The following is a 576,716-nucleotide window of genomic DNA, read 5'->3' as shown; positions in this document are numbered from 1 at the left end:
TTCAAAGTGTCAGAGATTGCTTAAAACATGATTTTAAAGTAAAGTCAAATACCTTGCTCATATTTTGTAAACTATGCAATACAATCTTTACTTGTGCAGAACCAGATAAGTGTTTTTGTAATCAAAATTGTACTGTGCTAAACACATCTTAAATCAAGTACTAAGTTACCCATTAGATAAATTACAAATAAAATTATGTGCTGTGATTTCTCAGGATGCAATTAAATGGTCAGTCTGCACGCATATCTTTGAAGATCACAAAGTGGCCATGTTCCTATTAATTTTCATTTAATGCTGCATTTATCACGTATTATTTGGACATTGGAATTCATACTCATTCTTTCTTTTGGTTAAAAAAAAAAACCCAAAAGCATCACAATGGTCATGTTTAAATTGCCTATATGACATATGTTTCACAAGAAAAGTCAGCCAAAAATGACTACATACAGTAATAAATAAATTGCAGGCCACTTAGCCCTTCATTATTGACTTAGGTGTTTCTGTCATTTAAGGTCCAAGAGCAAAACACTGGCTAACATGTAACAGAATTGGTGTCTGGTGGTCATCTATCCAAAGAGTTCAAAAGTGTCAATTGATTTCTGTAGATGAAGAAAGAAGTAGGAGAAAGTGTTTTTTTTTTTAAATAATGCTTGTTGCAAAGGCATGCAGTATATATTTAGCAACAGGGACAGATCTAACCAAATATGGACGGTATTGAGGATGATTTAGAGGAAGTGATACAGGTACAGAACTATTGGGAGTTTATCTAGTGAACCCTGTTCCCTAGGTTTAAGGAGTCAGCAGTGAATATTAAACTACTGAGACTCAGTAATTCATCTAATGATTAATGTGCCTAAAAGCAGTACTGTTCATTTAAAATGAGAATTGCAAACTATCTAAATAAATACAGTATTTATATGAAGTTTTCAATATATATTGATCCATATATTTATTAATATTCCTGACACTGGATTTCCTTTAGAAAATGTTTGCAGTAAATATTTGGATTCATTATAGTTCACTGTGGTCAATGGTGAATTCAGTAAGAGAAAAAAAGCTATGCATATTTTCATTGATGATTCTTCTGAAATTTGTAGGAGATGCAGCTTTTTATTTATTTATTTTTTTGCCAATACAAATATTATCTGATTTTTTTTTTAATTATTATTATTTATTTTAACATAGTATTTACTTTTATCTACTTGTTAATAATTTCAGCATGAAAAACTACTGGCTGACTAGTTTGTATTAACTGAAAATTGAACAAAAAAAAAGGTTCAAACTGAATCTCTGAATTTATGAATCATTAAACTCCTAATATCAATATATACCGGTATTTCTTTCCTAATAGCATTATGGTTACCTTTTTTTTCTGTCATTGATCAGTGTTTGTTTTCCTTCAGTGTGCCTTGCTCTACTTAGAGGCTGTATGTTATTATTTTTTTTTAAGCTCTTCGCCCAATCCATATCACCCTTCCATTCCAATTCTCCTGATGCCAGATAACTCTGTCGAGGGGAGGCAAACAGATATACCTTTCATGACTCAACCTCAAGGGTAAAAATGTGTTTGTTTAAAATTGTGGTTTATTTTTCTTTACTGTGTGGAAGCATCATGCTTTGTAATGTTTTTCCTTAATAGAGCACAATTCAGCCTGTATTTACTGAGAATTTTTTCTGTTTAGCAGGTGTACACAGTTTGGCCATTTTGAAGATTTTACTACTGTCATTGATAAAGAATTATTCCAGTACTTATTTCCTGTTAGTGAAATTGTATGCATTATCTTAAAATTAGCCAGGAAGTTAAATATTCTTAAATTTAAATATTACTTAACACTTCAAAGGTCTTTATTGTGACAAAAACAAGACAAGTGGATAATTCTACAAAGAGTATGTTAAACTCTTTGCTAAGCCAATGAAAATTGTTGTAAATGTCCTTATTTGGGGTTATTGGAAATATGTAATGCCTTCTGCAAACCTGGTGGGCTTAAGAATGTTATGATATATTGAAAGATGTAGAAGGAAATACAAGTTTGGATATCCTGGTAACAAAACCTGGGTTCAGCAAGTGTACATAATCTAATTCAATCTGAGGTTTTAATTCAAACAAATAATCATTATTTATATAGTATTTTGAAAACATTGTGTAGAGAAAGAATGCCTTGCATCTGATCCAGTAATTAATGAGAATTTTTTTGAAAGGTTCCCGATTTTCCTCACCTTTCTTTGTAGACTTAATGCTCCTGGATGAAAGAAGGTGAATTTTTTTATTTTTAATTTTTGATGTTTAGTTTTTCTATTTAGTCTTTTCCTTTTTTGTAACTTTTGTTGCAAGAGTTCATCTCTGTAATTTGTTTCAGTCAGTGTCACAGAGCTAGAGATGAGAAAAGCCAATATTGCACGTAGTAAAGGTGTTCATAAGGATTCCAGAGAGTGGCCAGCCTATGTCTACCCTAACTAGCTCAAAAAATTATAAAAACGTAAAGAGAGCAAACAATGTTCATTAAGTCTTAAGGAAAAGGTGTATCCTCTACTGATTGGACTGCATATTACTTCCACATTTAGGACAAAGCCTGCTGACAGGTGTCTTGAGTGTGCCTATCAAAGTAGGCAAGAGATCAGCTTGTGGTTCCAGGCCTAATAATGAATGTCCTCCGAGTAACCCTTGCTCTTGAAATGTACAGTAATATCACATTATCTTGGATTACCAGTGCTGTTAATCAAGTGAAACTATGACAGCTAGCTGGATAAATGTTGGCTAATGAATCCAGCAGGGGGCTCTCTTTCTCACCTGGGATGTGTTTCTTGATGCAGATTTGACTAGAACCAATACCATCTCTTTTGTGCTCATGGCGGAAAATATTTACAACAGAGAAATATGGTACAAAAAGAGATATATGTATTTAACTTGTTTTAAAATGTAACATTAATTCCCGGAATATAGTACATAGTCCTGTATACATACATATTCAGGCTGGAGAGAAGCAAAGGGCATCACAGCCAAGTGGGAGAGTGTTGACTCACAGATGTCCCATCCAGCAGCGAGGAATGTCAGTGGCATAGCGAGACGCTACTGATGTCGTGCTGAATCCTCGTCATTATAAACACTCCCATAATTCCATATTCATAGACTTCTTGTCAGATATGGGTGACTACCAGAAGAACTGTCTGGTTATTAATACCTTCAGACTTTGGGTTTTTTAACCATATTGGTCAAGCAGACATCGGCACCTTTTAAAATAATCAGCTTGTGTCCTTCACATTTTCTGCCTCCCTAACCTCACTTACAACTGTCATTTGTCAATCTCCCTGGCTCTCTCTCTCTCTCTCGAATTGCATGACTTTGTGAAATAAATCAAACAAATTACATTTGGCACAAATAACCTTCTTGCTGCAGCTAATGGTAGAGCCGCAGAAGAACTTAATTTTAATCGCATTTTGGAAGGCTGTGTACAGTGCCTAAAACATGCGTATTTCTACATTTAGAACACATCATCAGATTGCTAGAATCTGCTTTTGTTCAATAAAAAACACTTTGTAGAGAATGTTTAAGAAAATTATGACATGTGTAGCTGCTGAAATATATAAGGTGTCATCCGGCACGGGTAAGACGCGTGTCAAAAGAATTCTCAGAGTCCAAGTGTTCGTTTTAAAGGTATTTAGTGAAAGGTAAAAGCAAATAGTCCACACAAGAATAAAAGAAAAAATAGTTACACACGTAGAATAAAAGGAAAAAAAAAAGAAAAAATGTATCTTATTTAAACTTAGCTTTTCTTGAAAGACTATAGTTATTTTTATACTTAAAGGTTCTTAATTTCTTCTTCTGTACGCCTTGGCGTACGGTGCAGTACTTAAGTAAACAAGTTTTCTTTACTTGTTATTTCTCACATTCAAAGAGCCCGTAGGCCATCGAGCACTGTTACATGCGATCACGTTTCTTCTTCTCTACTTAAAAGTTAATTTCTTTCTCTCTACTTAAAGGTTCTTAGCTTCTTCTTCTGTACGCTTTACATACGGCACAACACATGAATTAAGTGCTGTTAAGTGCATATTTGCTTCACACACTCAAAAGGCTCGCAAGCCGGTTGGCACATAGGCAAGTGCCCAGGCATGGTGACGTTAAAAACCGTATGCCTCTACACCTTATACAAGGCAAGGCTATCACTAGCTAACTGAAGAATAATGTTTACTCCAAGTTGTTAGAAATGGTAAGAATATACCACTACGATTCTATTTACGGGGGTTATAGGAACCTCCCATTATTTATGCATTGTCATCTAAGAAATATTCATGAATCTTATAGAACAAGGAAAATGGCTCTTACACATCCGGCCCCTAATTGTTTATGCTAGGGCAGAAATCAATTACTTTAACATTACTTACTAAGAGCCTTCACTACTTTACTAAACTTAATCCTTACTTAAAACTTAAGAAACTTAGATTCTACTATAAAAACACAAAGGTTAAGAAATTTATAATTAAACATGCAAAAAGAAAAATTAATCATTTCAAACATTTGCTGTTTCCTGGAGCAGGCGCAGTTTGTTCACAGGTATGTCCAATGTGCTGGTCTAGGTCTGCACACAAATTCTTCTGACTGCCCCCTTTGCATCTGGTATTGTCTTTACCCAGGAGTTGCGAGGCATAGCTTTATTTACAATTAAGACAATGTCCCCTGGTCAAAATTTCTTCTTGGTGCAGGCCATTTTTGACGTTGCTGGAGTATTGGCAAATACTCATTAGTCCATCTTTTCCAAAATAAATCAGCCATGTATTGCATTTGTTTCCAGCGTCTTTTTGGATATGGTTCCTTTTCTGAAACGAGTTCAGGTGGTATTTCAGGTTGAGTGTCCATCAACAATATATGATTGGGTGTGAGTGGTTCTGGATTATTAGGGTCGTTTGACGTCTCTGTGAGGGGTCTGTTGTTAAGTACTGATTCCACTTCGCACATCAACGTTGGAAGATTTTGATCATCGAGGGTTTGTTGGTTTAATGTCGAGTTTAAAATATTCCTTATACTTCTGATTTGTCTCTCCCAAACTCCTCCTTGATGAGAGGCTGATGGTGGGTTAAAAATCCATTTGATTTCTCTTTGCATCATTTCGTTGCAGATTTTTTCGTGTTCAAAATTTTTTATAGCCTCCCTTAGCTCTCTTTCTTCTCCAGTAAAATTTGTTCCATTGTCTGAGCGTATGATTTTAACTCGGCCTCTTCTACTCTTGAACCCGAGTATGGCGTGTATGAGGAATCTATGTCCAAATTATGCGCGATCTCTATGTGCACGGCTCTAGTTGTTAAACAGGTGAAGATTACTCCATACCTTTTAACTTCCGGATCTTCGGTAGTAGACAGGTCCACTTCTTGATCCCAAGCATATTTCTCTTTACACAGTTCTCTTAGAATGAGCTTAGCAGGGAGTACGACTGGTGCTAAAAATCCAAGTGGGTTATATATTGAGCTGACCGCAGACAGAATACCACGTCTTGTAGCAGGCTTATTTTGCAGCTAAACTTGAAACTGTCAGCTTGTGTGCACCATTGAACACCCAAGGCTCTTTCAACTGGTAACAAGTCATGACTTAAATCCAGGTCTTTTTGATCTATTGCTCTGTCTTCTTCAGTGATTGACAGCAAGACTGCTCTGCTGTTACCTGTCCATTTTGTAAGATAAAGTCCTCCCTTTGAGCACAGGGTTTGGAGATCTTTGGCCAATTTTATGGTTTGTTCTTCTGTATCAACTGACTTTAAACAGTCATCGACACAGAAATTATTTAACACAGTGTTAACTGCTTCCTCTGGTGTTGTGCCTCTTAAGGCATTCTCTTTTTCAAGGGTTAACTGCTCAGTGGGTACCTTGATGGCATATCCTTTGTCTAAGATGTCTTTCATGAAAATTTTGTAATCCTCATGGAATGTTGGATACTTTGTAAGTTTCCTTTTAAGTCCAAAAGCACATTGTTTGGTAACACATCGATTGTTTGGCACTTTAAGAGTTTCATCTTTAAAAGGCAGATTAGTGCAATAATGTCCGTTCACTAGACTTGCAGTATCTTAAGCTATGCGCATGAATTTAATGTCCCCCTGTGACATTTCCTCCTTTTCCTCCCAGTCGCGTTCTGGAAAGTCTGTATTGTATTACTGGAGTAGCATTTGTTCTATCTCCATTACTGTCACATGATTGACTGAATAACTTTGCAGTCTTTCTTTGTCTGAGTCCTTCATCGATCCATTAACAATCCACTCCTGGAATGTTTTCACAGCATAAAGTCCTTCATTTTCGCTATTTATGATTTGCCATGGCTCTATGACTTTGCGGGCATTTGTACGGGGTAGATGCACATCTTTTAAATAAGACAATTTCTTGACATCTTTTTCTGTAGGGATGTTTTCCCTTTTCACTGGTACAGAGTTCAGTGTGAACACTTCTGGTGTATCACAAAATGTATTTTTTTCTACTGCACAGACTTGTAACTCCGTTGAGACTGTAAACTTTACTAATTCCTGTCTATTTACTTTGTCTCTTTCTACAGTGCTGATGTAGATGTGAGACTTTCTTCCAGAAAGATTTAACTGCTCTTGCACACTTACTGTGCAAAATGTAGCTGAGCTGCTAGAGTCTTTTGGAGCAGATGTTTCTACACATTTTTCACTCGTTTCAGACTTAACTTCAACTGGAGTCACGGTTAAAACACACTCCATACCGGCCCCGGTATCAGTACAAATCTCTTGCGGTTCAACAAAAATATGGGCGGAAGGAATATTCTTCTCATCCGACTTAGCGTTCTCCTCTTTAGGAGGTGTGGCATTATCGTTGGTCCCTTTTTCCTTATTTATATGCAGGATTACTGGATGTACATGAGAGCATATTTCGCATATAATCTTTTCTTCACAGTCTTTACTAAAATGTCCTTGTTTAAGGCACTTAAAGCATAAGCCTTTATATTTTAAAAAGTCAATTCTACTTTCATAAGTTAGTTTCTGAATTGCACTACATTCATTAAGATCATGATTTTCATTGCAAAAAAGACAGAGCTTACCGCTTGTACGTCCAGCTGTCTCCGCCTTTTCGACTGAGGTGTCTGTATCCCTTTTTTCGTTTGCAGCAGAAACGTTTGTAGCAAAACTGCTTTCTCTTAGGACACCTTCCAAAGGATACTTCTCTCGATCAGTTTTGTCCTTTTCCTTCTCGAAGGTATGGCTCTGTAGAGCTGAGCTGCACATGGGGTTCAAAGCTGATGTTGTCTGTTTGTCCAGAACGTTCGCTGGATCGGCGAGAGGGGTTCGCCTGCTCTCCGTACTTTCGATACTCTGAACTTTGCATTGCCGCGGTGCTTGTAGGTCTCAAGGAAGTTTACAAACTTTAATACGAATGTTATCGTTACTTTCAAATTGTTGTCCGCTTTGTAAGTCAGGTATAATGTTTGTATATTCGTCAGGAGAGGTCGCGTAATCGCTCTGACCTTTTCCATTCTGTAGCTGGTTTCCATAAAGACTTTCGATCTTCATTCTGGCTTTTTGATAACCTTCTAACGGTGACAAATGTTTACAGTTTTTAACAATCTCGTGAGGTGTACCTTTAGTAAACTGTGCCAAAAAGTCCAATTTGTCTTGCGGATTCTCAATCACATTGTCGATATCTTGGTCAAATGCTCTTATAAAATCCACATATTTTGAGGGATCTCCGTCAAATATTGGGATTTTACTGTATGACACATAAGACACTCGAGTTATATACTGTTGTTCTTTCAGTTGATCATGACACTGTTCATAGTGCAATTGTTGAAGAGGTGCTGGTACTTTATTTTCTTGATCATAAAGCTGTTGCTGAGAAATGTTTTTACTTTCATTGTTACGTTGAAAGTCACGAATACTTGCATCTTGTGGACTTTTATTTCTCACATCTGGTTTCAGAGGAGCATTATTAGAATTTGGCATATCTGAACTTCGATTACGTCTTTTATGAGCTCTCAATTTTGCGTCGGATTCTATAATGGCTGCTTCTAAAGCCAGTTGATCTCTTTTAGCTTTCAGCTGAGCTTCTTCATGTTCTCTTTTGGCCTCAAACTGCATTTCCTCAGCCTCTCTTATAGCTTTTAACTGTATTTCTTCCATATCTAGAGCCTGTTGCTTTCTTTGGTTCTCTGCTTTAGCCAACAGCACAGCATGCGCTATTTCGTGAGATCTGATGACACTACTAGGAGTAGCCGATGTACTTGTACTGTGTTTAGATTTTATGGAAATGTGGGAGTTTTTACCTGAATTAGCTCTTGAGCTTACATGACTTTTACTTTGAATGGAAACCTGAGAGATACTGTCTTCCGGTGAGACGTCAGGAATGTTGGTGGTTGTTCTGTAATCCCTGAATTGGTTAGCCGAAATGTTAGGTTGTTGATGGGGGCTTTTATGTTGTTGCACTTCAAATATCCATTCCGTCGTCTTTCCACAAAACGTGGTTATAGTTTTCAGTTTAGAGTCAACGTTGGTTTGTATCAGTTTCCTTGCATCTTCGGTGTTCTGGATGGATAAAAGTTTGATGCTTAACTTATTTTATTACATTCTCAGTTTGGCGAACTGATTCTTGAAAATTAATTCTATGTTTTCACAGTTACATTCATTTTTTTGTAAATCCGTTATGTTCTTCATGGAATCAGATAATTGTCTATATTTGTAATCTATTTCTGATTGAAGTTTGGTTGTCGCTGTATTGAACGGCTTTCCGTTGTCATGGAGATGGTCCTCCATTGTAGAAACGTCATATTCAAAACGACTTTCATTCACGCCTCGCAGATGTTTCCTCTGGATACCGGATACAGGTGCCATGACGATTTTATTAGGTGTTTAAGCTCCTTTATAATTTATACAGTCTCGCGAGGAGCACTAGCAATTCTCAAATATGTCCTACTCCGATGGAAAACAAAGATGAAAGATACCTGTTGAATCTTTTTCAAGTCGTCGTTGTTTTCTTTCGTCGCAGTCCGATCTCAAGCGTTGAACACACAGACTTGCTTTCTTTGATAATCCAAGGAAATTTCAAGTTTTCTTTCTTAGGTCGATTTCAGTCCTAGGCAGTTTTGAACTTTAGGCAGGTTTTTAACTTTAGTGTAGCTGCTGAAATATATAAGGTGTCATCCGGCACGGGTAAGACGCGTGTCAAAAGAGTTTGTTTTAAAGGTATATAGTGAAAGGTAAAAGCAAATAGTCCACACAAGAATAAAAGAAAAAATAGTTACACACGTAGAATAAAAGGCAAAAAAAAGGAAAAATGTATCTTATTTAAACTTAGCTTTTCTTGAAAGACTTTAGTTATTTCTATACTTAAAGGTTCTTAATTTCTTCTTCTGTACGCCTTGGCGTACGGTGCAGTACTTAAGTAAACAAGTTTTCTTTACTTGTTATTTCTCACATTCAAAGAGCCCGTAGGTCATCGAGCACTGTTACATGTGATCACGTTTCTTCTTCTCTACTTAAAGGTTCATTTCTTTTTCTCTACTTAAAGGTTCTTAGCTTCTTCTTCTGTACGCTTTACGTACGGCACAACACATAAATTAAGTGCTGTTAAGTGCATATTTGCTTCACACACTCAAAAGGCTCGTAAGCTGGTTGGCACATACGCAAGTGCCCAGGCACGGTGACGTGCGATCACGGTTAAAAACCGTATACCTCTACACCTTATACAAGGCAAGGCTATCATTAGCTAACTGAAGAATAATGTTTACTCCAAGCTGTTAGAAATGGTAAGAATATACCACTACGATTCTATTTACGGGGGTTATAGGAACCTCCCGTTATTTATGCATTGTCATCTAAGAAATATTCATGAATCTTATAGAACAAGGAAAATGGCTCTTACAACATGCATTAGTTTAGATCAAAAAGGGGTGACTGAGACTCGGAAGAACTAATTTTTCACTGCCTGTTTAGTATTGGCATATTTCCTCCCCTGTTATGGGAAGATAGTTGCATTATAAAGACAAGGGTTAGAAATATTTTTAAAATATAATGAGTTAGCATTTTACATGGCTTTGACAATAGTGCTTTAAGGAGGGGGGGGGGTCCCTTTTTAACTCGATTACATTACAGTGCTTCTCAGGGCAACATAATGAAATTCAAAAAAAAAAATTGTACAGCACTACAAAAATATAGCAAGCTTAAAGCTTCTTTTGCATATGCTACAGGAACCCTTTTAACATAAAAGCTCCTTTAAGTGACCCACACATCCCTCATTTTCCAGAATGTGTAATATTCATTGTAAATAAACTACTAAAGTTAATGTTTACATTTGAGAACAAAGGTGGAAGTTTGCCTTTTAAATAAGTCATAATCGGGCAACAGAGTGCCTTTGCTTGTTCACTGTGAAGAAGTGTTAATTTGAACATCATTGTTTCTGGACATTAAGACTAATATTTGTATAATTCTACATTTTAAATTCATAATGCTGATGTAATTTTAATTAATACTTTGCCTGTTTATACCTTTTTTTTTTTTAATTTCTATTTTTCAGGGTATTGACAATGTTGTTGTCTCCAGCCTCTGCTTTCCAGTTTCCTATTCCAGGGAGTGAGAGCCAGTCTCTTCAAAGACACCGCTCAACTTCCACACCAAATGTTCATATGATTAGTACAGCTGGAGCTGTGGGGACTGGAATCATGGAGGTAAGAGCAAAGCAATAATATTCTTATTTGTTCTTTATAAATCTCTCTTTGCAGTTATAAGGATTGTTTACGAGTCTGAATTTGTGTGTGAGTGTTAACCTTTGAAAATTTTGGCAGTTTCCATTAACTATGTGTAGCTCCTGAAGTAGCAAATTGTTTGTGGAAAAAGTAATTATTTGTGAAATGAACATACTAAATCACTTAAGGGAAGAATTTTTAGTCAGTAGCAGGTGCTTCAAACTTGTCAGAGAGAATTCATATCTCAAATCAACCAGTGTAAACTGAGAACAAAATAACGGATATACTAAAGTAAATTACTAAAGTATAAGTGCAGTACATGGCCAAAAGTATGTGGATACCCAAACATTACACCCATACAGTACTGTGCAAATGTTTTAGGCAGGTGTGAAAAAATGGTGTAAACAAAGAATGCTTTCAGAAATATAAATAATGATTGTTTATTGTTATCAATTTACAAAATGCAAAGTGAGCGAACAAAAGAAAAATCTAAATCAAATCAATATTTGGTGTTACTACCTTTTGCCTTCAAACCAGCATCAATTCTTATAGGTACACTTGCACAAAGTCAGGGATTTTGTAGGATTATAGTCAGGTGTATGATCAACCAATTATACCAAACAGGTGCTAATGATCATCAATGTCACACGTAGATTGAAACACAGTCATTAACTGAAACAGAAATAGCTGTATAGGAGGCTTAAAACTGGGTGAGGAACAGCCAAACTCTGCTACCAAGGTGAGGTTGTGGAAGACAGTTTCATGTCATGGCAAGATTGAGCACAGCAACAAGACACAAGATAGTTATACTACATCAGCAAGGTCCCTCCCAGACAAAGATTTCAAAGCAGACTGGGGTTTCAAGATGTGCTGGTCAAGCTCTTTTGAAGAAGCACAAAGAAACGGGCAACGTTGAGGATCATAGACGCAGTGGTCGGCCAAGGAAACTTAGCGCAGCAGATGAAAGACACATCAAGCTTATTACCCTTTGAAATTGGAAGATGTCCAGCAGTGCCATCAGCTCAGAACAGGCAGAAACTAGTGGGACCCAGGTACACCCATCTACTGTCCGGAGAAGTCTGGCCAGATGTGGTCTTCATGGAAGAGTTGCAGCCAAAAAGCCATACCTCCGACGTGGAAACAAGGCCAAGCGACTCAAGTATGCACAAAAACATAGGAACTGGGGTGCAGAAAAATGGCAGCAGGTGCTCTGGACTGATGAGTCAAAATTTGAAATATTTGGCTGTAGCAGAAGGCAGTTTGTTCGTCGAAGGGCTGGAAAGCGGTACAATAATGAGTGTCTGCAGGCAACAGTGAAGTATGGTGGAGGCTCCTTGAACGTTTGGGGCTGCATTTCTGCAAATGGAGTTGGAGATTTGGTCAGGATTAATGGTGTTCTCAATGCTGAGAAATACAGGCAGATACTTATCCATCATGCAATACCTTCAGGGAGGCATATGATTGGCCCCAAATTTATTCTGCAGCAGGACAACGACCCCAAACATACAGCCAAAGTCATTAAGAACTATCTTCAGCGTAAAGAAGAACAAGAAGTCCTGATCTCAACATCATCGAGTGTGTCTGGGATTACATGAAGAGACAGAAGGATGTGAGGAAGCCTACATCCACAGAAGATCTGTGGTTAGTTCTCCAAGATGTTTGGAACAACCTACCAGCCAAGTTCCTTGAAAAACTTTGTGCAAGTGTACTTAGAAGAATTGATGCTGTTTTGTAGGCAAAGGGTGGTCACACCAAATTATTGATTTGATTTAGATTTCCTTTTTGTTCATTCATTGCATTTTGTTGATTGATGAAAATAAATGATTAACACTTCCATTTTTGAAAGCATTCTTCATTTACAGCATTTTTTCCACACCTGCCTAAAACTTTTGCACAGTACTGTATGTGCTTGTTGAACATCTAATTCTTAAACATTTTCAATAGATTTTGTTTTACATGGCTGCAGGGATTCTCTTCCATTTCCATTTAAACAAAGAGCATTAGTGTGGTTGGGAAATAATGTTGGATGATGAGGCCTAAAATGCATCTCACTGAAAATTTTCCAGTAAAAGATGAAGGTAGTAATTACAATATTTCAATATAATATTGTTTGTAAATAGACTGAAGCAGCAAGGATTCACAGTTAAATTGGACTCTGTGCTTTAAATGGTTAAAACAAACATTTAGTGATTAACTTAACCTTTATATAGAGAGCTATAATTAAGAGTATACATTTACATGGCATATTGAAAACCTTTGAAAGTTTCCTGAAAGGAGTGTAATGCATAGAAGTATCTAGGATCATTCTGTCATTTATTGAATATGAATGTCCATTTTAAGAATTTTATATGAAGCAAATGACATTGTCCAAAAAGATGAGCTAGATTGAATTCATGCAACAGTTTAGATTTTACTGTCTCAGGGGATTAGAAGAGGCAAAACATTTCTTTACACATGCTGTGTCCTCAACTACTTAAATATGTTGTGTCTAAAAATGTGTGAAAAACTAGTTCTGTGACTTGCATTTTATTGTTTCCTGAGATTGAACTGTGCAGACAGTTGTTTATCTCTTGTGTCAACAGCTTACTTAGTTTCAACTGTATTGTCAGTTATTTTTAACCATCTCTAATTTCACTAGAGTTTCCAGTCTATTTTAACTAAAAATCAAAGTTCAAATTTTAAACTAATGATAAATTAACCTTATTTTAAATGTTTAATAACCTTAAAGAAACAATTACAGATTTGATTGTTAGGAACTTGGCAAGAGTTAACAAAAATGTACAAACAAAATAATCCCAGAACCTATGCTGCCCAGTGGTCCTCCTCAATACTATTCCCATTATGATTATATTAAATATATCCTGCATCATTGTTAACTTTACTAAAATGTGCATTTTTACTGCCTGTATCATACAAGTGTTAATTTGTTTTTAGGAGGCATTGAAGAACAACACCATAGGTAAGCAGCTTTGAAAACAATATTTAATTTTAAAATATTTGTTCTTAGGTAAAAGTGTGAAAAAGAGATGGCAGGTTAGAGTTTATATCACATAGCTACAATACATGTGTGTAATTTCCCTCTTAATGAGATTTAACTCTTGGCACATGTCTGTCTGTCTGTCTGTATGTATGTATGTATGTATGGGTGTGTGAATATACAGTGACCTCTATAATATTTGGGACAAAGAAACATTTTTCTTTGATTTACTCATCTGCTCCACAGTTTAATTAAAATTACAAAGTAAAACAATTCAGATATGATTAAAGTGCAATTCATAAACATCACCAAGTGCTAAGTACACTGCCTGGCCAAAAAAAAAGGTCACACACTCTAATATTTCGTTGGACCGCCTTTAGCTTTGATTACGGCACACATTCACTGTGGCATTGTTTCGATAAGCTTCTGCAATGGCACAAGATTTAGTTCCATCCAGTGTTGCATTAATTTTTCACCAAGATCTTGCATTGATGATGGTAGAGTCTGACCGCTGCGCAAAGCCTTCTCCAGCACATCCCAAAGATTCTCAACTCTGAAACAGGGTAAATCTGGACTCATCAGACCACATGACCTTCTTCCATTGCTCCAGAGTCCAATCTTTATGCTCCCTAGCAAATTGAAGCCTTTTTTTCCGGTTTGCCTCACTGATTAGTGGTTTTCTTACGGCTACACATCTGTTCAGTCCCAATCCCTTGAGTTCCCTTCGCATTGTGCGTGTGGAAATGCTCTTACTTTCACTATTAAACATAGACCTGAGTTCTACTGTTGTTTTTCTTCAATTTGATTTCACCAAATGTTTAAGTGATCACCGATCACGATCATTCAGGATTTTTTTCCGGCCACATTTCTTCCTCGAAGACGATGGGTCCCCACTATCCTTCCAGTTTTTAATAATGCGTTGGACAGTTCTTAACCCAATTTTAGTAGTTTCTGCAATCTCCTTAGATGTTTTCTCTGCTTGATGCATGCCAATGATTTGACCCTTCTCAAACAGACTAACATCTTTTCCATGACCACGAGATGTGTCTTTCGACATGGTTAAGAAATGAAAAGCAACTCATTGCACCAGTTGGGGTTAAATAACTTGTTGCCAGCTGAAAGATAATCGCCCATGCAGTAATTATCCAATAGGAGGCTCGTACCTATTTGCTTAGTTAAATCCAGGTGGCGACTTTTTTTTTTTGGCCAGGCAGTGTATCTTCTATGGTAAAGCTCTTCCAAGCCTCTAATGCAGCCGTCTTCAACTCCTGCTTGTTTTGGGGTTTGTCCTCTTAAATTTTCTCTTTAGCATATAGAAGGCATGCTTAATTGGTGACAGGCTTGGCCACTGAAGAATTTTTTTCTTTTTTAGCTTTGAAAAACTCTTATGTTGCCTTAGTATGTTTGAGATCATTATCTTGTTATAGGACGAGGTGCCATCCAATGAGTTTTGAGACTTTTACTTGAACTTAAGCTCATAAGATGTTTCTATACACCTCGGAATTCATTGTGCAACTCTTGTTAGCAGTAAGGAGATAAGACTTTAGCACAATTATAACATCACAATTGATTAACTGTAAAGTTATTTCCTAATTGTATTTTTATGTGCTTTTACAGTATATTATTTTTATGAAAAACTTAGTTGTCTGTATTGAAAATGAATAATAAACATCTTTGTGCCACAAGGGAAGCACTGGTTACAATATAAATTTTTGATATCAGGTGTTGAGTCATGGAGTCGGCCATCAACCAGTCCACCTTCTCATGGGTCTCCAGGGAAGAAGCAACCTCCACCTAAATCACCTTCTGACCATCCGAAAGAACAACGCAAGCAGTCATCTTCTGATGACAAAAAGAAAGTGGTAAATATTTAAAGTAGTCTAAATCAAAAAGACAAAAATCAGGGATATAAGATTACCATTATAATAAATTAACTTTTATGAACTATGCATAATCTTTGTTGTTCTTTATTTTTCTTATGTCATATGCTAATTGAGGTTCATGTGAAAGTCTGTAATCTTTGTTATGTTTTAAAGCTTCTAATATTATACCTTTTAACGTTTGAAAATACACTGTTAAACAAACAAGTTTAGGCCACTTAAGTAATCAACACATTTTTCTTTCATGGACATCTAATACCTAAAAATGGATGCGTTGGCCTACTTTTTAATGTAGTACTTGTAATTTTGCGGCCCATATTCAGTGGATTGCTAGAATATGTTGACAGTTTACATACTAGGAATTTTCCTTCTTTATCAAAACTTGGATTGCTTTAATGTAATGTTATTTTTTGCAGCATCGTGGTGGGTACAGAGACTCTAGCTACTACTGGGAAGTTCAGGCAGGAGAGGTCTCCATTTTAAAACGCATTGGGTCAGGTTCTTTTGGAACCGTTTATAAGGGAAAGTGGCATGGTGATGTTGCAATCAAGATTCTTAAAGTTACAGATCCCACCCCTGAGCAGCTCTTAGCATTTAAGAATGAAATGCAAGTCCTCAGGTATGTTTTCAGAGAATTTAGACATAGTGCTGTTTGTAAATTGAAGTGTGATTACAATGTTTATATCTAGTAAAATATTCTGTTTTAAACCTAGTTTCTGCAACAAACTAATCACCTATTTCATGTTACTAGAATCAGAAAAACAAATTTCTTTATTTTAGCCTTTTAATTTTTTAACACTAAACTCATGCATAACTATCTGTGTAAAAGCCTTATGTTGTATATTAAAGTGTTATCCTTAGTTTTTTAATAAGAATAAAAATATTGGGTTTTATTACTATAGCTCCTTTCCTTTGCTCAAAGTGCTTCAGATATTCAAAAATGTAAAAACTAAAGAATATTGGCACAGAAAAAGATCAAATAAACTTTTATACAGAAATATATCAGATACTTAAATACTGAAAATAAATATATGAAAGAGGGAAAAACATATAGAAGAAGGTATACTAGAAGATGGTGACAACCACCACCCTGATCTAGAGTGCAGGCCACTGCAAAGTCCGCATAACCAGATGGAGTTTTCATTATTTAGAGATACAAATCCATTTGTTTTTGTAGTGTTTCAGATAAATATAATATACAGAGATTGTAGTTTATAATGTGTTTTGATGGTAGTGCCAGGGCTTTACCATATTTATAATTAAACTACAACCATAAGTGCAACTTGTTCATTTTTTATTAACAAATTTGAATTCTGTGGTCTTGTTGTTCAGTGACCATAAAAATAAAAAAATCCTCTTAAATAATTTTTAGCTAATAAATCATGTGCACAAAACATTTATTCATAATACATATGGCATAAAATAAAATGTAATGCTTGTCATAATTACAAGATGCAATTCCAATAAAATGTTCATAAGTTGTCAAAAAGATACAAGGCTAACATGTTTAACAGGTTTATAAGTAAAACAGACACATTTGTCTCTTGAGCTAACATGCTCGTTGTTTACAGAGCAATGATTGCAAATTCTTTTTATCTGTTCTTTTTCTAAATTTTTTGTTTCAAGATGTATATTAATAAACACAAACCCACTCATTGTCCACACTCACACGAGGAATGTCCATTTTACTGAAAGGGCAAAATGAAAAGGTTTGAACTCATTAAAGCAGCTTCTGTAATTTTTGCTGAAAGTGCTTGCACATCGACAATCCTCTTCTCTGTCACTCCAATTTCAGCTAGACAACTGATAGTATATGTCTGACATTCCACTCCATGAACAGGATGACTCTTTAGCATTCTTTTTTTATTTTATTACTCCACTTATTATTACTCTATTTTATCTAATGTAAAGACAATATCTCTGTCTTCTCTCTCTGAAAGTCTACCTAGTTGTTTTCAGTTTTCTGTTTCAAGCACTGTGACATTTTGTAAAGGAACACTACAATTTAATTACCATAAAGCTTAGAAAAGCAGATGCTGCAAAAAATCTGATTTTTTGAGATTGAACAATTTAACATTAGAACATCACTACTCAAAATAGTCTCATTTTTCTTATTTTTAAATAATGGACTAGTAATGACAAGGTTTTAAATATTTTTACCATTTTTAAATTTCAGATTACTAGATCTTTCATGATTCTACCATATATTTAAATGGCAAAAAATGCATGGTTTATGGTGCTGTCTGAAATTGTCTGTTAAAATAAGTGCTGTATTTGTTGATGTTTATGTTGACATCCTGACATTTATTCTTTGCAATACAGGAAGACACGGCATGTGAATATTCTTCTTTTTATGGGCTTCATGACAAAGCCAAACTTTGCCATCATTACACAGTGGTGTGAAGGCAGCAGCCTTTATCGTCATCTTCATGTTCTTGATACCAAATTTGAGATTATGAGGAGGATTGATGTCGCAAGGCAGACTGCTCAGGGCATGGAGTAAGAATTGAATGCTTTTACTTGTATTAATATATACATATTTGCATTATGATTCATGCTATTACATACATTGAATACATTTGTTGTTTAATCATGCATTTTTGTATTATTTATGTCCTAAGAGGCACCATAGTTATGCCGATGCTGCCTCACACATCTTATGTCATAAGTTTAAATCCTGATCCTGGTTTTCGTTAGTGTGGCGATTGCATGTTCTCCCTGTGTCTGACTATATTTATTTTCTTCTTGGCTCTCCATGTTACATCCCACATTCAAAAAATGATTAAGTTAATTGGTGATTCAAAATTGTCCCGTTGTGACTATTGGTGTAGATAGTTGTAGTAGTGGGTACTATAAAGGTCTGGAGCCCTCTCCAGGGCTATTTCCTGTCTAGCACCCTGTGTTGCCTAGATAGACTCTGGCACCTCATAACCCCGAATTGCACTAATGAGGATATGTATGTGAGCACTTAAGACATTGAAGGTGTACAAATTAGTCCATTAGTACATACTTTAAAATATGATTGTAATGAAAATGCCATACACGTTGGAGAACAATGTTTACATTACATGAAGTGGAATTTTGTTTTATCTTCTCTAAAATTAAGATTAATCTTTCATGATAAAGCTATAACTTTTATTTAGATTTGTTTTGACAGAGCTTTGCTTCATATTTAAAATACTGATTTAAAGAGCATGACAATCTATTTGAAAATTTTGTAAATTCTGTTTTGGATTAATTTTTTGTTAATGTCCTCTTACGCTGAGAGCATTGACACATTCCAACTTCTAACAATTTTTTTTATAACTTTCTTAAATTAGGAGGTGTATAATTTCATACTTGCAGTAACGAGCAACTTTAAGTTGTTGTGATATAGCTTATTAAAATACAAATAATTATCATTACATGTCAGTGTTTAACATTAAAATATTAATAGTATGGAAGTATTAATTATTTTATTACTTAAGTATACAATTTGATATCAGTTTTATCCAGTAGCCTACATTATTATTTAATATATAGCTTTATTTCATTTTTATATTGACACATTACCCTGTGATTCCAACTTTCTTTTTAATGAATTAGATTTTTTACTAGGGGGCTCCGCCCCCTGCTCGCTTCGCTCGCCAACCCCTGGTGTTGTGAAATTACAAAGAGCGTGATGTATGAATGAGATATAGCATAGTGTGAAGGTGTAGATGACGCATATAGGAAGCAAATAAAGTTGTGCATGTCCAAAAACGGGCTCAGAGAGGTAGATGCTAAGTTTGTGTATTGTTTGTCCTTGTGATTTGTTGATGGTCATGGCCAAGGTTGGTTTTAATGGGGAACTGTCGCCGTTTAAGAGTAAAAGGTAATTCTAGGTCAGAACTTGTAAGGTTAATTCTAGGAATCAGAACAGTATTGTTAGCATGTGATGTTGTAAGAAGTTTTGTTTCAATAACATTGTGTGGCATGGTGTTGACGACTAAACGTGTAGCATTGCATAAACACTGTTTAGTGTTAAGGTTTCTCAATTGCATGATTATTGTTCCATTTTTAAGGCTAAGATTGTGTTGTGTTAATCCGGCTGGGTTAATAGTGTTCAAATATTCTAAGGGGATATTAAGATGGTCATTGTCGTCATCAGAGTCAACTTTGTCAGAGCTTAGAAAGAGCTGTGCAACTCCAGGAAGTAATGAAATGACCTGGTTACTAATGTGATCAACATTAATATTTTTTGGACATAATATAGTTTGTTGTGTTAAAAGGGGTATTTGGTGTAAATAGATTGCTGTTCCAAATATCTCCTTAACTCTTTTGAAAGCAATGCCAATTGTCTGCGTATTTTAAGGTGGACTGCAGAATAGCCGAGCGCATGGAATGTGGAACAATAGCTAAGCACTGTGTAAAATATCCCCCTAATAAAAGTACCTTTGCTCCAAAGGGAATATTATTATTTATCAACGTTTGTAGAAGTTTATCAATGGTGTTGAGTAAGTGACTGGATGGCATTAGATGCAAAAGCAAATGAACTATTGTAGGATCTAATGCAGTTCATAAAGTTTTCACTTTCAGGTACTTCGTCAGTTAGAAGCTTCTGTAGATATGCAGGATATGAATGTAAAGGAGGCAGTCTAATTTGACCCTTTTGACAATAACGTGTAAATTCATTACTTGTATTGCTAGTTGTTTCTTCAGGGAAGTTAAGTGAATGATAATGATTGTAAATGACATTCAGTAATCCCAATGAATTTTCATGAATTGCGTTTATTTATTTTGTCCCTTCGCTGCCGTTTTTGTATCTCTGAGACTCGAGGTGTTTCGTTTTGAACCCTTGCCTGTTTCGATGCAGCACTTTGAGACACGTGCTGTATGCGTGTACGTTCATTGTGTCTGTCCATCTGCGCTCGTTTCTGTTAATGTGTTAGTTGAGCTTTGCGTTTTTGGAGCCGAGACATTTTTTCTTCCGGGGTTTCAGAAGCGCATTGTATGCGCTGACGTGTATTGTTTTTTTTTCATGCGGGTTCGTGTGTTTGGTCCCGTCACTTGAGCCGTATCGTTTTGTACCTGTGATCGTGAATTCATTACTTGTTTGTTCTGCAGCGTTAGATATATGGATAAGTAATAAGGAGGATCGCACTCACTGTTAATATGGAGGCTTTTCTGTGGTTAAACGGTTAATAGTGGATCAGTATAATGAGATCGACCTATGCTGCCTAATTTGAATGTGTTCAGATGACGTATGTTTAATACGGACGGTTCGTTTAGTAATGGGCAGGGTTGCCACCCGTCCTGTAAAATACGGAATCGTCCCGTATTTGAGAATGAAATTGTGCGTCCCGTTTTGAATCAATACGGGACGGGTTTTGTCCCGTAATTTTTTTATCATTTTTTTTAAAGCAGCGTCTCATGCAAATCATCTCACACGCATTTTATGAAGATGCCTCCTTTCCTACTTTTGATTGGGTAATACTTGATGTCATCGTTAGTTTGATTGGTCATTTTAACTGTCCAGTGAGGAGGGCGGGTCTTTTAAGTAGAGTCTGCAAAGTGTTGGCACTGGGATGTGGCCCCCGCTGCAGTATGCGTCCCTTATTTTTTTGTATTAAAAGTGGTAACCCTAGTGGGGCTTTGTGTCACATTTCTTATTTATGTTAGTGTGGTCGTGGGTCCGAATCCTCGTTTTTGTGTATGTTTCGTGTGCTATGTCCGTAGTCTGTCCCGTTTTGTGTCCAATGGGTTTGTGTGGCGCTCACGTCTGACCTCTTTTTTTTTTGTGTGCTAGGGGCGCGTTGCCTCACTTTTTTATCTTTGTTAGTGGAGGGGGTGTTTGTTTGTAGTGGGTCTGAATCCTCTTCTTTGTGTGCGTAGCGTTTCGTGTGCTATGTTGCGCTTGCGTCTGACTCCTTTCTTTTTGGTGTTCTAGGGGTGCGTCGCCTCATTTCTTATTGCAGTTACTGCAGGGGGCTTTTGTGTCGTGGGTGTTTAATCTCTTCTTTGTGTGTGTTCCGTTTCGTGTGCCATGGGCTTCGTGCACACAGCACCGGCGTCTGATTCCTTTTTTCTGTGTGCTATGGGCGCCTCATTTCTAATTTTACGTTGCTTCCCATGGGTGCGGCGCTGTGTGCGTCGCCGGCATTTCACTCCTTTTTTCTGTGGTTGCGGCGCCTCATTTCTTTGACTCCTTTTTTCTGTGCTCACTCCTTTTTTCTGTGGTCGCGGCCGCCTCTCGCGGCGCCTCATTTCTTGGGGCGCCTGCGCAGTACGTCTTTCTGCGGCTACGGCCCATGGCCGGATGTCCCTGCGTCCATCCGGTTTACCATTCTCGGTTAGTAATGTGGATTCATTCGGTCAAACAACCTTCATCTGAATATTCTTTTAAGTGAGTTATACTTTCAATGCTAAGTTTTTAAGTGACTAGGTTTAAATTGAAATAAGCACCAATGTAATTTGTTTTTTTGGATTTTTTTATGTATACGTAGGTAACCACCAATGGACATTTGCACAATGAATTTCTAGTGAAATAGCGGTCTCTCATGTACAGGTTTCAATATGTAGGGAGCATGTTGGAAGTAACTATGCACAATTTAAAGTAAACATTTAGTAAAACCTAGTAAGAACAAATTAGAATTTTTCAGCGATATATATTTTATATGTTTTGGATTAGTGTGTCAATATACAAGAATGTATTTGAGAGTCCCAGACATTCGTTTTGTAAAAAGTGAAGTAGTGTAATAAGCTATTTGAATATTTCTAAAGAAAAAAACATACATAGCAATAGACTACATGCCTGTTAATAACATGAGATCTTTGAAGTGTTTGATTAAGCAATTACAACAAACAAGTGCTAATGATCAATGATATGGTACTAAACCAAAGTGATTACCAGAAACAGCTGTGTAGTGTGACTAAAACTGGGTGAGAGACAACTATACTAAAACGTGAGGATTTGGAAGGTCTAGTGATTTAACCTGCAAACCTTACACCATGGCAAAAGTGAGCATAACGGCAAGACACAAGGTGGTGTTTCTGAATTATCAAGGTCTTTTCCAAGCAGAAATTTCTTAGCAGACAGTTGTTTCCAGAATTGCTGTCTAAGTCCTGCTTCAGCACAAATAAATGGACGAAATTGATGGCCAGAAGGGCAGTTCATGGCTGCATGTAGCAAACATAAAATACACTAAGCTTACTACCCTTTGAAATCAGATGATGTCCAGCACCATTGTTAGCTTAGAACTGGCAGAGAGATTAATGTAGCTGTAATAGGTTGCACTGTAGACTAAAAATAAAGAAAAAACAAACAATGGGTAATGTGTGACAGCTTTGTACATGTACCGTATGTGTACACTATTGACTAATATATTTTAGTATATTTTGTTTTAAGTTGTTGTTCTTAAGTCTTAAAAGCACAATGTCAAAAAGAGACTGTCTATATCAGGCATGTCAAACTCACTACCATTGGTGGGCCGCTTCGACTGCCATACGTGCGTCAGCGGGCCGTACTGTAACAAATACTATTATACTATTATACAAAGTTACTGTAGCTTTCTTTCCAATAGTGAAAACTTTAAAAAATGTAACACTTAAAGTTTAAAGAAAAGCAATTTATTTCCATGCAGTCTCCATACAACAGTGTAGAATTAGAGTCTTAACCTCTTAGCTACGTCCTTATTATATTACTAGGCTCACCCTCCTTTTAAGGCGACCGACTTTTTTCCTCAATTTGTGTGTGCTCCATGTGTACATCAGGCATGTAAGTGTAGGGAATGAGAACATCAAAGTGCCCATTCATAACATCTCCCAAAAACCTAAGTTTTTTTATCCCCTCGAGTGCCTGTCCGAACTTGGAGTGTAGGACTCCATAATAATATACTTGAAACTCATAGAGGAACAACTCTCCCGCTGCCATTAGCTCAGAAATGGTACCATAAGTTGGAGACTTTGACATTTCAGTGAGATACTGAAGCTCATTTGTATAAGAGATTCCTGACGGCATCATTGTAAATGGCTGAAACCTTGACCAATTACTTAAAACATGTCGTACAATGTCAGCCCGAATCTGTACCGCTAAAGACGGAGTTTCATGCACTAAATAAGCTATAGATGAGAATAAGCAAGCACCATCTCCCCTGATATTTACTACGCGGTGAGGCTATTTGTACTCCATCAACATTAATTATTTCCAGAGACATAATTTTGTCTATTTTTCCAGCGCATCGCGCACAAAAGTTGAGGGAATGATGGGAGCACCAGAACTCTGCTCACATCGTGTCGCTTCGTACTGTAAGCCGCAAGTAGTAAGTCTGTGATAAGTGGAATACCGCTACGCTTTGCACTCACGGGACGGAAGGACAATCCCGACCGCTTTTATATAGTGTCTTGATGATTGATATTCATTATATTATATTCATTGCTTATATAGGAGCCTTACAGTGTGAGATTTATGTCTTTTGTCCCGACACTTGGCAATATCTTGTTAGTAACCAGTTCGTCAATATCAGGCTTGAAATCTTGTGCAGCTGCAACTTTTATGAGGGATGAAAGGTGCTCGACGGTAAGTCTTGAGCGATGTGGGGTTTTGGTAGCTTTCATTAACAAAAACAAGTGCTCACAAAGGTAAGTGCTTCCGAACATTGACAGTACTCTCGATGCCAACTTACGGATCTGCACATACGAGGGTGGCAGGTAAGCATACAAGCCTGGCAAACCAACTTCGTTGTATTTTGCCTTCAGAATAGATATCCATTTGGGTATTCTCAGGCGCATTCTCAATGTTGTAAGAGAACAGCGCAATGCCCTGTTTGTGTGAACTGAAATCACGAAAATGCTCACTGAATTAATTGCTCAGTAATTCAAGTTGGAAAACAAATCCTCCAAAAATCAAATTTTACTTTACTAAGTTTACTTCAAAGTTTATATTGTAAAATAAGCCGATATGCAAAAAGCCACCTGACCTACAATAATTTTACAAACTCATAATCACAAAAATATGTTAATAAACAACTCACCAAGTTCTCGCGTCCACTTCAGATCTTCAGCTGTAGTCTGCACTAACTGTTCGTTACAATACTAGCACAAAATGATATGAAACTAGAGCAAAAAAACGTGAAAATATGCGGGCTATTACTACTCGTGATGGTCAGTTCTGCCCAGTGGCCAGTCTCAGCAGCCCTGTCAGTAGTGTAGCCTTAGCAGGGGCGGCTCTAGGCTTGTGGCGGCCCTGGGCAGAGAAAGAATCGGTGGCCCCTTCGCCTGGCAATGTCAATATGGTATCTTATGCACGGTGGATGGCCACATCCGTTGCGGACACTGCATAGCCGCCTCGTGCTCATGACACGCTTCTATATGCGCGTGTCCGTAACTTGAAAACCAAGTGGTGGCCCATGATATTCTCATTATGGCAAAACATTATAATACTACATATAGCTTACTGCTCTGACTCTGGCGACATTTGTAAATGCAGCGTACTAATTAACAAGAAACAGAATGTTTTTCGGCCACATTACCGTCAGCTGTATCATTATTTTCTCTTTCTGTTTTATATTCAATATATATTGGCGTGGCGGCCCCTGGGATTTGACGGAACCGTGCAAGTGCACAGTTTGCACATGCCTAAGGCCACCCCTGCTGCAGCCTAGCACTTCAGTTGTGACGCTGCGGCTCATTAACTTTGGCCAAGGCTCGTGGCTATACTAGCAGATGACGTTTCCGGTACCGTAATGCCATGGATAAACGCGCTTTTGTCAGAAGGCAGAAGTAAGAAAAGTCAATAAGTAACATTGAAGATGCAGAATGATTCAATCACAAACTATAGTAATCATTTTGTACAAGTTGAGTGCTAACTAGGATTTGTCATGCGGGCCGCACAGATTTCTGTTGCGGGCCGCGTGTTTGACATGCCTGGTCTATATCACCTTACTGGGGAAAGAACTTTAATTGCACCTTCATCGTACCATTATTGGGATTTTTGCTTTAACTGTGTCCTGTGTTGTTCTTGCAGAAGAAGACTTTTTCTGCAATTATAGGAATCCTGCATTTCATTTTAATTTGGGTGTAATCCCACTGTACATATCAAATACCAAATACCCATGGCAGGATTTCTGTGTGTCCAATAATTACATGGAAATTCTGATTGTGTTGCCTGCCCCAAAATGTGACTAGCAGGATAACCTACATCAATGTGCACAGGCAACTCATGGTTGTTTCTGTTTTAATTGAGTGGGTTGTAAACTAACTTTCAGTGATGCTTTTTTGAAAAATAGATAAGGGGATAGGAAATCGTTTGGAGCGTATTCATATCTTTAGTTTTTAATTTTGACATGTTTAAGAAATTGGAAATGCATTCTACGGTAGTTCAACTTTTAAGTAAGATAGTTCTTTAAAATGTATTATTGTAGCGTATGTTCCGAGTGAGGCAAAGAACAAACCATGATATTTGAATATTAAAAATACCAAATGTGACAGAAGTAATAATAGACTTTTGGGATGGCCTGCTGACATTTTTTCACCAAATTTATTCACCTTTGTTAGAAAAGGATATAGAATTCTTTTGTTGTAAATAAAACCAACAGAGGTGCATAGAAAGATAAATAGCACCCTCCTGTTTCCAGGGTACCATGGTTTAAAAATTTGAAACTAATTCGAATGCTCTAAAATCCAACATTAAACGCTGTCTTATTTTTTGCTTTTTATCGTACATCCAATTTAATATTTTGTTAGTCCTCATCTAAGTAATATTTTTAACTTCAACAAATTCTACATTACATATGCTTACTTCATAATGTAGCAGTAAGCAATATTTTTTTCCCCATTTAAGTTTGTGTTTTTAATGTGTGGAAAACTGCAGTATGAATAACTAGTTTAAATTTCAGGAATTATACAAATCTGCTGCACGGATATAATTTACAATATTATTCCTGGGAGAGCTATTGAGTAGAATTTCTCCATTTCAGTAATAAAACATTAAATGTAATATTTGTTCTCATTCTTTGTCATGCACAATTGTTTTAGATAATACACAACAGAAACCTTTGGTTCATTTTTTCAGGTTCCTGTGGGTTTGGGTTTTTGTTTCAACCAAGTTTTACTTTAAATTTTAATGCTGCCTTCATTACATATGAAGTCATTTCTTTGTTTCTGCTTTTTTATCTCATTTGCTAAATCGCAAACTGAGATTTATTGATAATTTATATGCATGTGATAAGGTTTTTTATATTCAGCATATTAGTTTTTACCACTTTTATTAAATATATCCTCACTTATTTATTATTCTAGCATTGAATTCACTACTATCTAATTAGAACATACTGTAGATGGATATGACATTGTACAAGCATCTGTTCTCCTTTAGTGTCGATTTGCATGGATTGCTCAACCCTGACAATTGTGAGTATTAGAATACAATTAAGGGTACCAGCTCCATAGGAAAAACAATAAATTAAAAAGAAAGAAAAATTTGGACGTGAGCACCAGTAGGATTTTGCGCCCTAAGAACCAAGTTACCCGAACAACTCTATAACATTTTAGTAAATATTTACTGCTCTGATGCTGATCTTTCTGATCATAAAATACATCATTATGATAGCAATTGATGACAAGAATTCATAATTAATTGCAGAATTACGGTATTTGAGGGTTCCTCTATAGCAGGGGGTCCCCAACTATGTTCCTGGAGGGCCCCACTGGCTGCAGGTTTTCATTCTAACCCTTTTCTTAATTAGTCCACTGTTTTTGATGCTAATTAACACCTTTCAAATTAATTTTAATTGACATGTTTTTAAGATTTGTTCCCCTGAATTTCTTCATCATTCTTCTGAATTGCTTAATTTCTTTCCTTAAGTGACACCCAAACAGAAATGAAATGTGAAGTGAGTAAGCAAACAGAATACCTACTAAGTAAGTCAACGGCCTCAAACTCCAACCAATTTCACTCCAACCAGTTTCTTAATTAGGCTCTGAATCTTGTTGTTAATTAAACCCATTCTTTAATTCCATGGCTTGTTGCCTCTCACATTGTGCAGTAGCATACTTTTCCAAAATTGTTGATTTTCTCTTTTCTAAGAGCACTGTTAAAATGTTTTGGGGACCTGAGCAGATCAGCATTCCTGAGACCTTCACCTTTGTTTATTTTTAGATATTGTATGATCAACAGTTTGCTGGTCATGTTTTGGTTCATTTTATATATCATTATTGTTTGGCTGCTAATTAAAGAAAATGAAATAATTAAGTAAGGGGTCTGAGTCTTGAAGAGCGAGTCAAAATTAATTCAAAAGAATTTAATTAGCATCAAAAACAGGTCATTAATTAGGAAAAAGGTTAGAATGAAAACCTGTAGCCCCTGGGGCCCTTCAGGACCGGAGTTGGGGACCCCTGCTCTAGAGTGCCTCTTTCTCTTTCACGATTTGGCTCAAAAATGAATCGGGACATTGTCATCTCATAACAGGCTTAAGTTTTGAGTTTGGTATTTTTCTGTCCAGCTATTTTAGCTCTAGACCATTCTCAAGAAACTGTGACACACAGACAGACACACATCCATTATCAAGATATCAGTGTTTTTCAGTATCGGGGGGGGAAATCAGAGATTGAAATATTTGACGAATCTAAAGCTCTTGCTCTTCCCCCATAGGTTATGGTGGAGGAGGGCGCAAAACAAAAAACGTCAAATTCAGTATTTAAAGTTATAAATGTAAAAAAATACATCTAAAATGTAAACCTGAATGTGTGTTTTTCTGGTATGCAAATCCACACTGAACCACCAGATCTTGCATTGAAGCCTCATTTTTATAGGGAATAACCAATAGGCTGTGTTTCATTCCAAAATGTTTCCCTTTGGGTAACTTTATTTAGTGATCGCACCTGCTGTTTATTATGTAGTGCAATTTTGTGGCTTGACCCAGGTATGCAAAGTTGCTTCCCACAAAGGCTTTAATCACTGAAATTTTGGTTTGGGGCCAGAAGTTTTCAACTGCACTTTATTACATCCTAGGCAGTACCAGGTATGCCTACTACTATCTTTACCATTTTTTTATACAGTAAATCTCATACTGCTGTACCATTTTGAGTGCATAGTAAGAGTAGTATAACCAGTTAATTAAACAATGGTTTCAGTTAAAAGTTAGAATAATTGCAAAACTAGGTGAAATGAAAAGCTGCATCTACAGAGCCCTGAACTTGAAGATCCCTGATTCTCAATTTTAGTGTTTTTGTTAAGCATGAAAAATCTTGGGTCTCTCTGATTTTTTTTTTTTTGGTAAAACTGTTCACTCTAAAAACTAAAAAAAAAATGTTCTGTTTTTTCTTTTTCTTTTCCTCTAGTTATTTGCACGCCAAGAACATCATTCATCGAGATCTGAAATCAAACAGTATCCTTCTGAAAATATTAGGTGTTAGGAGAACGACATTTGGAAAAATACTGTTTTTATTTAATAGATATGCTAACAATGTAAATTGTTTCTAATTAAATGTGACAGTTTAATTTGTTGAATTGTCTTTTGTTTTTTATCATCGCAGAACTCATTAAGTGTCATGTATGGTGTAAAGCATGCTGTACAAAATGAATTAAACCATTAGGGTTTCTGATCCTAGAGGCTGCTGTAAATTATAGTTGTAACCGTTCGTGAAACAGAGACCCTACACAGCAGGGATGAGACTCCTTAACCTCCTTAGCGTTACATTTTTTCTTAAAAAAAAAAAAAACGTAAAGAGCATCATTTTCAGATTCCTAGAATCACTTGTGGTTTCACTCTCCATTTCAGTTTCTCTGTCTGAAGATTCACTGTGTCATCATTGCTGAAGAATGGTGTTTATTATGAGATGCCATTATGAGGCTAAGAGAAGACGCAGCTACACCATTGCCAGGGTAACACTCTGGTTTGATGCTTAAACAAGACACGCCTACACAGTTACCCAAGTAACGCTTGGTACTAACGCTTATGCGAGATGCATCTATACCGTTGCCAGAGTGATAGTTGGGTCTAACGCTAAGGAGGTTAAGTTCCCAAGAATTGAATTGTTGTATTGGGCAGAGGATGACTTTCACAATTGTCTTAGTAATGGGCTACTGTTTTATTTGGACTAGTCACTCTATAATAAAAAAAATCTTGGAAGGTTGGAAGGAGATGGGACTTGATTTTCTCTGAGAGACACTTTCACGTCCCGCGAGACAAGTCTTTGTGCCAAGAGATTTAACCACTCCCAGGGCCAGAAATAAAACAAAAGCGTAGATGACAAAGTAGAATGTCGTAAAGAATTGAAAAACATTGGCACAATACACATGCAGAGCAGGTTAGAGATAATGGAAGTACGCATTAGTGGAAACAAACGTAAATTATTACTCGGTGAAATAACGGAACAGTGAAAAGAGATCGAATATATTGTTCAGATTTAAACTAAGTCAGAGACTTGTAGATCGTCTAATTCGTGTTGCCATCAGGGGGAAAAAAAAAGTAGTGTTTCTTCCCAATGAAGAGGCGTATCTGCGAGAATTAAAAGATTTGTTGTTTGGTGAAAGTGAAATCCCGCGAGAGAAATCAGTTCTCATTTGTGTGAATGCTATTGTCAGACACATTTCTTGTAGAGAGAAAAAAAACGATATTCACTCATGGGCAGTTATACGTTGCGTTGTCACGATGTAATTCCAAACACAGAATCAAAATTCAATGCAATATTAATGAAAAGGTAAAAGTGAAAAGAGATCGAATATATGGACATAGGTGATATGAGAGAATTGTACCGCCCGAGATGCAGATTGCAGCAGCAGCATGAGCAAAGAGGAGGTAAAAAAAAAAAAAAAAGCAAAACTATTTGTTTCCCATTGTATCACCGTTTAAGAGGGGGTTTCGGAGGAGCGGCTGCATCTCCTTGGGGTGCGTTCAGCCCCCCTCGTCACAACGCGAGTGGCAGAGACACAAAGTGGCTAGCGTGTAGTGCAGGCCGGGTTTGGAGATGGCAAGCGAAATGAGCAGGGGGCGAAGCCCGCTAGTATAGTAAAATTATTATAGCAGTATACAAGTTTTCCCATTCTTCTTATAGCACTAGATATAGTAGACATGATCTTACAAATGGTGCTGAAAGTGTTAAAATAATTAAGACAGTACAGAAATCCTGAAATCATCCTTTAAGAACTGAGTTCCAAAAAAAAAAAAAAAAAAAAAAGGGGGTAACTGGCATCTATAACTGTGACACTAGGCTTTCACCTAACTCTGTTCTAACTAAATAATTTCCACAACCCCAGTCAATACATCTCAAGCAATATTCTCTTGAATGCTGTGGCACCCACAATGTTACTTAGACAATGCACAGTTCCGCAAGAATATGATTTTACCTTTATCATATAAAATATATTCATATATGCCTTTTTAATAAAGGCTTTGTGAGAGAAAAAATATAAAACTGACATGTAAAAACAGAACACAAAATGAATTACTTAATTTAATTATTGAAGTAGTTAAAGTAAATTAAAACTTTAATCGTAAAACAGTTCTCATCAGTAATAAGTGCATCTAGCAAGGCCACAATAGCAGTGCCACTAACTATGAAAGTAAACCGTTTCTTTCTGAGTACTTGATAAGGGGATGTTGTATTAAGTTTTTTTGGTTGGGGGAGAAGGAAGATTTCCAGCAGAAGTTTGAATTTCCCATTACAGTTCATAACAGGATGTGGTTTTCTCGAAAGACAAAAAAAAAAACCCCTTTGAATGATAATTTTACGTAATTCCATTTCAATAAAATTTTACCTAAGGCTATAGTCGTAAATACTGGATTCCTAGACGAAGAAGAACAATGAACTAAATATTCTTCATGGTTCCATAAAGGCATAGAGCTGCATTTTATCCAAATTATTTTTTTTTTTAAGATTTCAAATATTAGTTTAAAAAATCATTGTTGAAGGCATTGTTACACTACACTCTGTTAACATGTTTGTGATAGTACAAGTTAGCAACTTGCGTCTCCCATACACTTTGTATGGGACAGTGCAGCTTTCATATGGCCACCGAGTGGATACAACTGTGTACCACTATAGAAATGAATGTGTATGTTTCTTTTATTGCCCCAGCCTTCTGCTGCATCTTCTTTTCTTTGTGTATTGTATTTGTTTTCTTTGAGACCTTTCGTGGCTATGTTTTTTCAAATTTGGCTTTCTTGAATGGTGTGTTTATTGATCTAGCCCTTCAGAAAATAAAATCCTTCTAATTGTATTTCTAAAACTTAGCAAATGCTTCATTGGCCATTTCCTTGGGCTCCTTGTCAGCTTACAGTGCTCCTTGTGTCACAATATGCAGGTCAAGCTTGACCAACCAAATATTTATTCTCACCTAGTAAACATCTGTTCTGTTACTAGATATTTGAATCAATTTCTTCTGCATGTGGCTTTGGTTTGATTGATTAATATAATTTTGGCTCATTGCTGCCTTGTTAAGACATTTATAAGTTCTATCAAGAGTATTTTTTATACATTGTATCATTTATTCCAATCATAAAAATGATTTTCGGGAAATTGCAATTAACTTAATTTGAATTTATTTAAAATAGGCATGTTTCACTGCATTACATACACATTTGTATTAGAATTTATTTAAATTTCTTGGGTGTTGCATTAGTTTATGCAGGGACATGATAATTGGATTTCCTTAAATTAATCAACTTTAATGACAAAAGTAAAGAAATAAGTAATTTTTAGGGTACACTGCCATTGCCCAGTTTCCTTAGGGTAACTTTACTCAAAATCAATATATTTTTAAGCCTTTAAAAAAATATTTTTGGAAATATTTGGAATTACTCAGGTACTTTAAATAGATTCAGTTCGGGTCACATTCACATCTAATGCAATTGATATTTTCTTGGATGCTATAATGGCTGCAGTAATACTGTATAATGCTTAAAAAAAGCATAGCGATTTTTTAAAATCACCATTCACATTAGAATGCCACAAAGCTAAGTGAAAAGAACTTGGATGGGGAGCTAATTTTAGTAAACTTTCCAGAATAATTGTAAAAGTTTTAAAGTATTTTTTTATTAGCAAATACCTTTTAACATAAATGTAATTAATTAGCATTAAGGTGACTCCTTTTTGTAAAGATATTGAAAAGAATTTTGTCAATCTCCATACATTTATACAGTGTCAAGGAATGACAAAGAATGTAAACAACAGTATTTTTAAGTGAAAAAGAGTGAATGTAAAACTGGACATGGAATATTTGTCTTTGATAATTTGGAAAATGCAATGAACACCCTGCAACACAAGAACATGCTATGTAACTCTTTTACTATGTGATATATGAATTGTAATCTTTTTTTGTAATTTGTTACGCAATACGGTAATTTTATTTAATGATCAGTGGAAGGAACAGTGGTAATACTGCTGTCTTGCAGTAAGGAGACTTGGATTTGCATCACAGGTACTTCCAGTGCAGAGTTTGTGTCTTCTCCCTGTGTCCATGTCAAAAGGCAGTCTCTTTGTACATTTAACAAATCATAAATATCTTTAAGGAATATTCTGAAATCCATATATATGTTCAATGATTGATTCTTTTGGTAAATGGTTGATCAGTCAACCATACACTGGGGCAAGTGTTAGAAAACAGAAGTGTGTTTCATCATACTGCTTAGCATCACAAACCTGTAAGCAAAAATTAACCTAATGCATGGAAGCATAGCATAATTTTTTTCATTTCACCTTTGTACAGGCACCTTTTCGCTTGTGCAAACAAAAAAGATTGATATGCAACTGAAGTGTATTTATTTATCCATGTAATGTATAGTGCAGACATATGTTTATTTTAATAATTACAGCTATTGGGAATGAATGTAGTGAGCCAGGAGTTAGCTCTGCTGCCTCAAGGCTTCAGGGACAATTATGATAACCTGTTGTATAGTAAATTCCTGTAGTAGGAATTACAGTATTGAACTTAGAACATAAGTAAGCCCAGGGTTAGATTTTAATTAAAGTGTGTGAGTGGTAAAATAGAATATTTTTTTCTATATTTAAACTTTAATATATGTAGATTTTGCATATGTAACTGTCTTCCATCCATCATTATCCATCCCGCTATATCCTAACTACAGGGTCACAGGGGCCTACTGGAGCCAATCCCAGCCAACACAGGGTGCAAGGCAGGAAATAAACCCTGGGCAGGGTGCCAACTCACTACAGGGCACACACACCAAGCACACACTAGGGACAATTTAGGATCGCCAAAGCACCTAACCTGCATGTCTTTGGACTGTGGGAGGAAACCCATGCAGACACGGGGAGAACATGCAGACTCCACGCAGGGAGGACCCGGGAAGCAAACACAGTTCTTCTTTTTTCTGGAGACCAAGCATATGTTTAAAATACCAACTAAAGTCTGTTAAGTTAATTTAGAGATCAGGCTAGAGTGATAATTTATATAGACACTAGGATTTCAGAGCTGCATGTCTTCAGCAATATGTTTGCTCTTGCATCTTTCTGTGATATGTTCCTTTACAAAAACCAGACATCTTCCTGCATGAGGGCTGGACGGTAAAGATTGGTGATTTTGGACTGGCTACCGTCAAATCACGATGGAGTGGGTCTCAGCAAGTGGAACAGCCTAGTGGATCTATCCTCTGGATGGTACACTCCAATTTGTTTAATACTATCAGGACTCAGTACTTAGAAATACAGGCTAAATGGTGCTGTTTCGATTCTCTTTTCTATTTCTCTGGTATCATACACTAGAAATGATTTTTATAATTATCTGGCTTGGTCTTTATTTGTTTGTTTTCCTTTTCCAGGCACCTGAAGTGATTCGTATGCAAGATAGTAATCCGTATACATTCCAGTCAGATGTGTATGGCTATGGAGTTGTCCTGTTTGAGCTTATGTCTGGAACACTGCCTTACTCTAACATTAACAATCGTGACCAGGTGAAGTGAAAAATGTAACAAAATTTTCTTTGGAAAGCCCTAATTCTGTAACCTGTTCTTTTTCAATTAATATATATGTAGTTATAGTTCAGTTAACTAGAAATACTGCTGAACTATGATTAGAAGTTGGTTTTACTAAATTATTGCAAAGTGAGTGTCAAAACTTACGCTTATATTGTTTTATAAGTATTTAGTATAATTTTCCATTAGCTTAACCATTAATTTTTTTCTCTCTCTCTCAGATAATCTTTATGGTAGGACGGGGATATCTTTCTCCTGACCTCAGTAAAGTTTACAGCAATTGCCCTAAAGCCATGAAGAGGCTTATCATCGACTGCCTAAAATTTAAACGTGAGGAAAGGCCTCTTTTCCCACAAGTATGTATAATTTATTATTTTATTTATTTATTTATTTTTATAACTAAACATGTGATACAGTGGGTGGCACAATGGCGTTTATATGTTCTTTCTGTGTCTGAGTGTTTGATTTTTCCCCCTACTGGCCAGGCCTCTATTCTTTCCATATGCCAACAATGGGAACATCAGATTACTTGCTGACTCTAAATAAGTCCTCTGTAAGTGAGTGTGAGGATATGAATGAATTGACACATGCACAGTTATGTCCATCTTGCACCCAGCACTGTCAGGATAGATTCTGATCATTCATAATCCTGAAATAACTAGTGGCTTATAAAATGCACTTTCTGCATAGAAATACACTTGAGTTCGTGTTGCCACATTGATTTTCCTAAATCCATTTTGAAGATACAGAAGCTTATGGATAATGTACAGTAGCTATGGTATATTAAAGAAGCCTTCATAAGATTCTAACATGCTGAATTCATCTGATTCTGTAGTTACAGGTTTGATGGACAAGTTTGCTGCACTTCCTTACTAACTGTAATTGGAAAATTAATTAATCTTTCAGTTTTTAGGGGTTGATCTCACCCCTAAAACCATTCTGTCATAGTAGAGTAACTACCCAGGATATTTATTTGCATTATACTGTAGGATTTAGCTGAATTGATTATATGAGTTCATGAAATGGATGAATGGAAATAATAAAATAGTAATGTTTTACAGTGATTGTAAAGGAGTAGATTGGATGTCATGGCACCCAACAACTTGTCACAATTTAACCTCGTACCAGTTATCCAAGTTCTAGCCATTATCTAGAAAATTACAAAAAGAGTTTTTAAGAGCATAGCATAGTCTTTGTCTAAGCTTATTTTAACAAACTACCCAACCTTTCTTGTTCAGGAAAACTTATTTTTTGGCTTGGTGGAAGAATCACGCATTGTCTTCATAATTGACCAAGTACAGTATGTATCTCTCCCTGATAGGAAGAATGAACTCAGTCAAAGAAAAAGAAAAGTAACCAATTGTATCTTCCAAATGTTCAAAGTTACCTTGGATAAAGGTGTCAGCCAAATAATAAGTAGTAGCAGTAGTAATTTTAGAGGAAGTTCATGGCTCAACAATGTCCAAGACAATGGACCAAAAGGATCTTTATGGAGGAGTGGCAAGCCCTAGGTGAATAAAAAAGTGAGTTTGTCCATTGGGAATTCTTCAAAATGCCACTTGGAAGATACTGCAGAGATGTGGCAGAAAATCTTGTGTTCTGATGAGACTAAATTGTAATGTTTTCACCTAAATGCAAAGCACTAGGTATGTATGATGTAAATCTAACACTGCATATCAGCCAGGTCAGATCATCCCCACTGTAAAATATGGTGGTGGTTGCATCATGCTGTGGGAATGCTTTCCAGCAGTAGGGTTGGCAGCCTGTTCAGGAATGAAGAAAAAACTAATACTGCATAGTACAGACATATTCTAGAGGAAAAACTGCTAGAAAGCTTCAGCTGGGGGGAAAAAAAGTTTGTCCTTCACCAGGACAGTAACCCAAAGTATAATGCCAGATTAACAATGGAGTGGCTTAAAATCAAGAAAATTGATACCCTTAAGTGGAACACTCAGAGTTCTGAACTTAACCCCACCAAGCATCTGCCATTAAGCAACTAACACAGCTAAGGAGAAATGTGCAAATCATGTTCCATCACATTGTACAAAATTAATAGAATACTTGCTATAATAGCTTCAAGAGGTAGTTCAGCTAAGTATTGAATTAGGACATAAATATTGCCATTTCAGTTTCTGTATTTATATTTTTAAATTATTTATAATTTACTCTCTTTTTGGATACTACTATGAAAAACTTTGATTTTTCAAATAAAAATTCCCAGTAAGATTGATCAAAATTCAATTATTTATGTGAAAAGGGGATGAATACTTTTTTATGGTACTATTCCAGGATTTGACACAGGGGAAAAGGTCCAGCCATATCAGATTTCCAGCTGTCTTTTCGTGCAATGAAAGGCGGGTGAGAATTGCTGAATGCTCTCTTGTGGAACCCACATGAGAGAGAGAAAATCTTTTATTTCTTCTCCTTATTCTTGGCACTTATACAGTGCATCCGGAAAGTATTCACAGCGCATCACTTTTTCCACATTTTGTTATGTTACAGCCTTTTTAATCCATTTTGGAATTTCATTTTTTTCCTCAGAATTCTACACACAACACCCCATAATGACAACGTGAAAAAAGTTTACTTGAGGTTTTTGCAAATTTATTAAAAATACAAAAACTGAGAAAGCACATGTACATAAGTATTCACAGCCTTTGCCATGAAGCTCAAAATTGAGCTCAGGTGCATCCTGTTTCCCCTGATCATCCTTGAGATGTTTCTGCAGCTTAATTGAAGTCCACCTGTGGTAAATTCAGTTGATTGGACATGATTTGGAAAGGCACACACCTGTCTATATAAGGTCCCACAGTTGACAGTTCATGTCAGAGCACAAGCCAAGCATGAAGTCAAAGGAATTGTCTGTAGACCTCCGAGACAGGATTGTCTCAAGGCACAAATCTGGGGAAGGTTAGAGAAAAATTTCTGCTGCTTTGAAGGTCCCAATGAGCACAGTGGCCTCCATCATCCGTAAGTGGAAGAAGTTCGAAACCACCAGGACTCTTCCTAGAGCTGGCCGGCCATCTAAACTGAACGATCGGGGGAGAAGAGCCCTAGTCAGGGAGGTGACCAAGAACCCGATGGTCACTCTGTCAGAGCTCCAGAAGTCCTCTGTGGAGAGAGGAGAACCTTCCAGAAGGACAACCATCTCTGCAGCAATCCACCAATCAGGCCTGTATGGTAGAGTGGTCAGACACTGATGAGACAAAGATTGAACTCTTTGGTGTGAATGCCAGACGTCACGTTTGGAGGAAACCAGGCACCGCTCATCACCAGGCCAATACCATCCCTACAGTGAAGCATGGTGGTGGCAGCATCATGCTGTGGGGATGTTTTTCAGCAGCAGGGACTGGGAGACTAGTCAGGATAAAGGGAAAGATGACTGCAGCAATGTACAGAGACATCCTGGATGAAAACCTGCTCCAGGGTGCTCTTGACCTCAGACTGGGGCGACGGTTCATCTTTCAGCAGGACAACGACCCTAAGCACACAGCCGAGATATCAAAGGAGTGGCTTCAGGGCAACTCTGTGAATGTCCGTGAGTGGCCCAGCCAGAGCCCAGACTTGAATCCAATTGAACATCTCTGGAGAGATCTTAAAATGGCTGTGCACCGACGCTTCCCATCCAACCTGATGGAGCTTGAGAGGTGCTGCAAAGAGGAATGGGCGAAACTGGCCAAGGATAGGGGGGCCAAGCTTGTGGAATCATATTCAAAAAGATTTGAGGCTGTAATTGCTGCCAAAGGTGCATCGACAAAGCATTGAGCAAAGGCTGTTCTCAGTTTTTTTATTTTTAATACATTTGCAAAAACCTCAAGTAAACTTTTTTCACGTTGTCATTATGGGGTGTTGTGTGTAGAATTCTGAGGAAAAAAATGAATTTAATCCATTTTGGAATAAGGCTGTAACATAACAAAATGTGGAAAAAGTGATGTGCTGTGAATACTTTCTGGATGCACTGTATGTGTGGCATTACCTAAAAAGAGGCTGCAAAAACTGTAACCCTAAAGTTAAAAATTTGCTAAGAATGTGACATTAATACAAGAGGCATTTAGAATTAATTTCACTGTTGTTGATTGTACCTTTAACATCAAATCACTGTTTCCAAATGAGTATCCTAACTCACCTGCCATAACATAGCCAGCAAAATAATTCCTCCTTTTACTTAAAATTACACAAAATTCACTTTATGAGGAACAGTTCAGAAGTTCTTTAAAATCATGCAGGGATTTATTAAGTATTCATTTGTCAGAGAATGCTGAATCATTTCTAAACTTTTAGATACTTAAATATCTTTGAGTGATATCTTCAAATTAAGTTTTCTTTATTATCTGCTCTCTGAATAGGTGATGGAGGTGGGTAATTGAACTCTTTGGAATAAGATGTAGGGTGTATCCATGGTCATGGAAAACCTGGAAACATTTTGGGATTTGGAAATAGTTGAAAGGTTTTGGGATTTTTTTTAACATAGTGATGAATTTTTGGAAAAAATTCAGAAAACGGAAGTGTTGGTAACTTTTCTTTCATCATTTCTTTCCCTGCCAGGCTAATGGGAATATATAGCAGAAGTGAAAAGTGTTATTGCTTTTCTTTTTTGTGTTTTCTTGCTAAAATGACTTATATGTATAATTACTTAAAAATATAAAGAAGAGTAGTTTAAATAATATTTTTACAATGCAAATGGATTTATGAATGACATTTTTGTAAGTTAACAAACTTACTGGTGGCACCTTTCATTTTTGGTCAGCACCATGGTTATTATCCTAATCTACAGCTGGGAAAAGGTAATTTTGTGTAGTAATTAAGAGAATAAGCTGTGTTATTTCATATTTTAAATATAATAAAACCCTTTGAAATATTTGCTTAAAATGTTTACTGTAGCACAGAATGAAACCCCATATGAGAGGAGCATAATGGTTTTTGATCTCGGTAATTGGACTTCTTGCATCTTTTGTATGCATTTGCTGAAAAAGGTTGTTACCAAGATTTTTTTTAGCCAGTCCTGCTCCCTAACAATATCTGGAATATAGTAATTATGAATTGTGTTGTTTTCTTGAATTTTTCCATTCACCTATTTCAAATCATACATAACAAAAGGTGGAAATCTGCTTTCTTTGACACAGACCATAATTCACAAGTAGCGGGATTTTCAATTCTCATGTTAATTTTTTAACAACTATAGTGAATTATGAAAAAAAAAAATAACATCAGACTCTGTATTATCATGAATCCCCTTGATGTGCAGATGACTCATGTTCACAAAAAGTGTACCTGTCATCTGCATGGCCACTATGGGTAACAAATTCTTACTTTCTGGAAGATACCATAAGTAGTTGTATATTCATCTAGTTTTACTGACATGTGTTTAAGTTGCAAGACGTGTTGTGCGGAACACTGGTTGAAGTTTGTGAATTTTTGTGTATCCTTTACCACATTTTAGCACGAGATCGCCTCCTTTGTCACTTGTTGCAATAGTGATGCCTGACAGTGTTGTTGTGGTATGGTGGGGAGTGGGCATTCTGTTCCCTTCTGTCATAGAGCAGCATATGCCGGTACAACTGTGGAGATGGAAAAAAGAAGGTGGAGACAACAGCAAAGGTTGCCTCACATTCATATAACAAACATGAAGAGCTGGTTAAATAAAAAGGTACATGTTCTGTTCACACAGGCTTCCACTGCAATTAAGTAGTAAATAGCCTACGTGTCCTAATACTGTGTGTTTCAGCAATTGAATTTATATAAACGTGTATTGCAGAAAATCCATGCTATAATAATAATTGTTGTTAGAGGAGTCAGGTAGCAAGCAGTATGGCTTGGGCTGTTTTTGTTTTATTAATGTTTGTTTTTTCTTTTACACTGCATATAGAATATAACGTGATGACACAACATTCCATATTGTGCATGTCAAAACTTAAAACTTGATTTTTGAAGGGCTCAGTTCAAACTTATGCGGTTATCACACTGTAAATTGATATTCTTTGTGTTGTATGCTCACATATGCATTTTTACATACATTAATGACAGGGCAACTAAAACTAATGGAGAGGTATTAAAAAGTAGGATATTTAACTACTACAAACCAATGACAAGTATTAAGATATCATCAGGACAGAGTGCTGCCAACAGAAGATAAATTTGTCAGGTGATTTAATGTACACAAAGAAGAATAACCGCCCATTAAAATAATCTGTAACCCGTAGGGCAGGTGCATGGGGCAGCAGAAGCTCATCATGGTAGCGGTAGGTGCAAGATATTAAATGTCCCTGAACAGGCTGCCAGTGCATTTCACACACACAAACACACCAGGGCCAGTTTGGTATTAACACATGAACTAACATGCACATCTTTGGGGATGTGGGAAGAAACCTCACCCAGACACGCATTTCCACAGTGACAAAAGCGAGTAGGATTCCAACCCAGAACACTGGATTTGTCAGGCAGATGTTATTGAAATATGCATATATGTTTATTTATTTTATTTATGAATGGCTTCGCTCACCAACCCCGGGTGGGTGCTACACGCTAGCCACTTCGCGGACCTGCCGTTTGCGTACAGGGAAGCAGATGTACAATTTAAACAGATTATTTTCATGGGGATTGTTACATATGCATAATAGAACTATTTTACATTACAACGAGTAATTAACCATAGTAAAACGTAATAAATTGAAAGAAAATTATTTCATGTTAAGAGGTATTCGTTGCGTTATACGTTTTCATTCTGTTTGACTTTGAAATTAACATGCAAATACTTTTTAAGCTTACACTTTTAATGTAAAACTTCAGCAAACCTATTTTTTAATAAACTTTTCATCAATATTGCATTGAATTTTGATTCCGTGTTTGGACTTGCATTGTGACAACGCAACATATACTGCCTGTGAGCAAATATTTTTTTTCTCTCTAATAAATAAACCGACTTTTTCGAATGTTTGTCCCTGTGATTTTGTTAATTGTCATAGCAAAAGCTATTCTAATGGAAAACTGTAAATGTTTTAATGCGAATTGCATATCAAGATCTCCTTTGGTGTCTGTTATCCGCGGAAGATGAACTACATTACCTTTCTTGTCGCCTGTTAAACTTTTACATGTCAGAATTATTCGACTAATTGTGAATACAACTAATCTTGTCCTATTGCATAGCCCATCACTCAGACATAAATTACGCAATAACATTACAATACATTATTCTTTCAACAGTAATTTGGCCGGTGGAAGACTGGACGGTATTAACGGTTGTAGATATTCTACGGGATATTGTAAGTTGATGTTTTCATCTTCTGTCCCATCATCACCGTTTCAGCATAGTCTATTGATACGTATTTAGCCAATTTGCTGTGTAACCGATTGTCAATTTTCGCATTAATTCACATGACTTCATCTTTTCTCGGTGCTAGGATTGCCCATGTACTCATTTCCTCTGTTGGTAACCTTTCGGGATGAAATTCTTCAATAAGATTTGGACATAATAAGTCATCTTTTATTGGGAACTTAAAGTGTGGAAAACGTAAAAATTTATAAGAGCTGAGAGTGCAGGAACTGTGTATGACAAAAGCATTCACTCGAATGAGAGGTGAGAAAACCGTAGGCGTGGTTGAAAATGGATGAGAGGAGGACGGGACTTGGAAAAAATCTCTTGGCAATAGTCTTGTCTCAAGATTTTCTTTAATTTTTTTGAGCAATATTATAAAAGGAACACTTTGAAAACACATCAGATCTCAATGGGAAAAAAATCATTCTGGGACTGGGTAATGTGTTAGGAACAAAAGGATGAAACATTGTTTAATGGAAATGAAAATTATAAACCTACAGAGGGCTGAATTCAAAGACACCCCAAAAATCAAAATGAAAAAATGATGCGGCAGGCTAGTCTATTTTGCCGAAATTTCATTGCAGCAACTCGAAATCGTACTCGGTAGTTTTTATGGCCCCCACACGTGTGTATGCATGCCAAACAACGTCGGGGCATGCTCCTAATGAGATGACGGATGGTGTCCTGGGGGATCTCCTCCCAGATCTGGACCAGGGCATCACTGAGCTACTGGACAGTCTGAGGTGCATCCTGGTGGTGTCAGGATGGACCGAAACAATGTTTCAGAGGTGTTCTGTTGGATTTAGGTCTGGTGAACATGGGGGCCAGTCAGTGGTATCAATTCCTTCATCCTTCACGAACTGCCTGCATACTCTCGTCACATGAGACCGGGCATTGTCGTGCACCAGGAGGAACCCAGGACCCACTGCACCAGCATAGGGTCTGACAATGGGTCCAAGGATTTCATCCCTATACCTAATGGCAGTCAAGGTGCTGTTGTCTAGCTTGTAGAGATTTGTGCGTCCCTCCATGAATATGCCTCCCCAGACCATCACTGACCCACCACCAAACCGGTCATGCTGAACGATTGGCAAGTGCTAATCAAGCTCCATGGTGGCGGGCAGTAAGCACAGGGCCCACTAGAGGACGTTGGGCCCTCAGGCCACCCTCATGAAGTTTATTTCTGATTGTTCGGTCAGAGACATTCACACCAGTGGTCTGCTGGAGGTCATTTTGTAGGGCTCATCCTGTTCCTCCTTGCCCAAAGGACCATATAACGGTCCTGCTGATGGGTTAAGGACCTTCTACGGGACTGTCCAGCTCTCCTTAGAGTAACTGCTGGTCTTCTGGAATCTCCTCCATGCCCTTGAAACTGTGCTGGGAAACGAGGCAAACCTTCTGGCAATTGCATGTATTGATGTGCCATCCTGGAGAAGTCGGACTATCTGTACAACCTCTATAGGGTCCAGGTATCACCTCATGCTACCAGTAGTGACAATGACCATAGCCAAATGCAAAACTAGTGATAAAACAGAAAAAATGAGGAAGGAAAAATGTCAGGCCCTTCACCTGTTGGACCATTCCTGTTTTGGGGGTCGTCTCATTTTTGTAAACTTATTTTTATATACATAATGTGCAAAAGTATGTTAAGTTACAGAAAGGTATTGCTTGTTTTTATACAGTACACTACTTTTACTTATTTTTCTTTATTATGAAGTGCAATAACATTGATTACATGTACATTTTTTCCTCCTGTTTCAGATACTTGCAGGGATGGAACATGTTCAAGACTCTCTCCCCAAAATTGAACGCAGTGCTTCTGAGCCTTCCCTACATCGTGCTGTGCACTCTGAGGATCTTAACCCACTGCTGCTGAATACAACTAGACTTTTGCCATTGTAAGCAAAACCCCCAGTAGAAAGCACTTCTTCCTGGAAAGCCAGAGATGGATACAGGAACATTTCAGGTATTGGTGGCATACTCTACGAGCCAGATTGCCCCATCACCTTCAATAACTGCCGAGAGAGAACACAGACCTGGCCCCAACAGCTGCCAGGGACCAGATAAACCAATCTTTCACTCCTCATTCTGGCTAAGCCAGTACAACAAACAGTTTGTATACTCGTCATGCTGCTTATTTTGACCTGTGTGCTGCTACTGAGAGCAACTGAAGCACTCAACTACCCTTGTATCAGATTTACACAGACTGAATATGGATTATATTGGTTTACACTGCAATACCATTTTGCTGGGCTAGTTTCAGTGTAACTGGTGGACCCCAATAAAGACATAGCAATGGCTTTCTCCCATGTACTTCACTAGAGCAGCCTAATGTGATTTTAAGCCACCTGCGGATCTATCCAGCACCTCTAGTGTCTGCTGAGATATGCCAGATTACTCTAGTAAAATCTAGTTGTGTACTGTATGAATATGGATTCTTGGTGGAACAGTTGTTGTTTTCCATGTGATTAAGACTGAAACAGTTACTTGACTAGATTTGTTCAGTCATGTACTGTCTGGTAGAAATTAGCAGACTGAAAAAGTATCTTGGTAGCCTTTCACAATGAGAAGTTTCCTTAGGATGCCCAGGTCAGTTTTTTGTTTTGCCCTCTGTAATCCCACTTATGAAGAAAACTTAAAAATTAACTTTGACAAGAGTGCAGACAGATTGTCTTCCTTATAAATCTGTTCAGTTCTTTTTTCAAGTTTGTGAACATTCCTGAATATGGGCAGTAAGCCTTTCTCTGAAAACAAAGTTTTTATTTTTAATAATTTTTATTTAGCTACCCTGGACAGAAGGAAAGTAAAATTGTGATAGTCAATAAAAAAAGCTTGTGCAGGTTTATTGATGTATGACAGGAACCAAATTGATGTACATTGAGAAGACTTGAGCACTTTGTCCACTTTTACCAGAATCTCGCTACCAGAATAGCAGCATGCAGTAATTTTATGTAAGAGTAGGCTGGTTTCTGCTTATTGTCTTAAAGATGTACATAGAGAAATCTAGTGCGTTAAATGCGGATCTCTGGTTAACCTTTTATTGAGCAGGATGTTAAGTGTATAACAGATTGTAAACTTGGGAGTAAAGCACTACATTTACAATAATTTTGCTTGCTGCTAAAATATAATTTCATAGCTGGACAAAGTGTTTCTACCATTCTTCTTGCAATACATGACCTGCCAGCAAGCTTACTTAGATTAAATGTGTTTTAAAAACCCTGCAATTCTGTACACCTCACTACTATAGACAACCTTCTGCTGCAGCTTGCCAGAATAGCTGAGGTAAGACAGCTCTTGAACATTAAAGATTATTAAAAAATTTGATTTGTAATTGTGAAGGTAAGAGTAAAGTTAAACTGATTTATGGCTGATAAAATGTGTATGTCTGAGTCTCAAGCTGTAAAGTTGACCCATGCATTTTCTTTACAGAATCAGTATTTTTAAATGGTTTACTTATTGGCTTTTCACAATATTGTTTATGTCCTTGGAGATGGTTGCTAGCAGTGCTGGAGAACTGCAGGCAAGTATGTGTATGTTGTAAAACTGTTAAAAGGAAATTGTTTAATTTAGACACAGTATACAGTATGCTCACCATCATTAATTCAACAGGCTGACTGAGACTTGCAAAGACACATGTTTGAATGTGGTGTACGATTAGTATTCAGTTATAGGTCAGAACTCCATTTAGTTCAGTAGGGTTCTTTCTTCCTCTTTGTCATCAATAGAGAAGGTCAACAGTCACAGACACATGCTCACGCAATGTGTTCCGAGTTTCTGTTTGCAACCTGAAAAATAATACAATATATATAGGGCTTTACTTTTGGACTTTCAGTTCAGTTAAAAACAAATAAATTAGAATGTGTTAAAAATGACAGGGATCTAAACGGTAAAGACCAGGGAACCAAATCTTAGAACTGTTTGAACATTTTCATTAGAGAAAAACATTAACATTTAGACTTCTTTGTAATGAACCAAATACAAGTGAATATGTTGTAATGATGGACAGTAGATTAAAATTACACAAGCAACCCTGATGGCAATCTTTCATTTATGAACTATATTCCCTTTAGATTTCCTTATCATTTTATATATATATATATATATATATATATATATATATATATATATATATATAATATATATGGCAGGGTTAGCAGCTACTTCCTGTAATTTGAGAGTGTACAATGCAGTGGTGCCCAGCAAACCAATTACATCCTTAGAACAGCAGCTTTGCCACTGGCCATACCTACTAGTGGAACAGATGGGACATGTGACATTTCTTGCCACGCAAGTTCCTCTTTTTGCTTTATTTTTACACATTGCCAGCATCACTTTATGCCCTTAATAAACTATGTAGTTCATCCTGTGTCCTTACTCCTGTAGCAACATAATGCTTATTGCCAGAATTTCCCGTAGCACACTCACAAGGCTTGTTAACTGAGTGGACTCTTTCTAGATACGTACAGCCCGACTAGGCAGTAAAATAGAAATTTGTCAAAACGTGAAAGGCTAACAAGATTGACTGGTATGTGTTCAAGTAATTACATTTGTAGAAACATACTAGTAACAGTCCGATTGTTTGCTGTTCTTTAAAAATGTGAAATGAAATGTGCACACATTAGGCAGCTAAAAAGTATTGAATGGCGTGTACTGCACTGCCTTGCAGTTCATCAGAATGTGTGACCTTCCACTTTACAGCCATAATCTAAGATAATATTGAGAAGCAGGATTTGATAATATGCTAACATATATAGTATACCTGTATTTAGAGATAGTGCACAACTCCAGAAGAATGGATTGTGTTCACTTCTGCTTAATGATGAGATTCCTCCATGTCTAAAAATTGTAGTGTACTGAGCAAGTACCAGCCCAGTAATACCAGTACTGCTCATATCCCAGTTCCTTTACTATCTTTATTGTCAATAAAATATTGTGCTTCTTTTATTGATGTCAAGGCCAAAGCAAAGGTTTATGTCGGACCCAAAGAAGTGCATGAATAGTTTTGCTGTTCAAAATGTATAAAGTGTAAAAAGAATTTTGCAGTTGTTTTAGCTGAGCTGAAGCAATGGAAAAATATTTTGCAGTGAAAACTGCATGTAAAAACACAGATAAATGATAAAGTGGTGTTATGCATGATTGTTTTATATCAAACTATTACTTTAGAATGCCAGTTTTTTTTTTTTTTTTTTTTATAATGCGAAAACCAATTTGTTTGCAGGAGCGGAGAGTTAGTAGTGAACAATTATGAAACAACTATTGCATGTCTAAACACAAAAGAACAAAGCAAGTTGTGCCTTCAGAAAATAGACTTTAAATTGACTTTTAGAAAACAGTTTTATGTTATGCAGTAAGTTCTTTTTACATGCCTCAAGTCAGAATTGGGAGTTGCAAAGTTTGCACAGTTGTGTTCTTTGGTATCTTATCAACAGCATTAATTAAAGATATAGAGCATATTGAAATAATGAATAAATCACTGCTAGCTGGCATTGACTTCATTATGATAGCTGATACTTTCTGTTCATATTTTAAATGCGTTATATGAAGTTGGCCCAGTAGAACTGGGTTCTTGCCTTGAGCTTGATGCTGTTATGGTAGACTCTGTACTGGTGTAGTAGGTTCAGAAATTGGATGGAGGTTATGAGATACTTGTTTTGGGATCTTCCAACTCCCAGATCTTTGACTGTCACATTTTAGGAAATTCCTGTTATATCAGATATTTATGTATCGGACTGAGGGCTTCATTGTAGATGGACCTTAACTTTTCAGGTACTGTTTTTAGGTGAGCAAATGAAAGACTCACTTGGATCAAACCGTTCTGTTGTTGTGTTAAGAGAATTATTTCTAAATTAATGCTTCATTTGTACATGGCAAATTTAGATGAGAATTTACATTATAGTGCTTACCACTGAGTTTACGTAAAGCCAAATTTAGATTTGAAGTATATATTTATTGAAATGACCATGCATTTTAATAAAGTGTCTTTACTACCATTCAATGAGCATCAGATTTTCTTTCATAAATCAGGCTGGAATTGTTCACTGTTCTACTTTGTCAATGTATACATTTTGTTCCAACTACTCCACGCACATTTACACTATTTTATGTTGCATTTTACTTTTACTATTGTCCACAGTTTTGCAAATGACAGTAGAATAGCATTTTGTTCTAGTATATGGATATCTGTTACTCCTGCATAGTCTGAGGCAAAGAAGGGTCAACATTGTATCTTGGCAGATATTGGCAGTTACATACTTTCAATAAACAAATTAAGTTTGGCAGTTTAACAGATATAAACATTTGTAGATTGTACCTAATAGCAAAAATAATGATGTTAAAAAGACAGGTAAACTCAGTGCAAGAACACCATGCCTCAGCCATCTTTCCAAACACAGTTCATTTTCCCAAGCAGCTCTGTGCTGTGTCTGTATGGATGCGCACATGTGCAGAGCAGCACTTAAAAAGGCGACTACAGCTGAAGTGCTGGCCTTTTTAGCTAACATATAATTATTTAGTTTTGTTGTTGAGTGGAGGTCTGATGGCAATTGGTTAAACTGGAGCATGGTTATTTGTGACAATTAGGATATTTAAAAAAGAATAAAAAGGACCCACATCCACATATGACAGCTCTCCATCTTCATGTTTATTATGAATGATGCCTGCCATCTGCTAGGTATGTAGGGAAGCAAGCAAACCAATGTGGACTAAAGCTGACCAGGCCCAACATTCCCTTTAGCTTTCAGTTTATTGACTTCCACTCGTTTGGCTTGCTGGCTGTGCTAAATAAGGACTGTCGCTGTGTTCATACATGTGTGATGAATCTGCTGTTGTAATATACAGTATAACTTTAAAAATATTCTGTTGGAATTTAGTGTTCCAGAGTGAAAAGAACTGGAGGAAAACAATCTCATGTTGTAACGGCAAATAAGATTTTAGTTCAATTGTAAGCAATAACAAAACAGCCTTCTATGTACAGCTGCCATCATTGAATAACCACTTCAAAAATGACCAGTTTTGTTTTTTTGTGATGGATGTAAAAAAAAAGTAAGCCTGAAATCCTGTAGATTTTTAGGTTATTTTGTAAAATATGAATGCAAAATTATATTGTGAAATAAATCGGTGGTATTAGTGACTGAAAATATTTTCTTTTTTTCATTATTAAGAGACTTTTAGTGTTGTTATACTATACTGCAGTGCTGTTGGAAAAGGTTTCCCTTGTATGTTTCATGATTTAAAAAAAAAAAATTAAAATCACTTCTTTTTTTTAATCCACGAGCTTATAGTATCAGTATATATGACATGCTATGTTTATAATAGTTGAAATTGTTTCCATTAGACAACAGAGCTCAAATATCTGGAAATAACTTTTTGAAGAACTGAGACAACTGGATGTCAGTTAAGGTAAGGCCATATGCCAAAGTGGTACTGCAAGTTTATATTTTTATGACTTGCATTTTTGCATACATCAGTATTGTGTGCTTATTCTTGCTTCTCATGTGGTAGCCATCTTAGACATGCCATTACCACTAACAAAGAGGTGGACTACTGGTACTTGTACTAGTTTGTGGAAAGCCATATTGGTGTTTATTACTGTAAATCTGTCACTGGACAATTTTCCCCATTATGGAGCTCTTTAAAACTTGTTATACCTTATAACACTTCACTCAGTTAAGAATTTTGGCTTAGTCAATAATTGAGCTGTCCTGTTATCCCTTCTGGACATTTTTAAAAGCTGTCAAGGTTTCTGTTTTAATGGCATGACTCAGTAGTTTCGGTCTGAAGAAGCTCTTTCACAGTTTTGTCTTGACCATGCTTTTCCTTAAAGGAAAACTCCACCCAATAATGATATACGGTACCCCATGTAGTTTGCAGTGACAGCGGAGTAAACTTTTTAATTTAATGTTTTCATGCAAAAAGGAGAGAAGGTTTTTGATATAATAGAAGCTGATAATGACCAATGTTGTATAATGGTAAACAATGTGAAAAATGTCTATGGAAAAAATAAAAACAAAAATCTCACGTTATATGTGTTGCATAATTAGCTTGAAAATTATCCAGTTGTATGAACAAAGCATGCAGTTTGTTGTTAATATACTGTATATTTAAATGGTTAATTCCAGAATAATGAATACACAAAAAACCGAAACCTTGTTTGAATGACATTTTGAATTGAAAACGCTCCTCTCCCCCTCATTCACTGGTTTTGTCTTCATTTTAAAATGGCAATTCCATGGAGCTTATGGAGTGTTTTATGTGTGCTGATCATTCCGGAAGTAAGTATTTAACAATATTTTAGCAAAAAAACTTGCATTTTGCATGTTTTGTGCATACAGCTGGATAAATTACATGGACTGTGTAAAAACTGGAGTTGTTTTTTTTTCCTTTTTCCCCATGAATATTTTTCACATTATTTGCTGTTGTACAGAACTGGTTACTATTGGCCTCTATAACAAAATGTCTTCTCTCTCTATTCTGCATGAAAACATGAGATTAAAATTCTTCTTGGCCACCACTACAAAGTACACAGTGTAAGTAACATCTATTTAAGAAAAAAAAAAATTGTGTAGTATTCTTTTAAACTCAACTTGGGACAAGTCTTTTTTAACATGGATCAATTTGACCAATGCCTTTGTGAATTCTGAAGAGCTGGATTAATCTCCACACACTCTATGAATTATTTAATTCCATTAACCTGTTAAGAGTTGAGTTCAGTGCATATGCTGCTACGGCACATCATACATGATTTCACAGTCCGACTCTGAAGTCCTGAACCCCCAAAACCACAGGCTACCTTGGACTCCAACCCTGGTTAAATCTTTGGTAGTTTATTTCACAAAGGCATCTCAACTGAAGCAATCCTTGGAATTTCAACAGTTTTTACCTATCCTTATTCACTAACCTAAAACACAGTTCTTTGCATATTTTTTTGAGAGCTAAGATACATTTTTCCTTTCTTCCATTGGTCTCTTCCAGTTCACAGTTTCTCCTTTTTTGTTCTTGCAGCTGGTGTCGCAGCTCACTGTTTTCATCGGACAGGCCCAACAGACAGTACTCCGCAGTTTTGCAAATTTCTTCAAAATCTGATGTCTGCACATTTGTCTCCAGCCTATATGGCAACATATCTGCCTCAATCATTTTTTCGTTTTCCAGCTTTGTCATCACATCATTTAACCGTTCAATCTCTGGATAAACTATGGTAAGCATTGATTTTGTGAGATTATTGTTTCTCTCGGAAATAACCATCTGTTCTTTTAATTGCTCCATGATACGTTCATTGATGTCTTCTAGTGATTGGATCATAGAACTGAATTTTTCCACTGGTGCTGGTAATGTCTTGAAAAGAAAAAAAAAAGAAAACTTTTAAATTAGCAGCATCCAGAATTAAACTGATTAACTCCTATCATTTACAGTCATATGAAAAAGTTTGGGAACCCCTCTCAGCCTGCATAATAATTTACTCTACTTTCAACAAAAAAGGTAACAGTGGTATGTCTTTCATTTCCTAGGAACATCTGAGTACTGGGGTGTTTTCTGAACAAAGTTTTTTAGTGAAGCAGTATTTATTTGTATGGAATTAAATTAAATGTGAAAAACTGGCTGTGCAAAACTTTGGGTACCCTTGGAATTTTGCCGATTGGTTGGATTAGCTCGTTAAGCCTTGAACTTCATAGACAGGTGTGTCCAATCATGAGAAAGGGTATTTAAGGTGGTCAATTGCAAGTTGTGCTTCCCTTTGACTCTCCTCTGAAGAGTGACAGCATGAGATCCTCAAAGCAACTCTCAAAAGATCTGAAAACAATGATTTTTCAGTATCATGGTTTAGGGGAAGGCTACAAAAAGCTATTTCAGAGGTTTAAAGTGTCAGTTTCAACTGTAAGGAATGTAATTGGGAAATGGAAGGCCACAGGCACAGTTGCTATTAAACCCAGGTCTGGCATGCCAAGAAAAATAAAGGAGCGGCATATGCGCAGGATTGTGAGAATGGGTACAGACAACCCACAGATCACCTCCAAAGATTTGCAAGAACATCTTGCTGCAGATGGTGTATCTGTACATCGTTCTACAATTCAGCGCAATTTGCACAAAGAACATCTATATGGCAGGGTGATGAGAAAGAAGCCCTTTCTGCACTCACACCACAAACAGAGTCGCTTGTTGTATGCAAATGCTCATTTAGACAAGCCAGATTCATTTTGGAAGAAAGTGCTTTGGACTGATGAGACAAAAATTGAGTTATTTGGTCATAACAAAAAGCGCTTTGCTTTTCATGGTGGAAGAACACCGCATTCCAAGAAAATCACCTGCTACCTACTGTCAAATTTGGTGGAGGTTCCATCATGCTGTGGGGCTGTGTGACTAGCTCAGGGACTGGGGCCCTTGTTAAAGTCAAGGGGCGAAAGAATTCAACCTAATATCAACAAATTCTTCAGGATAATGTTCAAGCATCAGTCACAAAGTTGAAGTTACGCAGGGGTTGGATATTCCAACAAAACAATGACCCAAAACACAGTTCGAAATCTACAAAGGCATTCATGCAGAATTGAGAAGTACAATGTTCTGGAATGGCCGTCACAGTCCCCTGACTTGAATATCATCGAAAATCTATGGGGTGATTTGAAGCAGGCTGTTCATGCTCGGCAGCCATCAAATTTAACTGAACTGGAGAGATTTTGTATGGAAGAATGGTAAAAAATAACTCCATCCAGAATCCAGACACTCATCAAAGGCTATAGGAGGTGTCTAGAGGCTGTTATATTTGCAAAAGGAGGCTCAACTAAGTATTGATGTAATATTTCTGTTGGGGTGCCCAAATGTATGCACCTGTCTAATTTTGTTATGATGCATATTCCATATTGTCTGTTAATCCAATAAACTTAATGTCACTGCTGAAATGCTACTGTTTCCATAAGGCATGTCATATATTAAAAGGGAGTTGCTACTTTGAAAGGTCAGCCAATGATAAACAAAAATCCAACGAATTAAGAGGGGTTCCCAAACTTTTTCATATGACTGTACATGTAATACAGCTTTGTGATGTGATAACGATATAGTTCAAGCAAAATGAAAATATGGGTTTTGAGCACTTTGGAAAACTGAATTGTGAGCTAGTTTAGTTTTTGCTGCTTTTCAAAAAAAAAAAAAGTTTCTAAAACATAGTTCATTGAATTAACTGCTTTATAGTAGATTACAAGTTGTCTGACTTATAATTTTAATAATGGACATAAGTAAATAAGGGTATAAGAACATATTTATAAAAGGACTGAGACAAACAGCCACTTAGAATCATTAAACATACTTTAACAGACAAGTCTTCAACTTCCACTTAGTACACAAACTGTGATAAATTGAAGAGAACAGGGAGGTAAAGTTAGCCTTTCATGTAGTATTTGTTTGATATTCGGGTACCTCTAGATCCAAAGCAGTCTCAATCTAAAATAGTCTCTTTAAACAAACTAATATGTAAAAAATGTGTTTAAGGTAAAATATCAGCATTTGTTTTCAAATAATGAAAACACATTTTAAAATCAACACATCTGAAATATATTAAGTAAATTGCATTCAGAGTCCTATACATAAAAGCTCAGGCTGGGTCTGTATTATCTGAAATGCACTGTGCCTTTCACAATACCTATATTGTCTCTAAGGCAGTACAACCATTGGCTTGGCGCCAGAGGGTCCAACAATGTCAAATTCAGTGTGCGAGTCATGCAAAATACTAATATAATCAGCTTTAAATGTCACTTGAATTGTCCAAATTCTGGTTAAAAATCACACCACAAATATTAGCACTGCTATAGAGATTCTTAACATGACATACTCAATGTTTTAGTATTGAAATATTAATAATATCAGGGCTGAATGTAGTTTTGTACAGAATTTAGAATGTACAAACTGATGCCAACAAACAAAGTGTAGAATCAGCAAAGGTCAGCTTAAATCACCTGTCCCATTCGGCTGCATCCTTTGCTAGGTCCTGTGGATGCTTTCTGTGCTCCCAGCTTCCCTGGCCAAAGCTCCAGAACTAAACGAGAAGAAAGTTAATGTTCTGAAAAGGAAAAGGGGAATTTCGAAGCATCACACTTCTCTTGGTATTGAAGACCTGAATAGTTTTTAAAATGTTCTGTGTGTACATTAATGTTTAACAATTGTGGCTTAATCATGTACCTCAGTAAAATTATGCACTCCAAGAATTTTAAACATTTGTATATATTCAAATATTATAGTGTCACTTACTAGTTGGCAGTCCTACTACAAACATAAGGGCACATATCATAAGGACTCTCCACAGTTTAGACAGTGTCATGAATGCAAAATGTACTATAACTGTGCATTCCAAGTATTACTACAGAGGCTGTTAAGATACTTGAAATTCACCGCACATCCTTCCAAAAGAGACCGTCAAGTTTTTCTTGTTAGGTTCATTAAATATATTGGCACATTTTTGCCTGTGCTAATATTATTTCAACTTTAACTTTAGTCTAACATAAAGAATAACACAGTTTGACATATTAGAGAATTCACTGGCAATACTTAATATTGCTTTTTTGGCATCAGAATAATATACAGTAATCCCTCCTCCATCGCGGGGGTTGCATTCCAGAGCCACCCGCGAAATAAGAAAATCCGCGAAGTAGAAACCATATGTTTATATGGTTATTTTTATATTGTCATGCTTGGGTCACAGATTTGCGCAGAAACACAGGAGGTTGTAGAGAGACAGGAACGTTATTCAAACACTGCAAACAAACATTTGTCTCTTTTTCAAAAGTTTAAACTGTGCTCCATGACAAGACAGAGATGACAGTTCTGTCTCACAATTAAAAGAATGCAAACATATCTTCCTCTTCAAAGGAGCAAACAGATCAATAGGGCTGTTTGGCTTGTAAGTATGCGAAGCACCGCGGCACAAAGCTGTTGAAGGCGGCAGCTCACACCCCCTCCGTCAGGAGCAGAGAGAGAGAGTTAGAGAGAGATGGAGAGAGACAGATAAAAAAATCAATACGTGCCCTTTGAGCTTTTAAGTATGCTAAGCACCGTGCAGCATACTTAAAAGCTGCACACAGAAGGTAGCAACGTGAAGATAATCTTTCAGCATTTTTAGACGAGCGTCCGTATCGTCTAGGTGTGCGAACAGCCCCCCTGCTCACACCCCCTACGTCAGGATCACAGATAGTCAGCGCAAGAGAGAGAGAAAGAAAAGTAAGCTGGGTAGCTTCTCAGCCATCTGCCAATAGCGTCCCTTGTATGAAATCAACTGGGCAAACCAACTGAGGAAGCATGTACCAGAAATTAAAAGACCCATTGTCCTCAGAAACCCACGAAGCAGCGAAAAATCCGCAATATATATTTAAATATGCTTACATATAAAATCCGCGATGGAGTGAAGCCGCGAAAGGCGAAGCGCGATATAGCGAGGGATCACTGTATATAGTAATTACAATTACTATATTAAGTCATATTTTGTTACTGGTTATATTTGACTGAAGTTGACATCATATTAGTATAATATTGTATCAAGGGGTCCCTGGCTATTTCCATCCCTGTTATCTTCCAAAGGCTCTCATTTTATTGGAGGGTCACAGGGCCACGAGACTATTACCTAGCAGCACTTTTTACATAGGAAGAAACCAATACAGTGTCAGATCATCATGTCAGTTTATAGCTATAAATCAGCTTGGTCTGGGGTATGATATGAAACTGGAATAAATGCTACACACACAGTGTCAGGGTAGGCATTTGAATTCAGGGCGCTGAAGCAATAATGTAACAGCATTAGGCTTTGCTGAAAAAGAACTTTTGACCACCATTCTTTTAGCCATGTGTCAGCAACCAATTTGGCCCATTCTGTCTATTAGTAGTAATTTATTAAATTAAAATATTACTGTAAAAATCTCCAGATATACTTAAATACATACCTTCTTGAGTTAATTTAGTGTAATATACTGTAGCTCACGGTTGCAGGGGGACAAAGCTTGTGCTGTGCCTGAGGCCGGAAGCTACCTTGAACATTTCGACTAGGAGTACACACACACACGCACACACACATACAGATGTCTTTAGGAATATGTGAGAAAAACCTTTCCTAGAATGGGTTTTGAATTGGTGTCCAGTGCTGCTAGGACAAGTTCAACCCTCCTTTAACTCATCATGATATTGCATGGTTTTCATAATATCATAATACTGCAGCAAAACACGGTACATTTCAGTAAAGAATTGGACATAATGGAATAATGTGGCACAGTTAACAGTTTTATTTTTAGGAGGCAGAACATATCAAATCCTTATGCTCTTTATGAAAATCAAACCTACTTTACCTTACTTGTGCATAAGATACCAAGTTGCATTATTAATGTTCCTCATTAAAGTCACTTCTTAGAATTGTCCTAGTAATTGTTCATTCTTTTTTCAAAAGAGTTATGATCATACAACTAACTATGCAGCAGCCCTTGGGATCTCAATATTACTGGTTATTTTTCCAGATGTTAAGTTTACCATTTACAGCGTTAGCTGCCCTCTTCTGATACTTCTGGTTCACATCAATTACAATCCATTTTTTTCTTTTGTAACATTTAAGGTAACATATAAGTTTCAATTTGCTTTATGCACCGTGTTATCTCGAGCACCGTAATCTGTGAGCTTGGCATCACCTTTCCTTGTCATATGAAGCAAATCAGTGTTTGAATGACATACTAGCTAACGACCTTTCTTGCACCACTTGGCGCATACAGTCAAAGTAAAAAGTATGTGAACCCCTAGGAATTATCTATATTTATGTCTAATTCCCATATAAAACATGGTCATATCTTCAGTCACAATAATGAACAAACGCAGTCTCCTATAACTAAAGATACACAGATTTTCAGAGAATTTTTACCATATTGAATAAATCATTCAAACTGTGAAACTGAAGGTTGGAAAAAGTAAGTGGAATGACCTGAAGAGAGCCATACACACAGAAGACAACCAAAGAATATGAAAGAGTTAAGGCAGTTCTGCAGGGAAGAATGGGCTAAAATTACCCCCGCACGATGAGCAGGTCTGATCTGCAGTTACAGGAAGCGCCTGGTTGAGGTTATTGCTGCCAAAGGAGGGTCAACCAGTTATTAAATCCCAAGGTTGGTTTACTTTTTCCACTACCATTGTGAACGTTGAATGCGTTTGTAAAATAAAGACATGAAAGAGTAGAATTTTTTTGTATGTCATAGGCTTAAACTCATTGTGTATATCAGTACCTGTGACTTAGATGAAGTTCAGATCACTTCTTGTGACTGATTCATGCAGTAAACCAGATAATACCAAAGGGTTCACATACTTTTTACTTTCACTGTATGTATTGCTTAGAATGGGCTTAAACAACATAGTAGACACTTGGTATAACACACACAGTTGGTTGCTCGTACCTTGTCAATGCCTTTCAAGCAAATATTCATTGCAGTAGTCTTGTACGGTGTGATACTGCATCCGTCACGACGACTTTGAAGCTCATATTTCAGTTTACTTATCGTTTAATAATTTCTAGATTTATCATATTCAAAATGTCTCTGCAGTTATCACAATACTGTACTCCATTCTTGTGTTAAGGACACAATTTTATTAAAATAATTTACAACCAAAACATAAAATTTTGTGCAAATCTTTGTCCAGCAAAGGTTGGGTGTACGTTATTCTGGTATGAGTTCTAACTTCGATATCCTGACTTGTGAAAAAATATTTTAGACATGACAAATTTACCATTGAATGATGACACTAAAAATTGCCTCTGCACGTTACTGTGTCAATTGGTGCAGTGCCGCCAATCCCATCAGTCTAACACTAAACATATACAAGATCTGACCATTGACATGCCTTGAGATTGTGATGCTCACTTCTGTGGTTACTCCACACACCTCCCCTGTGTCTGTGTGTGGTTTCACCCAGGTGCTCTAGTTTACTTGCTTGATACCAAACAAAGATGTGAATGGCTGGTTTCTTTCTGCAATCCAGTAATGCATACGTTGGGACATTTTCTTTGTTCCCAGACAGATGCAAGAAAGCAATTTGTCCAGTTAAGCAATCAAGTTTTTGTTTGAATCCACCAACTGCCTTCTGAAACATTTACAATTAAAGGTGCAAGAAAAAAAACTAAAATCTACATCTTTGTTATACACAACATTTTACTGTAGTAAAGTCACTTTTCAACATGGGCTGTTTGTTTGTTTTGCATAATTCATGATTAACATGGCAAAATATCAGTTTAATCAAATCTACACACTTATACCCTGTACATGTGTCAATAAACTTGAACTACAGTTCACCTAAATATCACTTTTTCCTGATTATGTAAGCATTGCAATATTGCTCTAACTATAGATCATATAAACATTGGTCGAGTCTCATTAAATGTAGCAGTATATAAGTTGTTAATGAATGACAGATTAAACTCATTAGTGTTACATTTTTTCTTGAAAAAAAAAATGTAAAAAATTTATTTTTTGCTTTAAAAATTATATATTTATTAAAGTTCATCTTCCTACTGTAAAAAGCACAAAACACTAAGTACAAAGTCAGAAATCTGGAAAGTATAATAATGATACAAATAATAATTAAAATGAACAATAAAAAAATAATGCTAATACCATATATACTGTCAAAATGTGTCATTTGTGTGGTATATCTTGAAGCATGATAAAATACACAAACCTGTGTCACAGATGGGACAACAGTAGTGTGATTCCTTCCGTATTTTCTTTCCAGAATGATCAGCTTTTGAACAGCACACTGTACGTGTGCGATTGACACAAGTGTCACCTTCAGATTCATCAGAATCACTTTCGATTTCACTGCCTGAAGACGGATTCACTTCGTTATCACTGTCAAGCGCATGCAACACCTGGACTGCTCAAAAATGTTTCTTACGAGACGCCGTTATGAGGCTTGGACAAGACGTACCTGTACCGTTGCCCAGGTAACACTCAAGCCTGTCGCTTACACAAGACAAGCCTATATCGCTTCCCAAGCAATGCTCGGCACTAACACTGTTGTCATTTTTACAGCCCAAGTAATCTAACACTTACACGTCACACGCTTATATAATTGCCCGAGTGATGCTCAGGACTAACACTTTTAGAACTGTTTTCACAGCTTGAGTCTAATGCTAAGGAGGTTAAAGTTTTAAGTGTTTGGAATTACCAAGATGCATGAAAACAATGCTACAGAGAGAAGGCCAAACAAGTTAAAACCATGTACTGAATGACAAATATGGAGGTGGATGGCACAAGAATTGAAGAGTCACTATAACTGGCACTGTGAGCAGAACACGCATGGGAGGCAAAAAAGACTGACTGTGGATAGTAGAGGTCAAAGCAATGCAAATGATGAAAAGGCACATCTTGCAAGAATGTATTGTCACCCTAATGGTAACTCTGAGATAGTTCTGTGATTTTGTTGGGGTTTTTTTTTTTTTGAGAATGTTGAAAACAAGTCTGGTTCAAGTTGTTTTAAAAAGGAAAACAAAAAAAAAACTAACATCTACAGCCTCTCCTAAAATTGTCATGCATATTTTGTAATATGATAGGTGCTAGTGACAAAAATGGTGCTTTTAAAAGTAACACTCTATTATGATTAGTTTTATTTGAATAGGGTCAATCTGTACATATTTGAAATATTATGTCAAAACTATATTTTTGTTCCTATTCATTTTATTAAAAGGAAATTTACCAAACATTAGATATTCAAGTTTTTAAATGAACATTTAAATTTTAACTTCATACTAGTAAACTCTATATAATTGATTGGTGAGAGTCAATCGATAAGAAATATACAGTCTGCTCAAAAATTATTGGCAACCTAGCAAAGATGAATAAAAAAAGTTTAAACAAAAAACAAAAAAAAAAAACTCGCACTAAAAAATAATTACGATAAATTCAGCATTTAACAGAAGTAAATTTATTCTGAGAAATAAATAATTCATCATCAAGAAATAATTATTTAAAAAAAATGACTATGCTATGATTATTGGCACCCCTGCATTTAATATTTTGTACAGCGTCCCTTTGCCAATAAAGTAGCATTGAGTTTTCTCCTTTAAAGTCTTATAAGGCTGGAGAATATACAGCAGGAAAACTGAGAACCGTACCTTTTTACAGAATCTCTCCAGAGCCTCCTCGGTATTCTCTTGTGTACTCTTTACCTCACCCCATAAGTTTTCAATGGGGTTTAGGTCCAGGGACTGAGACTGCCATGGCAGAAGCTTGATTTTTGTTTCTTTAACCAATTTTGTGCTGATTTGGACATACTGTATATGTTGAATCCACTGTTCTGCTGGAAGATCCAGTGATGACCCAGGTTTAGTTTCTTGGCAGAGACAGCCAGATTTAAATTTAAAATCTCCTGCTATTTCATGGAGTCCACAATGCCATGTACTATAACAAGGTTCCCAGGGCCTTTGGAGGAAAATCTGCCTCACAACATCACAGAACATCCACCATACTGACAGTGGGGATCAGATTCTTTTTGATATAGTTGCCCTTTTTTATGCCAAACCCACCCCCAGTGTTTATTGACAAAAAGCTCAATTTTGTTTTGTCTGACCATATAATATGGTTACAGTGAAAGTTCACCTCTTGGCATGGAGGTGGCAACTGATGTTAGTTTTAGAGATATGGTGACACCAAGGTGCCTCTCTTACCAGCCTGCTAACTGTGTAAAGTTGGTAAAAGTTACATTTGATATAACGAAAAATAAAGTTTGAATGTGTAGTGTAGATATGGGCATTTTCAGGCAAGTAGAAGTTTTTTTTAATAGCCATTCCCTGACTTATGAAGGTCGACATGCTTTTCTCTTGTTTGGATTGTGTGTTCTCTTATCTTTCACACATTGCTGAATGAATAAGGGCATTTGGCCTCTGGGCCACCTCATATTTATACCCTGTTGAAAAAGGAATTCATGGTTTACTGCTTGAAAGTTTCTACACACTCTGATCAACTTAGTGAGATATGCAAATGGAAAAATACCTTACATTTTCGAGGGGTGCCGATAATCATGGCTTGTGTATTTTTATTAAAAAATTTGTTGATGAGAAATTTATTTTTTCTCAAAATAAATTTACTTCAATTAAAGGTTGGATTTCTCTCATTTTTTTTTGGTGTGAGATTCGGGTAATTCACCAATAAATTGCTTTTTTACAGCCCTTTTCATTCATCTTTGGGGTGCCATCAATTGTGAAGAAGACTGTATATCAGGCATGTCAAACTCACTACCATTGGTGGGCCGCTTCGACTGCCATACGTGCGTCAGCGGGCCGCACTGTAACAAATACTGTTATACTATTATACAAAGTTACTGTAGCTTTCTTTCCAATACTGAAAACTAAAAAATGTAACACTTAAAGTTTAAAGAAAAGCAATTTATTTCCATACAATCTCCATACAACAGCGAACAATTAGAGTCTTTGCCTCTTAGCTAGGTCCTTATATTATATTCATTGCTTATATTGAAGTCTTAAAGTGTGAGATCTATTTCTTTTGTCCCGACACTTGGCATCTCTTGTTAGTAACCAGTTCGTCAATATCAGGCTTGAAATCTTGTGCAGCTGCAACTTTTATGAGGGATGAATGGTGCTCGACGGTAAGTCTTGAGCGATGTGGGATTTTGGTAGCTTTCATTAACAAAAACAATTGCTCATAAAGGTAAGTGCTTCCGAATGTAGACAGTACTCTCGATGCCAATTTACGGATCTGCACATACGAGGGTGGCAGGTAAGCATACAAGCCTGGCACACCAACTTTGTTGTATTTTGCCTTCAGAATAGAATCTGACTGCAGTTCAATCAATTCCATTTGGATATTCTCAGGCGCATTCTCAATGTTGTATGAGTATGGTGACGTAAACAGCGCAAAGTCCTGTTCGTGTGAACTGAAATTACGAAAACACTTACTGAATTAATTGCTCAGTAATTCAAGTTGGAAAACAAATCCTCCAAAAATCAAATTTTACTTTACTAAGTTTACTTCAAAGTTTATATTGTAAAATAAGCCGATATGCAAAAAGCCCCCTGACCTGCACTAATTTTACAAACTCAAAATCACAAAAATTTGTTAATAAACAACTCGCCAACTTCTCGCGTCCACTTCAGATCTTCAGATATAGTCTGCACTAACTGTTCGTTACAATACTAGCACAAAATTACATAAAACTAGAGCAAAAAAACATGAAAGTATGCAAGCTATTACTACTCGTGATGGTTAGTTCTGCCCAGTGGCCAGTCTCAGCAGCCCAGCCAGTAGTGTAGCCTACCAGGGGCAGCACTAGGCTCGTGGCGGCCCTGGCAGAGAAAGAATTGGTGGCCCCTTCACCCGCCAATGTCAATATGGTATCTTATGCATGGCAGATGGCCACATCCGTTGTGGACACTGCATAGCCGCTTCATGCTCATGACATGCTTCTATATGTGCGTGTCCGTAACTTGAAAACCAAGTGGCGGCCCATGATATTCTCATTATGGCAGAATGTTAATACTACATATAGCTTACTGCTCTGACTCGAGCGTCATTAGTAAATACAGCGTACTAATTAACAAGAAACAACGTTTTTCGGCCACATCGCTGTCAGCTGTGTGTCGTTATTTTCTCTTTCTGTTTTATATTCAATATATATTGGTGTGGCGGCCCTGTGCAGGTGCACAGTTTGCACATGCCTAAGGCCACCCCTGCTGCCAGGTTGCTGCAGCCTAGCACTTCAGTTGCGATGTCGCAGCTCATTAAATTTGGACAAGGCTTGTGGCTATACTAGCAGATGACGTTTCCGGCACCGTAATGCCATGGGAAAACATGCTTTTGTCAGAAGGCAGAAGTAAGAAAAGTCAATAAGTAACTCCGAAGATGCAGAATGATTCAATCACAAATGATAGTAATCATTTTGTACAAGTTTAGTACTAACTAGGGTCTGTCATGCGGGCCGTACAGATTTCTGTTGCGGGCCCGGGGGCCACGTGTTTCACATGCCTGCTGTATATGATATGTAATGAGGCTCTCTGTTTGTCAATTTGTTTTGTTAAACTATTGACTGAATCACTCTTGATGCCTTTTGCCTTGTTTTTAGCAACCCTTTCCACTGCAATCTACACTGGCATTCTGGGGAAGGTTTTTGTTTGCTGGTCAAATCAGAAATTTTACTATAAATGGATCCTTAGGCTGTTTTATTTACAGGGCTTACTACAAATACTTGCAAGTCTGTTTGTTGTGCTCCTAGGAAATGTGTAAGGTGGGAAAAATTTATCGGAATTATAGATATGATGGGTAAGTGTGTATGCTGATGACTTTGAAATCATGATGATTGTGGTGGGGGTTTTAAATTAATTGTCAGTCACTTTATAAAGTACACCTGTCCTCCCTGCATAATTATACACATAGTGGCCGCATCATATTTGCGAGCACAAGCAGCTATGCATGAATCAATATATTAGAATGTAAGAACATTCGACAAATTTTGATGAGTGCAGACTTTGTCGCCAATCCTATTTACCTAATTTTACCATAATCACATTAAGTCGAGTGTCCAGGTCTTTATTCTGTCCACATTTCTCTGCAATGACTGCACTGATTCTAGATTATCTGCCATTACACCTATCAAAACATCATTTGAATTCTTAAATTCATATACATTAGCATTCAAGGGTTTGGAATCACACAGGAAAGGAACTTTTATGTTTTGGATAGAAACTGATCTATACTAATAAAAGGCAAAGCCCTCACTGACTGACTGACTCACTCATCACTAATTCTCCAACTTCCCGTGTAGGTGGAAGGCTGAAATTTGGCAGGCTCATTCCTTACAGCTTACTTACAAAAGTTAGGCAGGTTTCATTTCGAAATTCTACGCATAATGGTCATAACTGGAACCTCTTTTTTGTCCATATACTGTAATAGACTGCAGCTTGATGGCCGTGGGAGGCGGAGTTTTGTATTGCGTCATCACGCCTCCCACGTAATCACGTGAACTGACTGTGAACGCAGTACATAGAAAACAAGGAAGAGCCCCAAAGAGCGCTGAAGAAAACATTCATTACACAATTGAGAAGGCAGCGAAACAATAAGAAGTGAGTGACGCATAAATTAAGTTCATAGACCTACAAAAGGTTGCCATTGATTTGAGGCAAGATTACTTAAAAAGTTAAGCAGGTTTTATAGGGCCGAACTGACAACGTGGTATACAAAGTTATCCTTAACAAATAATTATTTGTATATTTTCCCTCAGTTTAAAAATGTTTACTTTTCTTCTTAATAACAATTTTAAGGCAGTACGTCGCCGCTGCGAAGCGCGGGTATTTTGCTAGTACAAAATAAAACAGCTTTCTCAAGAAACACAGTCTATTGTTTTTCTCAAGAAACATATTGGCCAATTTCTTATCTAGAATTGAACTTTAGGAAAACCAGCACTTTGTATCCCAAGAATGACAATTTATTTGCTTTATTTTACAAAATACATGTTTCAGCTGGGGTAACACAATTACAAAGGTTTTGTTAATAACCACTTTGCATTTAAATATGACTGACTAAGGATAAGTCAATAGTGTTTACCAGTACACACTGGACTAATTGCTGCTGAAAATTATAAATTTGTTGTTTCAAGCAGTAATGGCCATTTGCAACATCAGTAATGTTTTGACTATATTTTTAAATAAATGTCATGGTACCTTTTGGATAAAATACAAATTTCTGTCATAAACAAGAAAATTTCTGGGTGATTCCAGACTTTTCAAATATGTATATAGTGGCAAGAAAAAAGTATGTGAACCCTTTTGAAATTTTTGTGCATCATTTCTACTGCCATTGATTGAGCACATCACCTTGTTACTTGTGCTGCTGATAACAGCACAGCAAATGACAGTGTAATAGTAGAAATGAAAGTCCACGCAGGCTTAAACTTGCTACAGCTAAATTTCAATGATCATATGCAATTAAGTAGGGTTTAGCCTACATGCCAAAAAACTGCTAGTGTGTTTGTTTCAGTGATTTAATTTATATAAGCATGTGTCTATTATAATAAATTGCATTTCTGCAATACAGTAATCATGGAATAGTGGCATTTCCCAAGCATAACAGAGCAGACATCCTAAGAAGATGGCCAAGCTGAAGCATGACTGCAAGGAAGAAGGCTTCAAAATTCCTACTAACATTGTGTAGGACTGATCTGCAGCTACCAGAAGTGCTTGTCAGATACGTTATATTACTGCCAAAGGAGGTTTGACCAGCTATTTAAATCCAATTGTCCATTTACTTTTTCCACAGCAAACGTTTGTTATGAGTGCTTGATGGTGTGTTCAATAAAGACATGGAATTTTGTATTTGTTTGTGTGGTTTTCATTGGTCAGAAAACACACCTGAATGACTATGAAGCAATCGAATGACAGCAAATTAATACAGAAAAACCAGGTAATTCCAAAGAGTTCACATACATTTTCTTGCCACTGGAAAATGAGCAGTGACCCTAGCAGTGAATCCTGAGGGGACACCACTTTTAACATCACTAAATTCTAGAAAGGTTCCCCTTACCAGAACTATCAGTTATTGACAATTAAGCACATTTTTTACTTGCCTAGATGCTGCAATTTGAATTGCCACTTATCTTCGTTTAATGACTAACCTCTCATGTGGGACCTTATCAATAAATAATATCACAGGCATCTCCTTATCATATGCTCATGTTGCTTGCTCATATAGTTCCAGCTTATCAGTGGAACACAATATACTGCTTTAAACCCATGTCTCACAAATTCACATTTTCGTGACACACGATGCTTAGTCTTTTCCTTAATAATTGTTTGCATCAATTTCCCAATGATGCACATTGAGTTTACTAGCCTATAATTACTTGGATGGGCTCAATCGTCATTTTTTTAATATAATAATTATAATGGGGATAATATTCAATATCCTCCAATCCTTAGGAATCTCCTATATGTGCAGTGATTAAAAAAATAAAAATAAAAGAATGGTGTATACAGGTACTCTCTACCCTCTTTAACATACTCTAGGATCGGTGTTACTTTGTCTCAATGATTTGTGAGATTTAAGCCTATTTAACACTAGAATTACCAGAGCCTACGAAAAAACTCGTATATCCGGCCCACCTTAAATCGCTTCTTAAATCCGTTCACACCTCTCCACCAGCATCCTTTGTCCTCTAAATGTGCTGATAAAAGACAAGATGCCAGCAGCCGGCTATTCCATCCCCCCACCGACTTAGAACGTGAGCAGACTTTTCCCAGCTCATGCCTTGATTGATTATCTGGGAGTGAAGTGGAGTTTTACAGTGGAAATAATAGATCGTTATTCTAAAGTAATCTGTGTAAACACATTGTTAAAACAGAAACTTTTGTAACATTTATTACTAAAATATGACAAATGTAGTAGGCATAAACTATAGAATGTGTAAAGCCCGAGTTCCAAAGATCAAATAAACACTTTCACAAAAGCTTCAAGGATGGTACAACAGCCTCCGTGGCGTAGCACGTTAAGATTTGCCTCTTAGAGCACAACAGCTCTGCCGCCTCACAGACCTGAGTTCGATTCCCCGCTGGGGATGAAATGTTGCTTTTTTTTTTTCTTTTTAACCTCAAACGGACATAAAATTTATAAATTGGTATGCACTCAGTTAATGAGATCGTTATATTTTCATGTGGGATGCTCCTTTTAAAATATTTTTTTAACAATTGAGACTGCAATTAACAGGAACAACTGTCCTTATAACTGTTACTTTTAAGATCCATAACACACAGACAGACGAGCACTGCGTAATAGAGAGACAGACAGGCAGAGATATATAAATAAACAGGGAAGGCACATGTACTGAAAGAAGAAAAAAGATCAATGTGCGTTGTTCCTGCAGCACTGAATGAGCTCAGGCGCTCTAACATCACCCCTCCCCCAGCAACATTTCATCCCCAGCGGGGAATCGAACTCAGGTCAGTGAGGCGGCAGAGCTGTTGTGCTCTAAGAGGCAAATCTTAACGCGCTACACCACGGAGGCTGTTGTACCATCCTTGAAGCTTTTGTGAAAGTGTTTATTTGATCTTTGGAACTCGGGCTTTACACATTCTATAGTTTATGCCTACTACATTTTGTAACATTTATTACTAAAATATGAAAAAGTTTCTGTTTTAACAATGTGTTTACACAGATTACTTTAGAATAACGATCTATTATTTCCACTGTAAAACTCCACTTCACTCCCAGATAATCAATCAAGGCATGAGCTGGGAAAAGTTCACTCACGTTCTAAGTCGGTGGGGGGATGGAATAGCCGGCTGCTGGCAGCTTGTCTTTTATCAGCACATTTAGAGGACAAAGGATGCTGGCGGAGAGGTGTGAACAGATTTAAGAAGCGATTTAAGGTGGGCCGGATATACGAGTTTTTTCATAGGCTCTGGTAATTCTAGTGTTAATCAAAGCAATACTTCCTCTAATTTCAAAATCACTCAATACTTCCTTGATAATCTCCATTACTGCTAAGAGGTTAGCAACTTCTTCAATGCAAGTTTACTTGTACTGTCTTTATAATTTAAATATCCCTTTCTGTTCCCCAAACATTTCCCCTATTTCTTGACTAAGCATTTACTAAATAAATACTGAAAGAATCCTTTTGTGTCATCTTTTGCCATTTCTGCCGTATTTCTTTCTAACTAACTTTGAGCCTTCCCAATATAGTATTGTGGTTGTGCAGTTTAGAAGAAAGGTTCAATGAGTGGCTTTGAATGTAGTATTTCTGCGCATACCACCATAAATCTAAAAGTAACTGAAATACTGCCCAGTTTTTCACACATGGTATTGTTATTGCCATCATGCCTAGTGGCATTACCAACGGTAGTGCTAAAGTAGAAAAGACTTGCTTCATACGGAATAATAGATGTATCATGGTCAACTAACAACTAAGTCCAAAGTTGCACTTTGTAACTGATGATTTGTTTTTTTTTTTTCTTTTTCTGATAGCACATAGAAATAAGGTGCAGCTGCATTGACCCTTAGGAGAACAAATACTGGTTGAACTGCAAATTTTTGGTTTTGAATCCAGGTTCTTATCAGGTGCAGTACCTGAATATAGGGAAAACCTGAAAGGTGGGCAAAAATGGAGACCTGTGGTGACAATGTACTAGATGATACGAATCCGTCCATGTCAGTAGTGCACCCAGGAAAATAATACTGAAGGCCATCTCACCACAGTTACTGGAGTTCAATCAAATTGAGATCTGTGGGATGAGATGGCACATGCTAACTGGAGCATAGTTTTACTACCACCTAACCTGCAATAACAAAGCAAAAACACCAAAGTTATTGTGGACATCACTATGTCATTCTTCACACTCATTGCTAAGGAGCCACAAGAAACAAGATGGCTCTCTGCCATAAAGCACTGAACCCCCATCCCCCGTTTTAAAAAGCAAGAAGTGAACAGAGTTACATACACAAAAGATACTTAAAACCTGTTGCAAGTCTACATGCAGAGAAATCTGGCCCGTATAAATGAATTTAAACACTATGTGGAGAAGTCTCAAAGTGAAATTCAGTGACTACTGATATTGAACAAATAAAGAAAAATAACTATACATTTTCCAATCATATTTTGTTTTTACTCAACAGTAAAACTTGGCATTGAAGATTGAAATATAAACTCTTCTTGATTATAAGTAGTACTATAATAGACGGGTGGCTAGCAAAATAAAGAAAGCATAAATAAAGGAGTGACTATAATTTAAAAAACAAACAGGTGATTCAACACAGGAGTGGCTATTGAAATAGTTAAAATTACCATCCCATTATGCTTACACTCTCTGATTGAAGGCTTGGCAGGCTCAGCTGCTCATTTTGTTGGCTTGGAGCAGAGATCTTGGGGACTTTGTTGGAGGGCTCATTTTTGAGGGACATTTGGGGGGAGCAACAGTGACAAAGTGCATTTAGCGTGATACCGTCAGAGAAGTTAAAGAGAAGGATATCAACTAGGCATGACTGTGTGTGAAAGAGCAAACTCCTGGATTGTATATTCCATTTTTAGATTTGGAAAGCAAAGAAAACAGACAAACCTCTCATTTCATTTGACAGAAAATATCAGTCTTAAGTAGGAGCAGTGAACTGGGAACTTCAAGAGACAAGTACACTAGAGTCAGGTGCAATGCCTATGCCATTTGCTACACTTTAAAGTACACTTTTGCCAATAAATACAGTAGACCCCTGCAAAGTCGTGGTTCAGAGTTTGCGGCCTCAGTCATTTGCGGATTTTTCCTTAGAATCTATCTAATAATTGTTAGCAGAAACCGCAAATATTCTCCACAATTTTTATGGCTTTTTTCATGGCAATACTGTACTGTAGAGAGAACAGGAAGAAACTGCAGAGGAAAACGTGTCTTGGGATGGTGAAAGTAGCCAATAGAATTTGAAACTGCAACTCCCAGCAGTGGCTGTGATTGGTCTTCTGCTGAGGGTGCTGGAGCTGTTGGGGTCAAAGGATGTCAGCGCGGCTTTTAAAAAGGGGGCCGGTGACCAAAAGCAAAAAAAAGTTTTTGTAATTTGTGTTTCAAGTTCCTGTGTCTCTGCCTGCCTTCTGTTGGGTTATCTGTACTTACTCGTTTTGTCCTGGATCATTTCGTGGTTGGCGTCTGGATTGTCTTCCGTCTGCCTGTGTACATGAGGACTGTAAGTGGACTCACAGCCATCCTGCAAAGAAAGGAGCGCTCCTGAACCCGTCCACCCATCTGCATCATTTCAGGAACTAGCGGTATGACTATCTTTACATTCCCATTCAACATACGGATCTCTGGACTATCTATTTTTATCATCCGTTGCCGTTTTTCATGATTTACTGCGTGTGTTTTGTTTGTGCTTTGTTGTATTTAATGTGTAATCGTTGTAAGGGGAACAGGGGTGGTATCATTTTCATTTTGTTTTCATTACATTCTTTATTTGCTTTTTGATTACCGGTTTGCTTTGTTTTTGTCTCTGTGTGTGAGTGTGTGTGGGTCGGGGCCAAGGCTGGGTTTGTCCCTGGAATCTCCACCATAAAAATAAATTGGCGTCTTCTCGACGATGTAAATCTTAGCGGCACCGGACTGCTACAGCGTTATTCATTTCTCCTTGCTGCTGATTGACCATGATGCATCTCCAGCTGAGTGTTCTTGTGTTTTCTGTTTTGTTCCTCTTAACCTTTAAACTGCCACAACTGGCTATAGTTGTTTCCCAGTGCCATTTGAGAGCATGCAGGAGCTGATCAGTCAGTGCCGTACCTTCGTTGAGCAGCCAGCTCATGACCACTGCCAGCCCCTTGTCAGCAGGGGGGCTGAACACACCCCTAGAAGACACTGACGCTCCTCAAAAAACTCTTAAACGCTGATAAGACTACTTTCGCATTGCTCCCTTACTTCCCTGGCTTACTTGCAGCTGCTCTCTTGCGTGATATGCTTCTCACGTGATGCTACGCATACTTAAAAGCCTGAACAGCACCTGTCCTTTTTGGCTGATTGCTTTGTTTCTCTCTCCTCCCCCAGACGTCCTCTGCTCCTGTTGGGAGTCCTGCTCCCATTGTGCTCCTCTATGATGTTTGTCTGTTCTTTAATCGAGAACTAACTGCATACTGAGTTTGTTTTACTTCTGAAAGAGATGTGTTTGTTTGAAGTGTTTGAATAAAGTTCCTTTCTCTACAATCTCCTGTGTTTCTGTGCAATTCTGTGACCCAAGTGTGACACCCTGCAGCCTCACTGTCCCAGGGATTGAGCCGCTGCACTAGACTAGCCTGCAACCATCAGTGCTTACCTCTGTGTGCTTGAGTGCAACCAACTCAAGCGCAGTTGGCTCAGTGATTTACTGAATTTCATCCATGGCATCAGTTGCACCTTGTACATATTGTTCCAGTAGTTTTTTTTAAATAGTTTTTACAGTTCATTAGCAGTGTGTAAAATGATCAGTGTTACAGTAATTGTGATGCTCTTTGCATGAATAAAAATGTGTTCTATTAAAATTTCACTTTTTCTTAGTGAATTGTGACATTTACTTAAAAAGTACAGCAAAAAAAGTATTTGGCGTCCAGGGATGCATTAACCCCCAAGTATGTGGCAGTTTAAGGGTTAAAGCCCCAAGATGCCGCCAAAATGCCCTGCACCTTCTAAGGCTTCTGGCAATGAAAATGCGCTTGCATGAATTACAGTACATATAGCAGTAACATCTGCATTTTACATTCTAGCACTGTGGGAGACATAGCAGTACAGTATACAGGTTTACCTTTACATTCTTTATTTTAGGTAATGTATTAAGTTGAGTTTGAAATTAAATTAAAGCGTTTTGGGGGCATATTTGGGGTTTAAACTATAAAAATAGGCGTTTTTTTTTTTTTTTAACCACATCCAAAATTTGCAGTTTTTCACAATTCATGGGTGCTGTAGGAACGTAACCCCCACGAATTTTGGGGGTGTACTGTAGTCTCCACAGGTGACACAAATAACAAAACCAGTGATATACTGGGCAATGGAAAAAACAATCATACTGTCAGATGAGTCTGATTTTATATGCTGTAAAAGCAGACTAGTACATGTGTGGTACACACCAAAAGAACCCTACATGCACAGGTGGTTCACTTCCCACAGTGATGGCTCTGGTGGTCTGTTATGCAGTGAATTTTAAGTGGCATGTTTTAGGTTAACTGATTTCTACAGCGTGCAAGTTAAATGATAATGTGAAGCATCTCAGGCTGTTTATGATGGTAGTTGAATTGTTACAGAGGTTATTCCCCGATCCACTGTCCACAAGAGGAGTATGACAATGACTTAAATCATACACCATGGCCATACTGGGCATCATTTCTCAACCAGCTTGATTACTTATGGGAAAACAATGGAGTAGGGCCGAAATTATTTTAATTGCCATTTTTAAAATAAGAAATTATTCTCCCATACAAGTTTCACACTTTTTTGTAGCAGTGATAGTAAAAAGTACAGTAAAATTCTTACCTGCGTATTCAACCATACATGAAAGTTGCAGTACTGTAACAACTCAGCTTACATGTATTCTGTTTATTTTGTGATGGTCTTAAAATATTGGTCTGAAGATTTATAATAAATAATATGTGTGGGGGGGGGGGGGGGGGGCGTATCAAAAAGCAAAACAGGTTTCAGAGTTCACTGAACCGAGGAGGATACCCAAAAAAAAGGGCACAGACAGCTTTAAAACAATGAAATATCCATCAAGTAGTTGCCCAACTATCATTTAAGTAAACTAGTACAGACATTCATAAATGTCAAAATACAATGTAGGGTTGGATTTCAATGTGTGATAGACATGGGAATTACCCCAGCATAATTATGATTTGGGAGGGAGGGGGTTATAATTAATAATATTAATTAATATTATTAATAAAATAATTTTGAGTGGGGTTTCGGCATAGGGTTTATAAGGAATGATATCATCATGGACTACTATGTGTACATTCCAAATGTATTATGATCTCTCCAGTACATGAAAACAACCCTAAAAATCAATACTAAAAATAAAAATTCTAAACATTATTATATGTACTATTAATTTAGTGAATTCCAAGATAATTCAAGACATGTTAATTGAAGCAAACTGTTCTGTGTTTGTAACAACATGCTTTTAACAATCAGGTTTGTCAGAGAATCCCTGTGTTAAGTTTGTAACATTTGCTAATGTATGATTATATTAGCAGATTAAAACACTTGTTAAACAGTAATATTTAACGGAAGAGTCAAATTAATTCACAAAATTCTTGTGCTTTAATTTTCCAAATCTGACCCTCTTTTTTTTTAAATTTCTCCAGACTTGAATGTCCAATGTGAAATCAAGCTTATTAATTTTACATTAACCCATTTTTTCTGAACTCCTGTAAAGTGGCCCTTGTGCTGTTTTCAATGTAGCTTACTGTATATAACTGATCAGACTGCTATTGCTTAGCCTGTGTATTAGTCCAGAATTACAATATTAACTGTACTTACATTACGTTCACCAGCATACCTTTCAAATAAGTGACATGTGCATTTGCCACATTTTAGAGGTTATACTAACGAACAATAGTTTGGCTTCAAAAAACGAATGACACAAATTTAGCATTTGCAGATTTACTTTGCAGCTATGAATATGTGAATTTCCCCTTGGGATTAATAAAGTATCTATCTATCTATCTGAAGTATGTTATTTTGTCTGTCCTGCTAACTGGGATAATGGCAGTGCTATGTGCCCAAGTAAATGAAGAAGCTCATGTCATTCATTGCCAGTGTAGGCAAGCCATATTATTATTATTTAGCAGAAACCTTTATCCAAGGTCACTTGCAAAGCAATTTGTAATATAAACGCAAGCACAATGGAGTAAAACTGCTGCACAATTATACCTAAAACAGACTTGAGACAAAAAAAAAATCAGTATCCTAAACCCTCTGCCAGTACAACAGCAGCTATCCTATGGGAAAGAAGCTAAGCAGATCAAAAGTATTTAAGGAAAAGTCGTGTTTTTAGAAGACCCCTAAACACAAGTGGGTACATTTACGAATTGACAGATGAAGATCATTCCACAGCTTTGGAGCAATAACTGAGAAATGGTGTCCAGGCTTGGAACGTCTGGCAAGAGGCAGAACAGAGATTTCTTGAAGAGACATATGGAGAGGCCAAGGGTTGGAGATATTGAGGAGCAGAACTGATCAGAAAATTGCAGTGGCGGGCTGTCAGGGCCTGCAAGGCCTTCTCTGCTGGCCTAAAAAAATATCTGAATCACAAACTGTTAATTATATTTTGTCCATGAATACTTATTAAATAATTCCAAATAGTCCGTCTGCTTCCTTTCATAGCTTTTCCAATGGTTGTGCTGTGCCTGTTTCCAGACATGTATTTTCATATTAAAGCATTTAACCAATCACATTTCAGCCATCATTTGATGCCAGGCAGGGTCAAAGTCAAAGAAGTCTGCCCAGAGGCCTTCACAATCCGTTCTGCAGGCCCTCTAACACAAAATAAACGTCGATTAAACTGTTGCTTCAACCAATCAGATTTTGAGTTGGTTTCACTAGGGCCCTCTAGCAGGCGTACGGCAACGTCACCGTATTCAGACCCGTTGATTGGATAGGATGGTGCGGATGGTGTAATAGAAAAATCTGAATGAGAGCATCATGGGGCAGCTGTACACATTGGTATGTTTGATGGTGACCATGCCCGTGTCCACTGCTTCTGTCGAGCGGACATTTTCAGCCCTAAAGCGAATTAAAGCTTATGCCAGAAATACGACAGGGCAGGTTCGACTTTCTGCATTAGCTTCGATGGCGATAGAAAGGGACTTTATGATGGTACTGAAGCGCACGGATAATCTGCACGACAGAGTAATTGAACTGTTTTTGAGGAAAGAGAGGATGGATTTTGTTTACAAATAATCCGAATTTTTGGTGAGTAAAATGTTGCGATTTTCCTAAATATTGCAAGTTTATGAGTTATTATTGATGTTTTTTATGTGTGTCGCGGGCTGTAGCTGCAGTAGAAAGGAACTTGTTCACCCTTGGTTTGTCTATTCAATAAAGGCATTTATTGTGGCTACAGGAGTTATCTATCTGCGATGCAATGGCTCTTTATACTGTATTTCTGCATATTAAGATGGTTTTTATAACCATAAATTAGTTTTTGAGGGGCGGGTTGATTCAGACGGAGCACTACTGAAGGCCTAGGTGTGAAATGCACGGTCCGCCACTGGAAAACTGTAGGTCAAGACAAGAATTTTGAACTGGATCCTTGCATCAACAGGAAGCCACTGGAGAGCCTGAAGCAGAGTAGTAGTAGGAGTGAAACAAGGAACCAAGAACACCAGTTTAGAAGCTGCATTCAGGAGGATCTGGAGAGGTTGGATAGCAGTTGATGAAGAGAGTTGAAATAAACCAGTTGAGAGAAAACCAGTGCCTGAACAAGGCAATATGTGGCAAAATTACTGAGGAAGGGAGCCAATTCCTTTGAATATTAAGGGGCAGAACTGGGTCATTGAAGACATCTCTTTATTATAATAAAACAAATCTTGAGACGAGACGTGATGCAACTTTCTTAGAGAGGCACTTTCACGTCCCACAAGACAAGACTTTGTGCCAAGAGATTTAACCACACCCAGGGCTGGAAATAAAAGACAAAGAGTAGATGACAAAGTAGAACGTCGTAAAGAATTCAAAAACGCTAGCAAGATACACATCCAGAGCAGGTTAGAGATAATGAAAGTACAAAAATTCGAATGTCTCAAAAAAATGATAGTAAAGATCGCCTTAGCGCACGCAAACAAACAGAAATTACTACTCAGTGAAATAACAAAACTGTGAAAAGAGACCAAATATATTGTTCAGATTTAAAGTTTAAGTCGGAGACTTGTTGATCGCCTAATATGTGTTGCCATCAGGGAAAAGTAGCGTTTCTTCCCAATGAAGAGGCGTATCCGTGAGAATGAAAAAAAAGATTTGTTGTTTGGAGAAAGTGAAATCCTGTGCGAGAAAATTTCAAGCCCCGTGAGACGAGACTTTATGCAAAGAGATTTGGAAAAGTCCTGCCCACGTCTGAAACATTTACAACCATGCATTTGTCATTTGTGTGAATGCTATTGTCAGACACAGTTTGTGTAGAGAGAAAGAAATGATATTCACTCACAAGCAGTTTTATGTTGTGTTTTTATGATGTAATTACAAACACAGAATCAAAATTCAATGTGATATTGACGAAAAGGTAAAAACGAAAAGATATCGAATATATGGACATAGGTGATATGACAGAAGTAATGTAGTATTTGTTTGGCTTTAAACTTTAAGTCAGTAGATCGTCTAATTCATGTTTCCATCAGGGAAAAGCACTGGTTCTTCCCAATGAAGAAGCCTATCCACGAGAATTAAAAGATTTGTGGTTTGGTGAAGGTGAAATCCTTGCATGCGAGTGGCAGAGACACGAAGTTGCTAGCGCGTAGCGCAGGCAGGAGGGTTGGCGAGGGAAGTATAGATGTTTGATGCATGAAAGCATAGAGTCCAGAATCACACCAAAGCTCTTGACCGTAATTGATTAAGAAAACGTGACATCTTCAAGGTCAATACTGTACATAGAGACAAATTAGAGGACAGAGAATTAGAGGGAAATTACAAGATACTGACTTTGAAAGGTAAAGTTTAATGTCATGATTATTCATCCATGATGAGTTGATAGCAAGACAAATGGAGATCTGGACTGAAACATGTGGCTTGAAGGAGGAAATTGAAAAATCTTCTGTTATTCCAATCTTCTGTTATTTTGACTGACACTTTGGACTGTTTGTCAGGGAATTGTGGGAGTAAATGGGGAATAGCAAGATGGGCATCAAGTAGCTGGAAGACAGCATTTCACAGGTGAGCCCCACTACGCTGAGTGCAAGTAGAGGACAAGGTTAGGTTGAAGAAAAAAAAAAAAAAACATTCACTGCTTATTACTACCAGTCACAATGCTGGAAGATGGAGATATGGGAATCTGCTACAAACCACTGTGTAATGCATTTGAAGGATAAATTTTGGCAACATTTTAAAAAATGTTGATGGAGTGGTTTAATTTACATTGGCTTAGCAGGATCGATGATACTATTTTTTAAATCAATACTGATACAAGTATTTTATATGTCACTATTTCCAATACCTATATGGAGTACTTTATAATAAGTACAGGAATTCGTTTTCAAATGATGATTTATTCTGAAAAGGCCATTATACATTGGTATAGGTCAGTCTCTATTTAAATTAATATCCCAACACAGGATCAAGGTCAACATAACATTTATTACAAAATAAATATTAATTGACTAAACATACAAAGATAATATGAACTTTTGCATTTCAGAAAGACTTGTTAATTTGTTTAATACATGTAAAACAGGTAACCATTTTACAAAAATATTTAACTGATCCCCTTAAAACAAACTTTTACAAAAAAAATATATTCTCACATTTACATTTTCTGTTCTGCTCTTCTGGTTTTTCAAGAAAGACCTTAGTTTCACATTTACTTAAATTTCAAATTTGTATTTAGAAAAAGTAACCTGCTGACATTTGCAGGCTTAATCCTATTTCATCTTTGTGGGCACAAGGCGGGAACGATCACTGGACATGGCGCCAGCCCAATGCAGAGAAAACATACACAAATCAGGGGGCAACTTATCATTGACAATCCACCTGCATGTCTTTGGACTGAGGAAGGAAATGAGTACAATTTTAACAATACATAATTGTATATAAATATATTTTAATACACTAATACTACAGTATTAAGACCACTAAAGTTGCAAAAGTAATATTTTTACTTGCATTTACTTGGGCACTTAGTTTAAGATAAAGGTTTCATTTTCAAAATTAGACAAAGTATTTTGCATAGTGTTGATACGATTTAACATGCTTATGTACGAATAATTGGGTTATAATGTCCATTTTAATTATAAGAAAGAATGTAATTTCCCTTCAAACTAAAACCATGGATGGAATCTATGACAAATGGCCTTCACTTTGATGCTTTACACTAATATGTCTGCTCCATTATGCCAACAACTGACAAACTAAACTAAAAAGTTGCCATTAAACCCGTCTAAACAGTGGCAGCAGAACTACCTGGATAATGTCTTGTGCCTCTTTGAAAACTCTTCCTACCCTGCAATTTTTTGTTTTGCACTAGGTACAGCTACATCATTCAGGTTTGTTTTTAATGTTTTCCACGACTTTGTTATCAAGATGTGTGCTTTTTTAAATGTTCAAGTGGGTTGCTCATATTGCCATTGTTCTGCACCTTCGTCCTACAAATACTGCACCAGGCTGTATTTTTTTCATCTGTAAAAAGTAGCACCACACACTTTCAGTCGATGTTTGTATGAGAGGCCATTGCTTTATTTTTATTTTTTTTGTGTCACAGTACACCTGTCATTCCAGAATGAAAAATGAGGCGGTACAATTTATGTCTTTACAAAAACCTTGCTACCATACCTGACAGAACAAAACCCCACTGTACTCTGTTTTTTAAATGGTACTTAATACAATTAAGTACAGTTTGATAACAGTAAAGTATTGATTACTGTGGTATCAATCTGCCCATCCCTATCCTAGCATTACTTACTTCTTTTTGAGTGAATTGCTGTGTTCTTCTGGATATGGGTTAACAAAGCTGGTCATTAAATGAATTTTATGCATTTTCTTGGTACAGAAGAGGAACAGGTAAGCTAGCTAGAGCTGTTTTCTCCACCTTTGGTCCTGGAGGGCTTCTGTGGCTGCAGGATTTCATTCTAATACTTTTTCTTAATTAGTTACCAGCTTTTGCCGCTAATTAACTCTTTTGCCTTCCTTTTAATTGACTTTCTAATTAGGACTCAGATCCCTTGTTTCTTTTTTTTTCCTTAATCAGCAGCCAAACAATGAGATAAAACAAGACAACACATGACCAGCTAACCTGTGCCCATCTTACAATATCTGAAAACAAAAATCTGCTTAGGTTCAACCATTTTGGAAATGTCTGGTGTGGCAGAATGAGAGCACCAACAAGCCACTGAATTAAAGAATGGAAATGAGGAAACTGGTTGGGGTTTGACGCCCAGAATTCGCTGGTCATCTGGTGGCTCACTAAATTCACATCCCATTTCTGTTCGGGTGTCGTTTAAGGATAAAAATAAGGCAACTTATAGGGCGAAATCTTTTTTAAAAAAATCGAAAGAAAATAAAGAAGAAAAAAAAAGGCTAAGTAGCAGCAAAAACTGGTCACTAACTAAAAAAAGGCTCAGAATGAAATCGTGCAGCCACAGTAACGCTCCCGGACCGGACTTGGGAGACCCTGAGCTAGAGTGTTCTATTGTCGAAGTTTCATCGCCTTACCTTGGCTCTGGATCTCGCGCTCGTTGGTTTCGGCGACCTTCTCCCCGGGGACACCCGGCGAGCCGCCTTTCTTCGGGAGCGGCAGGTGTACAGCAGGGCGGCGAAGCTGCAGAAGAAGAGACACAGTGCTCCGAGAAACACACAGGCTCCGTACTCCAGCGATGAGGGGGGCAAAGGAACGCCGTGGAAGAGGCTCTTACACTGGAAATAAAAAGAGGTGACATGCAACAAGAGACTGAACAAACCAGCCATCCTCTTACGGCGGCTCTGGTGGAAATGACGACAGTAAAGTAGCCTGAAAATTGTAAGTAGAGGCCGAATTATCGCGGGAGGAAGTTTCGAGCAAAGAAAAAAAAACGCAACTGACAAACCAAACCGTCGGCAGATGCCGGTCATTGTTCTTATCCGTTAGTTTATAAATTTCTGTGTCTGTCTCAACAAAAAAAAAAAGTTTTTTTTAACGTAAGAAACGTACATTTTTCAGAGCCCGACACACTTACTTTACTTCCACGGGTTAAAAGGTGCGTTGTGCGTGTCTGGTAACAGAGCATGATGCTGAGAACAGAAATATATGGAAGAAGATTATCCGCTGTGGCAACCCCAAACGGGAGCAGCCGAAAGAAGAAAAATAAGATATAAAGCTAAAGCAAGTCGTGTGCTGCACCGTGGAGAATTTTTCGTTCATAATTTCGGTGTAACCTGTAAAAGAGCTTTAAAATTAAGTATCATTTTAGTAACTGTGTTCTTTATAGTGCGTTATCATTAAAATATGGAGACCCTTTTATATTGTCAAAGCAGTATTGTAACACACAGAAAACACCAACTTCTGCTAATCAATCCCTAAACTTTAAAATGTCCATCCACTACTTCCAAGGCAGGAACCGATCCTGGACTGGCTGCCAGTGGCTTACAGATCACTGTAACTGATGCAAACATTTCCCTGCAGCAGGGTCAGTTGGGAGTAATCACTGATTAGACAGGCTTTGACACATGGGAGGGAGGTCCGTGCAAAAAAAAAAAAAAAAATCAGTTGGCCGAAGTTTCATTACATGGTGGTGTTTTTCATCCATTGATGAGAAGAAAAATTATTTTGAAAGTAGTACAAAGTAAATGTGTCATTGTAATTTAGGAACCAAATTGGACTAATTGTTTAAGGAAACAGAAAATAGAATACTAATTATTTCTAAAAATGATCGGAAGAGGAAGTCAGTTTAAGAAGCACCTGGTGATTAACAGGTGGGTTGGGGGAGCACATAGATTTCAAAAGATTTAATGTGCTACTTCAGTTAGGATGAGTTTCTGGAAACCCTTTGGAAAAGTAAAGATTGATCTTAAGATTGGGTTTATGGCATTCCTAGGGATAAAATGCTTTGGGGAAACTCGTCCCTGATTTGAGTTCAACATTCTGGTTGGAATAAATTTAAGGAAACAGAATATCTTCTACTATAAGATAAGTAGTGATAATAAATACTAGTATGAACATTTGGAGCTCAGGCTACTGTTTGGCTTAACAGGTGACTTTTCAAGACACTCAACTCAAAAGTAAATAGTAAGTAAAAGATCTTTAAATTTAGTTTTAGTATATGAAGACTTTTTTTTTAAAGTAAAGCCAGGGCTCATTCCAACCCTGCACCCCAGAAATGCAGTTCCCCAGTTATTAATCTTTTATTTTTTAGTGCTTCGGATAATCTAAATGTATGTACAAAATTACCTCCGCACTGTGCACTGCAGAATGAGACAGAGTTTCACTCACTTGGATCATGTTCTTCTGAATACATCCATGGCTGCTGTCATCTTCTCTATCAGCTTTCCTCTTGACACCTAACCTTCCAGTTTTCAGCCAGTGATTTAAAAGCATGGTATCCATTTTAGCATTTAGATGAGAAGCTGTTTGTGGATATATTTAAGGAGCACAATTTGTAAAGTCTTGCACGGTGATAAGAAGTTTGTAAAGATATTAAACATTTCAGATGTTACTGACCTGCTTTGGTGGACTGTGAATGGCAGGAACCGAAATTGTCAAGACCTTCACAGTCTTACTTAAACTATTGGCCAGCGTCAAGGACTTTCGACTTGGCTGCACCTGAGTAAAGTGGAGTATCACTCTGCCTGCCAAAAAACCTGTTAAACCACTCAATGGTACCAGGCTGAAGCTTATCACCTCTTTAGTAGATTGCTTAGGATAAATGATCTCCTAGCAAGCTCTTCCATTTTCTGTTGCAGTGTTTGTCAGTCATAATTCAGGTTTAACATCTCTGCACCAAACACTGAAATATGCATCTTGTTAAGCTCCTGAATGACACTGGTGAGAGGTTGGTTGTTAGAACATATTGTACCCCATAATTCTCATGAGAAGAAAGAAGCCCTGCCCTCTCTCTGATGTGGAGAAAGGAGGATAAGGAAGAGTCTTTGGCTTGATCTTTTGAGTCAGCCTTATGTATATTTCAGTCCCGCCATTATCCAACCCACTCACTGACTTCAGGGTTTCAGGGAGCCAATGCAGGTTTTGGCAGACCTGGGCAGTGGAAAGAAATCACCCATGGGCAGCATGCCAGTTCATTTTGGGGCTCACATTAGAGCAGTTTAGGGTCACCAGTCAGGCTAGCTTGTAAGTTTCTGGTGTGTAAGAGGAAAACCCATGGACCCTTATGATCAATATGGAAGTTCTGCAAAAGAAAGTACCTGAGTTGATTGCAGTGTACACATGTGCTTGCCATACTTAACACTTACTAGCTTCATAACATTCCAGTGTGGTAATTAAAAGAGCCTGCAGAATTCTGGAAAAAGGTCTTGTGGACAGACAAGACAAAGATGAACTTGTATCAGAGTGATGGCAGGAACAGTATAGAGACAAAAAGGAACTCCCCAAGATCCAAAGCATATCACCTAATCTGTTAAACATGGTGGTGGTGTTATGACTTGGGCATGTATGGATGCTACAGGTACTGGCACACTTACCTTCACTGATGTAACTGCTTACCGTATTTGCACAATGAATTCTGAAGTTCCAATAAATGCTTCTAACCTCATTGGACAACCCTTCATCCTATAACAAAATCATGATCCAAAACATACTGCAGTGCTAAGGCAACACAAGGGTTTTTCAAAACTAAAAAAAAAGGAATATTCTTGAATGGCTAAGCCAGTCACCTGATTAAATCTAATTGAGCATGCTGTCCATATGCTGAAAAGAAAATGTAAGTGGGTAAGCCCATAAAACAAGCAGGGGCCCAAGATGACAGCATTAGAGGCTTGGCACAGCATCACCAGAGAAGTGTCTCAGCACCTAGGGCCTCATCTATAAACGCTGTGTACACATAAAAATGCTGTGTACTCTCATTTCCATGCTCCGATCGAGATGTATAAAAACTAAACTTAGCATAAAGCTATAGTTGTGCTTGAAAGTTTGTGAACCCTTTAGAATTTTCTATATTTCTGCATAAACATAACCTAAAACATCATCAGATTTTCACTCAAGTCCTAAAAGTTAAAGAGAAAACAGTTAAATAAATGAGACAAAAGTATTATACTTGGTCATTTATTTATTGAGGAAAATGATCGAATATTACATATTTGTGAGTGGCAAAAGTATGTGAACCTCTAGGATTAGCAGTTAGTTTGAAGGTGAAACTAGAGTCAGGTGTTTTCAATCAATGGGATGACAATCAGGTGTGAGTGGGCATCCTGTGTTATTTAAAGAACAGGGATCTATCAAAGTCTGCTCTTCACAACACATGTTTGTGGAAGTGTATCATGGCATGAACAAAGGAGATTTCTGAGGACCTCAGAAAAAGAGTTATTGATGTTCATCAGGCTGGAAAAGGTTACAAAACCATCTCTAAAGAGTTTGGACTGCACCATTCCACAGTCAGACAGATTGTGTACAAATGGAGAAAATTCAAGACCATTGTTACCCTCCCCAGGAGTAGTCGACCAACAAAGATCACTCCAAGAGCAAGGCGTTTAATAGTCGGCAAGGTCACAAAGGACCCCCAGGGTAACTTCTAAGCAACTGAAGGCCTTTCTCACATTGGCTAATGTTCATGAGTCCACCATTAGGAGAACACTGAACAACAATGGTGTGCATGGCAGGGTTACAAGGAGAAAGCCACTGCTCTCCAAAAAAAAACATTGCTGTTCGTCTGCAGTTTGCTAAAGATCACGTGGACAAACCAGAAGGCTATTGGAAGAATGTTTTGTGGACGGATAGGACCAAAATAGAACTTTTTGGTTTAAATGAAAAGCGTTATGTATGGAGAAAGGAAAACACTGCATTTCCAGCATAAGAACCTTATCCCATCTGTGAAACATGGTGGTGGTAGTATCATGGTTTGGGCCCGTTTTGCTACATCTGGGCCAGGACGGCTTGCCTTCATTGATGGAACAATGAATTCTGAATTATATCGGAGAACTCTAAAGGAAAATGTCAGGACATCTGTCCATGAACTGAATCTCAAGAGAAGGTGGGTCATACAGCAAGACGACGACCCTAAGCACACAAGTCGTTCTACCAAAGAATGGTTAAAGAAGAATAAAGTTAATGTTTTGGAATGGCCAAGTCAAAGTCCTGACCTTAATCCAATTGAAATGTTGTGGAAGGACCTGAAGTGAGCAGTTAATGTGAGGAAACCCACCAACATCCCAGAGTTGAAGCAGTTCTGTACGGAGGAATGGGCTAAAATTCCTCCAAGCCGGTGTGCAGGACTGATCAACAGTTACCGGAAATGTTTAGTTGCGGTTATTGCTGCAAAGGGGGGGTCACACCAGATACTAAAAGCAAAGGTTCACATACTTTTGCCACTCACAAATATGTAATATTCGATCGTTTTCCTTAAATAAATGACCAAGTATGATATTTTTGTCTCATTTGTTTAACTGGTTTCTCTTTATCTACTTTTAGGACTTGAGTGAAAATCTGATGATGTTTTAGGTCATATTTATGTAGAAATATAGAAAATTCTAAAGGGTTCCCAAACTTTCAAGCACAACTGTGTACACATAAAAATGTTGTGTACTCTCATTTCCATGCACTGTGTAAAAACTAAACTTGGCATAAAGCTACGCATATTTTCATAGCTGCCTCAGACCATGCGTACGCATGTTTCTGCTCGGGTTTGTAAATGGGTGGCACCCAGCGTCAAAGCAGTGTTACTGTTTTTGTGCGATTTCCCTTTGTTTTTATTTTTACATCCATGACGCGGGCTTTATCAAATACACTGAAATTAATTGTATATCATTTACAAATTTAAGGCACTTGATTGTAAACAATCTGTAACAACATAATGGTGCATGGCCAAATTATTCCAACTGCCATGGCTGCTTTAGCGTTGATAGAAGACATCGCAAAAGGAAGAATTAAAAAAGAGTATATATTTACAGATCATACTGATTTCTTGTCCCTTGATGATGGCTCGCTTCTAAGTCAATTTAGATTTCCAAGAGCTCAATTATGATGTATAGTCGATATTTTACGATAGATGCATTGAAATATGTATATTACATTTTACAGATAAATTCATTTTAAATAATATATACCATTAGTAATTAAACATTAAACTCCTCCGCATCAAGAGGAGTCAGATGGGGTGGCTTGGGCATCTGATCAGGATGCCTCCTGGACGCCTCCCTGATGAGGTGTTCTGGGCACGTCCAACCGGGAGGAGGCCCCGGGGAAGACCCAAGACACGCTGGAGGGACTATGTCTCCCGGCTGGCCTGGGAATGCCTCGAGATTCACCCAGAAGAGCTAGAAGAAGTGGCCGGGGAGAGGGAAGTCTGGGCATCTCTGCTCAAGCTGCTGCCCCCGCGACCCGACCTCGGATAAGCGGAAGAGGATGGATGGATGAGTAATTAAACATGTGGGAGCACAGTGGTGCAGCGGAAGTGCTGCTGCCTCGCAGGAAGGGGGTCAAGTCCCGGGTGTACATTGCCTGGAGTTTATAAGTTTTCCTGTTGGGTTTCCTCTACATGCTTCAGTTTCCTTCCAAAGGCATGCAGGTTAGGGAATTTGGTGATGTTAAGATGACACTACTAGTGTATGTGTGTGCTCGTATTCACCCTGTGATGAGCTGGCGCCCTGTCCTGTGACTGTTCCTGGGACTGGTGCAACCCAGGAAGGATGGATCAATTAAACATGTATGCATAAGGAAGATTTTTTTCAATGTTCCTTAAAAGTTCCAAAGAAGTGGTGTTATAAGCTTACAGCTGATTTTACATTTATTACAGATGCATATTGTGTGGTGATTGGTTATTGGAGAAACAAAATGGAAGGACAGGAAGTGAGGGTTGGTATGTTTGACAGAGATAGTACTGCTGTAGTAAAGAAACCCCATCCAGAAGAACATCCATTAAATTCCCAGAACACTTTGCCACAGCATCTCTGAATTGTGATTTCAAAAGCAGCTATACATTCAACGCAGAGAACATTTGTGGCAGTTGTGACGAGACTCCAAGAGGCCAGATGTATGAATGAGTATCTCACTGGTTTAATTGAAATAATGTGTAAATGTTAGTTTCATGAGCTGGTGGTTGGGGACACAAACACAGAATTCAATGGATGTTTTTCTGAGCGGGCTTTCTTTATTGCCGCCATGCTGTCTTTATCAAACATACCAAACCCCAGTTTATATCCTTCTGTTTTCTTTCCCCAATTAACCAATCACCACACAATAAACGTCTTTGTGATAGTAAAACTGGCTATAAACTTGAAACACTGTGTTCAGAATATTTAAGGAACACTGAAAAATCTTTGCATTAATCATGAAAATAATATCAAGTATACATTTTAGTATTCTAAAATGTTCAAAGAACTGTAATATCATGAATGTAATATATTCTGTGTAGTGATCGGTGCCTGCATGCTTCTCTTGGTATAAGAGAGCCCATTTAAAAAGCAAAAATCGATTAACGACTGGGTTGGGGAATACTTAGAATGCAAAGCATTTAATGTGCTAGTTATGATGGGATTTGGGAAACTAGTAAATTAAATATCGTTTTTAAGATTAAGTATATGATGACGAACAACAAAGGATGACAAACTGCGATATTAAAGTCAAAATTTCGAGATTAAAGTCAACATTTCAACTTTAATCTCAACATAGAGCTTTTTTTCTTTATTGTGTCCCTTTTTTTTTTTTCTCCTCCCTTCTCTGTGACCCTTCTGTATGACACTCTGACGGTGAACTGCAACTCACATTTTTATGTCCACTTTAATAATAATAATTCTTTGCATTTGTATAGCGCTTTTCTCACTACTCAAAGCGCTCAGCTATTGCAGGTTAAGGGCCTTACTCAAGGGCCCAACAGAGCAGAGTCCCTATTGGCATTTACGGGATTTGAACCAGCAACCTTCCGATTGCCAGTGCAGATCCCTACCCTCAGAGCCACCACTCCGCCTTTTATAATATCTGACCACTTCTTTTTTTATTTTGGGCACTGTGCACCATTCTGAACTTTAATGTTTGAGTTCCTTCACCATGCTGTACCACTCCATTAATTTTCTTTTGTTGCTTATACCACTGCTTAAGCCACCAAATAGTACAATTTTCTTTGACTCCACTTCACTGAGCTGGACTTGCGTTTAGCATTTGCTAAATTGTTGTTTTTTTACACATGCTTTTGCCATTGTCTTTAAACAAAACACTGAATGGAAGGGGGCAATTTATATTGATTTGCATATTCAAATAGGCAAAATTCTGTGAAGAGTCGGAGTGGAGTGATAGGTGCGTGCATGTGCGTTAAAATTCACGTTGATTGGGAAGGTGCGTAGAACTTTGCTTACACACAGTTTTATGTATCTGAATTTTTTTGTGTAAACTTATTTCTAGTTTTGTCCATACGCCATGTTTTTTTGTGAATTATATGCAAGGTGTTATACAGTACATGAGGCTCCTGGTGATGTCTCTAAATCACAGACTTCAAACAGTCACTGCATGCAGGAAATATGAGAATATAAAGTACTAAATATCACTGCTTTTAATATACCTACCATTGCTTTGTCCCAAACATTATGGTGCCCTGAAATGGGGGGACGATGTAGAAAGTGTTATAATTTCTACATAGTGTGACTAAAATGTGTACAGATACACTTAAAAGTCTGCAATGTTCAATTTAATCAATTCTGAATTTTTGATTTGTAATTTTAAACTTTGGAGACAAGGGTTAAATCAAGGAAAAAATTGTCTTTTGTCCTAAACATTATGAATGGCACTATATATTTGATTAAGAACAAGTTTTTTATATTTCATATTTGCTCTTCCTTGGACCTTGATCGAACATAATGAATTGACTTGTGTGCTGCAGAGATATGCAGTATGTAAAACACTATAGATTCAGAAGCTTTGTGTTCCTGTTAGTGGATATTTTTGACATTTTGATGTGAGGCAAAGAACTGGGCAAATACTGACTCTTCTATTGGTTTTTTTGGGTTTTTTTTTTTGGTTTTTTCTTATTTAATTTAATTTTTTTTATTTATTTATTTTTATTTATCTTAACCATTAGATAACCTTACAAAAAAAAAAAAGTTAACCAAGGCTTACTGCTGGATCCTGTGTGAGGAGTGGTTATGTTGTGGCTGTCAGACTACCCATTTTGTTTAGCAACTCCAAACAAAAGTAGCATTATTTCAAACTTTCTTCATCTTTCAAACATTCCCTTCTGGTACTGTTAGCTTGTCATCTATGTTATAAAAAGATGTGCATCTGTCCCAAACTCAATTTGTTGTATTTTTTTTGTTAGTTTTTTCCCCACCCCTTTGCTTTTTCCTAATTTTATGTGGCCTAAGTTTATGAATTTTCCAAATGGCTACAGTTTGGTGTGTTTTACCATCCTCTGCTCTGTTTTAAGTTTAATTCCTCATTGTACCTCTAATGGCTTTGCAGGAATAGACTTCTGCCAGCTTGACCATTCTGCTCTGTTAATTTTGTTCTTCATGAGAACTACACCAGTATTTGTCCATGCAGCACATGTTTGAGTCCTGGAGTGTAATTTATGCTGAGGACTTGACCCAAAACTAGAAATTATCAATATTTTTATATTTATTTTATACCGTAAGTTAAAAGTGCTCCAACACACTAGTATTGAGATCCTCCCCATCACCCAACTCCAGACACACTGGAGCACGACATATGCTCACCTACTTAAACCAGGGACTTTAGTGTTGTAGACTTCTATAACCTTCAACCCTCCAATGTTCTTATTGCAAATGAAGAAAATAAGAGCAGGGACACTGACAAACTGAGACAGAGAACATCCTGATCGCTACAGCATCATTCACACTGTCGGTATTCACTGAGGATGGCAAACTGGTGTTGGGACCAAATTTCTCAATCAAGGGTGCTCTCTCTATCCCTCTCCCCATAGCATGGGGATTCTCACAAGAGGCCAGATGTATACTTGGGATTTCCATGAGAGGATGAAGGGTCCTCACCAATATCACTATTTAGGCCCACGAGGTTTACCCAGGTTACTCTAAATGCGAAGAGTGAACCTGTTCTGTCCTAGTTAGACTATCTTGTTTGTTCTCCATTTTTTACCTGGTTTCAGTGCACCTTGCGGTCAAAAGCCAGTGGTCATCTTTGCTATTGGATATGAAGCTATAATGCATCTCTCCTTTTCATGCTCCTGTTCTACTGCTGGAAAGTAGACTCATGTCAAGCAATGAATCCGAGTTTGGAGGAATAGATGATTTCCTGGCTATGATGGAACGGTATAGATGTGTCAGTTCTGACTACACACATTTCCTTATTTTTGTTGAGTACGCACAATAGCAAGTATATTGTATTTGTGGAGTGAGACCTACATCAGTGTTCACGGTAAATGAATAAATGCATGGTATAATATAGGGTTCTGCCAAATCTGTCTTTCATCTCTTTTTGTCATATTCATGTATTTCAAGATTTATGTGGGAGTATTCATTTTGGAGGATTCAGAATTGCATTAGTGTTAGATCATGTGATCTTTGTATGCTTGTCTAACTAGACTCTTCAGTGTTCACCATGTCTTTTTACAGCCGAATGTGATTTAATCGTAAGATTTGTCCATCATTCCGTTCATTTATTATCAAAGCAACTTACCATTTCAAGGTTGGAGGAAATTGTAGCTTATCTCAGGGGTATTGGATGCAAGGTGGAAACCAATCCTGGGTGGAGGCACAGTTATCACTGGGCATTCTCACTTGAACCAGGACAATTTAGAGTTGGCATTCAACCTAGAATATACTTCTATACAGTGTATTAGGAAAAAAAAATGAGCAGATAAGGAAAGAATCACCACCAGCAAATCTGAAGCCATCGTCCTTTTCCAGGTAGGAGTGTATTCCATAAGAAATGGCTGTGAGACTGACTGGCAATTGGGTGTGAAGAAGTAGATCAGTTCTCAATCAGATTTTTAAATTACTGTTCAGTTTATGCAGTCCTCGCCTTTGGTCACAGTCTTTGGATGGTGACAGAAAGAGTAAGATCCCAGGCCCAAGTAACTGAAATGATTGCAGGCACAAATCAGAGTTTTACTGTTTGTGTTGTGGATTAAGAGTATGAAAATCTGTGAGACTCCATATAAAAAATAGGCTGCAACTAAGGAACAAAAGAAATCTGCTATTGTGCATTGGGGATCCAGTGATACCCATCCCCCAAGTGCCTATTATGATCATTGTAGCTGGCATGGCACACTGGGAGAAGACCCTGGATATGCTGAAAGGATTATATCATTGAGATAACCTTGGAGTACTTGGGGAATTGTCTATGCAGACTTGAGATTATGGATGTGAAAGGGGACATTGCTCTGCCCAATTTAGCATTTTTTCACTGCAGTCTTCACCTTGACATAGAAGATGCTCTTTGTGTATCATGTTCTAATTGATGCGGTTTATTCCACGGCTGAGTAGTTCTACGTTTTCCACTTTAAAGGGAAAAATGATACAGATCAATTACCTTTTGGGACAGCATCAGGTTTCTTGTTAGGTGCATGTTATCCAGAGAGTGAAGTCTTGTGCTATTCATTTATCCCTTTCTAAATCCCCCTAAAGCAATTAAGGTTTGGGGGGATGGTTCTGTCTATTCCAGTAATTTGTAACATTATATTAAGTGTAGGTGACAAGAGGCCACATGGTTTATCATGTGTCAATTGTATAGATCCCAGTGTTGGTCCAAACTGCCTATTTTGAGGTGTGGTAAATGCAAGCGTAGCGCAAAGGATAAAAATTGCCATAGCTGCAAGGACAATAAAGGAAAAAAACCCTCTGGGAGTCACTGGCTAGCTGCCCATCCTTCACCAACATACTATGAAGTAAATTCAAGCTGTCAGTGGTGGGCTTGTCTAAAAAGTGAAAGTTTCCACATTTAGTACAGATTATGGACACATGCTCCCTTTAAGCCTACTAGACCAGTCTTGTGAATGTAAATACTATTTTCAGAAGAGCCCTGTATTTCATGAATGGTAAAGTGGGTCGTTCAGCTGTCTCATGGATTCAGTATCCTAAATTTAAGTTCTTCCCATAGGAATGTGTTAGGTTAATTGTGATTCCAAACTTGCCTTGTGTGAGTGGCTTCTTCAGCATTCCCAGATCACTGCAGACCCCAGTGACTCTAACTTAAATTAAGGGAGTTTGAGCATGTTATGTTTAGAAGTCACTTCCTGGATTGAAGCTCCTTATTTTTACTTGGTATGCTCTAACCAAAATCATTAAGGACAAAAAGGTTCCATATGCTAAACAAAGGCATAAGCAAGGTTACAGGAAACTCTCTCTGCTTAACAATTAAACATAGTTTGATTTCAATTTTTATAACTGAAAAATCTACTGGGTTTAATCCAATTTTCAGTCCACTCATTCATTCATCCATTATTCAATGTGTTTCATCAAGTTCAATATCCTGGTAGAACTAGGTGCCAACAGAACCCAATAATGAACATGGCACCAGTACATCTTGGGGTACATTCATACAGGCAAGCTTATAGTTCTCTATTCAGTTGCTTTGGGAAGAAAGCCCACACAGACTGCATCTGGCCAAGAGGCAGCAGTGCGAACTACTGTGCCAGCATGCCATATCTTTAAACAGAAAACAGTAATGTTCCCCAGTGTTTAGCGGTTTACCTCATGCTGTTTAATTACATGTCAGAAAAGGAGTGAGGGAACAAGTAGCTGTCGTTGGATAGCTTAATAATTGATTTATTGTAATAATTTCTGAAAGAATCTTATAGCACAGAAATTGGTTTCCATATTTATTGTCACAACTACAATCACATTAAAGATATGTTTTTACAGGAAAGTACTTGATACACAGCTTGGTCACGGTAACTCTGCAGTGGCTGATGGGTTCAGTTCTTGTTTATATATATTTATATATTTATATAATTTTTAGAATACACAGGTGTCAAACAAACAAACACAACATTCCAAACTGCAGGACATAATATTGCACTACAAGACTTCGACTACATTCAGAGTTCAATCAGCAAAGTAAATGTTTCAAAAAACGTTTTTCACAACAGTCAAAAATGCACATCATTTTTACTGCTTTATTGCACTGGGAATATACATGTTTCTGAATGTTTGTTCCCAGAGGGTATATAGGTATTGGTCAGGATTGCACCATTTATGTATACCTCAGAATAAAAAAAAAAAAAAAGATAGTGGATGCTGTTGCTTGAGCTGAGTCAAAATCTCAGATAACAAATCCCACCACTCAGAGAGCTGTATCTGTTTGTTTAAATGCCCGCTAGTTTGGTCCACTGCCTATTTGCCGCTTTAAAATTATTTCTAACACCCAGTCCATTATCATTTGATTGTTGATACTGTAGTGATAATATAGGCATTGTGGCCAGCTGGACTTGAAGCCACTAAAATGATGGTTAACCTCCTCTCCAGTTCCTTTTTGTATTATTTGCCTGCTTACATACCCATCAAGTTAGTAAATCCAGAGAGAGTTTGTCATAACCTTTGGAATTCTATTTTATGGTAGACGCTGGAGCTCTGGCATCAATTTAAAAAACAAACTGTGAGCTGTGTCAATGTGCTGTACTCCCCTTTTACCATTTCACTTATTTTAAGAGCTAATGATGTCTAGCACACTACTTGACACTAAATTAGAGCTCTGGAATCACTGAGCACTAAGATGAAAATGTGACAACGAGCAGTTTTCTTCTTTGGGGGTTATCTTGTGTCTTGCCTGATTGCTTACTTATTGTTGGGTTCTCTCCTGCCTACATAGTTTCTAAATGCAAGTATAGCCCATTCATTTCCATTTTAGGGTTGTAGGGAAATGGAGCCTATGTTGAAAGAATTTTGCATTAAAAAGGGAACCATTCTAGAACAGAATAGCAGTCCACTACAGGGTGGAAGTAAATATTCTCTAGATGTATTAGTTTGCAAAAGCACACTCCTGATATATTTTAAGCTTTAAAGTTGAATGGTTTTATGGAAGATTTGTAGACTGGATAGATTTAACCCTATTTTTGTAGCTTCAGGTTTTAGCTTTTTAATTTATTATTTTTTAATTCAACAGCTCAGCTCTCTCAGATGCTGTGAGACTGATCTGAAATGAGGCTTCTAAAATGCTCTAGAACAGCATAAACCAGGGACTCCAAAAGCTTATGAAAAGATTTAACAAAAGAGAAGAGAGCAGGCATTCCAGAACACACAGACAGCATCACAGGCACAAAAACTGAGACTTCAAGAGAAAAAACGGGTCAACAAAGGGTTCATAGGTGAATACTCACTAACTGTACAGTACTTCATCGGATTTTACTGCATACAGTACAACTTCTACACAGTTTTGCACTTTTATCACAAGTTTTCGCATTGGATGCATGGGTGAAGTGGGACTGTATTTACAAGTGAAAGTGAAGAGCTTTACAAAATAAATGGAAAAACAACCATGATACTACATTATAGAAAACAGAATGGGAGAAATACATGTGAAGTGACACAGAAATCCTATGGCACAGAAGCCATCGGCAAAGAAGTGATGCCACTGCTTTAGCCACACAAGGATGGTGGGGGTTGGATTAAATGAAAAGCTCCAATAGCCCAGAAAACTGCTGAACTCCTTCTATTAGACTTTCAAAAAATATCAGGGTTTGTAAGTCCCCCTTCCCTCTTTTTCTGATCTTAAGATGTATTTTTATATTTCTTTAGTTAGTTTTATATGGCAAATAATACTTAAACAGATGAGGCAGAGAAGGATTCATTGAAGCCAAACATTAAAACCATATTCACGTTGTAGAAATGGTGTGAAAATAGGAACAGGAGGCGGTATCTTTAAATGCTCCAAACTAAAATTATCAGTTTCATTTTACCCAAAAGTTTCTGTCCACTTACAGACTTGCCATTATTCTCAATGGGAGAAATGAGTAGAAGGAAAATAAAACAATACTCTAATCCTGAAGAACCTAGAGCTTGGCAGTAAACTTGTTCATGTACATCTACCACTGCCTGTGACATTTGGTGAGTAAAATGGAAACCGTTGAATATGTAACAGAACTGGATGGGGGTGCTAACCAAAACACAGGCAGAAAGTATCATACAGATAATTTCCATTAAACTGGATGTTGCATAGAATTTTGCTCCACCAAGTGGGCAAAAAAAGATATTTCAGCAGTGTATAATGTGCTCTGCAACAGAGCCACAGCCTTCACCATATGTGTGGAAATTGCTTCATTACCTAAACCTCTCAGAGATAGTGGCAAAAAACAAGTAAGACATTTCTATGACAAAGACGCAGTGAAAAAGGTTGGGGGTGGGGGAGCTAATGGCAACTGAATTGAAGAACTCAACTTGAAGGATCCCTTATGATTTGGAACAAGATTGTCCGTGTGCTCTTCTAACTTTATTTTCACTGGTATGCAAGACCAGGTGCCATATACATACATGAATAGACTGCTGCATGGCTGGGTGCAATTCTCACGGTGGGGATATCTTTGGTTAAGAGCACTTCTCATTTCTTTGATGTCCTATCTAAATTAAGGAAACTTTAGATAATAAAGTGAACATAAGATGTTTGAGAAATAAAAGACCATTCAGTCCATCAAGATTTTTTTTAACTAATAGCCAAGTTGTCCCAACAACTCAGTTGTTAGAGCGCAAGATAACTAATGCCAAAGGAGGTATTCAGTTATTATTACAGCCCTCTAGAGTCATTTATCAGTTCAACATTATACACCGATTAAAAGAAAATCAATCCTATGGTAGATGTTTAACTGTATGAATAACAATATGTCCAGGGATGAGAAAACAAAGTACAGAACAGTAAGCCTCTTATTGGGGGGGGGGGGGGGGGGGGGGGGGGATACTCTAAATATAAACAGAAACCTAAACAGTTATTAAAAAAATCTACTGAAGGCCATGGAGGAAGAGGAGGAAATAACCGATCTTGCATATGCAAGAAAAATTAAATAAAGTTTGTCGTGTATGTAGAGTTCCTTTCTTTGTTCAGTGGTGTGCATTCTGAGATTCAGTCATTTATTTTATTACAGAAACTGCATGTTCTTTGAGAGTCACTTCTTGATGCTCAGCAGTACTGTGGGCAATTTGGAGGTTTGTGTGCATCAGTGTCAAACTAAAGTTGTGGTGCTGGTGTGCTGCCTATATGTTTGGTAGACCACTGGCTAACAGTCTGAGGGATATGTAGAGATGCTGGGTTCTTGGGGAATCTCCCAGGTAGGTTCACTGATTGTTACATTCTTGCATGGATATTCTTCTGTGTGTTTTATGCAGTCTATGTCGGCAGCAGTGTGCTCAAGGCAGGACCCAGATCTTTATGGGACAGTTAATAATTATCGTAAGGTTTGTAACCATTTTCTACATTTTGATAACTGCTGACTGTGTTTCACACCAGTCATATCCAATTCCTGAACAATTCATTTTTAAAGTCCAACCAATTAATACCTGATCGCAGTACATACACAATCATGTGGCTGAGATTCTCGAGAATTTATAGTAGGCTATAAATAGTAGGAATTACATGTCTAACCAAAAGTAAATTTGCTGTTATCAGAGACCACCAATGCCAGATCCCATTATATACAGTAAAAGAAAACCCAGCCAACAATGAAAGGCCATAAAAAGTGGGGCAAAGAAGCACAGTGCTCTGTCAGGGAAAGTAATGATGAATATGGCTCAGCATCACTGGACTTAAACTAGAACAACAGTAACTCACATAGTTCAGCAATGTGTATTCGCTGACTTAGTGCTCATGTGTTGTATTAAAACACTCCAACGCACTAGACATCTCCATAATCTCTTAAGAAATGTTAACACTAATTTTGGTGCAATAGGATTTCTATGTAGTGCCTCTACACTCTACTTTAATACTTTTTTTTTTTTTTTTTTTTAAATGAAGTCTAAGGGAAACTGCTATAGTAAGGAAAATTAAATTGAAACATAAATAATTTGTTACCTTGTATTACCAAAAGAGGGCAGTGTTCCATAATGTACTAAATAAGGAGATTTGTTTGTGGTAAATGTCATTGTGAGAAGTGTCCACATTTAACGGCAGAAAGCAAAACATGCATGAATCTTTGATTATGTTGGTAAAGAAGTGTTCATTTTTCGTGTGAGTGTGTGTGTGTTTGTGTGTTTATATACAAAGTTTGTGGTTCCAGTTTGTATCTTTCATTTCTTCATTCGAAGTACCACACATGGAGAGGGTAGCTCTTCACAGAGGCTCAGAGGACATTTCTGTTTTCAGTCGTGGATGTCAGTTGAGGGTGGCCGCTTTCAATCCGAGAAGAGACTTGCAAAGGACTTGCGCAGGCTGCGGATGGTCTCGGCCTTCACTTCATCCTGGCTAAGGCTTGAACGGGGAGTCGCCGAGGTTTCTGGAATGTTGAAGGCATTGGTAAGAGACTGGGATTTGCTGTACGAAAGAAGGGAGAACAGTAATAGAAGAAAAAAACAAACTATTAAAGTCATGCAGCGAATCCACATGGGATTACAAATAGGCTGCTTACCTTCCCGTCTCCTCATCCCTGCCGAAGCATTTACACCAAAGAAAACCAACAAAAAATGTTAAACTGAAGGCCTGCAAGGGCAATGTACACGAGCACTTCATCCCGTTGTGCAGGTGGTGATTTCCATTGAAGCCAGTGTTTCAGTCAGGCCAGATCCTGCCTTAAATCAAATTCTCTTATTAGTGAAATGTGTTTTTATCTTATAATAGAGCCTTCCTTCTCAGACATAACCAATAATGCGAGTGTTTAGCTTCTCTCAAAGGTACACATGACATGAACCCTGTTGGTGGGATTTAACTCTAGGAAAGCATCCAACGTCCTGCCAATTACACTAAAGCTCTAACCATTGTGAACTGGCATAAACTGGCATTTCCAATTAAATTAAACGACTGTACATTTTGAGCAATATTGTTGGGCAAAAGAGGGCAACTTACCTAGAATATAAACACAAAACTGAAAATTGACATGTCCACATTTATTTTATCTTGAAGCTGACCTTCATTTTTTCATTGAAAAGCCAAATAGGCAAAAATACATGGGTATGAAGTTTATGTGACTTTGTGTCAATCTGATACTACAAAAAATGGGGAAAAAAAGACTGAAAACATTAATCAGAGTCCTGTACATTTTAACATATTTTTGTTACTTTGTGTTCAGCACTGTGTTTTTTGTAATTTTGTTGCACATTATTTTTTATTTTAGCTTTATGTTAGGTTACCTGGCGATTTTAAACTGTCCCTGTGTGAATGGGTCCTGAGATGGACTAGTACCTTGTCCAAGGCTAGCTCCTACATTGTGCAACATTGGTCTAATTTCATTTTTATTTTTATCTATCTTACCTGGGATATTCTATATTTAAATTCTCCTACAAAAGCATTCTATGGTACTACCAACCACTGAATGTTAAAGGAGCTACAGTAGCAGGAGAGGCCCAAGTAACATGTGCCACACCTGTAGCTGAGCTCTGAATTAGTGAGTAGCCATGGTATCAGCACCACACTCTTCAGTGAGAACAGTTCATTTCTTTTCCTCAACGTGGCTCTAATGGGATATAATACATAAAAGGAAAAGAAATACAGAATGCATAATATAGTTTGATACTGAAAACTGAAATACTTGAGGAAATTAAGTGAGATATACTCAGCAACTGTACAGACTGCCCAGGGCTGACCTGCTATCAGCTTAACAATTAAAATAGGCTGGACAAACTGAATCTTGGTAGACTGCTTTGGCTAGATCGTTACAGTCAATCAGATCCGTGTGAGCAAGCTGGCGTATTTAAACTCACTTTAGGGTGATTCTCAGTTTTGTTTAGATTTTATAATAACATATTCAGACTGATTTGTTCATACTATGTGCCTTATGTTGCCATGATAGGCTCCATCTCTGAGTGGGTTGGAACATTATTTTATGAAAATGTTATGTTAGGTTGTCCTCATAATAAAGTATAGTGAGCTAGCTGTTAAGTGGAAGTGACCTTAATAACAAATTGATCAGATTCTAGAAGTTTTTACTATATAATACAAAAGATGCAGAAGAATGAATGGAAATATACAGCTTGAACTAGTAAAGAAAATATTTCATGCAATAGTTTTCATATAATTTATGAGAATTATTGTAAATCTTATTCTTTGATCTTTCTTACAATCCATATTTACTAGATCATCTGTTAAGGACTGTTGATGTATAAGAACTATAATCTAATTTACTTTATTCTTTTTAAATTTTCATTAAATAGTTGGGCTATATGTATGTATTTAAGGTGTCCACGTAAGCAGCCACTAAGATAAATGCCTTGTGTATATATAAACATACTTGGCTAATAAGATGATTCCTTTCCATTCTGTAACAAGTCTCCTTTTTGCAGTTATGAATTTTCTGCCCTATCAGAACTAATTTCATGAAAGCATTCTTTAAGAGTAGATACTTACAGTGACTTTACAACAAGTGAGACAATATACACATAGCACAAGATTCAGTTGTGTTCGGTGACCTAGTTAACCGATTACTGTATGAAGGTTGGAATATTTCACACATTTTATTTACTTTATCCAATAGCTGGTTATTACATTTTTGTTTCTTGAATAGTTTTATAACAGTGAATCATATTCAAAAGTAATAATGATATGATTACATGTGTTAGTAGACTGTTAAATACATGCTTTTTAACAGCACTTTACAATGAAGTTAAAAATGGAACACAAATAGACTTGTGTTGGCTCAGTAGCTTTCATACACAACATATTGCAATTCAAGTGATGTGAAAATTACATTGATTGATGTGTGTTAGTGGTGGAAGGTCTGTGTCTGTTCAATTTTTTTAAACATTTTTGAAAGTACACCAAATAGAGTAGTGTAATAATTAGCCATTGAAAAATATAGTTAGGTCCGTAAGTAATTGGAGATTGATGACATTCTTGTAATTTTCTCTCTGTATACCACCAAAATGGATTTGAAATTAACTCTTTGAGGGCTGAATATTTTTTCCAAAAAACATAGTTTCTGAAAAGCAATGGTTTCACACAGAAATCAACATAAAACGTCTGTTGCTGCATGCTGTGGCTGCCAGTTTGCCAAGAATGTGCAGCAGGTTTGCTGCCAGGCTGTCTTCGCATGGCTGGGGCAGCATCAGCGGTCATGGTTGTAGTGCATTGCAATGTCGTTTATACCTCTTCTCATTGTTAAGTGGCAGTTCTCCTGGCGAACATTGTCAGCACCACAACTAGCTGGGGACCGATCAGCTGAAGCTGGAACCTCACATTCGTTTTCGATCACTTGTATCAAAATCGGAGTCCAACAAGTCATAGTCCAGTTCAGAGATAACAGGCAAAATGTCGCCTGCGGGGTATTTTGCTTTACGCATTCGCTTTGATCTCTCGCCATTATGTCAGTGTCATTTTTGCCATTGTTTGCACCTTACTACTCACACGAGCGCAGGAAATCTCGGTCAAACCAATGAAGCTAACTTTCCTTCTAGCAACGAGAATCCAGCTAAAACATAACGGTTGGTACTTGTCACACTTTACAATTGATTACCATCGTCAACTCCTCCTTTTGACAAAAGTTGACATCAGCCCTGAAAGAGTTAAAACAATTAAGATGTGACGCAAGTATAGACTTTCAGCTTTAATATAAGGGGTTTAGTAAAGGTATTGCTTTAAGCTTTCAGAAATAAGACATTTTTCACAGAATCTCCATTTTCAGAGACTCAGAAATAATATATATGTATTGTTTTAATACTTGGATGAAAATCCTTTGTATTCAATGACTGCCTGAAGTTTGAAACCCATGGACATCACCAAATGCCGAGTTTCCTCCATTGAGATGCTTTGCCAGGCCTTTATTGCTGCTGCCTTCAGTTGCTGCTTGTTTGTTAGTCTTTCTGCCTTGAGTTTTGTCTTCAGTAACTGAAAAACATGTTCCATTGGATTGACATCAGCTGATTGACTTGGAGGTATATACAGACAATGTTGTGTGCTTCAGATCATGAGCTGTCCCTTTTTGTTATCCTTACTTTTCTCCTCCCTTCATTATGATACAAGTTGATCTTGGTTTCATCTGTCCAAAGAACCTTATTCCAGAACTGGACAGGCTTTTTTTTTTCTTTAGTGTTACCAGTGGATTGCATTTACAGATAAACCCTCTGTATTTACATTCATGAAGATGTCTCTTGATTCTAGACTTTGACAGTGATACACCCACCTCCTTGAGTGCTCTTGACCTGGCTGGATGTTGTGAAGGGGGTTTGCTTAACAAAGGAAAGAATTCTGCGATCATCCACTTTAGTTGTTTTCTGTGGTCTCTCCAGCCTTTTGGTGTCACTGAGCTGACCAGTGCTTTCCTTCTTTTTAAGAATGTACCAGATTGTTGATTTGGGCACTCCTAAAGTTATTAGCTATCTCTCTGATAGGTGTATTTTGTTTTTTCAGTCTTATGATGGCCTTCTTCACTTGCATTGACATCTCTTTGGACCTCATGTTGAGTTCCAGTGAACAGCTACCAAATGCAAATTCAGTACTTTGAATCAACTCCAGACCTTTTCAGACCTTTTCTCTACTTAATTTGTCACATCATAACTAGGGTATGAGTCACACCTGGCCATGAAACTGCTTGTCAGTCACATGTCCTATTTTTTGAGCCTCTGAAAATATAGGGACTCTGGAAAAATGGCTGTAATTTCTGAAAGTTTAATGCAATACTTTTGTTAAACCCTATAAATTAAAGCTGAAAATCTATACTTAAGTCACATCTTGATTATTTAATTTCAAATCAATTGTTGTGGAATACAAAGAGAAAATTACAAAAATAGCATCAATGTATTTATGGAACCATATCTATTAATACAAAATGACCAATGCTAGCATAAAATCAGTATCAATGTTACCGAATGAAAGGAGAAAAGGAACTGAAATACAGTGTCAAGCAAAAGTTTGGTTGCCCTTTCTTAAAATGTCTTGCTGTGAATAGTTAAGTGAGTAGAAGATGAACTGATCACCAAAAGGCATAAAGATGACGCATTTCTTTTCAGTATTTTATCCAAGATTAGTGTATTGTTTTTGCTTTGTAGAATTGTACAGTGAAAAAAGGAAACGCATACAATGCAAACGTTTGGGCACACCGAGATATCTGAGGTCTCAGACATTCATTAGCTTGTTAGGGCTATGCCTTGTTCACAGTCATCATTAGGAAACCCTAGGTGATGCAAATTGCAAAGCTGTATAAATTCTCGTGACTCCTCAAACTTTGTTGCAACAATCAACGGCCATGAGCTCCTCTAAGCAGCTGCCTAGCACTCTGGGGGGAAAATAATAATAGAATTGATGCTCACAAAGAAAGAGAAGGCTATAAGAAGATAGCAAAGCATTTTCAAGTAGCTGTTTCTCAGTTCATAATGTTAAGAAATGGCAGGTAACAAGAACGGTAAAGGTCAAGTTGAGGTCTGGGAAGACCAAGATTTTCTGAAATAACTGCTTATTGGATTGCCAGAAAGGCAAATAAAAATCCCCTTTTGACTGCAAAAGACCTTCAGGAAGATTTAGGAGATACTGGCGCGGTGGTGCACTGTTCTACTGTGCAGCGACACTTGAACAAATATGATCTTCATGATAGAGTCAGCTGAAGGAAACCTTTCTTGCATCTTAGCCACAAACTTCAGCACCTGAAATTTGCAAGTGAACATCTAAACAAGCCTGATGCATTTTGGAAGCAATTCCTGTGGACTGATGAAGTCAGAATCCAAGTTTTTGGCCACAATGTGCAAAGGTATGTTTGGAGAAAAAGGGGTATAGAATTCCAGGAAAAGAATACCTCCCCAACTATTAAGTATGGTTGTGGATCGATCATACTTTGGGCTGGTGTCCAAATTTTTTGCTTCAGACCCTTTTCATTTGTATTTCCATCATCTACAGGTACAAAATACCAACAAAAAAATTAAATCTTGTTTAAAATGTTAAAGAAATGCATCATATTTAATTTTGTCTTTTAGTGATGAGTTCATCTTCTGCTCACTTAATTATTCATAGTAACAAACATTTTTAGCAAGTGTGCCCAAACTTTTGCATGCCACTGTAACTTCTCCATCAAGTTAGTAATATTAATTAAAATGCAGCACTTCATTCAAATTATATAAACAAGAAATTTGAAAGGAATTGATTTTTTGTATAATAGGAATACAAACAGTACATGGTGGGTAAGAAGCTCAGAGGCTTGCTGCATCTTTCCTGTGTTGTTAACTAGTTCAAACACCATTTAGCAGGAGTTTCGTAAGGTTAGTTCTTTATAATAATAATCCTTGGGTAATTTGTTCAATCAATTTAGTCTTCTATATCTTTATATAATTGCTTTTCCATTCATATATTTCCAGAGAAGTAACTTTTTGTAGTCTATTAGTTAATTTACCTAAAGCAGCAGGAGTAGGGAACCACTGTGCGAACTGTTTGTGTGTGTGTGCGTGTGCGTCTGTGTGTGTGTGCGTGCACCTGACTCGCTTGTATTGTGTATCTGAGCAGCTGTCAGATGAGTAAAAGAAAATATACAAGTTCAGGCAAATGTTCCTAAAATAAAATAGAAACAGTACACTAACTATAAGTTGAAGTTGCACAGAATGTTTCTGTTTGAAGATAAACAATTTTACAAAATCGCCAGTGTTTTTCAATAGGAAATTTTGAAATTTTAAATCTTTGTACAGCACCATCTGTTCAAGATATCTGAACAAAAATTGAACTGTCTCAATAAATTCAATGCAAAAAATAAGTGCGCTACATCCAGGAGCTGAGTGGTTTCATACAGAGAGACAGACATGGGCTTTCACAGTAGGTGCTTTGCACATGATGTGCAAATGTACCTAACAATGTCCAAATGAAAAAAAAATTTTATTTGTGTAATAAATGGCATCATTAAAGCCATCCAGGTCTAAGTAACCTCAAATGCCATTTCTTTTAATTATGTACAAAAGGATTTTTATTATAAGTTAATGTTCCCAGACTCCCTAATGCTGTTATGTAGTCCTTATACTTTTTGTCAGACATCAGAACTGGCTTTTTAATAACAGTATTAATAATAAGGTGTTTAAATGTCTTAACTGTTAGGACACAAAATCCTTCATTTATTGTATTAAAGGCAGATCATTTAATTGGTTGAAGAAATCTCCCTTTAGACTGACACCATGTCTGCCTTCTCTTACTCTAATAAAAGAAGCTCACAGTGCAGTTTTGGTCTATTTAGAATATATTTATATTAAAGTGTGACATTATGTAGGACATCACCTAACCTTATCAAACCTCTTCAATCCAATTTAGTGCTGCTGGAGTGGAAACTGTGACTATTTCCTGTATATATGTATAGGAAGCCAAATTGGCAAATTGTTTGTGTAAAGAAGTATTTAGTATATATTTTGTAATGGCAAAACTGAATATATTTCCTTGTATTTCTTTTTTCTTTCTTTCGTTCTTTGTATTTGTTAAGAGATAAATGCCTTGTGTAACTTCTCCACGTGTGCACTGGATTTGATGGGTTCTTCCTATTACTCTTGAAAACCCCCCAAAAAAAAAAAATGCAATGTAAGCATATTTGTTTGTGGAAGTAATAATTTAGTTTTTATTATCAAGTCGCTAAAAGGAAAAAGAATATTAATTGAGAGGAAAAATTCATCATTAGTAAGAGTACTAATTAAATAATATATTTTATTTATATATAGCGCCAAATAAAAAGGGGTGGACGCTTATCAGAAAATGGATAACACACACCCCCCATACCCAATCCCCCCCCCCCCCAAAAATGCTGAAAGGTCATGCTTTGGCGCAGAAGAAAGTGGATTTTTTTTTTCCTAGGATACAGTGAGTCAAAGGATGTTAGGGTGTTTTTAAAAAAAAAAAAAGTGTAAATTTCATTTATTTAAATTGCCAAGTTTTACTGAAAGGCCTGTATTATGTACACTGTTTCTGTATTGAAGACATTCATTTAATTTTGTTAAATTGTCAGGGAACCAGATTTTTTAAAGACGCCACTGTGTACAGCTCGCCACAGACTACCTCCTGCTCTACTGCAGAATGACTGAACACATCTTTATGATCTGTTTATTGATAGGCTGACTAAGGCTTGAGGGGCAACACTGTTTTTCATAAACATACAACTGTAAAGGTTGTGATAGCCTCTAAATACAATTTTTCCATCCCAGTATTACATGTGCCACCGTCCTTTTGCAGTAACCTGCTTCTTCACACTTCATACCAGGCTATGGGTGCTGCATTTGCCATAACCATGCATTCACATGCTTGCGTTATTCTTATCTCTTCATTTTCTCCCCATTGTTTCATTCCCCCTTTCTCAATATCATTTTTTCCACATTGCTCCCACCTGCGCTCATGCATTTTGATCTTATCTCACTTTATTTTACATTTTTCATATCTGTTGTGCACAACTGCACAGGGCATCCACCCATTCCTTTTACTTCACTGCCTATTTTTACCATGCATTTCTTCTGCACACTTTCTACATGCTTTTCATTTCACTATTCGAACATTCCCAGCATTCCTATCATGCTTATGTGGTTTCAAACTGAGGGCATCCACTCTTTAAGGACGGTGATGTCTTCTGGTTTTAGTTCTCTCACCTTCAGTAGTTAATAATTTTATCCTTAATATTTTGTTATATGTGGTCTTTTCTACAGTTACCTTAAATAGTCCCATAGTGCAACATACATGAGCATGTTTATATTCCTAACACTATAACCAATAACCGTAGTTAAATAACAAAAGACCTTGAGAGGAATGATAGCCAGAAGACAGCTATGTCCATGAGGAAATATTTGCGAGTCTGTTGCTGGACCCAAAATTTCAAGTAAAGGTTGGGGCTAGAAGGACTGGAAAAGTGCTTTGTGATAATCTGGATTACCTAGGATTACTGTTTCCAGGTGCCAAACCAAAATAGCCTACAATACGTACTTTTTAGAAAGACAAAGTACAGTTTTTTCAGACTTGGCTGTTTTGCAGACCACTTCTGCTAACACTTATCAGCTGGAAAATTGACTAATCTTGAGAAAATGGGGGGAAAAAAATCAATTACAATATTTGAGCATAAAGTCTTCAAAACACCCTGATAATAAACCAGCCGGGAAGGTGAAATGGTGCAAAAAAACAAAAGGATTTCTTAGCGGCCAAGAGGACAATCTTGGGAAGGCACCTTGAAACAGCAGCCACAATCGATAACATAGTCAATGCTGCCAGATTGGTCATTAACCAGCCAAACATGGTTTAAGAAGGCTAGAAATGTTAATATTTTACTAAGTGATTTTAGAATTTTGCCAATTTGAATAAGTTATTGACAGTGTCAGATCAGACAGGCAGATCCCTTCTTTTAATGTAAGAAATCGATGGTCTACCATAGCAAGACTTGTTAGTAAGAAGTGCTGAAAGTTGAATTCATTATCTCAGGAAAACAAGGTTCTGTTTTATGCTATGACTAGTCATTTAGCCCGTTACAATAATGGGCGCTAGAATAGTAGTGCATAAACATTAGTAGGAACAGTCTATATTAAATAGCAAAGGACCGTCTATTTTCTGTTACAGTAATACTGGCTTGTATGTGTCTGTAATATGCGTCACTGTATTGTGTGCCTTTAATTTTCTTTCACAGTAATACGTCTCTCCAAGTATTTTAATCTGTGCTGGCGTGCAGCTGATTATTGTATGTATGGCGACTCCCCAGCAACGGATTTTATGTGCGCAAAAATAAATCTACTTTCAAATAGTCATCCTATTGTAATATCATGACACTTTACCGGGCCAAGCTGACATCCTCAGAGTGAACACTTGCACAACAACAAACACTAATCCCACCTCTTTGGGGAAGCTGGTCTCCATGTCTCAGTACCCGATTGGATTTTTCGTGCGTTATGTTTTAGGTCTTACCTCATTTACCGAAATCCGATTGGATCGGCCGCGCAATATTTTATAGGTCCCGCCCTCTCTGTCTTGTGTGATGTGTCAGTCGGCCTTTAAAGCATCGCACCGTGCCCCGCGCATGCGCACTTCACCAGAAGACACACACACACGGACACATGGACGTACACAGAGATTTTATTAAAGAGGATATTGTATTTGAAATGATTAAATTATTATTATACTGTAGACTACTGCTTATTCACCATACACGTAATCAAGTGTCTATTTACTACTACAAATTAAGCCAACAGCAGAGGTAAATAGTCATTGTTTTGCATAGTGCCTTGCTATAGAAAGCATTCTCTGGTTCTTCTATGGACTTTATGCAACACTTTCCTCTGTGTCTTTATGAAAACTCTACATGTACTAAGCATGATGTCATGATAGTGTAACACAATGATGTTCATATCATGGCATGTCCAGTCCTTAAACTGGACTTAAAAATGTTGAAAACTTTACCCCCTAGTGCCACTTTCTCAAGGCATTTTACAGGTATAGGTCCACTGTTTAATTCTTATTTTTAAAAACTGAATCTAAGTGACTCACTCAGGATCACACAGCAAGTCAAGCACTATGAGCTACATTATTTGTATGAAAATGTGTTATATAAATGTTGTTGTTGTCAAAGGTGGGAGATGAACCAGCAGTCAGTGATATAAAGTTTAGTGCTTCTGCCTCTGGGCCACATAAAATGAACTGTGGGAAACTAATTGCTTTCATAGTTTTCTTAAACGTTCCTTAAGTCAAAAGCAGTGGTAAACAACGTCAGTCCTGGAGGGCTGCAGTGGCTGCAGATTTTTGTTCCAACTCAGTTTCTTAAGGAGAAGTGAATTATTGTTGAAGAAACACTTGTTGCTCAAGTGACATTTTTCTGCTCCACTCTAATTGTCTTGTTTGATTTTGAATCCTTAATTGTTCATTTTAGTTTTAAATAGTTGCATTCACTGTTTTTAATTGCTTCTTATTAAAGGAAAGGTTCTGGCAGTTCTCCAATTAGATTGTTTTGTATTTACAGTTGTATGAATTCATCGTGAACTATTTGGCTTAATAAAATACTTAGAAGGAAACTGACGAGAAAAAAGTGAAGGACTGAAAAATATTAATCTGTTTTTGACTTTGAATCTCTTAAATTGTATCATTAAAAGGGAAAAAAATCTACATAAGAATGACCTGACATTGCAGAGTTAAACCACTAACAAGTCATCATAATAAAAGAGAAAACAATCCTTGTTAATAACAGATCTAATTAACAAACTGTATTGGAACAAAAACCTGCAGCCACTTCAGCCCTCCAAGACCAAAATTGCTCACCCTTGGTTTTGAAGGAGTGGAGTCTTCAATGGCAAAAAGATGTGCTCAAATAACCTAAAATTCTGTAGCACAGTGAACAGTGTCAATTGGTTTTACATTTAGTTATAGATTTATATTTTTTAAAATGCGCTTCATGATTATTGTGAACCACTATTTTTTTTGTTTTTAGGTGAAAGTTTAGCTTGCAATAAAACTGAGATGATCTAATTTGTCACTGGATGGGCACTTTTTTTTTTTTCTTTTCAATATTAAAATCTAAAGCTGAAATCTGGCAGCACTTGACAATGCTCTTCTGCAACTGGAAAGCAATCTTACTTGAGTTGGGGATGCGGCTGTGAAGGCAATCCCATTCCTTGGCTTTGTTCCTGGCTGGGCTTCTGTGGAGGCAATGGTTTTTGCTGTACAGGAGGGCGGCTCCCTACACTTCCAGGACCTCCCATTCCTAAGGGGCCCCCCTGCCCTTGAGCTGAAGGCCGAGGCTGCTGAGTCGTGGGTGCCATAGGTCTACCCTGTTGCTGTGGTGGAGGACCCTGGGATGGTGCCCTCTGTTGCTGCTGTTGAGAGGCTTGAGGAACCCCTTGTGTGAGCTGTCGAGGAGGCTGTGGCTGTGCCCCTTGCCCTTGTGGCCTTTGCTGCGGTGGCCTTTGTTGTTGCTGAACCCCAATGGGTTTCTGCACTGATGCACCAGTTGGCCTCTGTTGTGGCTGTTGCTGAGATGGGGCAGGCTGCTGCCTTTGCATCTGAGGAGATCCTGATTGACTTCTTTGTGGTGATCCTTGACCAGATGATGGTTTCTGCTGTGGCTGCTGAGCACCTGGTCCTGGCTGTCGTTGTTGTGGTGGCCCTGCTTGGCCTCCACCCCCAGGACTAGGCTGCCTTTGCTGCTGTACTGGGGCTGGAGATGTAGGGTGCTGGGTGCTAGGGCTTGGAGCTCTCTGCTGCTGCTGGGGTGGTGGTTGACTTAAGCCTTGTATTGGCTGACCCTGAGGTGGTGGTCTCTGCTGTGAGGGAGGGCCTTGACGAACACCTTGAGAACTTTGAGGAGGCTGCTGAGGCCCACCTAAAATGTACAGACAAAATTAGATTTGTTAATATTCATTTCACTACAGAAATACACACATTGTACAGTAGTGGCCAAAAGTTTTGAGAATGACACAAATACTGGTTGCTGCTTCAGTGTTTAGAGATGTTTTGTCAGATGTTTCTATGGTATACTGAAGTATAATTACAAGCATTTAATAAGTTTTCAAAGGCTTTTATTGACAATTACATTAAGTTTATGCAAAGAGTCAATATTTGAAGACCTGTGCAATTCACCCTGGCATGCTGTCAATCAACTTCTGGGCCAAACCCTGACTGATGGCAGCCCGTTCTTGCATAATCAATGCTTGGTGTTTGTCAGAATTTGTGGGTTTTTATTTTGTTGTCTCAATGGGGTTACGGTCTGGGGAGTTTCATGGCCATGGACTCATAATTTTGATGTTTTGTTCCCAAGCCACTTAATCACTTTTGCCTTATGGCACGGTGCTCCATCATGCTGGAAAAGACATTGTCACCAAATTGCTCTTGGATGGTTGGGAGAAGTAGCTCTCGGAGGATGTTTTGGTACCATTCTTTATTAATGGCTGTGTTCTTAGGTAAAATTATGAGTGAGCACTCTCCCTTGGCTGTGAAGCAACTCCACACATGAATGGTCTCAACATGCTTTACTGTTGGCATGACCCAGGACATGGTAGTGCTCACCTTTTCTTCTACGGACAATATTTTTTTCCAGATGCCCCTAACAATTGGAAAGGGGATTCATCAGAGAAAATCTTTACCCCAGCAGTCCAATCCCTGTATCTTTTGCAGAATATCAGTCTGTCCCTGATTTTTTTTTTCTTGGAGAGAATTGGCTTCCTTGCTGCCCTTCTAGACACCAGGCCATCCTCCAAAAGTTTTTGCCTCACTGTGCGTGCAGATGCTCAGGAATGGCAGCAGGCAGTTGTGAGTGCAAGCTCTACACTGGTGGTGCCCCAATCCTGCAGCTGAATCAACTTTAGGAGATGGTCCTGGCGCTTTCTAGACTTTCTTGGGTGCCCTGAAAAGCCTTCTTCACAACAGCAATGGAAATTGTTTTTTGGGGGTTAAGTTAATTTTCATGGCAAAGAGGGACTTTGCAATTAATTGCAATTCATCTGAGCACTCTTAGACACATCATAAAAACTGGGGCAACAAACTTTGTGAAAATGAATATTTGTGCCATTCTCAAAACATTTGGCCACAACTGTAGTAGTGCTGTCCTTTGGAATACATTGGGTGCTTGCAAGAATCATTATCTCAAACCAAGCAAGCATCAGGTGTGGTTCAACTGATATACCTCTCACTCAGTACAATAAATGGGAAGATATAATACAGGAATCAGCACTTACTCAAGTATTTAATTTTTGGGGCAAGGTAACTTCACTGTTGTTTCACTTTCACATTTGTTCATGAACGCGAACAAGAACATTGTCACATCTCACTAACAGCTACCAGTAAATCTCCTACCATAGGTGTTTTATAAAAGTCTGTTGTACCTCCAACCTGACACCTAGTATTTTGTTGATCCTCAATGCTTAATAGAAAGGAACAATTGTGAAAATAGATAAATTGATGAAAGAAATCTGCATAGACTGTGGACTGACAGAATCAGAACTGCAGCATCCTATTTTTGTTTCTTAAGCTTCAGGCACCTGATTTTCAACCCTAAATAATCTGGTGTAACTCTCTGATTTCTTCCACTGTGTCCCACTTAACTAATCATCTCTGTTCACCACAATCCTCAGTTTAGTTTTTTCTCTAGCATCCCATCTTTGTCTACTGTCTTCCTGTAGTCTACACTGACACTCTAGCATTAGGGTACTCAGTCAATCTTCTTTCCTATTAGTGGGAAAAGATCATTAACTGTACCTTCATATTATCATATTTTGTGCAGTTAGTATCAGTATATGCCAGTTTGTTTGGATTCTGTCTAAGGACGCCCATGAGCTTCCCGGAAGGTTGAAGCAAAGTGTGCTGTGTTGGGTCTTTCACAAAGTTTTTCCATCAGCTACATACTGAATTAGTGACCCTCATACTTTAAATGCATAACAAGGTAATCCACTTAAACCCCAAAGCTGCTGTTCATGTTCCTTTCCCTTATAATAGTATTATGTTTGTACATGGCACTAGCAGTACTAAATATACAACTTCTGCAACACCACATACATAACAAATATTTCATGTTACAAGCATTAAATACTAGCTTTAAAAGTGACCCAATATTGTAACTTTAATAACAGACTTGGGATTATTTGTAGCACAAAAACAAGGTCAATATATGTGTTGCACTTGTAATAATGTACAGATGAGAAGCAATTTTTCAATCTATAGACTAACATTTGACTAAGGCAGGGTGGAAAAGACTTTGAGGAATCCATAAAAATGTATAAACAGGATTTAGAACACTACAGCCAGCTTTATGTGAGCAAAATATTTTGAAGAGTTGACATGCATAACATGCTGCCCTTGCTCCATATGCCCAGTATGGCAATCTTAGGCTAATACAGGCTACAGGTCTCAGTCCACTACAGTACAATGGAAAAACAGCCAGTGGACTAAGCATTTTGCAGGCTTTTTCTGTCTTTATAATAAGGACTAGTTATTCCAACAAGGGGAAAAATACTTAACACCAGTGTATCATTTTCTGTGATTCATTGCCCAGTCTACATTGATTCAAGCCTGGGATTTAATTGCACAGTAAATTGTAAACTTTTCACAATCACTTTGTTTACTTCATTGCTAGATGCATCCTCTTTGACCATTTTCTTTAATTAGGGAAAAAGCTTTACTTGTTTGCTGTAGGGTGTCAGGAAGATTCTAACTAGTGGGTATACATTGCTACAGGCCTCTGTGCAGCACTAATTTATTCCATCTATAAAAAATGCAAAGCAGCTGGAGTCAGGATAGCTAATCACAGGCAGGTACAAGGAAAATGCTACAATGATATCTGAGTAGAATTTCCACTAAAGGCGGCTGCTTAAAGTAGTTAATTTTTGATAAATGTTTTGCATAACAGCAACAATTATTTTATGTTGTTATCTAAAATACATTTATTAGGAGTTATGCTCTTTCTTTTTCTACTGCTACCTTACCTTAATTAAGTACAAGTTTGTCTCTTTAAACATGCCCATTAATATGTGCAATATGTAAGTTGTTAAAGTTATGAACAGTATATGATTTGATGAAACTACATTTCTGTTATGGGTGTGAAATGTTGCCATCTTGCACTACTGCTGCCTAACATTTCAGTTTATCAATATCAAGATATCCTATTTAAGTGGTTTACTGTCCAGATGTGTTGTAACAAACTTGTGTTTACCAGACTTGATGCTCACACTTCATACTCCACTAGGGAGTTGAATGATGTTTAGAAACATTGGCCATTATCAAACTAGACAGGTCCTCAACACTACTTCATCTTTCGGCTGCTCCTGTTAGGGGTTGCCGCAGCGGATCATCTTAACCCAAATAAATGCTGTTTAAGTACATGCAGTTAAATAAACTAAAGATGTATTCCTACTAGCAGTATCGACATCACAAGCTACGTGATAACATACAGTAATGTACATATAACAAAATAATACACTAATAATTAAAGCTCACCCCATCCTTCTGTACAAACTAACAGTATATGTGCTAAACTGTGTGTGTATATACAGGTGCTGGTCATAAAATTAGAATATCATGACAAAGTTGATTTATTTCAGTAATTCCATTCAAAAAGTGAAGCTTGTATATTAGATTCATTCATTACACACAGACTGATGTATTTCAAATGTTTATTTCTTTTAATGTTGATGATTATAACTGACAACTAATGAAAGTCCCAAATTCAATATCTCGGAAAATTAGAATATCAATTAAGACCAATGCAAAAAAAGGATTTTTAGAAATGTTGGCCAACTGAAAGGTATGAACATGAAAAGTATGAGCATGTACAGCACTCAATATTTAGTTGGGGCTCCTTTGGCCTGGATTACTGTAGCAATGTGGTGTGGCATGGAGTCGATCAGTCTGTGGCACTGCTCAGGTGTTATGAGAGCCCATGTTGCTCTGATAGTGGCCTTCAGCTCTTCTGAATTGTTGGGTCTGGCGTATTGCATCTTCCTCTTCACAATACCCCATAGATTTTCTATGTGGTTAAGGTCAGGCGAGTTTGCTGGCCAATCAAGAACAGGGATACCATGGTCCTTAAACCAGGTCCTGGTAGCTTTGGCACTGTGTGCAGGTGCCAGGTCCTGTTGGAAAATGAAATCTGCATCTCCATAAAGTTCGTCAGCAGCAGGAAGCATGAAGTGCTCTAAAACATCCTGGTAGACTGCTGCATTGACCTTGGACCTCAGAAAACACAATGGACAGACACCAGCAGATGACATGGCACCCCAAACCATCACTGACTGTGGAAACTTTACAATGGACCTCACGCAACGTGGATTCTGTGCCTCTCCTCTCTTCCTCCAGACTCTGGGACCTTGATTTCCAAAGGAAATGCAAAATTTACTTTCATCAGAGAACATAACTTTGGACCACTCAGCAGCACTCCAAAGGCGAGACCCTTCTGACGCTGTCTCTTGTTCAAGAGTGGCTTGACACAAGGAATGCGACAGCTGAAACCCACGTCTTGCATACATCTGTGCGTGGTGGTTCTTGAAGCACTGACTCCAGCTGCAGTCCACTCTTTGTGAATCTCCCCCACATTTTTGAATTGGTTTTGTTTCACAATCCTCTCCAGGGTGCGGTTATCCCTATTGCTTGTACACTTTTTTTCTACCACATCTTGTCCTTCTCTTCGCCTCTTAATGTGCTTGGACACAGAGCTCTGTGAACAGCCAGCCTCTTTAGCAATGACCTTTTGTGTCTTGCCCTCCTTGTGCAAGGTGTCAATGGTCGTCTTTTGGACAACTGTCAAGTCAGCAGTCTTCCCCATGATTGTGTAGCCTACAGAACTAGACTGAGAGACCATTTAAAGGCTTTTGCAGGTGTTTTGAGTTAATTAGCTGATTAGAGTGTGGCACCAGGTGTCTTCAATATTGAACCTTTTCACAATATTCTAATTTTCCAAGATACTGAATTTGGGACTTTCATTAGTTGTCAGTTATAATCATCAACATTAAAAGAAATAAACATTTGAAATACATCAGTCTGTGTGTAATGAATGAATCTAATATACAAGTTTCACTTTTTGAATGGAATTACTGAAATAAATCAACTTTGTCATGATATTCTAATTTTATGACCAGCACCGGTATGTAAGAATCAATCATTCAAACAAACCAGTTGAAGAATTACTGAAAAAGTTGCATTTCAGTCCAAAAATGTTGTTTGGAAATGTTTTATTCCAAAGTTCTTTGAAAGATAAGCAGCCAAAATCAGTAGAATTCACACAGGGAGCTGAAGCAGCAATCTACATATAGTGCTATTCCAAACAAAAAACAAGTTTGTAACACCGTCACCTACCTATGTGACTTTTCTGTATGTCATTATTTATTTTTCATCTCTGTGTGAGAGATTACTTGTCTGTGTAAGGTCAGACAGTGAATTGTGATGATACACCTTCAAAGCGGTAGTGGGTCCCCATAAAAGTCAGTGTCTGAATTGCTACAGTAACACTAAGCAGAATGGATAAAAGGGTGGGGAAATCTGGAAGAAACTTCAAAAAGGAAAGAACAGTAGTAGAATAGTCAACAAGGACAATAAGCATTTTTTTGTGCCATGCCAACAAGAAAACTGGATGCTCACCGTCCAAAAGATGTTGTCTGGGCAAGAATGACTGTCAAAAGTATAACAAACCTTTGAACAGAGTGGTTGTTTCGCTTTACCAATTGGATGCCAGTGGAAGTAACTTAAGAGAATATGCTGACAACTAACTTGTTAAATCTGAGTGAGGCCTATCTGTTTTTAAGTAATCAGGAATGTACTGGGTGACTAGATTTATTACCTTTTCTAGTAGTTTTTCACAAACCAGGCAGTATATTTTCTTCAACCTTTTCTGTGACTTTTGAATCAGGTTTTTATTTCTAGACTTTGTTTCTGGTAGAATATGGGATAGGGACATGTGTTAAGTACGTAAGTATGTCAATAAATGTTGAAGTTGAGGAAATATTATACTGTCATGGTTAACAATTGTCACGCACGCGCGCTTAGGAAGCCGCGGAAAGACTCAAAGTGTTATGTAAAACCGCAAGCCAGAAGGGAATGGTGGAGCACTAACCTCTCTCTCTTTGATTTCGGCAGAAAAAAGGAAACATCTCCATGAAGACACCACCAGTATCCAACCATGCAATACCACTTCCGCATTCCCTCTGTCGATCCATGATGACGTCAGCATCCCACCATCCACCTCGGTCCCTTCCCAGCAGCCCTCACTTTCATTTCCGGTCCCCCTGCATAAAGATTCCCCCAGTGCGCCATCTTGTTGTCTACTGTTATTGTGATGTACAATATTTTGGACCTGAAATTAGTATTTACAGTATACGGGGCCGGAAAACCCCAACCCTTTATGAGTGTCTTGTGTTCTTTTTACAGTGGCGTAGTCGGCAGGATACAAAGTCCGAAGAAACGATGTCTGAAGGACAGGACCTGAACGCTGTCCTCACCGAAATGGCGACGCAGCTCCAAAACCTGCAACATGAGGTCGCCACTACAAAGCGCGAGCTGGAGGAAACTAAAGCACGGCTCGCGAACGCCGAAGTGGTAAGACCAGAGCCCGCCCGACCTCCGCCGCCCCCGATTGTGCCGTTGTCGGAGACAGACGACATCGAGTCTTACCTCGGGATATTTGAAAGAACCACTACCCGGAACCAGTGGCAGCGGGCAGAGTGGGCGTCCATCCTAGCGCCCTACCTGAAGGGTGCCGCGCAGCGGGCTTACTATGATCTCCCCGAGGAGGAAGCCGCGAATTATGACCTCCTAAAGCCCGAGATCTTAAGTCGCTACGGCATCATGTCGGACCAGCAGGCGAGCGAATGGCGAAATTGGCAGTTTGACCCTGACCGCCCCCGCCAGAGCTCAGGCTTTCGACTTCTGGGGGAAAATGGGCGGCTGGCTAAGGCCAGAGGGTCCCCAGGCAGGCTGGGTGGTAGAACAAGTGGCGTGTGAGGGTCTAGTAAACGCCATGCCTAGCCAGCTCGCCCAGCAGGTCCGACGACATCCCTATAGGGACATGAAGGGCCTCCTAGAGGTCATGGAGCGTCAGATCGCGGTGCACCGAACCAGGGGGTCAGAAAGGCCGGCTCGCGGTGCGCGACAGGGACGCGCCGTTGTCCCCGAGCCCTCTCGCCACGCTGCGGGAGCTCCGGGAAAGCCCCGTGATAAGCCGGGCCCTCCGCACTGTTTCAAGTGCGGTGAGGCCGGCCATCTTCTTCCCTCCTGCCCGTTAAATGTTGAGCCGATGGACTGAAGCTGGGCCACCACGGAGAGGTATTGTGCTTTGTCCAATCCCCTGGCAGTCCCGAATACAGGAGTGGTATTAGTAAGTGGTTATGCTGTGCTTGCCTTGTTTGATTCTGGCAGCAATATTACCATTGTTGCTCGCCGTTACATACTACCGCCACAATGGCTTAATCAACCCGTAAAAGTTAAGTGTGTACATGGGGAGACCAGATCATATAAGTCCGCTAAGTGTTACATTTCCTGGAAGGGGGACTTAAACCGAGTGACAGTGGCAGTGCTACCCAAACCCCCCTTCCCGGTGATTTTGGGACAAGACTGGTCGAAAAACAACAGCGGTAGTATAAAAACCACTCCTGTTGCCAAGTTGGGTCTTGTTATGGGTGGGCGGGGCGCCCTCCCCGCGGCTTCCTCGCCGTGCATAGAGGCAAACAGTGATGACGTAGGCAGCCAGGTGGAAGATTCTCAAGCGACGGACCCTCTCCCGGAAGCACCAGGTGAGGGCCCGAGCCAAATAAACAATCCCCCGGAGCAGGCAGATCCTCTGGACAATATGACTCATCTGTTTAGAGCTACGCCTGCCTCCTTTAAAAGAGAACAGTGGAATGACGATTCCCTGAAGTTTGCCCGGAATGCTGCTGTTTCCGTAGATGGCCAGTTGTCAGAGAATCCCATGCCACCCGAGCCCTACTTTGTATTAGATAACAATCTGTTGTATCGGGTCACGAGTCACGAAGGCGAGATGCGGAAGTTGCTGTTAGTCCCGCGGACCTACCGGCGGGAGGTCTGCGAACTAGCTCATGCCCATCTCTTAGGCGCCCATCTCGGGGCCGAAAAAACAGAGAGGATAAAACTCCGTTTCTATTGGCCGGGAATTAATGAGGAGGTCCGGCGTTTCTGTCAGTCCTGTCCTGACTGTCAGATACGCCAGATTCCTAGGAGGGACCGTGCTCCTCTTGTTCCCATTCCTTTAATAGATATTCCCTTTGAAAGGATCGGGATGGATCTTGTGGGCCCCCTGGAGCCTTCGAACCGTGGCCATCCACATTACTAACCGAGAATGGTAAACCGGATGGACGCAGGGACATCCAGCAATGGGCCGTGGCCGCAAGCAACGGGAACCGGATGGAATGCAATGTAAAATAAGAAATGAGGCATCGCGCACACAAAAAAGGAGTCAGACCACAGAAAAAAGGAGTCAGACGCCGTTGCACACGAAACGGGACACACAAAGAAGAGGATTCAACAAGCCCCTAGCACACAAAAAAAATGAAGCCGCGAGCACCACTCAAAGCCCATTGGACACGAAACGGGACAGACTATGGCCGTAGCACACGAAACTAGCACAAAAACGACGATTCAGACCCTCGACCACAGTAACATAAATAACAAATGACACACAAAGCCCCATTTCTAAATGAACCGTCCGTATTAAACATACGTCATCTCAACACGTTCACACTATGCAGCATAGGTGGATCTCATTACAATAAGGCACTATTAACCATTCAACCGCAGAAAAGGCTCCATATTAACAATGAGTGCGATCCTCCTTATTACTTATCCATATTTATCATGCTCAAGAACAAACAAGTCATAAATTCACGATCACGGGTACAAAACGATACGGCTCGGATAACGGGACCAAACACAATTCACACTATGCAGCATAGGTGGATCTCATTACAATGAGGCACTATTAACCCTTCAACCGCAGAAAAGGCTCCATATTAACAGTGAGTGCGATCCTCCTTATTACTTATCCATATTTCTAACGCTGAAGAACAAACAATTCATGAATTCACGATCACGGGTACAAAACGATACGGCTCGAGTAACGGGACCAAACACACGAACCCGCATGGAAAAAAAACAATACAGGTCGGCTCCAACGCGCTTCTGAAACTCTGGAAGAAAAAATGTCTCGGCTTCAAAAACGCAAAGCTCATCTAACACAGTTACAGAAACGAACCCAAATGGACAGACACACTGAACATGGACGCATGCAGCGCACGTCTCACAGTACTGCATTGAAACAGGCACGGGTTCAAAACGAAACACCTCCCGTCTCAGACATACAGAAACGGCAGACGTCTACACCGCGCATCTGGACTGCCGGAAAACAAGCACGCAAGGCTCCAAAAAGAGAAAGCTCAACTGACCGACATACAAAACGGCAAGGCTCAATACAAACAATGCACGCCGTAAACTACTTCGGGCTTCTCACACAGCACAGGCAAATCGATTACACCTCCAAAACAACATGTCCCAAATAATGGACATACAATGACGCGACTCTCAAACGGCACAAGCAAAAGATACACATCACAGACATCAACGACAGACACCTGCTAAACGCTTGCGCCAGTTAGCTAACAACGCGTTCAATAATGAGTCCACTATTCAGGAAAATTCATTGGGATTAATGAATGTCATTTGCAATCATTGTCATTCACTTAACTTCCCTGAAGAAACAACTGGCAATACAAGTAATGAATTTACACGTTGTTATCAAAGGGTCAAATTAGACTGCCTCCTTTACATTCATATCCTGAATATCTACAGAAGCTTCTAACTAACGATGTACCTGAAAGTGAAATCTTTATGAACTGCATTAGATCCTACAAATCGGTATCCACTATGAACATTAACAGTGGCACTGCACATGACATCCGTCTTGCAAAACTGTTAATTATTGATGAATGTACAATGGCATCCACTCACTTACTCAACACCATTCATAAACTTCTACAAACGTTTATGAATAATAATATTCCCTTTGGAGGAAAGGCACTTTTATTAGGAGGAGATTTTAGACAGTGCTTAGCTATTGTTCCACATTCCATGCGCTCAGCTATTGTTCAGTGCACCTTAAAATACGCAGACAATTGGCATTGCTTTCAAAAGATACAGTTAGTACAAAACATGCGATGTCCAGATCCAGATCATAACAATTGGTTATTACAACTGGGAGATGGTACACTCACCAATACAGATAGACTTCACCCAGATATTATTACAATTCCTCAAGCCTTTATCTGCGACGACTTAGTTACAGACAGATTTGGAACAGCAATCTCATTAGACCAAATACCCTTTTTAACACAAAGCACTACAGTAATCCCTCGCTATATCGCGCTTCGCCCTTCGCGGCTTCACTCCATCGCGGATTTTATATGTAAGCATATTTAAATATATATCGCGGATTTTTCGCTGCTTCGCGGGTTTTTGAGGACAATGGGTCTTTTAATTTCTGGTACATGCTTCCTCAGTTGGTTTGCCCAGTTGATTTCATACAAGGGATGCTATTGGCAGATGGCTGAGAAGCTACCCAGCTTACTTTTCTCTGTCTCTTGCGCTGACTATCTGTGATCCTGACGTAGGGGGTGTGAGCAGGGGGGCTGTTTGCACACCTAGACGATACGGACGCTCGTCTAAAAATGCTGAAAGATTATCTTCACTTTGCTACCTTCTGTGTGCAGCTTTTAAGTATGCTGCACGGTGCTTCGTATACTTAAAAGCTCAAAGGGCACGTATTGATTTTTTAATCTGTCTCTCTCTATCTCTCTCTAACTCTCTCTCTCTCTCTCTCTGCTCCTGACGGAGGGGGTGTGAGCTGCCGCCTTCAACAGCTTTGTGCCGCGGTGCTTCGCATACTTAAAAGCAAACAGCCCTATTGATTTATTTGCTCCTTTGAAGAGGAAGATATGTTTGCATTCTTTTAATTGTGAGACTGAACTGTCATCTCTGTCTTGTTATGGAGCACAGTTTAAACTTTTGAAAAAGAGACAAATGTTTGTTTGCAGTGTTTGAATAACGTTCCTGTCTCTCTACAACCTCCTGTGTTTCTGCGCAAATCTGTGACCCAAGCATGACAATATAAAAATAACCATATAAACATATGGTTTCTACTTCGCGGATTTTCTTATTTCGCGGGTGGCTCTGGAACGCAACCCCCGCGATGGAGGAGGGATTACTGTATATTATGTCCAAAAAATATTAATGTGGAAAACATAAATACCCAAGTCATTGCATTACTTCCTGGAGAGACACAACTCTTTCTAAGCTCTGACAAACTTGACTCTGATCACGACAATAACCATCTTCCTTGACCTTACAAGTTCTGACCTGGAATTACCTTTTACACTTAAACGGCGTGTACAAAGAAATTTTCCAATAAACCTTTACACTGTGCCACACACTTTATTGTTTGCTTTCTATTTGCATCATCTACACCTTCACACTATTCTATATCTCATTCATACATCACGCTCTTTGTCATTCCCAACACCAGGGGTTGGCGAGCGAAGCGAGCAGGGGGCGGAGCCCCCTAGTAACTATATATTGGTCATGGTCGATTACGCGACTCACTACCCAGAGGCGGTTCCGTTGCGCTCCGCTAACACGAAGAACATCGCACGGGAATTGGTCCTCCTTTTTTCTAGAGTAGGAATACCTAAGGAAGTCCTCACGGACCAAGGTACACCCTTTACCTCGGATACGTTCAGGGAGGTGGCCCGGTTACTCCGCATTAAGCATCTTAAAATGTCTGTTTACCACCCCCAGACCGACGGGCTGGTGGAGCGGTTTAATCAGATGCTTAAACAGATGCTGCGCAAAGTAGTCAGCGCGGACGGTAGGGACTGGGACCAAGTCTTGCCTCTTGTACTTTTTGCCTATTGCGAGGTACCTCAAGCCTCCACGGGTTTCTCCCCTTTTGAGCTGCTTTATGGACGCCAGCCCCGGGGACTTTTGAACATGCTAAAAGAGGGATGGGAAGCAGAGGCTCTTCCCTCCATGAATGTATTAGAGTACATCGCGCAACTGCGCGATAGACTGAATAAAATCAGACCCATTTTAAAAGACCATATGGCTCGTGCTCAGGCAGCGCAGGTTCGGTGTTACAATCGGAACTCGGCTCTCTGGGAGTTCCAGCCCGGAGACAGAGTGATGGTGCTCGTACCCTCGTCTCACTCCAAATTATTGGCACATTGGCTGGGTCCATATGAGATTAAGGAGAGAAAAGGGCTTGTGGATTATTTGGTGAAACAGCCAAATCGTCGACCAAGCGAGAGGGTGTACCATGTGAATTTATTGAAGCCATGGAGAGACCGGGTAAACCCCCCCTCCTCCAGTACAGCCCTCTCCCTTTTTTCGGACAAATCAACCCTTAATCTCGGTCCTGACTTGTCCCCCCTTCAACGCCGGGAGCTTGAACAAGCAGTCCTGGCCGTCCCAGACGTGGTCAGCGAGTTACCTGGCCGCACCTCACTGATTGAGCACGAAATCATTACCGATCCAGGGGTGGTGGTCCGGGAGAGACCCTACCGCCTCCCGGAGGCAAAACGTGCAGAGGTTGAACTGGAAATCAGGCGAATGTTGGACCTAGACATTATTGAAGAGAGTCACAGTCCTTGGTCCAGTCCTATCGTCCTCGTTTCTAAGCCCAATGGGTCTTGGAGATTCTGTAATGACTTCAGACGTCTCAATCAGGTCTCCAAATTTGACGCTTACCCTATGCCTAGAGTGGATGACCTACTTGAACGCTTGGGTATGGCCCAGTACCTGACTACTCTTGACATGACTAAAGGGTACTGGCAAATTCCCTTAACGGCATCCGCAAAAGAAAAGACTGCCTTTAGTACCCCTAGTGGACATTGACAAAATATGGTCCTCCCATTTGGACTGCACGGGGCACCGGCAACCTTTCAGCGTCTAGTAGACAGAGTGCTAAGGCCCCACCAATCCTATTGTGCTGCCTACCTAGATAGATAGATAGATAGATAGATAGATAGATAGATAGATAGATAGATAGATAGATAGATAGATAGATAGATAGATAGATAGATACTTTATTAATCCCAATGGGAAATTCACATTTTCCAGCAGCAGCATACTGATACAATAAATAATATTAAATTAAAGAATGATAATAATGCAGGTGAAAAAAAGACAATAACTTTGTATGATGTTAACGTTTTCCCCCCTGGGTGGAATTGAAGAGTCGCATAGTTTGGGGGAGGAACGATCTCCTCAATCTGTCAGTGGAGCAGGACAGTGACAGCAGTCTGTCGCTGAAGCTGCTCTTCTGTCTGGAGATGATACTATTTAGTGGATGCAGTGGATTCTCCATAATTGATAGGAGCCTGCTGAGCGCCCTTCGCTCTGCAACAGATGTTAAACTGTCCAGCTCCATGCCAACAATAGAGCCTGCCTTCCTCACCAGTTTGTCCAGGCGTGAGGCGTCTTTCCTCTTAATGCTACCTCCCCAGCACACCACTGCGTAGAAGAGGGCGCTCGCCACAACTGTCTGATAGAACATCTGCAGCATCTTATTGCAGATGTTGAAGGACGCCAGCCTTCTAAGGAAGTATAGTCGGCTCTGTCCTTTCTTGCACAGCGCATCAGTATTGGCAGTCCAGTCTAATTTATCATCCCAGCTGCACTCTCAGATATTTATAGGTCTGCACCATCTGCACACAGTCACCTTTGATGATCACGGGGTCCATGAGGGGTCTGGGCCTCCTAAAATCCACCACCAGCTCCTTGGTTTTGCTGGTGTTCAGTTGTAGGTGGTTTGAGTCGCACCATTTAACAAAGTCATTGATTAGGTCCCTGTACTCATCCTCCAGCCCATTCCTGATGCAGCCCACGATAGCAGTGTCATCAGCGAACTTTTGCACATGGCAGGTCTCCGAGTTGTATTGGAAGTCTGATGTATATAGGCTGAACAGGACCGGAGAAAGTACAGTCCCTTGTGGCACTCCTGTGTTGCTGACCACAATGTCAGACGTGCAGTTCCCAAGACGCACATACTGAGGTCTGTCTTTAAGATAGTCCACGATCCATGCCACTAGGTATGAATCTAATCCCATCTCTGTCAGCTTGTCCCTAAGGAGCAGAGGTTGGATTGTGTTGAAGGTGCTAGAGAAGTCTAGAAACATAATTCTTACAGCACCACTGCCTCTGTCCAAGTGAGAGAGGGATCGGTGTAGTATATAGTTGATGGGATCCTCCGCTCCCACCTTCTCCTGATATGCAAACTGAAGAGGGTCAAGGGCGTGTTGAACCTGTGGCCTAAGGTGGTGAAGCAGCAGCCTCTCCATGGTCTTCATCACGTGTGATGTCAGAGCAACAGGCCGAAAGTCATTCAGCTCACTAGGATGTGATACCTTTGGGACTGGGGTGATACAAGATGTTTTCCAAAGCCCCGGGACTCTCCCCTGTTCCAGGCTCAGGTTGAAGATGCGCTGTAGAGGACCCCCCAGCTCCGATGCACAGACCTTCAGCAGTCGTGGCGATACTCCATCTGGACCGGCTGCTTTGCTGGCACGAAGTCTCCTCAGCTCTCTGCTCACTTGCGCTGTTGTAATTATGGGTGGGGATGTCTCTCCTATGCTGTTATCAGCAGAAGGATGTGTGGAGGGTGCAGTACTCCGAGATGAGAGTGAGAGTGGGTTAGGGTGGTCAACCCTGTTAAAGAAGTTGTTCATTTGGTTTGCTCTCTTCACGTCTCTCTCGATGGTGGTACCCCGCTTCGAGCTGCAGCCAGTGATGATCTTCATCCCATCCCATACTTCCTTCATGCTGTTATTCTGCAACTTCAGCTCCAGCTTTCTCCTGTACTGCTCCTTCGCCGCCCTGAGCTGGACTCGGAGTTCCTTCTGCACGCGCTTGAGCTCATGCTGATCACCGTCTTTAAAAGCCCTTTTCTTCTGGTTCAAAAGGCCCTTGATGTCACTTGTAATCCATGGTCATCTATTCCAGCACCTGGGAGGAACATATATTGCAGGTGTACGCTGTTCTTGCCACACTAGCGAAGGCCAGCCTCCGCATTAACCCCCAGAAATGCTTCTTCGGCTTACAGGAGGCCAAATATTTAGGCTACCAGGTGGGGCGGGGACAAGTGAAGCCGCAATGTTCCAAAGTTAAAGACATCCTGGAATGGCCCCGTCCAAGTACCAAGAGACAGGTGCAGGCCTTCTTGGGGTTAGCCGGGTACTACTGCCGGTTTGTGCCCCGTTTCTCCGAGAGAGCAGCACCCTTGACTTCTCTTACAAAGAAAAGGGCTCCTTTATATGTGGTATGGGATGATGCTACGGAACAGGCATTCAGTGACCTGAAGAAGGCCCTGACAACGGCACCTGTACTAAAAACCCTTGACTTTTCCTTACCCTTTATTCTCCAGACCGATGCTTCAGACACAGACTTAGGGGCCGTGCTGAGCCAGAGCATCGATGGTGTCGAACACCCTGTTTTATACCTGAGCCAGAAACTGTTGGACCGAGAGACCAGGTATGCGGCGGTGGAGCGGGAGGCCCTGGCTATCAAGTGGGCAGTAACCTACTTCAGGTACTACCTGTTAGGTCGTGAGTTTACTCTGGTGACGGACCATGCCGCCCTTCAGTGGATGGCTCTTCACAAGGAGTTGAACCCTCGGGTTACCAGGTGGTTTTTGGACCTGCAGCCGTATAAGTTTACCGTCACTTACCGTCGGGGCAACCTGCAGGTCAACGCCGATGCCCTCTCCCGGGTTCACAACCTCTCGGTCAGGTGCGCCTGACCCGATGGGTCTGGGCTGAGGGGGGGGTCATGTCACGCACGCGCGCTTAGGAAGCCGCGGAAAGACTCAAAGTGTTATGTAAAACCGCAAGCCAGAAGGGAATGGCGGAGCACTAACCTCTCTCTCTTTGTTTTCGGCAGAAAAAAGGAAACAACATCTCCATGAAGACACCACCAGTATCCAACCATGCAATACCACTTCCGCATTCCCTCTGTCGATCCATGATGACGTCAGCATCCCACCATCCACCTTGGTCCCTTCCCAGCAGCCCTCACTTTCATTTCCGGTCCTCCTGCATAAAGATTCCCCCAGTGCGCCATCTTGTTGTCTACTGTTATTGTGATGTACAATATTTTGGACCTGAAATTAGTATTTACAGTATACGGGGCCGGAAAACCCCAACCCTTTGAGTGTCTTGTGTTCTTTTTACACAATATTATTGTGTGTGCTAGGATAGGGTGTTGCGTTGCCTGTTTGGAAGTGCATGAGACCCTATTGTGTATACTTTGCAAATTTTTTTTTCTGCTTTTTTTTCCGGTGTTGATTAATAACTATTCTGTTAATTTACATTCTGGGTGTTATTTTTATTATTTTTTTTGTGGTATTTGCACAACTTAAGAAGAAGATAACCAGGTGACTGATGTTGGCCTGCTTTCTGAAAAACTATGCTGTGCAATATACACTGTGAAGTGCAGCTAGTTAGCACAATTGATAGGTCAATTATAAGAAGCTTGCCGCACCAACTAGGAGTAACCTGAGAACAGGCAAAACCTAACTCATAGGTCAGTTCTCCTTTCTCACCAGGTGTTCATCCTTTCAGGAATCTCTGAAGTGGTCAAATCCATAACTGAACATCATTCTGGAAATAATATTCAGTTTGGCTCAGATAGTCCAATTTCTCCTTGATTGTTTCAGTTTATCTTCATTTTTAATAGTATTGGCAGTCATTACAGTAACTTTCCTGCCAAAAAAAATGCTGCTTTACCTCCTCCTCAGCCAGCGTGAAGTCCCTACCTTGCAGGCTCCTGAAAACTTGGTTTTCACCTAAGGTGCCTGTTTGTCTTCCCACAGACACCTTAATGCTACACCAATCCCAGTACGTTGCGGAGATGATCACTAGGAAGAAGAAAATCAGCTTGCATGCTATGCAGCCTTGCTGCAGTTTAGTGTCCTTTTTTTGAACTAAATAGAGGTAGGTCTCAAGTGTTAATTTTCTCAGTCACGGTTTTCCATTTCTGCCTACCATTCCACACTTCATACAGTGCATCCGGAAAGTATTCACAGTGCATCACTTTTTCCACATTTTGTTATGTTACAGCCTTATTCCAAAATGGATTAAATTCATTTTTTCCCCTCAGAATTCTACACACAACACCTCATAATGACAACATGAAAAAAGTTTACTTGAAGTTTTTGCAAATTTATTAAAAATAAAAAAATTGAGAAAGCACATGTACATAAGTATTCACAGCCTTTGCCATAAAGCTCAAAATTGAGCTCAGGTGCATCCTGTTTCCCCTGATCATCCTTGAGATGTTTCTGCAGCTTAATTGGAGTCCACCTGTGGTAAATTCAGTTGATTGGACATGATTTGGAAAGGCACACACCTGTCTATATAAGGTCCCACAGTTGACAGTTCATGTCAGAGCACAAACCAAGCATGAAGTCAAGGGAATTGTCTGTAGACCTCCGAGACATGATTGTCTCGAGGCACAAATCTGGGGAAGGTTACAGAAAAATTTCTGCTGCTTTCAAGGTCCCAATGAGCACAGTGGCCTTCATCATCCGTAAGAGGAAGAAGTTCAAAACCACCAGGACTCTTCCTAGAGCTGGCTGACCATCTAAACTGAGCGATCGGGGGAGAAGGGCCTTAGTCAGGGAGGTGACCAAGAACCCGATGGTCACGCTGTCAGAGCTCCAGAGGTCCTCTGTGGAGAGAGGAGAACCTTCCAGAAGGACAACCATCTCTGCAGCAATCCACCAATCAGGCCTGTATGGTAGAGTGGCCAGACGGAAGCCACTCCTTAGTAAAAGGCACATGGCAGCCCGCCTGGAGTTTGCCAAAAGGCACATGAAGGACTCTCAGACCATGAGAAAGAAAATTCTCTGGTCTGATGAGACAAAGATTGAACTCTTTGGTGTGAATGCCAGGCATTATGTTTGGAGGAAACCAGGCACCGCTCATCACCAGGCCAATACATCCCTACAGTGAAGCATGGTGGTGGCAGTATCTTGCTGTGGGGGATGTTTTTCAGCGGCAGGGACTGGGAGACTAGTCAGGATAAATGGAAAGATGACTGCAGCAATGTACAGAGACATCCTGGAAGAAAACCTGCTCCAGAGCGCTCTTGACCTCAGACTGGGGTGACGGTTCATCTTTCAGCAGGACAACGACCCTAAACACACAGCCAAGATATCAAAGGAGTGGCTTCAGGACAACTCTGTGAATGTCCTTGAGTGGCCCAGACTTGAATCCGATTGAACATCTCTGGAGAGATCTTAAAATGGCTGTGCATCGACGCTTCCCATCCAACCTGATGGAGCTTGAGAGGTGCTGCAAAGAGGAATGGGCGAAACTGGCCAAGGATAGGTGTGCCAAGCTTGTGGCATCATATTCAAAAAGACTTGAGGCTGTAATTGCTGCCAAAGTTGCATCGACAAAGTATTGAGCAAAGGCTGTGAATACTTATGTACATGTGATTTCTCAGTTTTTTTTATTTTTATTAAATTTGCAAAAATCTCAAGTAAAGTGTTCTGTGTAGAATTCTGAGGAAAAAAATGAATTTAATCCATTTTGGAATAAGGCTGTAACATAACAAAATGTGGAAAAAGTGATGCGCTGTGAATACTTTCCAGATGCACTGTATATAAACCCATATATAAACTAATGTTGATCAAAAAGGTCCAGGACTTGCAAGTGGCACTGTGGAGGCAGTGAACTGCACTGAAGTATTGAAAAAGGAATGTTCAAAGGCACATGTATATCTCTCCCCATTGCAGTAGTAGACATGAATAATCAAAACTTTCTCAAAGCAAAAAACATCTCTTTAAAATCACATTCACTGGTATCCACTTGACCTTATGCTAGATGATCTTTTTTCTTTTCAAGAGAACAGAACTTAAACTGAAAGGAATGAGATTTGATTACATTCTGACTTCCAGGAATTTTGGGACAAGTGCATATCAGCTTGGGGATATGACTTTGTAGGGAGTTTCTCAGAAAGAAGTCGTTAAAGAATGACTTAATTTTGGAACATTTAGATTTTTTCATTTTTCTTTTCCTCCTCCTCCTCCTCATGGTTTCTGTGGAATATTCGTACTCTGATGCCGGAGTCAATTTGCATGGTTTCTTTGTAACTGTAATAACTGAATTTTTTACATTCTTTTACAGTAGTTTCACTTAATTTGTTGATGAAGGTTTTCTTTATAGCTTTAACTGTGATTTCCTTGGCAGCTATTTGGTTTATCATTAATCGTTTAAGCTTTTAACATGCATTTATTTATTATTATTTTTTATGTAATTTATATGTAGCCTTTATCTAAAGTATATACTGTATTGTCTTATTGTAAACTGTTTTGCACAGTCATTGGCTCATCTTTGTCATCCTCTAAATATTTTAATACTTGTTAGCTGTTTGAGGTTGGGAGCATGCGCTGATAGCACATTGCCACACCCACCACATGATGAACCACCTGGACTGGAACCCAAGTTAAGTGGGTGACATCACCACACTGGAACAATGCGAGGGTTTTTTTTTTTTTATGGTGGCTGGAGTGCCAATACTGCCACAAACCCCAAGATTTTTCTGCAAGTTGGAGGACCTGCTTGCAGGGCTGGATGCAAATTAATGTCCTGCACAGGACGATGCAATTGGAGGTTAAGGACCTTGCTCAGGAGCCCAGCGGAGTAGAGTCACTTGTAGTGTTTATGGGATTTGAACTGGCCACCTTCCGATTGCTGGCACAAATCCCTAGCCTCAGAGCCATCACTCCATCCCTTCTGCGGTTCATTTTCCTACATTAGTAGAAATTATGTAGTGCAAGGGGTGTCGAGCCGCAATCCTGGAGGGCCGCAGTGGCTGCAGGTTTTCATTCTAAACCTTTTCCTAATCAGTGACCAGTTTTCACTGCTAATTAACTTCTTTGTCCTCTGAATATCACCTCATGAAAGGTAGGTCCTTGCTTTACATTTATTTATTTGGCTGACGCCTTTATCCAAGGTGACTTACAACATTTGTGATAAAATTGGTTAAGTTTCCTTTGCTTTTCCAATTGGAACACAGGCAGTTCAAATGACTTGCTCGTGGTCAGACAGTGTCAGTCACGGGATTTAAAACCACAAGCTCAGGTAATGTGGTGTACTGGTTAAGGCTTTTGGAGTTCAAACCCTAATTAATTCTTTTTTTCATTAAATGGCAGCCAAACAGAAATGAGATGTGAGGCAAGCCAGCAGATGACCAGCTAACACAGAATCAATCCAGCCATTCCATTCCTAGGCTACTTAACCTAATTCATGGTTGAGTATGAATGGAACTTATTTGATGAGCTTCAAGTACAAGACAAAGATGAACACTGTGAAACCATTGAAATGTCTGTCTGTTATCAACTCTGTAAGGGTCTTTATTTTATAATGTAAAAACAAACTTATTGTCCAAAAGCAGCAATGTATTATTGCAATGTATTGTAACAATGTACTGTTACACCATGGAAGACTCAAAGAGTGTCTGATTTAAAGAAAACATGCCCAAGAGCTGAGCGTAAATGGAGAAAAACTAAATTCATCGTCCACTGTGAAATATCCATCCATAACTCCATCCTCTTCCGCTTATCTGAGGTCGGGTCACGGGGACAGCAGCTTGAGCAGAGATGCCCAGACTTCCCTCTCTCCGGCCACTTCTTCTAGCTCTTCCAGGAGAATCCCAAGGCGTTCCCAGGCCAGCCGGGAGACATAATCCCTCCAGCGTGTCCTGGGTCTTCCCCGGGGCCTCCTCCCGGTTGGACGTGCCCGGAACACCTCACCAGGGAGGCGTCCAGGAGTCAACCTGGTCAGATGCCCGAGCCACCTCATCTGACTCCTCTCAATGCGGAGGAGCAGCGGCTCTACTCTGAGCCCCTCCTGGATGACTGAGCTTCTCACCCTATCTTTAAGGGAGAGCCCAGACACCCTGTGGAGGAAACTCATTTCAGCCGCTTGTATTCGTGATCTCGTTCTTTCGGTCACTACCCATAGCTCATGACCATAGGTGAGGGTAGGAACGTAGATCGACTGGTAAATTGAGAGCTTTGCCTTACGGCTCAGCTCCTTTTTCATCACGACAGACCGATGCAGAGCCCGCATCACTGCGGACTCCTCACCGATCCGCCTGTCGATCTCACGCTCCATTCTTCCCTCACTCGTGAACAAGACCCCGAGATACTTGAACTCCTCCACTTGAGGCAGGATCTTGCTCCAAACCCTGAGAGGGCACTCCACCCTTTTCTGGCTGAGGACCATGGTCTCGGATTTGGAGGTGCTGATTCCCATCCCAGCCGCTTCACACTCAGCTGCGAACCGATCCAGAGAAAGCTGAAGATCACGGCCTGATGAAGCAAACAGGACAACATCATCTGCAAAAAGCAGTGACCCAATCCTGAGTCCACCAAACCGGACCCCCTCAACACCCTGGCTGCGCCTAGAAATTCTGTCCATAAAAGTTATGAACAGAATCGGTGACAAAGGGCAGCCCTGGCGGAGTCCAACTCTCACTGAAAACGGGTTTGACTTACTGCCGGCAATGCGGACCAAGCTCTGACACCGGTTGTACAGGGACCGAACAGCCCTTATCAGGGGGTCCGGTACCCCATACTCCTGGAGCACCCCCCACAGGATTCCCCGAGGGACACGGTCGAATGCCTTTTCCAAGTCCACAAAACACATGTAGACTGGTTGGGCGAACTCCCATGCACCCTCTAGGACTCTGCTAAGGGTGTAGAGCTGGTCCACTGTTCCGCGACCGGGACGAAAGCCACTCTGTTCCTCCTGAATCCGAGGTTCGACTATCTGACAGACCCTCCTCTCCAGAACCCCCGAATAGACTTTTCCAGGGAGGCTGAGGAGTGTGATCCCTCTGTAGTTGGAACACACCCTCCGGTCCCCCTTCTTAAAGAGGGGGACCACCACCCCAGTCTGCTAATCCAGAGACACTGTCCCTGATGTCCATGCGATGTTGCAGAGACGTGTCAACCAAGACAGCCCTACAACATCCAGAGCCTTGAGGAACTCCGGGCGTATCTCATCCACCCCCGGGGCCCTGCCACCAAGGAGTTTTTTTGACCACCTCGGTGACCTCAGTCCCAGAGATGGGGAAGCCCACCTCTGAGTCCCCAGGCTCTGCTTCCTCATTGGAAGGCATGTTAGTGGGATTGAGGAGGTCTTCGAAGTACTCCCCCCACCGACCCACAACGTCCCGAGTCGAGGTCAGCAGCGCACCATCCCCACCATATACAGTGTTGACACTGCACTGCTTCCCCCCTCCTGAGACGCTGGACGGTGGATCAGAATCTCCTTGAAGCCGTCCGAAAGTCGTTCTCCATGGCCTCCCCAAACTCCTCCCATGCCCGAGTTTTTGCCTCGGCAACCACTGAAGCCGCATTCCGCTTGGCCTGCTGGTACCTATCAGCTGCCTCCAGAGTCCCCCATGACAAAAGGGACCGGTAGGACTCCTTCTTCAGCTTGACATCCCTCACCGCCGGTGTCCACCAACGGGTTCAGGGATTGCCGCCACGACAGGCACCGACCCCCTTACGGCCACAGCTCCGGTCAGCCGCCTCAACAATAGAGGCACGGAACATGGCCCATTCGGACTCAATGTCCCCCACCACCCTCGGGACGTGGTCGAAGTTCTGCCGGAGGTGGGAGTTGAAGCTACTTCTGACAGGGGCCTCTGCCAGATGTTCCCAGCAGACCCTCACAACACGTTTTGGCCTACCAGGCCTGACCGGCATCCTCTCCCACCATCAAAGCCAACTCACCACCAGGTGGTGATCAGTTGACAGCTCCGCCCCTCTCTTCACCCGAGTGTCCAAGACATGTGGCCGCAGGTCCGACGACACGACCACAAAGTTGATCATCGAACTGAGGCCTAGGGTGTCCTGGTGCCAAGTGCACATATGAACACCCTTATGCTTGAACATGGTGTTCGTTATGGACAATCCGTGACGAGCACAGAAGTCCAATAACAAAACACCACTCGGGGTCAGATTGGGGGGGCCATTCCGCCCAATCACACCCTTCCAGGTCTCACTGTCATTGCCCACATGAGCATTGAAGTCTCCCAGCAGTACGAGGGAGTCCCCAGAAGGTATGCCCTCTAGCACCCCCTCCAGGGACTCCAAAAAGGATGGGTACTCCGAACTGCTGTTCGGTGCATACGCACAAACAACAGTTAGGACCCGTCCCCCCACCCGAAGGCGGAGGGAGGCTACCCTCTCGTCCACCGTAGTAAACCCCAATGTACAGGCTCCAAGTCGGGGGGCAATAAGTATACCCACACCCGCTCGGCGCCTCTCACCGGGGGCAACTCCAGAGTGGTAGAGAGTCCAGCCCCTCTCAAGGAGATTGGTTTCAGAGTTCAAGCTGTGCGTCGAGGTGAGCCAGACTATATCTAGCCAGAACCTCTCAACCTTACGCACTAGCTCAGGCCCCTTCCCCTTCAGAGAGGTGACATTTCACGTCCCAAGAGCCAGATTCTGTAGCCGAGGATCGGACTGCCAAGGTCCCCGCCTTCAGCCACCACCCAACTCACACTGCACCCGACCTCCTTGGCCCCTCCCATAGGTGGTGAGCCCATGGGAAGGGGGACCCACGTTGCCTCTTCGGGCTGTGCCTGGCCACCAGGCGCTCGCCATCAAGCCCTACCCTCCAGGCCTGGCTCCAGAGGGGGGCCCCGGTGACCTGCGTCCGGGCGAGGGAAAACGCCGTCCAAATTTTTTGTTCATTATTGAAGGTCTTTTGAACCGCACTTTGTCTCATCCCTCACCTAGGACCAGTTTGCCTTGGGTGATCCTACCAGGGGCATAAAGCCCTGGACAACAGAGCTCCTGAGGACTGTGAAATATCGAAGGCTAAAATAACAGAATACAACAACATAGCACCGCACCTCAAGATGGACTATTTTTCTGCAAATTATATACTATAACAAAGCTAGTAATCCGAGAGTTTTATTCTGTACAATTGATCGTTTGCTAAACCCAGATCACTCAATGGAATGCCTCCAAAAAACTTCCAGTGAAACTTATGATGCTTTAGCTATATATTTAATTGCAAAATTAATGATATTAGAAATACTCTATGTATAGTACATCCCCCCAATACTGATCCTATTAAACCCCATGTTCCATTTTAAGCTAATTAAATTCTTTCACCAGGATGAATTTACCTGATCTATATAGAATAATTTCTCAACTGAGACCCTCCACCTGCGTTCTTGGCCCAATACCAAGAAGTTTTTTCAAAGAAGTATCCAGCTTACTAAATTTTTAGTGTTCTTGACATAATAAATTCATCATTAGATATGGCGGCCTTCCCAGAATGTTTTAAGACTGCTGTTGTTAAACCCCTGCTCAAGAAAAATAATCTAAACTCCTCTGTTTTTGAAAATTTTAGACCTATTTCTAACCTGCCTTTCTTAAGTAAAATCCTAGAAAAGGCAGTCCTTATGCAGCTAAATGATCACTTGAATAAACATTCGGTTCTTGACAAGTTTCAGTCAGGTTTTAAAACAAATCACAGTACAGAAACAGCACTTTTTAAAGTAGTAAATGTCTTGCGGGTAAATGCAAACAGAGGCCATTTATCTGTTCTCATTCTCCTAGAACTGAGTGCCGCATTTGACACCACTGATCACAATATTCTTATAAATCGCCTTAGTCAGTGGGTGGGCCTCTCTGGTTCGAGTTTTACTTAACAGGTAGAAAATTCTTTATTAGTTGTGGTAAGTATACTTTGAAGACGCATGATATTCTACATGGTGTTTCACACGGATCTATCCTGGGTCCACTGCACTTTTCGATCTACATGCTTTCATTAGGTCAGATTATCTCAAGGCATAATGTGAGCTACCACAGCTATGCTGAGAACTGTACTGGTGCTGGTCATAAAATTAGAATATCATGACAAAGTTGATTTATTTCAGTAATTCCATTCAAAAAATGAAACTTGTATATTAGATTCATTCATTACACACAGACTGATGTATTTCAAATGTTTATATTTCTTTTAATGTTGAAGATTATAACTGACAACTAATGAAAGTCCCAAATTCAGTATCTCGGAAAATTAGAATCTTGTGAACAGGTTCCATATTGAAGACACCTGGTGCCACACTCTAATCAGCTAATTAACTCAAAACACCTGCCAAAGCCTTTAAATGGTCTCTCAGTCTAGTTCTGTAGGCTACACAATCATGGGGTAGACTGCTGACTTGACAGTTGTCCAAAAGACGACCATTGACACCTTGCACAAGGAGGGAAAGACACAAAAGGTCATTGCTAAAGAGGCTGGCTGTTCACAGAGCTCTGTGTCCAAGCACATTAATAGAGAGGCGAAAGGAAGGACAAGATGTGGTAGAAAAAAGTGTACAAGCAATAAGGATAACCGCACCCTGGAGAGGATTGTGAAACAAAAGCCATTCAAAAATGTGGGGGAGATTCACAAAGAGTGGACTGCAGCTGGAGTCAGTGCTTCAAGAACCACCACGCACAGACGTATGCAAGACATGGGTTTCAGCTGTCGCATTCCTTGTGTCAAGCCACTCTTGAACAAGAGACAGCGTCAGAAGCGTCTCGCCTTTGGACTACTGCTGAGTGGTCCAAAGTTATGTTCTCTGATGAAAGTAAATTTTGCTTTTCCTTTGGAAATCAAGGTCCCAGAGTCTGGAGGAAGAGAGGAGAGGCACAGAATCCACGTTGCTTGAGGTTCAGTGTAAAGTTTCCACAGTCAGTGATGGTTTGGGGTGCCATGTCATCTGCTGGTGTTGGTCCATTGTGTTTTCTGAGGTCCAAGGTCAACGCAGCCGTCTGCCAGGAAGTTTTAGAGCACTTCATGCTTCCTGCTGCTGATGAACTTTATGGAGATGCAGATTTCATTTTCCAACAGGACCTGGCACCTGCACACACTGCCAAAGCTACCAGTACCTGGTTTAAGGACCATGGTATCCCTGTTCTTGATTGGCCAGCAAACTCGCCTGATCTTAATCCCATAGAAAATCTATGGGGTATTGTGAAGAGGAAGATGCAATACGCCAGACCCAACAATTCAGAAGAGCTGAAGGCCACTATCACAGCAACATGGGCTCTCATAACACCTGAGCAGTGTCACAGACTGATCGACTCCATGCCACGCCACATTGCTGCAGTAATCCAGGCCAAAGGAGCCCCAACTAAATATTGAGTGCTGTACATGCTCATACTTTTCATGTTCATACCTTTCAGTTGGCCAACATTTCTAAAAATCCTTTTTTTGCATTGGTATTAATTGATATTTTAATTTTCCGAGATACTGAATTTGTGACTTTCATTAGTTGTCAGTTATAATCATCAACATTAAAAGAAATAAACATTTGAAATACATCAGTCTATGTGTAATGAATGAATCTAATATACAAGTTTCACTTTTTGAATGGAATTATTGAAATAAATCAACTTTGTCATGATATTCTAATTTTATGACCAACACCTGTATTTATCAATGGCGCCTGATGATCCAGACTCTCTTGGTTCCCTGACCCAATGTCTTACTTGTGTTTCTGAGTGAACAAGGGGGCTCCGCCCCCTGCTCGCCTACCCCCGGCATTGGATATCCTGAAATACATTAGTCGACCCAAGCAGCACATTATTCCTAACTTCACTCCGCAGTAGTGCCACTCACAATATGGCGCGGACGCCTGCGCCTTCCGTACTTTATGGACCCGTGGGGCCTCCGTAGCCTCTTCCGTTTGAATCTGGGCTGCAGCGCAGAGTGCTCTTTTTTGTGTGGCTGTCGGTAGTCGTTAGCCATGGGCGCGTTGTTGCTTCATTTCTCATTAACGTCAGTTGAGCTCTTTTGTTTTTGGGCCGTGATTCCTTTGTGCGCGGTGGATACAACTTCGCGTGCGGTTTATGAGATGCGCGCTGTACGCGCCTGCGCAGTACGTCTCATGGTCACATCGCCGTGTACCTGCGTCCATGCCATCCGGTTTACCATTCTCGGTTAGTATATGGATGAGTAGTAATTTTCTCAAATTAATAAGAAGAAAACAGAAATCTTAGTGATTGGCAAAAATGGATATAATGAGGATATTAGAAATAAACTTCATCCATTAGGCTTAAAAATCAAGACAGAGGTAAAGAATTTAGGGGTAATTATTAGGGCCCACGATTTACCGCGGCAAGAAATCGTAAATTTCGCTGCATGTTTTTTTAAATTTGGCATGGCAAATGCAGTACCAGAACTCCAGAAGACTAATTCGTAACCGAAGAAAAATAAATTTTTCTTATTCTTAATCCTTAATAATAATCAATCATAATTTGTAATACTAATCAAATAGGTATATCAAAGCGTTCACATCCGCACATTTTAATCCACAGATTTGCTTTAGGCAAACGATGCTGAAACATATGTAGGCATAATATTATTCTAAACAAACTATTGAATAATGTTTCTATAGTTATTGTTTATTTATTGGCATTGTTTATAAAACGGCACTGTAAGCTCGTAGGTTTTCTTGTGACAGAGAATATCGCAGTGGTGACAACACCGATCCATATTTTGAGAACGAACGTTCCACATCAACAGAAGAGATCGGCAATGCAATGTAAAGTTTAGCAAGAGCTGCTAAGCGAGGCAGTCTGTCCTCTAAGTCATGGCAAAAAGCAGTGATATCAGCTGGAATTACTTCACATGATGCTATGTCCAGATAAGCTTGCCATTCATCTGCTGCAGCCATCATTGTTGCCACCGATTGTGCATGATCAGCAAAAGTCTATTGCTGGCTGTTTGGTTCCCACAAAATATTCTTCAAGTTTAGCAGCATCATTGTGCTTTGCATCTTCACAGCTGCTGGTTGCAATTGGAAATCCGGACGATTTCAGGCAAGACAGTAAGTCAGACACTTTGTTGTAGACATCGACAGCCATGAATGACTATGCCTCAAAATAAGTCAGTGTTCATAATTGGCTGGCAGTGAACAGATACAAATTCAAGTTCAGCTCTCAGCTCGTTAAGTTTATTAGTACTTTGCAGCAACGCCGACAGCTTCTTTAACTGGACTGTAGCTCCACTGTGTTCGATTTCAGTAGCAATGAACGAGATATAATAGTCTAGATACTCAGCGTGATACAGCACTACCTCGAACCATCTTGTGATGACTGGAGTTGGCGGCATGACTGCCTTTTCAACTTTCATTTGTCGCAGATGATGAAGATATCTAGCATGACGTCCTGATGCTTTGGAGAATATGGCCTTGACAGAAGCAGCCAGCATATCACAAAGTTGTAGTGCTTCACGAAACTCTTCTCCAACTAATGACAGGATGTGGGCCCAACATGTGACATGAACGGCATTTGGCAGTATTCCTCGCAAACTGTCACAAAAACATTTTTTCATATAAGCTGCATTATCCGTAACAAACGCTACAATTTCATCGAAGTGCACATTAACCTCAGTCAGTGTATGGATAATTAGCTGCGCAATGCTTACATTGTTCACTTCGGTTAAAAAATCTGTGTTCACTAACATTGCTGTGCATTCATCTGGTTTAAAAGCATTGAGTGGTTGAATAAACACATTCACAGCATAACGTCCAACAACATCCGTTGTTTCATCGGCAATAATGACCACTTTCTGTCCGGCTAGCTTCGCTGTTATATTAGCCTGTTGTTGGTTGAAAATTCTTGTAACATATAGTTCCCTAACTGTATTAGCCTGCAGTATTCCACCACCGCCCTTCAGGTTCTTGTGCATAAAACTACGCATAGTAGGGTTGTCAAGTTTCTCCAGTGGTATATTGGCTGCCATAAATGCTTCAACCAGTTCCATCACTAACGTATCTTTGGCAGCAGTTGATCGTTCAATGCATCCGGTAATAGTACTTTGTCGTTTGCTGCTTGTGGGGTCATTCGTGGCCTCATGTTGTCGTTTATTTGCATGCTCTGTGTACTTTTTTTGTCCCCAGATGATCAGTTATAGTCTGGTATCTAACATGATCGACCGGTTCGTTACAAGTCTTGCACCACAGTAAACCACCTTTGGCGCAGAATTTATCCATTCCAAATTCTTTTAACTCGCTGTTCCGGTCCAATATTCACTGCAGTTTTATTGCATTGCTTGTTATTGTTATTGGCCATACTCAAAGATTCATTTTACTAAATTTAAATAAGCCTAATTGATTGTAAAGTACACGATAGGTCAAATTGTTACCACAGGCAATAAATCGATTTAAAAATTGCTACAAGTACCACCAATGCTATAAATCGACTTAAAAAATTAATGTTTACTCTTCCAACGGAAGGGCTAATGATGTAATGAGATGATGCAATAGGCTCAAGAAAGAACTTAAAGAAGTAATCAAAACTAATCGTACTAATATCAGTATGCCTCAAATGGTGAGATTTCATTCAGATTTGGTATTTTCCGCGGCTGTTAGGTTAATTCCGCAGCGTGGCGTTTTACCGCTGCAAAACCCTAAATTCCGCGGTGTGGCATTAAATTCCGCGGGCCACGGTAAATTGTGGGCCCTAGTAATTATTGACTCTGACCTAAATTTTAAATCACATATTAATCAGAACACTAGAACAGTATTTTTTAACTTAAGAAATATAGCAAAAGTTAGATCCCTTATAACTTTGCAAGATGCTGAAAAATTAGTTCATGTTTTTTTTAGTCGACTAGATTAGTGTAATGCACTCCTCTCTGGACTACCCAAAAAAAGACATCAGTCGATTGCAACTAGTGTAGAATGCAGCTGCCAGAATCTTAACTAGAAAAAAAAATTCAAGCACATCTCTCCAGTTTTGATGTCACTACACTGGTTACCTTTGCCATTTAGAATTGACTTTAAAATACTGCTTATGGTTTACAATGCCTTAAATAATCTCGCTCCATCCTATATTTTGGAATGCCTCTCACCTTGCACTCCAAATCGTAATCTTAGATCTTTGAATGAGTGTCTGCTTATAATTCCAAGAGCTGAACTTAAAGTGGTGAGGCAGCCTTCTGCTGTTATGCAGCTAAAATGAGGAATAGCTTACCGATAAAAATTCGCCAGGCTAATACGGTGGAGCACTTTAAAAAAACTGCTAAAAACCCATTACTTTAATACAACCTTCTTATAGTTTCATTATGAGTGTAACCCTGATATTCTGTATATACATTTAATTATCATTTTTACCATGACTGTGCAATCCTTACTAACCCCTACTTTCTCTGCTGTTCTTTCTCTGGTTTTCTGTGGTGGCAATCTGCACCACCACCACCTGATAAAGGCACCGTGCTGTCCCTACATAGATGGATTGAAGGCCAGATGTCCACATGACCATCATCATCTAATTCTTCCACGTGAAGCCTGAAAACCATGAGGACCAATTTCTACCTAACATAAATGATCTAATGTCCAGTGGGGGCTGGGCAATCGTGACCTCAGAACCCCTGCAGATTTTTTTTTTCTCCATCTGGAGCCTTTTTTTTTCTTTTCTATCCTCCTGGCCATCAGACCTTAATTTATTCTTTGGTACTTAGTATTGCCTATTCTTATTTTTATTTTTTCTTTCTTCATCTTGTAAAGCACTTTATCATTTGTGTGAAAACATGCTCTATAAATGTTGATGTTGCTGTATTTAAAGTAAAGTTACAAACAAATGCATGGTAATGCAAATTACAATAACTATTGACATTTAAATCAAATACTACTTTTACACATTAAGATATTAACCAATGAAAGTTACCTTAATAGGGAACTGGGCCATCTTGAGCCACCAGGACAGATTATGTGTACCTAGAAATTGATTATACAAGTTTGGTCCCAATTATCTATGATAAATTTGGTCATCATGGCATTGTTGTGATGGTGGAGGTAGAAAAATCGTAAGTAGCTGAGACAACACTTCCCATAAGTACTCAGTTGGATGGTGATTTCTTGACTGGGTTCACACTGGTATGTGATTTATATTTTTGCCATTATATTCAAATCATTCACTTGACTATTCATGCTGTGTGGTTTGAGGCATCTTCATTCTATAAATCCTACTACCATCAGGACAGAAATGCTTGGTCAGTAAATGAGTATCACCTTTCTAAATTGCTTTGTAGTTACTGATATTTACCTGGCAATCTAAGACAATCAGTGGAGGAAAACCATACCAATGAAATGCACCTTACAGCATATTACAACAAATAGAACCCCTTCGCTAATTATGTTCTCTGTGCCACTTTACCTGCAAATATACATTTTCATATGTAATAAGAGATGTATTTACTATAACTCAAGCACTGTATCTCCCTCTGCGACGATCTGCTCTACCTTGTGAAGAATCTGCAGTTAAGCAGTTTTCTCAAGAAAGTTATCTTAGCAAACACCTCTTTCTTAGAATTAATGAGATCTCTTCTTCAAACAAATATTTTAAGTATTTTGGCTTGATAAGCATGTTAATAAATTATCTGAATAATAACTGGATGTTGAATGTCTAGTAATATTGATGGTAGAAGCACACGCTGACTGTATAATTTGTATCCCTCATTTACTCAAGTGTCTCCTTTTGTGAAACATATATGTCTCTGTATTATATAAAAAAATCCTTCGACGCGACAAGGCTTTTTGGAAGAGAGATTTTTTTCAAGTCCCACGCCCTCCTCTCAAACATTTTCAAACAAGGCCATGGTTCTCTCAACTCTGTGGTCGCACAAAAATTAAAGCTATGACAAGTTCAATTTCGAAGAAACCACAATTCGGTCAGGTGTATATTTATGATCACAGAGAAGTGATGCAACATTGAATCAAAAGAGTTAAACAATCAGATGTACAGTATTAAAAATTATTCAGCCAGTAATGGATACAAATCCATACATTCAAAAGTATTGCACTTTGCACAAAATTTATCTGCAAAACACGAACAAAGAAGTTTTCTTGGATATTTCTATATGAATCTGAAAGATCACGGTCGCATTTATAATAAACCAACATGTAACAAATTGTCAGCGATAATAGTTTCGAAAGATGAAGATATCAAAGACTGAGTTGATATTCGTGTTTATCCAAAAGCAAAGCACATTTCATCGTTTCTGTGTAATAAATCGCCTCATTCCGATGCTTTTCCCAGATGGCGAAACAGGATGATTGTATAATATTAAACACACGAAATCAGATAAATGAATAACACCCACACAAGATTTCGGGTCAAAATTAGTGATACGTCCAAATGTATTTAACCCACTTCTGTCATCTCAATATCTATCACAACATTACATTATTAATGCATATCTAAAAGTCAAAGCTAATCGTCTCTTTATTAAATCAAATCAAGCAAAACTTAGAATGGAACATATGCAAGGTCTCATTGATCATGTTCAAAATTCAAATATCAATAGCTCCAACAAATTCAAAGTAGGTAAAGCAGTAATATTACCATCATCATATCAAGGTAGTCCAAGAGCATTGCAACAGTTATATTGTGATGCAATGGCAATATCCCGAACTATTGGTTGGCCAAATTTATTTATTACAATGACTTGCAATCCACAGTGGCCAGAAATTCTTCGATTCTTGAGAACAATGCCACCGGCTACATCGGTTCTGGATATTTCGACATCGTAGGTAGATTTGTTTTATCAAAAAGTCTTAGTTTTATTGAAAGAACTCGAAACGGTGTTAGGTCAAATCAGAGCATACATTTACACGCTCGAATTTCAAAAATGGGGTTTGCCTCACATGCATTTATTGGTTACTTTGAAAAATAAATTATTAACTGCTGATGATATAGATTGGAATTTCAGCATAGACAAACCTAACAGAAACCTATCCTGAATTATGGTACATAGTCATTAAACACATGTCTCATGGACCTAATTTAAAAGATTCAGTATGTTGGGACTCAAAAGAAAAAGTGTTTAAAGAAAAGTCGGTTTATTTATTAGAGAGAGAGAGAAATGATATTCACTCACGGACAGTTATACATTGCGTTTTCACGATGTAAGTCCAAACATGGAATCAAAATTCAATATGATATTGAAGAAAAGTTCATCCCAAATATTGTTTTTACTGAAGTTTTAAAGTAAAAGTTAAATTTTACAAAGTATTTGCGCTTTAATATCAAAGACAAACAGAATGAAAACGTATAACGCAACAAATACATATAACAACATGAAACAATTTTCTTTCAATTTACTACATTTTACTGTTTTTAACTATGGTTAATTACTCACTGAAATGTAAAATAGTTAGTTCTATAATGCATATGTAACAGTTCCCATGAAAATAACAATCTCTTTAAATTGTATATCCAGTCACCCAGGGGGCAGAGCCCCTAGTATTTATATATTTTTTACACTTTTTTAATGAGGTCACTAGACAGTACATTGATGAAACAAATATTGGCTCATCTTCTAAAGTTTGCATATGGCTGACCAATGGGAGAAGGGGTGACCAGCACAATGCTAATGTGTTTTAAAAGATACGGTGTACTTTTTTTTTTTTGATTCAGTATTTAGACCTGGAAGCAAACCACCATCATTTGATTTTTGCCATAATTCAAACTCTAAATTACCCTTTTTTTTCACCTGCCCCCACCGATGAATCCCAGAGACTTGCATGCTCAGTTATTTGACCGCTCTAAATTTGCCCTGTATAAGTGGATATATGCATGTCAATAAGTGAGTCCTATGGTTTGATTTAAACTCTGCTTTGTAGCTCTAGATTTGACCTTCCATACTATATTCATATTGAAGCTATGTGTCAGCAATAAGATTCATATAGAACTCACCTTGTGGAGGAGGACGCTGCTGGGCTGGGGGTCCTTGCTGGGTTCCAGGAAGTCTTTGCTGTGCTTGGGCAGGCTGAGGTGAGACAGCTTGCTGCATTGTGGGCTAATCGAGGTAGAGGAGTGTAGTTTGGACAGACAGAATGACAAATGAAAGGGGGCAATTAGTGAATAGCAAACAGACAAAATGGTAAGTTTTGTTTTTAGTAAGTGAATTAATCCGAAAACAAGCCTAGCTATGGCATTCTATAGTGTATTGTTATACTAGATTTTCCCCAACAGTGCAATTATTTATTCATTACTGAATTATTATTATTTTAGACACTGTGCCATAGTCATGTCAGGGCCATTGTTTGTTTATAATACAAAGTGTTACAGAATCAAAGCTTTAACAGTGCAACATGAACATACACAAGATAACAATATTTATGTGAGATTCTTTTGGGATTTTTAGATTCCACTAAAGGCCCATATCAAAAAGTACTAATAAGCCACTGGAAATGGGAAAATGAGATAAACCGCTTTATAAAAACAAGATTCCACTTTGGCAGTGCACTATTCACTATCTGATCATATTTGCTTTAGCATTTTAAGGAATAATTAAGGTTTACAGTGTTTGTTACACTTTGTTATCTCCCTTCTAAGAGATAAAGTGGAAGATCAGAAGTTAGAAATACTGTAAACAAAACAGTTCCAACATACCTGGGCTGTCTGGGCTGTCTGGGCTGTAGGCGGCCGAACTGGAGATGGAATTGGTGTTCTCGCCATGGTCTGGTTCATTTTACTGAGAACCAGGTCGGCTATGAGACCACGGTCTTCATCTTGGTGTTCTCCAATGAGAGGCATAGAGCAGCCGACCACCTAAATGAGATAAATGTGTGATTTATATATATATATATATATATATATATATATATATACTGTATATACATGACATTATTTAAATAGCTTGTGAGTTCAAAACCACATAGAGGGACATCCATATATATATATATTTTTTTTTTTTTTTTTAAGTTTGGGTACATAACACTTTGTCCTGGGTATGACGTTAAACTGCATCCAGCCCTGCAAGCTGTCCTCCAACTTGCAGTGAAATCATGGGGGGTGGTGGCAGGATTGGCACTCCAGCCACCATAAAAAAAACTTCATGCAGCTGCTGAGATGACAGACAGGACTCCTTTCTGCTCTCTGTGGGAGTAGCTCTGCTGCAGCTGCCCATAGGAAGGCTGCTCTCATTATAAAGGAGATGGCGGAATGCCCTTGGGAGCCCCATTTCCCGGAAGAGTCAAAACCGTCGTAGAGCCAATGGGATCAGGACTGTTTGGGATTAGAACTGGTGTGGTGCTAAGGCATCACCCACTGCATGGCAGCACTCAGGGTCCCAATTTGAAGCAGCCCATCCGGGTAGGCGTAGGCGTTTTGTCTCTCCTGGCATGATGATCATCATCCTCTGCTGTCGGAGGAGCTTTGTAAACTCTGCATCCCAGTGGCGGCACTCTCTGAGGTGTGCAGACCTGGGACTGGCCAGGTGCCAAGGCATCACCCACTGCATGGCAGCACTCCAGGTCCCAATTTGAGGCAGCCATCCAGGTAGGCGGAGGCGTCTTGTCTCTCTCACATGATGATCATCATCCTCTGCTGTCGGAGGAGCATTGTAAACTCTGCATCCCAGTGGCGGCACTCTCTGAGGTGCGCAGACTTGGGACTGGCCAGATCTCTGTAGTTGGGTACACTTTTTATTTGCCTGGTTGCTCTGATGGCTGTCATACTCAGGGAGTAGCTGTTGCTGTGGCTGATCAGCACCGGTTGATGGTGTCCGATGTCACTCCTTTCGACAAGCGTATTATGAGACTCTGATTAAGACACTCTCTAGATGCCTTGTCTGTTGTCTCAGTGTATGCTCCGATCACAGTGAGTGATGTCTTGGTGAAGGAGACATTCTATTTGTAGCTTCACTCAGTGGTTAATGGGTACCTGCGAGGTTACACTCCTCTGGTCATGGGTGACTTCAGTATGACCACTAGCACTGACAGGGCTGACTATGAGGATTGTGTCGCTCCCCATGGATCTGCCGACTGTGGTGAAAGAGGCTCCATGTTTCTTGACTTTGCAAAAGGTCAGAGGCTGTGGATCACAGTATCCTGGTTGGACAGTGTCTTGTGGGCAGACACTGGAGGCTCTTACAAAACTGAAGGGTTTACAGAAGTGCCCAGTTTGTGAATTCTGACCATAAACTTGGTGTTGCTACTTGGAAGATCCAGCTTAGGTCCAGTAGGCTACCACCAACCAGGAGAATGAGGCTGGACCTGGCCAGGTTCCAAGATCAGGCTCTTTCTGATGAGTGTGCACGCAGTTTGTATGAGGAACTTACGGACTTGGGTACAACTGCTACTCCTGATGTGATGTGGGAGACCTTCTGTGACAAGACCGTGAAGGTTGCTGAGGGTTGTGTTGGTGTTACCAGTGTTCCCTGGAAGAGGTATTTCATCTCGCAGGACACACTGGATATCACCGAGAGGAGTCGCAGCACACTGCTTGATGACAACTTCAGTCAGAACAGGGAACGGAGAAGGACGGCTGTGAGGGTTCTGAGGGCAGATAAGGAGGCATGTGTTAGAGGAATCTATGAGCAAGTAACACATCATCTATGGTCTTGTAACCCATGTCCTGCTTACTTACAGAGGAATCTAAGCATTTCACATGTCTGAACCTGTTCCTTGAAAAGTCTCAGTCAGGGCGGCTGATGGAACAGACCTTACGGATGACATTGCAGTTGTGACCCGCTGGGCTGGCTACTTTGAGCAGCTGTTTAAAGCTGATCCTCCGGCTAGGACATTGGATATCTCTGGGTCCATGGTTCTTGAAGCTGATCCTCCAATTAGCTGTGAACCACCCAATCTCACTGAGATTGCACAGGTGGTGAACCAGCTGAGAGTAAGGAAGGCTGCAGGGATCTGTGATATCCGGGGTGAATTTCTCCAGGATGGTGGTAAGGCTGTCCTGGCATTGCAAACAATCTTTGCCTCCATTTGGGAGACATTCATCATCCCAAATGACTGGAAAACAGGACTTGTTGTCCCTATCTGGAAAAGGAAGGGTGATTGCCTGGATTGGAGCAACTACAGGCAGATAACACTGCTCTTAGTGCCGGGTAAGGTCCTTGCTAGGGTCATCCTCAGTAGGATCCATGATCACTTGCTCATCTACCATTGACTGGAGCAGTCTGGTTTTATGCCTAAGTAGTGCACCATCGACCACATTCTGGCACTAAGGGTTTTCATCGAGTGCAAACACAAATATCGGCAGAGTTTCTTTGATGCCTTTGTCGATTTTTGGAAATCATTCAACTCAGTTGATTAAGCAGCCTTGTGGGACATCCTGAGATTTTTCTGGATCCCCACAAAGTTCCTGGATATCATGGCTGGCCTGTACAGTAGTACTGTGAGTGCTGTGCAGAGTGGAGGCAGAACCTCTGTGTTTTTCCCAGTTGATTCTGGGGTTCATCAGGGGTGTGTTCTTGCTCCTACTCTGTTCAATGCTTGGATGGACTGGGTGTTGGGCAAGGTTGTGGGGTCCATTAGCTCTGGGGTATCTGTTGATGAAGAAAGATTCACTGATCTTGACTTTGTGATCTTTGCGGATTCAAAGGAGGCTCTGATTGGGGCTCTTGAGAAACTGAGCGAGAAGTCTTGAGTGTCTGGGCTTGCGAGTGTCCTGGATAAAAACCAAGATCCAGGCCTTTAACAACCTTTTGGGCACAGCCATCAGCAGTCTGTCTGTCTGTCTGTCTGCAGAGAGAATGTCGACCTTGTCTATAGAGGTTTACTTACCTCGGCAGTGACATTCATGTCGGTGGTGACTCTTCATATGAAGTCAGTAGCATGGGGGATTGGGAGAGCATGGGGGGTCATGATGTTGCTGGAAAGGAGTGTGTGGTGCTCCTGATATCTATGCAAAAGGACAGAGGTCCAAGCCTTTAGAGTCCTTTTGCTTCCTGTCTTGCTATGGGTTATGAGTAGTGCTGGGCGGTATACCGGTTCATACTGAAAACCGTTTTTTATTTTTTTTATGATATGGATTTTTCTTATACCGCAACACCGGTTTAAATTGCCTAAACAACGTTCGGAAAGTGGCGCAGCGGGAAACTGTTCAAGTGGGGACCTTTTTCACTGCTACACCGCTAAACATAGATTTGTTGCACTAGGGCTCTTTTTCACTGCTACACCACCAAATAGTGGGCGGTAGCATAGGTATGCCGCGCAGTGAAAATGGACAGAGAGCTTTCCGAAACTGAACTAAAAGTAAAGTTGAACATGATGAACAGAAGAACTTTTGCCGAAAAAAAGGAGTCCCGTGCGTCGCCTGGAGATTCTTTAGTTTTAAAAGGTCAGATGTGTAAATACTGTTTCTATACTACTGGATAATACTGCAAGACAAGTTGTACTTGTTTTATTTGTTTTCAATACAGTGTAATGTACCTGGGTACTGTGTAATAGTGTGACGACATGTTGACTTTATTCTCGACGTTTCCACTTTAATCTTGACGCTTATGACAAGAATAAAGTCGACATGTTGACTTTATTCTCGACATTTCTCCTTTATTCTCGCCATTTATGTCAAGATTAAAGTCGACATGTTGACTTTATTCTCGTAATTTGTCATTAAAGTAGAACATCGTAAACTAAACTTCATCGTAAAATGAATATTTAATTTACTAGATTTTCTCAAACCTCGTCATAAGTTATATAGCACATTAAATGCTTTGTGTTAAGTGATTCTTAAACTGACTTCTTGCACTAAGAGGAGGCGCCGGCAGCGATCGCCGCACAGAATACATTCACTTAATGATCTTCCTGCTCTCTGAACATTTAGAATGCTAAGATAAATACTTAATATAATTTTCATGGTGAAATGCATTAATCATATGGGGGCACGGCGGCGTGCCTGCCTTGCATTTGCATGTTTTTCTGGTGGGTTTACTCGGCGTGCTTCAGTTTCCTTTCAAAGTCATGTAGGATGTGGGGTTTTGTTGTGCTATATTGACCCTGCTAGTGTATGTTTTGCTTGTATTCATCCTGCGATGTGCTGGCGACTCGTTCAGAGATGGGCGCAACTCTGAATGGATGGCATAATTAAACATGTATAACGAAGATATTTTTAAAGTTCTGAACACTCTGTGGGCTAAGTTTATAACTAGTTTTAATTTCACAAAGACGTTTATCGTGTGGTGATTGGTTATGTGGTGAAAGAAAAAGGAAGGAAAGGAACTGGGGTTTTGGTAGGTCAGATAGAGACAGCATGCATGCAATAAAGATAGCCAGCTCAGAAGAACATGCATTGAATTCTGTGTTCGTGTCTCCGACCAGCAGATCACAAACCCAACATTTACACAGTATTTAAGTTAAACCTGTGCGATAGCTATTCATACATCCAGTTTTTTGGAGCCTCGTCACACCTGCCATAAAGTTCTCTACACTGAACATACACCTGGGGACCCCTTACTGCGAGGGAGCAGCACTACCGCCTCACTACCGTGCATGTGTAATACCTGCTTTAATGCATTTCATCATGAAAATTATATCAAGTATTTATCTTGGCATTCTAAATTTTCAGAAAGCAGGAATATCATGAAGTGAATGGATTCTGTATGGTGATCGCTGTCTTCTCTTAGTGCGGAGGAAGTCAGTTTAAGAAGCGTAGTGATTAACCACTGGGTCGGGGAACGTAACACAAAGCATTTAATGTGCTGCATTAATTTATGACGGGGTAAATTAAGTAATTGATTAAACATTGATTTTAGGAAGAAGTTTAGTTTACGACATTCTACTTTAAGTATGAAGTAAACTATGAGAATAAAGTGGAAATGTCGACTTTAATCTCAACATAAATGGCGAGAATAAAGTGGAAATGTCGACTTTAATCTCGACATAAACGGCGAGAATAAAATGGAAATGTTGACTTTGTTCTCGACATATAGTTTGTTTTTTTCTTCCCAGTATAGCTTAGCTTGAAGCAAGGTCCATATTAATGCAGTTTGCCTAAATGATGGTTCAGTTGGTAAAGATGTCATCACCAAGTTGCACTTGTTTTATTTTATTTTAATTTGGTGAATACTGTGTAATGCACCTGGGCATGAAGTCTTGAAGTAATAGTGCAACTATCAGTAACAATACTATTATTTATTTTATTGTTATTATTTATTAGTTTAAATATTATGCAGTTTAATGATGATAAAGTTGTTTAAAAAGTCACTTTAACGTGTCTGTGGACAGAGATTGTTAACATTAACAGAAAGTGTAGTTGGTTTACAAAAAATATTTACTATTTATTCCTTTTCTAAGACATATTCGGTGCAATACAATTTTTGACAAGCACTTCTGGATATTTTACTAAGTCTAAATGCCTCTTTGTATGGTTGAAAATATGTTGTCAAAATTATAGTTTGTTTTTGCAAAATTTGTTCAATAAAAAGGTTCTATATTTTGACTGCATCTGTCATGCAATGTGATACCTTCTCCATTAGTGCCACCCCCTTGAAAACTATCACTTTATGGGGCAATGTAAAACTGTATTAATACTTGTGTGCACATTAAAATGGTTTTTTTTGTACAATGTACAATACTCTTGACAGTGGAATAGGTTATTCTTAGCCAGTAATTGCAGTGGAAAATGTGGTTAACATCCACTCATGCATGGGGAAAAAAATACCGTCGAATACCGTGAAACCGGGATAATTTAGAAAAATACCGTGATATAGAATTTTGGTCATACCGCCCACACCTAGTTATGAGACACAGACACTATCCAGTGACCTGAGATGAAGACTGGACTCCTTCGGTATTGTGTCTCTTCAGAGAAACCTTGGGCACTTCTATTTTGACTTTGTGTTGAATGAGTGGTTGCTCATGGAGTCCTGAATGAGGTACATTACCTGCATTGTGAGGGAAAGTCAGTTATGTCACTATGGCCATGTGGCGAATTGTTGAGGGTCCGAGCGGCTGGACCAGGCCTAGGGGATGCCCACATAACACATGGATGGAACAAATAGATGATACTTTCTGGATGATGTGACTGGAGCGGGGATGAGGGGTGGTAGGATTAGTGTTTGCCAACCAGGAACCCGACCTGTTTTGTTGTGTGATGGGTGTGGCAACATGCTGTACTAGTGTATGCTCCTCAACCTGACCTGATCTGTACCTAACACTCCTAATAAATGGGAATAATGGAAGTAAATACAGTTTTCAAGCATTTCAGGAGGGCACTGGATATTCTGAGGACCTAAGGCTTAGTCCAATGATTGAAGATGATTTATGAATAAGTTACATCTGACCTTGGTGAAACTACTGTCAGGGAAAGGACAGAGGAAAAGAATGAAGAATTTATCTTGGCAGATTGTGCCTGTCATTGAGAACACTTCTCTAAAGCTCTTACATCTCTGGAGGTAGTGTTGAATTTTTAATGTATCTTTTTCCTGGCTAAAAGGCACTGTATGGCAGAGAGGTAAATGGTGAATGAAAAATAAATTGGAAAATGGATACTAGATAATAAGACGGACCCTTCTGAATTGAAGACAGCTGAAATTACTGTAATTGCTTTTCATCAGTTTGGTTCTCCTTTAAAAATTAATGTGCATCTCTAAAAATCACCCACTGCAGCAACTGCAGGAAAGGTTTTTCATAACGAGAATGACCAAATCGAGGTTATTTGCATAACCATTTAATGTAGAGACATATGAGCAATTAAATTCCTTCCTAAAATTTCATAAAGAATAACTTGTTAAAGTCAAGTTTATGATTAGATGGATGCCCTCTGATCTGAGCTCCGTAGTGGTAAGTACATGCCACTGCATTGTTAAGCTGGTCTCTTCTATACACGATTCATCCATGGACGAGCTAAGCTGGCTATTGCTTTGAGGTTTCATGGCAGTCTGCATCTTTGTGGCCACAACAGCAGAACTAAGTACACGTCAAGCAAAGCTCTGTCTAATTACAGCACTTTAGTTTTTGCTATCAGTGTTTTTAGCAGATTTATTTAAGTGCTACCACTGACTCATGGGTACTGCAATTATGAGAATGTCTAATGGTTCGGGTTTACATTTAAAGAAGTCAAGTCTACCTCAAAAAAAGTAAACAGTCATCTACATTGTGTCTGAATTTGCACCGTGTATTCTGTGTGTGTGTTTTCAAACATTCTCTGGTTTTCCTCCCAAGATGTGCCGATTAAGATGGTTGGTGATGCTTAATTACAAAGAATGCAGAAGCACAGCATTTAGTGTTACTGTGCTACATGAACAATGCCGGTGTCGGCAATATCTGTCAATTCCTGTTTTCTACTATTGGCGCCATCAACTTGGTTAAACTGTATTGCATCTAAAAATAATCAGCAACCATTCATAAGCTCAAGGCCAAGCAACTTTGATAGGAATTAAAGTGGTTTTGGTAATGAATTATACAATGAATGACTAAATAAACTATATAGCATCTAAAAATAAAAAAGCTTAAATGTCTTTCATAGGCAATGGTAGTGTAGTGCAGTGGTTATTGCTGTGACTTCATTCAGCATCCTGGATTAAAATTATATCTTTATGTATGTTATTTTTAGGGACCACCTACAGTATATTTATGATTTTCAGGCTTTTACTGAGTCCAAAGATCTCCCTGATCCCACTTCCCCCAACTTATTTTCTACACCTCTAATTGATAGATCCATTTTCCAAACTGGTGTAATCCAGTTTAGGATCATGTGTTACTGGACCTAGTAGGAACCAGCCTGGAATGGGACAATAGTCAGTTGCAAAACAATCTGAAGCACAGCTCCACAAAATTGGGCAATTTTAAAGCCCATCTATCTGATTACATACCTTTGGGAAACCCATGACAACATGGAGGAAATATGCTGACTTCAAATCGAGGTTAATTTAGCCTAAATACTTGTCTTCTGAACTACCTTATTGTAACTCATAGGGAATAGCAGCACTGGACACAAGGCAGTAACTAATCCCAGATGAGTCAACAGTCCCTTATTAGTCACATTCTTACACAAACATCTAAGATCAACACATTGGAATGGTTTCAACTCTCCACTCAAACGACAAATTAACAAAAATATAAATACCAAACAGCTCTTTAGGAAGTTCTGAGTGTTTCTTACTGTTGTGTACAGGAGTCACTGCATATTTTTTTCTGCTTTAACTACACATGCTTATAAAAACTCCTGACCCCACAGGTTGGTTGGGAGCACGCACTGATAGCATATTGCCAAACACACTACAAGTCGTTCTAATTTTAGCAGCCAACTGCTATTTAACAATTACATGGCAAGATAGCCAACACTGCAGCATTTTTTTGGCACCACTTCCATCAGTAGAATAGTTGTTCAATATTTCATATAAATAAAAGACCTCAAATTCAGAAAAAAAGAGACATATATAAGAGAATATAATATATAAGAGAATATAAAAGATTTATATTTTAAGGGTTTGGGTTACTTTTTTTTTTAAGTAAATTGTACACTTGCAATTTTTTACTTTCTCGTATACATAGTATAGAGAAAGTCTAGGAATCGTGAAAAAATTCGACCTTGAGATTTTGATGAATCTTGTCGTTTTAGACCTTACTGAGTTCCGAAAATACCATTTTTAAAATTATGTCTGTCTGTGTGTAAGCACGATAACTCAAAATGCTTTGACCTAGGTCAATAAGGTTTTGTACACCTGCTTTATATCAAAGATAAGGAATCCTGTCAACTTCTGGGCCACTTCTGGCAGTGGTACTTTAAACTGAATACTTTAACAAATTTTCAAGTAAACTATGATTATAATTATAGATAGATGATTCATATTTTGTATAGATATAATGGTAAAAAGCAACCGATATGAAATTTGAGAAAAATTACTCAACCAGAAGTAGTATTTTATTTAAATAACCATCCAAATTTTTTGTAATATGGAAATATAAATGTGTACACAATATTAAAAACTGTATTCAATATAACACACTTTCAGTAACTATTACTAATTTTATTTTAACTTATACATCATCAGTTTAACAATAGTGTGTAAACATTGATCGTGCCATTTAAATATAAAGATGTAATGGGAGCGATAAGCTGCTACGCCCTCGTTGTGTTCCTGGTAATACATTTAATTTTATATTTCTTTTATTTCCACCATTATTATCATAATTAAATGTGGCTAAATGCAGTTTTACCGATAGCAATTTATTGCAACAAATATTATATAACTAGCCATATGCGCCCAACTACGTTGCGTGTGTTAAAGTTGTCTGTGAAGGGCTCCCTGTTTAAATGCAGCTGCCAGTCGTGAACTGGGCCCTTCGTCGCACAGCATTATGATTTTTATAAGGGAAACAAAATTACAAAACAAAACCCTTGGACATTGATTCGATAGGAACGGCCTACTCGGAATCACTGTCCGAATAGTAATTATGTGGTGGTGGAGGAGCATATCTGCTTCTCTCCGTTCACAGTCCGTCTCGTTTTCATGATGCTGTCATTTCCTCTCACAATCTCTTCTCAACCTTTCTCCAGTCTCGCAGGTTGCTTTGTTGCAATCCAAAGAGTAAGGAAGAACCAATGCTTCTTTCTTGAACTCCAAACACCGACTGATGGAAAATCACAGAAGTGTGTCAGACTTATATACTCTGACTGCCGACTCCAAGAAGTGGGTGAACATTCGATTTGGACGAAGTGCTGCCAACGACGGTCGATAGAAACACAAAAAACCACAGTCTCGACAACGAAGCAGGTGTCAACACCAGATCTAAACACAAAGCACGGTGTCGACGCCAGATCTAAACACAGAGTGGTGTCGACGCCAGATCTAAACGCAAAGAGTGCTATCAACAGTGTTTGTAAACAAAAGTAACAACCAAGGTGTTGTGTATTCAGCCAGTACAAACAGCACGTAGTCTCCTTTAGTTCAATCCTCTTTAATCACCACACTCCAACCTCATCCAATGATCCTCCCCCTCACTTCTTCTCCTCCTCCATCACTACCGCCCTCTACTGAACACAGCAGGAACACCACACAAGGCATTGAATTCGCAGACAAACAAAGATCAAGATCCAAATGAAGATTATATATAAAGATGCTAACACTTTTTCTATGTTTTAGGTGAATATAACTCTTTTTAATTTGTATATAATCATGAAAAAATTCCACAACTTTTTTTGACCTTCTTAAGTGTGAATAGTAATTTTAATATAAAGTTTAATTATAAATAGAGATAAATGATTGTGTATCGATATTATCAGTTATGATGAGAAACAAAAATATATGATATTTGAGAAACATTGCACAACTGGAAGTGGTTCTGATGACTTTTTCCTCCATCCCAGTATTTGAGAAACTCGAAGGGAGCTCACTCCCGATTTTTTTTTTTCTCTTTTTTACAGAAGCAAGAAAGGAAAAGCCAAGGTGATCTAAGTCAGTCTCCATTTTCAGTCTAGCACCTTTCCACACACACTCACATGACAAACAAGCCACAGCACTGTGCGTCAAATGCTTTGTTAATGTGATTTTTAGCTGTTGGCTTCATGTTTAAGTATATCTGATAAAAATAGGAGTGTTAAAATGAGTTGTTACTTTGAACTTTACCTTGTAGTACTCAAAGTATTTTATTATTACTGAGTTCATAAGAATTCCTTGCGAACGCTTTGAAATCATTTCATGATTTTTTATTTTTTTATTTTTTTTTTTTTTGCCTAGCACCTCCTGACTCACTGAAACGAGAAAATCCTCAGATACAATGTACTGTTTGACTCCTCTTGATGTTTACTTATGCAAGATGTCAAGCTTTTTGGGGTTTCCTCCTAGACCTATAAAACTCTCATTTTTATGATAAAGAGTAAACCAATGGGTGTCTCAAAAGAACTTGAAGTTGTGCATGACACAACAACTGACCTCAGATGTTCACCCCCTAATGGAATACAAGGGGTCAAAATTACTCCTTTTTAATAAACTTTGAAAAAATAGAAATCAGTAATATAGGCAGGTGGAGTGTCATTTTATGCCATTTCGAGGTAGATAATCCCAAATATGAAAATACTTTTGATATTTGATTTTCTACCAGTGGTCCTAGCCCTCGAAGAGCCACCTGCAGAAGATTAAAAATGACAAATTTCAAACATAACTGTGAGGGGTTTCATTTCAGACTATTTTATGATCAGTGATTACAAACACAAAGTTATTTTTGATTTCTGATCCGTTACTAGAGATCTAGCCCTCTGTAAACCCTATCAAATGGTGAAAAATTACATTTCTATTACAATCAAGAATATTTAGATTTCAAAACAGTAAAACTGAAGCACATTTTAATATTTCAAACATCATACTACTATTGTACTTGCAAAGGAGACTCGGGTCTTTTGATGTGTGTAGCTAGCTGCTGTAAATGTTCTATCAGTCCATAGTAGCCAATGTGGTGTTGTATACTGCAGTCTGATGAGGAAGCAACCTGAGCATAAAAGAAGCACAATGCCTGAACAAACGTATCAGGAAAGGCTGCTGTATCACAGGGAAACTCTGGACACTTGAAGCTGTTGCGGAAAAGATGATGATGGCAAAATTGGCTGGCATCATGAAAAATCCCTTCCAGGAGGCAGTTTCTTAGAGTACTTCTAGCTGCAGGCTCATTATACCATGGTGTGCTAAGAAGTACCTCTAGGGTTTTTTTTTCTGCCCACTGCTGTTGGGAAATTCAATGCATCCACCCAATGTGCTTGTTAGGTTTATTTATTGATTGATTGGCTCAGTTATCTGTCCAGTGAGTCTGTATTCTTGTTTTTTTTTATGTTAATGTTTGTTTTTTATGTTAACCATGAGGTTAATAAAGTTGATCTAATCTAATAAAGAAAATAATTAAATTATTTTATAATTGTGAATTTCCCCTTGGGATTAATAAAGTAGGGCGGCACGGTGGCGCAGTGGGTAGCGCTGCTGCCTCGCAGTTGGGAGACCTGGGGACCCGGGTTCGCTTCCCGGGTCCTCCCTGCGTGGAGTTTGCATGTTCTCCCCGTGTCTGCGTGGGTTTCCTCCGGGCGCTCCGGTTTCCTCCCACAGTCCAAAGACATGCAGGTTAGGTGGATTGGCGATTCTAAATTGGCCCTAGTGTGTGCTTGGTGTGTGGGTGTGTTTGTGTGTGTCCTGCGGTGGGTTGGCACCCTGCCCAGGATTGTTTCCTGCCTTGTGCCCTGTGTTGGCTGGGATTGGCTCCAGCAGACCCCCGTGACCCTGTGTTCGGATTCAGCGGGTTGGAAAATGGATGGATGGATGGATTAATAAAGTATCCTATCTATCTATCTATCTATCTAATTACATTTGTTAGGAACACCCCAAATTAGGGCATCATGGGCTTATTTCAGAATTTTTGATTTTTAAAATTAAAATCAATAAAGGGCAAATGAGTAATGTTTGTATTGTTTATAAAAGAAATGTCTTGCCAATTAACATACCATACTTTAGCTCTTCCTCCCTTGATTTTGCTTTTATTCTAAAGTAGTCTCAGTCTAGTAACCCAAGCACCTAATTTGAAGTGCAGATTTTTTTTTTTGGGAGGAGAAACACATAAGTAGGTGTATGATATTCTTTGATAGCACAAGGTACATAAAGTGAAGAGCATTGGTGCAATGTTGCAGTACATTTACCAGAAATGTCAAATATAGTATACTGACCTATCTGACTCGACAAATACAGTATATATGCCTCTTTCTGATAGGCAAAAATTTACCTTTGAGAAAATATGACAAATGTAATTTTTCTTTTTGCTCTCCATTGAAATATCACAAGTGTTCACTAATTTTCTAAGCTTGCTTCTTCAGACTGCAAGGGCTGCTGTGAGTTTAATTGTACCCAGTAGGGTTGAGTGCCAAGCATGGCACTGAATAGGTCGCATGTCTAACTCACACATTCACACACATACAGAATCAAGTTAGAATTCCTAATTTATTGAACCTGTTCAACCAGCTTGAAACTACAAAAAATTAACTTTTTTTAAATGTGACTACTTGGGGACAGGAAGCTTTCTAAAGACTGGTGTAAATAAATGCTGCTCTGATCAGTTATGTAGATGAATCCCATGTGGTGGTAGTTGTTTGTTGTCCAGCTAATGAGTTAAAAACAACAAAGTGAAACTTGCATATTGTAAATTAAGAAACAACATAACATCACATTGTAACTGCTCACCTCAATAATGTAATCTTTGCCATCCTTTCCATGGAGAGCCTCTACAGCACAAATGTCAAGGCCCCCAAACAGCTCTGAGCAGGAATCCACCCACAGTCTATACCTGCAAAATAGAAATATTTGAAAACCTTGTTACATTTTAATTTACAGAAATGTTTACTTATGATATGAATAATTATGGCCCAGTAGGTTGGTATCACATACACATACTGTATAAAACAAGGTCAAAAAGGAAACAAATTTGTGGTTTAAGCTGCTCCTGTCTTTGCCAGCAGTACCTGTCAGACATTGCCACCTGCTCCAGCATTGCAGATCCTGTATTGGTTTTCCAGTTTCCAGAAATTGATGTTCTCCTGTGAGATAAAGAGAAAAATATAGATTTACATCCATTGCCAGAAACATAATCGCAAAGGATAATTTGTGAAACACTGGCATCCCGTCCAGAGCCAGTTTCCTGTCCCATGTCTGAGACTACTGCCGACTGTCTTTTTCTCCTCATAATGTTACATTGAAGTAAATGTGTTTGGTGACAGATGGTAGATGATAGATCTTTCTTTTTTTAAGCTGCCAACAGCTGGCTTATTTTCTGGAGCCACAGGTTGTCAGGGGTGGCACAGTAGTGCAGTAATTAACATTGCTGCTTCATAAATATAGTGTATGAAGTTTGCACGTTGTCTCGGTGTCTACATTAATTTTCCTCTAGGTACTCTGGATTTGTTCCCATCTCCCCAAACATGTGCATGTTAGTTTGATTGGCAGCTCCTAATTGGGCTATTGGAGTGTTGCCGTGTGCATAAATGGGTCTTACACTGGACTTGTACCTAATGCTACAAGGATAATCTCAAATTGAACTATGACCTGAAATTGGATTAAGTAGGTTTGAGTAGGTTATGTTTTGTAGGTACATTTTCTAAGCCTGTATTAGGAATAAGCGGACTGAATAAATGAAAAGAGGGTACATTTATACTATAGAAATAATATATTTAACCTTTACTTAACTTCATAACAGCTCCATGTTGTCAGGAGACACCAATTTAAGTGAAGAGTAGTAGAGAGGTTGTTGCTGTTGTTCTCACTTTTGGAGGCCATTCCCTAACCATTAATACTGAAAATGCTATTGAACAGTGAGGCCCTTAATAGCTCCTGGTTTTCTTTCTAACAGATTCTTGCAAGTCATTGTTTTAATGTTGTGACTCCAAAAATGTGCAGGTTAATTTCATTAGGTATTCCAAAGTGGCTGAGAATGCAGGAACAGCCTTGCACACTGTCTTGAGGTGGCTCCTGCCCTACTTGACAGTGCTGACAAGATAGGCTTCTCTACTCTGTGATTCTGAATTGGATTAAGCAGGCTAAAAAATGTTTTGCTAGATTATATTTTACTTTTAGGCAAGAATAGTTTGTACCCAACATCTTACGTGTAGACTCATGGAAAGCCAGTTCACAAAAGAAACAGTCATGTTGTTTTGTAGCTGGCAGGCTAGGTCATTACATGCTGCACCACCCCTCTATATTCCGAACACAGGAAAGGATTAGTATATGTGTTGTTATTAAATTTAATAAATTCACACATATGGAAAATACACTGTAGATCACGGGTGTCGAACTCCAGTCCTGGAGGGGCGCAGTGGCTGCAGGTTTTCATTCTAGTCATCTTAATTAGTGACCAGTTTTTACAGCTAATTCGCTTCTTTTGCCTTAATTTTAATTAACTTGACTCAACCCCTTTGTTGTTTCTTTTTCCATAATTAGCAGCTAAATAATAGACACAAAACAAGCCACCACATGACCAGCTTACCTGTGCCACAATATCTGTAAATAAATAAAGGTGGAGGTCTCAGGAAGGTTGATCTCTCAGGTCACCAAAACATTTTGACGGTGTTCTTAGAAAAAACTGAAAATCAACAGTTTTGGAAATGTCTGCTGTGGCAGCATGAGAGAAACAACAAGCCATGGAATTAAATAATTAGTTTAATTAACATCAAGAATTGGCTTGTCATTAAGAAAGTGATTCAAGTGAAATTGGTTGGAGTTTGAAGCCCCAATTTAGCTGGTCATCTGTTGGCTTGTTTCATGTCTCATTTCTGTTTGACTGTCATTTAATGAAGCAATAAAATAATTCAGAGCACTGAATCCTTAAAAACAGGGCTATTAAAATGAAGGGAAAAGAAGTTCATTAGCATTGAAACCTGGTCACTGATTAGGAAAAGGGTTAGAATAAAAACCTACAGCCACTGTGGCCCTCCAGGCCCGAAGTTCAACACCCCTGCTCTAGATGATCTATTAGTTACTTTAACAGCCAGACAGCATGTACAAATTGATGTGTACATGTTCTGCAAGGGTGCCTGATTTTGGCACCAACAAAAAGCCAAAAAAATATGGAGGAACAATACGTGGTGCAAAACTCTTAAGTCCTGAAAAAATAGGAACCCCTAATAGCAAAACTATATTGTGCTCACAAGAACTTGCTTCACTCTGACTGAAACACAGTCATTGTGTGCACCAGTCTGCTTAACTACCTCCTAAATGACCATAGAAATGCCACAGTGCTGAAAAAATAATAGAAGACTCAACACACCTAAGGAAGCAAAAACAAAGGTAGATTGCCAGTGAACAAGCGGTTTTCAAGTGAAAAATACTGTTGTTTTTATAGTTTGTTAAATAATAATTTTTTAGTGCAAAGAATATAGGATTACTTGGATAAAATGCTGGTTTTAAGTGAATAAAACTGGATAAAAATGACTACTGTATATTGCATAGGTTTTGTAAAGGTTTCAGTCTTATATAACAGGTAGAACATTCTTTGTTAGTTGTGGTGAATATGCATTGGTGGACCTTGATAGTGTAGTGCACATGACATACAGCTTTACTTATCTATAGAACCCAATAACACTGAAGCTCTGTGCATTTGATCAAATGTATTAATAGCTTTACAGAATGGATGAGTAGTAAATATATAATGATAAATAAAGACCTATCTATCAATGCTACATTCTTTCTATTAAAATGTGGTATAGAAATAAATTTCTTTATCTTGTGACAGCACCTGAGCTTTTCTATTTTAGAGCTTGACACTGTTATGTAAAGGTGGTCCCTGTGGTAGGTTCACTAAGGGCAACTTTGATGTAGAGGCAATTTTTTCCCAGATGTACTTTATTCTGTTCCAGTTAGGTTCCTAAGTTTTTTTTTTTGTTTTTTTTTTGTTTGTTTTTTTCTTTTTTTGCAATTTTTTATTTATTTTCTGCTTTCTTCCTTTTCACTTGTCATCAACACTTAGTCACAGTAGTTGAGATATGACCTTTTAAACTGAAAGGTGAATTAAAACATGTATTGTATTAGTCTATTATAGTTTTTAAAAAAAAAACAAGCAAATACTTTGCATTCCCAATAGATGCCAATGTTCAGATGCCTACACTAAGACATGCGTATATAGACATTGATTCTGTTTCATGCATTTTTGTCTGCATTAGCAAATCTCTGCATTTGAAAAGATATTTGAGGTTGTGTGTCAACAAAAGGAGTGCAGGAAAGTTATGCTTTGCAAATGTTTGCTATACAGAAGTAGAGCTTCTCAGTTTGGTAACTGTCTAAAGCGTTAAATAGGCTGCTAACTGGTCATTGAAAAATTTGCTTTAAGGATTGACAATGAGGGAAGATGGCTACGTTATGGATTGCATACAATATGAAGAGTACAGTACTGAAACAGAGATAACAGAAACAAAATTACTGCATAAGTACTGTAAGTTCTGCTCACAATTCATAAATGATAATAAAATTGTCATATTCATAACAGTGCATACAGTCTTAATTGAAACAGAAAGTTTAGCAAGTCTGCAGAAGCTTCCTTCAGTAAATCAAGAAAGGTCAACAGACAAATGAACAATCCATATATTGTTGTGTGAAATATTACCAGCAGCTGAGGCACCAAAAAAAAAAAAAAACCTCAGCATCACACATACTGTAGATTTTAATTCTTGATTATTTTTTTATTAATCAAGAATATGATTTCACATGATACAAAATGTTACAAATGGATTCTGTTTAACAGTAAGGGTGGGTGTGTGTATAAGTGTGCCCCATGATGGACTGGTGCCCTGTTCATGTCTACTGATCAAAAAGAAGTGCCTAATACAATTCTAAAAGGTAAATTAATTATCAGGAATATAATTTTACTTGTCTGTACAGTATAACACACTCAGACCCACCTAATCCAATGCAAGGTCACAAGGAGCTGGAGCCTACCCTTAGCACAACTGAAAGCAAGACAAGAAACTTCCCTGAACAGGGCGAGAGTCCATTGTGGGCCACACTCAAACTCATACAGGGCCATTTGGGCATTGGCAGTTAAGCTGGACTGTGCATCTCTGGGAATGTGGGAGAAAGACCAGCAAATGTTGCGCAGAAAAAGTGAGAATGTGCAAGCACCACAGACCAACGACCAATGTCAATTTATTTATATAGCACTTTTAAAACAACGTAGGAATGCTGTGACCAAAGTGCTTTACAATAAAAGAAGAAAAAAAACATACAAATAACATGAATATACATAAATGAACATAAATAAATAATAAATAGAAGTTTACATAATCACAATGAGGAAACCATCAGTATTACTGAAGGTCACGGAAAGCAAGTGAATAGAAATGAGTCTTTAATCTTGTTTTGAACAGTTCAATTGTAGACGACTCCTTTATGTAATGAGGTAAAGAGTTCCACAGGCAAGGAGCAGCAGCTGCAAAAGCCATGTCCCCCTTAGTTTTACACTTGGTATGAGGGACAACAAAAGACAACTGACCAGAAGATCTAAACACTCTAGATGGCTGGTGTAAAGCACACAATTCAAATAAATAGGCAGGAGCAAGCACATGTAAAGATTTAAAAACTAGCAACAAGATTTTAAAATCAATTTGAAAACTGACAGGCAGCCAGTGTAAAGAAGCTAATATTGGAGAAACAGAATCAGACTTTCTTGCCCCAACCAGAAAGCAAGCAGCAGAATTCTGTACCAGCTGTAACCTGCGTATCAGGGATTTGCTAATCCCAGAATACAGCAAGTTGCAGTAATCAAGGCGAGAAAACATAAAAGCATGAGTAGCTTTCTCAAGATCCCTAGAAGATAAAAAGGCTTGATCTTACCTAAAAGACTCTTGACTACAGAATTAATCTGTTTCTCAAAAGAGAGGTTACTGTCAAAGATAACACCAAGATTGCGGACTTGAGGTTTGTAAAAGACAGAGAAAGAGCCCAGAAGTTCAAGACCAATTTGGGCGTTAGCTGATGGACCCACTGTAAGCACCTACCTTTTATTTTGATTCAGATCAAGAAAATTATTAGCCATCCAGGATCTTACCAGGTGAAGGATTCAATTTTAGGATGTTAGAGCTGTAATGTGACAATGCTATCTACTACATTGCTGTGCCATATACGGCATATATATCATATACAACATATGCAATACTTACATTTGTAATAAATGTCATTACTTGTCTGAATTAAACATATTAAATTTCTGTCTCATCCTTTCCCCTTTCTGAAACAGTATGGTCCAGTACTTGGTTTTGGAAGACATGAGTCTATCAGGAGCAAAGCAGCAGTAAACCCTGTATGGGACACCATACCCACTACCAGTCATAAGTCAATGTAGAGTCTCCAGTTCATTCCAACTGCACGTCTATTCAGGTGTGTAATTCTAGTCTGAAAAGAATGATGAATGGATGATGGCCATTTGAGATGGTACACAATGAAATAGAGAGATTTTGGACAGAATGACGTGGCTTTAGAATACTTTTTTAACTAAATTATTAATATTAAAATTTTATTCTAGTGGAAAAAGTGCACCTTTATTGAAGAAATAAATCATTTCATTATTTATTTTATAACCTACAAGCTTGTAAAAATGTAAACTTTCCATTTAAATAGATCATTACCCAGATCTTTACAAACTTGCCAAATTCCCCAAAGTTAGTTTTTTTCTGTATATCTGGATAACATCTAATGGTAAAACATGACTGACTGTATTGTTGAAAACTTTTGGCATTGGTTGCAACCTTTTACCCTCAGTTTTACCACAATGTTGCAATCAAAATGAGGAACCATACTGTGCCTGTATCTTGTTGACATTACCAGAAACTGACGTGGAAAAGACCTTTCAGTGACACACTTAATAGGTATTGCTCTTGTATTTATTTTAATCTCAGGGGTCAAGTCATGTATCTTCTGTTACTCAAGATGCTTTAAAAAAAATTGGTCCAGGGGAGCAGGACCATTAATGTATATTATTTTTCCATCTGATGTACATGAATAAATTAAACATTTCTAAGCTACAGGATTCTGAAAGTATACTGGCCTTTCTATCCACTCATCTCTGCAGTGTAAGAGCCTGCTCAAGGCAGCTGCAGTACGCCCAAGCAGTAATGAGGCACGAACCATAACTTGATTGGACACCAGTCCATCCCAGGACACAATATTTCTAAATGCTTATCTACCATACCATTTTCTATGCCCACTTAATCCTAAGCAGGGCCGTGGGGTATGTAACATATAATTATCCAATTTTTAGATAAATATTTTGAGAGGAGACACTATACACTGATTTTAATAGAGCATAAGTTAATATTTTGATTTGTTTTTGATTAGATAAAGTAATGCAACATAAAATAACAACATTTCCATACATGCACTGAACTTAAAATGGGAGCTAATTGTATATGGGCAGCAGTCTACTGTCAGGCATGCCCACCTTCCTGTGCCAACTTAGATTCACTACTTCACCTGTCCTGCACATCTTTGTGATGTTTGAGGGAAAACCCACATATACACCATGTAGCCAAAAGTATTTGCACATCCCTCCAAATTATTGAGTTCAGGTGTTTCAGCCCCTCCCACCCGGGGAGCAACAACAACTCAGCCACCAAAGTGGTAGACCATGCAAACTCATAGAGGGGCTCAAGAGTGCTGAAGTGCAAAGTGCAAAAAAATTGCATCTTTCTCACAACAGACCTAAGAGCAACATCAGCACAAGAACTATGAAAAAAGTGCATCATAAAATGGGTTTCCATGGCTAAGCAGCTGCACCCATGCCTAAAATCACTATGTAATGCCAACTATTGCCTGGAGTGGTAGAAAGCATGCCACCATTGGACCCCAGATCAGTGGAAATATGCTTGCTGGGAGTTTTCTGGCAGTCTAATGGATGAATCTGAATTTGGCACATGCCAGGAGAATGCTACCATCTGGACTGCATAGTATATCCTATAATGTTTGGTGTAGAAGGTATAATGGTCAGGGGCTGTTCATGGTTCCAGTGAAGAGCACTGTTAATGTTACAGCATACAAAGACATTTTAGACAATGTGTTAGGATATCGTGGGTTGGAAAATGACTGACTGACTGCACTTACATCTTTGTGGCAAAAGTTTGTAGAAGGCCCTTTTCTATTCCAGCATGAACGTGTCCCTATGCATAAAGCAAGATCCATAAATTTGATGAGTTTGATGTGGAGGAACGTCAGCCGGGTCTTCTCATCCAACATCAGTACCTAACTTCACAAATGCTCTTTTGGCTGATTAGGCACAAATGCCTGAAGAGTGGACACTGTTATGACCACAAAGTACAGAGGTTTTGAACAACTCCATATCAATGGCCACTATTTTGAAACTGGATGTCCAGCAAACTCGTAAAGGTGTTATAAGTACCAATCTTAGAAAGCAATGTTAAAGTTACATTTATTTAAGTGTTTGCTTAATTTCAATAATATAATATCCATTTCTTATAGCTACTTAGAATATGGTATAGTCACTGACGTGTGCTTTGCAAACGCTAGAGGCTGTTGAGAAGGGTTTTTTTTCGCCTGCACAAGAGCAAAAGTAGCTGGGTGTTTGGAGGTGCACTTGGAAAAGTTACTTGTACTTGTACCTGTTATCTGTATTTGAATTAGCATCTAGGAGGTAGGGTAGAAAGCAGCAGTAACTGATATCGGCATTTGTAAGCAAATAACCGAGTCATCGTAACAGGGATTCCTTAAAGGAAAAGAAAAAAAGGCCACGGCTGACTTCAAAGCAGTAAAAGGGGAAGGCTCAGCGGTGCACAGGTAAGAGGCCAGTGTTAAGACGCCGATCAGGCACAAGGGGCTGTAGGAGCAAATAAGGTAGTAAAGTTTTATTTATTTATTTATTTTAGATTACAGTCCTTAGCGGTCCAGAGGTAGAGCAGTTAAGTGGGCGACAGCGTAAGGGTTCATTAATGCAGGGGAATACAAACAGTGCAAGAGGAGCGCAGAGTTAGGAGACGAGACAGAGAAAAGTAAAGTTAACCTCATAGAAAGAGAAATAGCAGGCAGCTGAGAGGGAGAACAGTACAGGAGCTTAAGGGGAAAAAGTGTAAAATATCTGTAGCAGATCTTAGTGTTACCATTTAAGTTAAGGAGCAGCCAAAAGAAGAAGAAGTTTAATTTTAAGAAAAAAAAAATGTTAAGGCAGTTTACTAATCCCAAATCAAATTTTAATAATGAGGCCAGTGCAATGCAAGTCCTGTTGGATGTTGGACTTTTTAGATGATGGTTTGGAAGAGCCAGTTGTCCATGAGGGCTACATCTGCAAGAGATGCCAGCTGGTCCAGCACCTCGAGCTCAGGGTCGCTGAACTGGAGGAGGAGTTGGCTGACCTGCGTTGCAATTGAGAATTGGCGGACTTGGCCCAGGTGTCCTTTAGAGAGAGATAGTGTGCACCCCCAAGGTGGCGCAGGAGGAGATTCCAGACCAGAGAGGTAGAAATAGGTGGGTCATGGTTACAAGGCGTAAGGTAAAGGGTGCATACTGTAGGGGGGCATCAACCCCAGAATTAGAAGTGTCAAACCGTTATCATGTCCTTGCGGAGATGGATGGTGTTTCTGATAATTCTGAGGTGGTAGGCAGGGATGAGGAGCCCCAACGGGCCACCTCAAAACCAGTTCCCAAAAAGAGAGAGGTAATGATAGTTAGGGACTCAATCATTAAGGGGATTTAAGCACGGGTGTGCTCCAGAAAGAGAGAGAGTCTCACACGGGGTGTTGCCTTCTGGGAGCACAGGTGGGAGACCTTCCTGGAAGGATGGATAGGCCAGAGCGGGGGTGGATGCAGTTGTCATTGTCCATGCTGGAACAAGTGACATACATAAGGGTAGTCTGTCAGTTCTGCGATCCAAATTCAAGGAGTTAGGTGCCAAGCTGAGGAGCAGAACTGAAAAGGTAGTCCTCTCCGAAGTTCTGCCTGTGCCACGCACTAGTCCAGGTAAGATTGAGGAGATTAGAAGGCTTAACGTGTGGGTCAAATCTTGGTGCAGGGTAGAAGGATATAGGTTTATGGGACATTGGGACTCCTTTTGGAACAGATGGAAACTGTTCCACCGTGACGGGTTACATCTGAACTGGAGGGGCACCAATGTATTGGGGAGGCATATGTGTAGGTTAGTTGAGAATTGTTTAAACTAGGGAATGGGTGGGCAGGGAGTTTAGGACAGGCCAGGTTTAGATCTATACATGGAAGAACAAACAATGGTGTAGAAATAAAAATGCATAGTAATGTAAATTCTAAGCAAACATTTAAATGTAGAAGGATTAACACTTTAAAAATAGCTTGCCTTAATGCTAGAAGTATCAAAAATAAGGTAAGTGAGTTGGAGTTGGTTGGAGTTGTATGTAGCAGAGCATAATTATGATATTATAGCAATAACGGAAACCTGGCTAAATAATAATAATAAGTAATTACATTTATATAGCACTTTTCTCAGTACTCAAAGTGCTATCCACACAGGGAGGAACCGGGAAGCGAAAATAACACAGATGTGGATGAGTGTAACACAGAGGGATACACATTTTTTAGGAAGGATAGACAGAACAAAATAGGAGGTGGGGTTGCTGTTTATGCCAAACAGGATTTAAATGTAAGTCCTCTTCAGCTGGATGATGAGCCCCATCTTAGTGAGGACATGTGGCTTCGCCTGGAAAATATTAGGGAAAGAGGTCTTATTTAGGGAATGAGGTCTTATTTTAGGAGTGTGTTATAGACCACCCAATTCAGACAGTAATTTCAACACACATCTTTTTAGTAATATCAAAAAGGCAAGTTTACAGGGAGATATTATAGTCATGGGGGACTTTAATTTTATCCAAATATTAACTGGGATAACCTTGCTGTTGGAGGAGCTCAAGAGCAGGAGTTTTTAGAAGTAATCATTGACTGTTTTTTAACACAGCATGCTAAAGCACCAACAAGGGGTGAAGCCTGTCTGGATTTAGTATTTTGTAATAATCAGGATAGAATTGAGGGTGTAGATGTGATTGAACCACTAGGGTCAAGTGACCATAATGTAATACAATTCTCAGTATTTTGTAAGAGAACAGATACAAAGACTAAAATTGTTAAGTTGAACTTTGGTAGGGCTAATTTTGAGCAGATGCGACAATGTCTAAGTAGGATACACTGGGATAAGCTTCTAGTGTGGAGACAGTCGAGGAGCAGTGGAACAGGTTTAAAAATGTTTTACATGTAATGCAGGACAGATACATACCTAAATTTGGAATTAATAGGAAAATAAAAAAAACTCCACGGTGGATTAATAAAGATTTAAAAAAGAAGTTGCAAAGGAAAAAACTGCTTTATAAGACATATAAGACTAATGACTGCAAAGTGAATTGTAGAGCGTATGAGAACATGAGGGCATCCATTAAGAAGGCTAAAAGACAGTTGGAGAGGAATATAGCAGATAAGGCGAAAGATGACCCTAAGAGATTCTTTCACTATTTTAGTAGTAAAAGAACAGTCAAGGAGGAGGTCAGGTCCATCAGAAATAGTAAAGGGAAATTAAAAGATACAGACAGTGAAATAGAGGATGCCCTAAACATACATTTTTCTGAGGTGTTTACAAGTGAGCAAGTGGATAACCTCCCAGAGGTAACAGGGACTACTAAGGAGGTACTGAGGGATTTGGGAATTGTAGAGGGAGAAGCGCTGCTCAGATTAAATATGCTGAAATCAAACAAATCACCAGAACCAGATAATATTTACCCTCGAGTTCTTAAGGAGGCTAGCGAGTACATATATAAAGCCTTGACACATATTTTTAGGAAGTCACTGCACACTGGAGAGATTCTGAAGAACTGGAAAATGGCAAATATCACCCCATTATATAAAAAGGGTGACAGGGCAGATCCAAGCAACTGTAGGCCAGTAAGCTTAACATGCATCACAGGAAAATTAATGGAAGGAGTTATTAAGGATAAGATTGAGTAACACCTGGCAAGGACAGGAGTTATTCTGAACAGTCAGCATGGGTTCAGAAGAGGGAGGTTGTGTTTTACTAACATGCTGGAATTCTATGAGGAGGCAACAAAAGGATACAATCAAAGTGGATGGAGCATATGATATTATTTATCTGGACTTTCAGAAAGCATTTGATAAAGTGCCACATGAGAGGTTGGGCATCAACTTAAAAGAAGTGGGAGTTCAGGGTGATGTTTTTAGATGGGTGCAGAATTGGCTCAGACACAGGAAGCAGAGGGTGATTGTGCGAGGAACCTCATCAGAACTGGCTGATGTTAAGAGTGGTGTTCCACAGGAGTCAGTGCTAGAGCCGCTGCTATTTTTAATATATATAAATGATTCACATAGGAATATAAGTAACAAGCTGGTTAAGTTTGCAGGTGAAACCAAGATAGGTGGATTAACAGATAATTTGGAATCCGTTATATCATTACAGAAGGACTTGGATAGCATACAGGCTTGGGCAGATTTGTGGCAGATGAAATTTAATGTCAGTAAATGTAAAGTATTACACATAGGAAGTAAAAATGTTAGGTTTGAATACACAATGGGCGGTCGGAAAATCGAGAGTACACCTTATGAGAAGGATTTAGGAGTCATAGTGGACTCTAAGCTATCGATTTCCCGACAGTGTTCAGAAGCCATTATGAAGGCTAACAGAATGTTAGGTTATATAACATGATGTGTGGAGTACAAGTCCAAGCAGGTTATGCTCAACCTTAATAATGCACTGGTGAGGCCTCATCTTGAGTACTGTGTGCAGTTTTGGTCTCCAAGCTACAAAAAGGACATAACAGCACTAGACAATGTCCAGAGAAGAGCAACTAGACTGATTCTAGGGCTACAGGGGCTGAATTATGAGGAAAGATTAAAAGAGCTGAGCCTATACAGTTTAAGCAAAAGAAGATTAAGAGGTGACATGATTGAAGTGTTTAAAATTTTGAAGGGAATTAGTACAGTGGATCGAGACTGTTATTTTAAAATGAGTTCATCAAGAACACAGGGACACAGTTGGAAACTTGTTAAGGGTAAATTTCGTACAAACATTAGGAAGTTTTTCTTTACACAAAGAACGATAGACACTTGGAATAAGCTACCAAGTAGTGTGGTAGACAGTAAGATGTTGGGGACTTTCAAAACTCGACTTGATGTTTTTTTGGAAGAAATAAGTGGATAGGACTGGCGAGCTTTGTTGGGCTGAATGGCCTGTTCTCGTCTAGAGTGTTCTAATGTTTACCTCCAGCAAGTTAATATGAAATAAAGCTTTCTTAGCGATATCTGTATGCAGAGTGTTAATTAAGCCAGTTAGGAAATACTGTAGTCTCACTGCTAGCATGGACTGTTAGATAAGTTTGCAGTTTTAAATAGGAGATGGCATACAGTTTTCTGACTGTGCTTAATGACAGTATGACCAAGCTTAGAGAAATAAGGCAAGATTTATAAGCCTTAAACATTCTCTATTTTTGTGTGAATTGTTTTGCTTTGAATTTTTACTAAAACTTTTTAAATGAAGATCTGTGGTCTGTGGAATTATTTGAACATGTGTCACACTATTTCCAGAACTACCCTATGAAGAAAACTCTAGAATTAAAAGCTGCATAACTTTGGTGATTTGGGACAAATGCAGCAACAAGTGTGAATGGTCAGGTGTCGAGAAACTTAATGTACGCGAGAAGAGAATGTATATTGTGCATTGCAAGAATGCAAATTTGCCCTGTAGGTGTGAGTGTGGGTGTATATGTGTGTGTGGACTGGCACTCCACACGAGTTAGGTATATCGATATGCCCAATGTTGTCGAGGTATTGGCTCCTTATACTATACACCTAAAGTGGATGAACAATTTAAAATGGACGGTTTGATACAATAATGTAAATCATCCATTGTCAGACCACTAGGGGATCACTTTGACAACTGAAGTCGTGTAGTGTTTACATTATCACAGTTCTTTCTTATATTCAGTTTGCAGGCCCTAACAACAAACATAAGACCTTTGGCAAACAAGAGGAATCAATTCAGTCCATCAGGCTTGTCTGGTTAGCTAGCAGACGATTTGTCTCAGTATCTCATCCAGATAATCTTTGCCTGGTTTTGTGCTTCAATTACATTCCAGGTTCCCACACCTTCTAACGTAAAGGTCTTCCCGGCTTTAAGTGCAATTCCCAATAGTACAAGCAGCAGAGTGATTAGCACTGCTGCCTCCTGGTCCCAGTGTGCTATGTTTGAATCTGTGTGGGTCTTTCACTAGGTGTGGGGAAATGTGGTTATATGTGCATGAGTGGACCCTGGGATGAACTGGTGGCCTCTGTCCAGTGTTATGTTCTGCCTTAAACCCAGTGTGATGGGGATGGTGTGTGACCCATTGTGGCTCTAAATGGAAAATGTTAAATTTGATATTTTTTTTTGTGAGATAAAGGAAAATTTAATTCTGTTTGCATTGTAAATTAAGAGTTTTTTTCAATTCCACTATTATTTACTAGCAATTAGAAGTATTATGTCTGTCTGAACAACTATAATACACCATTTAAATAAATAAATTTGTGCTTTAGACAACCTTTAAAACTCTTTGTTTAATAAGAAACAGACACTAAAGTTTACACCAATGCGGTGCCTTTGCCAACATGTAATGTTTTATGAGTCTGGGAATTTTCATTTAACCAGTTCTAATTGTTTACCAGTCTGTTCCACACACACCAAACACTGGAATTTCCAAAAGCAACTACAATTGTCCTTCTTTGAACCTATGCAGCCGTGAGGTTTTGACTTCATGCAGTGCCTCCATTCCCAGTCTTGCACTCATTTACATTTTTTGCTTTTCTTGCGTAAGAGATTAGCATTGGTATTATTTTCTTAAAAAAATCACAAAGACTGGATGTTGGTACCTTATGCCTAAAATTGCCTCCTTTCATTTGATTTCCTCAGAACTGCTTTTTTACTCACTATAACCAAAGATGACTCACAGTAAGGCAATCTCACTGTAGCATAGTTAGTGAAGACATCAAGGATTAGGCAATCTGTATGCGCAATAACACTTGGAATTCAGTTTGGGTCTGTGTGTCATCCATGTTCACTTACACTTACAAGTCAGGGTTATTCACCTCCAGCCCACTCTTACTTTCATTTGTGTCAGAATGAGCTCATATTACCAGCAACTCAGAACTCAAATGCATACTCCACAGATTATGACACAAGGAATGTTTTTTTTTTTTTCATTTTGCTGAATAAAAGATGAACGTTGTAAGGCTTAGCTTAATGCAGGCCCCCTGTCTAACAATTTCACATTTTTAATCAGACTTCATGATTATTAATACTTATCTGTTCAAATGGAATTACTTATTAGAGTATGTTTAAAGTAAACTAGGGAGGGGAACAGAGGTTAAGGCTGCTATCTCATAGCTCTATGGCTCTGGGTTAAACTTCTGGCCCTGTTACTGTGTGTGCAGAATCTGCCTGTTCTGTTGTAGGCGTCAAGTTTTGCACTTCACCTTTGCAGCTCTATGGTTCTGGCTTGAAATTCAGACCCAGCTACTGTCTGTGTGGAATGCACACATGGGTGCTACTGTGTCAAAGTCATGGGTTCAAATCCATGCTCAGCCACTGTCTGTAAAGAATTTGTATTCTCTGGTGTAGGGGTCTCCAGGAGCGCTACTGTGGCTGTAGGTTTTCATTCTAACCCAGTGGTTCCCAGGTTCCCTATTATTTTCCCCTTTTCCTGTGTAGTTTGCTCCCTTCCTTTAATCCTAATAGTGACAATTAATAACCAGCATTGCAGACACCCTGATGATGAAAGCCACAATGACATCAGTGTCTGACCCACTAATTAGTAAATAATCAATTAAATAACCAGAACACCTGGAAAAGCAGAATTAAAATACATATTCCCCATATAACTGCTTATTACATTTTAATAAAAATCTACCAACCTTAGTTTGTAATTTCTACATTGACTCCAGAACACAGAAACTGGGAAATAATAACTCACTTAATTAGGCTAAGAGTACAAGGGAAAACGGAAGTTGGTTGTAACAAAAACCTGCAGCCACAGTGGGTCCCCAGGACCAAGTCTGATCTAACCCTTTACTTAATTAGTGACCAATTTTTTTGCTGCTAATTAGCTTCCTTTCCTTTCATTTTAATTGACTTGTTTTTTTAAGATTCAGTCCTCTAAATTGCTTCATTTTTTTCCTTAAAACAGAACAAAAATAGAAATGAGTTGTGAAGTTAGTAAGCCAACATATGACCAGATAAGTCAGGACTTCAAATGGCAACCAATTTCACTTCAATTGGTTTATAAATTAGAAACCAATGCTTGATGTTAATTAAACCCATTATTCAATTTAATGGATTGTTGGTGTTCCAGTTTTGTCATATCAGACATTTCCAAAACTGTTGATTTTCTTTTTTTCACAGATCACTGTCAAAATGCTTTGTGGACCTGAACAGATCAACATTACTGAGACCATCACCTTTTCTGTATTTCCAGATATTGTATGATGGACATTGGTTAGCTGGTTATGCATTGGCTTTGTTTTGTATCTCATTATTGATTGGTTGCTAATCAAGGAAAAATGATTAAGAGGTCTGAATCCTAAATAGCATGTAAATGAAAATTAAGGCAAAAGAAGTTAATTAGCAAAAACTGGTCACTAATTAAGAAAAGTGTTAGGATGGAAACCTGCAACCACAGTAGCACTCCAGGACCAGAGATGGAGAGCCCTACTCTAGTGTCTTATTGTCCAAAGCTTAATTCACAAAACTAAAATGGTCCAGTGTAGGTGCATGAGTGAGGCCTGCAATAGGCTGGGATCCCATCTGACTCCTACCTTATGCGAAACAACATAGGGACGCTTCCTTCAGCTTTGAACGAGAGTAAGTGTGCTACAAAATATTATACTGCCGCTTCTTGAGCGGTTTACTATCACTTGGATAAGGAGTTGACATCACATCTGCGATTGCCATTGTCCACTCTGTTGCCCACTGAAGCACTTTAGTTTTAGTTCATGGTGTTTCCATGTCTGTGCTAATAAACTGCTTTTCATTTTACAACTAGCCCTGTACTCTGCTCTCTGTGTGAGGCACCTTTGAATTTGGCCTTCAGTTTAACAATGCTTTGACCAGTGGGGAGTGCCAAGATGTCCAAGTGGTGAGACAGAGGCTCAGATATGTGTAGTATGTGATAAACTGAGCTGTATGCTTTTCATACACATCTTTTGGCTAAGGTATTCTTTCTTAATGTATGAAGTGCTGGAGTTGATATCATGGGCCGAAGGTATTATAAAATAGTACAGTGAAGTGGGATTTTGAAGAGGGATTTCAGTGGCGTAATGCAAAGCAATATTTTATCATAAGACCTCAAATCACAACACCCATGACTCTCAGAATGGCTACTCTAATTATTGCTAAAGAATAAGACTTAGTATCCTTGAACCTTGATTTATGTATTGCTTCTCTGTTTCAATAATTTCTATGTACACAATGAAAATCCATTTTTTATTAGTCTTACAGTATGTATTAAAATCATCAACCTCTACATGTTACCAATAAAATATGCAAGTCACCCATCCATTTTATGTACTGAGCACTGTTTGATATTAAAGAAGTTTATAATTGGTGGAGAGGTTCAGAAGCCATCCTTCACGTGTGTCAGTTCAGGGGCACAGATGCCTTCAAAAATCATTTTTACTTTTGTCAGATGGTTTCAGTTTTTCAGCTTTGTGATGTAGCTGAGTTGATGCCATTATCATCCATTGACAATGAGGTTGTCTGCATTTCCTGGATTTTATTTGTGGTTGGTGCGAGTTCATATTTTTTTCACCTCAATTCATGTATCGCAAATCCCCTATAGATAGTAGAACACACTCACACAAAATATGGAGAGATTTATATTTGCCAAATATGGAGCTCATTGTTTTAAAATTCCCTGCACCGAATAAACATATGTATCCTCAGTAATTAATGAACATCCTGCCAAGATACATTTTGGTTTTATATTTCCATGAATTTTTAAAATCGGGAGAGGCACAGTTGCTGGTTCAAACTCCATACCCAAGTGCTACATTTGTGTTAGCAGTTCTCCACTTGTCCACATGGGTTTTGCTCCGGGTTCTCCAGGTTTTCTCCCACATCCCAAGGACATGTGAATTAGGCTGACTGGAGACTAGAAATTGACCCGTTGTATGCCAGTGAGCTCTTTGATACACTGGCACCCCAGCCATTTTTGGTTCTTGCTTGAATGAAATACTGTTGGGATAAGCTATGGGCCTTGCAAAACTGAAGTGAGCAATTTTGGCAAATAAAATTTAAGTTTGATGAATTGAGAAATTCATCCATCTCCTTAGTCTAACTTGGATTAATGAAAAGTACACATTTCTTTGACAGTACAGTTCAAGAATCCCACTGTCTGTTTAAGTCAAAAAGGCTCATAAAGCAGTGATTTACCCTGATAAAAAAAAAATAAAGGGATGCGAGTTGTAACAAAAACACAAGTAGTTTGACAAATGACAGGAAACCATTCAGTCCATCAAGCTTGCTTGGTTAGCTAATGGCTAAGTCATCTCAATACCACATACTTTTTAAAAGCTGTCAAAATTTCTGCTTTAACTACGTGACATCTTATAAATTTCCACAAATGTAAAGTCTCCACATTAGGAGTTAAACTCTGGCTTGTGATTTTTACTGGACCTTCTGCAGAGGTCCTGACACACGTTACGGTATCTCCAGTCATAAACCTATGCTGGATTCCAGGTAGCGAAATCTCATTGACACCGATATGTGCTTAGGGCTGATCATTTAATTACAGACAGAGTCAAAGTGATAGACCCTGGCAGTAGCCCTCCTTTTGATTTTTCAGTGATAGGAACGACCTTAGAGTTTTGTACTGGCCTCTTCACCTCTGTGCACTTGAGCCAGTGTCAGGAAATACCGGCGATCCTCTGTCGTCATGAATATGTCAACATAAGAACGCATTCCAGATTGAATGTTACGCCACTGGCCATACCTCATTTGACTCACACTTAATGCTGAATAGAAAATGAGTCACAAAGTAAAAATTACAAAATGAAGCTGGTCAAGTCACCATTCAGCGTGACCCCAGCAGTAATGTGATACATTTGAGAGCCAGTTTAAAAAGGATTAGAAAATAATACCTGCAACACACAAATCTGTGCAATTTCAATGATCCAGGGTTGAAGACCACACGACCATGATTTAGATTAAGTGGATTTAATATTATTTCATGAATCTGACTTATGAGGACCTGGCAGGAGATCATTAATTAAAGAATAATAATTTAAAAAAAAAATAAAAAGGTTTAGTCATACCCAAATGGAAAAGGGCCACCAGCAAGGAACAACTGGCACAGGTCAGTTTCAGAGCCCAATGAAAAGGAAAACCTTTACTGCCAGTAGAGAGAGAAACTAAAATGCCAGTAAGTGTAGAAGGGCAGTACAGGAGCAGAAAAGCCCATGCATGTACTGAGGGTCTCTGTAGGGAGCAGGCACCGAATAAAGCAGAAGGGGGAGAGAAATATTTAGAATGCAGGGGGACAGTACACTCCTGTTACAGGGTCATGTTAAAGTTGCCAGTCAAATTATTATAAACGTCTTAAAGATGTGGAAGGAAAATCCATGCAGACATGTAGAACATGCAGGCAAAGCCCACACAGATGAGGAATTTTGAACTTTGGGTCCCAGATCTTTGAAGCAGCAAACCTCTGTGCCACCGATTAACTCAATACATTTGTGCATCCTCTACCTTGTCTAAAATGACATTCAATATAAAGGAGGACCTAAATGCACAAAACAAATCCCACAGAACAACTGCTAGCCGAACTCTAGCACTGTAGGGAACGACTGAATAGAGGGGCTGAATGGAGACCAGGAATAAAATGATAAACGTGTAAAAATATTGACAAGCACAAAGACATTTGAAATTCTTCAAGGAAGACACTTAAGCATGACAAGAAGCATGCTATGAGATATTTCCACACCAATATTCCAAAAGTTGTTTTGCACACAAAACATGTATGGAATGGGTTGATCAGTAGTGCTTCAAAGTAGCAACTTGAAAGTTTTTTTAAAAATCACAGCTCTGTTTAAAATGTACTTATATTACTGCACCATTTTATCTTGTGTGCACTCTGCTGTTTTTGTGCATTGGCTGCTGTAACACTGCAGTTTTCCCTTGAGATCAATAAAGCATCTATCTATTTAGCGCCTTTCATATCATCTATCAGTTTTTGTATATAGTGCCTTTCTATCTATATGGCCTTTTATTTAACCACCAATTTTGAAAACACTTGTTAAGCCAAGTGACCCACTGTTATACTTTCCACATACTGTCAATGTCTAGTTATGAGAAAAGTGTATTGCAGGTTTTTGACAAAGAATTTATCTAATCATTATCAAACCATCTTAATCCAGTTCAGGGACGGAAGCCTGTTCGGTCCACATGGGTGACAGGACACGATCACTTTTGATCAGTTTGGAATTGTCAGTTCACCTTACCTATACAAAGACTCAGGGAGAACATGCAGACTACACACAGGCTGAAATTTGAACCCAGGTCTCCTAAGACTGTGAGGCAGCATTCTTGTGCTGCTGTTAAAGAATTCATTGAGTTGTAATTATGGAGGCTGTTCCAGTTACAAAAACATTCCCGATCATTTGTCTGGAAAGTTCCTTTATATAAATATGCTGTATATCTATATATATATAAAAGCCAAATACCACTGACTCACTCATCACGGAATCTCTCGAACCATGAGGATTTGGGACTTGAAATTTGGTATATAGTCATATGAAAAAGTTTGGGAACCCCTCTCAGCCTGCATAATAATTTACTTTCAACAAAAAAGATAACAGTGGTATGTCTTTCATTTCCTAAGAACATCCGAGTACTGGGGTGTTTTCCGAACAAAGATTTTTAGTGAAGCAGTATTTAGTTGTATGGAATTAAATCAAATGTGAAAAACTGGCTGTGCAAAAATTTGGGTACCCTTGTAATTTTGCTGATTTGAATGCATTTAACTGCTCAATACTGATTACTTGCAGCACCAAATTGGTTGGATTAGCTCAGTAAGCCTTGAACTTCATAGACAGGTGTGTCCAATCATGAGAAAAGTTATTTAAGGTGGTCAATTGCAAGTTGTGCTTTCCTTTGACTCTCCGCTGAAGAGTGACAGCATGGGATCCTCAAAGCAACTCTCAAAAGATCTGAAAACAAAGATTGTTCAGTATCATGATTTAGTGGAAGGCTACAAAAAGCTCTCTTAGAGGTTTAAACTGTCAGTTTCAACTGTAATCAGGAAAAGGAAGGCCACAGGCACAGTTGCTGTTAAACCCAGGTCTGGCAGGCCAAGAAAAATACAGGAGCGGCTTATGCGTAGGATTGTGAGAATGGTTATAGACAACCCACAGATCATCTCCAAAGACCTGCACGAACATCTTGCTGCAAATGGTGTGTCTGTACATCGTTCTACAATTCAGCACAATTTGCACAGAGAACATCTGTATGGCAGGGTGATGAGAAAGAAGCCCTTTCTGCACTCACACCACAAACAGAGTCGCTTGTTGTATGCAAATGCTCATTTAGACAAGCCAGATTCATTTTGAAAGAAAGTGCTTTGGACTGATGAGACAAAAATTGAGTTATTTGGTCATAACAAAAAGCGCTTTGCATGGCGGAAGAAGACCACTGCATTCCAAGAAAAACACCTGCTACCTACTGTCAGATTTGGTGGAGGTTCCATCATGCTGTGGGGCTGTGTGGCTAGTTCAAGGACTGGGGCCCTTGTTAAAGTTGAGGGTCTGATTAATCCAACCCAATATCAACAAATTCTTCAGGATAATGTTCAAGCATCAGTCACACAGTTGAAGTTACGCAAAGGTTGGATATTCCAACAAGACAATGACCGAAAACAGTTCGGAATCTACAAAGGCATTCATGCAGAGGGAGAAGTACAATGTTCTGGAATGGCCGTCAAAGTCCCCGACTTGAATATCATTGAAAATCTATGGGCTCAGCAGCCATCAAATTTAACTGAACTGGACAGATTTTGTATGGAAGAATGGTCAAAAATACCTCCATCCAGAATCTAGACGCTCATCAAAGGCTATAGGAGGCATCTAGAGGCTGTTATATTTGCAAAAGGGGGCGCAACTAAGTATGGATGTAATATCTCTGTTGGGGTGCCCAAATTTATGCACCTGTCTAATTTTGTTATGATGCATATTGCATATTTTCTGTTAATCCAATAAACTTAATGTCACTGCTGAAATAATGTTTCCATAAGTCATGTCATATATTAAAAGGAAGTTGCTACTTTGAAAGCTCAGCCAGTGATAAACAAAAATCCAAAGAATTAAAAGGGGTTCCCAGACTTTTTCATATGACTGTATAGGTTACCCTTGGCCCATAGGTGCTCGCTTAGAAACGGTTTTAAAAATTTCGTGGTCTAAGCGCGAAATTTCGGATAGTTTTTTAGACCCGTTTGTACGTCTGTCCGCTTTTCATGAGAGAACTACGTAACGGATTTGGATCGGGTTTTTTTCTAGAATTTGCTTGAACATTCCATTGATTTTGCAAGTTTCTCATCACGCTAAGAATCTTAGTTCGCTTGCAGGAGCGATATATTCGTGCTAATCCAAGACAGAGGCTGCGGGCCGAGGGTAGGGGGAAGAGAGATGTCAGGAGTGGGGAGCCGAGTGGGGCCCTCCTCACTGTCCTGTTTCATTAATATGTGGGTGAAGCCACAGGGGATGGCTAGTATACAGTGGTGTGAAAAACTATTTGCCCCCTTCCTGATTTCTTATTCTTTTGCATGTTTGTCACACAAAATGTTTCTGATCATCAAACACATTTAACCATTAGTCAAATATAACACAAGTAAACACAAAATGCAGTTTGTAAATGGTGGTTTTTATTATTTAGGGAGAAAAAAAAATCCAAACCTACATGGCCCTGTGTGAAAAAGTAATTGCCCCCTGAACCTAATAACTGGTTGGGCCACCCTTAGCAGCAATAACTGCAATCAAGCGTTTGCGATAACTTGCAATGAGTCTTTTACAGCGCTCTGGAGGAATTTTGGCCCACTCATCTTTGCAAAATTGTTGTAATTCAGCTTTATTTGAGGGTTTTCTAGCATGAACCGCCTTTTTAAGGTCATGCCATAGCATCTCAATTGGATTCAGGTCAGGACTTTGACTAGGCCACTCCAAAGTCTTCATTTTGTTTTTCTTCAGCCATTCAGAGGTGGATTTGCTGGTGTGTTTTGGGTCATTGTCCTGTTGCAGCACCCAAGATCGCTTCAGCTTGAGTTGACGAACAGATGGCCGGACATTCTCCTTCAGGATTTTTTGGTAGACAGTAGAATTCATGGTTCCATCTATCACAGCAAGCCTTCCAGGTCCTGAAGCAGCAAAACAACCCCAGACCATCACACTACCACCACCATATTTTACTGTTGGTATGATGTTCTTTTTCTGAAATGCTGTGTTCCTTTTACGGCAGATGTAACGGGACATTTGCCTTCCAAAAAGTTCAACTTTTGTCTCATCAGTCCACAAGGTATTTTCCCAAAAGTCTTGGCAATCATTGAGATGTTTCTTAGCAAAATTGAGACGAGCCCTAATGTTCTTTTTGCTTAACAGTGGTTTGCGTCTTGGAAATCTGCCATGCAGGCCGTTTTTGCCCAGTCTCTTTCTTATGGTGGAGTCGTGAACACTGACCTTAATTGAGGCAAGTGAGGCCTGCAGTTCTTTAGACGTTGTCCTGGGGTCTTTTGTGACCTCTCGGATGAGTCGTCTCTGCGCTCTTGGGGTAATTTTGGTCGGCCGGCCACTCCTGGGAAGGTTCACCACTGTTCCATGTTTTTGCCATTTGTGGATAATGGCTCTCACTGTGGTTCGCTGGAGTCCCAAAGCTTTAGAAATGGCTTTATAACCTTTACCAGACTGATAGATCTCAATTACTTCTGTTCTCATTTGTTCCTGAATTTCTTTGGATCTTGGCATGATGTCTAGCTTTTGAGGTGCTTTTGGTCTACTTCTCTGTGTCAGGCAGCTCCTATTTAAGTGATTTCTTGATTGAAACAGGTGTGGCAGTAATCAGGCCTGGGGGTGGCTACAGAAATTGAACTCAGGTGTGATACACCACAGTTAGGTTATTTTTTAACAAGGGGGCAATTACTTTTTCACACAGGGCCATGTAGGTTTGGATTTTTTTTCTCCCTAAATAATAAAAACCATCATTTAAAAACTGCATTTTGTGTTTACTTGTGTTATATTTGACTAATGGTTAAATGTGTTTGATGATCACAAACATTTTGTGTGACAAACATGCAAAAGAATAAGAAATCAGGAAGGGGGCAAATAGTTTTTCACACCACTGTATATATATATATATATATATATATATATATATATATATATATATAATATAAAATAAAATTGTAAGCCCTTTGTTTGCCAATTATTCATAAGTAGATGAACTGATTTTCACAGAATTTTGCATGTGAGTTGCCATTTGTCCAACTTAAGATATAGGCTGTAGTGGCATATGGGAGTGGGGATGTAAGGGGAGGAGGGCAACCCAAAACGAAACTGTGACAAAGGGCCTACAATTCCCATCAAGCAGCAGGAGTGTACAGGGGGCTTTTGGGAGGACATTCTTATCAGCATGCAAAAAGTTTTGTACCAGCCAAAGTGGGATCTCATCTAAAACCATAGGTTTGGAGTTTTTTTTTTTTTCTTTTCTAATCTCAATTAAAATTGCATTGTGTTTAGCCATGTTGGATTTCCAAAAGCCCAGTTGTTACCTGTTTATTTATAGTTGGGAAACACCAGGTACTTTAGTTAGTTTAAAATATACTGTATGTTAAATTTACATTTAGAGGTCATCATCAATCTGTAAGAATGCCCAAATGTACACACTAGCCTGAATAATATCATACATTTCATTAGTATTAAGATGAAAGATAAGCTTTCTTACTGTTTTAACTATATTTACACATCATAATAAACACATATAAACCATTTCAGACTGAAGGGAAACATAAGTCTGTATTATTCAAGCACGTTAGCTACCAAATTATACTGGACAAAAACAATGTTGTGTTAAATATACTGTAAGAGGCCAGATTCAGTAAACCATTAATGATGGTTCAATAGCCCAGCTTTATGATAGGTTATGAAATCAAAGCTGAAATGAAATAAATCTGTTAGACTACACAGCACATACACACAGTGCAGCTGGCCACTCACATGTAGGCTTTGTAGTTGTTGCCAATCTTTTGAACACGCACATCATATTTAGCATCAATGAAAGGCTCAGATGTGGCATACGTCTTGGTTAGAGCCACCACACTAGCAATGTCCTGGAAGTCATAGTGATTATCCACCTTCACCTATAAGACAGGGAGACAGAAAGAAAGAGGGAGAGAGGCTCTAAAACAAAAAAAAAATACCCCTTATTTTATATAGTTCCCTTCCACAGTGTGCATCATCCCAAAACGCTTTTTCAGTTTACAGATAAACTTCAATGATTTACATATACAATTAATGAACAGGCAGGTTAGGTGACTCAGTCAGAGTGACATACAAGGAATGAATGAACTGACTTGTGGCTTCCAGTCCATCTGTTTAACTACTAAACCAAACCACATTGCCAGAAGCACCCACTGCGGGTACTGAAACCCACATCTTCCAAGAGACTGGCATTGAGCAGGGTTCAACATTTATCTTAATCTTCTCTCTCTTCGGGCAGCCCTGTGGATGGCCTGATACAACAAACATGACATTGCTAGCAGACTGGTAACAAACTAACAAACAGAACATTAATTGGTCTAGGACCATTATTCATTTTCAAAGTCCCTCACACACATAAAATATGCTGATTCTAGAGTCATACTGTACATATGTTGCAGAGGCATCAGCTAATTCCAAAGCATTGGACATGGACCCAAAGTAGTTCAGAGGTTATTTTGGAAAAACAATCAATTCTTTCAGAACTTACTGCTGTGGTGTGAGTACTGCTGAATACTAACAGACTGTTTTGATCTGTACTTGTGGTTGGCAGAAGCAAGTTGGCTGAATGCAAATTATTTTTTTGCACTGATGTTCACTTTAGTGTATGCACAAATGTAATGTATTTGGTTGTACAAAGCTCGCTCTACATGTATACATACATTAAGGTGTGATGCAAGATGAGCTGTGAATAATGTACGCCAAGAAGTAGTAAGCCAGCATGTAATATCTAATTCATGAGGAGGTACTGGACAACATTCTTATGAACCAACTAAAACTTTTGGGCAAAGGAATAGAATTTCCTTTTTTTTTGCCTAACAAGTAACTTTTGCATTTGGCTCAATAGCACCTTCTAGAGAGCAGAGCTGACATATGTAGTATCTGATTGATACACTTGTGTACCCTGTCTTGTAAAGGAACAGATTAGTAGCTGAATCTCCATTTACAAGTAGCGTAGCCTAGAAAATCACATTTTTTTACTTTAAATTCATAGGTGACCAGTGTCTGCATTTTAAACCGTATAAGACACCTTGGACATATACCTGTACATTTAACAATTATAATTTACCCACACTAAACTCAGTGGTAAACACAAAATAAAGTGTCCCATGAAAGAATAGAGCGATGTTACACATTGTGCTTATTTAGTGTTAAGACTATTTTTTATTAAGATTTATATAAATATATTGACATATCTTTACTTGTATATGAACTCTGAATTTCTTAAACACTGGAAAATCTGGATTTTTGATTTCTCAACATGGCTCCCTTTCCCACGTTCATAGACATGCAGACTTTTGAAACTCTTTGGATAATCCTAAAATTGTTTAATTGTGTAATTTGTTTCACAGTGCATTTGGACTTACAATAGAGAAAGATATTGAATTACTATTGTCTGTCACTTTCAGACTGATTATATATACACTATATATATATATATATATATATATATATATATATAAAATCCTAAGCCTAAAAGTGCAACGATTTTGTGCAACGATTTTATGTGATGTTTTTATGTCACGTTTTTTGTCACACTTTAAATTGGGCTTATTTCAAAACCTACATATATATGTTTGGTATCAGTCTTTTCAGAATGTATTGAATTTTAATGTGATGTTGTTAGATTTGCAGATTCTTATTCTTTTTTTTTAAATTATAAACAAAAAAATAGCAAGAACTCACATCCTGTGAGACGAGATTTTGTGCCAAAAGATTTAACCACGCCCGGGGAAAGGAATAAAAGACAAAGAGTAGGACAGCTGCTGTACAGCTTGGAGTTCGGAGTAATTACATTCATAGCATTCGTAGTCTGAATCACAATCTGATTGTATGGGTGGTTTCCTACCAGGTAACACTTGTGGTTGGTCTGCAAGTCAGCAAACATCTGCCACGGTGCCCGCTCAGTTGCGAGAAGCAGATCATAGAATGTTGCATAGTTTACTGTCAAATAATGCAAACAGTACGCAACACGTGTTTCGCCCTTATTTGGGTTCAATCAAGCACAATCAGATTGTGATTCAGACTACGAATGCTATGAATGTAATTACCCCGATCTCCAGGCTGTCAAATAAACAAACCACACGCCATGGAACAACATAAAGACACGGACATCTGAGGTTCGATCCCCGTGAGGGGTGCAATGGAGTGTGTACGCCTGATGAGCCCATATAAGGGCGAAACACGTGTTGCGTACTCTTTGCATTATTTGACAGTAAACTATGCAACATTCTATGATCTGCTTCTCGCAACTGAGAGGGCACCGTGGCAGATGTTTGCAGACCAACCACAAGCGTTACCGGGTAGGTAACCACCCATACAATCAGATTGTGATTCAGGCATATATACTGATTGTGTACAGAAGAGCCACATGTGTGTTGTAAAAAGCCATTCTGTTTTGGAGTCTGTTTCTAGCAAGGCATTTTCTAATTTACATCTGATTAACTGCAAGATTCATTGAAATGGCTAGCATTCACCTAAGGCTAGCATATGATGGGTCCATCTTTTTAGAACACCCACCAAGGTATCATTGTAACACTACAGGATGTCAGGTTACTCACAAGGCTATTTAACTGCAGGCAGTTAAGTTTCCCTCAAAAATATGAATAATAATAATAAAATGAAAAACAAATTATGAATGATTTCCCAATAGCTGACATTTCAGGATTACCTTTCCCATGCCGGAGTGCGCATGTCCCATTTTCACCACCACTGGAAACTTTGGAGTTGTGATCTGTAAGATAATCACACCAAGTTTGGGGGTTACTTTAAAAGGTAAAATAAACATTTAGGAGTGAAAACATTATCAATTTTTTTTTTTTAATTATAAGCGATACAGAAGTTTAATAATACTTTTCTTCGCTCATTTCTGGCTGGCAGGATTCTGTATACAGCAGAACCAGACTACTTAGGACGCTTGTTAATTTCAAAGCTTGTTCCAACTTACCGATATGCTCCCAATTCGCAGGTTAGCTTATATTATGTGCTTTTCATACAGAAACAGTGTTTGTTTATCAGGTCAATTCATATAAAAGTCTTTTGTATTATTCATAATTTACTTGGTGGTATAGCTGACAACTCCATTACATTGTGCAAAAATCTTTTAGGGCCACAAAAACTCTGGAATTTAAAATCATATCACATTGTTTGAATGCATTAGTGCATGTCTGTACACACGGAGAGTGCTGGCTGGCCTTAAGACCTACTATAGGGAGAGAAATGCACACATTTTTTTTTAACTTGAGCTTCTTATGTAGTCTGAGGTTCAGGTGGGCTTGATAAAGTATCTACTGGCATCCAGGTTTTTTTTTCTCTCCCCCCTAGAGCAAACCAGTTGTTCTGTCTACTGCATTCTTCACTTAATTAGTATCTTCACCTCAATTTAATCTACAGATTCTGGTGCTTGTGTGCATTTCCTGTATAAACATGTAACTGCCTGTATTCCAGCATTATACCTACTACTATCATGAGAAAGGTGCTATATAAATAAAATGTATTATTATTATTAGGATACACTGAGGCACCCCAGCAACCTTGGCAGAGTTTTGAGAATGAAAAAGATCTGCAAGAGTGATATGGATGCAACTAAGCTCTGCATGCTAGTTAAAACATGTATGCTGCTCTCGATGACAGCAAAATTAAAGTCTAATTGTTTATGGTAAATATTTTGCAAAGCTTTATTGGAAATTATAAATGTAGATATTTACCACACTCAAGCTGTGACATCAGTGCTAACCCAAACATGATTCATTTTTGGTCAAGTGGAATGTCTGAAGCAATACGTCTAGAAGGTTGCAAAACAGGAAACTGAAAGTAATGTCTCTTAAAATCCGGAAATTTCACTTTGCAAATTGGAGAACTCTGGAGTTCTTGCTTAGGGTCATTTTAGAAAAAAATAGTTTCTATTGCTTGATCTTCTGAATAACTAGATTCCAGACCGATCTAACCATTTTATAAGACTTCATTCTAGTAAAAATGATTACATCTAGAGTTTTACTGTGATGATGTTTTGGAGGTGCACTCATCCATCCACCCATCAGTTATCTCTGCCTGCTTTGTCCAATCTAGGGTCTCACAGGGTTTGGTGCCCAACCCCATGGTATCAGGCGTAGAGTAGGAGCCAATCTAAGACAGGGTGCCAGCTCACGTGGGACATATTAAATGGTTCAGATTTTTGAAACTATGGTAGCTGAGGTGATTGTTGTATTTTTATTTTGAAAGTAATACACAGACAGAACCATACCTTTTATTAATTGCTATTGTGCACTTACATGTTTACAATTCAGGATCCACTAAGTTTTGTCTTATTTTATTACTTATAAAAACATTTAGGTACCATTTTTAAGTATATTCAAAAATATACAGTATTATCCTCTTACTGACACCAAAATTACAAACTTAATCAGTAAGACAAACCTCTTGCTTTATATGTTGTGCCTTTTTTTCTTTTATAGCAGTTCAACAACATAGTATGCTGTACGGTTAGTCTTACAACATGATTGCAGTCTTGAAAACCAAAATATAAATGTTAGTTGTGTTATGGAATAGAAAGAATTAAGTGGACTCAGAAAAGGGATAAATAGATGGATTGTTATGGAATACCCATGGAAGCTGATATAAAGGGTTTCATTTTAGATATTCCTGCCCTAAATAAGCTCTAACACTGGGATTTAAATGCGTGACCATCCACTGGGTGACCAGTCTCATGTGTTCAAACTAACAGAACATTAATTAGCCGAATCGGCTCTTGACTATAAAAGGCTTGTACCCTTGAGCCGTACTGCGTGGACAAATATATTAGCTTAGATTTCAATAAATAGACTTTGATAAAAATGTATATATTTTTGGCTAAAGAAAATTCAACTTTAATTTCAGGAACAGTACAGGGTGTCCATAAAATCCGTGTGTAATTTAAAATAGTTATAACTTTGTAACTATATGTGATAGAAAGAATCTGTAAAAAGGATTAGAAAGAAGAAATACTTACATTTGTTACTGTTCTTGTTAATTTTCAACATGTCCACCATAATTACTAATACAAAGGGTAATACGATTCTGTAGTTCACAGAAAACATTTTCAAGCTGATTTTCAGTAATACCAGCAAGCACATCAGTTATCTTAGCTTGCAAGTCTTTTAAAGATCGAGGTTTGGTTGAATAAACATTAGTTTTCACATGTCCCCATAAAAAGAAATCCAATGGAGTCGAATATGGCGAACGTGGAGGCCAAGAAAATGGTCCACCTCTTCCAATCCATCTGTTAGGGAATTTTTCATGTAGAAACTGTCTAACATGCAAATCAAAGTGACAAAAAGCACCATCTTGTTGAAACAATGTATTCTCTATCAGTCCTAATTGTTCAAGTTGAGGAATAAAGTAATTTTGCAGCATTTCTAAATACCGATCACCATTAACAACACACCCTTCAAAAAAGAATGGCCCTATGATGCGATTTTTTCCCAGAGCACACCACACATTAACTTTAGGAGAATCTCTTTCATGTTCAACAGACTCATGTGGATTTTCAATTCCCCAAATACGGCAAAAATAAAACTTCTAAACACAAAAGAAAAACTAGATATATCAAGCTTTCTAATCCTTTTTATGAATTCTTTCTATCACATATACTTACAAAGTTACAGCTATTTTAAATTGCACACAGACTTTATGGACAACCTGTATTTAAAACCTTAAAATAATTATTATGGTTATTTAGTATATATACAAATCCGTAACTTGAGTTCAAATGGGGCAAATTATAGAGCAGATTATAAACAGATATACTGAGGTGAGGCCAGTTCTTCCAAATAAGCAGTCTTGGTTACAAAGACACTGTAAGCTCACAGTTTTTTTCTTAAATTGATCTTGCAATCATTTCCATAAAGATTTTTGTAGGCCTAATACAAACTGAAGACAATTTAATACCTTGAAATTGTAATTGCTAACACAGCATTCCTGGTATTTTATAAATAAAATGCTAATTGCAACTCAGGCAGAGTAGAGTAGAATGTGATTTGGCCTCCCTAGAGACTTTATACAACAGCCATTCTGTCTGGAGAGAGTGTTGCCTACAAGTTGTATGTAGGAGGTACTCCCTGTCGAGAGTTGTAAAGAGTCTTGTAAACAATCAAAAGGCATATATTAAATGAACATGTCTCAAAATGTACAAGCTGAAGCACGTCTCTTTGAAAGCTGCCCTGCAGAAGCAGTAAATGCATCTTAATCAGATTCCTGTTGATGTTGTCAGGCTCATTCTCCTATCACCTAGTTGACTTATAACAGGGCACCCCAACAATATGAACACAACCGTATGGTAAGACCAAGTCGCAGCTCAGCTCCAAAGTCTACATATGGCCACTACATCTGTTGTGGCATTTGTGGCAGTTTGCTCTGAAAGAGTTGAACGGATCCGTTTAAATGGCCTTACCAGCAGTTCAATGTGACTAATGAGAATTGCTTTCCATTAAATGAGCACATCACTGGTTGTTTCGTTTTATTTAGTCATAGTTGGCTGGAGTTTGGGCTTAATTACTGAAATTGTAATCATAGGACAATAAAGTGAACTTTGGAAGTAGTACACAACCGAGAATTTTAGTTAAGACAGCTAGAATGTGAACCTGTCATTTTTTAAGGAAAAAGCTATTCTTTTATTACAATCTGACTTTCCCTTAATTTAGAGAAGTTCAGCCAAGAAATTACAGAACACATTGCAGCCCTTAAATATAAGAAATTATTATAAGAAATCACACCTCTTGAATAAGATGGCATTATACATGTGATTGTAACATGCCCAAAGGTGCCACACAAATGGGAAAGAAGCAGAATCAAACTGAAACAGAACAATGGAATCAGTAAGATGCCAAAAAAAAAAAAGACTGTAAACAATCAATAAAATTCCACAGATAGATTAAAAATTATTCAAAAACTGATCCAAGAATCGGAAGGGTCTTGATCCATAGGCTCAGACCCAGAAAAGTGACGTCAAATGGGGTCAGAACCAGAATTGACGTCATCAGGGCCGGGCGGATTTTCCTGTGAACGGTCTGCAGAAAAGCGAGAGAAAGAGTCAGTACACTCTGCCACATCCCCGTTTGGCTCAGAATTACCCTCATTCAAGCCCTTTAGCTGCTTTCCATGCGCACGTGTGTGACAATGTGTAGGAGCTTTTCTCTAATCTAACATAATGAAAGGGAATGCAGTGATTGATAACATTGCCTGCAACAGGTAGGACTTCTGCCTTTTAATCATCAACTGCTTCCTGCTCTATAAAAACAAATGGTCTCTCAAAGCAAAGGTTCACTTTATTCTCTAAATGTCTACAAACACTATCTTGTAATAAATGAGCAACATTAAGCTGACTACTTTTGTCAGTACTGTAAGGATATCAAAGCCCACCATCTCCATCACTCACAATAGGTAAAAGTACAGCTTGTAAAAAAGACAACCGCCTAACTGTATTTTCTTGTTTTCTTAACAGTGAAGTCAGACTGGTTTTTTTTTCTCTCTACGGTCAGTAACATTTTCCATTTCTTCTTTAACTTGCAAGCTTATGACAGTTTCTTTGTTTAAAATACATTCAGGGCAATTTTGGTCTCATCCTTTACTGTTGTTATTTTTCTTTTGCTTTGTCTAACTTTGAAATAATTGAATTACCTTTAGTATATACAATGTGTATGCGGTTATTAGGGCCATGGAAAGAGGAATTGTAACAATGTAGATAATTTCATTTACAGTAGATATTTAAGTGTAGGGGTGAATATGCGACAAGTGTATATATACACTGCATGATCCTGGCATTTGGTGTGTATTACTTAAGGAAGCAGTCAACGGAGGAGTTGAAAAGTGTCCGTTTCTCAGACTACAGATGGACAGTACTTATGTTCTTATGCAGTTATGCAACTTGGCCTTCCACTTTGTTTTCAGTCTTTTTTAGACCCAGTTTGCCCTCTTCTATCCAAAATGGTAATAGAAACCTTTGTTTGAAATCTTCAGTTTCTTGACAGTCTGTTGCATGGAATAACCATAACTTCATAAAACAACTGTAGACTGATGTGTTTCCTGAGAAAGTTGTTTCATTTTGGATATTACTTAAGGAGGGCCCGGCCCAACTCTCTACTCTTGACGTCACTCTTCCCCCTCCCTTCGGCCCGCAGCCTCTGTCTCGGATTAGCTCAAATATATCGCTCCTGCATGCGAACTAAGATTCTTAGTGCAATGAGAGAAGTCACAAAATCAACTGGAATGTTCAAGCAAATTATAGAAAAAAAATCTAAATCTGTTAAGCAGTTCTCTCGTTCGCTAACTAAGCGGAGTTAAGGTTACGCCCCGAGGCAGATGTGTAAGTGAGGGGAGCCCCGCAGCCTGATGAGTCTCTCTCAGATTTGTACAAATAAATCCGTATCGCAATCGAATTATGATACTTTGCGCAATGAGAAAGTCGCAAAATCAACGGAATTTCCAAGCAAATTATAGAAAATAACACCAATCTAAATCCGTTAAGGAGTTCTCTCGTGAAAAGTGGACAGACATACAAATGGGTCTAAAAAACTATAAGAAATTTCGCTCTTGGACCACAAAATTTTTTAAACCATTTCTTAGCGAGCACCTATGGGCCAAGGGTAACCTACATGCCAAATTTCAAGTCCTAAGTCCTCATGGTTTGGGAGATTTCTTGATGAGTCAGTCAGTGGTATTTGGCTTTTATATATACAGATTATTAAGTGCTGCGGTGGGTTGGTGCCCTGCCCAGGATTGGTTCCCTGCCTTGCGCCCTGTGTTGACTGGGATTGGCTCCAGCAGACCCCCGTGACCCTGTGTTCGGATTCAGCAGGTTGGAAAATGGATGGATGGATGGATGGATGGATTATTAAGTAAGTATGAGCTAACAGAGTTTACCATTATGACAATGGAGTAATGGCTGTTGAAAATGAAGCTCGGCAGTCATATCGGAGTAATAAATTAAAATCCACTGTTTCAAGCAATAATAGCCATTTTTTTTTTTTTTTGTTCTTTATTTCGCCTTATACAATTTCTTGTATTAGGAATTTGGTAGTTTTCGCATACCCCTTGGGGTCAGAGTGCAACAGTAGTAATGTCTTGACTATATTATTAAATCAATTTAATGGTATCTCGATCAAGTATAAATTTTATAACAAGAACTTAGCGATTCTAGGGGATTCCAAACTTCTGAATGTTACTTTATGTATGTGTGTGTGTTTTCTTTATATATATTTCTTGCATGGGAGAGTGTGTCCATTCAGTTTTTTCCCCTTTACCTTCTAAACTCAGCCCATTTTTGTCACTTTGGTTTAAATGACCATAGCTTCATCATAACTCCGTCAATATATATTGTGGCCAGAGGGAGGTGCCCTTGTGGTACCCAGACTTAAAAGAATAAAAAATATAAGAAAAAAAAGGATATATCACAACCAAAGGCAACAACAGAGAAGGGTATAGGGTTTTTAAGGGAAACAAATAGAGGAGTAAGTCAAAATAAAAAAAACTTTCATGCCTTTCTCTCAGTCTATGCCTGCTGCCTTTCTTGCATCTCTCTTCTTCCTGTTGTCATCTGAACTCTTGCTCAATCTACACCCAACTCAAAGTTCACTGAAAATATGGCTATTAGTCCTTTTTTAAATCGAAACCCTGGAGTACTTGTGAAGTCATGCCTGGCCTCCTCTGAAGCACTTTCATGCCAGACAAAGTCCAACAAAACCTCAGGGCCGTCGGCCCAGTGCTCCCTTTGATGGTCCCAGTTGTGCCTGCCAGACTTATGGCCCACTTTAACCAAAAGGGCCAGACAACCCAGCACCTAGCAAGGTCTTCAATAGTAACCTCATGCTGCCACAAGTTATAGGGGTAGGGAATGTGTAATCTTTTATTATGCATTCTTACTGTCCTTCCACTATATTCACATCCCTAGAATAGTAATTCACAGGACTCTCTACTTCAGCCATCCATGCTTGGCCAGTTCAGAGTTGGTCCCCCACTTTGAGATGTTCCTCAGCACCTGCTAATACCTGCCTAGACCACAATTATCTTAACATGTTTAATATACAAGTATGCAAACTAAGAGCAGAAACGTTTCTTTTAAAATATACTGAAGCTCTCCAAGAATTATGTACATTGTGTGAGGAATTAATGTGTTACACACTTGGGATTCTAGCTATGTACTTTTTGAAATTTTCAAAAAAGTATTTTTAACATGCTCTATTACTTTCATCATTTTAAAATTGACATGGCATCAATGTCATTTAATTCATTCTTGGTGACACGACTGTTTGTGACTGTCACAGCCTTATTATTTATGGTAGCTATGTTTGTATATGGCCAGATGACCACATGTGGTGCACTGAGTCCCCATTTCCTGCCTATTTAAGATGGTGGCATGCTGCAATTGTTATTTAAGTGTTGGATTCTTTCTCAAAAATAAATAGCATTCACTACTTACTTGGGGCAAAAGGTAAAAGAAGTATACAGAAATATACATTTGGTTTATGTTTTGGGTTTTGAAGATAAATTACTTTGGTACTTTCTGCTTTCTCTGCTTACATTACGAGTTTGGTTTTTGATTTTCTCCCACCATTATTTTAGCTGGTTACAGTATTAATGCACTATGCACATAAATTATTTTTTTTGACATAAGCTGGTTGAGTTTAGACGGTTAATGCACTCAGTTTGGTTTACAACCTTTGAGGGGTAATAGTATAGTATGAACACAAAATGGTGTTGAACTGGTCCAGAGTCAATGTGTCAACACTAACCCCCCTGCCCCCACTTGGCCAAAAGTATAGTGCCTAATGTTTTAAGTATGTTAAATTGTTACAAAGTGATCAATCTATAATTGAATAAAGCCAAAACACAGAACTGGTTACACAAATGTTATGGAGAGTTTCATTGGATTGTAATTTTTATTGGAAAGTTACTTTTGTTTGATGGCTAATTCATTCATCTAATACTAGTTTTTGTTTTAATGTGACATCTTAATTCGCGGTTTCTGAATTCTGAAAACTTAAAAGTAGCTAACACTGCTGTGACTTTGTGAGGTGCCATTTTCTTCCATTCAAATACATTCTGTTTTTACTGTTGTACTTAGTAATAGGGTGTTGTACTGTGTTAGCCATTATGAATGTAGTGAGAAGTAAAGCAAAATGACAACTTTTATTGGCTAACTAAAAAGATTACAATATGCAAGCTTACAAGGCGACCCAGGCCCCTTCTTCTTTTTAGTTAGCCAATAAAAGGTGTCATTTTGCTTGACTTTTCACTACACTGGTGTACTTGAAAATGAGAATTAGCCATTTTTGGTTTAAATTCTGGAGTTCTATATAGTGTACCAAGTTTGCATAGAGATGCAAGTAGCAAATTATGTTGACTTTATCAGCTATTTCCATTTCTTTAATCATAAAATGTAGTCAATCATCTTTTACTAAGGATAACATGGAGGCAGAATCATTGCTGTCTGGGTCAAATTTGCACATTCTCATCATATCATGGACTGCTGTGGGTCTCTGGCCAAGGATTTTGTTTTTTGCTGCTTTTGCATTTTGTGTTTTACTGTTTCTCCTAGGTTTCCTTTCTGTTAATATTTTTCTAATTATCAATGGTATTTTTGGTTAGTTTTGTTTAGTTTATTCCTATCCGTCTTGTATTAATTACATGTATTGTTTTATGGTCCTTGACTTGGGGCTTTTGCAGCACCCAAGACTATATAGGCGTGGTCAACTACTACAATTTTCATTTTTTTGTTTATTTTTTGAGAATTAGATTTTCATAGATTTGTGTTTTGAATTGCTTAAAAAAATAAAAGTGTTGTTTTATGGCCTTTTTTATGACTTCTGTCCAGCATTTTGTGGAAAATTCTTAACACACCAAGCTTGTGGGGGGTTACTATGAGTGATGCAGTCATTGGTGCCAGGATAGGCTCCAGCTGCCCTTTAAGTGTTCCTGACAATGTTAGGTTTCATGTTTTAATTACGTTTGTGAGATAATTGAGGCAAAAGAGCTCTGGTAATTGAAAAATATGATATGGTTAGATCAGTGGTTTGTACCTCTGAGATCCTAGAAGGGTTCTAAGAAAGCCTCAAGAAGGTATTTTAATGAGGGAATGACCATGCTGTAAGTACATGATGACTTTCTTTTAGGGAGACTCTGTTATTCTGTGATTTGAAGTCACACTGTTTCTGCTCAAGACAAGATTTTCCTTCTGCTACTGCCGTTTGTTTTAGGATTGATTATGTGGTCCATTTTATGGTATCATCGCTTGTTTGAAAGTACCATCAAAAGCTGATGCCTGAAGATCACTTTCTGCTTTAGACCCATTTTGTGACTTTATTGTCCTCCTGCTGTCCACTTTGGTTATAGTATCCTATCCCAACAGCTTTGAGCACCAATATGAGAGGAAAATGAAACCCCATTAAGTAAAGTCACACTGAAGGAAAATGCAAGTTTCACCTGACCAAGCTGGAAACTGAGCTAAAGTTCCTAAAGGTGTGAGGCAGTGGTGGAAACCACCATGCTGAAGAACCACCCAAGATAAAAATATTCACTTTTATACTCATAACACATTGTATTCACTAATAAAATCTTAAATTAGAAACACCAAATAACATGTTTCTTTTATATAAAAAATAAATGTACCGGAAGAAAATCCTACACACAGATGGCAAGAAACCATACAAACTTTAGATAAGTGAGTTAGAAGTACTAACCAATGTGCCACTGTGCGGTTTTCTATAAAGCATGCAACTGAAAGTCATAATAAACAAAGTTTATTCAAAAGCACTACTTATTCAGAAACAATAGCACATAAAGGTTTCCCTTAATTAACATGCTGGGAATTTGAACTAAGCCTTCCATTAATTTAGGCAAAGAATCTATAAAGGGTTTCATCTCAGTAAAAATACCAAGCTAGTGAAAATAAGAGGTTACACATGTGACAAAAAGAAAATGAGTCACTTCCACTTCTATATTACCTAACAGGATTATGATTACTGCTTTAATGTCAGGGCAGAAATCAGCCTGCTTGCCGTCAGCTTGTTGGCTGGAATGTCATCCTCCTGATCTGCTTAAAATAAAAATCACCTTGAATAATGCCCAAAGGCATGCTAGGCCGAATAGTTTAGACCTCCTTTGTTAAACAGTGTTCATCATATTTTCTATCTTATTCATCCATCAATGTCCCCAGGGATGGCCTGCAGTATTTTAAACATAAGAAAGGCGAGGATAGTGTAATGGTGGATTTTGAGCCCGGACTGGATTTCAGAACAAGTGCCTCACAGCAAGAAAACACAATTCACAACACTAGTAGAAAATGAGTTTGTCATTTCCACCCTCAGCTACTTACAGTAAATAATAGGTTGGAACACTTAGAACATAAAACTGCATTTCTCGTAAAAGAACAAGGCTTTTATGTGGGGGCGGAGTGGTGGCTCTGAGGCTAAGGATCTGCGCTGGTATCCCGAAGGTTGCCGGTTCAAATCCCCATCACTGCCAAAAGAGATCCTGCTCTGCTGGGCCCTTGAGCAAGGCCCTTAACCTGTAATTGCTCCAGGGGCGCTGTACAATGGTTGACCCTGCGCTCTGACCCCAAGGGGTATGCGAAAACGACCAAATTCCTAATACAAGAAATTGTATAAGGCGAAACAAAGAACAAAAAAAAAAAAAAAAAAAAAAAGAATTGAGAAATTGAAAGTGGACTCCCAAAGAAGGGGTGGGCAAACTCCTCAGATCCTAGGTAGCCTCCATAGCTATGGAAATCTTTTAACTAATTCTGCTGATGTATTGGAAATTAGGTATCAGGAGAATTGTATGACTGAAGAATTAAGGCGAAGTTTAAAGATAAGGATTTTAAGACAGTGGTAAGATCACCAATGATGTATGGAGCTGAGACATGGGTAGTAAAAGGAGCACAGGAGAAGAAGTTGGATGTGGCAGAAATGAGAATGTTGAGATAGATGTGTGAAGCTACAAAAAAAACGACATAATGAGACAATCACAGGAACAACAAAACTTGGAGAGATATCAAAGAAAGTACAGAAATGTAGGTTGAAGTGGCATGGACATATAAGGAAGATAGACAATGAATATCTGGGCAAAGAGTGATGGAAGTGGAAGTAAAGGGGCAGAAAAGGTGAGGGAGGCCAAAGTGGAGGTGAATGGATCAAGTAAAAGAAAATCTAAAGGAAAAGGGGAGAAGGCGCAGGACCATGTTGTATGGAGAAGGTTGATCAAGCACATCGACTTCACATAGAAGTGGGAGAAATTGAATAGAAAGAAAAAGAAAGAGTATTACAAATAAAATCCTGGGTTTTCTCCATGACAGCACCACAGGTTTTGCATTGTTTTTGTGATCACAGTTTTGTATATACAGCATAACTTATTCCTTATAAAAGTAGGTCACTTATGCTGAATGAATGTGTATTTGAATAACCAGTATGAATTTATCAATTACATAAGTGTATGCTGATTAGAAACTTGTTGGTTTACAGGAACATAATAATGAACAACTGGTGTAAGCATTGACCAGTGACGTCAAAACTGAGACACAATTGAAGTGATTTTTTTTAAAGAAAAGAATAAAGACTTTTGTGTATTAAGTTTAAGTAAACAAGCACATCATTTTTCCCATAATATAGTTTCTAAAAGCAAGATTGACCTGAATCAGAATCATATTTATTGACCAAGTGTGTTCGCATTCAAAGAATTTGATTGACTCTTGAAGTATAGTTATAATATGTGAGACATACACAGCCTAAGGAAGAAACAAGACAAAGCATGTAAGATACGTATATACAAAGTGCAAGACAGTGCAAGAAATATTGAAATAAATTCTGAATTAATTAAGCATTAGCCGTCTCAAAGAATATTGCAAGATGTTGCAGGGATTTACCCATTCTGAGCAAGGACAGCTGAATTAACCATTTGTGAGCTTGATGGTACGTGGAAAGAATCTGTCCTTATATCTGCAAATGTAACAGAACAGTTGTTCAGAGTTGTATGCTCATCCTAACCTACTGTAATAGTACTTTACTTAAACTGACATGGCCCCCTTGTCTCAGAACAATCAACACCAAATGGGACCATCGTATGACTTTAACACAAATATGTGCACTGCAGTGTGAATAAATAAAGTGCCTTTTGAAGGACTGGTAGGCACTCTGTGTGTGTGGGTGTGTGTGTTGATACAAATTTACTAGTGGTGATTAAGGCTTTTAATTTTTCTTGTGGAATGGAAAACAAAATTATAATGCCAATATATATTGAAGAAATTCATAGAATACTAATGATGTACTTAAGAACAAAAATGAAAATTCTGAACACAAAAACAGTTATGATTTCTTAAGGCAAGTTGGTAATGTAGTCTAGTTTCAATTTTAGAATATCTACTCTCTCTATATATTATATGTATCTATATATATATATATATATATATATATATATATATATATATATATATATACACACACACACACATACATATACATACAGTGGAACCTCGGTTTGCGAATAACTTGGTTTACGAGTGTTTTGCAAGACGAGCTAAAATTTTTAATAAATTTTGACTTGATAAACGAGCGAGGTCCTGCAATATGAGTAGTATGAATATGCTTTGTCTGCTGAGCGTCATGTGATCACAACTGAGCTGATGGTTCTTCTCTCTCTCTCTCGCTGCGGGATTGTGGGCAATCGTCTCCTATTCTCCGTCTTAGTCGGCGTGCCTCACTCATATAGTCAACATCCGTATGCGCGTATACTGTGTACTACAGCATTGTGTGTGTGTGTGTGTGTGTGCGCGCTGTGATGTGCGAGTCCCCGTCTTGCACCCCAAAACACGAAGCTGAGTTTTAGCACTTCAGCAACACCAGCTTTATTCAGCTTGAAACGGCAACAGCGCGGTTATTTATTGTAGTGGGATCTGCCACTCTCCTATACACAGACACAGCAGTCAGGCAGGGCCGTGGCCAAGTAATACTGTGCCCTGCGCATTTATAATGTTCCTTGTTCCTTGTATCACCCATCGACGGCAGGCGCTTATAGCATGTCCGCGATCTTTTCAGATTCGCTTTTACGGTGAACTGCTACAGCGCTGGGAGACTGCGATTGCTTTGGGACGCTCTTCCGCGTGTCGTCCCGTTGGGTGGAATCCCACAAGATTTTAGAAACTCACTCACACCAGCCAAGATTCTTTTTAAAGGTAAAGTGCAGGTTAATTTGTTTTATGTATTTTTACTTTATATTTTGTAATAATCATTTTATATGAATAGTTTTGGGTTGTGGAATGAATCATCTGAGTTTCCATTATTTCTTATGGGGAAATTCACTTTGATACACGAGTGCTTTGGACTGCGAGCACATTTCCGGAACGAATTATGCTCGCAAACCGAGGTTCCACTGTGATATATATATATATATATATATATATATTGTGATGGATGGCTGGCGAGAGTTTCCGGCCCTCACCCCCAGGCCGCCAGGAGGAGCTCTCCTGACAGCATGGATGTGCCCCGAATTCCAGCAGGGCTTCATGGACTTTGTAGTTTTTATACACAACCCTGCTGGATATCTTGGGGACCACCGGGAGTCGCTGTAGGGAGGCTCGTGGATTCTTATGTGCCCTATAACTTGGAAGTACGTCCTGGTCACGTGAACAGGAGAGATGACGTACTTCCAGGTTGAAGAAAAGGACTTTTACCCTGACCCGGAAGTAATAAGGACTTGTGGACTGTTGGGCAGGAACACCTCCGGGTCAGGGGGTATAAAAGGATTCTGGGAAAGCCCAGACACTGAGCTGAGCTGGGAGGTAGGGTGGCTAAGTGTCTGGGAGCGGAGGAGAGAGAGTATTGTGATTAGTGAAGAGTTGATTGATTATATGAGTAGTGTGGAGTGGTGGGTGCTTTGTGCACGTAATTATTGTATAATAAACAATAATAGTACTTTTACCTCGTGTTTGGAGTGGTACCTGAGGGTTCAAGAGATCGATAAACGCCCCTACTGCTACACTGGCCGTCTGTTGGCAGGGGACCTGCATTTAAAACAAATATTGTGTATGCAGACGACCCTAAGAAGGTCCCGCTCGAACGCACGGAGGTGAAAACGCTACCCACTACAAAGAGCGCTGCAACTGTGAGCCTTGTTCTACTTCGGACCACGATGGGGAAGAAATCAGTAAAAAAGGCTGGGTCTATCCAGAAGAATTCGGTCCGAACCGGTGCTAAGACGGTGTGGGCTTACCTGACAGGCGGTGAGGAAGACCGGGCGCGGATTAAAGCCGAGCAAACCCGAGCAGGGCGGCAACCGGAACGCTGTAGGATGGCGACTCCAGAAGATTACTATAATGAACTGAAACTGGATCTTTTACGTTCCGAGGTATGTGCTGAAAAAACGCACGAAGCGCCGGGGACATTTTACTCATGTTTTGCAGAGGCCTGTCCACACAAAGCAGACGAGGAATCGGACGCCCGCCTCATACCTAGGCAAGATGGCCACGATACAGAGAAATCGGACCAGTCTAGGAGTCTGCAGCGGAGAAGCCCATACGAGGAAAACAACCATGTGACCTCGCGCGATGGATGCCAGGATGGAGAAGATCACTTTGGGTCCTTAGGTGAGGTAGTAAGTACCCCGACGGGTCCAAGCTCCCTGAAAGGGAAGGGGGAGGCAAGCGAAGCAGCGCCAACAACGAAAAAAGGTAAAGAGGAGCGGGACATGACTGAAGGGTCGGCCGTTAAGTTAGAAGAGGCAGATCTCAGTCAGCCATGAGCAGCCACCCGTCCCTCGGAAGACTCCAAGTCCCAAGAGCCTTTGCGCGACCCAGCAGAACACGTGCCCGGAGAGGACATGCTTATTGGCTCCCGGCCGGCAGGTAAAGAGGAGGCGGAAGCAAAATTACATCCGGCTGAATTAAATAACTTTGTGGACATGCGGGATCTCGAAGTACCTTGAGCCCGTATACAGTTTCTTCCAGGGCTTAAAGGAGCTGAAGGATCGAGTGGAAGAGCTGGGAACAACGGCCGAGGTGCCACTGAAAGTCTAATGGAATACCTACGGCGACTGGGTCGAGAAGCTCCAGAGATGATCGATGCGGGAATACAGGTGAGTCCGGCCTGTATCGTACAATATAAAGGGACACAGTGCGAGCCGGCCCCGTGGTTAATAAGTAGCGGGTGCCAAAGCACCGTGTGCCTGACAGTAGAGTGGGGAACGATAACCGAGTGGTCGGGGGAGGGAACGAACGAGCCGGGGTAAGCGTATGACGCGGCCTCCCGGAGCGAGTCGGACCTCAAGACCCCGACCTATGTTATGAGCGATGTAACGTTGGTAACTGGAGGGGCGGGGGAAGCGCCGATCGAACCGGTACAGCTGAAAAGTGCTGTTACCCGGAGCGATGCGGTGCTGATGACGCCGCCTCCTAAGAAGCATAGATCAACGGGCGTGCAAACAGCAAAGGGGCTCTCTTTTCCCAATAGAGAGACTCAAGCTGTGCACCGGCCCCAGAGTAAGCAGGAGATCCCCAAAATAAAACGTGGGTCTCCTGACAAGGTGGAAAAAAGGGCGAAGTATACGGAGACGGCCAGTAAACCTCCCTTGGCAGAGAAAAGGGTGGAGCTGACGGAGTTCCCATGGTGTTTTCAGTCTCGCGGAGGAAGACTACCAGGAGGGCAACGTCAGTGCTACAACTGTCGTCGGCCGGGCCACGTGTGGCAAAGTTGTCCTCAGAGGACAGGAAATCGGTGGGACAGAAGATACACCGTTCCCCCAAGGTTCTCTGGGGGGCCTAGACAACATAGCCAAGGTCCGACTGACGTGTCCTCTTGGAGGAGGACCTCCCTCGCGGGGCTGGACGCTCCGCCCCAGTTGGCTTCGCTAAGGGGGGGGGGAATTGTGATGGATGGCTGGCGAGAGTTTCCGGCCCTCACCCCCAGGCCGCCAGGAGGAGCTCTTCCGACAGCATGGACGTGCCCCGAATTCCAGCAGGGCCTCATGGACTTTGTAGTTTTTATACACAGCCCTGCTGGATACCTTGGGGACCACCGGGAGTCGCTGTAGGGAGGCTTGTGGATTCTTATGTGCCTTATAACCTGGAAGTACGTCCTGGTCACGTGAACAGTAGAGATGACGTACTTCCAGGTTGAAGAAAAGGACTTTTACCCTGACCCGGAAGTAATAAGGACTTGTAGACTGTTGGGCAGGAACACCTCCGGGTCAGGGGGTATTAAAGGACTCTGGGAAAGCCCAGACACTGAGCTGAGCTGGGAGGTAGGGTGGCTAAGTGTCTGGGAGCGGAGGAGAGAGAGTATTGTGATTAGTGAAGAGTTGATTGATTATATGAGTAGTGTGGAGTGGAGGGTGCTTTGTGCATGTAATTATTGTATAATAAACAATAATTGTACTTTTACCTTGTGTTTGGAGTGGTACCTGAGGGTTCAAGAGGTCGATAAACGCCTCAACTGCTACAATATATATATATATATATATATATATATATATATATATATATATAAAATCCTAAACCTAAAAGTGCAACGATCTTGTGCAATGATTTTATGTGACTTTTTTATGTCACACTTTAAATCTGACTTATTTTAAAACCTACATATATATGTTTGGTATCATTCTTTTCAGAATTTATCAAACTTTAATATGATGTTGTTAGATTTTCAGATTCTTATTCCATTTTTAAATTATAAACTAAAAAATATCAAGAACTCGTGTCCCACGAGATGAGTCTTTGTGCCAAGAGATTTAACCTCGCTCGGGGCCAGAAATAAAAGACAAAGAGTAGGACATCTGCTGTACAGGCTTTTAAATGTTCGAAGCGCCGTACGAGATGCAGATCACGCGGCATGGAGCAGCAGCAGTCCAGCAGCTGATCGAGCAAAGTGGAGGTAAAAAATAATACTGTATTTGTTTCACATTGTATCACTGTTTAAGAGGGGATTTTGGAGGAGAGACTGCATCTCCTTTGGGTGCGTTCAGCCCCCCTCTTCACAATGTAAGTGGCAGAGACGCAAAGTGGCTGGCGTGTAGCAGAGGCCGGTGGGGTTGGCGAGCGAAGCAAGCAGGGGGCGAACCCCCAGTTGGAAAATAAAATGTAAAATGCAAGAAAACTGAAATTCCAGACTGTAAGATAAAATAAATGCACAACTTAATACATACCAGACAGAAGTTAACACTGAACAGTCTTAATATCTGACATTTTTAGAACAACTTCAGACAATATTTTTCTATGATGAGATAATGTTATAATCAATAATTAATAAGCTTTTAATTTTTGATATTACTTAAGTAAGGCTGATAATTATTCACATTATTCAAATACATAAAACAAAGTCTAATCAAACCCTTTAAAATATTAATAACATAGTTCAATCAATGAAACATTTCAAAGGTACAGTTAAAAAAACAATAATTTATAAAACTCCACCAACAAGGATTGATTTAGCCTAAATTAATATATGAAGGAAGTACGAGTGATGAGTCAGATAGATATTTATCAATGCTATTGGAAGGACATACTGTATATTAATCACCACAACTGTCCTCTGAAAAGAAAACATGCCACCTCATTCAATACAGAAAATGGCACATCAGCTTATAAAATTATACAAGAGAGGAAGTAGAAGCATGCAATTACTTTATACTGGCACTGAAATAAATTACCTGCAAACCTTGCAATGACAAATATTCCGAATTTCTTTTAGCATTTGTCTAAACTTGCTTCTGTGAGCTAACCCCAGGATCTTGTAATGTTTCCTGATATTACCAGTGTACACATTTTAGAAGCCCTGTGAGCCTTACCATCATTGTCATTTGTCACAAGAGATATGAACATCTATTCTTTCTTCATTAAACCTTCTTAGTTAGGGTTGTTGGGGGCTGGAGTCTGTCTGAGAGTTACCTTGAGGAAATGATTCTCTTTAAATAGGCTAAACAAAAACTACAGAGATTGCCTTTTTATTGCTTGTAAAATATAAAGTGGTTGATTGATTCTTTTTTATTTTAGGAAGGCACAGTAGCACAGTGATTAGTGCTGGAGTCTTACAGTTCAAAGAGAGTGGGTTAGAAACCTGTACCTAGTCACTGTATATGTGGAGTGTGCATGTTCTCCATACTTCTACATGGGATTTTGTTTGGCTTCCTTTCACATCACAAAATACATGTTAGGTTTACTGATTACTTTAAACTGGCTTCATATCATTGTGTGTGTTTTTGTGTGATCCACAAAAGACAAGCAATGTTTCCTCCTGACATGAAGCCAAGATAGGCTCCAACCTCTTGTGAGCCTGAATTTAATTATGCAAGTTGAGGCAACAGACAGAGGGTTTCTCTTTATCCAGAGAAATGAGGCTGAATGCAGTGAACAGTTGCTACTGTTCTGCCATTTTTTGGCCTTTTGAACCTAGAGTCATGTGAAAGAGAAAGTACAACCCATGAAGTGTTTTTCTTTTTTTAACTTTTCAACAATAGATTTAATGTTAAATGAACAGTGTGTAGAAAAAAATAAGTATACCATTGGATCTGTTAGCTGGTATTGCCCCCTTTGGCAGAAACAACCTAAAGTATGTGTTTCATACAACTATCTACCAGTCTGTGACGTCGACTAGAAGAAAGGCTTTCCCATTCTTCCATGCAGAATTCTTTCAGCTGTGCAATGCTGAAAGGCATCTTCATTACATTGCCCATTTCAAATCCCACCCATCCCCAGCATCTTGATGGGATACATATCTGGGCTTTGACTCGGCCATATCAGAACCATCCATTTCTTTCTTTTCAGACATTCCTTGGTGGATTTACTGGTATGTTTAGGGTCATTGTAATGTTTTAAGGTCTTCTTTTGGTTGAGCTTCAGCCTTCTGACAGATGATCAATCTCCACCACTGGCCACCTCTGTGTAATCCAGAGCAAGTTACTTATTAAGCCAGTGCTCCAGTTACAGTTACAGTTACTCATTATCCTCAAGCACCCTCTGGTACAGGAAAACAACCCCAAACCATAACTTTTCCTACAGCATGCTTTACGGTTGGAATCAGGTTCTTCTGGCCAAAAGCTGTTTCACCAAACATGTCTTCTGGTACTATGAACAAATAACTTTGTCTTTGCCTTATCTGTTGTAGCGTGCTGGGACGCCTCCACGCTGGGAGGATCGGGGGAGCAAGCGTGGCCAGAGCGTTACATCCCCCGGGACACTAGATGGTAACCCCCCTGGGTTTCAGCGGTGCATCAGATTCCCACAGGGCTTCATGGGAGTTGGAGTGTGGTGCAGCCCTGTTGGGATCCACAGGCACTGCCAGGGGGTGCTGCAGCAGAAGCTACTGAGCCCTTATGGGCAGTTCTTCCGCCACACCTGGAAGTGCTGCTGAAATTGAGTAATCAAGCACCTGGAGCACTTCCGGGTGTCTTATAAAAGGAGCCAGCAGCCACTACTCGGGGAGCCAGAAGCTTGACCCAAGGAGTGGAGGAGAAAGAAGGAAAAGAGTGCAGGAAAACTTTTTTGTATTGTGCTGTAATGTGCTTGCACTGTGTTGTGCCTGTGGGAAATGGGGAATGTGTTTCCCACGAGGAAAAATAAAAATAAAATGCGTGTGCCTTGATCTTGTTTCCCAAGTTTGTCTGTGTCGCGTTCAGCTGGTGGTGCCAGCCTGGGTGGTCCACACTGTCCAGAGCATATTTTTCCAGAAGTCCTGAAATTCATGGGCAAGCGTTAGTCTTGCCCTGATGTGCTGTCACACATCTTATGTATATCTTAATTTATGCAGCCTTTTTCTAATGGTAGACAACAATAACAAGAGCTACCTGTAGGTCCCATGATAAATTCCTGAGGTTCTTAGAGGCTTCTTTCAGTACTAGGGGGCTCTGCCCCCTGCTCGCTTTGCTCGCCAACCCCTGGTGTTGGGAAATGACAAAGAGCGTGATGTATGAATGAGATATAGAATAGTGTGAAGGTGTAGATGATGCATATAGAAAGCAAACAATAAAGTGTGTGGCACAGTGTAAAGGTTTATTGGAAAATTTCTTTGTACACGCCGTTTAAGTGTAAAAGGTAATTCCAGGTCAGAACTTGTAAGGTCAATGAAGATGGTCATTGTCGTGATCAGAGTCAACTTTGTCAGAGCTTAGAAAGAGTTGTGTCTCTCCAGGAAGTAATGCGATGACTTGGGTATTTATGTTTTACACATTAATATTTTTTGGACATAATATAGTGCGTTTTGTTAAAAGGGGCATGTGGTCTAATGAGATTTCTGTTCCAAATATGTCTGTAACTAAGTCGTTGCAGATAAAGGCTTGAGGAATTGTAATAATATCTGGGTGAAGTCTATCTGTATTGGTGAGTGTACCATCCCCCAGTTGTAATAACCAATTATCGAAAGGGAATATTATTATTCATCAACATTTGTAGAAGTTTATGAATGGCGTTGAGTAAGTGACTGGATGCCATTGTACATTCATCAATAATTAACAGTTTTGCAAGACGGATGTCACGTGCAGTGCTACTGTTCATGTTCATAGTGGATACCGATTTGTAGGATCTAATGCAGTTTATAAAGTTTTTACTTTCAGGTACATCGTTAGTTAGAAGCTTCTGTAGATATTCAGGATATGAATGTAAAGGAGGCAGTCTAATTTGACCCTTTTGACAACAACGTGTAAATTTATTACTTGTATTGCCAGTTGTTTCTTCAGGGAAGTTAAGTGAATGACAATGATTGCAAATGACATTCATCAATCCCAATGAATTTTCCTGAATAGTGGAGTCATTATTGAACGCGTTGTCAGCTAACTGGCGCAAGCGTTTAGCAGGTGTCTGTCGTTGATGTCCGTGACGTGTATGTTTTGCTTGTGCCGTTTGAGAGCGCGTCGTTGTATGTCCAGTATTTGGGACGTGCTGTTTTGGAGCTGTAATCGATTTGCCTGTGCTGTGTGAGAAGCCCGTTGTAGTTTACGGCGTGCATTGTTTGTGTTGAGCCTTGCCCGTTTTTGTATGTAGGTCAGTTGAGCTTTCTCTTTTTGGAGTATTGCCTGCTTGTTTTCCGGCATTCCAGATGCGCGGTGTAGACGTCTGCGTTTATTTATTTTGTCCCTTCGCTGTCGTTTCTGTATGTCTGAGACGGGAGGTGTTTCGTTTTGAACCCGTGCCTGTATCGATGTAGCACTGTGAGACACGCGCTGCATGCGTCTACGTTCATTTTGTACCCGTGATCGTGAATTCATGACTTGTTTGTTCTTCAGCGTTAGAAATATGGATAAGTAATAAGGAGGATCGCACTCACTGTTAATATGGAGCCTTTTCTGCGGTTGAATGGTTAATAGTGCCTCATTGTAATGAGATCCACATATGCTGCACAGTGTGAACGTGTTGAGATGACGTATGTTTAATACGGACGGTTCATTTAGAAATGGGGCTTTGTGTGTCATTTGTTATTTATGTTAGTGTGGTCGTGGGTCTGAATCGTCGTTTTTGTGTACGTTTCATGTGCTATGTCCGTAGTCTGTCCCGTTTTGTGTCCAATGGGCTTTGTGTGGTGCTCGCGGCTTCTTTTTTTTGTGTGCTAGGGGCTTGTTGAATCCTCCTCTTTGTGTGTGTCCCGTTTCGTGTGCAATGGGTTTCGTGCGGCGCCGGCGTCTGACTCCTTTTTTCTGTGCGCGGTGCCTCATTTCTTATTTTACGTTGCATTCCATCCGGTTCCCGTTGCTTGCAGGGGGGGGGGGGGGGTAATGGATTGGATTTGTGGGGCGCCTGCGCAGTACGTCTGTTGCGTCCATGGCCCATTGCCGGATGTCCCTGCGTCCATCCAGTTTACCATTATCGGTTAGTAATGTGGATTGTGTGTTCTGGAGTGGTCTGGTTTTCCAGCTGAGAAAGAATTAAGGCTTGACATTGTATAATCAACCTAAAACCACACACTGTAACAGCACACACAAGTACAGTTGTAGCACTGTTCCCACTGTTCAGGCTACAGAAATTTACTATTAGTTTGAGGTCTTTGGGTCATGTGGGTCCTTGATACAGTAGATGTGTGATCCCAGGTGGAAGTGAAAATGCTTGCCTTTCCTTCTATAAGACAGATGTTTCACCTTGGAGCAAAAGTTCAGACATTAAATTCAGTTATGCAGTGTGTGCCATAAGGTACCAGCTCATCCAAGGCCTTATTTTTTTATCTGTGAGTGTTGACTCCACCACTATGGTTACTCATAACTCAGCTATTTTAAAATGTAAATTCCTCTATAGAATATCACAAAAGTGAGCTATGGTTTTGAATATTTTGAAGGTGGCAAAAACAGATGTGGTACTCTAGGAAGGCATACCTGTATAGGCAGAAATACTCATAAAATGTGCTGTCTTATTAAGAATGAGTTGACCCGACATGAAATGACTGGTTCAAATAAAATCTTGCAAAATGAAGAAAATCAAGAAGCAACAGTAAAGAAGCAGACTGATAGACCCAGGCTGCAAGAGGAGTATGTTTAAAGGAAACTGCTGCTAATAAAGAAATAAAGTTCAAAATATTAACTTAAGTCTGATGAATGAACTATCCATCCATTACTTGACCCATATTTTAAAATACATATTCAATGGAGACAGATAATATCTTGATAGTAACTAAAGACAAAGCAACAACCTGTCCTGTACAGCACATTAATTCATTTATTTAAACTAGTTCAATTTATAGTTACTATTGAAAATAACGGAGTGTTAGGGGATAGAGTGCATACAACACAGAGAAGGCTCCCTATCTGAGAATGCAGTCTATGGTCCACATGCTTTCAGGGAGCAACTAAATCAGTGTATGGTAAGCTGCTCCCTTTGGAAGTAATCTAAAAATCACCCAGATTATCACACAGAGTACTTTGCTTACACACAACTTTGGCAGTATTAATTTAATACTTGCAGTGTACATATGAAAACATGGTTTCCATATATACAATTGTAAGGGGCACTTTATCATTTGTCAAGATCTCAAGAACAGCACGGGTATGGGAAGATATTCCCCTTCGAAATTAAATAGCTCATTTATATAGAGAATCCTTTTTGTTGGGGGCGGGGGGGGGGGGGGGGGGGTGTGTGTGTTATGGATCCCATTCCCATTTGTAAGCCCTAAAGCTTGCTGATGGTGCAACATCTCTTGTGTGGCCGATACTGCACAGTAACACATCAGTGAGTAGCACAGCTGACTCGTGCTGGTACACATGAACAAACTGCCAGTACTCCAATCAGCAAAACGTCTAAGTGCCAGTGTGGATTTCTGGTGAGTATTGGTTCAAGAACAGTGCATCTACAGGTTTTCTTTTGGAATCTGCAATATTGCCATCCACACTGCTGGTAGCCTCAGAATTGACAAAGAGAACCTCAATTTACTGGGCCTTGCACAGCTTATCAATTTCCCAATCCAGTTTAAAAGATCTACCTGTAGCCAAGGTAATTAACAACTGATTACTTGAAAAATCGATTAGTCTCTGATCCTGCTTGTCTTGTCCTCCGGTATTTTTAACTGGCATTCAAATGACCGTTTAATCAATAATATGACTGCTTTCACACTACGGTATATACGATAGCCATTATTCAGTACAGTAGTAAAGGGGAAACCAGTCAATAGTCAGATTTAATACCCATCTGGAGTTCCTGCGCCAACTACTCTTTACTTGAATAATGTAATCACATGTTAGGTAATTATTTACCATTCAGCCGTTTAAAAATAAAGCATAAAACCTTCTCTATCAAAAGCAAGATCAGTTCAGAGCATAAAGATCTTAATCTAATAAAAACACTACTTAATATCTAACTGAAAAACAAAGTAAGGCACTAACCATATACTGTACATACTGTATTACAAAATGTAATATGTTGCTACATGTTCCAAATTAAGAATAATATCTTAATAAATGTTGTTAGAGGAAATAACAGCAATGGTTTAGGCTCAGAATGTTACATTTTCATATTCAAATATAATTTTTGTATTCTCAGTTTAACTCTGGGTGGCATGGCAAACAACAATATTTGTACCATGTGTCATCACAGATAAAGGAAAAAAATATATATACCAAATAGTCCCAGTATGTGTTAATACCTGCTTATCATGGATTCCATCTATCCACTCATTTTCTAAAGCTGCTGGAGTCTATCCCACTAGTATCTGGTGCAGGGCAGGTAAAACCCTTGAATAGACGTTCACTACAGGTCATCTACAACTGGAGCCATTTGGACCTGCTGGACTAACCTACACATCCCCGAGCTGTTGTAGGAAAATCAGAAGCTCTTGGGGGGAAAAAAAAAAAAAAAAAACCACACCAGGACAACATGCAAAATATACAAAAAATAAAAAAATCGGGAGTGGTCTCCCCTGGACTTTCTTGTACATTCAGATATGAGGATGGATATTTGAGGAGTAAACCGCAAGACAATAATTATATTTTTATATTATGTACAGTACATTAAAGAACCAACAACAACAAATCAAATTAATAATATATTGACGAATTATTATAAAAGTAAAGTTGACTAAATCGAACTCTGTAGCTGCATGAATAAAAGGTAAAGTAACACTTCCGGTTAACGGAAATAGCCCAAAAGTTGATACGTTTTGTATCTAATATATGTATGCAAAATTTGGTTGACCCAAGTGAAAGCGTACTCAAGTTATCGTGTTTATTATATTATATATATATACACATACATACACACACACTCACACAGACATAATCCCAAAAATTGTATTTCCAGACTCGAGATTCATCAAAATCTCAAAATTGAATTTTTGGAGGATTCCAATACTTTCTCAACACTTTGCATATGAGAAAAGTCAGGGAGGTCTGAAATGTCGAGATTCATCAAAATCTCGACATTGAATCTTTGGACAATTACAATACTCTCCCTATGCTCCCTATGCTGTGTATATTAGAAAGTAAAAAAGAAAAACAGATCAAATGGGACGTAAGGAGCTGTGAGGTACCAGTGCATCACCATTTTTCTCCAGTTTTTCTCAACAGAGTCATTTAAGAATATGTGCAATATATAGGAAATCACTATTGCTCATGCCTCATTTTGGTTCAGATGCTGTGGCTATTGACTTTGTTTACAATCCACTTCATACTTGGGGAATCCTTCATCCCCTTAACTGAACTTAATCTTTTCTGGTTTTGTATGCAGAAAACCACTGCTGTACGTGTGAGTTCATTTTGTAAAAAAACAATGAAAGAGCTGTATGTTTATCTTAGCTTTCAATGCACAATATTTTCTTTTTTAAATGACAATGTTTTAAAGTGGTTAGTGTACTATTCTATTTAAAAATTATTAGGACAAAAACATTGGGCAAAGTAATAACAGAAGGTGTAACAGGAAAGTTAATACTGTTGTAGATTTCCATTACAGACATCATTGTTTGAGTTTCAATAATTGTTAAGATCAACAGCAAAAGGAAACCTAACTGGGATTTACCAAAAACACTAACTTTGCTCAAATACAAAACAAAAAAAAATCTCTTTGAGAGTTTCCACCATTCCAAGTGGTGACTTTAGACTCCTGGAGCCTATTGGCAGTGTTGAAATGCATTTCTGTTGAGAAACTCTGTTGAATCATTTTAGGCCAGTGCTATTAGCAGTCTAGTTTGTGAAAAGAATGTAATAAAGTTGAATCCACCATGTGATATCTCAAGTATCAAATCTCCTGGACCATCTTCAGGAAAAGATGGTGCAGCACAGGCACTGTTGAGTATAATGTTCAACTAGCACCATCAAGGATTATGGCACACAAGTTTTAGATTTTACCTCAGCATTCAGTACCATAAAGATAATCATCATGCTTCAAAGGCTTATTCATGTGAGTATGATAATGGTGACCTGTGCACTGTACTAAAGATATTCCTTTCTGTGTTCACTGATGAGAAAATATTTGAGAAATTTAATTTGAGAAACTATTTCAATATCTACTGGCATGATCATAACAAGCCTCTTGAATGACCAATGGTTTGTAATGCAGGGTGCCTGACCATCGCCCACCAAATATTTAAAAAACTCTACTTACATTAATTAGGAAATGTGAAATAATCATGAAATACATTTTTTTTATTTGCACAATGTGCCTGGTGTCAGCACATGTCAACATCCATTAAAAATTGTTTTGACTTGTGCTTGTTTAATTTCTGTGTGAATACGTGTATTTCTGGAGTGAAGGACACTGACCAAATGACATTCTATGTAAATCCTTGATCTTTGGCAAGCAGGTGACCTGAGGCTGCTCTTTAATTGGTTGTTTTCAGATTATTCCGGTTACACAGCTCTCTGGGCCCCGGACACTCCCACATTTATTGGCAGCCATTTAGTTTTGTTTTAGGTTTTTTAACAATACTAGGGTGTTGTACCGTGTTAGCCATTATGAATGTAGAGAAAAACCAAACAAAAGGACACCTTTTATTGGCTAACTAAAAAGATTACAATATGCAAGCTTTCGAGGCAACTCAGGCCCCTTCTTCAAGCCAGATGTAATGCAAAAGTGTAGGTTTTTTAATCTAATGTAATTGGACAATCGTCAATGTACCATGTCATTTTGACGTCAGTGCTTCACAGTTCACACCCGCCTTTAATGTTACATAACTACAGATGAGCAAGCGTGACTTAGGAGATGGCAACTTCAGGAAAAAAAAGAAAAATCGGTTATTTCTTTAACGAAACACCCCTTCATAAATCGTTCAGTTGAAGAAAAGAAAAGATAAAAGAACTTGGACTGGAGCGACCTGACCTAAGAATTCAGCAGTGGGCAAGTGCTTCAGGGTGAGCTTACACACAACATTTTTCCAGCTCTTGTTATAAAAAAACTGAATTGGTTAACTGGGTGTGGTGTTAAGTAAAGGATTGTTTTAGTTTCCTAGTTTTCTGTCTCAAATTGTTGGTACCGAAGCACTGGGGACAACAACGAGGGTACGAGATCTAAAACATCTTTCTGAAAAAGGCAAGTACCATGAAAGTCATCTAGACTATAGCATGAGGCAAAATTTTTTTGTCAGGCTTAGTATTGCTGAACAGCTAGATGAAGGCTACAGAATTGGCATTAGAAAGCACAACAAAGAGGTGACCAAAAATTGACACATCCTTTCCAGAATAATAGATGAGATATATTGTATTTGTGGTTACTAGAAGAGTGGTATGCCTTGGTGTGTGTGGCTAATTTTTTTGGCATGCTTAGTGAAATGATTCAATTTAATCAGAAAGTAACTGAGAAATGTTCAGGCCTAAAGCAAAGGAGGGCAACATTTATGTTCAAGGAAATATAGGTATCCTGATCATAAAGGCAGAATAAGGTTTAAGTTAGACTTGTCTGTGGGTGCAGTACAAGACAGGTTGGGGTTTGGGGGGGTGATGTTTTAAGATGTAGGGGTCTGTGGATCTTACAATGTGAACTTGTGCCCAGGTGAGGTAAGCATGGCACACTTGCATAGGACTGGGCAGACTGGCAGCAAGTGTAGAAGAAACTTAGGGTGGGAATGACTCGGAGGGTGTACTAAATGATAAACCTATAATGTAAAACGTGAGAAAAATCAGAGGACTAGTGATTGTATGATGTGGATTTATGGAATACAGGGGGAATAGCCAAGGACTGGGCACTCTATTAGTAGAGGCAGAATAATATTTGGATTGGACTTAGGCTATGGATGTGTTATAGGACAAATGGAAGTCCACATTATTTGAAAGATTACAGAGGTAGGGGTGCAGACAATATGGTGTGGGTTTTGTCAGAACTAGGTGAGTTGGCAGAGGATTGGGCAATTTTGAGACAGGTGTAGTATAAAATTTGGGTGTCGGCTGTATCCGTTCCTTTCCACATCTATAGGGCAAGTTATGGGAAGAATAAGGAGACTGTGGATGTCACTGACTGAAGTTTTGAAGCACAGTAGAAATGGGAAAGCTGGCATCAGATTGGGCAGCGTGGTGGAAAGCGTATAATACATTTTATCCTGGATTTGTCCTATGGGTCTGATACTCAACAGGCCAAGATGTGCATGGACATTATGATGAGGACCATGAGAGCATGTGGAATGACTAGATAGGGAAATATCAAAGGCACTATATAACAGATAGTTAGATACTGTAGATGTGAAAGACACTATATACAGTTAGGTCCATAAATGTTTGGACAGAGACACCTTTTTTTCTAATTTTGGTTCTGTACATTACCATAATGAATTTTAAATGAAACAACTCAGATGCAGTTGAAGTGCAGACTTTCAGCTTTAATTCAGTGGGGTGAACAAAACGATTGCATAAAAATGTGAGGCAACTAAAGCATTTTTTTAACACAATTCCTTCATTTCAGGGGCTCAAAAGTAATTGGACAATTGACCCAAAGGCTATTTCATGGGCAGGTGTGGGCAAGTCCGTCGTTATGTCATTATCAATTAAGCAGATAAAAGGCCTGGAGTTGATTTGAGGTGTGGTGCTTGCATGTGGAAGATTTTGCTGTGAACAGACAACATGCGGTCAAAGGAGCTCTCCATGCAGGTGAAAGAAGCCATCCTTAAGCTGTGAAAACAGAAAAAACGAGAAATTGCTACAATATTATGAGTGGCAAAATCTACAGTTTGGTACATCCTGAGAAAGAAAGCAAGCACTGGTGAACTCAGCAACACAAAAAGTCCTGGACGTCCACGGAAGACAACAGTGGTGGATGATCGCAGAATCATTTCCATGGTGAAGAGAAACCCCATCACAACAGCCAACCAAGTGAACAACATTCTCCAGGGGGTAGGTGTATCGATATCCAAGTCTACCATAAAGAGAAAACTGCATGAAAGTAAATACAGAGGGTGCACTGCAAAGTGCAAGCCACTTATAAGCCTCAAGAATAGAAAGGCTAGATTGGACTATGCTAAAGAACATTTAAAAAAGCCATCACAGTTCTGGAAAAACATTCTTTGGACAGATGAAACCAAGATCAACCTCTACCAGAATGATGGCAAGAAAAAAGTATGGAGAAGGCGTGGAACAGCTCATTACCCAAAGCATACCACATCATCTGTAAAACATGGTGGAGGCAGTGTGATGGCTTGGGCGTGCATGGCTGCCAGTGGCACTGGGACACTAGTGTTTATTGATGATGTGACACAGGACAGAAGCAGCCGAATGAATTCTGAGGTGTTCAGAGACATACTGTCTGCTCAAATCCAGCTAAATGCAGTCATGATACAGATGGACAATGACCCAAAACATACAGCCAAAGCAACCCAGGAGTTTATTAAAGCAAAGAAGTGGAAAATTCTTGAATGGCCAAGTCACTCACCTGATCTTAACCCAATTGAGCATGCATTTCACTTGTTGAAGACTAAACTTCAGACAGAAAGGCCCACAAACAAACAGCAACTGAAAGCCGCTGCAGTAAAGGCCTGGCAGAGCATTAAAAAGGAAGAAACCCAGCATCTGGTGATGTCCATGAGTTCAAGACTTCAGGCTATAATTGCCAGCAAAGGGTTTTCAACCAAGTATTAGAAATGAACATTTTATTTCCAGTTATTTAATATGTCCAATTACTTTTGGGTCACTGCTTTTTGCAGATGATGTTGTCCTGTTTGCTTCATCAGGCCGTGATCTTCAGCTCTCTCTGGATCGGTTCGCAGCTGAGTGTGAAGCGGCTGGGATGGGAATCAGCACCTCCAAATCCGAGACCATGGTCCTCAGCCGGAAAAGGGTGGATTGCCCTCTTAGGGTTGGGAGCGAGATCCTGCCTCAAGTGGAGGAGTTCAAGTATCTCGGGGTCTTGTTCACGAGTGAGGGAAGAATGGAGCGTGAGATCGACAGGCAGATCGGTGCAGCGTCCGCAGTGATGCGGGCTCTGCATCGGTCTGTCGTGGTAAAAAAGGAGCTGAGCCGTAAGGCAAAGCTCTCAATTTACCGGTCGATCTATGTTGGTACCCTCACCTATGGTCATGAGATATGGGTAGTGTCCGAAAGAACGAGATCGCGAATACAAGCGGCTGAAATGAGTTTCCTCCGCAGGGTGTCTGGGCTCTCCCTTAAAGATAGGGTGAGAAGCTCAGTCATCCGGGAGGGGCTCAGAGGAGAACCGCTGCTTTTCCGCATCGAGAGGAGTCAGATGAGGTGGCTCGGGCATCTGATCTGGACGCCTCCCTGGTGAGGTGTTCCGGGCACGTCCAACCGGGAGGAGGCCCCGGGGAAGACCCAGGACACGCTGGAGGGACTATGTCTCCCGGCTGGCCTGGGAACACCTCGGGATTCTCCCAGAAGAGCTAGAAGAAGTGGCCGGGGAGAGGGAAGTCTGGGCATCTCTGCTCAAGCTGCTGCCCCCGCGACCCGACCTCGGATAAGCGGAAGAAGATGGATGGATACTTTTGAGCCCCTGAAATGAAGGGATTGTATTAAAAAAAATGCTTTAGTTGCCTCAAATTTTTATGCAATCATTTTGTTCACCCCACTGAATTAAAGCTGAAAGTCTGCACTTCAACTGCATCTGAGTTGTTTCATTTAAAATTCATTGTGGTAATGTACAGAACCAAAATTAGAAAAAAGTTGTCTCTGTCCAAATATTTATGGACCTAACTGTAGCAGATAAGTTCTGCTTCCATTTGTCACCCCAAAAGCTGAGCCCAGCTCAAATTTTTTTCACCATCCTACACTGTGAGTGACTGGATGGGAGCCTGAATGTGCAGTATTGTGGGACTACACAGGTTTGGGGTGCTGGAGAGGGAAATGCAGACCAAACAAATCACTGATTTGAATGTGGCCTTTTTTTTTTTTTTTTAGATAGATAGATTTTTAAGGGAATAACTAAAACAAAACAGTCACTCTATAGAGAAAGTCACACTGTAGGATATCAGTATACTATAAAATGTATAGATCTAAATATTTAAAAATGTATGTAGTGTCCTCCTCCTCCAAAGAAAGCCAAACAGCTTTGGGGTGAGGCAGCAAATTCTGAAACTGATTTATGGGGGGCTGATATTACCTGACCTATTTTTGACTATAATGCCATTAATACACAGCATAATTGATAAGAACCAATACAAACTGCCAGGAGTAAATGAGTGAGGCTGGGCAGATACTGTAGATTGAAAGCTCCAAGGCAACTTAATTCCTACTTAAGTCAATGAAGCGCTGCCTTCTCATCCTCTGAACATCTGTGCCTTGCTTTAAGAAATGCCTTTTTATCCCTATAGCAGTTCATATTTTTAAAATCATTTTATCACTTTTTGAACTCGCTTTTTCTGTCACAGTGTCACAGAGTGCTAGGGTCTATCCCAACACCAGCAGTCTACTGTGAGAGAAGCACAGGAATGCACTTACAAGTCAGATTAAAGGTTCTAACAAATTTAAAATGCACATTTACCTGAAAAGCATCTCCATTAAATGATTCTGTCCAGCCATTAAGTGACAACCCCTTAGAGTAACTTATACAGAATTATTGTTAATGCCAGACTGAGTTCCACCATTGAGTATTTTGGAACATCAGTTGAGCACTGTGGACACTGACTAGGATCCCACTGGGCACTTTTGACACCTTGATGAGTTCATGCCCAGCTATTACAGTAGGCAGGAGTGACTAACAATGTGGCCACTTAGTGTGTCTGTGTAGAGGTGGTCATCGGATATCTGGTTGTTCAGTTTGGGAAGAACTTCTTTAGGAAGAAAATTGGTGCTTTCTATTATTTTAATTTCTAAGTGATGGATTTTCAAGTATCTAAAAATATTGTGATCTCTACCTAGCTGTTCCAAATTACGTGGATGGGTTTCTGTACTGATATACAGTGTCACCAGTGGGACTTTAAGAAAAAAAGGAAAGAGTTCTTCCATCAACCCATACATCGTCCAATCTTCACATCCAGTTCAGGGTTGCAGGAGCAGAGTCTACTCCATCGGTAGTGGAGCTTGACAATATAAAGAATCCATCCATTTACTATCAGAAAGATTTATTACAGTTTAGTACCAGACCGTCTGGAGCCTATTAGGCTCTAAGAGGGAACCGATCCTTGATGGGGTGTCAAAAAAACCACAGGTTGTGCCAACTCACACTAGCTAGTTAAGAATTGCTAGTTAAACTAACCAGTATGTCTTTGGGGCATGAGAGGAAATCTGAGACCGTAAGGCAGCAGTGATAACCATGGCACCACCTTCCTGCACACAAACCGTATTTTACAAAAAAGAAGGTTACAAAAAAGTTTGCCAGTGAACATCAGGGCCTGTACATGTGCCTTCTTGAGCAGGGGACCTTGCGGGTGCTGCAAGATTTCAATCCATTATGGCGTAGTGTGTTACCAATGGTGTTCTTGGCGACTGTGGTCCCAACTGCCTTCAGATCATTAACAAACTCCTCCCGTGTAGTTCTGGGCCGATCCCTCACCTTTCTCATGATCATCCTCACCCCATGAGGCAAGATCTTGCATGGAGCTCCAGACCGAGGGTGACTAATGGTCATTTTAAATTTCTTCCATTTCTGAATAATCACACCAACAGTTGTCACCTTCTCACCAAGCTTCTTGCTGATGGTCTTGTAGCCTTGTGCACGTCTACAATCTTGTCCCCGACGTCCTTTGACAGCTCTTTGGTCTTGCCAATGGAGAGGATGGAATGGAAGAAATTGATTCTGTGGACAGTGCTGCTTTATACACATAATGAGTTGAGATCAGGAGTATCTGGAATTGATTGGTGATTACAATCAATCAGTCAATCTGTGAGAGCCAGAATTCTGGCTGGGTTGTAGGGTATCAAATACTAATTTCACTCAATGACATGCAAATCAATTTATAACTTTTATGCAATGCGCTTTTTCTGGATATTTTGGCTGATATTCTGTTTCTCTCCATTAAAATGAAATTACCATAAAAATTAGAGGCTGTTCAATTTTTTGTAAGTGAGCAAACTGACAAATTCTGCAGGGATCTTCATTTTTTACATATGCACTAATAACATGGCACAGTGTTGGAATAAAAAAAGATACAGCTTCACCGCACACAGACTACAAGCTTAGTTGCCAGCTGCAGTGCACTGCACGTATAGTCTGCTTGCTCTTCCCATGTTGCTCCAAACAGTTTGGCATATTAGAGAGTATAACTTTGCCTAATATGATAAAGTGTGGGTATGCACATGCAAGACAGGAAGAGCCCTTAATAAATGTATTTAAAGTTTAAAACGACCTAAGGAAAATAATGCTGTTTGAATGCATTGATTTATAATGTACGTTTTCAGGATTTGGTTGATGGACCATTGAGTGCTGGAGCTCAGAAGAAACTTCTGTAGTTACCTGTGAATGGCAGGGGGATGAAACCAGACAGGAAGCAATGCTACCCTTATGAACATGAGCTTCATGTTTGAAAAAGAGAAAAAAGCATCCTAGCTAAGCTGCCTAGTTCTTTAAAAAAAAACAAAACAAAGAAGATGATGAAAGAGTTAAGAGAGTGTTTTGTAAATTAAACAGAGTTAAATTAGAAGAGGTTCCCAGGACAGAGCCTGGCATCCTGTTTAGTATTTATTTTTAATCCAAATCACGTGTACCAGCATGTAAGACACCTTCCAGTAAGAATAAAAGTGTTTTAATTGTAACCTCCTACTTCTACTGGAAGATGTAATTATTTAAATATTCTGCTAAGATGCAGATGATCTGTTATATGAATAAGTGCAGTACATTGTTTCATGTCATTTTGTAAGATCCTCCTTGGTAAAGCCGAACAGTTCCAGCTAAAGTTTATAGATATTTTATTCTCTGGCTTTCCTCTTCAAGGGGAAACTTACTCAATCGAAAAGGACCGCAACAATATATAATTTTAGCCAGAATTTTGCGGTCACGATTTGCTTTTCCAGCTGATTCAAATGTGAAACACAAAGCGATGCTAAAAGTTAATCACAGCAACAGTGTACTTAGCTGGGAAAGGGATACATTTCCTGGCAGACGGAGTAACAAAGACCCTGATGGAGATCACAGGGCTTTTCCTAAAACAGTATCTGAATCTGTTTGCTTTCTTGTGCTAAATCAAAACATTCTCAATGAATGGTTTTACAGATTGTATTTTCTGACACAATGAAGGTGATGTCATCCTACTCATCCTCATCCTGTTACTCATCTCTCATTGCCAGAAGAACCCACAGCAATGTCTCCCCAAATGTACATCTGCCTCTCTCCACCCAGCACACTACAGTTGTCCTGTCCAAGGAAAACAACCCATTTTATATATGTCAAAGATTAAAATTGATTGTTAATACATCATTCAAAAGCAGATAAGACACATTTATACTGTACATAAAATTTATATAGCACTTGTACAATGACCAGACAGTTTTGTGACTTACTAATGAAGGTTGCACATGGCACCTTTGGGACAAGTGATCAAATAGTTCTTCATGCTGAACTTTGTAGAGAAGATGTCATTTTGAAAAGCTGAAAAACAACTAGTGGTCAGTGTAACACCTATCTGTGAACCTGGTAGCTTTTAATACACTTGTAAAATGCACACACATCTCACCAATATACTTTATATTTTAAATAAGACATGCTAGCTGAGGCCAAGCAGACAGTCTTTCCAGACAGCTGTAACACTCTGAGGAATGTAAAAAGGTACCTTAAAGAACTGTAACAGATACAAATGGTTAAATAACATGATAAATTGGTAGAGCAGAGCCTAATTCATATGCCTTATAGTGTAGGACAATAGATAGTGTACAGTTATACTTTCTGTAATGAAAGTATAACTGAAGCTAAGCCTGCTGAAATGGACAGACCAAAGACATTCAATTCAGCCTGTGCCTAATAAAAGTGTCTCAAACTCCTCCAAAAATGGACAAACAATTGCCAACGTTCTACTGAAGACTTCCTTCAGCTAGTAATCACGTTTTTGAAGAGCTAAAAACAGCATAAATGCTAGGTAAATATATTCTTTCTTTTATTTTGTACCATTTTTCTCTTGTCTTAATATCTCCACAGTAGTCACTAGGGAGGGTTATGTATAGGCAGTGGCGTAGCTGGGGGGGGGGCTTACACAAGGGGGGGACATCTGTCCCCAGGCGCAGCATCCAGGGGGCGCCAAATTTCCCTTCCCCATTGCATATTGGCAATATTGCGAAATCTTCAGTTGTCCCCGGGCGCTGAAAACCCTAGCTATGCCCCTGTGTATAGGGTCAAGTATGAGCTACAATTCTAAAAGAACACATTCTCAAGAAGCATGCACCCACTGTTGGATACACCAAGCTTTTGCAACACAACATTAAAATGTAGGCACTGCCTATGTAAGCCTAATGAATGAGCAGGCAGGGGCAATCAAGAGTGACTTAACTTGGCCATTTTCCCAACCAGGATCACAATACACTTCAATGAATAGCATGCTGAACTAGGAGGATATCATGTAAGTCTCACTGAGATTTTTATTCTCTGCTTCTACTCTAGGACTTGCTGCACATGAAATTATTTACACACTTCATATTTCACTGTACTCGCCTCAATAATTACCAATTACAGTCCTTCAACTTAAACATGAGGGCACAGATAGAAGCTGGTGAAAGGTACGTGTCGCACAAACATTAAAAAGTTTTTCTGGTAACACTTTAGTTGAGATATCCATTTTAAGTAGCAATTAACAGTGTATTTGTTATTAGAGATATCATAAACATTTTTTAAAAAGTATATTAAAATAATGAAACATACTAGTAAAATACCTAATGAGTGTTATTATTTTTAATAGTATAGTTAATGCTTACAGAGTGATTAATTGACTATGATATAGCCAAAAATAAACATTTTTAGACCGTTAATAACTGATTTATAATAAATACCTAAATGGATGTCTGACTGCTTTTTCTTTTAACGAGAACAGTAGATTTGAGTAAAATATTAATAAGCGTACAGTAGCACTGAGTAGAACTACAAATCATGAATTTGTCATAGTGAGAGGACCAGAGATGCACTATGTTGGGCTGAGTTACCATTTCCCATCAAAATAATGTATATTTATTCCTTCACGTTAAAAATAATGACTGTGTATTTATTGTGTACTTATAGCAAATATAAATGGTTCATAATGAGCATATGGATTTTACTTTTTGGTAATGATAACAATTGGGAGTTTCTAGATCAAATGAACCTATTCCACTTAATTTCATTCTCCACCAATGCCCACCTCAAACATTTTTTTTTCTTTTTTACTATTCTAGAATTTGAAGGTCACCCTGGTGCAGAACTTTTTAATAGCCAAGCATAAACAGTGGAGTATTGCTGCCTGGACAGACATTTCTCTGAGTATTGATGCTTTCTGAAGAGGTCATCATCTTTTTTCTTTGTTGCTCTCAGTAATGGAAAATTATGGATGACCACTATGCAACTGTTCGCATAGTGGGGCGGAGTGGTGGCTCTGAGGCTAAGGATCAGCGCTGGTATCCCGAAGGTTGCCGGTTCAAATCCCCGTCAGTGCCAAAAGAGATCCTACTCTGCTGGGCCCTTGAGCAAGGCCCTTAACCTGTAATTGCTCCAGGGGGCACTGTACAATGGCTGACCCTGCGCTCTGACCCCAAGGGGTATGCGAAAAAAAAAAGAAACTAACAAACACTGTTGTAAGTCGCTCTGGATAAGAGCGTCTGCTAAACGATGTAAATGTAAATGTAAACTGTTCGGCAATGTCCGTATTACCACTGGCATGTGGAAGTTGTGCGTGAATGTGGTGGGTTTCCTCCTTCATGAAGTTGCTCAAATTGTGATATTTCTCATTCTGGTGTGAGATTAGAGACGGTACTGCTGTGCTAGTTATACAGGGAGATTCACTTGAAAGAGGCCCCAAATATTCTGTAATAACTCTTGCTTGGATGAAGCAATCTGAACGAAACAATGTGCTCCTCAGTATATGGAGCTTCGAAAAAGCCGGGATGCCCCTGCGTCAGAGCGATGAGGTAGGTGCCGGACAGCCGTTGCAATGTTTAACCTCCGTTTGCAACTTCTGGGTGGATAACACCCGTACCCCTTCACTCAGTCACTCAACTTCTCATCAGGATGGTGGTGTATCATATTGAGCAGAATGTGTTCACGGTGCAAACCTACTGGGTCACCAATTCGTTTAAGCGATGTCAGAATCAACTGGATGATGGAAGGTTACTTCCAGCAAGATGGAGCAACATGTTACGTCTGCAAGGAGCATGGCAGAAATTGAGTCCTTCTTCGGCAACAGGGTAATTTCAAAGGGGCTTTAGCCAGGACTTCTTCCTTTGGGGTATGCTCAAAGGAAAAGTCTATCAGAGCAAGCCTCACACTGTGGAAAATTTGAAGGAAAACATCCAATGTGAAATTGCTGCTAATCCCCCCCCGAGATGCTTGCCGATACGTTCAGGAACATGGAGCGCCGCATCGAAATGTGTCTGGCAGAAAATGGAAACCACTTCCAGCATCGCATGTAGTGCAATCGATTACGCATACATTAAGGTATATGACATATGTTTTTGGTTCAGATTGTTTTGCCCTAACAGGAGTTACAACAGAATGTTCGGGGCCTCTTTCGAGCGAATCTCCCTGAATTACTGTACAGTAATCCCTCACTTATCGCGGGAGATAGGTTCCAAGGCCGACCGCGATAACTAAATTTCCGCGAAGTAGGGACACCATATTTATTTAATTATGTAACGTGTATTTGGACGTTTTTAAACCCTCCCTGTATTGTTAACAACCCACCCTTTACTCTATTAATAACAGGGACAACTGCTAAGCAATATAAAATCGGTAGATAAGTTTACACTTACTGTATAGCGAAGTACACGTAGCAGCTTGTAGGCGGTCATGACGTTGTCGACCTTGTTGCAAAGATTCCTAAAGCAGATTCCATCCAGACTACTGCCTCATCACGTCCACTTGCATCTTGTTTTGCGCCCTGGTTAAAGGACACTGCGGCTGTAGATCTTATATGCTTTTCCTCCTTTTTAAATAAAAAGAATCGTGGACTCATTTATGCTGTAATGGTGTCTGCAGCGGTGTGGCTGTTCTTTTCCTTCAACATATCCAAAACGTTTACCTTTTCTGCAATCATTTGCATCTGTTGGCGCTTGGACACGGCCCTTGAAGCAATAGCACGTTAATGCTGAATGAGTGAGATGAGACTTCCTGGTTAATGCAACACTCTGTCGCTGAGCCAATCAGCAGCACACAGGAACTTAACTGCGTGCTCTGATTGGGTAGCTTCTCAGCTATCCGCCAATAGCATCTCTTGTATGAAATCAATTGGGCAAACCAACTGAGGAAGCAAGTACCAGAAGTAAAAATCTGCATTATATATTTAGATATGCTTACATATAAAATCTGCGAAGTCGTGAATCCGCGAAAAGTGAACCGCGAAGTAGCGAGGGATTACTGTATATGCATTTCAGTATTACTAGGCTTTTCTTGGTAATTCCAATATGCTCATTGAATTGGCATACTGATAAACACACAGGGGATGAAAGTTCACTTTCTTCAAGCTTTTCTCAAAGTGCTTCAGTCCCACATGCCTTACCTGAGCCAACCTTCTATTTTGGCACAACACTAATATTGGTAGCTACACATTTCTCCGTTTCTTTTTATACCTCATTTACGTCCTCTACAGTTAAATGGTTTACTCCAGTCAGAAAAAAGGTGGAATGGTGTAAAAGCACATCCTTACACAGCCTTAACAGTAAATGTGAAACATGCATTGACAATGAGCTAAAAGATAGGGCCACCAACATTAAAGAATTGTTATTTTCTTCCACGACATTAGAAAGCATCTGCCCCTGTGCTGAGATAAAGTAAGAGAGAGACAGAAGGCAGCAAAGAAGACCGCACAGTTACTAGGGCACCCTAAAGCAAATGGATGAGACTGCATTGTGCTTCCAATACAGCAGAAAGGGGGGGGGGGGGGGTCTCAGGGGCTGTCTTCTAAATGGTATGTGTGAGTGTGTGCATGATGGCATCCTGTGCTGGACCAGTGTCAAATCCACGGTTTGTTCCGGCTTTGTACCAGATGCTGCTGGGATAGGCTCCGGCCCCCATGATGCTGAACTGGATTAATTTGACATGTGCCGGACTAACTGTGTTGCAAATAATCCTAATTAGTTATCAAGCAAGAGATGATATGGACATCAGAAATCAGCAGCAGACGGTACAATATGACGTTCTTGGCCATTTCGAGTAACCCCACACATTTAGTGCTTAATCAGACCTTGAAGAAGCCACAAAGTGTGAGCTTATAGGCTATAACTGAGGAGAATTTAGACAGATGCAGAATCCATGCTAAAGGAAATATTCATTTTTTAGGTCAGTCAGGGCATCTCATTATATGTTATTAGTGTTGCATGTACCTGTAATGCTTGTTTGGGGAAAAATTGTAAATCGAGCAGATTGGCACTTGAAAGAGATGGGATATACAGGTATGTTATCCTTCAATGCTTCTTGCTAGACCTTTAACACCACACATACACCAGCCGTCAGTTTACTGTGCTCATGATCATGGAGTCAGAGAGTGGTGACATGGTGGTATTAATTTCACTGTACTTCACATTCATGAAAATAATTTTGAACTGAAGTGAAATTAACTCAACAGAAATAGATTATACTAGTGATCAGGCTAACATTAAAGTAATTAGTATGAGCCAATCATTATAAAATAAAGAAAATACCCTGACTCATACACCACATCTGAATATAGAAATTCATAAGGAGTGAAATTTATTGTAGTGGCAACTTATAGCCACCACTGTATTTGACAGCTGAGATCGGAATGAAACGAGGGAGGCCAACAGAAAGGGTGAACTTCATACGCAAAGTGCAGAGCAAAAGCAGCTTGCCATAGTATGTATTTTTACTATTTCATCATTTTTATTATTTCTAATTCTTTTATTCATCTTCTGATTAACTTATCCAATTAAAAGTTGCAGAGAACAAATAGAAAGCACGATATAGGAACCAAAATTGGGCCAATATAGAGTTGACAAATAACCTAATACATACATCTTGGGCGTAAAGAAGGAACCCCAGACAGGACTGGTATTGTAAAGATAAATGCCTGTTCAAGAACACCAGGAAACCATAGCTTCTGGGAAAAAAAAGTAGGGGACGTCATCCATTTAATGATTTAGAGATTTGGATAAAAGTGAGTGTGGCGTCTGAGGCAGAGCTGGCAAAAGGAAGAAAGACCATTGATGCAAGGAGAGAGAGAAGAGGTGTAAAGGAGAGTTCGGAGTACTTTAAGGTGAGCACGTGGGTGAGTTGTCATCCCTGGCAGACAGACACTTGATCCTGTATTGGAAAGCTCAGAGCGGCAGTACAGTTTGCTTTCTGTTTATTTTGTTTGTTACTTTTGTGTTTCTACCTTTATTCGCCCCTATCTTGTAGCAATTTAAATTTTAAATCCTTATTTTTGTAAACTATGACCCCCTTGGTGTTATACTGGGTTGAAGGGTAATTAATAGTACTAATGCCCAGTACACTGTAATAAGACACAATCCATCTAAAGAGTTGCCAGTTATCCCAGAAACTGGAATGACAAAAGTCCTTTAACATTATTCAAGTAGACCAAAATTGTGTAGTGAAATGTGACTTTAACTTCCAATGGGTTGTTCCAAGAGGGAATAACATCAAATTACTAATTTGAATTTAAATGCCACGAGTACCTTTGACATCAGTTTCGCGTATCAAGGTGCAGGGATAGGTTTTGACAGATGGAAACCTTTATACTACGTCTGATATGTCCAGCTTTATGTGTCATCTTGAGGAGCAACAGAACAGAAAACTTTTTTGTGATGCTTAACATAACTTAACAAATATAGTTTACCATGCTGATACACTGCAGTCTTACATTGTTAGCAACAGCCTTGTGGTAAATGGGAGCACTGGTATAAAAGTCAGTGTTGTGAACGTCTAAGGTTGTCCAAGATTGTGGATAACTTCCAAACAAATATTGACTGTTAAATTTTTATTTTCAGGGCTACAATTTCTGATATGTTTATTTAAGTATCACATTTTGGTTTGCATATTGGGTTTTGGTGTAGGATATAACAGACTTTAGGAATTTTGACTTAGAATCCCTTCAGGAACTATGTGTGAATTAGTGTTTTGGATTTGGTGCGAGTTAATGAACTTCAGATTTGATATTTTTGTTTCCTTTTGTTTCCATCTCTCTGATAAAGCTAACAATTTTCTTCATGCATTCATGAAAACTGCAGTTATTTTGGCTAACATTCTATAAAGAGTTAATAAACTGCTTTAAGCTTTTCATTACTAAAAACATTCATCCAGAGCAGCAAATGTGTCAGTAAACAACATACATGTAACTATTTACTAGATGCAATTTTTGATAGTTCACATGATAAATGTGGGATGGTGTAATGTCATAGTGGTTAGCACTGCCTCCTCATAGCCTTACGAAATTGGGTTCAATTCCTGGCTCAGTGATTTTGTGTGGCTTCCCTCTGTGTCTGCAATGGTTTTTTCAGGCTCCCCAGTTTCCTCTCACATCTTGGATACACGCATATTAGGTTAATGTAGGACTCTGAAGTGGTTTAGAATGAGTGTGTGTGGGTGTAAACATGCAAGTGTCCTGCGGTTCAATAGCATCCTGTCCAGGGCAGGCTCCCACTAGTGAGCCTATAAAAAAAAAAATGGTTTAGAAAATGAATAGATGAATGAGCCTTTCAGGGTCTTGATCACTGCCTAGTCATATTGCTGAAGTGTGGACCCAGTCACCTTTAACAATAGCCTGTGTAGTATTCAATGACAACTTAAGCCAGGAAATGAGCCCAAAAATAAAAAGAGTGTCTGTAAAGGAAAAACTTATTGGGACAATACTGATGAAACAAGAAGATTATAACTTCATATCCACAGAATCATCTTCTGACACGTAAACGTCTTCACTTTAGAAATGTTCAAATCATTTTTATCGATGCATAAAACATGTACATCAGTTGAAAATGTAAAGTTGCAGTTTTCACCCCTTCTCAATACTTTTCCTAAAGAAATGATCACCGTGTTTTTTACACTTCAATTTCTTACTCTAAGTTTCGTTCAGAAGCAATAAAAGAAACCTAAATGTCTCCTCACCTATACAGTAATTACATCAGTTTCTGAACCATATTGAACAGTATTTTGTTGGTCTGAGTATAGGAAGCTATAACTTATCACAGAGCAGGAACCATCCATAGATGGGTTGCCAGTTCACTGTAGCCTTGATGAACAGCGCCTTTATGTGATATAATATTAACAAAATTACTGAGTGAAAGCAGAAATGTTAAAGCTTGACATTAGCCATACACTAACTGGATCTGGAGCTTCTAACTAGATTTGAGGAGTGCTGCCTGCTTTGGTGCTGATCAGAGAGCTTCAAGCATTATGCTTATTTCAGACAGTTGCATTATGTGCCAGTAAACAAACACCAGATAAAAGATGTTTTGCTGTTTTTTTAGAATAATGTTTCTACATCTTCTAATCTGCATAAGGGTGCAACAAAGAAGTATTTATTTTATTATTCACTCTTTATTTAAAGCATGGGCCCTGCAGAGCAGTTTGGATATTTTAATTTTCCAACATGGGTAGAAAATTTTGCTATTGTCTGCTTTTTTGAGTGTTGAGGTGGAATTTGAGATGAATGTTGGAAGGCAAATGGCAGGTCACTGCTAACAAAGAATTGTCAAACCTTTAAAACTACTGTATATAGCACTTATTACTTAAAAGTTACTTTAATTTAAAAAGTATTAAGTTGGACTTGAGATTGAGACTACTTAATACTATCATCCATCCATTATCCAACCCGTTATATCCTAACACAGGGTCACGGAGGTTTGCTGGAGCCAATCCCAAAAAACACAGGGTGCAAGGCAGGAACAAACCCCGGGCAGAGCACCAGCCCACCGCAGGACACCCACACACCACTAGGGACAATTTAGGATCGCCAATGCACCTAACTTGCATGTCTTTGGACTGTGGGTGGAAACCGAAGCACCCGGAGGAAACCCACACTGACACGGGGAGAACATGCAAACTCCACACAGGGAGGACCCGGGAAGCGAACCCAGGCCTCCTTACTGCGAGGCAGCAGCACTACCACTGTGCCACCCTAATACCAACAAGACCTTACAAATATAAGGGTGAGAAAATAAGAGGGGGAAAAAAAAAATCTGACACGTGATTTATCATCTAACCAACAAGTACTTTCCAAGGTAACTTATCCAGTCAGAATTTCATATGGATGAAATGTATTCAGTGTCAACCACAGAAACAGAAGATCTCATCACTGCTTTAAGCAATTTATGACAATGCAGAAGAAAGACTACAGTATTTTAGGGGTTTAAGTTTGTGTTATTTAAATCTTGCCAAACCCCACCTTACATTGTTAATTAGAACTCAAATTATTGTACCAAGAACTACAGTAAATAAGTCTTTCTGGAAATGATCCTCATCAGACATTGCATCTTATCATAGATGAGTGGGAAGTAATCACATTGAAGGATGGGCCTGGAGAAAATGTTTTGTTTTGGAAAGTGAGAACAGAGACTTCCTCCAAATGATTTCTGGCTGACCCAACATCTGGCTGTTAATCTGAAGAATAAGAAATTATCTCGCACAGTTTTGAATAAATAAAGGCCTTATTTGTTGTTCTGGCACTGCCATTCAATATTCTAGGGAAGCACATAAAATTTCAAGTGTAGTACTACAGTAAATTTAAAAATAGAGATGATTTATTTTCCATATTCCATGTGGTCTGCAACTTAAATAAACAGTGCACAGTTTCACACTCTTAATAGCTTCGATGACTATGCAGACTAAACCTTCTTTTAAGAACACAGATGCACCCCTGTTTTGGGTGCATTTGTATATAATGAGGAAAAGCACTTATTGTGATTGCCATGTCCACCTGTCTGTCTCCTTATTTTCTAATAACAAAGATAAACCATTTATGTGCAGAGACCTCGGTAATGCCCTTATGAATCCAATTTAAGGTCAATAAGGGCCAGAACCTATTCCAATAACATTGGCTCAAGGCAGCAATCAGGTGTGGACAAGCACTAATCCATCAACAGGGCCCCACAAGACTCACACACGCACACTGAGGCAAATTTGGAATCACCAGTTAACTCTACACCACAACATACTTGAGAATGTAAGAGGAAAACCAGAGTATGCAGAGGAAAATGCACACAAGACACTAACAGAATACGCAGACTGCATACGGATGATGGCCAGATGAAGGATTCAAAAGCAGTACTGTTAACAAACTGCTCTACCATGCTGCCCCAGTGTTGACTTGATCTCCCTTTCTGAGCATGGACTGCCTGTAGTGGACATAATGCCCACATGGGATTGTTTGGTGTATTCCAGATATGGATGAAACTTACTGACTGCAAGTCATCAGTCTACCTTGGGCTATTTTCCCCATCCAATTCAACTGAATTATAGGGTTGGGTGGGAGGCAGAGGCTATCTGGCATCAGGCTCAAAGCAAGAGCTTACCATAGTTGGGACACCGGTTCATTGTGGGGCACACTCACATATACCAAGCCAGTTTGGGATACAGGAGGAAAACCCACAGAGACACAAGTAGACCACTTAAGGTGTACCCATCTTCATCCTTAAAATCTCCTCTATATTTTCTGAATTCTTGCATTGTATAAGGAGAAGATAACACACTTTAAAAGGGCGATTTCTTTTCCGAGTAGACTTCTTTACATGTAATGCACTCCAAGGCACCAAGGTTCTCCTACCGTCATAATGGGGTTGTTACTGTATCTGCACACTGTAGAAATAAATTTTAAAGTTGAGATAAGATCAACAGGAAGGACACAGATGACAACTTGAATGCAGTAAAAACTGGATCTTAAATAAACATCCTTGGCAATTCAAAAGGGAACTTTAAGTGATACAATATAAGTGAAATATTTTTCATTTCTTTCATCCTTGAATACTTGAATACTTATACTTGGTGGGAATAAAACTTTCAGGAAATGAATTCTGCTTGGAAAATACCCACAATAAGCATATTGACAGCCAATCAGTCAGGAGACAGACAAAAGAATAGTTTTGCGTTGTACTCTCAGAGATTAAGTTTAAGCACTGCTTACATAATCACCAAATGCTATAATTCTGATAATGCTACCGGATGATGCTGACAAAGATGATATGCAGTATCTCATAGACAAAAGACTTAACAAAGCAGATTTTATTCAAACATGGGGTGGGATGAACAGCATTGCCATAGATATGTCTACATTTTTTAAAAATTATCTGTGTGTTATAATATAGACAGCTTGCATTAATACCACATATCTCATGTAATTCACACAATAAAGTTTAGATTCAGAAATGGATGGATATAATACATGTGTGGCCACACATTTTCAAAATATTTAGCTGCCCGGTGGCATTACAGAAGTAAGTCAGATTTCCTGCAGGGTCCTGTCTGTATTGGATTTGCATATTCTCCTCATGTTCACGTGGGTCTTCATTATGAGACATGTTATAGACTTAGGTTGAGTGGTGACTCAAAATGGTACGATTTGGGTGTATGAGCAAGTGATACCTACACGGGTCTCAAAGTATAGTTCTTGTCTTGCACACCCCACTTTATGAAGAAGGCCCTGACATTCTCAAATGTCTAAAAGGTTATCTAAAGGTTTCCAGGAACTATTCATTATAATGTGCATGTGGGAATTGAAGCTCACCCTAATGTCTTCAGCTAAATTACCCATGCTCACTTGTCTCTTTGCTCTCGTAGGTTTTTGAATTACCTGATGGTTTCCTGTTTCCAAGAAAATGGCAATTATGCATCCTGTTTTTAATGAAATGCCAGACTTTGTTCCAGCTCATTAATCTCCTTATAAGGTTTCTGATTTCTTACATATTTTTGTAGTAGTTAGTTTATGGTGCATATTGCATACAGTTTAGAAGTTTTTATTGAAGTACAGTCTTTAACATTCACGGATATCAAGCACTAGTAAATGAGGAGTTCAGCTTTTTTTCAGAAAAGGCACCATACATGTTCCTGTCTAAAGGAGCATTATATGGGATGGGGTGGGCATGCCCATAAGAGCTGTGTTACCAAGGAGCAATAGGTTATTGTGTTGTGGGATTAGGCTGGAGTGTTATATCGTTCCTAGGCAAAGCCATACAAGTATGCAGGCCATGGAATGTCCCTGTTTTAGTGCCGTAGTTCACATGTCAAGTCATGCTCTTCATGCCCATTGTCACTCATTGACCTCTGTAATAGCCCCCAACAAATGTGATATCAAGCTCCTCCCGTCCAGAACAAAGCAGTGCCTTGACTTGACCTCATTTCATAAGTCTCTGTACTTTGAATAACTTAAATGAACTTTGCTGCTCTCGATTGTGTTTTAGTTCATATTCTGCCTGACATTGCCTGTTTAATTGTATTCGTAGCCACCAGCTTCCGTTTCCCGTTAAGACTCCTCTTAAGTGCTACTACAGCTTATAGCTCTGCTGTACTCAATAAATCCCAGGGATTCCTTGTGACATGAGGCTCAACATGAAATTAAGAGTAAGATTTATATGTGAAAATGTGGCATTTCAGTAAGTGGCATAAGATGTCCATGCCTGTCTCTGTACTCCACTGGTTCTTAGTGGGGCAATCTTGGGATCAAAAAGACAGCTAAATGTAGTGATGGCATATTAAACACACTATTACAACTGTGAAGTATTTATAGTAGACTAGCTGTACCCCGCCCGTGATAAAGTGAAAAAGGCCAGTGAGGAGGGCCCTTCCTGAAGTTATGCTTCCCCCTCCCCTCGACCTGTGGCCTCTGTCTCGGATTAACGTGAATATATCACTTCTGCAAGCGAACTATGATTCTTAGTGAGATGAGAGAAATCGCAAAATCAACCGGAATGTTCAAGCAAATTATAGAAAAAAAACCTGATCTAAATCTGTTAAGTTGTTCTCTCGTTCGCTAACTAAGCAGATGTAAGATACGCCTCCAGGCACCGCCCCCTCCCCTCAGCCCACTGTGTGTCTCTCGGATTCACGCAAATAAATGGGTACTGCAAGTGAACTATGATACATAGCGCAATGAGAGAAGTCACAAAATCAACTGAAATGTTCAAGTAAGTTATAGAAAAAAAAACAGATCTAAATCCATTACGTTGTTCTCTCATTCACTAGCTAAGCGGAGGTAAGGTACACCCTGAGGCCCCTTCCCTCGGCCCCATTGTTTGTCTCTCGGATTTGTGCAAATAAATTGGTACTGCAAACAAACTACTGTATTATACATAGTGCAATGAGAGAAGTCTCAAAATCAACTGGAATGTCCGTTAAGTAGTTCTGTTGTGAAAAGTGGACAGACATGAAGACAGACAGATGTTGGATTTTATATATATTATATATATATATATATATATATATATATATATATATATATATATATATATATATATATATATATAGAGAGGGGCGGCATGGTGGAACAGTGGGTAGCGCTGCTGCCTCGCAGTTGGGAGACCTGGGGACCCGGGTTCGCTTCCCGGGTCCTCCCTGCGTGGAGTTTGCATGTTCTCCCCGTGTCTGCGTGGGTTTCTCCTCCGGGCGCTCCAGTTTCCTCCCACAGTCCAAAGACATGCAGGTTAGGTGGATTGGCGATTCTAAATTGGCCCTAGTGTGTGCTTGGTGTGTTTGTGTGTGTCCTGCGGTGGGTTGGCACCCTGCCCAGGATTGGTTCCTGCCTTGTGCCCTGTGTTGGCTGGGATTGGCTCCAGCAGACCCCCGTGACCCTGTGTTCGGATTCAGCGGATTGGAAAATGGATGGATATATATAGAGGAAACAGATGACATCACAATGCTTCTGTTAAGAGATACAGTTAAGTCAGCAGTGTACTCTACAGTTTAATTGGAGTCTCTAAATGGTATGTGTGCATGTGTGCATGATGGCACCCTGTGCTGGACCAGTGTCAAATCCAGGGTTTGTTCCGGCTTTGTACCAGATGCTGCTGGGATAGGCTCCGGCCCCCATGATGCTGAACTGGATTAATTTGACATGTGCCGGACTAACTGTGTTGCAAATAATCCTAATTAGTTATCAAGCAAGAGATGATATGGACACCAGAAATCAGCAGCAGACGGTACAATACGACGTTCTTGGCCATTTCGAGTAACCCCACACATTTAGTGCTTAATCGGACCTTGAAGAAGCCACAAAGTGTGAGCTTATAGGCTATAACTGAGGAGAATTTAGACAGATGCAGAATCCATGCTAAAGGAAATATTCATTTTTTAGGTCAGTCAGGGCATCCCATTATATGTTATTAGTGTTGCATGTACCTGTAATGCTTGTTTGGGGTAAAATTGTAAATCGAGCAGATTGGCACTTGAATGAGATGGGATATACAGGTATGTTATCCTTCAATGCTTCTTGCTAGACCTTTAACACCACACATACACCAGCCGTCAGTTTACTGTGCTCATGATCATGGAGTCAGAGAGTGGTGACATGGTGGTAGTAATTTCACTGTACTTCACATTCATGAAAATAATTTTCAACTGAACTGAAGTGAAATTAACTCAACAGAAATAGATTATACTGGTGATCAGGCTAACATTAAAGTAATTAGTATGAGCCAATCATTATAAAATAAAGAAAATACCCTGACTCATACACCGCATCGGAATATAGAAATTCATAAGGAGTGAAATTTATTGTGGTGGCAACTTATAGCCACCACTGTATTTGACAGCTGAGATCGGAATGAAACGAGGGAGGCCAACAGAAAGGGTGAACTTCATACGCAAAGTGCAGAGCAAAAGCAGCTTGCCACAGTATGTATTTTTACTATTTCATCATTTTTATTATTTCTAATTCTTTTATTCATCTTCTGATTAACTTATCCAATTAAAAGTTGCAGAGAACAAATAGGAAGCACGATATAGGAACCAAAATTGGGCCAATATAGAGTTGACAAATAACCTAATACATACATCTTGGGCGTAAAGAAGGAACCCCAGACTCTTTATGAAACAGAAGACTTAAAAATGTCCTCCACTCACATCAGCCTGACAAACCCAGCGTCTAAGGATAGGTGTCCTCATTCTGCGGGTGACGAGACAGCACAGGGCCTCGGGTGTACATGGCTCTTATCATTGATTCCCAATCCGCACTAGCAGAGCAGTATACTGATATTTCCAAGTCTGAATCATTAGATTCCTCTCACCTCCATTGGAAACAGGGTGACAGAATGAGAAAGTAAGCTTAGCACCATAAATTATAGCAACAATAACAGCTAACTATTATTTTCATATCAAATGTTGCGCTATGCTGTATGATCTTCATCTGAAAGGAGCCGTAGAAAATGCTAATCACATTTTCACAGATTATTCCCAAAAAATGAAAAACCTACATTTTATCCGAGCATCGCAGTCATCTCCTTTTTTTTTTTCCTGACCTACTTTCACAAACATTAATTCAGCAGACATCCTTAATTGCTTTTTATTTGGCTTTATGGATTGATGTTTTGCCAGATATTGCCACCAGAAAATCCAGCATGTGTGACTCATTTATCTTTTAAAATGCAAGTTTTTATTGCAAACCGGCATAACAGCCATTGTCATAAAATGTGGAAATTCTTAATTTGCATCTCATTATAAAACAGGATTTAATTTTTGCATGCTTTTATGATTCACTTATTAAATAAAATACTGTCTTTCTCTCTCTCTATCTGAAACAACTGGGTGTGCTGTTAAAAGTATCTTCACAAGAATACAGCCTGTCATTGAGTTGTACTGTACATAGTAAATGAAATGTTAATAAAATAAAAATAAAAAAAACATTTTTTATTTTGTATTTTCACAATAGTAAGTTATTGGAGAGTGTGGAGCAGAACTTTTAAAGTACATTTAAAAATTCAAGTTGGACACTGATTTCCTTATTCGGCATGAGATATGTTATTGAGCCCTGAGGAGAGTGATGATGAGGATTTAAATAAATAAATTGGCAGATTGTAAATGGGTGGCGCAGTGGTAGCGCTGCTGCCTTGCAGTTAGGAGACTCAGGTTCGCTTCCTGGGTCCTCCCTGCGTGGAGTTTGCATGTTCTCCCCGTGTCTGCGTGGATTTCCTACGGGTGCTCCGGTTTCCTCCCACAGTCCAAAGACATGCATATTAGGTGCATTGGCGTTCCTAAATTGTCTCTAGTGTGTGCATGGTGTGTGGGTGTGTGTGTGCGTGTGCCCCTGCGGTGGCTTGCGCCTGTCCGGGGTTTGTTCCTGCCTTGTGCCCTGTGCTGGCTAGGATTGGCTCCAGCAGACCCCCCCCATGACCCCGGGTTGGATGATGACTGACTGACAGATTGTAAACTCAATATAAAATTCTTCCCTCATCAATATATAAGCTACTTTAAATACATGACAACATGCCTAATGTCTACTATTTGTGTTTCATGATTTCTCAGCCTACTGATCAAACTCTTAAAAATATAAATAAATTCACCACCTAATGATGGTGGCAAAGATACCCAAGCCTCCATGATTTTCTGACAAAAGAACACTGCTGGTTACTGCACGTGTTGTGGTCATGAGGTTATAGACATTCCTACCTATGCTTTTGTTACCGACATTTTCTAGTTCCTTAGTTTGCATTTTTTTCTTTGGAGAATTTTAAGTATTTAGTCAATATTAGATGCATCGTAGTGACAGGATTCCAATTCAAGCGGACTACGCAAAAGGCCCCTCTCGAATGAGCAAATAACTAATGCTAAAAACATTAAAACTAATGTATGCTATATTTTAATGACTATTTTATAATTTTTATAATGCTTTGTTACTTTCTCCAGTTGGGTATCAAAATGTGTGTTTTTATGTTGATGCAATATAAAATTGTTTTAAGTTGAAGAAGTTTGTTTACTGACTGTGTCAGGTATTAAAGAAAACAAACTGTGCCTTAACTTCACTTGAGGTCCATTGTTGAAAATGTTTAAACTCCACAGACCTGCCATTGAATGCTGCAGCATGACAAGGAAACGTAAAAAGCGGGGTACATTATAGCAGATACAGAGTGCAAATGAGCCATTTCCATAAATATATCTTCAATTAAACTTTTAAATGGTCCTCATAACTTCATACTTCCTGAACACAAAAATAATTCTCTTGAACATGATATCTTTCTGTTAACATAAAATATTCACTTCTGTTAAAAGTGAACTACCCCATGCAGCAGAAAGATGGCTACTTCAGTTCCTGACATTCACACTTCTGCCAGCATTCCTTTCTATCACATCCCAAACCTCTCTCCCCAAAACTGGCCACCCTTCCACATTCCAGTCGAACTCTTACCAACTTCTGTCCCTCCTGTTTCTCTGATCATGATGTCCCTGATTAAGGGACAGGCTAAAGCTGCTTCCGGAGACAAAGGTAAACTCTGTTACAGAAATATGCATTTTGGCCATATGTAACCAGACTGAATTGCCAATCCATTTTAAATTATCATAATCTAAAAGTATTTTTTTATTTCTTTTCAAAAATATATGAATATGATTTTGCCGATTTTTTAAATAGACTGAATCTTTAAATTCCTTGACACCTGGCCCCACTCTAATTACTACTGATGCTGATGAGTGCAGTTGAGTGTGATAAAGTTGGTCAGACAGGATGCATTCTTGTTTGGTTTCTCTATAATTAAGTTCTTTGTTCATTCAGGCCAAGTGAGCATCATCTTCAGGACCAATATATTTAAATAAAATAAAGCTACTTTTGCAAAATGTACGAAAATATGGTTACATTACAAATTTCAGGTTGTCACTTCAGCACTTTCAACATCAATTTCTGGAATTACAATGTTTGTCTTAACTACCAAACCTTGCTTGTCTGGTTTATTGTGCTTATATCTGAAAATATTACCTGTGATAAGTTTGGTCTCACTGCAACCTGTCATTACACACATCATCTCAGCTCACTTTAGCACCAAGGGTCAAACAAATAGGACTACAGTATAACTAATTAAAACAGAATAACCTAGCAACATATTCAATCAAACTGGGATCGGCAGGGGCTTAGGAGTATCCTCTTACATCCATAATTAGTCGCAGCCATGGGCAGGATATTCAAAGGACAGTGGATTAATCAATGCAAGCTTATGACTAGCAGGAATTGCTCGTTTGTTGGGAAAAGCACCAGTTCTGCTTAAATTTGTAGTACATAGGCTTACTCTCAAATCTCAATGCTGGGTAGGCATACAGTACAATATATTGATGCATTCACAGTAGCAGGTGTGCAAGCCTAGGTATCTAAGAGCATCACAAAGCTGTTACTGCTCAATGTCATCTGGCTAAAAGTCAACGGTCTCACGAATACTGAGAGGTTTTTTTTTCCTGCTACCCTGCTTTTTTATCGGTATTACAGTTGCTACTTGTAGGAAGAACATTAAAATTAACATTTAATAAAAAGGCATTTTAATTAAATAAACTAGGGGGCTTTGCCCCCTGCTCACTTTGCTCACCAACCTTCCAGCCTGCCCTACGTGCCATCCACTTTTCATCTCTGCCGCTCACGTATGTGGATTTCACTTTCACCAAACAACAAATCTTTTAATTCTCATGGATACGCCTCTTCATTTTGAAGAAAAACTACTTTTCCCTGATGGCATCACAAATTAGACAATCTACAAGTCTCTGACTTAAAGTTTAAATCCGAATAATATCTACATACTTCTGTCATATCACCTATGTTCATATATTCGATCTCTTTTCGCTGTTTCGTTATTTCACCGAGTAATCATTTCTGTTTGTTTGTGCTAATCTTTACTATCATTTTTTTGAGACTTTTGAAATTTAGTACTTTCATTATCTCTAACCTGCTCTGCATGTGTATCGAGCCAATGTTTTTTAATCTCTTTACGACGTTCTAATTTGTCTTCTACTCTTCGTCTTTTATTTCTGGCCCCGGGCGTGGTTAAATCTCTTGGCACAAAGTCTTGTCTCGCGTGACTTGAAATTATCTCATATAGAAATCCAAGAAAACTTCTTTGTTCGTGTTTTTCAGATACATTTTATGTAAAGTGTGATACTTTTGGATGTATGGATTTGTATCCATTATTGGCTGTAGAATTTCTAATACGTCTGATCATTTAACTCTTTTGATTCTTTGTTGCATTGCTTCTCCATGATCATAAATATAAACATGACCGAACTGTGGTTTCCTTGAAATTAAACTTGTAGCAGCTTTAATTGTTGCGGGACCACAGATTCTTATAGCATATGGTCCATTATTGTGTAAATCTACGTTTTGAGCATTGATTGATGCAAACACGAACAGATTATTGTAGATTCAGATATTTTGACTGGAGTGTTTGTTGATTTCACTTTCACCAAATAACAAATCTTTTAATTCTTGCGGATACGCCCCTTCATTGGGAAGAAACAATACTTTTCCCTGATGGCAACACAAATTAGACGATCTACAAGTCTCTGACAAACAATATCCACATACTTCTGTCATATCACCTAGAGTTAGGTCCATAAATATTTGGACAGAGACAACTTTTTTCTAATTTTGGTTCTGTACATTACCACAATGAATTTTAAATGAAACAACTCAGATGCAGTTGAAGTGCAGACTTTCAGCTTTAATTCAGTGGGGTGAACAAAACGATTGCATAACAATGTGAGGCAACTAAAGCATTTTTTAACACAATTCCTTCATTTCTGGGGCTCAAAAGTAATTGGACAATTGACTCAAAGGCTATTTCATGGGCAGGTGTGGGCAAGTCCGTCATTATGTCATTATCAATTAAGCAGATAAAAGGCCTGGAGTTGATTTGAGGTGTGGTGCTTGCATGTGGAAGATTTTGCTGTGAACAGACAACATGCGGTAAAAGGAGCTCTCCATGCAGGTGAAAGAAGCCATCCTTAAGCTGCGAAAACAGAAAAAACCCATCCGAGAAATTGCTACAACATTACAAGTGGCAAAAATTACAGTTTGGTACATCCTGAGAAAGAAAGCAAGCACTGGTGAACTCAGCAACGCAAAAAGACCTGGACATCCACGGAAGACAACAGTGGTGGATGATCGCAGAATCATTTCCATGGTGAAGAGAAACCCCTTCACAACAGCCAACCAAGTGAACAACACTCTCCAGGGGGTAGGAATATCGATATCCAAGTCTACCATAAAGAGAAGACTGCATGAAAGTAAACACAGAGGGTGCACTGCAAGGTGCAAGCCACTCATAAGCCTCAAGAATAGAAAGGCTAGATTGGACTTTGCTAAAGAACATCTAAAAAAGCCAGCACAGTTCTGGAAAAACATTCTTTGGACAGATAGAAACCAAGATCAACCTCTACCAGAATGATGGCAAGAAAAAAGTATGGAGAAGGCGTGGAACAGCTCATTATCCAAAGCATACCACATCATCTGTAAAACACAGTGGAGGCATTGGGATGGCTTGGGCGTGCATGGCTGCCAGTGGCACTGGGACACTAGTGTTTATTGATGATGTGACACAGGACAGAAGCAGCTGAATGAATTCTGAGGTGTTCAGAGACATACTGTCTGCTCAAATCCAGCTAAATGCAGTTAAATTGATTGGGCGGCATTTCATGATACAGATGGACAATGACCCAAACATACAGCCAAAGCAACCCAGAAGTTTATTAAAGCAAAGAAGTAGAAAATTCTTGAATGGCCAAGTCAGTCACCTGATCTTAACCCAATTGAGCATGCATTTCACTTGTTGAAGACTAAACTTCAGACAGAAAGGACCACAAACAAACAGCAACTGAAAGCCGCTGCAGTAAAGGCCTGGCAGAGCATTAAAAAGGAGGAAACCCAGCATCTGGTGATGTCCAGGAGTTCAAGACTTCAGGCTGTCATTGCCAGCAAAGGGTTTTTAACCAAGTATTAGAAATGAACATTTTATTTCCAGTTATTTAATTTGTCCAATCACTTTTGAGCCCCTGAAATGAAGGGATTGTGTTAAAAAAATGGTTTAGTTGCCTCACATTTTTATGCAATCGTTTTGTTCACCCAACTGAATTAAAGCTGAAAGTCTGCACTTCAACTGCATCTGAGTTGTTTCATTTAAAATTCATTGTGGTAATGTACAGAACCAAAATTAGAAAAAGTTGTCTCTGTCCAAATATTTATGGACCTAACTGTATGTCCATATATTCAATCTCTTTTTGCCATTCCGTTATTTCACCAAGTCTCTCTGAAAAAGTCTTGTTTCGTCCCAGGATTTTTTTTATATAATAGAGAGAAATACTGAAGAGAGAGATGAGTGCAAGTAGTAACACAAAGCAAAAAATAAATATAAAAAAATCGGGAGTGGTCTCCCCTAGACTTTCTTGTGTACTCATATATGGGGATGGATATTTGAGGAGTAAAACGCAAGACAATGATTATGTTTTTATATTATGTACATTAAACAACCATCAACAACAAATCAAATTAATAATATATTGAACAATTATTATAAAAGTACAGTTGAATAAATTGGACTCTACAACTGCATAAATAAAAAAAGTACCACTTCCAGTTAGCAGAAATAGCTCAAAAGTTCATAGAAATCTACATTTTTATAGTTTTTGAATACTTGTATGCAACATTTGGTTGACCTAAATGAAAGAGTACGCAAGTTATCGTGTTTACATACACATACACCCCCACACACACACAGACATACACATGCACATCATTCCAAAAAATGGTATTTTCAGACTCCGGGAGATCCAAAAGATCAAGATTAATCAAAATCTCAAGGTCGAGTTTTTGGGCAATTACAATATTTTCCCTATACTTTGTATACAAGAAAGTAAAAAAATTGTTGCCCCTTTGAGCCTCCCCATATTAAGTAATTTGCCCAGGTAATGACCCCCAGATAGTCCATCTACCACAACCTATAGCAGCACTCTAAACAAATTGCATAAGGACCCCTTTACTGCCATGTAACAGGATGGGGGGCATTATTCAGTGATCTTCTCTTTGTGCCCCTGGAGTAACCATTTCTGGGCACATATTGTATATACTGTGTGTTCTATACTCTACATATACTGCATGTATATACCATGACTATAGCTTTTTATGTGTGTAGATTTTGTACTATAACATAACATTTCAAGTATTTAAGCAAACACCTTTAGATCAAATCCATTTCATCCCATGTGGTACCATGGCACAAAACGTTTTCTTAACTAAGGCATGGGCCTCACAATGATGCAAAAAGAAAACGGATGAAATCTATAATTGTTTTATGGATTTTGTCAACCTAATGAAGGCACACCATGTGTGCTCTTCTCACAGTAGATCGCTGGTGTATAAACATGTTTTTCCTGCATAGAATAATCTGTTGAGACTTGGCAGGTATCCATATTTCACCTTGCTTCTAAGTGTGTATGAGAAGGTCAAAGATAAGAGCACAAGAGAACTGTATGGATGATGTCATACCATCGATATCATTGCCCACACAAAGTGGACTCAATCTTCTTCTTTGGATAATTTTGATCCAATGCATTGTTTCTGAAAACACTGGTAGCCCTTCATTCAAAGGGTGATCAGTCTTCCTGTCAAATCTCTTTCGAAGTTTACACTCGATTTCATTTATTTATTTTTTTTCTTTTTCATGAAACATCTAAGTTTAAGAAAGGGAGATCCCTTTTATGAAATAATGTCATTAACTGAAATTGAACACTTTCATGAAATACAATTCAGGAAGAGATGTTGCAGTGTTACTTCCGAAAACAGATGCAGCTACCACTTGCTAGGCTTTTCCTCTGTAGTACCAAATTCACAGTGGACTATGTGCCCCCATCATCTAGTAGTTTACCCCTCTGTCTGCGTGTTTCTTCTAGCTTCTAGGTAAAGTTTGTCAAGGTGATAAATCAGGAGGAGAATTCACACGATGAAAGAACAGACCAAAGGATCTGTAAGCATATGCTTATGTTCTAGGCATGTCATCAAATGTTTCCCTTTGCTTTGACTCACTTTAACTAGACAGAGTGATTGTATCCATAAGATATTTCCTGACATAGTAAATGCAAAAAAGAAACTACCACAGACCTGCATTACAACATATAAGATATTCTAATGCTAGGGTTTGTCAGGATTTACACAGTAAGCATAAAATAATGTAAAAATCCAGTCATGGGCATGGCACATGAGCTAACACAAACCATTGCTAATGGGACTCGGCAGGATGTGGTGTTAGTCAAGGCCAAAAGCATGCCCACTGTACCCACAACTAAAAGGAAAAAAATATTCAACAGCCATGCTGAAGTATTTGCTCTTCTTAATTTACGGATTGGAAAGTAACAACCCTATGAGTTACATTCTACAGAAAACTATTCATTACGTAACAGAGAAAGAGCGCATTTTATGGAAGAATGTTTTAAGTTTAGCGTCACCGAAAGACTTTCATTTTAATGGTGTGAGAAGTCCAGCTGAGTACCTCAATTACTGTTTACCCTTTAAGAAGAACCTTGGACTTTAAACTACAAGGTACAGACTGTGGGGGCCTTAGCAAGTTGCCTAATTTGCCTGAGGATCAAATGTAAAAACACTGTCAGACCTGCTCAATTCAATATATGATCCTGGGGTAATGAGGCCTGTCTGTGTACGGTCAGGAGCATGTCTGGAAACAGTCCCAATTTAGAACTGGCAATTAATCTTACGCATGTGTTTGGAGTGTGGAAAGAAAACCAGGGGCCTGGAAAAAGTAACACAGACAGTGAGGGAACATGAAGACTTCACACAGACAACAACCAGGTAAGGGACTCAAACCTAGGATGCTGGATCTGTGAAGCGATGGTGCTAACCACTGTGCCACTGTGCTGATATCAAACATAAAAAAATGGGAGTGGTCTCCCCTAGACTTTCTCTTGTACTCAGATATGGGGATGGATATTTGAAAAGTAAACTGCAAGACAATTATTATATTTTTATATTATGTACATTAAAGAACCATCAACAACAAATCAAATCACTTTTTTAATAATTGTTCAATATATTATTAAAGTTGACTAAATCGGACTCTGCAGAAAAGTACCACTTTCGGTTAACGTAAAAATAGCCCAAAAGCTGATAGAAATCTACATTTTGTACCTAATACCGTTTTTGCAAAATTTGGTTGACCTAAGTGAAAGCGTACTCAAGTTATCATGTTTACATACAGACACACAGACATAATTCCCAAAATATTATCTTTGGACTCAGGGATGTCTAAAACGTCGAGATTCATCAAAACCTTGAAATGGAATTTTTGGAGGATTCCAATACTTTCCCTTTACTTTGTATATGAGAAAGCCAGGGAGGTCTAAAACATCGAGATTCATCAAAATCTCGACATCGAATCTGTGGATGATTACAATACTTTCCCTATACTTCGTATACAAGAAAGTTAAAACATATAAATATTTACATATAAAAGCAACAATGTAAGATTACTTTTTTCCCTCATTTACTAATTGGCCTTTAAAAATATATTTTATTTTTAGGCTCTTTTTTACTGCTCAAGAAATAGACTGAATTTAGTGTGTCAGTGGTACAGTTTTACATGTTTTTCTCTGGGAAGCTTATGGATTTGGATAAGCTGTAGATGGGAAATGCTTATCTGATAGTAACCTTGGGCTGATTCAAAGAGTGATGGATGATGTACTCAAAGCAGAATGACACCCTTGAACAAAGCTCTGAATGGTAAAATGAAAAGGAACAAAGCTAAACACAGTGCAACAAGGTATTTCAATGTGACACATACAGTATGAGCACCACAATTATTTACTGCAGCTCCCACGTTGGGAGTCACAATTCACCAAACTGGGAGAGATGGCAGATAATCTAGAATCAGTCAAATCATTGAAAAGGGACATGGACAGCAAACAGGCTCGGACTGATTTATGGCAGATGAAATTTAATATAAGCACAGAAAATGTAGTATATTGCATGTAGGAAGCAAAAACGTTACACTTGAATACACAGTGGAAGGTCTTAAACTTGAAAGTATCCCATTCATAGTCATAGGGGACTCATCACTATCAACATCCAAACAGCGTACAGAAGCTATTAAAAAGGCAAAAGGAATGTCAGGTTACATAACACGATGTGTACAGTAGGACTCAAAGAATGTTATGCTGAAGCTTTATAACACACCGGTAAGGCCTCATTTGGAGTACCGTTTGCAGTTTTGTTCTCCGAAATACAAAAAAAAAAAAAAAAAAAAGACATAGCAGCAGTAGAAAAAGTCCAGAGAAGTGTGACCAAGCTGATTCTGGAACTTAGAGGTAGCAACTATGAGGAAAGATTAAAGGAGTAGATCCTTTCCAGTTAAAAAAACAAAAATTAAGAGCTGCCACGACTGAAGATTTTAAAATTTTGAATGGAATTAGCACAGTGGATCCAGGCAGTTGCTTTAAAATGAGCTCAACAAGAACATGGGGATGCCGTTGAAAACTTAATAGTAAATTGTTCTCAAACATTAGAAAGTTTTTCATAAAAAAAGAGAACCACTGGCTCATAAATTAAATTACCAAGTTGTGTGGTAGACAAGTAGGACTTCCGTTTCCTTCCAAACTCGAGTAGATGTTATGTGGAGAAATTAGGTGGATAGGAATGTCAAACTTTGTTGGTCTACGTGGCCTGTTCTCTTCAAGCTTTTTCTAATGTTCTTCAAGTACACTGCTTCTTTAGCCATTAGTCCCCATGAAATCAACCCTGAAGCAGTCAGGACACAGCTACTTCTAGTGAAAACTGGGCTGAACCATGTTCTTCTTGGTTCAGATGGTAAGCAGCTCATTCTGTTCAGTCCTTTTTAAATTTTATGAAATGTTTCAAACAGCATAACTTTGAAAAGCCAGTAAACTATAGAGCTAGTCATGGATACCCACTGTCGATTGGTAACGCTCTGCCAATCGTTTTGTCAGACAAAGTAATGTTATTTTTCAGCATAGTTCCCTGCAACTTTATTAAATTTTTCCAACTTTACAGATTGAGTTCCTGCATGGAAAAATAAATCTTCTGACTGCTCCTCAAACCATGCCTCCGTAACATTCATCACTGCAGAATTCCACACAGGTCATCTTTAGATTTGGGAATAAATGATAATCACTGAGTGTGAAGTCAGGACAGGAGAAGTGGGTGGGTAGTCAACAAGTTGAATCTTTGTATTCTCAACAGCGCCCACTTACACCAGGGACGTGTAAGAGGGAGAGCTGTCATAGTGAAAGAGAATCTTTAGGTTTTTTTTTTAAATCTCATACAAATGAAAAAATTGGAGATCAATGCAACTTTGATATATCCATGATGGGGTCTGACAATGTTACATAATAAAGTCCCTTGTTCAAAGAAAGTATGTCGGGGCAGAGTATATTACAAAGAGTTGACCTGTTGGGTCATCTTTAATGGATATCAGCTGTGACTTTTACTCATATATTACTTCAACATAGACATTTTAGAAGTTAATTCCTGAGATAGCCTACATGTAGAGAAGAAAAGCTAAAAATCTAAATAATGTACAGAAACATGCAGTTTGTACTGCAAAAACTATAACAGTCTCTGCATTAAATAAGAGTGCCCCAACTATTTGTGACACATCTCTCTTGGAGAAATGGCTGCAGGACAATGCCACTGTGGTACTACCTGTCTAACTGAAGAGCTGCCAATAGTTTGTGGCCAGAGGGATTTGAGTTCTTTAATTATGACACACTCTTAATTTTGACAGAGTTTGATTACAAACCTGAGGGGCAAAATGGTGTGGCGTTTAGGGCTTCTGAACCTAAGACCTTGTAGCGGTGAGCCTTGATCTGATCATTGATTATATGGGGTTTGAACAATTACTTAAAACAATCTTTTCACAGTGGTGTAGTCTCCCACCTGGACCCGGATGGGCAGGAATTCATTCTTTAGGTCCTGCTCCTGTTTCTTCCCGGAGGCAATCATCCTGCCAACTATGCCACTGTGAAAAGATTGGACAGACACAGGAAGAGGTTTGGGGGCAACCACCCGTATACTTGAATTAGGCTGTCAAAATTGAAAGATTGGTTCCATAGCAGAGGTTTCAATAGACTTCAGTCCTACAATAGAACCATCATAACAGGCAAAGATGGCGGTTTTAAAGCTGGGCAGGGGGAATGATGTAATTGGGGCAGGAACCAAAAATGATATCATTGGGACTGGAACCAGAATTGACATCATTAGATCCGGTACTGGAAGTGATGTCCTCGAGTACAGGCGAAATTTCCCGTGGTTGGTCTGCCAATGAAAAAAAGGGAAGATTAGTGCACCCTGCCACCCCCTGGTCTGGCATGGAATTATCCCTTTGTGAGCCCTTCAGCTGCCTCCCATGCGCACATGAGACAACTGTATTTAAGAGAAACAGGCATTGTTTCATGGTACTTTAGTGCTGCAACCTCACAGTTCCAGAGAGCTGGGTTTAAATCCCAGCCCATGCCCCATCTGTGTGGAGTTTGAATGTTTCCCAACTATCCACAGAAGCTTTCTACAGTATTCCTCTAACATCCCAAAGATGAGCGTGTTATGTTAATTAGCAACTCACAACAGGTCAAGTGCAAGCGAGTGTGGATGTATGAACAAGTGGGCCCTGCGCTGACCTGACAAGCCATCCATCTACAGCGGTTTCCAGCTTTGTGGTCTGACGCTGCAAGGAGAGATTCTGACCCCTGTGATCCTCATCTGGTTTGGTGATGGATAGACGAATGGATGGATCGGGGAGGTATGGTTGAATGCACATCATAGACAAGCAATATATTTAACACCAGTAACGGCACACTGCACGATAATGTGCAGTGAATACACTTGACTTGAGCATTCATAGTTTAAATACTCTTTCTCTGTACATTTAGCTTTAGTTTGCTGCCTTCTGAGCAGCTCTTCTTTTCTCCATCCTAGCAGCCCGCTTCTTCTCTTCTTTCATTGGGATCTTTTCACCTTAAAAATGATTAAGCTGGTGCTTACAGTGCATCCGGAAAGTATTCACAGCGCATCACTTTTTCCACATTTTGTTATGTTACAGCCTTATTCCAAAATGGATTAAATTCATTTTTTTCCCTCAGAATGCTACACACAACACCCCATAATGACAACGTGAAAAAAGTTTGAGGTTTTTGCAAATTTATTAAAAATAAAAAAAACTGAGAAATCACATGTACAAAAGTATTCACAGCCTTTGCTCAATACTTTGTCGATGAATCTTTGGCAGCAATTACAGCCTCAAGTCTTTTTGAATATGATGCCACAAGCTTGGCACACCTATCCTTGGCCAGTTTCGCCCATTCCTCTTTGCAGCATCTCTCAAGCTCCATCAGGTTGGATGGGAAGCGTCAGTGCACAGCCATTTTAAGATCTCTCCAGAGGTGTTCAATCGGATTCAAGTCTGGGCTCTGGCTGGGCCACTCAAGGACATTCACAGAGTTGTCCTGAAGCCACCCCTTTGATATCTTGGCTGTGTGCTTAGGGTCGTTGTCCTGCTGAAAGATGAACCGTCGCCCCAGTCTGAGGTCAAGAGCGCTCTGGAGCAGCTTTTCATCCAGGATATCTCTGTACATTGCTGCAGTCATCTTTCCCTTTATCCTGACTAGTCTCCCAGTCCCTGTCGCTGAAAAACATCCCCACAGCATGATGCTGCCACCACCATGCTTCACTGTAGGGATGGTATTGGCCTGGTGATGAGCGGTGCCTGGTTTCCTCCAAACGTGACGCCTGACATTCACACCAAAGAGTTCAATCTTTGTCTCAGCAGACCAGAGAATTTTCTTTCTCATGGTCTGAGAGTCCTTCAGGTGCCTTTTGGCAAACTCCAGGCGGGCTGCCATGTGCCTTTTACTAAGGAGTGGCTTCCGTCTGGCCACTCTACCATACAGGCCTGATTGGTGGATTGCTGCAGAGTTGGTTGTCCTTCTGGAAGGTTCTCTGCTCTCCACAGAGGACCTCTGGAGCTCTGACAGAGTGACCATCGGGTTCTTGGTCACCTCCCTGACTAAGGCCCTTCTCCCCTGATCGCTCAGTTTAGATGGCCGGCCAGCTCTAGGAAGAGTCCTGGTGGTTTCGAACTTCTTCCACTTACGGATGATGGAGGCCACTGTGCTCACTGGGACCTTCAAAACAGCAGAAATTTTTCTGTAACCTTCCCGAGATTTGTGCCTCGAGACAATCCTGTCTCGAAGGCCTACAGACAATTCCTTTGACTTCATGCTTGGCTTGTGCTCTGACATGAACTGTCAACTGTGGGACCTTATATAGACAGGTGTGTGCCTTTCCAAATCATGTCCAATCAACTGAATTTACCACAGCTGGACTCCAGTTAAGCTGCAGAAACATCTCAAGGACGATCAGGGGAAACAGGATGCACCTGAGCTCAATTTTGAGCTTCATGGCAAAGGCTGTGAATACTTATGTACATGTGCTTTCTCAATTTTTTTATTTTTAATAAATTTGCAAAAATCTCAAGTAAACTTTTTTTGTGTTGTCATTATGGAGTGTTGTGTGTAGAATTCTGAGGAAAAAATTAATTTAATCCATTTTGGAATAAGGCTGTAACATAACAAAATGTGGAAAAAGTGATGCGCTGTGAATACTTTCCGGATGCACTGTAAGTCTTCAATCTGCCTCAAGAATGATTTAAGATATGTAGAGGTAGGGAAAGTGATGGCGAATGTGGTAGAGATGAGAACGGCACCCGTACGTATGCATCGCATGGCCAACCTGTTGCCCGCTACCAAGAGTTGATTCTACAATAAAATAAAAATCAAAAAAGAGGAATAACCTTAGAGGTCAATCTTCACCCCGAAAGCGGATAGTAGATGTCACATAATATATGTGTACCAAATTTCAGGTCAATAATTCAAAAATCCTGGACAGACAAACGGACAGCCACGGTAGCATATTATATAAGAAGATAATTTGTACTTTACTTTTTAAAGTTAGTGAATCAATGTGAACATTTTCAAGGACATTGCCTCCAATATGAGAGACAAGGCTAATGTCTAGCATACCTACAGTACTTTGCTCAAAAGTTGTTTTTTGCTGTTGGACCAATACAGTGTTGTTGGAGAGAGACAGGGATAGAAAACCAAAGAAATTTGTTAAACACCTTTGCAAAAAACAGCATTTATTCTTTGTATTTAAATCCTCAAATGTTTCTCCCTAGGTCTAACTCAAGCTTAATTATAATAAACTAAATAAAAATACTTGGAAATTACATTGAAAAAGTGAGATGATGAAAATAGATAAATGAAATGGAAGTTTTCAAAAAGTGAAAGCATTTTACAGGAAAAGGCAGATAGCTGGCAATTTTGCACCACCTACTGATTAACAGTAAATGTGACATTTACAAACCGGTTTAAACCAAAAGATCCCATACTTTTTTTCCACTTTATTTCATAATAGTAAAGCCCAAATGAGTGAGTAATACATAGAATCCAGATGTGGATGAAAGGTCAGAAACCTGAAATATCAGCTGGAGACGAGTTTGAGATTATGTCACAGTGCCTTGGTGTCTTTGTAGTCGAATGCAGACTCGAGAGAGCACCATGGTCAAATTTAAAGGAGAGTGATCTTTGGTAGGACATTGTTCTGTAGCATTTAATTAAAAGGAGGACCCAGCAATCGCCACAGAATTTATATTAGTCTATCTAGTGTTTCTTTATCACAGTATGAGAATGAGCAGCGTAACAAAACTAAGGTTGTGTGGATTAATAAGCCTTTAAACCTCCCCAGCATGCTCCAACATGTAAGACAGTGACTCTTCAGCCTAAAAACTGATTTTATATCACTCCCTGGGGGGAGTTTGCATGTTCTCCCCGTGTCTGTGTGGGTTTCCTCCAGGTACTCCGGTTTCCTCCCACAGTCCAAAGACATGCAGGTTAGGTGCATTGGCGATTCTAAATTGTTCCTAGTGTGTGCCCTGCGGTGGGCTAGCACCCTGCCCGAGGTTTGTTTCCTGCCTTGCACCCTGTGTTGGCTGGGATTGGCTCTAGCAGACCCCCGTGACCCTGTAGTTAGGATATAGTGGGTTGGATAATGGATGGATGGATTTTGCTTATAGAAGACAGTGGGCCTTATGTGTGCAGCAATAATAATGAAGATGTCACGGTCATTTATGCTTTAAAATACAGTGTAGTTAGGCACACGTGATTTTTTTGCTGTATTTATACAAACATATGAAATTATTGTAGCTTGTATTAGGAATCTGAGATACTATATAAGCTATGAGAGAAGGATGAAGGTAATGCACTATATAAATATAACTATCCAAGTACAACATACAGGTATTTTACATAATGACAAACTTGCCAATATTCTGGTTACAGGGATAAATGGACAGAAGAAAGGGCTTTTATGGATTTGTGTCATTTATCGAGCTAATTCTGACAGCTTGTCTACGACAATGGTTGACATCCATCCAAGTGTTGTCCTCTTGGAATTCACTGTGCCATTCAGCCTTTTGGATCTGTTCTTTAAACCTGGATGCCTGGACACAAAGAATGAAGACCTCATTCACAGACAAGAAACTTCCCGTTGTTACTGTTGTACAAGGAACTCTTGTTCTGATGACGTGCTGCCTCCTGATGCCTTAACAGATATTTGTTTCCAGAAGTTCAATGAGATTGAAGAGTCTAGCTAGGTGCTGTTTTCCACCAATGTTTGAGTTTTTTTCCTTCACTGTCTGCTTTGAGAGATGCATGTATGTTTGTGGGCTAAAGAAAGAGTATGCACCCCTCCAAAATAACTTGACTATATGACAAAAAAGTGGGCATGGCAGTCATCTGTGGTGGGATGGAGACATAGAGGCTGTTGAAACCTTCATTCCACTGTCATTATGGGGTTCAGCAACTAAAACAGGCACTATCTCCCCATAAATATGAATTGGGAAAAGGCCTCAAAAGTTGGTGGATGTAAGGATAAAGGAAAATGAAAAAGCAAAAGATTAACTGAAAAAGGAAGAGTTTCCCAGACAGTTCTTGTCCTTGACTGCTCTACCCTGTGGTGAGCCTACCCAAACAATGGACCACATTCTCCATGAATGTTCCCAAGGCCCTACATGTACCGATGAAGTCTTAAGGATGCTAATGACGCCGCTCTTACCTGGATACCGCAGTGGTGTGATAAGATATGATGACTGCCCTACCTTTGTATCTCTAACATTCAACATTCAAACTTTTCTTTTCAGATTTTTGTCTTTTTCACTCCATACATTCCTTGCCTTTCATTTTCTTGGCAACATGCCTCTCAACCACATGAAGAATTTTCAGCATTCGCCTAAATCCCATGTAAGACTGCTACAGGCACAAGCCCATTACTCACTTTTGGGGTCAGTAATGCGCAACAAAATATATGGGATGTGGGCTCACAATTGCATCAAGTGGTCCCAGGGAAATCCACACTTCAAGCTCTAAAAGGCCTGTTACAGGTCAAGTGGGCAAGACTTTCTTCTTAGTTGAACAAAAGTTTCTTTCTTTTCCCTTATGGATGACCTTGCAACAACTTGTCTGCCTGGAAGTATTGCATAAGCTTCACAGCAGTCCTCCATGTCATCATTCTTCCAATCAGAGGGTCAAGCATAAGCTTCCTGCCCTCTAATAGCCTGAGGAAATGATTCAGGCTTTCTCCCAGGGTTCCTCTTTCCCTATGGTGTGTTACCAAAGGATTCCATTCCTGGGCACCCAATTCAATGATAGGGCATACTTTATGGTCACTGCCTATCCAATTTGGCCTACAGATGAACTCTTAATTTGCCTTTTCATTCTCTGTCCTTTGGTGACTCATTCTCTTGTGTCCTGCCATCATAGTTCACCTTTATCTTGACATCCCCTTATAGGATAAAATCATCTGTTAAATGAAATGTAAACACTAAACCCAAAACCAACTAGTTACCAAGGAAGCAACACTTCTTTGCACAGATCTCATCTCATTTTCTGAAACCACTTTTCCTGGTGAAGGTCAGGAGGCCAAACAGGTCGGCTTAGACTTCCCTGTCCACAGCTAAAGATTCCAGCTCTTCCTGTGGAATTCCCAGGTGTTCCTAAGCCAGTCAAGACATATAATCCCTCCATCATGTATTGGATCTGCTGTAGAGTTCTCCCGCCTGCAGCTTTAGGGGGAGATGCCCCGGGGGACATCGGTATGTCATGCCCAAACAACCGCAACTTGCTCCTCTCAGTTCAGCGCATCAGCGAGTCTACTCTGAAACTCTTGCAAATCACTGAGGTTCTTACCCTATCATAGAGCGTCAGGCCAGCTACCCTATGAAGAAACCTACTACATGTATTCACAATTTCATTCTTTTGGCCACTACCCATAGTTCATGACCATGGGTGTAGAGCAGAGATATAAATCTACCAGTAAATCCAGAGTTTTGTCTTTATATTCAGCTCCTGCTTCACCATCATGGAATGGACTGGTACAGCGCCTGCAGAACAGCAGCTTCCTCTCCAATCATCCTTTTGAACTTATGTTCCCTTTTTCTATCACTTGTGAAGAAGATCCCGAGATACTTAACTCCTCCACTAAGGGTGTTTGGTCTCTGCAGGTGAGGAGAAAACAATCGATTATTTTCCAAGAGAGAATCGTGACCTTAGAATTGGAGGTGCTGATTCTCATCCCAGTTACTTCACTCTTAGCAGAAAATCACTGAAGTGTGTGCTGTAGGTCACAGTCACATGAGGCAAAGAGGTCAACACCATCTTCATAAAGCAATGATGCTACCTCTAGACAACCCAACTGCAAACTCTCACATCCTTGACTGATCCTTAATAACCTGTCCATAAAAACCATAAACAGCAGTGGTGACAAGGCATTCCCTTGATGGAGGATGACACTCACCATGAACAAATTTGACTTAATGGCAAATATTTAAACTCAATTCTGATCGCATTCATATAGGAAACAAATAGCATGCAAAAGCGGCCCTGTTGCCTCTTATTCCTGAAGCACCTCCCGCAATACATGCAGAGGGACACGGTCATATGCTTTTCAAATCTACAAAACACATGTAGAGTTGAGTTATCATACTCCCATGCACCCTCCAGCAACTTCACCAGGGAGAAGAGCTGGTCTGCTATTCCAAAACTGGGACAAGAATCCACATTGTTTCTCCTGTATCTTTGGTTTAATCATCAGATGGAATCTTTCCTCCATGCACCCTCACATAGGCCTTACCTAGGAGGCTGAGGAGTGTGATCCCTTTGTAATTGGAACACACTGGTTATCTTTCTTAAACATGATGACCACCACACCAGTCTGCTATTTCTAGGGTGCTTTACACGTCTTCCGTGTGACACTGAATAGACATGTTTAACACGCTATCGCAACAGTGTCCAGTGCTTTCACCATCACTGGTCTCTCTTAATCTTCACAATGACTAGAAGAAAGATGCACCATCCATCTTTATACAAATGGGTTTGACAGGGAGAAGATAAGGCCACTGTACTTTGAGATTTACTGCTAATATAAAGTGCCCCTATAAATAAAATGCATTTATTATTATTATAGTGGGTAGAAACATCAAACATCGCAACACTGAAACATGAAAAATATTTCCAGATTTTCAACTAATGTAAAACAAGCGGCAAGATAAATAAGATTACATATTAAGCTGTCTGTGAGTGTACAAAAATCATAGGATTGGTACAGGAGTTGTTTGGAACAGAAGATTTAACGAATGTAATGATTCATCCACCAGTCTGATGGACTGTCTTTATTCGACTATAGGGTCATGGTGCAGTTCGGACGAATTATTTTTTGAAAGATATAAGCATGACATATTTTAATATACAGAACATACAGGATTAAAATCTATCACAGACTCTGGGGGGGAAAAAAACAGAATCAGAGTTTAACAAGAAATATATAAGAATACGGTGGATTAAAGACCAGGGTTGGGGGTAAGAGGTAAACAGATAGCAGAGCACTCAAATCAGAGGGTTCAGTTTCTATATGGTGTGTTATTACACGATAAAGAAATGTGTGAATGGAAGAAATGTTACTGTCTAGATCATTCTGTTTAAGGTTGCTTTTATTAGAAACTGCTGATTTGGCCTTCGCTTAAACTTTAAAGAAAGTAAAGTACTAGGTGAAGAACAGTATCCAGATGTACACTTAAAATAAAACACTAACCCGCTATCCACAGCTCTGGACAAGAAATAGCATCATAATACAAAAAACAGCAAGGTGAGATTCACAAATGAAGCAGTAATGGTTTTGTTTGCTTTGAAAATGTTAAATAACGGATTCCGATTATCAAAATGAAATCTAGGAGCTTCCAAATCCCTAGACAGTCTGTAACACAATGTGAAAAAGAAAAAAAAATACTAGGAAATCCCTTCGGGGTTGTAGATTAGTGAACTTAGCAGAGAGAAAAAAAAAAATGACACTGAAAGATGCTGGGGTGGGAGTATGTGGTGAGCTGTTTCCGGAAGGGCTGTGTCTGTTGGTGCTCCATAAATAGCAGGCAAGCAGCCAGTCAGCTACCAGAGCCTCAGTGACTGAGAGACCAACAAGAGTAACTCTGCAAGCTCTCTGAACACTCAAGGTAAGGGGGGGGCGACACTGGGCTTTGTTTCTCTTTTCTTCAAGCATTTTCAGGCAGCATTAACAAATAGAAAGCACAATTCGGTGGCAGAGTCAAACTTTACACTCTGCTTAAAACAGTTCTATCAGTCTTTAGTGAAGCTATTTTTGTGTTCATGTATGTTAAAAGATCTGATGGGTAAGTGCAGCTCATTATTATTCAGCTAGTGAAGGTGATATAAAGAAGTAGGGAGTCTGGTAGTCTCTCTGTTACATATTTATCTGCAAATGTTAAATAACTTTATACTCTGGGAATGTTACATATTCTGTTTTTTATTCATTACTCATATAAAACTTTGTTTTTAGGAGTTTAAGTCATGTAACAAGTAAACATTTTTAAAGATTTACAAAAAGTTATAAAAAGTAAACGGTCGGCCAAAATAAATGTAGTCTCTAGCTGTTTTAACAGTAATAGAGCAACAGGGCATGTAATGTAATGCTAACACTCTTAGTGGCACTAGATTTAGAACTGCAGAAGAATAGCAAACAAGAAGTCAGTGTATGCTTCTGATTATTGCACTCAATATTTTATTATCTTCTCTTATATGTTGAGGGTAGTTAGACACATACTGCTGCCTAGTCACTGCCTCTTTGTCATGAGGTTGCCTTGGTAGAGATCTTTCAAATTTTGATTCCTACTCATTGTAAAAACTGAAATCTGTTAATGCATGGGTGACTATTAGATAAATGTGCTTCAAAACTTGGAAGACCTTTTTCGCCAAAAATTAATAATCAGGATAATGATATGTGGAAGGCACACACTGCTAGGTCTGTTTGTAGCTGTCATATTTTTATAGACTAATTTGCTTGTGTTGTTTAGAAAAATAACTATGTGTGACAGAAACAACCATAGCAATCTGCCAGTCGATGTAACCATGTTAGAAACATGTGTAGGAATCTCTAACTCAATGTGTTAGAAACAGGCACAGAAACTGAATTATGCATGATGGACACAACATGCAGAATTAACATGTGCTAAATGTAGATACAGCAGTTCAGATAGATAGATAAATAGATAGAAAAGAACAAATGGAATATTTCAATATTAGCTTGTTAGGAACTTTTACAGAAATATATACTGTAAATGCACTTAAACTGGTTTCATGCAGCAAGAGAAGAAGAATCCATTTAACCTTATAAAAACCTAACACCTATCCATGCCTGTTTGACAGGTTCTTTTACCAGTTAACAGCTACAATTGAAAGAGAAATCGATTGGAATAGATACCTGTTTACACATGCTGGGAACATTTATGGAATTCTGTTGTGTAGAAATTTGTTATAACCAGTTTTAGAAATCAATTCTCGCCAGAAACAGCTAAAATAAACGTATCAATGTCGGTGTGTTAAACAACTTCTGGAATGCATTCATCTGCTTAGTTTGCTATTTGGGAGGAGTGGATAAAGTAACATACCATATCAACATATCATTCACATCTTGTACATCCAAAAAACAACTCATTTTAACTAACAAATATTCTGCACATTAAAAAAATTGATTGCAAAATATACACTTTTTCCATCGTGATGAAGTGAGATATATTTTACTGCTTGGGGGTTTTCTTCTGCTAGAATTCTCTTTTTCACATTCACCTTACTATAAGGGGAAATTTATGATCGTCTCTTACATGCAGCCAGTAGCACAAATGCTGAATATCGTAGGTGAGTTTCTGATACCTCTGTCAAGTAACAAAGAGTTAATATTACATTCTACAAACACCTGGACAAAAAAATATTGTGAGCAATACTGTAATTAAAAGATTTCCAGATGTTTTTGCTGTAATTTGGTCTATGAGATAAAATGCACTGGAGCAAACCCTGAAAACTGTATAAAAGTTGTCACAAAATTTAAGTTCTTTTTGCACACACAAAGGAGTACCAAACAGTGAAAAATATTATGAGTATTTATGATTGTGGAACATTCTGTACTTTTAATCTTTAAATCAGAACACCCAGTAAAAGTGCCTTGTTTTGTCTGCAAGGGCAGTTTAGATGTAGCTCTGTTGGACGTCTCTAATGCTTGTCCCGTGTTTTGAAAACATCTCAGTACACAAAGCAAAGCTAAGACAGACATTGCTTCTCAATTGCAAGTCTGACTTAACCTCTTAGTGCGGAAATTCCATGACTTGGTGTTGGGCATACAGAGTAGACAAAACATTTTGTGAAAGCCATGGCACACTGTCTAATTAAGAAAACATCCTGAGAAGGCAGGTAAATACAGAGCGCAAAGACAGCACTTAGGCGGAATGTAAATATATATTTTCTGAATATCTTTTCCGTATCATTGATCTACACTAAAAAAGGAGGCTGGGGTAGGACAGAAAGCAGGCAGCTCTTATGTAATTATATTTTGCACAGACTTGCTGACTTGATTATAACGTTGATCTCCAAGTCTAACCTGTGCTAAACTTCTTCCCCAGCTTTTACTTTTATTTATTTATGTATTTTAACAATTTCCTTACATTGATTTTGAAGGACTCCATAAATGGTGACTCCAGTTTATGTATTTGGGTAACCACAAATTACAGATGTACATTGCAGCAACCCTTGATGATTGTTGGTCCCTGCAATCCTCCAATATGTCTCAACGTAGTCCAATTTGAATGCTTCAATAGTAAAGGAGACCCTATAGGTTCTCCACACAATGCATTCAGTTGTTTGCTGGGCTGTTTTCCTAGCACTAAACATAAAAAGCATATTGTCTCAGTTTCCCTGTAGCTTAGTATACCAGGCTGATCACAGCACAACTGGAAGGCAATTGCATGTTACTTCCACCTATAGTCTAGCTTGGTGGCTGCTATTGAATTCTAACTGAGAAACATTCATACTTCTAATTTCCTCAAGTAGCTGAACTTTCTGAATGAACTTTCTGAATTTTTCCTCATTGAAATCAAAATCACAGGTCGCATTTTCCTGCAGCCCACAGTGCAATGATCCTCCATTGCATACACTGTACACTACAGGGAACCATTAACAGTAGAAACTATGCATAATAGCATTGCTCAACATCATTGCTAAGGTGTCATTATGTTTGAACCCTATAATTACTTTTCTCCTTTAGGTACTATATAACATCACAGGAAAATGGTACTTGCACTAAAACTGAAAATTTTCATCCAGAAGACAGCAGCATCACTGCCCCTATTATTTGTTAAAAGTACAAAGATTTTCCAGTTGGCTTGCTGCCATTTTGGATAGCCGAGCCACTCATTAATGCACCACTAGGATGGCTCCAGTATTAGAAAATATCACTTCACTCAGAGAGCAGTGCATAAGTGGAACAAGTTACCTAGTAGTGACGGAAATGAGGATTCTAAAGACCATCCGATTTCCACATACTTTTGAACACATCGGACAAAGATGAACTGATAAGTAGTGGTGACTTAACCAGTCCACTCACATCAAAATGTTTTCCTTTGTTGTTTATGAAAACCAGTGGGCAGGACACCATTTAAATTTGAAACGCAAAAGTACACGAAGTTGAAGAAATGTGACATTATTTTGTGCTGCCAGTCCATAAAAATCAAATGAATGTGCAGAACACGACACTCAAAATTTCAAATAGGGCTTTGAAACATGAACATATTTTTGAGAGTGGTGATTTGATCTTCCTCGCAACTAAGTGAATTTTGACATGAAGGAGACATGGCAGGAACCAACCATTAACAAGTCAGTGGTGTATCCCTGGTCTCGTTCACACACATGCAGTATTCATTCATCTTAGCTTGCCTTGAGTTGCCAGGTCATGTAAAATACACTGAAATAGTGCCCAGGCACACGTGGGGAGAACGTGTAGATGTCCTACAAGAGATAACCAAGTTGGATGTTAACTCCTTATCTTTTAAACCAGGAGGCAGCAGAAAGACTTTCATATCACGGTTATTAAATACTTTTAGAAAGGCAGAATTTATAATTTGCTAGGTAGATAGGAGATTTGGTGAGTGGAGTTTAAATAATTATTACAAGTTTCTTGAATAAAGTGACTGTTAAATTTCAAGTTGCGATTCTGAAAAGTAGGACTTGTGCCAAATTCTGAAGCACAAAAATGAATGGTAATCATGTGAGCGAATGTAAATACCTCATTAATGCAATGATGATAGCATAATGCATGAGGCCGGAGGGGGGTTGTAGTCGTTAATGTAATGATGCAGGTTAATGATGATGAGTAATGATGCAAGTTTAGGCAACATGTGGAGGGAGCACAAGTTCCTACGACTCCATAGGTTTAACTAATGCACAATATTGCAGATCAGAATAGTACTTTAATATAAAGCAGTTATTTTAATATGTAGAAATAAAGGTAGAGTGTCATGAAAGTCGATAGGACATGAAATTAGATTTAAAATGTCACAACATAACATTCTCAGGTGTCCCTAATCCAGTTCCAGGGGGTGTTGGGGTCTATCTTTGCAGTAAGGAGACTGTGGAAGATTGTGGGTTCGCTTCCCGGTTCCTCCCTGTGTGGATAGCGCTTTGAGTACTGAGAAAAGCGCTATATAAATGTAATGAATTATTATTATTATTGTCATTATCACTACATGTGCAAGGCAGGAAACAGCCCGGGGCAATACATTAGCCGATCATATGAGAAATAACATTTAATACTGCTTACTAATATTACATTTGACCTGCTGTGACTATGAAATACTTACAAATTAAGTACAAAAAATAAAAATAAAAAGGATGGCTGAATGAAGGGGTACATGTGCAGCTAAAATGTATGAAATCAGATTCTCACGTCCGATTTTTTTTCTTATCTTACATCTCTTCCTGCATGTTTTATTAGCATTCTTGGTGGCTCATATTTTCTGTTAGGTCAAGTGGAAAGTTTAAAATGACGGCCACTTTAATATATGCTGGTGATTTTAAACTTGTTGCTAACTGGTGAATATTTTGTATGGTAAAACTAAAGGGGGTACCCTGATACAATAACTTTGAAGTATATATTAGGACTGCTCAATTGCTAGCTCACCAAATTGTTTGATGGACTAAATAGCCTCCTCACTTTCTAAAAACAATTTGTATTTTACTTGGTTGCATCTGATGATCATTTGACATTGCTCTCTTTTCTTCTCCATCCTCAGTATCACCAGAAACAATGAACTCCGTGAATCAAGTGGGTATGTTGGCTTTACTTGTCACTCTTCTCTTTGGAGGACAAAGCAATGCCTGCAGCTGTGGACCTCAGCACCCTCAGACTGCCTTTTGCCACTCCGATATTGGTGAGTCTTGCTTTTTTCTCCATAGTTTGTTTGTACCTGAAAGTTTACAGTCACAAAATGGCCTTCCACAGATCTATAATAAATTTCTCCAAACCTGTACTTACAGCTCTGAGTCAGAAAAACCTCATTAAGGGAAACAAGTTAAAGCCAGTTCTGTGAGAAGATCTGAAAGAATATCCTCTCACTTCAAACAACCAAAAATGACTAATTAGGGAAAATTCAACAAGGGCATTGCACAACCAAAAATTAGGGGAGCTGCGATTGACCCATTTCTCAGTTCTAAATAATGGGTGCCTGATTAATTAGCAGTGAAGTCATATCCGCTTCATTTTATCTACAAGCAGGCAGGCAGTTCCACAAGCTTCACAGAAGGGGGGAGGCCTGACCAGCAAAGGCAGATGATTACAAAGCAACCAAGTGGTTAAAATGGAGTTTAGAAAGGGCTATTACTGGAACAAGTCTTCTTCAGCCGAACCTCCTCTTTTTGGGAGAGCACTCCAGCCTCAGAACCCTAAAACACTAATTATTCTCAATCTCTCTGTCACACACACTGAGCTAACATCACATAATACTACTGTCCCCCACAAGAAAGTGCATACGTACAGATGCACACAAGTGAGGTTTTACCACAGCGTTTGGGTGTGTGCTGCTCTGCGAACTAAGCTAAGCCAACATTTGAAGCTGTTGAGCAAGAACAATCCCCTCAAAAATATCTTGTGATAGAAATGAAGCCAGATGGTTTCTTTTTATTTGTTTTACTGCTGCAACCATTTCTGAATAAATATTTTGAATAAGCCACAATCTGCTTCTATACTATCTTGTGTTCATAATTTCTCATTCGGTAGCTAACTGTGCGTGTGCATGTTTGGGCTAGACTAATGCAATCCTCACATAGCCATCTCCTGCACTCAGCCACAAGTGATTTTCTTTAACCTGCGCTGCTTTTTCCAGTACCTGTGTGCCCAGTTATCATCTTCAGAGTGTCCATGTCTATTGGGCTTTGAAGGCACAGTTGGTAGATTTAATGTTAGCACTGTTTTGTATTAAAATAAAAAAGATTGATTGATAACTGTAATTATCTTTATTACTATTTTTTCAAAACATACTTTGGTAGGAAAGGGTGTTATGATGTTTTCATGAAGGGTATGAAAGATTTCACCAATTTACTGTAGAAAGACTAATGCATCACACATACTGTATCTGCCTGTGTTGGTACTGCACGTTGTATTTGGCAGTAATGTGCTGTGACTTTCTACATTTTTTATAATGAGCTGAACAATATCATAAACACATTTACCCCCAATAAAATCATTTCATTGTGAGTGGTGCAGTGATTAATGAAACTGATACACAGCTCCCGAGTCCCATCCTGTTTTCTGTCTGTGTGGAGTTTGTAGGTTTTCACCTTATCCCTGTGCAAGTTTTTCTCCCGACAGTACAGTTTTCCTTACATATCCCAAAAATGCATAAATGGTGAACTTAAATGTACCTATGCAAGTGAATATTCCCTAAGATGGACCTCATCCATGGCTAATGCCCCACCTTGTATAAAAAGATACGCTCTGGTCCTCTGGGTTTGATAATGGGAGGATTATTTGCACTGTCTAGTGCTAGGATTAAAAAATAGCCAACCCCGCCTTAATGTGTGGTATTCCTTGGATTCTCATCTAAACAAGATCATCTTCTACATTTGAGATTTTACATATATAAATAAACAAAGTTTATTTTACAGTGATTCATTTATTCAACTATCCCATTTATTAGACTCAACACCCTGGGGACTTTTGCTTTGTTAGCAAGCTGAGTGTTGTAGAGCAGAATTCTCTTTTGCGAGACTTCCTAAAGGTTATCCTTGTGCATTTCCTGGAAAACTACAAGATGATATATCTAAAATATGTGTCCAAGGTTACTACTTCTACACTCAGATTTAATATATTTAACATTTATATATTATTATTATTTTTTTTTTTTACACATATGTAATGGCTTCAGAATTCACCAATATATCCACAATATGCACTTTACACACGTCTTCTGAGGTGGGGATGTAGGCTGCTAATAAACTTGGCTTTTGAATTTATTTTTGAAGTTATTCAGGAGAGGGAGCTCAGATGTGCCACTTCCTCATTCTAGCTTTGTGGAAAACTCATAAATGTGGGGCTGCGGCTGTGGAAAAAGCATCTGTGACTTCCATTTATAATAAATACAGAGCTAGGCAATCCATAGGGGTTTGTCAGGGGTATCTAGACAAGGTTCTGAAATCTACAGAGGATAGTCTAGAATGTCGTGATCATTTTACAAATGCATTTTGATGCAAAAGTTATACACCCCCCTAACCAGAATGTATGTGTTAGCCTTTAGGGTGAATAGTAACAATATATGGATGAATGAATTCACAGACAAATGGATGAATAAATAATAATCAAAGTGGGTATGAACTCTATATGTTTGTGAAAGGCATGCCATTAATGAAAAGTATATAAATTTGAAAAACCAAAATGTAAAGCCATTGATCAAAATTTCCCTCATCTTACTCTGAGAGCAGGAAAGTAAGAGAAAGTATTTTGTCTTGAGACAAAGAACTCTTCAAAGCACTCAAGTTGGATCTCCAGTTTTTTAAACTGAGAAATACACAACTTCAAGATAGCTACAGCATTCGTCCCAAAGACAGCACCCTCTACCCCACCCCAGATTTCTCCATCTATGCACTAAGTTTACTGTTTCTATTACCAAATTGCATTTGCCAGCAGAATTGGGTGCCAAACCTGGAGAGAATTCCAGTCTATTGCAGGACAGGCATACTTACGCACAGACCCACAACTCGCCATCAGTTAAATCAGGTTAGCTTTAGGTTGTGGAGGGAAACAAGCAAATAAGAAGAAAGTCAAGCATCCTTTACATTTTTAAAAGGCATAAAGCACTGCATTATTTTGCCTTCCTTAAAAGTGCCACTTTCAGTTCTATAGGCAGTCACACTCTGAATGACTTAAGCAATTTTGGTTCTGTCTTCTTTAGTGATTAAAGGAAAGATCATCCAGAGGGAACAGGTGACAGCAGGAAACGCAAATGAAGGAAGTGAATGGATCCGCTATGAGATCAAGCAAACTAAGGTAAAAAAAAAAAAAAAAAAAAAAAAAGCATGAACATCAGAAAAATTAAGACACTTTCTTAATTTCCTTTTCTGTTTGCTAATGTTTATTTTATGAAGGCTAATCAGTACATATGAATGACATCCTAAATTAACAGGTGGCCTATGGGCTTTTTCACATTTTACAGAGTTACACCATTATTGGGCAAGTTTTGTCATTGGTCAGTGGAAAAATGTCTATAAATTTTCCTAAATTAATTATAATTAAAAAAAAAAACTCAATTCTTGAATGGATATTTGGCTGAGAATGCCTTAGGATTTTTTTTACCTGTCCTTAAACTGGTGCTGAATTTATCCTGGATATGTTTGAATGTGTCCTTGTTAGGGGGGGCACAGCAGTTATCACTACTGCCTTATGGTTCCACCTTCCTTGATTCAGATCATTTGTTGTGGTCCGTGTGGTGTGGATGTCCTTCCTATGGCTGTGCTTGACTGGTCCACTGATAGACTGACTACCTGCTCAAAGTTGTTTGCTGTCTTTTGCACAATCGTGCTATTATAGGTTCTGGTCCCTTCAATCCTTAATTATATTGAGTGAGAATGTTTGCATTTATGTATGTATCTTTATTTTTATTATGTATATTGGTTTTAAACCATACAAAACCAACTGTGGGTCTACCAAAGAAAACCATGTTTAAATGCAATCTCTATCAAAAACTTTCACTGAATGTTAACACCTACTGATTTTGTGACACCAGCAGGCATTTGGGGTGGCACAGCCACACTGTGGTAACCATTGCTATCTTCATTAAATCTCAGCCTAGCACTGTCTACTAGCGTTTGCTTACTTACCCCATGTCTGCATCATTTTTTTCTTTGGGTACTTCACATTTCCTGGACTATAAATTATGAAGTAGTCATTGGGTGAGATAAGTGCATTTCATGTTGATTATAACTTAATTACATAAAGCATAGGAATGGACATAAAACAAGGTGAAGAACCGCTTCACGTCATTCTCTCTGATCACTCCAAATTAAAATCACTCCTCACTGAATCCACAATCCCTTTTGCCCACCTGTGCTTTAATTTTGTTCATAGCTCCGATTATTCATGGGTGCCAAGGACCTTTTTCATGTGCAATGAGACCAAAGATTGTAGCAGGTTTATTTAAGTGTAAATCCACAGAGGTAACTGAGACAGCATCTTGCAAAGCAACGATTGAAACACACAAGTAAGGTTAAGAAAGAGCTGAGCAGACAAGGCAAAACAATTTAGCAGTCAAGAAATGAAAAAGGTTTAAGGGGAATACAAAAATAAAACTCAGAAAATGCAGTTAATGCATCCAAAATACTGGTGGTAAACCCATAACCAAAGAATTCTTAAGATGCTCTGGAAATCAAGTCATAAATCAGTGGCTAGCAGTAAGAAGGTATATGTTTGAAAAGGCTTTCAAATTTAAAACAATTACAAAACCTAAAGCAAATACAGAATAATTATCATTGCCAAGAAACAGCACACAACTGGCTACAGGAGGTTCAGCAAACAGAGTGGAGAAACGCAAGATGAGGCATTTAGTGGTGGTGTACCCAAAGTAATGAGTATATTCATTTTACAGTTCAATACAAATATAAACTGGAATTTACTATAACCCACGTTGCATATATTTGCTTACTTCTCTACAAAGTTCCCATCTCAATTGATATATTTATGTTGTCATTCCTTTAGTATGAGGAAATCTTGCCTATAGAATCCTGATCCAGCCATAAATAAACAGCACCTAACTGCTTTGTGGACATCCTCATTTCTTTGACAGTTATGTATTCATTCTCTGTAATGGGCTGATCAATTTTTCCTTATTTTTCTTGGTGGATGCAGTTTATGGGCAATTATTGTGTGGCTGACAGATGATGTCTTTTTTCCATCTTTAATGTATGTTAACTATTACCTGACAGCACTAGCATCAGTACAGGTATGCATGCGGAAATAAGGCACAAATGTGCTTCTTCATAGCATGTTTAGTCACTACATGCTGTTGTCAGCCATTTTCTCGCAGTGAACTTTAAACACAAGAGCATTGTGGGTGATGTCATTTCAGGTGTGAAAAGAGCGATCGTTCCAACATTATGATAGAAGAATAGGTTCTAAAAATGAAGAAATGCAATTGACCTGAATACCAAACACTTGACCTCTCAGTTAACTAAGCTGGGAATATTTCACTTTCTTCTGTGCTCTTTAATTCTCTCAATCCATTACTTGAGATGAATAAGTTATTAAAAAGATTAAAGACAATGCTTCTCAGTAAGTGTAGTAATATTAATTATAACGATAATGAAATTGAAGAGGAAATCAAAGAAAAATTGCTCTCAAGGGAAACTCAAGAAAAAAAGCCACGGAGATAGAATAGAATATTTATCTGATGAAGCATATAGAAATGAGTAGGACTGACAGATTTTGAATTGCTTGTTAAGGAGCACAGTAATCCACAAGTTAAGCAAGGCAACATTATGTAAGGTCGACTGGGTTTTTATTCCAGGTCACTCCACAGTTTTTCCTACTGTTAAGCAGCCCCTCTTGCCTCACTACACTTCTTATTGATAATGCTGCCACTGTAGCCAATATTGTGCCATCCTATCTTCTGCCAACTTTAAATGCTTCTCTTAAAATAAGTTCTGAAGTAATTTCTTTCTTTTTTTTTTTTTGGTTAAAACCTCAATGATGTCTCCAGATGAGGATGAACTTGCAGTAGCAGCACTACTAAAATAAGCCAGATGAATCATTGCAGCCCCTCAGCACGGCCTTGTGACTGGTGTGGGTGGGATAGGCGTGAGGAACTGTGGTTCTCTTAATGGCAGCTGTCAGACTCAAAAATAGGACTTTTCGACTCAAAGTAGATCCTCAGTCACTGCCAAACCACCGAGAGCAGCCCTTCATTTGTGATATTGTTTTTAGAGTTAATTAAAGACACCAAAATAAGTTCTTTTTTGCATGCAGGGGACCATTCAGGTGCATTTGCTTTCCTTATACCGCAGTATGGTTTCATGAAAAGCATTTATGTTTTATTTTTAGTCTGAGGCATTAATTTTTATGGTTTGGTTTACCACAGCCTAGCACCAGAGCCACTGTCCAGAGATAAAACAGAAAAACAATTTGGGGCAGCTACAGCAGGAAGGTACATCAGAAAGAAAGATTTTTTCATAATGTAACTAGCGGTGTTAGCCCGTGCTGTAAAAAGCCCAGGGTTCTAGAAACTATTGAAATCGTCAGAAAAAAAAAATTGAAATGTAGAGATGTCAGGTAATTGGTAGGAACTACTCTGGGCATCTCTCTCCTAGGAGGTTTTGTTTTGCCGACGTACTCACATCACTTGTATATTAGCGGCTAAGCGACTTTGTCTTTCGTCTGAGGTTTCGTTGTGCCGACATGCTCACCTTGCTTGTGTGTTAGTGGCTAAGCGAGTGACTTTTTCTTCAGAGGTTTCGTTTTGCCGACATGCTAGCCTCGCTTGTCTATCAGCGGCTAAGCGAGCGTGTCTTACTTTGGAGGTTTTATTTTGCCGACATGCTAGCCTCGCTTGTGTATTACATGCTAAGCGAGTTTCTAATTCCTCAGAGGTGGAGTCCTTACCCAGACTCCACCTCTCACTTCCAGGCCGGAGCGCCACTGTCCAGAGATGAAACAGAAAAATAGTTAGGACAGTTACAGCAGGAGGGCACATCAGAAAGAAAGATTTTTTTTTTTTTATTTAATAAGTTGTCTCACCTTCCACCCCCCATGATGGTAGACTCACAGTAGTATTCAACTTTGAAACTTTCAAAAAACATTGTAATAATAACAAAATAATATTGTTTCGATGTTGAAGCCAGATCTGCTGCAGTAAGTAAGGGCTTATTGGCACCATGTTTTGAAATTCCTGTGCTAACCCTTCTTTACTCAAAGCTAGCAATTAGCAGGCAATACAAACTAGAAATCTCAATTAAGTACTGGCAGTTTTATGTTTTGACTTTAAACTTTTTGCTGAACCCATTTCTTTTCCTTTTCTAAATGTCCCCTTATATACCACTTCAAATTAATGATTGACCAAAACTGACACCCATTTTTGACAACATGTCTCAAGGTGAAAACTTAAAAAAAAAGATATATGTATTTCACGAAGGGTAAATGTAATTCTCCACATGAATTTTTAGATGATGTAAAGTGACAGGTCAGTCAGCCTTCAATTTCTAGTGACCTTTAAGCACCAAGAGCTGATTTAGCAATGATATGCTCAAAGAAAATAAACACAACCAGGTGATGAACACGTGCAGAAGACATGAAGACAAATGTTAAGTGGTGCATCACAGTATAATAGTAAACTGCAAAACCAGGCCAAGATGAAAATGTAGTTCTGGACTCTGTGACCCTGAAACACAAACGTTAGCGGCTGTATAAATGGTGAATACCAGTGCAGATTGCTTGCTAAATACCATATTTATGTAAGGAAATATTTCTGCAGAGTCTTCGGATACCACAACTAAAATGTATTATTAGTACAACTATTAGTATTGCCATGCCAATAAGATTCCTCTGCTCAGCCTCAATTTCAGGGTGCTGTGCTCAGCAAGGGAGGCACCAAGGTTGTCAAAGACAGTTTGTTTTCAACATCTGTTCACATTCATAGCTGAATCAGCCAGGGGGAAAGCTGACCACAATGCAATAACTTAGCATCTGAACAAATGCTCAAATGCAGTCGCACAGTAACACAGTCACAACAATTTATAGCCTCTAACAAATGTCACCTAAGAAAGGTGACCTGCTGCTTTTCTCCACCTAATACCGTATAATAATAACCCCTTGATAAAATACAAAAAAGAAAACGGATTAAAGTCTTAACAGTTGTAATAAAATATGAATAATACACACCTTCAACAAACAATTCCCACACCCCCCCCCCCCCCCAAACTACTAACACAATCATTACAAGTCCATTGCTTAATGAGTTTTTCAGTACACTTACGAGACGATTCAGACAAAACACAACAGTCCAGTTTTAAACGTTTACTGGGGCAAGTGTGGCAAAGCAGGTGAAAATGCCTGTAACTGATGTAATCTACCATCATGCAAAGCTGGCACTGTCCCATCAGATTTAAAGCTGCGGAGTTCCCATTTTCCGCCGTTCAGAAAGGGTCCTTCTCCAGCTGCTCAAGTCACTTGCTGAGCTTACCACCAGAGGTGGCGACAAATTTCCCCACCACGATCCATGCATCTCTTTTTTGGCTATGGGTAAATGCACAGTGCACCTGCCAATCTTCGTTCTTGTTAAATATGTATATTTTGCAAAAGTCGGTCATCATATGTTTTCCTATTTCTTTCTTGCTGCTCTATAGCCCTTTTAAAGGGCTTCCACTGGTGCCAAAATCTTGCTGAAGGGCCGGTGTTAAGTGCCACCTCACTATGCCATACAGTTACTAAGTAATACCAGAACAACAAAACAAAACAATGGCGCAGGTAACAGAGGAAACAAGAATGTGCTACGGGGCAGTGCTGTGTGTTTTCGGACTGTGAGAGAAAACCAGACAGACAGACAGTCGCCGTGTGTTTGAGAAGATCATTTCAATGCTTGACTAGTGAATTTCAGGAGAATCTCAAACTAAGTTTGTTGCCCCTACAGAAATCAAGCACTTTTATATTCTCAGCACTTCTGTAATTTCTGGAATTGCTAAAGCAGGATCAGGACTTTAGTACAGGGAGTGTATTCAGGTCAGATCACGGGTTTTTGAGACTCTGGGGATGTGCTGATAGATTTGTGAATAAGAAAACAAACAGAAACGGGCACAGACTTGATCCTTTCATGTCTTGGTTAATAATCACATGAAGTGAGCTGCAAAATTATAAGCTTTTATTCTCTTTCTTCCAGATGTTCAAGGGCTTTGAGAAAGCTACCGATGTCCAGTACCTGTACACTCCCCATGATGGCGGTCTGTGTGGTTTTGAACCAACTGATGACGTTTTGGACAATCAGAAAGAACTGATCATCGCAGGCATGATGGGAGAAGATGGTCGTGTCAGTGTCAGTGTGTGCAGTTTTATCCAGCCCTGGGCCAACTTGACTTCTTCTCAGAAACGGGGGATCATGTTCAACTATAAGAACCACTGCAACTGTAAGGTAGGCTGTCTACTTTTGGCTGGCCACTCTGAAATCCATTCTTAACAAACCTATGCAGTGTGAAGGGCATGACCGCAATTCAACCTTAATGGCTTTATTTTTTATTTTTTCCTTTTCACAGATCTCTCCCTGCCAGTTTGTTCCCTGTGCTCTGTCTTCTGAACAGGAGTGCTTGTGGACTGATGGCTTGTTCACACGCAGCTGGGATCACGTCCAGGCCCAGCAGTATGCCTGTGTTAAGCAGGACAACGGCGTTTGTGGCTGGGCACCACAGAAACCCACGGGTCTTCGAGGTGTCTTCACTTCCAATCAGTAACACCTTGCATTACTGGTTCAAGTCTGGCGCAGTGCCATGACTTAGCGGTCCCCAGAATATTCTGTCACGGGGGGCAGCAAGCTGCCTATTTGCACAAGCTTTAAGAAACGCAATACCACGAGTGGCACAAAAAAAAAAAAAAAAAAAAGCAAATAAAGTGTGTGTCTTTTTCTTTTTTTCTTTTGGAATTTTAAATAAAAGAACCCAAAAGGTACAGGTATATAAAAAAAATAGCTCCTTTAATATTCACGACTGCTAAACACTAGAATGGCACTTTTGCTTCTAGAATGTGAAGCAAAACTTTCAAGTTCCTAAAGAGATGACAAATGGGGAATCTCTGCTCCTGTTTGCACTTTAATATGGGGGATTTTGTTTTTTGTTCTTTTTTTTTTCCTTGTTTTTTACTTGTTTGGTTTTTCAAATTCCAAATGTTAGTTACATAAAGTTTTTTTGTTTAAATAAATTCATGATAGTGAATTTGTGATAACATTTTACAAATACTCTAATTGAACTAGAAGCACATTTTTATAATAAAATATTGTAATTTTCCTTTTTGGCATTATTCTTGTTTTATTTCTGGACTTGTTTCCTATACACAGTGGTCATTTGGGCACTCACTGCAACTGTGGCAAAAAGCAAAATAAATAAAAGCTACCTATGAAAAGCAGAAATAAGACTGCAGGCTGTTTAAGGATTGTCTAGATGAACTTGCACAACATCAAGTCAGGCTTATGAAAGACCAGAAAAATAGAAATATGTTGTAAGAGCTGCAGCTCCAATTTCTTCCCACGCACAGTTTGAATGTGCAATGCTTGACAAAACATCTTGGGACACCAAGGAGAGAGTGCCATTTTAACAGAGGGTGCACACACACACACACACACACACACACATAATGTAATATCTAAACAAGGCAAGAAGACACAAACTCTCTGGTAGTCAAATTTAAATGTGAAGGTTTTATATTTCCTCAAAAATAAAAATGGCCAAGGGGTGGATACTCGGTCAGCCTCACTGCTCTTGAGACCCGCTACGCCACTTACTGTCTATTCTATAGAGTGGGCTAGTCAGCGGTCTTTTTAAATGGCGACTCTAAATGAGGTCTGTGTGTGTTTGTGTGTATATGTGCATGGGTGATGGACTGGCTCTGTCTTGCAGCAGACATTTCTGAAATAGATTGTGTGTCCTTGTGAAACCATACTTCACACAGAAATTATGAAAAGACACATAAACGATTGCTCATCTAAGTCGAAGAAATTGAATAATTAAAGAAAAATTGATTTAATGAAAACAATATGGACAGGTTGTGAAGCCTCAGTTTTACATCCAGGGCTGGTACCTTGTTGACAGCTGGGATAGATAACGCCTCCTTATGACCCAGAACTGGAGACGTGGACTAGAAATGTGTATGTATACGCGTCCATCTTGGAATCTTACAGGTCTGTAATTGTAGTTAGCGCTGTTGCTCGTAATTCCACGAGACTGGGTTTGAACCACTGTCTTGTGAAAAGCTCCTTGGATTCTTTATTTTCTTCCCATTGTTATGTGGTTTTCCCCTCCCTACTGCGGCTTACATCTCCCAAAAACTGTAGGTTAGATTAACTGGTAACTCTTTGTCAGCCTAGTGTGGTTGTGTGCACGAGTGGGCTCAGTGACAGACTGTGCCATCACATCCAGTGTTGGTTCCCGTCTTGTGTCCATTGTTTCCAGCAACCTTAAAATTTAATCAAAAGAGTTTCCTAAACTGACTGCCTGACACTTATGGGACTCCTCTACATTAAAATGGGTTTAGTAATCTCTCATTTACACTGGCTGTGTTGCTGAGAATGGCAAGCAGGCCCCCCAAAGGCCACGTTCACTCCTTCCTCTGTCTATTTAAATATGGCTCAGGAGGGGCAGATGGTCTCATATTTTCTACATCCTTCACAATCTGCCGTGTTCAGAGGGAGCTCTTCATGGCTGCACTTTACCACTTCAGAGTCAAATTTCTGACCAAAAAAAAAAAAAGAAGAGCTTTTTTCTTTCCGGATGACTTTAATGTCATGTCATACTTTGGTTTTCTAGATTCCTAAACTGTATTTTGGTTGTTTATACAGAAAATAAATGGCAACATGAAAACAGGAGACGCTACTAAAGATAAAAACGCGAAATTATAGAACTGGCTGACAATCTGTGGCATTGTGTCAGTTTTCCATTACTGATTTTCAGTCGACCGCATGAATATGCATGCGACTCTAATATTAATTCTCACTATCTGAACCCACGAAGCTTAGCAGTCAGGATGTCGGTGGAGACAAAAGGAACTGCAATGCAGAGGCTTAAATGAGCTGCTTCCGCAATTTATAGAGCTTAAAGGCATTAAAAAAGCCAACATCAGCTCTGGAGACCTTAGTGTTAGTGCTGTTATTTAGTCAGTAATGATTTCCATTTAGCAGCATGGTTGCACTGGGCTTGACCCTGCTGCCCCACGGACTACATTGGGTTTATTTCTCAGCCGTGATGTGGACTTTTACTCTGTTCTCATGGGAGTTTTCTTAGGGCGCTCTTACATCTTACAGACAAACACATTAGGCTAGCTTGAGTTTGGTATGAGGCAATGTGCCATGTAACAGAATTGCAATCCTCCTCTAATGGGTGAAGGAAAATGGATTGATGGTTTCCATTAACTGTAAACAAATGAAGATTTGCCAGTCCAGGTAGATTCATCATCATGAAGGGGTGAGGGAGAGAGTGGGGATGATGTGCCTGCAACAGGCTTAGGATAGCAATCTGCTTCTCAAGTAATGAATCCGATGCACTCAATTTAACATTGTGTCTCTTTTTTCCCCCCAAATCAAATCCTTTCAGGCCTAACATCTACCCCATCCAATCGATTTTCTCAACTCTGACTTCGGCAGCACAACATGCAAAGCACAAACCAACCTCAGGTGGAGCATCGTGTCCATTGCAGGGGACACTCATCAGGCCAATGCAGAGTCAGAAAATGACCTACTACATGCATCTTTATGGTGAAAACCAATGCAACATGGGAAGAAAATGCAAACTCCAAAAAGACAGCACTGGGATTTGAACCCAGGACTCTTCAGACAGCAATAACCGATGTACCACAATGCCACTCTGAAGCCTCCCATCTCATGGTAACATCTGTTATAATATAGGTAGGTGGTAACATGGAGTTTTCTTATCCCAGGGAGAAATTTGTTAGCAGCAAACTTTGCAATACGGCAAACCAATTCTTTTACTGCTATTTGTGACATTGTTGCTTTGACAGTTTTTGTCTTTTATACTATGCTATGTTTTAATTTGCAAACTGCATTTTTAAACAAAAACAAATCAACATCTACATTAGAGTTTTCATGACATTTACAAAAGTATCTTTGTTCACAGTAAAACGCCCAAAAACACATTTGACGTAGACTTTCGTCTACTCTGGGCAGGTGCGTTGGCAGAAAACTCCTTAAAGGGACGGTGCAGTGAAAAATTCAGAGCCCAGTGAAAAGGAGTCTGAGTGTCTGGGCTTGCGAGTGTCCTGGATAAAAAACCGAGATCCAAGCCTTTAATGACTACTTGGGCACAGCCATTAGCAGTGTGTCTTTGCGGAGAGAGTGTCGACCTTGTTGAGAGGTTTACTTACCTCAGCAGTGACATTCATGTCTCTGGTGACTCTTCTTATCAAGTCAGTAGATGGATTGGGAGAGCATGGGGAGGGGGTCATGAGGTCACTGGAAAGGGGTGTGTGGCGCTCCCGATATCTATGCAAAAGGACGAAGGTCCAAGTCTTTAGAGTCCTGGTGCTTTCTGTCTTGCTATATGGTTGCGAGACATGGATGCTATCCAGTGACCGGAGACGAAGACTGGACTTCTTTGGTACTGTGTCTCTACGGAAAATCCTTGGGTACCGTTGGTTTGACTTTGTGTCGAATGTGCAGTTGCTCATGGAGTCCCGAATGAGGCACATTACCTGCATTGTGAAGGAGCGTCAGTTACGGCATTACGGCAATGTGGTGCGATTCCCCGAGGGTGAACCAGCTTGCAGGATCCTCACTGATGAGGACACGAGCGACTGGTAACCCCTGGCTGTGGCAGATAGATGGTCATTTCCGGGGGTTGGGACTGGATAAGTGTCTGCCCGGGGGGGTTGCCAACCAGGATCCCAAGCTGTTTAGTCGAGTGGTGGATGCGGCAATGCGCTCTACCAGTGCACGCTACCCAACCAGACCTGACCTGACCAGTGAAAATCTGATTTTCTTGTGATTTATGTGCGTTCAAAGCTACCAATGGGTTCACAGCATAGAAAAAGAGAAATTAATAAAGACGCTGCAGCAAATTGCCCCTGCATCACTTAATGCATGGATCACAGTTGAAAGTAACAGTCTATAGCACTGCCACTGGTAGTCTTGTGATTAATTGACAACTCTATGTTCATTCACGAGAGGATTGATTTTAAACAGTCCACAGCAAATCGGGGTGCATCTTATACCAAACAACATTTGTAAAACTAAATCAATTGAGAAAATAAATAAATAAATGCACGTGTCTAGATCTCTACTTTACTGCATGGAGCTTTCATATCCGTGTCCTGTATTCTTGTGAGCTTGACTGCATTCTACACCCGTCCACTTTGTTAAGCTTCTTGTTATTAATTTTGCTACAGAATGCAATCCTCCTTACTGAACAGATCAGGTTTAAGTAATAAACATTGAGAAGAGGCTTTCAACCAAATTATTTAGAATCTGAATTTCAAGTGGCTCTGAATTCTTCACTACAATAATAATAATAATTAATAATTCTTTGCATTTATATAATCGCTTTTCTCACTACTCAAAGCGCAATGGTATGATGCCGGATATGTGGCACTGTAAAGCAGAACTGTGGCGATTGGTAAATAATTTGCCTTTTGTGCAGCACGGAGCATTCAAACTGTACAAAGCACAATTTTAATGGATACAGGCAAACAACATAGCAAGAGCCATGGAAAGCAATTCTTCTATGCCCACTGTGTTGGAGTACTGTACATTTTTCTTCGGTGAAGGGTGACCAATCAGGGAATAAGACATTGTAATGAGTAGGATCCAATCAGGGAAGAGCCACATAACGGGCACAAGCCAACCACAACGCCACGGAGTCAAGTGTTTTCAGGAATCTTCATTTTTGCCTCTCCACAATGGAACACCATACTAACATGGCTCTGGAGAGCGTTTCCAGAAGTGTTTGGTTTTTGTGGGTTGAAAACCCTAGCATGGACAAAAGTTTATATAAAAACAAATTAGTGTGGATGGGGCCTAAGCCTCTCAGACCAACATATACAAAACAAATGTGAGAGCAGACTCAAAAAAAGACCTAAAAAACCTGCATTATAATTTTCAAACAACTAAAATGTACAACCATATCCTTGGCATTAGAGATACACATGCTCTCTTCAACACACAGATAAAGTGTCTCACCCCAAAAAGCATGGACACCAGCAGTCTATTTTCATCTGCCACTAAAGCAAAACTCCAGTTTGAGTCTTATATAAGTCATAAAGAACATGAAAGCTTTCTGTGAGCCCCACTCGCGTACAAACAGCTTTTATGTTAGTCCAATGCTCTTGGTTACATCACTGGTTTGCATCAGGCCAGTGGCGTAGCTAGCGGCGGGCGGAGTGGGCGGCATTGGCCAAAAGGCTCAGTACAATTCGTGTGTAAGCAGCAGGGTTCAGAAAAGATATCACTCATGAATGAAAAAAGTATAATTCTCTGATTTTTATCCACAAATGCTTCAAAAATAATTTTCAGACTGTCCTTCTGTGATGGCATCAGACACAGCAGTTGAAATTTATGAGGCAACAACAAAAATAAACATAACACCGATGATAATTTCTAGAAAGATAAACAGCTAATTTACCATTTATAATATTTTTGCAGAGTAATTATATTGAACTAGTAATTAGAACATGGCTTATCAGTGCGTCTGTACTATACTCGTCTAGTTGATGCTTATATGTGAAAAATTATTGCTGTTTCTCTACACATTAATAAATCTATGCAAAATTTATCTTAATTTTTCTCTATACGTCATTTTAATTTTCTATTTAAATAGGTTAACATATTCGGATATGTTGGAGGGCGGCAAATTGAAGCACCAGCCCGAGCGGCACGAACTCGAGCTACGAAAACGTCATCAGGCAACCAATCAAAACAGAGCTGGCATTCTTCAAGTAGAAACTAAGCACCCATGAATAGGCAGCGGCACTCAGATTACCCATCATCCTCATCACGGCCTTACGTCACACAGCTTCCTTGTCGTCATGTCTGTAAAGCACCTTGAGTTGTCTTGTTCAGACTAGCGGAGCTCTCAAATACATTATTACATTTAAACTACAAATGTTTCTTTTCCCCTGCTCTCTTATAGCCCTGCCATTTTTGCCCTATTAGTACTCATTGGTGTTATAGTTTTGTTCACAGTCAATCTGTTATTTTTTCTTTTGCAAGATTGTGAAATGGTGTGCCCATTAAAAACAAACCGCGGGAGGGCCGTCCGTCACTTGAGTGAATCAGCTTGGCATTCTGACCAGAAACACACATGGGGCGACATGGGGAACACTGCGCTGTGACCTGTTTGCCTGAGAAACACCCCTGGACTTCTTTTATAAGTACAGTTGCATAATAAAAAAAAAAAGAACGATGAAGCATAATTTACAAGCGGGCAAAAACGTGATTTTCATATAACCCAAACAATAAGAAGCACTTGGAGCAGAACAGATTGGTTAATAAGCTGTTAATGAAGCTTTGATTTTAACCTCTGCTTATCCCTAATTCTTTGGTTTGGCACACTAAATGCGTATGCTAGACACCAAAAGATTTTCAGCCAAACCCGGAGGCTTTTTAATTGATGATCATTCAGCAAGCAAAGCGCTGCTGAAGGCAAACGTTTCCTGTTTATTACATTATACTAATTACAACATTATTGCAAAACGGCTCTGTGTTACACAGTAAATGAGCAATAACATAAAAAAAAAAAAATCATAATATTAAAAGGTGCCCTCCTGGCAAAAAAACAATAAAATAATCTAGGAATAAATTATAGGGACATTTTTTTCTGCTTCTAATAAGGTTCTGTGCCAATACACTGTAATCGTTAAAGGCCAAAACTGGATAACAATATTACAATATTAATTTTCAGATACGTTGTACTTCTTTAACCACTACTGCTCAGGATTTTGTTAGAAAACACACACAAGAATATTAAATCTCTTCCAAAACTGAGCTAGCCTTCCTTCTGAGCTTCCTGATTCCAAATGATAATAAAAGAAAGCAAACACATCATGACAGGGCGACCACAGTCCAAGTCCGAAGCCCTCACTTGCGACATGAACAGCAGTCGTCAGTTAATCTGGCAGCCCAAAGTGATCTGTAGACTTCAGGACTTGATGCGTGCGATTAGGAGGCAGCTGAAGGGCCTCAATAATAGTAGTACCACGCCAGACTGGGGGTGGCGAGCTGCACTGACTTTCTCTCTCAATCCTCTGCAGACCATCCACAGGAAATACCACTCGTTATGATGACATCACTTCCGGTACTGGTGCCATTGATGGTGTCACTTCCACTACCAGCGCAAGCGTGTGGTATAGCGGGTCCGCGGCTTTTTAAAAAAAAAAAGGGCTGGGTTTTAAATCTGTATAGCCGTGTCGTTCTCCGTGGGCGTGATTGCACGACTGCAGGGAGTTAATGGGGTAGTTGGAGCGAGTCGCACCTGCACGTGTGGGTGCGTTTGTTTTCAATTGCTTCTTTGGCTTCCTGCGGCGTGTGATTATATATATGGGTCGACACCAGGAAAACTGGAAGGATAGAGGGATAAATGGATAGATCGATCAAGGAAAAGTAGAAGATAATGGAGGTTAAAGGATGGGAAAGGCAATCTAAGCAGGAGGATCTGGCCACCAAGAAAGAGGAGACAGAACGAGCTGGGGCCCAGCGAAGGAGTTTTGGTTTGGTTGTGGCGCTCTAGGGGCTAGTTCGCCCCACTGAATGTTCGAGTGAGTGAGGTGAGCAAGGCAGGTGTCCTCACGAGGGATCTGAGGAGTACTGCAGGAGCGTGAAGGATGAAGGGAGGAGAGCCGACCTCGGATGGTCTGGCAGTGACGTCTGTAAGGAGGCCAAGATGGAGGTTGGCTGAAGGAGCTTGTGGCTGTTGGGTCTCCGCCGGCTACGTGAGTTATGGGTGAGAGATCAAGATCGGGATGAGAGAGACTGCATTTTAACCTCGGATTTTAATGGATTTATTTATTGATGGTTTTTATCCCCACTGGAGACTTGTTTTTATGGATTTATTTATTGAAACTGATGCACTGCACTTCTTGTTTGGACACTGTTTTGTTGGTTTTAATAAAAGCACTTATGCACTTTTTGGAAATATCCCCTAGCTTCATTTGAGAATTGTCCTCATATGTCAGCTCATCTCGGTGACATTACCGATGGTGTCAGGTTCAGAGCTCCCAGAAGGCATTGGAAGCATGGAGCGGACCCACATCATCACAAAGTGATGATGTTACTTCCGGTGCTGGCGATATTGATGATGTCACTTACCCCCAAAAACCCCGGACATCACTTCTGTTGCTGGTCCCCGATGACGTCACTTTGTGTCTCAGCCTTTAAAGCCACCATGTTTGCATCCTACCATCAGTTCTGTTTTGTACTTTGTTCGGTGAACACCTCAGCCATTTTTGCCATTTTGCCATAATATACGGGTGGCTGCCCCAAACTTTTTTTTGACGTCTCTGGCTCATTTGTATGACAGTGCGTTTATTAACAAAAACACATCGAAGGCACCAAGAATCAAAATAGAAACTGGCAAACGTGTACTTCGGTCAAGAATGTTTAAAAACCAACAGATTTAAATGGGGGAAGATGTCAGGCGGTGCACATCTAGCCATGATTTAAAATCCATATTTGTGGAATTGGTTTAGTGAGATGAAAATACAGCATCCCTCTCCTTGTGGATTAAGATGGAAAATGAAAAAAAGACTCTGGGTCCTAGGGATCCTACTCTTCATACTGTACAGATCACAATGGCACACGTGTAACATACACAGAACAATACATCACACAAGCAACACCACAAACACTCACTTTGAATTTCAAATGTACTTGCAGAAGCAGTCCCAGCTCCTTAATATACGGTCCTCTATATTGGTCTTTAAAATTACACTATTTAAACAGTTTATAAAATAAAAATAATGACTTAATAATCCTCATTGCAGGCCTAGATCACTGCTCAGGTGTGTCCAGGCCAACAAGGAGATCAGGTATTTATTGTTAAAGTTTTGCTCTCGGGTTGCCCGCCATTTTGTTTCAACAGTGATGGCGTCTGCCCTGGAAAGTCGAACAAAGGGGCTTTTTTTTTTTATTCCTCTCCACCATGGAGGCACACGCCAAAGTCACATGCAGTGATCAGCATACACTAAATGTTATAATAAAAGCCCTCTGTAATGAAATGTTTTAGATAAATCTATTATTGTGATCGGGCGGCATGGTGGCGCAGTGGTAGCACTGCTGCCTCGCAGTTAGGAGACCCGGGTTCGCTTCCAGAGTCCTCCCTGCGTGGAGTTTGCATGTTCTCCCCGTGTCTGCGTGGGTTTCCTCCCACAGTCCAAAGACATGCAGGTTAAGTGGATTGGCGATTCTAAATTGGCCCTAGTGTGTGCTTGGTGTGTGGGTGTGTTTGTGTGTGTCCTGCGGTGGGTTGGCACCCTGCCCAGGATTGGTTCCTGCCTTGTGCCCTGTGTTGGCTGGGATTGGCTCCAGCAGACCCCCGTGACCCTGTGTTTGGATTCAGCGGGTTAGGAAATGGATGGATGGATTATTGTGAGCATTTTCCGTTTTCTTCTATATCCAATTTATGATGATTTTTCGAAGCATTTTAGTCTGTAATTAACTATAAAGTTTAAATGCTACAATCAAACACTGGGTATAAAATATACAGTATATAGAAATATGAATATGCTGACTAAGGATGACAGTCTGCATGTTGTGCTTTGGCTTTGTGTTTCCTTTATTTCAACTTCCTGCAGGTCAGCAAAAGCCGGTTTTTACTGTGCATATGTTCAGGGGTCTCCACAGCACTGTTTCTTTTCTTTTCATTTCATACACAGAGAACTCTTACCCAATGGCACAGATGTGAGAGATATTCGTGAAAGCCAGCAAAAGCCAAGGAAAATGAGGCTGTGAAAAAGAAGATGGTTACAAGTGGCACATTTACACTTGTGACCTGTTAAAACAGTCATTTTGATGGTAAACTTGGGAAATCTCTTCTTTATTCCTTCAGATGCATGCTGCAAGTTCTCTCTCTCTCACACACATACATATTATATATATATATATATATATATATATATATATATATATATATATATATATACACATACAGTATACATACATACACACACACACACACACACACACACTATATTATATATAGTATACTGTATCAGATGAACCAACATCTTAGCCGTTATGACCTGCCTTTCCTTACCTAGCTGGGTGGCCAACATAATGTTGTACATACACATACACATACCTCTTGTACAGAAGGGAAGTGCAACAGCATTGGTATCCCAGCAGCCATGGATGGAAATCACATGGCCAGCTGGGATGCCAAAAGACAAAACTGATGGAGCATCCCAACCAGGATGCAGAATGGACTCTTTCCTGGTCATGAGACCAGATATATGGGACAATGGGAGACCGCCTCTCTCACACGCAGGTCATTCCTCCATACACTAAGTGGCAGCATCCCATATGGCAAACCCTGGTATGGATGCTTACAGGGCAGCATGGGAGTTGTAGTTCCATAAGACTGCCCTGCTGGGTTCCATGGAGGCTGCCAGGGTGAGCCGTGGGGAAATGGAAGCTGGGTTCCACCTGACCCGGAAATGATTTCTGGAGACAGGCAGTTGGTTGTTGGAGGAAGTACTTCTGTGTTGGGGCTTAGAAGGAAGCCCTCCACTCCACCTGGGAAATCAGGGTGGAAAAGAAGGAGGGAAAAAAGGATTGTGTTGTGTGAAAAGAAGCCTGTTAAAGGTACCCTGTTCAGAAAATACTGTTTTGCCTTTTGATTTCATAGAAGTCCAAGAACGAGGGCCTTGTTGCCCTCTGTAGTCTTCCTCTTGTAACAAAAAAAAAAGCAAAACAACCCCATACTCGAAAAGCTGCACTTCTGTTGGTTAGCTGTGAGTCCTAAGGAAGAAGTGAAAACTGAACCTAAGATTGGTTAAGCGAACAACTATATGATGTTTTAGTTCTTAATTGTCCTGAAGTATTTTGAAATTGATATTGCAGAATGATTCTATATTACGAAATATATTAATGAATAACATATTCACACTAGGGAGCTACAGCAGACTTATTATTCTCAGTCACATTCAAAAATGATCTGTGATTTTATTACAATAAGAAGACTCCAGGAAAACAGCAAGCATATCTACTTATGCAGCTGTATGCTAAATGACAGAGAATAAAATGCACACCCATACTAGAAGAAAAATCTAGTTCAGCAAGTGAATAAAGCACAGCCTTTCAATAAAAATCTATTTATAATCTGCAAATAACAGTTTTAATGAAGCAGTCACATACTTCATCATTACAGGTCACTCTACCTTACCAAACATTTACCATAATTAGGTACTGTAAGCTCTCTAAAAACTGTACACTTGTCAAAAAATAAAAGTTTTCTACAGATATTTTAGCACATATGTACAGTATGTACACATGTATACAGTATGTGTAGTTATTGCATGCCATTTTGTATGTTACTTAATTATATTGCTAAATCGTTGCCTGTTCACAATGAAGAATCAGAAGATAAACTGAATAATTTGCAGAAATCCCAAGGATCACCGCTGGGTGTCACAGCAGAAAACTTACCATCTCTTTGTGGTTGGGATAGTAGGTCTGTTCAATCAGCGGGAAGTCATCTGGTCCCAGCTTCTTGTATAGCCTGGTCAGCTGAGAAAACTGCCAAAGATAAAGACATCCAGAAGAATGATCAGTGGGGCACCAGCACTCTGGAGAACACAAACGCATTTGCTCAGATACAGTAAATATTCAGTTAGTTCTCTTTGCGTTCAGGCATGAAAATTCTAAATTGTACAAATGAGTCTGAACAAATACACTGCATCTTCTGTCTATACAGAGATTTAAATAACAATATGTAGATCAGTATTTAAAAGGTTCTAGCAATTCCCACAAAGTTATAACATAACTCCATAAAATATTACTGAATAAACAGGTTTCTTATGGAATGCCAGTTTTGTATCGTTTATATGTAAATGCATTTTTTAAAATGTTTCTCATCCTTTTTATATTTACCGCACATAAACAGCGTATAGAGCTGTATACTAAAGTTTGGGCACCCTGAGTCAGATTGTTTAGTTTTACTGCATTTATACGTGAAAGCCAGTGAACACACCATCCACAGGGTATAAACCTTAACTTGCCATATTTCTGTATGTTTTAATGCCTAATAAACTATGAGAGTAAATCAAACAGACAACAGATAGAAGCTGGCACAATAGAACACATTTTTCAATGGCTTATGGGTAGTTTGATCACGCACAGTTCAGCACTCTGCTATTAGTCGATTTGAAGGCAAGGTCAAATGAACACGGACGCTTAGCTGAGTAATCGCATTGTTGAACATTAGAACACTCTAGACGAGAACAGGCCATTCAGCCCAACAAAGCTTGCCAGTACTATCCACTGATTTCTTCCAAAAAAACATCAAGTCGAGTTTTGAAAGTCCCCAACGTCTTACTGTCTACCACTCTACTTGGTCGCATATTCCAAGTGTCTATCGTTCTTTGTGTAAAGAAAAACTTCCTAATGTTTGTGTGAAATTTACCCTTATCAAGTTTCCAACTGTGTCCCCGTGTTCTTGATAAACTCATTTTACAATAACAGTCTCGATCTACTCGACTAATTCCCTTCATAATTTTAAACACTTCAATCATCCATCCATCCATCCATTGTCTCCCGCTTATCCGAGGTCGGGTCGCGGGGGCAGCAGCTTGAGCAGAGATGCCCAGACTTCCCTCTCCCCGGCCACTTCTTCTAGCTCTTCCCGGGAGAATCCCAAGGCGTTCCCAGGCCAGTCGAGAGACATAGTCCCTCCAGCGTGTCCTGGGTCTTCCCCGGGGCCTCCTCCTGGTTGGACGTGCCCGGAACACCTCACCAGGGAGGCGTCCAGGAGGCATCCTGATCAGATGCCCGAGCCACCTCATCTGACTCCTCTCGATGCGGAGGAGCAGCGGCTCTACTCTGAGCCCCTCCCGGATGACTGAGCTTCTCACCCTATCTTTAAGGGAAAGCCCAGACACCCTGCGGAGGAAACTCATTTCAGCCGCTTGTATTCGCGATCTCGTTCTTTCGGTCACTACCCATAGTTCATGACCATAGGTGAGGGTAGGAACATAGATCGACTGGTAAATTGAGAGCTTCGCCTTGCGGCTCAGCTCCTTTTTCACCACGACAGACCGATGCAACGCCCGCATTACTGCGGATGCCGCACCGATCCGCCTGTCGATCTCACGCTCCATTCTTCCCTCACTCGTGAACAAGACCCCGAGATACTTGAACTCCTCCACTTGGGGCAGGATCTCGCTACCAACCCTGAGAGGGCACTCCACCCTTTTCCGGTTGAGGACCATGGTCTCGGATTTGGAGGTGCTGATTCTCATCCCAGCCGCTTCACACTCGGCTGCGAACCGATCGAGAGAGAGCTGAAGATCACGGCCTGATGAAGCAAACAGGACAACATCATCTGCAAAAAGCAGTGACCCAATCCTGAGCCCACCAAACCGGACCCCCTCAACACCCTGGCTGCGCCTAGAAATTCTGTCCATAAAAGTTATGAACAGAATCGGTGACAAAGGGCAGCCCTGGCGGAGTCCAACTCTCACTGGAAACGGGTTCGACTTACTGCCGGCAATGCGGACCAAGCTCTGGCACTGATCGTACAGGGACTGAACAGCCCTTATCAGGGGGGCCGGTACCCCATACTCTCGGAGTACCCCCCACAGGATTCCCCGAGGGACACGGTCGAATGCCTTTTCTAAGTCCACAAAACACATGTAGACTGGTTGGGCAAACTCCCATGCACCCTCCAGGACCCTGCTAAGGGTATAGAGCTGGTCCACTGTTCCGCGACCAGGACGAAAACCACACTGTTCCTCCTGAATCCGAGGCTCGACTATCTGACGGACCCTCCTCTCCAGGACCCCTGAATAGACTTTTCCAGGGAGGCTGAGGAGTGTGATCCCTCTGTAGTTGGAACACACCCTCCGATCCCCCTTCTTAAAGAGGGGGACCACCACCCCGGTCTGCCAATCCAGAGGCACTGTCCCTGATGTCCATGCGATGTTGCAGAGGCGTGTCAGCCAAGACAGTCCTACAACATCCAGAGCCTTGAGGAACTCCGGGCGTATCTCATCCACCCCCGGGGCCCTGCCACCAAGGAGTTTTTTGACCACCTCGGTGACCTCAGTCCCAGAGATGGGGGAGCCCACCTCTGAGTCCCCAGGCTCTGCTTCCTCATTGGAAGGCATGTTAATGGGATTGAGGAGGTCTTCGAAGTATTCCCCCCACCGACCCACAACGTCCCGAGTCGAGGTCAGCAGCGCACCATCCCCACCATATACAGTGTTGACACTGCACTGCTTCCCCTTCCTGAGACGCCGGATGGTGGACCAGAATCTCCTCGAAGCCGTCCGAAAGTCATTCTCCATGGCCTCCCCAAACTCCTCCCACGCCCGAGTTTTTGCCTCAGCAACCACCAAAGCCGCATTCCGCTTGGCCTGCCGGTACCTATCAGCTGCCTCCGGGGTCCCACAGGACAAAAGGGTCCTGTAGGACTCCTTCTTCAGCTTGACGGCATCCTTCACCGCCGGTGTCCACCAGCGGGTTCGGGGATTGCCGCCACGACAGGCACCGACCACCTTACGGCCACAGCTCCGGTCAGCTGCCTCAACAATAGAGGCACGGAACATGGCCCATTCGGACTCAATGTCCCCCACCTCCCTCGGGATGTGGTCGAAGTTCTGCTGGAGGTGGGAGTTGAAGCTACTTCTGACAGGGGGCTCTGCCAGACGTTCCCAGCAGACCCTCACAACACGTTTGGGCCTACCACGCCTGACCGGCATCCTCCCCCACCATCGAAGCCAACTCACCACCAGGTGGTGATCAGTTGACAGCTCCGCCCCTCTCTTCACCCGAGTGTCCAAGACATGTGGCCGCAAGTCCGACGACACGACCACAAAGTCGATCATCGAACTGAGGCCTAGGGTGTCCTGGTGCCAAGTGCACATATGAACACCCCTATGCTTGAACATGGTGTTCGTTATGGACAATCCGTGACGAGCACAGAAGTCCAATAACAAAACACCGCTCGGGTTCAGATCAGGGGGGCCATTCCTCCCAATCACGCCCTTCCAGGTCTCACTGTCATTGCCCACGTGAGCATTGAAGTCTCCCAGCAGAACGAGGGAGTCCCCAGAAGGTATGCCCTCTAGCACCCCCTCCAGGGACTCCAAAAAGGGTGGGTACTCCGAACTGCTGTTCGGTGCATACGCACAAACAACAGTTAGGACCCGTCCCCCCACCCGAAGGCGAAGGGAGGCTACCCTCTCGTCCACCGGGGTAAACCCCAATGTACAGGCTCCAAGTTGGGGGGCAATAAGTATACCCACACCTGCTCGGCGCCTCTCACCGGGGGCAACTCCAGAGTGGTAGAGAGTCCAGCCCCTCTCAAGGAGATTGGTTCCAGAGTCCAAGCTGTGCGTCGAGGTGAGCCCGACTATATCTAGCCGGAACCTCTCAACTTCGCGCACTAGCTCAGGCTCCTTCCCCTTCAGAGAGGTGACATTCCACGTCCCAAGAGCCAGTTTCTGTAGCCGAGGATCGGACCGCCAAGGTCCCCGCCTTCGGCCACCACCCTAACTCACACTGCACCCGACCTCCTTGGCCCCTCCCATAGGTGGTGAGCCCATGGGAAGGGGGACCCACGTTGCCTCTTCGGGCTGTGCCCGGCCGAGCCCCATGGGTGCAGGCCCGGCCACCAGGCGCTCGCCATCGAGCCCCACCTCCAGGCCTGGCTCCAGAGTGGGGCCCCGGTGACCCGCGTCCGGGCAAGGGAAAACGCCGTCCAAAATGGTTTTTCTTCATAGGAGGTTTGTTTAACCGCTCTTTGTCTCATCCCTCACCTAGGACCAGTTTGCCTTGGGTGGCCCTACCAGGGGCATAAAGCCCCGGACAACAGAGCTCCTAGGATCATTGGGACACGCAAACCCCTCCACCACGATAAGGTGACGGTTAAAGGAGGGGTGCTTCAATCATGTCACCTCTTAATCTTCTTTTGCTTAACCTGTATAGGCTCAGCTCTTTAATCTTTCCTCAGAATTCAACCCCTGTAGCACCATACAGAGATTTCTTAGGGCAGAAGGACTGAAACCGGTTGAAATTTACCGAAGGATGTTGGCTCAGTATGGAAGTGACAACGGTATGACTCAACAAAAAGTTAAGGAACGGGTAGAAAGGTTTAAATTGTGTAGAACAAGTGTAACTTAAGAAGTGTGATTTGGTCGATCATCAACATGGCGACTGCCTTCATCATCACAAAAGGCCAAGGGACTGCATTGTACAGCAACAGTAGACATTTGGATATCAGCGATGGATCCACACAGTGCATGATGATGTGGGGTACCCAAATAACTTACTGATCTACACAAGCCAAAATCCTTCAGTGAATTTCAGCAGATTTCACTCCCTCTGTCCAAAGCAATCTCACTATAGTGTGGTTATCAACAATGGTGCAATTCTGCAGCAAGTATCCATGTTCATTTGATTTTTGGCTTCAATTAGACTAGCGGCAGAGCACTGCGCTGAAGGTAGCCATAAGCCATCACAAATGTGTTGTATTGCATCAGCTTTTATCTGTTGGGATCACCATGTAATTTTCAGACTGTGCTTACTTTTTGATTTACCCTCATATTTCTTAGATTAAAAAAAGAATATATCAGTGAATGTAGTAAGCAATTTGATCAGGAGTGTCCATAGTTCTGCATACTTCTACATATGGCACAAAGAAACAGAGAAGGAGAGAGTACGTTAGAAAAAAATACAAAGACAGTATGCCAGTATTCTACCATATTAAAAATTATTTTTAGTGCTTAAATTTCTTTACAGGATGCCATAATTGGTTACATACATAACTTCTTACATGAGCTTTAACCTCCTCGGCGTTAGCCCCAAATTTTTTGTACAGTATATAAAACGGATAACCCCGAGTACTATTTGGGGTAACCTGTGTCATACATGCGCATCAGAGGATCTCCTTATGGGCTCTGTCGAGATATGTAATAAGTCGATGGAACAAGAGGGAGTGCTATCACTAACATCATTATCACTAACTATGTCTTCACCTTCTCTCGCCCAGCGAGTGTACTTAACTCCGCCCCCTCTGGATCCCCATCCATAAGAATCCCAGAATCCTGGAAGGAGACATCATTTGTACTAGGGCAAACTGCCAGAAGGACCTCTCGATAAGAGTGACCTCTCAAGACGAGTATTGCTTTTGTTTTGACCTGAAACTCAGGACAACAATGCCAAGACGGACGATTCTTTTGTTTATTTTTCCTTTATAGTAAATGGGATGGCCTGGTTGGCACCCCAAATTTTGATCCAGTAGTCTGTGGTTCCTGCACCTGGCCACACCTGTTTTGATGAGATATAGAGTGTAAAGCCCCAATAACTCTCAGGACAGTATCCTGCCACCATTTTGTGAATGAAATGGCATCATACTGCAAAAAATCTTTCATTTTTTCTATGTGCTCTGCCACTCTATGGTAACTCATTTTTATTCCTGAGTGGGATAAAGCCCTCAACAAAACAACACAATGACATACAAACAAAGAGCTGTAAAGCAAGTTTTAGGACAAACTGAAACTAAACCATTAGTTGAATCAAGCAATAGTGATGACAATGGGAATTGGTCCTCAAACATTAATACAGATAATGGAAGTGATGCATACAGCACTGCACAACCTAACGGTCTTGATATGGCAGGTGGCATACCTTAGACCTACTAAGGTTTATTGTGGTGCGAGTAGCTTCATCGTAAAAGGGCAAAATGATTGTGATCAAGTGGAAGGACAAGGAAAGTCCCTAAGTAGTGTTCACTGTGCAGCAACTGGCAATGTGCATGTCAGGAGAAATGTGGAAGTCACTAAGAATTATGTTGTAGTAGCCTACAATAACAAAAAAAGTGCGTCGATCATGCGGATCACGCAATTCCATTCTACCCTCTAATGCACAAGCAAAAGAAAAACTATTATAGGAAAAGTGCACAAAGAAACACTTCTACTATCCCAATTGTGACACTGGGCTGTGCGTCATTGACTGTTTCGAAACATCTCACATGCAGGACGACGTGCACTAACTCTACGTACATCAGTAGAGCACTGGACGCTAGGCAGACCTTTCCTTCTGTATTTATGTTTTGGTTTGGTATTTACAGGTTTCTATTACACATAATATTTTTCATTGTTAGAATTCAATGTTTTTGACTTGTTTCACCAAGCGTAAACATAACGCTAAAAAGGCTAAGAGACTTACACATATTGCATTCTCTTTAATAAAATCCCTGTGTGCGTCCATGTGTCCGTGTCTTCTGGTGAAGTGCGCATGCGCGGGGCACGGAGTGATGCTTCAAAGCAGATGCTTCAAAGGCCGCCTGACACGTCACACAAGACAGAGAGGGCGGGACCTATAAAATATTGCGTGGCAGATCCAATCGGATTTCGGTAAATGAGGTAAGACCTAAAACAGAAAACGCAAAAAATTCAATCGGGTACTGAGACACGGAGACCAGCTTCCCCATTGTTGTGCAAGTGTTCGCTCTGAGGATGTCAGATTTGCGATTAAGAAGCTTGGCCCGGTAAAGTGTAAAGTAAAAGTAGATTAATTTTCGTGCACATTATATCAGTTGCTGGGGAGAATCTCCTGATTGCCCACTGTTGTCACAGAAAATTAAACGCATATTACGGACAGCAAAGCCAGTGTTACTGTCAGAGAAAATTACAGGCATTTTACGGAAAAAATTTAATGAGGTAAAAGGTCCCTTGCCATTTAATATAGACTGTTCCCACTAATGTTTATGGACTACTGTTCTAGCGCCTGTTATTGTAACGGGCTTAATGTCTAGTTGTCTAATAAAAAAAACATACAGTAAAACGCAAAAGTGTTACAAAATGTTTAATCCTGTGTATAAAGTAAAACCTTGATTATCCATCAGTCGACTAAATGTCTGTCTCCATTAACCATCAGGGCAATTCTATTTTCTCAGGTCTTGTGTTTATACTTTCAGTATGAATTTGAACTTTCGGCCAGTTATTCTGTAAAATGAACAATTAACTAGAAAAACACCAGTACTATTTACCCTACCGTTAATTATTAGAAATATTTAATAAACAAACAAATAAATAAATAAATAAATAAATAAAAGCTGACCTGTACCGGGCGGCACGGTGGCGCAGTGGGTAGCGCTGCTGCCTCGCAGTTGGGAGACCTGGGGACCTGGGATCGCTTCCCGGGTCCTCCCTGCGTGGAGTTTGCATGTTCTCCCCGTGTCTGCGTGGGTTTCCTCCGGGCGCTCCGGTTTCCTCCCACAGTCCAAAGACATGCAGGTTAGGTGGATTGGCGATTCTAAATTGGCCCTAGTGTGTGCTTGGTGTGTGGGTGTGTTTGTGTGTGTCCTGCGGTGGGTTGGCACCCTGCCCAGGATTGGTTCCTGCCTTGTGCCCTGTGTTGGCTGGGATTGGCTCCAGCAGACCCCCGTGACCCTGTGTTCGGATTCAGCGGGTTGGAAAATGGATGGATGGATGGATGACCTGTACCTAACCTTGAACCTTATGACAAACCAATGGACATCATGCCAAGCTTTAGTGGCACGGCAGGCCTGTTAAAGGCAGCAGATATAGCAGACACCCAGCTGCACAAAGCCCCCTCTTACATTCCAGACTAAGTGACTGAACTTCAGCTTCTACCAGAATCTGCCTGAACTTCATCTGATAACAAAGGTGGCAATCAGAGTGGAATGGACAGCTTTCCAAAGGGCCCTCTGTAGACACTTTTAGGCCAGAAGGCACAAAATATACCCAAGCAAGAAAAAGGCCTATAACTCATGGAATGACAACTGGGATGGACAGAATAATGCATCTACAAGAAGGCATCGATTTTGGAACTGGAAGGGACTTTAATCCAATCAGAAAAGGTTTCACCTTTCTTCATAAACTAGTTGCACTCACTCCATGACCAGAATTCTCAACACACACTCATAGATTTTCTGGGGCTCTGGGACCCAAGGTTACTCCTGAATGCATTCTTTAAAAAAATGACCTCTCTCTGAAACTAAAATGCAGATGCGCTCTCGCTCTCATTTTGGAGAGCTGAAACTGTCAATATCTTCTCTTATGGACAAGAAAATTGAGACGCACTTTGACAGTAGTCTGAGAAGTAGCTACTACTACTACTACTACTTTTTTACTATCTACACTATTGTGACAGAAAGACTAACGGTTTTCCCTATGAAGTTGCAAGCAACACAGCAAAGGGCCTAACAGCAGAAAGCAAGCTGAGAAAGCAGCATCACTGACCACTAAAATTAATTTTAAAAAGATCAGAAAAGATATAATTAATTATTGTATCTTAAAAAATTATCCCTGTAATACGGCCTATCGTATAGTCCTTTAGATTGGGCAAAGCTTTGTAGTGGCGAATTCAAACACTGAAGGAAACTGTGTTACACACGCGTGTTTAGGAGACAACTAAAGGGCTTGAGTACATGTAATTCCACGGCAGACCAGGGGGTGGCGAGGTGCACTAATTCTCCCTCTCGATCTTTTGCAGACCATTCTAGGGAAATCCTCGGATGACATCACTTCCTCTACAGGCCTTTAAAGCTGCCATCTTGTGGAGAATGAATCAGTTCTGTTTTGGACTCTGTTGTATGAACATGTCTGTGCTTTGGCATCAGTTTTGCAGCCGGGAAAAATTATACGGGTGGCTGCCCCAATCCTTCACAATGTCTTATGCTCGTTCTTCTTACAGCTGCGATGTATCCAACCTTCATTCTTATTTATGAATGGCTTCTGCAAGTTTTCCCAATTTGAATGTATTAGGTTTAAATTCTCTTTGGAAAATTAAATGTATTAATGCTTCACTTAGAGTTCACATTTTGAGCACTAAACATGCACTAACCCAACTCATTTTTAATTGCATATGAAGAATTGATTCAGATTATTCATAACTAATCCATATAATGTCTACCATTTCACACACTTTCACTCTTTGATTCTCAGTTACAGTGGCAACATGTTCATCTGTCGCTGAGGTTAAAGGCTGGCTAGACCATAAGTCATCTTTGAGGGACAGTCAGGAATGACAAAATTCTGCAGTCCACCTCCTGACTGTGGCATATGAATAGGACTGGAGACCCCTGGCAGACGTTGTCTAAGAGAGAACAATCCCTCATGTTACAAAATCAATTACAGTATAATGCTTGATTTTTGAGGTTTTTGGCACTCTGATTGGCTTGACTTGGAAACAAGAAACACGCTATCAACCACAAGTACTAGAAATTTGTAATTCGCATATTTTAGTACATAGGAGCTAATCTTTGGCCACTTTCAAAATGGACTCTACACAATACCCCTTTCAGGTTCATGCTGATATTCATTTGCACTGATGTGACTCTGGCTGAGGGAGCGGAAGTTGAACAACTCACCAAAGCAGTCCTTTTTATTCCCTTTAACTTTTGCTAAAATGGTTCTCACTAACTAGGGGCGAATCCTAACCTTAAAGGGGCTCTGCTGCAATGTACTTGTTGTGCAGGAATGTAGAGCCTTAGTGTGAAAATCAAAAGGAACGCAGACAAATGTTTGACTGGTTCAACAGCCCCTCCGATAATTAGCAAAGCTGATTACACAGAAGCACACATGACACTTAGCTAGCCAGATATGTGAAACTGCTAATATCATCAGCTCTTTTACTTAATGCTTTAAAACAATTATATTAACAATTGGTCATTTTAATTGTTATTATAAATCATTAACAGGAATCTTGTTGGGTTCTGTACTACTGAAGATGGGGCTTTGTTTATGCTTTTCTTAAATCTGAAAAGAAATCCATGCAAAAGAAAGAATTCTTCTGCCACTCAGACTGTCACGCCTTGTCTTCAGTAACACAACAAAGCTCAGAGAAGTGACATTACTCTCTGGCATCCCCACCCCATACGCACCACTGCCCCTGTCACAAACTAGACCTTCATACTCCTCAGCAATCCAACATGGTGCTCAGGAGACCGCAAGAGAAAATCAAAAATGAAATGGAGACGTTTATGGAGACAAATTATCTTCTGGTCTCTTTGGGTATAGCAGAGAGAATGCAGTTTTAGGAGACATGGATCTTTAAAGTGCGTGTGTGTGTGTGTGTGTTTTTTCCATGATATTTACAAAGTATTAGGTTTTTGGAGTAAACCAAGAAGGACGTGTATGTCAGTGTGTGTGATGTTTGAAAGCTTTAGACAAATCAAATTAATAATGCTTCTCTCACAGGTACTGTATATTAAAATCCTGAAATTGTAAACATATACAGTACTTTCATCACAGCAAAATGTCCCCATAGTTACGATTTTACAGGTTAATTTAACGCTGGGTGTTTTTCTGCACTTTATTATAGCAGATGGAATTGGAAGTACACTCTCCATACATCCATCCATCCATTTTCCAACCCGCTGAATCCGAACACAGGGTCACGGGGGTCTGCTGGAGCCAATCCCAACCAACACAGGGCACAAGGCAGGAACTAATCCCGGGCAGGGTGCCAACCCACCGCAGGACTCTCCATACATACGGATGTTAATTAAATTCTGCCGATTTCAAAAATGCATTAGGAAGGTGATTAAATTACACTAATAACAGAGGAAATGCTGACACTAACAAAAGTAACAACAAGCATTTCTTAGGTGAATTAACTTTGTACTTGAAAGTAACATTACTGCTGCATAGATAACCCCGTGACCCTGTAATGGATAATCAGGGACTGTCTAGATACACAGACGTGCATTTTGGATATAAATTAGTACTCGGGTGTTGTATCGTGTTAGCCATGATGGATGTAGTGAGAAGTCAAGCAAAATGACACCTTTTATTGGTTAATTTAAAAGATTACAATATGCAATGCTTTCGAGGCAGCTAAGGCCCCCTTCTTCAGGTACCGTGTACATCTTGATGACATCTTGCCTGAAGAAGGGGCCGAATTGCCTTGAGAGCATCCATATTATAATATTTTTAGATAGCCAATAAAAGATATATACATTCGTAATGCAAAGTTACATATAAATAGCATTATCTTTCACAAAATTGCAACTGTTTATACAACTTCCTTGGTCAGAAATGCAAGCACAGCCGACCATTTCCACTACACCAGCGACTGGATGTGCACCTTGGCAATGCTGTTCTTTTATTTGCCTCCATCAGAAACATAAAATCCAGTTTGGTGAAGAACAACGTAATCTACCATAGTGAAGATACTTGCATGCTTTGCTTTTGCGTTTATGGTGTAAAGTGACCCCAATGCAGAAGACAAACTGATCTTAAATATCCCGGTGATTGGGTAGTCGCTGCCATTAGCTTGTCCTCAAAGTCAAGTTTGATTTAGTAATGACAGCAAATCACCTCCTCTCAACAGGATGGTGAATGCTTTCCTCCCGTATTGTCACCATGTCATACTCATCGCTGTTTTTACTTATCTATTGTCCAGAAGTTTGAGCACAAAAATCATGAAAATATTTCTAGGAAAGGTTAGACAGCACATGGCAATCATTTTAGGGTTTTTGTTCACCAAAAGCATTGTAGTTTTCTAGTGTGGAATGTGGGTAGAGCGGACACTCCTTCGTCCTCTTTTTTCGGCTGCTCCCGTTAGGGGTTGCCACAGCTGATCATCTTCTTCCATATCTTTCTGTCCTCTGCATCTTGTTCTGTTACACCCATCACCTGCATGTCCTCTCTCACCACATCCATAAACCTTTGCTTAGGCCTTCCTCTTTTTCTCTTGCCTGGCAGCTCTATCCTTAGCATCCTTCTCCCAATATACTCAGCATCTCTCCTTTGCACATGTTCACACCAACGCAATCTCGCCTCTCTGACTTTGTCTCCCAGCCGTCCAACCTGAGCTGACCCTCTGTTTATTTATAATTTACCTTAGCCATAAAGTGCAAGATTTAGATATGGAGGAAGAAAAGGAGGCGGCACATACAGTTTGATGGCCTCAATGTACAGAGACTCTTCTTTTTTTTTTTTGTATGTGGGCAAAACAGTCTGGTTAATTTGACTGAGCCGTCATGTAATGTCTGCTGAACTACAACATGTGTGAGCTTATTTAGAATTCATGTTCTCTCCCTGCTGAGACAATCCTTGGCTGTAAGGTACAAACGAAGCTTGATCAAAAGACTTTGATTGTGTGAAGGAGTATAATGGCAACAGGCACAGAAGTTGTGTGTAATGGCAAGAGTAGGGCTTTTTATAATTGTATAAATATATTTAATCACATTCACTCACTAAATGATTTTAATACATTAACAGAAATTTTGTTGATTTCATTAACAGTAATATATTTCTGTCTATTTCCCTGGTGAGCTGCAGGTTTTCATTCTAACATTTTTCTAATCAGCAAACAGTTTTCACTGCTAATAAACTCCTTTTCCCTTCATTTTAAAAGCCCTGTTTTTAAGTAATCAGTCCTCTGAATTGATTCGTTTCTTTATTAAAAGGCAGCCAAACAGAAATGAGATGTGAAACAAGCAAACAGATGACCAGCTAAACTGGAACGTCAAACTCCAGCCAATTTCACTCCAACCAGCTCCTTACTGAGAAGCCAATTCTTGCTATTTATTAAAGCCGTTATTGAATATCATGACTTGTTGCTGCCCTCATTCTGCCACAGCAGACTGTTGATTTTCTGTTTTTTCTAAGACCACCGTCAAGATGTTTTGGTGACCTGAGCAGACCAACATGGCAGAGACCTTCACCTTTCTGTATTTTCAGGTATTTTTGTGTCTCATTATTGTTTGGCTGCTTATTGAGGAAAAAGTAACACCTAAGGGGTCTGAGACACGTCAATGAAAGCTAAGGCAAAACAAGTTAGTCAGCAGCAAAAATGGTTCACTAATTAAGAAGAAGGTTAGAATGAAAACCTGTGGCCCACCAGGACTGGACTTGGACACCCCTGGTCTTTTGGTTAGCTGAAGTGACAGATTAGTGCTCAAACATTCCCAGCTGCTTTGTACCACAATAAAAACCATTAACATCATTGTTGATTAATAATAAGAGGATGAACATCACAGCAGTAGAACATCTGCTGTGGACATTATTAGAATGTCATAATCCATTAGGAAGACTCACCACCCAGGGCTTATCACAAAAGTTGTACACGGAGTGCAGAGAGTTGACACTGGGCAGTCCAGCATACTGCAGGCCAATGACAATGTTGCGGAAGTCACCGTTCTTTGCCATGCTGAAGGCGTGCTGACGAACCAGGACAAAATCTGGCCTGATGGACCTGCAGGTGGAGCACAAAGCAAGACTCATTAACCCTAAAAGAACATGAAGTTAAATGAAACAAACTGTGGTTATTTGATTAGGTCATTCCAGCTGGCACTCTTTCACACCTTCCTTTCAAAATGGCCCCCTCAAGTGAATAATTCATGCTAATAGTAAGAACTCGGGCCTTCCGATGTCTCAAGATGCACCATCAGGTTACATAATAGATTAACATGGCTTCAACTTGGACAAACATTTTTCTTCTGTCTACTTTTGAACAATTTGTGATTGTAGAGTGCAACAAGCTCTTTTTACAATTTAACTTTTTGTTTGTAAAAATCCTTGCTGACATTACACAGTCCCAAAAAGCAGATACATTTAAGGACGTAACAATTTTGTGAGGCAAATGTTAATAAAGCAAGTAGGATGAACAGCAGGTAAGAGACAATTTCTTTAGTTTCACTGTGAAAGCCTGCTTTCTTTGTCTGCAGAAACCATTAGGCATTCAAACGCTTCATTTCCATCTTCTAATTACAAGCAGGAGTTGCTAATTTTAAGAAGTTTTATCAAATCAGATTCAATTAGATTAATGTTGATTGAATTAATTTCAATCAATGCAGCAGGAAACTAGTTAGCATGTGTGCAATCTGTAATGGCAAGTTAAAATTTAGATGCACTTTGGAATTAATGCAGAACAAATATTCAGCTTTAATGTGGATTTTTTATTATTTCTTTATACATCGTATTTACTCATTTATTTAGCAAGTATTATTATAAAGCCAAATCTGATTAGTTAAGTGGGACTCAGGGAGTTGCTCATTTAAAAGCATCTGACATTTTAGTCTTAGAGAATTCAAGATTTTCTTAGGCAATAAAACTATAATGTTTATCACCTGCTAGGTATTATCACCAAAATGGAATATTCCTGAGATTGATGCCTGCTAGCAGCTAACATTTAATAAAAGAGGAGACCGGAAACCTGCGATTACAGACACGCTCTAAAAATGACTAAAAAATGAGCATCACTAGAGCTTGCACTGTGGTTAGAAGGGCTGCTTCTCTTTCTCAACATTTGAGTCACAACCCAGTCACTATCTTTGGATCACATCCTAAATAAAAGCACGTTAGGTTGATCATTCAGGCTGACTTCTTGACTACTTTGAATATTCCTTATGGTCAAATGGTTGAGATGATTTGGCATCAGATGACCCCACAATGGAAAACGAGTGGTTAGGGTTGTTATTAATAAGCTGTTTCGATGGCACCTTAAGTGGTTGTGGACTTAGCATTCACATGACCATCAATGCTAAACTACTTTTTATTTATAAAATACAGAATGTATTCTTAATCACACTGAGCTGAAAAAAAAACTATTTCAGACAATTAGAAATTTACATGTAGCCATTTATTTTAGGTCTAAATTTTTTCCTGTTTTCAAGCCTTTCATGCTCTTCTCTCTTGTTGAAGAATGGGACTCTCAGCTCTCTCTTGTCTGAGGAGATCCAGTGCATGAAGGCAATTTGAAAAAAGATTGGGCAGTACTCACGTGCAGGGTGTGATCAGACTGTCTATATTCTTCACCTCTCCTGCTTTTAAATTTTTTTTTATTAAACATAATTTACATTTCACATGTGTACAGTTTTTACATATTTCTACTGCTGGAGTACTGACAAGTTAGGTGATTTGCTCACAATCACAGAACAAGTTTGAAGCAACAACTATTTTACAACCTAAAGCCTTAACCTCTACTGTATGTCACTAAGGCTGTTGTTTTCTATTCTATGACTTATTCCCATCTGCAGGTCAGGTCAGGTCCGGTCAGGTTGGGGAGCATGCACTGATATAGCGCATTGCCGCATCCACCACAGGACGAAACAGCTTGGGATCCTGGTTGGCAACCATCCAGGCAGTCCCACTGTTTCGGAAATGACCATTTATCTGCCGCAGCCAGGTGTTACGTGGGCGTCCCCTTGGCCTGGTCCAGCCACTCAGGTCCTCAACAATGACCCTCAGGGAATCGCACCACATGGCCATACTGCCATAACTGATGTTCTCTCACAATTCAAGTAATGTGCCTCATTTGGGACTCCATAATTTAAACTGCATCCGTGACTGCAAGCGGTCCTCTAACCTACAGGGAAATCTTAGGGGTTGGAGGCAGGATTGGTACTCCAACCACAGTAAAAAAAAAGTTCATGCATCTCTGAGACGACAGACAGGACTCCTTTCTGCTCTCCGCAGGATTAGCTCTGCAGCAGTCGCCATAGGAAGGCTGCTCGCATTATGAAGGAAATGATGGAAAAGCCCTCGGGAGCCCTATCCATGGAAGAGTCAAAACCGTCGGAGAGCCAGTGGGGTCAGGCCTGATGGGGATCAGAACTGGTGTGGTGTGATTTGAAGCGACCCATCCGGGTAGACATGTGGAACATCTGGTCTCTCCGGCATGATCAACTGCAGGCCAACATAATTCTACTTTAGTTTAGATGTGGAACCAAATGAAACACTCTTTCATATCTACACCCCCCTTATCCCCCACTTACTTTGTGACCTTGGCGCCATTGCGGAGTGCATCAATGTCCACTGAATAGCTGCCAGTCGCATGTGCCACCAGGTTGAGCTCAGAAAATTCTGCCTATATCAGAAGAAAAGTAGAAATTGAGAAGAAATGAGAATACAATAGAAATACAAATAAAAAAATATGATGTGGTGAGTTACATTTAATAGAAATCAATTTGTTAGTAAGTATTTAGAAATGACATAAAAAATAGCAATACAGCCATCAATAACAAAGAAGATATCATATTACAAAACCTGCTTATAGCAACCTTAACGTGCATCACGTGTGGTAGCTGCCTGACTGGCATTTGCTGTCTGTGGTATCAAATGATATGGTGGACACAGATCTGTCTTTATCATCACAACTTCAATAGCCTGGGTTCAATAAATGTCCCAGTTAATGTCAGTAACAAGTTTGCACATCATATCTGTGTTTATGTGCTTTGTTTTTTTTCTTCCGCGTACTCTGGTTTCTTCACACATCCCAAAGAAATGAATGTTAGGTTAACCACTGACTCTAAAAATATCAGGACACAATGGCCTTGTTGCGGACAAAGAAAACATAAGGATGAACAGAAACCCCAGGATTGCTTAGGTGACATTCTCTAGGAGCTGGTATTGGTTTAAGCAAAAGCCAGCCTTAATTAAAAAGCTTTCTGTATGTTTGAGTTCAAAATATTATAAGAACACTGGGAAAGATCAATACAAATGTCAAAAAGAATTTAAGGAGGTAACATTTGAGATCAGGGCCACGGGGGAACAGTGGTAGCGCTGCTGCCTGGCAGTGACATGACCAGGGTTTGCGTCCCACGTCATCCCCGTGTTTGTGTGGATTTCCTCCGGATGCTCCAGTTTCCTCTCACTGTCCAAAGACATGTAGGTTAAATTGGCCCTAATGTGTGTGGTCACCCTGTGATATAATGGCACCAAATCCAGGGTATGTTCCTGCTGTGCACCCTATGCCAGGTGGAGTAGGCTCCAGGACCCCCGGGAACTATAGCCAAATTAATCAGGTTAGAAAATGACATGACAGTTGAAATCAGGAACAGTAGGAAGTGTAGTCTATCAGTTTGAGCCCCCTAGACACTGTTACAGCTGCCAGACCAATCTAACCAATTACTGCACCCATCAGCACCTACATTTTAAGATCTCAGAATTCTTTACTTGTCACATACACAGTTCTACAAGTACAACATGTAGTGAAATGTGCTGTGATCAGCCATGGGACTGTGCAATAATGTTAAGAAACAGATACTCATTAGGAGAAAATTTGCAGCCATACAACTAATTGGCTGAAATTCAAACCCAGAGTGTGAGGCAGCCATCTCTACCACTGGAACATCTCACTTACACTTGTATTCCCAAATAAAATTAAAATTAAAAGAAATAAGAAAGATCATCACATATTTAATTCAAAGAATTCAGGGAACAGCAATGAACAATATACAGTGTAATAAGGTGCTGATGATGTGTCACTCTCTGTTTCGTAGCTGTGTTTATTATTTTGCCTGTCAACTCAGCCTGGTGGTGCAGTGGTTAGCACTACTGCCTCACAGCTCCAGGAGACTGGGTTCAGGTCCAGGCTTAGCTTTTGTCTCTATGCAGTATGCACATTCTCTTTGCGACAGCGGGATTTTCACCCAAGTGCTCTGGTCGTCCTCTGGTCGAATAAAGTTTCTTAAATCACTCTGTCAGCCTTAAAAACTACTAACACAGTGCCAAGCTTCATGTACATTCCTTTTAAATCATGATACTGTGCTGGTGGTCTTTCTAAAGCCCAAGATTTTTTGTCAGGAATATTTTAATGCTAGAATTCCTGAAGCCTATGAAAAAACGTATAATCCCGGCCCACCTTAAATTCCTTGCTGCAGGCTGCTTGTGCTGATCGACACATTTACAAAACAAAAGACGCTGATGGAGAGGTGTTAAGGTGGGCCGGGATTCCGAGTTTTTTTGTAGGCTTCAGGGATTCTAGTGTTAAACACACAGGCAACGTGCTAAGGAAGAAACATGCAATTGCTACTGTAGATTTGCTAGAAGGATTAAAAAAGTACAGTAAACTGTACATCTATGCAGCACTCCAATATGGAATAATTATTAGGAAAAAGTTGTGTCATTGGATTATTTTAGTAGTTAAATTCCTATATCCTGACTGTAGCCATTTTAACAGAATTATGAAGCCTTTAAAATGTAAAAAATGTAATGAATAAAGTGCATCTACCATGGAAATGTAGTAAGCTTACTAAAGGCAATATAGTAAAGCCTTCTATAAATACCATTACAAAACACACAGGGGAACACTTTCAGTGATAAAATAACATTCATGATGACCAAAGGCAAGTTTAAGGCATCTGCTTCCTCCCGTCTGTCTCAGTCGGAGGCCCGTTTGCTTGCGGTCTGCAGATGACTTTCTTCTTCTTATATCAGTGAGTGCAGTGCTTTTTGGTGGTTCTCACAGTTTTATTTCTACTCTTATCTCTTTCCTTCACCAGGCTCTGCCCTGTCAAAACAGCATTCAACATTTACATTTTCACCCACTGCTTTCTTGCCACATTGTTATTTTAAGAGTTATGTACGGTTTGAAATTAAGGTTATTTTTTTCGCAGCAGTGCCATGCTGTCATTTGTCTCAGAAGTGTGCTTTGTTGATTAAAGCTGTATTTAGTCATTTTATACAGTGGCGCCTTTCCTCAGAGGCATACAATGGAGGGTAATGGAGCACAAGTCCAAACATAAGACACATCCCCTCCATTCATTAGATGTTGTATATCTTTGACGAGCTGGATGTTAGCATTATACTGTATGTGTTCGTGTCTTTAACAGCTACAAGGATGAATTCAATGTTTTGCAAACCTTAATTTTCCAGAGGCTTATCGTCATTTTTAACTGTTAAATTGTCTCAAACCTTAAATCGTCACGAATGTGTATGTATACAGTTCAAAAATTAATTTGAGTTGCTTGAAATATTCTCTTTAGGTATCAAAATTAAGGGGCTGTAATTTAAATTTAAAAATAATTTTTAAAATAACTTTCTTAATTAACAAGCTGAGTTACACAGAAATCATGCAACGAGATGGCACTAAACCTTCAATCCAATAGTGAGATTACAACGGAGTCTCCTTTACCTTACCCAAGTGTGATCTTCTTTTTGGCCAGATGGTTTAGTTCAGTCTTGTTGCATGATTTCTGTATGATGAGCTTGTTTATTTAAAAATAATATATTAAATTATAAAAAGTTAACTTACAGCCTCCTTATTTTAACCCCTGAGATGAATATTCCAAATTACTCTGACTTGTTTTGGAACTGTCTTCAAGGCAGTACATGGTGAGTTTCAAAAGTCTGCACACTCTTTTTCACAATTCCACTTTCTGTATTTTTACTTATAGTAAATATAGTTGGTTACACAATCTTATTAAATGTTATAGTTTCTATCCTGATTTCAGCTATAAACAAAACTAAAATTTTAACAAAAGTGAAAAGGCTTCTGGCCTCCACTGTGTATCTGCATGTGTATGCATACACCCTTAAATAATACACTATATTTCCCTTTATTGGTTTTTGAAGCAGTTCCTGAAAAGATCATTTCTGAACTGGCATACTCTGATTTCCAGGTCACAGGAACTGTCATACAAAGAAAACTGTTTGAACATTTTGAGCTTGAAGCTGAGAAGGGTATTCTACAAATCGCTGATTTAGTAAGTGAACAAAGAATAGCCAGTGTTTACTTAAATACCTTGGGTTATATAGAGTGTATGTTTCTTGTTTTTTAATGAAGTCAACATGGATGCCGAAAAACACAATAACATTTATGTGAATGTTCTCAGTCATCTAGGGTAGTACAACATTGGGAGTTAAGTTATTCTGTTCTGCTGGACATCAATTTCTCTTTCAAAAACGTTTACCTAAAATGGCTTATCCCAGAGTATTTAAGATGTTAATGATCGATCAAGTCCAAGATCCAGCTCGTAACTAGTCAATCACAGAATGGATGAAACTTTATTGTGGTGAAACATCTGGGGAAGCCCTGAGACATCGCTATTGTAAGCTCAGGACTGATGGTGTCTTAATCTGCCTCCTTTGTTTAGAGATGGCTGTTCTTTCTTCATGTAAAGAAGGGATGCTGCTACACCCAGTGGTTATTATGAGAAGCTCTGTAATTACTGGCATCTATCCTCGGTCCATTAATAGGAAACAAAGATCACCACATCTGGAACATCCTCTGTTTTGTTAATAAAAGATATCATAGTGGCGGAAGACAAAAATGATAATGTCTTACGATGTCGTGTTCCCATAGGAAAGACACTGTTGATAGTGATACAGGAAGAACTCCACATGCTTCATATACAGGGGACACTTCTATAGACAGAATGTCTATCATTTACTTTTATGAGTTAACTAACATGGTCTCTCAATTCAGCTGCCATCAGTGTCGGTAATGACACCTATTACGTATGCTCTAGTTTAATCGCCTTTGTGTGTTGATAATCATTTTGGACTATAAAGATGGTGTGATGTGTGTTTTAGAACATAACTGGCCATGGTAATGTTAGCTCTTTTGAAGGATACTGCCAATGGCAGGCTATCAGGAAATGTGATCATTGTTGGCTCATGATGGTAACTGACTTAAAGGGCTACTGTAGACTTCCTAGAGCCATCCTCTTGAAGTTGTGTGCTGATTGCAGAGACCACCATCACATGATCCCAGTTACGCTTCAGGTTTTAACAACTGTAGGGTATTTGGCAATCGGTGCGCTTCAGTGTGAACTGGCTGTCTGGTCAGTAATCTCACCGGTCCATCTGTTTGTGATGGCAGAATTAACATTCTACTCACATACCTCTCATTTCCTTACTGTCAGAATGAGCAGCCCGGGATCAAAAGGTAATTTGCAGCGATTGCCGATTCTCCTAATGCCATTGGCGTGCAATTGACTGCACACATGTTGCAGTTAAGACACCATTACAGAATGAATTTGCTTTTGTAAACAGAAAGCACTTTCATTCAATTAATATACTAATATGCGATGTTCAAAATGCGTCTGACTAACATTGTTGCGAGTTGACAGGCTCAACCCACAATTCCTTTATTTTATCAAAGTGTAGCGTGGGAAGCAAACATCTCTGTCATGCTGTGTGAGATGGTTAGCTTCTTGGTAAGTAAGCCTAATTGCTAGAATTGCAGTTAAGTTTAGTACATTACAAACAACTTCTATAATCTTTATTTCAGGTGATTGTGGATACACCACAAGGGAGGAGATATAATGAAAGGAACTCCCACACACTATCAATGATTTACTGTATATATTTATATATTATAACTTGCTTTGTAAGTCGTCTTAGATAAATGTTGCCAGCTAAATAAATAATCATAATGATAACAGAATGGACCATTGGTTCATTAAAAGGTAAACAGCACTGTTTGGATTTGTACTGCACAACGTATTGCAGAAACATGGGCCGTCTCTGCCACCTGAGATAGTCCAAGATGAGCACAACGATGACCCAGACTCTATGCCCCACGACATCATTGCAATGGCAGTTCAACACCTTCTGGGTATTGTACATTGAATGTAAAGAGACTTGTACGTACTGCAACACTGAAATTTGGCAAAATTATTTTTGCAAGTTAAATAGGAACGTTTTTGATATCTCAACGTTCTGCGCATACAACCTGAAGTAATTGGTGCTGTGTCCTTACTTTGGTCTGGCCGTGTCATGATGGCACATTGCTATTGCTCTCTCCACTCAGTTGCTCTCGCTCTTGGTTTTGCCTTTTATTTGTGACACCCACAGAGAGACCATCAAAAAGAATGGTTTTGCAGTTCTCCATTTCAGCCAGTAATACCACAAGATCACATTCACTTAAGTTTCATTTTCTGCTTTTTTTAATCTGTTCTCCCATGGTGTGTAGTAAAGAGGTCATTCAGGAATATGGAAAATATACATGGTGAGTATTCAAAAAAATCTATCTTTACGCCAGGAGGTCACAGGGAGTGGCTAAAAGGGAGTGCATGAGCGCATAGTTTTAGGAAAAGGAACTTGGTGTGGTTAAGTGGTATATGTACAGTTTTAGATGTACGTTGCCTTTCAAGAGGAGGTAACATTTTAGTCCCGAATCTAAGCAAGGTTTTACACATGAAGCCCCTGGTCATCACACTGTGTTGCTATTGTGACCCTGAGCTGCAAAAGAAGATTAAAAAAATGTCATAACCAGGGATGAAATTTGGTAATATCACTAAGATTCAAAGAAACATCAAAAGAAAGGGAGCATGGTCATTCTCCAGCACCAAGGAAATTCAATGTCCAAGCCACATGCACAATTTTTTTTAATAATACCAGTGAATCATGCAGACCCATGATCTGAAAATAAAATACAAATAAAAACAAAATTAAAGACAAGGAGCTGCTGACACGTCTTATGCATTCTAAATAGTTACTTCTTTCAGATCCTCTAGAAGTCATAATGTATTTTATTACTTCTGGTGGCTTTTGAAATAAAACAGAATGCACATGGTTCATGAAGAGCAAGCAGAACATTTTTATTTTGGCAACACATTCTTTTATTTTCAACATGAAAAAATACAGCTTGACATTTAACCCATCGTTGATATGAATTTGCTACGTAGTGGTATTTCTGTGAAGCTCAGCAGATGTTGCTGCTCTTTTATCTTTCTGCCATTATAGTGGTTATCACTCGGTTTTGCAATCATTTTGCCACAAACACACGACCACAGGTCATTTTGCTGTTCTTTATCGACGTTTAGTTTAGTTTGCTGTTCGATGATCAATAAACACCATACTTACATTTGATTATAAATTCTGAACATGTATGTACTGTGCTCTGGGGGGATTCGCAATAGAGGGGCTGGTGGGGATTGTGCTTTATAAACTTTTCTGCCCACAAATAAATTGGCCCCCTGGTTGCTGTGACCTAAAATGCCAGATTATTAGGCGATATCAAGCAATAATTAGGATTTCTTCTTGCTTGTCTATTTGCTTCAGCATCTTGACAGTTTATTCTTTCTTGTTTCACATCATTTAATCACCTTCTGTGATTTGCTTGATGCTCAGTATATGTCACTGGTCTTCTTTTTGTTTCTTACTATTGTGATGTTCTTCATAATGTAATAATCTTCTGCGATTTGTTTGACACTCAGTACATGTTGCTGCTCTGTTTTTTCTTTCTGCTATATCACCTGGTTTCTCAATCAACAAACACACAACAACAGTTCACTTTGCTGGGGCTGTTTCTACCCAAGATTTTTTACATTTCCAGAACAGATTGGGACTCAAGCTTTTGATTAAGACCAAGATGAAGGTTCTAGCCCCAGTAATTTGTGACTAATTGTGTGACAGACAGTCAGACCTTAGCATTATATATCTATATAAACACTGTATATAGATTGAGGGTGTAGTCCAAATTGCTTACATACCTAAAAAGACAAGCACAACTAGTCAATATTGAACTGAATTGGTTTGGTGTTGGTGGCAGTCTATAGGGAAAAGTGACAAGGAATGCTATCAACCATTTCCCTTCTGCTTCACTGTAATGTTCCCGCTCATAACACACTGCCTGTGACTGCTACTCGTTCTCCAATTTGGAGGGCTGCCTCGGTGGGAAGTGCTGTACCAGTGAGGAAGACAGAAGGTCAGCTACAAAAAACTGATTGAATAAGCAGGACAAAGCATTATAACACATATTTTGCTTTTTACCTGTGTTTCTCTTAAAAGGTTTAAGTGAACAGGTTTCAATCCTTACGTAAATATAAATCTTATATATGTGTGTGTCCTTGCACTAGACACATTTATTAAGAAGCACTCTGCCAATCCATCTTGATTTGTAAGCAGTTCAGTAAATGGTCTCACCCACGTGTTGGCAGAGGACTCATTTGCACAACATAAACAAGCAGCTTGGACCAGAGACCCACCGTCTGTGTTTCGCTGGTTTACAAATGGGCTAAGTAGAAAAACACCACGAACATTAAACTCTAAATCATCTAGATCAGAATTTCCTAAGAATTGTATTGTGAACTTAAAGATACTGTTGCCAAGAATTTGTCAATCACAGTTAATATGTCTGTAAATGGATAACAAGCTTAACCAAGTATATTGTGCTTTCTTTGCTTCTAAATGCAACAGTCTAGAAACATTAAGAGAGGAGAGGAGAGGTTGGGAGGATGCGCTGGCAGGATTTATATACCTTTTGAAAGTAATTCACAAAATAAAAGAGTGGATTATTTCTGAAAGATTTTCAGAACTCACTTTTTCCATTATAGGATCAATGGAAGAACTAACGTATCCCAGCGGCACTGCAGGTAAGACAGGCCCCAGCTTCATTTGAATTGCTCGTTTTTGTGCACACTGTGGTATAGCGGGTTAGTGGCTTAGAAAAAAAGGCCAGTTTTTAAATAAATAATCGCTGCACTCTCGGCTTATAGAGGGGGCATGGTAATGTGGCTGGAGCGGTTCTCAGATGTGACATGCTGCGAGCGTTTCCTCGCTTATGTGTACAGGTGAAGAATCCTCCACATCCGTAATTGATGCCGGGAGCTGCTAATCGCCACACCTGTGCCACATCCCCATTATATATAGTAGGAGCGCGAGTGCGGAGGGGAGGAAAAAAGATCAGAAAGAGAATGGAGGTTAAAGGAGGAAGAAAGGGAGGCAGGAAGCGAAGGAGCGATTGAGCGAGAGCAGGCTCGCTATAAGAACAGGCAGCTGGGAGAAGTGAGCCCTAGCGGGGTGTTTGGCCAGCACCCGGGGGCAGTTTGATTGGGCCGCTCCTGCTGAGCACTTGAGAGGAACAGGAAAGACCGGAATGCGGCTGGCTCGCTGCATAAGGCTGAGGAAGGCAGGAGGAGTCAGATTTGGGATCGGAACCCCAGCGTGAACGCCCTGGCCATTGGTGGAACCCAAATCTCAGTCTGGTTAGTGGTGCCGTATGGAGCCAGAGGACGGAAGGCAACCAGGCATGGTGAAGGTCAGCTGCAGGTAGGGCAACTCCCCTGGTGCATAGCTCCGGATGGGAGAATCAGGGGAACTGTCAGTTGAAGGCACCGGGTTTTGTTTTTAAAAGGACGGCTTCCAGCCAGTATTTTAACCTCGTTTTTAATGGAACTTTTTATTGGAATTATTTTAACCTCCTCTGTTTCACCCTGGTTTTAATGGATTATTTATTTATTGATTTTTAGAAGCACTGCACTATTTATCTGAACACTGTTTTCTTGTAGGGGCGGCACGGTGGTGCAGTGGTAGTGCCGCTGCCTCGCAGTATGGAGACCTGGGTTCTGGAGTTTGCATGTTCTCCTCGTGTCTGCGTGGGTTTCCTCCCACAGTTCAAAGACTTGCAGGTTAGGTGCATTGGCGATCTTAAATTGTCCCTAGTGTGTGCTTGGTGTGTGGGTGTGTGCCCTGCGGTGGGCTGGGGGCTTGTTCCTGTCTTGTACCCTGTGTTGGCTGGGATTGGCTCCAGCAGACCCCCTGTGACCCTGTGTTAGGATATAGCAGGTTGAATAATGGATGGATGGATGTTTTCTTGTAATAAAAACACTTGCACCTTTTTGCGTCATCCCCTTGCTTCGTTGGTATCCTCACTGTCCAGCTCATCAGGTTACATTACCAAAGGTGTCGGGTTCGAGAGACACCTTAAAGGGAAGTGTGAACCTTGGAGAAGAACCCACATTGTCACCATACTGGAACAATGATAGTCACCAATTCAACAGACACTTCCACCTATGAGACAATGTCGGAAACTGGAGAACACTGCAGTAGGACAGTGTCTGTACCGTGATATGAACTTGGGACCCCTGAGCAGTGAGATGACAACACTATGGACCCCAACTCGGTGCTGCTTTACCTGGGCTTACTTTGAAACTGGATGTATTGATCTCCTTTGGAAGTTTTGTTGCTAGCACTTGGTTTATTTTTTGTTACTAATTAATGTATTAATTGTGGCACAGGTGTCACAAGAGCATGAACTGAACTAAGTACAAGTCTTTTTTTGTACAAATCACTGACAATGTAGGATTTTTAATGACACAGAAATAAAGTGACCAGATTTCTGTAGGCCAGTAAACAATACTGGAACCTCACATGGCTCTCACCACTTGCTTCTGATTGGGATTTCTCCTCTTGTAACAACTGCAGTGAAAAATGATGGTTGTGTTATGGAGGACAAACCAAAGACCTGCAAACCATTATGTTGCACACAAAGATATGAAAATGTACATTATGAATAGTGACACTTGCCTGTTCCACTCTGATGTCAAATTCCCCATTCACCTTCTTTCCCTTGAAGAACTTGGCCCTGTAAAAAGAGAAAAGTGACACGTTCAGATTGACCAGAATGGAACTTTATCGAACTATTTATTGCTCAAGGTTTGCAGAACATGCACTCAGCCTCTGCATCATCATTTTTCTTCTCAGCCACTTTCCAGCTGTCTGCAATTAAATGTCAAATGTAGCCATTTTCACCGAGACTTTGTGGGTAGGCCCCATGGTGTTCTGTGAATTTAGTGGCTTTATTGATCAATTGCTAATGAGAAGAAAATGAAGCTCTATCAATAGGCTCAGCAGCTGAGATTTGCAGGTAGCAGCTCTTCTGTTCATTTCCTAGGACTAAATGCATTAAAAAGCCCCACTGAGGCAAGTGACGCCAAAGCTCACTAATGTTGTCTTTTACAGTCTCTCTCTCCCTAGGGCCGAATCCTTACGAGGTGATTCAGTCTGCAGTGTGCGATTCTTACAGTGGGCTCTGAACATTGATATGAAATTGTGATTCTCTCTGCAGGTCTTTACTGGGATCAGAAATATGGCAAAAGCTCCTTGAACAATGTTAGCTACTGCATGCAACATAAAACTGTACAAAACAATGTCCCAATTGCAAAAAGACACAATCATTTGGATGTCTGTAACAGCAATTCTCAGTGAATTAGAGTCAGTTGTGAACTGCTGATCAACCTCACCAGTATGTGTTTGAGAATGTGGGAGGAAAAATGGACCACCAGGAGGAAAACCATATCGACATGAGCAGAACTGGTAAATTTCACAAGGACAAGGTTAGAGCACAAGATTAGGACCCAAGATTATTAATATTTATAGACATACATACATACACATATCTGTGATATAAGTGTGAATATACTGTATGTATGTATGTGCATTCACCATAAATTATATATTTTTATGTTACATGCAAAGGGCTAGCATTTTTCTAACAGGGACCGATACAAAAGGTTACAGAGTGGCTTAACCACCCACCACTTCCACCCTCAACCCACATAAAGCCGACCAACGAGTAGATCCATCACCTCAGAACAAGCTCTGCCTCTTGTCCCAACCTTCAGTCGCTCATAAATAAAAAGACACTCCAACAGCAGGATATGCTTTATACGTACTATACAATATATATGTGTGTGTGTGTGTGTATGTTGTGTATCTATATCTATATATATATCTATATATATATATATATATATATATATATATATATATATATATATATATATATATATACACAATTCAACATCTATCTGTCTGTCTGTATGTCTGTCTGCTTTTCACAAGAAATGGAAATACTTAATGGATTTAGATCAGTTTTTTTCTATAATTTGCTTGAACATTCCGGTTGATTTTGCGACTTGTCTCATTGTGCTATCATAGTTTGCTTGCGGTAACAATTTATTTGCGCAAATCCCACAGAGAGGCTGCAGGCCAAAGGTAGTGGGACAGGGCCCTCCTCAATCACGCGCCTGCCTTTGTTTGAGTCACTGTACCTCTCGCCACGTGTTGGAGTGCACCTTGCCTCCGCTTAGCTAGCGATACCTGTTTGTTCAGCAGGGATTATCATCTACAGATTGCTAAAGAGTAACGTTTGATGTTTTTGAGAGAGACAGAGAGCAGAGCTACGTGTGTTTTAGAGGGAGGTTGGTGATTGGAAGAGATATCACGGCCACATGCTTTTCCCCCCTGCATGGGGGACACTGTCCTGTCATGATAAGATACAATGCTAATGTTTGACGTTGGAGTGTACAAACCTTCCACTTGGCCAGAATTACATTTTTTAAATTTTTTTTTATTGATTTTTAAAGTTTGTCCTGTTTCACTACTACATGGGCAGAGCCGCAGGGGACAGCTAGTATGTAATATTTCAGTACTGTATATATGTATTTATGTAAGTAGTGTGACCACAAGGGGGCACCAGAGAGCCCCAAACTACAGACACACTAATATAGCACGCACTATACAAATAAAATAAAGGATTTTTATTCTCTTCAGGAACTTCTTCAGAGACCTCACCCCAATAATCAGCCACAATAATATAATAAAGCACAGTAAACCAATAATTCTTCCTCCTTCTCCACCTCCGCTGAGTGTTGCCCGCTGCCTCCTGACTCTGACTCACTGGAACTGAGGCAGCGGACTCCTTTTATGTCAGACCCAGGAATGCTTCTGATGCCATTCCTGTGTTCCGCAAAGCACTTCCAGGCCATAAAGAAAGTAGGGCGGTCCTCCCCCAACAGCGCCCTCTAACGAGAGCCAGGGACCCTGACAGGGTTGCACTTCCGGACTCCAATTCCCAAGCACCCCTGCGGGTCAAATGAGGACCACTGGTATCTGGCGTATGGGTGACGGAACCCCTTCTGAATCTTAGCTTCTGGGGCCTCATGTATAACGCCGTGCGTAGAACTCACACTATAACATGGCGTAAGCACAAAAGCAGGATTGTGTGTACGCACAGAAAAATCCAGATGCAAGAATCTGTGCGCACGCAAAATTTCACGTTCTTCCACTACATAAATCCCGATCAGTGTGAAAAGTAACGCACGTGCACGCGCCTTCTGTCCCGCCCCAACTCCTCCCAGAATTACGCCTCTTTGAATATGCAAATCAATATAAATAGCCTTCTGTGAAAAGACAATGGGAAAAGTACGGGGGAAAATATAAGAATTTCAGCGAATACCAAGTGGAGGCAAAGGAAAAACGTACTATTTGTTGGTTTAAACAGTGGTATAATCAACAAAAGGAAGTTGATTGAGTGACAGAGTGTCGGAGAAACTCGAAAGATCAAGTTCACAAAGTCGCACAGTGCCTGAAATAAAAAAGAAATCACATATCAAAGTCGCCATGAAAAGGCGAGTCGTAGCCCACCGTCTGAGTGTCATATGAAAGCTTATTAGGGTACAGACAAAAAAAATAGGCACACAGTGGGAAAAAAGCACAAAATGTCAACTTTAATCTCGAAATTCCCACTTTAATCACATAGTTTATTTTGCCATTAAAGTAGAACATCATAAACTTCATCTTAAAATCATTTATTTTACTAGTTTCTCAAGTAGCATGTTAAATGCTTTGTTCTGTATTTGATCTTCTATGTGCTCTGTGTGTGAATCACTACGTGCTTCCGTTCTTTCTCTTTCTCCGACAGGACACATAATCCATTACATTCGAGATATTACAGCTCTCTGAATAATTAAAATACTGAGATGTATACGTGATATCTTTTTCATGATGAAAGGAATGAAAGCATGTTATTAAACATGGGAACACGGTGGTGCAGTGATTGTTCATATCTCACGCAAGAGGCTTGCTGCGCCATGTGCGACCTTCGATGAAATAATTTATTACAGAAGTACTGTCTCTTTCAAACGTACTAACCTCCAATTCCTGTCTTTACTTTTCTTTCTCCAAATACCCAATCACCGCACAATCAGCTCTGTAATAGACGTTAAGCCATTTGTAAGCTTAGAACGCCGATTCTTCAAAACTTTTAAGGAACATTGAAATATCTTTGTAGTACATATTTAATTATTCTATCCGTCTATCCTTCCAGTGTCGCGTCAGCACCAGCAATAATTATTCGCAAGCCAGGAGCTATCCGTGAACTAGCTATACGCTGCGGCACCGTGTCCTCACATGTTTAATTATTAACAATACAGATTATTTAAATGAAGTTAAAGTTTTATCTGTATACTAATCTTATTGCTAATAAGGAGCAATTAAAACACTGAATGCAGCAGTTTAAGATTGAAATAAGCAATTAAGGTTGGAGAACCTTAACAAGCGAGACCACTAAAATGAAGCATTAAAATGTCACTTAAGCAATATGTGCTTCATCAGCAATAATTGAGTTCTCGTTAAGGAACTGGGTTGGAACAAAAACCTGCACATACTGTGGCACTCCAGGACCGACGTTGCCTACCCCTGCTATAAGCAACAATTTTTGCTGCATTTCATCTTAAAAATGATATTGTCATCATACGCGCTTTATAAAGTAGCGCAGGTTGTGCAATATTATAACTGTAGTGTAAGTTTACAGTGAGGTAATTGTACTTATAAGTACAAACAGTTCTACAAGGAGCACTTGATGGACTGATTGAGTGCGTTTATAGTTCTTGGGATGAAACTGTTTCTGAAACATGAGGTCCGTACAGGAAATGCTTTGACGCTTTTTGCCGTGGTTGAGGTAGTGTGTACTTGAAACTGTAATTCTCTTTCCGATTAGCTGCTGCTGTGATTCCCCACTCAGATACAGTGATATAAATACTCCGAGTGGTGCAGTGAGAGTAATATGGAAAAAGATGATCTGCAGTGGCAACCCTTAATGGGAGCAGCAAAAAGAAGAACAAGATGCAGTGAGCGTAACAATGCTAAAGCAGTTATGGTATTTGGAATACTATGGCTATTCCCTGGACCATTATATTGCTGCAGGTTAATTACAATCAGATGCATTACACTAATAAACAATATGCAGTTAGTTTCAGTGTATTTATAAAGCCGCGTCAGGAATGTGGAGCTAAGAAAGAAAGGGTGACCACACAGGAACAGTAGCACTGCTTTGACGCTGGGTGCCGCCAGTCTGCAAAACCGAGCGGAGAAATTGCGTACGCCAAGGTATGAGTTACCGTGGAAATGTGCGTGGCTTTACGCCAAGTTTAGGTTTTATACATCACGATTTGAGTGTGGAAACATTCATACGCAACATTTCTGTGCGTACGCACCATTTATACATGAGGCCCCTGGTCTTTTATTTCCTGCTGGCCGGACACAAACTTATTCTTCCAGTCCGCTGGCCCATTTGCTTTCGTTGTCACCCTGGCCTCTCATCTGGGTATTTTAATTTTTTTTTAGATTTGCGAAATCATAATAAAACAGAAAACTTACATGTCAAACTAGTGGATAAGCCTATAAAATGTAACCAGGTTAGTGCATGTAACTTAATGAAAAAATAAGCTTGGAAATTTTTTGCTTTTTGCACAGTGACTCTCTTCGAACACCCTCAAAAATGTACAAAAAATATTTATTTAAATTTACAAGTATGGATCTGAGATTAATAAATTATCGAGAGTTAGATATCTTCCTTAGCTTTTTAATTCAGATTGTACACAGGTCAGCAGTCTGGGCTGAGTGTAAAACTCCTATTAAAACTCACATCATGCTTTTTCACATGCACGCTTAATATGGGGTGCTTTTTTTCATGGTGAGAATTTACATGGATCAGTACTTAGTTCAAGAACTGTGTGTTCTCGTTCCCATTATCAAACTTCTGAACCTTCTTCTGTTACAGGGAGCTAATGCCAACTGTGACAACAACAAGCACGAGGCAGAAGCAGCCCTGGACGCCAAAGATCACTCATCACAGTTGTGATTAAACGGGGAAGAAAACTCAGCATTACCATACAACCCTGTGGTCTTTCATCTTGCATTGTTAACTGATAATTAGTTTTTAATTGAATAATTAGTCACATGCCTATGCCGATTACTAAATGAGTGCATTCCTAGGATACTGGTAACATGCCGCTTGGCTGCTCTCAGTTGATAACCCATTAAATGCTGTGTTTTCATATGAAAGCCTGCACTACTATTCAAACAGACACGCAGCAGTTTATTTAAAAAAATGCCTTTTATGATAAACACCTTTCCAAAGTGCCTTAAATGTGTACTTCAAGAGAAGTACCAGCTGGAGGGCAGACATTCTTAGAATTAAAGAATGAGTCACTGGTGGTGATGACTGAACAGCTTCAGCCATAACACCATTATATAGTAACTTTCACAGCAGAAATGATCACTAGGTGCCTTACAAAGCACATAAATACAAAATAATGCTGTACATACATCCATGAGTATAACTCAGGGTCCATTGGGCTGGAGCCTATCCCGGGGCATTAGGGGCAAAGCAAGAAACCGCCCTGGATATTGTGCCAGTTAGATCTTAATAAAGATTAATAACTGTTTAATTGCAACATATATCATGGAGAAATATAAAGACTTTGGGCTGATGCATTAGTACCTGTCTTAAAAGAAGGCCAAAAGTTAATCTTTTATTAATTATTAATGTACAGTTATGAAAATGTAATATTACTAGCTGTGCTACCCATCTAAGATGTGCTGAAATCCAAGTAACGTAGACCTCAACGTTAACATCTGCAGTGCAACATCTATATGTATAGTAATAAAATGCACTGCATTTGTCATTCCAACAGATGGCACCTCACAGACATTTTGTCAGGCTTGGGTCACACAGTTGCTCAGGGTTGCTTCAGGGTTTTCAAGAAACAAACTTTATTTGTAAACAGCATAATAACGCATAAGGAATAAAGCAGAAGATATCTGGGGGAGAAGAGAGACAATGCAATAAGACAAAAGGACAGCTGCTGTACGGACTTTTAAATGTTCGAAGCACAGCGCGAGATGCAGATTACGCGGCACAGCAGCAGCAGCAATCAAGCAGCTAATCGAGCAAAGAGGAGGTAAAAAACTATTTGTTTCCCATTGTATCACCGTTTAAGAGGGAGTTTCGGAGGAGCAACCACATCTTCTAGGGGTGCGTTCAGCTCCCCTCTTCACACCCCCTCCCCTCAGCTTTATTCACATCTTCGTGAATTAAGCGACTCTCCAAACCAGCTTCAGACAGGCATGACAGAACATCTGCATTAATGTGCGCAGAGCCGGGTCAATGACTGACAGTAAAACTATACGGTTGCAAGCTCAAGAACCATCTCATGAGATGAGTCTGTATCTTTCTGACGGTATAGCCATTGAAGAGGAGCGTGATCAGTAACCAATGAAAAACTACGACCCTATAAGTAATAACGGAATGCATCCACAGCCCATTTAATCACCAAACATTCTTTCTCAATTGTCGAATAATTGCGTTCCTGAGAAACCAATTTTTTACTTAAAAATGTGATAGGGTTCTTGCTCTGTCCATGGAAGTCAGCTTAGCTGAGGTGTGTTGCTCCCATGTTCCTTCTACTTCACTAAAAAAGGACAGCTGCTGTACAAGCTTTTAAATGTTCAATGCGGTGTGCGAGATGCAGATCATGCAGCACCGCAGCAGCACCAAGCCAGCAGCTAATCGAGCAAAGAGGAGGTAAAAAAACTGTATTTGTTTCCCATTGTATTGACGTTTAAGAAGGGTTTTCGGAGGAGCGACTATGTCTTTTAGGGGTGCGTTCAGCCCCCCTCTTCACAATTTGTAGTAATAAAAAGTGCAATCTGTTGGAATTACAAAAAGAAATGCATGCCTCTGTTATATGCCATTTGGTATGAGATTTGGAAAAGCAGTGTTAATATTTGTGATGCACCATCTATTGGAGTGTCAAATGCAATGCTTTTTATTTATAAAAATGTTTGTGATGTGCCATCTGTTGGAATGACAGATCTATAGCAACTGAATTGACACACAGACACTTATCCTTTTATTAAGGTGGATTAGTTTAAATATATTAAAGGAATACATCACCCAAAATTGGTATTTTTTTATATGTTACTTACCCTGTGTAGTTTGTAGTGATGGCCAAGAAAAATATTTAACCTCTTATTTTAATGCGGAATGGAGAAAAAAAAAGTTTATGATATAATAGAACCCAATGACGACCTATGCTTTATGATGGCAAACCATGTGAAAAACATCCATGGAAAAGTTGCTTGTGTTGCATATTAATCAACATGTCCATTATTCATTTGTACAGTCTGTTTAAAATGTGCAAAACACATGCATTTATTTTTGTGAAAGATCCTTAACAGTTACTTCTGGAAAAAGCAGCTTTAATCGTAAACAGGAACACATATTCCCATAATACTGTGATGAAACTGACAACCTTGAAGCCACATTGCCTGCTTTCGTGAAAATATCCCAGATATCTTCACCATACTAAGAAATTCCTCAAAGACAGGCTTTGGCTTCTATTTGGACAACACCAAAGTTTGACAGTAACTCATGGTGAGGAATGCCTTCTGTTTTGTGCTAGCTACATTCAACACCACCATAATAGCCAAGCTGTTCACTTTGGGACTTGTGCTGCATTGACTACAAGGTGGACGTCCTGTTTTTTGTGTTTCTTATGTCTGAATATACAAGACTCCAGGGTTTCTCCAAACCTGTGCTCCTGTAGGTCACACATAGTCACAGACTCTGAGCCTATGGGTCTTAAACATGTTAAACACTGAGTCTTGGTAGTGCATATCCACACTTTTTTTGTCTTCTCATGACATATATTAACATTCCACTAATTCTGGTTTAAACACCCGAGATGCTCTTTTCTGCCCATTCAAGCTAAAGCTTGTTGACTGCTTACTGTTTAAGTTAAAGTTTATTTTGAATGTTGCAACAAACATTAGTGGTATTGTGTCATGATCCCTTTGGAACACAGAGCTCCAGCAATTACTACTGCAGTGCAGCAATATCCTGTAATAAATATGTAGTCTGACTAGAAGGATACTACTTTGCGTCGATGTGCCCTCTTGTGAACACTGGTTGATAATGCAGTACCATCTATCACAGAGAACTGACAAACAATGTTAATGCATTAATATATATAGAATAATTTAAAGCCTTACTTTACTTCCAGTGTGAAAATCTTCCATGTTATATAACTGAAGGATACCACTGTGATATGTAGGGTCTACACCATGGAGAGACATGGAAATAAGCAGAGAAATCCAAAATGTAACAGGAAGCTAACAGAGCTGTTTAAATGCGAGGGTAATAAGTTCCCAGTGTCTACTGGGGCAGAGAGCTCTGGCATCTGAATTTTGTACATGCAGACTCCTGAGTCCCTGTGAAGAAGCACCATATAGATTATCATTACAGTAGTCCAAACATGATGTGATGAAAAAAAAACTTTATTTGTCCCCAGGGAGAAATTTGGCTTTTTACAGAAGCTCATTAAATAGATCGATAGTTTGATATATATATACACACAGAATGGTCTGGAAACACACCAGAATGACTGAAAAGGAAGAACATTAAAAAGAAACAAAAACTTTTGACTTGATAGTCACAGTCCTGGTGAGGCATTATATAGACATATTGCTGTTGGTATAAAAGAGTCCCCGTAGCATTTCTTGACACACTTCTGCTGAATAATTCATTGGCTGAAAGTACTCAGTGAGAGGACGTGCAGCATTGTTCGTAATGGCACTCAGTTTTGTTTTTATTCTTTCATCCTGTACTGCCTCCAGGGGGTCCAGAGTGCATCCCATAATTCAGCCTGCCCTTTTATTTAACTTGTTGATTCACTGGGCCTCTCTTGAAGTGATGCTACCAACCCAGCACACCACAGTGTAGAATATCACACTGGCCATCACAGAGATGTAGAAGCTATGAAGGACGTTACTTCTCACATTAAAGTAATGCAGTCTTCCTCTGTGTTACAAGAACCAGTGGACAACCCAAGTACTTATAGGAGTGGACCACCTCTACATCCACTCCATGAATACTGACTGAACATGGAGGCTCTTTTATGTGGCAAGAGTTAATAATCATTCCTGAAGTTAACTAGCAGACATTACTTTCTGCACCAAGAAACAAATTTCTCCCCCTGACTGCTATACTCTGTCTCATCCCCTTTTTCACAACACCTCATAAGTGACATGACCTGGTGATATATTTATAGTCGGAGGTTGACAGAGAACAGCAGACAGGACTGTTACTGGTGGTGCTCCAGTGACGCTCACATTCATATCAGAGACCAGAGACACAGTCTTTGAGCCATGAAGAGTTTCGGCCGCATTTTATGTCAGAAAATTACAAAGCTTGGAAATGTTTTTTAAATGAAAGGAAGCAGTCTTAATACTTTTCTTAATATAGGATTCAAGAAGAGTGTGCAATGTAAAATAGCCCCAAATCTCCTCACTTCTTTAGAGGGGAATGAAATAAAATCTGAACACACAGACTAAAACTTTCATGCAGTGTGTTTGAGAGTATGAACTCTCGTGTTATGTGTAACAAAGAAAATCTTCTTTTAGTACTATAATGTGAATTGCCAGTAAGATGAATAAATGATATTTAGATAATCAACAAGATATGGACATTTGACAGAAGATGCCCCCTTCTAGCTAACAGAATACTGCCTTGATGGCTGCTCAGCAATGACAGTGTACGTCCTTTACTCCACTGAACTGGAAGTTCACTCTGATGAGCTCTACCCCTTAATGGAGCTGCAGTTCCTCAAACACCATTTGGTCAATTAGTGGTTACGATTCTTCTTCAGCGCTGTCCCTCAATGGCAGAAAATGCAATCCCATTCTGTCAGACACAAGCACTGCCTTTTAAAAGCAGGACATGTCATTTGGTACCCCAATGGCAAACAAGGCCCTGGAGCACAGACACTCAATGGCAATAAAGCACCTTGAGCTCCACCAATCGAAACATCAGCATACCCTTTAAGCCCCTCCCTCATACCCCAGAGCAGCGCCTCATATACTGCCTGCCAGTGCCAGAACACTCTAAATGGTCCTATGAAACCTCCCATCAGTAGCAGAAGAGTCCCTCAGGCACTGCCACACTATGGTAGAACACTCCTCCTGAGCACCTCCCAATAATAGAAGGTTGTCAAAAGCGGAATATTCCTTTAATTCCAGTATAGTGGCAGAACATTCCCTGATTTTGGTTGTGCTTTTCCCAATCCTGTTATACAAACACTGTGATGATACATTACTGAAATTATGGCTCTAGTTGAAGGTGACCCCAAAATTATCCCCTCACCAAACATCTTTCAGTTTTCAAAATGGACAAATGCATTGGTAAGACTGCCGAAGCTGTAGCTCATTTGGAGCTGTTCCTGCATCTGAGGATACTCCAGTAAGTGACAACGAAGCCAGAAAACAAAGGTGAATGTTACCAAACATGGTTTTGAGAGCTTTGTTGAAATTTATGTTTATTTGGGTAACTCTAGCAAAAAAAGCAATATTCCCTGGAAAGAAAATGGTCTCGTCTTGTTGAGAATTCTTACCTAAATGCGAGGTGCTGTTAACCAGTTGCTATAGCAACAGAAACCACTATAGCCTAACACAAATGCTGCGAAACTCGGCAGATCCTGGTAAGCATCCCATTCTCCTGCGATGCATGGAACGGTCAATAAGTCAACACTCTGCAGTGTACACACGTGAGCTCTCATTAGAAAAGCAACACATAATAGGACTAAGGTGATGAAAATTGTAGACTGAATTGGCCTAATGTTGACATGTAGCAAGGCTGTGGTCTGAATGTGGAAAGTAGTTTTCTGTTAGGCGGCTCTGTCTAGAATAAGGCATAATAACCTTGTAGCTGGGAACAGAAGATGATGTCTAATAATAGGGAGAATGAAACCTACTGGCTAACAAGTTAACAATGGTAACTGAAAGTGTCTGTGCTCTCGGCTATCTTTGTAAATATTGTGCTATACCATAAGACACTAAATAAAATAAAGACTGATCCTATGTTTTCTGGGTTTTCAGAAGTTATCTAATCTCTGAGTGTGTTGGGTGGTCTTATAATGGATGAGCATGACAGAGGCATATAAAATGGTGCGGGGTGGGGAACATTTCAGGGTTAGGGTTAGGGTTAGGGCTAGGGCAGGGGATATGTTAGCATTAAAAGAAGCAGAGTGTAGACTTAATCTGAGAAGAGCTCAGCAGCTCCCTGTGAAAATGACCTAAAATCAGAAGGGTGCAATCTGGACTCAAATTAAAACAAGCACTGTGCACGTTGAAGGAAATGCTAGCAGCAGACTGTGGTCTGTTCTTGGCTTCATTACCAAAGCCTCTGGGAGACAGCACAGCAGTAGCCACCAAGCGGAAAAGATGCTCAGTACCCTTTGAAAAGGTATTGTTTCACTGAGCTAAACAGAAAGTAATCATTAATTGCCAATCTCATTGTGTTACAGACATCTATTACAGCCCACCTCCACCCTCCAACCTTTTGTCACAAACATAAAGCTCAGAGAAGTTTATTTCCAGGGGTATAATTTTCAGTATGCGCGTGTGGCTGCTCACACTCATTCATTCTTTGTTATTTCAGAGCTGCAGCACAAGACTGGCAGTGGAATACGAGATGATTTTTGTAGGGAGCGTCTGCTTTTCTACCAGGGGAAGGTGAAGATAAGATGTGTCTTCACATCTGATATTATCACATTGCAAATGTCCCCACAATACCAGCAACCTTAAATGAGTGAGCATAATTGTCTATTCAAAGTGATGGCTTCAGCCACAGGAGCATTAGTCACCTGCTCTTTTCAATTGTTTGCTTCAGTGGTGAAGGATGAATGGAGTTGTACTAAGTGATCAGTTCTGTTAGAGCTCTTTGCAATCAGGGTTTCCCTACAACCATTTCCTTCTCCGTGTTTTGCTATGACTGGAAAGAGTTGCCCTAGGACAAAGTCACCATCAGGGCAAGTTCTATAGGTATCCACCAGAGAAGAAAGAGATCTTGGACGTGTACGTATGCCTAATAGGGGACAGCAAGCCATATACATCTGCTGATTGTTTCAAAATAAGTATGGTCACCAACATGAGATAGAGACGGAAAGGGAGATGTGATCTGTGCTGAAGTATAACAAGTGAGAGACTGAGGCTAGTGAGGGATCTCCTGGCCAGCAGGTGGTAGCACATAGCATCTCGCTAGCAAAGCAGAGTCCGGGCTGCTCATCCTAACTTGACTCCAGTGGTGGCCGACAGGTGGACAATATACTAGCATTAATTCACTAGGGGGCGTACTGCCGTAAGTAGGTTCTGCTTGGCGGCCCAACACCAAGTGATTTCATATTGCTGTTTCTACCTGCTTGGCCACTATTACCTCTTGTGTTCCATCACTGAATATGCTCCAAAGGTTAAACCCACACAAGCAACTACTCACAATTATTGACTCAAAGAGAATGAGGCTAAGTCTAGGAAAGGTTACAGAAAATAGTTATATCCTGAAACGAAAGCAAGTTTCCCCAGATGGGATCAGAGTACCCATGGTCTTAGAAACGTGTGTTGTCTCCAGAACACACTAATAAAATTAGTCATAAACACATATCATAATACAGTATTGTCAAACCCACTTAATCCAATTCAGAATTGCGGGGGTCTGGAACCTTTCCACCACTGGGCACAAGACCATTACTCATTCAAGAGAATGAATGCTGTTGGGAGAACATGGGATTTAATACACATAAGCCATACTCTATCTTCACTAAAGGCTTTGCTATTTGCTGCTCAGCCATCAGTCATATCACTGTATGGTGGTCACACTCTAAAATCAAGAGCGATGCTCATAATTGCCAACCCATATTGATCATTCCCAAACTAAATAAAGTCCTAATGAATTACAACCTTGAAATGCTCCCTCACGGTAGATGGCCAGTCTTTTCACATGTGCTACTCAATAGTAGTTTGTGTTTGTCACTTTTTATAACAAGAAGTGTATTTCTCTTGTGTCTCCAGCTTGCTAAGTCTGCTGTGTAGACATCTTGGAGAGTCATTGCCAATTATTTCTCATTTTATTTATGGCTTTTTATCTGCCCAGGGACTGCTAATGGAATTTCACTTTTAGCGAAATATGAGTGCATCATTTGGTGAGCATGAGCTGCACGTTGCTGCTGTCAAGTAAATGCATAAATAATGCACACAAAAGCATTCATTGGCTGGCTTCTGTGTTTCAAATGGGGCCTTGCGGAGACGGCTTTTACTGCCCTTTACCATAAAGGGGTTGGCAGCCTGGGTTTAGACCTGCAATTGAACTTTTTAGCCCACACCAGCTATAACGTCTTAACTCTTATCTTTCAGACCAATTCACTGAGATGGAAGAAATTAAGGAAAGAGTGGGGTGTGCAACAAAGCACGGCACACAGTCTGTTGGCATATTCACACCTCCCCTCCTGGCTCACCAAGCCACTAACGCTTCCAAGCGAGCCATGAGTCACACCACCCTGGCGCACGACCATTTTATCTCAAGCCCACTGTTAACAGTTGTGCTTTGATCTTGCTTAATCTAGACAATTCCTGTTTTAATAGGTTAAGTAGCAGGACAGAGATAGGAGAGCGCAGCGCATCTCTTTTTGGAGAATGGTAAAATGAAGCCACAAGCAGTAGTTTAGCAGTAGGCACGATAAGTACAGGATTAACTGCCGGTGGGTCATGCCATATTATTCAGTGGCCGATTCCATCCATCCATTTACTGATTAATCTGATTCAGGATCACAAGAGCCAGATCACATACCAGCAGCACTGGGCACAAAGCAGGAAGAAACAGTAGTTTCAGTGCCAGGACCCTCTCAGCCACACTCCAAAATGCTCACAGGCCTTGACACTTAATTTAGAACGGTAGTTTGACAACAGGCAGAAGGCAGAGACTGTGCCAGGTGCATAAGACATAAGTCAGCCATGGGCTGTGCATAGTTAATAGGACTGGTCTCCTTTCTAAACATGTGGCTGAAAATATCCTAACCTGTAGTTTTAGTAAAGGAATATGCAGTTCTCTAAGAAAACATAGAAGGTTGAACACCCACAAAGTACAAAAGACAAGCAAGGCTAAAGAGATCCTCTGTAACTAAGTTTAAAACGCTTCAGTTTATCTATGGTGTTCCAGCTATGATCAGGCAGAACAGTACTGTATACCTGCACTCAGAACCCACTCTTTAGCATTATTACTGTTTAATCATATTGAAGCAGAGTTTTGACACCTAGCTTACAACTCATCACCCCCTAATTGACCATAGAATAGGGGTAAGTGACTGGTTTGAATACACGGCTGTACCGTTCCCAGCCTGCTAGATTACAAGAGTTAACTCTCCTGTTGGCTGCCATCTCCAGCTACTGGTTTGTCCCTCCTCTGCTCAGACTGATCCAAATCCAGTACGGCGCAAAACTATTATGGGAAAGGATGAAAATCCATTACTTATGTTTGGACAATATTTTAAATAGTCAGGTTTTACGTCTGGTACAGTGTAAGCCACAAAATAAAAAGATGAAAAAAATAACATAACTAATACTGGTATGTGGTCATACAGTTACATACAAACAAGATAATCCAATTTTAATGCCCAAGTCACCAGAGCAGTGAAACACGAAGTGTTAGTTGTACTGTATTGCCAAACTGTACATTTGTCTTGCATCTTTCTTTCCCACAAGACCATAAGCTCAGTAATAAATAAAATGTATATCCATGTTATAAAATTAAGGTGACAGACACATGAGTCCTGGTTAGGGCTCAGATATGAAAGTGCAGATCCCATTTTGCCCCGGATTGAAATGTGTGTCCTCAATGGGCTGGGCTTCCACCTTTAGTCCCTCCTCTTGTGCACTTTATGTGTTGGCTGCTCCCCCCTACACTTGCTGCTCGACAGCCCGCCGATGGAGGAGCTGCGGATGTAATCTGAGGTAGTCCGTCTGGTGCTTTCCTTGAGCAATGCAGTTTGCAGTTTTGCAACAGCCCACCCAGTGTTCACATTCTAACAGCAGTTAAGCAACATTTTGTTTTTCTGCAGTTTATTGTTTTTGACCTTTCTCATTAAATTCAATTTTTTTTAGCCTGTCCAAATATTTGTTCTTGTTAAGATCTTCAGTCCTTGACCTCTTACTTATTTTTTGATACTGTAGATTTGCTCTTTGATCTTTTGGATGTATTCTTTCTCTCTTACTCTTTTATGACCTTTAATTTGCTTTTTTTGGATTTGACTTTTGAATCACTCCATTATTTAAATAAATTATTAATTTACTTGCCTTCATGTTTGATGTTTGGCTCATCCTGATTTTTAATATTAGTTTGTTGTGCACAGTTAGCCTTGCTTGACATTGAAGTGCATTGCATTGCATTAAACTGGTCAGCCTTGGCCTGTTGAAGAACCATCTACCACTCTTGCCCTCTTTTCCTTTTGCCTCTTATGTACTGTATTTCATATTATTCAACCACAGGGAGCTTGCAGTTCCACTGTATGGATATTTCTATATAAAGCACTCCATGGTTAAATTCATTTAAATAGAGGATTGCTGTCAAGGCTGACAGTTTGCATTTTTCTGTCTTCTGATGTACAGGCATAGCTCACTGAGCTTGGATCAAATTACACACAGGCAACAACCCTCTGACTTGAGGTGAAAAAGATAATGTTTCAGTGAGCTACATCATAAAGAAACAGGCATAATCAAGATAAGGCAGTAACAATTTGCTGTTTAATGTTGTGCATCTTGTTTGTGACATTGACAAATCCATCTTGCATTAAGAGCTGAAAAAAATTCTTTAAAGACTTCTGGTACTGCACTTCTGACTGTGAAAATAATTACAATTCTTAGCAGATAACCACAAAAATCTCTTCTTCTCGACAATTTAATTTGACTAACATTTTGCAAATAGCATTTTGGTGGCCAGTCCACATTTGGTTCCAGCTTTGTTTGCATTATGGCATAGACTCGAGTCCCATACTACCCAGTGTTGGATTAAAAAGGTTTGAAAATGAAGAGAGATGGATGTATTTATTTAATAAATGGAATACCATCTAGCTTAATGATACATTAAAGATAAAGCTTCAAAAACTGTGTAATGATATACAATAATGTGAAACAAAATATAAACGCAGGAGCTGGTATTAAAAACTATAAAACCAGGAACATACTATACATCGAGCTTAAAGAAACAACGGAATGCTCCAGCCATGTCAAAAAAATAATCACTAAAGGGATCAATTTTTATTTTTTCTAAAGGCAGTATTTTCTCCAAAAACTTTGTTCTGTATTTTGTTGAAATTCACACATTTCCCAGAATCAGACAAGTTATTGCAGACAATAAAATACTAAAGAGATGTGAAGGAACACACAATCTTTGGGCAAATGCAGCAGACATGCCATTCCTCCTTTTTACCATGGAATGTGCGGAGAAACATCAGAGGGGTGCAGTCAGTAACTGATGGACAGTTATGTGCCTAAAACAACTGCAATGGGAAAAGAGAAAAAGGTACTGAGGTAAGAAATACAGGGAATGTTGTACAAATGCCAAAAGAAATATACATAAAGGGTAACGAGGACAGTCGAGGCCATCTGTCTCAATCAGAAATTTGCACATTTGCTTAAATTAGGATGAACAGTGGGAATGGCAGTTAAAACAAATAACTGGTTATTTTTAATTCTCCTCTTTCTGGAGCATATCCCGATCTTTAGTTGTTTGGAATATTTCCACAACCTGAAGGGGAATAGTAATTAAATGAGGTAAAAGGAGAACAGAATCCCTAACTACATACGCCAGCGCTGTCCAGCAGTCTGCAATATTATTTTGAGTAGACTGATTGGATTGCTACCAGTGTGTCTGGAGACTGGAGGAAATCAAAGAACCTCTGCACATTATTATTACAAAGTGTTGTATCTCATTTTCTTTATAACAGCAGATCTTTCTTATATTTCATCAGAAATGCTGAACATAAGGTTTGCTCTGTACCAGTGCTAGCAATGTACATACGTATAATGTTTTGCTTATGAAACAAAAAGGCGTTTTGCATTTAATAAATGTTTATTTATATAGATCTGTTCATTTTTATAATTATTGCAATAGCTGTCGTGCTTTGTCAATGAATTGGTTTAAGCCAATTGGCCTCAGTTATAGTGAAATTGGTAAACTGGATGTATCAGAAGTACTATGTGACTAAGTACTTTCTATATTCACCATTTGTGTTTTTTACCATAATATTATTAGTGCATATGAGCTGCTAACTGTTAAACATGCTACATGCAGTCCTTGGAAATGTTGGTAAGAAAGAGACTGGAGCAGAACTCCATTTTAAAGCGGTATTTGGGAATGTTGCAGAGGTGATTTAAAGTTGATTCATTCAAAGCTAAAACTGCTAAAAATCTCGACTCTCCATTAGCATCAAAGCCTTAAATTAGTACTGCCTCAGTATACAGTGGATTTGAAAAAATGTCTACCAACAAAATAAAGTAAAGTTACTAATTACTTTTACTCCCTCAATAGCACTGTCCTATTCTCGTCTTATCACAGTCAGAAAAACAGCATCTGCATCAGCTATCGAAAAAAATCGCACTTCATTCTGTACAATTATGACTTGGCTCCATCAGTTAATTTGCAGTGTTTTTATGTATTACCTGTTTGTTTTTTAACTTCAAAAAACTCTTAATGCTAATCATTGATTGGTACTGTGAACTTGATGGGGATAAAGAGGTGGACAACAGTGTTGGCTTTTTTAAAAACTCAAGGCTATATACACTGATAAAAAATGTAGCGGAATCAATTTATCTCAGATTTATCTCTACATGTGACACACATTTGGTTCACTGAAGCAATCGATAAAGCTGCACAATATTTTTCCCATTTTTTATAACTGTGCTAATTTCGCCAAGGTGACAATCTTCAACCCACACTTCTAATTGTGCTCAGTTCACTTTAATGCTGTCTGTGGGTGATCCAGGAACTAAAAAGGTAAAACTTGGTCCTAAGGCCACAAAAGTTGAGAAACACTGCCCCAAGATAAATGCTGTAATCCAGTGAGACAATAAAACTGTTATCTCAAAGTGGCTGAGAGAAAAAATGTCAAGCCGTATTTTCGATGCTGTTATTTAAAGTTTGTGAGCACTGATGAAATTGTTTAGAGCAGCACACTGGCTGATGGGAATTGTAGTCCCCACTTCAGCATTTGCGCAAGGATGAAGGGGGTTGGGGGGCAATAAATATTAAATATCTATCCTTCTGGATCAGTTGAAATTGACTCCGATCACTGCCATAGTGCATGGCAAGTGCTTTCTAAATGCATCTTCTTCGAGCTTCGCTCAAATTGCTCCTTTCACTTCGTTTCTGCAGACAGCCTTTATTTGCATATCCTGGCACGTCCCATTTCTCTGTGCCATCGCCACCAGTGCTATGCCAAAATGGGGGATGTGGTCCCTAAGAAGGTCTCACTCATTATCTCAATATCATCGGCTAATTTTGTTTCTGTACAATATCACCACATTTCAATTAAATCTGTCAAGGCATTTTTTGAAATTTTGGGGTACTTTCTATTGTAGGGTGGGTTTTTACTCCTAAATATTGGTATAGAGAAATGTCCTTTCTTAGTGGATACCTAATGCCCTAGATAAGTGAGAGAAGAGTGATAAATGAATGAGTGAATGTGTCATTCAACTTGTCATTACAGACAGATAGATAGATAGATAGATAGATAGATAGATAGATAGATAGATAGATAGATAGATAGATAGATAGATAGATAGATAGATAGATAGATAGATAGATAGATAGATAGATAGATAGAATATACTGTACAACGATAGATAGATAGATTGTCCTCACAGGTGGCGCAGTGGTAGTGCTGCTGCTTTGCAGTAAGGAGACTGTGGAAGATTGTGGGTTCGCTTCCCGGTTCCTCCCTGTGTGGATAACGCTTTGAGTATTGAGAAAAGCGCTATATAAATGTAATGAATTATTATTATAGATAGATAGATAGATTGTGAGAAAGCGAGTGGTGCTATGTTTACCTGCTATCTCACTATCTGTATGGAGTGCTTCATGTCACTTAATCTCGCTACTATCTAGTCCATGAAGTTTGCATGATTTCCTTGTGTCTCTGTTTTTTGTGTTTTTTTCCATGGGGGGGACAATTTCCTCTCAATTCCTAAAGACATGTGTGTTAGATTAACTGGAAGCTTAGGTTTAGCCTGACAAGAATGACTAAGGGTGTGTGAGTAAGTACGCTGTCCATGTATGGCCTACTGAAACAATATACAATAAGGGAAAAACACAGCAGCTGCTCTACTCATTTTTTTCATTCTGGTCAAATGTCTTTGAAAAATCTGCTGGCTTTCCCTTTTCAGGACATGTAATTTATGCTGTAACAGAATCCATTCTGAAAAACCCTAGGTGCTGAGCAAGCTACAGAGAGGAACAGTATGATTTTTTTTTTTGTCTCGCCGTGTTTCCAGTCTTTGGTACGGGCTTTCCCTAATTAAATATTACTGAAGTGGATTTTACTGCATGAAAAAATTATGAAAATGAGAATCACAGCATTAATTAATAAATCACTGAGGCTCATCAAAGCAGTGTTTTATCATAGTTTGTCAGAGAAGAAAACTGGTGACCTGAGGGAAGAGGGCAGCTGAGTAACAATCAAGGCAATCAAGAAGGGGTCACCTTTAGATGATGGACAGGCAAATGTCTGACACTGTGTCAAGTAGAGAGTTAAACAAAAGTAATGGAATGCTAAGCATTCAAGACTGGCTGATATGAGGAAGAACAGCCTAACGTGTAATAAAACAAAGTAGCCTCTCCTACAAACAAAAACCCTGAATAAGATAGATCACATTCCACAAAAGAGGGGGATTAAAATTTACTATTTACAATGCCCAAAACCAAAGAGTGATAATGGAGATCAGGGCAATGATTCAAACGGGACATTTGTATATTTCTCTTTATTACCACACACTATATTTGTCAGGCCAGGTGAAATGTAGCCATTGATGCAGTGCTGACTCATTTCCTGTACTGTACTGCATATAATCTGTGTGGTGGCAGACATTTTTCATTAAAGAGCACAGATAACAGATAAGAAGACTGTTTCAGTCCAGTAATAGACATACACTCAAGGTAAGAATATCTGCATTCACACTATGCCCTGTGTCACACACGTGCACATAGGAGGCAGTCTAAGGGCTTAACGAAGGTTAAGAAGCAGAGTCAGGGGTTGATGAACTGTACTAATGTCTTTTCTCCCTTTTCCACAGAACACCAGAAGAGAAGCCCAGTTCGAGCTCCACCCACTTCTGTTCTCAGACCACGCCCTCTTGCAGACATCACTTCCTCATAAACCTGCCTCTTCCTGCCTACCCTCTATAAAAAACTGAACCCTTCATCCTGCACTCAGTCATAATCTTCACTCAGTCCTTAGTGACGACTCAGTTTGTGCTTTTATGCTGCACTATGATAATATACGGGGTGGACCCCCCTAGACAATTCTATTTGTTCTTGTCTATTTTTACACCTGATATGCACAGCCTGCCACTTCCCAACCCGCCAGCAGTTAAATGTAATTTTTGGCAAAGTGTGTGAGGCATCCGCATGTTCTCTCTTTGTTCTTGTGGGCTTTTTTTCTCAGGAATTTCCAGTTTCTGCCCACACCCTAAGAGTGTACAGGTTGTAATTTCTGACTTGAAATAAGTCCAATGTGAGTAAGTGTTGGCCTAGCATCCTTTCTGAGATTCATGCCTGTAAACTTACCCTGAAATAAGCATGTCTGGAAGGATAATGAATGAATGCATTACAATTAAAACAGTCTGGCACATCTATGCTCTATGAGGTGGAGGGTTGTGGGGGGGTTTCGGTGCTTGACATGGATGGTAATTGCAATGATCTGCTGTAGTGCAGGATAAGAACTAAGCAATAAGGTGCCGAGGTGATTGATATCATGGAAATATATTACCATTACTGGTGACAACAGACCACCACTGACAGAGTGCACTGTGCCTCACTACTATGCATGGGGCACCAATTAAAGTTTGTGGCAGTGTGGGATACTTTTGCGTGGTATTATGGTACTGAAAAAGTTTTATTTCGGTACTAAGCCAGCTTTGTGTAAATTTTGTTATATAAAGTAAATTTCTGTGTGCAGGCACATCGAGCTTTTTTGTGCCGTGCAATCGGTACACCAAAAGGGATAATACCTTCGTTATAAAATATACTCGTCTTCATGTTTGAATCACCAAGGAGGACTCAGTGAAGCAATATCTGGGTAATAGCATGCCGTATACTCCATAGGGGATCTCCCCACTCTTTGGTAGTGTTATGTATAATGTGGTGGAGTAGCAAGCAAAGCAGAGGGAATGAAGTAGTTGGATACCATTTTGGTACCGGTACTGAGGCGCAAAGGCTGGTATTGGTACCAAAGTCAAAATTTTTCTATTGATCCAACACTAGTGTGGGATAATGGGAATCACAACAGCAATTTGCCATACATTCGGGTGGCAGCAGGGAACCATATTACTGTATTTAATACGAACCTCCTGGCTCTCCATTGTGATTGAGGGGTTGTCAGTGTAAGCTGAATGGCCCTTTATCAGAAGGCTGGAGTCTAGGGTTACAAGACGACTTGAGGGAGTCCTCTGGCCCATTCCTGACCCTGTAACTGGTAGCTGAGCAGACCAGGATTTAAAAGGCTCCCCTGGCCATAAGTCATTTATACTTGGAGTCAAGATGATTAAAGTTGGTAAGAGTGCAACTGACATAAGAAAGAGCGGCTACAGAAGAAAAGAGAATGAGGGAGAAATCGTGGAAGGAGTGTGTAATATGAGCTTTAAATAATACAATCCGGTGGGCAAGTATGGTAGGCACCCCACATGGTAGGCTGGTGCAAAACCTGTCTAGTTAGGCCCAGAGAGGATACAGGTTGGTTGCTTTGCTCTTACTGATATTGTATCATTTCTCCATCACCTGTACTTATCTGTTTAATATTTATTTTCATTTTAAAAAATGCTTCTTTTTTAGATTTTTGCCTCCTTTGCTTATTTTAGGTTAGGGGCCTGCACAGCAGGTCACATCTACAACAGGCTGAATAAACATTTTCATTACAAAATAATGCAATTTTCATCCATCCGTAAGACAAGCTGCTTTACATAGGGTCTCAGAAGGCCAGAATATATGATAAAAGATCGACAGTCAATATATTTATACTTTTTGCATCACTGTTATCCTTTTGTTATTTTTCATATGATTTGTTTGGGGTCAAAAGGAATGTCTATACTTTTCAGTCCAGTCGCCATGACCAGGAAAAGAGTAGATTTAAAAAAAAATGGATGAATAACTATAAATTTACACCACAGCCAGCTTCCCAAGCTTTGGGAACTTGGATGCATTGCTAATAAACAAGCTGAAGGAAAAGATCAAACTTTATTTCATATAACACCTTTCATAACTATCACTATTTATAAAATGAACACCAGACAAAACAGAAATGCAATGCAGTTAAAGATTGAAGTGGCAGTCATTAGAAAGACATTTAATTGACAGCTTCACTCAGACTAAGCGAGGAAGTAGCAGGGAGCACATCAAGATCACTTTTGATGAGAAGTTAAGAAATAAACAGAGAGTCACTCTGCTGTAGATCGGCAGAATAAAACAAATCCTGCAGGTGGGCTGTGAATGGAATCAGAAGAGTACTCCAGTAGTGGTACAAGCTTCACAGTCGAGCCTAAAGCAGAAAAATGATTTTACATCACAACAACTTAAAGGTGCTGATCTGGGAAGTCAAAGGTAAGTAGATAGCAGCGTTGGTTTGTGTTCTAACGAATGTGAGAATCAAGGAAGACAAAGATGTACTCCTGATTTCAAATTAAAGGCAGACAGCTCATATGCGAGAGAAAATAAAGGTAAAATGTAAGAAAATGCCAGCAGCTTTACACATACAAAGGTGCAGAGATGCTTCAGGTGTAATCCTACTCCAGGTGGCCTGGGCCCGTATTTATCAAGCACCTTAGAACTACTCCTAGAATTGAACTAAAAGTCACACTAGGATAAGAAAGTGTCCCACCTCAGAGTGGACACAAGAAGTATTTACAAAGCGGTGTCCCACACCTACTCCCAGCTAGGAGTGAGAGTTCACATTTGAGAATAAATTACATAATGACGTCGACACCCAAAACAGCAAATTTGAATTCATGATGATGTTTTGTAGTTTTCTGATACTAATGCTAAGGCTGCACCACAAAGATAATAATAATAATAATAATATTCAAGGTAGAATTAGAATATGATGGAGAAGAACGAAAGCTTAATAAGGTAGGATACTGCATTAAGTTGCATCTAATTGTTGCCAGTTTGCAAAAACAAAGAATAATACTGTAACGAGCACTGAGATGAAAAGACTGAGGCGCACACACACTAAATGAGAGTAAACCCTAATTACAGGCATCTTTATTTAGCAAATAATGCTTCAGGGATTGTTCCTTCTTTGCTATCTGTGTTTCTGGAGTAGGTTCTAGCTTCTCAGTGACCCTGCCCTGGATAAAGCAGGTTTAGAACAGGGATGGATGAACGAATGACCCACAGTCTTACTTTCATCTTCTCACTGTTATGGCCACGGGAAACACCTCGTAAAGCAACAGTTATTGAAACTAGCCACAGCTATTCTTGCACTATTTTTGAAGTGATGTTCACTCTTCCGTTATTCCGTTCGTCTTACACTGTGGTGTGCCGTGTTTATCTTTGTGAACTGCGAGGCTCTATTTATCCAAAGTTCTGGGAATATCCACCTGCCTTCTTGAACCTTCCTGAGCTTGTAAAATGTAATTGGAATGTTCCAGGGATTCATAGCATGCAGTACTCAGTGCACCTGACATTTTGTTGTCAATCATCAGTAGCGCCCTGCTTATCTTCAGGGTAATATGCTGGCAACTACAGGGAGATTCACTCAAAAGAGGCCCCAAATATTCTGTAATAACTCTCGCTAGGACGAAGCAATCTGAACAAAACAATGTGGAATGTGCTCCTCAGTATATGAAGCTTCAAACAAGCCAGGATGCCCCTGCATCAGAGCGATGAGGTAGGCACAGGACAGCCGTTGCGATGTTTAACCTCCTTTTGCAACTTCTGGGTGCATTCCACCCATACCCCTTCAGTCAGTCACTCTGCTTCTAATTAGGATGGTGGTGTATAGTATTAAGCATTAATAATAATATTATCTTCATGATGCGAGCCTATTGGGTCACCAATTCATTTAAACAATGTCAGAGTGAATTTAGGAAGAAATATGGTGTTTGTGACATACCCTCAAAGAGTGTTATTCAGAAGATGGTACGGAAACTGGAAATGACAGGATCATTGATCCCTTCTCATAGCGGAGGCCGTCTGAAAATGTCTCAGGACACAATTTACGACGTGCAACATCGTCTGCAGCAGTTGACTATAAAACTCTGAGACGTCTAGCACAGGAGACTGGAAGGATTATTCAACATGTTGGAGAACTGCATAAATTTGCATAAATGCTGCTTGCTTTTAACATTACCTCATATATAAATCTGTGTATTACCTCTATAGCAGGAGAACAGGTATCCCGGTCAGGAAGAAAGATGGCTTCTTACTTGGATGGTAGGCCAGAGTATAAAGGCAGATGGATTGGCTGGTAGAATGGAAAAATAACTTTGTGACGGACCGGTATAATATAATGGCTGGACCAATGGAAGCCTGGAGTTGGGAGCAGTTCCATTCCCTCATACTCCAGCTGGCAGTTGTCCTTGTGTGGCAACCCAGTCATGACAGCCGCTGGGGAGCTTGGAAGTTGGAGTCTGGATTTGCAACCCTGCCGGAGTCCCTGGGTGCTGTTGCAGGGCACTGTCGGGGGAGGACCTCCTTACTTTCTATATGTCCTGGAAGTGGTTCCAGGAAGACATGGTGTGACATACCCAACTCATCGCTATTTGAAAGCTGCATTTTCACTAATGTTACCAACACTTTAATTTCAGCTGAATGAACATGGCTTCCTCACGGAGATGGATAGATGACGTAACATGCATTCCATCTCTGTAAAATCAATATCTTTTTATTAGTTCTTTGTTGTCTAGCATTTCCAAAACATTCCACCATTCCCAGTATGTGTGTGTTGATCTCTGTCTGAAAGCCATCTTCTGACAGCTTATATCGATTTGGGACTGCTCCCAGGCTCTGCTAAATCCTGGTGAAGTTAGGAGTGGTTTCCTAAATTTCGAAAATTGATAAAATGCTTTTGCCCCTACTCCTAAGAATGGGACAAATGTGCTTCACTCTGAGAATTTTGATCTGGATAAGACCATTTTCCTTCTCAGAGATGCTAGATAAGTATAGGCACTGATCTTGTTTTGTTATAACACCCTGTGATGAACTGGCCCACTATCCAGGGATTGTTCCTGCCTTGCACCCTATGCTGGCGGGACAGTGTCCAACTTTCCTATGACCCTGCTCAGCATAAAGCAGGTTTAGAAGATGGATGGATAGATGGACTTTGAGGACAGCAGTGTAGCATCAGGCCTTGAAAAGCAATGGGCTTTTAACTTTGGGAACCATCAAAGACCAACAAGTAAACAAGCAATTGAGGACCATAAGCTGGCTTGTCTCTGGAGCTGCTACTGGTACTTGTGAATCCTTAGCAGATCCTAAAAATAAAACACACACTGCTGATCACTACATTCACATCAAAGAATCAGTCTATTCTCCTCTGGGTCACTGCTAAGGCTGGCCACCAGTGGCCAATAAAATGTCTGTGGGTGCATGTGGTGTCTAAACAAATAAGCGCTCATTCCACATTAATCCAAAAGCCAAGCATTTCACTCTATGCGCTGAAAAGCTTCAGGACCAGTGGGTCACATGAACAAAAATCCTCAGTTGGCTTATGATAATAAATTCTTAATCTCTGACAGCATTGGGCAGAGCTGCATGACAGCTTGCTTCCTGCTTTTAGTATTTTGGTGGCAATGTGCCTTGTTTAGGCAAAAGATAGCATTAGGTCTAGCAGTGCAACTGGTGCAATTTCACTCTGAGACGCAAGTTTTTTCTGAGCCAAGGATGGTAGGATTTAGAACATTGTGGGCCAAATCAAACAACATGTAATCATGTACTTGCCGAGGTAAACAAAATGTCTAAAATGTATCTTTACTAGATAAATTAACTATTTCAAAATACACATATGGACTCCAACTTTATGTTACACCATTAGAGATTCTGGGTCCAACAAGCTGTCCTATAATGGTTTTGGTTTAGTCAGAATTTTACATTATGTAATACTACTTCATTTTTCAAGCAATTAGATAGATAGATAGATAGATAGATAGATAGATAGATAGATAGATAGATAGATAGATAGATAGATAGATAGATAGATAGATAGATAGATAGATAGATAGATCTTTATTGTCATTGTCACTTTTACAAAGGAACAATGAAATTGAAGGTGCAATCGACTCAGTGTGAGGAATAAGAGTTAAAAAGACAAAAAGACAAGAAGAGAGAAAAATAATAACAAACCAACTAGTAATAAATATACAAATTGCACTTGTTGACTTAAGGTCTATATTGCACATTGGTAGAATAATATGGAGCAGTTTTATTCTGAGTTCAGGGCCATGATTGCTTTCGGATAAAAGCTGTTTTTAAGGCGGTCTGTCCTGGTTTTCATAGCTCTGTATCTCTTGCCCGATGGCAAAAGCTGGAAGAGGCAATGACCGGGATGTGATGAGTCCTGTGAAATGTCTATTGCTTTTTTGCGGCTTCGGGATGTGTAGATTTGTTCCAGAGTGGGGAGGGTACAACCAATTGTTCTCTCCGCTATCCTGACGACCCTGTGGAGCACTTTCTTTTCTGAGGAAGTGCAGCTGCCGTACCACACACACAGTCCATACGTGAGCACACTCTCGATGGAACAATGATAAAAAGCAAGGAGCAGATTTTTTGGGAGGTGGTTCTTTCTGAGAATTCTCAGAAAATACAGTCTCTGCTGCGCCTTCTTTAGCAGCTCCTTGGTGTTGGCACTCCAGGTCAGGTCATCCTCCAGCTCCATACCCAGAAACCTGAACACCGGGACCCTCTCCACACAGGCCCCGCTAATGATGAGTGGCTGGATGTCAGTTTTGTTTTTCCTAAAGTCAATAACAAGCTCCTTTGTTTTTTTGTTGTTGAGGAGCAGGTTATTGACTGTGCACCACTCTGACAGTCGCTCCACCTCGTCCCTGTATGCTAGCTCACCCTCCTTGCCCGATATGAGTCCGACCACCGTCGTGTCATCTGCAAACTTTATAATCTTGTTGCTATGGTGAGTGGGGACACAGTCATATGTGTAGAGGGTGTAGAGGAGCAGGCTGAGCACACAACCCTGCGGCGTCCCAGTGTTGAGGCTGAGAGCAGTGGATGTGTGGAGACCCAGCCTGACCCTCTGGGAGCGACCCGACAGGAAGTCCAGTATCCAACTGTAGGTGAGTGATGGAAGTCCCAGATCTGCCAGTTTGGACACCAGCCGTTGTGGGAGGATGGTGTTAAACGCCGAGCTGAAGTTTACAAAGAGCAGTCTGGCGTAACTCCCCTGCTGCTCCAGGTGGGTCAGGGCAGCATGAAGGGCTGTGGCCACAGCATCCTCCGTGGATCTCTTTGCTTTGTAAGCAAATTGAAATGGGTCCAGGTCTGCTGGCAGGCAGGCGATGATATGACTCTGCACCAGTTTCTCAAAGCACTTCATGATGACAGATGTGAGTGCCACTGGGCGGAAATCATTCAGACTGTTCGTGTTGGATTTTTTCGGCAGTGGAACAATGATTGAGGACTTGAGGCAGGATGGGACAGTGGCCTGGGACAAGGACTGGTTGAAAATCCTGGTGAAGATTCCGGCCAGTTGATCTGCACAGTCTTTCAGCACCCGTCCAGCCACACCGTCGGGTCCTGCAGCCTTCCTCGGATTCACCTTCCTCATCACCCGCCTCACCTCACACTCTTCCACTGTGAGTATATTGCTGTTGTGAACAGGCTGTTGTGATGGAGCTGCTGTTGGTGTCACCTCAAAGCGGGCAAAGAAGATGTTCAGCTCCTCTGCCAGAGAAGCGTCTCCCTCAGCGGCCAAGGAGTTGCTGGATTTGTAGCCGGTGATGTGCTGGACACCCTGCCACACCTGCCTGGTGTTGTTACTCCTCAGATGATCTTCTATCCTCCTTCTGTATGCTGCCTTGGCCTCTCGGATGCCTCTCTTCAGGTTTGCTCTGATTACACTGTAAAGAGCCCCATCCCCAGACCTGAAAGCAGTATTCCTAGCTTTCAGCAGACTCTGGACATCCCTCGTCATCCAGGGCTTCCTGTTAGGATAAATCCTTATGCGTCTGTCCCTGGTGACGTTGTCCGTGCAGAACCTGATGTAATCCAGGACTGCCGTAGTGTGGTACTCCAAGTCTTGGTGATAGAAAACCTCCCAATCGGTTCTCTGGAAGAAGTCCTGCAACTGTTGGGAGGCCTCCTCGGGTCATATGGTAACAATCCTGGTCATAATGGGAGCTTGTTTCCTGAGGGGAGTATATGCAGGGATTAGAAGCAGAGATGTATGATCAGACTGGCCAAGGTGTGCTAGGGGTTTAGCCCTATAGGCCTGTCTGATGTTTGTGAACAACTTGTCCAGTGTTTTTACTCCCCTGGTTGCACACTTTATGTGTTGATGGAATTGAGGGAGAACTGCTTTCAGATCTGCATGATTAAAGTCCCCAGAAATGATGTGAACAGCCTCAGGATACTTGCTTTGTTTACTGCTGATGGTGTCATGCAAAAGCCCCAGAGCCGAGTTAGCATTTGCATCTGGTGCTATGTACACAGCAGTTAGCAGTATAGCATTGAATTCACGAGGGAGGTATATGGGTCTGCATTTAATTGTCATAAACTCCACGTCTGGAGAGCATTGTCTGGTGACTATGGTGGAATTTGTGCACCAGCTATTGTTCACATAAATGCATAAATTAGCAAAAATAGCAAATTACTTGCATCACAGATGAGAATCTGCAAAGGGGCTTGAGTTACAAACTCATCATCAACAGGATAAAAAGGTCAAAATCACAAATGCTGCTTGGGTGGGTCCATACGATTCCAAATTATTTAAAAATTAAGAATGTTTGAATCTGTTTCTCCAATATTATCTTCTTTACACTGGCTGCCTAGTAGTTTCAGAATTGACTTTAAAATTTTGTTGCTAGTTTTTAAATCATTACATGGGTATGCTCCTGCCTGTTTATCTGAATTGTGTGTTTTAAACCAGCCATCCAGAGAGCTTAGATCTTAGTTGTCTCTTATGGCCCCTCATACCAAGTGTAAAACTAAGGGAGACAAGGCTTTTGCAGCTGCTGCACCTCGTCTGTGGAACTCTTTACCTCATTACATTAAGGAGTCACCCTCTACTGAACTGTTTAAAACCAGATTGAAGACGCGTTTCTATTTTCTAGCTTTCAGTGACCTTCACTGATACTGATGGTTTCCCGACTCTTAGTCATTTTCTTTCTTTTTTTAACTCACTGCTGGATGTATTTTGTTTAATTGTACTTCATTTCTATTTATTTCATTTATGTTCATTGTATGTTCTAATGTAAAGCACTTTGGCTACAGCATTACTAATGTTGTTTTAAATGTGCTCTATAAATAAATTGACATTGACATTTTTATATAAAAATCAGGATTTATCAGCATTTTTGTGTGGTGCATTATTTCTTGGGCAGTACTGTGGCTATGGGTTTTCATTCCAAACAGTTTCACTTATAAATGGTTCAGTCTTACTTCTAAATGATCAAATTGTTTACTTAGTCTTTTTCTTCTCTTACTTTCCATTCAGAAATAAGTGAATATATTTACATTTAAACAAAATTCAGAGAGTTGTTTTTATTTACATATCTTTAACAGTCACCTTTCTTTTATCATATTCTTTTTAATTCAACTTTTTCAGTGGAGTTTACTTCCTTAATATCATTCAAATACTGACAGATTAGTGATGAGCAGTATATACACAGGTGCAAATGACATTGAATAGTAAAGGGAACCACTGCTTTAGTATAAAATTCACTTGTGAGCTAATTAACAAGAAAAGGCTTAAATGTCAAACTGTGGCAAAAAATAGAAAAACAAAAGAGTCTTGAACCGTTGTCATACATGAATTACAAGATGGATGTCCTTTATTTACACCTGGACATTGCAACCACATATGAACAATACAATTCTCTACAGCATGACTGGTTATTCTTAAGAGAAGAGTTCCATTTTTCATTTAAAATTTGAATAAATTATAATCTGCGCCAATCAACATGCAGATAAATGGTATATTTCAGGTGACATCCTTCTGCCATTAAGAACTATGTAAAGTCGTAAATTAGTTACGCATATTCACAGTCTTAAGTAAATATCTGCTTTAAAGAAATAAGACCTTTTATATGCAAACTGTATCACAGGCCAGAATTTGAACTGAAATGTTATATATAAACTCATTTTCTAATTTATATGTGCCAGTACAAATGAAAATTGTACGCCTAGTTTAACAGTCACGCGGTTTAAAGCACTTTTGTTTTTTTTTTCTCCTTTGCACAAACACAAACAAATCCTCACTACATTCCCCTAAAATTTAACAAACCCATTTTGTTATTTCTGGATTGACACAAAAAAAGGAAGAAAAAGGGAAATAACAGCTTGTTTAATAAAGGCAGAAGTCCATTTAAAAGCAGAAGGAGGTTGGGTTGAACACCTCAGTTAAGGTGGTCTGCAGGACTGGACTTGAGGACAACTGAATTAAGCCTTTTATTACTAAATAGCCATGGTACCTGTCATAGACAGGCAATAGAATAAAAATGTTTGCTACCTCTTGCCTTCTGTGCACCTTCAACGCCTTTTCTCTGTATTTGCGTGTGTGTGGATGCCTCTTCGTTGGCACTCCCTCTCTTGAGCATGTTCCCGTAAAGCCTGTGTCTCATATTCTTTCATTATTTGTGAGGAACCTTTCTTGCCTCCGGTCTGGTTTTATACTAACTGTCTTAGTAGGTGACTCCCTCAGCATGGCTGAAACGCCTTCACTCCTCCACTTACATCTCACACTCGTGCTTCTTCCTTTTTCGTTGTGTCACCAAAGCCAAACTGACCAATCAGATTGCTCTGAGGAACTGGACACACATACCTAAGCATTTTATTATACAGTACGTAGCTTAGCTCACAAATTAATGTAACATTGAAGTAGTCACTCTGCTTTAATATTCAGTGTCATTTGGACCTGTGTCTGCATTTCTTGTCACTAATTCTCAGTATATTGATACAAATTGAAAAGTAAACTCAACAATAATAAGGTAAGTTGCAATATAAATGGTAAATGAAAGCTAAGTGCTTAAAACAATGACAAAGAAAACACATTTCTGAATTTCTTTCAAATGCAAAAATCATACTGGAGAACTTTTCTAAATGCAGATTAATTAAAGAAAAATGTCTAGCTAAACAATTAGATTGATGAGACAAAAAAATGACTCACACACTGCAACTGGCTGGAATGAACGCCTGTAGCCACAGTGGTACACTAGGACCAACTTCTGCATTTTTCTAAACTTCTCTCAAAATTCATGACTGCTTTTTGACCACATGTTCTGGATAAAGTTCATCATCATTTGTTTAATGCCTGTGCTATCTCATCGTCATCAGGGAAGGATCAAGGCATGAAAAAGAAAAACTTTCAAAAATGGACGCATAGGTGCCCCTCAAAGTGCTTGAAGTGTAAACAAATAAATGGTAGTGCTGTCTGCTTTTGTCTGCTTCTTAGTCGTCCTTGTGATACTCTTCAAATTCAACACAAGTTGAAACTTTCCCCGTCGGAGTTCTGATCACAATTTTATTTGTATATTACACATTACAGGGTTTTCTGCTCATCGGTGTTTCATTAATATATTCTACATATTTTGTGAGGGTGCTTGTGCCAGCAGGATGTTTTATTAGATGGATAGCCTGTTAAAACTGGGACATTTTGATATTCTTCATTTATTTATTGGGAAAAAGAGCCAGAAATCAGGACTGTCACCGGGACATCTGGTCACCCTAGTAAATTAGCGTCAGTAAAATCATGAATCATTATAAACAACAATTTAGTTGTAAGGTTGGTTTAATGTAAGGTAATTATGAAAAAATGTTTATTTGCTTATTGCACAGTGGCTTACATGCCACAGGGTTTTACACTCAGATCTAGATAACCTTTTGTTTTCCATGCTTGCATTATTAACTTTTATGGTTAGGAAAACCATTTAACGTACCTGTTTCAACTTAAAGTATCAGGAGGAGAGGGATGCTGGTGCACTGCTTCTCTTCTGTTTGCCCTCAAGCCATCTGGGAAGACTTCATAAAGCAGAAACAACTTACAGATGTAGAGGCTTTCCCATGTGTGCCCATCTCGACTTGCCGATGAGGATTATGGCAGGCTGGTTTAACTTTTAATCCATTTTCTTTGATATCAGCAGTTACAACGCTGACATCATTGATTTTATATTTCATATCAAGCTTTTAAATTTTGATAGTGAGCTTTTGAAATTTGAAATAAAGTTTTTAAAATTTGATTTCAAACTTTTGAAATTTGATACTGTGCTTTTAAAACAATTTCAAAAAAGAGATCTTAAATGCTAATATATTATAGCAGGCCATTTTAACATTTAATTCATTTTCCTTTTTATGAAATTTGCACGTCAGTCTTATAAAATTTGATATCACACTGTTGAAATTTGATATCAAGTTTTAAAATGTTGATATCACGCTTTTAAAATTAGGTATTGAGCTTTTGAAATTTGAAATCACTTGGATGATACATATATCATTAGAAATGAAAAAAAAAATCTATGATTTAAGAATGAACTGAAATGGTTTAGTTAAAACACTAACAAGTTATGAAATTAAATAAGATGTGTTATTGGTGAGGATTGGCTTCTGATTAAGCAACTAGGTTGAAACAAAAACCTGCAGCCACTGAGGCTGTTCAGGATCGGAGTTGGCCACCTCTGTCATATACTATTTGTACTGTTCTTAGTGGCCATTGTTGTTACTGTTATTTACTGGTACTTTTATATACACTACTGTATTGGTTTGATTGCTGCTTTGCACCTTTGAGCTGTTCCATAATTTATTACTACAGGTGCTGTTCATACTGTCCCTTACATTTTATCTATTATTTTGTTATTTTACTATATTACTGTCTTATTTTATTGCTGTTCTATTTATCACTGTTCTATTTTTATTTTAATTATTCTATTTTCATCTTCTTTGTTGTCTTTATAGCAACGAGTACGGATGTTGCAAATATAATTTCGTTGTACTTATGTATGAAAATAAAGATATTCTGTTCTCTTCTATTTTATAATTTGAGTTATAACTTCAAGTGTGATTGATAAGTACTAGCACAGATTTATCCAGGTTATTTCTATATTACAATAAATGGTTTGTTCTTACTAATGTAGCTGGTGCCATTGGTTTCATTCATGTATCCTCTCCCAGCATACTACTAGCTAAAAGTATTTTGGGAAGCCCTTATCTGTGCAGTTTTGCTAGTTTAACATTCAGCTTACAGGAGGCTCAAGCCTATGAGATACCTTTTTCATGTAGTCAGCTAGATGGAATGCTCCATAATCAAAAGTCTATGAGCATAATTGCTTTATACACACACAATTTATTATCAACTTACTTAAAAATGATATACATATATAATTTGTATATATTGTTTGAAATTGGAAAAAATCAAATTCTCAGTTAGAGGATCTGTACAAAATTTTTTCAAAACCTGGCAGGATTTAATCAATATTATTTTAGAATAAGAGAAATAACTATTACCGCATTTAATTCCCTTCTCCATCTCTTATTTACATATATATTTACTTAATGTTTAATGTTGCCTTATTAAAAAGCCCTAAGCAATTTTCCTTTAGCTAAGCTCTCCTTCTCAGGGTGGGGTTTGATTTGTCTTCAATTTTGTTGGGTTATAAATTGATCTATTTGTATGGAATGATTACAATGAAAATTAATAAAATAAAAAAAAAAAAAAAAAAATGATATACATATATTATAGTATGGCTCTATGAAAATGAAAGTGTACCCTCTTTTAGTTCAATGACAAATTAACAGTCCTTCAGTCCTCAGCAAGTTCTAAAATTAGATAAAGATGATCTCATAATATATATTACTTATTAAAACATGTAAATAATCATATCAATAAATCAGCTACATTTGACTAGCAACACCTGGCACTAATTCCTGATATAGAATTAATATGTGTGCACATGATTTTTCAAACATGTCTTATGCATGCTGGCTTCTGTTTAAAGAGCATACTTACTGTATCCTGTAAACAGTGTAACTTCCTTTTGGAATAAAAATACAAGATCTGATATTTTCATTGCTTAAATATGAACTGTTCATGAGCTTAAAAACAAAAACAGGGAACTAAGGCCTTTCTACTTATATGTAACAGGTAGAACTTTCAATACAAGCTGAATTTAAAGTACACAAATCACAAAGGGGAACGTTTTCTGACTAGTAGTTGCAGAAACAAGCAGAAGCAGCAGAAATAACAGTAAAGCGAGATTGCCTAGGACAGATGCTTCCTGCTCCCCTTAAAGGATATGGATGATCATTAAAGACACCAGAACATTGTGCTCAAGTTCAGGTTTTTAATGATTTTTGCACAGTACAATGAGATTCTGACTTATACTTATAATAAAAAGGAGACAATGAATACCAAAGAGGCAATGACTTCAACATCAGATGATATACTGTATAAGATCACACTTTTGTTACACTCATACTATAGTCAGTATACGAGAGGCTGTTTAACAGTCTCATGACCTCAGTATTAAAACGATCCTCCAAATGCATCAGATGCACATGAACTTAATCGCACATTAAGCAAAGTCTATTTTGGAGTTTTATTCCAGTTGATCTGAGTTTTTGATCCAAATTGATAACAGGAAAGATTGAATATACATGAAATTAGTCTAATCTCTTTAACCTTTTCTGACAATTAAAGGATTCTTTATGGAGATGTCTGTCTCTTGTAAATTAGGGAGGAGGAAGAGAAAAAGAGTCAAAATTGTACTGCTGTAATTCAGAGATTGTAACTGTGCCTTTTAAATCACAAACATAATGGCAGCTGCCAGTTTCTGGGTGAGTGCCAACTGGTTACCTGCTGTTACTTTGAGTTGGCCCAGAGTGTGAATAATACTGATGAGTAACAATATTTAGCCCAGGTGCCTTCTAACTGTCTCTACATATGTTGTGTTCCTGCCTTTGACCTTGCATTGTAGACTGTTTGTTTATTCCACCAGGTTGTATTTTTCCATTATAACACTTTAGTCAATGATAAATCTCTTTAATTACATCAAATCTGGTTTAGTCATGGGCATGACGTTAAACTGCCTCTGCTCTGCAAACGGTCCTCCAACTTGCAGGGAAATCATGGGGGTTGGTGGCAGGATTGGCACTCCATCCACCGTAAAAAAAAAAACCTTCATGCAGCTCTGAGACAACAGGCAGGACTCCTTTCTGTTCTCCATGGGAATAGCTCTGCTGCAGCTGCCCATAGGAAGGCTGCTCACATTATGAATGGGATTGGGGGAAAGCCCTCAGGAGCCTCATCCCCAGAAGAGTCAAAACTGTTGGAGAGCCAACGGGGTCAAGCCTGATGGGGATCAGAACTGGTGTGGTGCTGAGGCATCGCCTGCTGCATGGCAGCACTCAGGTCCCAATTTGAAGTGGCCCATCTGGGTAGGTGCATGGACTGTCTTGTCTCTATAGTATGATGATCATCTTCCTCTGCTGTCAGAGGAGATTCGTAAACTCCACATTTCAGTGGCAGCACTCTGAGATGCACAGACCTGACACTGGCCAGATCTCTGTAGGTGGGTACATGTTTTATTGGTGTGGTCTCTCTGATGGCTGTCATACTCGGGGAGAAGTTGTTGCTGTGGCAGATTGGCTCCTTCCAATGGTATCTAATGTCACTCCTTTAAAAGAGTGTATTATGAGACTCAGATTAAGGCACTCTCTGGGGGTCTTGTCTGTTGTTTCAGTGTATGCTCTGACCATGCTGAATGAGGGAGACATTTTATTCTTGACTTCTCTTGGTGGTTGATGGGTGCTCGCAAGGTGACACTCCTCTGGTCATGTGTGACTTCGAAGTGACCACTGGCACTGACAGGGCTGGCTATGAGGATTGTGTTGGTCCCCATGGGTCTGCTGACCATGGTGAAAGTGGCTCCATGTTTCTTGACTTTGCAAAAAAAAAGTGTGGATCGCTGTGTCCTGGTTCCAGTACCCTGAGCTACATTATTGGACTTGGCACTCCAATACTGGTGGTGCGATGAAGGAGATCAATCACATCCTCGTGGGCAGAACTGGTGGCTCTTACAAAACTGCAGGGTCTACAGAAGTGCCCAGTTTGTGAATTCTGACCACAGACTTGTTGTTGCTACACTAAAGATCCAGCTTAGGTCCAGTAGGTTACCACCAACTAGGAGAAAGAGGCTGGACCTGGCCAGATTCCAAGATCAGGCTGTTTCTAATGAGTTTGCATGTAGTTTGTGTGCCAAAGAAGAGGCACACATCTGAAACCTTCTTCTGTATTCAAAGGGATCTTTAAAATACTTGTGGTGCCTCATAGCTGTCACCTGTAGTTGCACCCCAGACCTAGCATTTAAAGAGCTTGATTCCACTGTGCACACAGATCCTGATCCATATGATGTGACTGCTACCAACACCCCACCCATGCCAGCTCCTAGGAACATGAGGAACATCACCATTGTGTATTTTGTCTTCTGCAGTTAGAGGAAGTCTTTCTTCTCTGGCCATAGGTGTGTGGACTCTGCTTCTTGATTGCCGTGGATCTGTAGTAAGTTTTATGATGATTTGAGGCAACATACACTGTTGTGGCCTTGCTATTTCTTACACTGACCTGTTAATGTTTTCAAATAATCATTTTAAGTTGTTACTGAGATCAAGTTGAGCAGAACAGACAGAGCTACACATTGCCGTGATCTGATTTTGCACTACACTTGGGAAAATTCAACAATAACTACAAATACATAAAAATAAAGCAATAAAAATCTATCTACAGGGAATGTTTTGTTAGCAAGTTATTGCTTGTCACTGTGAGCGGACAGTAGGTAGAACTAAAATAAGACTGCTGGAGAAACAAATACACTTTTTTAAGGCTGCTGCAGAAGGGCAAACAGCACAAATACATCTGAACATAAAAGTCCTTGGCCTGAGCCATAAAGGTACCATCTGTGACCCCCTCATTCCAACCTGAGACCCTGGCGTGCTGTGTCTAACTGCTAGCTGCCACACTTGCTAAGACAAAATGAACAGACATCAGAATGGCTTAGTGTCTCATGTAAATTAGTTCCAATATGGTGTTTGAATCAAAAGGCCATTGGTTCAAATGATGCTGTGTGACCTTCAGCAAGGGATGAAGTTTTTCTTCTCCAGTGAAACAAGCAATTTTGATAGGCCTATACCTGTGTTCATGTAAACTGGTTGGCTACAATGGGATTGAGGAAACATAAATTAGGAAACATTAGGAAAACAGTCTATTCAATACAAGAAAGGCCATCTTTTTGCTGGTCAAAAAATAATGCCGAGCTGAAATCCAAGAGCCCCAGGTAGGCTACATTAGGGAGTAACTGATCTATCAGTGAAGAAGCACAGTAATTCAGAACATTTGTGTGAAATTTCCCCATCCAGCTATGACCATGTGTGCTATTTATAGAACTAATTTTAACAAGCAACTGCTAATGCCCTCCTTTTAGACGTTACACTACTTCCATCAGTTTGCTTCCTTTTCACCATCTTCTCATAGCTTATACCACACAGTAGTTCTTGTGGACTTTCTCAAGCACCTTTATAAACTTCATTAAATTTGGAAACTTGTAGCCTGAGTACTCAACTGTGAAGCACCATTCAAGATGCGGTGTTATATAGTATAAGCAGGGCAGCACCCCTTGCCATCTTTCTGTACTTAGTAGGATCCAACAGACTACAGATTTAAAAAAATGTTTTTGCATTTACGTAAAAACAATAATACACGCATGCAAGGAATTTCATATGTAAATTAAGTAAAATGTAAAAAAATAAAAATGAACACAAGAAAATTTTCTGCCCTCCCTCTTTTGGGTTCTCCTGAATAAGCCTTGGCCCTGACTGACAACATCACCTCACCAAATCCAAAAAATACAGTGAAGCACTCTTTTTCTCATCTCTCATCACATTTCCAACGAGCTTGTTTGTTTAGAGCATGGCCAACTTGTCGCAATATTTCACCCAGATAATTGAGTTCATTCAGAATTACTTATGAATGATTTGAAATCACTTCAGCTTTTTTTTGCCCAAAGCATCCTGACTCACCAGTATGAGCAAATCCCCACATATGGCATACCATTTGTCTTGATGTCTAGTTCTGCAAGATATCAAGCTTTATGACCCTAAAAACCTTAATTTTAGGGCATTTTGGACTATATTTCACCCTTATGATAAAGAGTAAATTAATAGGTGTCTTCAGCAAAATGATCAGAAGGACTTGAAGTTATGCATGCCACATCACTTAACCCCAGGGGTTTACTCTCTAACACGAGGACATGAGGGGTCAAAGTTACTACTTTATACAAAACTTTGAAAAAATGTAAACCAATAACATAGGCATGTGGAGTGTTGTTTTATGCTGTTTCGAGGTTCCTGATCATGAATATATTTTTGATATTTGATTCTTTAATGCTAGTCCTAAGCCCTCTAAAAGCAACTTCCAGAAGGTTAAAAATGACAATTTCAAACATAAGCATATGAGATATTGTTTTAAACTATTTCACGGTCAGTGACTATGAATATTGTTATTGTTGATTTTGTATTCTTTACTAGGGATTTAGCCCTCTATGGACTGCTATCAGAGGGTGAAAAATACAACTTTTTATTACAATCGAGAAAATCTATACTTTAAACATTTAAATTAAAGCACACATTTTTAATGTTTGAAATATTTGGCACAACAAATGTAGATGTTTATTTTGTACATCTACCTCATGAATTAAATGATTACGTTTTTTATGAACATCCTGAATTATGGCAACTTATGCTAATTCATACTTTTCTTTTTTAATATCGTCAAGGTTTGCAGCTACATAAGTCGAGCATCCATTCCAAATTTCATTTGTCAGATCTGCATCAGTACATCTTTCATATTTTCATATTTTGTTGTTGTTTTTAAATTTTCCTACAATCCCTTACCACTGTAATATTTATATTTTATTTTGTGTTTTTTATTTTTTTATTCCCCAATCCGTTACCCTCAGTTTTGTTCAGAGTTTGTAGATACATGGCCTATACATGGACAAGGATTCTTACGTATTGCACTGTCTAATGCTGCAGTTACCTGTGAGAACTCTTGCTTTCTACAAAGTTTTGTATTGGCATTACATAACGTAGGCTTTTGTGCTTTCTGCCCATCTTCAGTGCTCACTTTTTTCAGTATACTGCTGCCAATGTAGATACAAAGGAAAAAGGGGAGAAAAAGATCAGGAAATCAAAAAGCCAAAAATCAAAGTCAAAACAAGCTGAGGTTAAAACCTGAAAGGTTTACAGAACTGAAAGTTCCAGTGCACAAAACACTAACTAAAAATTGCAGTCAAAAGTTCTGACTTATAAAAAGATCTTCTATACTCACTAGCACTGTAAACATTTTTATTTTGAAATTTGAAATTTTTTAAATACCCTCCAGGTGACAATGTCACAGCGTGTCACTTTCAGGTGTGACAATGGGAGCACATTACTCTCAACAATATGGCTGTCAGACAGCTAAAATAACCACAAAATGGCAGCCGCTGCAATAAACAAAATGGTGGTTGAAAAATAAACAGAAATCATGACAAAAAAATAAGTGTAAAAACTACAAAAACAGAAACCAATGTATCAAAACCCCCAAATCATTACACATATCATGTCAGGGTATTTCACTTTGTTTAAGACTTTCAGTTATTGGTAACAGGAGTCGCTTTTGGGGAGCATCTCTATCAGATCATTCCGTGCTTTGGCTGTAGTTTTGGTATTAAGGATTGTGCTGTTATTTCTTTCATCTTGGTATGGGTTAATATACTCTTTGTTGCATTTTCTAGGATTTTGTTTTTTCTTTCTGGTTTTACTTTAATTAATTGCGTCTTCTAGTTTACTCTTTATTTTTGGTTATTTTTATATTTAGTACTGAGGTTTTCTCTTTTTAAGGACTGATGTTGGCTACATTGTAATGGTGTGAGAGGTACACAGATAAGAGGCTTTTGGATGGACTCTTGATAGATAATAATGTTAAATTAGAATTAATCGAGCTCCTACAGATAGTTTACATTTTGTAAAATTGTCGGAAATTCAAAATCTGCTGTTTATAAGAAGCTGTAATTGTCTATTGAGGCAAGGACTCTAGTTAACAACCGCATCTGGGGCCTCATGTATAACGGTGTACGTAAAATTCATACTAAAACATGGCATACGGACAAAAACAGAAATTTGCGTATGTAAGGTGAGAGGCTGCCACGAAAATGTCTGTGGCTTTACGCCAAGTTTAGTTTTTATAAATCTCGAAGTGAGCGTGGAAGCGGGCATATGCAACATTTTTGTGCATATGCACAGGCTCCAGGTCCTTAATCAGTGTTCTACCTAAGATAAAATCCAGTGGTTGGTGGAGACAACCATTTGTGTCAGGCCTCCTTATGTGTCTCTCAGGCAAAAAACACAGAAATTCTACAATACTGTATGTGTCTGGAGGATTCCGTCATTTAGCAGGGTTAGTAGTGTGGAGCCTGAGGCCTCGTGTGCACAGTACTGTACAAGAACTTGTATTACTTTCTGTGTCTGTATAAAGCATATTAAGCTGCAGCCCATGGTGAGGTTGCTGCACCCACCACATGACGAACCACCTGGATTGGGACCCGACTGCAGCCGTGCAACGGGTGAGAAATCAGCACCACACTGGAACAGTAATTTTTTTTATGGTGAGCCATATATTAAATGGAAATTAAATGCGAGAAGAGCTGCCACCAGTTTGTCAAGAACAAGATGTGATCTCACGTGCACTGCACTTTGGATTTAAAAGGATGCACTGTACAGACATGAACTGGTCTGTTTCTATAAGGCCATCGTTACTGACAATGTTTTCACAGCAGGGCTGCTAAAGTTGCTGTGGGCAGACTAAACAACACATACAGGATGGTAAGGGTGTTTGACGTGCAAGCCTGTTATAATGCAATGAAGGTCCTTGCCCTGACATATGGTAACAGTGATGCCAACTGTCCATGAAGTGGAGGGCCTTTCTTTATCCAAAGTGTTTAATTTTCTTGAGTATCCAGTCTGCAGTAGGGCTTTGAACACAAGGAGGACGAGTCAGTCTCAGGTATGGATTGTTGAGGGAGATTTGGGTCTTGGTTATTGTTATGGTGTATAAAATCTGTACATTTTGGTTTCCATTATATTTTGTTTGAGACAAGACAACAGATGAACTAAGACAGATCAAAGCAGGTTTTGTCACACCTCACTTTCAAACAGCTGTTTCCTACATTGAAAGGAAGACATTCTGGGGCTCAATTATTTTACAACCCGGGAAAGGATGCTCTGCTGACACCCCAGGCTATTGATTACTTTATGGATGGACATCTGGGATTTATGGCCTGGGAAAGGGAAACAGGCAATATCAAAGAACTTTATTATCTGGGAAAGAGTTTGAGCAAAATTCATCAATCACATTGACAGCCAGCCAATCAGGTTCATGTGTTGTGTAATCAAGGCATGATATTTCATAATAAATATGCCTTGGTATGGAAGAGGAGCAGAGAGAAAAGAAGGAGGAAGAGGGAGAAGAAGGAGAAGAAGGAAGAAGAAGGAGCAGGAGGGAGGAGAAGAAGAAGAGGAACAGACGAAGACGACATTGGTCGTCAGAAAGGCACCATGAACATCCATTGCTAAATCAAACGCCTCCCTGGGACATTCATCCTTGTCATTTCAACTTTTTCGTAACCTTTTCCTAAAGACTATATATATATTCAGACTTTCCTATCAGTACTTATTTTCTATTCTTTGTTCCAGTGGTATTATTATTATTCTTGTAATAAATACCATGCTGCTTTTAACATTCTATGCTTTGTTTTAATGTCTAGAGTGATTGAAGTAATAAGGTAGATTTCTAAGAGCACCTGGCGTAGCTGGAGATTTTGCCATTAGCTCTGTGCTGCGGGCTTTTAAGGCTGAGAGTGAGGCGCCACTCAATAGTTAGGGGGCAGTATGATAAGAAGGTATTCTTGGCTGATAAATGGCCTATAGTCAAGGATACTGAGTCTTTGTATGTTTTAATATTTTCTTGGAGACCAAAAGTAACATTTAGGTCTGAGGTCTATTTAAAACATCATACGTTGTCCGTGCCGATAAATAAATAAGTCTCTTGATGTGCTGAGAGAGTGACAAGTTGTGTTATACTTAAAGCATTTGTGTGGTTTTTAAGTGCTAAAAGTTAGCCAACTGTGTGTGAGTCATTTGTAGGGCACTGTTGTGGTTAGGGTCTGAGTGTGTGTGAATCTATGTATGTGTGTATTATCATTTTAAAGTGCAACAGTAGACCAACCCGATAACGAACCTGACGAGAACATTTACCCTTGAACAAACAGGTAAAGGGTAAGTAGAGGGAAATACTACGATAATACAGTTATATTAATAAAATAATTGTTTTGTTTATTTTCTTAAACCCATATATTCCACATACTATCTGCCAGTAACTCCTCCTGCTCTCTTTAATTATGCAGCAGTCATACAATGATAATAGCAGGGCAAGTAAAAATAGAGCACTGACACTATTCAATGCTTTATTTGATTTAATATTCTTTTTTTCTGTTTATCACATTCTGCTCTTTTCTATTGTTTTTGAATTAAACTCCCTTTTTATTGAATGCCTTTTGTGTTCCTACCATCTGCCAGATTTTCGATTAAACTCTTTTAGATAATGGACTTAAATAAAATGTGCTCTGATTTTTTTAAGGTGCTCCTCATAGTTGTGTGCTCATCCAGATCTGTCCTGTCAGTTTGGTTTGAGCTGCCTGTAAAATGTGAAGCAACATCACTCTGTTCTTTGTCCTCTGGCTCTGCTTCTGAACTGTAGCAGCTGCTGTCAGAAGATCACAAGGCAATGCTGTTAGTGATCTCCCACACATTCTTAAATTATTTGATTCTTATGAATGTCTTTCAAGTTATAAAGAAACAAAATCAGCTTTCACCTCCAGATTTACTTTGTAAAGTTTGCTCCTTTAATTACTTCAATTAAATACCTATAGGCATTGACTTTTTTCCCTTGCTGCAAGACCACACTACTCTCAATTATCGGCAAACACTCAATAAGGTGAGAAAATGTATGACTTCATGGTCATCTATGCCCCCCCCCAGACTGACTACTATTAAAATGATATTATCCCCCACTTTAATTTTGTTAGTTCAGTACCCCCACCCCTGTTAAGTACTGCTTCAATATAATCCACCTTCATGTGGAACAAAAAAAGCAAGGATCAATGGGGCATCTGACTCTTATATTGATAGATGGACTGACTTGGTACAGCTAGTCCAAGCACAGATGCTCCCTGGTTCTGGCCACATTTCTTCATCTTAATGGGGGCCGATACTGTGCTGTGCTATTCCCTCGCTTGCTAGTCCTCATGGGCTTCTTTATTCTTTTTGTTGATGTTCTCAGTTTGAATCTGGAAGAGTTAGGTTGTGTGTAACATGGTGGAAGTTGGGCACTGAGCATTTCTTTTATTTTAATTATTGTCAAAATATATTATGCTTTCCTTTAAAGTGTTGACTTTTGTATTTCAATAAAAAATTTGATCACTAAAAAAAAAAAGTCACTCAGAACAAGAGTCCATCTCTGAAGGCATGAATAATCACTGTGTCCCTGACAACTGCATAATGAGTATAATCATAAATTAGCAACTTTCTGAAAATCTTGTCTGATTTGTTAATTCAGTAAAGCCGATCTTAAGCCGATCCATGCTACAATGGCAAACACTTACTTTGTAAATATAAATACTATATAAAACGTGACACAAAAGATATTGGAGCCTTAGGATTGATCAGTGAAAGGATTTAGTCTTCTTTTTACACTATCCAACATTGTACTCATATTATAGAATAACCAGGATGGGGTAAGCAGTGAGTTAAACAAGTCTTCAGAACTGTGACTTTGTATGACTTTGAGTGTAACTTTGTATGTTATAACTTACTGTAAACCAACCCTCCAGATGTTTGTTTTCTCCAGAAAGTTGTTGACTGAAGTTAATGCTTTCTTCTATACTGGCATCTGCTTGTATTGTTTTTCTGAGGCGGCAATGATAATTTGGCCATCTGTCTCTGTGAAGACTAATATTATGTTTCTGTTTTATGTATTATATTTCCCTCATTTTTTGACATCCATTGCATGCACAAGCTACCTGGAAGGGGGTCTCTCTCTGAACTGCCCATCTCAAGATTTATACCTTTCTACTCTCTACAATGGTTTGTTTGGGGCGTTTTTACCTGTCTTCTTAGGGAGTCAAGGCTGCAAGGTTGTCAAAAAATGAGACATGTTAAAGCCCACTGAGGCATTTCTTATGTGATTTTGGGCTATACAAGAAATATATTGTTGTTGTTGTTACTGGCCATATGTCAGTTATAAGTGTTAAACTGATTTGATATCATTACAATTACTCTGTTCTATAGTATGTTTAGGTAATCTGGGGCTTCATGAATGTAACAATTGCATAGTTTAGCAATTTGCTACATCACACCTGTAAACTGATTTTGAAAAAAAAAATATTTGAAAATCTGACAGGAACTATACTGTACATTGCATTATATTTCAATTAGACTTTTAGTGCCTTTGTAGTCAGTATGAAAATGAGCACAGAACAGGGGTTCCCAAGTTCAGTCCTGGGGTACCACTGTGGGTGCGGGTTTTCATTCCAACCAGTTTTACAATTGAATGGTTCAGTCTTACTTCTAAATGATGAAATTCTTTAATCAGTCTTCAAGTTCTCTTATTTTCCATTTAGAAATAAGTGCTATTATGTAAACAAATTCAAAATTTTGCAGGCAGGCAAGCATGTAGACAGACAGACAGACAGACAGACAGACAGACAGACAGATAGATAGATAGATAGATAGATAGATAGATAGATAGATAGATAGATAGATAGATAGATAGATAGATAGATAGAACTTTATTTGTCCTCAGGGGGAAATTGGGCTTTTTACAGAATGTCTTAAAATAAATAAATAGGTAGATAGGTAAATGAATAAATAAATATACACACACACTTTGGTCTGAACAAAGAAGAAAATTTAAAAGGAAGAAAAGTTCTGACTTGGCAATCACAGTCCCAGTGAGGCATTATGCAGACGTATCGCTGTTGGTATAAAGGAACCCCAGTAATGTTTCTTGACACATTTCTGCTAAATAATATGTTGACGGAAAGTCCTCAGTGTTGGTGTGTCAGAGGATGTGCAGCATTGTTCATAATGGCACTAAGTTTTGTTCTCATTCTCTCCTTCACTACTACCTCCAGGAGGTCCAGAGTGTGGCCTATAAGTTGTTGATTCAGTGGGCCTCTCTTGAATTTTTAATACCTGTCAGCACACCACAATGTAGAAAATCACACTGGCCATCACAGAGTTGTAGAAGATGTGACAGATTAAAAGAATGCAGTCTCCTAAGGAAAAAGACCCTACTCTGCACTTTCTTAAATAGTTCCTCTGTGTTCTAAGACCAATCCAACCTGTCATTAATGTGGGCCCGCAAGTACTTGTAGGAGTGGACCACCTCTACATCCACTCCTTGAATAGTGACCGGACATAGAGGATCTTCGACAAGATGAAAGTCAAAGACCAGTCCCTTGGTTTTACTGATGTAAAGATGCAGATAATTGTCTTTTCACCAAGAAACTAAGTTCTCCACCTGACTCCTGTACTCTGTCTCATCTCCTTTATCAATACACCCCATAAGCGCAGAATCATCTGAGAATTTCTGCAAGTGACATAATCTAGTGTTATACTGTATTTATAGTTTTAGCTGTACAGAGTGAAGACAAAAGGAGACAGGACTGTTCCTTGTGGTGCTCCAGTGTTGTTCACAACGGTATCAGAAACATATATTTAAAGGGAAGGGAAGCTATTGCTTCAGCTTAAAGTCCGTTTTTGAACTAAGTCATAAGAAAAGGCTTAAATGTCCAGAACATAAAAAGCAAAATCTTAAAAAGCAAACAAAAGAGCAACGATTAAAGTCACACGCACAAATTCTTGCCACATTCCCCAAAAATCCCTTTTGCAATTTCTGTATTAACATAAAAAGTCATAAACTGGGAAATAACAGCTTGTTTAATAAAGGCAGGAGTCGATTTAAAAAAAAATTGGTTGGGATCAAACCTGCAGTTAAGGAGGTCCAGAGGACAGAAATTGAGAACCGCTCAGTTAAGCCTTTTATTACTCATTAGCATGCAAATGAATATAACATTGAAGTAGCAGCTAGGTTTTAACATTCTATGTCATTTGAACCTGTGTCTGTGCTAGTTCTCAGTATTTGGGTACAATTTAAGCAGCGATCTCCACAGAAATAAGGTGAATCAAAATAAAAATAGTAGGAGAAAGTTAAGTGTTTAAAACTATGACAAAGAAAAACATTTCTGAATTTCTTCTAAATGCAAATATTATATTACAGCACCTTTCAGAAAGCAGAATAAGAAAAGAAAAAAGTCCGTCTGCACAGCTTGTGGTGGTCGGCTGGGGGCTGTGCCCAGCCGCGACGCCTGGACGGATCAGGAGAGGGACTGTGCCTTCCCCGGACCACGAGAGGGCAGCCGTCCTGGTTGGTATGGAGGCCACAGGAATGAAGCATGGAAGCTCAATCCTATAGGGGCCCGTGGCCACTGCAAAGGATGCCTGGATGAGTGAGGAGCCCTGGGTGTCAGCACTTACCAGGGACACCCGGAGTGCTTCCAAGTGCTCATGCGGCACTTCTGCCACACCAGGAGGTGCTACAGGAAGCTCATCAGGGAGCACGTCCAGGTGGAAATAAAAGGGGCTGCCTCCCTCCAGTCATCAGCCAGAGTCGGGAGAAAGAGGATGAAGCTCAGACGAGAGGAGTGGAGGCAGTGAAGAAAGGCTGTAGTATTGAGAGGCCCGGACTTTGGGTGTTTGGTGGAAGGACACTGGGTTGTAAATAAACGTGTGTGGGTTTTGAACTGTTGGTGTCTGCCTGTCTGTGCTTGGGCTGGTCTTCCACAAGCTATATTGATGAGACATAAGAGTGACCCACTCACTGATTTGTGAAACTGGCTAGCTGGCAGTCCCTGGCTTAGTATAAAAATGGCATGGAGTATCAAAACAGACACTAGTGATTGTTATGCTGAACCCATATGTCAAAAGGTTGAACTTTCCTTGAAAATAAAATTGTTTACATTTGAGTGATATGCTAACCTTGATTCGATTAATGAACAGATCATTTTAACATCCATATGACACAAATAACTTTAACATTAAACATCTACAATCAATTTTTTTTACAGTTCTGTGGTATGCAAAATATGATGGCAGCAAAGAAAGGTTTCATAAATTACCTGTAAATATCTATGGCTGCCAAAATAAGAAAGGAAGACCTAAACAAAATTTGAGCAAAAATGTAATATCTCACTTGAAAACTTAAATTAAAGAAAACCCTTAATAATCCCACACTCCACCATATATTCCATTCCTGCAATTACTGTCTGGTCTTATTCCTCATCATCATTTTGAAACATCCTACTTCAGGGAATCCTCTTATTTACCAGAAATTTCCATTCATTTTTATGCCAACTTAATCGATTTCAGGCTTACACAGGAAAGAAGGATAAGGGCCATATGACAGAGAGAGGTGTTTGAGGCTATGAGGTATTTGAAAGATGAGGAAGTATGTGAGCCATCCCATCTGGATGAGAGTCAAGGTAAACTCTCACTGGAGTGAGGAGAGACAAGGGCGCAAGTCTTGAGAGGCAGAGTGCATATCCTGTATGAGGTACTTCTGAGTTGGGCAAGTGGGTGAGTCACACCTCTTGGTAGTCTGGGATTTAAGACCTACTTTCATTAAAGCATAACAGCATTTGCATTTTCCTTTGTCTGTTTATTTAGAGTTCTTAGCTGTATGTCCATCAACACCCAGAGTACATTACTTGATACAATAAACACACCTTTTCTGTATATGAGGTTCCCTTAGCATCATGTTGGGTATGGAAAAGCCCTCTCATATTTCATTTTCTATTAGAGCTTCTCCCTTTAGCTTTTAGTCTGCTGAAAAGTCTTTTTGGGAATTTGGTCAGACTGTCAATAAGTAGGTAGGAGAATGTGGATGTATTATTTAAAATCTATACAGTATTACCTTCCTACTCTTAAATTCATTCAAACACCCTCACACTTAATTTGAAATGCTAGAAACAGTGACAGCTCCAGGATTTTAATTTTGGATGAGCTCTCAGTATTCACCAATAGCTATATTATTTTATTTTCCAATAGTACTAAGGCATTTTTTTGAACTGTCAGGTCAGTTTTGGAAGGTGATTAACCTTGAAAAGATATTCAGTTACTAGTGTTTTAAAGCTGTTACATCTTGTTAACAATTGTGCTTTGGTTTTTATGTCATCTGTGGGACTTTTTCATTACTGCTAGTTATTATCTGTAACCACGTTTCACAATAATTGAAAAGAGCTCTGCTATCTTTTCTGTTGGTTTGACATGCCTTTTATTTTATTTGTGAACCTGGACTAATAAAAAACCAGTGTAGCCACAAAATCAGCTGTAAGGCATTCTCTCCTAGCCTGACAGAATCTGTGGAGCATGTCATAAGTAAATGAAGGCCTTTGTGATTGTAAGCAACATTTTTTGAGTCCCAGACTATATTTAATCCACCCTCTCTTGTAGGCAGTGAACATTACAATGTTTGTACTACAAACCCACCACACTTCTTCCCCAGTACTGCTTAATGTTGGTTGAACTGTGCAATATGTGATGAATTTGCTTCCACATCAGGATGCAATCTTGTGACCAGGGTTGTCTTAACAGCATTATAAACCCCCTGGAAAAGCAGTGCACTGGAGCCCCTAACTACACAACCACTCACAGGAATAAAAATGTAAATGGTTGATAAAATTAAACATACTGTATATTTATTGTATTGGTACTTCCAACAAAATCAGTGTTTACACATTAAAAACACGCAGCACATCCATCCATTTTCCAACCCGCTGAATCCGAGCATAGGGTCTCAGGGGTCTGCTGGAGCCAATCCCAGCCAACACAGGGCACAAGGCAGGAACCAATCCCTGGCAGGGTGCCAACCCAACGCAGGACACACACAAACACACCCACACACCAAGTACACACTAGGGCCAATTTAGAATCGCCAATCCACCTAACACACATAAAAAAAAACACATAAATTTCAACATATAAATGATACTCAATTGGTAAACCATGCAGACAGCGATGGCACAGTATGAAAGTACTATGAATCATTTATTATTAATCAAGTGTTCAACACAAACATTTGCAAAATTTCTTTGCAGAGAATTGAGTTGAAGTGACGTTAACATATACGCTTTTACGTTATGTAGTCTGTGAGATCCGTTCACATACATGCACGTGAGGTTGCAGAGGTGACCGTGATACTAAATCAGAGGCGAATGTCAATGTCCACTTGTAACACAAAAACAAATATTTATAGTTTAGTATAGTATAATATTTATTTATTAACAGCAAATCACAACATACATAGATTAGCATAGGCAACCGCCCAGCGTGCCCATGTGTTAAGATGGCCCTGTTTGTGACTTCATTGTTCTGGAATACGGCGAAGAGAAGAACTACTTTACAGTACAAAAGGAGCATTTCTCTTGCACAATATTCTACTTAAACAATTGACAGCAGGTCCTACTGCTTCTCTTGCTAACAGTGTGTTGTGTGTCTCCATCACACATTGCATGCTCTGCAGTGCCCACCAGTACGAAATGGGGTGGTGGGCACATTTCACCCCCCACAGTTATAATGTTGTACCTAATTAGAAGCAGTAAAGTACCGTATATACTTGTGGATAAGTTCTCCTGCAGATAAGTCGGGATTTGATTTTACTGTATAATTTCTGGTATTTTATAATGTCGGTCGTATAAGTCGAACGTGGAAAACTCACGCTATTGGTCCAAGAGATTATGATATGCTAACGCCCACCTGAGAGAGTAACCATGGAGCACACTGCCTTTCTTTTCTATTTGGGTGCGGCAATTCGCTGTATCAGCGGGTGCTCCTAACCTCCCTCTCTCTCTCTCGCTCTCTCTCTATTGTGCCTACGTGACCACATGGTAAAATCTGAATTAATCCAAAGCAACGTTTGAACTGATTTGCGTTTTTTTGTATTTCACACCCTCATACACCTTTATCGTAAGAGCATCCCTTATCTACAATGGATCGTTCGATCAGAAGAAAATATGAAGCTGGTTTTAAATTAAACTTTATTGTAGCGAAACAAATTGGTAACTGCGCTGCTGCAACAAAATTCGATGTGTCTGAGAAACTGATGCAAGATTGGAGGAGGCAAGAAGATGTAAAAAAAAATTTGTGTCGCATTTTTGAATGGGCATATAAGTCGGGGTCTGATTTTATGATTGATTTTTCAGGTTTCAAGACCCAACTTATACGTGAGTATATACGGTAACCTAAGCCTAAGCTAGACACTTGTATTGTTTTTTGCTTAACTGATCATTTCTCTTCAGTGTATGCGCAACTATTGTAGCAGGGTCTGCCAAACTCTACAATAAACACACTCTATAAAGTGATCTATATGAAAAATAGAACAAACAAAGCACTGGAAGAGCAACCTACATGACACTCTTCATTTTTCTGGCCACAATGTTTCAGGCTGCACTTTCTCTCTGAGACAAGTTTTAGGTTGGATTGTTACATTTTTCTGATTAGCATTTTAAGAGCCAAAAATGTTAACTTAATGTTAATGGTAAATTTACCTTAGTTTGCTTAGCTTTGAACTTGAATATAAGGTAGTTTTAACATAGATAATGGAATATTCTGTACCACTCCCTATAAGTTAAAGGTAATGGAATGTTCTTAATGTTAGCTCTGTGTGACACTAGTACACAGTAGTTCTTAGACTGAAGTTAGACAGTTAAAAAGAAACATGAACTGTTAAGTCAAATAGGCAATAAGGCCATATAGTTTTCTGACCATTATATACAGTACATACAGTGGCTCCTAGTGTATGTGAAAACAGATAGAAATCTTAAGAAATGTAATCTAGATACCTAGAATCAAGCCCACTCTTATGCTGGTCAATTATGTTACCAACAGGCTATATGCACACTCTCTTCTGGATACCACGTCAGCCAGCTACTGCACTTCCAGCGCTGATATCAAAAAAGGGCCAGCTATGACATTTTTCACCCGGTTACTTCAAGATGTGCCCACACTTATCGTAAAAGACATAAGATGCATTATTCAGCATTGTGTCAAACAGCAGGAGCCTAAAAGGAGAAGGGCTTCAGACTATAGGTTTCAAGCTATCCACATCCACTATTACAAAGGAAAGACATGTTAAAAACTTGTGTCTACTACTAACTTACACGGAACAAATATGTGATTAAATTAGGCCTCTTTAAAGAAAATCAGAATTCCAATAATTAGTCAATAAATTTTATTCAGGGACAGGTGAATATGTATGTGAAAATAATACTGCAATAACACTGGACAAGTTATATCAGCCAGGGATGATTCATCAAAAGAATGAGCTGGCATTACATCATCAATAGCAGGAGTGCCCATAAAAATGTCATCGCTGCACAGTCGCATGTGCTTTTCCAACTAGTGTGGCAAAAGGCAAGCAGTCCTTTTAAGGATAGTGAGTCACCTCAAAGAGCCATGTAAAGAGCAGAGAATCCATCCATTATGGTGCTTGGCGCCAATGCTACACTACATAATAACATAAGTCTGCTGGAAATCTTACCTTGTAAAAAAGTGAATGTTGCTTCATTGTAATGGTCTAAATTTGTTTCCACAGTTGGAGACATGTTTTCATCAAGTGCTAGGTTGACAGTTACTGGATCCAGAGCTGAAGCGTAGTTGTGGTCCTTGAAGATTTTATCATCTTCCTCCTCACCCAGTGGTTGCTTTCCTCTCTCCCAAACAATGCAAGCGATGTGCATTTTTTCCAGTACAAATAAAACATATATATGTTCTTTGTTTGTCACTATGCAATTATTGTTATTAATTAAATATATTTATTACAGATTGATGATTTTCAAATATTAGATAAATGATAATGAGCTTATGGCATTTTAAGTAGGAACCTGTTGTTAAATGTATCTGAATATCATAGGTAATACTTTATTTGAAATGCATTTGCCTAGCAGTATTGTGAGGGGCATCATCATAATCATCATCATCATTATTATTAATAACCATTGTCACACGTGCAAGCAGGAGGCAGCTAAAGGGCTTGAGTAATTGTAATTGTACACCAGACCAGGGGATGGTGAGGTGCGCTGACTGTCTCTCTCAGTTCATTGCAGACCATTCTCGGGAAATCCCACCGGGTTCCGGTGCCTCTGAAGACGTCACTTCCACTTCTGGCGCCTCTGAAGGCATCACTTCTGGTCCTGGCACTTATGATGATGCTCACTTCTGGTCCTGGCGCTTATGATGATGTAACTTCCGGTCCCGAAGATGTCACTTCCGGTTCCGGCATCAATTACGTCACTTCCTCCTTTAAAGCCGCCATCTTACCTCCTCATATTCAGTTCTGTTTTGGACTCAGTATTGTGAACAACTCTTGAAACTTTAACCTTTTGCAGCCAGGGCATAGTATACGGGTGGTCGCCTCAAACCTTTATGATGTCTATTGGTCGTTTTTCTGACACCATCCATCCATTATTTAACTCTGTGTATTCCAGGAGCAATACGTGTAAGACAGGGGCTAAACATGGATTTTTTTATTTATTTGACAAGTGCCTTTACCAATGGCAGCTTATAAAATGTTGACCATTTGTTATGCATCTTTTGTTTATTTTTGGTATAACTGTTGCTATGTATATATGTTACCACCAATGTGTGAAAAGCAGGCATTGTATAGAATATACACAACACCTGCAATACCTGCTAGTATAGCCTAGGCATTCTATGGAATGTGTGACTTTTTTAGGCAAAGGATGAAATGTCTGGGTTACTTTAATATGCTATACCTGTATACTTTCCTAGGTATTACATTGTACAGAATGACTTGCCAATTTGCCTTTTGGCATTGCATAGAATGCCTAGGAAATATTTGAAATTCTTTTCATACTTTGACATCCCATTTTCAACATTCTATAGATTTCCTAGGCATTCTAAACAATGCCTAATTTCACACATTGATGGTACCACATATAGTCTTTCCACATGACCTTTGGGGGTCAGACCACAGGGTCAGCCATTGTTCAGCATCCCTAGAGCAAGGGTAAAGGCCTACAGGTCCTACAGAGTAGGATTCCTTCTGGTAGGATCTGTATTTGAACCAGCAACCTTCCAGATACCAGTGCAAATCCTTAGTCACAAAGCCACCATATCTTTTACAATTGTGCCAATAATGTACAACAGCAGAAATAAGAAATGAAATTGGACTCTTTCCATCTCCTGAGCTGAAAAATGACTTGATTCTGTCATCTGCCATCTGATGCTTGTGCTAAGTTGCTGGGGTCGACTGAGTCTATGCATGTGCAATGCTAGACTTTTGCATAAAAACTGGAATGTTGCAGTTATATGAGAACAAATCTTATTATCATTCTTCAAGTCTCTTGACCTGGCACACAAGCCATCTGAAAATTCACAAGGTGTTCATACAAATGACCTAAAGTTGAAAATCTCTGTTAAATCAATGTTAATATTTATATAGCTGTAAAAATAATAAAAAAATGCCAAAAAGCATTTATTTAAGCTTCAAAGTAATGCATTACCATATTTTATAACTTGAGAAAACAATATGAATATATAATCTGAAGCCTAGCTGTAGTTTAATGTCTTTCTGATATTCAAAAACATTTATTGTACATGTTATTTAAATGAGCTGTCCGAATATTTTTATACGTTACTGCATGTGTATCCCACAAAAAGGCAGCTGAAATACTCTTGTTATAAATAATAGGACAGGAGGTGTTCAGAGAAGTAAAGTTCTTATTCTTATATTAGGGAGAAATTGAGAGTGGCAGAGAAAAAGAAAGGTCTCTGTTTAAGAAACTAAGCAAAGAGTAGTCTGAAGACAGGCTGAAATCTGATGTACAAAAGGAACGAGCAACATTTCAATCATTTTTTTTTGTTGCAATTTGTTTGAAGAAGACAAGGTTACAATTTTTCATACACACAACCTAGGGGGCTGCCAATATGTCACACATTTATACATCAGCAAGACATGAGATTAGCATTGGGTATTACTGTGATGTTGTCACCAAAATAACAGTAAAATAATAAAAACAAAAAATAAGCACATCAAAGCCAAAGAAATGAAATTTAAAAAATGACACACATTTCTAACATATCTCAGCGTGGCTACCAAATGGTATATACATTATTAGAGTTCCAAGCCTAAACAGGGACATTAAATAGTCCAAATGACACTACTGGAACGATACACACTTCTAGTTTATCAGTGTAGCATTGCACAGGTCTCCAGCTCTGACTCCCCTTTTCACGTACTTCTTGTATCTGATCCTTACCATTTGATTAGGTAGCTTGGCAATACCAATCACGTGGCAGCCACGTAATATGGAGAGTGCAGACATTCATGTATTGCAACATTGCCTGTGCATTACATTTGTGTAAGAAGTTGTTCTTCCCTTGTCAAGTGTTTTGGTTTGTACTTGTGATCAAACTTCTAATCTTTGGTTCTCTAGTGCAGTTTTGCCTTATGTTTTTGGAATATAGCTTCTGCTACATTTCCTGAACCCCTGCTGGTTTCTTCAGATTTTCATTTTGAATGCTGCAATATTTAAAATTTTGCTGTGCCTTCCTACTTCTGAACTCATTTGCTATGACTCCAGTTACTGTATGTCTCATGTTCCTGTTGTTTAAACTGACCCCTGAGATCCATCTTCACCCTACAAGTTGCACTACTCAATCTGCCTTGGGATACTGAAGTCTTGGGAATTGTCTCTTGATCAGCACATAACCATTCTTGAGTATAGCAACAAATCTCTGACACAAGTCACAACAATGTCACCTCATCACAACAAGGACCCAACAGACCACAATTGCTATCTTTTTGAAGCTGGAATGCTCTCCCCATTGTCTAAGTGGGTTTTAACAGGTTCTCCAGCTTATGTCCGTTTCACCACCCTCATCATCTCAAGGGTATGAATAATAGATTAATGTAAAACTCCATGTAATAATAGTGATGAGTAGATATGGTTGTGACTGCATCAAGCAATTTAGTCCTGCCCTGTCTGACCATGATTTTTGCCTTACATAAAATCTTGCTTGAAGCAACATCAACTCTCTGCAACTCTGTAACAGAAGAACCCATCTTAAAGGGTGGATGAGAAAAAAATTATCAGTGATATGTTTCCCACATTTTACTTAATATGACTGTGCCAGCCTCTCTTGTTTGGTCCACCTTACAAAAGACATTTTAATACACTATTAAATCCACCTTTAATAATATAAGATGTGTTGCTCACAAATAGTCCACCTTAAGAGTTCTGGCATGTCTCACCAGTCCCTGTGGAAACCAGAGAAGGCTCACAGCTCAGCAGTGATGTCCATGGCAACGTGGGTGCAGAGCAGCTGAAGGGAGGGTCCATGATGATGTCGGCAGGGATGGTGATTTTTAAGGAGATGGGGTGGGGGAGGTTGTGGCTCACAGACAGTCTCAGGGCACTTACATATAGACATCAATATTGCATCATATGCATCTTATGTGTTTCCTAATCTGTGGCCTGAAAGTGTTACTGCCACATGATGAGTTAAATATTTTCTACATTCATTTGGCTACAAATGAAATAATCCTAATTATAGTTGTGCAGCTTTTTATGGAGGTTTGCCCACAATGTATTCTGAAAAGTTAAAGTGTACGAAAGTTTTGTATTTTTCAAGTCAGATTTATTTATTCACAATCCTGGTATATACAGTATTAATTTGCCATATGAGGTTCTGAAGAGGAGCATTTCTTATAAACTGTAAAATATATTGTGCCTGTTCTTATGGTTTAAAGTGGGTTTCAGGGAGAATGTCTGTAGTACTAGGGTGTTGTACCGTGTTAGCCATTATGAATGTAGAGAAAAGCCAAGCAAAATGACACCTTTTATTGGCTAACTAAAAAGATTACAATATGCAAGCTTTCGAGGCAACTCAGGCCCCTTCTTCAGGCAAGATGTCCAAACATGAAAACAAAAGACTTGCAATTTACCTAATATGTCAACTTTTCAAGCCAAGAGTGTTACCGAGTATTGAGATTTTCGAGTATTGGATGAGATTGCAAACATACAGTATTCTAAAACAGAGTATCAGTGTCATTTTAGGACAGAAATAACAGTAAAACATTTTTGTGAGATTCAGCCATTTTAACAGGAGAGCAACTGTGTGCTTCTCTTTACTTCTGCAAAAACGGGGAGAATTTTTTATGTCCAAGGCTGTTATTGACATTATTGAATGTTGATACCAATATATGAATGGTTGTCTCTGTTCTGTGGACACGTCAACAATAATCCCTGAAAAAATTGCACACTTAAATACACTCACAGTCTTTCATTACATGATAAAGAATATCATAGAGAAATCTGAAAAAAGTGTCAGCACTCCAGTTTTTTCAGTCATAGACCACAGAAAGCAGGGGTGCGATTGTAGATACGTAGACATAACTGCCGGATTGCGTATTAAAGTGGGACAATGCCAGCAGCTGTATTTGATAATGCTATAATGATTATAAAAATACTTCAAAAGTCAAATTAAAATTGGTACAAATCACAAGTCAGAACTACCTTCTTATATTGTAGGCTTGAGAAGGAGCTCTGTTGTTTTTTTGTCATCACTGTTGCTTGCCTGTGTAGATATTGCGTGGTTGTCCTGCATTACTGTTGTATTAGATTCAAGTTATGTCTCGTGCCCATCTGCATTGGCTTTGTCGGAGGGAGCACTCCCATACATCTCAACACGAATGGTAGGACAAACTTTATATTCACCTCTACAGTTCACAGGAACTGCCAACTCCCAGCTTCATTTGCATCCATTACATGGGACTGCTTCATAAACATTGTCGTGAGTGTTTTGCATTAGGTGTTTATTGTTGTGTGTTGTATTTGTTATCGCCAAAGGGGAAGAGGAGGGTTGTCTGATTTTTTGTTGTTTATATTTAATTTCCATCTAATATATTATTCATTCATTTATTTGATTTGTGTCTCTGTCCGTGAGTGAGTGCGAGTCAGGTACAGTATTTGGTTCAAGTATTTGGTTATAATTTATATAATCTGATGAATTACAAAAATATCTGTCAGAATGGCTTTAATACATACAGTAGTTATATTTATTATTTAACCTTTCAGAAGGATTAAAATGACTAAAATACAAATTTCAGTTCTTTGTGCTCTCTCTGTGTACATGCTTAAAAAATAAAAGTAACACTCACTGTTGGGACTGGAATTTCAAACCTTCAATTCTGAAATAACAATAAACAAAAGAAAATAACAGGAAAACAATAACAGAAGAGAACATTAACAGCAGCTGTCTTGCAGTCAGTCCTTCAGTATCTTATGTGAAGTCACCACTGCTGGACACCTCTGGCACACAGAGCCAAAGAGCCTCTGTATTTGCACTTGTGACAGGTTATTTCATTTCTGCAGAAGGACCTGATGAAGTTGCTGGCCATTAGTAGGCAGGGTCATGTTTCAGGATGTTGTAATTCAGGGCACCACAAAGGTGGGGTTAAGGTCATGAAAGTAGACAGGTGAAGGTAGTATCTACATACCAGCACTCCTCATGACAGCAGTGATCACAGTAGCTATGTGTGGCCTGGTGTTGTCAATCTTGTGACACCAGATGTCTAGGAGGTGTAAGAAGAGAGAGTCCAATAGGCCACTTTTATCTAAGTTCAGCAGCATGGACCCTGTTCCTCACTGTATTATTAGTAATGTGAACACTGTGTCAGCTGGCAGTTGGCTGGTAGATCTGAAACCGATGCATCTGTCCTCCACTGGAGTTTTCTTTTGAGAAGAACCAGATATTGGAGAAGTATCTGTCTTGAAGGTCTGCTTAAACATTAACTGCAGTCAGGACACAACTGAGGTGGCTTACTTCATGGTGTCTACCAATGCTGGTGCATGACACGCCTGCCTGCAGCACGCCAATGGCCCTCTCACTTGCCTCAGGTAACATTTGAGTAATTATGGAAGGAACGGAAATCCGACTTAGTGTGGCCTTTGCCTTGCTCTGTCCACAGCTTTGAATTAAGTCCATTTTAAAGGTGACCTGATGTGATACTATCCTGTCTGGACTTCCTTAGGTAAAAATGCATTTAACAGATTTTCATGTGTTTGGCAAGTTGTATTGTTGGCCAGAGGGTCTAAAACCATTTGTGAAAGCAAACAAGGTATAACTACAGGTTTCGCATTTCAGAAAACGTTGTTTTTTTTTCCATAAGTTTATATTTGTAGAGAATGGACTTCAGTATTAAAGAGCGACAGTATATTCCATTCTGGAGCTAATTTCTATTTGTGTGGTGTTTGCATATTTTCCCACTATCACATGTGTTCCCCCAAGTATTTTAGGCTCCTTCCACATTTTAAAATGTTGTGATGCAGATTGGAACCGCTGACTTGAAATCCCATCCAGTTTTAGTTTTGGCCTGGTGCTGCCTCTGTGGACTCTGTTTCACCCCAATCCCATACTAAATCAAGTGATTCAGAAAACTGATAGGTAAATGGTTGGATATGTCTGTGCACTGGTAGGTGTATATTGTGGCAGATTATTTGAACATGGTTGAATGAAAGATCAGAGAAAGGACTGAGTAAAACTGTTATCTTTCAAACACAATTTCCTCCATTTTGCAAGATGTACATATTCAGAAAAATTAAGTCATAATGACCACAGTCATACATGGACCAGCTTCTCCTCGGGCTGATAACAAAATCAATCGAACACATAAGTGGTAGCCTATTGGGATCTGATCATATCAGCTCAGTTCTCAAGTTGCTTTAAATTCAATTATAGTTCAAGGAGAACAGTGAACAGTTTCTTACTGGTAGTGGGATGGGATTTATTCATGACAAAGGGGAAGGCAATATGAGCCTGGCCAAAGACATGTTGTGAGGTGTGTGCTCCAATTTTTGACCGTCTCTTGTGTAGATTATAATTGTACAGGAAATTGGCTTTTTTCCTGTTGAGTCAACTAATGCACAGCTAAATCCACAAAGAGGTTAAATACAACAATCATTTTATTCATAAATGAATGCCTTTCCTCCTAGTTCATCTACAGTCTGGAAGTCATGAACACAAATATGTCAGAGTCAGCTGGCCCAGAATAACAGATGAGGCACAGAAGTTCTTTAATACTTACGGATTTAAGTGTTGGGTTTGGCTTTATAAAGCAGTTTAAAGAGTATAACAGAATGTCTGACCGCTGAACATTTCCTGGATTTATGTTGCTTCTTTCCTGCAATATTGTGATGGCTACATTACCAACAGTAGATCAAACCTAACATAAACAGCTACTGTATGTAAAGTAATAACTGGAAAACATGGACTTTTTCCCAGTTGTTATTCAGTAGGGTTGCATAAACTGAGAATTTACTTAACAGAACTTTTGAAAATTTCTGAAATTTCAATGCATACCCTTTTTTAAATGTTAATGGATAATTCAAGGCAAGCCTGTCTCTCTGACACATTTTGGAGCAATAAGATTAATTATCTACTAACAACCTAGCTAAAAGGGTCATTGAGTCGCACTAAATACACTGACAAGGTTGACCTCCCACAAGAAGAATATTGCTAATACTGAAAAGGACACAGAACATGCTCTGTCTTGACAACATCCTGACTATTTGTAGTAGAATGGCTGACACAGTAAGAAATACTATTTGAGATATTGGAAATATAGACATTTCAGAGGGAAATTTCATATGAATGACTGTCCTAGTTGGGAGAATTTGTGGATAACTTAAATACATGTTTTTACTTACTTGTGTTGTAATACTAACCTTTCATCAAATGTAATTATATAAAGTAAAAAAAAAATCTTGCCATAAATGACACACTCAGTTTGCATTTTACCTTCTACAGTCTGAATGTTGGTTGTGGACAGAATTCAGGTATGGACTTGTACAAATATGCTCTGTACTCAAGGCTATAGGACCACAACCCTGATGATGACAACGTTTAACTACACTTTTAATGTTTACTGGAAGAATTGGAGTTACTGAATAAACACTTTGCAGTGGAATCTGAGAGTCGCTTGAGTATATTGAACCACAATATATATTGTTATGACAAATGTATTTTGAGATTTTTCATTGAAGCAAGAGAGATGTTATACTTACTTATCATGACATTGGAGAGTATGAACTTTACTGTACTCTGTACAAGTGACTCTTGTTACAGCCTACCAAAAGGTCTAGGGGTATATAAATAGGCCGCACACAAGTGAGAGAAAGAGGGAGACAAAACACAGAAAAAATAACTAAACCAGCTAAATAAAAATAGACTTCATTTGTTGTCATGAAGAAAAACCTCACAAAATATGGAGAAAGTTACACACAAAACAGAAGCAAGGCAGGAAGACAACACTAACTTCATTATCTAGCTAAACAAAGTTTACACAGCTAGATACACACTATCCACATTTACTGTATTATACAGATGGCTAGCTTATAACAAGTATATTTCTTGAACAAGTAATAAGAAAAAAAAACCCAAAGCCAACCCTGACTCTCCATACATTACTCAGTGAAACCCAAACCCATACCCAAACCCAAACCCAAACCCTTCTTCTCTCACACTCTCTCTCTACCCTAAAACCCAAACAAGCATCTTTTTGCAACCTATACCCCACCCACAACCCAGGTGATTTAATAACAGTGGGCAACTCAATAAGTGGGTAATTAGGGCAGGACTCAATTAAGTCATCTGTACCAAATTAAAGAAAACAAGCCGAGCTTAACAAAAAGATCTAGAGTAGGTCGTAACACTCTATACAAACCTGTAAACCTCTCAAATTTGTGGCCACATTGTTTACCTGCATTACAAGTTTCATTTCATTTATACAAAATGAGCAGCAAATCAACACTGACCTCGCATTTCCTCTCAAAACTGTGACTGGAAGAGCACCTGAACAGAACAAAGTGAGAAGGTGTGACATCAGAAATGAGCACTAAGAAAATTCAGGAAAGTAATGTAAACGATAGAGACCCTGTCAACCGAGACATCATAGGATTACAGTTACATTATGATAGAAAGTTTCAAACTGTTTTACAAAATGTAGCAATTAGAGGACACTAGTAGATACTGTAATTGAATCAGGTATGTCATTTCACGTTCTCATGACAAATTACACTGTATCTGCTTTGAAAATAAAACTGAACATTTTCTGCTAAAGTCATAATTTTTTAACTATTCTGCATTTCTCCGTTATTTAATTTATTATAATCTAAGAACTAGTATCCCAACAATGGATCAGTCCAGTACTCGATGCTCCTGGAATAGGTTCTGTCCTCCCCACAACCCTGAACGACATTCAGCAGGCTAAAAAATGTAGGGATGGATGGTCTGATTGTAATCTGACCCATCACATAATGTGAACTACACTCAAAAGACCCTACTCAGTATGGAAGGTTTTCTGGAATGCACATCAATAGAATCTTTTACTGATTTTGAAGACTTTGCTTATAACAGCTAACTGGCACATTGCAGCCACAGTTGACGAGGAAGTGCTTCTAAAAACTTTAAAGATGAATATCTAATTACCTATCAATACTGTTTCACCCATTAACATCCTCTTAGAATTCTTCATCTATTCATAGCTCATTTACTGATTAAGCTTCATTACCCCATTACTGAGTCACCTCCAAATATCTCCAGCTACATGAGCTTCATAACAAATCAGTGATTCTTAACATATCATAAACTCGTCCCCATCTAATTGTCAGCTACTTAAGTTCTATATTATTAACGCAGTCTGACACTGAACACAACCTTAGCTTCTTTCATCCATTAATATCTCTTTAATCATGATGCTTCTTATTTTTGAGGTATAAATAATAAAACATGCAATTATGCTCTCTGCTGTAGTTTAATGTTTCAGAAATAAAAAGTTTCAGTATTCTTGCTTAATTGTTGTTTTTGTCATTTGTGAATGATTTGTTACAAGTTTTTTTCAAATTATTAATTTTCTGTTAATTTTGTTCCATTTATTTATTATGTAGTTTCTAAGTCTGCGGTGGGTTGGCACCCTGCCCGGGATTGGTTCCTGCCTTGTGCCCTGTGTTGGCTGGGATTGGCTCCAGCAGGCCCCCGTGACCCTGTGTTCGGATTCAGCGGGTTGGAACATGGATGGATGGATGGATAGTTTCTAAGTGTGTGACATTGTCCTCTTATGTTTTTTGTATTTTGTGGGTGGAACCCCAAGAGGTGAGACCAGCCTTGCACTACTGCTAAGAGGCAAAGGCAGGCTGGGAAAGCGAGCCCCTTAGCAGTTCATTGAGTGAGTTTTTGGAGATCATTGTGAGTATATTTTTCTTATTTGGATGTATTGGTTTTGCAGATGATTCACTCTGTTTATTTGTTTCATCTTCTTCTGGATTGTGTTTTAGGTTTGGCTTACCTTGGATGGCTTTTTAGGCAACTCCTTTTTGCAAAAAAAGTGAGGGAGCATCAGTTATGGCACTACAGCCATGTGGTGCGATTCCTTGAGGGTGATCCAACTTGTGGGATCCTCATTGCTGAGGACTCGAGCGGCTGGACCAGGCCAATGGGACGCCCATGTAACACCTAGCAAATAGATGGTCATTTCTGGAGAGTGTGACTGGACCGTTGCGGTGGGCTGGCATCATTGTTCCTGCCTTGCGCCCTGTGTTGGCTAGGATAGGCTCCAGCAGACGCCCGTGACCCTGTGTTAGGATATAGTGGGTTGGATAATGGATGGATGGATGGATGGATGGATGGATGGATGGATGGATGGGACTGGACTGCGTGTTTGCCTGGGGGGTTGTCAAACAGGATCCCAAGCTATTTATTTCTGTGGGGAGTGCGACAACATGCTGTACCAGTGCATGCTCCCCAACCTGACCTAACCTGACTTCCTGCTCTTTTGAGCATTTTCTTGTATTTATCTACTTTGTGAATAAATCCTTATTTTTTATAGGCATTCTTGTAGGACTTATCTTACAAAAGCCAGAGTTTTCACAGTTCTCCCTTTTGTAAGGTGTATTTGTTGTTTTGAGACTTTAAAGGGTTTTTGAACTTTAAAAGTTTATTCCCCATTTTTGGGGCCAGGTCAGATCTGAAGACTCCCAGTTACCTATGGTCAGGCTTGCATGGGGTGAAATCTATATTGGAGCAAGCTAGTGATTCTGACATGTTTTTGTGTATCTCTTGAAATTCTCACCCATAGGCTATTTTGTGGTGCCAGAATCACTGAAGAATAGCGAAACAGATAAGGCCTTCAAAAAGAGTGTCATTTAACAAGCTTAATACAGTACTGAGCCAGAAACATTACTGTACAGTGAACCACAGAGTATTACCTAAATATTCATGTTTGATCATAAATAACAGAAAAATTAGGTTTTTGTATCATCAGTTGATTTGAGAACTTGGACTCCATCATTTTCTGCATTGTTACATGTGGCATCAGCACATACAGTACCTTTTGTCAATGAATGCCCACCAGAGGTTGTTGTTTCTGAGAGAATTAAGAAAGTTAATGAAATGACCATTTTCAAATGCCTATTATGGAAAATATTTTAACCTTTTCAATTAATATCTGGTACCATATCTCTACTAAGTACAAGAAGCACAGTGATGTGAAACACTTCTAAAACCATTATCGGCCACCATGCGAATTCACTCTGCTCTTTCTGACTGAAGCATAAGCGTTACAGAGATCAGCTCAGGCCAATTATAACCCCCTGGCACTCTGTTCACTATCTTCTCTTTACGCTTGGCTTATATCTATCAAGTCTATGACTACCATGTTTTATAAAAGTATTTAACAGTGATGAGATGTATTATCTTGCAAGTTATACCTTACAATCTCTTCATGCTGCCATTTTATTAATAAATGCTGTATAATTTGTGGGATGGGTATAAATTGAAAGCATGGAGGTGTGTGCTACATTAACTGACAATTCTATACTGGCCGTGTGTAATCAAGTCTGGGTGTGTGTGAATTTGCTCATTAAAGGACAGGCACCTAATAGGCTGAGATCCCTAAGTGTTCAAAAATAGATGGATCTTGTGACCTGGTTGTTTTTTAGGACTGTTGGGAAAAGATGATCATCATGGTTCTTCATTTTGTATTTGTATTGGTGTTTTATTTATACGAATTTCATCAAATCAAATTCCACACAATTGGTGGAGCTATTTAACTTTATCAGGACTTCTAGCTATTTCTACCACACTATTATTTTATAAACTTCATTCTGTGGTTTGCTATAATATTGTCTCATCAATTGTCTGGCCACTTTATCTTTTAATTTCAAGTCTTCAAATGACAGGCAATAACAGTGAATCACTTTTGTTCATTCTCATAATAGTTTGTCTGTAAGCATCTCTGCTGTTCAAAGTGCTACAATAAATGGTGAATCTCCCTTTCACACCAAGTGAAATGAAAATATACAAAGCTTCAAATTAGTCTATGTCTGCTTTAATGGGCATCACCATTAAAAGCTCATTGCACCACAAAGCACAACATCTCTATTTAATTTGAAACTTCTTTACCACACTCCACTGAACAAAATGTTATACATGTAGACTTTTTCTGAGGAGATGACACAAATCCCATTACAAATAAAAAAAAACTCCATTCATCCATCTATTTCACAACCCATCTAAACCATATTTAGCTTTACTTGGTTCAGGAGCCAATCCCAAAAGCACTGAGGACAACTCACAAGCTAACTCTGGATAGGACAACAGTCTACCTCACACTGCAGTCACATTATGGTGAGTTTGTCTAAATGCCCATTACTTCTCAGCATACACTGAAAGCCCTTCAAAGGCAGTATTCTTGAAATCAACACTGTATCTGCTGCCACCTGTGGCGTCTACACATCTGGGACACAAATCGCTTATAAAAATATGTTTGTTAATACATGATCAAAGAGTACTACTTACATTTATTTTAAAAAATAATATACTGCATTTACAGATCATTTCAGAATTCCAGATTATATGTACTGTGGTGGGTGGCATGGTGGCATAGATGTTGCTCTGCTGCCTCACAATAAGGAGACCTGGGTTTGGGTCCCAAGTTCTCCCAGAATGGAGTTTTCATGTTCTTCCTGTACCTACATGGGTTTCCTCTGGGTGCTTCAGCTTCCTACCACAGTCCAAAGACATGCAGGGTAGGTGAACTGGTGATGCCAAATTGGCACTAGTGTGTGTTTGAAATGTGGGTGTGTGTGTTTTGCTCTGCGATGAACTGGCACCTTGTCCAGGGTTTGCTCCTTCCTTGAGCTTCAGCTTCCTGCACAACCCTGGTCTGGATTTAGTGAGTTAGAAAATGAAATGAAAATGAGCATTCTGTGGGCGTTGTATTAGGTATGCCTGCCCACAAAGTACATACATCTCCAAGTAGTGAACTATATGAATGCAACTCAATATATGTGATATGCAGAGATTGTCGTGATGTTTAGGTGATGTTCCACCAAACCTGGCAAGATATATGAGTTTGACAATGGTATGGCTGTTAGTGCAAGATGTGGTAGCTCACAGAAATACCCAATTATTACCTAATAATTAAAAATTAAGCCAACGTATTATTTGGCAAATGTGTGTCAAGAAACACTACTGGGGCTCCTTTATAACATAATGCCTCACTTTGACTGTGACTGCCAAATCAGAAGTGCTTCTTACTTTTTAATTTTCTTCTATTTAGTCATTGTGAGGGCGGCACGGTGGCGCAGTGGGTAGCGCTGCTGCCTCGCAGTTGGGAGATCTGGGGACCCGGGTTCACTTCCCGGGTCCTCCCTGCGTGGAGTTTGCATGTTCTCCCCGTGTCTGCGTGGGTTTCCTCCGGGCGCTCCGGTTTCCTCCCACAGTCCAAAGACATGCAGGTCAGGTGGATTGGCGATTCTCAATTGGCCCTAGTGTGTGCTTGGTGTGTGGGTGTGTTTGTGTGTGTCCTGCGGTGGGTTGGCACCCTGCCCGGGATTGGTTCCCTGCCTTGTGCCCTGTGTTGGCTGGGATTGGCTCCAGCAGACCCCCGTGACCCTGTGTTCGGATTCAGCGGGTTGGAAAATGGATGGATGGATGGATAGTCATTGTGATGTAGCATGGCCAGTCACATCACTTGAAGTGAGGCCCACCCAGTCAGCAAGCTAAAAGGGCAGGCTCTTTTATGGGATGCACTCTGGACCCCCTGGACGTCATAGCAAAGGAGAGAATTATAACAAAACTGAGTGTCATTATGAACAATGCTGCACATCCCCTCTCTGACACACACACACACTGAATTATTCAGCAGTGTGTCAAGAAACTAACAGCAATATTCCTGCATAATTCCTCACTGTGGCAGTGACTGCCAAATCAGTGGTTTTCTTTCTTTTTAATTTTCTTCCCTTTTAGTCTTTCTGATGTCTGTTCAGACTATAGTGTGTGTTTGTATATATGTATTTATTTATTTAATGAACTTCTGTAAAAAAAGCCATTTCCCCTGGGGACAAATACAATTCTATCTATCTATCTATCTATCTATCTATCTATCTATCTATCTATCTATCTATCTATCTATCTATCTATCTATCTATCTATCTATCTATCTATCTATCTATCTATCTATCTAATTTCAAGTCAAATTTCCCCCTGTGGATAAATAAAGGTCACATTACATGATTTCTACCTGTAGGGTATGTCAAGCTTGGTGAATTTGCTAGTTGCTGATCTCACCTGAGTGTGTCAGTTTATATGACTAAAAATTTCTGGGGATCTCAGATTATCTGAGTTGGTGACAAATTCCCAGCACAGTTTCACACTTCCAAAGAAGTACGTGCTCGCCCTGTTTCTGACAGCCAGTAACTTGTTGCCTGAGAAACTGGTGCTGGTGTGAAGGGTTTTCTGGTATTGCAAGTATAATTTTTGCTCTTTTCCCATTCTGCTGTGGCAGGTAAAGCACGCATAATCAGACAGATGAGTCTCTCTTCCATTTGTGAAATCCAATATACCTGCGTTCCTTATTTCCTATCACTCAATTATATGCATTGTACTTCCAGGTGAGCAATCATTTGTTGCCTGCTTCTACAACTTTGATTGTGTCAGGGTAAGTCTCAGACTAGTTGCACCGAGTCACTGAGTATGTTGAAAATCATTGAAAAAGTCATATAATGTGACAGAATGACTGTAGAGTGCATATAATTATTAAAACTGGGTGACTGAAAACTGCACAAATGTGACCTGGTCTTACAAATCTTGATTTCTGTTGTGACTAGCAGATGGTACAGTCAGAATTTACCATAAACACACAAATCCACGCATCCATCTTGTCTTGTGTCAATGGAGCAGGTTGGTGGGGTTAGTGAAACAGAGTAGGGAATGTTTTCTCGGCCTACATTAACCCCCTCAATATCAATTAGGAGTAATCTGAATACCACAGGGTACCTAAGCATTCCAGCTTTCTGCTTTTCTTTATAGCCATAGTCTACTCTTTTTTTTTTCCAAGTGGATATTTCCAACAAAGGTAATGCGCCATGTCTCAAAGAGTACTCTAGATTTGACAGTGCCTTTACGCTTATAACCAACACAGTTCCAAATCTCAGTCAAATAAATAGAATCCCTTTGAAATGAAGTAGAATTAGAGGTTTACTGCATAAATGTGTGGCTATAAATATGCAGGAATTGCATTATGCTTGTTGAAGAAGGCTGACATGGGCACCCTTAGCCCCAATGAAGGCACTCAGAGACTCAGAACAGGCAGCAGAATCAGGCTTTATTGTATGTCGCGTGTACAGACACAACTCAGATGGAACAATGAGCCCCCAGCAATGGGCACCTTTTACTTTTATTACAATTCTTATCATTTAAGCCATTATTGTTCCTCATCTGACTGCTAGCATCCCATTGCTCTAGTCCTGCCTCTAATTAATTCCACCAATAATTTTTAGTTAAGGGGGTATCAAACCCCACTCTGTCCATCTTATCTGTCTGATAAGGGCTATTCTCTCCCCCTACTGTCTCTGCACTTGCTACCATGATTTACAACCAAAGACTTCACATTCCCTTCTCTAAGCGATGGGCCCATTCTTCGGCTCTCTATCACGTCTGACTTTTCGCTTATGAAACACTGGTGTTTTTTGGTTCATACAAAATAATAAAGAACATGTAGGCTTAAGTCTTTTTAATCCTAACTCTTACATCTTAGTGCTTAGTATAAAACAATGCTTACTTTCTCATGTACTTTTCTAGTATGTGAAAATGACCAATTTTAAGAATACAATTTACTATATGCTCTTGAGTCAATATGGACCCTAAGGAATGTTTCCAGTGCATTGGTAAATTCATACCTCAAAGAATCAGACTGTGCTAGTAGTAAAAAGGGGATCTTACTAGGTTCTAGACAGGCGTGCCTAATCATTGGCCACTAAGTGCATAACTTTATGCAGTGACAGAACATTTTCTCTCATGTCAGATTTTTTGGGTCACACCACATTTATAATATTGACATTATCTGTTTAAGGGAAGAATTCGGTGAATTTGAACATTTCTCTTTTTCTATATCATATCCAACTTGTTTTGTATTGGGGGAGCTGTTTCTTGTCTTTGTCACACACGTGCGAGTAGGAGTCAACTAAAGTGCCTGAATAATGGCAATTCAACGTCTGAACAGGGGGCGGCGGGGTGCACTAACTGTCTTTCTTGATACCTCCCAGACCATTCTCGGGAAATCCCATCACTTCTGGTTCGGGGGGCCTGTGATGACGCCATTTCTGCTCCCACCTCTAATGACATCACTTCCGGTCCCCTGGCCATGATGATGTCACTTCCGGTCCAGCCTAGAATGACGTCACTACCTATACTGGCCTTTAAAGCGACCATCTTGTCTCTGTACCGGCAGTTCAGTTGTGGACTCCGATCTGGAAAGATCTGTATCTCTATTCTCAAATCCATTTTTGCAGCCAGGACATATTATACAGGTGGCTGCCCCAAACCTTCTTTATGTCTCATTGTGGTTTTTGTGACATCTTCTTATGGAGTTAAGGGTTGGGGGCTATCAAAAAACAGGGCCTGTTAAAGCCCACTGAGGCATGCTGTGTGTGATTTTGAGCTATACAAAAAATAAATTGTTGTTTTTATTTTTGATCGCACTAATAGATTTAAATGATGTTTAATTTCATGAAAATACTGATTTACAAATTACTATGAGTTTTATCGTCACAACAAAACAGCAGATTAGAATTAAATTAAAATACCGACCCTGTCAAGTTGCTGTGAAACAGCCAGAGAGGTATGTGATAAAATTAATGAGTTTATTTAATATATGTCAGTCAAAGCTTTTGGACTTGTCAAAGAGGAATAAAAATTAGTGTTTTCAAAAATGTCACAGCTTGTCTTTTTGAGATGCTGAGAAACAAAAGAAAGATTTCTTGATGTCACTGGTTGTGCATCTTTATCGTCCAAGTTCCGGATCTGGCTGTACAGCCACTAGAGCGCCACCTGGGTACAATGTAATTTAACACAATGCCTTGAGTTGTAATGTAGAAGAAGTACTGAGGATTCCATACCACATACCCCCAAATTAAAAAAAACATAGACCTTCAGTGTGTTACCTGGATGACAGAGAAATGGAAATCTGGGTATTTCATAAAATAAGCGGCGTACCACATTGGAGGGACTATTTTCTTTTATTTTGAATTAACACAAATACCCAAAGACATGACGGTAATTGTAAGAATGTCTGCAAATGTGTTTTCCTTGTTCATGAGCCCCTGTGATCACCCAGGAACTTGTCTTTCTTTTGGTTACTTTTATCAGCAGGCGTGAGGCACCTGATGAATGCTGAGAGACTCTTCAGTGTCTCACTCTCTCTTCTGCTCTCACTTTTAATAGCACATATTGTATTCTTCAGCTTTCCAGAACATATATGAGAAGTTTTAGCAAACAAACAAAAAAAAAACCCCTCTCTGCAGTTGCCTAGCAACAAGCAGAAGGAGTCTGTGTGCTGCCCAGCTGCAGTAAACAGATATGCTGACCAAACACACTGCAACAAGTACAAAATGATTTGAGGCTTAATTTAAAATGCCAGTTTAACAACATCAATTCCCCAAAGTACTCAACTGTAGCAAATCTCACACAATCTCTTTTTACCATGTAATTTTAGCGCCTGTCTAATGTACCCTTCTTTGATAAATTACAATGCAGTACATTCTGTACATTAGGAAGAAAAAAAACTGCACTTAAACAGAAAAGACATTCTGTCATTTAAAAAGCAGACTGACTGTTTCTCCTGGTTTTCCCAGGAGTGGCCATGAGGTGAACCTATCATTTTTATCTCTGTATCTCTCTGTTTAAGTCAGAATCTCCAAATGGGGACTCCGAGAATGTAACACTCCACTCACAGAGCATCCCAATAGCCCATGTCATAGAAATTTGCATAAAAATACACCTATTTAATCAAAATCTCCAATGAGGAGTAGTCATGCCAGTGTTACTGCGTGACTTTCCTCAAGAGATCACACTGGAACGCATGCTGAAAGACTGACAGGCATTTTGATAAAGCACAGCTTCAAAGGGAATTAAGTTTTAAATTCTTAACTTCCTTTTGCATAGTAAGGGCTTCTGAAACTGAGTGAATGACATACTTTGATGTGGTGCAGCAGTCTGCTGTTTCGAGATGAAAAAGAGGTAGGCTGAAGAAAAGTATTATAGAATTATGAAAAGCATTCATTCCTAGAGGCTGTTCACTATAAAAATGGAGGTTCCACTTACTGGAGGACAGCAAGATGCCTGGTTACATAAAGAGAGGCATAGTAACTAATGAGAAAGGGGATTCACAGCGAGATGTATAAATATTGTTGTTTTCTTCATGCAAATGAAACCATGGTAAACTCATTCCAAGCATTATTGAAAATTCACATGTGGGCGGTACAGCTTTTTATCTGCTGTCTTACTAACCAAGAAGATTCACATAATATATATTCATCCATGCATTTCTTGAACCCATTATTTGCGAGGACTCCGTCTCAGCAGACAAGGGATAGAAACCAAATTTGGATAGAGCACCAGTTCATAATAGTAGTAATGGTGGTAGTAGTAACATTGTCATGTATACGGAGTACAATGAAATTCTTATTTGCTTAACAGCTCATGTCAGGCCAGTACACAGCTGCACATTTTTGGAATGTGGAAGTCATAATAGAAAAGGCATGCAGAAACTGGGAGAACAGACAGTGCTGTGGCCAGGCTAGAAATCGAACCACGCCATGTAAAACATTTAATATATTGCAACAGAGTTCATTAAATATTAACAACGTCATTTTATTCTCCCATTCATTCATCTTCTAAACCCATGTGAAGAGAACCATGAATAGTTACAGCCTATCCCAGCAACAAGACAAAAACTGTCCCGGAGAGGATGCCAGTTCATCCCAACCTACATCCTCACACACAAATACACACAAACACACAGATAGTCACTCATACAGGGTCAGTTCAGAGGAGGGAATCAACCTGACCTGCACCGTTCTATTCAGAAACCTAAAGTATATTTATTATATAATAATATTCCAAAACCCAGCAATTCAAAAAGCATAACAAAAACAAACCCTGGTTGGGGTATCAGTCTATTGCAGGTGTCATTCACAGACATGTGGATGTCACCATTCATAGAACATAGAGTTTAGGGCCACCAATTAACACAATACACATATCTCTAAGATGTGAAAGGAAAGCTAGAGTAGTTGGACGAGCAAATGCAGATACTGAGAGAGTGTGACCATTCAGGCGCCATTTTGAGTAATTAAAATTACATTTTGGGCAGGATGATGTCTCACAGTTCCAGGGTCCTGTGCTCAATTCCCATGGGGCTAACCATTGTCTGTATGGAGTTTGCACATTCTCTGTCTGCTTGGGTTTTTCTATAAGTACTCATTATCTTCTAACCGCTCAGAGGTAGGAGTATTAGGTTAAGTGAATGAGTATTGGTGTCCCTTGACTGAATGGCATCTAATTCATGGTTGATTCCTGCTGTGTGACTTTTTCTGCCTAGGATAGGCTCTAGCACTACATGAGTGGACCTTGTAATGTGTTGTGCACGCAGGCTCTGGACTGAATTAGTTCTAAGAATGTTATGTTATGATATTTTTAAATGCTTGTATTTTCTCAAACATATTAACTATTTTGACATGCTTATATTAAAACTGCAGCAGGTTGAGAGCTTCTCATAAAAATACAAAAAAACAATTTTGGGATGGAATGGTCACCTTATACTTTATGAACAATATAGTATTTAAATTGAGATTAAGGTTTTCCATCTCTGCAAGTGACTTCCCAATGAGCTCGACTCCAGGCAGAGGGATACTGGATTATTTCCTTTCCTAATGGCTGACAGAAGTGTTATTAGTCCTGGACCAAAGGCACCAGTAATGATGGCTAATCAGTTTACAGCATTATTGCTTGTTCTGGATGAGCCAATAATTAAGGTAAGCAACCAAAGCAAAATTTGCCCATCTGCAGATATAAGAACAACACACCACTAATTCTCTGCAGCCTCACAAATAAAAGTCGGTGTACTGGTCAATGGCAGTAATACTCGTAAATGCCATAGGGTCAGAGAAACCTTCAGCATTCTTCATATCTCATCTTCTGATTTAATTTCTTGCTGACTTTGATCCCTTAGTTAGTTTTTTTTTTCTCTTTTCTCACAGCTAATGGTTTAGAAAGAATCATAGCTTACAATGCACTTAAAAACCATTTCATGGCCTCCAGACATGTTAACATTTTTCTAATTAATCAGACCAGTTAGGCTTGTTAAACAAATTATAGAAACGTTGGAACAATCCCTCTGTAAAACTGGAAGTGAAGAGTACAGCTTCTGCAGCAGCTAAGCAGAGTGAAAGCTGGGAATGTCAGCAGGGCAAAGCCACTTTCGGAAAAGGAAACCACCCAATGCAGGAATGGGACACGCCTCACACCAAGGGACAAACATGTTAATAGTTACCGATGATGGGAAAATTCTGATATACAGTGAGAAAACAGTCAAAGGTCAGGGCCTCAGGGCCTGTTCCAGTGCCAGTTTGGAAAATAACATCAACAGAAAACATTTCTTGTTCTGCTTATTTCAGCATATTTGAGGAAAACACAGAATGTAATAGTGAGAAAAAAAATCTTGGGCAGAGTCGGCATTTGACTGAACCCAAGTAGTTTCCATTTACCTATCTGAATGCTACATTTACAGAGGAGTCAATGTGAGTTATTTATAATGCTTCAGTTTGCTCCCTGAGCACCATGTAAAAAAAGCAATTAAAACATGTACCACTTTCATTTGCCCGTATTACGCTCCATCTTTAGCAGTGTTCTCAGCTTTCATTTCTGTTTTTTTGTAAAAATGATGTCTCTTAAGACATCACCACATTCATGCTATTATGAGCAGATAGAAAGCCAGAGAGTGACTTACTCTGTAAATCCTGAAGTCTAAGCTCAGTCCAACTAAGGGCCACAGATGTGGAGGTTTTCAGATGCTACTTTAAATTAAATATCTACTTTAAATAACCCTGCCTTCTACCTTTATTGCTTTAGCATACAAATTCTAAAGCAAGTTAGCAAGTACAATGGATGTCCAAAAAGATTCACAAAACAGTTTTATTGCTAGTCTTTCTATATATAAAATCCAACATCTGTCTGTCTGTTTGTATGTTTGTCCGCTTTTTATGAGAGAACTACTTAACGGATTTAGATCTGTTTTTTTTCTATAACTTGCTTCAACATTCTGGTTGATTTTGCAACTACTCTCATTGCACTAAGTATCATAGTTCGCTTGCAGTACCGATTTATTTGCGCAAATCCGAGAGACGCGCAGCTGGCCGAGGGGAGGGTTAGGGATAGCTTGCAGGAGGGATATATTCTTGCTAATCTGAGACAGAGGCTGCGGGCCGAGGGGAGGTGGAAGCGTGACGTCAGGAGCAAGGAGCTGGGTGAGGCCCTCCTCACTCACACGCCAGCCTCCATTCGAATCACTCTACCTCTTGCCATGTTTTGGAGTGGACCTTGCCTCTCCGCTTAACCAGCGATACTTGTTTGTTTATTAATTTTTTAAGTTTGTCCTGTTTCACTACTACACAGGCAAAGCTGTGGGGGATGGCTAGTAATTTAATATAGAAGCGTTTAAACACAACAATTAGGACAATTAAATTTATTTACTGCACTTCTAATTTTTCAACATAACCTCCCTCCTTTGCATCAGTGAGGCACAGAATCCTATTTGTATCTCTTTTCTTAATTCCTTTAATAACCTCTCCATCACTCCCAGACTTTTTCATACACATAGTACCTGTGATGACATGTAAATGGTGGAAATGTGGGAGATTTGGTCAACATGACATAATTCTACCCAAATCATTACTTCTATTTCCCAATCCCCAGTGGCTATGACTTTCCCTGCTGAATGATCTTATGACTGTGAAAGTGGTTCTGTTCACTAAGATTTTATTAGGGGGAGATGGATCAAGGAATGAATTTACCAAAAGAAGCCAGATACTTAGTTTTTTTCTATTGAATCATAACGTGTCCAACAATAAACAAGTCAATTAAGAAAAAAACTGTGTAACCCACAATGCAACCAACTCCCATTTCTGCTTAGAAGCAAAAAACAGAATTAGCTTGATGGTTTGATAAAGGCAAGGAGAACAGCAGGGAAATAGGAAACTAACCACAACACACAAGCAGGCTAGAAGAATGACATGGGTAGTTAGTGTCAGTGGGACCCAGATAACTGCTCTTTGATTAACTGAGCTGAGGCAGATCAGCTCTCCATGGATTTATGGCATGCCTGATAGATTTGGGATGAGGACAGCCCAAAACTGATTAATGAAATTAAAAAGTGAAGAACACCAAAAACTGAAAGAGACAAGCTCTGAGGGTTTCAATCAACAATGATTTAAGAAAAGGAGGGTCTGGTAAAAGAAAATGACAGACCTGTACACAAAAAGAAAAGTCAGGGGTGCAGTGTAAAGTGCCAGGCAAACTAATGAAACAAAGGTGACAAATGGATCAGAGGAGACAGATAGATAGATAGATAGATAGATAGATAGATAGATAGATAGATAGATAGATAGATAGATAGATAGATAGATAGATAGATAGATAGATAGATAGATAGATAGATAGATAGATAGATAGATAGATAGATAGATAGATAGATAGATAGATCGTTTTGAGTGATGTTACTGGCCCGGCAGAAAATTCCACTAACCATCACAGTTGTAGAAGATGTGAAGGATGTCCATATCCATATTAAATGAATGCAAACAACAAAATCTATAATCTATAATCTACAAACAACAGAATCTGCTCTGCCTTTTCTTATATACCTGTAGTTCCTCTAAGTCACGAGGACAGGACTAAAGGGGACTTTGAGGGGAGGACTAAAGTCAATGAAGAGTTTTAGGTTGTGTGAATTGAAAGTTGAGATTTCTGGAGCAGAATCTAACATTCATAAATATATTGAGCCAGAAGAGAGAGAAAGCCAGTGAACAGAGATCATCACACCAGTGTGAAACTATAGGGAGAGGTTTGTGGCATGATTTATACAGATCAGAGTGAAGAGTGAAGACAGGCTTCTTATTATTTGAAAAGGAAAGGAGTAGCGAATAAAGACAGTGAAGAACACGCACAAATATGAGGAAAAATTAATCACAATGTGAAAAAATGGGGATAATGACACTGAGGGGGTCACCTTAAACTAAATCTTCTGAGAAGAAGTTCAAGGAATTCAATCCACTGACTAATATTTGGTATTATGATCTGTGACAAAAAGCTTTAACCTACAGGCTCATAAAGGGAGAACACCTATTAACACACCTCTTTCAACACAGTTAAAGGATTGATAGTTATTCTTTGTAGAACCCCATGTGCAAGCACATTGGAATATTATAAGGTAGCAATAATGTTGTTCAAGATTTTCTAGGCTACTGTAAGCTCATATGCAAACGTTCTGGTCATCATCCATCAGTCGCCTCAGATAAAATCGTCAGCTTGTCAGAGTGACTGCTGTTGTTGTCCAGCCAGAGTAAGGTGTAACATTGTGGTCCGGTTGGACTTTCTGCAAACAGATCCTGAAGCCTACTGACTAACCATACCTTTATGAGCACCATTGTCTCAGTATACTTTTTTTAATTGCCATTTGATGTTCATTACCAGTTCCTTCTCTGGCACAACATGCTCTTTAAAATACACATCATGGCACAATATAATTTAGAGTGTCAACTGCAGATTGTTCTGTAGCACTATAGTAACAAAGAAGGGTACTTTAGATAAACCAAGAATACATTGTAGACATTTTTTGTTAATTTTGATTGAAGTGTATTGCTACTCTTTTTTGTGTAATCCTTGTATATAATAGATGGCAAAATCATGGTAATGTATTCCCAATCTTCTAGTTTAGGTCTCTTTCATCTATTGGAATGCTTTCTATGAGTCCACATTAATAATAATAATAATACATTTTATTTATATAGCACCTTTCCCATGCTCAAGGCACTTACAGAATATAATAAAGAACGGCAGTATATACAGTATATAGCATTGTACAAACCAGATAAATAAATAAAGAAGATTAAGACAGTGAATTCTGAAAAAAAACAGACAACATATTGATGGTCTAGCACACACACACACACAGGTTACATTAGCATCTTGACAGAGAGGTAAACTGAGAGAAGGGTAATAAAGTCAAGCAGAGCTAGAAGCCTTCCTGAACAGATGAGTTTTGAGTTGTTTTTTAAAAGATTTTTTTTTTAATTCTGCTAACAAATCATCGCCTGCTGGACAGATGTTCAATCTGTAGAGGTACCACCTTAAAGAGAACCAAATCCCTGTTAGAGAAAGTGAGACACAAACTCTGTGCTCTTGGTCATGTCTATCTGTCTATAGAACAACAGTCAGTTTTAAAAGAACTAATTTGCAGGAAAAAACAGGAACTTCATACACTAAGCACATCTTCATGTCTTTCTAAGCAAATTCATTCCGTTTCTTCTTGGCTTTGAAGGAACATTATACAAATGAAATTTTGATGTATTTTACTTGTGGTGATGGGGAGCTTCTGATAAAAGGCATAAAATAAATTAATACCTGCATCTGAAGTATTACAGACTTTATCTGTACAAACAATGCAAGAAAATGTATTGGTTTACATCACATTTCATTCACAAACCATAGAGTTCATGGTCATGCGGGCAAGGAAAGACTCAACTGTGGATGGGACACCAGTTTACCACATGAAATCAAACAGGTGCAGAAGACTGGTCCTTTGCAATACATCTATGCTGAGAGAGAAAAAGAAAATGGAGACCATTTTTAACATCTGGCAATTTGATTCATGTATCAAAGAAAGCTTCTAATTGGAAAAAAGGTCAATGCTCTTTTTCAGTAGTTGCCAAAAATTCTGTAATCTTTTTAGTGTAATCTTTTGTTGTAATATAAACTAAAAAGTTTTGAGACTGACATTTATGTTAACATATACGAGAATGGCTAGGCAAAGATCTAATGCAAATAATGCTGTCTTATTTTTTCATCTGTGAATCTGTTGGTGGGCTATCAAAATCATAGAATTCATGATGCTCACTGATCAGGGCTGTGGGGAACTTGAGTCCTTCCCAGCAGTATCAATCACAAGACAGGAACCATGATAATAGGCAACCATAATTATAAAAAAACCATGATGGTTTCCTTTCAGAACTATGGACTAACCGTGAGGTGATTTTTTTCTATCATCCAACCAGCCTTGAAAGCTTGCATATTCAGTTCAATTAGCCAATAAAAGGTGTCATGCTGCTTGATTTCTCATCATCCAGTATGTAATAGTCTCCCAGAAAAAGTTTAATTTTCATGCAAACTTCCCTTTATGCATGTGCGTATAGGACAGGGGTCTCAAACTCAGCAGGATATATGGGCTGCACATTGAAAAAAGTGCTTGTCGGTGGGCCGCATTAATTTCAAAATGATACAAATACAATTCAATATTATTGTTAATCAATTATTTAAACTACAGTACTACATTACTACAATAATACAGCTAGGTTTACAATTATACTCAACACACTTATTTTAAAATTCAAATTTCCAGTTCAAATGTCGTTAAATGCAGTCTGACTGCTCAGTTGGCAGCGTTTGCAGACACAAGAACGTCAAGATTGGGCTTGATGTCATGTGCGGTAGCCAATCGCAATTTTGCATGCGGATGCTCATCTATTCTACAATCTCCATCTGTAAATCTTCTAAAACGCAAGCAACGTTCACCCAAAACGGAGTCGCAAAGAGTGCAAATTAAGGTTCAACAGCCCAAAACTCCTTAAAACATTGCTTAAACTCTACAAGTAATTGAGAGATGGTATCTGAGCAATATTTCAAGCATTCTGGTTCAACGTGTACCAACGACTGCATAGCTGAGAAATGAGCCATATGGCCAAACTGTAGCTATTTCGCCCACAAAGACAGCTTACATCTGAATGATTTGACACTGTTGTTCATCATTGTAATCACCTGCTTTGGACCCTGGAGCCTCAAATTAAGTGCGTTGAGATGTTCCATGACATCTGTAAGAAAAGCTAAATCTGAAAGAAAAGATGTATCAGAAAGTTGGCAAACGAATTTTTGTTTCAGTGCCATAAAAAGCGCAATCTCCTGCCTTAAAGAAAAAAATCTCTTCAACACGTTTCCCTGACTCAACCATCTGACTTCAGTATGATACAGCAACTCTCCATATTCTGTGTCCATATTAGACAACAATGAAGTGAACCACCTGTGGCTGAGACCTCATGCTTGTATAAAATTAACCGTCTTAACAATAATGCCCATAACTTCTTTCATTTGTACACACAGCGCTTCCTAATGCAGAATGCAGTGTACGGCAGTAAAAGGACCCAACAAAGAAAGCTGGTTTTGTTTTGATTTCAATAATCCCAGAATACCAACGTTTTCAGAACACATTGCTGGTGCACCATTTGTTGCCACGGACACAGATTTATCCCATGGCAGTCCTGCTCTGTTAATACAACCTTCCAATTCTTGAAAAAATGTCACGACCAGTCATTGTATCTTAGGGCGAAGCGACGAAGTGACTGCTTCGGACCCACAACTGGAGGGGGCCCACTGCGCCTAAGGTTTTTTTTTTTTTCTGTGATGCGATGCTGCTGTGGAGGGCCCAATGAAACAACAGACTCCTTCACTCCAACCTTTATTACTAATTTTTTTATATATATATTTTTTATATATATAATTCACGGGCAACATATTCCATCACCTAATTACTCCACGTGGACATCTCCACTCGGCACTCCAATCTTCATTACGCTTCACTCAGGCCCGCGCGCCTGTTGCCACCTCCACGGCTCATCTGTGCCTCTGTCCTAAGTAGGCGGCCACTTACGCTTCAGTCAGGGCCGTTCCGCCGCACTGCATTCTCGACAGAGCATAAAAGGGGCCCTTCTCATCGTAAGCCATCACTTTCCTTCATATCAATATATTTCCATTTTGTTATAAAGAACGTCTTGTAGATAGTAGTTAGGCCTTGCCGAATTTCCACAGTTTGAAATTATTGTATAATACAATACAATGTCAGTGTTTTACGGTTACAGTTGTCAATGTCAAACGGAAATCGTCAAAAAGTGATGGTTGTAGATGCCGGGAAAACGCATTTCTGCAGCTCAGAATGCAGGAAATAGCTTGGCGGCCAGAGCTCTGCCCTGGATCCCCTAGCTGCAGGGGTCGGGCCCCTTACGGGGCCCTCGGTATCAGTTTGTTTTGGGCCCGAAATTGTCTAGGGCCGGCTCTGCTAGCAACAGTATTTTGCGGACAAACACATGCCTTCAAACAGTTTCTTTTTGTCTGGATGAATAATTTCACATCTTTATAAAACAATCTTTTATGAATTGGACTTTGGTGAACGGTCACAAAGATTTTACTATCATGTTATAGAGGACAAAACTCACTTTTACAGAATCTTCACTTGACTTACTAACATTTCAGAAAAAAGTTTGCTGTTTTGTAATTGATGCTTTTAGTTGCTGAACCTTTTCCTCACTCAGTTTGTCAGGCAATGCGCCATACTGTTCTCGATGCAGTGCATTGTAATGTCAACGCACATTATAATCCTTAGACACCGAGATAAACTGCAAGCAAACAAGACACTGGGCTCCGTCTCTGACCTCCGTGACAAAATATAAAGTTCCCCATTTATCCTGGAATATTCGTTTTTAGTCAGCAATCTTGCGCTTTTTCATTGACGAAGTTGATTAATGACTTTAATCAACAATGAGCCGTACAAGTAACAGCAAGAACTACACAAAGTAATTTGCAAACGTTGTTTACGTCGACTATTTATATTTAACTGATGTCACTGGAAGTAAAAGTAACAACACAGAATGTTGAAGTAAGTAGGAAGAAAGGTATTTTAATTCTGATCGTCAGACTGGAAACAGTATTGTGAGGAAAATGCTGCAAGTAAAACGGATTTTAGTGCTACATTTTGGCAGTTCAAGTAAGTTGTCGTGGACCACAGATAATTGCCTCAGGGGCCACAAATGGCCCCCGTGCCATTTGTTTGAGATCCTTGATATAGGATGTCATTGTGAAAGGCTATGTGTCAAAAACTATAATGCATCCACATTGATTGAATATCTACTACATAAGAAAAGGTCTCTTTATGTGTCCTGTTCCTTAAATCAATCTGATTGGTCAGTTTGACTTTGGTGATGTAATCGAAAAGGGAAGTGCAAATATGAGACACACAAGGAGAAGTAAAATTTTAGAAGGAATCCTGAGAGAGTCGCCTTCAAAGAAAGACATATAAAAGAGGACAAGAGGCAAGCAAGATACCTCAAAATGACAGTATCTGGGAAGCAGGCTATTTACAAGAATGTGCTCGACAGAGAGAGTGCCAGTCAAGAGAGGTTCAGACATGCAAGGATACAGAGGAAAGGCTCTGAAGATACAAGTAAGGCAAGAGATATCAAATACTTTTAAAAATGTGTTCTATTATCTGTCTTCGATAGACAAGATGGCTAGTTATTAATAAAAACCTCAAATTCATCCTTCTGTCAACTAAACTGAACACTCATCATGTTTGAAAAAAACTGCTTACATCAAAACAGCATTCACTTGGCAATCAACCAAAAACAGAAAGATAATAAAACATATTTGTACAAAGTCCTAGTAATAAACGTCTGTCTCTACAAGTTAGTTCTGAGTGTTTATAATTAGAAAACTTGTGTTGCTAAATAAAAATACATGCTGAAATCTCTTTGTGATTCAGCTCATCACTTCTACCATTTTAACAGAAAGGGGCAGCAGCTGTTGTTGTTGCACATTACAAGGACGTGGGCAGTTTTCACTCTTGTTTAGTGCCATTCTTTGTGTTTTTCACTCATAATTAACCAAGAGTAAAAGATATTTTGCCTCTTTAGTGTTGCCAACAACACCATTAAGACTGCACGGCAAATCATGGCTGTTGTTAGGCACTTGTGCACATTGACATGTACCATAAGTGCACCTACCTGTCTTAATAAAGCAGGATTGCTAATTTCCGTCTCAGACTCTTGCTTAAAAGGGAAGGGTCATTTGCTAAGAAAAGAAGTAATGCTTAAGAAATATATTAGTTTTACTTGGTTTTGACACAAGATTTATTATTCTAACTTTGTAGTTTTGTTAACACTTAAAGAATCTCAGTGTACTGTGCACAAAAGACATAAACTTGAACTTTCATCTTTATTCAATAAGCAAAAGGACAAAAATAAAAATTCAAAATTTTCACTTAACATATAAACATACATGTATATTATAAACATATGTACACAACTACATATACATTTGCACACATACATATGCACATTTTCCTCTTCTTCAACTAAAGTCCATGGAACTTTACCTCATATGCCCACATAAGTAGCACCACTACTACTCCAGCACACACCTCCACACATACATTTAGACAGTATTCAGTATATATTAGTTACTACTCCAGAATACGCCTCTTACTCTGAACATAAATTCAACAAAGTCCAATTCATAATTAATACGCATTAATAATTTTCATATATGAAGAGAACATGCTCTCACTGTCTTGTTTGCTCCCCCGCGTTGTTAATTTGTTCCTAATTTAAAGTCAACTCGTCCCCCTGAACACAGCACAGCATGTGTCCAACACCCCACATCTCCCCAAACATTTCCAGGTTATTAATCAGTTTATAGCAGGTGAACTCAAGTTTTAATCTTCTTTTTACAAGAACTTTAAACAGCAACACTATATCAGTGGTCATGATTATTTCTCTTTGATTCGTCTCATCTTCAGCACCACTAATTTGGCCTGTCCCTACATGAAGTTCCCAAGTGTGTGCCTATTCAAATTTTTTTTACCTTATGTGACTCAAAAAATAAAATAGATTGCATTGAATTTCATTCCTAAACCTCCAAAGAAAACATCCAGAAGGTTAAACAGAGGCTTTAATCTTTCACAATAAATATGGAATATGGATTCTCTGATTGCAGAATTACTGTGAATCAGTCAGGAACATAAGATGGCAATGCCGCCAAAGGTGGGCTGCTAGCTAACTCAGGTCTGCAATACCTGCATGGTCCCTGATCAAAGCTACTAGCAGTTTTCTAAAGACTGTATTTACCAATTATCCACCTTCCCACAATGAATAATTTAAAAATAAGGTTAATTTTTAAGGGCACACTTTCCTTCCCACCACATTTACTTAGAAAAGTGTTATTAAGATTCATTATCCTAACACTGTGTGGGACTAATATAAACAAAACATAAAACAAAAACCTCAATCAGGTTTTACTTTCTGTTTGCAACATTTCCTAATGGATGCAAAGAGAATGCAGGAAGAAAAATTAATCAGTGGTCTTCTTAGTGACCCTGTTGACCCTAACTGAAATAAAATACATGATACAACATTTACAGCCAACTTACCCATTCATCCATCCATCCATCCACCCAGATGGAAGCCCTCTTTATCTAAGTCAGATGAAGGGGAACCAAAGTCTTTCATGGCATCATCATTACCCAAGGCAAAAACTAACTCTGAATGGTGTGCAAGTCTATCATGAAGCATGCTCATTTACACCAAGTCAGTTTATAGTTTATATAAAAACTGACAAACGTCTTGTGATGTAGAAGGAAAACAAGAGTATGTAGAAAAAACTGACTGTCGAAGAAATTGTAAAGTCCACACAAAGAGTGACTTGGTCTAGAGTTCAAAAGCTGCACTCTGGAGCTCTGAGGTAGAAGCACTGACCACACCACCACCATGTTATCTACTGATGGCCGTGTTGCAGAAACTATGAGTGAATGTATGTGACTTTTGTGTGTGAAATGAACTTCAACTTGTTTATTTGGGGGTTTGTTTTTTAAATAAATATTTAATTTATCAGTCTTTAAACATCACTGTGCCATTTTGATGCTCATGTAGTACATTGTTTTGTTAATAAAAAATTAGTTTTACTTTGTGCCCGTATGGTTGATTTTGCTACCCTTTTTTTTGTAAGGAAATGTCCTCCTGTTCATGACACCCCATCGCAGTTTGGCTTCTTAAATTAGCTGTTCTTGTCAGGAAGTATGAGAGATGGGACCACAGCTGTGCAGTTTTGAAGCAACCATTTTCAGTTGCTTTAGAGGAGCTTTGACAGAGGTAGCCATACTAAGGAGAGTCAACCATGGGCTAAAACTGTCACTACACTTCAGTGATAACAACTGGGTTTTATGGTGATGCATCATTTTGTGTTGGTTGGGGGGCTGGATTGATGCATGAGCAATGCTATAACACAACAGTAATCCTGCCATACACTGTAGCTTTATTTAGAGAAACAATGAGTCATGGAATTTGCATTACAAAGCTCTCCAGCTTGCTCCATTAAGCAGAAACAATGCAGGCTGGTGTAGGCAATAATCCTTTAATTCTTCATCTGAATTGTACGTATATATTCTAAGAGAGTGGCCTAATATGAATATAGGGAGTACAGTAAATATGAAAATATTTACCTCCCTTTGATTTTCTCTCATATTATTGTGCTAGATGGCAGAAGAAATTAGTTATCAAGTTGGATTTTTTTTTTTGTGTTCATCGATGACAGTGATTCCCAAAGAAATATAAAAAGATTCCATAATGGGTGCGGAACTAAGTACTCTTTTTTTGCCATGGTGGCCTAAATTTTCAAGTCATTATTCAGACCTGAGAATATCTAAATGTGACCATGGTAGCGTCACAGGCACTCACTGCTTTATTGCCTGTGTTGTCATTAAGATGACAAACCCATACCCCATGATTTATTTTTCATGTTGGTTATTTTTTTTTGTTTCAAACAGCACTCACATTGACTGCAAAGCAAGGAGAAAGGACTGAAAATGAAGTGCTGGCATATACTGACCATGTACACCATAGCATAGAAGCGTTTCTCAGTTACAAAGCATGTTATGTACAGTAGGAAAAGAGCAAAGAAGGTGGAAGAAAAAGCATCCTGTGCATGCAACATAAAACAAAACAAAAAAATGAAAGTGATAAAAACCTTTAAGAAGAAACATGATTGCTGTAAAAAATTCACCTACAGTATGAGAAGATAAGCAAATATCCACTTCTTCAATTTAACTCCCTTAGTATTAGATCCGAGCATCACTCGGGCTGTAAAAACTGTGCTAAAAGTGCTAGTCCCGAGTGTCACTCGGGAAACTGTATAGATGGATCTTGCATAAGACCCTAGGTTTACTCGGCCTGTAAAACCGCCAACACAGTTAGTGCTGAACGTTATTCGGACAACGATATAGGCTTGTCTTGCGTAAGCGCCAGGCCCAAGCATTACCTGGGCAATGGTGTAGATGTGTCTTCTCCTAGCCTCATAATGGCATCTCGTAAGGAAACGCCTCTCGTTAGCAGTGATGACGAAGTGAATCTGTCTTCAGGCAGTGAAACTGAAATGGTCAATGAAATCGAAAGTGACTCACACTCACACATATGCAGCGTGCTTGTCATATTATTATTATTATTATTATAATACTTTCTGTGCTTCTGACTTTGTACTTTTAGTGTGTTGCATGTTTTACAGTAGAAAGATTAGATTTAGTAAAAATGTAATTTTTCAAGCTGAAAAATGCAACAGTTTTTACATGTGTTTTTGAGAAAAAAATGGAATGCTAAGGAGGTTAATACAATCAATACACAAGTAGAAACTCCTTTACAGCTCTTTTTCAATAGGTACATACTATAGCTGGGGCCAGTCTGCCACTCCAGTTCTAATTCCTGTTGTTATTTGATAAGTGACATAACTAAGTTTCAAATATGTCTTCTCCCAACTCCCATTATCTTCATTAAAGTTGATGCGAGTTCTTCCACGTTTCATACTGGTACAAAGTAACATGGACTCTTCAAGATTCCCCTGATCTTAAGGATGATTGCACATTGTTCTTACTACAGTGACATGATTTTTTGTTGCCTTATCAGGAAGTGTGATTGGGGTCTCCAATCAAAATATCTTTTCCACTCACACAGGGTCTGTTTACCGTAAAGTACATAGTTCACCTGAATGGTTTAATCTGATATTAGAGCTTTCATGGCAGGGTCTTCAGCCCAGGACAGAAACCTGTTCTGAAGAGGACATCAAGCGCTATATTTTGTAGCATTTTGTCAGTGCAAATCTAGGTGTTCTAAGCCTTTTAGTTAGTTGAACATACTGAATTAGTTAGTCATCATCATCATTATCCTAATGCAGCATTTCTGCAAACATTTTCATTTTTTTTTTATTTATCAGATGTGTTTGTTACAGTTTTATTTGATTCCTTTATGCAGAACTATTTGATATTGGCATACATCACTTAGTTCAGGTGCTCAGTGGGTATAATGTCAAGGGTTCCTGAATTAGAATGTTAAAAAATGATGCAAAATCATTTTCAAAATCATTCTTTCAGATTAAGTTGAGCACCATTATACATCCATTAAACTGACCCTTTGAAATAACACCCCTTGACAACTTGGTGTGCTTATGCATGCAGCTCATACCTGAATGAAAAGCATGATGTAAGTGTAAGCATCTGGTGTGCTCTCTGAGTCAGGGAGGTAAAAAACAATCAAGAGAAGTTATAAATGAAGTGATGATGATACATTGCAGACAACGGAGAATGATATTACCTAAACCTTGTGGTATTACACTTGAACGTGAAGTTTTTTTTTCTGCATGACGTGTCTTATATTGTGTTGAAGCAAGTTCTAACAGGATTTACAGCATTTTGGAGGCCTCACTGCCTGCAGATAATGAGCAGTTCCACTCAGATTACCTTGGCTAACAATAACATAGTGTACCTAAATAAAACACAGTGTTTTGTCCACAGTAAAAGTTAATTGATAAAGTACTAGCCATCCCCTGTGGCTCTGCCCATGTAGTAGTGAAACAGGACAGTGCGGAGGGCCCCCTCGGGCCGCAGCCTCTGTCTCAGATTAGCGTGAATATATCGCTCCTGCAAGCGAACTAGAAACCTGATCTAAATCCATTAAGTAGTTTTCTCGTTCGGAAGCTAAGCGGAGGTAAGGTACACCCCAAGGCCCCGCCCCTCCTCCCCTTGGCCTGCTGTGTGTGTCTCAGATATGCGCAAATAAATCGGTACCGCAAGCAAGCTATGATACATAACGAAATGAGAGAAGTCACAAAATCAACCGGAATGTTCTAGCAAATTATAGAAAAAAAACCCAATAAATCCGTTAAGTAGTCCTCTCATGAAAATCAAACAGACAGACAGATAGATAGACAGACAGACGCTGGATTTTATATAGAGAGAGATAATTAACTTTTGGCATACTTAAATTGGTGCTTCAGCGGCATGGTGGTAAAGTTGTTAGCACGCCTGTCTCACACGCTTCAGGGACTTTGGTTCATTTCCTCTAATCATGCATGTTTTCTTAATGCATGATAGGCTACTTGACATCTCTGATTTGTCCTGGTATGTATGTGTAAGAGAAGGCACTTAGGGGCACATATAGATATAAGTTAAACAGGCTACATCTTGAGGCCCCTCAAATTTCAGAACAGTTTTTATTTGTTGCAGTTTTGTTATAATTTCATATACAGTATGAAGATCTCTATATACTTAGGCCAACATTTTCACAGCATTCGTTCACGGCCGTATTTTGTATTAACACTTATTAAATTGAGTTTTCTCATAGCGTAGGGCGTCACCATGTCTAAATCCAGCTCTGGGCACAATCTCATCCACCCAGACACTCACATTAGACCAAATCAAAGTCACCAACAAACCTACCATGCTTTGAAAAAACCCACATGGACACAGGAACTGAACTCAGGTCCCAAGAGACACTCAAGCATCAAAATATATATACCGAAAGGACTGAGTCCAGCTGTCTGCATCCTCTGTAATGGAATAAATGGTTTTAAAAATGGAATTATGAATAGATGTTACTATTTGGGCAGTGTGCCCATCTTAAGACCCATGTTGATATCTCAACATTCAATTCTAGAGATAAATTTACAAAAACATAATCCAAACTATTGTCAGATCAAGAAGCCCATTTTACTAACAAACATCTTCACTCAATTAGAGGAAAAAATACAATTTTTAAACTCTACTTTTAATAGTACAATTGCTGGTTTTGCTTGAATGGTAGAATGAATTTTTCCCCTTTAAGTGAAGTCATTTACTACTACTACTGTCATGCAGTGGAGCACAGACATCCATGAACTTTAGTCATCTGTCAAAATGTTAAATGACCCACTAATCCTGCACATCCTAATTAATGCCAGCCTGGAAGGTGTCTTGAAATTGGTGAGCTAAACTTTCACATTAGTCTCACTAGTCAATGCGTATGTACATTAGGTCAGGCCTCATTCTTAATCATGGAAACCAGAAGTCTGAGTAGAGCTGCTTCGGGTTCAGATTTCCATCACTTTTTCAATATCAGAAGGAAATTGATAGTACCTTTTTACCGCAGTACATTTGAGTGCAGAAAGTAGAATATACTACACTATTCACTTCAGTGTGTTTTTGTTTTCTCTGTTTATGTAGCAGTTTATGTTACATAAAGAAGTAGCCCTGGGCATGTTGAGATTCTACGTATACTACAGTATGTGTTTAATCCTGTCCTGTAATTGCTAAATGCCACTCATCTGAAGGCTAGGCTAAATTTTGCCAACATGCTATCACTTGTAAGAAGGTGACCATGGTTGGTGACGACAAGCTTAAATACTTATACAGATACCATATAAAGAACTCTTGGGTTAGTAGACTAGCTCTGAAATTCCACAGTGAACTCTGGAAACATTACATGTTGTGGTCTGTTTGTAATTTCAGAGGTATAGAAAACTTTGGGATTGCGTCGCTGCTTAAATTCTTAATGTTTCCTGAGAATTTTTCCCCAGTTATGTCACTTGTTTTCTGTATTGTAGAGTAATTTGGTACAAATGAGATCAAAGTAAAGTAAATCTGCATAATGGAATGCTATAGTAAAGAATAATAAACAAGTGATGCCAAATATTAATTTATGTTTTCACATATTCCAGTATAAAATGACAGGGAGCTGGGAGACGATCTAGTGGCATTGTGTACCATTCAGGAATCTTCATCTCTGGGCATCACCTATCATTCGTTCATACCTTAAATCAACTTGTTCCAACATTAGATAATGCTGGACCACAGGGCACCATGAGGTTTTCAAAGCATTTAAATCTTTAGAAACAGCACACAATCCCCTCTCTACAACTGTGATTCTGGTGGATGGGTCAGCTTATGTGCTTAAATGACCCTCAGAGTTGTATTATATGGAGATGTGTGTCCCTGTCATGGTTTTCTACAGTACAAAACATTATTCTAAGAGAAGCAGACAGATAAGAACAACTCTTGGTCTTGAACTTCATGAATGTAATAATAAAATTGAAGAGGTCCTCACGCAAAATACTGTAAGTATTCCAGGAACTACTCCCAGCCTGTAAATTGTGTTTACCATTTAGTGCCTAGTAGCTGCGTGACCCATTTAATAATTAAAATAAATATAATAACCTGGTCAGACTAAGCCAGAAAAAAGCACTGTGGAACTAAATAAGTGGGCTAACTTCCTGCAAGGAAATGGCGAGGGTCAGGTGCAGTGTTTAACAGGCAAGAGTAGAACTGAACTAGAAATATTAGATCTTAATAGTGGAATGTGGATTATTATTTCTCTTGTGGCAAAGGAGCCAACCTTTTTGCAGGAGGTTGAAGAATAACGCTTAGACCTCTACAAACAGCAATGGCTCTGGAAACAACATTCTAATTCAAGAGTGGTCTCTTACTACTTTGGAGTTAACCAGACAGCAGAAGCACAGGGCAGTTGTTGAAATATGAACAAACCTAGAGATAGGTGCCATACAGTTGGAGTTTGTTCACTTGGACAAGGTGGTTGTCTCAAGGCAATTTTATATTTCAGAGAGGAAGATTTTGTGTTTTTGCTTGCATACACCACCCAACTGTACAGATTATTTTGCTTTTTTAGAGAGATTGGAATCAATGCTCAGAAGGGTACCATCCACCGACTCTGAAGATCTGATTTCAGCACTCATTTTGGGGGATGATTGAGGCAGAGTGCCTAGAGGGGCATGATTGTGACTAATGATCTGTTTGACTTGAATCCAAGTAATGAGTTGATACTGGATTTCTGTGATACTCATGGATTACTGGTTTGTATGGTACCTGAGTACACAGAGCCTAATTTCTGATTTTGTAGTGTTCTGGATACTCTGGTAAATAAAGTATAGAGCTGTGACTTCATCACCACTTAGTTGTAAGTTGGTTCAGGTAAATGGATCCCCCGTTGAACAGACGTGGAAGACTCAAAGGGGTAGTGAAGGTATGCTAGGAACAACTAGCAGATATCTCTGTTCAGAATGAGTTCAACATCCTACTCTGAAAGAGCTTCTTCTGCATCTCGAAAGAGGTCAGGGATTGCATTGAAGATCTCAGCAGAAGACCAATTTTCTAAGGTGCTGTGGCCAAAAGGTTGTTGACACCTGTCATGGTGAACCCTAGAACCTTTGGTGGATGCAAGTGGTAAGTGTATCCAGCAGGGGGTGCTCTTTCTCCCCTGGGATGCGTTTCTTAATGCAGAACAGACTACAGACAATATCATCCCCTTTGTAACCATAGCGGAAATAATTACCAGAGAGAAATATGTATAAAAAGAGATATATGTATTTAACTTACTTTAAAAGATCTTTTCCAGTCCCAATAAAACAATGTATAATTAATTTATACATACATATTCAGGCCAGAGAGAAGCCAAGGAACATCACAGCCAAATGGGGAAATGCTGACAACCAGATGTCCCATCCGGCGGAATGTCGATGGCATGGAGGTGCTTCTGACTTCGTGCTGGATCCTCGTCATTATAACCACTCACATATTTACATATTCATAGAATTCTTGTCAGATATGGGCAATTGCCAACTGTAGGATTCTTGTCAGATATGGGGACAGGCTGTTTATTTCTGGACGGAAACACAAATAATACCTTCGCCTCTTCTCATCCTTTATTACAGACTGTATTTTAACCATATTGGTCAAGAAGACATCAGCACTTTTAAAATAGCCTGCTTGTGTGTCTTTTGCATGTTTTCTGTCCATTTCTCTAGCCTCTGCATTTGAGTTGTCATTTGTCCTTCTTTCTGACAGTCCCTCTCTAGTTTCTGCTCATGTGAGTAAAATCAGATACAATGAAATAAACTATACAGATCATAGTGACAAACTGCAAACATTGGCTACAGTAAGAGAAGCTGTTAAGTTCAAGAAAGAGACCTTCCACATAATATTAGTAGAAAGGTGTTCAGATTTGATTGAGAGGTACCAGCATGGAAAAAAGGTGTAAACTGCAATAGTGGACAAAGAAAAAACACTGTTGCAGAGGCCTTGGTGTGGCAGAAGTTTGTCAAGGTCATGGAGAAAGACTTATGGACAGCTTGGAAGAGTTTCTAGCAAACCATTTGACAGCTCGGCAAAGCAAGGCAGTATGTTACTCAGCAAGGGCATGAAAAAAGATTACTTGAGATATTTTTGAGAAATGGAAAGAGCACTCTGAGGGTGGCCTAAACATGATAGTTATGCCAAGAAGCATTGGTTTGGAATTAGGTCCATCTCTGTGGCTGAGGTTGATACAGTGATTGAAAAACTCCATCATGGAGATTACATGGGAGTGGAAATTGCTGTGGATAGAGTGGCCTAGTCACACTTGTTCATTGTTTTTCTATTTGAGCAGCATCATGAAAAGCATATTGAAAGTATGATGATGAACAAAACACATTGTTCAAGATAATCCATCCAGTGAAACAATAAGATAAACGTTTTTGAGAAATAACTGGAATTTTGTATCAGACAACATTTATTGCAACTGTACCTTGTAAGTCTACCCATTCTAAAGGTACAGGTCTTAACCGACACTGAACCTTTGTTGCTTTGCTGTTTGTTTTGTATTAGCTTTTCCAGTTTAACAGAAAAACAAGCTTGTGATTTGTGATGTCTGACACAAAGAGACAGTTCTGATTAATAAATAGCTCTATAATTCCTTTTGGTTAGATCAATAACAAATTGCAGGGTTTCTCAATGCACCATGATTATCTGCTTAGACTCTCAGCCCTTGTTGACAGGTGTCCATCAACAACATTAATTGATAATAATGCCTTAAAACCTTGAATAATCTGAACGTGGCACTAGTTTTGTATCTGATAACATTAACACTTGCCAACAGAGTTAAATGAATTTCCCAGGGCATGCCACTTGCTCCCTTAGGACAATTTGGGATGATCTGTGTGAGGCAAGACAAAATATTTTTGGGTTCTGTACTCTCCTTGGCCTAGACAGACATGTTGTGTTTAACCAAGTTTAAACTGTTTTTAATCTGTTTTGCCCTTATCTTCAGCCAGTTGCTGGCCAGCTGTTGAGCAGATCATAGTTGCTTACTCTTTTTCACTACGGTTGCTGTACTAAAACCCGAGAGCCTTCTAGAGTTAACACAGCACACCTAGATGAACTGTGTTTTTTTGCCCTTGATAACAGTGCTCACCTCCAAGTACAACTCCCTCAGCCTGACTACCTAACCCCTGCAGATTCTGTGGATTGGCATGGTGGGCCGCTAGCATATAGAGGTCACTCTACTGTTTTTTTAATGTTGCAGCTTCTAAAAGCAGAACGCAGCAGTTATCATGTAGCCCAGCAGGAGGATGGTCTGTGTACCTCCTGATCATTTAATTGAGTCATTATAACACATCACATGTACCTTTTATTCAGCCTGAATGATGAGCAAAACCACGTCTGTGTACCACTGGCTTAATTATTTAAATGAACACAATGCTTTCATCTCTCAGCTACACAGCATTCTTTGCAGTAGAACAAAGTCTTGCACTGCTTACCGCCCAGTTTTTGGGAAGCATCCAGATTTGCTATTAAATCAAATTTTAACATCAGAATGTTCCTACATATGTAAAATGCTTGGAAAAGATTTACTACTGCAGATAATACAGCATTCGTGATGTAAAAAAATTCTAAAATAATAAATCATCCAGAGATCAGTGTACTTTTGGGAAATTTGCTAGAAAGTATTATGTTAAAACGTCAGGAACACAGCCATTGCAATAAATTCTGCTGTTACGAAATGATTTCCATAAACAATGAAGGCACCTGTGAAACATTTCTTTTGCTTCAGTAACAGCAAATGTCACAATGTCCCAAAAGTCCTCTGGCACAGACTGGCCTTTCATTCCATCGAGATTAAAAAATAACTGGCGACCATTATGAATTAGTTTACACACTCATTTTGATGGCAGCATGATGTATTAGTCATAAGGCAGTGCTAGCAACTTGTACCCAAGTTTGACTGGAGGCTGTTTAGTAAATCACATGCCGCATTGATGTGCATCCATTCATCCATTATCAAGCCTGTCTAATTTAGTTTGGAGTCACAAGAAACCAGAATCTATCCCATCAGCACATCAGTGTAGCAACCAGCCTTGAAGAAGGTGCCAGTCCATTGCAGGATAAATCGACTGATACAGGGCTGGCTTAGAATTGCCAAGATACCCTAACCTGCACATACCTATAAGTAGGATGTGGAAGGAAAATGGTGAACACAGAGAAGAATCCTCACAAACACAGTGGCAACACCACAGAGTACCTGAGACCAGACGTTAGGTGCTGTGAGGTAGCAGCTTTAACCAATGTGCCACTCTAACAGATAGATAGATAGATAGATAGATCCAGTAACAGTAAGAAATAGATGAAAAATGATTCCCAAACACAACTGGGCAGTTTGACGTCCATGACTAACTTAACACTCACAGCTTTAGGATGTGACAGATAAAAGGACATCAAGAGCAAAAGCAAAACCACAGAGGGATGACAAGTAGACAGTGTCCTGGCCAAAAAGAAAGCATACAGAGGTAGCAGTACCATTGTGCTAACCCTTCCCAGCCCACAACAATATAAATTGAAGAAAACTGGACATTGTTGCCATTCTCCAATGCTGTACATGTTAAAATATTAAAATAGCATCTTATTGAGCTTTATACTTGAAAGCTACTGCCTGTTTTAATGTGCAGCATTACTGTATCTACAAATAAGATAATCCTCTCAACCACTGTAGACATCACTCATTATGTTCAAACCACAAGCTTTAGGAAAATGGCTGCAATTTATTGCATTAAGTAAATTCAAAGGATAGATCTCTCTCTCTCTCTCCCTCTCTCTCTGTTTGAAGGCTTGATAAAGACAAGTACAATACTCTTTCTACCTTTCTACTGTAATTATCTAGTGTAGGCGGTGATGGAGTGGGACAGGTCAGTCGTGCAGCCTCCCTTTCAGCCCCCAGTCCCAAATAATGCCAAAGTAACAAAAATATAAGGATTGGAAGGTACATGAGAACAAATAAGGCACTACGACAAAATAAAAAGACCTTTCATTCCTCCCTCTGTCTACATGTTCTTCCTTACAATACTTCCTTCTTGCACATCTTTTAAGTTAGACTTCCAGTCTCCTCTGCAGCACTGCTGGGCCAGAAGTAGCCATACAAAACCCCTGGGGTTGTCTGCTCACAGCTCCCTCTGCTGGCCCCAGATATCCTGGCGGACTGGTGGCCCATTTTTAACAAAACGGCCAGACAACTCTTCAGAGCCCTCAACAGCAGTCTCTTCCTGGCACAATTTACAAGGGTGGGGAATGTATAATCTTTTATTGTGCATTCCTCACCATCTTTCTCTTATACTTATAGTACCTACTTAAATAATAAATTAAATTAAAAAAAGCAGTCACACATGTAAATGTAAATTATTTCAGAGGGTAGGGTGAGGGTCCCCTTTTAAAGTCGATAGATGTAAAGATATATTACAATGGATTGAGTGATGGTGGACCTGCTAAGTTTAAACTTTCGCTATCTGTTGTCCTTATTTTGAAACTGAGAATACCACATCTGCCTCTACTTCTCTTTCCCTTCTTTTTTGCGTCTGGAAAAGCAACACCAATCTGCCAAATTTCCCTTGGTTTCCAGCAGGGTCATGGGTCATGAGCATGGGAACTCAACCCTGCTGAGGCCTGTGGCCACCACCAGGGGGCGCATGGACATTTTCAGTGCCCTATTTGGCCACACTTCCGCCACACCCGGAAGTGTGCTTGGAAGAAGCTCATTGGGCACCTGGAGTCCTTCCGGGTGCCCTATAAAAAGGGGCCTGGTACCACCACTCGATGGCCAGAGTCGGGAGGAAGAGGACAAAGTCTGAGGTGGAGTGGAGGTGGATGGACTGGTGGCAGAAAAGGGACTGGATTGTGTTGTGTGTTGGTGATTTGTGCTCTGTGAGTAAACCATGTGCTGGGTGCAAAACCTGCCTCCTGCCTGTCTGTGTCGGGGTTGGCTTCAGTATACAATATATATATATAGATTATAGATATTGTATATAGTGCCTTCCATTCTATCTATCTATCTATCTATCTATCTATCTATCTATCTATCTATCTATCTATCTATCTATCTATCTATCTATCTATCTATCTATCTATCTATCTATCTATCTATCTATCTATCTATCTATCTATCTATCTATCTATCTATCCCTTTTTTGAGGACTGACTGAAAGACTAAGAGACAGGCAGAGGTGCTGTTCTGTTGGCTGTGTGAAAAAAAAAACATATCTAACAATCAAAATGACACTTTTGTGTTGACACTGAATGCTGTTGAGTTTGACTTCTGTGCATTTTAGAATCTGCTTATGTTTTTATTCTCTTTAATCAGTAATCACATCAAACTGACATTTCCAGTGCTGGGTTATCTACTAGACAGAGGTTGAACGTCTAATGTTCACGCCAAAAAGAATTGTTCATATTTCAAAAGTCAGAAATGAAAGCTGAACATTCATATGATATATTTTTCTTTAATTCAATTGCTCTATGAGTGGTCTGGTGGTACAGTGGGTAGCATTGATTCCTTATAGTTCACTGTGTCTCAGATTAAAGATGTGTGGTTTGAATGATTTTCAATTGGCCTTAGTAAGGGGTTCCTACTATGGGCTGGCACATTTTGATGTTGTAAATGTGAGCTTATTCTGAAAAAACAAAACGGTGAATCTCTTTACAAAATATTTTCTCTTACTTATTATATATGTGTCAGGTCCATGCAGTAGATTGTGTATAATTCAGATATCTTCCCAGAGCTCTGTAGGGGCTTATGATTAGAAGAGTGTCCATAGCCTATAGAACTTTTATTTGGCCAAGGTAGCTTGTTGTCATGTCTTTCATCTTTAGATTCATCTCCATTTAATGCAGCAGGGCTAAATAAAAACATAAATTGTGCATAAAATACCAAACATCGATTATAGCTTTACCATTGGATCCTGAATGAGTAGAGGTCACTCAGTATGTATTGATGAAATAAAGCTGTTCAATCCTCTTGTTCCACTTTCTTTAATCTGCTGCACCGTCTCTTTTTACGTGTATGCTAACACTGATGGATTACTTTCTGAGAGCAGCACTTACCTTAATTGCAAGAAGAAAATGTTGCTGTTGGAGTGCATTTTACATTTTATGTATGAATGTACAAGAAAGAAGTGCATTCTTACTTTACGGGAAAAAAAAAGTTAGTCATCTGGCCCAAAATACTGTCCAGTTTACACAAATTGCATTCCTGGCAAAAAGTCCAAAACATGCTGCTTTATTTAGCCAGTCCTCTGAATTCAATTATTTTGAGAAGCCATTTGTTTAATAGATTCAAGTAGCCCAATATTCATTAGAGAATTAATAGTGCTTGGCACAGTGACACATCCCAAGTCATCCTAATGGTCTCATTGCTGGAATGCTTACTTGATACTTCTGTCTGTTGCCTACTGGGTTGTCCTGTCTTGTCAGATCGGAAGCTGGAAGATTTGGGTGCTTAGTAAAAATAGAATAAGCCAAATCCCTAGTTTCCACAATTGTGGCACTGCAGTACTAAGCGCTCATAATCTGGAATGCATTTGTTGCAATATGGACACTGCTATTCACGCTGGCAGTGAGATGTGCGAGTCAGACTGCTTGAGCCCAGCCGCATGTTGTGTATCTGCTGAGCTGAGGAAAGGAGTGAAAAGTGGCAGGTGAGATGAAAACAAAATACACTCCACTGAAACCAGTGAAACAAGAATCTTTCCGTCTGTTAAGGTGCCCTCCCAGATGGCAAAATGCTGCAGCAGTAATCTCTTATATAGTGGCATCTTTTTGGTACAATGCAGTGTTGGGTAGACAACCCACCATCACCTCAGTACCACTAAATGGTAAACCCATGGTCTGTTGCCCAAATGTTTCAAAGTGTTATGGAAGAAGCACTAGCCATATGGCCAAAGATATTAGCCAAACTGTATCCAGCAAAGAAAGGCCAACAGAGTCAATGATTTTTCGGCATATGGACTGATTAAGAAAGACTGGTCAGAGATGTGGGCGGCATGGAGTTACACCATCAGGAGACCAGGTTTGATCTCATTCTGTCTGGTAGTGTGCCCCCCCCACCCCCACCCCCAAAGCTTGTCCATGTTTATTTTTTTCTGCATACTCCAGTCTGACGTTAATATCCCAAACATTGTGGAGGTTAGTGGCCACGTCACATTATGCAACTTTTCCAGTGATTTTCAATTGTGGCTTTCATTTACATAATTTTAGTGAGTCGGAGGCACTCAGTGGTGTGCTGCCTTGAAGGCGGTCACCTAATGTGACATACCCAGTGACTCATCTCAACAACTCTTTAGTCACATGAAAGCTGACAACCAATGAATGCTGATGAAGAAGTATAATGCATATAATGCAGTGATCAGGAATAATGAAGGTAAGCGAAGCGAAGCTTGTCTGTCTGATGATTCATGTTTTAGGTACTATGACAGGAAGGAAAGAAGAAAAGGGCTTGAATTGTGGCTGAACTCACCATGGCTCTTAACCCTTCATACAGCAGAGGCTCTGTCAGGCAGCACACTATAGGCTGTCAAAAAAAAGTGGTGAGAAAGACTGTGCTGGAAGGTCACTGCACAGTCAGTAAACTAGACATGCCCAGTGATTTTCAGTCATGGTAACTGACATGGTCCGACTGACATGATCAGCAAATGAAGTTGGCAAGAACGACATGCCCCACGACTAAAAGTTGTGTAATGTGACATCGGCTTTAGGTAGTTTGGAGACTCTAAATGGGTTATAGCAGTGGGTGAGCCCTGACATGGATAATAATCCATCCATCCATCCATCCATTTTCCAACTCGCTGAATCTGAACACAGGGTTACGGGGGTCTGCTGGAGCCAGTCCCAGCCAACACTGGGCACAAGGCAGGAACCAATCCCAGGCAGGGTGCCAACCCACCGCAGGACACACACAAACACACCCACACACTAGGGCCAATTTAGAATCGCCAATCCACCTAACCTGCATGTGTTTGGACTGTGGGAGGAAACCAGAGCGCCCGGAGGAAACCCACGCAGACACGGGGAGAACATGCAATCTCCACGCAGGGTGGACCCGTGAAGCGAACCCGGGTCTCCTAACTGCGAGGCAGCAGCGCTACCACTGCACCACTGTGCCACCTGAAATGGATTATAATTATAATAATAATTCATTACATTTATATAGCGCTTTTCTCAGTACTCAAAGCGCTATCCATGAGTAATCTGTCTTCTTGGCAACCCTGAAATGATATAAGTGGGCTTAGGAAATGAGAAGATGTCTTAAATGCCAGGATAACAGGAAGACCACATGGGTATAAGTATGAAAGCAATACACAAATGATCTTGTTTTCATAGAGCCAATATATAGTGAGCCAGATCTGAAGACCTCTTGTTGTGGTACACTTGCATAAATGTATATTCTTATTTTTTACTATTGGCTTTAAAAAGCAGTCAGAGACAGGGACTCAGCTGTCAGCATTTGTGAATTTACCCTTGGGGATTAATAAAGTATCTATCTATCTATCTATCTATCTATCTATCTATCTATCTATCTATCTATCTATCTATCTATCTATCTATCTATCTATCTATCTATCTATCTATCTATCTATCTATCTATCTATCTATCTATCTATCTATCTATCTATCTATCTATCTATCTATCTATCTATCTATCTATCTATCTATCTATCTATCTAAAATTCAATGCTGCAGTTACTGAATAAAAGAATAAGATACAGTAACTCACTAGGCATATGCCACCATAAATCGAAATGAACAATTCAGTTTTGTGATTGGCTAGGAAGTGACGCTCATTGCAGTGAGACAGATGAGTGAATGAGGAGCAGATGTTCTCATTGCTGATGACTGCCATTCTCCTCAGAGCTGCGGGCTTTTATTTTAAGAAAACTGCTGTACAATAGTAAAACGAGTTGAATTGAAATGATATAAAAAGAAGATGCAAAGCAAAATGAATTACATAAATGCACAACAGCTTATGAATATTGGGGAGCGACAGCATTTTTCTTATTTTCTGCAGCACATGTCAATAAGGTGCTTCACAACTACCGGTAGTTACATGCAGTACAACTGTTTAAATGTACTTTTTACTACTGGAGCACAGTGTGTTTAGTGACTTGCTCAGAGTCAGAGGAAAGAATCGAACTGGCATCCTGGGGCTATGGGGGTTACAGTTCAATGTCTTCGTCACTACAGTACATCACCTACAGCAGCAGCAACAATCAAGCACTGTGAAGATCAATGGAAAAAACTCCAATATTTTAACGTGCACCTTCTCATGGACTCAATCCACTGTCACTCGCTGTTTTACATCTGAAGCTGCTGGGACAGTCTTCGGCTCCTATAAATTGGTGGATAAATTAGATTGTTTAGACATCATAATGTAAATAACATTAAAAATGACTGTCATAAGCCATTCTCAACACTCTTTGCTCCATGTGTAGATTTGCACTGCCCATATGGCATTGTACTGTAAAATTTTGTTTGTGTAGTTACATGCTATGGGAAGTACTTTCTGCCAAAAAACAAATGAAAATGAAAATTATAAAATGAAAATGCAATCTCTCTTTTGTAATTTTATTTTCAAAATCTATATGAAAGAATGCTACAAAAGTTAAAAATAAAATGAAATAACACCATTTGCAATTTCATTATCAAAGTCTACACGCAAGAATGCTGCACAAATTAAAATTAAATGAAATAAAACCATTTGTAATTTCATTTTCAAAGTCTACTTGCATGAGTGCTACTAAAATTAAAAATAAAACGAAAGAACAGCACTTGCAATTTAATTTTCAGCCTGAAGTGCCATGAAGTAGCAAAAATGAAAAGCAAAATGCAAATAAGCACTGGCGCCACCTGCTGCTCATTGAATTTTCATTTTCCACTTTGCATTTTCATTTCAAGTTCTCAACATGCACATAGTGCAAGTCAATGGGCGGGGCTTTGCACCTCAGTTTCCCACAATTCTATGTTCTTTGTAGCTATAGGCACTTTTACCTCCATACTGTGAGGTTCACAGTGTAACCGTCTCCCAAAATCTGAAGACCATGCATAATTGTAGCTCTGAAGTAATTAATGTTCTATATAATTACAATATTTAACATAACAAAAATTAGCCTTTGTTACGTCATAATTTACATTTATTTATACTGAAGTTGAAACAGGATGTTTTGTATTTTTGCTTTTTGGTTGTATAATATAATTTACCCCTCTACAATTTCCACCACCTCCTCCTCCTCCTCCATCCCATTCCCCTGTAAATGATCGATGATTTGATTGGACTCTTTATCGTTAGAACTTTTTCAAATAAGGTGATACATTAGTGATTATTTTATTCACTACTGGGCCATCCCCCATGGCTCTGCCCACGTAGTAGTGAAACAGGACAGTGAGGAGAACCCTGCCCGTCACCCTACTCCTGACGTCACGCTTCCTTCTCCCCTCGACCTGCACGCTCTGTCTCGAATTAGCCCGAATATATCGCTCCTCCTTCTTAGCACGATGAGAGAAGTCACAAAATCAACTGGAATGTTTAAGTAAATTATAGAAATAAAAACCGATCTGAATCCATTAAGTAGTTCTCTTGTTCGCTAGCTAAGCGAAGGTAAGGTACCTCGAGGCTGGCGGTGATTGAAGAGAGTCCCACCCACCTCCCCGAGGCCTGCTGCATGTCTCTCGGATTTGCACAAAATAAATCGGTACTGCAAGGGAACTATGATACACAGCACAATGAGAGAAGTCGCAAAATCAACTGGAATGTTCAAGAAAATTATAGAAAAAAAACAGCTCCAAATGCGTTCAATAGTTCTCTGGTGAAAAGCAGACAGACATACAGACAGACAGATGTCGTATTTTATATTTATAGAGATTGCAACCTACCATATATTTTAAATTTTTGTTTAATTCCTGCTTCCTTTTCCATCGAGGTGTAAAGCCTTGCCTGTTGACCCCCGTTATTTGCATGTTGAGAAAATGGAAAATGGAAATTCAGTGAGCAGCAGGTGGCGCCAGTGCTTATTTATATTTTACTTTTGATTTTTTAAAGATTCATTGCTGTTCAGACTGAAAATGAAATTGCAAATGCTATTAATTCGTTTAATTTTTAATTTTGACTTTGAAAATGAAATTGCAAAAGAGTGATTGCATTTTATAAATTTAATTTTCATTTCCTTTTTTGCAGAAAATACATTCCATAAAATACAAGCAACTAAAAGAAATGAAATACCAGTTTAACTCAGAACTGCACTATATAAGGCCCATGTCATAGTTCTATAGAAAGGTCCAATCCTTGAGAGGAAAAAAGTCAATTTTTAATCAAGTCAGCACTGTTCTTCTTGGCAAGTTTCATTCGTGACTTGCCAGTCAGTGGCTTTCACGCTTCATTCAATTCATAAGCAGAACTGGCTGCACAATGTGCTCCAAATAAGCCACGGGCCTGGCGTGTGTTTCTTTGCACACACACCTGCTTCACCCATTGATCCTGATAATACAAAAGGTCTCTGGTATCTATGGGCAGCTACCAGCAATGATGTTGTGAGCTTCAAGAAGAAGCAGATATCTGGCCTGGAAGGTACAGAATGTAGATTCTACAGGAAAGTGTAAATGGCAGGAGGCAGGTGCTCTCACCATCTTGTCGTTTCCTCATATGGTGCTGATAAGTTGTGCCTCTGCGGGGGTCCAGTGACGAGCCAGTCTGCAGCAAGCAAATCCGTTTGTTGTTTTTGACTCTTCAGATGGAGCAACTTCCCAAACGAAGCTCTAAGCCACTGAGTTCAAAATGTCAAACGTGTTCTCCCAGGGTGATTAACTGTATTAATTCTAAGTCGTACTGCAGGGGGCAGCGATATCCCCAATATGGACAGATGCAGCACTCTTGGCTGCCTGAGCACTTAATGAATTTGGGGGCTGCTGATCATTGGCCCTGCTGGGCTAAAATGTTGCAGACTCACGCTGCTGTACAGAGTCTCAGCCAAAGAGCAATGAGATGTGTCCTCAGGCCATAGCTGCTCAGCGTCAGGACCTGCATTTCCTCTGATGCACTAAGAGCCTGTTACATTATCATCCTCAGGCAGATGCATTTTGTTTTCTGCCCATCAGATTCCCTAAATTTCACTTTTGTCAGCATTTGCCTGGTGTGGCTTTAGTCAGTTGTATATACTGCAAAATACATCCATGAATATTCAAGGTATCTTTCTGTAACCCAGCACAACACAATAGTGTTAACAAGTATTGTTGTGTAACCACCAGGTGTCAGATCTTTATATTTTCCAACCCGAGTTTCTTTTGAGTTCTGAGTTCCAAGTCCAGACTTCCATTAGGTGAACTGTTTTTTGCAAACTGGCCTGGCATGTGGAAATGTGCACTGTGACAGACTTGCCTCTCTTCCAGCATTGGCCTCTGTTTTGTGAATTTTCTTGTGGGGAAAAATATATAGAAAATGTATGATTTCTCAAACATTTCATAATAGTACTAAAAAAAGTGATATACAGTAAAGATGGAGTGATGGTGACAGACTGCACACTTTTTTCCTGACCTTCAACAGACAGAATCATCAAGGTTGTTAGAAATCTTTCTAAGTGCGAATCACCGGAGGGTGGGACTGGACCATGTGTCTGCCTAGGGGGTTGCCAACCAGGATCCCGAGCTGTTTCGTCGTGTGGTGGGTGTGGTAACAGTGCTGTACCAGTGCATGCTCTCCAGCCTGACCTGACCTGAATCACTAGGATGCACAATTTCTGTCTTTGCATTAATGAAAAATGGAAAATGTTGTCATTAGAGCATTGGGATGTGACTCACTAATTAGAGAGAATGCCACCACTATACCAGAGTGGAGCTCAGCATTATAATTTGGTCAGAATACATTCCAGCATCAAATGGAGCAGTGCTTTTAAAGTGGACAGGCTTTGCTATCCCTGCTTTCAGAAATGGGCCTTTTTCTGTGAATGCCATACTAAGATACTTTACTGCATAACTCACTCAAAGAAGTATCCTCTTTTTGAGATAGGGGTTTCAGTGACTTATATAGGTTTTCACTGCTGTCCAAAACCTAACTCTACAGTAACCCCAAAATCAGAAATACTATAATAGAGTCAATTAAAAGTTAATGAAAACAAACAGCTCTTTCACTTCTGGGCTGACTTTGCTGGGACCAGAGCAGGAGCTCCCATGTAAATCAATAGTCTGTGTGATTCTTCAGACCTTCTGGCCCATGAATTATGCAGAATATAGATGGTCTGATATTTCTCACAGACTGCCTTTGCACGGAGAGCAGTACTTTCACTTACATTTTACCATTAACGCTTGAGACATAAGAAGCTGCCAAAGTCACATGGGCTGACTGAGCTCCGTGTTCTGATTAAATGAGAAAAAGCCCTCCAAGCGGTCTGCGCCAGTCCCGCTGCGTGCAGAGAATTCATTCAGCCGATTTCTCTTCAAATGTGCTGCACGTTAACCCTGTGTGGGTCTTTCTGTATGGCAGAACCCCTGGGATTTCAAAGCCAGTGTGTGCTGTCCAAACACAAATCGGCATTGGACGTTGCCTGCAAAGGTTACTGATCACTTCATGTTTGGTCAGGAGTCCAGAAAAGAAAGAGAGCAAGTCTAATCCACAGAGTAAAGGTGAGCAATGGATGTATTGATCACATGCAGAAAAAAAAGCATGATTCTCTGAGTATCCCAACGTTAGTTTGTCCCTGACACTATTGATTATACATATCGATCTCAACTGCTTTGATAAATTTGATCTTCTCAACGTAGACTTAATAAACCAAAGAGAATCATCGAGCATGATCTAGTCTGATATAAACTCTCTGATCACAAAATGGATCATCATTCATGACTTCTGTGACTAATAGCAGTATATGTAGCTGCACTTGTTAAAGGTGCAACCAGGCCGGGGCAGCGACCAGAGAGGGACAGAAAGTGCCTCCAGTCTGGAGCAGATGTTTGTTGGCAGTGGTTTTTAAATGTAATGTGTGGCTTTGTATAGGAATGAGGATAGTGATGAGAGATGTGTCTAGATTTGCATCACTAAAGGTATACACCAATTTTTGGGTACTGCCTAAAGCTGTATCTGAAATTAGCTTAATGTCACTACCTTAGATGCTTCTTGCTTTTAAGGTTGAAAGCAAGATACACAGGAGGTCTAACATATGTACTGTACTTGATGTCCACCATAATACATACTTTTAACAATATTTTGAATTGAAATAATAAAATTGAATAATACAAAATAGTTAACTGGATGGACTGATAGGTAGTTGAATGAATGATTGTAAGGGTTCAGAAAATGAAAAGAGGGTTTGTAAAATAAATGGGGGCATAAGGAAAACTGATGAATGCTATTATTTTAACATAGTCCCTTCTCCAAGGACAGGGGCACAGTGAGCTTCAGCAGTAAATGACACCTTGATCACAACTGGAACTGGGCAATAGGGTATCACCTTGGCCACAGTGCCACCACACAGTTTTGGACATTTGCTCAATTTCAGTCTGCTGTGCCACCTTAGCTGCATTTGCATGATGTCTCTACATTTGTGTGGACGTTCCCATATAGTCTAAGGAGGTGATGTGGGTCTCCTCTGAACACTAAAACCAACTCCCAGTGGACCAAACCAAGAAACATCAGGTGCAGAAAAAAGGTGAATGGAGGGGACATGTTGTCTTGCAGTGTGGCTCAAAGGCTCACTCTGAGAACCTGTTAGGTGTTGTGAAAGCACTATACTGAGTGGCCACTTCATGAAGCCCACCTTCCCCTCCTACAAAATTAACTGCTCAGTCACATGTGTAGCCAAGAACGGATGATGGCACCAATGAAATGTGCAAATCAGAGAGAAAATCGAAAAGGGTAAAAATTTAGGTGGCTTTGAACTGTATAATTTGGGATTTATGTAGAAACTATTAACAATCTGTACGTATTTATGCTGTTAACAATAATAAATTATAATTAAAAAATAATAAGGTTCCTGAAAAAATTCTTATAATATTCTTCAGAACATACAAACTGGTAATAGTTTCTAATAATGGAAACCCAAACTAAAGTGTTACCCTGCTAGGTCATTATGCATTTTTTAAGCTTTATATTCCTGCTTTGGGTTCACCCAATGACAATGTCATGTGTGTACCCTAGGATGAGCCACCACAGAAATACATCATCCTTAAAATGGTCCCATGGTCCTCACCTCAATTCCTGATAAAATGTTTGACAGAAACTGAAGCAATATATAGCAGTAGGAGGGTGCTGCAGCAGTGGAGCTGCTGTCTCACAGTAAGGTATCCAAGGGTGGAGCTTGCATGTTCTCTCCATGTCTGTGTGGGTTTCCTCACGGTGATCTAGTGTTCCTCCCACACTCCAAAAACTTGTGGGTTAGGTGGACTGGTGGCACATAATTGTCCATAGTGTGTTTGTGTGTGTTCACCCACCCAGTGATGGAATGATATCCTTTCCAGTGGAACGTCCCTGTGCTTGCTGCGATAGGTTCAAGCCCCTCACAACTAGGCACAGGAAATGGTATGATATGAAGCAACACATGAAGAATAACTTGCAGTTAACAGTCAGGTCAACCGAGTACAACAGGGGTGCAAAAGAGATGTATCAGAATGCCCTGCTTGTTGTACCTTGCTACAGATCAGGTATGGCAACCATAAACCCAACTGCATTCTTTTTTATACAAAACTAGAAAATGACACTAGTGGGGGCAAGAAATGTCAGCATCATACACTTTGATGAATTCTGGTTCCTGCAGATTCCCACTAATGAGAGGTCCAAGATATGGCAGAAATTCTACCCCTGTCTTCCAAGAGAGGGGTGGTGATGTAATGGCATGGAGATTACTTTTGTGGCACGTCACCTGATCCTTTGACACAAGCAGATAAGGTATGGTTTGAATGCTGTAAGATATTTGAAAGCTGCATCTAAGAGGTACATCCTTCTGTGTTAACAGTATAGCCATCTTAGAATCAGCAGAATAACACTCCATACCTCAAAAATAGGAATGTTCAGGAACATGACAGAGAATTCAGCTTAATGCAGTTACATCCCTAGTGACAAAATGCTAACCAAGAATCTGGAAGGAGCTGTTTGGAACAGAGTACCACTACCAGCTACTCTGCAACAACTATCTGACAACATGTTGGGGCCGACGTGAATCTGCATCCCTGTGTCATGTTTTCAGCACCTTCTTGAGTCCATGTTCCAAATGGAGGACCAAATTTTATTTATGGAGGTGCACCTAATAAAGTGGTTACTCAGTGTAGATGACAGGAAATATGTCAGGGTCCATGGCTCGGTCTTCTGATTTTTTTTTATTTGGATATGTGTAGCCCCTTTGGAAAAAAAAAGATTTGTGATGTCAAACTGTTCAGTCCTTCAGGCAAAACCTCAAAATTTGTCTGCTGCTACACAGAAATATGACTAGTGAGAAAGCAGCTTGAAAGACGTAGAGCCATAAAATGAATAGGAAGTCAAAATGCTATGGGGCTCCATGATGCCTCAAATTGTGGCATGATTTAATGGATAATTTTTCTGTGATTCAAGGTACTGGTATTCCTTTAGCACCACATTTTAACATTTTAAGGCAACTGGGGGAGGAGAGTGGTCCTTTTGTATCTTCTTGTCGATTTCTAATCACTCGCATGAGTAGATTCAAGGACAGTTTCTACCCACAATTCATAAGGTCACCAAATGACCAGTCATAATAACAAATATTATAACATAAAAACACGACACAGTAAATGCAGGATATACTTTTTATGAGAGAGTGTGTTTTGCTGGTATTGTATGATTGTCACTGTTCTGAGGAGACATACAAATAAGAATTTCATTGTACTATGTATACATGATAATAAACTTGAACTTGAGCCTAACATGTTACAGCACCTTTAAATAAGTGTGCTGGCCCTTTGGGGTGAGCACAGATTTCAAATAATATTCATAAACCCATCTTTCTAAATTGGAAGGAAACCTCACAGGAGTAGTGCAGGTAAACTGCTCATGCAGCTGATAAAATTGGTCAAGCCAGACTGTTGCATAATAAGCTAGTTATTTCCAGAAAAATCAGTAATGGGGACCTGCTGTGTTAACTTGAGACAGAGAGCACTGTTCTGCATTACTGTCACTCTCCATTGATTTGTGTAGGTGTGAGGTGGTTTGTGTGCATGTTTGAGTGTGTTAAACCACATTATGTCTAGACAGCCTCAAAAAACACTTCCCTCCAGCCTCAAGTGACTTTCTCATTAAAACAAAACAAAAAAAAAAATACACACATTTTAAAATTGCAGACAAGTAGACCACAGACAGAGCAAATGGGTTTACACCACAATTTTAATAAAGCTTCCCCCCACCCTAACACTCTGGCATCTATACATTTGCATAGTATTATAAAACATTTTATTATATGAATATAATATATGGTGATCCACATATTGCATATATCTCAGGATATCTAATCTGCAAACATTTCAATCCACTTTAACAACAGCAATATACACATTTATTTTTTATTTTGCTGCAGCCACTGATCTGTATAGTAAAAGTTAAAATGCACCCTATTCTCACCTAATGATTTCACAAAGGGTACTGATTTACTGCATGTCTCACTCACTTTCAGCTAGACCCACCTGCTGAGCCATTATACCACCCCCTTTTTAAAATACATTGTATGCATTAAAAAATAACAGTGGGGGACAATGGGAATATGTACAGCCTAACATTACCGACAGGCACAAGTCATCCCTTCCATAGACAAACAAGTCATTTTAGGAACAGCACATTAACAGCATGGTTACAAATGTGAAATCCACAAGCACTGCCTTTGCATTATATGCTACCCACATTTAAAGGTGTCTGGCATATGTTGGATATTTAAATTTGAGTAATGGCTTCAGTATTTCCATTAAAGTAGCTTAAAAGCACAGCTTAAACCTTCATAATTCCAGCCTTACTGCAAATAGATTGTATGCAATTCTCCAAAATATCTAAAGCAAAGTGACAAAAAATGTTCTAATGAACACACAAATTGATCTTTAGAATGTCATGTCAAAAGCTCTCACTTGTCAAACTGACAGGCATATATATAATAAGCACAGAAATATCAATATAAACATAGATGCATTTTTGCTTGATTGCCAAATCACATTTGTGGTGATGCCTTATGTGAAACACACTCTACAATAGATTAGATTAACATTGCATGTGCTAGTTAGAGCACCAAATGTTCTCCTGTGAAATACACTCAAATATCAAACAAATGCAGAAAGACAAACACGCAGATAAGTAAAGTGTGGTACAGTCATGCTTAGTGTGAAAGGCAACATAGATAATATGAAAATCACTCTATACTCTACAGTATATAGATAGATTTGAAAGGCACTATATAAGATAGATAGATAGATAGATAGATAGATAGATAGATAGATAGATAGATAGATAGATAGATAGATAGATAGATAGATAGATAGATAGTGTTTGAAGTTTCAAGCTAAGTGTCTAGTATGGAGCTTTACTTTTTCATTAAAACATGTTGAAATGACAGTGTGAAAATAAATACCATTTCGCGCCAGAAAAGAGTTAAATCCTAACATACACAGCAAACGTTATAATATGTCAATCCACAAACGCAGTAGTGCATAGCTGGGACGGCCCTTCGGTTTCAGTCATCAGGCCTCCCCCTGGTTGAAACGGAGTGGATGCTGAGAGCAGGACTGGGATGCACGTCATTCAGTGACCGAGTACCGACTGTGTATTGCGGATCCGTGACGTCAAAGGCGGTCCACATCGCTTTCCCCTGCGCCTAATATTCTCCTCCCGTCTTATTCGAGCCTAAACAGAGTACTGATTAAAATTTACTCACATCATGTTCTAGTTCACCGCCCCTGTGTGTGTTTTTTCACACTTTTGATTACAAACACACATTTTCTCCTTATGCGATTAACATTAGGGTTTACAAGACTGAAGTGGCTGGATTAGCAGGGAGGGGAGCAACCTACACACGCGCGCACACATAAGAGCACACACATCAGCACTTGAATCTCGGTCACCGACTGCCCCACTCCGTAGCCCACAAAGTGTCCTTACCAGTCGGTGCTCTGATCGTCCACGACCAGCAGGATTTTGGCACGGGACGCCCCGCTGCTGCCAGAGGTGGCTTCGCTGAAGGTGGCAGCTGCCGCGGCGGTGGTCTGCTTCACGGCGTTCGAGATGGAGGAGAAGAAACCTCCACCAGCGGACTGACTTGAAGACTGGCGGCGCTCAGGGGGGCCGGGGGACACGGCTGGACTGGGTTGAGGGGGATCTGGCCTCTGCAGGTCGGTCATGTAGCCATTCGGCAGGTTGGACATGAAATTACTGTCGGACAGGCGGCGGCGCAGGTAATTCATTTTGCTAGGGGTAGTTGGCTTCTTCCAAAAAAGAGATGATCGAAATTCTGAAGAAAAGTGTCCCTTGCAATAATTAGTACAGTGAAATAGTCGGACTTGGGTTCAAATAAGCAGGAGGAAAGTCAGCGCGCTTGTTCGATCCAGATGAACGGAGCTTCACCGCACGCCCAGTTGTAGCGGCTGATGGCCGTGCGCGATGAGTTCCAGGTAATCACTGGACCTTCAGTCCGGAGATCGGGTCCAGATTAGCAGGGCGGGGGTTAATGAACGATCGCTGGCTGTAGATTTTCCTCGCAGTCTTTTTTTTTTGACAGCAGGATTCTTCAGTAACGAAAATAGCTACAACGTCGTGTTTTTTAAACTCTAATGTATTATGAACTCCTCCAAGCGCCTTTCTTGAACACGTTTGTCGAGGGGTTCACTCTGTTTTGAAGCAAATCATCTCCGTTTTCACCAACTGCCCTTATATTTTTTCACCATTTCCTCCTCTTCTCACTCCCGTGCAACACTCTAGCATTCCCTTCTTCGTCTTCTACACACCACTCTCTTGTTTCGAAAAAATAATCAGAAAATACGATTCGGATTTAATTTCTGAAATGACAGCAGACTACCTGCAAATGCACAGGCGCATATTTTTTTTAATCTTTTGGAAAATGTATTCTCCCGGCTGTCAGATGCTCCTCTCCGCCTGTCTCCCTTGCTCTTCTCCGCCGGCGGCTGCTAGTGAAGTGATGCTGCATGGGGGGAGGGTAACTCTGCATCTCTCAGCATCCCTCCATGTCTACTAAGATGTGAAGCCCCTCCCTCCCGTTCTCCACCCCATCCACTGTTTCAGATTAAACACTCTCCCGCTGCCCACCCTGAAATCCTCCATTGCTTGATTAATGGAACAACCCTGGCCTTTGGGAGTTTGGGATGTGGCGCTCAGGAGACTTCCACCGAAGGCACAGTAAAGATGGGGAGAATCTCTATGGGATATCCCCTTCATGCTGTGTTGCTTTTTTCAGTTTAATGTGAATCACTTCTCCTTTTTTAACTCATGCAATGGTTTCTAAGATGCCTAGCAGGATACCACAGCCCCTTCATTCGAGCATCACTGCAGTTATTTCATTCGACAGGCTGTTTTACAAATTTTCCACCTGGGAAGGGCGTAGATATCCAGCTGACCGTTTTGAAAATGTTGAAGCATATTCTATTTCACCTGGTATTTGGTATTTGGCACACTGTATGATCTTCCCAGTGTGGTACCCACCATCTCTTCAGGTTTAGAAGCTTGAGAACATCCTTTTTATTTGTTGAGAAGATACTTTGATCCAATGTGCCACACAAATCACAACTGTGCAGTATGGTGACCTGCTCAGAGTGACACAGATGCAGTGCATATACAGGCCAGTGTCTTGAGGAACCATCATTCACACATTTTAAATGGAAGTATAGTTCTAAAGATATGATTATCAAATGCGGGGTACTTCTATGATTAATGCAAATATTATAACAGTGGCTTAAGAAATTAAATCAGGAACAGAGAACCCTTCAGATACTTACCTCTTTTTGCATGCTTCCTAGCTAGCCGCTAATCCTCTTTCACACAGACTCTATGCTTTTACATTAGTGACTGATGAGATTCATGTCAAAGTCAGAGTGTGAAAGATACATGACGCCTCAGCCTTCAGGAGTGTAGCTTTCAAAAACTCTTAGGCCCCAGGGCTGCATCAAGGTCATTTCTTGTACTAGCAGCTTGACGGTGAAATCATTATTGTGTCACCCATGACTCTAAAGAAGGCGGGGTAAAGCTGGTGCCATACTGTGCACTACTACCCATTGGCAGTCAAGGTCACCAGCAGAAATATGATAACACTACCATGTCTTAGGAGGCATTATTCAAATGTTAGCATCGTGCTTTAGCACAAGGAGCCGTACGTCCTGCTGACACGTCCGTTTAGTGACAGCTTGGTAACGTGACCACAAGGGCTTGCAGCATGTAGGAAAGGCCCAGTCTTGGAACACAAGCGTTCTAACTACAGTCCTTTAAAAGGGTAAATTTGACGATTTTGTTTGGCCCAGCCTACTGATAATGCAGGGTTCACCATCATCCCCAGCAAGCAAGGCATTGTTTGGGAATGATAATGAAAAAATGAAAACAGGATTACATGCTTTCCTTTTTCTTTTTCTCCATCTTAGTCACAGAGAGAGAGAGCTGACAATTCTGTTGTCACTGCATGGAATTAACAATCCTGAATACTGCCAAAGGGGGGGTGATACCATCACAGATACACTGGAATCGTGCTGCAGAGCTTCAAACATCTGTCGCTGAATCATGGAACTGCAAAGAATGAAAAATAAAAGAAAAAAAAGAAGCTTAGCCCAAAGTGATTGTGAAATTCACTGCACTAAAGTGAAATTTAAAGGCATGAATAGCACACTGGTTATTGTTCTAACAGAAATGAATTCAGATTGCAGAATCCCTAAACATGGTTAATTTTCAAAATTTTGTGTTTCATGGTGTGTACTTTACAGTTGAAAAGTATTTCTAAACAAGACCGATGTTAAAAACTTCCACATCCTGGTTCACTTGTAATAAATGTCTTTGTACTCGAGTGCTGTCTTTTGCTTTTCTCAGAGCAGTTAAAATCCTGGTTTCAAATTCTGCACTAAGTTGTCGTCTGTATGGAGTTTATGTGTTCTCCCTGCGGCAAAAAGGGGTTTTTCTTTCCCACATCTCAAGATCAAGCATGTTAGATGTAATAACAGCTCAAAGTGATCAAAAGAGATTTTGGGACACCGTGGTGAACCCTGTGGTCAAAAGGAAAATAATCAAAAAGTCAAAGAAAACATAAGTATGTCTTCACAGCTGGGATTCAAAAAGGGACTGCCACAAGATGGTGGTTTATCTGGCTTTATCCACCCCAGGCATGAAGGGAGGGTGGATGACAGAAGAGACGTCAGAGATTGTAAGGCTGTCAGTTTTCCATTCTGCAGATGAAGGAAGAGAAAAGGCATTAGGCAACAGTGCCAACTCCTGGCTTGGAGGGTAATTACCATCATCAGAGCCCTTAAACTGTTTCCCATGCACACGCAGGTGACATATGTTATCTAATAATTCTAAATGAGCCCTGTGTGTGAGTGGATTGTGTTTTAGGTCTGGGCCCTGCAATGGACTGGCATCCCATGCAGGGCTCTTTCCTCCCTTGCACCAAGTACTGCCACGATTGGCTTTGGCCCCTACAAGTCTGAATTGGATTAAATGGGATTCAGAATGCATGCACACATTTTGTTTGTGATAGGTGATTTTTCTCAGGTAAGTCTTAGTCACTCACAGCAGACAAGAGCCAGCAGAGCAAGGATGCATAATGCACATTACAATAAAGCACAGCTGGCCATGGACACCAAAGACATATTGCAAATCTGGAGAAGCCACATATAACAACAACATTTATTTATATAGCACATTTTCATACAAAAAAGTAGCTCAAAGTGCTTCACATACTGAAGAAAATAAAATAAAAATAAAAGACAAAATAAGAAATTAAAATAAGACAACATTAGTTAACATAGAATAAGAGTAAGGTCCGATGGCCAGGGAGGACAGAAAAAGCAAAAAAAAACTCCAGACGGCTGGAGAAAAAAATAAAATCTGCAGGGGTTCCAGGCCACGAGACCGCTCAGTCCCCTCTGGGCATTCTACCTAACATAAATGAAATAGTCCTCTTTGTAGTTACGGTTCTCACGGAAGGACTTGATGATGATGGTCATGCAGACTTCTGGCTTTTAATCCATCACTGTTGGAACATCACAGTGCTTTGAGTACATGGTGGTGGCTTGCGCCACCACCAAAAGGACACCGGAAAAGGAAACAGAAGAGAGAGTAGGGGTTAGTACAGATTTTAGAGCCACCATGAATAGTTATTATAATGAATTGGATATACAGAGTATCAGGATTAAATTACAGTGAAGTTATGAGAAGGCCATGTTAAAATAAAATGTTTTCAGCAGTTTTTTAAAGTGCTCCACTGTATTAGCCTGGCGAATTCCTATTGGCAGACTATTCCAGATTTTAGGTGCATAACAGCAGAAGGCCGCCTCACCACTTCTTTTAAGTTTTGCTCTTGGAATTCTAAGGAGACACTCATTTGAGGATCTGAGGTTTGGAATATAAGATGTCAGACATTCCGATATATAAGATGGGGCGAGATTATTTAAGGCTTTATAAACCATAAACAGAATTTTAAAGTCAATCCTGAATGACACAGGTAACCAGTGTAGTGACATCAAAACTGGAGAAATGTGCTCGGATTGTCTTTTTCTGGTTAATATGAAGCAGATATAACAGTAACTACTTGAAAGTTTATTTAAACAAGTCCATAATGCAAAAGCAAATAACAATAATAATAATAATACTGCAAAAATTAAACAAATTACAATTATAAACAGGGCAGCATAGTGGTAGTGCTGGTGCCTTGAAGCAAGGAGAGCAGGATTCAAGTCCTAGGTGCTCCCTACCTGGAGTATGCATGTTCTCCCCATATCCACGTAAGAGGTCAATTGGTGGCACTAAACTAGCCCTAAATTGGTGTCCCATCAGTGATTCTTCCTGTCTTGCGTCAGATGCTTCTCCACCTTCCTGCTCCAGATAAGCAGGTTTTTAAAATGGATGAATGGACAATTAGAGAAATAATTCTAGAAGCAGACAAATGTTCTTACTAGCAAAGATATCTTCTAATGTGTAATGGAGCACTAAAGGAAAATAAAGTGGAGCAAAACAAATTAAAAAGTGACTACATAAACAAAAAGAGCAGAGTGTTATGATCTGGTACAGAATGAGTAAGTTAATGTGGAAGATTCATTTTAAGAACAACAGCTGGGGAAAGAGAGCACAGATAAGGAACAAACACCATCTTGATCAAGGATCAGACACGGTGTCAGAACACACAAAAAAAAAAAAACCCACGGAAACAATTGATAAACAAATTCCAAAATGCAAGCCATAAAATGAAGCAGAGAAAATGGAGCAGAAAAGTCTACCGCTGCAGATGATCCACAATGCAGCGGCCCATTTTGTATTTAACCAGCCGAGACGGACACATGTCACTTTTCCCTTCAGGTTGCTACTTTGACTCCCTGTAGCAGCACACATTAAGTTCAGTTCCCTGATGCTTGCCTACAGAGTAGTCAATGGGTCAGAACCTGCATATATGGAGACACTGGTGAGGAGCTATGCTCCTTCTCACTCAGTCGGGTCTGTCAGTGATCAGCGTCTGGTGATGCTACTTCTGCGTGGTATCAAGTCTCAATCCAGACTCTTTTCCTGTGTAGTTCCTAGTTGGTGGAATGAGCTGCCCACCTCCATTCATACTGGTGACTCCCTCAATGTATTTAAGAAGTGATTGAAGACCCATCTGTTCTCTGAATATCTGTCTAATTGATTAAAAAGAAAAAACTTTCATATTGTTGGCTGATTTGTTGTTAGATAGATAGATACTTTACTAATCCCAAAGGGAAATTCACATTAAGTTACATTAAGTTTAACTGCCTTATTGATTGTTAATCTACTGTATGATTGTAAATTTATTAGTTTTTACATCTTTTCACTTGTGGCAATCAGCTTTTGTTACCTGTCTTATTGAATTTGCGTGAACAAACAGGTCCTAGACTAATGTTATTTGATTGCTTACCTCTTTTGTAAGTCACTTTGGATGAAAGCATCTGTTAAGCAAATACATGTAGATGGATAGCATGTTCAAGAGTAAGCAGTTCCATTCACCTAATAATGTTATCATTGTTATTTACTGATACCTTTATCAAAGAAAGCTTATAACATCTGAGACACAAGCAGTTACATTTCTTTTGTTTTTTCCAACTGGAGGACAAGCTGGTGAAATGAGTTGCTCAGGGTCAAACAGTGGCAGTAAGTGAAGTCTTAGGTCCAAAGCCTTAACTAACACACTACACCACACTGCCTGCCAATAATAGTAAACCTTAAACCTACATATTTTGTATACAGAAAAGCGCTTAGTTATATAGTACTTCTGATAAACCCAATTAACCAACGGTACCATAACTGACACCGTTGTCTTAAGAAATTTCCTGGACTAAACTCAGTAACACAGCTAGATAAAAATAAAAGTGGACATAACAAAACATACAAAAATATACATTATGCTCATGAGTAACTATCCATCCATCCATTATCCAACCTACTATATCCTAACTACAGGGTCACGAGGGTCTGCTGGAGCCAATATGAGTAACTATGACATTAAAATATATTTTTTTTCTATTTGCTTGAGTCTTTCCTACGTTTTCCAAATGTTTGTCAGCTTGCTTAAAGCAAGCAGCTGTGTTTCATATCTTTGCCACCACAATATCACAGGTCACATCACATGTCTTGCAACCATTAGAATCATAGCAACCAGACATACAAAATGGCAGCTGAAGTGATAAAAACAAATTCTCAATATGGCAACGTGAGGATGTCACCACAATAAAAAATATTTGAAATCAAATTCAACCATGAAAAGAAAGACTAAAGCTACAGAGAACACTTTGCCCAAATACAAACTTTTAATATTTATATTAACTTATTAATTAAAGGTAATAAAAATTAAAAAAATTACAGATACAAATTTTAAAGATTAAATGAAATAAAATTCAAAGCTGCTAAGTACAAAACTAAACAAAGTCTACACTAATAAAAAAAACAATGAATAAACTTGAATGATAGCGAAAACCATAAATCAAAAAAATCCATATCCTATAAACAAGCCAAAAGTTGAAAAATCACAAATATCCAAAATTCAAATATTGAGAAAACTAAATCTTACCCAGGAAGAAGAAGAAGAAGAAGAAGAAGAAGAAGAAGAAGAAGAAGAAGAAGAAGAAGGAGAAGAAGAAGAAAAAGAAGAATATCACAAGAAACACAGACAGAGGATAAAAAAGGGTAAATATCAGATAAATGAAAATACTTAAAGGCAGAAACACAGTCTTAACACACTCTTCCGCATCTCATCACAGATAATGACAAGTCTACGTAGGAATGAGGTGATAGAACTGGTCAAATGGTGTAGATTAAATAAACCTAAATAAAATGTCAAGAAAATAAAAGAATTGGTGGTGTATGTTAAGATAATGATATGTTCGAACATGGATTTTTTCCCGGCCAGTAGGCCAATGTAATGGAAGGAGATAGGAAGATGATTTATTTGGGTTGGTTTCTTCCCCAAAACAATGGGTGGCAAGGCTGAGTATTGTAGTCTCGTGGGGCAGCCATGTCAGGTGCTGTTGGGTCCAAGTGTTTGAATCATGTGTGTTTGTGTACGTTGTGTGCTCATGTCATTGTACGCTTGCTATGAATGATTGTTTAAAGTGTACTATTGTGATTATTCTATGACTAATCTCTTCTATATATGTGCTTATTACATGTACTTATATGTTTGGATTATACAAGTTGATATCTACAATTATAATTCCTTAGTTCATTAATATCTTTTTTTTGGTCGCTCAAAATTGTGGCTGCCCCAATCTGTGATTTTTGAAATCTGGCAACCATGTATGCAAATAGCATGCTTTCCTCAAAAAAGAAGACTAAACTGCTCAAAGAGTTTCATTGGCTGCCTGAGGCTTGATGGAAAAGCAGTAAATTAGGATCATTTCAGAAAATAGGGTGAGCTTAGTGAATGCCATAGCTATCGGTGATTGGACCAGAATACGTAGCTTTGGTCAAAGGCTATGCTTAACAATTGATCGAGAATCATGTGACACATATGCTAAATCTACACACTGTGCATAATGTGGTATCTCTGGTTTGCCATATTGTCATTTCCTACATAGGAAACAGTTCATTAAATGATAATTATCAAATGCTGTGTAAGCACTTGAACTAACTTGAATAGTATTTTGAGAGTGATGTTCTTTGTTTGATTTGATGGTGCTGAATTTATATTCTAGCACAGTATGTAAATAACAAAAGCAGCAGTGTGTTACAATGTAATTACCTCTTGAACTTGCTATATATTTATATTTAACGCTTTTACATGTCAATACAATAGAACTATCAGGCTGCCTTTAATAATTTTCTTACTCTTACATTACTGTAAGTTAGGACTTTATTCTGTACTTTGCTTTAACATTCACATGTACTTAAGGCAGAAGAACCCCTATTTAACATTCCCATTTTTAATAATTTCCCACATTTTATATTTTTGAATGGTGAGTGATGGTGTTGGCAGATTATTCAGAAATAATGTTTGCTCTGGAAAAAAAGCTGTATTTTATTTCAGAACTAGCTGTGCTACCCTCCTAAGGCAGGTTGAAATCTAAACAATCAACGTAGACATCAGCAGTAACATTTGCAGGGCACCAAACAATGCATATGTCTCTGTTATATGCCATTTCATATGGGATTCGTAAAAGCAGTGTTAATGTTTGTGATGCATCATCTGTTGGAATGAAAAATGCAATGCATTTTATTACTAAAAATGTTTGTGATGCACAATCTTTTGGAATGACAGAGACGCATCCACCTGATGGACGAACACACAGAAAGACAAACAGACACTTATCCTTTTCCTAGCTATGCTACTTGCCTAATCTAAATAGTCAACATAGACCTCAGTTTGCAGAGCACCATACAATGCATAATCCTCTATATGCTACATGCCGTTTGGCATGGGATTTGTAAAAACAGTGTTAATATTTGTGATGCGGCATCTATTGGAATGACAGAGACATTGCAACCAGAAAAACACACAGACAGACACGCAGACACTTATCGTTTTAGTAAGGTGGATTATTTGAATATCAGAAATTTACTGTATTTACGGTATTGAAAAAAGTGACTCTTTTTTAACATTACATTTTTTGTATGTACTGTATTGTAAATAATAAAAAAGGAAATTATTTAAACACATTTTTAAATTTTGAAACTAGTCCAGCATTTAACAATTTCATATTAACAATTTTTTAAGTGGTTCCCCAGAAAACTGCTAAATGGAGGTTCTGCTATACTGTGTGTATATAGAATATACTATGTACGGTTGCTAACACAAAATATGTATTTCATTGTAATGTTATTAATCAAAATGAATAATCACAATTGCTACATCAATTGTCAGTGATAAAATTGATGTTAAGCGGTGATAATTTCCTGTAGGTTCATTATTTAACATATTTTGAAATTCCTCATTATAGTTTTGCTTGTGTTATGACCATAATGAAAAAGTTATCGGAAAACACAGGGCCTTTGATTTTAAAGAGAATTATAAAATGAAGGGCTGCTTCAGATGTGATTCAAATGATTAGTCAGCGGCCAGGCAGTAGTCAGTTCATGAGAAAGAACACAAAAAAAGAAATGAGAATTGTAGCTTAAAACAGAAGGCAAAAATCAAAGTAAAAATACAAAGTGAAAAGTTCAAACCCATACCTTAAAGCTAGGATTTTGATGGCTGTACATTGCCATCTTTTCTAGCCACAGTGTGATGATGTCATTTTCTCTGCCCACTTAATGTTACACACCATGTCCGTATGACTGGTATATTACTAAAAACAATATGTGCTCACAAGAAACCCCATAAAATGGCTTCACCCACGAAACAAACAATAAACACAAAAATATGAATGTGGCAGCAAAAATAAACATAATCATGCACATATGTGAGAGAGTAATACACATACAGTAATCCTTAAAGGATAAGTTTGGTATTTTTCAAAATGAAGTTATTTATAATCTATATATTTAATAGAATGTTTGTCTGTCTCTTCCGTATACAATTCTAAACACTTTGAATGATCTGGAACAAATTTTGTGTAATTGCTCTCTAGGACTACAAGGACAAGACAGACTACTTTGTCACCTGGTAGCTCAGAGCAGGAGAAACATCTGAACAGATTGAAGCCAGACTAGCAGACAAAATGACCAGAGCTTAACATTACTTACCCAGGCAACATCATGTGTTGCTTCTATCTATTGTAATATGAAAAGGAGTATCATGTGCTTTTTGCAGGGGGGTGTTAGGTGAGGCTTGATCCAGGGTGGAATGCAGCACAATACAAAGAAGAATCAAAGCTTTGTTGCTTAACTCCTACTTTGTCAGCTTTTCTCCATCATTTAAGTGTTACGAATTGTCCGTCTTGAACAAAGGGGACGAGTCAGACGTGACAGTGTTTATGCTTACAGCCCAGCAAAGAGTTGCCACAATTCTCAACTCCATTTGGACTCATAATAAACAAATTCTTGGCTCACGAGAGCAAAGACAATAATAGAGAGACATTTTGAATGATAAATGGGACTGCTAACATTTACAAGAGGGTTGCAATTTTAAAAAACACATAATCTTTTGCTTTCTATTCTTAACTCATTCTGCAAATATACTCTAGGTACTTTGCCTAGTAGTTATTATAAGAAAACAAGAGCAGGCTAGTTCTTTTTTAAAAATTATAAAATATGCTTCACTTTAAAACATAATTTCATGTGGCAAATTAATATATTACCATGAAGCAATAAATGAAACTTGAAAAATATCCTTTAAGTGCTCAAATAAACATGGAAACCTCTCTGCCAAGGACAGGAAAAAGCTTATGAAAGTGATGATAACTGCTTGTAAATTCAGATTGCCACCTCCCCACTGTGGAGTAACTCCACTATTCCAGAATGAATTGAAAAGCTATCAAGAAGATGTCTGACCCACCACACCCCATTTCACTTTCTGCTCACTCTGCTTTCATTTGAATAAACAACTTAGGTTACACAAGATCCAGATTTCACAACAGAACTTACCCACAAGCTGCATGAGCTTAAAACCTTGACCTTTAAAGTTATCTATTCTAATTTAGTGACTTTTTTCTGTATATTTGTGTTAAATTGTGTTTGTAGGCTGCAGTTCATGACAGAACTGATCGAAGATGGTGGATCATCCGGCTTTGAGGACTTCCAACAGGAAGAAATGGGTCCAGGTGGACTGACACTGGAAGTGACGTCAGTGGTGGTATTGCCAATAATAGTACTCTAAAGCATTTCCCTACATGCATGCACATGACAATATATTACCCTCCAAAAAATAGCATAATCATTGATTTATTTGTATGGAATGTTGTGTGATTTTAATAAAATCAATAAAATCAACAAAAAAAATAGCATCATTAAAGTAATTGTAAATTAACAAAAATATGGACTTTCTGAAACACCTTTGTGGTAAATAGAACATAGGATTAAGGCTATGATGGCACAAAGGTAACTGTGTAATTTTAACATGAAGTGCAGTAAATGCACTTGAAGTCTTATCATTGGCCAGATACAGAACATTCACATCATCTTGGTGCTGAAGATCCCCCTGATGCATTCAGCGTTTTGTTCAGGGTTAGGTTTAGGGTGATTCCACTGAACAGCTTCATTTTTACAATGACATAATGACTAATGCTGTGAATTACTCACCAATATAATTTTCTTCTATCCATTTTCTGGAAAAAGACATGTCCAGTCAGGGTATTCTGGAAATGAAGGGTACAAGGCAAAGAAGTGATCCAGGATGGGCTTTATTTTCTAAAAGATCTGTTTCTAACAAAGTGTTTTTAGATAGTGAACACCACCACAACATGATTTATGCATGCAGAACAATGATAATTACAGGGCTAAACACAGGGTTGCTAGCTGCTCTTCAAGATCACACAGTGAGTCAGTTGGACACACTGAACTTGCATCCTTGTGCTTTTGGACAACACCATGGCTGCTAAGTCACTTTTCCTTTCTATACTTTACTTCATGTTTGTTTTACTATGCGTTTGTTTTCAGTCGACTAGATTACTGTAACGCAATTCTCTCAGGAATACCCATAAAAGACATAAATCACTTGCAACTAGTGCAGAATGCAGCTTCTAGAATCCTAACCAGGAAAAGAAAATCTGAGCACATTTCTCCAGTTTTGATGTCACTACACTGGTTACCTGTGTCATTCAGGATTGACTTTGAAATTCTGCTTATGGTTTATAAAGCCTTAAATAATCTCGCCCCATCTTATATATCGGAATGTCTGACACCCTATATTCCAAATCGTAACCTTAGATCCTCAAATGAGTGTCTCCTTAGAATTCCAAGAGCAACTCTGAGGCTAAGGATCTGCGGTGGTATCCTGAAGGTTGCCGGTTCGAATCCCTGTCACTGCCAAAAGAGATTCTACTCTGCTGGGCCCTTGAGCAAGACCCTTAACCTGTAATTGCTCCAGGGGCGCTGTACAATGGCTGACCCTGCGCTCTGACCCCAAGGGGTATGCGAAAACTAACAAATTTCTAATACGAGAAATCGTATAAGACGAAATAAAGAACAAAAAAAAAAAAAAAAAAAACTTAAAAGAAGTGGTGAGGCGGCCTTCTGCTGTTATGCACCTAAAATCTGGAATAGCCTGCCAATAGGAATTCGCCAGGCTAATACAGTGGAGCACTTTAAAAAACTGCTGAAAACACATTACTTTAACATGGCCTTCACATAACTTAACTTTAATTCAATCCTGATACTCTGTATATCCAATTCATTATAATAACTATTCATGGTGGCTCTAAAATCTGTACTAACCCCTACTCTCTTCTGTTTCTTTTTCCGGTTTCCTTTTGGTGGTGGCTTGTGCCACCACCATCTACTCAAAGCACTGTGATGTTCCAACAGTGATGGATTAAAAGCCAGAAGTCTGCATGACCATCATCATCAAATCCTTCTGTGAGAACCCTAACTACAAAGAGGACTATTTCATTTATGTTAGGTAGAATGCCCAGAGGGGACTGGGCGGTCTCGTGGCCTGGAACCCCTGCAGATTTTATTTTTTTCTCCAGCCGTCTGGAGTTTTTTTTTTTTTTTTTTTCTGTCCTCCCTGGCCATCGGACCTTACTCCTTTTCTATGTTAACTAATGTTGTCTTATTTTAATTTCTTATTTTGTCCCTTATTTTTCTTTTCTTGACTATGTAAAGCACTTTGAGCTACTTTTTTGTATGAAAATGTGCTATATAAATAAATGTTGTTGTTGTTGTTCACAAGAATAACTTTGCCTTCATTATAAATTCAGATATATATCAACGACCCCCAGAAAAGCATATTTTATAAGTCCCCAAATTCGTAGAAAAATAGGTGCAGTGTACATAAAGCACTCATATTTGTTCTCAACATGGAAAACTTAATGAAGGGCTCCCATTCACATGTGCTGTAAAGAGGAGGTTCAAATTAAAGAACTTTACTCTGAAAAAATTGAAACTTACATATCCACTGTTCCTAGGATGGCTGCAATTAACTAAAAACTGCATTACGTTCTTGATGCTGCTGAAAGCTCCATGTCATATGCTAAAATGGTTTCATAAGCATACCTCAAATAAAAGAAATGCAACAAAACATAGTAACATTTAAATGATGTATAGTTAATAATAAATTATCCGCATAACACTCTACAAACTACATAGCCTGCACAGGACAATCTGACTGAGTATATACTATCACTTGCAAATAATCAAGCACATAAAATGGATTTGGATATTATATTGTTAGTTTCATACATGTATACCTGGTGCATGGGCAAAGCCAAATGATTTGGTGGGTGAACTCATAGTCATAACTAGCAATAATGCATGCCAAAAGATAAGAAACCTGGATACACAGCAAGACAAGAAGCCATGTACACAAAAATGAAAGCCTTTTTAGGCTGAAAAAGACCATGAAAACAGCTTGGACAAGTAATATGCGTGCAAATCATACAGAGCTGTGCCACTGGCAACTGCAGTGTAGAGACACACTCAGAATAACATTTGAATGCTGTTTATTTTCTAACCCTGTTCAACCAACTCTCCATACAGCATTTTAGAAAACCACACCCTTTTCTCAAGATGTCACACATCCCAAAAGACGCAGACCATAGTAATCACTACCTGAACATAAAATAATAGACAAAAGCTTCATTGAAAAATCATATACAACAGGAACTCCACATCCATTTTGCACAACCATTCTAACTCATTAGTTGTTTTAACTGTAGTACATGAGACAAATATTTTGAAGCCACTGTATCGTCAAATTCCATATTCCAAACTCAGAAGTCAATGTACATTGAACTCACCCCGCTGCTGTTTCCATGGTTGATAGATGGCAGCTTGTGAATCATTTATAAAAGTGATTTATCATTAAAAAAAGGTACCGTAAGGGCAGACTGTCCCATCATTTCAGCAAGACATTATAACAGCAGCAGGTTGGTGACAGAGAATGCATCAGACACAATGCTTTTGCTCGCACTGCACTTTAATACCAGTTCGAAAGGATAGAAGTGTGACATTTGAAAACGAGCATTATTGTTTTTATATGACATGTCTCAGCCAGGGTTCCTCTCCTGGCTGGGATTCAAACTTATGTTTTATGTCTCTTTTGTTCATTTTTAATTCTTTGATTTATGTTAATTATGTTAAAGTTACTTTTGCTGATTATGCACCTTATTCTTTGTTTTTGATTTTGCTTACATATGTAAGCTGCCTATGCTATGTTCCATATGTTTTGGGAATGGTCCCCCAAGAAATGTGGTCAATTGCCAACTACTGCTAGGAACTGCCCTCCACACTTTTAATCCAGGGGGTCTCCCACAGTTCCAGGCAGTTCATTATGAACGTGTCTGGGAGGGTTGAGTTTATTTGTGTTTACTGTGCTTATTGTGATTACGGATTTTTTTACATCTTGGTCTGGTTTTGACTTCACCTTTGAATTGTATTTTTGGAACTTTGTTTCCCTGGGTTGCCTTTCTAGCAACTCATTTAGGCTCTTTGAAGATTCTTAGTGAGGCAGAGCATTTCTGTGATAGTAAATCTTTGTATTTATAAAGAGTTGATGTTTGCCCTTATTACTAGCTGGGGTCTGACTGTGGTATCTCCCTCAAGTGGGCATTTATTGTAAAGTAAGTGTATTTGTGACTATAGGCTTTGGAACTCTTTAGTGCTTGGGACTTGTAGTTCATGAAATAATATCATTTAAATAACTAACTTATATAATAAAATGAGCAACAAAGTGGGGCAGTGGTTTGTAGATTCAACCATAAGGGCTATATAATTTCCCTTCTGTTTTAAGGTTAGTGTTAGGGCTTGAAATGTTTTTACACCATGTGCATTTTGCTCTTTAGTTTCTCTGTTATTAATAAAACTTGTGGACTTATTTTATATGGACTATGTTTGTTTGGTTTCTTTACCTATTTTCTTGCTGATCATGGCAGTAACTGTTAACATTTAGGTGTTAAATAGAGTTAAACTTTTTTTTAGATAAACTAAAAGCACTCAGACATTTATAATAATAATAATAATAATAATAATAATAATTCATTACATTTATATAGCGCTTTTCTCAGTACTCAAAGCGCTAATTTATGGTGATTGCATCGTTAAAAGCAAGTGGAAAATATGTTACAGCCTTCATGACTTTACATGAAGAAATAATGCACAATATATTTACTAAATTTTTTAGATAAAATGGCTAGTGGTAGCAGCATTGGCCTCAGTACAGGCAGGCATGCTCAATCTGAAAGCAATCCTGACTGTCTTGTTTTAAGAAGGCCCGACCCTTACTCTACACCAGCATTTCTCAACTTTTAAGTATTTGCGACCCGAGTTTTCATAACAGTTGTAATTACACCCCCTAATGTTTTTTTGAAACCCTAATAAAATTTATTCCTATACTTTTTGCTGCTGATACACCACTACAAGTTTAAAATTTCCCTATGAATAGCGAAATTACGCCACATATAGCAACATTCGCGCCGCACAGATTGAGAGCCGCTGCTCTACACAGTGGTTTCAGAAAGTATTCAGACTCCATCACTTTCTGCACACAATATTATGTTGTAGATTTAATTTTAAATGGACAAATCTGCCATGTTTGCCCCGAAATCTACACTGAGTAACCCATCATGACAAACTGAAAACAGATCATCAGAAAGTTTTGCAAATGTATTAAACAGCAAAAACTGAAATCTCTCATTTATGTATGTATTCAGACAATTTGTTGTGCCACTCCAGATTGTGGTCAGGTACATCCTGTTAGCTTTAATTACTTTAATTAGATGTGCCTAGAACCTCTTTGGAGTCCACCTGCTGCTGTCTGAATTAATTGGATATCATTTACAAAGGCACAGGCCTGTGTCTATAAAGTCCAACAATTCACACTGCAGGTCAGGACAAAACCCAAGGTATGAAACTCTCTGTAAACCTCTGAGGTACAGGTTTGGTGAGGCATAGAACAGGGCAAGGGTCTAAAACCATTTCTAAAGCATTGAGTGTTCCCACTAGCAGAGTGGCCTCAATAATTTTAAAACGGAAGATGTTTGGAACCACCAGGACTCTTCCTAGAGTTGAATGTCTGGCCAATCTCAGTAACCAGGCAAGAAAGGCTTTAGTCAACAAAGAGCCCTATGGTTACTCTAACAGAGCTTCAGACGTCCTTTGCTGAGATGAGAGAACCTGTGTGAATGACGCCCATCTCAGCAGGACTCCATGAATCAGGTGTTTATGCCAAACAGCATTTAAAATGACTCATGAAGAAAAATATTCTTAGGTTTGATAAGACAAAAATTGAAGTCTTTGGACAAAACTCCAAGCAATATGTTTTGTGAAGACAAGGCACTGCTCATCACCTGCTTAATAACATCACTATGGTGAAGTATTATGGTGGCAGCATCAGGCTATGGAGGTGCTTCTCGGGGACAGGAGCAGGGGAAGGATAAATTCAGCCAAATCCAGAGTGCATGTGACCTCAGACTGCAAGAAGGGAATAAACTGCCCAAATCCAGGTGTGCAAAGTTATAATTGCTGTCAAAGGAGCTTCTACAAAGTTGTGAATTAAGGGTCTGAATACTTATATTAATAAGAAATTTAAGTTTTTGATTTTTTACAAAAATTGTCATTATAGGTTACTTGGTGTAGATTGATGGGCAAAAATATCAATAAATTCACTTAAAATGAAGCCTGCAACACAATAAACTATGCAGAAGGTAAAGGGGTCTGAATCCACTGCATATTATCTTTGTCACATATTACTGTCAGTTTGATATCTGCCTACTTTTAAAGTAGTTGCCTGTATAATTTGTGCTGTCCAGCAGTACGCCTCAAACATAAGTTATACATGCAAAAGAGGACTTGATATGTCTTTAAAGTGGAGAGCAAGTCAGTTGAGCAGAGGCTGGTGAAAAATGTACAGATTGTATTTATTCAGCAATCTGCTCCTAAGCTGCCATTTAACTGTAACTAAGTGTGAAACTTTTCATTTCTCAAACCACTCCTCTTTCTTGTCTACATTAAGTCAGTGGTGTAGGTATTTTACAAAAAAATACAGTATGTATTGTATCAAGATACAGTGGAACTGTAAACTGCCTATGGGCAAATAACATTGAGCATTCAAGATGGAATAAAAAGATGGACAGGGTTACTGAGAGAAGAAAAAAACCCATTTGGAATGTGCAGAATATTTAGTTTTTCAGCAGTGTTACCACTGTAAATAACCAACCTTAAAGCGAACTAATCCAAAAATCACACACCAGAAATATTACCTTAATTCAAGAGCTAAGGATCATAACCAAGGAATCCAAAGAAAATCACAAGCACAATAAAAATGATCAGGAACAGTGCTGAAGTAGTCATTTCAATAGAAGATTCTCCTTAAATAGTACTGGTGGCAGTTTCTTATCTGCAGTATTAGGTGGCCCCTCCCCCTTGGGCGCAACATACAAGACACAAGAAATATACTTTAAAGGACAAGGCACAGAAAAACAACCATTATTCATAAATACTAAATTATAAATAAACAAGATAAAATTAATCAAATCGTACAATTTAAAGTAAACAACAAATAAACAGAATATACAGTCAAGCTAGTGATAAAATCCTAGCTGAACCATGACAAGACTAAGGTCAAACCAGAAAGTCAATATGCCTCTTTGTCAAAATTGAAAATATCAAACTGAACTCATAGTCAAAATTAACTGCAGACAAAATCATTTCTGCTAAAAAAAATCCTTTCCATGTTTAGCTAAAGAACACCACAAACTTTGTTTTCTATACACAATTTTGGACAATAAATGCAGCATGCCAACATTTTAAATGTCTTCTTAAAGATGATGTCACAATGATGCAATTTACATGGGTCAGGTAGTAGCAACGAATCTCACAAAATAAGCACAAAATAAGAATAGAATTGAATTCAGGAAACCCCTCTCATTAGCATTAATCTACATTTGAGATGTTCCAAGTCTTGTTTTTTCACTATCCTGTCACTTTACATCAATGAACATTGAACCTTGTCGTACCCTCTGCCTAAAATCTCTATCTGATTGCCATGTTCTTCATGTTCTTCTTGTTCTTCATCTTTCTTGCCTACTTCTATGTGGGGTCAATGTTTTATAGGTTTCAGGATGTTGTTTACATTTGGATGTCTTTCCTGACACCAACCCTCACATTAAAGTACAAGAGGTAAATGCAGTTATGACTGGATTGTGATCAGATCACTCAGGCAACATTTGCATAGGTCAGAAATGAACAGGAAGCACATTTAGCATGAGTATAAATGAATTTTCATTGTCTATTCACAAACTATTCATAAACTATAGAGAAGGGCAGAAGAAGTTGCATTGCGTCTTTGTAGACCTAGAGAAAGCATATGACAGGGTGCCTCGAGAGGAGTTGTGGTATTGTATGAAGAAGTCGGGAATGGCAGAGAAGTACGTAAGAGTTGTAAAGGATATATGTACGAAAGAAGTGTGACAGTGGTGAGGTCTGCGGTAGGAATGACGGATGCATTCAAGTTGGAAGTGGGATTACATCAGGGATTGGCTCTGAGCCCTTTCTTATTTGCAATGGTGATGGACCGGTTGACAGACGAGATTATACAGGAGTCCCTGTGGACTATGATGTTTGCTGATGACATTGTGATCTGTAGCGATAGTAGGGAGCAGGTTGAGGAGACCCTGGAGAGGTGGAGATATGCTCTAGAGAGGAGAGGAATGAAGGTCAGTAGGAACAAGACAGAATACATGTGTGTAAATAAGAGGGAGGTCAGTGGAATGGTGAGGATGCAGGGAGTAGAGTTGGCGAAGGTGGATGAGTTTAAATACTTGGGATCAACAATACAGAGTAATGGGGATTGTGGAAGAGAGGTGAAAAAGAGTGTGCAGGCAGGGTGGAATAAGTGGAGAAGAGTGTCAGGAATAATTTGTGACAGACGGGTATCAGCAAGAGTGAAAGGGAAGATCTACAGGACGGTAGTGAGACCAGCTATGTTACTATATATGGGTTGGAGACGGTGGCCCTGACCAGAAAGCAGGAGACAGAGCTGGAGGTGGCAGAGTTAAAGATGCTAAGATTTGCACTGGGTGTGATGAGAATGGATAGGATTAGAAATGAGTACATTAGAGGGTCAGCTCAAGTCGGACGGTTGGGAGACAAAGTCAGAGAGGTGAGATTGCGTTGGTCTGGACATGTGCAGAGGAGAGATGCTGAGTATATTGGGAGAAGAATGCTAAGGATAGAGCTGCCAGGCAAGAGGAAAAGAGGAAGGCCTAAGTGAAGGTTTATGGATGTGGTGAGAAAGGACATGCAGGTGAAGGGTGTAACAAAACAAGATGCAGAGGACAGAAAGATATATAAGAAGATGATCCGCTGTGGCAACCCGTAGTGGGAGCAGCCAAAAGAAGAAGAAGAAGATTCACAAATGTCAACCACTTAAGCTGAAGGTGATTTGAATTCTGCATGGGGCAGGAGACATTGTATCTGCGAACATTAGAGATGCATTTTAATATTAGAAGTAAATGTAGTTTCATGTATTTTATATGTCTTAATGTATTAATGCCTGGTATAAAAGCAGTTAATGTTTTCCACTCTGACTTGATACCAAGGTAGTTCAGTGATCATTCTTAATGTATATCTTGAGCCTAAATGATATTGTAAACATCTTGTTATCTTGTGCTTTGATTTTTTAGTTCCATTTACCTTTTAAATACCTTTGAGATTCGGCTCAAATTGATAAAAAGCTGAAATAATGAAGCACCACCTTATCCAGGGTTGTTTTCTGCCTTGCACCAGGTACTGTCAAGCACAGACTTGAATTGGACAAGTTTGAATAATGAATGAATAACTAGTACCACTCAGCCTCGGACACACACAGGCACACTCACTTAAGACATGCTACACAAGGATGACCAAAGTTGAGTACCATCACTAGTCCTAGGCTCACTATTTCAAACGATTGTGTGATAATGAGTTGACAGCATTGTCACCTCCATGAAAGTGGTTTCAGATGCTGATTGAATGCTCAAAGTGAAAATTTTTCTTCACAAACTACACCCCATCCACTTCCAGTAGTTGAACTATTTATTCCATTTGCTCTCATTCACTTTAACCAAATTCAAAAATAATGAGATACCTGGGTAAACTGCCAAAGGCACTTCCAGTCTCCAGCTATACTGTACTATTAGTGAATTATAATCAATAGGGTGAATGTGAAAGAGGGTTTTTGACATTTATATATAGGACACTTTAAAAAAAGTAAACTATTCAAAAATTTTAAACCAGCAGAATCTCAACATTCTTTAAGAGATAGTGTGCTTAGAATGTTATAGTCCAATTCATTTAACTTTTATTGCAGCCTGACAAAGTGTTGGTAAGGCAATTAGCACCAGAAGAGAGTACTTACCGCATCTTTTATGTCTTCAGAGCCCACGCAGTGCTGCTACATACAAAATATCAGATTAGTTGCTGTTTCCTACACTGGAATTATCTGACTAGAATAAAACAGTCTTTTTGTATAAAAGAGAAGCTCCATTTGGTCACAGTGATAGGCACCCCTGGAAGCCAAGAAGCATGCCATTTTTCATTCAGGGCAGAACCATCTCCATCTATTCTGAATAGATGCTTTAAGAATTCGGCAACTATAAATGATTGTAATTAGACAGAAATAAGCCTGCACCATTATCATTTTGAATGGCAATAATCAGTTTTTCCATTCGTAATAATGACATATCCAGCTGTTTGATCCTCCCTGCTTTCTCCTACATTGATGACTTTACTCACACATTGACACTCTTATTCAGCTCCTGATTAGAAAATATTTCTGTACCATTATATGGTGTTTGGCCATATTATAAAGCAGACTTTATAGAGTTTCATTAATAATATGATAATACGAAAATAAAAAAATGCACCTGTAACTGATGAAAGCGGACATTGGTACTCCTCTATGTACATAATTGGAAATGACAAAACAGAAGGATTTAATCATTTGTTCTGGGTGGCTTTTTAAAACTTTTGAGAACTTAATTAGACATACAGACATATTAGCATAGGGTCAATGTTTCTAAATATCATTGTATCATTATTTTGATATTCTCATATAATATTTTAATTATAGTTAATGGCACTTTGGAATGAAAATTCTGGTGGGACCACACAGACCAGGTAGGGAGACACTGCTAATGTGTTTGTGAACCCCCTTGAAAAATTATGCATAGAGGGTGTGTGTTTGATAGAAAAAGAAAGAGAGAGGGCGATCAAGCACTTTAAGAGCGGCACTTGAATCCATTGGTCTGCCTGTGTTGTTGCTGGTGAGTTTCAGAAAGGATTCTGGATTTGATCTGTTTATAGAGTTGAGGAAAGTAAGTGCAGATGGTCATGCCTTTGTCCCTTGTAAGCAGCGTGAGGCAGACCTGGCAGTGTGACTGTGCAGGCAGTGAAGAGACATTTGCATTTCACGATGTATCAGGCTACCAGCTCCAGTAGTGGTGAAATGTCAGCTGAATAATGCCATAAAAAAGTCACACAAAATAAAGATCTATCAACATATTATGTTATACCATACAACCACCTAACATCAACATCAAAAACAGAATCTAATTTGAATTTTTTTATTCATTGGGCAAAGTTCTAAATTGCATATACATAACTAATCAACGTGATTCATGGTAAAGATACAGATTACTCCAAAAGAGCAAGAAGTGCAAGTTCATGCACCCTATAAATGGACTTGCAGAAACTCAATGAGTCGTGTAAACGGGCTGTAGCCTTCTGTTCTCAAGAGACAACTGAAAAGCTCAGGCTTCCCAAGTGCACACATGAGCTATGGCATGTCTAGAACACTGCAGCTTTGAAACAGGCTAGTGACACCAGACACAAAGAATATTTCACATATTCAAAAAAAAATTCCCTAATAAGAAATTGAATTAGGCATATCATAGAAAAACAGGAAAAATGATTATTAAGTGATTATTAAGGCTGAGTAGAGTTTAATATAAACATTTTAACAATATCCCATGGATAAGCAGGTTAGAAAAATGGATGGATGGATGGAGTAAAGTTTAGTACTTATTTATTTTTGCACAACAAAACCATCCACTTAAAGGGGCAGTACCCATCCACCCTTACTGTAGAGATGCCACTTATACATAACATTATTATAATATCAATAATATATGTGTGTAGAATGATAGTGGTTAATAAACCTAATAATCCAGTTTAAAGGAACTGAAACTCTTCTGGTAGCATGGATTTTGAAAAAAAATTAAGCAAGGTAAAGATTAGTTGTAAACACATTTAAATGTAAAACATGTTCTGTCATAAAACACAGAAATCTATGTATGCATAAGGAGCTGGAAAGTGAGATTTAATGTTGGTGTATTAGTGTCTTAAAGGTGATGTGTTTCTTTCTGGACTGTTGTGTGTGCTGTGTGTAATAAGTGAGTCTACACTTTTAAGACTATTGATCAGAATAATTTGCAGTTCATCCTGATTGGTAAATTGATGTTAGCTGAGCCCTCATGACTCTGCATTGGATTAAACAAGCAAACCTGGTGGTCTTGAAGCAGAGAAAGAAACATCTATTGTTCATTGTTCACTTGAAAGCAGCATGAGGAATGAGTGAGTGAGTGAGTGAGTGAGTGAGTGAGTGAGTGACTGAGTGAGTGAGTGAGTGAGTGAGTGAGTGATTGAGTGAGTGAGTGAGAAGGAAGCTACTTTTTTGCTATTGAATCCATTTGAGTCCAGAGAACATTTCTATTCAATTATTATTATTATTATTATTATTATTATTATGCAATTTTTCATTAATACAATGGCCATGTGTTAAAAATATACATTTCAGACTAACATGTATATCCAAATACTGTCAATTATTCTGGTATTTACCAAACCCATCATCAATTTTAATTACTCCATAATGGATTTTGAGACATATATGTGTATATAGTTTTGGATCTTTCATTTTGATAATAGTTTGTTTTATGTTGCTGCTAGAATAATTTTGGTATGGAGATTGTTGGGTCTGAGTCACTCAAATGATAAAGGATGGGTTGCGAGAGCAGCCAGACAGCCACAGTTCTATACACTAAAGTTAGAGATTTGCAAAATAATTCAAGAGCATAAGAAGACTTGTAGTCCCAAGGCCTAAATTTCTTTTTCTTTCAGTTTCATTCAATAACAAAATTCACTTATGAGGTTGTTCCTTCATTAATACAAATCATAAAGTATTATCTATCTTTCTGCCTATGAATCTATCTAAAGGCAAGACATTAGCTGCCTTGAGGTCATATTTCCAATAAGCAGATTTGAATAAAGATAAGAAGAACATGTTTCCTATATGAAATAAAAATAAAACTGAGAAGCTGAGTTATTTTACAAGAGATCCTGTACTAGCTGATTTGTCACGATGGAGCCAAATTTAATTCTATTTTACTACTTAAGACATGAATGTTCATTTAAACAAAGGAGACAAATCTACTAATCTAGTAAAAACGATTCTCTGGAACCAGCCACCAATATTTCTTGCTCATTTCAAAAGAAAAAATATTTTTTGTTGAACCTTTATACCAGTTTTACAAGTTCAAATACAGAGACGTTATTTAACTTTTAGAAGACAGCACATTTGTGCCAAAACTGTTGGCACTGTGTGAAAAAGCAAAATCAAACTGAATCATCAATTGCACGGAATTTTGAAACACCTTGTTAGAGAACCTGTTGTCAGTGTTTCTTTAGAAAATGTCTGTCTTTATTATATTTAATTTTGAGGGTGATTAATATTGTTCTTTTTCGTTGCTATTTTCAGATTACACCTGTCTGCAAAAAAGCACACTTTATGGGATTTAGATTTGCAGTATCCATTGACGAAATGTGATTTTCACTATCACAAACCATTTCCATGAGATATCAGAATTAGTGAAAAATGCAGTTTTTTTAAAAAAAAAAAACAAGTTAGGTTGGTTCATGTGCAGAATATTATTTGAAATATATTTTGAGGTGACAAATGTTATTCTTCCTCCTTTTTAATGTTAGTTAAGGTGGAGACAACCCAAAATCAAGTAAAATCCAGTATTTGCTATATATTTTTTGTTCTTAATTCTCTCTTTTTATTCCATCAAAACAGCTGAAGAATGTATGTTTAGAAGGTTAGGAAGATGCCCTTATGTTGTCCAGAAGAAAATAAATTGTTGTTTAAGAGGTTTTTACAGACATATGCAAGGTAAGGTTGATCCATTACTCATTGTCTTGATCAGATAAAAGGTAAGCAAACAGTAAAAGAATTCACACCCTTTTTTTATTGAAAAAAGTGTATGTGCCACCATTTTGTTTGGGAATACAAAAGCAGAAAGTTACAAGGAAGTAGTTAATGAGCTTCACTCTTCCTACCTAGAAGTTTCACCAGATGTTATAGTGGAAAGGGGAGTGTGTCTGTGTTAGCCATGTTGGTCACTGTGAAACACCTTCAAAGGATAATAAAAGAAAAAGAAAAATACCAAGGGACCACTTTATGTAAGTAACAACTATATTTAACAATGTGTAATGTATCATTTTATAAGCCTACATAATTAATTTTAAAGAATACTAGGGGGCTTCGCTCGCCAACCCCCCTTTTCTGCGCTACACACCAGCCACTTCGCGTCTCTGCCGCTCATGTTGTGAAGAGGGGGGCTGAATGCACCCCAAGGAGAAGCGGTCGCTCGTCCGAAACCCCCTCTTAAACGGTGATACAATGGGAAACAAATACAGTTTTTTTACCTCCTCTTTGCTCAGTCAGCTGCTGGCTTACTGCTGCTGCCGTGCTATATGATCTGCATCTCGCGCAGCGCATCGAACATTTAAAAGCCTGTACAGCAGCCGTCTTTGTCATCTACTCTTTGTCTTTTATTTCTGGCCCTGGGCGTGGTTAAATCTCTTGGCACAAATTCTCATCTCGCGGGATGTGAGTTCTTGATATTTTTTAGTTTATAATTTAAAAATGGAATAAGAATCTGAAAATCTAAAAATATCACATTAAAGTCCGATAAATTCTGTAAAGAATGATACCAAACATATATAGAGAGCTGGCTGCGCCGTAAGATGGCTGCATCGACGAGAGCTCCGAGTCATCTCAGCAAAAAGTTATTATTTATTTTCTTACTACTCACTCTTTTTGTGCGTTCTACTTTATCACACTTTCAGTATGACCGGCAAACACTATTGGAATTACGTTCATCGGCCAGTTTGGATTTTACAACAGTTTTTGATATCGCGGACACTGTACTGCCTGGAGCCTTTTGCTTACTCGCGCGACGCCGAAGGAAAACAAAGAGGGGGAAACGCGCCGGAGTTCTGTGCCGAACCCGACAGAGAAACAACAAGCCTCCTCTGCCTAGCATCCTGCTCGCTAACGTTCAGTCTCTGGACAACAAATTAGATGAGCTGCGCGCACGGATAAAGCACCAGAAAGACATCACGAACTGCTGCGTTTTGGCGTTCACAGAGATGTGGTTGGAGCCCAGCGTACCTGACTGCGCAGTCACACCAGACGGGTTCACAGTTTATCGGGGAGACAGAACGAAGGACTCAGGCAAGTCAAGGGGAGGGGGTGTGTGCTTTATGGTTAACTCTTCGTGGGCTACGGATGTGTGTGTCTTAAAAACGCACTGCTCACCGGTTCTTGAGCTGCTGACCATTAAAGTTAGACCCTTTTACCTCCCGAGGGAGTTCAGTTCAGTTCTCCTTTCAGTTGTTTACATCCCCCCACAAGCTGATAAAGCTTCGGCTATGGATGAACTGTATGATATTATCAGTGGACTAGAGAACGCTAACTCAGAAGCAGCATTTATTGTGTTGGGAGACTTTAACAGAGCAAACATGAAGAAAGTTCTCCCTAGATACTATCAGCACATCTCTCCCCCCACAAGAGGTGATCAAACACCGGATCATTGTTACACCTTATTCAAGGACTCCTACAAATCTCTCCCTCGACCAGCTTTTGGAAAATCAGACCATTGCTCTATATTGCGGCTGCCTGCATATAAACAAAGACTTAAACAGGAAAAACTGGTTTACAGGAACATCTACAAATGGGACAGTGAAGCTGAGGGGGTCTTACAGGACTGCTTTGAAACAACTGATTGGGAGATGTTTGAGGATGCAGCTGATGGCAACATCAATGAATTCACAGACTCTGTCACAGGATATATCAGCAAGTGCATTGACGATGTTGTCACTAAAACCACCGTTTGCATATATCCTAACCAGAAACCCTGGGTAAATAGGGAGATCCGGGCTAAGCTCAAGGCGCAGACCTCTGCCTTTGGCTCAGGGGACTCTGATGCATACAAAGCAGCCAGATACGACCTCCGGAGGTCCATCAAGAAGGCCAAACGGGACTACAGGGACAAAGTGGAGTCAAGCTACCACAGCTCTGACACCAAGCGCCTGTGGAATGGACTGTGCTGCATCACTGACTATAAAAAGAAAAACACAGTCAGTGTTCAGCCCACTGCATGTCTTGCAGACGAGCTCAACACTTTCTATGCTCGTTTTGATGCAGCCAACAAAGAACAGGTGCTATATCCTCAAGGGGGCAGTGAGTCTGTCACTCTGATCCTTGAAACGTCTGATGTGAGAAGGTCCTTCAAAAAGGTCAATCCTCGCAAAGCTCCGGGACCAGATGGCATCCCAGGCCGTGCCCTCAGGGCGTGTGCTGACCAGCTAGGAGGTGTGTTCACCAACATTTTCAATCTCTCCCTGAGGCAGTCAGTGGTCCCCACTTCCTTCAAGGCATCCACCATCATTCCTGTCCCAAAGAAACCGGTGGTCTCCTGTCTGAATGACTATCGCCTGGTTGCACTGACATCGGTCATTATGAAGTGTTTCGAGCAACTAGTCAAAGGTTACATCTGCTCCTCCCTCCCTGACACGCTGGATCCTCTCCAATTTGCTTACAGAGCAATCAGATCGACAGAGGATGCCGTTGCGCTAACAATAAACACTGCCCTCACCCACCTGGAAAGAGGAAATACATATGTAAGAATGCTGTTCATAGATTACAGCTCGGCATTCAACACCATCATCCCCTCAAAACTCGTCTTGAAGCTTGACGACCTTGGGTTGGGGACGACCATCTGCAGATGGATTTTCTCTTTCCTCACAAACAGGCCCCAGGTGGTGAGAGTCGGCAAACACACATCCTCATCACTCATTTTAAACACAGGAACGCCGCAGGGTTGTGTGCTTGGCCCCCTCTTGTATTCCTTGTTCACCCATGACTGTGTTGCAAAACACGGCACAAACACCATCATCAAGTTTGCAGACGATACAACCATCATAGGCCTTATCACTGACAACGATGAGACGGCCTACAGAGAGGAGGTGCTGGCATTGAGTAATTGGTGCCTAGATAACAACTTGTCTCTTAACGTCAGCAAAACCAAGGAGATGATTGTGGACTATCGAAAACAACAAGGCAGAGAACACCAGGCCATCTACATCAGCGGCATAGAAGTTGAAAGGGTTAACAGCTTCAAGTTCCTCGGAGTAAACATCACCAAGGATCTCTCGTGGACCCTTCACATAGACACTGTGGTCAAGAAAGCTTGCCAGCGGCTCTACTTCCTGAGGAGGCTAAGGAAGTTTGGCATGAATGCCAACATCACCTCAAACCTTTACAGGAGTGTGGTCGAGAGTCTGCTAACGGGCTGCATTACCGTCTGGTATGGGAGCTGCTCTGCCAGCAGCCGGAAATCACTACAGAGAGTGGTGAAGGCAGCAGAGCACATCACGGGCAAGAGTCTTCCTGCCATTGAAGACATTTACCTCCATCGGTGCTTGCGTAAGACAAGCAGCATCATAAAGGACCACAGCCATCCAGCACGCCAGCTGTTCTCCTGGTTACCGTCTGGCAGATGATACAGGAGTTTGGCTGCTCGGACTACAAGACTTAAGAACAGCTTTTACCACCAGGCCATTCGACTCCTCAACAGCAACACCTGAACACTTACACACACTTACATTACATCTACATTACATTACATCTACATTACACTACTCACACACAAACTGTACCTGCACACACTCAGAATACTGACTGGAACATGCATCTGCACTTTATGGAACATGCATCTGCACTTATAAAACATTATCTGTGCAATAACTGTCATTTGTACTTGCTGCTCATTCAACTCATATTGCTCTATAACTTCTTTTAAAACATACACATTTTATTTTATATGACTTGTCTATTTTTAACTTGTAATCTTTTTTTAAGCTTTATTGGATCTAGGCTGAGTGACTTGTTTTTCTCGTCATACACATTTCATTGTATGTTGACCCTGTGTTAACCTATATATGACAAATAAACCTAAACCTAACCTAAACCTATATATAAGTTTTAAAATAAGCCCGATTTAAAGCGTGACAAAAAATGTGACATAAAATCGTTGCACTTTTAGGTTTAGGGTTTTATATAGAGAGAGTAGATATCAGTTTTTTTATATACTGTTTTCATTTGAAACCATCTCCCAAAAAGTGGATGTGATAGAGCAATTCTGTTGCCAGATTTGTGTTCAGCCAACACACATAAAGAACACCTACACTTTTGAAAGGAGCAAAAAAATTTTTTCTGTCATGTTTTCATTAGAAAACATTCAGTCATCAGTCAGTCATTGTCCAACCTGCCATATCCTAACACAAGGTCACAGGGTCTACTGGAGCCAATCCCAGCCAGCACAGGGTGCAAGGCAGGAACAAACCAGCCCACTGCAGGGCACACACACCCACACACCAAGCACACATATTAGGGACAATTTTAGGATCGCCAATGCACCTAACCTGCATGTATTTGGACTGTGGGAGGAAACCGGAGCTAGAAAACATTTGATTCATTTAATTTATTTTTGGAATTATTTTGTTTTGGTAATTTTGATGTTACAAATTTTTGTCATTATTGTTCAGGGGTGCTACGATGTTGTTAAATGCAGAGACTGTTATTGCCAGCTTCAGAGATGCTGATGATGTGATATGTAACATCAATGCATGAGCCTTCCCATAAGAGTGAAAAACCAAAAAAGAGATCTCCTTAATATATTTTTGGTATGTCCTAGACAACAATAAGAGCAGAAAGAAATCAAATGGAGACATATTCTTTTGTCTCATATTTCACAGATTTTCCACCTGAGAAAAAATACCCTCTGTGGTGGGCTGGCGCCCTGCCCGGGGTATGTTTCCTGCCTTGTGCCCTGTGTTGGCTGGGATTGGCTCCAGCAGACCCCCATGACCGTGTAGTTAGGATATAGCGGGTTGGATAATGGATGGAAAAAATACCCTGTTGTTGTCACCAGTGTCTCCTCTTGACTTTCAGCAGAGATCTCAGTAAAGTCACATGATGTTCTCAAATCTTCCAAGCAGTGTCTTCATATGTTTTTTTTTTTTTTTACAATTTGAAAATATTTGCATTGTGTGCTCAGTAATATATAGTGAAATGCATGGAGAGTTGGTTGTGGTAATTAAACACATTAGTAGGGTTGCGAAACAGTAGACCTTGCTACTGAATAATACTATTAGTTACTCTAATTTATATTGCTCTGCTCCAATTATTCATCACTCATTCTAGGAAGAAAAGGCAGGCAGTATGACATAGTGATTAAGACTTTGAACTTCAACCCCAAGGAGGTTGCTTCAAATCCCTCTACTGACATTGTGGTACCACGACTAAGTCACGTTACCTGTCTGTGCCCCAGCTGGAAAAACAAAAGAAATGGAACCAATCAAATGCTGTAAATCGCCTTGGACAAAGGCATCAGTCCAATAAAAAGCACAGTATGAAGTCTTGTAAAAGGTTAAAATCAGACTAGAAAGAGATCTCCCAAAATATACCATGCTTTGCAAACCAAATTCTCAATTTTGACTCCTTTTACCTCAGGAATTTTTAGAGCAGCATGACAACGCTGGTTCTTAAATAAAACATAAAAGAGAATCTCTTTTAAGTCTCATGAGCCATCAAAGATCAACATTTGAGTAGTAAATTTTTACTATGGGTTATAAAAATGGTGGCATTAAAAGTTTGGATCAGTAAAGCAAGGAATAATGACAGCTTAGCACGAAAGAAAACCAAAGATAAAAAAATTGGGAGTGGTCTCCCCTAGTACTCAGATATGGGAATGGATATTTGAGGAGTAAACTGCAAGACAATGATTCTATTTTTATATTATGTACATATTGTATACATTAAAGAACCATCAACAACAAATCAAATTAATATTGAACAATTATTATAAAAGTTGAATAAATTGGACTCTGCATGAATTAAAGGTAAAGTCTGATTAACGGAAATAGCCCAAAAGTTGATAGAAATGTACATTTTGTACCTAATACTTGTATGCAAAATTTGGTTGGCCTAAGTGAAAGCGTACTCAGGTTATCATGTTTACATACACACACACAGACATAATTCCAAAAATGTTTTTTTCGGACTCAGGGAGGTCTAAAACTTTGAGATTCATCAAAATCTCGAAATGGAGTTTTTGGAGGCTTCCAATACTTTCCCTATATTTCACATATGAGAAAGTCAGGGAGGTCTAAAATGTTGAGATTCATCAAAATCTTGACATCGAATCTTTGGACGATAACAATACTTTCCCTATACTTCGTATACGAGAAAGTAAAAATAAGATTAGGTTTTGTTTGACGACTTTAAATCATTTCTTTAGTTTTGGTGAAAGGAGCATTTGAGTAATACAAGAATTAAAGGGTTAGGTTTACAAAGACTCAATAAGGATTTTGGCTATGATTTCTGTGAAACATTTTTGTTTTCTAGTAAAAGATAAAACATTCTCATTTGTATCAAACCTCCCTTTTTCTTCTGAAGTTTGAAACATTCTCACATTAAACAATTATTATGAGATTCAGGGCTTTGAAATAAGAAAGAAATCACAGAGTAAAAAAATCAAAGTAGGATTTGATTTTCATTAATTTAGAGAATTTGTCAAGTTAATATTTTTGCAAGGCACTGTGTTTCTCAAGCAACAGCCTGGAAATATTACACTTAGATCCACCACAGGAGACTGTGCTCCATTAATGTGGGAAGTGACATCCTTCACATCTTCTACATAACTAATTGTATAAATATTGAACACAATTATTTTTAAAATTTTTTAAAATAATACCCCTGCCTGTTTACAGAGCTACAATTTCAAAATAAGAGTCATATGAAATACTATGGTGTGGTCTGTTGGCACCATGTAGGCTGTGATGGTTATCAGTCTTGCATTTCAACCAAGAACTGATTAACTTTTAGTCTGATTAAGCTTTTTCCTTACCATTTTGTCATTTCTCTAAGCCTCTCATGGTAGAGTCATATTGTTTTTAGAGTTTTTTATTGTAATTTGGGTTACTATACAATAAAGCTTTCCAATATTATCAATGCACTAAAAGCACTATGTACATTTAAGGTTAATAAAGTTTGGAAGTATATAATCTACAATTATTTTTGCAATTGTTTATAATTTGCACTGACTTGGGATGAATGCAGGGAAACTCCAATGAGAAACTCTGAACTTCTTATAGTAGAGTGCTCCTCTGTCTCTGCAGGAAGTAGAGACGACATGTCACAATTCAGCAGGAATCCATCCCACTCAGTGTGACCCCATTGTATTTTAAAAACATGAATGAGAAACGTCAACTTTTATAGGGTGTAACACACGTGCACATGGGAGGCAGCTAGAGGGCTTAAATGGCAGTAATTTCATGGTAGACCAGGGGTTGGCAGAGTGCACTGACTCTTTATCTCACTTTTCTGCAGACCAGTTATGCGACATTCCACCTGGCCCTGATGATATCACTTCCAGGCCCACTAATGACATCACTTCTGGTTCCAGCGCTGATGACACCACTTCCTCTGCTTGCCCTTAAAACCGCCATTTTGACCATCTCAAATCAGTTCTGTTCTGGACTCCAACCTGTACATTTCAGTACAATTATTTTCTAAATTTGCAGCCGGGAAATAATATATGGGTGGCTGCCCCAAACCTTTTTGTGGCTCATTGTCGAGTTTGTGACAAGGTGTAATAACTCTACCTGAGAGAAGAATTCAGGCATCATGTTTTTGACTACAAAGAGCCCTGGTCTTCTAATTAGAACCCCAAAAACTCTGAGATTGATAGGGATGGTAACGAAAGAGTCCCCTACCGTTAACAAGAAAAGCTAGGATTTTATTAGCTTGGCTATAAAGAACTCATATTATTTGAACAATATTATATTAATAATATAAATTCCCATTAGGCTTAATTGGAAACATTAATAACAGATTTTGTGTTTTGGCTTGAAAATTTTATATATACTAGCCACTGCACCCGTCAAAGACAGGTAATGGAATAATTAAAAAGTGTTTGTATCTCTTCCCCTAAGTGTACCTTCAGCACCTTTCCTCTGTATTTGTGTGTGTCAACGTCTCTTAACCATTCCCAAAAAAACCTGCTTCTCAGACTCTGGCATTATTTTCAAGATACCTTTCCATCATCCTGTCCAGTTTTATGCTTGCCGTCTTTGAAAGCAACTCTCTCAGCATGCCTAATTCACCTTTACTCTGCTTTGTGCGTCTCATGCTCTCACTTCCTCTTTTATCGCATCACCAAAGCCAAACTGACCAATCACACCAAAGCCAAACTGGGCAATCAGATTGCTCAAAAGGATTGGACACACAGACCTTAGTATTTTATTATATGGCAGATTCTCTAGGTGCTAGATATGTATAATGTTGATGCAAAATACATATACTGTACAAACACAGAAACTTGAGGGTCTGCTGCACAAAGCTGCTGTCATTTAGAAAGCCGTTAAATTTACCCAAGCTTAAAGTGTGACACTTTGCTGTGGAAATGTATGTCTGATTATGCCACCTTTCTTTTAATGTGGTTGAACTACTGTAAGTATCAAATCTAAACTCTTGATTTTTATTTATGCTGCTATACAAAAATAACAGCGGTGAGGCAAAGTATGGTTGGAAGGCCAGTCTGCCACAACAAATCCATGGAAACTGCTTATAAGTTTAAAAGGACAATGACACTTCTTGGCTTATATACTTACATCTTTGTGGCTAGCAATTATTCTGGCTGTAAGTTCATTAGAGAAGAAGTGAGATATAAAACATTTTGGGAAACTAATTTTTAACCTCAAATCGTAGGAAATAAGAGCTTGATGATTCTAACGTGAAAAACAACTATGAATAAAGAAAAGGGAGACAAAGTAAACCAACATAGAAATGAAAAACATACAAACTGATACATACTGTAGATACAATATCTCTGGCTGTGTATTGCCAGTTTGCCTGTGTGAGAGGTGCCACATAATGTGCAGATTAACTGATTTGTTACTGTTACTTAATAATAATCAACTTGACTAGATCTGAATCACAACAGCCAATGCGTACAGCCCTTTATTATCTCAATATATTCTGTATCAAATTGAACAGACAGATCCACATTTGGGATATGTTACTACCATAAAATACTATGGGATATGTTGCCAAAAATGCTTTGTTAACATAAATATGTACTGTATGTGAGCTACTGCCTTTGGATGTTCAGAATTAATATCATCTGTTAATTAAAGATTTCACTTTGCAAGGAGTTTCATGAAATACTCAACAAAAATGTTTTTGCTTAAATCGCTGTCAGTTCAATTATCATATAGTTAGGTTTCATTGAAATAGCAGCACCCTTGGAAGAGGCCACAGTGTGGATGTTCTGTCTGAATTCTGAAGCCATGACTTGCACTCTTTGGCTCTTAATGAAGCAATGTCATCATCTGTCATGTCCTGCCTCTGAGCTATCTCATTCATAATCACATGGGACTCTAACTGCAGTTACAAAACTTGTGCCTGGGAATGCAAATAAAAAAAAATGATGCTTTTGTTTCCTTAAGTCATAGGCTTCAGCCTGCAGCATTAAAAGCAGATGACGTTTTACCAAGGATGCCATAAATACAAGTCTGTGGCAGCAATAGCAATGATATATATCACTGCATTATACAGTGAACCTCTTAACTGTATTGGTAATTTCCAGTTTCATGTTTAGCTGCAACATCTTGGGACTGACATCCACTTTTCATTTTATTTGAACATGCAAAGATGATACTATATATGAAGCTAATATTTCACAAGCTTATATGCTAGGACTCTGAACAAATCTGAATCCTCATCTCCATATATATATAAAATCCAACATTTGTCTGTCTGTATGTCTGTCCGCTTTTCACAAGAGAACTACTTAACGGATTTAGATTGGGTTTTTTCCATAATTTGCTTGAACATTCCGGCTGATTTTGCAACCTCTTTCATTGCGCTAAGTATGATAGTTTGCTTGAGGTACCGATTTATTTGTGCGAATCTGAGAGAGGGGGCAGGCCCTCCTCACTCATGCTCTAGTCTCAGAGCATATCTTACATCCGCTTAGCTAACAAATGAGAAAACTACTTAACGGATTTAGATCGGCATTTTTTCTAGAATTTGCTTGAACATTCCAGTTGATTTCACGCTAAGAATCATAGTTCCCTTGCAGGAGCGATATATTCATGCTAATCCGAGACAGAAGCTGTGGGCTGAGGGGAGGGGGAGTGTGACGTCAGGAGTAGGGAGCCAGGCAGGGCCTTCCTCACTAGTGTAAAAACATAAAATGATGTAATTGAACAAAATGTATGTGTGTACAGAAAATAGGACAGAATGATGAAACTTGTTTGTGTTTTGCGTATGTGACAAAAAGCATGTATACTTTCTGGAAGTTTTCTTTTGATGATGTGTGTGACAAGAAAATATACCTTTAGGGTAATGACTTTACAAAATTGGAAAAATACAATGAGTCAGGACGCTATTTTTATTTCTTACGTGGTCAACGATCAGGAGATTAGAAAGGTATAAAAGAGCAAGGACATCTGCGCTCGAGGCAGATGAAGCGCGGTGTCCTAGGACTGTGTTTCTCTGTCATTTTACCCTTGTCTGGTATGTATCAATAAAAAGGTTTTTACTAATTTTAATTTTCTTCTCTGTCTTCAGTCACAAAAAGTGTCCACACTGTCCTGTTTCACTACTACGCGGCGGAGCCACGAGGCACGACTAGTATATATATGATATAATCTATTCATGCATTTTACTCTGTAGCTTGTACTATTACTATTGTACTATTGTATTGCAACCCTGAGGTGGCAATAATAGTTTGGGCATCTAGCTCTATGAAGTTGATTACTTCTGTTCTGTTTTGTGTATTGTATTTCCTCCATTTTTTGATACCCATTGCCTGTCCAACCTACCTGGGAAGGAGACTCTTCTTTTTTTGTTTCTCTATAAGGGTATTTTTGGGTGTTTTTTCTTGTTTTCTTAGGGAGTCAAGGCTGAGGGGCTGTCAAAAAACAGGGCCTGTTAAAAGTCATTGCCGCACTCCTTAATGTGATTTTGGGCTATACAAAAATAAATTGTTATTTTATGCATTGAATGTTATCAAGTGCATAAATTGTTACTATGGCTGTGGATAGTACAGAAAACCTGTAGTGACCCCAAGCCCAAAATGAGACCAAAGATGGCCACAATACACAAAAGCAAAAGATCATTTGATTTAAATATAATATTAAATTAAATATTAAATATATAATATTAAATATAATATTAATTATATTAAATATAATGTAACTGGGGTTATACAATGAAGGGAGCACATGACGAACATTTAGTAGGATGGATAATCCAATTTCAAGTAACTCTTGCACATTAGTAACTGCCCCTCTAATCCAGGGGTGCAACCAGGAATTCATTTCAGAGGGGAGAAGGCGGAGAAACCATATGAAGCATAATTCCAGCTGTAATTAACCTGTTAGAACTGTCATAAAATATATTTCAGGGGTGGGTCAGTAATTCTGTTCTAGTTTAGGGATTTTTCTTGTTAAAACAGACTCTGTGCATAGCAATTTCTTTGAATAACAAAACCTCCCTCTTGTGTTTGAACCTGTGCATTTAAGCTTTGCCTTTGAGTTTGAATACCATTTTTTTCTTTTTTTCTTTCACTATTTAATTTCCTCTAAGCATTCTGACCTTCAGCCTATCCCTGACTACATCTCCCTTCTAGATATGTCATTTTTTGGTGTCAATTTTTCACCTGTTTCTATGAACATTTTGCAATTTCTTTGAAAAAAGCTTTACAAAAATAATAAACTTTAATGCTCTCTAGGCCAAGCCAAACAAAATTCAATCCCTCCCTTTCTACAGGACAGCAGACTCTTCATCTCACTCCTTCCATCATTTTCTCTGACCATCCTTCCAGTTCTACCTTTACTGCTACTACACCTTGAGACTCCAAGAACATCTGGCCTGTAGAAAGTACGTCCATTTATGTCCCTTGATATAACTGTTGCCATGGAAAGCTTTGCTTCTGCTTCTAATTCTGTGGTCAAGATAGGAGACCCTTGGGGTCATCTTTTAAGAGCGCTCCTAAAGGCCCCAGATGCCTCTGCCATACCCAGCTTTCTGTTATAGGGCCATGCAATTCTCAGGATACCTGTCAATCATAATTGGGAGCTTGGAGATATAAACTGATAAGCCTCCCTGCTGCCATGTAAAGTCATGGGGAAACTTCAGTTATACCTCACACTATCCCTGTTGTTATACAGAATTGAGCACTGAACCAAAGTGAATTCAGTTTGGCATTTTTGACATTGATCAACAGAAAAGTCTCACAAATGTCAAAGTGAAAACAGATCTGGAAAACAGTCTAACTTAATTACAAACATAAAACACAAAATGGATGACCACCTAAGTACTATATCTGTCCCCTTCAAGTCAGTATTTAGTAGGTGTACCTTTGGCAGCTTCATCAGGCTTATGTTTGTGTGCGCAGGTGTCTGTCAGATTTTCACATCCCATTCTGTTCCGCTTAGATGATATTTTGATAATTGCTTTATATTTGTGAATTATGTAGTTATATTTTCTTCAGTTTGTTTAGTTATTCATTCTAAATGGTTGGTCAGTTATGGTGGTAATTGTTAAGTTATTAGTCAAGACCTCAGATTTGGTAATTGTCATCAGTTGCTGCCATTAGGTTTTTTTTGGCAGTACCCACGGGATATATTAAGCACCTTCTGCCGCTGGTCAAATGCAGTTGCAATAGTTTACAATAGTTGTGTTTTCTGCCCCCTTTGTCTTATTTGTTCTGTTGTGTTGTATTGCCCCTCAGTTTTGCATTTTTGGATTTTTGACTTTTATGTTTAGATTTTGGAATTAGAATTTTTGACATATTGTATTCTTTTGGGTGAATATAATAAGAGAAAATCACTTATGGACGGAGATAACTAACCAGATACAAGGGAAAATACTAACATGAAAGTCTCAAAATAAAACCAGTTGTAACTAGAATTGAAATAAAAAGTCTTATTCAAAGTCAAAGTTCAGACACTCCCATAATCATGTAACCATCTGATATTACTTTGGAAAGACGTCCTGATCTTAGTAGATCCATATTTTCTCCACTTCTTGATGACTGTCTTCCCTGTGCTCCATGGGATGTTTAATGCTTTGGATAATTTTTCATACCCCTGTCCTGATTCATACCTTTCAATGCTGAGATCCTGTTCATGTTGTAAAAGCTCTTTGCAGACTGTGGCTTTTGGAGTATGTTGTAACCAAGAATATATCAGAATAATCCTACGGGAATAGCCAGGCTTTATCCGAGCTCAATCAGAGCCACTTTAATTGATGTCATGTGTATACTAACTACTATTTGAAATAAGATGTATTGATGTATTGTGATTGGTTGATTCTGAATGCTGTTACATCCTTGATTATTAAAGGGTGTGCACACTAATGCAACTAGGCTTCTGTATGATTTTGTTTTCTTTTTTCACTAAAAACCTTCTTTGTATAGATTGCAGTTTTGAAATAAAGGTGGAATAAGCTCTGACATGATTTATCTTGGTTTCATTTTTTTATTACACAAAATCTGTGATTTTGACAGGGGTGTGTAGACTTTTTATATCCACTGTACGTCTCCCAAGACCTATGAGGGGCTGATCCTGGAATTTATGAGTCGTGTACTGGTAAACCACATGGAATCCACTGCAGTCTGCCCATCGGATAAAGATTTCAGTGGAGCATGCAATTACCTATCTGCTCCTCAAGACTTACTCTCATCTGGACAAAGCTGGCATCATTGTTAGGATTATGTTTTTTATTTCTCCAGTGCCTTCAATACCATCCAGCTTACCCTATTAAGGGGTAAATTTGGAGATATGCAAGTGGATGAGCCTATAGTGTCCAGGATAATGGCCTATCTGTCCAGCTGACCACAGTTTGTGAGACTCAAGGGCTGTGTTTGGATGTATGGATTAGAGCAACATTGGAGCACTACAAAGAACAGTCCTGTCTCCTTTTTTAACTCTATAAACCTCAGATTATAAATACAACACCAGGAAAATGACACTTGCAGACATTCTCAGATGATTCTGCACTTGTGGAGTGCATTGATAAGGAAGATAACACACAGGGAGAATTTTGTTTCTTTATCTCTTCTGCAGAAAGAATTGTCTGCAACTTAACATCCCAGTAAGCTCTTGTTTTTCAGGAGACAGCTTTCCTTTCATGTAGGTAATGACATCTTTCACATTCTTTCATAACTTTGTGATGGACAGTGCAGTTATCTACACTGTGGTGTGCTATGCTGGTAACATCATTTCAAGAGAGAACTTCCAAACCAACAAACTAATTTAAAGGGAAGGCTCAGAAATGACATGCACTCTGGACCCCCTTGGAGGTCACAGCAAAGGAGAGGTTTAAAACAAAACAGTGCAATAATAAGCAATGCTGTACATTGTCTCTCTGACACACTAAAATGGAGTACTTTTAGCATGTGAATTATTCAGCAGAAGGGTCTCAAGGAACACTATTAGGGGGCCTTTATACCAACAGCAATATACCTGCATAATGCCTCATTGTGATTGTAACTGCCAATGTCAAGTCAGAAATTCTTCTATTTTTCATAGTTTTTTTTGATATTCTGTTGTGCATTCAGACCATAGTCTATCTATCTATCTATCTATCTATCTATCTATCTATCTATCTATCTATCTATCTATCTATCTATCTATCTATCTATCTATCTATCTATCTATCTATCTATCTATCTATCTATCTATCTATCTATCTATCTATCTATCTATCATCAAGAAGGGGAATTACATAAAACTTAGAGATAAGCCTTTGCTGAGTGGCCTTAAAATAATAAGTGAACTTTCCAGATAGGTACAGGCAAAATCAAGGCAATAATCTACTCTCAGGAATATATGTAAGAAGCTGACAATTGTCCAAAAAAGGTGGGTAAAACTTGTAATTCCCAGATTGTAAGTATTTCCCTTCAAACTGCTTCACCCGCATACAATCTTTATTTACAAAAACATATCTTTGCCATATATATATATATATATATATATATATATATATATATATATACAGTATATATACAGTAAATATACAGTATATGTACATATTGACACACGTGTGTGCATGGGAGGCAGCTAAAGGGCTTGAATAGTGACAATTCCATGTCTGACCATGGGGTAGCGAGGTGCACTGACTTTTTAACTCAATCCTCTGCAGACCATTCACAGGAAATTCCACACAGGGTTCCAGTGCCTGTAATGACGTCACCTCTGGTTCCGCCACCCATTATGACGTCACTTCCGGTACCGTCACCCGTGATGCCGTCTCTTCCTGTACAGACATTTAAAGCCGCCATCTTTGAACATGTCATCAGTTCTGTTTCGGACTTTGAACTAGACACAACTCCACAAAATCCAACCCTTTTGCAGCCAGGGCATAATATACGGGTGGCTGCCCCAAACCTTTTTATGTCTCCTGTCCATTCGTGTGACAATATACATATATTTATATATATATATATTTATATATATATATATATATATATATAGTTAATTATTAAAATAATCATATTAGTTCAACTCATGGTCTATATGAAACAAAAGTGTAACTGAGCAACAGCAGCAGAAGAACAGAGAAGAAGAAATGAGTCCAAGAACACTGTTATAGAAAAGCTCATCAAATAGAAAATTTCAGTAAACAGATGGCCTCTGTACGTTTAATAAAAAATGTGAGAAAAGTGACCAAAGTTATAAAATAGCACATACTTAAAACGAAACAAGCAAGTAAGCAAGCCTGCTTACCTACAGTCCTGCCTATGAAGTCAAAAGATGAGACTATGGACAAGGAACAGTTCTCAGCCTGAAGTCAGCTTAAAGATCAACTGTGCAGGAAACAGGAAAGACAGGATCATGTTTTACCATCTTCTGTCTCTATTATGTTTGCTAAAATAAGAAACAGTACATTAATAAGCAAGGTGTGAAGTTTTTAGGTTTGCGAGAAAGTATTTTAACAGATGGCAGCTCTGCTCTTCACAGGCAGTTTTTCACAGGATATGTAGGACTAGATTCTTGGGTGCCAACAACTCTGGCCAGAAAGGAAGGGAAGGGAAGTGCTCCCTTTGACAAGCTTTGAGACTATGTGAGAAAAGGGCAGAGACTTTCAGAGAAAAAACATATAAATTGGACCTGCATATAATCATTTCGTACTTACCTTGGTCTTAATGATGGCAAAGAGTGTGACGGTGAAGAGCAGGAAACGGTGGAGATTCTGTAAAACTGACATGCTGCTGCTACTTGCTGTTCACTTAACTGAGAAGAGCAGCAACACTGGTCTGTGACAGGGGGCTGAATGGTTCCATACCATGTTATTTCTTTTAATCCGCAAAATGAATTAGCCATTTTAATGTTGCACAGCGTCTAACTGTGTGTCTCATTAAAGTGCCTTTTCTGCATGATGCTGTTCAGAAGTAGAAGGTGGTATATTCCAAGTGATAATGTTCTTCTTAGCTACTTTCTGAAAATATTCTGTGGTGTCAGAGTAAGACATTGGAGCATTAATGGGCCCTGACCCCATGTCCACCAATTACCATGAGGTACTTCACACACTGGTAACAAGTGTAGGGGAAAATGTACTTGTAAATGCCTGCCTGTTTAATTTAGACATCCTGACATTTGAACCACTTGATTTAAATTAGAAAATAAGGTCATATATAACATTTATGCTTTGTTCTCTGATAACAATTACATATTAGAAATTTTAGTTCTTTGAACAAGATATCTGCTATTTTAATGACTAACTATTTTAGGACCTATGAATGGTATTCAGTGGCAAAGGAGGTGTTACTCAGATATACAATACATGTGTATGCTAATTGGTGTAATTGAAATGCCTCCTAGTTATAGTGTGTAAATGAACATAGCTGATTAAAGGAAGCTATTCTGTTAGATGTCATCAGTCTGCCATGTTGAACACTGAACAAGAGTACACGGGTCTCCAGCAGTTGGTGTACAGATAAAGAAGGGATGTCCTTTTTGCAGTTCACAAATGCTTAAAATTCTTGAGTATTTTCTACAACACCAATTAAATAAATGTTTCTCTTGTGCACAATTCTCATTGCGATAGTTGAATAGAGCTTTTGGTTCAGTCTGGCATCACTGCAGCCTGGTGCCTCCACCCTGGAGCTCCAAGTAGGTGAAGCTAACCTTACTTGATATTACTTGGATTTTTTTGAGTCACATAATCCTCCCATAATCTTAACCTTAAAAGGGCGGAGCTCTGGAGTTCTACAGCTGGACTTTATTGGTGCCCAGTGGAGTCCACCTACATTCTTATTAACAAAGGTGCCAGACTGATTCCTCAGAGCAATGCCATACGGGGACCATTTTTGACTCCCAAAGCACCCATCCACATGAAAGTTTCATAAATAACCTTTAACTATTTAGATCCATTGTGGGCTTTTATGCAGTAAAACATCATAAACAGGTAGTAACATATTTGTGAAATAGCAATAGGTCATTATTTTAAAAGAATCCTTTCCGCATACAATAGCACTAAATTAAAAACAGACTAAGTCCAGGTTTTCCTCATCTGTTAGTGTCCTGTTAGGTAGCACATTATGCATTAAAGATTTCATTTTTTTTTCTACATATTAGCAAGTTTTTTAAAGCACAAAGAACCAACTTAATATGGAAAAACACCTTCATGGTGCTTTGTCAAGCACATTTCTAAACAGAGGTAATATGTTTGTTTTTCTAATGATCTGACAAGTGAAAGTGCCCTGACTCAACCTAAGTCTTTTTAGAAAATGAAAATTAACCGTTGATAAACAAAGATGTCCTCTCATGTCTCAACTTCTTCACTTATGGAGTACTCATTTTTTAATGCCATTAGGATGAAGATAAATTGCTTTTAATCAATCATATAGTCTTCTCAGAGAGTTAACTACTGTTCTTCCTTTTCTGTCATTTACTTGTAATTGACATGACAGTCTACTTCATACAGTGAATACAATCCCTTCATATAATATCCTCCCAAAGCAGTGAGTCAACACTATAGACAAAGGAACCAAATAATAATTCATCTCTGCATTTTTGTATTCAGGCAGGCAGAAATGTATGCATTGTGAGGGACGGTTCATTGTCCCAGATGGGAGGGACCCTACTCCCTGGCTTGGCCTTGTATGTTTCAGCAAGACAATGCTAAACCGTATACTGCATCAATTACAACAGCATGGCTTCATAGAAGAAGAGTCCAGGTGCTGAACTGGTCTGTCTGCAGTCCAAACCTTTCAGCAATTGATAACATTTGGCACATCATGAAACAAAAAAATATGACAAAGAAGACTGGACTGTTGAGCGACTAGAATCCTATATCAGACAAGAATGAGATAACATTCCTCTTGCAAAAGTCCAGCAACTGGTCTCCTCAGTTCTCAGATGTTTACAGACTGTAGGTAAAAGAAGAGGGGATGCTACACAGTGGTAAACATGGCCCTTGCCCTAACTTTTTTGAGACATGTTTCTGCCGTCAAATTCAAAATGACCTTATTCTTAAAATTATATGTTTTCTATGTTCTATTGTGAATAAAATATCAGTTTATGAGATTTGAAAATCATTGCATTCTGTTTTTATGTACATTTTACACAGCGTTCCAACTTTTTTGGAATTGTGGTTGTATATGACGAGCTCCAGAATGGAAGTTGTGGTCCCATGGGGCTGCCCTGTCATGTTCTGTCAGGGCCTCCAAGGGGACCTAATGGATATTGACAGCACAAGAACCGTTGTGGTCCTGTCTGACCAAGAAGTACTTCCCAGGGGCAATAGATTGAGCACCGGAAGAATACTCTCATTATACATTTTAAAAGAGAGCCCTCCACTTCACCTGTTGAATCAGAGACAGGAGTGAGGATAGGCAACACTCGACTGGGAGGAGTGGAGGAGAATGCAAACAATAGGAAAATGACATTTTCTGTTTATTGTCTGTGGATGGGTAATAAGAAAATGAATTTAAGACAGCTTAAGGTATCAGAGAAAAAATCATTTGGAGATCAGACTATATGAGTCTAATATGTCTTTCATGCACTGCACCCACATGTCCATAAATTATGTGCATGAACTTCATAATCATCTGTTTTCACATGAAAAGCTACATACAGATTTTTGTGATCACTCCAGGATGCATATGTCTAGTATCTTTTGCTCAAATTAATTAATTTATTAATTGTAGCTAACATAAAAACATGTTTAATCTAAACCTAGATGTACTGTATGTTACGTTTGTTGGTAATTCCAAATAACCTCTTGTGTAAGTGGGCATTTAAGTGAGTGTGGCACTGGGATAGAGTGGATCTGATATTGGTGGGTCTCTTCTGTTCCTGGACAGTCATTCACTTTTGAACAGCTAGCTTTAAATTCAACCTCTAACATGATAAAAGAAGAACTTTATGCTACAAGGCAGGATATTTCTCATTTTTGAAAAATGTATTTAAAGAAAACAAATGGCCTTAAAATTTTAAAAGATAACTAATTTTGTAAGAGCAAGCTTGGGTGATTTTGTGTGTGCTTTGTGAATGAGAAAGGAATGGTCTCCTTTTTAAATTCAGACGGGATTTTCTGTGTTTTGTTGAGGTCCTCATGGTCTCTGATGTCAGTGGCTGAGTTTAAAGCTGATTGGTTGAAAATGATTAACTATCTTGGAACAGCAACTTTGATGTTGCTCCCAAAAAAAAAAGAGACCTGACGCTATTGGCTCTGGATAGGCTCTGGAACATTGAACTGCGTTAAATGGATCTGAGAATGTTTAGAGAGTGAGAGCAGTGCTAAGTCCTGTGGCATTGCATCTTCAATATGGCTTAAAAAGCTACAATAAAAATCCTTTAGTATTTCTTAGCATGACAGCCTTCAGTAATATGTAGTAGGCCTCAGCTTGGCAGATGATCATGCTCGTAATATTACTTTTGTACAGGTATATTACCAGTTTGTGTCGCTTGTAACAGATCACCCTTGTATGTTGTACTTTTGGGGATTTTTTATATTTTGGACATTATTGAGAATCAGAATTTATTGATATTTTCTTGATAGTGACTTATTCTCACAAGGATATTATTTGCTAACGTCTTGTTCTTTTCATTTTCTCTGGATGCCATTTTTCAAATGGTATTTGCAGTTTTAACACTGGGTCACGTTGTTAGGGGTATGTCCCCGGAAGTGGCGCATAATCGTATCATCAACACAATGGCATATAAGTTTGCCTAACGATATTCTCATTGCCTGAGATTACAGATTCATCGACAAAGCATTTACTTTATTAATGTATTTATGGTAAACTAAATTAGCTTTCTTGTTTGGCTCTTGAAATTTTGAATTCTGCATTGATTTTGATAATAGATAGTTTGATTCCTGGTTTGACCCTTTCCTGCTTTTTGACCAACATTTACATTTCCTTGTTTCTTCTTCCAGTCTGCACTTTATAAGGCCCATTTATACTTGTCCACATATAGCTACAGATGTGATTGCTCACAGAGGATATACGCCCTGGTCTGTTTATAGTACAAGCATTCAATGAGCAACACTACGCATTTGCAAAATCACCTGACTTTTCCCACCAAACCTTTTTTCTTGGCCTTATACAAAAAGATCTGGTAGATCAGATTTCTGCCTGCACAAAGTTTCATCTTTGCCCAGGATCTAAGCAATTTCTTGTCATAAATTTATGCAAATTGGCTATCTCTGAATGCTTTATATGTTGGATTATAAAGATGCGGGCAGCGACAGATCACTTTGCACAACTGTTCCTCAGATGAGCCCCAGTTTTCTTGTCTAGCATATGCTCAGTTGATGCACACAGGACCATCACAAAATTCTGGAGGCATTCAGTTGCAGATGCAAGAGTCTGCACGCCGTGGCTTTTGACAAAATTTATGTCATGCTGACCCTCATGGCAGTACGGAGACACCAAGTATAAATGGCCCTTTAATGTCGGAAGAACATGACTTGAATGGGAATAATAAAAACATCCAGACTTGAACGGAATTTATAAGGCTACATCTGGGATTGAGAGCAGAGTGGGAGCTCATCTACACATGTCATAACAGATGAAGTGTACACATTTACGATTTAGCTAGTTAGACACCAAATGTATTACCCAATTAGTGAAGAATAAAAATAACTTGTAACCAATTATATTTCTTGGTAAACAGCTCTATCACACCTTAATGGATAGAACGGGGTTCTCATGGAAATATTTGAAACTCATTCTAGATGACTTAAAGAACATGCACAACCTACTATGTGGCACCTGAGACAAGACACTCTCCTTCCTCTGAGTTAGCACAGAATGTCCTTGAAGGAAGGCCATGAGGCTAGTATCATCTCTGTGTTTGCCACTGACTTACTTTAGTTGCTGATAATGTGACTTTTTTCAGCAAAATCACCTACTCGTTATTCTTTGGTGTGATATTACTCCTTAATTTCTATTGGTTGTGGACACTGAAAGGGTTACTTTAGACTTTAAATATCCTCTCTAATTGAAAAAGTAGTACTAGGGTGTTGTACCGTGTTAGCCATTATGAATGTAGAGAAAAGCCAAGCAAAATGACACCTTTTATTGGCTAACTAAAAAGATTACAATATGCAAGCTTTCGAGGCAACTCAGGCCCCTTCTTCAGGCAAGATGTAATCTTTATAATATTAATCAGGCCCCTTCTTCAGGCAAGATGTAATCTTTATAATCATTACATCTTGCCTGAAGAAGGGGCCTGAGTTGCCTCGAAAGCTTGCATATTGTAATCTTTTTAGTTAGCCAATAAAAGGTGTCATTTTGCTTGGCTTTTCTCTAATTGAAAAAGGTAATTCCGTCACAAAACAGAGAATAATGTCATGTTATCATTAAGCTAGTTTCCATTTTCATTCATTATAAACTAATTTATTTAGTTTACAACTGTCTTAGTAAATGTGACTAATTGGCTCAATTGTTTTGTTCTGTGACATAAGGATCCATCAAATAACAAATGATTAATGACAATGGCAAATCTGAAGCTGTTGCAGCTTTCAGGAGCGAGTGTGTCTTTCACAACTGGCTTGATCAATTTGCAAAGAGTGCTGAATGACTGATACACCATTTTCATCTGCCAAGGGAGATTCTTTGGAGTCTGTGCCCTGCTGCTCTGGAGCCTATAATACAACCAACTACCAGGAGACTTCATGCCATCCCAGTACATCTACAAGTGCTTTCTATCACTAGTTTCTTGGATACAGGGATTTTCCATGAGAGACTAGAAATAGATTCATGGTTTCCCATGCCTCACTGTGCTGAATATTCCCTGGTGTCATAAATAGCAGCATTCAACTGAAACCAGACTACATACAGACTGTGAGGAAAAACAATCGACACCCACAGCTCCAAAAGCCACCAAAGCAAAGGTGCAGTTCATCTGAAAATAAGCAACTGCAATAGGTAATACATAAAAATGAACTTGCTGCAAAACCAAATCAAAATAATAATATTATGGTACAGAATGTTTCTACTCATATGAGTTATTGGCACCAGGTAACACCTCCATAACTGGAAACATAATGGATATGTTGTGTGGCATGGAATTATAGAAGGACTGAATGGAGCATCCAGCAAAGTATTCTGCAATCGCTCCTCTAGAGATTCAATTGTGTGTGGTTGGCTTGGAGCAGACAGTAAGTGAAATCCCAAAGTCTCTCATTCATGATCTGTGAGAACAGCTCATCACCATGTTTCAGACAGAATGTGTGAGTTTTCTGGAGATGGTAGCCTTGTATGGCATAGTGTTGACCTGTTTGAAATTGATATGTAACAGAATTACTATAGTTGCCTTCAGAAAGTATTCTGACTCTTTCACTTTTTCACATTTCGCTGTTTTAGCCTTGTGCTGAAACTGTTCAAATTTATGCTTCCCTCATCAAACAACACTCAATACCCCAAAATAACAAAGTGAAAATAAGATGTTAGAACATTTTACAAATTTAAAAATAAATAAATAAAAACTGAAATATCACATTGTAGAATTCAGACCCTCTGCTATTACACTAGAAATCTGGCTCAGGTGCATCACATTGTATTGATACTCACTGAGATGATTCTGCACCTTGTTTGGTGGTCACCTATAGTCAGTTCCTTTGATTGGACATAATTAGATAAGGCACATACCTGTCAAAGACGGCCCCACAGGTGACAAGTGTGTATCAGAGCAAAAACCAAGCCATGAGGCCAAAAGAACTGCCTGCAGAGCTTACAGACAGGATTGTGTCAAGCCATAGATGTGGGGAAGACTACATAAATTTCTGTAGCATTGACATTTCCCAAAAGCACAGTGGTCTCCATAATTTATAAATGGAATGAGCCTGGAACAATCATGACTCTTCCTAGAGCTTACTGCCTGGACAAACTGAGCAATCAGGAACGAAGGACCTTGGTGAGAGAGGTGATCAAGAACTTAATGGTCACTCTTGCTGAGCACCAGCAAACCTGTGTGGAGATAGGAGAAACTTCCTAGAAGGACAACCACTACTACAACACTCTATTAATCTGGCTTTATGGCAGAGTGACCAGATGACATGTGTATGCTTGCTTGCAATTTGAAAAAAGTCACCTAAAAGACTTTCAGACTGTGAAAAACAGCGGGCTGGATAATGGATGGATGGAAAAACAAGATTGTCTGTTCTGATGAAATCAAGATTGAACTGTTTGGCCTCAAGCATCACATCTGAAGAAAATCAGGCACTGCTCATCACCTGTGCATTGGTGAAGCATGGTGGCTTCAGTATCTTGCTGTGGGGATGTTTTTTAGCAGCAGAGACTGTGAGACTAGTCAGGGTTGAGAGAAAGCTGAACAGAGCAAAGGACACAGATATCCTTAATGAGAACCTGCCCCACAGTGCTCTGGATCTCAGACTGAGCCAAAGTTTCACCTTCCAGCAGACAATAAACCAAAGACAACACAAGAATGGCTTAGGGTCAACTCTGTGAAGGTTCTTGATGGATCAACCAGGGCCCATTGAACATTTCTGGAGAGACCTCAAAATAGCTGTCCACTGATGATCTCCAGTCAACAAGGCAGTGCTTGAGAGGCTGTGGAGAGAAGAATGGCATAACATCCCGAAATCCAGGTGTGCAAACCTTGTTGCGCCATATGCAAGAAGACTCCAGGCCGTAATCGTTGCCAACTTGTATACTGAAAATTTGAATCAATGTGGTATTCCAGTTTTTTATTTTTAATACATTTGCAAAAACTTCTTAAAGGTTTGTCTTTGCTTTGTCATTTTGTGGTATTGAGTGTTGGTAGATGTGGACTAAAAGCAAAAGCAAGACTGCAACCTAGCAAAATGTGTGAAATGTGAAAAATTCTGAATTCTTTATGAATGCACTGTATGTACAGTATCAGGGCGTCCCCAATGCATTGCCTTTCAGTCAAGCTAACTCTAACAAACAGATAGGAATGGCCAGCTATTATAGATGACCACAGTATGAGACCCACTCTTCTGGGGATGTCATCCAGATTGTACAACAGCCTGTGTGTGAATGTGATGAAATAAACTTCAGGCAGAAAAGCAGCTCCAACCATAACATTTCTATGCTTTACAGTTGGTCTAAGGTTCTTTTCCTAAAATTATGTCTTTGTTTCGTGTCAAGCATGTCTACTGTTTCTGTGGGCAAACAACACTATGTTTGATTCATCTGTTCAGAACATGTTGTTCCAGAGCACCTGGTCTTGGCCTGTATGCTCAATGGCAAACTGTAGTCTTGTTCAAATGTTGTTTTTGGACATCAAAGGCTATTTCCTGGCATGCCTCACATGCGGGTCAGATTTGTGCAATCCCTTTCAGATTGTAGTTGCATGCGTTTAATACCATCTATTGCAAGAATTACCTGCAGATCCATGCAATGAAATTTTGGGGTTCTTGGAGACTTCTCTTAATATGAAATGGTCAGGTTTTGGACTGAATTTGCTGGGCAGTCCTGTACAAATAGCAGTTGTTTGAAATCTATGCCCTTTGTATTTTCCATCCATCCATCCATTATCCAACCCGCTATATCCTAACCAAAGGATCGCTAGGGTTTGCTGGAGCCAATCCCAGCCAACACAGGGCGCAAGGCAGGAAACAAACCCTGGGCAGGGCGCCAGCCCACTGCAGGTGTATTTTCCTTAGAGTGGAATTATTGATTAAAAAAATCTTTTTAAATCCCTTGCCAGACTCGTATTAGGCATCTACAACCTTCTTCTATGGAGCTTAAAGAGCTTTTTTAATTTTGGCACGGTGGCACCACACATGTTAATAACAAAGAAAACACCAGACCCCTAGATATCTGAGGTTTAAATAAGATAGGGTCTACCTGCAAACTCCCTAAGGATGGTCTAATAGTAGCACCTAATCTGGAACACTTGATTCTAATTCGATGGACTTGTTGATATATGTTGGGGTGTACTCTCTTTTTCCATGTGACAAATCTGCATTTTTCTTAATTTACATTATTAGAATGAATATACCAGGTCAGGTTTATGTAATAATTAATAATAATAATTCCTTTACATAGCACTTTTCTCACTACTCAAAGTGCTCACCACTCAGGGAGGACCCGGGAAGCAAACCCATAATCTGCTTACTGCAAAGCAGCAGCACTACTACTGCGCCACCTGTGAGGATGAATGTGTCATTTGTTGAAGTACAGTATATAACTTTTATTTGTAGGCACTGTTTGCATGAAGTGTAAACATGTTTGCATGTTCAAAAATGTTGTAAAAGTCAACAATTTCCATGGGGATTACTTACATGACTTACTTACTTACGCCGCTGAGACTGGCAGCCTTTTCAGCAGCTCTGTGTACGACTTTATTTTTCTACTTTTTATTTTTCTCTCTATTATTTTTTATTGATCACTCCTATCACTTTCTTTTATGTAGATTCGTTCCCTGGACACTTTTACTATTACAATGTGGACATGGATTTTTACATGCCGAGACTCGTCTATTCAAGTACTCAACTTCAAGCGCTGAGAACAAATGCCAGTATCGGTGTGGTTCCCTATTTACCCGACGAGGTAAGAAGGCGGTATTGTGGCAGCAAAGCCAGCACTAAGCTAAAAATGAAGCGGCTTGCGAGAAAGTGGCGTTTTAAGCCTTCTGTGCCTTCTGTGATCCTGGGAAATGTGAACTCACTACCAAATAATATTGACGAACTGGCTGCGCTGGTGAAAAATGTCAGAACCTACAGAAAATGCAGTTTGTTGTGCTTTTGCAAAACGTAGCTAACTACCACCATCCCAGATGCTAACGTGGAGCTACCCGGGTTTAGCACAGTTAGAGCGGACAGAGACGCAAGTACCTGCGGGAAGCACAAAGGAGGAGGACTTGCTCTCTGTGTCAATAGAAAGTGGTGTAACTCTGGACATGTAAACATCAAATTCTCCACTTGCTGTAGGGACATTGAACTGTTGGCTGTAAGTTTGCATCCCTATTACTTGCCCAGAGAGTTTGGACACGTCATTGTTGTTATTGTTTACATCCCTCCTTGGGCGGACATGAAGATAGTGGGTGACATCATCCATTCTGCTGTTGCTAAGTTACAAACGCAGCACCTGGAGATTTGCTGGAGATTTTAACCATGTGATGCTGGACAAAACATTACCTGCCTTCTCCCAGTATGTGGACTGTAACACCCGGGGAAATAAGACTATTGACTTACTGTATGCAAACGTTAAAGACACATACAGTGCCACCCCGCTGCCTGCGCTTGTGAAAGCAGATCATAACCTGGTTCTGCTTCAGCCTCACTACAAACCAAGAGTGAGGGAGCTACCTGCAACCATACGCTCATTCAGGAAGTGGTCCCCTGAAGCAGAGCAGGCTCTGAGGGACTGCTTTGGAACTACGGACTAGGATATCCTGCAGGGATCACATAGTGAGAACATTGAGGAGGTTGTTGACTGCACTACTGACTACATCAACTTCTGTATGGACATTGTAGTTCCAGTAACAACAGTACGCTGCTATGCTAACAACAAGCCATGGATTACAAGTGACATCAAGGGCCTTTTGAACCAGAAGAAAAGGGCTTTTAAAGGCAGTGATCAGCATGAGCTCAAGCGCGTGCAGAAGGAACTCAGAGTCCAGCTCAGGGCGGCGAAGGAGCAGTACAGGAGAAAGCTGTAGCAGAAGTTGCAGAATAACAGCATGAAGGAAGTGTGGGATAGGATGAAGATCATCACTGGCTGCAGCTCGAAGCGGGGTGCCACCATCGAGAGAGACGTGAAGAGAGCAAACCAAATGAACAACTTCTTTAACAGGTTTGAGCACCCTAACCCACTCTCACCTCGGAGTACTACACCCTCCACCCATCCTTCTGCTGATACCAGCATAGGAGAGACATCCCCACCCACAATTACAGCAGCGCAGGTAAGCAAAGAGCTGAGGAGACTTTGTGCCAACAAAGCAGCGGGTCCAGATGGAGTATCGCCACGACTGCTGAAGGCCTGTGTGTTGGAGCTGGGGAGTTCTCTACAGCGCATCTTCAACCTGAGCCTGGAACAGGGGAGAGTCCCGAGGCTTTGGAAAACATCTTGTATCACCCCAGTCCCAAAGGTATCACATCCTAGTGAGCTGAACGACTTCCGGCCTGTCGCTCTGACGTCACATGTGATGAAGACCATGGAGCGGCTGCTGCTTCACCACCTGAGGCCACAGGAACGCCACGCCCTCGACCCTTTGCAGTTCGCATACCAGGAGAAGGTGGGAGCGGAGGATGCCATCATCTATATGCTACACCAATCACTCTCCCACTTGGACAGAGGCAGTGGTGCTGTAAGAATTATGTTTCTAGACTTCTCTAGCGCCTTCAACACCATCCAACCTCTGCTCCTTAGGGACAAGCTGACAGAGATGGGAGTAGATTCATACCCAGTGGTATGGATCGTGGACTATCTTACAAACAGACCTCAGTATGGGCATCTCGGGAACTGCAGGTCTGACATTGTGGTCAGCAACACAGGAGTGCCGCAGGGGACTGTACTTTTTCCGGTCCTGTTCAGCCTATATACATTAGACTTCCAATATAACTCGGAGTCCTGCACACGTGCAAAAGTTCACTGACGACACTGCTATCGTGGACTGCATCAGGAGTGGGCAGGAGGAGAAGTATAGGAACCTCATCAAGGACTTTGTTAAATGGTGCGACTCAAACCACCTACACCTGAACACCAGCAAAACCAAGGAGCTGGTGGTGGATTTTAGGAGGCCCAGGCCCCTTCTGGACCCCATGATCATCAGAGGTGACTGTGTGCAGAGGGTGCAGACCTATAAATAAACAGTAAACAATAAATAAAATAATAAATAAATAAACTATAAACTATAAACTAAACAGTGCCATCTCCAGACAGAGGAGCAGCTTCAGCGACAGACTGCTGTCACTGTCCTGCTCCACTGACAGACCGAGGAGATTGTTCCTCCCCCAAACTATGCGACTCTTCAGTTCCACCCAGGGGGGTAAATGTTAACATTATTCAAAGTTATTGTCTGTTTTTACCTATATTTTTATTACTCTTTAATTTAATATTTTTTTTTTGTATCAGAAGGTTCAGAAATGAGATGCACTCTGGACCCCCTTGGAGGTCACAGCAAAGGAGAGATTTAAAACAAAACTGAGTGCAATAATAAGCAATGCCGTACATTGTCTCTCTGACACACTAAAATGGAGTACTTTTAGCATGTGAATTATTCAGCAGAAGGGTCTCAAGGAACACTATTAGGGGGCCTTTATACCAACAGCAATATACTTGCATAATGCCTCATTGTGATTGTAACTGCCAATGTCAAGTCAAGTTCATAGTTTTTTTGACATTCTGTTGTGCATTTAAACCATAGTCTATCTATCTATCTATCTATCTATCTATCTATCTATCTATCTATCTATCTATCTATCTATCTATCTATCTATCTATCTATCTATCTATCTATCTATCTATCTATCTATCTATCTATCTATCTATCTATCTATCTATCTATCTATCTATCTATCTATCTATCTATCTATCTATCTATCTATCTATCTACATTTTCACATGATTGTATGTCCAGTTAGAACCCTTAAACAGGAATAGGTGTGTTATGAGAACTACCACTTGGTGAATATAGAACTTACTTGATATCACATTTTTCATATAGTGAATGACATTGACCACTGGCCATGTTTCACACTATTTCTTTATTTTTCAAAAAGTTTCACTACAGTACGGCCCAGTCATAGATGGACGGCTGTTTAATTGTCAGTGTATGGGCTGTCATATGTTTTGACTATACAGATATACAGAATACTTGTAAGACTGTGAAATGCCCGTGTCTGTGCCCAGAGCCAAAAAGTGCAGTGAAAATGAGGTTTATTGAGAACATCGAGTTCACAGGAGGTTAAAACAAAAGTACATAACTCAGTGGAGAAAAACAATGTAAAACAATAAAGACAATCCCCCTGTGGACCTGACTATACAAGTATAGTACTCTTTTTGACACTATCAGCAGGGCCTATGTGCCTAAACACCTTTTTTCCAACCTGTTCCTGAATGTTTGGTCTTCTTTCTCCTCCTCCTTTACAGGTTAGCCACTGTTTTGTGGTTTAGGATTTTTGAACATACCGAGTCTTTTATTTTTACTTATGTTTTTTTATAATAAATGAAAAAGCTGCACCAAATTTTGCCAAGACACCTGCCAGTGGTTTGAGAACTACATCATGTTTCTGCATATATGCAGTAATCAAGATGTCAGTTACTGGCTAAGTAAGTTTCTTCCATTGTTGCTTTTGGTGTAGGCCTGTAAATCTGTGTTCTTAAAATATGGTGAATTTTAATGATTCTGCATTAAGCTCTTTGCATTGTGGACAGATCAGCTTCTCGCCTAACTACATTTTAAATTCATGCACATAAGTATGGCATGAATACTCAGATATCTGTAGTGTATCCAATGCTTCTTTAAAGTAGGTCATTTAAGAACAAAGATATGCAAATATCTATTAGGCCCTACTTTTAAATTTAAAAAAAAAACATGCAGTGACAAATGGCCAAATACAGATCTGATGGTAATCAAGGTTACATGACATTTTAAGATCTGTTTGGTCAAATGATACCAGGCTTACAGCAATGGGTGCAAACCAAAATATGAGTATATTTATTTAGTGGGGAAAATATATATTCTGCCCATTCTGCGCAGTGTCTGAAAACTACTCTTTTGTGTAGTGCAGCTGCAGAGAGCTTAAACAATTCAGCACATCAATTATTATTATTAAGAATTATCCACATAAAAACGGCAAGGATAAGCTTTCTTGAAGTATTTCATGGTCATATTTGTTCATGAATTGAAATATACTGTATACTGCCAGTGCCAGGAAAGGACAGACATCCTGGCCGAGATAAAAGAAGTTTTCATACCCAGCTAGGACACCATACGGGAAGGACTATGTGAATGGGCTTACCAGTAGCAGGCCATTCCCCCACACGACAGGTGACAGTGTTCCTCAGGGCTGAACCTGAGTAGAACACCCACAACGTGGCATGTGAATTGGAGTCCGGTAACGCAGCCTTTTCGGGGTCTTTGGGGACTGCCAGGGGGTGCTGCTGGGGGAAGATTGCCCTGGTTTCCACACAACCTGGAAGTGCTCCAGATGGGTCAACTTTAAAAGAAAGCCCGCTGCCTCACTTTAACTGAGTCAGAGTTGGCAGGTAGTTGACTTTACTTTTTTTATAGGAGGAAGAACAGTTGTGAATAGTATATTTGTGTTGGTGTTCTTATAAAAGGGCATTTTTGTCAAATCAAGAATCATTTCTTTGAACCTGGAATGGTGTTGGGTATTGCTGTGTCTGTGGTTTGGGGGCTCAGTGGTGCACCCTACTGGTTAAAATACAAAAGAAACATGCAGGTATTTACAGGTGAAAAACTAAAACAGTGAAGAAGGAAAAATGTGAACTACAAAGCAGTGCATAGAAGACAGCAGATATTATACAATGAAGTTGTAACAAAGACATAAGGTAATCATACTTCCAGGGTTGGATTGTGATGAGTGATGTGTGTAGACAGAGGTTCAATTCAGACACTGGAGTTTGTATACCTTAATATATACCTCCAGCTATAGATATAACACCAGGGGTCTCATGTATAAACACTGCATATGCACAAAAATGTTGCATTTCCATGCACGCTTCGAGATGTATCAAAACTAAACATTGCGTAAAGCCACATACATTTTCATGGCAGCCTAACACCATACATACGCACTATTCTGCTCGGTTTTGCAAATGGGGGCACCCAATGTCAAAGCAGTGCTACTGTTTCTGTGTCGTTTCCCTTCTTCTTCATATTCACATCCATGACGTGGGCTTTATTAAATACACTGAAACGAATTACATATCATTTATAAATTTAATTCACTTAAATGTGATAATTCTGTAACACTATAATGGTGCACGGAATGGCCATACTATTCCAATTACCATAGCTGCTTTAGCATTGTTAGAAGACATCACAAATGGAAGAATTACAAGAGAATGTGTATTTATAGATGATGATTACTGGCTTCTAAGTCAATTTCGATTTCCAAGAGCTATCCTCATGGAGCTGTGTGCTGTACTGGTGCCAGCTTTACAAAGACAGACTTTGAGGTATTGTGCTCTTCCTGCTGCTTTGTAAATTCTGTCCACTCTTGGATTTTTAGCCATAGGAGCTGTTCAACATGAACTTGCTGACTGATCAGGTATTTCACAAACATCATCGAGCTGTGCCATGCCATGTCATCCAGATATAAAAGATTTCCTTACACTGTGGTTGAACTGGAAAACATCAAAGCACAATTTGCAGTAATGTCCAGTTTTCCAAATGTAATCGGAGTGGTCAGCTGCACTCACATTGCTATTGCAAGTGTGCTGGACAAGTTTCATCAGCCAGGGATGAATCACCAAAAGAATGAGCTGGCATTACATAGCAGAACAGCCTATAAAATGGCAACTCCGCACTGTCGCATGTGTTTTTTCTAAATAGTGCGGCAAAAGGCAAGTAGTCCTTTCATACATAGTGAGTCACCTCAAAGAGCCATGTAAAGAGCAGAGAACCCATCCATTATGGTGCTTGGTGCCGACACTACACTATAAAGACAACTTCGGTGAACTAATTTGCTTGTGTTGATAGAAAGCATTTCCACTCTATTAACGTGCTGCTGTATAGTCCACAGAATGTGTTTTGCATTGTGCAAGCATATAGCGTGCTGGATAATATGGCACACAATCGTGGTTGGCCTGTACCTAAAGAGATGCGGTACGAAGAACCTGAACCTGACCCAACAAATGTTCAGCCAACTTTGTTACAACATTGTTTGAATGTAATTAGCAGAATGTAAAAACAGTTAATCAGATGCAGCATTTATTTTTTTAACTAATTAATTTAATTTGTGGTCAATATCACATAGTTTAGCCCTTATATTCCTTAGTTCATTGGCCACATCTCTTACAGTATCCGCTATTGCATTTTGTGACTCCAGAACAGCGACTGTCAGCTCACAGCCAGATGGTTGCCCAGCAGTTTCTGAGGCAGAGGTGTGTGCGCAGCCAGCACCTGAAGATATGCTGGGCACAGCAGCACCATTACCGCCTGGATTCACATCCTCTGCACAGGGGTCAGCTTTTATAGTATTTCCTGAAACCGAATAAACAGACAGTGGTCTGAGACTCGCCTTTTTACATCGAATTTTAATATCTGACCACTTCTTTTTTGTTTCAAGCACTGTGTGACTTTCTGAACTTGAACTTTCAAGTGCTCCACCACCCTGTATCACTCCATCAATTTCTATTTGTTGCTTACACCACTAAGGCACTATATGTCATTAATAGTGATTAGCAAGAGAGAGATTGGCTAAGTATGGTGGACACATGAGTGATTTCAATATATTCAGCAGTCTTCTTTTATGTGTACTATCTGTCCTTTATTTATTACAATTCCGCAGCATAGTAACATATCTTGATCCACCATGAATGCTTACTATACCCTTTTTAGTTTATAAATGTACTGTATATCTGTTTGTTCTTGACCCCTGATTTGAAACTCAGCTTACTCTATGAGGTTTGTAATCTATTTGAAATCTAATCTAATTTGAATTTCACTGATGTCCCATCATAACCCACAGATATAAAGTTGACTTGACTGACACACTTGAACTGGTGGGTATGTGACTTTGTGGTTTAGCATGACTATACTTTCCTATACTTATCTCAATCCTGGACTGCATAATAGCTTCAGTAATAATAATAATAATAATAATTCATTACATTTATATAGCGCTTTTCTCAGTACTCAAAAGTAAATGTATAGACAGATAAATTTGTTATTTGGAACTGTGCCATATATTTTTAATGGTTTATTCTTTTCCACTATCTGCTGTCACATTTGCAAAAATGTGTTTGAAAAAAAATATTGTTACGTTTGTTGGCATTGTGGCACAGTGGTTAACTCTAATGTCTCACTGATCCACCATGCTGGGTTTGTAATTTATGTCTGGTGGTTGTCTGTATGAGATTTGCATATTTGGCTCTATATCTGGCTCCGTGAAGATTAAGGTACTTATAGACTCAACTGTTATCTCTACAACAATCTGATATATCCCTGCTAATTTTACAATTCTCTGTTAATGATCACAAAACTGCACATTCTCCATGTTTGTGTCCCAAACCAAAATAAGACCTATTGCTTTAGATCATTTAAAACAGGGTAAGGATATTCATTAGGCTGAGCTCTTATTAAATGTTTTGTAAATAAAGGGTTCACATATAAATATATACTATGGTAAACTTCTGACTTCTGGCATGCATACATGAGCACGTTTAATGTTTCGGCTGTAGTATTGACCACCATCCCTGCTTTTTAAAGGATTCTTGTCCCCAAAAATACATATAATGTCACAATGTGAGTGGAAATACAAAAAACACACTCCACTGTGTAAATCGGCAGTCCTCTCAGAAGCTCTTTCACAGGAGCCATTGTTTAAAGCCGCCTTTAGTTCACTGCAGTTTTCCTTAGGTGCATAGATCATAATGAGAGATGTCGCCAGACTTCTTAAGCAGGCTCATCTGTTAAATTGAGTTTGTATAAGATGGCAGAGCACAAGTCTTTCCAGAAGGAGAGATGACCTTTTCATTTTCAGCTTAAATTTTAAATGTGAAATTATTTCAGAATAATTCTTAATGCATTCATCAAAACAGACCCGCCTGATGAACAGCAAATTCTGCACAATATTACAGAAAATAATTCAATTTAGTCTAGCAAAACAGCCCTTCAAGGCACTAAATGTTAGGTTTGATGTTTTGTGTCTTCTATCTTGTTTTATTTTTCCATTCTGTTTTGCACAGAAGGCCATCTGTTGCTCTGTTTTCACATCACTTTGTCTCTTCCTCTGCCAAACACAACAGCAATCCAAAGCACTGAGTGAAAATTTCTGTATTTGAATTAATAACCCATCCATGCGCTCCTAAGGAAGTGGAAGCATTCATAAAATTGTTAAGAATGTGAAACCAAGGGAAAGTGTGTCCCTTTTGGCTTCATCTGGCTGTGAACTCCTGCAGGCATTGAGACAGAGCATAAAGTGGCAGGGATGAAGATCAGCACCTCCAAATATGAAGGCATGGTCCTCAGTAGAAAAAAGGTGGATTGTCACCTCCAAGTGAGTTATACCCTCTAGTGGATGAGTATGTTGGTGTCTTGTTAACAAGTGAGGAGAAAAGGAATGGTGAAATCGACAGACGGAGCAGGTCAGTGAGCGCAGTCACTATATTAATCCATAGAGGTAAAGAAGGAGCTGAGCGAGAAGGCAAAGCTCTCGATTTATCAGTTGTTCTATGTCCCTACCCTCTCTTGTGGTCATTAGCTTTTGTAATGACTGAAATGATGAAATCACGGGTACAATGAGCTTTCTCTGTAAGGTTAACTGGGCACGCCTTTAGAGAAGTGAGCACAGACATCCGTGAGAGGTCAGTGACCCTCCACATTGTGAGGAGCCAGCTGAGGTGGTTCAGGCGTCTGATATAGATGCCTCCAGGATGCCTCCCTATGGAGGTTTTATGGGTAATGTGAACACGCTGAATGCAGCCCCAAGGGGACGTGGCCGCTCCTCCGAAATCCCCTCTTAAACAGTGATTCAATGGGAGACAAACACAGTTTTTCATCTCCTCTTTGCTGGATCAGCTGCAAGCCTACTGCTGCCATGCCGCGTGATCTGCATCTCGTGCGGGGCTTTGAACATTTAAAAGTGCGCACCACAGCTGTCCTTTTGTCTCACTGCCTTGTCTCTCTCTCCCCAGACATCCTCTGCTTTATTCTTTATGCTTTATTATGCTGTAATAATTCAAAGAAAGTTTCTGTTTCTTGAAAACCCTGAATGAACCTGTGCAACTTTGTGACCCATGCTCGACAATATGACCCGGTAAGAGGAAACCCCAGGGAAGGCCCGGGGCTCACCTGGAGGGTTATACAGTATCTCCCAAATGGCCTGTGAACACATTGGAATTCCAAAGCATGAATTGGCAAGTGTAGTATTGTTTTCTTTTTGAACATTTTTTCGGAAGTCTGTGCTGCCATTATTCCACCACTGGCCTATTTAGGTACATTGCAGATGCCCAGAGTTTGAACATGTGTAGAGATGCCAGTACCCAGTACATAGGCCATCACGGAAAGGCGCCACAAGAGCGGTACAAGGCAGGAAGATGGTGTCATTAGAGTCCTTCTAGAGAGAGAGAGAGAGATAGAGAGAGAGAGAAAGACATGAGCACCTCTCTACAGCATATCAGAAGTCCAACATAAACTGTGAGTGGCCTAGAGGTGTACTGTTTCAGGGCAGAGAAAGTGAGGGCAAAGTGGCCTGGCAAGTGGTCAACAGGTAGTAACAACGAGATCTGTTGACCAGGCAGCATGAGGAAATCTACCACTTAAAATACCATTAGAGCTAAAAGGTGCAAAAACACCTGGAGCCACCAGGGGGTGATATGACCCAGTGACAGAGTAGCTTTCAATGAACGGGCCAAACCAAAATTGACCTGAGCTTAATCCTGGGTTTGAGTATAAAGGTCACGCCAATGTTAATGTATCAGAATGAATAAGTACCTAGGGTTTACAGAAAAAGAAAGATGAAAGGGAAAATTGCATTATGGTGAGAAAGTGTTTTAACATGAATGTTTCTTAATGTTGTAATTTTTGTTATTTATAATGTTACTATTACTGTTTACGTGCTTATCATTATTATTTATTGGTGTCATGTGAAACCATTTTGTAAATTCATAGCATGGCTGTGGCCATGTTGCATGTGTCTTCATAGTGATGATTGAATGTAAGAACTTATTAAAACCTTGTTTATCTATGGTTTTGTATATGCAATATTTTTCCATGAAGAACTACACCATTATCGTAGCTAGGGAAAAGAAATGTAATGTTATGGTTAAGGCCTGCCTTTGCTCTCTTTTGACCTGTGAATTTTGCTCATGATTTTAGTTTTATTTACTGGCTATGTTTACTTCCTAATTTAAGCTATTCCTGTTTAACAATCTTCCTTTTGGTTTGCCCTATTCAATTTCCACATCCTGCTCCTTCCTAAATGATCTGTCCTTTTTTTCCATCTAAGGTCATAATAGAAAGTAAGGGAACAAGCCCAATGGACAGTCATGGACTAGGACTTCGGCCTTTAGTGTCAAAAGTTGCTTTTTGTTTTTCCATTTGCTTTTGTTAATTTGTGCACTCCTTATAATGAAACTAGTTTTGGATGCTTTTAATAAAATCCATGTAACTTTAACATTATTCAGTTAAGATTTTTCTTACTCCCTTCACTAATATTTATGAAGATAGCTATTACATGTATGGGTTTTTTGTTCTTTTTGTTCTAGACCTCAGGTAAAAATTAGTTTGAAAAGACTGCTAATATTTTTTAGATGATGGATGCTATTTCACATACTCTGTTTCACCAGCTGGCTGGAAAGATTTTTGAATAAAGCCTTTCAAGCTTTAAATTGAATTCATTTTAGTTCCATTCATTTCTGTTTAAATGTATTTAGGTCAGATTAATGAAATAAAGTGCCTTTAAAGTGAATTATGTTTATTAAATTCTTTTCAATTTATATAAGTACAAAAGAAAGGAATATACTGCAGACTCTATGCGGCCTTCAGGTATGCGGAGGACTGTAATTATGTGCAGTTTGGTTTATGCATTTTACTGTATTTCATTTTCATGCTCCTGACTAAATAAAACTACCCTTATCTTGCCTATAGTAGTTACAAATAACCATAAGTTCAAAAATGTACATATGGCGTAACATTCAGGACTAAATTAACTGCTTATTTACTTTATCAAAGAGACATATTTTTGTAACAATGTGTCTTATCCAGAAATAACAAGGATATTTGAATGTAATTACAGTAGTATATATAAACTGCATATTTTAATAATATTTCACAGTATTAAACAGTTAAAAACTGAGACCAGATAGGCTTGTTGTGGTAGAAATGTCTTCCATAAACACCAGATTCCAACACAAGTGATGTAAAAATGGCATTTTTTGAATTAGTTGTTGGTTGTGGAGTGTCTATGGCTAATTATTCTTCATGTTTCCTGAATATAAAATCTGTGAATGAAATGCCCACTCCAGAGTTAAAATCTACAATCCCCATTTCCAAAAAAAGTTGGGATGCTGTGTAAAAATGTAAATTAAAACAGAATATGATGATTTTCATATCATTTTAACCCATATTTAAGTGAAAAAAGAACAAAGACCACTTATCAGATGTTGAAACTAAGAAACATTATTGTTTTCCACAAGAAATATATGTTTATTTTGAATTTAACGTCAGCAACATGTTTAAAAAAAGTTGGGATAAGGCAACCAAAGACTAGAAAAGTTTTGTAATGCTAAAAAAAACATCTGGTAGAGCATCTCAAAACTGAAGAGGTTAACTGGCAACAGATCAGTAACATGATTGGGTATAAAAAGAGCATCCCAGAGAAGTGGAGTCTGTCGGAAGTAAAGATGGAGAGGGGGTTCACCACTCTGTGACAGGCTGCGTGGGCAAGTAGTGCAGCATTTTAAGAATAACATTACTCAACATAAATTTCCAAAGAATTTAGGGATTTCATCATCTACGTTACATGGTGTCATTAAAAGATTCAGAGAATCTGGAGAAATCTCTGTACAGAAGGGACAAGGCCTAAAACCAGTATTGGATTGCAATAGGTTTTAAACCCTCAGGCAGCACTGCCTTAAAAACAGAGATAGTTCTGTAGTGGAAATCATTGCATGGGCTCAAGAACGCTTCAGAAAGCCATTGTCTGTGAACAGTGTTCGTAGGTGTATTCATAACTGCAAGTTTAAACTCTACCATGCAAAAAAAGAAACCATATATAAACATGATCTGTTACAGTATCTTCTTTGGACCTGAGCTAATTTAAGATGGACTGAGGTGAAGTAGAAAACTGTCCTTTGGTTTGATGAATCAAAATCTGAAATTCTCACATTCTCCAGGCTAAAGAGGTGGCATCTGTGATGGCATAAGGATGCATGGCATGGGTAGCATGCACATTCGGGAAGGCACCATTAAGACTGAACGATGTATACAGGTTTTGTTGCAACATATGCTGTCATCCAGACGATGTCTTTATCAGGGAAGGCTTTGCTTATTTTAGCAAGAAAATGCCAATCAGCTTTCTGCACATATTGCAACAGAAAGGCTCCGTAGTAAAAGAGTCCGGGGGCTAAACTGGCCTGCCTGTAGTCCAGACCCGTCACCCATTGAAAACATTAGGTGCATTATGAAATGAAAAATATAACAAAGTTGACCCCGAACTCTTCAGCAACTGAAATCCTTTATATTAAGCAAAATGTGACAATAGTCTATTTTCAAAACTATAGTACTTGGTACTTCTCAAACATTTACAGAGTGTTGTTAAAACAAGAGGTGATGCAACACAGTGGTAAACATGGCTCTGTCCCTCCCAATTTTGTTGAAATGTGTTGCTGGCATCAAGTTCAAAATGAGCATATATTTTTCAAAAAACAATAACATTTCCTGGCTTCATCACTTGATATGCTGTCTTTGAACTATTGTCTATATGATATAGGGTTTACATGATTTGCAAATCATCGCATTGTTTTTATTTACATTTTACTCAGTGTCCCAACTTTATTGGAACTTTGTTGAAGAAGTCTAATGCTAAAATTATTGGCCGAAACTGTGTTTAACCATAATGGATGACAGGTCATTGGGGCACTTCGCCAATATATTATTGTGTTAAAGATATAGCAAACCATTGTAACCTGTGGATATTGCAGCAATGTAACATAACTACTGAGTACACATTTATTAACTGCATATATAATTGCTGAATGAGCTCAACTTAGGCTAGAGGTCATGAGTGGGTCTCTGGTTCACTGATCTGACAAATCATGCTTGATCCCCATGACTGCTCTGATGATCACGCTAGATTCACACCCCACACACACACACACACTGGGTTACAAAGACACATACATACAAGGCTAAACACCAAAATCATTAAGAAGCATTGCATTAGAGCTTATACTATCTTGACCTGCTGGCCTGAAGGTATGGAGTCTCTCAAACTCTCTTTCAAATCAAATCAAATTTTATTTGTCACATACAATCTTACACACAGTAAAATACGTAGCAAAATGCTTAGTTGCTAAAATCGAAGACTGTGCAATAAAAAAGAATATAAATGGACAATGAAACTATAAACAATAACAGATAGCTTTACAAATATCAAGAATAATCACTATGTTAAATGAATGCCATAGTATGCATTGCACCAGAATTACAAAACACGTTACAAAGTAACAACAAATAAATAATAACAGCTTAAATCATTCAATATAAATGAATCAGCAATAGGGCATCATGTAGTTATTATCACTTTTCTCATTCAAAATGCAAATGATCAACAATGATGGAAGTGGGAAGACGCTCATATTCTGGAGTATGTATACCAAGGGGAAAGAGAAGGGATGATTGAGAGCAGACATTACTTGCCTTGCTTTGGCTGGATGAGAGAGTAATAGAAATGAGTAAAGGTTGGGGGTATATAATGATGAGACGTCAATGAGGGCTGGCTTTAGATACATGTTGAAAAGCCAGTTTGGAAGGTATAAAGAACACTTTGCATGAACTTACTGAAGAGCAAGTTCAGCTCATCATCCATTTCCAGATGTCCACCTAAATGCTTACAGGTAGTACAGCTCCACATATCTTTTCCATTATTTTTCTCCAGCTTGTACTCCATCTGGACACCTTTTAAAATCAGCTAATTACAACATAAAAAGGTCTGTCATAAAATTAATGAGAATGACATGGAAGATAATGCATTCTAAAAATTATTATGTTATTGCATGTCAGTTGTTCAGCAGTCTTCTATGAGGTCCGTCAGTATGTCAGTTTTGGCTCTTTAGATATTTTCAGTCTTATTTCTTATAGACCTTGTATAATTTATAAAAAACTTTGAATACTTAGTCCTATCTATCCTAATATTCTGGAGAAATAATAAATAATGGATTTTTCTCTCACTGTTTTTATATGTCTTCGCTGATGTCCTTTTCCATCCAGTGGCACTTCATGTCTTTCTAGGCCTTGGTTGTTTCTTGCCAGTAAAGAAAACCCTTATAATTAATAGATAGATTTTTGTAACAGCTGCTAACAAAGAAGACCATCAGCATTATCAAAATGGTCCTTCCGTACACTGCATTTAACTAAATAAGGTAGTATCAGAAGGTCATACCACCGTCTGTAATATTAGAATCAAGACAGTTCTGGAATTAAGCCAAATTACGAATCCAGTTATGAATGTGAACACAGGAATATTGAAAACAAGTGTAAAATAACATTTTTTATCTGATTAAAATAAAAATAATAGGAAAATGTGTAATTTCTGCTTTTTAAACCCTGACTCTTTAGAACAGGATGCCCTATGTGTTCCCCAATTAGGGTGGCAAACAACATTAAAATCATTTACTTATTGTTCTTTAAGACAAAATCAAATTTTAGGATTTCCTAAAATACATTACAGCTATCCAAATATTTTTTGCATGTTTATTTTCTGTTTCTTCCACCATAGACATCTATAGACTGCCTTAACCATTCAAACCAATGCAAAAGGAGCAGCAGTGCCCTGGTGTGGTCATTTAAGTGAACAGCAACTGGGCAGCTCATGAATTTAATAAAACCTAGAGAAAGAAGAAGATTTTTTCTTGTATAGGCTATGACTCCCAGTCACCCTTTGATAGAATAAGTGAGTTGAGAAAATGGATAAACTGATGGATAGATAATTTACATAAGTAAAAGATCACTTGCATTTGTCAATGAGGGAAACAATTATTATGCCATTTGCATAGACAGTACAGCTTGTGTCAAAAGTATGCATTTCACATTTAGTGCCTTTTATATTGCTTTGAGATTCTAAAAATGATTTATATTTCTTCAGATATTTTTCATCTAACAGCATAACAATAGTAATAATAATTCAAAACTATTTTTTGTTCTGTTATCTATTTTGTCATTTTCAACTTTTGGTTAGTTTATGGACAATAGTGTGTCATTCTGTGTCAGGGTGTACTGTTCTCAGAAATGTGCTTTGGCAATTTACTGAAGCAACTGTCCATGCATAGAAATGGCACTTTATAGATTCAAATCTCACACCTGTACTTTGTCATTGTGGAGTTTTTATGTTCTCTGCATATCTGTTTGGACTTTCCTCTGGATGTGCAGGTTTTTATCTCAAATCCCAAAACCTTGCAGCTTAGGTTAACTGACAATTCTAAAGTATCCCTTGTGTGTAAGTGGGCATGATGATGGACTGAGACCCTTTCCAGAACTGTTCCCTGCAATGTAGCTTAGTGCTAATAAAATAGGCTTTGGCCCCTGCAACCATGGATTGGATTAAGTTGGTTTGAGAATGTTGATTTGGCATCCATTTAATTTATTTTTATATCCTGACTTATTTTTGTAGTTTTCAAAATGCTCTAAAATATTATTAAAAATAAAGTTATAGATACATAAAGTTTTTCCCCCCCATTCTCACCATATTCTACAGGGGCACCATTGAGAGTATCCAGACCAGCTGCATCACCATCTGGTTTGGAAACTGCAGTGTCTCTGACTGCAAGGTCCAACAACGGATAGGACACACAGCAGAAAAAGACCAATGGGACCTCTCTGTCCACCATTAAAGGGATTTTTGCTAAGCGTTGCATCGACAAAGCCTACAACATTGTGATGGACTGCTCCCACCTTTCTCATGGTCTCTTTGCCCCACTTCCTTCTGGCAAAAGTTTCTGTAGCAGCCGAACCAGGTCTGTCAACTCCTACAACATCTCCTACCTCAGATTTGCTCCTAGTAGTTAATGGATATGCAGTACATTTGTTACATTGCTACTAATGTTGTTTTTAATACTAGCTACTATGCTATTTATTACTGTCCATCCATCCATCCATTATTCCATCCTTTATCCAACCCACTATATCCTAACTACAGGGTCTGCTGGAGCCAATCCCAGCCAACACAGGGCGCAAGGTAGGAAACAAACCCCGGGCAGGGCACACACACACACACACCCACACACCAAGCACACACACTAGGGACAATTTAAGATCGCCAATGCACCTAACCTGCATTTCTTTGGACTGAGGGAGGAAACTGGAGCACCCGGAAGAAACCCACGCAAACACAGGGAGAACATGCAAACTCTGGGAAGCGAACCCACGTCTCCTTACTGCAAGGCAGCAGTGCTACCACTGCGCCACTGTGCCACCCTTATTACTGTCTATTTCAATTTATTACATTCTGTTAATTTACAGTATCGATCATTTATTCATTTATTGTATAGTATAATAGAGTGTACTTCCTTACTTGTCTTTCACTTGTCCTGTATGTAAGTATAAGTCGCACAGTGGTCCTACAGAATGTTATTTCATATCACTGTATGCTACAGTACTGTGTAAGGATGGTATGACAATAAAGCCACTTGACTTGACTTGACTAGCTTGTATGTGTTCAAACCAATAACCAGGTTGCTTTATTGCCAATTTGCTCCCCTTTTTGCATTCACATTCAGGTCCTGCTCCCTCAAAAGAATATAAATGCAGCCTCACATTTGACTGAGCAAAAAGAATATTACTTTAGCTGAAGCAACTGTTGTGGCTGTTCTGACATTTGAAAATAAATAATAAACTTTCACAGCCTTGCTACAAACTTGGTTGCTGCATTTACATAAAGAGTTGTAAAATATGTTCAATTTACATAATTTTAATTAAAAAAAAACAGCTTGATATAATCAAGATATAATAGGAAATAAAACCGTAATGTGTCAATTTTCTTACCCAGCTTCTTCCTTTTCCAGTGTCATGGAGTATCTGTCTTTTGGCATTGGGTGCATGGCAGGAACCAGCCCTCAACAGGACAGAAGAGCACATTAAACACCATTGCAGATTCAGTAAATGACCTCGCCAGAGGAAACCCATTTGAACACAGATATAGTAATCTGTGAGTTAGAGAGGAGTCTAAGAGCTGTGAAGCAGCAATGATACCACATGGGTCTTCAAACCATTCTGATTAAACCAACTAACCTCATTTCGGAAAAAATTCAGTTGATTCATTTTATTTAAGCAAGCTTGAAAAATGGTAAAATTTGAGGTACAAAATACAGGGTATCTAGAAGGTGCTTAGCTCCCTTCAGCGAGTCACAAACTCCACTGAAAGGGTCATTTGTGGAAATCTGGAGGTTCTCTTTTATAATAAAATGGCAAATTTCCAGATCTTTTTTATTTTTATAAACATAAATGAAAACTAATTATGTAATCCAGGCTGTTTTTGACACACATTTTCATTAAAGGCTACATTTCTGTTTCTTTTAAGCTGTTCACACATCATTAGCTATCAAGCTAACAGCGCCACTAGCACCTATTTACCTTACAGCCCTTTTAGGGCCCTGGTCTCTTTCATCACAGTAGGCCATTCATGAAAGGTCCTGGACCTTTCCCTGCCATTCAGTTATGCCCAGTCCCTGTGGTTATGTCTCCACATCATCAAGCTCACCCTCCTCTGTTCCTTTGAGTTTGATGCTACAGTAGATCTTTGCTGTGTGGTTGTTGGTCATTCACTCAGGGTTCCCAAACTATTGCTTACTTCTCATCTTTATTTCTGCACTGTAGTCTGAGTTCTGGAAAAGGTCCTCTAGCTGTCTATTTTTCTTTGTATGCCTCGGTGTTTTCGAAGATGGGGTTTAATGTTTTTAACACTACTTCCCACTAGGGAATCCATTCCCGGGCTCCATTCCCGGACATTTTTCATTCCCACATTTCTGGGAATGAAACTGCTGTAATTCCTGGGAAAACGGGAACGGCCAAGCTCGCATATATAGCGTGTAAACGTGTAAAAATCGATCAAGAAATAACAGAGTTATAGTTGAATATAATTAAGGTGGCGCCATTGCTGCAGCTTGCACTTAATCGGGCAACAGCTTTGAACAGCAACTTGAAATTGCAATGCGTCAGTCTGTTGCATCCGCATTATCTGTGCCAAGAAACTTGCCATCACAGAATGATGACAAGAAACTGGATGCATCAATAAAAGCTGAAATGGCGGTGTTTCAGAGCAACGGCAAGTGCGGGCGTTGTTTAGAACAAGTGTATCAGTATCTGATGACTGTGCCGCCTACTTCAGTGGAGGCAGAGTGTGCTTTCTCAGCGGCTGGTGTACTCTGCACGAAGGTGCGCTCTCGCATGGACGACCGCATGCTGGACATGTTGTGCTTTCTACGCTCTTATTACCGCAACTAAAGATACATGTACTTATATGACAGCATGAACTGCTTTTAGATAAGGTTAGTCTTTTATTTGTGTCAACGTATTGCAGTAGGTTTATTAAAAATAAGTGTCAGTCGTTCTAAAACCGTTCACATGTTAGATGCCCGTGCACTGTGTCATCCCCGGGAGCCCAGGATTCCCAGGAATGACATGCGGGATTCCCGAGTTCCCGGGAGTGGATAAACCCGTCCAGGAATGGATTTCCTACTTCCCACTCATATTGGTTGAGAAGAATGGCGTTGCTAAGGTGGGGGTAAGGCATTTTGTACCATACAAGACCACTGGTTTTATTATGGTCCTCCAAATTCAAATATTGACCACTTTGGAGTTCTTTGATGAAATCTGGAAAGTGAAATATCACCTATTTGTGGGGTGATTCTGGCCTTGATCTTGTTCTTGATGACTGATTTCAAGTCTTGGAAATGGTCAGGAGATGGCTTATGTTGAAATTCTGTGTTGCCGGTGGGTCACTGTGTTTTGGAATTTCACCTTCACCTTCATGTCACACATTTCTGCCAGGTTTATTAATTTCTGGGGGATTCAGAACTTTTGTATTACTGTAAACATCCTCAAATGGAAAACATTTATATAACTGTCATCAGCTAACAAACAAATATTGTAGGCTAGTACTAAATTCTTTACATTTTTCAACCATTGTTCTCAAGTAGAAAATCTTGTTAGTGATTCTGCACTAATCATTTCTGAAGACTGCTTTTGTGTCAAGAGTATACTGCATGTTTTAGTTATGACCTTGGAAAGCACCTTATGTATTACAATCTGAAGTGAGGTGCCCCAGTAGTTTGCACAATCCATTGTGACCACTAGGGAATGTAACAGCACCCCAAATCCCAGACACAACTTCACTGAAACAGTCACGAGTTCAAATAAAATTGTTTAATGTTTACAAATACCTTTTACAGGCTTCTTCACAAATACTCCCAAAGCAAGTTAAACAGAACTAACATTCACAATTCCTTTATACTCCTTCCGCACCTCATTCAGTAATCTTGTTGAAAGGGAATAAGTAATCTTAGTAGAGTGTTTTTGATACTCAAAAAATGATAAAATTCATTCCGTGAAATGTATTATCTCTCTGGAAATTACAATATTAAAAAGATTACACTAAGACTTGATTGCTAATTTTGGTTTTGCCAAAAAAGCTAAACCAAACAAACTCTTACACCAGCGTTTCTCAACCTTTAAGTATTTGCGACCCGAGTTTTCATAACAGTTTTAATCGTGCCCCCCTAACGATTTTTGAAAGGAGCCCACTAATACCAATTTGTTCTTTTTTAATTAATGATATACTGTATCATAGATGCACATTTTATTATACCTACTTAACTTTTATAGACATTTATCTAACTCTATATTTATTTTTCTAGTATCAGAATGTAGTTTAAGTTAATTTGTTTTGGTTTCAATAGATGTATTTTTCATATTTTCGATTCTTGTTTTCTTTTTTTCACATCTTCACGCCCCCCTTTTTGTTACTTCGTGCCCCCCCCACAGATTGAGAACCACTGTTTTATACTGTTAATGGCACACCAGGAAAATGTTACTAACATCAGCTCTCTAGAACATATTTTTTGGCCTGACAGCTAAGCCTGCCCAACATTATATGTCGACTGACCTTCACAGATGATCAGGCTAATGATTCTGTGACACTAGTCTGCACTGAACAACTGTGTGTATTATGGGCCAGCAATGGGGAAAGACAAGAAGGAGCATAACCCATTATGGGGGTGGAACCCAGCCGGGATGCCCAGAAGGACCGGAGGAGGGATTCCGCCTCCTCCAGACCACGAGGGGGCAACCGCCCTAGTGGCTTTGGGTACCACGGGAACAGAGCTTAGAAGCTCAACCCTATAGGGGCCCGTGGTCACCACCAGGGGGTGCCCCAATGCCTGAGGAGCCCTGGCCCTCAGCACTTCCGCCACACTCAGAGGTGCTGGGAGGAAGACCAGAAGGGAAGACCCCTTCTTCAGGCCAGAGTTGCCTTGAAAGCTTGCATATTGTAATCTTTTTAGTTAGCCAATAAAAGGTGTCATTTTGCTTGGCTTTTCTCTGTACATAGGAAAAAACCATATAAACTTATGTTGCATTTTTTTTTGTAAATTATCTACAACTATCTATTACTTTGGGATAGCAAAAAAAATAACCGAATTTACTTTATAGACTTTCTTTCACAGTCATGGTAGGGAGTATGAAGCACCCTCTTTTATTATTAGACTAGAAATAAGATGCAGATTGCAGGACAGCAGTCCAATGGATTTGTGAGGTCTAACAGATACACCTTCAATGGAAGTCATATGTTGATATTTTTTTACTTCTTACAACATGTAAAAAACAAAGTGGTACTAAATTTTCTTCTTTCATTCACCTGAACCCCTTAGACAGAATGTCAGTTCACTGTAGGGCAGGCTCATCTATCAACCTATATTGGGCCAGTTTAGAGTTACCTGTTAACTTACTAAAACTTAAAGACCACACAGACATGGAATGAACAGAGAAATGCCACACAAATATTGCATGGACTAGGATTCTAACTAAGGATTCTGGGCTCTTTAGGAAATAATGCAAATCACTTGCCACCTCTATTAATAAATTCTGAGCTGCTGAAAACAGTTAATGACAATAATCTAGGTGAATACTAAATTAGCAAGAATTTCTGGATGTGTGGGTATAGGTGAGGTGCAGTAGATAAGATCTGAAGTGGAATGGTTTATTTACTTTAGGGAATATGTGGGTTTGGAAGATGTAGCAGATTAAGTGTATTAAAATACCTACATGTCCAGCAGAAGCTAAAATCTCAGATAACAAAATCCATTTGACCTGTGAATGTACAATATTTAAAATATAGATCATTATCTTGTTCAAATTTATACATGTGCCAGATTTGTATGTTTTTAGTTGCAAATTAAGAATAAAAGAACATTAAATGGACACATTCAACGAAGCGTTTTAAGAACCTTAGACTGTCTGACATGTTTGCATTAAAGCACAAAAGTGTTTGACTCACTTCATATGCGGTAAGTTTTGCTGCTGCTACACCAGCTATATTTTTGCCTAATAACAAGTAGTTTAGCATTGTACAGTACATAGTAAACCCTAAACATTATAGGCGGCAGATACCACCTTTTACCACAAGGTGGCAACCTAAAATGAAACAACATACTGAGCCAAAGGGAAGAATCACCAGTCACTGCCATGGTAAAAAATGTTTTTGGATGCTGCAGTGACTATTAGAGAGATACTGCATCAGGTAAAGCAGACCATGACAACAACTACATAAATTGAATGCTGAGCTGGATACCATGGCAAATAAGATGGTTAGGGGACAGGCTTAGTATTCTATAAATGGTTGGAAAAAAAAAGCAACAAAGTGAATTCTTAAAAAAGGAAGGTGGCTCAACCACTAATAAATACTTTTTCTGACCTCCTTCTCCTCAGTCTTTCATTACATAATTAAGTTATACAAAAAGTGTTTTAAAGTTATTCTACCATCACCAGGTTTTCACTGGCTTGTCAACCATATTTCAATGTTTGAAGTATGTATGAAGCACAAAAAATGTATATGAAACAACAGGTGGTAAAAAGCAAAGGTCAAACTCAAATAGCTGAACAGATGTAACTAAAGCTAATACAGTACAGTGGCTTTGACGGGCAAGCTTTGTTTGCCTCCTATTCTGAGATGAGTTCTTTTGTAGACATAAATGCCATTTGTCAGTTTATAGTTGCAAATCAGGAGAATAATGCCCCTCTATATCTACTGCCACATTACAGGGCCAACACTGGGCATAAACAAAGGCTCAGGGAAATACTGGTGAGAGATTTTACATGCTGTCTTTTCTCAAAAAGCTACAGTGTCAAGGGACACAACTCAGAGCTCTCTCTGATTTGCATCGTTTACTCTGAAAAGAAGACCAGCTATTTATTTCAAAGTGTCATCTGCCCTACCATTTCCTAAAAAAAGTTTGCAAGCCGTGAAACTGTGGTGACTGCTAAAGAGGTTCTCACTTACAGTGGCGCCCTGAAATTAATGAGACAAGACAGTGAAGCAGGACTTTTCAGTGAAAAGAGCAATGGCATTTGAATGTGTGAATTCATCACCACAATTTCACATGGTACACCAAGCAGGTGCTGCCATCAAATATGTCAGCATCTCTGTTAAAAAAATGTATGGTATGACTACCTTATTAAAATGTAAGAATAAAAACGCAGATTTATTTCTGTCTAGTGCTGAAATCTTTTTATTTATATCAACATGACAGGGTGAGACTGGGCAAAAGGTAGACAGCAAATCTGGAACGGAAGACTCATCCTTGCTGGACATGCTGGATCAGTTTAGAGTTATCAATGTATCTGATTTGTATTTTCTGGAGATGTGGAACAAACTGGAGCAACAGGACAAAACATTTGTGTTTAAACAAATTAAGCAGGAATTATGACAGAACATGGAGTAGGGCTTAAAATTTTTCATAAAAAACAACATTTTAAACAGACATTGTTACAGAAAGAGAATAAAAAGCCAAACAGGTATCATACTGGGTCAGTCTAGGTGCTCCTCCAAGATTTGTTCGTGTAAGGGAGACAGTTTGTCATTGTTTGTTTGTTGCTTGTCCTAATCTTTCAAACTTTACAACTGTCCTGTTTAGTAGAATGCTGCTGTGCATTGCCATGTCAGCACTGAGTTGGTGAAAATGTGCAGAATTGAAAGGATAGCTAGATGTCTGAATGTAAAAGTGTCATGTTCTGTCTGCCTGTTTTGAATAAAATAAGGGAGCATTTAGAAAATTTATGAAAACTACTGATTGAACCTGCCTCAAAGAACACCCAGCAAATCAAACATTAACTCTGAAACTCTGACAAATCCTCAACAACTCCACTACAATACCTACCTGATGAGAAAGTAGTGCTAATGCGGACACCTAAGACACCATGGGCATGTTGATTTAGGATCCAGCCTTATTCAAAGTGTTGAGGAGAAATTGTAGACACTTACAGTGCATCTGGAAAGTATTCACAGCGCATCACTTTTTCCACATTTTGTTATGTTGCAGCCTTATTCCAAAATGGATTAAATTCATTTTTTTCCTCAGAATTCTACACACAACACCCCATAATGACAATGTGAAAAAAGTTTACTTGAGATTTTTGCAAATTTATTAAAAATAAAAAAATTGAGAAATCACATGTACATAAGTATTCACAGCCTTTGCCATGAAGCTCAAAATTGAGCTCAGGTGCATCCTGTTTCCCCTGATCATCCTTGAGATGTTTCTGCAGCTTAATTGGAGTCCATCCATCCATCCATTTTCCAACCCGCTGAATCCGAACACAGGGTCACGGGGGTCTGCTGGAGCCAATCCACCTGTGGTAAATTCAGTTGGTTGGACATGATTTGGAAAGGCACACACCTGTCTATATAAGGTCCCACAGTTGACAGTTCATGTCTGAGCACAAACCAGGCATGAAGTCGAAGGAATTGTCTGTAGACCTCCGAGACAGGATTGTCTCGAGGCACAAATCGTGCATCGACAAAGTATTGAGCAAAGGCTGTGAATACTTATGTACATGTGATTTCTCAGTTTTTTTATTTTTAATAAATTTGCAAAACCTCAAGTAAACGTTTGTCACGTTGTCATTATGGGGTGTTGTATGTAGAATTTTGAGGAAAAAAATGAATTTAATCCATTTTGGAATAAGGCTGTAACATAACAAAATGTGGAAAAAGTGATGCGCTGTGAATACTTTCCGGATGCACTGTATCTGTATTACCAGTGGCTGAGACCCCAATCAGAGCAGAATGACCACAACAACCACTTATTGGTTCACCTGAACAGGAACACAGCAGGAGATTAATGGAGCAGTGCACAAAGCACAAGCACTAGCTGAAACAGCCTCACCTGTAGTTGTCAGAGTAATGAAAGCCTACAGTATATAAAACATACTGTGGCCATATGGACAAACAAAACACACTCAGTCCATGCATTAGCAACTAAGATAATGAATACATATCACACACACATAAATGAACAGACAAATATAAAAACAGGCAGGTGCAGTCAGGGGGTGACTTTATATGTAATAAGTGGTCTGGACAAATATACAGTAGGCAAATATAGGAATATTCAATAATCTGCTTTGATGCCAGGGATCAGGCATCTCAATAAAAAACAAGTGCATGATGAAAAGGGTACAGTACCTCCTATATATATTTCAATACTGATCCAACTGAAATTTGCTTTGGTATTTTGCTTTTAATGGAATTAAGTTAGAGAAAATGGATGTAAATCCAGAAAGCACACATCTAATTATTAATATTAGACTTAGCATAACATAGGCTTGTTAGATCTTCTGCTGAGGTTGTTTCATATTGCAGTTTTACACTGAGTTTTAAGTAATTGCATTAATTGTTGATATTTCGTAATTATTATGTCTTTTTAATTTCCATCCTCTTCTCTACGTCTACAGTGGCACTTGGTCTGCCTTGAAGTGGATGCATCATCATATACGATGGACCTGTTTTTATATATCTTATAATGAAATTTAATTATTATGTCGCTATGCAATGATCCTCTTCAAAATATGGCTGACATATGACAGTTTGACTTGAAACCTCCCAACAGATAAATTCATCCATTCATACATCTGTTCATTCATTTTCTAAACCAGGGAAGCTGGAGCATATTCCAGCCAGCATCAATGCAGGAGCAAACTCTGGGACAGGACACCAGTCTTTTTCAGGGCATACACAAACACACACATCAGGGCCAATTTATCATCACAAGTCCACCTAACCCACGTGGTTCTGGACTATGGGAGGAAACTGGAGCAACACAAAAACAGGAAAATATCTTGTAGACCCATGTTCTGTTAATGCTTGTGAAATCGATATAAGAACAGAGTGTGATGGAACACTGCCAGCATTGCCAAAGGCACACAAAACAAACACCATGTCTTCTTCAAATTGGGGTGAGACCATTGGAGCCCCCTTTAAAGGTTTGTAACACAGAAGAGGTGTGCAGGTAGGAGGAGTTAGCCAGGGGTCATGGGTCTTGTCCTAGATTGATGGCTTTGGGACTATTGAGGAAGCAACCAATTAGGCGAGTCCCCTGACCTCTTCTCCAGCCCTCTACCAATGGTGTCTATAACCATGAACCCCTGTATTTCCTTTAGTTTAATCTACGCAAGCTCAGCCAAAAGATTACAGTCCCAACAAAATATTTATATGTAGTATATGTGTATATTTGTGCATATTTCATGATGTCTCTTTATTTTCATTATTATTTTACTTTTATGTTACTTTTTTCATATGATATTTGTAATTACTATAGAGCATGGTGGGTCAATAAATACATTTTCACTTAATTAAAATGAACTGAATTGACATTAATCCAATCAAACTGAATATAGCAACAGTGCTTGTTTGATCTCTCTATGCCAACATATTTCTGTAACCCTACTTGCACCCATGCACTCTTTTTTGTTTAGGTGTTGTGTCTCCCGACAATTCAAAGATGATAGAAGTTCAGGAATGTTAGAAACAGAGTGACAACATATAGCATGTTGGTCAGACATACCAGAAAGAATTCCACTGCAATGCTGAGTTTAGGGGTAGCAGTGTGGTGCCTAATAGTTCCAAAGTCCTGAGTTTGAATCCCTGCCTGGGAATTCTCTGTGTGGAGTTCACATGTTTTCCCTTTGTCTGCATGGGTTTTTCTCTGGTCACTTCAGTTTTCCTAGTACATGTCCTAGTAAAAGATGTATGCATTAGCTTAAATAATGACTTTGATCTGACCCTATATGAGAAGACTTGTTATTTAATACTGCAGAAAAGAAAGGGAAAAATGGGCAGTGTTCTGATAAATCTTAAACAGAGATTATACTTTATTTTATTTGTAGATAACCTCACAGAGAACCTTAAAATATACATTTTGTCTAGAATATAGCTCCTATGACATATATTTTGTATAGACTAATGATTATTTTTTTCTCTCAAGTTTCATGCTTCCCTTGAAAGTACGTAAATTGCAACTTCCTACTGCGGCTTACCATGGTCTGTACTGTCAAGGGCTGTTTTGTTCCTTGCACCCAGTGCTACTGGGATAAGTTTCAGCTCTCTATGTCCCTGAATTGAATTAGGCCAGGATGAGAACTGCATGCTATGTCATGTTAATTTCTTTGCGCAGAAACACACTGACACACCAAATTTCTTGAGTAAAGATAGTGAATAATAGATCACATTTCATGGTTATGTTTTATGTCAGGAGGAAACACAGAAAATTTCACGGTTATGTTTTACGTCAGGAGGAAACACAGAAAGATGAAAACAAAAAATATAAATTAATGGGAGTTTCTGAGGAAATAAACCACTGGGTGACCATGATTGCTCTTCCTTGGGCATTTTTATAATGATTTTCATGGTAACGAGTCATTTAATGGGCCAGTGCTAGGAGCTGTCATTAATGACAATGCCTTGTAAGGCTAAGAGAGGTCACTTTTTCAAAGAAGCAATGGTGACAAACAGAATGGGAATTGATTCATAATAGATAGAAACTCTGATATCTGTATAGAGTTAACAACAAATGGCACTCATCCTTAATTTAAATGCTAAACCCCATGGGTTGAAATGTAAGGTTCACAGTTTTTATTTAGTCACGTTAATATGAGCATACATACAATTTGTTTTTTGCTTCAGTTGACTCTGAATCAATAAGAACAAAAACCAAAAAAAAAAGAAAACAAGTTTAAAATGACACAGAGTCACTGAGATTATCAACTTTAAAATACTACACCAACAAATCACACACTTGCTTTACAGTACTTCAGGTGATCATAAGCACATAAAGAGTGAGATTTAAGCAACTTTAAAGCCGTTAATTCCATACCAACTGCCCCAGCCATTACCTTCCTTACTAATCAAACCATCACTAAAGACTGTCGTCCAGTTCAAATAATCTCTGCCATCTTTAATAATTACTTCGACATAACAGACCCACCCTTCTCAATTAAATTGAACTCCTCCTAAGTTGCAGTCATATGCACTTGTGGTACTTACTCATTGTACTGGCAACTGGCACTGTATAATACACAATCGTGCTGTATCCTGATAAGACCAGGTGAGGCAATGTGAGGCCAGGTGCCATATTAGAAAGAATAAATTGCTGCAATCTGTCATGTGGGATGGCTCCTGTTGCACATACCACAATTCCCACCCTTCACCTGCCACCCACATTCCACACATAGCTCTGGGCAGTAGGGTCATGAGTGCAGAGCACAAACAAAAAGCTGTGCTTTTCAGAGCAGTGGATCAGCACCTGTAGCAGCTGTCACAGTCTGTTACATGGTCTGACTACACAGTGCAAGAGAGGCCAAACCCATAATCCTAGTCTTGTTTCTCCCTGCCTTGCCATCTAGGCCCTAAACAAAACACTGTGTATTTATCCATCCATCTTCTGTCTTAATATCAAACCCTTCATGTGCAAGTCCAGCTTGAGAGTTCCACAGTCTTATTTTTTATTAAAGAATGATTGCATTCAATAAAAAAATGCTTTTCAGGTTTGATCCTCTTAGCAGTCTGCACGAGATCTGAGCAAATTCAGTGCACACCCACTCAAAGAAAGGCCATTTTGCACTCTTCTGGCTTGTGTGCATCAATACAGTGAGTTTGAGCATAAATTCTTATTTATTTAATCTTTGCTGACAAAAACCACAAGGGACAGTGTGTCATGGGTGAAAACCCATGTCTGTAGTAACTGTCATTGTTTTCTGTGTTACTAGAAAATACAGATTTCTCTACCTGATGTTAAATTGTTGCAGGTTATAGCATTTATCCAATCATTTAGTTGTTTATAATGCCTTTGAGAATTTAAAATGACCTTTACAAAATAACCTCATACTTAAAAAGTAATGTTCATTAGGGTGAGACATTTCCCTGCTGGCAGCATCATCTATTAATGTGCAAGTAAACCCCCTTGACAAGGAGTCAGATAGTATGGGTAGCTCCAGATTTAGCACTGACAATGCTGCCATGATTAGCCAGAAGAGATTTAATTTTTTTCAACATGCAGGAACAAGCCACCATAACAGATGTTTCCACATTTTCCTAACGACTACATACCAAAACACACCTTTTCCTACATAAGACATGATATTTGCTTGGAAGCATTGTTCATTCTTATTATCTTTCAATGGACTATCCCTTAAACATCAGCAGCTTGGCACTTTGCAGTCCTTTAAGCCTCAGGCTTTGAAAAAGACAGAATGTACATTGCTGCTGTGACAGTCAGCTTCATGTCCGGCTGATGGTCCGCCAGTAGTGATGATCTCAAAAATGATGCCCTGCAGGGTGTAACATTATGCAGGAACTCCAAGGAGGAGAGAGGGGCAGGCTGGGACTCGCCAGGCTTTTAATGGTTTGTGACTGCACACTTTCTGAGAAATTAATGAATGAATGATTTTCATTTTTGTTCATGTTGTAAAGAAATACCTAAGAATGAAAAAAGAACAAGGAAATGTACAGATCTATTGAAGGTCCAAAATGGGTCACCTTTCTGCTTCACAGTCAAAGACACTTGGGGTGCCAAGGATCCTGTGATGGAAGAGTGTCAGGGGGCTGGCCAGCCTCCTGTCTTTACTACACCAGCTACAGGGGGGAAAGCAAGAAAGGCGGAGACATTCTAAAACTCTTCTACAAACAGGAAAGAAACAATAATAATCAGCACATAATATACATTATTATGCATTAATTCTGAACTGTATTATTAATCTGTATACTTAATTGCTGTGTGTCTTCTCTGAAATGTAAATTGAATTCAACAGAAATGAGGTCTTATCAACCTACAACCAACATTTTTCATTCATTACATCCCAGAAAAAAGCAACTTTTTGCATTAGGCGTATTACGACAAGATCAAAGCCTTTTTTGCCCAAGGGCACAGAGCAGATGGGTATAATGACTTCTAATGCAAAGTACTCCATTAATATGCACATTTGCTCTCTTAGAACTACCCACTCAGGGGAAGAGGAGCATGATTCCCTCATTGCAAATGGGCCAACCAAGTAGGTGTAAACAAGGGCAGCTATTTTGACTTGGCATAAACAGGCTAGTTATGCAGCATGAGAAAACCAGTGCTAACATCAGAAAATTACAGACTTTCTGATCCTAATTAACAATCCCAAAGTAAACAAATTATCTCCTCTTATGCCCACACAAAACCCCCAATGGATTCTAGATGTGCTCAAAATGTAAATGTATGTCCTTTAGGATCCTACTGTACAACAATAACTACATCACCTTGTTACAGAAACAGTTTCTAGCCAAGACTCTACAGGGCCAAGTTTTAAAATCAACAGTTGCAGTGCAAATAAAAAGCTACCTAAATAAACAGGGCATGGTGAATTCTTCAGTATAATCCAAGGGTAGCGAACTAAGGCAGAAAGACTTTATATTCCAGTCGATTTTCTCAGTACTTTGTGCTACCAGACTCCTCAGCTCAGACACAACAACATTACCAGGCCCTGCACTAAGGCCTCATCATTAATGATATAATCGTTCAGTGGAGACACACTTGAATAACAAACAGACCGTTAAAGGGAGACATGCCAGCACAGAAAGAATGGTATTGTGTACCCTGACCCAACCAATGGTGCATAAATAAGAGCCTCTCTCTTTTATATCACCTGAGTATACATTAAAAACCTTAAATAGCGTAGTTCTTCTAGTCTGGTCTAAGAGGCAACATCAATTAGTGAGTACATGATAATCTCAAGCATAATGTGCAGATGACCCAGAAAATGATGAGGCAGGCCTTAATGAATTCAAGGCGATTTGGACAATGATGGCACAGCAAATGTTGGGTGAAGGGGGGTGGGTGCATAACTTCAGAGGCTTGCTGGTTGTCATCTTCTTTTTCCATCTTGTTCTGATTCACCTTCTGTACGTAACAATGGCTTTGCCCCAGGACTCAAAATAATGTCTTTTTATTCCAGGAGTGGGCTGCTACTTAGACAGGGCTGTTAATCAGAGTTTGCCATCTCTCAAAAACCATCAGAGCGGACCTTGTGAAGAAGGACCGGAGGCCCAGCAGATAATCTCTTCACAAGACCACTGAATCTGGTTTAGCCGGTTCTGGTATCAGATTGTAAACAGACCAGAGCAGCACGGCTATTTACTCTTCTTTGTAGCTAGAGGCCATGGAAATGCGAGCCAGTGAAGCAAGACAGAGGACCCCAGGCCTATTGTGTCGCTATCTTTCATCTGGGCCTCTTAAAGAAACACAGGCCCCAAGGGAGCAGGTGTACATTGGAATTAATTAAGAGCTGATAAACTAAATACCGGCACACTTTAGAATAGAGGGGAGAGGAGGAGCCCCAAAGGGGAAACAGGTCTGCCCAATATCTTTGGACTTGCCTTTCTTTCATTTTGGTTTTTATTTTATTTAAAATACGGACAGATACATTAAGATATATTCCCAATGCAACCCTCCAGTTCCCTGTTCGCCTCCTAATGGTGTATTTGTTCAATTTTTACTGTAACTTTAATATCATGTTGTTTAACAAATCAGCCTTTCACTCTTATCATGAATTTTTTTTTACTTAGAATAATTAAAATATGAATGCAATATCTTTGTGATCATAAAATCCACCTTAATAAAAGGACAAGTGTCTGTGTGTGTATCTGTGTGTCCATCCGGTTGCTAAGGTTAGGAAAAAAATTACACAGGCAAAACATGTAGAAGAGGGGTAAAAAAAATCAAAAATGATAATGAAAGTACCAAATGCGGGTCTACAAATAAGAAAATTGGTCTTATTGGCCTATTTTGTTGTCCAACTTTATGTACTAGCAAAAGTAGCATGGTAGCGACTTTGTTGCACCTGCTCAGACCACGTGAACAAGGTTTATAGCTATAATGAAAATGACTGATAACTCTGTTATGTAGCCAATGGATATGAAACGAGAAATAGACGCACACATTGGAAAACCAAAGCGCCAAGACGATTAGGCAAGAGTTGCTAAACCAGGCCAATGTTGTAGTGGCCACTGCTGCATATTCCCTGAAAAACTCATATACTATAAAAATGGTCAGTTCGACAAGTGACACCAAAAGGAAGTGCTGAAAATAGGAAGCTCTATCCAAGGAAGAAAAGGCCACCATGGGGCAGACGGATCGGGTGCACATTATTATACCGGCCCAAATGGACAACCCATGTGTCAAATAAAAAAACATGAGAATAAATATAAATTGAACAGAGGTAAAAATCTAAGACTCAGCAAGTGCCTAGTGTGCTGGGTTACAATTTTGGCCTGGGCATCATCCCTGTATTTGTGAAGGTTTTCTCCCACATTACGATGAAATGGATATTATAAAGATTTCTTAGTCCCAATTAAGAGTATAGCAATGATTATGGCTGTACTAGTAGGCATGCCCTGCAGTGCACTGTTCCTCCGTTCCAGGCCAGGTCCTGACTCCATACAATCCTGAATTTGAAAATCAGGTTAGGAAAATGAACGGATTGATATGTGAAAATCTTAAAGCTAGTGAACTCGAAAACTTTTATTGCATTATTTTTCTCACAAAGCTTATGTATTCAGTGTATCTTCAGACAACTGATAAACAGAGAGGTGTGGTGTTGGGCTCTCACAAAGGACTGCTGTCTTTCTGTTTACTCATTATACCTAGAAGCATTTGGCACAGGTAGAATGTTGGTTTTATAAAATGATTAAATGTTATAATCAGAATTGCATATGAATACTTCTTTCATCATGTTTGATATATACTGGTTTCAAACAGACATATATCTTTTTAATAAAACTAATTATTAATATGAAATGGGCGGCACGACGGTGCAGTGGGTAGCACTGCTGCCTCGCAGTTAGGAGACCCAGGTTCACTTCCCGGGTCCTCCTTGCATGGAGTTTGCATGTTCTCCCTGTGTCTGCATGGGTTTCCTCCGGGTACTCCGGTTTCCTCCCACAGTCCAAAGACATGCAGGTTAGGTGCATTGGTGATCCTAAATTGTCCCTAGTGTGTGCTTGGTATGTGGGTGTGTGTGTGTGTGCACACCCTGCGGTGGGCTGGCGCCCTGCCCGGGGTTTGTTTCCTGCCTTGCTCCTTGTGTTGGCTGGGATTGGCTCCAGCAGACCCCCGTAACACTGTAGTTAGGATATAGCGGGTTGGATAATGGATGGATGGACGGACGGATGGATAAATATGAAATATGTCTATAGGTCAATCAAGTGCATAACAGCTTTCCAGTCACTAATACGGATGACCAAAAATGAGCTACAATGGAGGAGTTCTTTAATAGGTCAATTGCACTGAACAGTTACAGTGAGAATAATGTATGCTCTCTTAAATTTTCAGAACAACTTGGTTTAAAATATTAAAAAATACATACACATGAAAAGCTAGACCATTTCAACTATTGATTGTAAAAAAAAAAAAAAAATTCTGGAGCTTTGAGACATGTTGCATTTACAGGTAAAGGAGATCTAAAAAAATTGCTTTACTGAAAGAGTGCTAAAACATCATCAAAGTAACTTGAATAATTATTATTTATTATTTATCCTTTATCTATTTTTTTCACATTTATAAATCTCCTAGCTAGAGATTTTGATACCCTGAAAATGATTCTAACTGTGCCAAGGTAGTCAGAAAAGGGTTATTCTCATACATTTTGTAGGCTTGCCATAGATTTTTGATGGGATTAAGGTCAGGACTCACTAGGCCAGTCACGGACATCTTTTTTCATTTTAGGCCACTGCAGTGTGCTTTTGATCTGTAGCTTATTGAAACAGAATCGTCTCCAGTTTCAGTTTTCCGGCAGTTTCTACCAAGTACTTATCTGTATTTTGCTCCATTTGCTTTCATGTCAATCTTGACAAGATTGCCAGCACTAGCTGCTGAAAAGCATCTCCATAACATTATGCTATCTTCAACCACGCATCGCAGTGAAGACAGCTTGATTTGCACTGTATATAACACTTAACTGATTACCTTTACTCTTATAAGATTGCAAGAGCTTTATTCTACATCTTTAGTATCTAATAAAAATATTTTTCCAAGAACTGCGAGCACAGCTCTTTTTTGTCAGTGATGGCTTCTTCCTTGCCACTCTTCTAAAAAGGCCTTTCTTATGGAATAATTTGACAATTTTGATCTATACACATCATCTTTAATTGTAGGCATTGACTTTTGTGACTCATTCAGAGTGGCAATTAGTTTTGCGGTAACTTCCCTAAGAAGTACCCATGTTGTTTGAAGGGACGCCAGAATCTACGCAGTGTGATGACAGTTTTGTATTTGTATTTTTGACTGCACTGAGCTAACTTATATATGCCAAAACAAAAAGGGCAAATATCTTTGTTATCTGATGAATGTATGTCTTTAGTAAATTGTTGAAAATATTTGAAATTTTCAATTGAATTGAACATGGTGTATAAATATGAGCCTAGAATGGCAGATCATCATACTATTGATATTTATATTAAACTTAATTATTCTACTTTTAATTATAGTGCACTGCTCATTTCTTACAAGTTCATAGGTAGAAAACCACACAAGTATCATGAGAACAGCACCAAAAGTCAAACAAAAGTGTTTCACAGAACTCTGTTTGATATACCTTCCTTTTTGTTTGTAATATAAAGTATTGTTATGAAACACAAAAACAACAGATAAATACAAACATACAAAATGACAGAAATTCAAAAATTATCATGATAACAAAGCTGTGCGATATGCATATGTGCATGTAAATATCCACAGTGCAACCACTCAACCAACCAGAGCATTTAGTTTCTGATTATTTCTATCCTTCTGAGCAGTACTAATAATAGTTAGAAAAAGTTCAGAGTTGTCCTATTTTTTAATAAAACACACTATAAATCAACCTTCTTTAAAGGTTTAATGTTGCCTATTCCCTGGTTCTCAGGGCATTGTCTCTCTTAACCATAAAGTCTTTGGTTCTTTCATTCTGCAGCTGCCAGAAAGGGACAGATTGTGTGGGGGCCAGACCTTCCTTTAATTCAGACTTTGGTCACATGACTAGAGTTGATGGATTTCTTACTATGAACAGTTTTATTGAGCTGGACCATGTGTTGATACCTTCTGATTTTCTCCATGGGTGTGTCCTTCACTGGATACTCCTAGACCTCTCCTAAAAAGAAAGAACATGCTCTGAGGCAATTGGAGCTCCAGATCTTGATGCCAGTAGTTTTCTATGTGCTCCCAAACTGTGGCTCAAGGGGAAGAGACATGAACTGTAAAATATACATATAAATTTACCACTATATAGACCAATAAACGCATACTTAATGATATACTTATCATCTGCATCGTCATAATATAAGGGCTCAGAGCACAGGAAGGCCTTGGGAAACGGATGAAGAACATGTGATGCCTCGTAACATATTCTACTCTTTCCCCAGATAAGAACCACAAACCGGAAGAAGGACATGTCCACGTGGGGCAATGGAAACAAAGGATAGAGTTACTGCCCAGTAAGGGCAGCCCAGGACCAGCAGTTCCACCAGCAAATGAGAGAGACATAACTTCACCCCTTGCTACAGGTACAAATTCTATATTAAAAGACTTGTTCACTCCTCATTTAAGAAAGTTTCAGAAAGGGTGCCAGGAGACTCAATGAGAGTCCAAAGGAGCAAAAAATGGTGTAAAAACTTTATTTTGACTTCATTATTAGTTTGAATGTCTTGTACTCTTGTAATAAAATCCCTCACTTTACTGTATAACCATCTGAGTGAAATGTGGCTTCTTCCTGTTCATCTCATCACCCCACTGTGGTCACAGTTTATAGCAGCGTTTCTCAACCTTTAATTATTTGCGACCTGAGTTTTCATAACAGTTTTAATCGCGCCCCCCTAAGGTTTTTTTGAAAGGAGCCCACTAATACGAATTTGTTCTTTCATAATTAATGATATATCATAGATGAATATTTTATTATACCTACTTAACTTTTATCGACATTTATCTAACTCTATATTTATTTTTCTAGTATCAGAATGTAGCTTAAGTTAATTTGTTTTGATTTCAATAGAAGTATTTTTCATATTTTTGATTCTTGTTTTCTTTTTTTCATATCTTTGTGCCCCCCCTTTTTGTTACTTTGTGCCCCCCTAGAGGGGCCCGCCCCACAGATTGAGATCCACTGGTTTATGGAGTGGTGGGCAAAAGTAGGTTTAAAGTTGTTTGTATGGAAAAAGACATGCAAGTTATGATTATTACAATAGCTTTATTAATTCAATAACTTTATTAATTTAAATGTCATAATACATAACGCACTTAAGTACAGTACAATCTAGCAAGTTCTCAAATTGCTGGCCTTCATTATTTACACCTTCTTGTAGTCTACTTGCTAACAACAATAATAATAACAATAGGAAGACAAAAATATAAATAAATAAAACAATAATTAATAAATAAATAATACAAGAATAAATTTTGTGTTTCATGTATTTTCAACCTACTTTTGTCCACCCCAGATTTTTAAAGTCTGACCAATTTTATGTCCAAAATTACAACTGTCCTAGGTGAACTGTCCAGCCTTCTCCATTGCAGCATTCTCTAAAACAGACAGTAATGCAGATCTCTGTCTTTGATTGCCTTCAGAGACTGATACAGCACCAAAGAGATGATTGAGTAAGGCATTTACCTGGTGTTGGCTTGGCAAACAGTGCCAAGGGGTATCGAGATGACAGTGTAATTTGTTATCATTCTTCATTACATTATATGCCTGAAAGTTTATTTGTGTTCCTGGTTTTTTGAAACCCAACTTAACAACCCACACACAGTGTAGGAATAATAACAGCAGCCTAAAATTTGTGACTGCATGAAGACTACAAGAGCTGTTATTATTGTAAAATAGATCTGGCCACTCAGAGGTCACTGTTGCATCAGGTGCCTGAGAAACATTCGACGCAATAATGCTCAGCTCGTATCCCCTTCCAACTCCTGAGTAAATCAGTGGGGCTTAGGCAGGCAGCAATATAACACAAAATCACTTTGTCATAGACTGGCACATCGGCTCAGCAAGCGGAATTTGAAAACTTACCAGTTCTAAAAAGGTTTAACTCATTATTACATTAGTATTTGCAATTTGCTAATCATAGTAACCTGCACAATTACCATATCAGAGGGAAGCATGCCCTGGATATCAGAAGCACCGGGTGTAAACAGCTCATCTGTCAACAAGCCATTTATGAGTATTTCATGGTGGTATACTCCTTATGACATGCTGTATAAAATAAAAATGAACCACTGTCCCAGCCTGGAAACTGCCTGTGTGAACTTTACACTTATTATCCATGTCCATGTTAGTTTTTGCTGGGTATTTCAATCTCCTGCAACATTCCAAGGATGTGGATGTTAGAGAAGTTGGCCTGATGTGAGTGAGTAAGCAGGAATGCTACTTGTAGCTCTATGACGCCCTGGTGTCCCATCCTGGGTTGGCTAACTCCTGCCTTGGGCCTAATGATGTCAGAATAAATTGTACTGCATTAATGATTTTTAAAAAGAAAAAACAGGCGGAGAAAATAAGTGGATGGATTGAGTACTGAACATATATTGATATATGATATCGCAAAATCACATGCCACTTACTAGAAAACACATAAAGCAACAAAATTTTAAAAGCACACATTAAATTGAAAGCATTAGTAAAAAAAGTAAATCAATGAAAAAAATTCAAAGACCCCCATCTTTTAATGCTGCCAGGGAAATAGTCGCATGAACACAGAAGAATCTCTACGTTCCAGTTTTTTAAATTAAAAAAAAAAAGTAGCAAGTATTACAAAAAGGTTTAGCTAAGTGGTAATTAGCTACACAATTTACTGGTACAGTGGCAAAATCACCAGGACTCTCCATAAGTTATTCGAAAAGTGTAGTTGACTGTGCCCTTTCTCTGTGGCGTGTACAGAACATACAAAGAAATAGCATAGAACTATTGGTAATTTTTAAAATAATAATCATATCACATATAAATAAGAAAACTCCATCAAATAAGACGTGCTATGTATATTTATAAAAAGCACAAAGTCACCTGGTATAAAGTGCTTTCAGCTATATCTAATAAATTGTCCCCAAATATATGCTTAATATATTTCAGAAATGAAATCGGAGATACTGCATTTTAAATACACTATAATGTATGACACCAATAAAAATAGAATATTGTATTTCTGTTGAGTTTAAGTAACATCTTTACACTACTTTGTTGCCTGTTCAGCTTTATCTCATGCCAACTGCAATGTCAGGCTTTTAGCATGAAGATGAGAGTTAGTTGGATTTCTTTGTATTAGACTAAGTGCTCTGAATCACCAGAACGTTTACTACACAACAGGCAGCAATGGGCAGCATTGCCACCTGCTAGTCTCCACTGTTATGTACCAGGACAAACTCAATGATGAGCGTTAAACTGGCTTTTCCAGTCCCTTTGTTTTTGCTATCAGCCTAATCAAGCTTTTTAAGATGCTGATTCCCCAAGGCAGCAGGTGTGTGCCAGAGAGGACTATTAGGAGATAAACTAAATGGTGACACACTCCAGCCTGTTGTTAGCCTCATTTTATAAGGGAGCACCGGGGGAAGGAGGTTAACCGATCTTAGTAAGTTGGACTATTTATTACCTAGGCTAGAGAAATGGTTTCATCTACACATAAATCATTTCATATTAAGTGCAAAAAAGCTCAGATACTCTCATCTTTGGTACTTTTAAGTTAAATTCCAACAGACTTGCACACTTTCATAGCTGTAGCCAGTCAGGGACATAACCCTTTCATGTTTAGTGCATTTGAAATGCATCCTGTCAGTACACAAAAACTCCTACTAATCAAGTACTGCAATTGTAATTCTTTTAGTACACTGGATAATGCTGTTAGAGTATACCTGTTTGAATTTTAAAAAGGTTACAGGAAAAGCCTTATCCTACTAGCACACAAATGCTTGCTTGTTTGGTGCGCTGGTGCATTGCTGCTTCTTCTTGGTGACATACAAGAGCCTGAAACTTTACAAAAGTGTTTGATCCTGATCACTTAAAGCTTAGTTATTTATGCACATCAGGCCACATGTTGTTGTATAAGAAATAACAAATAATAACATTTTAACCCAACTCCTGTTCATGATGGGCCACAGACACAGAGATAAAATGCATACACCACAAAGACAATGACTGGGTTCAGGATTTGATTTCAGGATGCTGGATCTATTAAGCAGAGCTGCTAATCATTGTTCTATCATACCATCCCCCTTCAGAAATGTCAAAACAAATAATAACCATAAAATATCATGCAAACTTTATTCCCAAGGAATGATACAACTACTGTTGTTAACGTGGCTGATATTCAAACTTTCATGAGAAAGTGACATTTACATCCACCCTTTTGCAGAAGTTCAAAGATAATCTCAGTTGAAGCCTGCACCTTTTTTTCTTGGAAGCTGGCCTAACGGCCATTTTGAAGACTGGATCAATTGTTCTTTTAGAAGCCGTCACACTGACTACACTGAAACCTGATAATGACCATGTTCTACAATAACAACTCAGTGCCAAACTTAAGTGGCAGCTGCTGTACTCACCTGCTGTATTGTTTAAATGAAACAAAAACCAGCATAAACTGTATTTTATATAGAGAACTCAGAGATTACTTTTCATATTTTTATAAACCAAGCTCAGCTCTTTGGAAGACTTTGGAATTCAGATAATAAATAAAATAAAATTCAATAAAACCTAATAATGCAAGGCTGTCTCTCCTAGGCTCTGAGTGGAGTGGGCAATTTCAGACTTGATTGTTGCTTTGCACTTGTAATACGATGTCTTATTCATTTAGGCTTCTTTTTTACTTGTCTCTGAATTTAAAAGAATTTTGCAGGGTATCATTTGTGGTTTCCTACTAAACATGAAATGGTTGTCAAATCACATGAATGCATTTACTGTGATGGACTGGCACCCTTGTCCAGGGATTTTTCCTGCTTGCTCCCTGAGATTGCTGAAGTTGGCTCCAGCTTCCCCGAGACCCTGCTCAAGATGAAGGGGGTTTAGAAAATGAATGGATGGATGAATGCATCTAAAGTTTCAGAAAGACCATTTTTCTTATAAAGCATAACATTTGTGATGCATGGAAACTGTTAAGATTAATAAAGTATTAATCAGTACACACTGGTCTCCACTAATCTAAATTTAGTCTCATTCTAGAACATGCATTTATTTTTGACTAGCTAACAAGCATACATAAACGCAACTTTCGTGACTCACAATAGGTTCCCCAAGAAAATGTAATAATCATAAAGAGTCAGATTGTGGGGATTTTGATATACTTCACTTACCACCCCAACTCATCAAGAATACCTCAAAAATATGTTCACCAATGTACTAACTATTAAGTTTCAGAATTGTTGAACTTCAGGCCACGTGGTAAGAAGTACTGTAGTCAAATGAGGCCAAGTGGTCAGACAGATATGAGAGTGGGACAGTGCTGGTAAAGATAATTGTAATAAGGCTCTCACACATTTTGGGCATGGTATATGAGGCCCAAAGGAACAAATCATAGAAAGACTGGTATAACAGGCCGTCACTTCATCTATGTCAATGCACTTCATAATGTACGGAGGTATGGAACACTATATGGATCACTGTTTAATTCCCATACCGTGGGCTGATGACGTGAAAGAGGTGAGACAGTACTTATAAAGCCCATTAGAATAATTGCCAGTGATCATCAAGTACATCAAACTTGGTGTCAGATGCCATCAGCCTGGGCTGGTGTGGTCTGCGATTTAATCCTTTTCCTGCCCTGTCATCAATGAACATTTGATTCAAAGCAAACAACAGTGCAAGTATAGTACAAGGCAGAAATTCCCTCTATGCCACACCACCAGAATAGCACGTAACAAGCAGTAGGGTTTGATTGCCTGCAACAACCAATCACCTCTTCTTCTTGTATGGACCACTTTGAACCTCTACCAATACACTGAGGAGATCATGTCACATATTGCCTACCCTTTAATTTCAGGCCTGGCTTGTGTCATTTCCAAAAGTTCAATGCTTGATCACACATAGTGATTATCCCCAAGGAATGCCTACATGGTACCAGAAGCTTTTCCTGGACTGTCCATGTCCTCACACCTGCCTTCTACAAAGCATTATGAGTAAATTCTTGACACAGCTACAGAAAGATTCATTACTCTCCTTCTGTGGACTAATGCCATCCTAGAAGTTTTGCTGCATAAAGCATGCTTGGCCAGGCTGCCTATAGAATTTGGCACCGAATCATCAAACATTTGTGTTTTACTTGCTATTAAAGACTCCATGAGGAGGCTGGTTTTATACAAATCATTTTCATTCATGTGCCAATTTTATTCACAAAAAAGGGAATAAGTAATATTTTTGAAATGGAACAGACTAACTGCACCCTTTTTTGTATATGCACAAAAAACAGATTTCAATATTAATTCATTCACACTGAAAGCTCTCTTCAATTTGAAGAGGTTAGGTAAGTATGAGCTTCCAATACATGCAAGAATTAGTTTTTAATTTCACTTGCACTGATGAACTACAGACATTGTGGCTATTCAGGAATCAGATTCAATTGCTGCTGTTTTTCAAACTGTTTGAAGAAGATACCTTAGATAAAATCACTAGTGTTCTCATTTAGGTTTACTAAATTAGTAAGCCCATTTCATCATGCTTGACCTAGGCAGTACTTTCCTGCCACGTAACACTTTCATTCATCTGGGCACTCTCCTCCTGAGCCATATAATCTGCTGTTTCTGCAACTGGCGGCAGCTGCAATCACTTGTGGTATGGCCTAAGATGTGAAAACTGCACATTCCTGAAGGGCTTGGTTTTGGGGAAGGGAGGGTAAAGATGTGGCCAGCAAGTGTATCTCTTTGCTTTGCTCTCTTAATGATATGTAAACAGATTAAAGTTTAAGAAAACAGCCCTGGACAGGTCAGGGTGTGTCAATCAGATATATGACCTACAGGCCTCATTTTAGACCAAAGAGATGTCATGCTTAAATATACTATTTTCAATTTTTGTAACAGTGGTCATCAATATCTTATGAGAAATGTTCATCACTTGACTATACAAAATAAATTTTGTCAATACTCAATGTTTGAGGAAGACTTAAATAAACTATTTGTTTGATTTAATAAGAATGTGTTGTGCTGCACCATTAATAATTGGAAGTACTTTTTTCCAACTGCATAAATGTTCTTCAAAAAATCTAGGCCAGGCACCCATTTATAAAACCTGAACCTGCTCTACACTGATATTTGTAGGAAAAATGGAAAATTATTGACATCGTTTAGATCCTTACTCATGTGGACAATGTTGAGTTTTTCATTATTAACTTTCTCACGGTTATTAACAATCAAAGATCAATTATATGATACACTCATGTTATTACACTTATATTAGAGACAATTAAAGTGTACAAAGCAATCATACCAATATTATTTGTTATTGGGTTTCTACTAATTAAAATGAATTTTATTCTAATAAATGCTTTTTTTCGAATTAGACAAAGTTCTCTCTTTAATGATTACGGCTAATGTTACTGAAGTTTTTCTCAGGATTTTTTCTACAAGGTTTCTGGTAATGGTAACATAAAAGTATGAGTAACACTTACATCAACAACAACAACAACATTTATTTATATAGCACATTTTCATACAAAAAGTAGCTCAAAGTGCTTTACATAATGAAGAGAAGAAAAATAAAAGACAAAATAAGAAATTAAAATAAGACAACATTAATTAACATAGAAAGGAGTAAGGTCCGATGGCCAGGGTGGACAGAAAAAACAAAAAAAAAAACTCCAGAAGGCTGGAGAAAAAAATAAAATCTGTAGGGGTTCCAGGCCACGAGACCGCCCAGTCCCCTTTGGGCATTCTACCTAACATAAATGAAATAGTCCTCTTTGTAGTTCGGGCTTTTCACGGAGTCACTTGATGCTGATGGTCATACAGACTTCTGGCTTTTAATCCATCCATCATTGTTGGAACATCATGGTGCTTTGGGTAGATGGTGGTGGCGCACGCCACCACCAACAGGACACCGGAAAAGGAAACAGAAGAGAGAGTAGGGGTTAGTACAGATTTTGAATGAATAGTTATTATAATGAATTAGATATACAGAGTATCAGGATTAAATTACAGTGAAGTTATGAGAAGGCCATGTTAAAATAATGTGTTTTCAGTAGTTTTTTAAAGTGCTCCACTGTATTAGCCTGGCGAATTCCTACTGGCAGGCTATTCCAGATTTTAGGTGCATAACAGCAGAAGGCCGCCTCACCACTTCTTTTAAGTTTTGCTCTTGGAATTCTAAGGAGACACTCAGTTGAGGATCTGAGGTTACGATTTGGAATATAAGGTGTCAGACATTCCGATATATAAGCCGGGGCGAGATTATTTAAAGCTTTATAAACCATAAGCAGAATTTTAAAGTCAATTCTGAATGACACAGGTAACCAGTGTAGTGACATCAAAACTGAAGAAATGTGTTCGGATTTTCTTTTCCTGGTAAGGATTCTAGCAGCTGCATTCTGCACTAGTTGCAAACGATTGATGTCTTTTTTGGGTAGTCCTGAGAGGAGTGCGTTACAGTAATCTAGCCGACTGAAAACAAACGCATGAACTAATTTCTCTGCATCTTTCGATGATATAAGAGGTCTAACTTTTGCTATGTTTCTTAGGTGAAAAAATGCTGTCCTAGTGATCTGATTAATATGCGATTTAAAATTCAGATTACAATCAACGGTTACCCCTAAGCTTTTTACCTCCGATTTGACTTTTAATCCTAATGCATCCAGTTTATTTCTAATAGCCTCATTGTATCCATTATTGCCAATCACTAAGATTTCGTTTTTTTCTTTATTTAATTTGAGAAAGTTACTATTCATCCATTCTGAGATACAAGTTAGACATTGTGTTAGCGAATCAAAAGATTTGGGGTCATCAGGTGCTATTGATAAATACAGCTGTGTGTCATCAGCATAGCTGTGGTAGCTCACGTTGTGCCCTGAGATAATCTGACCTAATGGAAGCATGTAGATTGAGAAGAGCAGCGGACCCAGGATAGAGCCTTGTGGAACACCATATAGAATATCATGTGTCTTTGAGTTATAATTACCACAACTAACAAAGAATTTTCTCCCTGCCAGGTAGGATTCAAACCAATTTAAGACACTGCCAGAGAGGCCCACCCATTGACTAAGGCGATTCTTAAGAATATTATGATCAATGGTGTCAAATGCGGCACTCAGATCTAAGAGGATGAGAACAGATAAATGGCCTCTGTCTGCATTTACCCGCAAGTCATTTACTACTTTAACGAGTGCAGTTTCTGTGCTGTGATTTGTTCTAAAACCTGACTGAAATTTATCAAGAATAGCATGTTTATTGAGGTGCTCATTTAACTGTATAATGACTGCCTTCTCTAGAATTTTACTTAAGAAAGGCAGGTTAGAGATGGGTCTATAATTTTCAAGAGCAGAGGGATCGAGATTATTTTTCTTAAGTAGGGGTTTAACTACCGCAGTCTTAAGACAGTCTGGGAAGACCCCTGTATCTAATGACGAATTTACTATGTCAAGAACATTATCACTAAGCACGCCCGATACTTCTTTGAAAAAATTTGTTGGTATTGGGTCAAGGGCACAGGTGGAGGGTTTCATTTGAGAAATTATTTTATGTAAATCAGGTAAATCTATCCTAGTGAAAGACTTTAATTTGTTTATTATGGGGTACTGGGGTTTAGGAGGATCCTTAGTGTTGGGGAGATATACTATGTTATTTCTAATATCTTTAATTTTTTGATTGAAAAATACAGCGATAGCCTCACAGGTTTTACTGGAAGTACTTAGGAGGCATTCCTTTGAGTTACTTGGGTTTAACAGACGATCAATCGTCGAAAATAAGACTCTGGGATTACTAGCATTGTTATTTATAATCTTAGAGAAATAGCAGTGCCTCTCAAGACGGACTGTGTTATTGTATACTGTTATTTTAACTTTTAATATTTCATAGTCAATAGTTAGTTTAGTTTTCCTCCATTTACGCTCAGCTCTACGGCATGTTCTCTTTAAATCAGACACTCTTTGGGTCTTCCATGGTATAACAATGCTAGAAGATTTTTTAACTGTCTTTTCAGGTGCAACTAAGTCAACAGCAGCCCTCACTTTAGTATTAAATCTTTCCACCTTACTATTTACATTCTCCTCGCTATTATAGTTGGCACTATAAACGGACTGATTGGTTAGAATGTTTGAAAGTTTTAAAGCTGCTGAGGAGTCAAAGAAGCGTTTTTTAACAATATGCTTCTCATGAGTGTTTTCTATCATTATTTCTATATTAAAGAGTAGAAGAAAATGGTCTGATAGACCCGTATCAATGACCTGTTTTATATCAACTTTTAGTCCTTTAGTAATTACTAAGTCTAACGTATGACCTGCTTTATGTGTAGGCTGATTAACGAGCTGTCTCAAATCAAAAGGGTCCAGGAGGTTCATAAATTCTTTTACTTTTTGGTCACATTGATTATCTATATGAAAATTAAAGTCGCCGACTATTAAGAGTGTGTCATAGTTCGTAATTAAGATTGACATCAAGTCAGAGAATTCCTCAAAGAAAGACGCGTTGAATTTTGGAGGTCTATACACGGATAATACTAGAAACAATCAAATCAGATACAATGATTTGTGTTTTCTACTAATTAACATGAAATTATGTATTTTTAATACATTCTTGTTTATCATAGGACAGGAGAGGGTAAATGTGTTTGGGTTGCTTGGATGTGCAAGTTAGAAATGTACTCTGTGGCTCGTTACTACTACTACTATGACTACTACTAATGAAACAACCCCATAATATATTGTTAAATTCATGGACACCTCTTTACCTCATGTTTTATTGTTTCAGCAAGTTTCACAATGTTAAATTAATTACAGGCTTTAATTCAGTTCTGTTTTTATATAGCTCCCATTGACAACCTCAAACACAATGACACATATAACATGATTAAAGACTAAAATAATATTCAATGCAAAAAAATGAAAGGATTTGATGTACAAACATACACATACATAATACAAATACTATTGTTCAAATCAGTCTGCTAGTTCCAAATCGACAGTCTTAGACAGGCTCAGTTTATTCAAGCAGCATCAGGTACAAGGCAGGAAGCAATTCTAGATGAGCTACCAAGCCATCATATTTGCACCCACTCACTCATAAGAGATCAATTTGAAGTTCTCAATCACTCTAACGTATACTTCTGCTTGTGCAATCTAACCCACATATTCTACAATGCACTCAAACAGGCCCCAAGCAGGCTATCTACAATCAAGTTTGCAAATTATCTTAAGTCAGGTGGGCTACTTACCATCTGTTGTCTCTTTGTACCTTATTTTTTTAGGAATACTTTATTCTATGGCATACATAAAGCAAGTATGGAAAACGACACTGTGCTATGCTTTCTGTTGCTATGACAACATACTTCACACATAATATAGTAACTTTGTATTATCTAAAAGGGGAAGAACATGGTCTTGCTTTTCTCAAAATGGACATAATCCCAAAAATTTAGAAAACACAGTAACACAGATTTCAGAAACAATGTTTGGCTATAATGTCTATATATATAAAATCCAATGTCTGTTTGTCTGTCTGTCTGTCTGTCTGTCTGTCTGTTCGCTTTCCACAAAAGAGCTATTTAATGAATTTAGATCAGATTTTTTTCTATAATTTGCTTGAACATTCCGGTTGATTTTGTGACATCTCTCATTGCGCTATATATCAAACTTGGCTTACGGTACAGATTTATTTGTGTGAATCGAATTAACATGTAGCAGGCCGAGGGGAGGAGGTGGGGTCCTCCTCACTCACGTGCCAGACTCAGGGCGTTCCTAACCTCTGCTTAGCTAGCAAACGAGAGAACTTCTTAACGGATTTAGATTGGCTTTTTTTCTATAATTTGCTTGAACATTCTGGTTAATTTTGTGACTTCTCTCATCACGCTAAGAATCATTGTTTGCTTGCAGGAGCAATATATTCAAGTTAATGTGAGACAGAGGCTGTGGGCTGAGGCAAGGGGGAAGTGTGACGTCATGAGTGGGGAGCCGGGCAGGGCCCTCCTCACTGTCCTGTTTCACTACTACACGGGCGGAGTGGAGACAGCTAATGTATTTATACAATAATCCCTGAAGCCTGTCATATACAGGAGTCTGGCTTGTCTGTTAAGGGGTCTGATTTCATTTGTGCATAGGGTAAGGGAGAGGGTGTTACACAGTCACTAATTCCCTTCTTCACTTCCACCCGTAGTATGGATGAGAACACTGCAGAAGAAGTCACGTCACGTATTCTCACCACAATTCCATTGGCCAAGGACATTTTAGTTTGAACATCATTCATTCCGTCAGCCTCCCTTTATTTAAAAGCAAAATATTTTACTTTCATTTCCACTTTTTTCCTCATGTTAAATAAATCAGGTTTCCATATTGGAACTCCAAATGTTTAACAATGTTTGCCTGTCCTTGTTAAAAGCTATTTGATCTACAGACTTCATCTTTGGAGAGGCATTGACAAAAGGTGTTATTCTGTACCACACAGTACATTAAAGAAAACAATACTGGATAATGAATTTTAACATAAAATTTTTCAAAAGAAGTGAAGAGTTAAAATTTAAGTTGAAGTCTGCCAGCATGCACACAAGCAGCTGTCATGATGGCGCGTTGTAAGTCATGTGCTCCACTTTGCCGCTGTTTTAATAAATTGCATTGAGCATTTGTTCTTCCAATAGTTACTATACAAGTAAAAGAGGAGAAAATATACTGCACAAGTTGAAATAACCTGTCTTAAGGTAAGTTTGAAACAGAAAATTAACTTTTAACTAATTGAGGCTGCATGGAATGTATCTTAATTTCAAGCAATGGTATCTCTATACTAAGGGCAAGTGGTGCACTGCCACCCCACAAAATAAGCAAACTCACTTCAGTAATTTAACAGGCAGAGAGAGGATGGGAGCATGTGCTGATTTACGTATTGTTAACTATAGGGCTTCGCCCCCTGCTTGCTTTGCTTGCCAACCCCCAAGGGCCTCCGCTACGCGCCTGCCACTTTGCATCTTTGCCACTCGCATATGTGGATTTCACTTTCACCAAACAATAAATCTTTTAATTCTGTTGGATACGCCTCTTCTTTGGGAAGAAACACTATTTTTCCCTGATGGCAACATGAATTAGACGATCTACAAGTCTCCAACTTAAAGTTTAAATCTGAACAATATATTCAATCTCTTTTCGCTGTTCTGTTATTTCACTGAGTAATAATTTCCATTTGTTTGCGCTAATGCGATCTTTACTATCATTTTTTGAGACTTTCGAATTTTAGTATTTTCATTATCTCTAACCTGCTCTGCATGTATATCGCACCAACGTTTTTGCATTCTTTACAACATTCTACTTTGTCATCTACTCTTTGTCTTTTATTTCTGGCCCCGGGCGTGGTTAAATCTCTTGGCACAAAGTCTCGTCTCGCAGGACGTGAAAGTATCTCTCTGAAAAAGTCATGTCTCGTCCCAGGCTAAAAAGTCTTGTCTCGTCCCAGAATTTTTTTATTATAATAGAGAGAAATGTTTACAGCAAGCTTAACAAGGTTGTAATAATCTAATTTTTTCAACATGCTTAAAGTAATCCTTTAAATAGAAAAATATTTGTTTTTAAAGGATGTGAATTTTTCTTTGTGCCTGATACCAGTTTGTAAGTTTACAGGTTGCTTTGGCAGGCCTTTGAATCCTGCAGTGTTCTAGAAATACCTTTGCTCAATTTGTATGTGCAGCCTGGAGCTTGAAGGCAAGAAATCTATTGGTTGATTTATTGTGATGCAGTTTAAAGGGTGTGTGGACTTGTACATCTTTGGAGTATCCATCACCATTATTATGAATCACGTTGATTACTTATGTGCAGTATGATATAGCACTTTGCACAGCGAACAAAAATTTGGAATATATGAATATTTGTTTGTATTTCTGCTTTTGGTGCTGGGTATTTGATGTAGAGATATCTTATAATACTCTCCTTTGGTGGTTGTACTTTATGACAACATGATGATAGATTCTCATTTTGTGTGTTTTGGTGGCATATTTGACTGACATTTTATCAGCACTGTTGCTGCTAGCCTAACAAATTGTAAAACACTGACTCTCACCCACGCTTCCTCATGTGAAGCTTACTGGAGGCTGTTTTGTTCCCTGGCTTCCATCCAATACTGCTGCTGCTGCCACTCCAGTCTTCCATCTCTTCTTCCTTGTAGCTCCAATTTTCTCTACTGCTACCACTGCCACCACATTGCCACAGGCTCCACCTTATACCCGTCACTTGAGCTCAAAAGAAACACTATGTGCACTAATTTTCCCAAACTTTGTGAGCCAATCCAGAATCCTTCCTGAGATCACCAGAGGCCATGCACCAAGGCTATTGGATTTAAATAGAGGAGTGGGTCTTGTAAGTTCTGCACTTCTATGTGATTGATTATCTCTCTCTATCTCATTCATTTGCACTCTCACACACACGTGCACATATACACCCTCTGCACAGCTTCTCAGGATGACTCCGCCCTTTCTAACAGCATCTCCCTATAGGAATTTTCATGCCAAAAATGCTGCTGGTTTTAAAACAGACACTTTTGAAAATTGCTATTGACAGAAGAAGAAGAAGAAGAAGAAGAAGAAGAAGAAGAAGAAGAAGAAGAAGAAGAAGAAGAAGAAGAAGAAGAGTGGGGAGACGTGTCTGGAGGCAGGTGGAGAGGAGGAAGGTAAAGAGAGTGGAACTGAGGGCAGGAACTTTGAATGTTGGCAGTATGACTGGTAAAGTCAGAGAGTTAGCAGATATGATGGAGAGAAGGAAGGTTGATATATTGTGCATTCAAGAGACTAAATGGAAGGGGAGTAAGGCCAGGTGAATCGGAGGTAGATTAAAATTGTTCTATCATGGTGTGGATAGGAGGAGAAATGGAGTAGGGGTTATTCTGAAGGAACGGTATCTCAAGAGTGTTTTGGAGGTGAAAAGAGTGTCAGACAGAGTGATAATTATAAAGCTGGAAATTGGAAGTGTGATGATGAATGTTGTTAGTGCATATGCTCCCCAAGTTAGGTGTGCAATGGATGAGAAAGAAGATTTTTGGAGTGAGTTGGATAAAGTGATGAACAGTGTACCCAACGGACAGAAAATGGTGATTGGAGTGGATTTCAATGGACATGTTGGTGAAGGTAACAGAGGAGATGAGGAGGTGATGGGTAGATATGGTGTCAAGGAGAGGAATGAAGAATGTCAGAGGATAGTGGATTTTGCCAAAAGGATAGACATGGCTGTGGTGAATACATATTTTAAGAAGAGGGAGGATCATAGGGCTACGTACAAGAGTGGAGGAAGATGCACACATGTAGATTACATCCTATACAGAAGAGTCAACCTGAAGGAGATTGAAGACTGTAAAGTGGTGGCACGGGAAAGTGTAGTTAAGCAGCATAGGATAGTGGTCTGTAGGATGACGTTGGAGATCAAGAAGAGGATGAGAGTGAGGGCAAAGCCAAGGATCAAATGATGGAAGTTGAAAAAGGAAGACTACAAGGTTGAATTTAGGGAGAAGGAGAGACAGGCACTAGGTGGTAGTGAAGAACTGCCAGACAGTTGGGAAACTACAGCAGATGTAGTAAGGGTGACAGCAAGAAGAGTGCTTGGCATGACATCTGGACAGAGGAAGGAGGAAAAGGAAACCTGGTGGTGGATTGGGGAAGTAAAGGAGAGTATACAGAGGAAGAGGATGGCAAAGAAGAAGTGGGATAGTCAGAGAGATGCAGAAAGTAGACAAGAGTACAAGGAGATAAGGCACAAGGTGAAGAGAGAGGTGGCGAAGGCTAAAGAAAATGCATATGATGAGTTGTATGAGAGGTTGGACACTAAGGAGGGAGAAAAGGACCTGTACCGATTGGCTAGAGGGGGGAACCGAGCTGGGAAAGATGTGCAGCAGGTTAGGGTAATAAAGGATAAAGATGGAAACGTACTCACAATCGAGGAGAGTGTTTTGAGCAGATGGAAAGAATACTTTGAGAGGCTTATGAATGAAGAGAACGAGAGAGAAAAGAGGTTGGATGATGTGGAGATAGTGAATCAGGAAGTGCAACGGATTAGCAAGGAGGAATAAACGACAGCATATGAAGAGGATGAAGAATGGAAAAGCCGTTGGTCCAGATGACATACCTGTGGAAGCATGGAGGTGTTTAGGAGAGATGGCAGTGGAGTTTTCAACCAGATTGTTTAATGGAATCTTGGAAAGTTAGAGGATGCCTGAGGAATGGAGAAGAAGTGTACTGGTGCCAATATTTAAGAATAAGGGGGATGTGCAGTACTGCAGTAACTACAGGGGGATAAAATTGATGAGCCACAGCATGAAGTTATGGGAAAGAGTAATGAAAGCTAGGTTAAGAAGTGAGGTGATGATTAGTGAGCAGCAGTATGGTTTCATGCCAAGATAGAGCACCACAGATGCAATGTTTGCTCTGAGGGTGTTAATGGAGAAGTACAGAGAAGGCCAGAAGGAGTTGCATTGCGTGTTTGTGGACCTGGAGAAAGCATATGACAGGGTGCCCCGAGAGGAGTTGTGGTATTGTATGAGGAAGTCGGGAGTGGCAGAGAAGTATGTAAGAGTTGTACAGGATATGTACGAGGGAAGTGTGACAGTGGTGAGGTCTGCGGTAGGAGTGACGGATGCATTCAAGGTGGAGGTGGGATTACATCAGGGATCGTCTCTGAGCCCTTTCTTATTTGCAATGGTGATTGACAGGTTGACAGATGAGATTAGATAGGAGTCCCCATGGACTATGATGTTTGCTGATGACATTGTGGATGAGTTTAAATACTTGGGCTCAACAGTACAGAGTAATGGGGATTGTGGAAGAGAGGTGAAAAAGAGAGTGCAGGTAGGGTGGAATGGGTGGAGAAGAGTGTCAGGGGTGATTTGTGACAGACGGATATCAGCAAGTGAAAGGGAAGGTCTACAGGACGGTAGTGAGACCAGCTATGTTATATAGGTTGGAGACGGTGCACTGACCAGAAAGCAGGAGACAGAACTGGAGGTAGCAGAGTAAGATTTGCATTGGGTGATTCAAGGATGGATAGGATTAGAAATTAGTACATTAGAGGGTCAGCTCAAGTTGGATGGTTGGGAGACAAAGTCAGAGAGTCGAGATTGCGCTGGTTTGGACATGTGCAGAGGAGAGATGCTGAGTATATTGGGAGAAGGATGCTAAGGATAGAGCTGCCAGGCAAGAGAAAAAGAGGAAGGCCTAAGAGAAGGTTTATGGATGTGGTGAGAGAGGACATGCAGGTGATGGGTGTAACAGAACATGATACAGAGGACAGATAGATATAGAAGAAGATGATCTGCTGTGGCGACCCCTAATGGGAACAGCCGAAAGTAGAAGTAGCTACTGACAGACAGACAGACGTAATGACAACAATAGATATTTACATTCAAACATACCAAACAAAACTTAATTTTACTAAGTCTTCCACATCTGAAAACATGTAAATTTTAGCAACAAAATTACAGCACATGCTAAAAAGCAGAAAAGCAACAATTTACAGCTAAGAAGAAATGTTTTTGACTAATGAAATGGTGAAAGTGAAACCAAACAGTATAGATTTTATATAGCATTATAAAACAAATACATTCTGGTCCACTGAACTGTCAGGGGTCAATATCTCTGCTGCTATTCTGTCTGACTGAGTATGTGGAGGACTTGCCACAATTTAATCCCAAAGTAAACCCTGTTCTGTTGTACACTATGCTAGCCCGAAGTGGCGTTGGAAGTGTTGACCTAAGAGGAGAAAATGTCAATGAAAGATGGGATGAAGATCTACAAGAGGTAAGGATGCTACCTTGATTCTTCCACAGGAACATAATAAATGGAGGGAGAAGCAAACTACACATACTCACTAATTATGGCACCAGGCTAAATGTTGCATGTAGATTTACACAAGCAAGTAAAAATTTCATGTACTCTGTATACAGTATGTAGAAATAAACCTATAGACTCACAAAGCAATACATTGCTATAAGACACTCTTTAAGTATAAACAACAAAAAAAGGAATTTGGGAAGACATTTTTTACTATTATGAAAGACTTTCATTTTGAGAGGAACAACAAGAAACTGTTGCTATGAAGCATATTTTGAAATGATCTTTATAAAATAAAAACCACATACACCAGATACACATTGCCTATACTGCCCACAGGACAGCATTCTCCTAAGTACAGAAGTGAGATCAGAATGAAAAAACAAATAGATAGGCACTGTAATTAGACTTTACTGAATACGGCAACCCACCCATGGGCTACATCTTTATGGACGACTCCGCTTCCTAAGAGCAGGTATTTGAGACTTAAGGCAACTGCTGCTGCAGATGACAAAGGCTGGAGTGCTGCCGGGAGTGATGCCAGCTGTCAACACTCCCCAGGCCTTCAGGGGACAAATCTTACTAGACGCCCACTGCCTGTCAGGCCCAAGGTCTCAGATCAGTGGTCATCAACTATCAGCAAAGCCCTGATCCTGTAGCATTTACAGCGCCTCAGAGATGATGGCTAAATGAATCAGAACATTCCTTTTGTTGAAGGCTACTGAGCTGTGCACTGAAGAGACAGGTGGGACTAAGAGTATAGCCTGGGGCTGTCAATTCCAAAAGCTCGCCAGCTAATAGCAGAAATGCAGTCACTTCTTTATTCCGGCCCCTACAGTAGTGTGTGACCTGACATTGGCATATGAGTTTTAAAAGGTTTTGGCTAGAAATGCATTTTTCCAGAGGGAGATGAACAAAGCAGTAAAAGATAAAAAGAAGTAAGGGCAATGCAATCACAATTTGCATGTGGTAGAGTAGATTCCACACTTATAGCTCAGGTTTTGTTAGAATGTTAAATTATTTACTTATAAATATCTGTAATAAGTTAGGTCCTAATGCAAGTTTCACCCTTATGTAATTCTATCATTGGCATCTCTACATGAGGGGCACACAAGGCGCTTCCACTCTTATTCCCAGCAGATGGTGGTGTTTTGTAAAAATTAAATAAGTCGTAACATGGTTCAGTAATTATAATGCAGTGTTAAAATGTTTTTTAACAACCTCAACTTAGTCATATAATATTTTGTTTCAGTTTACACAATATGCTTAATGCAATTTCAGAGTCTGAGATATTTTCATTGTGCCTCTTGCTGCTAGCCTGTTTCCAGGTTGCTCGAGCAGGCCCTTTGATCTCACAGTGTTTCACCTTACATCTGCATGTGTGCAACAAGGACAGCATGGAGCCTTGAAGGATACAGCCCTTTCAATCAACCATTGTTAAGATTTTCCACGAGGAAATATAAATGCATCAAGAATGTGTAAGGGGTGGCACAGTACCACAGTGTTAGCTTTGCTACCTTGCAAAATGGAGACCACTGTTAAAGCCTGGGTACTCCTTGCATGTGGATTTCCTCCCAATGCTCCAGTTTCCTTCTGCAGTCCAAAGGACATTCAGGTTAGGTAGATTGCCAATAGTCTCTGAAATGTGTGTGTGTGTTCACCCTGTGATGTGCTTTTGCCCTTTCCAGGGATGGTTACTGCCTGGTGATTGCTGACTTTGAATCCAGCTTCCCCATGACCCTGTGCTGGATAAGAGGCTTTGGAAAATGGATGGATGGATGGATGCATCAACTTGTACAACTCACTGCACTGGAATAGTTGTTATGAATCATGTTGATAATTTAAGTATAGCACGATTTTGCACTTTGCTATATATTCCATGTTCTTGGATTGAAATATGAATGTGTTTATTGTTCATTTTGTGCGATTTTCTTATTCCACTTTTCAGCTGACAATTTATTATCACTGAAGCTGGTGGCCTAATACATTGCGAAACACAGTGTCTCTCCCTCTCCCCATTCTCATTTAATGTTTACTAGAGCAATCTCCTTGATTGACTTCACTTCAACACCACTCCAATTTTCCCAAGCTCCTTCCATCCTGATTTGGTCATTTTTTTCTTTACTTTGTCTACTACCTGAAAATTCTTGCTGCCATCTGCTCCTCACACTTTTCACTTGGGGACAGATGCAACATGATCTGCACTCACTTTCCCTGACTCTATGAGTTGATTCAAGACAGGAGCTTTCCTGAAACTAGCCAGTTGTCATCTAATCAGTTTAATGTATTTAACCAGAGTTGCACATTTAGTAAGAAATGTTCTTTAAGTTCTTGATCATCTTTCTCATTTCCTCATACACGTGTGTACATGCATGCATATGTCTGCACACACACACACACACACACACACACACGCACACACACACGCACACACACACACACACGCGCACACACCCATGCACACACACACGCACACACATGCACACACACACACACACACACACACACACGCACACACACACACACTCACCTGTTGCATGACTCCATTCATGACTGACTTCTCAGGATGGTTCCAGTACTTCTTACAGTCTGATGACACTAAGCCCCACCAGAACTGTTATACAAAAAATTCCATGGCATCCTCTGGTGGTTATACCTGAGTGCAGCCATGCAACGGGTGACACCTCAGCACCACACTAGTTCAGATGGAATGGAACAGTGTTAGGTTGTGAGGTTTTTTTTATGGTGGCTGGAGTGCCAATTCTGCCACCAACCACCAGGTTTTCCCCTGCAGGTTGGAGGGCCTACATGCAGGGCTGGATGCAGATTAATGTCATACCTAGGACGGAGCAATTGCAGATTAAGGGCCTTGCTCAAGGGCCCAACAAAGTGGGTCACTTTTAGTATTTAAAGAATTTGAACCGGCAACCTTCCGATTGCCAGTGCAAATCCCGAGCCTCAGAGTAACCACTCCACCCAAGGAAATGAAAGGAGCTAAAAAAATTAATACAGTTTAGTCAAGCAAACCTGGGATTCAGCTCCTGACTCAGTCACAGTCTGTGTGCATTCTGTACAATTTTACCAAGTCTATGTTAGGTTCCCCCCCCCCTCACCCCCTAGCCCCCCTAACCCGAGTATTCTAGTTTTCACCTGCTTCCCAAAGATGTTCAAAAATGCATCAGAACTGACTGGCATTCCATTGACTGGAGCTGGTTTCTATCATATATCTAGTACTACAAGGACAGACTTTGTTGCCCAATAATGAAATAAAGTAGATTCTGAACAGTTTAGTTACATTTTGTTTATTTGGTTCATACTTTTATTACAAGTCACTTGTAGGTCAGAAGTGTGAAGTAAAGTTGTTTACATCTATTTACAGTATGGGAGTACTGCCAGGTTAACTGACTTCTGAGTCACAAAGTGAGTCAGTTATGGGGAAAGAACCAGCAATTTTGTGCTTCTTTGTCTGATAATTTAGTAATTGGGCCATAATGTCTGCCATTAAATCTATTTTGTGATTTTTTAACTTATTATGTCCTGTCTTCAATGTAATAACCTTGAATCTCTCAACGTGTAGCAACAGTACACAAAGTTGCACACAATCAGAAACAAATGCACATACCTCTACAGCATAGGGACTTCCCTCTGATTTTTACTTTTTTGTTTTTGTTTTGATTCCTAACAACCTGGAAACATAAAAAGCCAACAGATGAATGTTAACAATAAAACAAAACAAAAAAAAAGATTTCGGTGCTTTTTATTTCCTGAAAAAAAGAGCAGACAAAGGGATTTTTCAAAAATGTGTTTTGAGAAGGAGGGAAATCTTGATTTTACTTGAGTTGTTTTCTATGTTTCAAAATATACCCCTCTGGCACACAAATAAAAACAAACACAAAGACACAGATGTCAGTGCACCATAAGTACAGCAATACTCTGCTTTTACATTGCAGGCTTTTCTTATTTTCCTTTGCACTGTAATTCTTTGTCAGATTCAATAGCGCTAATATGAAGGGGGACAAATTGCTCAGCTAAGGAAATAAGTCGGCTACATGTTGGTGCAGGTCAGCAGTGAAAAACAGCAAAACACGTAAAGAATGCAGTCAGGCAGGATTACAGATTTAGGAAGGCAGGTGTTGACTTTCTTGAAGGTGATGGGAGGGAGGTGATGGGGGGGGGGGGTCAACTGAAGGAGCATATAGGCAATGTCAGAAGACTAAACTGGTGCTGGTTGTAACACACTTAAACAGCCATAAACAAAGTGTTTCTGGGTGGAAAAATTAAACCTTGACTAGTTAAAAACAATAAGATCAGGTTTTAAAAAAGCATTTTAGAAGAACAGAGGACCATGTGGAATATTATACAATAATACAGGCCCTCGAAAAATGAATCACTGACCTAGTACACAAATCTAAAGTCTAACTATGAGCTTGTCAGTCTTTTTGTTTTCCAAATTTTCATTACTGCTTAAGTAGCAAGTATATAACTAGAAGGAGTGTTCCCTCCTGTCATGCTTCCACAACAGGACAGGCCAGATCCTCATTCTAGTTGGGATATGTATCAAAACAACATTTTTTAATTTAGTTTGCATTAAGCAAATACTTGTTTCTACTGGCTGCCATAGAAGGAAGTGAAGAACATATATTTTTTAATTTTGCTGTCATAACATGGACGATACTGGACAAGCCTGTATGAGGCTAATGACTAAAATCTCTTAACATTTTTATTATCTGTCTGACAAAGAATTAAAAAGAAAAATATAGGGCCCCTGAGGACTTAAAGAAATCTTGGGTAGATAAAAGTACCTTCTTACAGCTGGCATGGGGCCAAAGCCTTGCATCCATTACTTAGTTGTCTTCAGAGAGTGGAAGTCGTATCATATCCATTGTGAGCCCTGGCAGTCCCATCATAGTGTTATTGGAACAAAAATTGCATGAAGTTGAAAGAGGCTGCTGTGTTTATTGAGTGATAGAATACTTTTGTTATGTCCCAGCCCTCCAACCACTCTCCTCTCCTCAACTGTGCCAGCTATTTGAAAACATTTTAACTATTGCCACGCAAAACACAAGATGAGCAGCTTAGCCTGAACTCTGTGACATGTAACTTGTTTGTAAATATGGTTACTGTTAAGACAATCATTTATCAGAAGTTGAAAGGCTGACCAGGACACTGCAAGTGAGCAGAGGAGAGGACAAGGGATCATTGGTGGGAATGATGTTGACCATAAGACAGAGAAAGATCGAGAATCTAGCTCGACGTGTGCTGCAGCTGTCTCCTGACTAGACAGAGTAACAAGCACCTAGGTAAGACAGGCCTGCACAAATCAGCCAGGTGTTTGACTTATTCATATTGTGTTTGCTGTCATCTCTCAGTTTCCCTCCAGACATTTAAAAATAAATGAAAACTTAAAAAGCACTCTGATGTCTTGCAAGCTATGTGGCAACAACACAGATTGTCAAAAATAGCAAGGCGTACTTGTGACTACAGACTGTAATTCTGTTAGGACTTTTATACACATTACGTTCATCTACCAATTCATTTTCCACTCCTATTGATTCAATTCAGGATTGCAAGTGTACAATGACCTATGCTAGCCACACCAAGCGCAACACAGAAATCAGCTCCAGATAAGAGACCAGTTTGTTGCAGGAAATATTGATTTATTACTGTAAATATGAATAACAATAATAGACATGGCTTTAGCAAACTGTATCATAGATGCCAACACTTAACTATTAACTCTGCAGTTTTATTTCTATGGAATTACAGGGTGTCTCTTAACATAACCACCCTAGCAAGACTTTGCTTTAATCAAAATGCTGAAATTTAGATTTTTGTTATTTCTTCTGGGGTTACAATGAATGAAGGCCCAAGATAGATAGATAGAGTAGCGGAGGTTCAGTTTAGTAACAGACAACAAACTGCTTTCCGAAATGTTCACTCCAATCTTGCTTGAATATGAGGTGAGATACAAAAATAAACGGATTGGTAAAAGAAAACATTTATTGATGAATTACAGCATTCTAAACATTGTCACCTTCTATATACTCCCCCTCCCGATCTCTACACCACTCCATACGTATCTTCAATTGATTGAAACAGTGCTGGAAGTCTTCTTTCTTTAGGCTCTTTAACAGGCTTTTTGTCTTTACTTCTTCCATTGAAGAAAAATGTGTTCCTTTCAGGTCCCCTTTGATTTTTGGAAACAAGTAAAAATCACAGGGAGCTAAATTAGGCGAATAGGGAGGATGATCGAGGCCAGGAATGTTTTTGTCAGTCAAAAACTGCTTTACAGAAAAAAAGAAAATGCTGATTCGCTGTTCGATTTTTTCCACTAGACATTATTGCAGCAACTCATGTAGAGATCGTTGTGCAAATACTGACTGGGCTATCCACAGGATATACCTAGCTGGTTGGCGGTTTGAGAGGGTGTGTAGGAGGGGATATAGTTCTATGATTCACGCCCGGCCGACCTCCAGACGGTTTTCCAGGAAAGCCCCAAGCCCAGTCCAGTTATTTTTGTGTCTCACCTCGTATATATTTTGTATCTTTCAGAGTAAAAAACAATAGAGTAATTCATTTATTTCACTAGGAAAGGAACAAAGTGGAGTAAATCTAGGCAGTGAATTAACAAACATCCTTAAAGATTAAAGAAAAAACTGGGTGAAAACAAAACAAATGTAAAACTTTAGAGATCACAGAGGTCATTTTAGCCATATTTGGGACTGTGGATTTACTCAGCTATCAGGGCTGATTAGATTCCCTGGGAGCCAGACACTCATTATATGAATGCTGATCGATTTCCCCAATTTTAATCATTTCAGTTTGAGTCAGGAAAACTGTAGTTACAAACAAAAGCATCGCAGCCCTCTGTCTGGACCTGAGGTGCCAGTGTGTGAAGAGTCAGAAACTGTCCCTTGACCAAATTGAATAGGGACTGTTGCCTTATGCATAAGGTTATGACACTGTATATAGCACATACTAAGAAATATTTTAACTGAATGCTTATGAGAAGGGACATGTATTAAGTTAGCATTTAAATGCTGAGACTAGATTCCACAAAGCTGTTCTAAGCCTCAAGATAAGGAGCTGATCTATGTCTACATATACATGGAAGGTCTAACAAAACAAGTAAAACAGATTCTGAAGTACTATGCGAAATAACATTGTAGAGTTCAAATCTTATGCCTTTACATCGCTAGGCAAAAAAAGAATGCATGACAAACAACATTGTCAAGATGACCAATATGGCTAACTTTCCTTTATTACATAATATACGTGCACTCCATAAAATCACTTATTTTATTAAAATCAGATATTTAAGTTTTAAAAAACATTTGGCATGCACGTTTCTTAGCATTGCTAGCAGCTACTCAAAAGAATCTGCTTTTATCTTTGCAATCTATTGAAGACAATTCATTGAGCTCTTCTTCAGGCCAATTCCCATGTCCTCTGACTGTTATAGCAGCTCGCCCTCTACTGGGATGCACCATGCATTGGGAAGCCACATTTCCCTTACTACTACATGGAAACATTTTAAAATCATACCTTACATGTCATACATGCAGGTAAGAATTTCACCATACTCTGAACATGTGTCAACTACTACTACTACTATTACTGCTACTAAATTTGAAATGTCACACTGTTTGTGTATTACAGCTGGGTTCACTAGAGTTTATTCTACTCACAGGTTATGGGAATGCAGTGTCATCTTTATTTTAATAAGTATAACTAAGTGCTCTGGGAATGTGGTAAAGGAGTTGTTAAAGATCACATAAACAGGAGGTTTACTCTTAGGCAGAAACAAATAGAAAAGCTAGCCTTTGGGATTTTATGTTTTCCTTGGTATGAAATGTCTGTTTACTCATCTTCATAGTATGACATTTTGACTGTTGAGCCTTTAAGGCTTAACAGCTAAATGAGTTTCTAGCTTTTTTTTTTAGTTGTTAGCATAGACTTAACTTTCACCTATTTTTTTCTTTCTCAGATACAGGTCCTTCTTTTACTTTCATTTTACGAACTATTAATGCGTTTGTTTTTATCTTATGTGCTTGAAGGAACAGTGTTTAAGGGCACAAAATAAATCATCTTGTGAGATTTACATGCAAAATACTGGTAGTCCTGGTTAACTGAGCCCTATATTTTTTTCTGATTACATGCCTTGCCAGGCTACATTTTACCGGATGACTCTTTCTTGGTGTCCTATTGTTTCCTTTCTCTTTTTTTGTGGTAATAGAGGTGTTTAGAAACGGTTAAACTCTCTGCCTTATCTTGTTTTAGGTGTAGAACTAATGCTATGAATAAGCAGCCCAGGTTTGCTTTTTCTTAGTAGGTGTGAGTGTGTGTAAGGTGGCCTCAAATGAGTAGCCCCACCTCTGTTTATGTTGCTGTCCAGTATACTGTAGACTAATCCTGCAGCTGCCAATATATTGAGAGGTGTCATCACTTTCAAATAAATTTCACAAGGCAGACTCTCTAGAGGCACCCAAGACCAGAGAACAATACAACAGCTTTTCTTAAGAATCACACTAATGGGCTCCTCTCTGTTTATCGATTTGCAAATGTTTAATTGCAGACCTTCTTCATCATGCATGAAAAGAACACTTCCTCAGAGACAAGACAAATAACCTTAGCTCTAGTTTATTATTTGGATTTATTTTTCTATTGATGTGTTTGCTTCCCAAATTAAGAGCGGTACAATAAATCAAACAGGCAAAATAAATCATGGTGAAAAAAAGTTGCATCTGCTTCTTTACTGCAAATTAGACATCTGCCCTTAAGTTGCCTTTAATCTGGAAAAGATTTCACAAGGCAAGCTCACCAAAGGAGACAGACATTATACTTTACTCTTTGCAGCCTCCCACAGTTGCTAACAGTCTTTAAATCAGAAGTGGCGAGTTTAATTTTTTACATGAGTTGTCCTTTCTTAGCATTCACCTAGTAATATGTTTTCAATGGGAGAGTTTGCAAATCTACTTGGTTTCCTTTGCTCTGTTTATAGAATGGAAAAAAATGGAAAATGCCACATATATAGAAATGCTATCAGTATAATGAAAGGAAAATTTGATGTCTAATTCTGTAAAGCCAGTTCAATCATATGGTCTCCTTAAGAAATGTATTTTCCAGCCTGTTTATGAGACAATTATGAATGCGTAAGAGTGAAGCAAAGTGCTAGAGAAGTCAATAAGAAGATAAATTACACAACAATTGTGAGTAAGCCCTCATGTATAAATTTAAACTTGAGTCTTTGGAACGTCTTACTGATGAAACTTCTTGCTGAATTGTTAAGGCTCAGACACAAGAATTAATAATTCTAAAATTATTATCATAAAAACAGAAATAGAACTAATAGATCAGGTATAAATACTGTTTGTGTTCCCGGTCAGTGTGATTGGGCACAGGCGCCAAACAAAGCAGTAACAGGTGCAACACAAGGATCCACACTGTATAGAATTGCCAGCACATCACAATAACTACCAATTTAACAATTTCAACTGATGGAACTTTATTTCAGTTATCTATAATAGCGTCGATTATTTTCAGTTTTATTTACAGGATCAATATGACATTCCCAGAAAAAAAAAACAGTTATTTGTTTCATCTCCATTCTTGATATATTGATAGTGCTCTGCTTTACTTCTATGAGAAAAGGGATTATTCAGTTGAGGGTTCCTGCAATGCCATCGAGCTTATTACTATAAATAAACACCCCAACGACACCTCGTAAGGTATAATATTAAATCTTCGAATCTTCGGCGCGATTTGTAAAATAGATAACTGGAATTCGTTCTGTATTTACGCAGACATCACACTTTGAAATCCTGCACTTCTAATCCTGCATAAGGCACCGGTTACTTATTTTTAAATAATCCACTAGCACCTCCAAAGGAGAGCATTTGTATACTGCACTGTGCTCTGTTTCCACTGTGTAAAATAGCATGCACCAACAATGCACATTTAGGTTATTTTATTATTTTACTTGGTTCCAGATATGCTCGACGAGGCACTGGTACGTTTCTTTCTTTCAATTCTGAGAGTATGTTTCCTGAACTGCAGCTCTTAAAGAAACCTCACACTAAGTGAATAATATGTTAGAAACATGATATACGCAATTACACCACCAATAAATCACAGACTATGAAGCACAGCAAAATGATTGTATCATAGACGTAGAAATGGTATTTGAATACTGCTGAAACGACAGCGTTAAAGGGTGGTTTCACAAATACCACAATTAGGTACCCAAACCATTTTTCAGACCCTAAGGAGGCAACCCAAAAGCATAACCTGTAATTTATCTTCGATTATCCACATTTCAGGGTAAATTTGCCACCACCGAGAACGCGACTCGATGCGTCACGTGAGCTCTACTCAAGGCCAAACAAAAAACCTGAGGACAAAGGAGAGGTGGGGCCTGCAGGGATTGGCCGTCAAGCCCACCAATCATTTGCAGGTAGACTTTAAAACGCGCTCGCGGCTCGATACAGGACACAGTCCACGCGATATAGTCAGTAAGCGTTTAACAGGGTTCTTTTGTTATAGTACTGAGAAGGCAGACAAAAGAGCTTTTTTTTTGCTTTCATTTTGATCAACAGAGTATTATTTTGGGGTTTGTTTTTTTCCTCTGGATTTTAAAATCCTGATCGAAGCTTCTTTGTGCTTTTGACAGTCTGAGTCTGTTGTGCGTGTTGTTTCTCCTTAACGTTTCATCCCACGAACTGAAGGATGGCGGTTGCTAATTTCCAGTATATCACTCGGATGAACAGTGGATTTAAGGTCTACATCCTGGAAGGTAAAGAAAATCCGAGTTTCAGTTACGGGTATGAAGATGAAGGGTGGGCGGGTGTGATTGTTAGACGGTGTGTCCCTTTGTCCTTCGGTGTTATCTGTGTAAACAAAAGAGGGCTGCGTGTTTTGCGCCTGTGACATTTACTGCTTGTGGTCATGGCTTTTATGTATTGGTTTGAAATGTCCCATACACAAACAGGTATAATTTTAACAAAGTCAGATAATTTTTTGTTTCCTTGTCAATGAGTTTAATCCGCAGCATCAGTACTGAACGCAAGCAGAGTTCCGCATAGTATATAGTATGCTCGAATCTTTTACAGAGTGTACTTGGATTGCCTTTATTACAAGTTTTTATTTTTGTTTGAGTTTTAAGCCCTCAACTAAACCAATTGAGACAGTGATGTCAGTATTACGTTACTCAGCACTGCTTCCAGCTAATCCGATTGCTTTTGCTTTCCCAGGGCTGAGCTCAAGTTCTGGCTTGTTCAGCACTGTGCTAGGGGTTGGAAATTCCCAGAATTCCAGTTATTGCTCTTAGGAATGCTGGAATGTAGCTGCTTGTTGATGTTTAATCCAGAAGCTGATTGTATACATTTTGGTTTAATTTGTGGCTTACAGGAAATATTTATTGAAATTGTGAGCTCCTGTCATGTTTTAGGTGGTTGAAATCTGATTTGTTGGATTATGAAAAGTGTGATCTGGCTTTATTGTCTACAAGAATTGACAGCTTTACTCATCAGGTGGAATCTTTTTGGTTTACAGAAAAAAACATTTTATACTTTATAAATTTATTGTCAATTTAATGTGGTGGGTCTTTTGTTCTCATGTCTGGTAGCGAAGACTGAGTAAAAGTACAATGTAAGCAAAAGCCAAGCCTTTGTGTATATATTTTAGCTAGATTAAACTGAAAGTCAGTTGTGCAATATACTGTATTTCATGTAGTCTATTAGAGTATTATTCATTAACCACAGACTTGTTTTCTTTAATAGGCCAGCCTAGTTTAAGAACTGACGACCGTTACAGGCAGTTGTCCAGTTACAGGACAGGAATTCCACCAGTCTATCCAATTAAGCGCAAATATTGCACCGAAAACAATCATTCCGCTGATGAAAGGCCCTTGAAACTCCGCAAATCGTCACTGGCTCTAATTACGTAAGTAGATTTAGCTATTAATATCCAGATTGCCTCAGATTTTGTTCATAAAGTTTGTTTTCTAACAGATTTTGTTTTCTCTGGTAGTAGAGAGAGAGCATTGTTTGGTGACGCCACAAGAAGTTTTCAGAAAGAGCCTGCCCATGTTGCTCCAGATCGTAATGCTCCTCCTGTCACTGCAGCAGTGAGCTCAACAAGTCCCATCCACAGACTTCCAAGCCCAGTCTATGCAAGTCCTCCCATGGATGAACCTTTGGCTTTGATCAAGAAGCCAGGCTATTGTTCACCAAGTGAAGGTGCTACAGCAAATGGAAGCTCACCGAGCAGCACTGTAAGAATGCAGCAGGTAAGAGACATAGTCCCATGCTTTAGAAGAAAGATGCATAAGTTTCATAGTATTTTGATTTTCTTTTGAACAATTTTAGTGAATTTTAAACGGTATAAGCGTGCTTCCACTGACACTGGGAGGGGAGAGACAGGCCTGCAGGCCTTGGCTACTCGGGCCAATCTGATCTCCAGAGATACCAGTAACAAGGCCAGGAATGTGTTTAGCAAGTCCAGACAGCACCCTGCTGTGACGATAAAAGTGGGGCACCCTATATGTCTGTCTCTGCAAGCCTAATGGCACAGCCTCTGAGACATCCTGATACTGAGAGATCACTGAAATATTTTTGTATAAAAATTAATTTGGTAAAAATTACACACAACATTTCTTGTAACGTCTTTTTACATACTGTTTACATAACTGATGTACTTAATAGCATTTCTGCATATGTTTTTAACATCAGCAGAGATAGCTATGTGATGGCTGATGGCAACAACTTTGAGTTGTGTACACACTGTCACTTTTAAGTTATTAATAATTAGTTCTGTTAAATAGTCCGTCAGTATAAGGCATATTTCTAGCTAAAAAGATGCTTCTTGCAACACCCCTCCCTATATCTTAATGAGACTTAATTATTAAAGGCACATCTTATTTTCTTAATTCCATTAATTACACCAATTTCATTAGATTATGCATTTTCAGTTCTTCCAGTTTGTACAAGACTTCAACAATCTGCTAGATGCAGCATGTGTCTCTTATGAGGGTTAAGTTCCCTTTCACTGCATTTTGATTGGTATAAATCAAAATTGCTGATACATAACCTCTTTATAGCTACAGGATTGAGAGGTAGTACTATGCCATTTGGTGCAATCCATTAGTGTTAAATATGCTCCAGTGCAGTTATTCATCCTCTTTCAGAGCAAAGCATCCAGGCAAGTATTTACAGGTCTCGAGCACCTATCCCACAACACGCCTTTTTAAATCCTCTGATTACGGAAACTGGGCAGATCGCTAGAGTGACAGTTGCCGTTTAAATTTCCTTACCTAGTTTCTTAAATATGTAAATGATTTGGGAGTAAAGGGACAAGTTATTTCATAGTGATAGCTGAATGTTTTGCTTTAATTCACTCTAAAATCCATCCATCCATTATCCAACCCACTAAACCCTAACCAGGGTCACGGGGGTCTGCTGGTTCCAATCCTAGCAAACACAGGGCGCAAGGAAGGAACAAACCCCGGGCAGGGCACCAGCCTACCACAGGGCACACGCACACACTAGGGACAATTTGGGATCGCCAATGCACCTAATCTACATGTCTTTGGACTGTGGGAGGAAACCCATGCAAACATGGGGAGAACATGCAAAATGTATGATAAAAATTTTATGAAGTAGCATCTGATATGATTTTCCTCCTTTGTCTTTACAGATGCGGCCTTCGGTGATAACCTGTGTTTCATCCTCTCAGCGTGCAAGCAGCAAATCACCTGATCTTCCTTCAAGCTGCTGCTCTGCTGGTAAGTATTAAAGTCTGACAGGCTTCAGTATTCTCTAGTATAGAGGCATCTTGTGAAAACCCCTCAAGTAGTGCAGGTAGACCCAGTCTAGGTGCTAACCGGGGAGAAATTGAATTTCAGTTATTCCAAACAAATGCAAGGTACAACATTCAGATGAAACTTTTCAAAAAGTGTCCAATCTTGTTAAAGGGTAACTTGGACAACAATTCATCAGTGCACACCATTGGCTGTTTAGCTTTTCAAAAGACATTAAGCTTTCTCATTGCTGTCCTTGCAATTCTAAAATATCCACGGATTTCAATTTTCTGAAGAAGTTATTCCTCCTAATAGTGGGGATGGCAGCTATGAGATCTATTAAAGCTTTTTTTTTAAAATTGTGTGTCTATTATGAAATAAGCACATATTGCTATTTTTAGAGCTTTTATGGAAAGTAAAGTATTTGACAACCATTGGTAAGCAATATTTTAAAATTTGTAGTGCCAGTTCAGCTTAACAGTTTATCCAGACTTTTTGGCTACTGAAAGCTGCTGCATGAATAAAAGATGTCTATTCTGGCATATGCAGATATATTAAATTTTGCCTTATGTCTATTCTAGCTTCTCTCGTACCTCCTTCTTGTGATCCTGTGGTTGAAGAACATTTCCGTCGGAGCCTGGGAAATTGTTATAGAGAAGCAGATGCGAGCTTACAGCATGTGAGCGTCTCTGTAGATGACCACTTTGCCAAGGCTCTTGGGGACAAATGGCATCAAATCAAGGGATCTCCTTCACCAGGCAGTCCAGGGTCTGGTGCCTCACCTGTAAGAGGTCCTAGTCCTCACAGCCCTACAGGATCCTCCCACAGCCAGCAATCGCCAGCTTCACCGTAACTGTGGCAAGCAATCTGTAAACTGCAACAGAACAGAAGTTTTTGCCAAGCTGATGGGGGAAGATTCTCTATCAGCTCAAAAGCACAAAAGACTGGTGTCTCACACCCAGTTATGTATTTGAGTGTGCCTTTCTCCTCCAGTCATCAAGTACAGTTGCCATTCAGAAGTGGATGTGATTGTACATTCTTTCGGCTGGACCAGTTTATGGACATTAAAAGCAGAGGAGTACATGGAAGGACACAAGAATACATGTGTTAATTGCAGCACTGAACACACATTTCAGTATCAATACTGACAGAGCTTGGGCTGCTACCATAGTAATTGACCAATAATTGGGGTTTCTGGTCATGATCTAGTACTAAAACAAAACTTGACACCATTTAACTTGTACAGCAAGGTGAACAAAACCAAACAGATTTAGACAGCTGAAATCCATTATAGCAGTTGTAGTTTAAAACTGTGATAATAGCGGACATTTCACCATATGTAACAAGTCTCTTAGAATAAGCCATCTTTAAATAGGCAAGTGCTGCTACGTTGGCTTAACTTTTCTATTTCTGCTTGGACAACCAGTCCAAGATTCCATGTGACTTTTATACACAAACGTGGTTTATACCTACAAAATTTAAACAAATTTTGAAGTAGTATGACATTGAAAAATAGTTTGGGGGAAAAAAATGTTATGGCTGAGCCTTCATTTTTTTTTTTTTTTTTTTTTTTTTTTTTGAAAAATGTTAATTGCCTTTCACATAGAAAATGTAGCATGTCTGTGTGTTGAATTCAATCGGCAAAATGTCCCTTCCATCAATTTCTTAACCACTTATTTAGGTCAGGCTTGTATGGAGTTGGTGCCTGTAATTGTGTATATACTGTATGTATATTGTGTTTTTCCCTGAAAGATTAAGCATTTTCTAATGTCATTTGTCTTGAATCATTGTTTAATTCTGGAGCTGGACCTTTTTTGTAGAGTTTTTTTTTTTTTTCAGAATTCTTTCTTCCTGGGACTTCTACTGTGTAGTCTGTCTTTGACTTGTATTTCTGTGGAAACTTAAGGCTCTAAGAGCTTTGTTTTATTTTTGGTTGTCCAATGTAATGTTTGTTTTTTGTTTTTGTATTATATTTATTATGTGGGGGGCTATCTGCACATGAGGTGGTATGATGGAAATTAATTTTAATAAATATTTTATACTTTTTGTTTTTTTGTCTATTCAATTGAAACAACCTTATTTTCTATATACTGTAACATGTAACTGTTCCCTGTGGTGCACCTTCTCAATTCAGTTTTCAAGAATTCTAAAACTCTAGATAGACGAGCCGTAATAAAACATTCTGGTTTTGAGTTTACAGGGTAGTGTTGCAGAAAGCTTTGTCAAATTCATATTTCACCACAGGAGATAGACTGGTACAAGAGATCGGAGTAGGTATTTGATCAGCTTTGGAGAACTGTAATCTGGTAAGTGCAATGACAAGGGCACTGACAGCTTTAAGTTAGGGTATGTTCTGATAAAATTTCAGTTGAGTTTAGTTGTCATTAATGGTAATGTAGTCATTGGCTAAATGGGAATCAGATACGATATAGATTGAAAATTCTTAATTTAAAGACTGGAAAAATTATATAGGTTCTGTTTGCCAGCAACTGTTCAAGTTGAAACCCTTTTTATAATAAACTTTTGAGGCTTTAAACACTTGTTCTGGATTAGAAAGGTCAAGTAGCACTGTAATAGGTACATTTTTCTTAACCTTGCTTTATTCATACACAAATAACTAGTAGGTGGTTTTAAAACACTGGACAGGAAAAAGAAAACACACAACCTATGCAGGGAAAACACCCCAACATTGAAGTACACTTAGGCTTTACTTCCTGTCACCCAGCTGCATTAACCACTTTTTTTATTTTATTAAGAACACTAGATTAAGTATTTTTAGGGTTGGCAGAACGGTTTTGGCACACGAACATAAAACTGGCAATCTGCTTTCATTGTCCAATCCAGAGAGATATGGCTCTGTACCCTGGCCAAAGCCAATGTTGTGTGCTATTTCAGGGAGGTCTTGAATACTTCCGCAGTCTAAACTAATCTTTTCAGCAGTTTCTATTTTGAAGGATGTCAAATTGCAGGATCAGTTCTAAGGAATGACCAAGAAGAACGTGCACCTGAAACAATTGCATTTCAGCAGTTACAAAATTTTATGTGAATAAATAACTTTGCACAACCTTACATTCTTGTTTTAGGGCATAAAACACAATTGGTGTGTAGGCATGCCATAACAGGAAAATTTACTAATTAAAATTTTTTCTATCAAGTAATATTTTGAAGTAGTTAAAGCTTATCTTCCGAGTTTCTCTAGGTACATTTTGGCTTCTGATCCCTAATATTTTTCCAAATATATATACTGTATATATACAGTATATACTGTTTGAGAAAATGCAGCACTGTAATGTCAACAATAATTGCTGGAATAAATGTATTTGATTATGAAAAAATAAAACAACACAGTACAACAGAAAACTGACAACTGAAAATTAACAAAGGTTGTATTACAATACTTAGTTATTTTAAATGACCACCTCTGATTCTCCATGCCGATGATCCACTGAATCTGCTCTTGTCGGATGTTGTTCCATTTAACTTGCAGGCCTTTTGTAGGTAGATGTTCATGTCTCCAGGTGAGGATCCAGAGCATTCCAAATGGTCTGCGGGGTTAAAGTCAGGAAGAAGGCGGGCCAGGACAGTACCTGCACACCAGCATTCCCCAGGATGCAGTAGCTGTGTTGACAATAGCTGCACGCGGTCTAGCATTGTACTGCTATAGGGACTGACATCTTGGAGGTGTGAGCAGAGAGCCTATGACAGGCCATTTTAGTGGACAGCAGCATGAAGTCTGTCCCTCATTATTCTGGATTTGATGTGGACATTGTGTTTGCTGACAGATCTGAAATGGTTTCTCAAATAGACCAGTCAGATGCGTTGGTCTGGCTCTGGTGAAGTTACTTGAGGGTCATCAGATCTTAGACAATCATCTGTCCTCGTAGTCTGCTAAGACCTTGCCTGCAGTTTTGGCACAGTGAAGTGGCTTACTCCATGGTGTCTGGCAACAATGGCACATGATATGCCTGCCGAAACATGATGACATTTGAGGCATTATGGAACTGAAAAATGACCAAGTGTGACCTTTGATTTTAATTTTAGCTTTTTAAAGCAGACCTGATCAGGCAATGTTGCAGTTTTACCCTTTGATTAAAAGTGCACCTAACGAGTTTTTATGTTTTTGGCAAGTTGCAATGCCTTACAGCACAAGTTGTACTGCTGGTCAGAGGACGAAAAAGTACACAAAAGTACACAAGCTATAACTATGTTTCATTTCCATCTTTTTGTTCTTCTTTTGGATGCTTCCATTTAGGAGGCGCATAAAACTGATCATCCATCTCCATCTATCCCTGTTTTTTTTACATCATTTGCTGCCATACTGACCACCTTCATGTCCTCCCTCACCATATCCTTAAACCTTATCCTTGGCCTTCCCCTTTTCCTCTTGCCTGGCAGTTCCATCCTCAACATTCTTTCCCTGATGTACCCCTCATCTCTCCACTGGATATGCCGACACCATCTCAATCTAGCCTCTCTCGCTTGGTCACCAAACTGTTGTACCTTTATTGTCTCTCTAATATACTCATTCCTAATTCTGTTTATCCTCGTTACTCCAAGTGAAAATCATAGCATCCTCAACTTGTCACATCCAGCTCTGCTTCCTGTTTTTTTGTTCATGCCACCATCTCCAAGCCATACAACACAGCTGGTCTCACTACCATTTTATAGACCTTCCCATTCACTCTTGCAGTTACTCTTTTATTACAAAATACTCCTGCCACTCTTCTCCACCCAGTCCACCCTGCCTGTGTTCTCTTCTTCAACTCTCTGCTGCACTCTCCTTTGCTTTGGACTGTTGAACCCAAGTACAGTCATGAAAAAGTTTGGGAACACCTCTTAATTCTTTGGATTTTTGTTTATCATTGGCTGAGCTTTCAAAGTAGCAACTTCCTTTTAATATATGACATGCCTTATGGAGACAGTAGTATTTCAGCGGTGACATTAAGTTTATTGGATTAACAGAAAATATACAATATACATCATAACAAAATTAGACAGGTGCATAAATTTGGGCACCCCAACAGAGATATTACATCAATACTTAGTAGAGCCTCCTTTTGCAAATAAAACAGCCTCTAGACGCCTCCTATAGCCTTTGATGAGTGTCTGGATTCTGGATGGAGGTATTTTTGACCATTCATCCATACAAAATCTCTCCAGTTCAGTTAAATTTGATGGCTGCCGAGCATGAACAGCCTGCTTCAAATCATCCCATAGATTTTCGATGATATTTAAGTCAGGGGACTGTGACAGTCATTCCAGAACATTGTACTTCTCCCTCTGCATGAATGCCTTTGTAGATTTCGAACTGTGTTTTGGGTCATTGTCTTGTTGGAATATCCAAACCCTGCTTAACTTCAACTTTGTGACTGATGCTTGAACATTATCCTGAAGAATTTGATATTAGGTTGAATTCTTTCACCCCTCAACTTTAACAAGGGCCCCAGTCCCTGAGCTAGTCACACAGCCCCACAGCATGATGGAACCACCACCAAATTTGACAATAGGTTGCAGGTCTTTTTCTTGGAATGCAGTGTTCTTCTTCCGTCATGCAAAGCTCTTCTTGTTATGACCAAATAACTCAATTTTTGTCTCATCAGTCCAAAGCACTTTGTTCCAAAATGAATCTGGCTTGTCTAAATGAGCATTTGCATACAACAAGTGACTCTGTTTGTGGCGTGAGTGCAGAAAGGGCTTCTTTCTCATCACCCTGCCATACAGATGTTCTTTGTGCAAATTGTGCTGAATTGTAGAACGATGTACAGATACACCATCTGCAGCAAGATGTTCTTGCAGGTCTTTGGAGGTAATGTGTGGGTTGTCTGTAACCATTCTCACAATCCTGCGTATACGCCACTCCTGTATTTTTCTTTGCCTGCCAGACGTGAGTTTAACAGCAACTGTGCCTGTGGCCTTCCATTTCCTGATTATATTCCTTACAGTTGAAACTGACATTTTAAACCTCTGAGATAGCTTTTTGTAGCCTTCCACTAAATCATGATACTGAACAATCTTTGTTTTCGGATCTTTTGAGAGTTGCTTTGAGGATCTCATGCTGTCACTCTTCAGAGGAGAGTCAAAGGGAAGCACAACTTGCAATTGACCACCTTAAATAACTTTTCTCATGATTGGACACATCTGTCTATGAAATTCAAGGCTTAACGAGTTAATCCAACCAAATTGGTGTTGCAAGTAATCAGTATTGAGCAGTTACATGCATTCAAATCAGCAAAATTACAAGGGGACCCAAATTTTTGCACAGCCAGTTTTTCACATTTGATTTAATTTCATACAACTAAATACAGCTTCACTAAAAATCTTTGTTCGGAAAACACTCCAGTACTCGGATGTTCCTAGGAAATGAAAGACATACCACTGTTACCTTTCTTGTTGAAAGTAAATTAAATTATTATGCAGGCTGAGAGGGGTTCCCAAACTTTTTCAAATGACTGTATTTAAATTGTCTATCTTCGCCACCTCTGCTCCTTGCAGTTGCACCCTTCCACCATCTTCCGTCTCATTTACGCACATGTGCGTTACTCCTTCTGACTCTCATTTTCCTTCTTTCCAGTGCATGCCTCCATTTCTCTTGATTCGCCTCAACCTGCTGTCTACTCTCATTATAGATCATAATAGATAGATAGATAGATAGATAGATAGATAGATAGATAGATAGATAGATAGATAGATAGATAGATAGATAGATAGATAGATAGATAGATAGATAGATAGATAGATCTTTATTGTCATTGTCACTTTTACAAAGGAACAACGAAATTGAAGGTGCAATCAACTCAGTGTGAGGAATAAGGGTTAAAAAGACAAAAAGACAAAAAGACAGAATATAATAACAAACCGAATAGTAATAAATATACAAATTGCACTTGTTGACCTAAGGTCTATATTGCACATTGGTAGAATAATATGGAGCAGTTTTATTCTGAGTTCAGGGCCATGATTGCTTTCGGATAAAAGCTGTTTTTAAGGCGGTTTGTCCTAGTTTTCATAGCTCTGTATCTCTTGCCCGATGGCAAAAGCTGGAAGAGGCAATGACCGGGATGTGATGAGTCCTGTGAAATGTCTATTGCTTTTTTGCGGCTTCGGGAGGTGTAGATTTGTTCCAGAGTGGGGAGGGTACAACCAATTGTTCTCTCCGCTATCCTGACGACCCTGTGTAGCGCTTTCTTTTCTGAGGAAGTGCAACTGCCGTACCACACACACAGTCCGTACGTGAGCACACTCTCAATGGAACAATGATAAAAAGCAAGGAGCAGATTTTTTGGGAGGTGGTTCTTTCTGAGAATTCTCAGAAAATACAGTCTCTGCTGCGCCTTCTTTAGCAGCTCCTTGGTGTTGGCACTCCAGGTCAGGTCATCCTCCAGCTCCATACCCAGAAACCTGAACACCGGGACCCTCTCCACACAGGCCCCGCCAATGATGAGTGGCTGGATGTCAGTTTTGTTTTTCCTAAAGTCAATAACAAGCTCCTTTGTTTTTTTGTTGTTGAGGAGCAGGTTATTGACTGTGCACCACTCTGACAGTCGCTCCACCTCGTCCCTGTATGCTAGCTCACCCTCCTTGCCCGAGATGAGTCCGACCACCGTCGTGTCATCCGCATACTTTATAATCTTGTTGCTATGGTGAGTGGGGACACAGTCATATGTGTAGAGGGTGTAGAGGAGCGGGCTGAGCACACAACCCTGCGGCATCCCGGTGTTGAGGCTGAGAGCAGTGGATGTGTGGAGACCCAGCCTGACCCTCTGGGAGCGACCCGACAGGAAGTCCAGTATCCAACTGCAGGTGAGTGATGGAAGTCCCAGATCTGCCAGTTTGGACACCAGTCGTTGTGGGAGGATGGTGTTAAACGCCATCATCTGCGAACAACATAGTCCACGGAGATTCCTGTCTGACCACATCTGTGAACCTGTCCATCACCACTGCAAACAAGAAAGGGCTCAGAGTTGTTCCTTGATGTAATCTTACTCTCACCTTGAACCAGGCTGTCATTCCAACTGCACACCTCACCACAGTCACACTGTCCTTATACATACCCTGTATCACCCTCACATACTTTTATGCTACTCTCAACTTCCTCATACAGTATCATAACTCCTGTCTTGGCACAATGTCATACGTTTTCTCTAAGTCCACAAATGCACATGCAGTTCCTTCTGACCTTCTCTGCACTTCTCCATCAATACTCTTAAAACATACATCGCATCTACAGTACTCTTTCCTGGAATGGAACCCTATTGCTGCTTACAGATTGTTACCTCTCCTCTCAGCCTTACATCCATCACTCTTTCCCATGTTTTCATGGTGTGGCTGATCAACTTTATACACCTGCAGTTACTGCACATCTCCCTTATCCTTGAAAATTGGTACTAATATACTTCTTCTGCACTCTTCAAGCATCTTCTCGCTTTTCAAGATTTTGTTAAACAATCTAGTTAGATTTATTTATATTGCTATCTCACCTAAACATCTTCATGCCTCCACTGGTATATTGTCTGGGCCAAATGCTTTTCACTTTTCATCCTCTTCATAGCTTCCCTCCCTTCAGCCTTGCTAATCCCTGGTACTTTGTGATTTACTATCTCCACTTGATCCAACCTATACACTCTCTCTTTTTCTATATTCATTGAAGTATTACTTCCAACTTTTCAACACACTCTCCCCACTTGTCAGCAAATTTCCATTTGCATCCTTTATCACCCTGACCTGTAGCACACACTTCCCCACTTGGTCCCTCTGTCTGACCAATTGGTATAAGAGCTTTTCTCTTTCCTTTGTGTCATGCTTTTCATATAACTTGGCATGCACCTTTTCCTTAGCCTTCACCACCTCTCTCTTCACCTTTCATCATATCTCTCTTTACACCTGTCCACTTTCGTCATCTCACAGGTTATTCCAATTAATTTTTGCTAACTGCTTCCTCTTTATGCCTTCCTGTACTTCATCATTTCCCAACTGTCTTCCTTCCTCTGTTCAGATGTCACACCAAGCACCTTCCTAGCTCTCTTCTTTATCACTTCAGCTGTGGTGCTCCAATCATCCATCATGTCTTCACCACCATCCAGCACCTGTCTCACTTTATCTCTAAATTTCACACAATACTCTTCCTCTTTTAGTTTCCAACTCCTGATCCTTGGTTCCATTTTCACTCACGTCCTCTTTTTCACCTTGAAATTCATCCTGCATACCAACAATTCATGCTGTTTGGCTACACTATCCCACCCACCACCTTAGAGTCTATAATCTCTCTCATATTGCATCTCTTACTTAGGACATAATCCACCTGTGTGCATCTTCCTCCAATCTTATACATCACTCTGCGTTCCTAGTTCTTCTTAAAATATGTACTCACCACTGCCATTTCCATTATTTTTGCAAAGTCAACCATCATCTGCTTTTCAACATTTTTCTCCTTAAGACCATACCTGCCTATCACGTCCTCATCACGAATGTTTCCTTTACCAATGTGCCATTTAGGATCTGCTCCGATCACCACTCTTTCTTCTTTGAGTATACCTCTTTCTCTTCCATCTCACATCCCACTTGAGGTGCATATGTGCTGATGACATTTAACATTACCCCTTTGATTTCCAACTCTATGCTCATCACTCTATCTGACATTCTCTTCACCTCCAAAACACACCTAACATACTCTCCCTTTACAATTACCCCTACCCCATCTTCCATTTTTCTTTCCATCCACACTATAGTAGAACAGTTTGCACCCACTTCCAATACTTGTGGCCTTACTTCCTTTTCACTTGGTCTCCTTTACACACAGTACATCTACCTTTCTCTACTCTATTGTATCAGCCAGCTCTTTCTCTTTACTAGCCATAGTTCCAACATTCAATGTTCCGACACTGAGCTCCACATGCTTTCCCCTTCCTCCTCTCCTATTCCCTTTGTTGTTCTCCTTCGCCTTCTTTTCCCAGCAGTACCATAGTTTGCGCCGATACCATGCTGTAAAGCAGCATTGGTGATAGTCGTTGGTAACCCAGGCCTCAACCGATCCAATATGGACATTCTGCTTCTCATCTGCATGTCTGATTTGGCACAGGTTTTGTGCTGGATGCCCTTCCTGATGCAACCTTCCCCAGTTTACCCAGGCTTAGGACCACCACTAAGACCTCACTGGTTTGTGCAACCCCGGTGAGTGGGTTAAAATGTTGCATTTCCATCAATGTATTTACATAAAATCAGTATTCTGGCTTACTGGTGGGTGACAGCATCCCAATAATGAAATACAGTGCCTTGCTACATCACCTTACAGTTTGTTGCCTTCAATCTTATGCTTAGGATACCTATAATTAAGAGCAGATTAATTTATTGTTTTATTACAACTTAGCAACATTCACCATTATCATTCTTGACTCAATGTCACTTTGGAGAATCTAGCTTAATACAATTGTCAAGCTTGTTGGGATGATTGGCCTGTTCCCATCACAATAGCTGCAATGTTCTAATACTTATCACAAATAACTTACTCCACACATTTATAAACAAGAACAATAGAAGAGTTTCGAATAATTGACAAGACTTTAAAGTGAAAAACAAAAACTAAAGGCCAAAGAGCTGTCTCAGAAATGAAGATAAAGAAAGCGATATAAAAATGGTAAGGTTTACAACATGGGCTCACAATCGTGAAGTTTAATACAGAATCTTATCATTTAGATATTCTAAACAAAGATGGGCACTCCAACCACACAAGGATGAGACTTGAAAAGCTATTGTGATGCCAACAATGACATTAAAAAACTTGCTGACTTCATTGTCTGAGGGTGCAGTTAAAGTGCATCAGTCAACAATCACCCTGTATAACAAACTGAGGCTAAAAACAATTGATTACTAAGAAGAAAAAAGAAAATTCAGAGTTTGTTAAATGCGTGTAACTGATCCTGCGACTAAAGCCCAATCCGCACTACTACATTTTGTTTAACACAGACATCAGTCTCAGCTTTTGGCTTTTGTCCACACTCCCTGGCATTTTTAACATCTGTAAATGCTCTCCAGTGTTTGGTACCTTGAGATTTTAGTGTTTTCAAAGACGAAGACTAATTGCAAGCTGATTTGTTTGTGCTTATAACATGGCCTTTTCCTGATTGGATCTTGCTCATTACACTGTCTCATTCTCTGATTGGTCACCCTCCATGGAAGAAAATCATATTCCAACATAGCGGTCAATGGGTAAAGAACAGTTACTTTCCATGATGTGTGGTGTGTTGCTTACCTGTATAAATCTAAATTGGGTTTTATGCAATTTGAATGATACTTACATGACAAATAATTTAATAGTTGAAACAGTTTCATTAGTTCTGAAGACTGTTACTTCCAACTGCGATCAGCACATTAATGTGACGCGAGTGCTAGAACTCGCTATCAGAGTCTGGCACATTATGATACCTTTGGAAGCGCACAAATCACAAGGGAATCTGATTTTCACTAGTTCTGAATTTTTCACTATACAGTCCCCTCAAGGCATTTTCTGCCAATGCATGCATGCCCAGTGTTGGGAAAGGTCTCTGTCATATGCGTTTTCAGGCATTTTAGTGTGGACAAAGATACATTTGTAAATAATGTGAAAACTCTTATGTGGATGGAGATCTTTTTTGTTTAAAAATATTGTGTAGTAGTGTGGATGTAGCCTAAAAGTACAGTTTGTTAGAGAAATGGCACAATCACAATACATTTTACAATCCATTTCCTATAGTGAGGATAATAATGGTAGAGTTTTTTTGTGATTCTATTTAGAACAGACTGAGATGCTTGGAAAAATGGAGAGAGCAAAGACAGAGAGCGAAAGAATGAACTGTGTGTGTGTGTACAAATCATTGGGATAACAGACAAAACTAACTAAACACTTCAATGCTTTGGTAGGGAGAGCCAGATGTGCAGACCTGCATTTTTTTTCACATACGACTGTCTTAAGAATGGGCCACCATTGATGAGCAGAGAAGAGCGACATGTAAATTCTGTAGCCTGGAGCCATGTAGTGGCTGTACATTTTACTTTAAACACAATACATGATTCAGAACCCAATTATTGCTGTTTAAGTCATTACTAATCGATCAGTATTTTTGGGCTTTATTGTAGTTAGAACATTAGAACATTAGAACAATCTAGATGAAAACAGGCCATTCAGCTCAACAATGCTCATCAGTCCTATCCACTTAATTCCTCCATAAAAACAGCAAGTTTACTTTTAAAAGTCCCTAAAGTCCTACTGTCTACCACACTACTTAGTAGCTTATTCCAAGTGTCTATGGTTCTCTGTGTAAAGCAAAACTTCCTAATGTTTGTGTGAAATTTACCCTTAACACGTTTCCAACTGTGTCCCTATGTTTTTGATGAACCCATTTTAAAATAACAGTCTCCATCCATAAATTTAAACACTTCAGTCATGTTTCGTCTTAATCTTCTCTTGCTTAAACTAAAAAGGTTCAGCTCTTTTCATCTTTCTTTATAATTCATTCCCTGTAGCCCTGGAATCAGCCTAGCCTCTTTTCTCTGAACTTTTTCTTGTGCTGTTATGTCATTTTCGTTGTCTGGAGACCAAAACTGCACACAGTACTCCAGATGAGGCCCCACCAGTGCATTATAAAGCTTGAGCATAACCTCCATGGACTTGTACTCTACACATTGTGCTAAATAACCTAACATTCTATTAGCTTTCCTAATGGCTTCTGAACACTGTCTGGAAGTTGATAGCGTAGAGTCCACTACGACTCCTAAATCCTTTGCATAAGGCGTATATTCAAATCTAAGATTTTTACTACTTTATGTTGTAATGCTATGTTGTTACTGACGTTAAATTTAATTTGAAACAAATCTACCCAAGCATGTTTGCTGTCCAAGTTCCTCTGTAATTATTCAATGGATTCTAGATCATCTGCAGATCCGCCTATCTTGGTATCATCTGCAAACACAACCAGCTTTTTACTTATATATTTTAAAAATAGTAGTGGGCCTAGTACTGATTCCTGTGGAACACCATGCTTAACATCAGCCAATTTTGATAAGGTTCCTCACACCATCACTCTCTGTTTCTTCTGCCTGAGCCAATTTTGCACCCATCTACAGACATCACCCTGAACTCCCACTTCTTTTAGTTTGATGCCCCACCTGTTATGTGGCACCTTATCAAATGCTTTCTGAATGACAAGATAAATAATATATGCTTCACTTTGATCATACCCTTTTGTTACTTCCTCATAGAATTCCAGCATTTTAGTAAAACATGACGTCCGTCCCTCTTCTGAACCTATGCTGACTGTTCAGCAAAACTCCTGTACTTGCCATATGCTGCTCAATCTTATCCTTAATAATTCCTTCCATTAATTTTCCTGTGATGCATGTTAAGCTTTTAAATTTTCCTATATTTGCTTGGATCTCCCGGTCACCCTTTTTATATAACAGAATATTTGCCATTTTACAGTCTTTTTGAATTTCTCCAGTGTGCAGTGATTTCCTAAAAATATGTGTCAATCAATGGTTTATATATGTACTCGCTGACCTCCTTAAGAAATAAAGGGTAAAAATTATCGGAGATTTGCTTGATTTCAGCTTATTTAATCTAAGCAGTACTTCTCCCTCTACAATTTCTAAATCACTCAGTACCTCCTTAGTAGTCCCTTTAATTGCTGCTTTGATGCATCGGCTAAAAATCTGCCCTACCAAAGTTACATTTTTAGTCTTTGCATCTCTGCTCTTTTAAAACAAAACACTGAGAACTGTATTACATTATTGTCACTTGACCCTAGTGGTTCAATCACCTTTACACTCTCAATTCTCCTCTCATTATTATACTAAAAAATAAAATTTAGAAAAAGTATAAATAAAATAAGGGCGGCACGGTGGCGCTGCTGCCTCACAGTTGGGAGACCTGGGGACCTGGGTTCGCTTCCCGGGTCCTCCCTGCGTGGAGTTTGCATGTTCTCCCCGTGTCTGCGTGGGTTTCCTCCCACAGTCCAAAGACATGCAGGTTAGGTGGATTGGTGATTCTAAATTGGCCCTAGTGTGTGCTTGGTGTGTTTGTGTGTGTCCTGCGGTGGGTCGGCACCCTGCCCGGGATTGGTTCCTGCCTTGTGCCCTGTGTTGGCTGGGATTGGCTCCAGCAGACCCCCGTGACCCTGTGTTCAGATTCAGCGGGTTGGATAATGGATGGATGGATGGATAAATAAAATACTAAATCTAGACAGGCTTCACCCGTGTTGGTGCTTTAACATACTGTGGTAAAAAAAAAAACCCTGCTCTTGTGCTCCGCTATTTGGAAGGCTTCCCCAATTAATATACAAGTTGTTAAAGCCACCCCTTGACTATAATATCCCCCTTTAAATGTGCCTTTTTAATATTGCTAAAAAGATGTAATTGGAGTTACTGTCTGCATTGGGCGGTCTGTAACACTCTCCTAAAATAAGGTATCTTTCCCTAATACTTTCCAGGCAAAGCCACAAGTCCTCACTAAGATGGCGTCATCGTCCAACTGAATAAGACAGTTGTTTAAATTTTTTTACATAAACAGCAACCCCACCTCCTTTTTTTCTGCCTGTTTTTCCTATAAAATGTGCATCCCTTTATGTTACACTCATTCCTATCTATGTTATTTAGCCAGGTTCCCAGTATTGCTATAATATCATAATTATGCTCCTCTACATTCAAGTCCAGCTTACTTGTTTTATTTTTTAAACATTTAGCATTAAGGCAAGCTATTTTTAATTTGTTAATCATTTTACCTTTACATTTAAATATCGGATTATAATTTACATTGCTATGCATTTTTATTTTTAAACTATTGTTTATTTCTTCATGTACAATTCTAAAGTTGGCCTTTCCTAAACTCCCTGCCCCCCATACCCTAGTTTAAATAATCCTTAACTAACCTACTCATATGCTTCCTCAACAGATTGGCACTCCTCCGGTTCAGATGTAACCCGTTGTGGTGGAACAGGTCCCATCTGTTCCAAAGGGAGTCCCAGTGCTCCATAAACCTATACCCTTCTACCCTACACCAAGATTTGAACCACGTGTTAAACCTTCTTATCTCCTCAATCTTACCTGGACTGGAGCATGGCACCGGCAGAGCTTTGGAGAAAACCATCTTATCAGTTCTGCTCCTTAGCCTGGAACCTAGCCTTTTACATCTGGATTGCAGAACTGAAAGACTGCCCTTATGTATTTCATTTGTTCCAACATTGACAATTGCTATTGGATCCACCCCCACTCTGGCCAACAGCCTATTCACCCTTCCAGGGAGATCTCCCGCCTGTGCAACCAGAAGACAACATACCATGCAAGACTCTATGTCATGGGAGCAAATCTAATGATTGAGTCCCCAACTATCATTACCTCTCTCTTTCTGAAAATTGTTTTTGATGTGGCTGTTGGGGCTCCTTATCCCTGTCTACCACTTCAGAATCTTCAGAGAATACTGTCGAGCTAGGTAAGAACCTGAAAATGATTTGACACTTTCATTTCTGGGGTTCATGCCTCTGGATAGTGTGCACCCTTTACCTTGCACCTTGTGACCGTGACCCAACTGGTCTGGAATCTCCTTTTGCTCCACATTAGGGGTGCACACTATCTCTCTCTAAAGGACATCTGGTCCCTGGGCCAGATCCTCCATTTCTCTACTACAATGCAGGACAGCCAACTCCTCCTCAATTCAGTGACCCTGAGCTTGAGATGCTGGATCTGCTGGCATCTCCAGAAGATGGTGCCCTCGTAGAAGACTGGCAGTCCAACATTCAACAGGACTCGCATTGCACTGGCCTCATTATTAAAATTTGAGTTAGGATTACTAAACCTGTTAACAAACCCTGTTAACAAAGGGTGCGGCTGAAACACTTGAACTGAATGATCTGAAGGGGTGTCCACATGCTTTTGGCAAAATAGCGTGTAAAAAATATATTTTTTTGTCTGGAGTTTTCCTTTAACCATGCTGCCAACTAACAATCAGTTACAAATAACAAAGGAAACATGTGTTCACCATCTACTTTAATAAAAAAGAAAGGCAAAGAACTGAGAATTACTAATTTGCTCCAGGCCACCAATAATTTGGAAAGGACAATCTACTATATTAGAATGACCAGATGTAGTAGGATGAAAGCACTAACAAGCCATTAAATTAAATAAGTTTTGTTATTAACCAACTGACAAAGACTGGCTTCTAACTAGGTTGGAACAAAAATCTGCAGCCATTGTGGCCTTTCTAAGACCGGACTTGAGGACTCTGGCCATAGGATATAAAAATATTGCTGCTGATTGGGTGCATCTCATCATGAAAAAGCTTTATTGTCTTTGAATGCGTCTTTTCAGCATGATTCCATGCTACAAATCTAGAAATGTCATGGGAAAGGCTCAGGAAATGGCAGTGAATACAGTCTAATACATGGCAATCAAATCTTCTGTGAAAATAGACTAAATTTCCTCACTGGCTAGTTTGGCACAACTCCAACATGGGCAATCATCCAAGGGATGAGAGAGATCATCCAAAGGAGAGAGGCTGGGCGCATGCGCTGATATCACGTTGCCACACAACAAACCACCTGAATTGGGACCCGAGTGCAGTGCATGATACCTCAGCACCGCACTGGAACAGTGTGAAGTTTTTTATGGGGGCTGGAGTGCCAATCCTGACATCAACCCCCAAGTTTTCCCAGTAAATTGGAGGACCTGTTTGCAGGGCTTGATGCAGATTAAAATCATACCCAGGACGAAGCAACTGCAGGTTAAGGGCCTTGCTCCAGGGCCCAACAGAGTAGAGTCACTTCTGGCATTTATGAGAATTGAACTGGCAACCTTCCAATTGTTGGCACAGATCCCTAGCCTCAGAACCACCACTCTGCCCTGTGTTATATCAACAGTCCACTAAATGAAAGTAGCTTTGAAGGCAAATGTGTATTTTTATAAAGGAGGTACAGTATATGAGCAGTAAAGAAGGTAAGAACTGTTTGGATCAGAAATTCCTGGAATTTCACTTTATCCAACCATTTTCTGAACCTTCATTTTTGCCATTACATGGTCACAAGTTTTCAGGGAGCTATCTCAGCAACACTGGGAACAAGATAAAAAGTAATCATGTTTAATAAACCCATCCATCACAGGTCACTAATGTTGCCAACAGATGTCTTTGTTAGAGGTAATTAGAGTACCTGGATTTGGACAATGCAAACTCCAGGATAAGCATTGAGGTGAGGTCCCTAGACAGCAGTTTCATAATATATTTCCTGTTTTTGTGATCATCTTGCAAGTTTAATCTAATTTTTTTAATGTTTTCTAAAGATTTTGGGAATCTGAAAACAGAGGATAATTTTTTGGAAATGATGTAGTTTTTGAATCTTTACCACCCTGATAAGCACCTCCCTGAAAATTATTCACACTATTACACTTACCTGAATGCCAGGAAACCTTTGAAGAGAAATGTGGCACCTATGGCTTTGAGGACCACGCATTTCTCAGACAGTGCTGGCAGAGGTGAGTAATAAAATCCAGCTGTAATACCTCAGATAACTAATAACTCATCATTAGGCAGGTGAATGAGGATATCAAAACAATTACTTGCTTCAGAAGAATAGTTGTAACACCAGAAGGCGATGAGAAGGCTCTACCAATTGCATCATTGGCTTTTTGCTCGACCCAGACTGGCTGCCCTGGGGGGATGTTTTCAGACAAAATTGAAAACAAGACAGTAGTGACACACTGGATACAATTGTGTTGACTGCAGCCTAACTGCTAAGCATTACTCAAACAGCTCTTCCAGATGTTTACACCCCATTAGTCATCACAGTTTGCTGGTATTTCAGAAAGAAGATATGACTGCTGAAAGAAATTTTTGGGGTTTGCCAATCAGGTGACTTTCTCTTGTGAATTTTTCTTTGAGTTGCAAGACATTAGAAGGGACGCATGTTGCAGTTAAGGAAGAAATTAGCAATATGGAAAGGAATGCAGGTTGCAGGCCCAGACCTGAGCCCGCTTCCTGTAAACAGTGCCTCACACCTCTATTTCTTCACCCTCTTGACGGTCACTGGACAGCTCTTCTAAGCCTTCTGGGATATTACGCCATGGGCAAATAATGTGACTGGGGTCTGGAATCTCAAGGTCAGTGTTTAACTGCCATAGAACTGAAATGAAAAGGGTCATAGGGATATTGAATTTAACTTGGGTGACAAGATAGGTTATCATTGTATGGTATGTTTTTTAATGTCTATATTATCCTGATCACCATATTGTATTTTTGTTTTAGAGAAATTCTGAACATTTCACTCTAATAAAACCTTTGCTCCAGAAGACAAACATCAGCACTTACTGCATAGCTTCAAACCAAAGCTGAAAGACCAATAGAAGGGGAGGATCAAAATCGTATTCCACCCTTTGTCACTTTGTCCACTTATTGAGCATTCTGTTCATCAGCTCCCCACATCTTTGGTTGATTTATAAACGTCTGACTGCTTCAACAGTAAATATTCTGATATTGTCTAGTGAAGTCTGCTGCATGGTGCTATGGTGTCAGCCACAGAGTTTACTGTTGAGTGTCACATTCTTGTTGCACTTCATTGCATCTTCTTATACACACTTATACTTGTTGTTGCTGATCATGTACATCCCTTCATTGAAACAATTTACCTATTGCTACTTCCAGCATGATATAATGCACCATGTTACAAACCAAACATCATCTCAGACCGGTTCCATGAACATAATAGTGAGTGCTGGGTTCTTAATAATGATAATAACAAATTCATTACATTTATTTAGTGCTTTTCTCACCACTCAAAGCACTACCACACAGGGTTGGGCCCATGATCTCCTTACTGCAAGGCAGTAGCGCTACCACTGCTCAGTCACTGGACCTGAATCCAATAGAACACATTTGGGATGTGGTAGAATGGGAGATTTGCACCATAAATGTGCAGCTGACAAATTTGCAGAAATCAATATCAACATGGACTAGAATCTCAAATGAATGTTTCCAACATCTGGTGGAATCCATGCCATGAAGAATTGAGACAGCTTTGACAGCAAAATGAATCTCTACCCTGTGTTAGTATAGTGTTCCTAAAAATTTGGTCAGCGAGTATATACTCACCCTTGCATTTTTCCACCCAAATGTCCAGATTCCTCTGTTTTTGTCAGTAGTCATGTTGCAATTCCTTTAGAGATATTGTTCTTTTTGTCTGTTAAGAGAAAGTAAATTAAGAGAAATAAATGGGGATGTTCAATAGTTAGCAGTGATTCCTCACAGCTCTAAGATCCCATGTTTGAAGCTGGTCACTATCACTGTACAGTTTGCATTTGTGAAGGTTTTTTACTCCCGGTACTATGTTTTTTAACCCAAAATTGAATGTTTGTTATAGGGAGAATCTTCTTAAGAGGTAAGAGTAAGAGTGATTTGTAATGGACTGGCACCCTATCCAGGATGGTTTCCTACATTTCACTGACTGCTACCAAAATAGGCTACATGTCCACCAAGATTATGAACAGGCTTAATCAAGTTTGATAGTTGATATAATCGTGGTAGAAGGTGCCCTAACTGAACATGAACTGTGCCAGAATTTTTTAAGCTCTTCCAGTTTTTCAGGATCTTGCATTGCTTACATTGCTGGACACTCCCAAAACCAATATGCAGCTAGTGCCTTTAATCCAAATAAATATGTAAACAGTACAGTATATTGACATGGGAAACAGAACAAAGCATACACACCAGAAAATACTTAAGTTTGATATTGATTGTGATAGTAATGGATCACTATGATTGTGGTAGTGGGCTTAATTAAAGCTTTCCCTCTAATCAGTTGCCCATCTTTGCCAAGGTAACATGTCTATTTTTTCATCCATTCATCCATTATCCACTCAGACAGTGATCATTCCTGGAAGGGAAACCAGTGCATTGGAAGACAAACTCACACACACTCATACTTAAACTCTTTAGGGGAATCTCCGTAACTCGAAATGAACATCTTTAGAATGTGAAAAAAAGACAAACCTACATGTGCACAGGGAGAACATGACAACTCCACACAGACAGAGACCAGTAATACAATGAACCCTACTGAAATCTTAACTTTAAGTTTTCCAGTAAGCTGGGGTTTAGTCTCTATTAAGCCATCGGATCAGATGCTCCCAACTTCAGGCCAACTAGAGCTGAAAGTGGCCTTATCTGCATCATATTCATGCCTGGTGCTTGCATGTTTCTCCATGGCAAAGCCAGAATTGTTACTAGCAGGTCAGGTTTACTGTCAACCGAAGTAAACGGACAACATTGCATGCCTGAAGTGAAAATAATTTCCCAGGCTGATTGCGTCTATAAACTGGAATAACAATATCTCAAGCAGCCATGTGAGCAGGCGCAGACTTACACATCAACACAAAAAAAAATCTTTTGTGAGATCAAATGTGAGGAATTTACAAACCAAATTACTGATGTTTTTCAACAGGTGGGGCCTAATTAATTACAGCTGTGCAGCCAACGCCTCCTGGCAAATCAGCCTTGAAATGAGCCGAGTCACATACTATACAAAGAAGCGTTCCCATCGCTGCAGAGGGCATGCAAGGTAAAAACATTGGCTCCTGACTAACAGAAAGTTAATAGAGCTGTTTTTGGAGTTAACAAAGAAAAGCGAAAGACAATTGACAAACCCATTAAGAGATGTTTTTTGCTTTGTCTGTCTAGCTGTAAAATTGAGTGCCCATTTTATTGTTAAAGTGCACCCAGCACCCTGCAAAAACTAGTAATGAAGGTGTCAAGCATTACAGTCGGAGGAGCACCTTCCAGGCTCAAACAAAATTTACCCTACCACCCTGGGAAGACAGGGGGTGTTGTCACTAACTGTGTCATCTGCCTTTCCCTCCAGAGTTCCAAGAAGATGCCTTGTGAGGGCTCCCCAGAAAGAGGGAGTTTATTGTTGGATTGAGCTGACCTCCTGACAATGACACGCCAAAGTACAGCTAACCTTCATATACCAAAGCAACTTTCTTTTCATTTAACATGCACTGTTTTGATCATGCCATTCATCACTGTTTTTGATTTCATTTTGTTGAAATTAAATGGAACATCCTGGCTAGTGTTCCAACTTTTAACATCTCTGAGCTTTGTCAATCCCCCGACTTGATGGCACATGGCACTCAAAGGGCAACAGGGTGTGTGCTTTCCAATTCATTCATTCTTGTTATGAATCCTTTTACAGAGTTACAGATAGTGTTGTGTAAAGTACCCAACAGCCATTTTTGAGTAAAAGTAAAGTTATCCTTCTGGAAAATGAATAAAGCAAGAGTTAAATATACCCATGAAAAAAACTACTCAAGTAGAAGTTTTAATGTTTCTCATGTTAGGTGCACTCTTCTTCTTCATCTTTGTATATGAGCATAGGGGATAGCTGAAGGGCTCTAGCAACTGCAATTCTACCCCTGCTCCAGGAGCTGGTGCTGTACCTTAATGTCTTTCTCTCTTCCTCCCTCTGCAGACTGGCCGATTGATGGCTAGAACACCTCTGATGTCACCTGTCAGAAGGACCCAAAACCATTAGCTCTCCAATCTCGGGACAGCTCTGTTTTGAACTCAAGTCTGGAGAGGCAGCTCCGCAATAATTGCATGCTTTTTGTTGATTTTAGAAAAAATAAAGTTATATGGGGTGATGAGGCTGGTACCCCTACTCTTTATTATTGTCCTATTTTTCTACTGCACTCCTCTTCATCTTTACCCACTTCTGTGTGGGATTGATGTTTTATAGGTTTCAGCGTGCACTAAATAATTACCAAAGGTACAAGTAAATGTGGGTGGTGCAGTGGTAGCGCTGCTGCCTCGCAGTAAGGAGACCTGGGTTCGCGTCCTGGGTCCTCCCTGTGTGGAATTTGCATTTTCTCCCCGTGTCTGTGTGAGTTTCTTCCCACAGTCCAAAGATATGTGTGTGTGTGCCCTGCAGTGGGCTGGTGCCCTGCCCGGGGTTTGTTCCTGCTTTGTGCCCTGTGTTGGCTGGAATTGCCTCCAGCAGACCCTCATGACCCTGTGTTAGGATATAGTGGTTGGATAATGACTGACTGACAAGTAAATGTAGGATCTCTCCACATTTTATATATACAGTCAAACAAAGGCCTTATGAACTTAAAATTATTCAAGCTGCCTTACCAGGCGAGTATGAGCCATGTAACCACAAACTGAAGCAGTGGAATTTAGTGTGAGCAGAAATCTTCATGATTGTATCTTAATTCACTGGCAGGGTGCTACTTAGAGAGGCATACTGGATCCTGCTGCTTTACAAATGAGCTAATCCATTCCTAAAAACCGCTTCAATAACTTAATTTAAATGTAAAATATTTTTAAGAGTTCCTTGGCTCTAAATAACACCCAACTACATGGAATTGACAAAATTAGTTTAATAGTAACATTAGTCATCAGGACAAACCCCAATAAGATGTTGCCCTTCATTAAATACATTTTTAATAAAGCTCTTTACCTAGACTTTATCACTTCTAGTTTCACATTCACATTCACATTTCAAGGGAATGACCCTTTTGGTTTTTCATGGTCTTTTCTGTTTCATGATCTGTTCTGTAGCTGTGATGTCCAGGATAATGTGTGAAGGCATTAGCAAGGCATAAGAAAAGATGAGTGAACCACACATGAACGCACAAGCCCATCTCACTGGCATGTGACAAGGTGAATGAATGACAGCATGTGAACGCACAAGCCCACCTCATTGCAGGTTACAGATCAAACCACACACCCTCTAGCAAGCTGCCAGAAGGACAGTGTCTGAATGTCACAGCCTCACTCATGGAAATAACTGAGGCTGGAGATTGAATATTCCCATCATTTAGCCCCACCCTCAAATATCTAGCCCTGCCCTCTTGCACAGGCTGCAGAGAGTTATACTTAAATGATTGCATAGCTGAACAGGTGTTAGCACCAGCGGCGCACATTTATATACAGTACACAATTTTTTAAAAATCTCTTGCTTCTAAAGTGGTGGAAGCCTGTATTTTAAATAGCTGACTAAGTAAAGCATTGTGCCTATTGCATGCCCTTTTTTCAGATTTAATATTGCAGTAATGAATATGTTTGGCAAAATAAATCAGAGTTAAAGTAGCCATTTGCAAATTTAGTGATGTGAATGTGAAAGTATTCTCAAATGTTTACACTCCGGTAAAGTAGTAATATTCTCAAAACATACTCAAAGTAACAAAGTAAAACACTAGCTATAGCGGGCTGATAAGTGCATTTTAGGAAGTAGAATAGGACCACCAGCCCTTTACAGCCCACTCTACTCACTCACTTACCTAAAAATGCCAGTCAAGTTAATCTGACTGCTTAGGGATGAAATCAAAGTACCTGAAGAAATCCCACACACATGCAGACTCCACATAATGAGTGACCAAGCAGGGCAATCTGGTGACCTCTGGAATTGCAATATTTCCACCATGACGCCCATCTGGTACACGATGCTCTTGTATAACAATCAGAAGAATTCAATGTATAAAGGTGGGCACATGTCACTCCTCTATTCCCATCACTACATTGGCTCCCTATTAAGATCAAATCCTTGATGCTTGCCTACAGAGCAGTCAGAGGGTCTTCACGTGCAATAGATATGGAGACACTTGTGAGGTCATATACTCCTTCTCCACTATTGAGGTCTGCTAATGAACAGTGTCTGGTGATGCCAGCTCTGCACATCATCAAATTGCAGTCCAGACTCTACAGTAGCTTCTAGCTGGTTAAACAAACTGCCCACCTCTATTTGAACTTCTGACTCCCTCAATGTGTTTGAATGCTCTCTGGTTTCATGAATTTCTATCTAACTTACCTGTTTGTTCTTTGTAACTTAACTAGGATGTTTTTTTGTGCTAAGCTTTTTACATGTGATGATCAGTTTTGTAACCTGTTCTGTAACATTTGTTCCCAAACAGTCCCCCAGACATTTAGTCAATTATGTAGACTTCTTTTGTAAGTCATTTTGGATAAATAAGCAAACCAATGTAAAAGTAAATGTAAAAGTAGATGGTTACTCTTTTGTCTGACACGACTCTTGATTTTGCATTTGACAGTTGAACCTGGATGGCAGATATGGAGGGCCTGTATCTCTGCGTGCAGCCTTTCTGCTGGCCAGTTCATCCCTCCTCTCAGCCCTGCTGTGCGTGCCATCTACTCATATGCAGAAGAATTGACTTTCACAAAGATTTCAGAGGATCTTGTTGCACATCTCTCTGTCATCCTATTATATATCATGTTCTGCCTCATTTTCTCTTCCAGCTGTAAATTCAGGAGCTTTTCTCAACTGTTAATCTGAAGGCTTAGGTTCAGATTCATGCATTTCAAGCCATCCAACTACATACAGTACATCGGAAATTTTTCTGCTGCGGAGACGTCATATCTGAAAACTGGGTTGGCTGTAATATTTCTGCAGCCTCAGGTGAAGCATTTTTTCATATCTGCCTCTCCCAGTCTCCTCAGTCACCTTATCTGTCCACGGTGGCTAGCTAAATAGCTGTCTAATTACCACCCATCCACTTTCAAACCTGCTTAGTCTAATTGAGGACAAACAGGAGCAGAGCTTATCTTGGCAGTGACAGGCACAAAATAGGAATCCACCTTGGAGGGGACGGTAGCTCAATGCATGGCACAGTCGGAGCTACCAGGCATCTGATAGCATGTCATTGGTCTGGGAAGTGGGAACCCCCACAAATCGTGAAGAGACAATTATTCAGTTTTTAAATTAATTTATTCCAAGACTATGTCATGGAAAGCCAGAGACACCCTCAGCATCACCAAGTGCAAGGCAGTAGTCACCACAGGTCCCAGAGGACCCATTCATTCCCAGCAGATGTCAGCATGGGATTCCTCCTAAGCAATGGTATGTCAATCATTCTCAGCTTTTTGATACAGCACCACTTCACTGGAAGCTGCTTCTTAGTTTAACATAATGGCAAATGCAAAGGAAAAGATAATAAAACACAAAACTGTTAAATAATAACAGATGGCATGTGCTTCAGGGTTAACAACATGTGTGATGTGAATAACAAATCAGGCAATCGTCAGACAGACCTCCAGTCACTCAGATCTCTCTCATGTTAAAACACCTCTCACAGCTCGAACATGCGCCTTTTTTGTCTCCACCCCAGTGCCATGTTGTCTCTTTTCTTTCTTCTGATTTTACTCAGTTCTGGGCTTCCTTCTGAAACAGAGGCTCTAGACATTGCAGATTTGCTGTATAGACAGAGAGATGAATTGTGTGGAAAAGAGAAAAGTTGCCATAAAATGCTTTATTTTTATACAAACAGATTCATGAAACCCACTGGCTAGATGCTGAGCAGGAAGTGCAAGCTCTATAAGTCGATTTTTCCAGCCAGAATACAGTCCAACGTCCCCAGACGGTATACTGGTGGGCGAGTGAAAGGAGGCACAGTCATTTCATTGCTGCACTTCCCATTTGTTATTTGTGTTAGTTCTTCTCTGACTGAGAAGCTCTTGAAAAGATCAGAGCCCATGCCACAGGTGGCCATGGCCTTCATAAAGCTGCTCTGAAGAGCTCGTCTGTCCAAATGAGAAGACTAAAATGTGAACAAAAATAGAGAAAAGCCAGTAGAGACACCAAATAGTCTTGCAACAGTATATACAGTTTGGAGACCTGAATGTAATGTTTGGCAATACTGTGCAGGGGGACACCATTGGCACTGGCCCTTAGTGGCCTTACAGTGTTGATTCTGGACACACGGGGACCAATAAGCTGTGCTGAACTGAACAGTTTTTTCCTGTCACAGTGACTGGTTCATAAACCTCAGTGTTGCAGGTTAATGGATTGTGTGACACTGTAAAGTAAAGTAAACTTTATTTATATAACACCCATCACAGACGAAAGTACTTCACATATACAATATGTGTTCTTATGTGTAAGGGGATGCAATTATAAAGGCAAATAAAATGTTAGGTTATATTCTAAGAACTTCCGAATATACTGTAAATAAAGAGACATTTTACTCAGAAAATATAATGCACTAGTGAGACCGGATCTGGTCACCATGCTGCAAGAAAGACATAGCAGCACTTGAAGCTGTGCAGAGGAGAACAATCAAGTGCATCCCAGCACTTAAGTACACGTCATTCTTTGACAGACTCCTAGAATTAAACCTGTTTAGTCTCGAGCTGAGAAGACTGCGTGGCAAACTAATTCAGGTCTTCAAGATGCTTAAAGGCATTAATAAAGTAGATGAGGTAGAATTCTTTCAGGTTAAGGGTAAAGTAAAAATTAAGGGGAAGTTCATTTAGGACTGATGCCAGGAAGCATTTTTTTTTCTAAAAAAGAGTTGTGGGATTTTTGAACAAACAAATGAACCATGTAACTGAAGGAGAAACCTTTACAGCCTTTAAGAAACACATGGATGAAGTATTGGGACATCTTAGCTATTAGGTAAACTCTTGTTAGTCAAGTTTCTTATGTTCTTATGTAATAAATAAGTATGCATATACATACATACATGTATACATGTATAAAACCAATAATTTAAAAAGAAACTCACAAAAATTACAAGCATCACATATCTAGAATATATAAAATAAATAAAATCTATAATTAACCATATGCGTAAAGGACAGTTGACAAAAAGCTTTGAAGTCAAGACTAGTGTCAGGCAGGACTGCTTGTTCTCAACATTTTTGTCCCAACTTGTAATTGACTACATCATGGAGATAGTGACTGAAGGCAAGTGAAATGGAATCATGTGGACACTGTGGACCCAGCTCAACAGCTTGGACTATGCTATCCTGTCTCATAGTCTCTAACAGATGCAAGAGAAGTTGTCTAACCTACTTGCAACATCAGCTCAGATCAGCCTTAACATCCACAAAGAAAAGGTGAAGGTGCTGATGGTGAACACAGACCAGGAAGAGCTGGTCACACCCTATGAAAATTCCTGGAAGTGGTTGAAGCCTTCAAGTACGTTCCTTGTCAATGTGGTGGAACAGAAATGGATATCAAAGCTTCAATCAACGTGGCAAGAGTAATATTCATTCAGCCAAAGAACATCTGGAGGTCCAAAGACATCCGCAGATCTACCAAGATACATCTCTTTAATTCAAATGTTAAGTCAGTACTTTTGTACAGGAAAGATACGTTAGAGAACCAAGTCCACCATTAGAAAGATCCTGAGATTTGTGAACCACTGGCAACAAAGGATTCTTTACATTCATTGCCCAAAATCCATCAGCAATGCTGACCTGTGGCAAAGAACACAGCAGCACTCCAAGGCAAGAGGAAATCCAGAGGAGAAGATGGGGATGGCTTGGTCAGACCTTACAAAAAAAACAAATTCAAACATCACACATCCACCAGTTGTGGATCCCTAACAAAAGAGCAAACAAGGTAGACTAAGACACACTTGGAGAAAGGTCGTTGATGGCAATATCAAGCCTACTGGACTTGGATAGGGGCAACAAATGACAACAGCAAAGGACAAGGGATGCTGAAGGGTTGTTGTGACCTATTCTCCAGCAGAAGTAATGGGCTTAAGTAAGTATGGTTAACCAAAAAAAAAAAGTTTTAAGCTTTCTTTTAAAACTAATTTTAGTGCTCTTAGAGCATAGCACCAAAGGATGTGAATTCCAAGGACTTGGAGGTTCCACCTCGAAAGTGCAACCACCACAAGACTTTAATCGAGTCCTACAGATGGTTAGCAGACCCTTAACTTGACCAGAGGACCTAAGAAATCGACTTGGACAGTAAGAATGGAGAAGTTCCACCACATATTCGGGAGCTTGGCCATGCATGGCATGATTTGTGAGAATTAAACTGAATTCTAAAATGAGTCGCAAGATAATGTAATGCCATTTCAACAGGAGTAATATGAGACCTAATATTTGTTTGTGTTAAAAGCCTTGCAGGAACATTTTGGTCTGGTTGAAGATGGTCCAACAAGGAACTATTATAAGATAAAAGTTCATTACAAAAGTCCAAATGAGAGCTAATAAAAGTGTGAATAATAATTTCCATCCCAGCCCAAGACACAAAAGTCCTCAACGTTTCTTAAATGAGAAAAGCGTGACTTTGTCTAACATGTAGATCAAAACTCAGAGTCTGGTCAGAAATAACACCTGAATTACACTGCACTCATAGACTCAAATATGAACAACTGTCCAATACCTGTAAAACACCTCAGGATGGTATCTCTTATTTAAAGTTTGCTCTTATATGGCCAAACTTAGTCAAGACCATTTGGCAAAGTGTATGTGTTTGGGTAGGTTAGGTCCATTGTTATCACTTATTGTTGAGTTAAACGGGCTGATAATTTCCTTTAAGGGACATGTGGACATGCTTGTCGTCCTATGCAAGAAGGACATGAGAATGGTGGGGAGTTGAAAAGTAAATCCTAAGACAGCTGATAGTTGAGCAGAATGAAGTGAGGCATCTGAAAAAAGCCACCTCCTGCTTCAAGAAAGAATGAACACCACTAACTAGTGTGGAGAGTGTAGAGGTGTTCATCATTTTTATTATATATAGTGCCTTTGAGTGGGAGCACAGTTCACTTTTATTTTTCTTAAAATGGCCTTTTTTGTAAGGCTTTACTCGTCACGTCTACCTTTCACTCATTTAGATAATTTCCATAAGCTTTGCTAAGAGCTTTTGGGAAAGAATGCCCTCATATACCCACAATTGAGTCCACTAAAAAGAGATCCCTGCCTGGGCTTGCCAAACACATTCCAGTCTTCATCACTGACATTTCTGCACAAAGCCGGCTTGGTGAAATACCTGAGGCCTGCACAGGCCTGCCATGAAGATCTCATGGAGCGTTTGGGCCCTCAGGTACAGGGTGGCAAGAGTGCAGAGAGAGTGAATGTCTGTGTGTGTGTGTGTGTTTTTGTGTGTGTCCGTCCCTCACTTTCATGAGAAAACGGCTCCAGCCGAGTGCTAATGAGCAAACAAGCAGAAGAGTTGGCACTGCTGTGAATGATGCCATCGTTAATCGGGCCATTTGCAAAGATAATCTGAGCAAACACATTTAGCAAACAAGCACTATCTTACCCAAGTTAAAGAAACCTTCAACATCATTTTTTCATCTCACATGAATTCAGAAAAGAACAAATAGGACAGAACTAGCAGTGCCCTACAATTATAGGTAATTGGTATAAGTGAGCATTTAGAAACACCGGGCAGATAGCCGACCATCCAGATCTCTTTGTTCCGCTTTCACCCTCCCAGGCTGCCCTGCCCTCTGAAGAGATAATCTCTCCTTTGCTCTACAGGAAGTGTCCACAAACTCATCATTGAGAAAAACCAGTGCCTCAGGGTCCAGTACTCTCACAGGATGCCTCTCTTTGACCCTAAGTTGATCATTTCTTCTTGCCCCAAGGTCAGGTGTTTTAGAGAATTGATCCAATTGCATGCATGGGTGATGTGGTGAGGATTAAAAGGCAGAAAATAACAGTCATTAGTTGTCCATCTGACACCTCGCCTTCGTCAACTGGACTGGCAGCTTTTGGAGCCCAAGGACATGTTAAACATACCTCACCACCACAAATGCACAAGAGAGGATGCCATCGATGTCTCCAGATCTGCCCAATGCCTCTCACGCTTACTATATCACAAATGTCCAACATGGTGCTTCCCTGAGGAGGAATGCTGAGTGTATTTTAGTTTTATTGACTAAAAGTTAGTTTTACATAAATACTTACTGTTTTTATCAGTGTTTTACATTCGAAGAATAATATTCTACATAATACTTGCAGTGGCACGATTGGTTTACTGCAGATGACTTTTCTGGAAAAAAGTCAGAACACATTTGGATGTTTCCATGACAATATAATGGCTCTGTCTCTGTGCATAATGGCCCTTTGATAAAATGTTCTTCATTAAAGCAAGAGGAGGCGACCTTCCACTGGATACACAGAGGGCTTTTGTCCTGTTAACATTGTCAGACAGTTTATTACAAAGAGATGAGGCAGACCCTGTCCCTCCATCAGTATTTGTCTGTCAGTGACAGCCACGGAACAAAAGCTGTGAAGTATCTATCTATCTATCCATCCATCCATTTTCCAACCTGCTGAACCCGAACACAGGGTCACGGGGGTCTGCTGGAGCCAATCCCAGCCAACACAGGGCACAAGGCAGGAACCAATCCCGGGCAGGGTGCCAACCCACCGCAGGACACACACAAACACACCAAGCACACACTAGGGCCAATTTAGAATCGCCAATCCACCTAACCTGCATGTCTTTGGACTGTGGGAGGAAACCGGAGCGCCCGGAGGAAACCCACGCAGACACGGGGAGAACATGCAAACTCCACGCAGGGAGGATCCGGGAAGCGAACCCAGGTCCCCCAACTGCTAGGCATCAGCACTACCCACTGCACCACCGTGCCGCCCATCTATCTGACTGTCTATCTTTTATTTTATACATTGCCAATGACATTGTGCACTCTCACAAAGCACCTTAATCATTATAATTTATTTTAATTTAAAGTATGTTTGAAGAACACTTGGAACAATACAGTAGCTCTACAAGAGTGAAGCGTAAATCCAACAGCTTAACAAGTACAATAAAACTGAAACTTAAGTATAAGTAACCTCTGTTCCTTTAATGGTTATATGTCCTTAAATAGGAAAATGCCAGCTTTTGCCATTTTAACTTACTGGTTTCAGTCTGTAAATGTGCACTGAAATGATGTGCAGAGAAGAGTGTTCTGTCAGTTCACACTAAATTCTACTGGGTTGCCATGCCAACACAGTGCATGGCACTGCCTTCACACAGCTGTTGGACTCTTGAGTTTCAATCCTGTGCAGAATTTGTATGCTCTCCACATGTACGTATGTGTCAATTTTCTCCCAGTACTTTACTCTGCTCTTCCTGCCAAATCCCAGAAACATTAGGTTAGGTTAATATTGGTGCCTCTAAATTTGCACATACAACTGAGTGCATGAATGCAGCAGAGTGTCCTGTGACAGACTGGCACTTAAATAGGGTGACTTCCCACTTTTTACCCAGTAGGTGCTGGCTTGATGTGAGGATTTAAGGGGAAAAAATCACATTCAAAAATAGAGTGGTGTGTGGCTTTTAGTGCTAATGTAAGTGTGTAGGTGTGTTCCCCATCCCATTCAGTTCTGATATCTGCATTACACCCACAAATACAAGGCTAAGCCTTAAGCCTGTAGCCCTGTTTTGGAAAAAAATGGCTTCACAAAAACAGAGTCATGGAAAAAAACTTCATTTCAAATATTGAAAACATTTTTTACTACCTGAAAAATGCTAACGTGTTCCTCTGGCTATGAATGTGCCAACTTACATCCTGTTATGTGGGCTTTTCTGGTTTACTGCTTCAAAGCTATTTTGGGACTTCTCACAATTCAAGTGTTTTGATATTTGTGACTCTGAGTGGGCCGGATCTCCCAGCACTTACTTAATAACATGTCAGAGAGTTATGGAAAAAGAGCTCTCAAACATCTGAACTGAAAATGTTGATGCTGCTATTTATGTTTTTACAACGGTTATTCTATTTAATGTAGCAAACACTAAGAGCTTATATTGGTTAAAGTAACAGTTAACTCTTCCTGTGGCCCCCACATCTGACAGTCTCAGCATTTCCACATGTGTGTATTCAACATGGAAAACTCCTCAATCACAAAAAATTGTCATCTGGACCTTGGTGGTATTAAGTGGCAAACACACTGGACTTTGGTGGTGGAAGGCTTCAGACTAAAGAACTGTGTTCTCTTGGTGGTCTTATGTAGATGGACGGTGGCATAGCAGGTCTAGTACTGCCTAACAATACTAGGACTCCAGTTTGATTATCTTCTGGGGTGCCTTCTCTATTCCCATTTTCACAGTAGAATGACATCTTACAGAGGGTTGGTTAGTGCCTTGTGGTCTTCACTACCAAGACAGGTTTTAGCATCCTGTGATACTGAAGTGGACAAAGCAGGTTTGGAAATGAATAGGCAAAATGTGGAACTGCTTTCTCATAGTTCTAGGAGTCTGAGTTTGAATCCCAGGATGGTCATCGTCTGTGTGGGTTCTTTTATTTAACTAACAATTCCTAATGATATTCAGTATGTTTTAGGTTAGCTGACGTCTCTAAACTGACACAGTGTGATACTTGGTGTTGTCATAGAAACACATTGACATGAACTGAAATTCCATTCAGTGTTGTTTTCTCCTTTTGGCCTAGTGCTTGAACCATAATTGGATTAATCATGAGTGGTATGAAGGTGCAGTTTCCATGGATCTAGTATTCTGTGTTAAAAACCCACCCCCAGATGTTGTCTGTGTGGACCCTGAAAGTTCTCCCTGTGTTTGTGGGTATTTTCCTTCCACATGGGTGCTGGTTAGGTTAACTGGCCATTTCAAGTTGGGTGTAAGAGTGAGTGAGCCCTGCCATGGACCGGCATGATGGTTTCCTGTCTTCATTTGTAGTGTTGCTTGGATCAGGGTTGCCAGATGAACTGGTTTTCAACTAAAATGGGCTTGTTTTAAAACTGTCCGGGTGTGGTTTTTAGGGGTATTTCACACCTGCATCATCAAACAAATACCTGCACCTCACACTCTAAGCAACACTGGTCTATATAACATTGCCCTTGAAATACTAAAGGGACCACCCACTCTGCAATGGTATATACATTGTGGCCGAGTAAGGCAGGACAGTCAACGAATCTTGTGGGTCACCTTGTTTAGTAACAGTTCTTATGTACAAATAAAAAAAATGTTCATAGTCTATAACAGAAATGTTGGTTGGTCTTGTGCTATTCCAAGCTACTTACACACAGCATGTGTTTTCCCAGAGGACAATTTGGACATCCGTCTTGCAAAGCACTCCCAGGTCAAATGTTGACTCCTCTCTGGGCTGCTGGTCTTCTTATCCCAATGGACCCCGGAAGGGGCGGAATTAAGTGCCTTCAATGGGCGGTTTCTCAGAGCTGCAGGGAAAGAAGAAGAAAAGAAGATCAGCAACATCGACCCCTCTGGATGTAGCTGACAAACACGTAAATTATCTGAGCCTGTGAGGAGGTACTCCAACGCCATGAGTGACAATATGTATTATTGCTCTTAAAACTCCAAGAGGGAAAGCCCATCACCCCTGCTTTTTTTTTTTTTTTTTTTACTATATATATATATATATATATATATATATATATATATATATATATATATATATATATATATATTGTGTATTATATTCAAAGGCGCTCATAGGTTATTCAGTGGCTGGTATCTAGCCGGGTTTGGAGATTTCATTGAGCTGAGAATATTTGCAGGACCTGGATTAAGCGGTGTTGAGAAGACTGTGTTAGGTTTGAAAATAAATGGATGAATTATGAGTTATTATTCATAAATGACAAAGATGTTATACAGGTTTGTACTAAATGCATTTAAATTAATCATATTGAAATCGTCAGTATGCCTCAGTTCACTTGGTCGCCCTGTTCATCATAAATCATCCACCTCACTCACAAAGTGGGATCTGTTCGGAGCCTAAGACCATAAATAAAGAGATAAACAGCAGGGTGGTATCGCTGGTCTCCCTACTTAGGCAGCCGACCCTGACGGCAGACAGCACCGTCTCAGATCATTTAGCTGACTGACACGTTTCGAAGGTGAGCGGCTACTTAATACGCGGGCAAACTTCGAGTCATGTCGGAAAAAGTGAAGTGAAGTGGTTAAGCGTTCGACCAGTCGATCAGAGCAGATTAAAAGGCACGAGTGTGTTCAGTTAATCAAGATGACTTATAGGGAGCCTTCCACCGACCTCATTTAAAGGAACAAGAGTACAAAACTGAGCAACAGGACATAAATTAATAAGACTTCAAAGGGGGCTGACGAAGGGTCGCCAGTCAGTCCTCTTTGGGGCGCTCATAGAGAATCGAGTAACGTGAAGGAGGCATATCCGGCGAACGATTACAAATAAGACGCTCTACATACTGAACCTTCTGATTTTTTAAAACTCTTTTGGAGGTAAGCAAAACGGTTAAAATGCCCCGAAGACAAGGCTGTGGGCGCTGCTGTTATACCCGCACAGACAGACAAGGCGCATGGTCCAAAAATCGCGCAGGGGATTTTGCAGCATGCGTGGGTTTCATCGTCTGTGAAAACACAATGCAGTTACTGTTAGGAACAACTGAAACGAAACTTTTTTTTTTTCATCTGAGTACAAGGCACTAAGTAATTAAAAGTTGATTTCTCAAATTCTGCTACTGGGCGTGGTGTCCCAATAAATCACTGGAGCAGATATGATAGTTTATTGAATGGAACAAAGAGGTAAGGTGGAAGATTTCCAAAATGTATCCTTTTTGTTTTCCGTGAATCAACTTTCCACTGTAATTAAGGGAAAGTCCTTAACGAATCAGTTAACCATATCACTCTCAGCCCCCACAGTCCAATTCAAGGTAACCGAAGCCTATCCTGGCAGCATTCACCTCAAAACAGGAGCTAACCAACAGCAGCCTATTGTGATGTTTACTCTTAAACATGAACAGCATACTAGCTAACAACATGCACCTTTTTGGAGTGTGTCCACAAACCAGAGTACCCAGTTAAAAAAATGTAAACAGAGGAGAACATGCCGATTCCACACAATACTTTCCAGGTTGCTTGCATTAATCACTATCCCATAGTGCCACCCACCATTTAACATTGATAATTACACTGGAAAAACATCCTCAAATCAACTTCATCTAATTCTTTGTGGACAGGAGCCTAACCAGGAAACACTGGCAACACTGGGTACATGGCAGTAATCAGCCCTGGACAGAGTGCCAGTCTGTCACAAGGACCATTCACACACAGCCAGTTTGAAATTTGCAATTGAAAATCAGCTTAACCTGCATGTTTTCAGGATGTGGGAGAAAAAAACGGGAATATTTCCCACTGTATCAGAGTGCCATCCTCTAGTTATTAAAGTAAAGAGGTAATTGAACAGAAATAAAGTATATTTATTAAATATATGAAAATAAACACTCTCATTAGATACGCCCCTGCACTGAGTATCCTGAGAAGGCCCCATTTCATGGTGTCATTTCTTTTAAACTCAGGTACTGGTTAGTGAAATGTGCATTTAAGAACATGCTTCTATTAGCAGTAGTCGTATACTAGTAGTGGTAGAATTATATTTGGGAAATGTACGAGATCAGCTGCAATATCAGATCAGATGTCCTCCATGCATTCTCATTAACGGATATACTGAGCAGACACTTGAGCATGTGGAGAAGCACAGTGTCCACTCATCCACTTTAGCTTGTGCACATATTAGAAACATAACACAGTTATAGCTGTAAGATGGGGAAATGTCTGCTTTTGTAATGAGGAAAAGAAAATCTAAAGTGAGAGACTGTCCACCGAAGAGACAGCCATTACATTTTGGTATCTTGAGAAGTCTAAAGCTGGTGTCACATTACACATCCTTTAGTTGGAGGGGATGTCAAACTTGACAAGTGCAGTTGCTGATCTCATCGCCTGAGGATGTTAGCTTACATGACGGTAGCACGCTGTGACAGCCTCCAACTGACTAAGATTATATAAATGATGTCTGTGCCTGAAAATTGTTGGAATCTCATGGAGTGTGACATCAATTAAGCCAATATCACATTATGTGAATTCTAGTTGGAGGGGATGTCAGACTTGACAACTGCCGTTGCTGATATTATTGCCTGAGTATGTCAAGGTACACCACTAGAAATCTCTGAGGATTTCAAATTATGCAACTTCATGATGACTTCCAGTACAGTTTCACATTTCCAAAGTATTGTGAGTTCACCCCTTTTTCTGACAGCCAATAAGGTGCTGTACAAATACTTTACAGGTTCATCATGTTCAGTCATAATCTCAGCCCTTTTTTTCCATTCTGTTGTGATACATAAAACACAAGGCATCAGACAGAGGAGCCGTCTTCTATTTGAGAGATCCAAAACACCCACGTTCCTTATTTCTCAAAGCTGCAATGCATGCTTTGTATTTATTGGTGGACTCTCATGGGTTGTCAGCACTCACATACAAACAATTCCACCCCTACATGTTAAGGTAAAGTCAACTTTTGCAGTATCAGACAATGCCAGTAATGGCAGAGCACTGTGACTGCCTCCAAGTCACTTAAGATTTTAAAAAATGAAGTCTGTAATTGGAAATCACTGGAAAACTCATGCAGTGTAACAACCATTAAGCCAATATCACATTACATAACTTCCAAGTGGAGGGGATGTCGAACTTGACAGCTGCTACTGCTGGTATCTTCTGTTAAATATGCCAGCTTACATGAGTAGAAATCTCTTGAGGATGACAAATTACATGACTGCGGCATGACTTTATAGCACAGTTTTACATTTCCAAAGTATTGTAAGCTCGCTTCTTTCTCTGACAGCTAATAACGTGCTGTTTGACAGAGCCAGTGCCCATGTCACGGGTTTACATATAGAGTGAATTCAGCTGCAGTTGATGCCCCTTTCATTCTTTTTTCCTTCTATTGTAGTATGTAAAACACACAAAATTGGCAGATGAGTCTCTGGTTCGCAAGGTCCACAAAACCTGCGTTCCTTATGCACTGCTGTATTATGTGTATTGTATTTCTAGATGAGCGCTCATTGGTTGACAGCTCTCTCACACACACAAGCCCAATTTCTAAGACTTAAGACTTAAGATACAATCAAATCTGTTTGCTTTTGTTGGTGTGAGTCACAGACTAGTTGGACTGAGTGGCTGGAAATGTCAAATACGTCCGTCATGAGAGAGCAGAACTGAAAATCGGTGGAAAAGTCAGGTACATGGGGACATGACCTTTAGCAGCACAACTATGTACCAAAGATCAGAACCTGGAAACAGCAGACCATCCAGTACAGTGAAATAAACCTGATGACTTACGGTTTTATTACACCCATTACAATAAACTTTTTAAATATACGCTAATTCTATCTATCCATTCTTTTGGCAGAAGTTTGGCTTGACAGCAACAAGCATTAAGGCAAGAACCAATTCTGGATGGGTTACCAGTTCATCACATTACAAACTTGCATCCACACCAGGCAAGCTCTTTTTCTTTCTTTGCAATTACAAACCGAGATTAGTGAACATTGGTAGGTCATTTAAGAGGCCCCCATCAGATTAACATCATATCAGAACTCCAGATGGAAACTCACATGAATACAGGCAGAACAGGCAGACTCGATTTTGAGCAAAACTCAAGTTAAGGAATCAAATCAGGTCCCCTGTTCTATGAAGTGATAGAAAGCACTTCCATGTTTTACTTTAGGCAGAACTTTAATTTGTTTAATTACAGACAAAAAATAGGACTCATGTTGTGATAAACACTAGTAAGAAATTGACTACACTGAGCGCTTCTGTTCAGTTGGATCAGTAGGCTTATCAGATGGATAGATCGATACATTTCTGTAAGAGCTTGGATAATGCAAAACTCTCTTAAAGCTCTTTATTAATTTTGCTTTCATCTTAAGGGGCAATTTTCTTCATAAATGCATGCTTACTTAATTGCTTTTATTGGGATTCCCACTGGTTTGGCAACTGCCTCGTAGCCTCAGGGGCATGGAGTCAATTTCCACCACAGTCACTGTCTGTGTGAAGTTTGCACATTCTCTACATGTCCTTCTGTTTCCTCCTGGAGGAGGAGTATAGGAACCTAATCAAGGACTTTGTTAAATGGTGCGCCTCAAACCACCTACAACTGGACACCAGCAAAATCAAAGAGCTGGTGGATTTTAGGAGGCCCAGGCCCCTCATGGACCCCGTGATTATCAGAGGTGACTGTGTGCAGAGGGTACAGACCTATAAATACCTGGGAGTGCAGCTGGATAAAAAACTGTACTGGACTTCCAATTCTAATGCTCTGTGCAAGAGAGGACAGAGCCAACTATACTTCCTTAGAAGGGTGGTGTCTTTTAACATCTGCAATAAGATGCTGCAGATGTTCTATCAAATGGTTGTCATGAGCGCCCTCTTCTACGCAGTGGTGTGCCTGGGAGGCAGCATAAAGAAGAGGGACGCCTCACGCCTGGACAAACTGGTGAGGAAGGCAGGCTCTATTGTAAGCACGGAGCTGGACAGTTTGACATCTGTGGCACAGCGACAGGCGCTGAGCAGGCTCCTGTCAATAATGGAGAATCCACTGCATCCACTAAACAGTATCATCTCAAGACAAAGGAGCAGCTTCAGGGGGTGCACGGTAACGTTATACAATGTTATCGACTGTTATACCTGCCCACAATCTCCACCTTAAACTTTTTAACTTGCACTGTGTTTTTATCACTTTTTAATTAATATTGTGTTTATCAGTATGCTGCTTCTGGATTATGTGAATTTCCCCTTGGGGAAAGTATAAAGTATCTATCTATCTATCTATCTATCTATCTATCTATCTATCTATCTATCTATCTATCTATCTATCTATCTATCTATCTATCTATCTATCTATCTATCTATCTATCTATCTATCTATCTATCTATCTATCTATCTATCTATCTATCTATCTGAGAATGGATATAGGCTTGGGGATAACTGCTTCCTAGTGTTGAATCCTAGGGTGCTGGTGTAGGCCTTCATTCCTACAGGTTCATCAAGTTCAGTCATAATATCAGTCCTTTTTTCCATTCTGTTGTGATACATAAAACATAAGGCATCAGACAGAGGAGCTATCTTCTATGTACTTCTAACAATTAAGAAGTATCTGGATGAGATGTTGGGACACACATAACCCTAACTCTAAACAAACAAGCTTAATGAACTAAATGATCATCTCTCATTTGCCAAATTCCATATGTTCTGATGTTAAAATATTGTCAAAAAGGTGGTGCAGTAGCTACTGCTGCTGCTCCACTGCGTTCAAATTGTGTGCTGATTATTGTTCACGTTCTTACTGCATCTGCCTGTGCTTTTCTTTATGGTACCTCTGAAGGTGTGCATTTAGGTTAATAGTGACTCTAAAGTGACCCTTTGTGAATGAGTGTGCATGAGTGTACCCTGATGGGCTGGAGCCCTGTCTAGGGTTGATGTCTGCCTTGTACTCAATACTGGTTATGACCCTCAGTTTGATTAAGTGGGTTTGAAAATGCTATGTTAGGCATTGTAACAAGTACGTGTGGTTAAAGTAGTCAGTCTTTGTGAAGTAAATCCCTTGAAAACTCGAAGTGGGTGTTTCTTGCTTTACCAGATAAGGAATTAGAATGTTTGGTTAAGCTAGACACAAGTATGGATGAATGAACCCAGTAGGGGTGAAGACTAGCAGATACTCAAAGATTTATCTGAAGGAAGTGGGATTGTGCAATATATGGTAGACTCATAGTCTGGTAATGATCGCTTCTGAAATCTCAAAAATGCTGATTTACATAAAAAACAAAATGATTATGAGAAAACAGGTGATAAGAACAAGCAGAAAGTGACCAAAATTGATAAAAAAAGGCAATTACAAATAAGTCTAAAGTAATTATAAGGCTAAAAACCAAACAAGGCAAACAACAACACTTTTTTTGTATAGCCCAAAACCATGAAGAATGCCTCATTGGGCTTTAACAGGCCTTGTTTAATTGACAGCCCTCCAGTCATGACTCTCTAAGAAGACAAGAAAAAAAAATTACAAAAACCTTGCAGGAAAAAATGGAAGAAATCTCAGGAAGGACAATTCAAAGAGAGACCCCATTCCACATAGATTGGGTGTGTAGTATGTGTCAAGAAATAGTATAAATACAACACACAAAACAGAATAGAAGTAGTCATCTTCTCAGAGCCAGATGACTAGTCTATCATTGCCATCTCATATATACAATACAATAATAAAATATAATTTGACTTTGCACAGTGCTCCTCACCAAGTGCAGGAGCAGAACGTAGTAACAGCTGCCAAGGAAATGCAAGAAGAGATTATACCAATCACTAAATACAGAACTCGTACATAAAATCATACAGATTTGTTAAAATACATAGAAAATAAAGTAGTAATTATTAACATAAATGGAAACCAGCAATAATTGTGACATGGTCTCCTATTTTGAATACTGTTTGCTTCTATTTCAGGATTTTATATCCTAAGGTGTTCATTGGGATAATGAATTTTTAAATATAGTTTTAATTTGATTTGTGATTTAGGCTGTTATATGGCCATCATACTTATGGTGCTATTGTTGATTCCCGCTGCTAGGACTGTTCCAGAGTGGGTGTTTTCCTTTCCTTTCAATCATAATGCAATGAGATAAAAGGTCATCCAGGGGTATGTCTCCCAATCTTGGATTCCAAAACCCTTCAAACCTTTTTGAAAACATTTCTTTATTTTGTTTCTTTGGTTTTTGAACTTTCTGCACTCCTTCTGACTTTGGTTTTGTCTCACCATTCTTGGCTTAGATCGCTGATAGTTGTTCTCCTGGTTCTGACTGTTGCTATGGCTTTTTGATTAAGTTCTATATCTTACAGTCACCCTCTGAAGTGTCTCATGCCTTTTGGGCATAATAATCTGTTCATTAATTAATATTAGAACAATAGGCAATTGGTAATGGCAGAGATGAAATTTTAAGATAAAGCGTCAAAGACAACGTTAAATATAGTCAAAGTCCTGGAGAACTCAGCCAACTACTTGTCTACCCCCTCTTGGACATTCTACTGAAGACTCAGTGCTGGGCCATCCAATCTGATTAAAAGGACCCTTTTATCCGATGATTCCAATACTCCTTTATCTGAGATTATTTTCCGTAGGCTGGAGAACCACTTGACAGTAGGGCAGTGGCACCAAGTGCCACATCACTGAGAAGTGAAACAGAATAGGGGAGAGCTAGTAATGGTTTATAATTATTGTAGCACTTACTGTATATTTTTGCACAGAAGACTAACAGACAGAAATGCAGTATGCACAGCTAATCAGCAGCTCTAGTCAGGGTATGCTAGACTTAAGTAGTGAGTCCTCAGCCTGGATTTAAAAGCTGAGATTGAAGGGACACCTCTGAAAAAAGCAAATCACTTACTGAAGTACTCAAACAGTGCATACAGTAGCTGTAGTTTTTTTCTAGAAAGTGCAGAAGGGGACATCCAAATGCGATAACAGAAGGAGCTTTAGAGGCTGGGTAACAAGAAAGGGTGGATAAACCTGGATGGGCAAATGGCGGTTTGGGATGTGAAAGGGTGGAATATACCACCGGTTTGTACAATAGAAACTTTTAGTCAGATACAGTTGTAACGGCTGACCCCTTTACCCAGCAGGCAGCTACACCTCCAAGACCAGTGGCCTGGATAATTTACTGAGAATAAATCTAATTATCAAGCCGTACTTCTAATAAATTAAACTTTTCCCCACAATCAACGGTGAAAATATAAGTACACAAAAGCAGGATGTAAAATTAAAAGGATTAAATGTATTAAATGAAACAAGACATGCAAAAAATAGAAAACAGATATAAATATAAATATCCCTCCACCCCAGCAACAACAAGACACCACCAAATATAAATACAACAAAAAACCCTCCCTTGTCCCTGTAACATATAAACACACAACACGAATAACAAGAATTGAATGATATATGGAAATGAATGTGAACGTGAGTCTGGTAATAAAGAAACTGTCCTGAATGCGGTTGACTGAATTAGCGAAAATGAGTCGTTTGATTTTCCCCGGACAAAATGGAGCAGCCTCACCGTGAATCCTCGGTGCGTGGTGGATAATTAACTCCGACCCCGGGGTCTCTCGTGATGAGGTTCTTGAAGCAAGTCCGGTGGATAGAAAAACAAACTGGATGGAAATGCACGATGTGGAATATAACAGGTACGTGGTCGTGAATGAGAAAAATCTCCTTCTGTCCTCTTCCTCTTCCTTCTCCTCCTGCTGGCTTAAATAGTCCTGTGATGGCAGTAATTGATTAATTGTGAACAGGTGTTTTCCAGGTTTGTGGCTGTGGTCTCCTTCCATCATCCGTCCCCCTTTTCGGGGACGACATTAACTGATACACATACAAACAGCAAACGGGACAATGAAACGAGACGCACTCAGAACTGACATTTACAACACTAACTATGTGGCCCCGCTACACAGTGAGCAATGATGAATTTATTTATAACTATACCCAAGTGCTTGGTCATGATGGTCAAAGGTCCCTTGAGATTGTTAAAACATGTCTAACAATATAAAGTGGAGGAATCATTTTATTTGTTCCATCTATCCTACTAAATCAGCATGCAGGCTATTTTGTGAAATATGTAAGCAGAAGAATTGTGAGAGACTGGGATAAATAAGATTTTGAGTGTTACTGGGTTCCAAAGGTGTCACCCCAGCTGTATGTGGTACAGCAGCCCTTCTTGGGTTTTCGCACATGGCATTGACACAGGTTTGTGGAAGATGAACCATGACCTTCAAAAAAAATGTGGTGGTTGAGTAGAAAGACATGCCAGGCTGTCAACTAATAGTGAGGCAGAAAAAGACAGAGCAATGCCACTTGCTGTACCTTGTTATGGATAGTGTGTGGCAGCGCACATCCTAACCGAGATTCATTTCTGTTAGGCAAAAACAATATGGGGTAGATGAATGGACGAAGGACCACAAACACTGGAAGACTGGGAAATATTGCTTGGTCTGGGGAAGCTGCTTCAAATTGGTAAGGCAATTGCAATAAGGCAAAATTGCCCCAAGTCTATAAATATAAATCAACAGATATTTTCAATGCAGGGAGGTGATGGGGAGATAACAGTACATATTTCTTGCACACATTGGTTTTCTTTGATATGCGTAGAGCAATGCCTCAATTGCAAAGTACACTTAAATCGATTACCTCTTTATATCACAAATACACCAACCAGCAAATTGCCTTTTCAGCTGAACAATGCTTTATGTTGTGAGGTTAGTAAAGTCCTGGAACTATATCACTTTATGATGGTGAATTGAATTTGATGTAGAGTCCTTCCAATAACTGGATTGAAATCCAATCCAATCCAACGTGAAATGAAAGGCAATAAAAGTTGTGGAATAAAAATCTAACAGCAGCTAATTGACACCATCATCGGGTCAAAAGGAGGTTGAACTGTGCTAGCATTGCACTGACACTGCTAAACTTACTCTGTTCTAAGTGGAGTTGGGGAGCAATCTGCTTTCAGGTAACTGTACCCAAAGAAGAGGCCATCCAGTATAATCAGTTTTTGCATTTTAATAGGATTTCTACACACCTCTATAGTACTAGGGCGTTGTACTGTGTGTGCCATTATGAATGTAGTGAGAAGTCAAGCAAAATGA

At 39.3% G+C, this 576,716-nt stretch overlaps 4 protein-coding genes and 1 long non-coding RNA gene across 9 annotated transcripts in view; 4 read left to right on the top strand and 1 right to left on the bottom strand.

Moving 5' to 3' along the window:
• Positions 1–44,558, top strand: part of araf (A-Raf proto-oncogene, serine/threonine kinase) — a 141,274-nt gene extending 96,716 nt beyond the window's left edge. For both annotated transcript variants that reach the window (XM_028813405.2, XM_028813406.2), the window contains exons 6-16: positions 1,451–1,555; positions 10,501–10,651; positions 13,604–13,628; positions 15,369–15,508; positions 15,943–16,145; positions 17,849–18,025; positions 28,823–28,869; positions 33,984–34,102; positions 34,264–34,395; positions 34,638–34,772; positions 43,490–44,558. In XM_028813405.2, the coding sequence (XP_028669238.1) occupies positions 1,451–1,555; positions 10,501–10,651; positions 13,604–13,628; positions 15,369–15,508; positions 15,943–16,145; positions 17,849–18,025; positions 28,823–28,869; positions 33,984–34,102; positions 34,264–34,395; positions 34,638–34,772; positions 43,490–43,630 (1,375 nt within the window). In that variant the 3' untranslated portion in view covers positions 43,631–44,558. The remainder of the gene's footprint in view (positions 1–1,450; positions 1,556–10,500; positions 10,652–13,603; positions 13,629–15,368; positions 15,509–15,942; positions 16,146–17,848; positions 18,026–28,822; positions 28,870–33,983; positions 34,103–34,263; positions 34,396–34,637; positions 34,773–43,489) is intronic.
• Positions 44,559–50,779: 6,221 nt separating this feature from the next.
• LOC114660619 (uncharacterized) lies at positions 50,780–63,428 on the top strand. The gene is made up of 2 exons (XR_007936219.1): positions 50,780–50,921; positions 62,911–63,428. It is a non-coding gene; the product is annotated as an uncharacterized LOC114660619 (long non-coding RNA).
• Positions 63,429–90,774: 27,346 nt separating this feature from the next.
• syn1 (synapsin I) lies at positions 90,775–416,967 on the bottom strand. 4 transcript variants are annotated; one of them, XM_051933641.1, is made up of 14 exons: positions 415,895–416,967; positions 305,935–305,996; positions 295,678–295,765; positions 293,000–293,156; positions 279,414–279,503; positions 182,950–183,012; positions 180,018–180,160; positions 155,747–155,821; positions 155,469–155,571; positions 141,968–142,126; positions 141,269–141,371; positions 106,582–107,326; positions 95,516–95,533; positions 90,775–95,383 (listed from the first exon to the last, which is right to left on the bottom strand). In XM_051933641.1, exons 1-14 carry the CDS (start codon positions 416,194–416,196, stop codon positions 95,353–95,355), a joined length of 2,139 nt encoding a protein of 712 aa, XP_051789601.1. In that variant the 5' UTR covers positions 416,197–416,967; the 3' UTR covers positions 90,775–95,352. The 4 variants fall into 4 exon arrangements, with proteins under 4 accessions (XP_051789601.1, XP_051789602.1, XP_051789599.1 ...); XM_051933642.1 differs by lacking the exon at positions 95,516–95,533 and having other exon boundaries at positions 415,895–416,965; XM_051933639.1 differs by lacking the exon at positions 95,516–95,533 and having other exon boundaries at positions 90,775–95,421; positions 415,895–416,964.
• Positions 252,557–268,059, top strand: LOC114660608 (metalloproteinase inhibitor 4-like). The gene is made up of 5 exons (XM_028813397.2): positions 252,557–252,704; positions 257,826–257,963; positions 260,979–261,073; positions 266,946–267,194; positions 267,316–268,059. Exons 2-5 carry the CDS (start codon positions 257,840–257,842, stop codon positions 267,508–267,510), a joined length of 663 nt encoding a protein of 220 aa, XP_028669230.2. The 5' UTR covers positions 252,557–252,704; positions 257,826–257,839; the 3' UTR covers positions 267,511–268,059.
• A 113,246-nt stretch (positions 416,968–530,213) lies between the features above and the next one.
• vgll4l (vestigial like 4 like) lies at positions 530,214–535,571 on the top strand. The gene is made up of 5 exons (XM_028813392.2): positions 530,214–530,522; positions 531,508–531,670; positions 531,758–532,016; positions 533,423–533,510; positions 534,107–535,571. The coding sequence occupies exons 1-5, from the start codon at positions 530,456–530,458 to the stop codon at positions 534,376–534,378; spliced, it is 849 nt and encodes a 282-aa protein (XP_028669225.2). The 5' UTR covers positions 530,214–530,455; the 3' UTR covers positions 534,379–535,571.
• Positions 535,572–576,716: the final 41,145 nt, after the last annotated feature.

The sequence above is a fragment of the Erpetoichthys calabaricus genome, chromosome 11, assembly GCF_900747795.2.
Source record: "Erpetoichthys calabaricus chromosome 11, fErpCal1.3, whole genome shotgun sequence".
NCBI classification, from domain to species: domain Eukaryota; kingdom Metazoa; phylum Chordata; class Cladistia; order Polypteriformes; family Polypteridae; genus Erpetoichthys; species Erpetoichthys calabaricus.
Note: the sequence above shows the minus strand (reverse complement) of the source record. Positions and strands in the feature narration are given on the sequence as shown.

Bases quoted from the DNA above. Each gene is read 5' to 3' on its own strand.
- LOC114660608 (XM_028813397.2), top strand. From the start codon at position 257,840: ATGAACTCCGTGAATCAAGTGGGTATGTTGGCTTTACTTGTCACTCTT. The intron at 257,964-260,978 runs GTGAGTCTTGCT...TGTCTTCTTTAG, and splicing joins CTTTTGCCACTCCGATATTG to TGATTAAAGGAAAGATCATC. The intron at 267,195-267,315 runs GTAGGCTGTCTA...TCCTTTTCACAG, and splicing joins AGAACCACTGCAACTGTAAG to ATCTCTCCCTGCCAGTTTGT.
- syn1 (XM_051933639.1), bottom strand. From the start codon at position 416,196: ATGAATTACCTGCGCCGCCGCCTGTCCGACAGTAATTTCATGTCCAAC. The intron at 183,013-279,413 runs GTAAGTTTTCTG...ATTATCTTACAG, and splicing joins ATCCCAACCACAAAGAGATG to ATCACAACTCCAAAGTTTCC. The intron at 95,422-106,581 runs GTAAGATTGCTT...TCTTTCGTACAG, and splicing joins CAGCCGCATCCCCAACTCAA to CAAATCCCAGTCTCTTACCA.
- vgll4l (XM_028813392.2), top strand. From the start codon at position 530,456: ATGGCGGTTGCTAATTTCCAGTATATCACTCGGATGAACAGTGGATTT. The intron at 532,017-533,422 runs GTAAGAGACATA...TTGTCTTTACAG, and splicing joins GCACTGTAAGAATGCAGCAG to ATGCGGCCTTCGGTGATAAC. The intron at 533,511-534,106 runs GTAAGTATTAAA...TGTCTATTCTAG, and splicing joins TTCAAGCTGCTGCTCTGCTG to CTTCTCTCGTACCTCCTTCT.